Source organism: Daphnia pulicaria, chromosome 11 (genome assembly GCF_021234035.1).
Source record: "Daphnia pulicaria isolate SC F1-1A chromosome 11, SC_F0-13Bv2, whole genome shotgun sequence".
NCBI classification, from domain to species: Eukaryota; Metazoa; Arthropoda; class Branchiopoda; order Diplostraca; family Daphniidae; genus Daphnia; species Daphnia pulicaria.
In genome coordinates this window covers 895,408-1,387,365 of record NC_060923.1, presented here as the reverse complement: position 1 = coordinate 1,387,365, position 491,958 = coordinate 895,408, and the positions used below count along the sequence as shown (strand labels likewise).

Below are 491,958 nucleotides of genomic sequence, written 5' to 3'. Positions count from 1 at the left end.
AATTTGAAATGACGATATAAATTGTTTTACAAGTTTAAACAAATTTCTTGTTACACGATATGTTAATTCGATGTCCAATACACTATTTAAAGTCTTTAAAATCAATGAATCTATTAAGACACTCATGAAGGAAAAAAAATAGAAACAAGGGTTGAAAGAATATCTTCCAGGAACTGAAAATCACCACTTCAATGAATTTGAAATGACGATTCTGATTGTTTTACAAATTTCAAGGGTTTGCCTGTTACAGGATATGTTAATCGATGTCCAATACACTATTTCAAGTCTTTAAAATCAATGAATCTATTAAGACACTCATGAAGGAAAAGAAATAGACATAAGAGTTGAAAGAAAATCTTCCAGAGACTGAAAATCACCACTTCAATGAATTTGAAATGACGATTCTGATTGTTTTACAAATTTCAAGGGTTTCCCTGTTACAGGATATGTTAATCGATGTCCAATACACTATTTAAAGTCTTTAAAATCAATGAATCTATTAAGACACTCATGAAGGAAAAGAAATAGAAATAAGAGTTTAAAGTAAATCTTCCAGGAAGTGAAAACAAAGCTTCAACGAATTTGAAATGACGATATAAATTGTTTTACAAGTTTAAACAAATTTCTTGTTACACGATATGTTAATTCGATGTCCAATACACTATTTAAAGTCTTTAAAATCAATGAATCTATTAAGACACTCATGAAGGAAAAGAAATAGAAATAAGGGTTGAAAGAAAATCTTCCAGGAACTGAAAATCACCACTTCAATGAATTTGAAATGACGATTCTGATTGTTTTACAAATTTCAAGGGTTTCCCTGTTACAGGATATGTTAATCGATGTCCAATACACTATTTAAAGTCTTTAAAATCAATGAATCTATTAAGACACTCATGAAGGAAAAGAAATAGAAATAAGAGTTTAAAGAAAATCTTCCAGGAAGTGAAAACAAAGCTTCAACGAATTTGAAATGACGATATAAATTGTTTTACAAGTTTAAACAAATTTCTTGTTACACGATATGTTAATTCGATGTCCAATACACTATTTAAAGTCTTTAAAATCAATGAATCTATTAAGACACTCATGAAGGAAAAAAAATAGAAACAAGGGTTGAAAGAATATCTTCCAGGAACTGAAAATCACCACTTCAATGAATTTGAAATGACGATTCTGATTGTTTTACAAATTTCAAGGGTTTGCCTGTTACAGGATATGTTAATCGATGTCCAATACACTATTTCAAGTCTTTAAAATCAATGAATCTATTAAGACACTCATGAAGGAAAAGAAATAGACATAAGAGTTGAAAGAAAATCTTCCAGAGACTGAAAATCACCACTTCAATGAATTTGAAATGACGATTCTGATTGTTTTACAAATTTCAAGGGTTTCCCTGTTACAGGATATGTTAATCGATGTCCAATACACTATTTCAAGTCTTTAAAATCAATGAATCTATTAAGACACTCATGAAGGAAAAGAAATAGAAATAAGAGTTGATAGAAAATCTTCCAGGAAGTGAAAACACAACTTCAATGAATTTGAATTGACGATATAAATTGTTTTACAAATTTCAAGGGTTTCCCTGTTACAGGATATGTTAATCGATGTCCAATACACTATTTAAAGTCTTTAAAATCAATGAATCTATTAAGACACTCATGAAGGAAAAGAAATAGAAATAAGAGTTTAAAGAAAATCTTCCAGGAAGTGAAAACAAAGCTTCAACGAATTTGAAATGACGATATAAATTGTTTTACAAGTTTAAACAAATTTCTTGTTACACGATATGTTAATTCGATGTCCAATACACTATTTAAAGTCTTTAAAATCAATGAATCTATTAAGACACTCATGAAGGAAAAAAAATAGAAACAAGGGTTGAAAGAATATCTTCCAGGAACTGAAAATCACCACTTCAATGAATTTGAAATGACGATTCTGATTGTTTTACAAATTTCAAGGGTTTGCCTGTTACAGGATATGTTAATCGATGTCCAATACACTATTTCAAGTCTTTAAAATCAATGAATCTATTAAGACACTCATGAAGGAAAAGAAATAGACATAAGAGTTGAAAGAAAATCTTCCAGAGACTGAAAATCACCACTTCAATGAATTTGAAATGACGATTCTGATTGTTTTACAAATTTCAAGGGTTTCCCTGTTACAGGATATGTTAATCGATGTCCAATACACTATTTCAAGTCTTTAAAATCAATGAATCTATTAAGACACTCATGAAGGAAAAGAAATAGAAATAAGAGTTGATAGAAAATCTTCCAGGAAGTGAAAACACAACTTCAATGAATTTGAATTGACGATATAAATTGTTTTACAAATTTCAAGGGTTTCCCTGTTACAGGATATGTTAATCGATGTCCAATACACTATTTAAAGTCTTTAAAATCAATGAATCTATTAAGACACTCATGAAGGAAAAGAAATAGAAATAAGAGTTTAAAGAAAATCTTCCAGGAAGTGAAAACAAAGCTTCAACGAATTTGAAATGACGATATAAATTGTTTTACAAGTTTAAACAAATTTCTTGTTACACGATATGATAATTCGATGTCCAATACACTATTTAAAGTCTTTAAAATCAATGAATCTATTAAGACACTCATGAAGGAAAAAAAATAGAAACAAGGGTTGAAAGAATATCTTCCAGGAACTGAAAATCACCACTTCAATGAATTTGAAATGACGATTCTGATTGTTTTACAAATTTCAAGGGTTTGCCTGTTACAGGATATGTTAATCGATGTCCAATACACTATTTCAAGTCTTTAAAATCAATGAATCTATTAAGACACTCATGAAGGAAAAGAAATAGACATAAGAGTTGAAAGAAAATCTTCCAGAGACTGAAAATCACCACTTCAATGAATTTGAAATGACGATTCTGATTGTTTTACAAATTTCAAGGGTTTCCCTGTTACAGGATATGTTAATCGATGTCCAATACACTATTTCAAGTCTTTAAAATCAATGAATCTATTAAGACACTCATGAAGGAAAAGAAATAGAAATAAGAGTTTAAAGAAAATCTTCCAGGAAGTGAAAACAAAGCTTCAACGAATTTGAAATGACGATATAAATTGTTTTACAAGTTTAAACAAATTTCTTGTTACACGATATGTTAATTCGATGTCCAATACACTATTTAAAGTCTTTAAAATCAATGAATCTATTAAGACACTCATGAAGGAAAAAAAATAGAAACAAGGGTTGAAAGAATATCTTCCAGGAACTGAAAATCACCACTTCAATGAATTTGAAATGACGATTCTGATTGTTTTACAAATTTCAAGGGTTTGCCTGTTACAGGATATGTTAATCGATGTCCAATACACTATTTCAAGTCTTTAAAATCAATGAATCTATTAAGACACTCATGAAGGAAAAGAAATAGACATAAGAGTTGAAAGAAAATCTTCCAGAGACTGAAAATCACCACTTCAATGAATTTGAAATGACGATTCTGATTGTTTTACAAATTTCAAGGGTTTCCCTGTTACAGGATATGTTAATCGATGTCCAATACACTATTTCAAGTCTTTAAAATCAATGAATCTATTAAGACACTCATGAAGGAAAAGAAATAGAAATAAGAGTTGATAGAAAATCTTCCAGGAAGTGAAAACACAACTTCAATGAATTTGAATTGACGATATAAATTGTTTTACAAATTTCAAGGGTTTCCCTGTTACAGGATATGTTAATCGATGTCCAATACACTATTTAAAGTCTTTAAAATCAATGAATCTATTAAGACACTCATGAAGGAAAAGAAATAGAAATAAGAGTTTAAAGAAAATCTTCCAGGAAGTGAAAACAAAGCTTCAACGAATTTGAAATGACGATATAAATTGTTTTACAAGTTTAAACAAATTTCTTGTTACACGATATGTTAATTCGATGTCCAATACACTATTTAAAGTCTTTAAAATCAATGAATCTATTAAGACACTCATGAAGTAAAAAAAATAGAAACAAGGGTTGAAAGAATATCTTCCAGGAACTGAAAATCACCACTTCAATGAATTTGAAATGACGATTCTGATTGTTTTACAAATTTCAAGGGTTTGCCTGTTACAGGATATGTTAATCGATGTCCAATACACTATTTCAAGTCTTTAAAATCAATGAATCTATTAAGACACTCATGAAGGAAAAGAAATAGACATAAGAGTTGAAAGAAAATCTTCCAGAGACTGAAAATCACCACTTCAATGAATTTGAAATGACGATTCTGATTGTTTTACAAATTTCAAGGGTTTCCCTGTTACAGGATATGTTAATCGATGTCCAATACACTATTTCAAGTCTTTAAAATCAATGAATCTATTAAGACACTCATGAAGGAAAAGAAATAGAAATAAGAGTTGATAGAAAATCTTCCAGGAAGTGAAAACACAACTTCAATGAATTTGAATTGACGATATAAATTGTTTTACAAATTTCAAGGGTTTCCCTGTTACAGGATATGTTAATCGATGTCCAATACACTATTTAAAGTCTTTAAAATCAATGAATCTATTAAGACACTCATGAAGGAAAAGAAATAGAAATAAGAGTTTAAAGAAAATCTTCCAGGAAGTGAAAACAAAGCTTCAACGAATTTGAAATGACGATATAAATTGTTTTACAAGTTTAAACAAATTTCTTGTTACACGATATGTTAATTCGATGTCCAATACACTATTTAAAGTCTTTAAAATCAATGAATCTATTAAGACACTCATGAAGGAAAAAAAAAATAGAAACAAGGGTTGAAAGAATATCTTCCAGGAACTGAAAATCACCACTTCAATGAATTTGAAATGACGATTCTGATTGTTTTACAAATTTCAAGGGTTTCCCTGTTACAGGATATGTTAATCGATGTCCAATACACTATTTCAAGTCTTTAAAATCAATGAATCTATTAAGACACTCATGAAGGAAAAGAAATAGAAATAAGAGTTGAAAGAAAATCTTCCAGGAACTGAAAATCACCACTTCAATGAATTTGAAATGACGATTCTGATTGTTTTACAAATTTCAAGGGTTTCCCTGTTACAGGATATGTTAATCGATGTCCAATACACTATTTCAAGTCTTTAAAATCAATGAATCTATTAAGACACTCATGAAGGAAAAGAAATAGAAATAAGAGTTGATAGAAAATCTTCCAGGAAGTGAAAACACAACTTCAATGAATTTGAATTGACGATATAAATTGTTTTAAAAGATTAAACAAATTTCTTGTTACACGATATGTTAATTCGATGTCCAATACACTATTTAAAGTCTTTAAAATCAATGAATCTATTAAGACACTCATGAAGTAAAAGAAATAGAAGTAAGAGTTTAAAGAAAATCTTCCAGGAAGTGAAAACACAACTTCAATGAATTTGAAACGACGATATAAATTGTTTTACAAGTTTAAACAAATTTCTTGTTACACGATATGTTAATTCGATGTCCAATACACTATTTAAAGTCTTTAAAATCAATGAATCTATTAAGACACTCATGAAGGAAAAGAAATAGAAATAAGAGTTTAAAGAAAATCTTCCAGGAAGTGAAAACAAAGCTTCAACGAATTTGAAATGACGATATAAATTGTTTTACAAGTTTAAACAAATTTCTTGTTACACGATATGTTAATTCGATGTCCAATACACTATTTCAAGTCTTTAAAATCAATGAATCTATTAAGACACTCATGAAGGAAAAGAAATAGAAATAAGAGTTGATAGAAAATCTTCCAGGAAGTGAAAACACAACTTCAATGAATTTGAATTGACGATATAAATTGTTTTACAAATTTCAAGGGTTTCCCTGTTACAGGATATGTTAATCGATGTCCAATACACTATTTAAAGTCTTTAAAATCAATGAATCTATTAAGACACTCATGAAGGAAAAGAAATAGAAATAAGAGTTTAAAGTAAATCTTCCAGGAAGTGAAAACAAAGCTTCAACGAATTTGAAATGACGATATAAATTGTTTTACAAGTTTAAACAAATTTCTTGTTACACGATATGTTAATTCGATGTCCAATACACTATTTAAAGTCTTTAAAATCAATTAATCTATTAAGACACTCATGAAGGAAAAAAAAAAAAAACAAGTGTTGAAAGAATATCTTCCAGGAACTGAAAATCACCACTTCAATGAATTTGAAATGACGATTCTGATTGTTTTACAAATTTCAAGGGTTTCCCTGTTACAGGATATGTTAATCGATGTCCAATACACTATTTCAAGTCTTTAAAATCAATGAATCTATTAAGACACTCATGAAGGAAAAGAAATAGAAATAAGAGTTGAAAGAAAATCTTCCAGGAACTGAAAATCACCACTTCAATGAATTTGAAATGACGATTCTGATTGTTTTACAAATTTCAAGGGTTTCCCTGTTACAGGATATGTTAATCGATGTCCAATACACTATTTCAAGTCTTTAAAATCAATGAATCTATTAAGACACTCATGAAGGAAAAGAAATAGAAATAAGAGTTTAAAGAAAATCTTCCAGGAAGTGAAAACAAAGCTTCAACGAATTTGAAATGACGATATAAATTGTTTTACAAGTTTAAACAAATTTCTTGTTACACGATATGTTAATTCGATGTCCAATACACTATTTAAAGTCTTTAAAATCAATGAATCTATTAAGACACTCATGAAGTAAAAGAAATAGAAGTAAGAGTTTAAAGAAAATCTTCCAGGAAGTGAAAACACAACTTCAATGAATTTGAAACGACGATATAAATTGTTTTACAAGTTTAAACAAATTTCTTGTTACACGATATGTTAATTCGATGTCCAATACACTATTTAAAGTCTTTAAAATCAATGAATCTATTAGGACACTCATGAAGGAAAAGAAATAGAAATAAGAGTTTAAAGAAAATCTTCCAGGAAGTGAAAACAAAGCTTCAACGAATTTGAAATGACGATATAAATTGTTTTACAAGTTTAAACAAATTTCTTGTTACACGATATGTTAATTCGATGTCCAATACACTATTTCAAGTCTTTAAAATCAATGAATCTATTAAGACACTCATGAAGGAAAAGAAATAGAAATAAGAGTTGATAGAAAATCTTCCAGGAAGTGAAAACACAACTTCAATGAATTTGAATTGACGATATAAATTGTTTTAAAAGATTAAACAAATTTCTTGTTACACGATATGTTAATTCGATGTCCAATACACTATTTAAAGTCTTTAAAATCAATGAATCTATTAAGACACTCATGAAGTAAAAGAAATAGAAGTAAGAGTTTAAAGAAAATCTTCCAGGAAGTGAAAACACAACTTCAATGAATTTGAAACGACGATATAAATTGTTTTACAAGTTTAAACAAATTTCTTGTTACACGATATGTTAATTCGATGTCCAATACACTATTTAAAGTCTTTAAAATCAATGAATCTATTAAGACACTCATGAAGGAAAAGAAATAGAAATAAGAGTTTAAAGAAAATCTTCCAGGAAGTGAAAACAAAGCTTCAACGAATTTGAAATGACGATATAAATTGTTTTACAAGTTTAAACAAATTTCTTGTTACACGATATGTTAATTCGATGTCCAATACACTATTTCAAGTCTTTAAAATCAATGAATCTATTAAGACACTCATGAAGGAAAAGAAATAGAAATAAGAGTTGATAGAAAATCTTCCAGGAAGTGAAAACACAACTTCAATGAATTTGAATTGACGATATAAATTGTTTTACAAATTTCAAGGGTTTCCCTGTTACAGGATATGTTAATCGATGTCCAATACACTATTTAAAGTCTTTAAAATCAATGAATCTATTAAGACACTCATGAAGGAAAAGAAATAGAAATAAGAGTTTAAAGTAAATCTTCCAGGAAGTGAAAACAAAGCTTCAACGAATTTGAAATGACGATATAAATTGTTTTACAAGTTTAAACAAATTTCTTGTTACACGATATGTTAATTCGATGTCCAATACACTATTTAAAGTCTTTAAAATCAATTAATCTATTAAGACACTCATGAAGGAAAAAAAAAAAAAACAAGTGTTGAAAGAATATCTTCCAGGAACTGAAAATCACCACTTCAATGAATTTGAAATGACGATTCTGATTGTTTTACAAATTTCAAGGGTTTCCCTGTTACAGGATATGTTAATCGATGTCCAATACACTATTTAAAGTCTTTAAAATCAATGAATCTATTAAGACACTCATGAAGGAAAAGAAATAGAAATAAGAGTTGATAGAAAATCTTCCAGGAAGTGAAAACACAACTTCAATGAATTTGAATTGACGATATAAATTGTTTTAAAAGATTAAACAAATTTCTTGTTACACGATATGTTAATTCGATGTCCAATACACTATTTAAAGTCTTTAAAATCAATGAATCTATTAAGACACTCATGAAGTAAAAGAAATAGAAGTAAGAGTTTAAAGAAAATCTTCCAGGAAGTGAAAACACAACTTCAATGAATTTGAAACGACGATATAAATTGTTTTACAAGTTTAAACAAATTTCTTGTTACACGATATGTTAATTCGATGTCCAATACACTATTTAAAGTCTTTAAAATCAATGAATCTATTAGGACACTCATGAAGGAAAAGAAATAGAAATAAGAGTTTAAAGAAAATCTTCCAGGAAGTGAAAACAAAGCTTCAACGAATTTGAAATGACGATATAAATTGTTTTACAAGTTTAAACAAATTTCTTGTTACACGATATGTTAATTCGATGTCCAATACACTATTTAAAGTCTTTAAAATCAATTAATCTATTAAGACACTCATGAAGGAAAAAAAAAAAAAAACAAGTGTTGAAAGAATATCTTCCAGGAACTGAAAATCACCACTTCAATGAATTTGAAATGACGATTCTGATTGTTTTACAAATTTCAAGGGTTTCCCTGTTACAGGATATGTTAATCGATGTCCAATACACTATTTAAAGTCTTTAAAATCAATGAATCTATTAAGACACTCATGAAGGAAAAGAAATAGAAATAAGAGTTGATAGAAAATCTTCCAGGAAGTGAAAACACAACTTCAATGAATTTGAATTGACGATATAAATTGTTTTAAAAGATTAAACAAATTTCTTGTTACACGATATGTTAATTCGATGTCCAATACACTATTTAAAGTCTTTAAAATCAATGAATCTATTAAGACACTCATGAAGTAAAAGAAATAGAAGTAAGAGTTTAAAGAAAATCTTCCAGGAAGTGAAAACACAACTTCAATGAATTTGAAACGACGATATAAATTGTTTTACAAGTTTAAACAAATTTCTTGTTACACGATATGTTAATTCGATGTCCAATACACTATTTAAAGTCTTTAAAATCAATGAATCTATTAGGACACTCATGAAGGAAAAGAAATAGAAATAAGAGTTTAAAGAAAATCTTCCAGGAAGTGAAAACAAAGCTTCAACGAATTTGAAATGACGATATAAATTGTTTTACAAGTTTAAACAAATTTCTTGTTACACGATATGTTAATTCGATGTCCAATACACTATTTAAAGTCTTTAAAATCAATGAATCTATTAAGACACTCATGAAGGAAAAAAAAAATAGAAACAAGGGTTGAAAGAATATCTTCCAGGAACTGAAAATCACCACTTCAATGAATTTGAAATGACGATTCTGATTGTTTTACAAATTTCAAGGGTTTCCCTGTTACAGGATATGTTAATCTATGTCCAATACACTATTTCAAGTCTTTAAAATCAATGAATCTATTAAGACACTCATGAAGGAAAAGAAATAGAAATAAGAGTTGATAGAAAATCTTCCAGGAAGTGAAAACACAACTTCAATGAATTTGAATTGACGATATAAATTGTTTTACAAATTTCAAGGGTTTCCCTGTTACAGGATATGTTAATCGATGTCCAATACACTATTTAAAGTCTTTAAAATCAATGAATCTATTAAGACACTCATGAAGGAAAAGAAATAGAAATAAGAGTTTAAAGAAAATCTTCCAGGAAGTGAAAACAAAGCTTCAACGAATTTGAAATGACGATATAAATTGTTTTACAAGTTTAAACAAATTTCTTGTTACACGATATGTTAATTCGATGTCCAATACACTATTTAAAGTCTTTAAAATCAATGAATCTATTAAGACACTCATGAAGGAAAAAAAATAGAAACAAGGGTTGAAAGAATATCTTCCAGGAACTGAAAATCACCACTTCAATGAATTTGAAATGACGATTCTGATTGTTTTACAAATTTCAAGGGTTTGCCTGTTACAGGATATGTTAATCGATGTCCAATACACTATTTCAAGTCTTTAAAATCAATGAATCTATTAAGACACTCATGAAGGAAAAGAAATAGACATAAGAGTTGAAAGAAAATCTTCCAGAGACTGAAAATCACCACTTCAATGAATTTGAAATGACGATTCTGATTGTTTTACAAATTTCAAGGGTTTCCCTGTTACAGGATATGTTAATCGATGTCCAATACACTATTTCAAGTCTTTAAAATCAATGAATCTATTAAGACACTCATGAAGGAAAAGAAATAGAAATAAGAGTTGATAGAAAATCTTCCAGGAAGTGAAAACACAACTTCAATGAATTTGAATTGACGATATAAATTGTTTTACAAGTTTAAACAAATTTCTTGTTACACGATATGTTAATTCGATGTCCAATACACTATTTAAAGTCTTTAAAATCAATGAATCTATTAAGACACTCATGAAGGAAAAAAAATAGAAACAAGTGTTGAAAGAATATCTTCCAGGAACTGAAAATCACCACTTCAATGAATTTGAAATGACGATTCTGATTGTTTTACAAATTTCAAGGGTTTCCCTGTTACAGGATATGTTAATCGATGTCCAATACACTATTTAAAGTCTTTAAAATCAATGAATCTATTAAGACACTCATGAAGGAAAAGAAATAGAAATAAGAGTTGATAGAAAATCTTCCAGGAAGTGAAAACACAACTTCAATGAATTTGAATTGACGATATAAATTGTTTTAAAAGATTAAACAAATTTCTTGTTACACGATATGTTAATTCGATGTCCAATACACTATTTAAAGTCTTTAAAATCAATGAATCTATTAAGACACTCATGAAGTAAAAGAAATAGAAGTAAGAGTTTAAAGAAAATCTTCCAGGAAGTGAAAACACAACTTCAATGAATTTGAAACGACGATATAAATTGTTTTACAAGTTTAAACAAATTTCTTGTTACACGATATGTTAATTCGATGTCCAATACACTATTTAAAGTCTTTAAAATCAATGAATCTATTAGGACACTCATGAAGGAAAAGAAATAGAAATAAGAGTTTAAAGAAAATCTTCCAGGAAGTGAAAACAAAGCTTCAACGAATTTGAAATGACGATATAAATTGTTTTACAAGTTTAAACAAATTTCTTGTTACACGATATGTTAATTCGATGTCCAATACACTATTTAAAGTCTTTAAAATCAATGAATCTATTAAGACACTCATGAAGGAAAAAAAAAATAGAAACAAGGGTTGAAAGAATATCTTCCAGGAACTGAAAATCACCACTTCAATGAATTTGAAATGACGATTCTGATTGTTTTACAAATTTCAAGGGTTTCCCTGTTACAGGATATGTTAATCTATGTCCAATACACTATTTCAAGTCTTTAAAATCAATGAATCTATTAAGACACTCATGAAGGAAAAGAAATAGAAATAAGAGTTGATAGAAAATCTTCCAGGAAGTGAAAACACAACTTCAATGAATTTGAATTGACGATATAAATTGTTTTAAAAGATTAAACAAATTTCTTGTTACACGATATGTTAATTCGATGTCCAATACACTATTTAAAGTCTTTAAAATCAATGAATCTATTAAGACACTCATGAAGTAAAAGAAATAGAAGTAAGAGTTTAAAGAAAATCTTCCAGGAAGTGAAAACACAACTTCAATGAATTTGAAACGACGATATAAATTGTTTTACAAGTTTAAACAAATTTCTTGTTACACGATATGTTAATTCGATGTCCAATACACTATTTAAAGTCTTTAAAATCAATGAATCTATTAGGACACTCATGAAGGAAAAGAAATAGAAATAAGAGTTTAAAGAAAATCTTCCAGGAAGTGAAAACAAAGCTTCAACGAATTTGAAATGACGATATAAATTGTTTTACAAGTTTAAACAAATTTCTTGTTACACGATATGTTAATTCGATGTCCAATACACTATTTAAAGTCTTTAAAATCAATGAATCTATTAAGACACTCATGAAGGAAAAAAAAAATAGAAACAAGGGTTGAAAGAATATCTTCCAGGAACTGAAAATCACCACTTCAATGAATTTGAAATGACGATTCTGATTGTTTTACAAATTTCAAGGGTTTCCCTGTTACAGGATATGTTAATCTATGTCCAATACACTATTTCAAGTCTTTAAAATCAATGAATCTATTAAGACACTCATGAAGGAAAAGAAATAGAAATAAGAGTTGATAGAAAATCTTCCAGGAAGTGAAAACACAACTTCAATGAATTTGAATTGACGATATAAATTGTTTTACAAATTTCAAGGGTTTCCCTGTTACAGGATATGTTAATCGATGTCCAATACACTATTTAAAGTCTTTAAAATCAATGAATCTATTAAGACACTCATGAAGGAAAAGAAATAGAAATAAGAGTTTAAAGAAAATCTTCCAGGAAGTGAAAACAAAGCTTCAACGAATTTGAAATGACGATATAAATTGTTTTACAAGTTTAAACAAATTTCTTGTTACACGATATGTTAATTCGATGTCCAATACACTATTTAAAGTCTTTAAAATCAATGAATCTATTAAGACACTCATGAAGGAAAAAAAATAGAAACAAGGGTTGAAAGAATATCTTCCAGGAACTGAAAATCACCACTTCAATGAATTTGAAATGACGATTCTGATTGTTTTACAAATTTCAAGGGTTTGCCTGTTACAGGATATGTTAATCGATGTCCAATACACTATTTCAAGTCTTTAAAATCAATGAATCTATTAAGACACTCATGAAGGAAAAGAAATAGAAATAAGAGTTGATAGAAAATCTTCCAGGAAGTGAAAACACAACTTCAATGAATTTGAATTGACGATATAAATTGTTTTACAAATTTCAATGGTTTCCCTGTTACAGGATATGTTAATCGATGTCCAATACACTATTTAAAGTCTTTAAAATCAATGAATCTATTAAGACACTCATGAAGGAAAAGAAATAGAAATAAAAGTTTAAAGAAAATCTTCCAGGAAGTGAAAACACAACTTCAATGAATTTGAATTGACGATATAAATTGTTTTAAAAGATTAAACAAATTTCTTGTTACACGATATGTTAATTCGATGTCCAATACACTATTTAAAGTCTTTAAAATCAATGAATCTATTAAGACACTCATGAAGGAAAAAAAATAGAAACAAGTGTTGAAAGAATATCTTCCAGGAACTGAAAATCACCACTTCAATGAATTTGAAATGACGATTCTGATTGTTTTACAAATTTCAAGGGTTTCCCTGTTACAGGATATGTTAATCGATGTCCAATACACTATTTAAAGTCTTTAAAATCAATGAATCTATTAAGACACTCATGAAGGAAAAGAAATAGAAATAAGAGTTGATAGAAAATCTTCCAGGAAGTGAAAACACAACTTCAATGAATTTGAATTGACGATATAAATTGTTTTAAAAGATTAAACAAATTTCTTGTTACACGATATGTTAATTCGATGTCCAATACACTATTTAAAGTCTTTAAAATCAATGAATCTATTAAGACACTCATGAAGTAAAAGAAATAGAAGTAAGAGTTTAAAGAAAATCTTCCAGGAAGTGAAAACACAACTTCAATGAATTTGAAACGACGATATAAATTGTTTTACAAGTTTAAACAAATTTCTTGTTACACGATATGTTAATTCGATGTCCAATACACTATTTAAAGTCTTTAAAATCAATGAATCTATTAGGACACTCATGAAGGAAAAGAAATAGAAATAAGAGTTTAAAGAAAATCTTCCAGGAAGTGAAAACAAAGCTTCAACGAATTTGAAATGACGATATAAATTGTTTTACAAGTTTAAACAAATTTCTTGTTACACGATATGTTAATTCGATGTCCAATACACTATTTAAAGTCTTTAAAATCAATGAATCTATTAAGACACTCATGAAGGAAAAAAAAAATAGAAACAAGGGTTGAAAGAATATCTTCCAGGAACTGAAAATCACCACTTCAATGAATTTGAAATGACGATTCTGATTGTTTTACAAATTTCAAGGGTTTCCCTGTTACAGGATATGTTAATCTATGTCCAATACACTATTTCAAGTCTTTAAAATCAATGAATCTATTAAGACACTCATGAAGGAAAAGAAATAGAAATAAGAGTTGATAGAAAATCTTCCAGGAAGTGAAAACACAACTTCAATGAATTTGAATTGACGATATAAATTGTTTTACAAATTTCAAGGGTTTCCCTGTTACAGGATATGTTAATCGATGTCCAATACACTATTTAAAGTCTTTAAAATCAATGAATCTATTAAGACACTCATGAAGGAAAAGAAATAGAAATAAGAGTTTAAAGAAAATCTTCCAGGAAGTGAAAACAAAGCTTCAACGAATTTGAAATGACGATATAAATTGTTTTACAAGTTTAAACAAATTTCTTGTTACACGATATGTTAATTCGATGTCCAATACACTATTTAAAGTCTTTAAAATCAATGAATCTATTAAGACACTCATGAAGGAAAAAAAATAGAAACAAGGGTTGAAAGAATATCTTCCAGGAACTGAAAATCACCACTTCAATGAATTTGAAATGACGATTCTGATTGTTTTACAAATTTCAAGGGTTTGCCTGTTACAGGATATGTTAATCGATGTCCAATACACTATTTCAAGTCTTTAAAATCAATGAATCTATTAAGACACTCATGAAGGAAAAGAAATAGACATAAGAGTTGAAAGAAAATCTTCCAGAGACTGAAAATCACCACTTCAATGAATTTGAAATGACGATTCTGATTGTTTTACAAATTTCAAGGGTTTCCCTGTTACAGGATATGTTAATCGATGTCCAATACACTATTTCAAGTCTTTAAAATCAATGAATCTATTAAGACACTCATGAAGGAAAAGAAATAGAAATAAGAGTTGATAGAAAATCTTCCAGGAAGTGAAAACACAACTTCAATGAATTTGAATTGACGATATAAATTGTTTTACAAATTTCAAGGGTTTCCCTGTTACAGGATATGTTAATCGATGTCCAATACACTATTTAAAGTCTTTAAAATCAATGAATCTATTAAGACACTCATGAAGGAAAAGAAATAGAAATAAGAGTTTAAAGAAAATCTTCCAGGAAGTGAAAACAAAGCTTCAACGAATTTGAAATGACGATATAAATTGTTTTACAAGTTTAAACAAATTTCTTGTTACACGATATGATAATTCGATGTCCAATACACTATTTAAAGTCTTTAAAATCAATGAATCTATTAAGACACTCATGAAGGAAAAAAAATAGAAACAAGGGTTGAAAGAATATCTTCCAGGAACTGAAAATCACCACTTCAATGAATTTGAAATGACGATTCTGATTGTTTTACAAATTTCAAGGGTTTGCCTGTTACAGGATATGTTAATCGATGTCCAATACACTATTTCAAGTCTTTAAAATCAATGAATCTATTAAGACACTCATGAAGGAAAAGAAATAGACATAAGAGTTGAAAGAAAATCTTCCAGAGACTGAAAATCACCACTTCAATGAATTTGAAATGACGATTCTGATTGTTTTACAAATTTCAAGGGTTTCCCTGTTACAGGATATGTTAATCGATGTCCAATACACTATTTCAAGTCTTTAAAATCAATGAATCTATTAAGACACTCATGAAGGAAAAGAAATAGAAATAAGAGTTTAAAGAAAATCTTCCAGGAAGTGAAAACAAAGCTTCAACGAATTTGAAATGACGATATAAATTGTTTTACAAGTTTAAACAAATTTCTTGTTACACGATATGTTAATTCGATGTCCAATACACTATTTAAAGTCTTTAAAATCAATGAATCTATTAAGACACTCATGAAGGAAAAAAAATAGAAACAAGGGTTGAAAGAATATCTTCCAGGAACTGAAAATCACCACTTCAATGAATTTGAAATGACGATTCTGATTGTTTTACAAATTTCAAGGGTTTGCCTGTTACAGGATATGTTAATCGATGTCCAATACACTATTTCAAGTCTTTAAAATCAATGAATCTATTAAGACACTCATGAAGGAAAAGAAATAGACATAAGAGTTGAAAGAAAATCTTCCAGAGACTGAAAATCACCACTTCAATGAATTTGAAATGACGATTCTGATTGTTTTACAAATTTCAAGGGTTTCCCTGTTACAGGATATGTTAATCGATGTCCAATACACTATTTCAAGTCTTTAAAATCAATGAATCTATTAAGACACTCATGAAGGAAAAGAAATAGAAATAAGAGTTGATAGAAAATCTTCCAGGAAGTGAAAACACAACTTCAATGAATTTGAATTGACGATATAAATTGTTTTACAAATTTCAAGGGTTTCCCTGTTACAGGATATGTTAATCGATGTCCAATACACTATTTAAAGTCTTTAAAATCAATGAATCTATTAAGACACTCATGAAGGAAAAGAAATAGAAATAAGAGTTTAAAGAAAATCTTCCAGGAAGTGAAAACAAAGCTTCAACGAATTTGAAATGACGATATAAATTGTTTTACAAGTTTAAACAAATTTCTTGTTACACGATATGTTAATTCGATGTCCAATACACTATTTAAAGTCTTTAAAATCAATGAATCTATTAAGACACTCATGAAGGAAAAAAAATAGAAACAAGGGTTGAAAGAATATCTTCCAGGAACTGAAAATCACCACTTCAATGAATTTGAAATGACGATTCTGATTGTTTTACAAATTTCAAGGGTTTGCCTGTTACAGGATATGTTAATCGATGTCCAATACACTATTTCAAGTCTTTAAAATCAATGAATCTATTAAGACACTCATGAAGGAAAAGAAATAGACATAAGAGTTGAAAGAAAATCTTCCAGAGACTGAAAATCACCACTTCAATGAATTTGAAATGACGATTCTGATTGTTTTACAAATTTCAAGGGTTTCCCTGTTACAGGATATGTTAATCGATGTCCAATACACTATTTCAAGTCTTTAAAATCAATGAATCTATTAAGACACTCATGAAGGAAAAGAAATAGAAATAAGAGTTGATAGAAAATCTTCCAGGAAGTGAAAACACAACTTCAATGAATTTGAATTGACGATATAAATTGTTTTACAAATTTCAAGGGTTTCCCTGTTACAGGATATGTTAATCGATGTCCAATACACTATTTAAAGTCTTTAAAATCAATGAATCTATTAAGACACTCATGAAGGAAAAGAAATAGAAATAAAAGTTTAAAGAAAATCTTCCAGGAAGTGAAAACACAACTTCAATGAATTTGAATTGACGATATAAATTGTTTTAAAAGATTAAACAAATTTCTTGTTACACGATATGTTAATTCGATGTCCAATACACTATTTAAAGTCTTTAAAATCAATGAATCTATTAAGACACTCATGAAGGAAAAAAAATAGAAACAAGTGTTGAAAGAATATCTTCCAGGAACTGAAAATCACCACTTCAATGAATTTGAAATGACGATTCTGATTGTTTTACAAATTTCAAGGGTTTCCCTGTTACAGGATATGTTAATCGATGTCCAATACACTATTTAAAGTCTTTAAAATCAATGAATCTATTAAGACACTCATGAAGGAAAAGAAATAGAAATAAGAGTTGATAGAAAATCTTCCAGGAAGTGAAAACACAACTTCAATGAATTTGAATTGACGATATAAATTGTTTTAAAAGATTAAACAAATTTCTTGTTACACGATATGTTAATTCGATGTCCAATACACTATTTAAAGTCTTTAAAATCAATGAATCTATTAAGACACTCATGAAGTAAAAGAAATAGAAGTAAGAGTTTAAAGAAAATCTTCCAGGAAGTGAAAACACAACTTCAATGAATTTGAAACGACGATATAAATTGTTTTACAAGTTTAAACAAATTTCTTGTTACACGATATGTTAATTCGATGTCCAATACACTATTTAAAGTCTTTAAAATCAATGAATCTATTAGGACACTCATGAAGGAAAAGAAATAGAAATAAGAGTTTAAAGAAAATCTTCCAGGAAGTGAAAACAAAGCTTCAACGAATTTGAAATGACGATATAAATTGTTTTACAAGTTTAAACAAATTTCTTGTTACACGATATGTTAATTCGATGTCCAATACACTATTTAAAGTCTTTAAAATCAATGAATCTATTAAGACACTCATGAAGGAAAAAAAAAATAGAAACAAGGGTTGAAAGAATATCTTCCAGGAACTGAAAATCACCACTTCAATGAATTTGAAATGACGATTCTGATTGTTTTACAAATTTCAAGGGTTTCCCTGTTACAGGATATGTTAATCTATGTCCAATACACTATTTCAAGTCTTTAAAATCAATGAATCTATTAAGACACTCATGAAGGAAAAGAAATAGAAATAAGAGTTGATAGAAAATCTTCCAGGAAGTGAAAACACAACTTCAATGAATTTGAATTGACGATATAAATTGTTTTACAAATTTCAAGGGTTTCCCTGTTACAGGATATGTTAATCGATGTCCAATACACTATTTAAAGTCTTTAAAATCAATGAATCTATTAAGACACTCATGAAGGAAAAGAAATAGAAATAAGAGTTTAAAGAAAATCTTCCAGGAAGTGAAAACAAAGCTTCAACGAATTTGAAATGACGATATAAATTGTTTTACAAGTTTAAACAAATTTCTTGTTACACGATATGTTAATTCGATGTCCAATACACTATTTAAAGTCTTTAAAATCAATGAATCTATTAAGACACTCATGAAGGAAAAAAAATAGAAACAAGGGTTGAAAGAATATCTTCCAGGAACTGAAAATCACCACTTCAATGAATTTGAAATGACGATTCTGATTGTTTTACAAATTTCAAGGGTTTGCCTGTTACAGGATATGTTAATCGATGTCCAATACACTATTTCAAGTCTTTAAAATCAATGAATCTATTAAGACACTCATGAAGGAAAAGAAATAGACATAAGAGTTGAAAGAAAATCTTCCAGAGACTGAAAATCACCACTTCAATGAATTTGAAATGACGATTCTGATTGTTTTACAAATTTCAAGGGTTTCCCTGTTACAGGATATGTTAATCTATGTCCAATACACTATTTCAAGTCTTTAAAATCAATGAATCTATTAAGACACTCATGAAGGAAAAGAAATAGAAATAAGAGTTGATAGAAAATCTTCCAGGAAGTGAAAACACAACTTCAATGAATTTGAATTGACGATATAAATTGTTTTACAAATTTCAAGGGTTTCCCTGTTACAGGATATGTTAATCGATGTCCAATACACTATTTAAAGTCTTTAAAATCAATGAATCTATTAAGACACTCATGAAGGAAAAGAAATAGAAATAAGAGTTTAAAGAAAATCTTCCAGGAAGTGAAAACAAAGCTTCAACGAATTTGAAATGACGATATAAATTGTTTTACAAGTTTAAACAAATTTCTTGTTACACGATATGTTAATTCGATGTCCAATACACTATTTAAAGTCTTTAAAATCAATGAATCTATTAAGACACTCATGAAGGAAAAAAAATAGAAACAAGGGTTGAAAGAATATCTTCCAGGAACTGAAAATCACCACTTCAATGAATTTGAAATGACGATTCTGATTGTTTTACAAATTTCAAGGGTTTGCCTGTTACAGGATATGTTAATCGATGTCCAATACACTATTTCAAGTCTTTAAAATCAATGAATCTATTAAGACACTCATGAAGGAAAAGAAATAGACATAAGAGTTGAAAGAAAATCTTCCAGAGACTGAAAATCACCACTTCAATGAATTTGAAATGACGATTCTGATTGTTTTACAAATTTCAAGGGTTTCCCTGTTACAGGATATGTTAATCGATGTCCAATACACTATTTCAAGTCTTTAAAATCAATGAATCTATTAAGACACTCATGAAGGAAAAGAAATAGAAATAAGAGTTGATAGAAAATCTTCCAGGAAGTGAAAACACAACTTCAATGAATTTGAATTGACGATATAAATTGTTTTACAAATTTCAAGGGTTTCCCTGTTACAGGATATGTTAATCGATGTCCAATACACTATTTAAAGTCTTTAAAATCAATGAATCTATTAAGACACTCATGAAGGAAAAGAAATAGAAATAAGAGTTTAAAGAAAATCTTCCAGGAAGTGAAAACAAAGCTTCAACGAATTTGAAATGACGATATAAATTGTTTTACAAGTTTAAACAAATTTCTTGTTACACGATATGTTAATTCGATGTCCAATACACTATTTAAAGTCTTTAAAATCAATGAATCTATTAAGACACTCATGAAGGAAAAAAAATAGAAACAAGTGTTGAAAGAAAATCTTCCAGGAACTGAAAATCACCACTTCAATGAATTTGAAATGACGATTCTGATTGTTTTACAAATTTCAAGGGTTTCCCTGTTACAGGATATGTTAATCGATGTCCAATACACTATTTCAAGTCTTTAAAATCAATGAATCTTTTAAGACACTCATGAAGGAAAAGAAATAGAAATAAGAGTTGATAGAAAATCTTCCAGGAAGTGAAAACACAACTTCAATGAATTTGAATTGACGATATAAATTGTTTTACAAATTTCAAGGGTTTCCCTGTTACAGGATATGTTAATCGATGTCCAATACACTATTTAAAGTCTTTAAAATCAATGAATCTATTAAGACACTCATGAAGGAAAAGAAATAGAAATAAAAGTTTAAAGAAAATCTTCCAGGAAGTGAAAACACAACTTCAATGAATTTGAATTGACGATATAAATTGTTTTAAAAGATTAAACAAATTTCTTGTTACACGATATGTTAATTCGATGTCCAATACACTATTTAAAGTCTTTAAAATCAATGAATCTATTAAGACACTCATGAAGGAAAAAAAATAGAAACAAGTGTTGAAAGAATATCTTCCAGGAACTGAAAATCACCACTTCAATGAATTTGAAATGACGATTCTGATTGTTTTACAAATTTCAAGGGTTTCCCTGTTACAGGATATGTTAATCGATGTCCAATACACTATTTCAAGTCTTTAAAATCAATGAATCTATTAAGACACTCATGAAGGAAAAGAAATAGAAATAAGAGTTGATAGAAAATCTTCCAGGAAGTGAAAACACAACTTCAATGAATTTGAATTGACGATATAAATTGTTTTACAAATTTCAAGGGTTTCCCTGTTACAGGATATGTTAATCGATGTCCAATACACTATTTCAAGTCTTTAAAATCAATGAATCTATTAAGACACTCATGAAGGAAAAGAAATAGAAATAAGAGTTGAAAGAAAATCTTCCAGGAACTGAAAATCACCACTTCAATGAATTTGAAATGACGATTCTGATTGTTTTACAAATTTCAAGGGTTTCCCTGTTACAGGATATGTTAATCGATGTCCAATACACTATTTCAAGTCTTTAAAATCAATGAATCTATTAAGACACTCATGAAGGAAAAGAAATAGAAATAAGAGTTGATAGAAAATCTTCCAGGAAGTGAAAACACAACTTCAATGAATTTGAATTGACGATATAAATTGTTTTACAAATTTCAAGGGTTTCCCTGTTACAGGATATGTTAATCGATGTCCAATACACTATTTAAAGTCTTTAAAATCAATGAATCTATTAAGACACTCATGAAGGAAAAGAAATAGAAATAAGAGTTTAAAGAAAATCTTCCAGGAAGTGAAAACAAAGCTTCAACGAATTTGAAATGACGATATAAATTGTTTTACAAGTTTAAACAAATTTCTTGTTACACGATATGTTAATTCGATGTCCAATACACTATTTAAAGTCTTTAAAATCAATGAATCTATTAAGACACTCATGAAGGAAAAAAAATAGAAACAAGTGTTGAAAGAATATCTTCCAGGAACTGAAAATCACCACTTCAATGAATTTGAAATGACGATTCTGATTGTTTTACAAATTTCAAGGGTTTCCCTGTTACAGGATATGTTAATCGATGTCCAATACACTATTTCAAGTCTTTAAAATCAATGAATCTATTAAGACACTCATGAAGGAAAAGAAATAGAAATAAGAGTTGATAGAAAATCTTCCAGGAAGTGAAAACACAACTTCAATGAATTTGAATTGACGATATAAATTGTTTTACAAATTTCAAGGGTTTCCCTGTTACAGGATATGTTAATCGATGTCCAATACACTATTTAAAGTCTTTAAAATCAATGAATCTATTAAGACACTCATGAAGGAAAAGAAATAGAAATAAGAGTTGATAGAAAATCTTCCAGGAAGTGAAAACACAACTTCAATGAATTTGAATTGACGATATAAATTGTTTTAAAAGATTAAACAAATTTCTTGTTACACGATATGTTAATTCGATGTCCAATACACTATTTAAAGTCTTTAAAATCAATGAATCTATTAAGACACTCATGAAGGAAAAAAAATAGAAACAAGGGTTGAAAGAATATCTTCCAGGAACTGAAAATCACCACTTCAATGAATTTGAAATGACGATTCTGATTGTTTTACAAATTTCAAGGGTTTCCCTGTTACAGGATATGTTAATCGATGTCCAATACACTATTTCAAGTCTTTAAAATCAATGAATCTATTAAGACACTCATGAAGGAAAAGAAATAGAAATAAGAGTTGAAAGAAAATCTTCCAGGAACTGAAAATCACCACTTCAATGAATTTGAAATGACGATTCTGATTGTTTTACAAATTTCAAGGGTTTCCCTGTTACAGGATATGTTAATCGATGTCCAATACACTATTTCAAGTCTTTAAAATCAATGAATCTATTAAGACACTCATGAAGGAAAAGAAATAGAAATAAGAGTTGATAGAAAATCTTCCAGGAAGTGAAAACACAACTTCAATGAATTTGAATTGACGATATAAATTGTTTTACAAATTTCAAGGGTTTCCCTGTTACAGGATATGTTAATCGATGTCCAATACACTATTTAAAGTCTTTAAAATCAATGAATCTATTAAGACACTCATGAAGGAAAAGAAATAGAAATAAGAGTTTAAAGAAAATCTTCCAGGAAGTGAAAACACAGCTTCAACGAATTTGAAATGACGATATAAATTGTTTTACAAGTTTAAACAAATTTATTGTTACACGATATGTTAATTCGATGTCCAATACACTATTTAAAGTCTTTAAAATCAATGAATCTATTAAGACACTCATGAAGGAAAAGAAATAGAAATAAGAGTTGAAAGAAAATCTTCCAGGAACTGAAAATCACCACTTCAATGAATTTGAAATGACGATATAAATTGTTTTACAAGTTTAAACAAATTACTTGTTACACGATATGTTAATTCGATGTCCAACACACTATTTAAAGTCTTTAAAATCAATGAATCTATTAAGACACTCATGAAGGAAAAGAAATAGAAATAAGAGTTTAAAGAAAATCTTCCAGGAAGTGAAAACACAGCTTCAATGAATTTGAAATGACGATATAAATTGTTTTACAAGTTTAAACAAATTTCTTGTTACACGATATGTTAATTCGATGTCCAATACACTATTTCAAGTCTTTAAAATCAATGAATCTATTAAGACACTCATGAAGGAAAAGAAATAGAAATAAGGGTTGAAAGAAAATCTTCCAGGAACTGAAAATCACCACTTCAATGAATTTGAAATGACGATATAAATTGTTTTACAAGTTTAAACAAATTTCTTGTTACACGATATGTTAATTCGATGTCCAATACACTATTTAAAGTCTTTAAAATCAATGAATCTATTAAGACACTCATGAAGGAAAAGAAATAGAAATAAGAGTTTAAAGAAAATCTTCCAGGAAGTGAAAACACAACTTCAATGAATTTGAAATGACGATATAAATTGTTTTACAAGTTTAAACAAATTTCTTGTCACACGATATGTTAATTCGATGTCCAATACACTATTTCAAGTCTTTAAAATCAATGAATCTATTAAGACACTCATGAAGGAAAAGAAATAGAAATAAGAGTTTAAAGAAAATCTTCCAGGAAGTGAAAACACAACTTCAATGAATTTGAAATGACGATATAAATTGTTTTACAAGTTTAAACACATTTCTTGTTACACGATATCAATCGAAAACACAACTTCAATGAATTTGAAATGCAACCAGCCAAACTGCTTCGAATGTTTTGAATCATCTTGTTTTTTAAATCATGTAAAAATTGCATTTCTGGAATCGTTCAGAAGTCAGACCGCGCGGTCAGATTCTTTGGATTTACATCTTAGAGAGAGAACGTTCTTTTAACGGTTTGTAATGAAATTTAACAGTGAAAAAAAATAGTGACTCGATTAAATCCACATCGAGAATTTTATAGGCCAGTAATAGTCCTAATAGTTTTAGCTAACAAAGTTAGGCGAACGGTCTATTTGGTTGGATATCATGTTGCTAATTAATTCGGGCGAAATAAAAAAGAAAAAGCTAATTAATAGATATTTATTAGGTTACATCAATAATCATATGCTTCATCATTATTTCATACATTATCTTTATTTCTTCATTTCTACTTCTTAAAAGCCACCTAAACGTCACAAACGATGTTTCAATCAATGTATAGGCCAAAAGAACAATTCCCTGTGTATGTCTATTAGCTTAAAATCAGCACAAATCCGATGAATAAATTCGGATACTGAAGAGTCGATCTGCAACGTTCCCTCTGCAAATTATTCGGATACTGGCTAATGTAGACCATCACTATGGAATCCCTTAAAAAGTTACATAAACTGTCGAGGAACTTCTTTGCCATGTTACTGCCAAATATTTTTTCCGGAGATTTCATTATTATTGGTGTTAAATTTAATCTGTTTTAGTCGGTCTTTTAATTGTTTACATAATGACACAGGGCATAGCACAGCAGACGGGAAGGCAAATGGGAATGACGGCGGCACCACCAGCACCTGCCTTAAATTTGGTATCCGATTCAGAGCCGCCAGCAGAATATTTGGCAGAATACTTCATTTTGCCTTTGCCTCCACCTCCCATAGACATCGAATGCGATTGTTGCTAAAACAGATAAATTGGAATTAAGCCAAGAAACGAAATTCAAATCTGATTTTAAATAAGCTACCATTAGGAGTGGGGCATCAGGAGGTGTTTTCGTGAACATGTCGTTGGTTTCTGGTGGATAATAAACGGGAGGTCCGTTGGTACCGTTAGTGGCAGGTCTCTTGGGTGTTTCAGCGAATAAAGGTTCCTTGGGAACCAAAGTTGTTCCATTCGTTTCGTGAATTGGAGCAGAAAATGCCGTGGGATCGGCTGCCACACGAGGCGTCGACGTGAATGGCTGAGAGTTCGAATAATTGTTTTATATATTTGTCCATTCTTAATGAACAAGATCTTTACCTGGTAGGGGCCACCGTTGAACGTATCCATCAAGTCGTCCAGTTTCTTGGGAGGCGATTGGAGGCCAGGATCCATTTCTGGGCGTCTGATTGTCGGCAGAGGAGAACCACCGATCCCTCGTTGGTACATTTTAGGTTTAATGGTAGTGGGTATAGCATAAGGACTGGCAAAAGGATCCTGCAGATTTGGAATCGGCGGATTTCTCCTTACAGCCGGGTGTCGAGGAACATTACAGATGGGCTCTGAAGGCATTTCAGCTTCAGTCATGTAACCCGGGTAGTCGGGGTGAGTTTCAATTGAACAGAGCAGTTCAGGATGTGAAGGGATGAAACAATAAGGAGCGGCGTCTCGATCCTCTGGGCCCATCAATTCCGGATATTGCGGATGCGTCTGGATGTTGCACAATCCAAAAGGATGACCGGGAACGTCACAGAACGGCTCAGTTTGAGGTTCAGTCAGTGACATATAATCTGGATATCCTGGATGTCCAGGTCTTCAACGATAAAATAAAAATATTTATAATTCAGGCACTTTTCAAACGAACTATTAGTTATATGTGAAAATTACATGTTACACTTAGAAGGCATAGGACTTCGGCCGTGTTGATGGCTGGGGATTGTGCAAACCAATCCAGCAACAGCCTCAGAGAATTCAGGCAATTCCGGATGAGTAAACTTTGGATAATCTGGATGTACACGGACATTGCAGAGCAGCATTGGATGTCCAGGAACCGTGCACAATGGTAAATCGTCATTTGGTGTCGGAGTGTTAATATTGCCTTCGATTTGCACTGGCGGTTTCTTTGCCTTGAAGTCCGGAAAATCCGGATGTTCGGGGATGTTACATTTATCCAGCACATGTCCGGGTACGTTGCAGACAGTGTTGGGTTGTTGTCCAGTTGCCTTGGGGTTGCAATATTTCGGATAGTGCGGATGTCGGATGAAATTGCAAATGACGCGCGGATGCCCCTTCGGGAGGTCAATGTTGCAGATGGGCTCGATCTCGGGCGGAGGACAGCGGGAGGCGTGTTTCGGATAATCGCTGTGTTTGGGCAAGTTGCACAACAATTCCGGATGCGAGGGAACGTTGCAGATCGACTCTTTGTCCGCCGGGGGGCAGCCAGTGGCGAAATTGGGGTAATCCGGATGATGGGGATAGTTGCATAAAATGGCCGGATGAACTTTGATGTTGCAAACGGGAGTTGTTTCCTGCGATCCTGCTGGACACGGAGGTGATGCTGCGTACAAAGGGAAATTGGGGTGGCGCTCTATAAATGGCAATAAAATAGATGAGAAACTATCAATTTCAATAATAAGAAAATAAATTCACCTAAATTGCACATGGGTTGTGGATGCTTTGCAACATTACACAAGAGCCCCGATGATTCGGGAATAATCCGAAGATTGTACATTGGATAATCTTCGTGATCCTGATGAGATAAAATGTGAAACGGTTCAATGACAAAATGTTATAACGTTAATGTTAATTATTACCGGAAAATTACAGATGGGGCTATTGAGCTGCTGTTGCGAGAGTGAATGAATTCCGGCGGCCCTCATCTGCCTTTGATTGATCCTTGTGTAATCAATGACGTGATGATGGTGAGTGGCAGACGCTAAACTAGACGAGCTGATTGACATGGATTGCATTCGATTATCGGCCCCCGTTGACTGGATCGGCATTTCGGCGGATTCGGAGGTGGCAGCTTTGCTGCTGCTACTGTAACTGTAAAACTGTTGTCGACTGCTGCTAGAGCTGAAACTGTTACTTCCAACAGTTCCAGACTGCATCACTACCGGGGCAGAAGCGCCAGATGATTGGACGTGTTGAGATTGATGCGTATGCGATTGGACCATCGTCCGGGCGGATTGCTTTTCTCTGTTATCCAACACTGGAGCCTGCTGCTGGGTTGATCTAGTGGCCATTTTGCTCACAATCATCAAATCTTGAAGTGCCGAATCGATTTCATCCGCCCCATATCCCAACGGTTGTTGACCATTGGAAGACGTTTTCACGAGTTGGCTCTTTTTGACGACCGTTTCCACCTCGCCATCGACTCCGGTACCGCCGATCTTGCTAGTGCTGGTGGATTCCGACGCAAAGTTATAAGCCACACCTCGACTACTCCAAGCTTTAGCTCTCTGCAAGGGAAAAAGAGAGTTAGTCTAACCCAAAAATGTTTAAACATGAGCTGTAAGATTATTCATTTACATCCGAAACGGAGGTTGTGGCTCCTTGAAAGTCATCGTCGGATCGTCCGTCGTCGACTGACGTGGACGAAGGCATTCCCACAAGGACAGTTCCGCCGCCGTGAGTTTGGTTGGACGAGTGATACTCGCGGTATTCACGTTGCTGCTGGGAACTCTGCGATCGAACGCTGCTGATGCTGCCACCTCTCGACAAAGCTTTGCCGAACAGTCCGTCCTATATTTCAATGAAGCCAATCCATCAACTTTGATTCGGTTTTTTTTTAATTTAGGATTAGACCGACTTACGTTGTACGATCCCGTCTGAGGAATGTGTTGCTCCGGCGACTGGGACCTGGCGGCTCTGATGGAAGCAGGACTGGCCCCTTGATCCAGGGAATGATTGGACGCAATGGATGAAGTGTCAAACACCCGACGGGCACTGGATGGTGTCGTCCGGTGATGTTCTTGATGCTGACTCGTGTTGCTGGAGCTCACAGTTTGCCTCGACGATTGGTGATGAGACCCGGAAGTAACGGAATAAGAAGATGACGTGTCTTTGGCTCCCACACTCCCAGCACTTCCTTCGATCCTGCTCGCAGAAGTCCCAGCTTTCCTCTGCGGCGAGATACTCAGCTGGAGCTCATCCAGCATCCGATCTGCACGACAAATGACAGCAGTGCAATCAACAACAGTCAACACAGGCAATCCAATTTTAATTAAGATTGATGTATAGTTGTTTTTAAAAATGAGAACAGATGGTAATAAGTGAAAGTATGGAAAAGGTAATTTAACAGCGATAATACACAAAAAGAATTTGGGGATAGAAAAAAAAAGAGGGTCAAGTTGAAAGAGCAAAGAGACCGACAGACACATTCCAAGAATAGAACGTGACTCGATACAGAAAGAGCGCTATACAGCCAACATACCGACGAACGGAGGGGACGAAAACAAACCAGTAACATATATAATCAGTTAACGTACTTATTGCTATAACACTGGTATGTGTACACGAGGTTAGACAGGAGACAGGACGGACTCGAAGCGGATACTTGACGTTTCAACTAGAGCGTTATTTGCATAAACTAATTATACAAAGTCGACGCAGAGCGAGCGAGCTGCTTTCACTTTCGAGAATTGGAACCCAACTGACGAGAGATGTAGAAAAAGCAGCTTATGTAAAATCAGCCGGAAATGACGACTCGCCGAGTTAAAATGGAATGGGGATGGGTAAAGAGTTATTTTTAAAATCGGAAGGGGGGAAAATCATTACGCCATAACCATATAATCTTCGTATTTATGATGAAAGACAAAAAAAGCTATATAGCTAACCTAGCTTTTGATCCCATTCAGAGGCGGGGTATAACGGCTGATGAAGTTGTGCTCCGTGATCTTCTTCGACTTCGACTTCATCGTTATCATATCCGGAATAATGTTGTTGGCTCCACGATTGCTGGTGGCGGCTGCTGCTGCTGTTGACCGACGATGTCGAATAATGGTGCTGCTGCTGGATATCTCCCGACATCGCCATCTTATATATTCGTGTCTCACCGCCTTTAGATTATTAAACGAAATGAAATAAAATAGCAATAACAAATATAATTTGTTAAAGACAAGAATATAACGAAAGGCTAAAAAAAAACACAAAAACTAAAATTTGAGGGACCCCCTACGGAATTGTGGGTGATTCATTGTTTGCTCAAGAGCCGAAGCAAAAGATGATTGAGTTATTCATCATCGTGTTTACTATCGACCATTAGCATAATCTCACAATCAAAGCTGCATACATAAAGAGCCAGTATTTTTCAATTATCGAAAAGTTAATGAGACAAAATCATTAATCCCGATGACGCTATCGCATTTGCATAGCCCACAGGTATAATACAACGGCCCAGTGCAAACAAAAAGTCTCGGCAGCCAAAATTAAAACCGCCCCAAAGGCCTATGCATTATGGAAGATGTGATGATACAACCGCGTCGGAGAAAGAGTTGGCTGCATTGAAAATGAGTAATGAATAAGGTGCGGGTCAGCGCAGACGTCTACTGTCTGCTGGCCTTGGACATCAATCACGTAGGCCGATGCAGGAAGGGCCTCTTATTATAATTCCGGAAAGAATAAAAAAAAAATCACCTGCTGGCTTATTGTGTGCCTACATGAAGATTTGAATGAGAGGCCGTGTGCCGCGAATATTTCAACATTCAAATGAAGACGAAAGACTTTTTCTTTTTGACGGCACATTCTAACACAAACGAGAGGGCGAAATATTTCCGAAAACGGCAATTGAGTTGTATTATATTGACGATGGAATTTTCTTTTTTCCTCCTTATTCCCCCCCACGTGAGAGGGGCAACCCATAGAAAATGGGTCATCGCCTTGTCAAAAAAAAAACTGGGAAACAAAGAAACGGCTGTGCTGCTGCGGCACACGAAGAAGAAGACTATAACAGCGGCGCTCGTCGTGACGACGGAGAAAGATGCGAGGCACGCGATCTAATTTTAAACCGGGCGGGAGCGACGCGTTCGCGGGTTAGTTAATGTTACATGCGGTACACACACACAGCACAGACACAGGGGTGAGGAGCAAGGTTTTCTTCTTCGTATTCACATCTTCTTCAAATATCCATCAAAGAAAATAAAAAGGGAAACACCCTTTTTCCTTCCAACCAAAACTGAAACGAAAATTTCCAAATCTTTCTGAAAAACGGGTTCTCTCGATGATGGTCGTTTTGAATCGCCCACTTAAAACGGGAGTCTATCTGAAAGAGTCACAACCTATAACGTATATATACTATTATAGAGGCAAGGCCGTGGATACTAGATGCTTTCGCTCTCTCTTTGGGGTATACGTTTTCTTCGCTGCCTCTCTCACAGTTCAGACACACAGAGAAACAGAAGAGTCGGGCAGTCCAAGGCTATGACCAAAGATGGTCTGCACTGCCACGGGCACCGACCCGCTCTCTCTCTCTCTCCGTCTCTCTACCACAAGTAGCGCAACAAATAAATCGGGATATCTATGTGTACTTTTTCTAGATATCGTTACAGAATATCGCATCGTGATGTAATCTCTGTTCAAGCTAATTATGACGAATTTTAAAAGGAGCGCTGTAACATAATCATTTTGATCTAATGATAGAAGACTATTTACCTGTTGCGGATCAACAGCTGTGCGAGAAAGGTGATGGTTATCCAGTGACCGGTGCTAATGTGTGACGGATGGATGATAGCCGAGAAGGAGTCGGCTGGTTGAAAACGGACACTGATGGATTTATTGGCGAGAGCCGATGAAATTTCCCGTCCTGGTGGATATTAACCAACCAAATCGGCAGCAAGCGCCCAACAGAAATTCGTGAGCGGATCGAAAGAGCGGGAGGAGAGTGAGCGCTGCAACCAGCACGAGGACGAGAGAGCAACTGCCGACCCGCCAACAGATTCCTTGTCCTTTTTCTAGACGTCGTTCACAGCAGCAGCTCCATGCATCCAGCGCGTTATTCGTATACCTTGAGGAGGACGGAAAAACGAATGGAGATTGAGTAACATTTTTTGGAAAAGAGAAGATGCGCTTATTTGGCGTGTTTGATCATCGTCGAAACGAGACTTTTTGTGGCGATAAACAAACGCCTTCAGATATTAGTTCATCTACAACTCTTGGTAATAAAATGGTTTAATTTACCGTCCACAACGGAAACCTAAATAAAAGCAATAAGGAGCGCAGAACTATAGTTGTGTCTCAATAAAAATGCCCGATGAATCCTTATCCAGTCCCGACACCAGCAGCATTCCGGCCGTCGTGATTCACGCTTCCATGACGGAATAATGTAATATACGTATTATAACCGCCGGCTGATACTCCCCACAAGCGGAGGCGGCTATACATAATAGAAATGGACATCAGTTTCTCTCTCATTTTTGTTCTTAACGCATTTTCATCTTCTTTAACATCAGTTCACTTTAGTGCCGAAGTTTGGGCAACTTCGCTGTTGACTCATATCATGACAAAAGGGACAGCTGCTCGATCCTAAACAGTTCAAAGAGAAAGAATGTATAGATGAAATAGCATATTATAACCGGCTGCGGTGAAATATTTTGGAGACCTGTAATGTATGTATTGGGAATGGTTGGTGGCCAAAAGAAACTGGTCTGTCTGTCACCTAAATAACAAACTTAAATCGATAGGTAAATATTAACATTCGTGACATAAGGTCAACATTATAAATGATGGCGTTGCAAAAGTGCCACGCAAATGTGAAGGGGTTAAATGTCGGTTTTTCCTAATGGAAATAATCCACCCACTGGCGCTCATCGTGTCACGCAACATCATCCCATGTTTGGATGTTTTTATCATTGAAAAAAAAAAGAAACCCGAAAATGGCGAGGCAGGCGACAAACTTTTATTGCCGGCGCAAATGCCTGTCGGGCAATTAAAAACCTGACCGATCAATATCAAATGGCATTTGAATTTGCTGACCAATATTGAAACATACAGTCGGCCAAGGTTTATACGTATGCAGCATTTGTCTGAAATTCTTGTCTCGGGATGTCAGTCAAATTGATTCCGACCGCGGCAAGGCCAACAGGTTGCCGAAACTCTCGGCAGTCTCAGAGAGATGACGGCCCACTTTTTCGACTCTTTCACAATCAAACAGACACGCGATTTTTTGTCAAGCATTTCTCGAGTGTTTTTTTCTTTTTTTCGGGGCCGGAGAACGTGAACGTATGCAAGTGTGAACGATTGTTGAACACAGCATCAATAAGCGAATGAAAAGAGAAGGAAAGTGGGTCACGAGCTTATAGACGACCTCCGACACAAAAACATTCAAAACAAAACGAAAACTATACGAACGGCAAAAAAATTTGAAACTATTTCAAATCGGAAAGAAATATAATAATTTGATCAAATAGAACAAGAAATGTGTTTAGATGTTTTGGATCTTATATCAATGGTCCCTGACTATAGCAGCTGATGGAGAACAGGTTGGTCAACAAATTCAACCAGGTGAAAACTGAATAAAAAGAAAAAAAGAAGATGAAAAATATATAAAAACACCATCAGCAGCGTTGATTGTGAGATGGAAAGTCAAGGACGTTCAACTTTGGTGGCCTTAAGCGACGAGTCGAGCGAGATCGTGACCAGCAAACGTCACTTTCATCACGTCAGTGTTTGTTTAAAAAAACAAAAAAACAAAAAACTTTTTCTTTTCTTTTGTTTTTAAAACATTTGAAATTGCCGCGTATTGTTTCGATTGTTAATCGCGCGAAAGTTGAAATCAGTGGGCTTTTCTTTCGTCGTTTAAACAAAACGACATAGAAAGGCGTTGGCACTTTGTGTCGCGATGCCAGAGTTGACGCCCTCCAAAGTTCGTTTGGTTCGACGCATCCAAACAATTTTTAAAATTGCATCGACAGAAAATAACTGCAAACCAGGTGTGTGCACAGCAAATATATACCGAAAGGCCTAAATAACGGCTCGGTAAAAAAAAAAATGATTAGCCAACAGGTTCGAATTCCAAGAGAAATGATTTCGGGATTTCCCATATTTGGACATTAGCCGTTTTGCCCATCTTCCTCTAGACTTTTTTTTCGTATAGTGCAGTATCGACTCTATCGCCTTATTAGGTAATGTCCATAAAACTCTCGTCTCTCCCTCGGAACAATCGCAGCGGTTTCTTCTCTCTCTCTCTCTCAGTCTCAGTTATTTCGTCTCTCGCAACTCCTTATACAGTAAGGATCAATCTCAACGCATGCAACCCATGCAATACAGGTGGGCGCAGACCGATAGCCGCCCCATCATCTTTAGACGGAAGGCTGGATGATGACGTCACGGGCGCTTCGGTACCGTATGTCGTCATCCAGGTAAAACACGGCCCACATCTTATTGGATGAAAATATACATAAGCCCACGGGAGAAAACAAGTGGCAGCTGTAGACAGGAAGGCCGCCCTTAAGACAAGAAGCGAAATGATTGCGACCAAATGAGCATTGCCTTATATATTGGCGATGCAAATTATTCGCAGCTCGGCTGTTTCGAAACAGCCAGTTATATCTTGAAACTCCTGTTAGTCATCAGGTGCTGCTCTAGAAAGAAAAAAAAAGGACAGAATAAATTAATTGCGCACTAGATTTCGTGTTTGGCAATTTGATAAAAGAAAAATTTGACACCAAATATTTAAAAAAAAAATAAAAAAATATAGAAAAGGGAGTTGCAATTCCTAATTTATTAGTTTTGGGATTTTAGTTGGTATACCACCCATTTCTGATGGGCGTGGAGACTGAAGAGTCGTAAACCTAAAAAGAAAAGAGCTCGATTGTATAAATCACAAGCAAATAATAAATCACATACTGAGCGTTATTATCGTATAAAGAAAGGAGAAAATCGCCATCGTTCTCATTTTGGGTTGTGTGTGTTGCGCAATATTTGTTGACGCATTAAGGTGTACAGGCTAAATCCAGAAAAAAAGAATGACAGATATATAATTCGGTCTAAACAAACCAAACAATACGCATATTATATTACGCTACTAGATCACGATACTATTATATTTTAAATTGGACTCTATTATTGGAAAAATGGCACGATCTCCATGCAATGAGCTAATAAAACGTGTCAAAAGTAACGAAATCAGGCACGATCTTTCAAAAATGACATCCTATCCGATAATTATTGCAAATGATCCGATACATCTAGCTAAACTCGTTAAACTTACTGACGATCGAAACAGTAGAAAATGAAGCGCTCCAAAGACGTATGATTCAGTCGCTTACCTCAAGCTGTCAAGATAAGGTATAGAATACTTCCGAGTGAAAAATAATAAGGTACTGTACTGCCATTTCATTTTTAGTAAACTAATAAATTTTCTTATTCAAAGTAAATTATCATACACTCCTTAAATGTTGCAACAGTCCCTCAACAGTATTTTGTATTTGCTGAATCACAAAGAGCTTATTTAATTTTTTAAATTGCAGCATTTTTAAAAATGTCATTATTTTGGTTGTCCCTTTATTAGGTCAGACAAAAACGAATCGACCAACCCCAAATAAAAAGAATGAGTTGTTATACTTTGGTGGTTACCGTTACAATCTTGGTAATTGCATTTTCGCCGCCCAATCAATTTTCGGCTCTTTCTGCGAATACTTTTAAAAACCAACACCGCGCATCCGCCGAACGAATGGAGCCAACCGTACGGACAATTGAATTACAGGTAAATTAATTACAAATGAACTCGTTTCTGTTGTACCTTGTCATAACATTTAGAAAATGCAAGGAAATCGGGCCAGTATAATATCGTTGCAATAATTTTCAACGTCTTATTATTTCAAAGGCCCATCTCAAAGAATTGCGGGAAAAGAGGGAAATGGATGATGACGGGATCGACTTGAGCACAGAGGTTACGTACGTACGACCTCGGAGGCAAGCTCTGAAGCAGACTCCGATGATAAGTCTCTCGTCTGTTAAAAAAGATAGCTGTGGTATAGATCTTGACGTGTACCAACAACTAGAAGACAAAAAGAAAATTGTGAAAACAACAAGAACAGAGCGCAAAAGGATTGAACAATTACTTCTAAATGTAAAGGTCACGAAGGAAAGAAGGGAAGAAAATGACTTAATACTACAAAAACAGGAAAGCGATACAACAAAGCAAATTGAAATTCTTATGCAAGAGATCAATAAGATCACTGATGAAGGGGACGCTCAACTCCAATCTGAGAAGGATAAGACGAATAACGCAGTCTCAGTCCTGCAAACTCAAATCGATAATGAATTGAAAACGACTAAAAATACGGAAGATTTGTCTGAATTGAGAGCTCAAGTCGTTAGGACGACCAGCGATGTCAATGAACAACAAAAAATGAATGACGAGATGAAGTCACAAAAAGATTTTGAAGAATCCCGAAAACAGATTGTCGTACAACAATATGATACCTGCATAAAAATGTTAGCAGATTTGAAAGATATGCAGAACAATTTTGACGGAAACCAGGTTATACAGATTAAAAGAAACGATATTCGTCAAAATGATGAATTGCTTGGTAGTAAAAGGGACTGTTGTAAGCAGAAAGGATGTGACGTATATGCCCTCGAATTACGTGTGTAATAAGAACTTGAAATAAGAATCGGTTCTGTTTAATGATGCCAGCACGTCCCCCCCCCCTCAAAAAAACAAACAAATTAAAACAAAAATAAATAAACTTTAAGCTTTAACTTTTAAATTAGTTCTTATAGCTTACATTTTTTTTCTCTCCATATTGGTTTGTATCATTCGTGCTGCTCGTGAAATTTGGAAATACATTGGATTTGGACAAAATGCAAAGTCTTAATTTTAAGATCTGAAATAAGATTCTCCTACAGAATACGAATTCACCATTTCTAAGCCTGTCCAGAATGTTCTAATGAATTACTTTACCTAGAATTTGCCATGCTGCTTGGATTGGTTATAATTTGTAAATTATACGTTGTTCAGTTGTTGCCTGGTTGAAGGGTTGAATACTTGAATTGTAAGTAAACTCAGGTAAAGGTAAAGTGTCAACAGCGTCAATTATGCGAAATTTTCCAATTTATTTGAATTTTCAAGTTTTTCCTAAATTTTATTTGTATGATTATGTAATGTGTATGGCATAAGAATGGCATTAATGTAAACGATTCGTTGATTCTATCGAGAGTATTTGGTTCCAACCTCAAAGTGGGGAATTTCTATAAGATATTGCTTAAACATTACAGACAGATGGGAGCCTAGGCAACAGGTTAATCATACAAGAATTGAAACACGGTCCATCCAGTTAAGCGGTTGGAGCGGCGCACTAGAGTGTATAGGTTTTAATCGAAAAAGTACGACTGGAGGAAGCTACTGGAGACGTTGCCTGTGTAGACTGGTGAGTAGTTGTAAATCAAGTAACTCTCCTCTTCACGTCTCGAAGAAAACCGATGTTGACTCTTACGAGCTGTTGATGAAATACACAATTAATAACATTGATTATCAATTGGATATGGAGGAAAAAAGAACAGTTATGATTACCTTGACTGACGAAGAAATCGGCGAAATACAGGCCGGCCTTGACTGCACCCGGCGAGTGCGGCACCGAAGTCAAATTGGCGCCCCATTCGTAGACGTTCTTCTCCGGATGGAATTGCACGCCCCAAATGGGATAGTTGACGGCTTCGATGGTGGCCACAAACTCCAGACCGTTGTCATCCGTCGAGGTGGCCAGAGGTCTGTAAAATTTGTCCAGGTTCGACATCGTCAGGTTCTCTCTCGTCATGCACCAGTGATGGAAATTCGACGTCGATTTCTCCTTGCTCAGCGTTTTCAGTACGCCATCCGGCGCTCTTTGGTACAGGTGACTAGTAGAGGCATCTGACAATCGTAAAATTAAAGAATAATTCAACCTAGCTCTCTTTTAAAAATGTTTTGAATTCAAATTACACCTGGAAGAAATTTTAGGGTCGAAGCTCGATTGTAAGATTCGCAGGAAGTTAGATAATTCATTTTGGCTGCCGATAGATAGAGAAGCAATTCAAAGCCCAAACAGGTGCCCCATACCGGGAAGAAATCTCCGTTGTTGTTAGCCTCGATGGACAGATCGTATAATATGGAACCAGCTCTGCCGTAACCGGATGTCACCAGACTAGACCCACCACCAGGAATGAGCAATCTGTATTTTAAAAAAATGAATAATAATGAAAATAACTCTATTAAAATATTATTTTCAAATAAGAGGATTTAATACCCGTTGATGGAGTTAAAGATGGCCTTGTAATAGGAATCCGGTTGATTGATTCTGCGTTTATTTTACGGTAGAGTTAAGTTTTAAAAAATGTTAAGTCATAACATTAAAAAAAAATACCTTATGGGGACAACTCGAGCACCCTGACCTTCCAACCATTTGACATATGACGCAGCAATGTAACTCACACTTTCCGGCGAAACGGAGGCCATGGACTTTGAAAGCTCTTGTGATAAGATTCCTAGATAATTCAAATAGAATTTATTCTTGTCTCAGTCTCGCACGAGCCAAAATGAAAGCAATATAGATTTCCCTTACCGATAATTGGGCGATTGTTGTTGACGTTGTACCGGATGCTGTTGGGATGGAGCCGAGTAGTTCGTTGAACCGGAATACTCCTGGGGTTGGCGAGAACATCGACTGTCATTAAATATAGCACTAGAGCCGCCAACCCGAAATGAGAACACATTCCTGACATCTCGACACTTTGGGCAGCAGACTCAGACTGCTGGAGTGCTGCAACGCCGAAACAAATAACAACTGCTGAGTTGGCCGGTCAAAAGTCGGAGTCCATTTTTTTTTTTTTTAATACTCGGTAGGATTGAATGTCTCGTGGGGTTTTGCATTTCATGCGATTGTTTATCTTGGGAGAATGCACTGTATAATTTCTATGTCTGTGATATAGTGTCTGATTTGAATGGAATTGATTTACATCATTTTCCCAATCGTCGGACAGCAATGTAGCAAGCCTTTTTCGATATTGGTCTAATGTAAATAGTTCAATGTCTCAACAGCAAGCCTCTTGCCCATACTTACTAAAATGGCGCCACTAAATTTGAATGCCGTAAATCGCGCAAGCGTCATTGGCTATCGCACTGGGATGAAATTGCGTAAGAGTAAATAATGGAAGAGACGATACAATTTATGATATTTCCAAGTAGGCGAAATGACAAGTAAGTTCATAAATATGAATAAAAATGAAAAAATTGTTGAAATTACGTGAAAAATTCCCGATAAAGAAAAACATTACTTTGACAAATTGTTTAACAAGTTCCCAAGTTGCCAGCAACAGCTATCAAATATTCTCTTGTAAAATTATTACGTACGTGGTACATTAATTCGATATTTAAGCAGTTTGACATTAAAAAAAGATAATAGCTTATACAGCACGCGAAAGCACGCGCATCAAAATAAATCTTACAAATAGAATGCAATAATTAATTAGTCAATGTCATATGAGCACCATGATATGAGTGTCAGTGATTTGGAACAATGATGTCATTACGTATTATCTTCTGGACCTAGACGTCGCATATAGAAAATGAGTTTATATATACCCAAAAAGAAAAAAAGATTTGCAATTTAGACATGCGTTCTATCATTCTAATTGCTAGAAATGACAAAACAGCATCTTATATTTTTTGTTTATGTGTTAATTTGTTCATGGAAAATGAACATGTCACGTCTCATTGTATTGAAAGTTAAATCATTCAAGTTGAATATGATTCAATTTCATGTCAGACAGTCTGATATCGTGATTGCGCCATGTAACAACTGGCGCTCAAAAAGACAAAAGCCACGAAAAAGAGGATCGAGTAGCCAAAGGGGGGGATCCACCGACCTATAAAAGGACCACCACCCAAAATATTGAGGTGTTAGTTGTCTGGAACGGTCTGGAAGCATCGTATTTATACCCATTCCGTATTTATCCCTGGATTTTACTCGATTTGATTTTATTATTTGTTTAATTATTCCTTCAATTCCATCAGTTTATAATTCAATATGTGTGTGAGGTAATTATTCGTTCAACTCTTTAACTGTGTAAATTGAAATATTTCATGGAATTTCATCGCTGTGTGTTTGTGTTTTGTGCTAAATTGTCTTTGTGATTTGATTTAACAGATTCTGTGTCATTGTATTGCTGAATGTCGTCGTGTCCTGTGTGTTTGGTGCCAGTGTAGCTCTCCATCTCGTCAATTCCTCAGTCAAACTCTATAACGTCACGTTTGTGGACAACTCAACCAAATCTGTGCTGAATGTGAGTGAATCTATTAGTGCTCTCAACATTCGAGATGAGGACGTAATTCTTAATTTTTCACAATTCTTATTTACTTTTCCAATAAATGTTGTTATCTATGTCTTTTTTATTGGCTAATACAGGATGCTGAGGATTTCAATCTCCCATTTAAATTGACGTTCGATAACGCCACCAACTTGGATAGTTCTACAACGGACGAAGCCGGAAATGGAAGCGGAAACAACTTTACCACCCGGGACAACCCTTCACCACCTCCTTCCGTGGCGCCTGAAAATGTCGACGTTCAACTGAAGGTAATTGTTTCTAAATGGATTAGATAGACAAAGACACTTATTTAAATTTCTGATTTAATTTAGAGCCTAGAATCTAACGTTACTGACGATTTATCCACTGCCAACTCTACCCTGAATTCAACATCCAAGTTGTCGCCTCAAAATGATGTTATGGATAAACGTGAATTGTTTGATATTGATATTGGTAGTATTATAACAATTAATTTCGGTTAAATTTAATTCACGGCATGTGCACTATTTGATTTCTTGTTGAAGACGTTTTTCCCTTCGTTCCAGACGACGTTCTTCCCTTGGTCCTATCAAAATAGTTTCTGTGGTAGGCCTATTGTAAATTTGTAGCCTATATGGATTGTTTGTCCGAATCGTTAATTGTGTACACATTTTAAATGTCGAGTAAATTTCTTAAAATATACAAAAGTATTTAAAATATCGTATAATTAACAACTTCGTTGACTAATACGCTGTAATAGCAAAATCAAATGATTATAAATAATTTAAATTCAAAAATGTCCTATTTCGAACATCGTAGGATATCGAAGGAGACAATAACACTATATTATTTGCAGGACTTGCTATTGTGTCCTTTCAGGAACCAAGTACATATAGGGGAAGACATAGAGAAGACATAGATTATACGTAGATTACTTCTGAATCTTGGAAATAGGGATCAACTTATACACGACACAGTCCCAGTCCCACATATCACATACGTACTACCACTACTACCTTGAGTGATTTTGCGCAGTGTGATGGAATATAGGGTTAGCGCCAAAGTATATAATATGTTCAATCACGTAATTTACGTTAGACCCTTTCCCCTTAGTATCTGCTCATCAGTAGGTTCTGCTTAGAATTTAAACTCTAATCGCAGTGATTGGCCAAAAGTCGTACTCACAATTCAAAACTCATTTGGTCATTGCCCTCATTGGTGTATAAAGCTCGAAACGAGTCGACTTGTAACTTACCTTGCTCAATAATAAGAAAACAACACGTCCAAACATGTCTGCGATTTCAAGCCTGTATTAATGAGGGTCACCTGCAAACCAGCAACTAATTAGAGGGGGAATGCAAAGCACATGATGAGTTGATTGCATCAGAAGCCGTGATGAGTTGGACATTTTCATACTGGATAAATCGGGATGAGGTGAACGACAGAAGCTCTGACGAAGTTCAAGCGGTACGATTATAATATTTGCGTTGCCAAAAGACATATTTGCGCAAATAACGGTGAATCTGTTAAAAAAATATTATAATCTAATCATATCCGTTGTTTTTTAAGGTCGAGATAAAGCTATCATTTAGTTACTCATCCGGAAGAGACTTATTTTTATTCAATCGACTGCAACCGGAAATGTTCATTCCTTTTGTGACTCGTATCACTCGTTGCATTGCCGGATAATAATCAAACATCTTACATCGACTATTAAATAATAATCCTGCCAACCGATATCAACTGGTTATTGCATAAATCAATCACGGAATGTCCATAATAAACGATGTTACAACTTTAAGGTAGGGAGGGGTTAGTTATTTTTGTAAGTGTGGGGGAACCGGGGAAGGGTCCAGAAAATTGGAAATCGAAAAAGGAAAATATGAAAAAAGAGAACGAAATTTCAAAAGAAACTTGTGTAGAAATTTATTCAAATTCGGGCGGGAGGGGTCTGAAAATAAGACGCCATTAAAGGGAGAGAGTAACTTTTTGTGACTACCTGTGACGAGAGGGGGTTAGGGGATCAAAACATTTGGACGATTTCGTTTCCAAACCGAAAAACTATTCCTCTACTATAACCCCCCAAAAATTTAATTTTTGAACGTCTTCATTTGCTTTGTTTCGACTAAGTATATTTTAAAAAACAAAAAAAACATAGAATCATTACACAGTAAGCTGTTGGTAGCCAACAGATCGTTTCAATGGGCAAGCACAATATTTACCTCAAAGTAAACCTAATTTCATTATTCATAACCGATGGCGCTCATTTAATACGAACGGGGCAGGGCACCCGGAGTCGAGCCGGGGACAGCCCGATCTACAGCCAGATCTATGTCTCTGCCACTGAGCTATACCATACCCTCACTAACAACTACTCAGAAATGCTGGTCAAAATTTGTTTCCGGTTTTTCAAGTCTGTCACTAAATTCTCAGTCACAATTTTGTAAGCATTGACTAGCGGGAACGGGGTTGGAGTGGGGTGGGATTTTGCTATCAATAAATCACCTAAGAATGAAATATGAATCCGTATAATGGTATTACGTTTATAACGATTGCGTAGGCACTAGGCAGTCTGCATTTTCCTAATTCGTTCCAGCAATCACAGAACCGGAAATAACAGTGAAACTAATCAAACGTTTTCTGAATAATAATCGCGCTACATTTCTGATTGACGGTTGCTATAAAACACGGTAGTCAAATAAGAGTGAAACGTTTTATTGACCCAATATTCCACAGCAATTCACTCGGAAGCTGCAAAGAATGTTGGCGGTATGTACATATTATATCCAAGGGTGAAATTGTTGACTGTTGAAATGATTTACAGGACACCGGCGGCTTTGAGGTCGGCGAGTATCTTGACGACGTGCTCGGGCATGGGAGGCGGAGTAGGCAAATGGTCACCAGTTGCCTGGAAACCGTTCTCATCGGCGGTCCAGTTGACGGTGATGACGACTCCGTCCGGAGAAGTGTACGAGTAAGATCCCTTGGACACGGTCCCGATATCCTCCGGTTTGGGACCCACTTGTTTCTGGCTGCCACTCTCAGACACTTTGGTCCCATCGGCAGACTCGAAACTGATTTTGACAGCACATTTGTATTAAATTATTAGGAAATGACATTAGAATATTAATAATAAAAGCATTAATAATATTAAATCTTACTCGAAGGAGTAGCTGCCGTCTGCGTTCACTTGGCTATTGGACGACACAATTTCGATGGGCTTCTTATCTCCTTGAGGAGCGGCGAGAGCCACGGCCAAGAAAGTGAGAGCGACGATCTGATAATTATATAACATTCAAGTATTATTTAAATTTGATAACATTAAATAAGTGAATTATTAACTTACGAATTTCATTTTTGTTGTTATTGGGTTGTTCTGAGCTGCTCTTCTGAAGACAGTTGAGAGAATTGTGTGAAGATGTTTCCGACACCGACCGTCTTTTATATTTTCCACTGGCATGCAAATGATTGGGAGACCTTACCTATAGTTCCCTTCTTCTTCTTCTTCAGCTGCTGGAGGCGTCATGTTAAAATGGGTGAAAGGAGAAATCAACAGCTATCTTATGGAAGCTTCCCCCCAAAAAATCAAATTTTATTGTTTGATGTAATAGGAAGAGTTCTTCAGGGTCGAATTTGACTTTTACTTCACTTTCCCACTACCACATTACATCGGTGCGCTAGTCATATCTGTGCCAAAAAAACACAAAGAGCCGAACCGCATACGTACAAGAAATGGTGGGGACGTTTAAGGTCTTGTATGATGAAGGTCTTTCCAATCAGTTCTGAATAAATAAAAGAACGAAGAGAATCCCTGCACAAAATAAAAGCTATTCCGGCCACTGTCGTCCACTGACAACTGAACCGGTATGTTCCATTGAGAATTGCGGGGATGAACATTCTGTTGCCCTTTGAAGTGTAAACTCTGTTCACAATTGGATCTTACGTAAGAACGTTCGATTCGTCGAACGTATATTAAATATTAATAAGTTAATTTATTACCGTTCCTATACAAAATGCGAGCGATATTATCATTTACGTCTTTAGAAGATTTAAAAAAAAATTGATTAAATCTTCTTCTTCCAGGCGTTGTGGTTATGGGGATGGACGTCGTTGTAGGGATATTTGTCGTCATTGTGGGAGATACGGTTGTCTCCTCCACCGTTTTCCCGTCAGACTGTCTAGTCAAGGTGGTAACGAACATCGGCGATTGCGTCGTTGTGCACTTGTGCTGGCCATCATCTCCGTTGTCTGCTCAACTGCTGGGTTGAATGGTTCCACTGATAGCTGCATTCGACCGACGAAGACATTTTCAAATGAGCAAGAAAAAAAGTTTTTAGTTATAAGCTAGTTAACGAAACAATTTTTGCACTATAAAAAATGTGATCACATTTGAAATGCCATCACGTTGCGTTTTCGGTACTGAAGTCCACTTGCAATCGAAAAAACAACAGGGTAGAGCGCAGGTCGTTGAGAATGATAAACCGAATCGCATTGTCCCGTGAAGTATAAACTCTGTCTGCTGCAGGATTGAGACCGTGTTCATAAACGGGGCAGGTCTGAAATTTATTTTGAAAAAAAAAAAAATATTATTTGGGTTGGCAAGAAAATGTTTATATTTGTCTTCAGTTGATTCAATTTGGATTAAAGAAATAATGGAATGGCTTAAAATTTGCACCACCCCCCCCCCCCCCTCTTTAGGTCAAAATGTTTTTGTTTTATCGAACTAGCGCGACGACCATTTTGTTTTTCCTCTTTTTTCCTCGCCCATCCCCCTGTTTCGAGAATGAAAATGTTTTCAGCCGCCATCATGGATTTCCATCGCGCGGGTTTTTTAAAAAAGAAAGAACTTGAGTAATTTCATTTCTCGACGAAGCGCAGAAGCCAGAGTTGCGCAGGGTTGGAACTGCCAGCGGCGAATTAGCGTTTTGAATATATTTAATACGACTTCCAATAAACACGCATTAGTTCCAAAGAAGTGGATTCAAGTTTCCTACATCCTGCACATTCCACCCACAGCTGGTCACCAACTTGCTCCTGCTGCACTATACATTAATGTTCATGTGGCTGGTTGCAGTTTAGTTCATCCGAGCAGAACAAATCAGGTATATAGGAAATCCAATTTTCTTCGAGCTGCACTGGGAGCTGTGCGATATCCAACGAAATATATCAGTGTAAAACGTAAAAACGAACATGCCACGTCCGCGGCTTTTCAAAGGCTTTGCGCGATTGTAATCTACCGATTGCTCAAAAGGATTTAGGATATATAGCAGAGATTAGCATCTCTGCTATAGAAGGAAAGACGACCCAAATTCTCACATCCTGCTTGACTCCCAAGTTCGTAAAATAAAACCCAATGCAATATACGGACAAAAAAGTCGACACGGAATTCACGCAACCATAATTGATTTAACTTAGCATGAAGGAAACATATGGGACGCATCTGTTGTGATGACGAAAAATGTTGAAAAATATTGTTATATGAAATTGCAGACCAAAACAAATCTTATTTAAGTTTGTTGTGGGCCAAAGAGAAAAATTTAATTAATTTACACAAGAGTTTGTCCGGAATTGTGTTGTTTGTCCGGATGGCCAGATTTTGGGCTTGTAGCATAGACATGCAGCCACATGCCGTTGAGTTCAAAGACTTTTACATCGACTGTACAATGTCTTGTTACTCGGACTCTTGTTGCTATTAAATTTATCTTTAAAAATTAAAATAGTAAAAAATATAGAAACGTTTGTTTGAATCCGCGCAAGGCATTCGGATAATTGAAGTAAATCAAAGTTGCAAGCCTACGGCGAGGAATGAAAAGAGCTCGGACAATATATAGGGAGATGTGTTTAATGCATCGAGATAGCAATAAGAAATGGACAAAGGTCAAAAATGGATTTCAAGAAAAAATCTTTCAAGGGGCTGAAACAATAAAACCTGAAAATAAAAATTTCAATTCTGGAAGAAGGGGGAAAACATGAGAAGAAAGAGCTTGGCGCAGGCGAAATGGAATAGGTTATATCTATCGGCAGCCATAAAGATCTTCCCTCATCAGAAGATTCGCTCGTCGTTCTATACTCCGTCAAGATATGAATGGGGGAGGGAGCACAGAATGAACAGTGTGGAACAGCAATCGATTAGATTTTCCACGCCTGTCTCATCATCAGATCAAAGTAGGCGTCGTGATCAATCGACGAGCTGACTCCGGCGTAATAGTCTAGAAATTCGTCGTACGTCACCTAATTTTTTAACAAAATGATTAACATTAAGTCAACTGACATAACATGCCACACAATAAGACGGTTGAATCATTACCATTCCATCGATTGAACCGTTTGATTCGAAATTAGCGAGGAACTTTTTGAGAATTTGCTCTTCAGTCTCTTCTCCGCTGTAATTTAAAAAAAAATGATGACGTAAATACCAAATTTAGATATTAAATTTGATCAATTGACTGACCTCAAATATCTTGGATTGTGTTTGACATTGTAGACGCCATTCAAATCTTCGAGAGTAACGATTGCGTCTCCAGTTCGGTCGAGTTTTTTAAAAGCTTCCGCAATGACTCGCTTGCGCCCTTCCGACATGGGCGGCTGAAAAAAGATAATCACAAAAAAATAAGTGGGTTAGTTTATAAATAGAAAATTAAATAAATTTAACTATGGCAACAGACCCGTATAGCTTTCAGAAATTCGTTGATACACACGGATCCGGAACCGTCCTTGTCAAAAGCATCAAAGAGTGCGCGACTTCCATCTTCAGTCTAAATGAATTGAAAATAAATCAAATAATTAAAATAAATAATAAAAAAAAATATGAAACATTAAATAAGAATATGTACCTTGACGCCGCTTTCTTCAATTCCTTTGCGGAATTCTTCGTAGCACAGCGAGCGATTTCCATCGTCATCCATGCGACGGAATACCCTTCGTTCAACAAATGAAATTCCGTTAGACACGACAAGGTTAAACGAATGAAATTCAAGCTCGGTACAAATCATCGATTATTGATCCAAAGGATGTAAAGGTCGGTGTACTGAAGACGATGTTAATATACGTCTAGACTGCTGATGCTGACACAGTTTCGTTTAATGATTATTATCGATCTGTTTTTAGGATGTATTCTTTTCGTTTTTGATTAGGATGCAAGACGGTTGCCAGAACAGGAAATCAGCTTATATCTAATTAACTTTCACTCTCCAATATCCTAGTTCTTATGTTACTACAATTGATTGGTTTCGTCCCTTTATAGGACGTCGATAACAATCAAAGTTGCGGCAGGATCCACAGGTAAATTGATCGCATTTGAAGTAACTAGAGTCGTCGATTAATTGATCAAAAGCACCGCATCATTAAATAATTACATACCAAACTAGATAAAAATGACAATGTAAAAACATTCCAGTCTGTTTGTTAAAAAATTGTTTTGGTTGATATTTCATTCAAAAGTTAAAGTTAAGGGGAAGTTAAGGACGGATTCTCCTTTTCGTTCTAGGCTTTTCAGTGGATAATTCATTATTTCGGAATATTTGTCATCATTCTCTTTTGCGATGTCATCAGTCACTGTCAGTTATAAAGTGGCGACTAGTCTACGAATTTTTAAACTTGGCAAATCGTATATAGCGGCCAAATAATAATAATAAGTGGCCAGTTAGCTGACGGTTGTACGCGATGATGATTGCCTCACTCAGCTCGTCTCTGTTGGCCGTCATCAGTGTGAACCCTGTCCCTCTCCTCCCGCACGCACCCGGACGTTGGCGATCGATCGGTGCTGAGGGGTGTCTATCTCTGCGTGCGGTTGGAGCAGGATATACTACATAGCACGGAAAAACCTTCGATCGATTTCAGAAAGAGTTACCACGCCTTTAGGCACACTTTTACACTGTCTTTACAACCAAAAGTATTTATAAAATGGAATCCCGCAAGCAGTAAAAACGTGAGAAATCATGAAATAAATCACGAAAAAAGCGAATCATATCTAAAGATAGACACGAATAAAACTATGCGAGAAAGAGACAGACGAATAATAATACTCTCGACAGCAGTACGATTCGGATAGAAGCGCGGGGGCGTTGTTTGATGTTGTGGGATGGCCGCTGTCGCGAAACGTTCAAAAAGAAAAGAAAACGGAACTCGGTGAATCACGAATGACGACACGCACGCACCCAGCAGACACAGCCATAGACTTGACGCACGATTTCTCAGAGTATAGTCGAGAAAATCTTCTTGAATGCATCATTTCACGTCTTCTTTTATTTTTTTGACTTCCCTCAGGTTGGATGACATGAATAAATTGCCTTACTAGTCCCCCCCACCAAATTCCTCCTTCTTTTTTCCTCCCAACGCCCAAAAGGGTTTGGCACCATCCAAAATGGAGGTGTATTTACCAGCAGCAAGATATGGCCCTCAAAAACCCAACTGCTGACGTTGTTGTTGCTCTTCTACACTACCAGCAGCAGCAGCAGCAGTTTCGTACATACACACACACACACACCGGGAAATGGCTGCTGCTGCTGCCAGGGCCGCATGACATCATGGCCCGTCTATGTTGATTGCATCTAGACTGTAGTTATATAGTTGTATGTCTGTGTATTTCCAACGCCTCGCAGCAGGAAATGGTCGTGGGCCATTAACTGGATTGAAAAGCGGCAATTATATTTAGAGGGGAGAGAGAAAGCTATACGAAAAAGGAGGTGGGTGCCAACCACGTCAAACACGTACTACCCCGATATCTCTCGACTGCCGACCAAATAATAATCTAACAATATACAGCCGGGACCGCATATAACACTATAACTAACTAAAACTAACTCGTAAGGGGGAAAAGTATTCGATTGTTTGGCCAGGCTGTTGAAATATTCACCAGGGAAAGTCGACCAATCGAGACAATACATAACGCCTTAAGACAAATCAAGATAATGTAATATTCTTTGAGTATTTACTTACTTGCCAAATCCGATAATGCCGGTGGCTCCGCGAGCCAGGAGTTGACAACGAAGCTTCTCTACTCGTTTAAAAAACAAATCAAAGTTAGGCAAAAATTATGAATTCAAATGCAGCACGTCATTTACACGCAATGATATTCATTTCGATGAAGAAATTAAAATGAACTTTTGCTAACAAAATAAAATAAAAACGAGAGAGAGCGAGTACATACCAAGTGGATCCTGCGCCATGGTTTGTTGGCGTTTGGCTTTCGACATCATTTCGGCTTCGTTGCGAGAGTTGGCCGTCAGAGGCCGGCTCATTTTCGGGAGGGATGGCTGGCAGCAGCAGCGACGCCAGCGACGCCAGCGACGGACTTTCTCTTTTTTCTATCCCACGACCGAGTTGCGGTTTTTCTTCCACCCACGCAGAGCAACTCTCTTTTTTTTCCTTGATGTAGAACGGCTTTTTCTCTCTCTATCGCTCTTATCCTCCCGCACACGAGTGATTCAACCGATTCGAGATACACAAAACTGCTCGTATGTTATGTAATGAAATCTGTCGCACTGGGGAATTAACAATTGGACAGCAAACGGCAATCAAGAATAAAGGTGACCACACCGTCCGTTGTCCAAGTGAATAACTGGTAGCCTTTTCTTTTCTATCTGAGATTGGTCGTTTTTTAGTTGTTTGTTGATTCGTTCGTTCTTTTTCTTTTTTTCTTTCCGGTTTGGCTAGACCGGAGTCGGCGCGGTCGGGAGTTGTTGTTGCCACACACACGAATGGTATTCTCTTTTTCACTCCCGTATTCTTTTTGGGGGGCTACTTAAACTAAAATAGGACTATTGCGTCAATTTGATTTGCTCGTCTCGTCTTACCACAGCAGTAATAATATTTTCGCTTCTTTTTGTCAAATTTTGACCATCCGGCGAATGTGTGTGCCGTAAAAATTGCTCAACACGAAATTCGGAACGGCAGACGGCCGTGAGACAAGCCATCAACTCACGCACGGGGAAACACACAAATTGGGAAATATGTATAAGATTGGGGGGGCTATTCGGCACTTCTTTTTTTTTGTCCTTCAAGAATACAGGCTCGTGAAAATCGTGGGGAGGAATGACGACGAGCTTCCGGCCAAAAACCAACCCTCCCGGAACGGACGAGAAAAGTAAAAAAAAACCCCGAAGAAAATTTGACCGTCCTTGGCGCTATCCACAATGTAGACTAGCTGTGTTATTTGATATAACTCCTCGTCAACAGCGACGCAGTGTATAGCTAGTAGACTCAAACACACATGTTTAAATATGTACCATATATAGGAAACGTCGCGGCGCAGCAACCGAAAACAATGTTTATAGCACACACACACACGGCGCAGCCCAGTCCAAACACATGGCCTTTGTCAAAAGGGAGTTGCCATAGCAACTGGCAGTCCTATGTGTGTGTTGTACAGCAGCTCCGCCTGTCTATACAAACAAGGTCTAGCGCAGTATAGTATAGAGTCTACCATTTGGCAGCGGCTGACGGCCGCCAGTCCCAATCGTATTCATTTATTTCTCAACGAAATAAGCCAGCAGTTGATTATTATTTTCATTTTAAAGTTGTTGATATATCTGAATGATGTAGCAACTAAACGAGGACGCCCGAAACTGCCATGACTATCGTTTTAGAATAGCCGACAAGTCCTTGGAAATGTTATTCGTTTTGATTGCGGTTGCAATAACCAACAGCAGAAGAAGGAGGACTCACGAATTTTTTCTTACCTGGCCGACCATTTTTGAAAGGCCGTGGACGTCTAATATTAATTTTAAATCTCGTTATTTATTTTTATTATTCGAGTTTTAATTTGTTGTCCGATTTTTACCTTGTCGTCAGCGGATTGTGTGTGTCCTTCGGCTTAAAAGGTGACGCTGGACTATTTGGGTTGCCATTGACGATATCTTTTACCTCGTCCTATATATTTCTGTGTGCATAATGTTTTAACATGGACCGCACATGGTCACCGAGGTCCCGACCGTGTCTGTATAACATATCGAACGCACATCCCCGACATTGTAATAAACAGCCGGCCGGCCAAGAGTGACCCTGGCCCTTGCCAGGTGATTGATGACTCACATCGTATAGGCTACACCCCCCCACGACAGTCAAAAGTTTTGGAACGAAGCTGCTGTCCATGTTACGGAATATATAAAAAAAAGATAGTAAAAACTGTACCGAAATCGGAAATAAAACAAGACAGGACGTTCTAACCTTCAATTCTCCATGTAAATAATAATTCAGCCGGTGTGTACATGTATAAGAACGCTCTGCTAACTTTGGAATAATATAACAAATCGTTTTCATTTGCTATTATCTTTTATATAAACGGACAGCAGTGAATCGATATTATGAAACTGTTTGATGTCGCAATCTTTTTGATTCTTTTCGATTATTTCTTATTCCGTGACTGCGAGCAGTAATACCTAAATATTCTCGGCAACATATGCAATAATGCGGAAAATATCAGACAAGATATTAAATTGACGTGATGACGTGGGTTCCGTGACGGCCGCTGTAATGGACAAGGTGTTGACTAGATTAATTGGCACAGCACTATAAACAAATAAACATGGTGTAATTAAAAAAAATAAAATAAATAGCACGCCAATTTGGTGCACTGCTATGACCACCAATAAATCGACCCGGGTTATAGTTAAGAAAGATATAACGTTCTCATACTTATGCAAATAAATGCACGAAAAGCGTTGGTCAACATTTGAATATGGCAAAAAGAGAAACAACCATCTTATGCTGTTTTGCGGGAAACTGATAGTTGGGCTTTTCAGCCTAAATTTGGAAGGCGCTCTAGACACTAGGCAGAAAAAGCGGAAGACGCTAGAAGAAAAAATGGGGGTGATGGACTCATTTAGACCCCTTTGGACAATCTCCAACTCCCGTATAAAACAGCTCGCACCTGATGCGGCGCATGCGCTAGTCACGTGAAAATGTCATTATACATATCGCCTTTTGCTGAAAGTTGATTATGAAAAGAGTTGCAAACTTTGGAATGTGTAAGGGGAGGTCTTATTTGATTGTGTCGGATAATTAAAAAAAAAATCAATTCATTTCACGTCGCTCTTTCATGTAAAATAAGGGAAAAACCCTACCAATAACATGTTAATGACTTTGGAATTCCCAGGTTATTTGAAACCCCTGCTGCCAATAAAATCATTTGTCGAGTTGATTGAGCCTACAGGAGAATTTCGTTTGCTGGGGGCGGTTGATGCCTGTGTCAAATGTGTTGCCTCTATTATGACAATATCCTATTATTCTTTTGTCATTAATAGATTAACAACTTTGAATGAAACAACAATCACCGCTGCCTGAAATAGACGCATTGCGTGCGCCCGGCCAACAACATATTCGTGCGGATGTCATTTGTCACCCGAGTGTCGTCATTTCATTGGTTATATACTCCTATGACAACGAAACTATATGTTTAACGATTTCAAATTGAACCCAAAACTTTTCAGGTATTGAATGTCCGACCAAAATTTCAACGACATTGTACAAAGTTGTTGTACAATGTAAGTTACAATAATTGTACATGTCCTCCGGCATTACATATACTATCACCTGATACACGCCAATTCAACAAACTGGGCAGAAATGATTTGTGTTCACATCCGTTGGAAGACCTTTGATTCTTCTTCTTCTTTTGTGTTTGGTTACGTCATACGATGCCGACCAAAATTTAAAAAAAAAACAAAAATTGAAAATTAATTCTTCCGATGTGAACGACAGGGCGCCGCGTGCTGGATCGTTCAACCCATCAACCAGCAGAGCAGCCGTCGCCCGCCGGCCGCTGCCGGCCACGGTTATATGAAAAAGAAAAACCGACAACAACAATCAACCCAAAAGGGACACGACGGGCAGATTGGAACGCAAAAGGCGAAGCGTCGGAGAACGCGGAAAAAGTGGAAACATATTTCAAACATCAAATAATAAAAATGAAAATAAGAAGCGCAGCTCTCGTCATTCGGCATCGCAGCTAGGCCATTCCGTTGATTTCTTTTTCTTTTTCAAAAATGAAAAATGAAAAATAAAAAGAAAGAACGACCCCCAGGTTTATTTATGGCAGGATGAAGCAGACGAAAGAACGCCAGGCACGCCAACATCGTCGTGCAGGCACACACACGAACGTCGTGTAGAGACGAAAGAAGAGACGAATACACGGAGAAAAGAAGAAGAAAAAACAAAAAGAGAGTCAAGAGAGAGAGAAACGACGAGAGTTTTCGACTGTCGGCTCCATTGGTGACCCAGATGGCACCGCGCTCACATCTCTCCTGCATCCGTTCTAGAGATCGAATTTGCCTGTGTCATCCATCTCTTCTCTGTGTATTTTTACAAAATATAAACCCCAACTTATATACTAGTTGACGCAGTGTGTGTCCAGAGACAACACATTTCAATTGGACATTTGTGTGTGTGTGCGTTTGACTTTTCTGTCGGAACAATCATCGAAACCCCCTACGATTCCGGCGGGACTACAAAGTTTATTTTTAGTCCAGTGCGTCTTGTGACATTGTGTGTCTGTTACATATTGCCAATCTCAAACTGATTCTATTTGAATGGCACCAAGTGATCCGTTTCATCCGCTCATTCTCTGGTTGGTTTGATTCGACATAACATTTAATTGAGATTTAATTAGAGTGGATTAACAGCAATCCAGCTTATTGTTCAGTGGCTGGTGTTGTTATCGTTTGGTCTGTCGCCAGATGATCAGATTGGTTCAAGCCGGCTGGTCGATCCTGGCCGGCCTGTTGCTGCTCCAGTCGCTCGACTGTTTAGCGACCGCCCGCCAAGATGAGCAGCCGGCCACGTCCGGCTCGTCCGGCTCGTCTTTGGCGGCCTTCAAGAGCGCGTCCATCGAGTACGAGCACTTTTTCAATCACGGCACGACGGCCAATCCCAAGAGCGGCCACCACAAGTTCAACAAGGATCAACTGGGCGGCGGCAAATTGGAAAACGAAGTCCTCAAGTCCAAAGTGGAGGTCCTGGGCGAGGTGTTGAAGCAGCGCGTCCAGGCCCTGCGTCACGTGCCCGGCCAGAAAGTCGAATTGGTTTTCCTGGTCGACTCGTCCGCCTCGGTAGGAGCCGAGAATTTCTTCAACGAATTGAAATTCGTCAAGAAACTCCTGGCCGATTTCACCGTGTCGGCCGACGCGGCCCGCGTGGCCGTCGTCACCTTCTCATCCAAGAACCGCGTCGTCCGTCACATTGACCACGTCAGTCGGCTGGGACTGACCGGCCACCGGGAGCTCTCGGCCGACGGTGGTGGCGATCCTAGACACAAGTGTCGTCTGCTGGAACAGGAGCTGCCGGCCATCGGCTACACGGGCGGAGGAACGTACACGTTAGGAGCTCTGCTGGAGGCCCAGTCGGTGCTGGAAGAGGCCCGGTCCGAGGCGGTCAAGGCCGTTTTCCTCATCACCGACGGCTATTCCAACGGCGGCGATCCTCGGCCGGCCGCCAAGCGGCTGCGTGAGCAAGGCGTCCGCATTTTCACCTTCGGCATCCGCAACGGCAACGTCAAGGAGCTGTACGACATGGCCTCGGAGCCGGCCCAGGAGCACTCGTACATTGTCGACAGCTTTGAGGAGTTTGAAGCGCTGGCCAGACGGGCCCTGCACGAGGACCTGCAGACGGGCTCCTACCTGCCGCAGGGCAACCGATCCGCCTGCGACCGGCTGTGCAGGGACCAGTCGGAATGTTGCCATCCGTCGGCCGAGTGCACCTGCGGCACCCACACCGGACACTACGCCTGCCTCTGCCCGCCCGGACACTACGGCACCGGACTCAAAGACGATTGTCACCGTAATTATTATTTTTAAAATTAAAATTGAATTTGATGCTCAAATTTATTTAGACTTTAATTATTATTTTTTCAATTAAATTTTGATGCGCAAATTTTGATTTGAATTTTGAGGGAGTCATTTAGATAGAAATGAGGATAAATGATTTATTTTAAATCTAACAGCAGACGAAAATGCGCCATTGAATTAATGCATTTGAGATTGGACGATTGTTTTGTTTTGTCAACGAAAGGGGAAAGCGACTGGATGGCACCAAAGTTATGGGGGGGGTCTGTCTCTTGATGGCGTGGAAAACCTTTTTTTTATGTTTTTTGATTACTTATGCACGTCGCGTTATATCCCGCACCGTCGTCTTCAACCCAAAACAAAAGGATCTGCTTTTTCGGTCTTCTCTTTTTACCAAGTTGTGCCAAGATTTTTGGTATAATGCTCCGGCCGGCGCGCGTTATTCCATCCGCTTATATTTGATTCCCAAATAGCATTGGCGACATGAAAAGAATAACAGTTGAGAGAAATCAAATGATAAAACCCATAAAAGAAATAAAACGAGACAGACCTTTTTAGGTAAACATTCTCAATCACTTTGCCTTATTGGACACTATCGTGTCGTCCTATTCTCTGATGCCCAGTCTGTGTATATACCGAATGGAATTAATTTCAAGCATTTCATTGTCGCTGTTTCCATCCGGAATAATATACCATAACCTTGAATTCAATTCAGATTTACTAGGCCTAATTATATAATACCAAATTAACGTCGATTGAATTCTTTTGGGTTTGGACACAGCGTGTCCAGGTGGTACGTACCGAAGTGACGGAGGTCCAGGTGACTTGCGCTCCTGCCGCCAATGTCCGGATGAGAATCACATCTCGCCGGCGGGCAGCACGTCGGAATCCCAGTGCCAATGCCCGCGCGGCTACGTGCCGTCAGAGGAGGACGGCGGCCGGACGTGCCAACTGCTGGCCTGCCCCAAACTGGACCCGCCGGCCAACGGCTACTTTGTCAAGCAGTCGTGCAACAGCGTTTTCAACGGAGCCTGCGGCATCCGCTGCAACGGCGGCTACAAGCTGATCGGATCCAGCATCCGCCTCTGCCAGGAGAACGGGACCTGGTCCGGCGAGGAGGCCGCCTGTCAGATGCGCAGCTGCGGCTCGGTCCCGCCACCCAAGAACGGCAGGATCGAGTGCACCTCCGACAGTTACGTCATCGACAGCGAGTGCACCTTCAGCTGTGACGTCGGTTTCACCCTAGTCGGCTCACGCAAAAGAGTTTGCCTGCCCATCGGCTACTGGGATGGCCTGCCGGCCTTTTGCAAACGTAAAATTATAAACCCCAAAAATTCAATTCATTAATTACCCGCCAATTCTATTACTATCAAACACATCCGCTGGGAATTTAAAAATATTTAATTCTAACCTTTTGATTTGATTAAATGGCCAGCGGTCTTTTGCAACCCGCTGCCGAAGGTGATGAACGGGACGTGGGGGCCGTCCAAATGCCCGCAGGCCAAGATCCGTTACGGCGAGCACTGCAATGCCACCTGCGCCACTGGGTTCGAGCTGCGCGGGCCGGCAGTCCGTCGCTGCTCCGAACTGGGCGCCTGGACCGAAGAAGAAGTTAAAGTGAGTTTATTTAACTATTTTAATTCTTTTTTTCAAATTTTCCCGCTGAATTAATTGTTGGCTATTCGAATGAATTCGGGGGGGGGGTGTAGACTCGGTGCGTCGATGTGACCCCGCCGGAAATCACCTGCCCGGCTGACGTGACGCTGGATGCGGAAGCGGGCGAAAATTTCGCCAGCTACTCGTGGGATCATCCGGTGGTGTCGGACAATTCCGGCGCTGTGCCGGACGTCATCAGCGTGCCGGCCGTGACGGAACAGCCGATGCGCTTCCGGATCGGCAACGCCACGGTGGCCTACAAAGCGCTGGATCGGCGAGGCAACCAGGCCGAGTGCAGTTTCCAGGTGACGGTGCTGGACGGGCAGCCGCCGACGGTCGACCAATGCGAGTCACCGCCCACTTTTCTGCTCCGCGACCGGAACGCCAGCGTCGTCTGGGACGAGCCGGTGTTCAGCGACAATTCCGGACGGCCGACGACGGTCCAGCGCTCCCACGATCCGGGCCGTTTCCCACTGGGCGAAACGGAAGTCGTTTACACGGCCACCGACGAGTCCGGCAACAGCAAAACGTGCACGATCGTCATCCGCGTCCAGGAGCACGCCTGCCATCTGCCCATCGATCCGATCCACGGCCAGGCCAACTGCTCCCAGCAGCCGGACGCCGTTTACTGTTCGCTGACGTGTCACGACGGTTACGCCTTCGCCATGCCACCACCTCGTAATTATTTTTGCGCCTACGACGGCCAGTGGCTGCCGGCCGACAGTCCGCTGCCTTTTCCCGACTGTTCCGTCACCACCCACTCGGATGCGCTCATCCAGGACGGCCTGTTGCGTCTCACCAACGTTGGCCAAGGCTCAGAAGAGGAGAAAATCTGCCAGGATCCGTTCCTGATGAGCCAAATGGAGGGCCATTTTAAGCGACGGCTGGCCGCCCGTCTGAACGAAATCTGCGGCGACAACATGATCTGCCAGGTGGACGACCTCCAGGCCGAGTGCCGACAGGTGGTGGCCGAATCGGACGACGACCCGTCGATGCTGGACGAGGACGGCCAGAATTCGGTAGACTGGGAAGAGACCAACGAAATTACCCGGTCCAGACGGAGCGTCACAGCTGGAAGGTATCAACGTCATTCGGTTGATTGGTCTAAAATAATCCGGCGGATGAAACGGAATGGCAGAAGCAATTCGACAAAGAGCAACGCGGACAAAAGCAAAAAGAACAGCGGCCTGACATTGGAGCTGCGATTCAAAGTTTTAAGTAAAAAAATTAATTGTTATTTGATTATTAACACATTAAGTCGCTTCCGGAACTTGATTATTGATTGAACTGCATCGAGTGCAGGTCGATTCCCTAAGAAATCCAACGGGACGGATGAGATTTCGACGACGACGACATCGAGGACGACGTCGCCGACGTTCAGTCGATTGACGCCGGAGGTGATGCTGAACGAATTGAATCAACTGCGGGCGTTGCTGACCGAATCGGCTCTGTCGGGAGAGTTCAACGTCAATTACACGGCCGGTCAGCTGTTGAACGTCTTCGACGTCCAATTCCAGGGCGACGTCGAGCGTCCAAAGTTCAGCTGCCCGGCGGGCAGCGTGCCCATCAAGGCCAACGACAATAATAATAATAATAATAATAATTCGACGACTAGCAATCACGATTTCGCCCGCTGCGTCTACTGCCCGATCGGCACCTTCTTCAACGTCGTCAACGAAGTCTGCGAGTCCTGCTCGCAAGGATCCTACCAGCCGGAAGAGGGCCAGCTCTCCTGTTTGGTCTGCCCGCACAACACGTCCACCAAAGTCGTCAACGCCAAACGTTCCGACGATTGCCAAGGTATATTATTCACGATTTTTTGAGAAGTCTAAAAGTCTAATTCAATTATTTGAATTGCAATTGAATTGGCGGGTTTTCGGTCTCAGAGTATTTATCGGCGGGTTTCGTGCTAATTTTTACTTTTGCGTGTAACTCGATGAGACCAACTATTTTTTTAATCCAAATCTATTCAACGGATGTCGATTAAACCGCTTTTATTGGTTTTGCGGTTTGGATTTAGGGGGAAGGGGGTCGATTTTTTTAAAAAGTTGTTGAATTTTGAAGTGTCGTCTGCTTTAGTTTTGTTGATGGAAAAATGAGACGTAGTTTAAGCAGTTTAAGATAGGAAAATGGTGACAATCTAAATTCATCTTAAAGTAAAATTCAATTCGAAATGATTGATTGTATTGATCAAGATTATTTTAAATGTTGAAAGTCAATCTGGAAAGTAATTGTATTGATAAATGCAAAGCCATCTTGGAAAACACAATTTCCTAATTTGCTCTTTGCTTTTAGAGATTTAAGTTAATGAAACTCATTTAATTAACTAAGATTTTGTGAATCAAACATGATTTGTTTGTCAGGAAATCGTTCCAGTGTTGTTTCTGCAGAAAAATCACATGTCAATGTGAAAAACAATCACGTTGATAGTAGAAAATGGTAAACTTTGATTTTCATATATTCCTGTAAGTCTTATTGAACTGTTTCATGCTGCAGCATTAAGTGTTATAGTTTATGTAAGTAAAGTCAACAGTTTTACGTTGCTGTTTGTAATTTTAAACGTTTTGATTTTCTTGGAGGAACAACACTGGAATGATTTGACGACAAACAACCGATATGTTTCACAATTTTGATTGTTGAATGTTTTTCAAATTAAAAATTTTTTTAAACTTGTAATCTTTAAAAAAAAAGTGCATTTAGAAAATGTTATGACCCTCTCTTTAAAATGAAATAAATCATTCTTTTTTGAATGCCCAGCTCAATGTTTGGCTGGAAGTTACTCTCCAACCGGACTGGAACCGTGCAGCACTTGCCCGCAAGGAACGTACCAGACCGAGTACTCGCAGCGGAACTGCCTTCCTTGCCCGTCGGGTTCGACCACATGGCGCCGAGGCGCCCGTCGTCTGGACGACTGCAAGTCCGTCTGTCCACGAGGACTCGTTTCCGAGACGGGATTGGCCCCCTGTTTCTCCTGTCCGGTCGGATTCTACCAGCCGCTCAACGGTCAGAGATTCTGCATCCGCTGCCCGCGGCGGTCGCCTTACACAGCCGGAATCGGAGCCGTCAACCGGATGGAATGTCTGAGAACTCGACCGATAACAGACGACAATTACGTCAACGGAACGGACGAGTTTCCCGAGCCGGAAGCGACGGAAGAATTCGAAGAAATGACTTTGCTGGAAGTCAACGAATGTTTTTCACTGCCCTGTCAGAATGGCGGCCAATGCCGGACGCTGGACTTTGGATACGTCTGCGATTGCCCGGCCGGCTACACGGGCATGCAGTGCCAGACGGACGTGGACGATTGCGCCTCTCTGCCGTGTCTGAACGGCGCCACATGCGTCGACGCCGTCAACAGTTACCAGTGCCTCTGCCCAGCCGGTTTCAGCGGCGCCCAGTGCCAGACGGACATTGACGAGTGCCTGAGCGGGCCCTGTCACCAAGGCGCCACTTGCCTGGATAAAATCTTGGGCTACGTTTGCGTCTGCCCGCCCGGCATGGCCGGCTCTCGCTGCGAACTCGAAGTCGACGAGTGTCTGAGTGGTCCGTGCCAAAACGGCGGCACCTGCTATGATCGCGTGGCCAATTACACGTGCGTCTGCCAGCCGGGCTGGGCCGGCAAACTCTGCGAGCAGGCCGTCGACGAGTGTCTGAGTCAGCCGTGCCTTAACGGCGCCACTTGCGAAGATTTGATCGGCAATTTCATTTGCCACTGTCCGCTGGGCTACGACGGCCCGCTCTGCCAGACCGACGTTGACGAATGCCTGCCGGAACCGTGCGCATCCGGAAGCACCTGCGTCAACCGACTGGGATCCTTCGCTTGTTTGTGCCCGCCTGGAGTGGTCGGATCGACTTGCGACACGGCCGTCAATTCCGATTTCAGTTTAGAATTCACCAGCGCCGGCAAACTGGACTACGCCGTCTGGGAGGGCGGACTGCGGACGGACGCCAGGCCGCTCAGACAGATGACCATGTGCGCCTGGATCAAGACGACGGACCAGCAGAACTACGGCACCGTCTTCTCTTACGCCACCGACGACGAAGCCAATTCGCTGACCCTGACGGACTATTCCGGCTTCGTTCTCTACGTCAACGGCGCCAAAGTGGTGACGGACGTGACGGCCAACGACGGGCGTTGGCACCTGATTTGCGCCACGTGGAATTCACCGGACGGACAGTGGCGCATCTACTCGGACGGAGAGCTCAAAGACAAGGGATTCGGATTGGCCAGCAACTCGTCGATCCATCCCAACGGAACCGTCATCCTCGGCCAGGAGCAGGACGTCCGCGCCGGAGGGTTCAGCAATGCCGAATCCTTCGTCGGCCAGCTGTACGGAGTCGAACTGTGGGATTCGGTCCTGGACGACCAACAAATCGCCGGCCTGACCCTCTCCTGCCACCAGCCGGACAGCGTGTCCAGCAGCCAATATCGTGGCAACCTCATCACCTGGGCCGATTTCAAGCACGGACTGCGCGGCGGAATTCGAGTGGAGGAGTCGATTTTTTGCCGCGGATGCTCCGATCCAATTCCGCCGCAACACGGCGGAGTCAAAGTCGAAGGCAACGAGGCCGTTTACGAATGCGAGCTGGGCTACCTCCTCTCAACTCCGTCGCCTCGTCGACCTTGTCTCGTCTACGGCGGATGGTCCGGTCCCGATCCGGAATGCCAACGGGTCAGTTGCGGATTTCCCGGATACATTCTCAACGGATTGGTGAACGGAACCAATTTCGTCTACGGCAACACCGTCTCCTACAATTGCACGAGAGGCTTCCGCCTGTCCGGCGACGGATTACGCACTTGCGAGGAAAACGGCCAATGGAGCGGCTATCCGCCCGAATGCGTTCCGGTCACTTGTGAGCCACCCATTCCGCCCGTCAACGGCTCCCAGATTGAGCCGCCCGTGTCGCAGGAATTCTACGCCGTCGGCGACCGGATAACTTTTCAGTGTTCGACCGGCTTCCGGCTGGACGGACCGTATTCCTTGGCCTGCCAAGACGAAGGGCAATGGGACGACGTTCTTCCGGTTTGCCAGCCTTTGGCTTGCACACGCCCACCTTACGTCGAGCACGGCATCGTCACCAACGGAGTGGCCGAAATCCTTCCGGAAGATCTGCCCCACTTTCTTGTGCCCGGCTCCATCTTGACGTTCACTTGTCTCTTTGGTTACCAGCTGGAATCTTCGGCCGAGGTCCAGTGCAGTCACGAAGGATTCTGGATCGGCCAGATTCCCAAATGCGTGCCCATCCAGTGTGGAACGCCTCCGGAAATTGACCACGCCACCGTCCAGCTCTCTCGCCCGGATAACGACCGAGTCGGATCAGTGGCCTCTTACGTCTGCCAGTCGGGATTCGAGCATTTCGGTCCGGCCGAGCTGGAATGCACGGAGAGTGGCACTTGGCTGGATCGCAACAAACAAGCCACCCTGCCCGTCTGCATGCCCGTCGACTGCGGCTCGCCGCCGACCGTCGACAACGGCGGAGTCTATGCGGAAGAGCAGACTTTCGGAAGCAAAGCCCCGGTGACGTGTTATTCCGGCTTCAAACTGATGGGCGCCAGCAGCTGGATCGAATGCGGAGCCGATAATCGATGGGGTGTCGCCCCTCAGTGTTTGCCCGTCGCTTGCGCCGAAGCCCCGCTCGTTCGCAACGGGACCCAATCGGCCGCCGAACCGTTCGTCGCCGGAGAGGAGCTGAGTTTCGCCTGCCAGGATGGATTCCGCAGCACGTCATCCGACCTCCTAGTTTGCCTGGAAGATGGCTCCTGGTCGGGCAACATTCCCGAATGCTTGCCGGAAGAGTGTCCTCCGCCGGATGCGATCGACAATGGCGCCTGGCTCTACACGTCAGCTGTTGACGGTGAAATGGTCAACGCCCAAACCGTTTTCTACACGGGTAAGACCAGTGTTCATCCAGTCTGTCAATATTTTAAATGTCCAATCAGAGTAGACAAATAAGAATTTATTCTTTATTTTTTAATATTGAATCGAATAATCAACAGGTGCTGAAGTGGTTTACTCGTGTAACGAGGGCTTCCTGCTGGACGGTGGAACACGACGAAGATGTGCTGGAACAGTCGGCTGGATGCCGCAAGGTTTACCTAAATGCCGGACCCTGGCATCGATTTCCGGAATCACGTGTCCGGCATTGGACAATCCGGATCACGGGACAATTGTTGTCGAAGGTTTCGAAACGGGCCAACTGGCAACCTACGAATGCGACACGGGCTTCCAGGCCGGCGCCACTTCGGGGCCGGCAACTTTGGTCTGCAATTCGGACGGGACTTGGAGCGTTAGCGACGCGGAATCCAATTCCAACGAGCCGTTCCGGTGCCAGGAAGTCGTTTGCAGCGAGCCGGAAACTCCCGCCAACGGGTCCGTCACTTTCACGTCCAGCAATTTCGGATCAAAGGCGCTCTTCCGCTGCGACCAAGGATTCGTGCTGAGCGGATCGCAGCAGAGGACGTGCGGAAGTGAAGGCGAATGGATCGGCGGAGCCAAGCCCAAATGCGTTCCTCGAACGTGTTCCATGCCGGACATCATCGAGCACGGATACATCGGATTCGAAGTGGGCGGATCGGCCACCAGTCTGGGCACCGGATCCGTCATTCTCTATGACTGCGAGGAAGGATACAAATTAGTCGGAGCGCGGGAACGATCCTGTTTGCCATCCGGCGATTGGACGGACCAAGAGCCGTCGTGCCATCAGATATTTTGCGAGCGTTTGCCCAGCACGATGGAGCACGGGACTGTCACGGGGGCCGAGGAGAACATTTACGGTTCAGTCGTTCAATTCGTTTGCCATCCCGGATACGAACTAGACGGCCCGGAACGTTTGTCCTGCGAAGATGACGAAAATTGGAGCGGAATAATGCCCACCTGTCGCCCGGTGGAGTGTCCAAATCCGGGCCTGGTTGCCAACATAGTCGTTTCACTCAAGCAGGCGGATGTTCGATTAGATCCGGAAGTCTACCACTACGGCGACGTTTTGGTTTACACCTGCCGAAGAGGTTACGGAATTGTCAAATCCGACAACGATTCCGGCGTCGTGGAGAGGCGCTGCTTGGCCGACGGCTCTTGGTCTTCCAAACCGCCCGTCTGTTCCAGAGTCTCCTGCCCGCCGGCCGTCATCCCCCAGAATGGATACACATCTCGTCCCGTTCAGAATGAAGTGGCCAGCGTCAACGAAACGGAGGAAGCGGCCATTGTCGGTCAAATCATCCACTACGGATGCAAAAAAGGCTACCAGCTGAGCGACGACAGCCCCAAGGTGGCCAAATGTCTGGAGACGGGCAAATGGAATGTCTCGCAACCGCCCACGTGTCAGCTGATTCGGTGCCCTCAACCGCCCGTCGTCAAGAACGGCAAACTGGACGGAAACGGGAAAAAGGAATATTCATATTTGGATTCCGTCAAATACGAATGCGATTTCGGATTCCGCATGACGGGCGAAGACCAAGTGGCGTGCACTTTTTCGGGAGATTGGGAAGATCAGATACCGACGTGCGTCCGAGCCATTTGTCTGTCTGTCGACATACTGGAAGACGGAATCATCACGCCCGTCTATCCGCCGTCGGAAGGACAGAAAGCCGGCCGCCAACAGCGCCCAATGGCATTGAAATTCTCCTGTCAAGACGGATACGATTTGGTGGGCAGCGCGTTGACCGAATGCACGTCGACGGGCGAGTGGAATCATCCGTTTCCGGCTTGTGTTCCATGGCCGTGCGAGTCTCCGCCGATCCCACCGAATAGTCAAATCCAATCGACAGTCATTCGACCGGATATCATCACGGCGATAGTCCGTTGCGATCCCGGCTTTCGATTACTCGGATCCAATTTGACTTGCGGTCCGGCCGGCATTTGGAAAGGAAAAGCGGAATGTGAAGCTCAGCTGTGTCCTCTTCCGAAACAACTGTCAACTGGGAAAGCAGTCATCGGCGATTTCAAATTCACGCAACCGTTGAAGAGTTCGTACGGGTTTGGCGAGACGATCCAGTTCAGTTGCCGGCTGGGCTATGTGCTGGAAGACCCACAAATGTCTGCGCTAACCTGCGCCGATGATGGGCAATGGGACGAGCAGAAGATTCCAGTTTGTCAACCCATTCGCTGCCCAGATGTCCAGGTGCCAAAACATGGAACTGTCAGCGGAACGAGCTCAATTCTGGACAGCCGGATTACTTTCAGCTGCCAGGAAGGATATCAACTGAATGGGGAGGAGCAAATCACTTGCAGGCCGGACGGCACTTGGTCCCATCCAGCAATGCCCGTCTGTGTGACTCGTTCGTGCGGAGATCCTCCGAATATCGATAATGGATTTGCCGTCGTCCGCGGCACAGGAGTCGGTGATACAATTTCCTACTCCTGTCAGACCGGACATCGCCTTTCTGGTACGCAAATTCAATTCAATTCAATTAATTATTCTAATTTTAAGCTGCTGTAATAATTTGACTTTGTTTCAATTGTCTGATGTTTAGGAGTCGAATCTAGAACATGTTTGAGTAACGGTCGGTGGTCAGGAGAAGATCCTGCCTGTGATCCGGTCGTTTGTGCAGTACCGGAAGCCCCGGAACATGGATCCTGGACAGTAGGTGGTTTCGTTCCGGGCTCTACCATTCGTTTCGAATGCAAACCGGGTTTTACTCTGGTCGGTTCGGCCACTGTAACGTGTCTGACGGATAAATCCTGGAGCGATCGCCCACCGAGTTGCCAGCAGATTACTTGTCCACCTTTGAGAGATCCGGAACACGGAACTGTTCAGTTGACCAATTGGATTTCGGACAATCAAGAGCTCAATAATGACATCAATCAACAGCTGGCCGTGGGGTAACTTTATTTCTTAAGAATTTCACTTAGATTGATGTCATGAATGTTTGGTTTGATTTCCAGTTATCATTCTACGGCTCACTACACGTGCAATCGTGGATATCAACTATTTGGCCCGGGTCAACGGACTTGTACGGACCAAGGAACATGGAGCGATCGAGGACCACAATGTCAAAGTATTTCATATTTTGATTATAAAATCGACCCTAATTTGGACCTAAATTAAAACCAAATAAAATTCTAGGAGTATGGTGCCCTGAACCTCAAGCGCCATTGCAAGGATTTGTGATGGGAACTGGCCGGCAGTATGGCGACCGGGTCCGCTACGCTTGTAGCACCGGCTATCGGTTAATTGGGGCAGACGATTCCACCTGCCAGGCGGATGGAACTTGGTCGACCGTGTCGCCTCAGTGTGAAGGTATAGCGTCATCCCAAATAAATGATTCAAATACTTTCCGTTTGCGGACTGGCTTTGCTAAATGTGCAAATTTCCATCAGCCAGCTCTGACTTGCTTCGCGCCTCCTCCAGCCGTTCCCCACACGATAGCTCCGGCATCCGGAAAGCCAATAACCACCGGAACGCAAATGATTCTTCGCTGCCAGGAAGGGTTCACACCGGTCGGTGACATGACGCTTCAGTGTTTGCACAATCAACAGTGGTCCACTGTCAAGGGCCATTGCAAGAGTAAAAACATTTCTAATCTTCGGTTTAAATAAAGGCCATAGATTTAACTGGGCCATTTGATCCGTTTAGGAGTGCACTGCAGTCATCCAGTTGCTAAAGGAGCAGCTTCTGTGGTGGTCATCAGTGGAGAGGCTGATGCTGGAAGTGGACAGTACCATTTCGGGGATCGACTTCTTGTTAGCTGCAAACATGGTAAATTTGCACTTAAAAATATATCTTTGGGGAATACATAATGCAATAACCGTTAACTATGCAGGTCGCCATCTAAAGGGAAGTAGTGCCATATTAGTTTGCCAGGCAGACGGCCAATGGACGGGTCAGCCTCCGGTTTGCGAATCTCAATGCGATACGGTTTGTCTAAACGGAGGCTCCTGCAATTCCAACAATCGTAAATGTACTTGTCAGCCTGGATACAGCGGGGACCGTTGTCAACACGGTAAACCGTTTTTTCAAAAATATTAAATGCATGTTGAGTTGATTAGATTAAACATTTAGTTTGCGTATAAGACAAACGTAGCTGCTCTCTTGAATCGCGTACCCACAGCAACTGAAAGATTGGCATTTTTATTCAAATTAGTAAATCTTTGTTTATTTAATTCACAATTGCACGCTATTACTAATTAATCGCGTAGAATAATTTCTCGACAAGTTGTTTGTTTGTTTCGTTTGGAATCCCTGCATTACTCCCTTAATTCATATATTTGAGATCCTTGATCAATCCTCTGTCGATTCTCCTACAATTTCTTGCCACCTAATTAGAGTTCTCAATAGTAAAATGACCTTTCGCCATTTATAGCTCATTGCATTCTGCCTTGCTTGCATGGAGGCACTTGTATTGCACCATATCGTTGTGCATGTCGACCTGGACGCACTGGAGAACGATGTCAAACACGTACGTCAACAAAAAAATTTTGGTTTTCTGTTTAATTCAAATAAAGTTATGTAAAAAAAGATAACCGGATCTTTTTAAAAATACGTTTCTGATTTTTACGGCGGCGTTCCTTTATTTACCTGTTGACATTTAAAACCATTTTTAGCTGTTTGTGACCAGCCGTGCTTAAATGGAGGTCGCTGCGTTTCACCTAATGTTTGTACGTGTCCACATGGAACAGTAGGTCCTTCTTGTCGTAAGCGCAGGTACACTATTAAATTTAACTACGATTTCTAGATAATTCTGTTACAGAAATCTAAATGTTTATTTGTTTCATTATTTCAGTGATATCTTCTCTTCGAGAGGCTGAAACTTGAATTGCTCTTCCGTTGGGCCCAATCATCAAGCTTCCTCTGTTGCATGGAAAATGTAGAAGCAATGTAGAGAAGTTTTAATTTGTTGCGTTTAACTGCAGCATTATCATCTGAATAAAAACTGTTTCCATCAAAATATGATATTATGTAATACACGAGATATAGAAAATGTATTCATTATTTTTTTTACCAGGGTAAAGTAATTTTTCATAATCCTTAAAACTTTAAAATAAAAAAAAAACTGCTGTAATCCATTACTTCTTTCAATTAATTTGAAGTAACCTCCTCTTCAACTTGCTCTGCTGTCTGCTCTTCGACTTCGATTTGATTTTTCGATTGAATTCCAGTGCATTCCGTACTACATTTGGCAACGCAACGCAATTGGGCCTGTTTAAATACAGACCAAGTGACTTGTCAGGCAGGTCTGTGTCTGTGATTATCGAAGACTCGAATACATCTATCCATTTTTTTCGTGTTTGCCACAACCCTATCAGTGATGTTTTATTAATTTAAAATGTGTTTATTTTTCCTTATACTTCAATAAATAGCTCTGAAAACAAAACAGTGAAACAAGTAACGGATAAATTGCTAAATAATTAAATAATTTGGCAACGGTTAAAATTTCAAATTCGAATTCAGCCACCAGGGGGCTTCAGCTGATTACCTATTAGTCTATTACTTACATCAGCATTCGTTCTTCTTCTAGGCAGACGTCGTCAATCAGAGCTAAAGAATCTTAGTTGAAATTTTGACATTTTTCTACTTAAGAATTGTTTTCTTCTTACATAAACACGGTAAACCTCTATGATTGGACATCATGCGGTATTCATCGCATGAAATTCTTCATTATATGTATACTAAAATTATATTTCTCAAAACAGTACTGACTACAGAGCCTGGTCTGACAGACCCAAAGCACAGAAGAACATGAGTTTAAAAAAGAAAGCTGAGGAAGATATCATACCTGAAGGTGAAGAACACGGTAACCCTCCTAAGTATTTGGAACGATTAATTCACCAACCAACATGGTCTTCTGACATTGCACACTGGACGTTCTACGAACTCTTCAATACCCTGGGAGATCCAACATGGACCAAACCGGATTCAGTATTGACATTTGACTATTTGATGGACACCCTGGGTTTTTGTTTCTTATACCAGGTGAAAGTTTATGACCAAGACCCAGACCCAGCTCTAGAGGATGAAATCCCAATCGATGAATTATGGACCATCAAATCAAAAGTCGACAAGCTTGAAGAAATTTCACAGCTGATTCTTGTTCTTCTTAAACTGCTGGTGTCTATTACAAAATCGAAGACTCAGAGCAAAAAATTGAAGAGTCAGCTAGCTTTCTACATAAACACCTATGAACTCAAGCGGGCAAATCAAAAACCAAACATCTTGCTAAAAGTATGCACGTCGCACCAAGGAGATCCCGACGAATTCAAGTTGATCAAGTTGTTGCTGAAAGCGGGAGCGGATCCCAACGCTGTAGATAAAAAACGGTGCAGCCCTCTTCATCTTCTGGCCAAGAAAGAACGTTATTCATTTAAAATGTGGGGCAATCCTTTTTATTCTACTCGTGCTGAAAACTTCACTTCTATCGTTCGAGTTATCTTGGATGGAAGATTCCATCAAGATCAAGTCAATCTCCGTGGTGAAACAGCATTGGAGCGTCTTAAACCTCTCCTTCCGCTGTATCCAAATACCCAATTGTGCCGACTGGTAGGCAGTTTCTTGCAGGGTGTTCGTCCGTTATCTTGCATCGCAGCGAAAGTAGTTAGAAGGCATCAACTCCCATGTGAATGTTTACCTCTGATGCTTCAGTCTATGGTTTTGCAGCACTAGTTCGTTTCGATACTGTTAGTATTGAATTGTTTTCCTGTTCGCTACATTAATTGTTCCGAAATTTTTCGTATTGTTACTTGTCTTTTGTTTTCATCAAATAACAACCTTTGCTTGTGGATAAATAAAACGAGTTGATAACTTATTATCTGATATTTTAGATCTATTTGTTGCATTTTTCACTTTGACTTCAACTATTTTCACAAATCTCAAATAAAAAATTACATGCCATGAAGAACCTATAAATAATGGTATTACATAAGATATCAGAAAAACCGCCTAAAAAAGTTAAATTCTGTTGTTTCTCCAGGTGGCAGATCGATATTTCAGTTTTTAGAGTTTGGTCTTCAGGAGTTTGGGCAGGGGTATGGAGAGAGTGTTTACAACTTGACAGGGAAAAATTAATGTGAACAACTGAACATTATTGCCTTAAAGAATCCAAATACCTTGCAACAGAAATTATTTTGCTTCAGAAGACATAGGTTGTGAGGTTGCATATTATTGGATTAGACCATTTAGTTTCTGTTGTCACGAGCAGCTAGTTCTTATGGAATTCATTTAGATTGATGTCATGAATGTTTGGCTGGATTTCCGGTTATCTTGGAACTTGGAGTGAAATCCACGATAATACTTGGAACCGACATTATTATAAACTTATAATACTGGTTCGAGATTGAACTTAAAATTTTTGTATTTTTTCATTTTTCAAAATTTTCAAATTAGTAGAACAAGTAGGCTATTTCCCTACCCAAACACGCTGAGCTGCTGCCCAGAAAGCAAACATATTATACATCTAACGGTAGAATTGCTAACTTTATGCATTCATGTGTTTTTTAATGGATGGATTTGAATAGTAAAGTTGTAAATTCTAAAGAAGCACGATGCATTTCTTTCAGATAGTTCAATTATTTATTCGTGTTTAAATTGAACTTCCAATCTAAATAGTATGTGCAACCATGGTCTAATGGTTATGGCACGCAGTGTAGTTAGTTAGTAAGTCTCTTGTCTCCTCCGGTGTCTCCCGGGTTCTATTCCCCCTCCCTCCATGGTTCCCTTTCGTACTTGCATAAAATAATCATGTATGTAAAACGGTACCGAACGATTTTTTTTTTTTTTTAATTAAACTACTTTATACTATCCTCAAACTTGATAAATTAAACAAATCTAGCTGAAAAAAAAGCTATCACGCCGTACGCCGTAGGGACTTTGAGCCTTTCATTCACCAGGCTGTAATATAGCGTCGAACGGAAACACCACCTGCGTTCAGTATGATATGAGATTGAAATTTAAATATTATCGCCATACTTTTCATTTTAAATTTTTATTTGGTATTGAATTGGAATTTGGAACCAGTATTTCCCTACTCATACTCATACTCATCCTCGCTGAGTGAGTTGAGTTGAGCCCAAGAAAGCAAACATCATACATCTAGCGGTAGAATTGCTAACTTTATGCATTCATGTGATTTTCTAATGGATTTCAATAGTAAATTTGTAAATTCAAACTTCAAAGGTAATATGAAGCAGAATAAAATTTCTATAAAAGATTGATTTATTCGTCTTTAAATTTCCAATTTTAATAGTATGTACAACCATGGTTTAATGGTTATGGCACGCAGTGTTGCTAGTTAGTAAGTCTCTTGTCTCCTCCGGTGTCTTCCGGGTTCTATTCCCCCTCCCTCCATGGTTCCCTTTCGTGCTTGTTTAAAGTGTAAATATGTGCGAAAATTGTGCGATAATACATTTTTTATAATTTTTATTAATGCTATCACCAAACTTGATAAATTAAACAAATCTAGCTAAAAAAAAACTATCACGCCGTAGTACTCATGATCTCGTACCGCTCGTAGGAATCTTCGAGCCCTCCACCACCAAGACCACCATCCTTAAGCTAATATTCAGCAATTTATCATCTGGATAAAAACTGTTTCCATCATAATATGATATTATGTAATAATACACGAACATGAGATACAGAAAAAATATATTCATTATTTTTCCGAAGATGAATTAATTTTTCACAATCCTTAAAAGTTAAAAAACAAACAGATGTAAACCATACTTCTTCCAATTAGTTTGCATTAATATTATATTTTGACTGTTATTCAATTCCATTTTTCGATTCGATCGGATCAGGTTCGAAGTTCGATTGAATTCGAGTGGGAGGTTGGGACATTGAGTACCGTTCAGTATATTTGGCAACGCAGCGCAATTGAGCCTGTTTTAAAATACAGACGAACTGACTTGTAAATAAACAAAATGGGTAGCCTGCAATGGTTTATTCTGTTTCTTGTCATTCTTTTTTTCCTTTTTAAACGGTAAGCGTAATTTTGCTTTAACAAATTTTAATTAATATGCTAAATTTTCTTTTATGTAGTCTTCTACTGTATGCTCTAAACTTAATTTTCACACATAAACTAAAAATCGAAGTCCGTCTAGGGCAAGTCGCCCTACTTCCACCTTCTGTACAAAATACTTATTTTTTGTTCAAAAATTTCACGGTTGTAAGTATTTACAATTTATTTTTGTATAGTAGCGTCTTTACGTTATTCGTAACTTTTTCCCTTTACAGCACGTTGATAAAGTGAGATTAACCTCATCACTAGTAAATGCTGATACCAAGAGGCTACTGGGGTTGTTGATTGAAGATGTCCGATTCACAAGAGATTGCAGTGTTAATAGCAATACATCACTTCAAGCCACTGTTCCAAACCCAGTGGAATCAAATAGAGTCAATCTGCTTGAAAAAATTTTACCCATTCTGACATCATTTGTTCAGGTAGGTGGAAATGTTAGTTTTGAACCACGTAATCAAAGGTCTAATTTATTTGGTTAGTTTATGTGTGTCTCCATAAGCAATGTGACTATAGTAGCCCAGTTGAACAACAACAAGTTGGTCCATGCTTCTGTTAACAATCTGAGTTTAGACGGAAGCATTTTACCACGCTCACAGATTGCACTCTGTGGTCTGATAGATGTGTTTTCATGTCGACTTCTTCAGACCGTAGCTACTACTGAAAGGTTAGCTATTTTCTTTGTAGTACTACGAAATCACCGTAACTGATTTAACACTATTTCAATCTAGAGATGGAAAGGCTAACCAGCAATCACAATTTGTCGAATCACGAACGAAAACTTGGCAGCCGTGTTTAGCAGAGTTTTCAGTTGGAGTTCAAACAGAAATTCACGTTGACCCAGTTTTACCGGCCATCACGGTAAGTGTAATTGAATAATTATTGTGTTGCGAATTCTTAATAGTTAAAATTAATTTTTTTTCAGAAATTAATGCTAAATATTTCCAACCCAAAATTGTCCATTAATGACAGACTTGTCAAGGCTTTTGAGACAAAAATCGTGCAAGATGATGCGCCTCAAGAAAGGCACCAGTCGCCAATTTGGTCACTCTATTTTCCCCGAGTAAGTTTTCTTATATAAATACCGTAGTCAAGTGCTTCCGTTCCTAATTTTGCTTTGCTAGAAATGCGAATTCAACGTTACTGGCACCGAAATCAAATTGTACAGACATGAGGACGAATCTACTTTCGTAACTACTACTTTAAATTTGTTGGAAATAACTGCAGATACTTCTTTAGACATTAGAAGCGGTACGACTGTTGTATGATAAATTATAACTTTTAAATCTTTTAAAGCTATCTGGTCTCTACAGGTGATAATATGTTTGACACCAACGTTAAGCTACACACTCAGATGTTATACTCTGAAACTAAATCCGGGCGATGGTTTAGTTTGAGTGAACTGGACGCAACTATTCAGGTCTAAAAGAGTTTTATAGTTTTCTTGTCGCATAAAACATTGATAATTAACTTTAATAAACAGGTTTTTTCTGGCAATATCGACTCAACAGTGAATGCTAATCGCATTGCAATAGTTTATTCAAACGCCGAACTTTTACCGTGGCTCAGTTTAATTCCGTACAAGAAGAAAAAAACCAGTTCTGGTGCGAAAAATGAATCTTCTCGTCAAGCCCCGCTTACGCTCAATTTCGAAGTTTGGGATCTTTCCGTGGTAGCGTTATTTCAAGACGCTTTGCCGTTACGGAGTGGCGTTACACACGTTCAGCTTCAGCTAGTCGATCACCCGGCAACGGGTGGCTTGAGTTGTGAGTTCGAAGGCGAAACTGTATGGTGCTGTTTAGGAAACAGAACGCCTTCCGACCCTGGGCAAAAGAAGGTTCACTTCTGGAATTCACCCATTTACGTTGGGCTGATCATTGGCAAAATGGAGAGGCGATTAGGAGTCCTTGGTATGAGCGATTCTATTCACAGCCAGTTGCTGTTGGACGTCCTTCGGTTTGAATGGTCACCAAATCTCATGGAAACGATTTTTGCCATTCGCAAGTATATACGGACAACACATGATTTATCTGTACTTGTTCTAATTTTTAATTCCTTTTAGTGGTCTGCCGCAATCAAATGTGAAACCATTAGCAGAAGAAGAGAAATCTCCGATGCGCGTTTCGCATTCCTTAACGGTCGCCAGTGCTAATATTTTCTTACTGATGAAGAAAGAAAGTAAATACCTTATTTCCTACTTAGACGCTTCCTTTACTATTTTCTACAGTATTTATTTTTATTGCTCTGTTTTTAGGTGCCCTAATGTTACGAGTTGATTCCTTGGCTGCCGATCATCAACCGGATAAGACTGTCGTCTCTATCGAAGGACTTAAAGGCCTCTTTATAGTTCCAGGAGCTCCATTTAGTTGCGCAAAATCTTTTGAAATCAAGGTGATGTCAATTTCTTGCACTTTTTTAAATGCTTAATAGTTCAACACTTTTCTGATTAATTTCAACGAGAAGAAAGGAAACCTTGAATTTGCACGACTGCAATTATCGTTGCGTAAGTCGACCAAGTCTGGGACTATTGACGTTGATCAATTGGGCCTTAACTGGGATACTCGCCTGCACATGGCCGTTCTACAAGTGATTGAAGAATGGAAAACTTTCCGGAACCGTTTTAACCAATCCAAACCTGTCAAAATACCAACTGTCAAAGATTCTGAACAGGAAACCAAACAAAGCTGGACCGTATCCCTCAAACACAAAACAACCATCTGCGCAGTACTTTCGCCCACCCATACTATTCAATTTCAAGCTGGTACGTATCTTCAATCGTAAAATATTAAAGGTCTTCAGAATTTATTTTTATGTATTTGTAGATGATTCACGAGCAATGGTCAACGGTCATCCAAGAACTAGTTTCGAGTTGAATTTGCCACGCTGCGCATTACTTTTTGACGGACATTCCATCATTGAAGCTGAAGGATTAAATTGGAAGCTAGCTGATAACGATCTTGATCTCAAACAGGAAAGAATCAGTTTCGATTGCGAGGTACTTATTTCCGTAAAACTGATATTTTCTTCGTGAGAATGGTTATTTAACTTTGATTACATCACATAATAAAGGCTGCCACAAACAAATGTGGGCTGGTCAGCATTGCCCATTTGCGCGTTTGCTTCCCCTACCGTTACCAGTTTTCCGAAGCCTGCCAACAGGAGATGGTGAGCGTCTTCAAGTGGCTAAAATCACTGCACAAAAAGCCTCGGCTTCCTGGACAAACAGAACCACTTTATCGTGACGTTCATCTGTCAGTTGCACTATTTTCTATGGTGCTCTGCGACGACCCATTTGAAGTCAAGCTCCGTGATAACTACGAATTGCGCGAAGATGAATTTCGTGAGAGTCTCAAACGTAAGCGTATGTTGGACGCTAAAATTGAAGAACTCCGAAGAACGCACCCACTTCTGACGCAAGTAAGTCTCCTAATCAACCCGTAAAATTTTCGTCTAATAAAAATTTCGTTCACACAGGGTAAAATTGATGAGCTGTATGCAAATCTGGGAGGCCGAAATGTTGAGATATTTGTTCAGCGAGCGCAACGCATGTACGAGGCGAGGCCTATGAGAACGGCTCTGTTCCGATGGGAAATGGAGCAAGTTGATGTGATGGCTTTAGCCGATCCATCTTTCCACGGTTACGCCAATGTCGTCCGCAATATCCAGGAGATGGATCCTGACAGCCCGTGGCCTGATGAAGAAATAGATTTTATTACGCTGTGGTGTCGTGCAGTCCGCGCAACATGTCATCGATGGCGATTTTTACTTCGAGATTTCCCGCAACCGCTTCTCGACATTCACGAATTGCTGCTCTTTGGTCGACTAGCCGGAGCTGAACAACAGTCTTCCTGGCGAGCTCGGCGGACCTGTACTGTTTCTGTAGCGGCCCCCTGGAGTGATGTACAGATCGAACGTGGGATGAACCAACTGAAATTTTACCATGATTTTTCTTGTGACGCTGAGAGCTGGCGTCTGGCCTACGGTGCTTGTTGGGAGCCCGTAATAGCCCAATGCAATCTAGCATGGGATTTCGTTTCACCTCCTTCAAAGGTAAAAATTTTATCATAAATAATAATAATAATAAACATTAAATTTACGTTTTCCCTACGAATAGGATCCTAGTCCAGCCTTGCCTTTTTGGGATAAAATTCGTCTACTCCTCCACGGTCGAGTTACGTTGTCTGTTCAACAATTAACTCTACTACTCCACACATCACTTGATCCTTACAATACCACTGAAGAGATGGAGTTAACTTGGACCGATTTGGCAATGGATTGGACTAATGCCAATTTTATCCTAAAAGGTATTGAATAACTTCTTATTCATAGCCTTTCGAAATTTTAATTCATTTGAGTTGTTACTTTTAGGTGAATTCAACGTCTATGTCCGAACGGCTTCCAAATACGATGATTGTCGTCTTTTGCATTTACCTCGATTGAAGCTGACCATCGGGTTGACCTGGCATTGTTTGGCCGATCCCAACGAACATCTCGCTGTACAACCCTGCGCTCCCGATCGAATTCCAGAATACTCGAGCAATCAGGAGCACGATTCCTATCGTGCTTTTAGATCGCAAAGTGTGACAATGGCCGTTTCTTTAGAAACTAAAGCTAGTGGTAGTAGTTCAATTAGTAGTAGCGCAGCAGAAGTGCATGCCCTTGTTTACGGTTCCACTTTACGATGGTTCGAGAACCTGAAGTTCATCCTTTCGGGTGTTTCAAGACCGACACGACGGGGGTCGTTGTTTAATAACACCAAACCGCGTAAAGGTCAGCTTTCACGACATTATAAGGCAGTTCGTTTGGCTTTGAGCCTTCATCGCTTCCATATCTACTATTGGTATGTTATATCGTCGAATAACAATTCAAGTTCGTTAATTTAAAATAACTTGTATTCTTTTTAGGATGTCCGCATCAATGCAACGTGGGTTCGAGCTTATTTGTGGACGTTTAACACTTAGTTCCGAACATGCTTTGCGCCTAGTCGCCCTGGAAGACGGACTCAAGCACCGTCCGAGAGCTGACTGGTCTATTGTCTTTCTAAACTGTGAACTCAATGAAGCAGAAGTTTGGCTTCAAAGTGCCCTTGGTTGGTTTTACTTGGCTGACTACACAATCAAACTTTGAAGTAATTCTATTCTTAAATTTATAGGGTCTGATAGTGATGATAACGCCGAGCTTAACGTGTCCTTACGTCAACCGGTGGAAAAATTTTACTTTTTGAGTGTCCAACGAGTCTCTTACGGACGCGAAGCGGTCCTGACACCGCCTTTTGTAGCTCCTGGAACAGCTTCCATTGTACCGACACATCGGTTGGTGGTCCAAGATTTAAGAGCCGCGTGGACCAAGAGTAACCGTCAAGTGGCTTTTGCGTTGTACGATTCTTGGGTCAAAGCTCAAGTTCTTAAGAAAAATCTTTCATCCGAGGTGATGAAACTCCTCAGAATGCCCGAATCCAGCGTTTCCCCCATGAAACCACGATCTTCCGCTCGTATTTCTGCAGAAGGGGCCCAACCGACACCTAGTGCTTCGAGCACCAATTCCGCAGCGACCCCAACTGCACCTTCAACACCTGTAGCAGATTCTATGCTGCAGCAACTCTTGGCCGACCATCGCAACGTTGTATTTAGTGAAGACCTTAGTTCTACTGGCAGCCGACCAGCTGTTACCGGAACTAGTACTAGTGAAGGCCAGGAAGGAGTCCACCTAAACTGGCTAATTGAGCTGGTTAATAGTCAGGTAATTGCAGTTTTGTACTCAGTTAAAAATTGAAGTTGAAATCGAATTTCTTGGTTTAGGTGTTGTTGAAAGGATGCGAAACCAAAGGATACATCATATTGGCAGCTGCTCATGCCAAAATTCTGCAAAGGCTTCATCCTCCCGTGTGGCGTGATAGGAGCTTAGTCTCCAAAACTTCATGGAACTGTTCGCTTGACGGGATGCAGTACTTTGCAACCATCAGTGCGGGAGAACAAGATGCCCTTGACGAGAATATTCTTTGGCTCAGTACGGATCATATTGGCAGCGCCGCTAGAGCAGAAAGTCAAGTGTTATCTTCACTTGATTGTCTGCCTGACATGGTCGGAAGCGGACAAAGCGTAGGAGGCGTCATCTCTGAAACGGTTGGCGGATGTGACTCTTCTGCCCTTCAACTGCAAAGGATCGTTTCCCGTTGTAATTGCGAGATTTTGTTTGTCAGCTACGGACAGAACACGCTGGATCTCGATCTTGATCATGATCTAGAAGGACTCATGGACATTCCCCCTCCACCAAACGACGATGTGATGGATTTGTGGGCACAGCGGGAGCAACCTGTCGATTCATTTACTCTGACGCATCACGATTTGAATATCTGCACCAACTCACTCCAATATGAGATGCTACTGGACGTCATTAATAACTTATTGCTGCATGTCGAACCCCATCGAAAAGAGGCCAGTGAACGATTGCAGCGACTGCGCTTTCAGTTGCAGTTGTCCAGCACTGAGGATCAAAGACGACCCGTTCAACAAATTCAAAATCAACTACGTTCCTTGATCTCTCAGCTAAGACGCCTGGAGAAAGATACTTTCATGCTCCAGCGAGCCTTAGCAGAAGATCCCTCAAATGCTCAGTTTATAGCCGAATTCGACTCGTTGGAACGCAAAGTGTAAGTTGTGACTTATTTGTTTGATAGAGTTTTTAATAATCTATCTTGTCTGGTGTTTTAGATATGAATGTAAAGAGCAATTGAATGCGGCAAACGAAGAACTTGCGATGATGGTATCTTGTCTGAAAGAGGCTCAGTTAACAGCCCATCAACGCCTCCAAGCCGCTCGACAAGGCAGTAATGTCACCACAGTTCGGACAAGTCAAATTAACTTCAAACACGCTCAATGGCGACTCACAGAAGCCGACGGCCAACTTGGAATTGCAGACGTCGTGCTCACTAATTTTCTGTGAGTCAGATTTTTAGAAGATTTATTATCGTTTCTGTTCTAAAGGACCCAATTTTGTTAGGTATAACAAATTGTCGAAAAGTGATGATGCCTGTGAGCATTCGCTGGAAATCGGCTACGTCAGCTTAGCTAATCTTCTTCCCAACCAAATCTACAAACAAGTTATCGTTCCAACTGAGTTGAACCGCAATATGCCAGTGGATCGACAGGTTGATTCTTCTTTAATTATTTTAGTAGCTTTAAAAAACTAACCTTTGTTACCTTATTTGCTTACAGGTGGCTGTCCGTATGTTTTCCAGAGATAAAGCTCCCGTGGGAGGTATTTGTATCAAAGAGATTTTTGAAGTGAATGTCGTTCCTTTCACATTCGGTAAATAAGAAGTCAAACGGAATTTGATCGTACAAAAAATTCTAATGAAATTTTCTAACGTTTTACAGCTATGACGTACCAGTTTTTCAAAACGATGATGCGCTTCTGCTTCCCCGAAAAGGATCCTGAAACTTTGGACGGTGAGGGTGAGCATTCAGAATCATCCGTGGCGCGCAAAGGAGGAGGCAAGCATTTCAGCAATGTTAACAAGACTAAACGAGGCAAAGAGTCGAGTTTCTACGTTCCAATTGAAGATGATGTGGAGAAAATGAAGGTTTGCACTGGTTTTTACGTTATTTAAACGCAATACATTTTTAATTTTAAAGCAATTCTTCAGGAACGAGCCGAGAAGAATAAATTGTTCATCTACATCAAAATTCCCGAAGTCCCGGTCAAAGTTTCTTATAAAGGAGGTAAAGAGAAGAACATCGAAGACGTACACGAATTCTTCTTGGTTGTTCCAACTCTCGAGTACCACAACGTCACTTGGACCTGGCTGGATTTATTTCTGGCCATGAAAAATGATTCTAAGCGCGTTCTTCTCTCACAGGTGCGAGAGCAAAAAATTTGACAGAAGTGAACTGCAATTCAATTTGATTTAATTTTTCTCAAAGGCAATAAAACAAAAACTTCAAATTCGACCGCGTTCCCATGTCGAGGAGGGTGGAACACCACAGGAAGAAGACAAAGCGCGTCTACTTTTGGGTGGACTGTCAATGGTGAGAGGATTTAGACAAAAAAAAAGACGATTGACTAGTTGGTGTGCCTAATAATTATCCTATATAATTATATTTTTTTCTTTGTTTCGTTGTCATATGTAGCCCGGTGATGCACGTTCGAGTAAGAGAGGCGGATTCTGGAAACCATCGAAATGATGCAACGTTTTATTGGTTCGTGTTCACTTTCTTTTTTATTTTGAATTATTGGAAATGCCAGCACTTAAGTTATTGGGGTAATGGGGAATTAATCAGCTTACTGAAAAATAAAGTGAAATTTGACCCACATTATTTTAGTAATGCTCTACTACTTGTTTATTTCTATTTGGTTAGTAACATTCCAAAATTTGTCACTACTTGGTTACTACTGAACAAATATTGATTGATAGGCTTTTTCTTCATTGATTAACAATACAAAAATTTCTCATGTAATTACGGCAGTCATTAAGGTGGCGTGTGACACTTGTTGGTTCGCTGAGACTGAGTAATGTTAATTCGTAAAGATTTGAAACCAAAATGGCAATAATATTCAGATTTTAAAATATTATTTGCTGTTTGGTGGCTTGATGGAAGTTCTTCAATTCTTAGCTGCATTTATGGACTCGATCCAAATAGGTGAAAGTGAAGTGACAGGTTTTTGAAGCAGTTCGGATATTTTAGCTGGGCGGAAAAAGTCTAGACGGTGACTTTTAAAAAAAGTAACATTTGTGTGAATAACTACGGTTTGAAAGGAGTTGGACTAGTATTTTTAATTTTACTTACAAATCAGGATTTTCAAACCGTCCTTGAGGAACAGGATAAAGGGCTTCGTACGTTCGGTTAGCACCACTTCCATGTATAGCATAAGCGTTGATTTTTGTTACGTTCGGTGGTAGGTAAGCGGTTGGAATGATGGCTCGACCTTGCCAGCTACCAGTTTCCGTACGTTCGACAACTTTGTAATCCAAGGGTAAACTATGACGGATCGCTTTGTGAACGCCATTTAACAACAAAACTATATGTTGGCCCCACCTGTTTTATGTAATTAACTATAAAATCTTTGCATAAAATAATTCAATGTCATGCTTTAAACTCACGGTCCAACTTCAATTTCGACGTACTGATTCGCGTCGTTCGCCAAGAACAATTCTATGACTAAAAATGGATAACGTAATAGCTTATGTTTAATAACATAAGATTGATGCACAAGAATTATATTTTAAATCTGTTTGAACCTTCGAAGTCCCAAAGACCCATGAAGGGTTCACCCGCGGCACCACCTGGATTTTGAGGATCGTTGAAAAACTTTCCTTCGACATCCATTTGGAAGCTCTCGTCATTGAGCGATCGCAGTTCAATAGTGGCAGGTCGGTGAGTGAGAGGTTGGTCATCCCTAAAATGCATTATGAGCCCTTATTATTTTAACAACACCCTTGCAAGAATACAGAAATTTACTCATAGGTATCAGGTATGGTATTACCAAGTTCTTTCTATTGAAAGTCTCATTGCAAGTGAAAGGTTGGTCCTAAAAGTAAAAAATAATAATTATTATTATTTTAAAGTAAGCCCAAGTTACATCTAATTCAGTTTTTACTGACGACAATGTAAAAAAAAGTACTTCTTAAATGTCACCTAATGCCTAACCAACAGGACTAGAAAACGAGAGAGCATACCCGAATAGCAGAAAACTTATAAGGATGTGACGTACCAGACGACTCGCGGGTTTTGCTTTGAAAACCATGACTCCACGTAACACAAAAGAAAATTTTTTCTATTTTAAACAGCTCCACTAGCGAGATAAATTATTACGTTCTTCACGAAGCGCTTGATGTCGAAGTAAAAGCATTAATGTAGCAACAGAAATTTATATTTCGATCCTACAACAACAAAATTCATTTGGTTTAAAGCCCACCCATTATTCCTTGAGGCGAGGGAGGTAACAAACGAAGTATATGCAACTCCAGTCGTTTTATTCAAACTGTACGGCTTACTACCAACCTTAAACCTATACCTATATAACTGTTATGCTTAATGTAATTGTTGAAGACGAAATTTGTAGTATCATCCTATATCTTCATTCCTTTAGTTGTTCATTAGGTTTAACCCTTTACATTTGTTCGTTTTAACTGATTGCTGCATTTTTTAGAGATAGGGTGCTACAATGTAAAAAGAGACACTTGATTAATCCGCTTTTATTTCCGTAATATTCGAAGTAAAAGAAAACGAGAATATAAATGAAAGATACATATTGCCAGTAAGAGCTTAATTGGCAAAGGGCATAAACAGCCAACACCACATGCTACTAGTGCATTCCAAACTGCATATAGCATTCTGCAATGATATCAAATCATTCTTGCAAATCTTTATCGAAAACGTAGACACCCAGGCCTTCTCCGACGCGCTGCAAATTAGTAACCATCTTCGCTAACTTATTCATAGATTCAGCCTGCTCTTTGAGATATTCTTCTTCCAAGAAATTTGTCAGATGGGAATCATTGTGACTAGAAGCCACTTTATGTAAATCCAGCAGAGCCTTAAGAAAGAGGTTAAATATATAAAAATAATTAAAGTTCAAAATAATATAGTGATTACCTGATTCACTTGCTTTTCCATATTGAGAGCATATTCCATGGCAGCAAGTGTAGTATCCCAACTATCCTGTGCAGGGCGGTCAATGGGTTGAAATACAACTTTTCCTCCACGCAAGTGTTGGTACTTAATGAATTTGTCAGCATGTTCATGTTCTTCTTTAGCAGAATCCATAAAGAACTTTGAGAATCCCTTAAGAGCTACATCATCACGATCATAGAAAGCAGCCTAAAAACAGATAATCAAGTTAAGACACACAATCATTAGGTTTTAACATTGTTTGTACAGCTGACATTAGACAGCTTCACATTGCTGCGATAAAAAATATTATGTAATTTCGATCGTTACCAAAGCCAAATAGGAATAATGGGCAAACAATTCAATATTGATCTGCTTGTTAATCCCAGCTTCGGTTTCATCATGGTAGTTCTGACGGCACTTCGACATTTTCTTCTTTTTTATTTTTTTGTAAATTTAAATATGCAAAAAATATGTTGAGCAGCCAATTTTTCAACTGTTGATTATGAGAAAATGTCCGATCACGCACTGGTGAGGCTGGACAATGGGTAAGTAATGGAAATAGCAAAAACAAATCTGAAGACTGGAGACTGAGTTGTTCTCTGCGGTATTTGCAGAAGGAAATTCGCAGTAGACACTAGCGCCATCTGTGCAAGTTGATTGGTCGCCATGGAAACAGAATTTAATTTTACAATAGAAAAAACATAATTTTTTATTTTTCCCTTCTTTAGATTAATTTGAAATTATGAGTATAGAACGAGGAATCAAAATTACCCAAGTTATACTGTCATTAATGAAAACTAGAAAACATCGATTCCAAATTGGCGCCTAATTTTATGCCCAATGCCCATGTTGCCTACAGAAACATAAATATAATAATAAACTTAAACAAATTCAAAGGAATTAGAAATAAACCAAATTATCTAAAAATAAGTTTTTTTTTCATTCAATATTTTTCTAAATTAGATGACGAAATTCAAACGAGATTTACTTCTAAATTGTCAAGAGCGCATTTCCTCTACTCAACGAAGCAGCCATTTTATCTGACTCCTTTCTTTGCTCTTCTGCCATCCTCGTGTAGCAAGGTATAAAGATCTCTCGTTTTAGTTTTTAGTCTTTGAATTGAATTTGCCCTTAATAAGCTTTTGTTGAGTACTTCACTTTTGTAAGATTTATCTTTCTGAGTAATTATTTGTAACTTTTTTGCATAGTTTTAACGTTTTTTAAATGTATCTGTATAGTGTTGATTGCCGGCGTGGTTACATTTTCAATCTTGTGTCATTTTAGATTTAAAAATGGTGAACTCCAAAGGTTATCGTCGTGGTACTCGTCATTTGTTCTCCAAGAAATTCAAGGAGCATGGTGTTGAACCCCTGTCAACTTTCTTGAAGGTGTACAAGAAGGGAGATATTGTCGACATCAAGGGCAATGGTGCCTTCCAGAAGGGTATGCCATTCAAATTCTACCACGGCAAGACTGGTAGGGTTTTCAACGTCACACAACATGCTGTTGGCATCATTGTCAACAAACAAGTTCGTGGAAAGATCTTGCCCAAGAGGTATGCATCCCTAGTATGTCACATGTGGTATGTTAATTTACAGTTTTTTCTTGTTGACAGAATCAATGTTCGTGTGGAACACATCAACCACTCCAAGTGCCGTCAAGACTTCTTGACCAGAGTGAAGACCAACGAGAAGCTGAAGAAGGAAGCTAAAGAGAAGGGCATCAAGGTGAATGTTAAGCGTCTACCTGCCCAGCCAAGACCAGCTCATTTCGTCTCCACCAAGAACAATGAGCCAGTTTTCCTTGCTCCCATTCCCTACGAGTTTATTGCTTAATTGTACATCTTAAGCCTGAACTTCAAATAAAAGTGGATGGACCTCAACTTTATTTTTCTTTTAGTTTTAGTGTATTACAGTAGACCTAATGCACTTGGTGGTTAGTCATGACGACGATACGGTAACAGCCGACGAGTGTGTAGGTAGTAGTAATTCTTAGTCAAGCATTTGGGTTTTAGTTCATTTCTATGATCCAGACTTCGTCGCTGTGATTACCAACTTGATGTTGGTTAAAATTGACCAGATTCTAACCAAAGAGTTGTACATCTCTAACTTCAAAGTAATTATTTTATTTTTCATTCTATTCTTTTGTGGTGGGGTGTTGAAAAGTACAGGAACCCTTAATGCCACACGTAACAACTACACGAGAGAAAAAATAAAAGTATTAATCATATTTTAAAATATTTATTTCAGGAAATAACGATAAATTGGCAACCTTTTTCCGTGTAATCATCATTTGCTATTTTCGCAACGGTAAAGCTACATCCTATGTTTATACCTGAGAGAACCTTAGGCCTGCAACATCAAGTCATCACTCATCCTACTACTTCTCAAAGGTAAATCATTCATACATATTTATGTGTAAGCTGTTTTATGCGTAGAAAGGGTCGACAAACGCTTTCCAATTTAGAGCGCCTATAGACTGCACCAAATATAAAGCGTAGTTTCCCACAATAAAATTGATCCGCAATTTTTATGTCATTCGAGTGGCACTACGGTGCTAAACCGAGTTTTGCGGCTATCGACAATCGTTTTGTTTCTTTTATTGCAAGTATGATCTAGATTTCTGTTGGGCCGAGTATATTAACTCGTAAACGTGTTAGTGTACATACGCGGCAATCAGACTAGTTAATGTGTTAGAAGCCTACGTCGGTTGAAAAAGAAATTGCTTGTGTGGCAATCTCGAATTACATAATTTGTTAGAGCGTGGTTAAGGATGTGAAAATTAGTTTATGGTACGCGATATCGTTAATGTTGCGTTAAGGGAGAATGAAAGAAATTTTTATATTTTCTATTGTTGGTTTTAGACTGCAGGCGAACCTATCTCCTACCTCAAAACTTATCTTCTTACTGGCCGATTGAGTTTTATGTTATTTTCCATTTTGTATAAATGCGAAGTAGCATATTCGAATTTTGGCAACCAATAGTAATTAAAAAGTTGCGCATAAATTTCTCTTGCCTTTGGGGTTTTCATATTTGCACATATTTGAATTGGGGGTTTGAATGCATGCAAATTTACTCAGTCGCATATTACTGGAAAAAATTCAATTATATTGTGTATGGATTGTTAGATATCATTTACAAAGTAAATAGTAAGATATCTGAATTTTGTCAACCGAGAATAATTAAGAAACCAAAAAGTTGCGCCTAAATTTCTTTTGCCTTTGCGGTTGTCATGTTTGCATATTCGAATCGTTGAATTTGAGGCTCCATTGAATGCAGCAAATTTAGTCGGTCGCATATGACATATGAAAGACAACGGGTTTTTGTACTCGTGCACTGTTACATCATTTACCAAAATATGGCTTCTTGTTTTGTAACATTTCCAAGTCGGTACTACTGCCTTTCGGTTTGTTTTTTCTTCAGTTCCTTTTCCTTGGTCGGCCTTTCCCTTACTTCTCAAAAATCCCCGCAATATGAAAGCCATTTCACGTTGAAAGACTTTGAAACGTAATTTTTTTCCATCTTTTTAGACAAGTCGTGATAGAGTGTTGTCGCGTGTTGTCGTTTTGTACAAATTAAAGAGTTATCTTTTTGATAATTCGTTTTAGTAATTAACACTTTTTTTTTTTAACTTAACAGTTTTACTTAAAATATATTTTGGCAAGTTGAACAAAGACGTTTGCTGATTGCTTCACTATCCGTCCCGTTGTGCTTTCTGAGTTCCGTTAAGTAAAGAATGATGCAATGCGTTTCAACTTTCAGGCGTCTAACAGGCGTCTAACGTTTACTATTTGTTTTTTTTATGCGCGCTATTTGTTGTACACTTTTAGCAAACCCATTAAAAAATATGCGATATTACTGGGCACCTGTTGAATCGAAATGTTAAGTTTAATTCTTCTTTTAAATACTGTGCTTGGCAATGCGCGTGAATTTCGGTATTTCCACGTTTGTGACTAACCCGGTAAAAAACGTGTGGTTTGTTGATAACCTTGAATTTTCAATAAAATTTGGCAACCAAAATTTGCGTACCAAAAAGGCAACTGTCGATTTTAGAGAGGGAAACCGACGACACACGCACTCAAGACATTTAGGAGAAATTACGATCTGTTGTCCACTCACGTCAGTTCTTTCTCGACTTGATTTCACTCTAGAGCTGCCACACTCTCGTTTATCTTTTCAGCTTAAGTGAACAAAAAATCACCTTTTTCTAAGCCCTCAATCGTATTCCTCTGCTAAACGAGTTTAGGAGCAAAAACAAGTTTAGGAAAAGAAATTTTGAAAGTTCGAAATTTAAAACAAACTAATTTTTTTTTTAGAAAATGTGCTATACAGGGTAGTACCATCAGAGGTTAACAGTCCTCAGGGAAAAAGTCTAACCCGTTGGGGCCAGGTTATTTTATTCTTCGAAAATTGTTGTTTTAAATTCAGGTGTGCCAACAACAAATAAAGATCCCTCAAGGACGGTTGTAAGATTTCTTCATTTTTCCTATGTATGGCTATTATCAATTGGTCTGTTATTTTGGTACATTCCAACCAAAGGCAAACCGAGGGAAGTACCTCTCATGGCCAGAGGGTCTCTAGGAGGAGCTAAAGGGTATTTTTTGTTCCACAACAACAAGGAAGAAGCGTGAGGCCAGGTGATGATCGGGTATAAATTCAGATGATGTCGGGCAAGAGTCGGCTTAGTCTACACCCGTCGAGAGACAAAGATTTCCACCCTAGCTAGCATGAGACCTGTGTAAAGGAAATCGAGGTCGAGACTGGATCTACCAGCCTTCGTATAGAGAGAAAACTTTCACTTGTGTATCTCGCGTAGACCGTCCAGCACTCCAGCTTTACATTACCGTTTCAGCTCTCGAACCCTACGTTTGCTGCTGTCGTGGTGTGTTTCCTTCGCACACACACACAAAAGTGTCGTTTTGGCTTGTCAGTCAGTGATCGACGACTGTGCCCCAATTGATTCCCACTTATAGGTGTGGGAACGTCGTCTCAGCCCTGTCATCCTGTGCGGATTTTTTCGAATCCGGCCGAATTAAAAAAACAAGAATCAAAGTGTGAATGCAGATCATGTAGTGCGTGTCGTCGTCGGCGCAGTGTAATGTGATCCGAATTTGAAATGGCATCGAAAGTTCTGCGCTGCTTCTTGTTAATTTTCTTCATTTTCGCCTATTGCCATTCGGTTACTTGGTATCAACAAGTTTTCGCCAGCAAACAACAATCAGCCATTGTTTGCAATCACCCTGGTAACGTCTATTTTATTTTCTAAAATCCGAGTTTTATTTGATTAGCAAAAATTTGATTGTCGCTCAAACAAAGTGCTCCTCGATGACACGCGTCGTCTCCTGTATTAATTGCTCCTGTTGCGAACGAAGGTGAATTTCTTCAGCCGTAAATAAGTGTGTACTCGAAAGACTAATGTTTTCTGTGCCGCTTGAAAACGAAAGTGAAAGTGAAATTTCAACAGGTATATGAGAGAGAGAGAGAGAGGAGAAGAGGGGGGAGGTTGCTGGTTATATCTGGGAACCTTTTTGGGAAATTAAGTAGGTCCTTGCTCGGGGGAGAAAGCGCGCAAAAGGAAAAGTGGTATGTGCTGCCCTACTCCTCGGGCTTCTCTTGGTAATTCTCAACCGGTGGAAGGGTGCCTGCTGTACATTACTGTCACATTTTCTGTTTGGTCGAACAGCAGCAGCCTTGACCCAATTTCTAAATTCTGTTCATCGTCCGCTGCTGCTGTGCCTGGTCGTCCAAAGAGCCGACACGAGGCGGCCTTTTGTGTTTGGGGTTTTCTTTAGACTTTCCCTCTCATTTCTTTAAGCAAAAAGATGTTGCTAGTTTAGTTTACATCGCACTCCATCGCCTGTAAAATTCGATTTTTTTAAAATAAGATAAATGACATTTTCAATACGTGTAATCTGGAATCACGAAATTGCGTAGTTCGAATTGCTGCTATGGAATTCGGTTGGAATAGTACTAGTGAAAGTAAGAGAATTGTCAGCCATCTTCAAACATCTATTGACATTTTATACGGAGAAACTCGGTAACATGAGTAGCATACTCTGAACACGTAATGTAAAACGGTTCATGTTTTAATAGTAATGGAATGTTTAGCAGTAAGTGTGTACGTGTTTGAAGAAAGTGGTTAAGAAATAACGCAGTTTATCGGTGTGAAGGTAACTGAAATTCAATTGCGTCATTCGTTCTTGCAGAGAAAACCAAAATACCAGTTTTTCAGGTCACTATGACTAAGCAAATTAACAAAAAGCACGTGACGCAACTCCTTGGTTGGTGACTGGCTACTTCTTAAACGTCTGCTATATACGTAGAAATCGTCTCAGTCGAATAAATTCACATCTAATAAAATGTCCTATATAGTGATAAATCCATTTTCGGATGATTATTTAATTTACCTTTTTATAATAGCAATATCTTTTATCTAAAAAAGAATTGTCTTCGCGATTTTAGATACACTTTTCTCTCAGAAGCAAATTGTAAAAGTTTATTGTACTTGACACACACAAAAAAAAAGGTTCATAATAGGGAATGAATTGTATATAACATGACATTCTACGATTGAATTGCCATGGGCGGGAGTTTCAGTTTCATTCTTCTTGCAAAGAAGAAAGTTCCAAACTGGTTCTCACAAATGACATTTGACTCACTTTCCCGTGTCTGTTGATCTCGTGATGTCCTTTTGATGAATGATATGGGCTAAATCAGGCGTGTATATTTTGAGTAGCTCCCACCGAAATTGTAAGTAAAATTTGTTTACTTTTAATCAAAATTTTCTCCCTTTTTGTGCTTAAAATCGTTTGGCGTTCTTTGTCTAACCTCGATGATTCCGGCCATTGGCCTGATACGTCGGTCCGTCCGTTTCAGCAACCAAAGGAAATTTCGTAATAGGGTTTTCCAGAAACGTTTTTTTTTTTTTTTTTTTTTTTTAATTCAAAATTCAGTTCAATTTGATTAAACTTAAAATTGAATATTTTAAGATTTTTGTCTATATCTCAATTTTTTTCTAATTATTAAATTTCTCTCTTATCTAAAAGAGCTTTAAAATACCAGCTCACAGATGCGCAATCAACACTTATAGCTAGCTAGCGCAATTTGAATTTGGTGATTTTTTAAGTTATTAATTTGCCGTGTAATAATCGATAACTATAAGCCCTGTGTTGTTGACAGACAGTATATATGTGTGGATGAAATCATTTAATAATTTCTCTCTTTTTTTATTGATGCAGATTATCTTGACAAGGTGTATCCATCTCGAGCGAATGACACGAAATCCTTTTTAGTTCACACACTCCAAACCAACTACAGTGGATCCTGTCTAGAAAAGACGAGCGCCTATCCAGATGCTTTTGGGTGCGATGCTCTGCCGACGAAAGAAGATTTTTTAGCTTCGTCACCCTCCGAAATCAAGGCCCAAGTGATATTAAAAAGCGACTTACTAAAATTCAGCTCTATGCTCATAAACGCCTTGACAATCCTGGACATTGTACTCAGCCGGCGCACTAAACCTTGGAGATTTCTACTGCGCGTTTTGTACCGCGTAGGCCGGTCGAACCTTAAATGGGGATTACTTTGGGCGGCTTTTCAGCTTTGGTCCCATTTTGAAGGTGACAAGGCGACCGACATCATTGAAATTGACATTGAGAAGTTGCCATTTGCCACAGCCGTCAGTCAGATGCAACAGATATGGATCGCCCTTCAGTCCTACCCGATGCTGTTGGCATTGACCTTTTTCATTTACAACCTTGCCGTGAGCTGGATCGTCCATCTACTGAAACGCCGGAATGATAACCACAACGTCATGACCGCCAACGAGACTGATGTTCGTCAAGTGACCACTAACGTTACCAATGGCGCCACAAATGTCCGACGACGAATATTATCTCGATGGTCGCTACTGATCGACTGTCTTTTTCGACCCCTGTCCTTCGACACGGCTCACAGTTTAATGGATTTTGAACTTGACGAAAATGTTGAGCAATTAATTGAACGCCTTGCATTGCCTAATTTGTGGCTGACACCGACCGTGCCAACGGATTACCTGAAATACCTCCCTGTTTGGCGTTTTGAAGGCTGCATTGCTGGAGAGTCTCTTCGGCTGGATTATTCATCTGCCCAGTCTTACGCCGATGCAGCAGCAGATAATTGTCATTCCGTTGCAAATAGACTGTGGAATGATGACCAACCCCCGTCGACCATGAAGTGGATTCCGAGTGCGGATTGCGCCATTTGCTTGGACAAATACCGCGTCACTGTTGACGTGTGCGGTCTACCGTGCGGTCACCAGTTTCATCATAATTGTATTATGGTCTGGCTGCAGCGAGACAATCATCATTGTCCGATTTGCAGATGGCCGGCTTATCAAAACAAACACCTTTCTATTTGATGTGATCTCATTGTGTGTTTATAAATTTTCCATCTTCATTTTAACTTTAACGGTTCGGATTTCTATTTTGACTTATTAGTTGTGTGTCTTTTCGGATATTTTAACTTAACCAATCATTTAGTTCAGACACTACGGAGGTCTTATTTTAATTAATTATTGATTTCTTCAATTCATCGATGTCAAAATATTTATCAAAGTCAAATGCCACCGCAAGAGATTCTTGAGAAGCGATTTTTTTTTTCGGGCAGGTACTTCTGTCTGTGATAATGAGCACTGGACGAATAAAATTTTAAGTATATTGCGTAACAACTTTTGAATTTTTTGACTTCATAAGCAATTGGTTTGCTTCTGCTTAAAAGTCAGAATCCGAGATACATTCTCACATTCTTTCTAATAATTTTATCTATGTATAAAGCGAATATCTGTGACTGTAATTGATTCTTTTTTTTTAAATAAACGAACCTTTTTATCATGCAGAAATTGTCATTAATATTGTTTGAACTAAAAAAATGTTTGTCTTTTTGCTGATTATTATTTGTTTCTTTTAATGCAGTATCTCTTGTCCAAAGACTGATTATTTCTATACTATCGTGGTTCATCAGGTTCAGGTTAAGATAAGTGTAGCGTTATCAGTTTTGAATTCTTGTTTTCCAAAAATTTTGCTTTTGGGTTGGCCGACTTTTCCCAATAGATGGCAAGACATGAATAATTTCTTAACGCTAGGTAGCGCTAGCAGTAGGCGTCTGTAGTTTTTTGGCCTTGTTTATACTACTGAAGCAGAGTAAGGAAACTTTCTGAGCAAATTCTGCTGTCCTACAGATTGACAGTAGAAGATTTCAAAGTACAACTGGCTCGAAAACTTTAAATTTCTAACAAACGTAGCTCTTGTTGTTGCGTCAGCGAGTGAAAATATTCTAATTCAAAATGAGTGGAGGAGTATATGGTGGAGGTAAATTATTTCTTACCTTACACAAAAGTTTTCATTCAATTTATTTTGGTTTGTTTGTAGACGAAGTTGGAGCACTCGTTTTTGACATCGGTCATTATGCATTAAGAGCCGGTTATGCAGGAGAAGATTCTCCTAAAGCTCAAATTCCCTCAGTAGTTGGTGTACTTGAACAGGCTTCATCGGTTGAAATGATGGATGTTGACAGAATTAAAGAAGCAGCTCCAGCATCTGAAAAGAAATATTTCATTGATACAGTGGCATTAAACGTGGCCAAACAAGGTAGTTCAAATATTTGTGACAGTTGAAATCATTTAGTGAAAATTCTTTTCAAAATTAGACTTGGAGATTGTTGGCTACCTGAAGGATGGTATGATTGAAGATTGGGATATTTTTGAAAAAATTCTGAATTATACGTATGCCAAATGCATAAAATCGGAATCAGAATTTCACCCAGTTTTAATGTCGGAAGCACCTGTATGTTTTATTTATTTTGTTATGCATTCGTTGTCTAAACACATTTGTTTACTCATTGTAGTGGAACACTAGAGCAAAACGGGAAAAGTTAACTGAAATCATGTTTGAAAAGTATAATGTCCCAGCATTTTACCTCGTCAAAAATGCAGTCTTGGCTGCATTTGCAAATGGAAGAAGCACTGGAATTGTTGTTGATAGTGGTTCAACTCACACTTCTGCTGTACCAGTTTATGATGGTTATGTTCTGTCTCAAGGTAAGAAAAACCTTTCTTTTTAAATAAAGACAGAACTTAATTTTGATTTATTTAGGGATTGTCAAGTCACCCCTTGGAGGAGATTTTCTTACAATGCAATGCAAGCAGCTACTTGAAGGCAAAGACATAGAAGTTGTTCCTCCATACATGATTGCTGCCAAAGAAGCTGTCAAGGATTTCGAAAAACCTAAATGGACGCGAAAAAGTAATTTGCCAGAAGTCACCAAGTCATGGCATAACTATATGATGAAGGTAAAGAAAATTATTTAATTTGAATTCGAATCGATTCATATTTTTCCATCGAATGAGCAGGAAGTCATAAGGGATTTTCAATCGACAGCTCTTCAAGTGGCTGATGCGCCTTATGACGAAGAGACGGTATCTACAATCCCAATGGTTCATTACGAATTTCCGAACGGATATCACCAGGTTTGAGCTTAGATTGCGCTTAAATATTATCTATATCTTATCATGTAATTCATTACGACGTATAAAGGATTTTGGCTGTGAGCGTTTTAAGATTCCAGAAGCTTTGTTTGATCCTAGCTCAATCAAAGGTGTGGGAAACACAATGCTTGGCGTTGGTCATGTAGTGACGACCAGCGTTGGTATGTGCGACATTGATCTTAGACCGGTAACTCCCTTTCTCTTGGTGTGTTATTTTTGTTCTTCAATTTCATTTTTCATTTTTTTTTTTATAGAGCTTGTACGGTAATGTTATCGTTACTGGCGGAAACTCACTACTTTTAGGCTTCTCTGATCGTTTGAACAGAGATTTATCAGCTAAAACACCTCAGGTATATGCCACACGTTTCACCAATTAAATGATTTGTACTCAATGTTTCTTAATTTCTTTTCAAAACAGAGTATGAGACTGAAAATCATCAGCGCTAGTGGATCTGGTGAGCGTAGATTTGGTGCCTGGATCGGAGGTTCAATATTGGCTTCGTTGGGATCCTTTCAGCAAATGTGGATTTCTAAGCAAGAATACGAAGAAGGTGGCAAGACACAGGTGGAGCGTAAATGTCCGTGAAATAATCCTGATCCTTAGAATTTGAAATAAACAAACACGCCCCTCCCAATACATGTCTCATAATTCATGATTAAATGTAGCCCCGCTTATATGCTGGCATTCGATTGCATGTGGCTATTATCTATCATCTCGGATATAAATTAACATTTTTCAACAATTGTCTTTTCTTTGAATCTCCTTGTTATGTACAAAATGGAGTACCATTTCCGTGACAAGTCTAAGGTTACGCCTCCGGTACGTTTTTTTATGAAGTCAATGGTCCCCTGAACATTACGAATTTTTATTTTATCAGCTGCAAGTACGACAGACCTGCGCTTATTATACGGCGGGTTTTTCAACTTGTTAAAACATGGTAAAACTCTGAAAGGGAAGTAAATCTTTAACAAATTCCCCAAAAGTAAAAGGTAAACTTTTCTTTATAAGCTATTTCCAGAAGGCGGTGACTTTTCTTTTAGTCTCCCCTGTTGCGTTATTGCGTTACTTCTAGTTGTAGAGCATTAAAAATTAATGAGAATTTGCAGAACCAAAATAAGAGTGAAGCGCTGCCCAGTTGTAGAAAATGGTTGTCTGCTCAAAAATAATTGCGTAGAGCGAGGAGGGCTATTGATTGCAAAGGCAATAAAAAAAAATGAATAATTGCGTAAAAGAAGAGGGGAAATACTATACTAGAACATAGTATTCACAGCATTCAATATACATCACATTATAATGTACTCACGGGAACGGGAGGGAAAAAAAGCGAGAGAGAGGGTGTCCGGCAACTAGTAATGCCAAAATTGCTGAAGCTGTTCATGAAAAGGGACTGGAAAAATGGCGTCTGTGAGTGAATCCTGTAACGCCGTCCATGATAATTTCTTGGCGTCTCAGGATAAAGTCGGTCTAATGCCGGCCTTTTATCAGGTAAATGATCGCTATTAAAGCATGTTTCATATTTTCTTAATCATTTGGATCATATTATTCATTTATGCCACCGTTTGAGCATCGTTCTGAGACCACTTCTCTGTCATTGTATTGGAAGTTTTTCAGAGCTGGCTTTGTTATTTTTCAGTTGAATGAATATCTCGGAGGATGAGCCTTGTCTTATTCAACATTATTGGTGTAACCATTTTGCACCAGTGTTTTTCAGAATGTTACAATTGTTTTTTAGTTGGATTCATAAGTTATTTGATTTGTTTATGTTGATCTGAGACAAAATGAATACGTCTTCAGAGCTTGAAGTAGCATGTTGTTTCAACTTGTATGATATGTTGTTTGGTTTTATTCTTTATTTTTATATGTGGATATGTTGATGTAAACTTATACAGGTACTTCAATCTTGCCTTAAGGATCCTGACAAGAAATACCAGGAAAAAGTGGATGCACTTCTTCGAGCATGGGAGACCCTTGCTTCCTACACAGATCAGTCTTCCCCAAGAGATAATGTTGATTATCTCACAGAAAATTTGTACAGGTAAGAAATAACAACAACAATTTAAATTTTCATTCAAGATTTATTCATTTAAATCTTTTAGGGATACTTTAATGCTTGTTTTACGAGGAGAATGGAAAAAAATACCCCAAGCAAACAAAACACATTTGAATGTCACTCTTCAAAATACCATCTCCAACTTATCTAACACACCTGCCTATAGCTTATGCCAGCATGTAATCCGTGTCGTCAATAATCCTTGGAATGATCCGACACTGGAAAAAATCATCGATGGTGAATCCATTAGCGATTCAGAAGGTAAAAAGAAATATTTCTCTTATCTTTTTGGCTTGTTCTAAATCTTTCAAATTGTTACAGGGCTTGAATTTTGTTTGGCGGAGATGCCAACGCTTCTTACCATCCGGCTCGATAGGTTATGCGATGATAAGTGCAGAGACATTGCGCTTAGGCTAGTTGCTGTCTACAGGAAATGCTTGCAAGATTCTTCTGATTCAAGATTTTTGGATTCTTGTGCAGTGTCTTTTCAAGAGCAGTGGCTAGATCTACATGTGGCACTTCTCTACAGTTTCAAAAAGAAAGAAGAGGTTATAGCGATATTAAAACAGCTTTCATTAGAAGATGGCTACAACCTTGTACAGCGGCTTATCGATAAGGCTCCATCGCAAGGTCAAGCACAAAGTAGCGGGAGTAGTGGAATTAACAGAATTTGGCGTCATCATAGCTTGAAGACAGCCGAGTTTTCTAGCCAGTGTTTACTCACCACTGCTTTGATCATCTGTCCTCCACCCAACTGCCTCTCGTCACTCGCCATTCAGCTGGTGAATCTGCAAAAGAGGATCGGCAATTCAAATCAAGCTGTGATCGAAATGCTGCACACATTGGTAGATCAGAATAAATTTATGACATCGGCTCACATGTATATCCTCTGCGCAACGCTATCAGATGAGGTAAATAGTTTTACATACAAAATTGCGTAATATTTGTTAGTAATTTTTATTTAAACATTTTCTTTTCATAGTTCCGCGACGATTTGAAGTCATTTTGTATCGAGCTTTACGTCAGAGCGGTGGCGGTTGATCTCAACGACCTAGAAAACCGGAAGTTAAACCCCGAAGGCGGTGGAGTCAAAAGTGGTGAAATTGGTTTAGCTGCAGTGTTTTCGAAATTGGCTGAACTGGTCCGCGTCAACGTGAGAATCTGCAGGGAAATTGCATTAACAGCGTTCTCCCTTCATCCCACAAAGGAGCGATTTGACAAATTGGTAGAACTGGCAGCTTTGACACTCGAGCAGGGGCTCAAATTAGAAACAGTGGCAGCCATCGGAGAAGGACCGTCGTCATCGATAACAATCACCGACTACAATCAAGCCATCATGGAGCATGGCCGAGGCGCCGTAGTTGGTGAACCACCACCAGGAAGTGGAGGAGGTCCGGGTGGTGGCTTTACCAATGGTGGAAGGTCTCGGGAAGAAAACGAGAGTTTGAATTTAACCTTCACCAGTGTCAAAGAAGCGTTGGAGGATGCTGATAGCGGAGTGGACTTAAGTGACATTACGACCAATGGAATAGGAGAACAAGAGATCAGAAGCCCCAGCACGCTATCCCAGGAGGAGGAAACCCAATCGCCCTACTCCGACTCGGCTGCTGATACCTTGGGTGTATCCAAAGCTGTTATCAATGACCTAGCTAGTGTGGTGCACAGTGTGCGATGGGACGTGCTAACCTGGAAAATTGGATGGGAACAATTGAAACCACTCTGCCGGCGCTATATGGCTGACCAGGAAAATATGCGCTCCGTTACCAAAGAACTTCTTTTTCTTAAAATTGATTACAACCGGTTTAAAGATATGCCTCGTCCGGAGAGAGACGAGTTTTGGGGCATCGAAAAGGGTTATGAAAATTGCGTAGATCCGGTGATTGAAATTGAAGAGAGAAGCCGATCCCGCGTGAAATCGGAAGCAAAACGCCAAAAATCAAAGAATTCATCTAGGCAAGCTTCCGGAAGCTCCAGCCCGTATGCGAATGAACAAGCCGATCGCAAAAAAGTGTTAAAGAAAAAGACTTGGATGCGCAAGGTGACCTTATCGCTCAAAACCTCGTCAGATTCCGACAGCAGCATCGGTTTCAGTCAATCTATAGTGAGCACTGAAACTAAATCAGTTCCAGAAGGCGTCAAACGATCCGCCAGGATTAAGGCAAGCAAAGTACGTTATTAATTTTTTTATTTGTAACTCAGCGTGACTAAAATAGAAATAATTGTAATTTTTTCAATTATTGTTTAGAAAACCACCTTTGGCCCTCGGGGCTCACCCCTAGTGAAAAGATTGCGCGAAATCAGGCCTGATTTTGGCAACGTCAATCAATGGCAAGATCCTTCTTGTCCGATGACACAAACCACTCGATCTCCAATCTGCGATGTGGCAGATTTATCCAGCAATAATGTTGTACAGCAGCACCTTCAATTGTCTCGTTGTCCGTCGTCTTCGTCCTCTACTTCTTCTTCTCCTTGTCACATCGCCGCCGATCATTTCGCACCCATGCTAAGTACATTGGACATGCAACCCAAAGTAATTCTCACAAGAACACCGGTCAAGTCTCCAGGACCTTCTCCAAACAAGAGACCACATAGCGCAAGCAAAATGTTCCCTGGAATTGATACCCCGTTGGGATGTCGGGTTTTTCTAGAAAAACTTGGTAAAGTGCATCCAGGAGTCGAGCGGACTATGACTAACCTCAAAGGCCTTGATAATGTCCAGGTAAAGAAGAGAATTTTACTTCTGAGACAAGATTTAATGAAGCATTTTCTCTTTCAGGTCAGACCACCTCCAACTGCCGTGCACATGGTGCAGCTCCGCAATCTACCTGCCAATAGCCGTATAGGCACTAACGGATTGCCAGGCAGCACGGAAGGGAATGGTGGTGCCAATGTAAACAACAACAACAACGGCAACGTCCCAAGTGATCACCGGCAAGAGCAACAACAGCAGCATCATCAGCAGCAACAACAACAACAACAGCAGCAACAAGAGGAAACTAATAAAGCGGGCACTTCTTCCGCTTCCTCCTCCTCGCCTGGCAGCGAAGATACACCTGCGTACACTAGTACGTCCAGTGTCCAAATCACTGCTGCACCATCCGGAGGCGGCTCTGCTTCTGTCAGGAATGATACAGATCCGGACCCAGTGACTTTGGTATCGACTCCTTCGGTCAGCATCTTTCAAGTGGCCCATCGACCTGTAGGCAACAGTAGTGGCGCTGTACTACAGCCAGTTGCTGCCGTGACGGGTTTCAATCCACCGAATCCCAGGGTCAAAACTCCAGCAGCTTCTACGGCAACACGTTTACCAAAACGTTCCAGGAACGCTGCCTCTGTTGTGCGACCTTGTCTGGATGATTTACCTTCCGTCACCTTGTCACAAATGTTAGCGCAGTCGCCTAGCATTGATAGTACGGAAGCGACTTCCCCCCTGACACAGCCTGTTGCCATATCTAATGGACCGAATCAAACATCTGGAACAACGTCCGCCGCAACGAAACCGACCTCTCAATCAGGGACAACACGGTCGTCACGAGGCCAACGATCCCGAGGAGAACCTAGTATCCCTCCCAGCCCGGGAGATGGCACACTGGTGTCATCGACCGTGTCTGTTCCCAATAACTCGCCACTTCCATCAGATATAAGTTCTCCTTGTCGAGTCCCCTTGGTCAAGTATGTCGATTTGGATATGGTTAGCAGCCCATCGCGACCTAGGCCTGGAAGCACCACCGGAGTTCGACGTCATAGTCAGGGCTCCAATTCAAATTCGCCCGATCCACACAGATCCAACACTGCCAAAAGTCATCGAGGAGCAGCTGCTGGACAGAATCCATCAAGTCCGGCGATGAGCAGCCCACAGAGCCCAGCTCTACAAGCTCCACCAAGTCCGCTGTCGTTTCGCAAGCAGCAGCATCATCACGTATACCGGCAACAAGAGAACAAAGCAGTTACTGGTGATCGACTGGCATCGCCCAGTCATCCGTCGCAATGTTCTTCACCCTTCTCCCGGCCGTCAAGTCGTTCACAGGTAATTTTGAGTAACCATTCAATTTCTAATTAAATACCCTATATGCAATGTGTAATTTTTTCTGATAGGACACTAGTCCGAGCCCGTCATCGGAAGTGCTCGGCGGATCCATGTATCCGCCAGGATTCCTTCCTTACGGTCCTTCAGGAGACACGGGGTCGAATTCCAACCACCCTGGCACGAGTCCGTCTCCTGGAGCGTCTGCATCCGCCAGTCGTTTATCCAATTTCGGTGGGGCGTCGCCTAGTCAATCCAACGCACCAAATTTCCCATCAGCGCTTCCAAAGTTCGGACAGGCTTTCGCTAAAAAGAGTCACTTTGACGTTATGCCTGTATTAGGATCCATGAGCTCACCCCCGGCTGCTGCCATGACAACAAATGCGTCCTTGCCTACCGTCTCCTCGTTACAAGACCCCAATTTACAGGTCACAGGCATTATTTTCTTAATTAAAATTGAACATGCTTTTTAATTTTGTTGCTTTCTCATCCACAGGTTGGGCGAATGATTAACAGCAATTTAGGAGGTAGTAGCTTTGGGGACAGCAGTCGAAGATTCGCCGGTGAGCAACATAATCCATCTGATGAAGAAGGATTGGGATCCAAACTTCATTCACTGTTGGAATCTGCTCTCAACGGGCAGATCAGTCGATCACCTACCAGAGGTCTACCCCAGACGCAGCAATTGGTGACTGGCAATCCTGAAATGTTGTTGTCCGACTCGGCGCATTCAATAAGCCCACTTGTCGGAGGAATGGACTCGCAATCAGGCAGTGATATGGCCGGCAGTGGGGGTTCCCTTTCAGAACAGCTGCGTGAGTTTGAGTCGGTTTTCGAAAGAGTGGCTGCCAGCACTGGTGGCAGTCATCTGCAGAATCAGCCGGATCCGTGGTCGGACCTCGCCCATCCTGATGATGGATCCTACATGGGTGTTGGCCCTGTTGAATTCCTGGCACCGTCGTCCACGTTTTCTGAATCCATGGACGTTTCCGAAGCCTCTCCTACTTCTCCGAATTCGGCCGACGGTCCTTTGTCATCCCAGCCAGACGATGGAGGATCTGCCACAGCGGTCCCCACAAATGGGAAGGCCGCTCCACTAATGCAGCTTCTCACAGTGGCTTCGGCTGCCCGTCAAGCATTGGAAGACGAAGAAAAAGAAAATGAAACTACTGCCCAGTCTCCAGTCGCTTCGGTCGAAGTCAAAGTTGAGCCCATTATGGAAGAAATAATCAGTGACGAAACGGACGAAAATAACGTCAACCAGGACGGAAAGTTGACTGAAAATCAAACTCACCTTCCCGTGTTGTTTCCAACCACCAGAGTAGTGTCGCTTTCAACCGTTTTCTCTGGGTCTATTGTGGTCAGTACTACAGAGGCTGGCCAGTCATCTGTCACCTCATCAACAAGGAGTATAACGCCGACAACCATTTCTGTTAAAACCGAGGCCTCGGGTAAAAACCATCGAAATAAAACTGTCCAAAAATCTAGCCCGGTCGTCAGTCCTACCGCCAGCGGAAACACGACGCCCAGCAAAACGACGCCAGTAGCTTCAACATCGGCTACCGCTTCATCAGCCAGTCCCGCTGCCAATAAAGCTCCCCAAAAAGCGCATGACGATGAGCACACAGTCTTAAGGGTGCAAGCCATTTTGGAGGAATACAAGGAGCAGTTGAGGAATTCACCTGATCTTCAGAACAAGCCGGCCCCTCGAAGGTAATAATGCGTGTTGCAATATGTCTCATTTTGACGGTACTATAATACTTTCTTTTCATAGGCGTTCTAACCCTCTTCCCTCGCCGAATGCTACTCCAAAGAGGCGAAAGTCTGTACAGAGTAAAGTGAAGTTACTATCGCATCATGCACGGCCTGCCGAAGCCACTTCAGATGGGACTCCTAATGCTAGTAGTAGCGCTGATTCCACTCCGAGTGCACTGGCCGAACAGCTGTCCGCTTCTTCAAACGCGGATAGTGCTTCCATTACGATTCCAGCTGTAGAGTCCGTCAAAAGTGAGCCAGCTACCGCTACGACCACCGCTACGACGACTGCCACTGCGGGAGTTGTTAAAGCGGAAGCACAAAAGACGGAAGGAACGACTTCTGTCCAGGTCCTTAGCGCATCAGCCGGCATTCAGCTATCCATTCCGGTGAGCGCTGTAGTGACTAGCAGGACCACCGCTTTAACCATAACCAACGACGGAACGGCAAATGCAACGACAGCTACTCCCTCAGGTAATTTCAACAGTTTCCTTTCATTAATAATTTATTATTCTTTATTTCTCATTTTCTAACCAAATTCTATCCCATTTCAGTAGGAGCGACTACAGTTACCGTTTCGTCAGCTGCCACCCCGCTTACTTCTCTAACCGGAGTTTCCACCGTTCCCATAGGCATGCTTCATCAACAACTGCTTGTTCAATCCGGAACTGGTGGTGTGCGGCAGCTCCTGTTTCCTTTGAATTTCTCATCATCTCGAGGTGGTGCATCAACTCCCAGGTACATTCAAGTCAGACAAGTCACCATGAGTGGCCAACCTGGTGTGCTTAGTTTTCCAGCTCGTTTTGGTGCTCCCATCACCATGCGGGCTGTTGCGCACACTGCCGTCAATGTGACACAGCCAGGACAACAGCAGATTCAGCAAGCTCAAGAGCAGACCGTCACGGCCGTAAAGCCGGCTGTGACTGGAGACACTCACGTTATACTCTCTTCTGAGATCCCAGTTGCCACCCAGGTGAGGATTGATTTCTTTTTGCATCTGAATTTTTGTTTTAGTTCTAACTGAAATGCTTGTCCCGCATTAGCCTGTGCCAAAGTCTTCAACTGGTGTGACTGGACCTCAGAGAACCACGCCGTTCAGTGCAGAACTGGAAACACCAACCACATGCTCAGCTTTAAACGTCACCCCTAAGTCTGAGCCGATCTCAATTGCTGCTGTTCCAGTCGCTGCATCCACCACGACGAGTGTCTTGAGACTGGTGCCTCAGTGTGTGCCAACAGTCAACAGAGTGAGCCTGCCTGTTCCAGCTGGGATTGACACCAATGCCCTCTTAGCGACGACCGTAACCGTCAATCGCACAACTGCAACTCCCACTCCTACCCCACCTCTGACAATGGCTCCTGTGCCAGCGGACCCACCTGTTGTTGCAACAGCCGTCATAGAGGAGACGGATCACAGCAAATGGAATGACCAAGGCACACCAAGCGGTTCCAGGAATTCTGTGGATGGCTCGGTGACGCCTGCAGCCGACGAAAAGCTTCTCAATGACGCAGAGACGGGCGTTTCCGAATTCTTACCTTGTGCCGATTTCATGGGGCCTGGAGTTTCACCCTCGCCTTGTTTCAGCTTGTCAGACTCACCTTTAGGTTCGAATCATCCATCAACACTTTTATTTTACCACTTAACACAATTTGTTCGTACGTCTTTTGAACAGGATCGCAGAACTCGTCACCAGCCACGTCCCCGGCCACCTTCCAGGCGTCTTCAACTGAAGAGGACTCCAACGGGCTAGTTACACCTGGTGATGGAGATCTGCCACCGCCAGGAGGCAACTCTCGAAAACTATCCAAGTCGAAAATACTGAAACGAAACGTCAAGCCGCGAATGGTCTTGGTACGCAAAGATCACGGTGGCATGGAGTATCGCCGAATGAGTGACGGTGAAGGCGGACCAGCCGTCATACGCAACGACCGGCGCACGCTAGGCAAGAGATTGGCGAGTAAACAAGTTGCCGTCGCGGCGGCTGCTGTTGCGGCGGCAACTATTTCTACCAGCTCTTCCTCACCTGTCCAACCTGAGAGTCGGACTTGTTCACCTTGCGCCCCATCGCCAATCTCCTTGCAACCCATTTCCGACGATTCTGAACCTGCAAGAACTGTGGTTCAAGGTAAGTGAATCAAATAATTACCCCTGTAGAATAATTCTGATACAACTATTTTCTGTTTTCTAAACAGCCGTCAGACTCGTTATTAAAAAGGAAGGAGACATTTCTGTGGTGACATCGAAGTCGATGTCGACCACGCCGAGTAAACAGACTGAATTAGTTGTTGTCGAATTGGCTGAAACTGGACAGCAGAACCAAAACGATGCGTCTTCCACTTCCGCAGATCGAACGAGTAGTGATGTTTCGATCAAGGAAGAGCCGGCCAACGAGGAGGATTCCAACATTAATGCTGTTTCTACCGAGACTTTGATGGAAATGGAAGAATACATTGTCCGACCAAGGCGTTGTGGCCGTCTGCAAAAGGAGGAAGTCTTAAATCAACACGATCCTGATGTCTGTCCTCTCTCGGGTAAGTTCCTTTCGACTTGACAAATTAAAATTATATTGGGTATTGACCTGTCCTTTTCGTTGGTGGTAGAACGCGGTACAACCAAACGTCGATCGTCTGTTCGTACCAACGTGAAGAAGAACTGCCCTTGCTGCGTTAGCGTCAGTGAGGGGCGCAAACGAACTAAAAGTGAACCCCCGGGCATGGATAATGCGTCTCCGGAACACACGAGTCCTGCGAAAAAGGCTCTCATCAGCACAGCGACCTCGTGCGCTGCAGCGGCCGGAGTTGTTTCGACGGCAGCGTCAACGACGACTGTGTCAACATCAGCGCCAACTCTAGCCACCAACAGACCGAAAACGACGAAGAAATACGCTCAACGCAAAAGATGAGAGTTTGCACCTCATTCATTGGCACGCGCTTAACCCCACTCTCCTTGATAACTTCTTTGTCTTCTATTACTGCTACTACAACTAAACAAAAACCAAACAAACTGTCATCGAGACATTCCTGTGGTCTGATTTCCCCATCGTCTAGTCACTAAGATGGTTTCCGTCATCTGATTCGATTCGACATAGAATGGAACCTTGCCGTGCCACTCGTATATTTTAACCCGATCCTCGTCCTTTTGCCACCCCGCCCCCCTTTAACAGCGTAACAAATGTTTTTATGTTCCGAAAAATCTTGACCTTGCCCCCCTACTACCCCACACTTCTCCTCGTTATGGCGTTTCCTAGCTTTTGCCTCCCCCCGGAATTTCTTACATTTGTCTCGTTACGTCGAGCGTTAGTATGTCGTGACACCCTCGTCTAGGTTTAGAATTCAGTTTGCCGTTTCTTTTGTATATTTCCCCCCTCCCTTTTCAAGACTCGAGAAGGCTCATTTGCGGCTTTCCTTCATTGTTCCCCGTGCAGCTACATCAAATGGAATAGTTCTCCCATCCTTTCACAGACTCTCCTCCGGCCGAATTTTCCGCTTTATATCAGTGTCGAGTAGTTAATTTTCCCCTTCAAAACAAAACAAAGAAAACAAAAAATAAGGAGGGAAATTTTAAAATAAGATTTCCATCTATTTCTTTTGGTCGTCGTGACTTGTTTATATTGCCACATTCATATAAAACTACTACTCCCGCCCGAGAAATAGCTACCACTCCTCAAAAGGTTTTATTTCACTTACTATGATGATGGAAGGGGATATATTGCCAGCCTGTGATGGATCGCGTGCTCAAACACACACACACAAAAGAGAAAAAAGTTGATAACAGCAGCCCTGTGGGAAAGTTAGGAAATTGGAAGAACTAGGAATTTTAAAAATTGCTGAATGTTATCACGAGGAAATGAAATATTAGGAGTGTTGAACCCTTTGATATCCTCCAACCACACATCAGATGTCGTTATTTCTTGTTGGAATATCTAGGCAAAAGAGAAAGAAAAGAAGAAAAAAAAACGGTAAACAAAACAAAAATAGCAAAGCAGCCGATTGAAAGTTGTCGTTCTGTCTCACTCTCACTATCTCTTTATATTTCGTATCTTTCTCTTTTTACACACCTTTCTCTGTGTCTCCAGGTCACGCCAAAAACGGGGATTTTCTACTTTAATGTATTATAGCACATTTCCATTGGTGACTTGTCTTGTGTGGAAAACAATGTGTTTCTTCAATTAATTCTTTTTGTTTCGACTTATTTATTATTAATCGAGATGTGTTTTTTTTTTTTTTTGAATTGGAAAGGAAATGGTTACCAAATCAGCCAATTGAAGAACTAAATTTACCCCTGGTATGTGTTATAAGCGTCTTGGTCACTCCCCTCTGCTGTTGGATGTCAAAAAATGATTTTTTTAAATTCTTTATGAGAAAGAGGATTTTCCATTCCTGAATTACTCGATTTCGTGAGCAAAATTTGTGCGTGTTGATTTTTGTACGTTTACTTTTTTCATTGTAAAACTCGGAATTACCTTTTTTGTGTTTTGATCTACTCCCACCTGGAATTCTCTGTCCTGAGCTGTGCCGTATTGCCCTCCCTCTCCCAATGTGTCTCATCAACTATAAAATTCATGTGTTGAGTGTGCAACACATTCTGTTATTTTTTTTCTTATGTCAATTTTGTCCGGCTTTTCATTGCTCGTAACAAACGAATATACTCGCTGGAAAGTTGCATTTTTGGGCGCAATTAATTAATTAATTTTTATTTCCAAGTTCCCAGGAGTTTCTGTAGATCAAGAAGATCAAACCGTTTTTTTTTTTCGATTGTCCTCGTGTAAATGCGAAAAGGAGCAACGTCATAGAAATTAATTAAAGACGATGTCACTGATCGCTTAATTCCAAGATTAATTCCTTCTTCCAAATATTGCACAGCCTTGTAATTTTCCCCTCTTGGTTTTTTTATTGCCAACTGGCACCTGGCAGCATTCCGAATTTGTTTCCTTCTTCGCTAGATGGTGTGGAAGGCTGGGGATTCCCTAGTGCTAGCTCCCCTCAGGCGTTTTCCGTTTTGAAGAACCGTATTATTAATAAGGCAGGGTAGTCAATGCAGACTACAGTTGATCATATACATATTACAATCACAACACGTCAACGTGTCCATATTTTGCGTTTGAGTACTTGTAGTTTAGACTGATTTTCAAATTGCATCATAGCTTCGTTTTGAGGTTTGCTATTCATTTAAAGGAAAAACGAAATATCTTGTAAATAATATACATTACAATTGCATATTATTTTCTTTATACATCACTATAGATATCACTGATCACACTGATTTTTGTTTTCCTTTCATCTGGCTTTCAGTTAAATTAAGTTGAAGATACATTAAAAGCGACGAAACATCGACAAACAAGGATTTTACTTTATCACTGCAATGGTGAAAGTTGTCTTTCTACATCCAGATTTGGGAATTGGATGAGGAGCTGAGCGCCTTGTGGTTGATGCAGCACTTGCTTTGCAATCCAAAGGCCATGAGATTCATATAGTTACTTCTTACCATGATCCTGGGCATAGCTTTCCTGAAACCAATGATGGCACTATTGCAGTTACTGTAAGTGGCAATTGGCTCCCACGCAGCATATTTGGGTAAGATAATTAATTTTACCAACAGACAAAAAAATGCTGAGACTAATCTGTTGATATATGTATAGGAGATTTCTTGCATTGTGTGCTTATGTACGCATGGTATGGGCATCATTCTACACAGTGTTTTTCAGTGATTTGAACCCTCAAGTCTATTTTTGTGATCAGGTCTGTAAATATGGTTTCACAAGAATGTTATTAATGAGTTACTTAATTACTTTTTCCTACTCCTCAGGTATCAATGTGCATACCAGTTTTAAAGACATTCACACTTGTGCCAGTCGTAAGAGTTTCAAAGACATGAAGAGTGTGAAGTGGATAACCTGCCATGTGTCTGCATGGGTGTACATGTACATGTACCAGATCTGTACATGAAAACATATATGTAATAGGAAACATTTTTATTTCTTTTTTAATCCATAGCCAATAATCATTTTATTCTTTCCAACAGATCTGCAAACACGAAGGTTATGAATTTCGTTCTTGTGGTCAATGGAGTTGGCGCCTTTTGCGACGTCTTGATATCAGTTTGGAATAATAGCTGGACTCTGGGGAATCCTCACTCATATTCGAGGTAACTTTGCAGTCAACATGTGAGAGGAGTTTTCGATTCGTTGAAATTTTTGCATATCTTCGTTGTGTTTTTTTTTCTGCAAGTCAACCTGCAGACAGGTCGGCCAGTTTGTCCAGACAGGATGTCCTTCTCGCTTGAAGGTCACGAGAAACATTACGTGTAAAACTGTCAATTAGGTGTTGTAGAGGTTGGGTGAGAATGACACGTGTTTCATCATTATCAAAGCAGGTACAATAGCCGCAAGGCTCAGCCATTTGGTATTCATTTTGATTTTGGTTTTTTGTAGACCCATCCCCAGCAACGTCAACCTAAAGAAGGAAAAAACAGTTTGCATTTCCTTCACTTTCGAAGGTCACGGAGATCATTACGTAAAACGTGTCATGCAGTGGTGTAGAGGTTGGGTGAGAACTGGAAGTTTTTCATCATTATCAAGAAGGTAAAATAACCGCAAGGCATAAGAGGAGGGGTGAGAAAAAGTCGTATAAAAGGCGAGAGAAAAGATGACAGGGATCAGTCGAGTGAGCATCTTCGACACGGTAACAACTGCAGCCCACAATTTGTCACCAACTGCCTTCTTCATTGTACAACCAGTTCGCAATCATGGGTAAACATTCATCTTTATTTCGAGTCGTGAATCAATTTTGTATGGTCTTCAGTCTGTATGAGTAGTTATGAGTTTACATTTGATCATTAATGTTCAAATCGTTTATAGTACAGTTAACTATGGTGCCGTGCTGCTGTTGGGTGTTGTATCGTTAATGGTTGGGTCGAACACGGGTATACCGATGTCTCCTGGACATGGTGGCTACCAAGCAACAGCAGCGAAAGAATACTACACCACGTCACCGCCTTACTACACAACAACGTCTAGATACTCAACATCTACGAACTACGCCGAGGCCCCCAAGTGCTACACCACCAAGACTGAAGAGTTACGCTACAAATTACGCTGCCCCGAGTTAGATCACCAAGGCGCCTGAGTACTACATCACCGATGTTCCCAAGTACTACACCACCGAGTATTCTTCCCCAGCCTACTACATCGAAGTCCCTAAGTACTACACGACTACGAATGCTGCCCCAGCCTACTACACCAAGGCTCCAACTTATTTCAATACCACAGCGGTCGAGTACTACACCTAACCACACAAGTACTAATCTGCCCCGAACTACACAACCACAACTGAGGCGGTGAAGTACTACGTAAATTTTCTTTTTTGTTAACATGGCATTTAATATTGGAAATTGATGTTCAAATTTTTTACCGTCTAGTCAACTTTAGTGTCGTGCTACTGTTAGTTGTATTATCCTTAATGTTTGGGTCGACCACTGGTGTGGCGATGTCTCGTGGGTACGGTGGATACTAAACTGCAATGCGGCGTCTAACTACACAACAACATATGCAACAACCGGATGCTACACCACCAAGGCCCTAGTTGCCCCGAGTCAAACCACGAAGGGAGCGGAGTACTACAGCACGAAGGGAGCGGAGTACTACAGCACGAAGGGAGCGGAGTACTACAGCACGAAGGGAGCGGAGTACTACAGCACGAAGGGAGCGGAGTACTACAGCACGAAGGGAGCGGAGTACTACAGCACGAAGGGAGCGGAGTACTACAGCACGAAGGGAGCGGAGTACTACAGCACGAAGGGAGCGGAGTACTACAGCACGAAGGGAGCGGAGTACTACAGCACGAAGGGAGCGGAGTACTACAGCACGAAGGGAGCGGAGTACTACAGCACGAAGGGAGCGGAGTACTACAGCACGAAGGGAGCGGAGTACTACAGCACGAAGGGAGCGGAGTACTACAGCACGAAGGGAGCGGAGTACTACAGCACGAAGGGAGCGGAGTACTACAGCACGAAGGGAGCGGAGTACTACAGCACGAAGGGAGCGGAGTACTACAGCACGAAGGGAGCGGAGTACTACAGCACGAAGGGAGCGGAGTACTACAGCACGAAGGGAGCGGAGTACTACAGCACGAAGGGAGCGGAGTACTACACCTCCGCGTATGCTGCTCCAGCCTTTTACACCGATCGCATATTACGCTACAACCCGCGCTGCCCTCAGCTATTATACCGAGTCTCCCAAGTACTACACCACCAAGGCAGCAGAGTATTACACCACAAACTTCTTGCTTCCGCAACTTGCTATATGGAGGTTCCTAAATGCTAGAGCTGAAATTTCCATTTGATTTTATTTATATTTGTCGGTTGTCTTCATGGTCATTGGTCACTGGGAATTAATGGTTGAACTTAAATGAGAAAATAAAAATTCTAATGCGGGTAATTCTTTTGTAAGACTTTTTGGAGTAACTTCAATCCTGTCGTCATTTTGACATGTGTCTATTGGTGTTCGACTTTTTCAAGGCCAGTATACTGCGCTGTGATATGTCTGTTTCATATTTTGGAGGTGACTATTGCCTTAGTCGATCTGCATACAGACATGTTCTTATGATTTCACGATGTTACGAAAGAAACTTGTAACTGCTGATTTTGGTAAATCTTATAAGTAAAAGGCAAGTAGATGAACTTTGTATAAATGAAAGACTTTGAAGTTGAGAGAAATATATTGAAACAATTCCTAAACAAAGCTTGGTACAAATTAAGAAACAATGAAGAAAAAACTTATAAAAAGAATTGCGTTATATTGTCCCACCTCCACCCACAATTCCACCACGTTTACAGTCACATACACATATACATACATACACTTAAGTTAACCCGTTGGCTGCCACGCCATACAACCCGTAGGTTACTCTCTACTACTCTACGCGTCATGTCTGAAGGATCCATGACCAAGTGGGACTTGCCATTGCTGACAAGTCCGTGCTGACAAGGGGGGGACTAAGGTGCATTGCCTGAAACAGGCTTGCCTTACGGCAAATTTTGGGCTTGGCGACTCTCCGACCCCGCGGCTTGTAAACCACGAGACCAAACAGCGCGGCCCGTGCAGGGGAGAAAAAGGTGTGGCAGCCAACGGGTTAACTAACACAAACGCAATAATACCAACAATACGATGATCCACGTTGATGACGAGTCTCGGTGTCGGTCGCGATTCCACCGAGTTTCGTTCTCACCAGGAGCAGGGGCAACATCCGACGGAGACCGGTAATGACTGTTAAAGATGAGAAAATCCATCTTCTCGACGTCTCCTCTGCATTACCTGAATAAAGACAAAACAATTCTGATTAAGTGACATGCCATTAAAAGTTACATAATACATATAGGCACATTGATCTGGTTTTTTAGCTCAAAGATTTGAAAATGCAATTTTTTTAACTTAAAATCAAGCTTGCAATATTGAGAACTGTTAAATGAACAGAGCTCACTTGCTAGTTTTTTGAAAATTTTCCGGAAGTATACCGGAAGTAACAACAGCTCCTCAACCATTGAGCTGTCATCAAATTAAACCACATATTCGTGATCTCCATGAAATTTGGGGTCGAATAGGTGTGATTTAAACGAAATCCAAAATTTGGCCAAAATTGAGAATTTTCCTGAACTATAGTTCAGGAAAATTTTCGAAACCGGAAGTACGAATATGTAAAAAAGATTACATGAACTTTACCACAAATTCGACGGGGATCACGAATATGTGGTTATTTTGCTCCTCAAATGAATATTTACTTATCTACAGACTGAAATGAGCAAACCGGAAGTAGAAAAAAAAACTCATTATTAAAAATCTAACAAGTGAGCTTTGTTGGAGGAATAGTTATCGTCAGTTTCCACTAAAAAAATTCCACACAACAGCTGCCGATAAATGTTTAACGAGATTTGCAAAGTAACTGAAACTGACTGTTTTGACAGCTGAAAATTATCGAAAAGCCATCTAGCGTTAGCAAAAAGAAACGTCCAAGTAACACACTAACACTTCTTTTACGCGTAAGAAGGGCCTAATTTTGGAATTATTACACAGACAGAGAGTTTTACGCAAATAGATAACTAGAAGATCATGTACGAAAATAAGTCAATTGTCCGGTACCTGGCCATAATCCCGTGGTGAGTGATTGCAGGTGTGTCACAGCGGACGGAAGCGAACATGAAGTGGTCCAGAAACTCGCCAAGTCGCCAGTGAAGTAAAACAAATTGTGTTTAGAAGCAGTGAAGCTAGATGAGCGTGCGTCGCGAAGATCATGTTGGTGGAAGTCCCTACAAAGGTCAGCATTTGCACAAGAATCTCCGTGCCAGGACAGCACGATTCCATAAAGAAGCTGCGTGCTCTGTAAAAACAAATGTTTTACATTATTTGAAAATATAACAATGAATAAAGCATATCAATTGTTACCTTTTCTAAGAAACACACTGAAATGTTCATGATAAAAAACCGTAAAAATGGAATTCACAGCAACCAACAGCATTACTCCACATGATGAGATAAATTCCCTGATGCTAAAGAAAGTGTCATGAAGTATTGCAGTAGCGAGATGATGGGTGGAATTGTTGCTTACCTTTATCATATGGGTGATGAATTTAGTAAGGCATTTGACTTTCATCAAGCAGATCTGGTACATGAACATACACATGGCAGGTCTCACTTCACACTCTTCATGTCTCTAAAACTCTAAGTGGGAATGGGACGAGGAAATTCTCTACATTATCTACAAATTTACACAAATTTACCTATGAGAAATAAAGCTGTACCTATCCTTCAGCTGGGTGGCTTTCTAAACAGAAGTAGAAACAGCGCCATAACAAAAAACATGCTGTTGCAGGGTACGCCACCAAAATTGCGAGATTCAGAAAAGATCCTATGGTTCAAGAATACCAATGTTATATGAAAATCTGAATTGTAATGGTCTGGTAGCAGTACTGGGGAAATACCTTATCTCGACACATTTGTATTCCACTTCAAACATGAGTTTTTGGCTTTTGACAACATGAGGGTCTAATCTGATGGAAAGTGACTGAGCGCTACTAGTCAACTTGTTGGAATGACTGACAGTATGCATCTAGAATTTGAAGAAATAAGTTGGTTCAGTATAAAAATAAGGAAGCTATGTCAAGATAAACCTACATAAGTTACGAAGTTCAATTTGGTATATGAAATCACAGGAATATAAGTATTAATTAGCTGCAATTTGTTTCACCGTTTTCGCCTCGTTTCACGATGTAAGAACAACATGGGCAACACTAGTGACATCTGGTAATGAGTTTTGAATCCTAACTCCTAAGTTGGTTACACAGTCAGAGTCAGAGCTCAAATTATTGGAGTTCTACATGTCACATAACATGTAAAAATGGAGTTCTATATGGGGTGCGAAATGAACACTTTTTCCAAAAAAAATGTTCAATAATCGATTACCATATTTGATGTGAAAACAAATTGATAATCGATTTGAATATTGAAACCAAGTTGAAAATATATTCAAAAATTGAAAATCTTTTGAAATTGATTTCATAAATTGAAAATGATTTTGAAAAATGTAAATGATTTCGAAAAACTAAAATGAATTTGAAAAACTAAAATGATTTCGAAAAATGAAAACGAATTTGAAAAATGAAAATGAACTTGAATATCCATACAATTTCGGGAGTGCGATATGACACCACCCTACTCTATCCCCAGCTCTCTCCGGATGCTATAGCCACCCCGAGACAACCGACTAGCCATTGATGGCTATGTCGCTGATTCCAGCCAGCTAGGCCGTCAGCGATACTGTCAGCCCTTGCCGGGCGGTGCTGGCCACCGCTGCCGCCACAACGGCCGCCGCTAAAGTCTCTCTCGACCGCAGGCCGAGTATTACCCTACACAAAAATAGATTACAGGATCCAACGTGAAAAGTTTCATGTTCCTGCAGTAAATGACACACAGCCTACCCAGCAACGATGAAGACGGAACGGCCGAATGGGTGGCTTTCACCTGAGAAAAGTTCCAGTCACGCCTCGGTATGACGTTCTCGCGAAGTTCTCGTCATTCCACTAACTGCCAACTGCCCGGAAAGAAGTGTTCTGGTACGTTTCGCTGGATAGGCCTATGCGTCCTGTACTGCTGCGATACTCTGCCGTTCAATCCGACGAGAAGAAGAAGGCGGACACGCCTTCTTGCTGACGTGGATCCTCATGTTGGTGCTGGCCCTGCTGGAAATTATCCGCTATCTAAGCGGATTGGGGAGCTGGACTTCTCTATTGTCTCTACGTCTTTGCCATGTGGTCCACTTGCGCCGGAAGTGATATACAATTGGGCCATTTCCAAGGAAGAGTTCATTGGAAGGATGGCTCTGTCTCAGCTGCAGCGACGGATTGAACACCAAAAATTGGCGCAACGTCTATCTTTTCTACCATCATGGAGGCAGCGGACATGGCGGTGGAGGCCAAAGAAGAGGATCCAAATGGTCATGTTGCTCATGTCCGTTTCAACAGAAAAGCTTTTCTTTCATGGCCGGCCTCAAATAAAAGTAGTCGTATAGGAACATGAAACTTTTCACACGTTGGATCGTGTAACCTATTTTTGTGTAGGGTAATACTCGGCCTGCGGTCGAGAGAGACTTCAGCGGCGGCCGTTGTGGCGGCAGCGGTGGCCAGCACCGCCCGGCAAGGGCTGACAGTATCGCTGACGGCCTAGCTGGCTGGAATCAGCGACATAGCCATCAATGGCTAGTCGGTTGTCTCGGGGTGGCTATAGCATCCGGAGAGAGCTGGGGATAGAGTAGGGTGGTGTCATATCGCACCCCCGAAATTGTATGGATATTCAAGTTCATTTTCATTTTTCAAATTCGTTTTCATTTTTCGAAATCATTTTAGTTTTTCAAATTCATTTTAGTTTTTCGAAATCATTTACATTTTTCAAAATCATTTTCAATTTATGAAATCAATTTCAAAACATTTTCAATTTTTGAATATATTTTCAACTTGGTTTCAATATTCGAATCGATTATCAATTTGTTTTCACATCAAATATGGTAATCGATTTTTGAAAATTTTTTTTGGAAAAAGTGTTCATTCCGCACCCCATAGTTCTACTGTCGTTGGAGTTCTACTGTCGCATTCAAAGAAATTTTTAAAAATTATTTAAATTATCCGACAGTAGAAGTGTAGAACTCCAATAAGTCCCACCTTCAATGGATCCTTAGGACATGGCGCGTAGAGTAGTAGAAAAACAACCAGCTACTGGTTTGTATGGCGTGGCAGCCAACAGGTTAACTATTATTGTATGTGTATGTTGTATTATATATTGTATTTCTTATGTTAAACTGTGGTGGAATTGTGGTTGGAGGTGGGTAAATAACACATAATTCTACAATATAACTTATTTGTTTCTCTATGAGTAAAAAAATATAAAACAAACACTTGACTATGCCATGAACTCCAGACACTATCTTACTGTTGTACCAAGTGTTCTCCAATGATAATACAGCGCATTTTCTCTTCATTTCAGAAATTCTTTCTTTTTTTCTCTAAACAGACATGTTACAAATATTAAAGACCATTAGTTTATCGAACAGTCCATAGAACGCCACAACCAACTTTTCTGAGAAGAGCGGAAACTAGAGACAGCCAAATTGCTCAATAAGGATTGTAAAATCGTCGGTGCTAATGTTCAATCAGCCCATCCTATCAATTACCATTTCACATGACTAGCTATTACGATACCTTGGACATTTACCGAAACTGATCAATACAAGAAGTAACCACATAAATAATTTATTTTGAAAAATCTGAAAGAGGACCAATCCATACCGAATGACTAGTGAATGGATAGACAAGGCAGATAATTCAGAGAAATTTTGTAACGAATATGAACATGCGAATAAAATTGAAAACTGCATCACCGCGTGAATTAAAACAAGGCTGCTACGGTTAATAATACTTCTTTGGGGCTTCAGTGTAGTATGTTGTAGTGGAGTATTTCGGCGCCTCAGTTTGGTAGCTCGGAGCCGAGTAATACTTTGAAGCCTCAGTGTAGTAAGTCGGGGCAACGTAGGTAGTTGTGTAATACTCGGGGGCCTTGGTGGTGTAGGTGTAGTACGTCGGAGCAGCGTAGGTTGTGGTGTAGTACTCAGGAGCCTTGGTGGTGTAGTACGTCGGAGCAGCGTAGGTTGTGGTGTAGTACTCGGGAGCCTTAGTGGTGTAGTAGGTCGGAGCAGCGTAAGTTGTAGTATAGTACTCAGGGGCCTTGGTAGTGTAGTAGACTGGTGCCTCGGTGTAGTACGCTGGTGCTGAATAATATTTAGGAGCCTCGGTGTAATAAGTTGGAGCAGCATAGGTAGTTGTGTAATACTCTGCGGTCTTGGTGGTGTAGTAAACTGGCACTTCGGTGTAGTAGTTTGGGGTTGAGTAATACTTAGGGGCTTCCGTATAGTAGACTGGGGCAGCGTAAGTTGTGGTATAGTATTCTGATGCCTTCGTGGTATAATATTGTAACGCTTCGGTGTAGTAGCTCGGAGCGGCGTAAGTTGTTGTGTACACAGGAGCCTCGGTGTAGTATTTTGGTTCAACGTAGTACTTGGGTGCTTCGGTGTAGTAGCTAGGAGCAGCGTAATACGTGGTAGCCTCAGTGTAGTAAGATGGGGCAGCGTAGGTAGTAGTGTAATATTCTGGTGCCTTGGTGGTGTAGTACTTGGGAGGCTCGGTGTAGTAAGTTGGGGCAGCATACGTAGTCGTGTAGTACTCGGGCGCTTTCGTGGTGTAGCTCGGGGCAGAGTAATACTTTGGCGCTTCGGTGTAGTAGCTAGGGGCAGCGTAAGTTGTGGTGTAATACTCAGGTGCCTTGGTGGTGTAGTACTTGGGGGTCTCGGTGTAGTAGGTTGGTGTAGCGTATGTTGTTGTTGTGTAGTAGGGCGGCGGCGTGGGGTAGTATTCCTTCGCCGTTGTGGTTTGGTAAGAATATCCACCGTACCCAGGAGACATCGGTACACCCGTGGTCGACCCAGCCATCAACGATACAACACACAACAGCAGCACGACACCATAATTAACTAAACAATTTATAAATTTAACCATACATTTTAAATTAGAACTGGAAAATTAACAACATAGAACTATAAACAAGATAGAATTGATTCAGGACTCGATATCAAAAAATGACTATTTACCCATGATTGCGAACTGGTAAATACGATGGAGAATACAGTTGGTGACAAATAATGCGCTGAAGTTGTTGCCGTGTCGGAGATACTCACTCGACTGACGTCTACCGCCTTTTCTCTCTCCGGTTGTGGTATTTTTATACGATTTTTTCTCAGCCTGATTCACCTCTTATGCCTTGCGGCTTTTTTACCTGCTTGATAATGATGTTACACGTGTCGTTCTCACCCAACCTCTCCGCCGTCGCATGGCACGTTTTACGTAATGATCTCCATGACCTTCAATTGAAATGCAAACTGGCTTTTCCTTCTTTAGGTTGACGTTACTGGGGATGGGTCTACAAAAACCAATATCAAAATGAATACCAAATAGCTTACCCTTGCGGCTATTGTACCTGCTTGATAATGATGCAACACGTGTCCTTCTCACCCAACCTATCTACACCACTGCATTGACAGTTTTACGTAATGTTTCTCGTGACCTTGAACCAAATTCTAAGGAAATGATACTGACCGATTATTTTACTCAAACATACAGAAAATTCTTTTTTAATCTCCTATTATGTTGTTTAATTGTTGATTGAGTAATAGTAACAAACTCTTATGTCGCCTCCATATGAAAATTATTTAGAATTACTGGTCACCTTTCGGAACTACTTAATTATTTAATCAACGAAACATTTCCCCCGGAAGATCGATTTAGACTTTGGCTCGTACATGTTTAACTAACAGAATGCTTTAATTAACTTAAGACCATACATAAAGAAATAGAAAAAAAAACAAGTGGATTTCAACAAATGGTAACAAGCCACTACGTCACTAACTTGAAGGCAGCGCTGCTTAATGGGCATCAGGTATTGCATTATTGATTGTCAGCGACTGAGGAGCTAGTGGTTCAAATATGAGGCCGCTCCAGGGCGCTCCTACTAACGGGTTACATTGTTCGGTGACAACAAACGGAATTTCGGGACTCATGGTTTCCATAGTTCATTTTTCTCGTTCTCGTTGGGGCTGCTGCAGAGGAAACGTCTTCTACATCATTCACCCAACAGGACAACACATTGTGTGGGCTTAATAGATACTCGACGGTTGACCGGACACAAGGCGCCATAATTTTCTGGCTCTGCTCGATGCCGTACGATTCTTGATGCAGCAATATTCTGAGATTCTTGATGCAAAATTATTCTGATGGAACCTGTGAAAAATAAAATCGGGTGAAACACAAATCAACAACCAAAAGGTGGAGAATATGTTTTTACCTTGAGGAAGACAAACTCCATCCAACTAATTTTGGAACTCTCCTTACCATCTTCATCAGTGATCCATATCACCCAAGGGATACATTTGGCCCACTCATTTTCTTGTATCGAAGACACAGTAACTTCTGTAATAACAGAAATTGAAATCAAGAAAAGTTGCATCATTATTGTAAAGAAATATATTTACCATTTCAACATTAAACAAAGTTTATGTTGTATTTCGGGGGAAGCCCCAGACCAAGCCAGAGCAGAGAAGAAATTGGGGAGACTAAATCCTGTGAAGAGATGAGGAGAAATGTGGTTACAAAATATACACCTTGCTTTCTAAAAGTTTGAACATCATAAGTAGGCTACAAGACAGAGTAAACATTACACATTGATGTGATATTATTCATGATTCACTTAAGCACGTATTGTGTGGGTCATCACATGTCTAGGATCATGAAACTAGTTATTATGGAAGCATTTCATTCTTTATCTCATCGACTATCTTCATATGCTTAGAATGTCGTGCACAACATTTACTAGGGCTCGCGTTGCAAGCGTTGGCCTTCGTCTAAGTCACCGAGCTACCTTGTAAGAATTACGGGAAAATTATAGCTATAAATTTTAAAATGATGTTTTTGCATTCTAGTTTGAAACCAATAAACGACAACAAAAATGTCAAATTCATTCGTTATGTGCACTGTTTGAAAAATTTCGCTGCATGAATGGACGTGGATTTCTTTTGGACTTGAATGAAACTCACTAACATCTCACTTTAAAAGAAATTTTCCCCGAAACCAAAACGGCAAAACCGGAGAAAACGGCAAACTTCTGGATGAAGTGCAAACCGAGTTGACGAGTTTCAAAGCGCCCTCAGATCAAGAAAAATCTACTTTTGAGGATGCGATTAGGTTTCTAAAACGGAAAACGAAGATAAGTGTTAGTAATTAACATAAAGGGTTGGAGGGGCAGAATCGAAGATCCCCTCGGGTTAAATAGGTTTCCTGGACTGGATTGCATCCGCGAACAGGCCACTCATCCACAAACGGGTCGCTCAGTAAGAATTCTTCGCTGTTAGCATATGTTCATTTTTGAAAGGTAAACGACCTTTTCTATTCAGTAAATGGAACATAACATTGTTACCCTTAAGTTTCCGAAACCGCTGGTCAAAATTGAAAATTCCAGCAAGGGACAGGGCAGCTGTTATTTCTGACGACGTAATGGGTAGCAGAATTAGCATTGGTACAAGCAGAGCTTTGAAAGTTCCTGAGTGTTGTCCTTGTTTCCTTATGGCCACTGCTCCAATCACGAACGAGTGTCTAAACAAATGATACATCAGTCAACTTATAGAATTCAGTTTAATTATTACTAATTCTTAGGCTGTTGAATAATGTACGGTAAAGATAGGTTTGAACACAACGAGCAGAAACGCAAGGAGACTTACTTGCTTAATGGAGCCTGAATGGTGAATACTCAAGCCACGAAGAAATTGTGATAAGACGAAGAAACTGGGATAGAGGACATTGGTTCCTAAACTAAGAAGATGACAAGTCAACATTCTTGTCCAGCAGAGATGCTTCGCCGTCCTGATCAGCTAAAATGCTGGGCGAATAATGGGGGTATTCCATTTCTTCGAATCCCTGAAGAATGGCTACAAATAAAAAAAGAAAACAATTAGAATAGAAGAAAAAAAGACGTGAACGAAATTGAGTACATACCTCTAGTGAGTGCGAAAGATTTGGTGTTCAGGCCAAACCCAGGCGTTAATTTAAGTTTGAAGGAATTGCAGCACTTGTTTCGTTACAACATTTTCAAACAATACCAACAATTCTGACATCCTTCCACGTTTCTTTACAAGTTCTAGGATTTTTCCGTTTGTTTACACAAATTCTCGTCTGCACTCTGCGGAGTGGAAGTGTTATGGTATAACACGCAGACCCATCTTCAGGTCTCGGCGGTGACTGAGAAATCTGGGACCGTGGGTTAAAAATCGCGTTGCAGGGAGTATAGGCTTCACTGAATTTCCGATTTTATATCGATCGGTAAATCGAGACGGGAGCCAATAGCAAGGCCAGATTTCGGTCACGTGGGGGTAGTTTTTCTCTCTAAGCTCCGCCTTTTCCCATTTCCTTCCAGCCGCTTTTAAACTCTACGGGAACCCTGTTAAGGCCCTTGGCCGGGACTACAGCTGATCATATCACAACACGTCAACGTGTCCATATTTTGCGTTTAAGTACTTGTAGTTTAGACTGATTTTCAAATTGCATCATAGCTTCGTTTTGTGGTTTGCTATTCATTTAAAGGAAAAACGAAACATCTTGTAAATATATATACATTACAATTGCATATTATTTTCTTTATACATCACGATAGATACCACAGATCACACTAATTAAAATTTGTTTTCCTTTCATCTGGCTTTCAGTTAAATTAAGTTGAAGATACATTAAAAGCGACGAAACATCGACAAACAAGGATTTTACTTAATCACTACAATGGTGAAAGTTGTCTTTCTACATCCAGATTTGGGAATTGGAGGAGCTGAGCGTCTTGTGGTTGATGCAGCACTTGCTTTGCAATCCAAAGGCCATGAGATTCATATAGTTACTTCTTACCATGATCCTGGGCATAGCTTTCCTGAAACCAATGATGGCACTATTGCAGTTACTGTAAGTGGCAATTGGCTCCCACGCAGCATATTTGGGTAAGATAATTAATTTTACCAACAGACAAAAAAATGCTGAGACTAATCTGTTGATATATGTGTAGGAGATTTCTTGCATTGTGTGCTTATGTACGCATGGTATGGGCATCATTCTACACAGTGTTTTTCAGTGATTTGAACCCTCAAGTCTATTTTTGTGATCAGGTCTGTAAATATGGTTTCACAAGAATGTTATTAATGAGTTACTTAATTACTTTTTCCTACTCCTCAGGTATCAATGTGCATACCAGTTTTAAAGACATTCACCTGTGTGCCAGTCCTATTTTATTGCCATTTCCCGGATCTTTTGCTCGCTAGTCATCGAACCTGGATACAAAAGATTTATAGAACACCTTTAGATTGGCTTGAAGAGAAAACAAGTAAGCTACTTTCCCATTTCATGTTTTAGAATATAAAAGCTTAATTCAATGTAATTTATAAATTTATTTAATCCTATTTACAGCCGGACTAGCTACTACAACGGTTGTCAACAGCCATTTCACGGCCGGTGTTTTCTGTGATACTTTTAAAAGTATTCGTCGGCGACCACAGGTGCTTTACCCTTCTCTGAACTTTGAAAGTTTTGATCGAGAATGCGTCAACAGCCTTAGTAGTGTTATTGGCACCGACAAGAAAGTAGATTTTGTTTACCTCTCCATAAATCGTTACGAGCGGAAGAAGAACCTAGGATTAGCAATAAAAGCATTCGGTAAGGACAACTGGTCTCAAAAATAACAATATCTTTTAATAAAATTTGTTTCTTGTTAGACCTATTAAAATCATCCCTGGGCAGTGCGAAAATTCACCTGATCATGGTAAATTTTTTAATTGTCTTTTATCCAATTTTTTTATCTATAATTAATTTTAAATTCCATGGTAACATTTTTATATAGGTTGGGGGATACGATGATCGCCTAATTGAAAATGTCGAACATTACGACGAGTTGCAGAAACTTGTTATTTCGTTGAATCTTAGCGAGTCTGTAACATTTCTTCGCTCACCAAGTGACGAAACCAAGACATGCTTGTTGAAAAACTGTCAAACGTTACTTTACACACCGGACAAGGAGCACTTTGGTATAGTTCCATTGGAAGCCATGTACTGTCAACTCCCCGTCATTGCCGTTAATAGCGGAGGGCCGCTGGAAACGGTAGAGGACCACCGAACAGGTTACCTGTGCCAGCCTACAGCGGAAGATTTTGCTGAAAAGATGCAGTACCTCTTTGAAAACCCAAACATAGCGATTAAAATGGGAGAGCGAGGAAAACAACGTGTAATTCAACATTTCTCTTTCCATTCTTTCTGCCACCAGCTAAATGATCTGGTGGGTGAGCTTGTTGTATCGAAGGTTTAGTGATCATTACACTTATTTAAATAAGTTTGTAACCATCAGTTTTCAAAGAAAATTATTCCATTTACATGTTGCTCACGACATCCACGTTAAAATCAATCAACACATCTATGACCTCGTCCCTCCAATTTATCGTCAGTTACGTCAAATTATTAGATCAGTAATAAAATCAAAATTGAGGACGACAAAGTCTCAGTATAGCTCTAGGAGGATTCAAGCGATGGGACAACCTTTAGTTTAATTTTCCTTTTTTAGCCTCTGGTTCTTCATCGCCGTCGGTATTTTCAGGTGCCCAGATGGGTTTGGGCTGTGTCTTAGAATAAGCAGGCGAGACCCAATATGGATTTGCGGCTGCGGCACTTGCATGCCTAAGAATGGCTTCCCTTGGATTGCCTTCGTCCTCAATCCGACTTGCAATACCCAAATTACGTACGATGTACGACGACAAGGTACTACCTGAAGTCGCAACTCGACCACCGGAACCTAAACAAATAATCAAATAGGAGCTTTAATATGCTTAAAGGACTTACATGGTGAAATCTTAATTTACCTTTGTTTCCGATCGGAAGATCAGGCTGTTTAGATAATAAGGGATCTTTGCGGGCCTTCTCCATTGCTCGTCGAGTTGACCTAGGTTTGTCCTCTCGAAACATGGGAAGAGCGTGAGGTGTGATGACACGCACCGTTGACATCACGTCATGCTTTAAACCATAAAAATTCAGAAAATCAACGCTTTCAGACAAGATAAAAAAAAATCTTTACCTGTCTAATTTTCTTGGGTTTACCAAGACAAAGCTTAGCTCCATTGTGACTTTTAGCGACGTCATAATACAAATGAATGTTACCATCACCTGCTCCAATTATTATCTGGTTGAGTTTGGGATGCCACAAAGTACGAACAACGTGAGATTTAGGAACATCAATCTCGTGAACACGTTCGAAAGTGTTTCTGTCTAAAAACACAACTTTGCCGCCGCTTTCGCCTTTTTCAAAGGAGGTACCAGTGAGTAGCAGCCGGTCATTAGGACTAAATGCACAATTTGTCCTGCAAATATTGAACGATAATTAATTTTTACATTCTATACCAGGTCTACTACTAAGGGCTTCTTACATGCTAAATCTGGAATAAAGATTTTCGGCGGAGTGGACTGGAGCTTTTGGTTGTCGTATGTCCCAAAGTTTTAAAGTAGAATCACCGCCACGTGTAGCGACATTACGGCCATCGTAGGCAAAAGTGATGCCGGAAGTTTCAGTACCAGTTTGATGAGCGTTACGAATTAGTACGGAAGTGTTTACCTGCGAAAAAGCGAAATCGTCAGAAATTGTTCTACATACATGAGTACTATGTTTTGTTTTATTTTTTTTACTTACAAACATTCTGCGATGATCCCACATCTGTATCGAACCATCGTTGCAAGCACAAGCAATCAAGTTACCATCTCTACTATAAGTGCAACTCGTTGGAGCTGCTCTCAAGCCATTTTGAGATCGGCTCTTCATGATCCCTTTGTGTTGTTTGACATCCTCGACATTCCATATCCGACAAGTTCTGTTAAAAAATTTTAATAGTTAAAATTAGAAAAAAAAACAAATATTAATATTGATTCCACTAAAGAAAGTCATACCCGTCTTGAGAACAAGTTAAGAATTCCTGTTTGTCTCTTGGATGCCAACTTCCTCCCACAAGTGAAGCAATGTGACCCTTTGTTCTTGCCATATCTGTAATATACTGATCTCCTTTAACGCACTCAGCTTTCTCATACCCGTCACGATCAACAATTTTTGCCTTTAAATAAACTAGACGGTTAATAAAGGTTTTCAAAATACTAAAATAATTTACGATTACCTGAGCAGTACCAGAAATGATGAGAATAGCATCACCTGTGATAGAATAATGCAAATCCAAGATGGGATGACTGAAAAATATATGGAATCACATTAGGTTACAGTTAAAAATATTATCTAACTTTTTAACAGAAATATACCTTTCACATGGTCTAATAGTTCTGAAGCTCTGCAGGGAGGAGCTCATTCCAGCAAAGTCCCAAAGCTTAACTTCATAATCAACAGATCCTGATATCAGTCTAGCACCAGAATGGTCTATGCTTAGAGCTGAGACAGGTTTTGTGCCATGATTCAAATTGACCTCCAAAGAAGCAGGAATGGAATTTTCTTCATCATCACTATCACTGCTGTCTTCATCTTCATCATCATCATCATCATCATCATTACTGTGAGACTTTGTGGGTTTCTTTGAAGATTTTTTTGGTGCATCCGAAACATTACTTGGCTCACTTTCCTTGCTAGTGGATTGTGCTGGTGGGGGAAGAGGGGGCCCGATAACATCTTCATCATCTTCTCCTGGTTCCTCAGTTGTAGCTTCAATTTCACTCACTTTTTTTGTGGTCCGTTCCCTTGCCACTTGTTTGCTTTGTTCTACAAGGCTTTCCAAATCAAAATTTTTAACTGGGGCTGCTTTATTCTTCCCAAACCCTTGGAATCCCATGGCCTGTTGCACAGCAGTTGTTGGTTCAGCACGAAATTCTTCTTCCGATTTCCCAAATTTGCCGAATCCACCATCACCATCATCGCTTTTGGCAGGTTGGGTAATAGAACTGATTGAAAGTTGCCCAAATGATCCAATTTTGCCGAAGGCGATAGCTTTTTTGGGAGGCATGACTATTACGTTAGCTCCAAAAACAAATTCTTATTGTGAGTTGGCAAAATGAAGAAGTAATAACTCAAACGACACGAAGTTTTATGCCAAAACTGCACACAACAATTTTCGATTTTCGGACGATTCGAAATTGTCTGCTTGCTTTCTTCAGTCAGAGACCTCAAACGTCAACTGTTGTAACTACAAGCAAAGGAGCATGCTGTTTATTTTAACCTCCATAAACAGTTGTAAGGTTTTTATTCTTTGTCTGTCTAGTGTCTAGACAGTAGACAGGAGTTTGAAGGATATCAACAAAGGAACTTGAAAAACAAATTCGTTCTTTTCTCACCTTATTGTGATAAACTTTACGGAACTTAAATAACACATGCCATAAACAAACAGTTTTCTTTCATTCGAAGCGATTCTTTTCGGTAAGCAGTTGAATATACTATGATAACTAAACAATTGACAATTTTTTGGAAGTGTTTAATTAGATTAGATTACAATGAATGATACTTGTGGAACACAAAAAGTCATATTGAATGATAGAATCAAGAGTGTTCAAGTTAAATAAAAATAAAAAATTCACACCTTAAAATTTAAAGTTAATTAAACCCTAATGGCAATTATTTATTTTTTAGGTGTTAAAAATGGAACAACGTCTTGAAAGCAGTGCAACATTCCCAATGTGGTTGAGTAGTTCACTCAAGTCAAGAGAGAAAACCTGTAACCATTCCATTACCAGTGGCTTGTCAAAACTTAATGTTGATCCTCAGATATCTTCCTCTCCATCTGCTTCTCCTACTACTTCACCAGAAGAGCACTTTAAACATGAAAATCATTCCCAACTTATTCTGAACAAAATGAATCAGTACTATCTTGGTGGACAACTAAAGGATGTCATATTAATAGCAGGTAGCATAATCTTTCAGCAAACTTACTTGCAATGTGTTTTATATCTTTTTGTTTATTAGGAGAGAGAAGACTTGAAGCCCATAGGATAGTTCTAAGTGCTGCTTCTGATTACTTTGCTGCCATGTTCACCAATGATTTTGGAGAATCCAATCAAAATGAAATTGAACTACAAGGTGTGGATCCAGATGCTTTGGAAACTCTGGTCACCTACTGCTACACAGGTAACTTCATTGTTAGTTACATGGGCTATGACAATTGGTTAATTACCGTGTGTTCGCTTGGTCATTTTGAAGGCGGGGTAGAACTAGAAGAAGATACTGTGGAATGCCTGATGGCTACCGCTTGTTTACTTCAGTTGCCGGAAGTGGTTGAAGCCTGTTCGACTTTTTTAATACGCCAACTTCATCCGTCCAACTGTCTCGGCATTCGCTTATTTGCCGATAGCCAAAGCTGCACTCGCCTACTTCAAGTAGCTCATGATTACACTGCCGTAAGTATATTTTTCATAGCTTCAAGGTATTCTTGCTCTTGATCTATTGGCGCTTTTTGTTGTAGGATCACTTCATAGAAGTAATAGGATGCCAAGAATTTGTTTTACTTCCTGCTGACGAGATAGCAAAATTGTTGGCATCTGATGACCTAAACGTTCCAAATGAGGAATTGATGTTTCAAGCGCTAATGTTGTGGCTTCGCCATGATCTTCCCGAAAGAAAAAAAGAACTGCCCCATCTATTGTCTTTAATTAAACTGCCTCTTATCACGCCCGGGGTGAGAAAATTGACTGTTTGTTTTTTTAATCATTAGATAATAATTTTGTTTTTCTAATTCAGTTTATTGCCGATCATGTCGAAAGCAATCCTATCTTTCGAGAAGATCGTGTTTGCCAAGAACTTATTGTAGAGGCGCTTAAGTATCACTTGCTTCCTGAACGTCGATCCACTCTTCAGTCACAGAGAACACGTCCTCGCAAATCCACCGTGCGTGTTCTTTTAAAATTTAACAATACTTTAAATTAACATTGCATTTTTTCTGCATCTTGTAGGTGGGATCATTATATATTGTAGGTGGTATGGATGCGTCGACCAAAGGACCAACAAGTGTGGATAAATTTTGCCTTCGTACCAATTCCTGGTCATCACCGACCGCGTCCATGACTGGTAGAAGACTCCAGTTTGGTGTTGCAGTCGTTGACAATAAAATTTATGTGGTCGGCGGACGTGATGGACTTAAAACGTTGAGCACGGTATACTTGACTTTTATTTTTTGAAAATGTATCTATTTATTTTAATCTCAACGATAATGATTTAGGTTGAATGCTGGGATCCGTGGACCAAAGGTAATTGTTTTTTTTTTACTTCCTACTATGGATTACCATTTGATTAATTAATGATAACAACAAAATAATAAGCTGAATTTAAATAGCGCGTTAAGATAAACTAGAAAGATCATGCAGATAAGACTACACTTGTTAATGTACAATATTTACGTCTATTGTGTAGTATGGAGCAGCATGCCACCAATGGCAACACATCGCCACGGTACGTATTTCTTCAACTTGTATTCTAGTTGACTGATTCTCAACGTATTCCTGTGTTATTCCTGGCTATAAAGGGCTTGGTGTAGCCAGTCTTGAAGGACCACTGTATGCTGTCGGAGGCCATGATGGTTGGTCGTACTTGAACAGCGTTGAGCGTTGGGATCCTGTCACACGCCAGTGGAGCTTTGTCGCACCAATGAACAGTCAGCGTTCTACTGTGGGAGTAGCAGCACTTAACGGAAAGTACGAAATCGTTTCCGCATTAATAGATTGTGCATACTGCATTGCTAATATCGAATGAATTCTATAGGCTTTATGCTGTGGGTGGTCGAGATGGGAGCTCTTGTCTCCGTACAGTCGAGTCCTACGATCCACACACTAATCGCTGGACATTGGTGGCTCCCATGAGCAAAAAGCGGGGTGGAGTTGGTGTCGCTGTAGCACACGGATATCTTTATGCGTTTGGTGGCCACGACGCGCCAGCTTCAAATCCGTCAGCAGCACGATTCGATTGTGTCGAAAGGTACCTGGTTAACTCATTTACTATATAAAATCTTTTTCATTCTGATTGTTTTTGCCTTAAAAAGATATGATCCGGTAGCTGATTGCTGGACGATAGTAACTTCGATGAAAAATGGTCGCGATGCTATGGGTGTGGCTTTTATGGGTGATCGCCTGTTTATCGTTGGTGGTTTCGATGGCCAAGCTTATCTGAACTTTGTCGAAGCATATGATCCTCTCACAAATCTATGGCAACAGGTAAAACAATAGCGCATTTCGTGTTATTCGCTATTTACTAATCGCGTTGTTCATTCGCAGTTTGCTCCTCTACCGTCTGGACGCGCTGGAGCTTGCATTGCTGTTGTCAGAGATTCAGTCCCTCCAGTAGTCTAGCCGGAAGACACTGCCAACCCTGCTGCCTGATATTTTTTAGCTTTAGCGTAATCTCGCTGATTCGTGCGTGCTCTTTTCTGTTCTCTTTCGTTTTTTTTAATCTCAAAACCGTTCTGTGATTTTAAGTTTGATCTGTTCGTCCTGTTTTCGAAGTAACGAATCAGCGCTATCTGGACATTCCTATCGAACGCTCTTTCTCCTAATTTTGCGTCAATGTCAAAAAATGAGTAGTTGATTACAACTTCATAGGTCTTGTTCTTTTTCAGTTGAAATCGTGCAATTATTTCACCAAGTAGAGTGTTGATTGAACACGTCTAATGTTAAGAGTCAAATTATTTTGGAAATGCCCTTTAACGCGAATTTTGTTTCTTTTTCACTCGGTTTTGTTTCGCTTTGCACCACTAAAGCAATGTATGGACCAATTTCTTGTATACATTTGGTTGAAACCCATTTCAGATTTTTATTTTCATAGTTAGTTTCCCGTAGTAGATGTTTGTGTATTACGCTAGTAACTTGAGAGATGTTAAGAATCATAGTTCAGATATTGTCGCCTAACTACCAGAAGTGCAGTAATTCCCATAGGTTAAATAACCTTGACCTACTTAACGTGCTTTAAAAAAGGACCGCATTCCAATCGATTCGGCCGAATCGTCATTTTGGGATGACAAAAGACCGGAAGACGTTTACTATTGATACATGCTTGTGTACGTGGAAAGAGGGACCCATCTATCTTCATGGCCATATATTGCTTTTTTTTAGTGCTGCCTTTTGTCGTTTTAACAGCAAAAAAATAGTGAAGACTAAGCGACCGCTTTAAAAAGCATAGTGCATAGCGCTCGGTGCTCGTTGCGGCACCTTTTTTGCCTTGAGGAACAAATGCCCTACCTGCATCTGAATCACCCCCAAAAGTTATGCGGCGCATAAACAAAATCCGCGGTACAAACTTAAAAAATAAAAAATAAAAATACATTCAAGTATTTTTAAAGTTTGTGAGGGAGAGGTGAAGATAAAAATAGCCAACCGATGTAAACCGCTTATATATACTGCCAACCGATGTGTAGCTGAGAAGGCAGATTAAAGAATTATAAAATCCCTTTAAACATGAAAGTATTTTCTTTTTGTACTTTAGGAAAAATAAACGTATTTGTCGTCTAACTGCTAGAATTCATTAAACTGAAGTGATGTTGCTTATGTGTGTGTAAACGTATATAAAGGCACGTGCAGCTGACTCATTACCCACTAGCAGAGATACGTCATGGTTAGGGCATGCATCTAATGCCATTTAAGGCATATTATATTTGATGTCTATCCAGTGATACATTATAAAAACCAAACACAAAAGCATACCCATATCACTAGCCGACTCGTACAAAGTCAGTGCGCGATACAACATAACCACAGACGTCTCCAGGACTTTTGCTCGGTTCTTCCGCCTATAACATCCAATCGGAATTTTTATCAATTTTGGATTTTATCCTTTTTAAATTAAAGTAAAAAGAGAAAGATAAGATAAGATGAAGTCAGTACCTTTTTCCTGGCATTGCTCTTGATGTAACAAATGCCTTTGCTCCAAGTAAAGTGCGTGCATTTGCTTCCGGAATAGTCGTAACAAAGTTTACCGCAGTTATGCTCGGGACCATCAATCTTCGCTACGTCATGTCCAGTAAAATCACAATCTTTCGCCCAGGAGACTGCGCCGCCCACGCCTTCCGTCCACTGCGTATAGGTCTCACAAGTGGAAGTTCCGGTTTCCGGATCAAAGGAGCAGGCACAGGAACACGAAGAAATCAAGGAAATGGCCAATAAAAGGCACGCCAACAGAATCTTCATAATGTGTTAGAAAAGTATCGCCGATTCTAAGCAGGGAAAACATAACACAACGCGTATAAGTTTGTTAGAATTAATTGAATTAAAAATGCGGTGATGATTTTTGAAACTTACTTGATGAGTAGTCCAGAGCTGAAGGAGGCAACTGTTTAGCGCAAACTCTTTATATCGAGTTATCAACTCTCAGCGCAAAGGCATCTCCTTTTATAGTCCCAACGACAGGCTTCACCGAAGAAATGGTGTCCGAAGCTTTACCCCTTTCGTGTTTTTCGCTAAAAACTTATGAAAGGACAGCGAACCAATAAGCTAGCATCTCAATCCCCCCTTAGGCTATTTAAGCCGTTCCTTTTACAGAAAGGTGTGTGTTGAGCAACACAAGAAAGAAAGGTGTGTACTACTGCTGTCAAAACACCAAGTTGGAAATTTCCTAATTGAATGAAGTTGTTAATCAACTGGTTGATCTAGCATAGTTAATTTACAGACGTAAGATTACTGAAAAATTAGGACTCAAAACTAATTTTTTTTTTAAATAAAACGTGCTTGATAACATATCCCGCATAATGTTGATAATAATAAATCTATCGAAATAAGCGTATTAATAAACGTTAAATCCAAGTCTAACAGGTTAATCATAATTAAAACAAGTACTTTCTTAAATTGTTTATGACATTATTTCAAAGCGGTACGATCATGCGCAATTTTAGAATGATTAAACCCAATTGATCTAATAACCAAAATTCAGTACAGGCGATAGGCATAAATCCTTAGCCAATTTACGTATTAAAGCTGATCTTTAGAAATATGATATTAAATAAATAGACTTACCAAAATTATTTTGCGTCGGTGCTTTTGGACCTCTACCATAACTGTAGCATAAATTAAAAAAAGAACGATTGTTTCCAAATTGAAAACGCTAATATGTTGCTAGTGGTTAAGAAAACAAACAAGAGAAAAAAAACATGTGGCCTTCCCAACAAAGAAGGAGATATAGAATCATAATTCCTTCTTTGGACACGAACAGAACAAGCTACGATAAAATCATATCTTACCCAATCTCGCATGTGACTCAACATTGAGCATCGTGGGGTTTCAACTTTCAAGCAGACAAGAAATTTATTTTCCCTAATAGAAAAGAGCCTTGCACAGAGATATTCGTGAGGAGAGCCAACATCCACTCACCAATGTACATTTCCACCATTTATAGAAGAATCAATCTAACTTGATATTCTCTAGTTCCTGTACTAATTCCATGTGTTGAAAGGTATCCGGTTGTTTGTTGAATCGCTCCAACAAATCAAGTTTTCTTTCGCTCGGCTGTGCGAAGTAGAGCACTATTTGATTTACTAAACACTGTGCTTCAATGGCATTCTGAAAAAATTCACAAATTTAATGCATATCGCTCGAAATCAGTAAGGAAAACCATAAATCATACCAGAATATTCTTATCATAGTCTCCTCGGAATAGGACGATGTTTTTCTGTTCTGCCAAATCGGGAAAGAAGACCACTGTCAAACATTCTGGCGCGTTTTCACCGTAAGTCTGCTATGCAAATGCGCGTTCCCTCAGAAACACAAAATTGGAAAAATATAAAATAATAGTTTTAATCGTTCATACCTGAAAATTGATGAGCGAGGTAAAGTGAGCTTCATTTCCCGCAAACTGACATAGTAGAAATTCATATCCTTCATCTCTCGGTAGTGGGAAGAGAAACTATAGGATCAAATGTGAATTCAAGTTACACAAAGTTCTTTTGTAAATGCAAGGTTTTACACTCACTGTGGGATATTGCATGGCTCGAGTATTTAGCTGATCATAAATTGGTTTAGTCAGCACCCCTGATACTGAAATTTTATCTTTGAAGTATTCATGCCATATCTGTAATACATTTAGATATTTAAATGTCAACACATAATTGATACACAGGGAATAAGTAATACTTGTTTGATTTCCTCAAAGTTCTTGTCCTCCAAAAGCTCAGTCTTCATTATGGAATTTAATTCTTTGGTTTTGCTGTGCATGAATCTAGCCTTAGAATCTTGGGCTTCTGGTTTCTTGGGGCAGGGAGCAGCAGCAGAAAACTTAGAGCTAACTTCACTTACAGGCGTTTTAGAAGAAACAGTTTTAGAACTTGTGAGTTGCTCTAGCTTTTCAGCTAACTTCTGCGGATCATTCCTGTAAAACAAGACAAGAATTGAAATACTTACAAGATACCAATGAAAGAAGAGCAATCGCGGTGTGTTACTGTTGTAATGTAGTTATTTTCGACGCATATTTTTCGAAATAAGGGTTTTTGGCAAGTGTTTCATCGACGGTGGCAGATTTATTATTCATTACTATACGCGTTGCGGTGAAATATGAAGAAACAAGAAATCGGCGATACAAACAGATATCTTGTCGAATCGTCTTAATCAAGGGCAGCGCCATTTCTGAATTTTGTTGTCTGCTTCTGCCAGTCGGCAAATCACACTAGTGCCATCCATTTTGATAAAACTATTTTCTAATTTTTACATTATTATAGGCCTATTAGCATAATTTTAAGTAATTTCGATTTTAACTAATTTTTAAAACAATATTAACAAAAAAGAGATATCTAAAAATAAAAAAAAGCAAATTGGCATCGAACTTTTTTTGTGAGTGATGATTTTCCCGCAGACGACATTATAGAGCTAGATAGAAAAGCAAAATCGGAAAATAGAATAACAATTCCAATTTACACTTTCTACATTATCAAAGATGCAGTCGTTGTTGAAATACAAGTATTACGATACTCCTGAAGGCCAAGATGGTTTTAAAAAAATATTTTACATGTCAAGACACGCAGCTTTTATCGGTAAGCAGTTTTTTCAATGGTCCTTTTTCAATATGTTATAAGCCCCGATTTGTAAGTATAGGCAACACATAATTTGTAATTAAAGGTTTCGGGCTAGCTGCAACGGATGTTCTCATGATATCTCAACCCAAAGGATACGTTAAAACTGCTGCCAGGATGTTGTACATCGTGGGACCCATCACTGCAATGGCTGCAGCTTTTGCAGCAACTACTTGCATAGCCACTTCAGTACGAGGCAAAGATGATCGCCTGAACTATGTTCTTGGTGCTGCAAGCTCAGCTGCCATTTATGGAGCCACAAAGAATAGTCTTTCCCATGGCTTGCATGGTTTTCTTGCCCTTGCAGTTGCTGCATTTTTGAAAAAGAAATCTGTTGAAGAGGGATGGTCATTTTTTCCTGATCATCAAACCCAAAAGGGTTATAGTTCACTTCAATATGATTATTCTGGATTAAAAGGTAAATTCTAAATAACAATGTGAGTGAATGTCAACATGATGTAAGGATATATATAGAAGAATAAAGTGTTGGTTAGAACAGCTATTTCACTTATAAAACCAGTTTATTTAAAGATTATTTTCATTCTTTTTCTTTTTGTATAAAATATCATGAGAACAATTGGGGATACGATCGATTATCGTTTGGCCCAAACAAAAAAATTACATTGAGCATTGAGATCACTGCTGTGTCCGGTTGCACGGGAGCAAGTCCAAAATTGCCGGTTCATGTTTGGACCCTTTTTCTTAACTGTTCGCAATGTGCACGCCTCTTGATGTCCACTACATAATGGAGGTGGTGGGGGTCCTTAAAACAAGAAATATTAATATTAATCTAATATTCTATCAATAAGTCATGAATTTGTCACCTTTAAGCACACTTTTCCATGCCGCTGAAGCAGAGGAATAAGACGAGATTGAAGTAGTGAATGTAGAAGTAGTACTCTCAAAATATTTAGAATCATCTAAAGATAGAAATCCCTGTTAGTAAATAATGGTTGTATAAGATTAATAGATTAATTTCATCACCTTCTGACTTCTTAGTATCTAATGAATTTGAAGAAGAAACTGATTCTTTAACGCTGTTTGCAGTGCCTGAGGAAAAGAATTTAAGCAAGCTACTTTGCTGTTGTTTATTAGTTTTCAATGACAGTCGCATCTTCTTGGGTTCTGAACCTTCTGGTTCGCCATGAATTTCATTTGATGGTTCAACTGCAAGAGTTCTCTTGCAAAAAAATGTCGACATTTTTAGCTGCTTCCCCGAAAATTCTTTAAAAAACTTGGTGCATAAGGCAGGCAGTTTCGTTGAGGCGATTATATCCAGAGCTAAAGATGACTTAACGGGGCAGTGGTCGCTACCGTAAACGTCACTCATGATGATGCAGTCTTGTAGTGCATCAGTTAATTGATTACTAAGTAATATATAATCAATTCGTGTCCCGTAATTGTTGACCCGCGCGCTTAACTTCGTGTTCCAGCAAGTGAAAGCTTTCGCTTTAGTAGGATAAAGATGGCGGAAGGAATCGACGAACTTACCGCCTCCCTCATGTAAAAATCCGTCTAGCCACAATCTTTGCAAAACAGGCCAATATTAAAGAAAATTCATAAATATAAAAAGAAACATTTTTCTATAGTCACCATACCGACTAGGTGACTTGGAAAAACTAGTAACATCCTCGGGTTCGCAATGGTCAATTAAACGATGTGAGACGTTCATATCGCCCAAGACGATAACGTAATATCCTTGGCTAAGGAAATCATGGCAACGAAGATTTAGAGCTCGATAAAATTCTAGCTTGTACGGTAAGCGTTCATCATTTTCACCAGCATTAGGGCAATAAACGTTGATTACTACGAGAGATATTAAAGTTTCTTCTTTCTGAATTTAAACCATTCAGCCTTTGATTAGAATCATGTATTAAAGAATGAAAAAAGATTCCTTACCTGAAATTTATGGAGAGTCATAACACAGCGTCCTTCAGCATCTAGGGCTCTAAGCCCTTCATCAGTGAATGAACTGTGCACATTATCATAAAAATCGATTTTGTCATCATGCACATTAAAAGTTCCAGCAAGTCCTTCTTCTGCTTGAAATGGAGAGTAAGAATTCTTGCAGTAAGTAGCAACACCTAAGAAGAGATGTTTTTTAATAAAATGTCTATGCCTTTTTGTAAGATGATGATCTGGATCTGGACATTTACCTGAATACCCAGACCTTTTCCTTGAAAAACTGTAGAATGAAGAATATCCATCTACAAGAGCTGTAGATTCATCAAGCATGTCCCCTAGAAAAACAAACTTTGATTTAGAAATAAAGTTTACAAATGTTGATTTAAAAAAAGTTATTGTCAAACCTACTAGTAATCTTTGTCTCTTGTAGGCATATTATCTGCAAAGAAAGCCAAACAAAAGAATTTTAATAATGATCTCCAATTAATGATTGTAACCAAAATTACATCTGCACCCAGAGAATCAAAAAGATCCTTCAGATTTTGCTGACTCGAACGAATTCCGTTAATATTCCAAGTAACTATATTAAACATTTTCTGCTTTTTAGTTACTTTCTTGGGCAGATTTCAGGAACACTCTGGCTCAATCAATAGACTAATTACTACTTAAATACTTATTTAATTTTTTTTAATTTTTTTAAACACAAAAACATTTCACCACACATCCTCAGGCAGACGACCAAAAGTTTAAATCGTTTCGTTCGTGACGTTCCGAGAGGATGGGGCTACGCTGCCAATTTTCCAAGTCCATAAGACACTTGAAAAATTCTTAAATTTGTAGTTGTAGCAGTCGTCTAGTTTAGTTCTCTCGTGGATGTTGGCAAGTCATGTGAAGTTCTTGAAAGCTAAGCACTCTTTGGTTCTGACTTCTGAGTTACAATGTCGATTAATGTGAATATATCTTTCTGACAACAAGCAAGTGACGATGTGTGAAACATGCTAATTTGATGAATATTTCTGAAAATTGACGTTCAACAGAAATGAAAGAATTTAATGAAGTTAGGGGAGGGAAACGAACCAAGTTCCCGGCGGACGAATTAGTGGATAAAGCTATGGAAACCATAGTGGCTAATGCTATTAAACTTAGAAAACAACAGGGTTTGCAGAGAAATGAAGAAGACACGACGACAGGTGAACCTAAGCGCCAGGTCTTTTTCCCTTGCCCAAAGGTAACACATTTCATATGTTTTTATTAGAAATTTTTGTAAATGATTGATGTAGTCATGTGTTTGTGTAGTTTTCACTAACCCATTTTACTTATATTCCTGTCGTTCCCGCCAATTTCAAGAAGAAGGAAATGGATTCGTTTCAGCTTCAGTATTTCAACCTAACGCCTTCCTTTGTCACACGGGTACTCAATAAAAATAATAAATTCATCCAAGTTTACAATAATACTACGGATTATTATCATTGCAATGTAAAAAGAAACGGAAACCCGATGGCTGCCCCGTGTCTGTTAATTCAGACGTGAATTCGCTTAGTGTGGCTTCACACCGATTATCGCAAAGTCAAGATTCATCAATCCAGTGTAATTCTTCCCAAGATTCTTTCAATGATACAGTAGCCACATATCCTCCTGCAAAAAGAGATGGCAATATCATGTTGAAGGTAATTTCACCTGAAAATCAATCGAGTCATTTCAAATTATAATATTTCATGTGTTATGAAGAAACATCAGAAAGTGCAGGTGGTAAGCCCAATTCCCGACTTCATGGCCAAGAATTTTCCACTGGATTTTCCAAAGGGTTTTACTGGAACAGCGTCCCCAGTAATATCTAATCAACCAAAAACAACTCGGTCGTCGGAACCGTGCAAGATTGCAACAAAGACTACGCAGTGCCAACAAGAGAAAGGTGACCAACACGAGAGGTACTCGTCAAATTTCGATGATTTGGTAGAAGAACCGGTCAAAAACTCCATGTTTTGGATGTATCGTAGCTTCCCACACATTGCTTAAAACGATCGCCATATTTTTTTGTTTTAACCTTTGTCATTTAACATTTTGCCACATAGAAGAAAACAAGCCACAGTTTATTTTTGCGTAATTGCTCACCTTTTGTTTTCATTATTTTGTATCTCTATTCATCATTTCGTCGTAATATAATTCTCGGAAAGATACGGAGGAATTTAAACACTAATCTTTCAACTAATAGAGTAATAGTACAACGAAAACACACGTAATGATTTACAATCCTTGTCTATGTTTCTATTTTCAAAAATGAAGCTCGTTCAAACTTCCTGGCTCGTAAAACAATCATGCGCAAAACAATCTTATCGCAGTGACACACTGACACCACGAGATGCAAGTACATATGGTCTGTCCTTCAAGCTATGTTCCACCATTCATTTGAGTTCTATTTGATAAGGTAAAGCACATTACATTTCAAAATTAAAAATTCGGTGCCACAAAATGCAAAGTGTCACATTGAAGGAATTATTTTGAGTAAGTGATTAGTGAAAAATTGTGATCAGTGAGTGGACATTTACTAGTACCAACTAAACTAAAAACTATGGTCAAAGGCGTGTCGAGAAATTGTGTACCGGAAGTAAAGTGAAATCAATTGGCTTTCAAGATGACGAGTACCTGCATGTTCCATACTCCAAATCGATAAAACTGAACGACAAACATCGATAAGAGCGAACCAGCCAAGATAACGCGTATGTGAAAGTGAACGAGACCCTATTTCGGTATAGCTGATAGATGAGTCGTCTTTCGACACACATGAATCAGTGCATACACACGATGTGCATATGGATAGTCTAACGGATTATAGTGGTTCTTCAACTTTTATTACAGGTTTAAAGTATTCAAACAAAAACAACTTATATTTTTGTTTTACTGTGCTTGGTATCGAAATGACAAAGAAAAGATTTAAACGATATTTTGTACTCCTTTTACTCATCTTCATGATTCTGTCTCTGTTGCTGATTGGTAATCCGGAACGGTACAGCTACCGTGATGTGATTTTGAATTATGAGAAAGAAATTTCAGCAAATAACCAGACCTCCCTTGGATACAAAAACATTTTGATTTGGAACGAAGCTGATCGAACCGAGACCGCCAATTTTGGAATCGGTCACGCCCCTTTTGTTAAACACAAATGCGAGGTCTCCGATTGCGCAATTTTTACTCGAGACACGTCAATGTTGCCATACGAAGAATACGACGCCGTCATCATCCACATGTTGTTCTTAAAAATGTTCCAGTTGCCGAATTTCGAGCGGCGAAGACATCAGCGATTCATTTTTCTCACGCAAGAGACGCCCGTCATGATGCCGCTTTACATATCGTCGTTAGACAATTATTTCAACTGGACAATGACTTACAAAAGAAATTCGGATGTTCAATTCCTGTACGGTCGCATCGAACCAGAAGCGACGGCTCCTAAATCTCCCGAGCAAGTTGAAGAAATGATGGCAAAAACTCGTCACCCACTAGCCAAAAATTACGCGGCCAATAAAACTCGTCCGATTGTCTGGATGGTGTCTCACTGCCGTACAAGCGGTCAGCGAGAAACGTACGTCCGCCAACTTGGTCAGTACATTCCTGTCGACGTTTACGGCAAGTGCGGCAATTTTAGTTGCCCACGCAACGAGGACAATTGGATCTCCGATCCGAAATGTTACGACATGCTCCAAACGCGATACAAATTCTATTTGTCGTTCGAAAATGCCTTTTGCACCGATTACGTCACGGAGAAGTTCTTCGAAATCATGGACCACGACATGATACCGATCGTGTATGGTGCGGCTAACTATAGCGAGATCGCCCCTCCTCATTCGTACATCAACGCCCTGGACTTTACGCCGGAAGGACTGGCCAGGTATTTGCAAATGCTCGATGCCAACGATACCCTCTACAACGAGTATTTCTGGTGGAAGAATCACTACCGAGTGGAGTCTGGGGAACCCCAGATGGCCAGATATGGTTTTTGCGATTTGTGTAAGAAACTCCACCAGGATGAGAGTGTCAAGTATTACCCGGAAATAAGATCAGAGTGGCATCCGAATTCTCAGTGTCGCCATTTGAGTTCAACTTGGGAAAATTCCCATCGAAATTATCTGACCCCAGTCCTGTCTTGGCTGTTATATTTGATGGGATTTGTCTTGTAATTTTTTTAAAATTGTTTTTTTTTTGTTAGATATCGAATTTTGTAATAACATTCTCACATTCGACAATGTACTAGCTAAAATATTAATATAATCTATAAATATTTTAAATAAATTTTGAAATATTCTCTCCTTCCTTTCAGTGCAGTCGCCTATGGGTAACGCACGTGTCGCCTTTATTATAACCATTAACATAAATTTGCTGAGGCCATTTAAAAAAAAAATATTATATTTACCATTTTCAAAAGTTGAATCGCAGAATTCATCAACTGTCGTTGGATTAAAAAAAAATTAGACGCAAAAAATAAACGATTTAACTGGTCAGTGGTCACCGTGGCTTTTTTTTTGGCAATCAATTCTAAAATTATTTGCATGTGTTAGACATCTCAAGATCGACAAGATAATCTCTTACAGAAAGTCGGTTGGACATTGATAATTTAACTTTTTGTGATTTTGACTTTGATGGAATATGTCCTGGTACCAGCATTATAATGATCCGTTTGCTTTTTAAAAGTCACAGCCAGGGCAACTCAAAAGAATTTACAAGTAAAAACAGGTTTATATTCAGTAACTGTTATGTAATTTTGTGGATCAACCCGCCACAAATGCGAATAACAATGTCCTCCATTTAATCGAGCGACACAATGTTGCGCGTTTGCTGGTTGTTCCCTGTTAGGTGATGCAGCAGCTGACCTCGAATTCTTGCGAACCAACTTGTTTCGTTTCATTCCACTCACTCTTCACGCACGGTCATTAGCATGGCAAGATATTGGATACCTGATGTCGATAACATATTTTTTCGGGTATAGTTTGGCTGTCGTCCAGTAGCGTTAATCTGCGCAAGTGTTTTTAACGAAGTTGTCATTCCAGACTAGCAACTAGGATTTTGTTGTTGTCCTTTGAAGAACGCAAAGAAAACTCGAGAGAAATATTTGGTGGCAGCAATGCAAAGAATTGGCCGGGTAATGCTTGCAATGACTATGCGCTTTTCCAAGATGTTATATACCGGCGTGTACTAGCAGATTTTGCGTGAGGATGTGTCGCTATGCATATAAATCCGTCGGAATGCTGTGTCCTTCGTGGGGTTTTCGTTTGGCTATTATCTTGTCGAAATAAAACGTCGACTACCCGAGAAAAGGACGAATATTTATGGTCGTTATTTTCAATTTTATACAATGCTGAGAATAAGAATTGTGTAACGCTGGGAACGCCCTTCGATTGACTTGCTTTAAAGGTTCAAGAAGCTTTTCGAAAGATTTTTTAATATCTCTTTTATCATTGAAATTCCAGTTTTTTTTGTCTTTCTTCGACTTTGTTTTAAAAAACAAATTTATTGTTCACATCTCAACAATATAAATGGAAAACGGGTTCGTGGACCGCGGTCAACGGGTTTTTATTATCATTTATTTTTATTGTTTTTTTTTTCTTTTCTTTTTATTTGTTGTCTCGATGGTCATCATCAGTCCGCTCTTCTCTGATTCTTCAGTCGCTCGTGGACTGTCCACCACAGCGATCTCTCCCGAAAATCATCAACACTTTTATTTTCCCGTTTTTAAAAAATAAGTAGTTTTAATTATTGGCTATTTCTTCTCATTGGTTAATATTTGAATTTGACATATCAGTGGCGAGTAAAATTCTTTTAAACAAAATGCGCTTCCTGGACATTTTGACCCTGTTTTTATTGGCCAATTTTAGCGATGGACAAAGGATTGGATCGCTCATGAGGCCTGTTCATTACGATCTGGCATTCCTGCCAATCATTAGCGGAGGCGCTCCTCGTTTGTGCGGTCACGTTTTCATCGATTTAGAGCCGACTACAACCACTAATTTAGTGACGTTGCACGGAGCCGATATTACCATCATCGACGTCAGTGTGGAACAGGTTTTTCTAGTCGGCAAATTTAATTCCAGCAACAACAACAAGGATCGTTTCCTTCAGCTGGAGGATCTCTGTTTCTCCGGATTGTTTGAGCTGGTTAACGAAGCCCACACAGTCATCCAAGAGGAGCCCGAGAAGCAGCAGCTCAACATCATTCTCAAGGAGACTTTGATCAAGGGAAAGAGATACCGCTTGGGTTTGTTTTATTTCGCCAAGGTGAACGATGACAGCAGGGGATTTTTCCGTGCCAACTACCGAAACGACCATACATCTTGCTGCATACAAGGGTATACATACAAATAAAGCTCATTTGTTTCTCTGTCCTTTATTTCATTTTATTGACGTTAAATTGTGTAATTTGACTTGATCATTTCAGCTGGTTCGGCGGCACGCAAATGGAGCCGAGCAGTGCACGCAAAGTTCTACCTTGTTTCGACGAGCCAGAATTCAAAACGACGTACAACATCAGTATCGGCCACGACAAGGCCATGACTGCTCTTTCCAACATGCCCGAAACGGACACTCGTCCCATGTAAGTCCCGTCAAATTTCTCATGTGCCAAAATGAACGCAGGAATTCCTCGATAGAAAAATGGTGTCCCCTTGTAAAAGGTGAACAGAGCATAAAAGGTTTAACGATACACATTCTATCGTTTTGGATCGTATTATACTAACAAGGGAAAACACGCGTGACTGGAGATGGACGAGCTTTTCCCGGTCGCCTCCCATGCCCACCTATTTGCTGGCCCTGTTCGTAACCGACTACGAAAAAGTGGAGAGGATTTACAAAGTCTGCAACAACCGGACCGTCAAGATGCGCTTCTGGGGCCGGCCGAATCAGCTACCGCATCTCAAACAATCGATAGATGTCGTTCCGGACATGTTGCACTACATGGAAAAATACGTAGGCCAGCCGTTCACCTTACCCAAAATCGATTTCATCGCCGCTCCGACTCAACTGGATTTCGAAGCCATGGAGAACTGGGGTCTCATCCTCTTTCGGTAGATTTGCATATAATGAAAATTAAGTCCAAAAATAAATTTTTGCGATTTCATTGATTGTCAGTGAGAACCGACTGTTCTTTAAGGAAGGAATCGATAGTGAAGGTGATCGATTTCAAGTTGTTCAAACGATGGCCCACGAATTGGCCCATCAATTCTTTGGCAACTTGGTGACTTGCGACTGGTGGTCGGACATAGCTTTCTACGAAGGCATGTGCGGAATATTCGAGATCGAGCTGACAAAACACGTAATTAAATGAATGAATGAAGAAAATTAATTTATTCAGGTTAATTATTTTATTTTATTAGGCCATGCCAAATTTGACATTTCGTGCTGAAATGTCCCAAGTCTCGGCCATTCGATCCGCCATGAAAATTGAAGAGCACATCCAGGCGGCGTCTGTTATTCGAGAGGTGGAGAAGATTGAAGACACGGAAATGATGTTTGATCCCATTACCTATAATAAAGGTAACACCAAATTCCCATTTAACTGTGAGACATTATCACTATGCTTTATTCCAAAAGGAAGCGGTTTGCTGCTTATGTTGCGCAACTTTGTTGGACACGACCATTTCAGGAATGCAGTCGTCACTTTTATGGAACGCTAGTTGGTGGCCATTTCTACTATTTTTCAAAAAATCAGGAATTCATTAACCTAACGTGATTTAATAATTTTTTTTAAAGTCAATTCCAGAGTGTCAACAGTCAGAAATTCATGGAGATTTTGGACGAAGAAGTCCATCGTAACCGGGAATTCGGCCGTGGGATGAACGTTACAAAAATTATGAATTCCTGGACGACCCAGGACGCTTATCCGATTGTTCGTTGTACTCGAATGAGCGACGGACGTCGGATCCGATTGTCTCAGTTACCCCATCCAGTCCTCCGAAACATCACAACGGATGAACATGCCAATCGCTTGTGGTGGATCCCCATCTCTATGACAGATGCCAGCCGGCCGGATTTCAGTCAACAAGGAAATTATCCAAGAGTCTGGCTCACCCCGGAGCGTCCTACATTGGAAATTCCTTATTTCCCTCCGGCGTCCAGACATCACGGCCAGGAGACCGGCGAAGAGGAAAACACCTGGATTCTCCTCAACGGTGAATTTTCCGGCTACACCCGCGTCTTGTACGACGACCGAAACTGGAGGCTAATCTCCCGCCAATTGGTGCTCAATCACACGGTCATCCCGCAAGTGACTCGAGCTCAATTGATTGACGACGCTTTCACGCTGGCCCTTGCCGAACTGATGGACTACCAAGTGGTTTTGGAACTCATCGAGTATTTGACGATGGTCAACGACGAGTTCGTCCGCTCTACCGCCCAGTTCCATTTGCGATGGATGAAGGAGCGAACCCGACAAAACGGATCGCTAGCGGAACTTTTCGACGTGAGTCAATTCATTTCATTATTAATTAATTTTGATTCATTATACCTCTCGTTACACAGGATTACATGGAGAAATTGAAATTCGAAAGGATGGACATTGAGGAATCAAATGAAAATAACAATTTGATTCGATCTGGTGGGTTCGACCCTTTCGACTCAGCTGGTTGTCTGCAGTGGAGTGAAGGTGTTTGTGTAGATAAAATATTCCGGCTCTTCCAGGCTCAGATGGATGACAACATCAGCCCAGAGGGGAAAAGGTTTGTATCTTTTGAATGTTTCATCCCCCCAATAACTATAGGTCGATTTTTTATTATTTCAAAAACTTGTGCTGTCATAAAAAGGGTGATGACGGAGAATTTGGAACGGAATTGGTGTCTAGTAATGCGTTACGGAGGCAAAGACGAATGGAAATGGGCTTGGCGGATGAGTCTCAACGACGTCTGGGCATCTCAGCGGAGCAAAATCTTGTCGGCCATGAGTTGCAGCCAAGATCATGGCCGATTGAAGCAGCTCCTCTCGCGTGTTTTCCACCCAACAATCCAACAGGCTTCACGCGATTCCTTGGTCATGATTGAAAAAATGGCTGACAATCCGCTAGCCCGCCCCATGGTTTTGAATTTCATCAAGACAAACTGGGAGAGACTTGGACGACAGTACGAACCAGTTTTTTCCAAGTCCGTCGGGGAATGCGTCAATTATTAATATTATCTTTTTCTATCAACAGTTTTAAGCGATCTGGCGATAATTTGAAGCTACTCACATCGGCCTCCAAATACCTGAGCACACCGGAAGAATTGAACGAGGTGTGTGTGTGTCTATCGGATTGATTGGGACGATTGAATAGTTATAACGGTTCTTTTTAATTTGATTTACTTTACTTTAAACAATTTTAGATGTCTCAGTTTGTAGCCGACCTTGAAAAAAGAGATAAGAAACTTGACCGCTCCGTCACGGCTGGCATTCTGGACGACATTCGTGCCAACATTCGTTGGGCTGAAAAGCACTCGGAACAGGTCTATTCGGTTCTGGAAGCTCGGAGAGTCACTGGGCGTACGAAGAAAATCGGTCCACTGAAGCGTGAATGAACCCTCATCAGCATCTCTGTCTTATCTGATTCGTTCCGTTTGTTATTTCAAAACTTATTGATGGCGCTTGGGGTGACTCATTGGGGAGATCGACAGGAAAAACTTATCGTCTTGCGTATCGTATTTAATTTGATTTTTATTTGCCAAATGTCTGAAACGATTTCATATCCGAATAAAATTAGATGTACAAGAGCTTCGAAGAGATTTCGCCTGAATGACTTTGGCACAAATTGATTATTTTACCTTGAGCGGTAATAATTCAATATCTAAATTCAGTAGCTCCTGTTCTTTTATGACGTAATTACATGGATATTAAGTAAGCTATGATTGAAACAGAAAAGGGTAACACGCCACGCCAGCGGTCAACTTGTAAGTATCGATAAACCTGTAAAAAAACCTGTTTTTTAAATTTAAAAAAGAAATAATAAGAAAAATAAAGGAATAAAAATTTATGGCTTGTGCCATCGGGGATTTTCCGACGCATAACGGCATAACCAAAAGAAAGACAGAAGAAAAGTCAAAGTCGAGATAATATGGTTGACATGAGAGGCGAACACTTGTACAGTTTACAAAAATGGAATAAGGTAGAAAATTTAGCATAAGATTTTGCTCACAGGTAAGAAGGAAATCTCTTATGATATGCGGTACCCTGATGAGACCAGTTTTGGCCGACAAGAAAATTATTTAAATTGATAAAATAAAAAAATAAATCAGTTAACACCAACGACCATAGGAAAAACCTATATTCAACTTTTAAATATGCTGTTAAACCCCAAGTGCTTCTCCATCAACGAAATCAATAAAGTGCGCGTAGAAGGCGTCTACTTCCGAGATCGATGCATCTCATTACAAATAGACATTGAGAAGTTATTGATAGTCCTCACATCTTTTTTTGTCGTCCCACGATTGTACAGGTTTATTCATACTATCGGTGAAGCGGCTTTGTTTCTAACAACTGAGAATAGGCTGCATTGATCTATTGATCACAGCGCCTCCATTCAATCATTCATCTTGCTTGCGTCAATACTCAATTGTGGATTAGGGGCCATAAAAGACGAGGGCATCCGGAGATCGACATCCATCGACCACCCGGACTGAAATCCAAACTATTCTGCGTGCTTCACCAACAAACAGTGTATCTTCTATCGTCTTTTTTCAAAATCTTTTCAGTCAAGTGTCCACACTCGTGCGACGGCACACATATTCACATTGCCTCCAGGCCAAAAAATTAATTTCTGGCATTTGGGTTCAACAAATATTTTTAGACGGCAGGATGTGTAAGAAAAGTGAGACTTTAAATTAATTGTCGCTTATTATACGATTGCGTGAAATATATGTACACTCACTTCCATAAATAACTTTACAGGCCAAAGCGCGAAACAACGCACCTGTGTTGGCCACAGTGGTGTACAGTCTTTGTTGTTTGTAATCGAGAGGGAAGGGTTAGATTTTTCTCAATGAAAGAAAAGAGAATTTTGGTTAAAGCCAACATTGGAGCGTTGTTTCGCGCTTTGGCCTGTAAAGTTATTTATGGAAGTGAGTGTACATGTCATTTTGGATAATTCGTTTCAGACTCGATGGCGGGTGGATCCGCCGTTTATCCGGACGAAATGGATAAAGGCGCAACGTCGAATCACATCAGCATCGGCCGGATGCTCATTATGTGGCGACGCTCCGTCTACAAAGTCGTCTACAAGGAACTAATCGCATTTCTTTTCACGTTCGGCACAATTAGTGCCATCTACCGTTATGCCCTCGACGAAAATCAGAAAAAGTAAGTCACTTTAACATATTTGATTGGCAATTTTATTTTTTTTAAATCAACTTTTATGACAAAATCGAACAAAATTCAACTTCGATTGCTAATGTAATTCTCATACATCAATCACAGGTATTTCGAGGAATCAAAAGCCTTTTTCCAGTCTTACATCGATCATTTGTCGGTGCCGTTTCTTCTCGGGTTTTACGTAACTACCGTGGCTGGTCGGTGGTGGGCGCAATACCTTACAATCCCATGGCCGGACAAGTAATACAGCATACCCAAAGATTAAATTTGATTTCTTCTATAAACTAAATATTGGAATGTGTTTGTTGGTATTTTTTTTTTTACTGCCATATGCTCAAGACTGATGTTAACTATTCAAATTTACATCCCTGGTGATGGAGAGGAAGTTCGAGTATTACGACAGGGACTCGTCCGTCGAGCGCTTTTAATGCTGATCCTTTTGTTGCGTTCCATCTCTTCCGCAGTGCGTCGCCGCTATCCGAATTTTCAGAGCCTCGTCAAAGAAGGTCTGTGGATTGGATGATTACATCTTCATCATTTATTATTTATATTTATCAATCAGGGATTATGACTCGAAAGGAGAAACAGTGCTACGAGTCTGTAATTCCAGTCGTCAACTTATTTTGGGTACCTGCAACTTGGTTCGTTTCAGCTCTTAATGAAGCTGTTAGCGCTGGTACCTTAAAAAATGAATATGGAGCTAAACTCATCATGGAGGTTTGATACATAAAGGAATTTCTAGACTGCTCGTTGAAGCATTTTACAAGCAATTATCCTTTAGAACGTTAAAAAATAAATTGTTTGAAACAATCCAGGAATTTCTAGAATTTCGCGCTAATTGCGGAGCTCTTTGGAGCTACAACTGGGTCAGCATTCCTATGATCTACACCCAAGTAAATCCAATACAAATAATTTTGAAAATGGTTTTATCTTATTACCTAATTAATGAATTCAAATTTTAAGGTTTGCACGTTGTCGACTTATTCTTATTTCATCGCCTGTCTGATGGCCCGCCAGTACACGGGCCCTAGTCTTCAATCGTTGGAAGACATTGACATTGTCCTGCCTCTTGGAACAATCATGGAACTTATTTGCTACGTTGGTCTCTTAAAAGTGGCCGAACAGATTAAAAACCCTTTTGGAGACGCTGACGAGGATTTTGATCTCAACTTTCTCATCACTCGACATCTCAGAGTTTGTTATCTCCATTTTTTAAATTGAATCAGTTTTCGTCCTTCTAATTAAAATTTACCACAACAGACGGTTCATCTTGGACTTGGTGACGTAGGTGATATTCGATTGCCTTTGATAGAGCCTACCGATTCAAGCACAGTTCATTCAACGGACGATTCACTCATGCTAATGCCAGGCCAACTGATGCATGATCATCCACAATCTACTTCGACCACTTTTAATAATCGCTGAAAACGGCGATTTCATACAAACACACCATCACAACCAAATCAAAAACATGACCTTATTCGGATAAAACTATATCGATTGTTTGTCAAGTTAGAAAATGGACACACAGCAATATAATATAAAGCAGCGCTTGTATGAGAAACCTGACAAACAACTTATTGTCAGCTTTGCACCTCCTTGCAAAAATAACATGTTACGATTTAATTCAACAGAGGACATAAATGTATCATATTATTTGAACCGCTATTAGATTTTATTACTCCCAGGACACATCTAACAACATGTTGTACGCGTTTAGTTGTTTGATTCAACTGTTGTATTTGTGAAGTTGGCTGTGTAGTGCGCAGCAACCTGACCATGTATGATCGATGATACGATCCATAATTTATTCTACAAGTTCAGTGTCGTTATTTGTTTGATGAAAGTCAACTGTTTCTAGAGTAAGATTCTATATATCGACAGGAAATATTTCTTATCTTGTTTTTATTTTCTGGGATTAAAGCGTACCATTCGATGATTGCACCACCGACTCAGGCGGGATCCAGGCAACATCAGGTCACATAGGTTTGTATCCAACACGGTACGCGAGCACGGGAAAAGCTATTGATACACGGTCCATCTTTTATGCGGCAATCATGAGCAACGTCAGCCTCACTGTTGCCAAGCGTGTTCATCAGTTTCACGTACAGCGATAGACATGCGAATAAGGTAGAAAGGATCTCCGCATCGATCTGGATATTGATTATACCCTTTTCATTTAATAATGTACAATTGCATCAACATTGAATTATGGAAGAGAGCCTGTCATAAAATGAGAGATTGCATATATAAACGATCTGTTCGGAGTTGGACAACAACCAAAACTTCTTTCTATACGAAGCAAACAGTGCGTCAACTGTACATGCTCTGTCGCCTATATTACACAACTTGTTCAGTCATTGTTTATATCCGACGAACGTTACCAGCCAACAATTTTCTTTCGGCTACTCACGAAGATACACAGCCTGCCAGTTCGTCCAAGACCCACCAAAATACTTCCTTTGAAACACAGAGTAGGATGCGTCTGAAAAGTGAGATTATACAAAGTCCTGTTGCTTATATACTAATAATTATTCCTTTCACGCACTGCGATTGAGAGTATACGTCGTCATTGTTAACTCGTTGCAGGTTCGATGGCGGCTGCTGGACCCCAAGTTTATTCGGATGAAATGGATAAAGGCGCAACGTCGAATCACATCAGTATCGGCCGGATGCTCTTTAGATGGCGACGCTCCGTCTACAAAGTCGTCTATATAAGGAACTTGTAACCTTTCTTCTCTTATTCGGCATTATTAGCGCTATCTACCGTTACGTTCTCAACGAAAATCAGAAAAAGTTAATAAAAAAAAAACAGAAGTTCGCGTTCTATAGTTCAAAGTTAATAATTTCTGTACGCATATTTATTCGCAGGTATTTCGTAGATTCGAAAGCATTTTTCCAGTCTTACATCGACCATCTGTCGGGGCCGTTTCTCCTTGGTTTTGACGTAACTACCGTTGCTGGTCGGTGGTGGGCGCAGTATCTTACGATTCCATGGCCAGACAAGTATAGAATGATGACAGATTTCTTTCCATTTTAATAAGTAAATGGAAAATCAGTTATCATTCGATTTGTACTCTGGCATATGCGGAAGACTGATGCTTACCATTCAAATTTACATCCCTGGCGATGGAGAGGAAGTTTGAAAGTTAAGACATGGACTTGTCCGCCGGGCGCTTTTAATGCTTATCCTCTTGTTGCGTTCCATCTCGCCGGTCGTACGTCGTCGCTATCCAAATTTTCAGAGCCTCGTCGAAGAAGGTTTGTGAATTTATTTATCCACCGGAAATTCAAGATTTTTTTTGGTTCCTTTAAAATAAAAACAAAAATTAAATACCTTCTTATTTTTCATTGGTAAAAGGAGTCATGACTCAAAAGAAGAAAGAGAATATTTACGAGTCTGTAATTCCAGTCGTCAATTTATTTTGGGTACCTGCAAAACTTGGTTCGTTTCGGCGCTCAATAAAGCTGTCAGTGCTGGCATCTTAAAGAATGAATCCGGGGTTAAACTCATCATGGAGGTTTGATTTTTCTACACAAACCTTGTCTAACTGGAAAATTTTAAACTGACAAGCCTATGATTCGAATTTTAATTTGAAAAAATGTAGGAATTTCTAGAATTTCGCGCTAATTGCGGAGCTCTTTGGAGCTACAACTGGGTCAGCATTCCTATGATCTACACCCAAGTAAATTGAAAACAGATTATTTTAAAAATTGTTTTCGACTCATTTCCTAAGCTGAATTCAAATATAAGGTTTGCACGTTATCGACTTATTCTTATTTCATCGCCTGTCTGATGGCCCGCCAGTACACGGGCCCTAGTCTTCAGTCGTTGGAGGATATTGACATTGTCCTGCCTGTTGGTACAATCATGGAACTCATTTGCTACGTTGGCCTCTTAAAAGTGGCCGAACAGATCAAGAACCCTTTTTGAGACGCTGATGAGGATTTTGATCTCAACTTTCTCATCACCCGACATCTCAGAGTTCGTTATCCCACATTCCTTTTTTTAATCAAAACAATTTTCACATTTTTAATTGAAATGTTTTCTAACAGACGGTCCATTTAGGACTCAATTACGTTGCTGATATTTGTCCGCCTTTGATAGAGGCCAAGAGTTCAGAAACTTGCAAAACCCATTCAACAGACGATTCGTTACTTTTATTGCCAGGTCAACTGCAAGATGACTCCCAATCTGCTGAGACCCATACCAATCACTGATGAACACTATTTACAAACAATAACAGAACCATTAAATCAACACCAATATTTAAAAAAAAATTACCTCTTGGACATAATAAACTTTTCAACATGTCAAATCTTTGCATAATTAATCGCTACGAAATTGCTCTACAATAGACCGCAATGCGAATTTCACGATTTTATACTGATGACTTTCAAGTGAGAGTTACAAAAATAATTGACAATAATCCCAGCTAGCTATATGACGATCAGGCATTTAAAAACTTGCTGTTGTACCAAGCGATCTCGTAGCCTCGAGGACCAGACACGCCCAACAGTTTAAAATTCCCAGCGAACCAAGGATTCAACTTGGAATCGAAGCGGATCATTCCCCGCTCTTCGATGGAGCGTATGATGCGCACGCGATCCCTCATCCTAGTCAGGGAATCCTCGGTGGACAGGTGGATCTCGACGGCTAGCTGCCGGACCTTGTCCAGCATTCCCGATTCGATGATCTGAGGAATAACGGCCCACTCGTCGTACTCGATGTCCATCTTGAGATAGTCGATGACGTGCTCACCGTGTCGCTTCTTCAGCATCCGGTAGATGGAGGCGAGCGAGCGGAAGTGCCATCCTTTCTTGCTGGTCGAGTCGCGACTGTTGAGTCCGAGCTTGAAGAAATGGACGGCCGGACTGCGGTCGTGATCGTCGGCTTTCATCGAAGGATCGAAAGCGTAGACTTGACAGCCGTAGCGTTCCATCTGGTCGTCGAAGGACCACTCGTTGTTGATGCCGAAGGAGTAGACGAGACAGTCGCCAGCCGGCGGTGCCACTTGAGCTGGAATGAGACAAACGGCTTTCTGTCCGTCCAGTCCGGCCGGCTTGCGCTTGACATGGCCGCCGAAATCGTGGGCCAGACTGCAAGACGTGCGATTGGCAAACAGGAAGTAGCTCATCATCTGCTCCGCCGTCATTTCGTCCACATTGACGGTCCGCCAATCATCGACGACGTCGGGGGATTTCGGACACGGCCGGCCGACAACCGTGTCGACAGCGGCTCGTATTCCCACATATTGTAAACAAAAGAAAATCGAAGCCACGATGAGTAAGATGAGGAAAACCAGTGCACTACGTCTGCTCGTAAAGGGTTCCAGCGACATTCGGCTGGCTGTAGCTGCTGGACACCACCAAATAACAATAATTCTGACACTGTAAAAGAAACGCCTCTTATTATTACACAAGCTGCTAACACGCTCTGCACGAGACTAAATTCTAGACTGAAATGGGAGGCTGCTGTTTTTTGGTGACCCTTTTATAGTTGCCGGCGTTATCGTTTTTCTAAAAGCTGACTGCCATGAAGATTCTATTTGCGTACTATACACTGTGGCTCCGGCTATCGTCTTGCGGTTTTTGGAATACACAAGAGCAACGCCCACTTCCCACTGATGCATCCGACTGATAGCGAACACGTACTGTAACAGAGGCCAGTCTAAACCTCAGGTCCATAGTGCACAGATGGTCTGATGCTTTTGTTTGTTATAATAAACATAAGAGTAGTAACTTTTTGCCATATTTTCAAGTTCCTTTCACGCCTGAAGAAAAAAGGAACGAAACAAACACTTGGATTTTTAAGTGCGTGATATTATAGGATAAGGACAAAAGATATAGAGGATGAAATAAACGAAGAACGGAAGAAGTAAGGAAGGAAATATAAATCGAGCAAATGATCAACTCCTTTTTCAAGCCCCAACGGCAGTCAAAACAATTCAAACATACAAAAAAGAATAAAAAGGGAAATTAGAAACTGTTATATATAGCGCGTGTGTGTGCTGGTGTCTGGTGTATACAGTACAAAGCGGGTACAAAGGTTCTAAGCAGCAGAAATGTAATTTATGTGTGTGGTATTTCTGTTTTCTTTCCTCTTTTTTTTGAGTTTCTTAGTTTGGTTATAATGTATGTGTAACGTATGTTTTCAAATGTAATGAGACCCATCTTAGTGGTCGGTGTAAATTCAAACTTAGTCACGTCTACCATCTGCTGTTTCGGGTTCAAAATATCTTTTTAAAAAAGTAAGGTCTTTAAAATTGCGTACCATCGCGCTGGGCTTGGCGCTGGGTGCCTTTCACAATATCGACAACCAATTTAGTCCAGTCTGAGGGAGGCCGGAATATTCATAGCGTTATGTGATTTTCAGAGTAATTGAATAATTTTCTTATCATCTTGCCTATCTTGACCGATTCATTGGAATAACGGTTCTTCAGACTATCACGTGCCAAAATTAAACCATTCGAGCGCCAAATTTTGATTAGGAACCATTGGCGTTTCATACGCCTTCTTAGCTCAGTGGTAGAGCGTTGGTCTCGTATAACAGTTATAAGAATAACTACAATGTAGTAATCCAAAGGCCGAGAGTTCAATCCTCTCAGGAGGCAAATTTTGAAATCCAAATGACAACCCACTACTGCTATAAAAATATAGAAATAGAGAGAGTCTTATAAAAATCGAGATTGGTCATAAAAATGTCAAAATATTCAAAATGGTTTGACACAGAACAATAAATTCAATAAAAGTTCGTACTTAAAATTGCGGAAAAAATTTTATTAGTTGTAGTTTACAAATATGTACACATAATAAGAAAGAGTGATATTTTTAAAAAAATTAAATAAGCTTTTCTATGAAAATAAAATATACAATAAATCATTTTATTGTAAAACGGATGATAAAAGTGGCGATCGGCGGCTTTAACCTCGGTGTAGTCAAGGATTCTCTTCATCAGAGACTTTTCTGCCTGAAATAAAAAAAAAAAAAATTACATTAGAACCAAATAACTTAAATAGTGCGAAATGTTGCAATCAAACGAAATAAAACATGTTATTTATTTAGTCTTATTACCTTGCTTTCAGCGATAAATTTAGTTTAGGTAACACTTGTGTCCCTTCATAGGTACGTGGCAATTTCGGCATTCGTGCACTTTTCTAGCTCTTTTGGGTGTCGAATTCTCTTCTCTTTCATTGGTAGTTGACGTGAGCTTTCTCTTGCCGCTTCGTTTAGGTGTAGTTCGCATCGATGGCGTATTATTTCCATTCGGAGCGACCCAGTCGGGATCTATAATCAATTTTGTTTGGTTATGCATAATTGGCAAACAGTCGGTTCAGATATTTCAACTTACCAGAAGATTCATCACCATCGACTCTTTGGGCTAACCGAGAAAGATTTTCTCGATTGGATGCCGTCCGCGAGCCTACGAGTGGTTCCTCAGCAACGTCATCTACAGGAGTAGCAGCAGTAGCACCGGAATTCTTGTAGGGACAGGTGTGTCCGCTCTTAATTTGATGGCACAGTTTGCATCTGTACCGAGCCCGCGACCTGTCGCTGCTTGGCGAGACGGTGAAGCTACTGGCTGAAGCGTTAATTTGAATCTCTAGAAGATGTAAAAATATGCTACCTTTATATCATAATGAAATGAAAAAATTCAAATGTTTAAAGGGAAACTAACCAATCGATTCCGCATCGTCAATAATAACAACTTCCGGAATTGTTGGGTTCGGTACGAGGGTCGGAGGACGAGGTACGATAATTTGGGTTTCTACAAGAAAAGAAATATCATCTTTTGACAAAATGCAAAATTATCTTGTTCAATGTTTTCTTATAAAAATGAATTACTAACCACTAAGTTCCGCTGGATTTTCTGCGGCCTCGTTTTCTATTACTGGGATTGGTTCCGTGGCCGTCTGATTAGCTACATTACACACAAAACGAATTCATTAATCGAGGATATTTAAATACATTTTAATTGAAAAGGCCAGATTATAATACCTTCAGCGTCTTCAACGTATAGAAGCATATCATTATCTTCCTGTTGCTTGTCAGAAGAACCGATGAAAAATCCCATCTGAAAAATTAATAAAACAATTAGTTTCCACAAATCACAACTGAACGTTTAAAAAATTACAAAACAAAATCATTGAAATTCATTAAATTTACCTTTTCTTTGGAACCTGTGATCTGTGATTTTATTCGGAACTGACAGAGTGATGCTACTTCCAGCAGAACTCGATGGCGACTAAATTTACCAGAGCCAAACATCGGCTATTTGTACCGTTCGTCTTTTTGAACTCGTTTTGACCGTTGCTCATGCTGGGTCATCTCAAGAACGTGTTAAGTGGAAATTACGCGAGCGTACCTAGGCAAAGCGAAAGATTATGTTTTAATCTTACACACGTGTCTATGCTGTCCAGTTATCAATGGTCAACTACGTGACGTCACACGTGTGAGTCGGGAATGAGCACGAGTAATACCGGAAGATGAGCAAGCGCCAGCATTTCCTTGTTTTCTAATAACCACCAATCAAAGCTTATTCCGCTCTTGCCTAGTCACAACACAAATCCGTAGACGATAATAAAAAACGGAGAATCTTTCGTCTACATGAAATGTGTATTGGTAGATTTCCGGCTTTATTGTGTGATGGTCAACTTTGAGAAGAGAACAGTGGGAAACTAGATGTGCATATAATGGTTGATTATAACCCCGAATAACAATATCAAAGTCTTGGCGTTATATTGGCATCTTGATCCAGTGCAGCTGTCGTCTGCATGACACAATTGAAAATGGCCGGTAACGCTGGGCTTTGGAGGAATGCGGTAGGATGCATTGAAAGAAGCGAGCCAATAGACGGAAAAGATCATCGACTGTATATTCGGATTGTGACTGAAACCTTATGCTGTTCTTGCAAAAGCTGGAAGACGTATGGGGACGGTGCTTCCAGCATCCAGATGAGACCGCCGATTGACCGATGCATCCGATAAATCCAAACCTTGAAAATGTTTTCACTTGCAATACAAGTTAACAGACGTCTGCAATCAAAGTTGAAATTCTGGTGATTCTAGATAAAATTCCATTTCTTAATATTGGCACATGAAATGAAGCAAGAGTCGGTTCTTCACGGAAAGTCGCAAGATGCAATAAAAAAAAACGATGCCAAATAGTCACATAACCACTAATCAACAAGTATCCGGTGATAAGTGATAACCTACGACGAAACAAGTAGGGCTAATCGTCGAACGACGTGCCACTACAATATGAAAAGCAATACAAACTAACAAAGCGATATCTTTCAACGGTGCGCGCCAATTTTTTGAATCTTTCTTCAAGTTGAATAAAGTCTAGTCATACTAATCGGTCTCCACCTCCTCCATCAAAACCAGACGGAGTCTATCACCTTGAAAAACTAATTAAGGAAAATAGCTAGAGGTGATTTATGGATTCGATGAGAGGAGATAAAAGCTCAACGTAACGTACTGGTTAGTACGCAGATCACATTCTGTCATTCCCGGCACAACTAGTCTCATCCAGCTGTTATTCAAAATGAAGGTATTAAAATAATGTTAAATATTACTCTTTTAAATTTATTAGCTTTTAATATTTTTATTAATGTCTTAGTCTGTCATTGTGAGCCTGTCATTGTTGTGCTTGTTGGTCGGCGTTTCGGAGGCGTGGTTCCTCAATCTCAAGTCCGGCAAGTCTGACAAAGCAGCTAAAGTAACGTCAGCACCGAATTCACGAAAAATCATTCTGGTAGCCAAGAAGGTCTACGTTCCGATGTACGCGTCTGACGACACGGCCTCAGCAGTTGCCGACCGACTTCTGCCCATTTCTCCCGCACTGACATTTTCTGATGGAACTCTGATGGATGGACGCCAACAGCCAATGGCCGTCGACTATTCCAGCTCGATGTATCTTCAACCACCTCCAGTTGCATCATACGCCATGTACGCTCCCGCTTCGGCTAACGTGGCCGCCACTTACGCAGCTCCTGTCCAGATCCCTGCTGTTGTTGCTGACCAGGGTGTTTTACCCCAACAATATGCCGTTTACCCCGCTGGAAACGGAGCTGCTGGCCCGCAATACTTTCAATACGCTGGTGCTCAGCAGATGTCTGATGGGGTAAAATTTGACACAATTCACTTTTTTCAAGTTGTCACATCACTTTCATATTATCCGTTTTTGCATAGACTTGGGTGATGCAATACTCCGGAGCTGGAGATGCGGTTGCTGAAGGTGCGCCTTACCCGCCATCAGGAAACGACAAAGAGACGGTTGCCGATGGATCTGCAGTTCCGGTTCCAACTGAAGCGTATGCAAATGCTTGACTGAAGTGATCACATTGGTTTTATCTGTAACTTAACCTTATTTTATTAACCATAATTGACATGCTGGACAAAATTGTTGACTGTAAATAATAACCGGAGAATAGTGACACAATAAAGTATTTTTACCAAACTTGCGCAGTATTCGTATTTTTTAGTATTGCAAATGTCACATTGAAATCTTTCTCAATATTTTTTGACCGATAAAAAAGAACCATAACAGAAATCAAACCAAAATCGGAAATACCCTTTCGAAGTTTCGAATACCTGGTTAACGCAGGTAACTGGCAATATAATCATGCATCAACAAGTAACAGCAACAGATGGCGAAGCAAACGCTTTTCGCTGGCCTCGCAGCAAGCGATTCAATTGTTTTTTTTTTGTTTTTGAGTTCACAGTTTCACACACGAAACAAAAGTCAAAACAAACTGTTGCATAAATTCATGTGAGATAATTCATTTTTTTTTATCTTGATAAGTCGACAGCTTAAATCAACTTATTATCGTTCTGTTCCGAGCTGATGTAACTTATTCATACGCTGCTCTCTCTAGGTATGAGAAATATGCACGTTTAATTATAAATTTGTACAGTCACGTTCGAACATCTAAGAATTACATCGATGGCAGCAAAACATTTCATGTGCAGAATACCTTCTTGCCTGTCCAGTGCAATATCCACCCCTCTTAAATCACTTAAACCATTTTATCACCTTCAACAATTTGTATCAATTAATAGACTGGTTTCTACTGCATGTTCTGTTGGGGTTCAAGAAAATACTAACCGTTTGGTTGTTAATTGGAAAGACAAGTTGACTGATGAATATCCCCTAGTTTGGCTGCGAGATAATTGCCAATGCCCAGCATGTTTCGATCAGTCATCTCAATCCAGAACAATAAATTTTTCACATTTTCAAGTTAATCAAAAGTTTAAGCATGTGGTAAGTTTGAAATCATATTATTATTTTTTCAAATGTGTTAAATCTTTGATGATTATCTTATAACTTCAGGCTACAACCAAGGATGCAGTAGAGGTTCAATGGGAAGATGGTCATAAAAGTGCATACAACTTGGAATGGCTAAAGCAAAGGAGTTTCAACCAAAAAGATCAGCAAGGTTGGCTAGATGCCAATAAAGCACCTTACAGTACTTGGGGGGCAAGTTTTTTCAAGAACATCCCCATGTTGGACTTTAATGCTGTTATTAAGGTAAAATAATAATTCAGTTTTTATTATTCTCTGCCATACCAAAATAGTAGATATCCCTCTAAACCCGCCTAATTAAAATGCAGGATGACAATACTCTCCTAGACTGGCTTCACACACTAGATGTGTGGGGTGTCTGCCTTTTTAAAAATGTCCCCCACAGTCTGGGGCAAGTTGGAATCCTGGCCAAGAGAGTCGGATTCATTAAGAAAACTCACTATGGGTAAATGATTTGTCATGGGTATTATTTATTTGTGTTCCACTCTAATTGGATTTGTGTTAAAATTTTCTTCTTTATCCACATCAGTGAGGAATTCAGTGTTCTAGCGAAAGCTAATGCCACTAATGTCGCTTACACCCAAGGATATTTACAGCTTCATACTGATTTGCCGTATTATGAATACAAACCAGGGGTAAATTCACAGTTAATTTTCGAATTTAGTAATTAAGATTAACGTAAATTTTTTTTTCTGGAAGATTAACTTGTTACACTGCTACATCCAATATAAAGGAAATGGGGGAGACAGTCTTCTGACGGATGGATTTAAAATTGCTGAATGGCTTCGAGAAAACGATCCTGAAACCTACAAATGTTTGACGGAAACTCGGGTGACGTGGACAGACATTGGTCAGGAAAATGGCAACAAATTCCACAAAATTCACCATTCTCCTGTTATTTGGTAATAATGTTAAACCGCTTTTACAATTTGAACCAAACGTTGGTTAACAAAATAATTTGTTTTTCCTTAGTGAGTCAAGCGACGGGACCATCAGACGCATTAATTACAGCCAACCTCAACGAGATTCCCATATGGCTGTCCCCATCGATCAGGTTGAGAACTGGTACCGGGCTTTGAAAAAATTTTATGATATGGCGCTTGATCCAGAGTACCTAGTCACATTCAAATTGCAACCAGGTAATATCCCATCTAATCAAATACGATATTTAGGTTTTTTTTTTAAATATTGAAGAATAACGTTCTTTGCAGGAGAAATGGTAACGTTTGATAATTTAAGAATACTACACGGCCGGACAGCTTTTGGCCAACACCTTCAAGGTGAACGTCACGTCCAGGGAGCTTATGTTGACTGGGATGAAGCCCGTTCTAGAATTCGTGTGTTGAAAGCCAACAAGGAAGCAATGCGGGTAAAGGTTTTATCATGAAGTCAAATATAGAACCTGGGATATTATAATGCATTTAATGTAGTGATAATTATAACAAATATAAAATGTCTGCCAGTGAATAAATGAGTGGAATTAGGTTGAATAAATTTATTTGTACGGCTGCCTTAGGTCTGAACATCATTCCATACTAAGATTGTTTTTCTATCAAACATCAGACAATAGTTTAGTTGAAATTATCCTTTATGATGCCATTTGAAATCAATGATAGCAGCAAAAATTTACAAAATCTCTTTGATCAGTTCGTTTTTGACGGGATTTTCGGGGGAAATAATTATGATAATATTTGTAATAGCGTCACGAGTCTTCCACCTATTTGAATTAACTTGGTATTTATCAAACAGGGATCATGTTGGACGAACACTTGGCTATTTTTCTTTATAAGTTTTCTTTGAATATAATATGCTAGGCAATGTCTGGCTTTCCGTCAAAAAAAGAAAGGATTTTCAAACCCATTTAGGTATTTATAGTTAAACAACGACACACAGTAAACCGTGTGCCATCTTTTTTTATAAACGTATTATAACAGTGCCACAGACACAACAAGACATAACCGCAGAATATGAATGCTATGAATTCTTGATCTCCAGTCTAAGGCTTATTCGATCTTGAAGTTTCATATGCGTACATGCTCTGTATCCGTTTGGGCCTACCCAAATAAAATCTTTCTACATTTTATGATATGTAAAAAAAAAACTACGTATAGGCCAGTGTCCCAGTGACATAACAAAATTGCGTAAGAATAAGATAAAAACAGTTCTCGTTCCTGTCAGTCAAATGACTATACAATATAACTTATTGCGTAGGTTTATTAAAGTCGGTTAGCTTATTTGTTTCTACTGCCTCCCATTTTGATAACAATTGCAGGATTATGGCAGTTAATCAAAGTGCGGGCGGTTCGATCGAGCCAAAGTTCAAACATGTATGGGTTCCACTTATCAACGTCTCGAAATTATAATGACGTACTAACGAAACGGGCACACATATCCGCCACCCACTCGTTGAAATACGAAGGACGGTTCATTCACACTCAACATTTTAAAGTGAAAAACGGAAACAAAACGATAGGTACGAGTGGAGCTAGAGGATAGCAAATTCAAAAGACGCGATCGCCTCCTACATGTCGTCCAAGTCTTTCAACAATTAAGCACAACGAATTAATGATGAACTCTGCAGCTTCGGAGCTTTGGTATCATTGATTTAGATATTTAATTGGAGCAGAATCCCTGATTGCTCTGATACGAAGATAACTACTAGTCAAATTCCAACCTGTTAAAAAAAATGTCCAAGACTCTTTGCTAGAGTGCAGAGTGGTATAATAGATAAGCCCATTAACAACTATTTCTATAAACAATAATCAGAAAGCATGGGCTATTTTCACGCTTTGATTAATTTAAAGTCAGGTGCTGTCCATTTGTTCTTCCATTAACAAAGCAACCGGGCGACATTTGCCCAACAGTGTGTTATGTATATACATACTGGAAAAGAAGCATTGCTCCATTTTTTAACACGGAAGAGCTGCGTCTCAAAGGCCAGCATTTGGACATGCGAGTCCGGCGCGACGATTCTTACGGGCGTGGGCGGAGTGGAAAGGTGTAGATCCAATCACGGTCGACACTTTGCTATTATTTATACACGGGCTTATATACTCTCTGCGAGTCTTATTCCCTATATGATTGCTCTTGAATGTTAATAGAGTCGTTTCGTACTTTGGTACGTGGGTAGTGCGGGCGAGTGCGGGTGATGCGGTCCATCAATATTTCTATAGCTGTTTCTCGTTACGACCGGTTAGAACTTGTCAGAATGGGCATTCATTGCGTGTAATCCGAGAGAGTCGGAGGGAGGAAGTTGAATGATCTAAACTGCTATTGCTGAGGAACGTATACATACTCCCCAGTCGACATTCTTAGCCGATTTATTATTGACTGCGCTTCGAGATGGCTGTGACGTCACTGGTGCCGAGAAGCGCTCGGAGCATGTGAGATTGGCGGTAATATTTAACGCAATAACCTTTAAAAAAAATGAATCGGCTTGATTTAGACGAGACATGCCTTGAAATTAAATTCAGAGATCAAATCGAATTCATTAAATTTTCGCGGAGAAAGAAAATGTGATCAAAAAATGACAGACCCACTATAGTGCCTGAGGTGAATTCCTGGATAAATGCAATGTCAATAACCTTGTGCATTTCTATTTTTCTTTTTGTGTTTCTTTTTTATTTTTCTAAAGCGACCTTGGGAATTTACTTAAATGACAGGACAATAGACCGTATTTGAATGGGCGTATCCCGATGTGAAATGACAGCTGATCAGTATCAGTAGCGCACTTGAACTCTGCGTCTGTTTCACTTGTTTCTCACAAATAGCTGAAAGTGAATAATTCTACAGCAATCGTCTATTACAAAACAGGATAGAAACATGTCCATCAAAGTGGAAGAAATGCGTCGTGGACTCTTTCGGGTCACGTGGACGATGAAGAGTTTAGGACACGACGACGTCACGCTTCAGAAGGGCGTCTTCCACCTGACCAATTCGCCTCCGCAACACTTGACTTATATCGTTTACTCGCGATCCAGGAAGCCGTCGCTCATCGATTACGCCGACGTCTGCATCATGCTCAGGCGGAAATTAACTGGAAAGCTGCCGGAGAAAGAGGCCGATCTCCAACTGGCCGCCCAAGTCAAAGTGCCGGACGGCGCCGGTGACTCGATCCTGTCGCCGGAACAGAAGCCGCTCTTCGTCTGGATCGAAAACGAAGTGCTGGGCAAGAAGCCCATGCTGAACCTGGAAGATGCCTGGCAGATTTTCGTGCCCGTCACCAACTACAACGAGCCCAAAGTCGTCGTGTGGATGGATTTCGGGACCAACAGCGTCGGCCAGTCGCGGATGATTAACGATTTCGCCGACCTCTTCCTCAATCAAACCAGTTGCGACGTGCATTTCCGGCTCCAGGGCGTGGTCATGGGCGCCCACGTCGTGATTCTGACGGCCCGCAGCTCCGTATTCGCCGCCATGTTCAAATGCGACATGGAAGAGTCGAAAACTAGAAAAGTCGTCATCGAAGATATCGAGCCGGAAGTCTTCCGCCAGCTGCTCCACTACCTCTACACGGGCACCTGCCCGCTGCTGGAGATGAAATCCATCACGCGCGATCTCTACGTGGCGGCCGACAAGTACGACGTCGAGACGCTCAAGAAGGAGTGCGTCGACATTTTGCTGGCCCAGCTGGACGTGAGCAATTCGATCGCCACGCTCGTCTGGTCTCATTTGCATTCGATCACGACCCTGTTTGACGCGTCGCTCAAGTGCATCGCCCTCAACGGGCCGACCGTTTGCTTCCTGCCCGAGTGGAAGGATCTGACTCACGACTATCCCGATTTGTGTCTGATGGCCACTCAGCACATGATGAAGATCAAGGTGTACGGCGTCAGCTGCGAGAGCGATTGCGGAGGGGCCGACTGCGAGACGGACCTCTGGGAAACGGAAGTGCAGAACGTCTTTCAAACGACCAGCGAAATCGACTGCGAGACGGATGGTGATTGGCTGGAATTTCCGGAACAAATCCGCCGCATTGCTTCTCTGATTAAAATGTAATTGTGTTAACTGATGCGCACAGCTTGTCGTTTTGAAATGAAATAAATGAATATTGGAGTTGATCGGGAAGTCTAAAACTGTGTTGAGTTGTTTAGGTGATTATCTGTCGTGAGGAGTTGGAAAAATTTCTGTGAAACAAAAAGCCGTTGGCCTTTTGAAGACTAAACAAACAACCAGTTGTACATAATCTTAAATTTGATGAGGCTCAAGCCCAGGTAGCGTGGAAAATCCCGTGGGCGATGGTTCAAAGGTGCCCCCACCCCCCCTAATTTAAACAAAACCAAAAATTTAATTGAAGTCTAATAATCTCGTAATAAGTACTACCTTTGCCAGATCAAGAGGTTCAAGTAGCCATCAAGAGAATATTACACGTAATAATATCTTTCAACAACCAAACATTTTGGAACACACAACGTGGCAATTATGTAATTGGCTCGACGTTGTTGGCAGCCTAGAATCACACCAAATCGATTTCTTGTTTATTGTATCTATAACAAAGCTATAACGATAAAAAAAAATTCATTTTCAGCTAAAAGTTGGCAATTAAATATTTGATTACCACGCCAACGCTCTTCCGTTCGCTAAACACAAGTTGAATAACCAGAGTGTTATTGATTCACTTTCACACATGTTTTTCGTACAACCAACTCGAGCTAATGAGTCCCCCTTTTAACATTGTATGGGTTATATCGTCTGCAATTTTCACGTATATAGCTTTGATCTGCCTAATGGCAGGTGATTAAAGTTGTAGGAGGTTGGCAGCGTCTCTACGAGTCAATGCTCTCTTCCGTCCCTCACGTGACGGCATCAAAGTGTGCACTCTATTTCTCCCGAGTCAATGGCAAAAGCTCAAACTCTAGACCTTTATTAATAAACCAGACGTATTTTGACGAGCTAACTGATTCCGTCCTTGAATTTTCATCTGGAAACCCCTTGCACACTTATGAATATAATATCCGGAAATAGATTTTCATCGTACGAAATGTTTTGGTTGTTTTTTCCCCTTGGGTGACGTTTTAAAGAACAAAACGTAAAAAAAAGTAATCGAGACGGAAAACTCACTTTATTCGCTACTATACTTGAAATAAAAATTCTAACAAATAAGAAAAAAAAAACGTGACTTTGCACAGTCACGGAGAAATTAGTTCAAGAAGTTCGAAAAGGTGCGCTCCTATTTAAGGGAAACCACAAAAAAATGTGAACAAAAGAGCCCGCAAATTCAAAACACACTTGTTGACGAGAACCCGGTGCCCCGTTGAGAAAGTTACACATGTTTAGTCTCCTTCGCCATACATAGAACATCTTTTGTCATTTCAAATTGTAAAAAATGAAAAGAAAAGAAAATAAACATAGCATCCGTCTGAGCACCTTGCGTCGCATTTCATTTGTTGAGCCAAGGAAAAAATTATGCGCTGAACCGGTCTAAAATAATATTCAAATTTTCTGCTATGATTATTATTTTTTATTTTATTTTATGATGCGGTACAAGATTGTTGCAGCGAAAAATAGGATGGGTTCTATTGTAAAATTTTCCAGCGGGAAAATTGCGCCACCATTTAGCTCGAAGGCATTTACCTTTACGCATAGAGAGGCCTGACAAGGCTTCTCACCTGCACCGAATTGACCGTAGTAGTATCGACGTAACACACATGTATTTTTTCGGTCTGTCGTGAGCTCATTGAACTCGAATTAATCCATTTTTCAAACAAGTATCAGCCATTGGGCATTTCTCAAGGTAAAAATAAAATTGGCTCTTATTTTCATTTTAGCTTATAAATAAAACTATAATTCTATTGATTCATTGTGTTGACAAATTGCAGACGTCATTAGATTTAAAAAAATGGCCATTCCAGCCATTGAAGAAGTTCGCTCTGGATTGTACCTCATACGGTTCGCCCCAGATGACATTGAAAACGGCGAGCACACCTTTCACCTACGGAAATGCGATTACTATTCCTACACGCTGGTGTTGCAGCCGTGCCCCGAAGCCAGCCAAGGCACTCCCAGCATGCTGCTTTCGTTAATCAAGAGCCAGCAGTCAAACAAGATGAAAACCTTGCCGGTGGGCAGCAATTATCTCGATTTGGCCAAAGCCAACCAGCAAGACAAAAACAAAGTGGTCGACGATCAGCCCCGGTTTGTCTGGATCGTACCAAACGGGCAACAGCAGCAACAACAGCAGTCGAATAAGGTAACGCATTTGAATCTCAACGCTTCCAGCGAGGACCTGATGATGAGCCACACGAAACTCAACTGGGGGCCCGTCACTTGTCCAATTGACAAACGTTTCGACCTTTGGATGGATTTCGGGACGGAGACACTGGGCGAGAAGAAGGTCCTGAACCAGTGGGCCAGCCAACTCATCAAGCAGGAAAACACCGACGTCGAGTTCAACGTCCAGGGTGAGCTGATGGGCGGCCACAGTCCGATCATCATGTCCGGTAGCTCCGTTTTCGCCTCGATGATCCAGCAGCAGCCGACCCCCAAAAAGCCCGTCAAAAGGACACCTTCCAAAGCCAAAGGAAAGTCGGCAGCAGTCTCATCAGCTGCCATCAAAGTCATCCAGATCGGCGACGTCGAGCCGCAAGTGTTCCAGCAGATCCTCCACTACTTGTACACGGGTCGAATTCCGCTGCTGGAAGAGGAAGGCATGGCCGATCGACTGTTCAAGGCGGCCGACAAGTACGGCCTGGACAATTTGAAAGACGAATGCGCAAGGTTCGTGCTGGCCGACCTGAACGAGCACAACGTCATCGACACTCTCATCTGGGCGTCTAAAAATTCGCTGGCCAATCTCTTCGACTGCGCCCTCCATTTGGTTTCCGGTAATTACCCGCAGGTCAGTTCGCAACCGGATTGGCAAAATCTGATCGACAACCATCCGCAAATTTATTTGAGAGTATCCCAGCTAATGGCCAACCTGCCCGGCAACGCTAGAGGAACATAGCGGTTGTTCGCATCAGAAAAATGTGTGCCATTATTTAAATGTGATTTTTTTTTTTTTTTTATTTTGTTTTCTGGCATGATGTCAAAATGTATACTGCAATTTAATTCCGGCTATGGCGATGTTTGTACTTTTTTTGTTTGTCAAAGTCAAAATGTGAACATTTTTGTTTTTCTGTTTCCAAGAAATGCCGAGCTCTTCATTAATTATACATTGATTCAACTGGAACAAAAGTTTGCAAATTTTTATTTTATTTTGCGGGTCCCGGTGGATAGAGACATACGCAATCACGCAAAATAAATATCGGTATATAGACTGGGCTAGTTTTCGGCTATTAAAGATGAATAGTCTTTCACGTGAGAAATGGCATTATGATTTGGCTATATATACAGCGCGGTCTGGAAATTTTCCAGACACCGCTCCCGCTCAGTTTTATAATTCCATCGTCCGACTTTTATCGTAAAATTTTTAAAGCTCTTTTGCACGTCTAAACTCAGCAGCAGTCAGCCATAGCAGAGGAACGAAATAAAATAATAACCGATCAATTTTGCAAACAAATTTTTAATGACATAATAATGATTCAACTTTAAAATTTTCTTCATTGCCTTGATTGGCCTTGAAATGCGTGTCCTTTATAATAATGTGACGTGCACAACCGTGTATTATGCACCCACGAGATAGAAATAACTGAAATTATTTGGTTGCTGGTCTTGTTGCTGGAACAACGTTGTTACGCACTGGATTGCATAGAGACGGGTCGACGACACATGCAGACGGTTTTCTTCGAACGATTTTAATGAGTCAATGTACGTGGGTTTATTATTAGGTAAAGTAAATTAAGTGCTTGCGTGGGTTTATTAGAGGGGGGGGGGGGATTTCAAAATTCCAAGAAAATCGCAGCGTCGACCTAATTTCGTATAGATTTAAATGTTCAATCTAGATTTCAGTTGATGTTCCAAATGAATATGTGAACCTTTGACTTCAATATTCTGTTAGGAAATAAATCTAGCCCAAATATTTGGCAGAAAATTCGGATTCGGGTACATATCGATTGACCAAGATTCATACTCCTGATCGTTACACTACGCTGGATTTTCTTATATAAGATAACTTTCCTTTTCTCGGCCTTTTTATGCGGTTCCGGGTCTGATTCTTTTTCGTGTCTCTGATTCCAGGAGTTTTGAATTTCTCCCATTTTACCTTTTTTTTTTATTTTTTTTAAATATTGGCTTATTAGGGAGGCGGATTATACCTTTCAAATGTATAATAATTGAGACAATCAAATGTCTTTTAAGTTGAACATGCAGCGCATAACGTCAGGAGGTACGCCACGCGTGTACGACATTCCGACTCTCGTCCCGACAGTGCTGGCGTTCAGCATTTTGCAACATTGATCAACAACAGATTGAAACTGATGGGTTTAGTGCGTAGTATAGCGTAAGGGTTGCAAGTAATTCAATGTTGCACCGGTCCTCCGCTCCTGCTGTCCCGATCATGAATTTAATATTAGCCTATATGGTGAAGGGCAGCTGAGGAGGCTTTTATTTTCCACTGCGTGTGTATATGTACTTGCTTTGGTTTCTTTTATTTTTTTTTCGTCCAGCAAATGAACCCCAAAAAATGAAATTTGCTTAAACCTGATTTTATAGTGAAACTGGCAGATATTTCGTCAAATATAATTGGGAAATTCTAGAGCCGTTCTAGTTTTTCTTTTTCCCGTACGACACACAACAAGTGGCTGGGCTTTCTTGTAATGCACAAACACACTCGAAGAAACTGGTGAAATAGCGTCGAGTGCAAGTCAAATAATAAATCTCTAGCTTTTCTCCGACTAATAAACACGCGCGTACACAATAATGCAAAGTTGAGTCGTCACATCTTCTCTGGAAATGGCTATTATGATGCAGCAGCAGCTGAATAAGTTTCCGAGTACTATATACGCTCAGCTCCATTCAAAACGATCGTGACCGAGTCGGTTGTCGACACAAACCCCATTATTTGCGTTCACAGAACCGCCACCACCCACACCACAAATAAACCGTGAGGGAGAGAAGATAGAGAACTTCACCAGACGTGAGATTGTTGAAATTCTAGACTGCCGGGAGGATGACACATGCGCTCACGCTGTGTGTACAGAGAGAAGAGGCGATATTGTCACGCTGTTCGGCGTGATGCTGTTGCTGGTGAATCGAACTTTTTCTCTATCCGTTTCCACGGAAATGAACGTGTATACATGTTGCCGGAGTGAAACTGTAACGCGCTGGATATATAAGAGAAGACAGCACCGTTCGAGACTTTCTAGGATATGAACTGAAACTCAATTGGCACTCTCTCTCCCATCTACCAAAAAGTGTTGAAAATGGGGACATCGCGATAAATAATAACCGCCATATATCCATTGTAATAATAAAAGTAGTCTACAGCACACATCTATCTATCCTTCTTATATATAGCTGGTCCCATTTCTCCTGTTTGTTTTAGGTAATTTGGCAAAGTCCTTCAAGTCGACAAGAAGCGGAGCGCGGGGGGTTTTCCATCTTCTATTGGTGAGCTGGTTTTACCGGAAGGGTCTAATATAGTTCATTAAACGAATTTTTATATATACATCTCTAAATTGTGTTGACTAAAATATAATCAGCCGAAACAAGAAATTTTAAAAATTCAATTCATCAATTTTTGTTTGTTTGTTTGTTTGTTTTTTAAATTCTCTCTAATTGAGTTCAGTGTCCTAATCAGGAATGCAGTCAAGGTTACAGAATTCTGTATTCCCGGTCGATGGCGATGTCTTCCAAAAAAAAAAATAAAAAAAAATAAAAATCCTGAACCGAGTATGTGCGCTTGCTACACAAAGCTATCAAAGAATGGATCAATTATTCATTAGAGCATTTCGCTTGGCGTCAACTTGAATATGAGCGAAAAAAAGGGAAAGAAAAAACAAATCAAAAATGTGTCTGTACATACAGTTCTCCTCCCGGCTTCTCTTGACTATTTCAAATAAGCCGAACTGCTGAGCCCAGCCCCCCGAGTGTGTGTGTGTCTCTGTAGATCGTCCCATGGCGCTTCCCTATATACACAGAGCGACGATAGATCCGAATCTCTACAACGTATAAAAAGACGGGATGGAAAGTTGCTAACACAGTCACGCGCTCAGGCTCCTACCTGACGGACTGAATTGTGCTCGGTCGAGCTCCCAACATCCACAGTCCAGTGTACAGTTAGTTTGCTCTTTTCAGTTTGCCAAAGGGGACTCGGGCTGACTGGCTGATAGCTGATAGAGTCGCAGCTTCATTCCACCTCCAGGGCCAGCAGCACGTGCGTTGATTCCTCCCCAGTGTTATTTTGTTTCTCTCCCCCCCAATCACTTCCAAATTTGTTTATTTTTTAAGAGACGACATTGCGCAATGTTTCCAGTTCCATTTTTAACTCTTGGCCGTGTAAGGAAATGACGAGACATTTTCAGTGCGTGTTGAATTGTTGATCCATTCGGTTGGCAACCAGCAAAGGTGATTGACGAAAAGACTTTGATAATTGCAGGTATAGTTGGAAAACAATCAAGTGGTCGATGGTTCGAATCAAGATGCTGAGGGTAGTCCTAAAAGCCGTGGGTCTGAGGGGACGCTGGACGCACTGGAATAGCTGGAAGGGATGGCTATACTTGGCTCTATTGGTATTCATCTCCGGTCGCCTCTTCGTCAGTCAAGGGTTTTCGTTAACCTTGACTCCAGCAGCAACAACAACACATTCGGAGAAAACGGACTCGGTCGGCGACAACATCAACAACATTGCCCCAAAGAATCACGGCGATCGGGGGTTGAAGATGGCCGTTGTCGCCAGTACCTGGTCCAGCAGTCCGGTTATTGGCCACGGCCCAAAAAGTCAGGAGGACATTTCGTCTGCTGGCAACCAGTTATTGTTGCTGCTGCACACGGGCAACAAGACTAGCCGGCCGTTAGTCATTCCCACCACGGAAGACAATTCCAGATATTGGAATCCGGTGCAGCCGTCGGAGAAAACTAACGACGACGTCGATAATGAGACCCATCAACAGCAGAGACAAAATCAAGACAGCGGCAGTTTGTTGGAAGAAAAAGAGCGGAGGTACTGGCTAAGGTCTGAGCGGATCAAACGAGTTTGTCGCAGCCGGGGCGTCGTCTCTAATCCACTCGTCTACGCAAACAGCAAAAACGAGACCCGGCCAGTTCGTTCACCCAATTCCAAAAACTCGCCAGGTAAGATTAGTAGTAGCTCATTTCATTATTCTGACACCTATATAATAGTTCAACCAAAAACAAAATCCGTTTGTAACTATAAATGAATTCCGTTTTTGACGTCTGATGGTGTATCTATTATACATATTTTAAAAAATGGCAGCTGGGTTTGCGCTGGCAATTCCAACAGCAACATTAGTAGTTGTTTTTATAAATTACAGTCCCATTGACACAACTCTGTGGGTTGTCGCATTTCAAGGCCCTGTATAAAAACAGGAATAATAATAAGTGACAAGGATGACGGAAGCGACCGAAACCCGGGAGGTTTATTGCTTCGTCAGATATAGACTCACCCGGAGAGATGAAAATGTCTAAACGAATTGTTACTTTACCTTAGTCATCGTGTTTATTTGTATATGACCATGGCGCGCATCAAGTGGACCATGAAAAAGAGGACCCCAAAAAAGATGAAATTTCACCTTCGGGTTTTGTTATTTTTTTTTTTACCGCGCGCCTAAATTCAAATAGCGGAAAATATCAAGCGCTTCGTGATGCGAACGTTACGATAGCCAAGCGCATTGCGGTAATAAAATTCTGTTATATTTTATTTTTTGCGCGCGATCTATAATAACACGCTGGAATTATGCAAAAATAATGACTTGATTTTTTTTTTCGTTTGCGCGGAAAATACTGTGACCAACAGTTATGCGGATTATATTATGCTAAGCCGCTTATTAACTATTCACGTTGCTGTAAAAAAAAATGACGATTTGCGTGGAAGAGGATCGCCCACAAGACACATATTTGAACTGCTGGTGTCCAATCTGGTTATTCATAATGATGACTTGTCGTTTCCTGCTTTGACTAAGTCGACAGGAAAGGGAAATTTCTAGAATCTGAAAATTTCCCTTGAAATAACTATTATTTAGTTAAACACTGACAAATCGTTTTGAAAAGAAAACAACTTTTCTCTCTACAGTAGAAATCAGTCACAGCTATTGATTCTCGACAGCAATGAATCAAACTATCTATCAGTGTCGTCGTCGTGTAAACGTGAAAAACCTCGGCTAAACCAGTCACGAAGACATTCAAGAAATTTATCTGCTGGTCCACCTTCATTTCGTGATTCATTTTCCTGACTGGGATATTATATACAAGAAAACTGGTGTGTTCGCCCTGGCAAATGCGTGAGCGAGTCATTTACGGAAGCTGCTGGGGTGGGTGTCAGAAATTTTCTCATCTCATCCGCTTATTTCTGTTTCGGCCCCGGAATGAATGGATGAGGCGTGAGCTGGTCCTTTTTATTTACCGCCGCGTGAAAGACCCCCCAAACAAAATGGGTACACACTTCTTCTTCTGCTATATACCTTTGTCGCTATATACAGTCGAAAGGAGAACAACGGTGTGACGTAATAATAAATGTGATTAGACTATATCCTAGATATATTTAGATTGTTCCGCTTTGTTGGGTGGCCAAATTTGAGTTTCAAAAAAAAGAAAAAGGTTCCCGGTGAGCCGCAAAAAAAGAAAAAAAAAAGTTATCCTATCAATTTTCTCTGCTATAGCTGTTTCATAAGAAAAAGTGAACGACATGATTTTTCTGTTTGACTTTCTTTTATATAGTTTCTGTGATGAGCGTAGAGAACCCGGTCACATCTCATTTCTCGATGGCGCCGACATTCCAGACGATGGGCTGCTTTCTCAACAAAGTCGCCTCCTCATCTTTGGTCTCGGCTTTCCTTTTGCTCCACGGACTGGGACCAACTTTTTCTAGTCCACACAGTTTGACGTCTCACCTTCTTCCCAGGGTAATGTACTGTACACACACTCATTGGCAAAATGCACACCTATAAAATCTAAATGTTACTGTATTGCATTATTACTCACTGCTGATGAACGTCTAAGTGATTTGTTATGTAACGCCCGCATATTCAGATGAGGTAATTTAGGTAGAATTGATTTCTCCACATGGTGAAATGGTTTCAATTTGTGTAAACGAAGTTTAGGATGCTGACGAATAACCTCTCAATGGAGTGTGCTGTCTTTCGAAAGTAGGCTACCTATCAAGAACTTTATTCATTATGAAATCATTCGTTTTTTTACCTAGGCTGAATTATGTAAGAGTCTTGATCACCTTCTTTCTTTTACTCTCATCCTTCCTCCTTTTTTCTTCCACGTTGCCGAGGCCTTTTCTGGAATTTCGGGCTGGAGTGTATGAAGCCTATACTATCCGACGGAAGTCCTAGAGTGCATATTTCACTAATTCATAGCGCTAATTCCCAGCCTGGGAGATCCACCTGCTAGGCTAGCATATACGATTAGGTGGAGATTGGGAGGCTCGTCAAATATTTAAACAGCACAAAAAGGAAAGAAATGATAAATTAATCAAGATTGACAGACGGAAGGAGAAGGGGAGGGGGGGGGTCATTGCTTTTTCTACTTCATTTTTTAGCAACGCAATGATTGGAAAGATAGATCGATTTCGCTTTTGTCCTTTTGAAACTGCTGTCATATTTATTTCAGTTGAGCCAACACTGACTTCCTTATTTCTTCTCATTCATTCGATAGCCAAATCTTGGCCTGCTGTAAACTATTATTGAACTCTCATCGAATGTCTGTTTTAAAATTATTTTAGCAGATTTAAGCAGATGTTTAGATATAGGCGTCATTAATAGACGCAACAAGTGTCTCGAATAAATAGAAGATTGCGCAAACACTATGCCGAATCAGGAAATTTCAATAGTGCGTGTGTGCCTATAGCCACAGATATACCAGCTCCATGTAGCCAATATTGATATAGACTCCAAGTTAAGTATGAATTATAAACATATATAATAATGCTATACGTAAATACTTTCGCACCACATGTACCCAGTTTCATGAACGCGGCTGATATAGTAGAGAATAATTTAGCAGAACCCAATGCACCTGCTATGGGTGCATTGGTCTCTTGGTATGAATAAGTTTATTGACCGCTATTGCGATCTGTTGGCACAGTATGGTTCTTATTTTTCTTTGCGGTCATATGGTACACAGGTTAGATGTAAAATTCGATTGAGTAGACGAGACGAGTAATGGGACCAGAAAAATATTTGCACAGAATATATGTGTACACTTGTCCTAAAACTGGACTGCAACGTGTTGATTGTACGCTAGTGTTTTTCTGAAATGTTTTTTTAAAAAGTGGGTAGCTATAAAATACGTTTCTGCGGTTAGAAATAAAGAAAAACATTTGGGCAAATAACCCCCCCGTCAGCTCAGATAAAACACGGGTGTTTGAGTGCTGGCGGCCGAGAAAATAAACAAGCGCGCACATGTAAACATCACTTGCAGAGTTCTCTTTAATATACCGCACTTTTGCGGTTCAACTGAATCGCAAGTGGAGTGCGTCTGATTCATCGCACTGACTCGAATTTATTTAGTACAAGTCATCAATTGGTTACGGCAGGAGTAGTAAAATGTCTGTAACAACCAAACAAAAACAGATGACTCTCCTTTGAATTTCTCGCAAAGTCAGAATTTGTGAGCTCGACACACACAATGTGTGTCTGATTACCACAGCATAAAGTATATGATTATCATGTTAAATATAGGCAGTAAATATTTTTTAGCTATAGCCTGCGGTCCATTAATCACTACCTTATTGAATGAGACGGGAAAATATGTCCATGATCATCATATTTTTACAAAGCCACCCCTTTTGTATGAGAGATGACTACCAGTGAGAGATGATTAAGCGAAAAAATGACACAGCTTTATAATATTCATTATTATTATTACTCTTTTTGCAGTCGCTAGAAGATTTCCAGTTTGCCAATCAGACCTTTTTCAAATTCATGTTCGTTCGCCATCCGATGGATCGGATGCTGTCCTGCTACCTGGACAAAATGGTCGAAAGTCCGCACTACAGTTTGCCGGCTTTCCGCAACTACGTCAAAAATAAAGCGCGCCAGGTCATGGTGAAACGACAACGGGCGACGGCTCAGATGCATCAACAACGCGATCGAGCAGCAGCCAGTCTTGTCAGCAGCACACGACAGAGCTTCAATACAAAGCCTCAGCTGCGGAGTCTTTTGTCGTTGAACGACGATGGAGGAGGCGCTCCGGCGACGGTGTGGAACCGGCCCGATTCTCAAATTATTTACGGCCGCCAGGTCGGAGGAAAAGGATATGACACGGCGAAAATCGAAGCCGTCGCCGCCAACGACGACAATGAAATAGAAACGAAGAAATTACAGCCCCGTTACGTCGTCGGCCAGCAGCAACAGCATTCACCTGCCGACTCGGCCGCTATTCAAACCCTGGAAAAGGTGGCCGCACCTTTACCAAAGACCAACATCACAGAAGTCAAACCTACTTTCGAAGAATTCCTCGAGTTTGTCTTAGACACCGACCTGCTAGGTAAGCAGCAACACACACACACACAAAAATCCGGTTGAAATGACGAGCGGATGATTATTAGAGACCCCGCCCATCACAACTTCCTGTGATGTCGAGCGAAAAACATGAACGACAAATCTTGTTGAACAACTTTGTTTAATTCTTTCTTTCAATAGGAATTGGATACGACTCCCATTGGGTCCCGTTCCATCGCTATTGCAGTCCTTGCAGCGGTAAGTTTTTCATTTCCTTTTCCGTACATAAACGTGCGCATCAGTAATAAGAGCAAATGATACTAGCTGTGTTTGCGACTATTAATATCCTGTCGTATAACCTACAGCTCGTCTCATTGAAGCTATAGACACTTTTAGACTTATTGATCTCTATAGTTTTGCTTTGGAAAAATTATCCCAGTGGATAACTTCAACGAGTTTTTAGGTCAATTTCCCCAAAGTACATATGTACTCGCTCTTCTATAGAGATTACCATAAGTCTGCTCAAATAAAATAACATTCACATTTCGTCAAAATGATAGCCACGAGTAGAGAAATTGGACCTATCTAATACGTGGGACATAATATGCAGTATTATTTAGCCCACAGGAATTCAGTCGTGCGCATATTTTATTGTTTGAGATTTTCTTGTGTAGTTGAGCTTTATCTCGACAGCGATGATTATAGATGTATCAGCACTTTATTCATGACATCTTCATTCACCCACGTCTATATGAACTGTATTTTTATTTCCAATACACAGTTCCGTACCATGTCATAGGCAAGCTGGAGACCGCCGCCGACGACTTCCAAGTAAGATCCAATTTTTTTTATCGATGCATTGCATAAGCTATACTAGCCTATATATTTACACTGAAATGTTTCAATTATTTTTTTGTATCATCCTAGTACATCTGGGACAAAACGGGATTGGGCACGCAAGTTCCTGTTCCGTGGATTAATCGAAATACAGCCCCGTCCAAGTCGAAAATCGCGCTGGAGAAAAAGTACGTCGACCCCCGTTATTCAAATCTACCATCTCATCGATTATTATTATCTATCTAGCTATAAACCATTTGATAAATAATTCAGGTATTATTCTTCCCTGCCGAGAGATTTGATTTTGCGCTTCTACGATGCCTTCCGGATGGATTTCGAGCTCTTCGACTACAGCATCAACGACATTCTCGTCAAAGCTGGATACCGGACGATATAAAAGTTAAACTAGTTTTCTGACAGCGCCAGCACAATTGCGTGTGATAGAGAGACATAGCGGTATTTTTTTGAAATTATCGGGGTGAAGGATTCTGGTTATTTGGTCAAAAAGAAAAATGTGAAAAGGTGGCTTAAAACAAAAAATCTAGGTTTCATCCAATTACACATCGTGACTTGTATACACACAACATATATATATATACCGTTCTCCCTCGTAAAGCATAGATGCGCGTTTAGCGACAGCGCACTTATATTTCTGGCTGCAGCAAAACTGCACATTAAATTGTTTATTTTCTCTATCAAAAGAATCATGATGCGGTATATATATATATAACTATGTAGAATTGATGTGAAACTATTTTCTGCCCGACCTGCTGATGCCTCTCCCCTTTCGCCTATAATAACCAGCACACAGCAACTTGAAATGGTGATCTAGGTTATACGGTTTCACTTCCCGGATCGCCGCCGTCAAACCGTTAAGTGAAACTCGAGCAAGCGTGTAATATTAGAATTAGACTTCAGTTTTTAGGATTATACTTGAACGAATTCGTGTTTTGGAAACATCTCTTGTGTATGGGCTACTACCCCAATGTGGTCACACGCAAATGAATTTTTTAAAAAAATTGTACAAGTCTTCATGTTCCAGTGACCTTGTTGAATGTGTTTATTATTTTGTGCTTGTTTTTTGGGACTGCATTTAAAAATTTAATGAGAAGTGGACGACGCATCAACTTTTCTTTTTTTGAAAGACAAAATTCTGTGTGGATTGCCGTGGTATTGTTTAACAGTTTAATTGCCATACAAATATACTGCGTATATCATATTATACGTAATTGAATTCTTTTGTATATTAATTTCCATTTTGAGCAATGCAAATATATTATTCGAACACTGCAAAGATGGAGATGAAGCAAATATAAGAATATAAAGACAAATGGTTATATTCTGATGCCTTTTAAATTTATTGTTCCTCTCTCGGGAATGAATACAGAATAGTAGCTACATTTGCGATATTGTAACAAACAAAACGGACCTGGCTAATATTATGCAACACATAAGAATAATAAGTGTTAAAACTTTCTATATGACGCTGGAAATGCAAATGCACTTATGGTGTTTAGCTTTCTATAAGTGCTTTCATTCTAAACATTTGCGAGATACAGTTCACATCACTATTGAGAAAGAATGACGAATCAAAACTTTTTTGGATGAAAACTAGGCGGCTGGTAAAAGCTCAACTTAAGTGTGATGTTGTCACCTAGCTAGCTTTTCTAAAGCACGCTATTACGTCACGGTTAAACTGTTGTGCGCTGAGCTGACGTGGTGTGTTGTAATGACGGCTAAATGGAAATTTAATTTCTAAAACGTGGAAGTGTTATGAAGCAGGCTACTATTCAAGCTACTATTCCGGGACTGGACAGTCAAAACCAAATCAACAATTTCCGCTCGTGCGACTGTCATTAAATGAAAATTATACAAATTTCTTGATGGTCGCCAGTGAATAATTTCAAGCGGAAAGGTTCAACAAACTGCTATCGGTCACCGTCCCGATGGATTTTCCATGTTACGACAGCCAAAAAAGAAAAGAAAAAAAGGTCGCAAAAAAGTTGACAATATTAAAAACAAAATAATAATTTATGCACATCTTTCCACTTGTTTGGTTATCGCGCACATTAGCCAATCTGCATATAAATTACCGACAAAAAGAAAATCCGGCGCTCAATCACGACCCATCAGTCATCACTCTCTCTCTCCCGCACTCAACCGAAAAGTGGTTTCTTTCGTCATTTGACTCCGACTCTGCGTTTTTCTGTGTACGGAATTATTTGGTACAAAAAACTCTCTAGAAGTAATACGCACGACTATATCAATGTTGACCATTTCTCCTGGTTTTTTGTTATCCCGTTTTCATCCTAGTCGTCGTCGTCATCCAAGCAATTCATGATATGTAACGCAATTAAATCCCGGCCAGCGGCGATGAGTGCACTTTATTCGACTGTATAGCTTTATATAATACTATGGCATTTTTAAAACTGATTCATTCCTATTTCAAAGAGTTTATGGACATTTTTTGGGGTAGATTAGAATCATTTTGACATTTCAACATTCCAAACGGACGTTGATACTATACACATTTGATACCCTGGCCATCAATTACTTTGCATAGTTTCCTTTGGATAACTTCGCAAATAGCTGATAAATGTTAAAACAGGAAATGAATTCCCAACCACTCTATAATAGCTAGCGGCAGTCAAATAAACAATCATCGAATTTGTTGGATCTGAATAATACGATAGGCGGCCAAACTTTATTATGGAGTCTGACATCACGAAAAATGTTTGTTACGGACTTCGAATCCAGTTTTGGATGCTTCCGTTATAGACCGGATGTACTTCGTATCATGACGAGTTTTCTTATGAATGAAGTTTTAAAAATGGATTTCTCGGTGGAGATGCTGGGTAATAAACAATGAGAAAGCTAGTAACTTGGCTTAGTCTTCAATCCCCATGTGGGTAAGGCTTCCGCCGGCTTCCACCAACGAACGATTTAGGGTTGTCGGCAATTGTTAGATGTACAGGCAGAAAAGCAGTAGGTTAACTTTTCTTTATAGTAACTTTTTTTGCGAAATCGAGATTTCTCGTGCCGTTATTACCGAGAACCCGCGCTATTCCGACTCCTGTGGCGAATCGTCAAGTTTTGTTTCCTCCATTTCAATTTAAATTCAAGCGCCGCGCTTCAGGGAAGCGCGGGGTTTTCAATAATGAGTTGGTTGTAAAGTTGTTCGCCTTTTCCTTTCATATCCGATTTCACTTTTATTTGAAAAGCTTTTGACATTGATGAAACGTGAATACGCGCAGCTTTTTCTATGATATTTCATGAAGACTTTCCAACGAGAATCGTGGTCTCACCAGTTTGAAAGGAAAGACATTATTCCCTTGAAAGAATAGACGGTAGTTCTTTATTCTTAATTCGTTTTATATAGGCTGGGTATTGTAAAATATTTTACCAGCAATTATTCCGTCATTAGCATCCTTTCGGAGACACGGTACTTTAGTGGTACTTAAGAGTATGCCGTGTTTTTTTTTGTTTTAGAAATCTATTGTTATTTGTTATTATACTAACTTGTGTTCTTTTTCAACCATTGAGAAATTCAAGTGAATGAAACGCTGTTGCACTGTTGCTAAAGTCTGTTAGGTACTATTTCCGAGAAAAAACTATCATTATTTCCCTATGAAATAATGACGAATACAAAATTCTGAATTGGTTTTGGCGAGTTTTTGGCCATGGAAAAGTTATAGCTTGAATGAAAGATTTGGGCTTTCTTTCATAAGTCATTATTACATTTTTGTACAGTCGCAATTCATATATGTAATTTAAGTGAAATTTCGAGTAAATGACTGGAACTAATTTTTAATAGGTTACGCGGTGAAGTGCGTATCAGACTACGGAAATTGTTCAATGGATCTATTCCAAAATTTGTTAGAACAAAGTTGGAACATGTGCCGTTTTGAATTTTTATTTAGTTAGAAACACGTAGCTATATGCTACGTGATCAAGCTGAATTACAAACCTGACTCTATGATATGTTTTTACACTATACGTTGTCGATTTTTAGTAGACCCTGTTGTACCAGAACTATTAGTACTGAGTAGGCCTACTCACGGGTACGGGTACTATAGCTCAGATTCGACGAATGGTTTCATTGGGAATCAATGCTATGTTATCATCTCCGCAAATAATAGCAAAAATAAAATTAGCATAGCACATTCAACACTATTAATACTTCTCTACATCCATCTAATAATTTTATAATCAACACCAATTTTAAAAATTTAATTCTAGATCACAGGAATTTCCAAAATTTTGCCCGCGCTTCAGTCTATTCTTCACGAAATTCTGAAAGAACTGAATTGATGAAAGAAAAATAATAATTGCGATAATTAACGGAATCGATTGCTTAGGATCTTGATTGATTAATAGAATATTTAGTAATTTATATTATGAGTTTATGACGAGGCACCAGCGAGGCAGCGCCGCAGCGAGCAGGTTCGGATTTTTCCCCTCCGTTTTCGTGCGTCTGCATGTTGACATTTCGTAAGTATGGCAACCACTCTTTTGAATGCACTCAACTGAAATAAATGGCTAGCGCGGGGATCAAAGGAATCCCAACGGCTGAAACCATTTTAAAATTAAAACTAAAAATATCTGACATTTGAAACATTTGAGTATATTAGTGACCATTGAGTTAATTTGTTAAAATGCCTGATGAAGATTCTTTATCTGTCAACAGCCTTTTCGTTGAACCACCCAAGCAACACAAGAGTTTCAGCCTGGTAAGTCTACCCACCACATTCCAATGCTTTATTTCATTTGATTAATGTTATGCATTTATTTATTTATTAATGAAGAGAAAACGGAAAAAAGATCAAGAAGACAGTGTTAGCACACACTCACTTAATTTGGGAGATGATGAAGGTCCTAGTAAGCGCAAAAAGAGGTTGGGTAGAGTAGCCTCGTTGGCCAACATTTTCACTTCTTCTGGAAAGCCCCTGCAGAATGCCAAGCAAGCACTCAAGAAATCCATTAGTGGAATGCTTCATCCATCTGTAAAAGAACCAGCACCTCCTCAAGAAAGCCAACATTCACCTACTCCTTCTGTTGTGTCAATTCCTTCATCACCAGCCCTTTTGAGAACAAGAGGAAGCATTGTTTCATTAAGCAGACTATCGGTAAGGAGATGCATTTTTAACTGATTGATCAGTCATATAATTCTGTTGCTTTTTTAAATCCAGGGTTCCTCCAATCTTACACCTTATCGCCCACCAGCTCTGACTCCAACAAAACACAGAATTATACACTTGTGGAGTGAAACATGGGGAAAAACAACGGCATTATCATTAAATAATCAAGAATTAAAAAGACAAGAGGTATTTTATTTATCATGCAATATTTTTTTGATCACAGTTGTTAATAATTGGTTTTTGTTTAGACTATGTATGAATTATGGCATGGAGAGTGTGATCTGATAGAAGATATTTCAATGTTACAGCGAAACTATCATGATTCACTATTACGCCTTGGATTGATCACACAAAGTGAAGCTGAACAAATATTTGGTGGGATCCATTCACTGTTGCCAATCCATTCCGAACTTAAAGAAGAACTGACAAAAGCCAAAGGGCCTGATGGCTCTGTTGAATCTGTGGGAAATATACTCCTCAAATGGGTATGTTACCATGTTCAACATCAGTTTTGTTTTTACGTCCACCCATGAAATCAAATGCAACAATCCAATAACTTTGACATTGTTTTATTAAAGGTACCAAAACTGGAAATCTATGTGATTCACTGCGCCAACCAAATCAGAGCGAAAAGTGTTTTAGATGAGAAAAGATCATCAGATCCCCGCGTTGAAGATTTCCTCACACGTTGCCTGGAATCCCCTTTCTCACGTCGCCTGGATGTCTGGAGTTATCTTGGTAAATACTTTCTACATTAACCTTGTTTTCTTTTATTTCTCATTTTCATTTCTGTCATTTTTTTTTAGATGTTCCTAGATCTCGTCTAGTGAAATACCCTCTGCTAATCAAGCAGATCCTCAAGTTCACTCCGGATAATCATGGTGACCACAAAGTGCTGGAGCAAGTCCTCCGAATCCTTACAAACATATTGGATCGAGTTGACAAATCAACGGGACTCGGGCGCTGTAAGCATGTCATCAGCCAGATCGATGCATCCGAAGAAATGAGCCCCGTTTTGACAAGAGCTACGACGCTCATTTGCGATGGACCTCTGAAGACCAGCCAGGGCTTGAAGTTGCAGTGTTTCCTATTCGACAGTGGACTGGTCTTGACTCGATCACTCTCCAACAATCGACTGAGTCTGTACAAAACGCCTTTCGAAGTGGGGCGATTCAAAGTGGTCGATTTGGGCACCAAAGTCGGCCGCAACAATTCGTTCCTGCCGGGCTCTTCGGGCAGCGGTCTTGGAACCAAGCACGTTTTTAAAGTGGAGACGTTGACGGATAATGCCACGCTGGTGACGTTCAACGAGCACAACAAGAAGCAGTGGATGCTCGGTCTTCATCGAGTGGTAGAAGAATGGCAATCGTCACACATCCACATCAAGGAGACGAGTGATCTTGACAGCCCTCGCAAAGCGCCCAAAATCAAGGCCAGCTTGAATATCCGCGGAGCTAATCGGCGCAATTTATTGCCTCGCGGAAAGTTGCAGGTGGTGAGTGCACCGCAACTTCCCCGTCAACCTAATACTGGGGGGCAACAACCAAATCAACCGACGCCTTCTCTCCAGCAGCCCGTCCGTTTCCTTCGATCCAAAGGTTCCATCTGTCTCAATCAAACCTTGAGTCCCGAAACACACCGTATCTGCACACGTTCTTGCACCAGTCTGAGAAACTCAGTTCAACCATGAAACTTATTATTATTTTTTTTTTTCGTTTTGTATTTGCTTCTCAACAATCTTCATCAACAGCGGAGTATTAAGGCATCCGTTTTGTATACTTTTCCTTCTTTTTTTTCAAATGAAATGAAATACATCTTGCGTCTATCTGCCAAATAGAAAGCTCTTTTGCTCAATTTTTAAACTTAACTGTTTATTAGTTTTTAGAACTTTCTGTAGTTGAATCGACGATTAAAGAAATATTTACTCTAGAAAAACATTCCCGGCCATAACCACTCGGATTACCTTAATTTCATAGTTGATAGGGGGGGAAAGAAATACCTCTTGGATCAAAACTTAAGAATTTCTTTTATGCGTTAGGCCCTGCGTATTTCCGGCAAACAACATCCTTGGTGGTAGATTAGGAAACCACACAATCGCCTTTTTCCGACTGAAGGCGGAAAGATTTCTTGTTATCACAAAAGTCTGGTATTTACTCCTTTCTTCTAAGAATAAGGTCACAGGTCTTTTATTCAGCGTTCTAGTTAACTCAGGCCAGCCAGAGAGGGTCTCAATTTCACATCATTCATCCGCCTTCGAATGGTAGACTTATCCCAACCTTTGGAAGCTAAGAAGACAGCTTTCATTCACAGCTCATTTCTCTTCCGCGAGTTTTGACAAAAGGAAACAACATTTCACTTTCCATCGAATTCTTGAACTTGGTAACAATATAAGCTCTTTCTCCTTTAAAATATCCCCATTTTATTGTCATTAATTTAAAGCTAACCAGAAGTTGTTCGATAAAATTTCAATAGATAGATTAAGTAAAGACTACCGTACTTTGCACCAATTAGCGGCGAATTGTTCGACTAAGGCGTTGGCTGATTGTGGATCGCGTTGATGCCGCACTTGTCAAACATCATAACATTTTGGGTTTCTCAACCTAGTGAATAAAAATAATATGAGGAATTCAAATTTGTCCAAAGACCAACGGCGTTGATAGGGGAGTAGGTACTCAACGGAAATCATCGACAACATGTATGATGTTGATGTGTTGTGCCAAAGCCTTTTTTACGGATGAAGTGATTTCGTGAAAAAATTTTGGATCGGAATAATGAGAGTATGGATTTTGGGTTAGTTAAAAAAGGTTGCGTGAACCCGAAAAAAAAAACTGGTAGGAAATACGCGGAATAGCCAGGAAAATAATACGTGAATTACAGATATGAACTATTTGATAACTCATCAATTAATATTGGTGCCACCGCGTTATACCCACTCATTCATTCATTAGATTCACGAGTTCTTTTTACTTTTTAGCGCTATCGCAACAGAAAACAAAATTATTACATTTTTCAGGTTCGATAAAGAAATAATTTAAAACCCACTTAGTGGAAACAAATTTAGTTCAAATATGTTTCTAAGATAATTAGCTTAGGTGGAATTTAAACTAAACATTTATTGCATTAATCGCAAAAAAAAATCAACTAAGACAAAACTTAAAAAAGGAAAAAAAAATACAAATACTTTTGATGTGGAGGGAAGGGACTTACTATAAACAAATCCGAATTTTTAGATTTAAAAAAAACGTTACAATAATACCACAAACAGGGAATCAGATGTGAAAAATCGAGGGCTTGGTTTGAGCTTTACGAGCTAAGCAAGTTCAATTAAATAATTAAATAACAAAGGGGACGTACTGTAAACGAACACTTTAGCGGCAACCATACATAGAAATCCGACTGGACGAGGTTTAAATTGTGCTGGAAAGCTTTTGATAAGTTCGATCGTTATTTACCTTGACGTACGACGAACGACTAATATCATCGCTTTCGTCTTCATCGACGAGGGTACTATTTGTGCTGCTACTACTGCTAACGAATGGCGCAGGATGTGACTGAATTCCGTATATAAAAGTTGCCAGGATGACTAGTCCGGTTCCAAGAACAAAGGTCAAATCTAGATTTAAGTCGTGGAGGAAGACGTAGGAACAGAGACAAGATAAAATGATAGAGACGGACGTCGCAAAGCCTTTTAAAATGTTGTCTAAAGAAAAGAAAAGTCAAAGACGATTAGGACATTGAAAATATAAACTAAAAATTATTAACAGTGGGAATTATATGGGGAAATATCTTACCAGCATATTTGATAACAGCCGCTACAACCAAACCACCCATTGCCTGTGTAATTTAGGGAAGTAATAATGGGATGAAAAAATATATATTGAAAGGTAAACAATTTGCTAATTGGATCATACCTGGAGCATAATAACGAGCCAAACGACAGGAGTGTATCCATCGAAAAACCCACGCTGGGCTACTTTCTCCCAATCGTTTATAATAACTCCAGCAGCTCCAAAAACAATTGAAAAAATTCCTAGAGAATAAGAAATTTAGGATACATTCAAATGAATGTAGTTATAAGACTATTATTTCTAACCCAGCTGAATATTTCGGATGATTACAGATGGCTGAGCACTTTCCTTTAAGAGTTTCTCATAGTAGACACCAGCAAATCCACTTGATAGAGATGAGGCAATTACTGCTAACATACCAATCAAATGTTTGTGCGGGTTGCTTAAAGCTTTGTTAGCTTCTGTTTGTTTCCCATCAGAGGGGAACTATAGAAAAAAGAAATAAAGGTTTAAAAATAAATGTAAAATATACTGGATATAACTACAAACCTGAACAAGCACAACACCACCCATTAAAATTAAGAGAGCCAACCATTGAAATGCCTTAATTTCTTTGCGTAGTAGCAACACAGAAAAAAAGGCTGTAGTCAAAATTTTCAATTGATAAGTAACCTGTCCAAATTAAAGAATTAATTGATACTGCAATTAATAATAAATAATCTGTCATTTCATCTAACAGAAGATAAAAATAGAAAATTTTACATCAAACCACATACTTGAAAAGTTGCTGCATCAAGGGAGGACAGTGCCAACAAAATCAAGTTGTTTTGAATTGTGTACAATGAACTAGGAATGGCAAGTTTGGCGGTTTCAGATGGCTTGTAAATAACTTCAGACACTAACGCTTTGAAAAGGTGTTTCACTGAGCAAGATTTCTGGACGAGGAGCAGAATCAGACAGAATGCAAATTTGATTAACTCTGAAACAAGAATCAAAGTAGTGGCGATGTATAACTCTTTCCCTCCTTCTGTCTGTTTGCGAGAATAGCGCATGGCCAGTACTGTCACAGTGGTCTGAAATGAGAAATGAATATATAATTACTACAGTTATAATAGACAATTTATTGAATTTATACCTGTAAAGTCAATATGAACAAACTAAAATATCTTAAGGTATTCTGTCCTAACATTGTGCTGTGCTTCTCCATGATTTAAGTTCTTTTTCACATAATTTTGAAATATTTGCTGAGTTGGCAGTTGCACTGAGACTCTGAGAGTGAGAGAGTATGCTTTGTTTCTTAATGTTTACAAGCTTTAGGGCATACGTGAATAACGTGATACGTCATTAAAAAAAACGTGAGCTGCTAGAAACAGCCTTTTGTATTCACATTTACGCAGCCGTTTCCCACATTTTGTTCGATAGACTTGCCTGAACTGCGGGATGCGGAGTGACATCCCGCAAACCTAAATTGCGGGATCAACTAACTTTCGCTCAAGTCTCCCCTGCCTAGTGCCTACATAAGTGTGATGTGTGTCGTCTAATAAGAGTTTTTACGTCCGATTATGCGACGGAATAGTATACGTATATTTACGGCAGGAAAACTATATTATTCTGCACCTCATTAATCGTGAAATAGAACCGGTCGTGTAATATAAGAGGGGAGCAGAATAATTTGAAATTGTTCGAGGACGCGGTTTTTTTTTTCTTCTTTTGTTGTTTGTTTTGTTATAATAATGTATAAAGAACGATTGAATACTATGTGAGCTGCACGTGAATATTAAATGTGCGATGATGCGTGGAGAGAGCTTTATTAAGTAGGTTTAAGTCATCCAACAGAGGGAGGGGGGGATTTAATAGGAGGGCGAATTGAGAACCAATGAACGAAGGGAGAAAGAGAGAGAATTACAAGAGAGTTACAAAGTACAATATTGTGATGCTTTTTTGGGTTTGGTTGATGTCTTAAGTATATAATGAGAGGTGGGAACAACACACACACGTACGGACTAGAAAAAGAAGTTATGTAAGTACCATAGCATCAGCGTCATATCATCAATAATATCAAAACAACATTTTTTTTTTGTTTGCATAAATGACTTTTGGTTGACCGGAAATGTTAAAAACATCCGAGCGGCCAACGCACACACACACACACACGGCACGTACAAATTTCTCAACGCTCTCTGCAAATTCAAACAATCACACAAACAAACTGAATTACGTTTAAAAAAAACATTTTTGTTTTTCCTTTTTTTTTGTCATTGATGTTGAAAAACAAAAGAAGAAATGTACGTACCGTTCAAACGGTATGTAGATATAAAAACATAACATCAGATGACATAATAATATGGGACTAGAGTTGGTATATAGAATTGTTCAAGAGGGACGCGTGCTCACATTTGAAATATTTTTTTGTCACGAAACAAATCATACACAATTTCTTTTTATTGATTTTTGCTGTGACAGTGTGTGTCGTGAAAATGAAACGGGAAACAAATTTTGTTTTTCGAAAAGGGAATTTTTTTTCATTGCGTGATCAGGTCGTGATAAGAATTGAAAACCGAAACGAATATAGATAGAATAAGAACGAGAGAGAGACGAAATCGACACGTTTTGACTATGTAAATGAAATGAGTACTTTTTTCTTTTTCCTTCTCCGTATTAATTTTTCATTTTCATTAATGATGGCAGCGTGAATCCTAATAATATCGGCGAGATATCGCTTAACACGACGACTTTTCTTTTACTTTTTCCGCTTTAAGTAATATGTTGAATTTTTGTTCTTTTGGCGCGAAAAAAAAAACGAATTGGAAAATATTTAAAAAAAAATGGCGTTTGTTCAAAAAAAAATTTGTTTTCGTGACCGGTCGGGAATTTTTTTTTTTTTTTTTTTTTTTTTCTAAATCGAAATTTTTGTTTTTCTTGTAAAAATGTACATGATGGAATGCGACGAGAAATATATAGCCACGGACACGCACCGATGGGAAATATTTGGGTTTTTGTATACAAAAGGAAATGAAACGAAAAAGAAGAAATAAGAAGAAGAGAAAAGAGCGTGTTTGATTCGAACAGGGAAAGGCTATTATAATTGAATAATACCGCATTATTTTCTCGGGGAAATTAAACTATAGAGAGAAGTTATTTTGAATACACTGCACAATTCATACATACGCCGGCTTCCCGCCTTTTTTTTTTCAAATGAAAAATCGGCGCGAATCAAAAAATGATCGGGATTATTAGTTATACACATAGACACGAGTGATGATTTTTTTAGAGTGATGTGTGTTGTCGAAAAAGGTGGTGGTGGTGGGGGGAGCAATAGATTATCTAATGATGATGTGATGTGGAGGATAATCTCGATTATATATATATATATTAAGACCAGGTGGGTGTGTGTGTGGGTGTGTGTGTTTCTTTTAATTTAAAAAAAAAAACGAATGTATATTTATATTTATATCAACCCGCGGGAGTTCTCGGGAGAGACGAACGGCTGCCATTTTTCTTTGCCATCAATCGCCGACTTATAGATTTTTAGGTCTATTATATAAAACTGGCTGACAAGAGTTTATATAATATATATTAAGGACTAGAGGCTATATATTATATCATATGGACTATTTTTTTTTTCAAATTTTGTGATGGTTTTTTCTTCCCCCATTCTCCGGTTGGTCGCTCTTCTGCTCAGCACGATATATACGGCATACAGTAATATATAGGCCTGTATATAATTTAGACTTGAATTTTTTCAATTTTTGAATTTGACGCGAAATAACTTTTTTGTTCTCATTTCTTTTCGTGAATCTCCCCGAAATCGTTTTTTTTTTGTGTGGACGCGCACGATCCTTGAGCGATTGTGACATACCCCCAAAACACACACAACACACAGCACAGCACACGCACGGGTTTCCTTAATTTGTTTATGTATAGAAGGGGGTTTGGACTGGGGAGGATCGATAATAATAATGAAAAATGACTATTCAATTTATTATATGGAATGGTTTAGATATTAAGAGATCAAATTGTTATTTCTTTTTTTTTGTTTGTTGTTCGGAATGACTAAAGATGTGGGCGAATTGATATACCATTCGACATGAGATCACTGGTAAATGATTATAATTAGGGCCGGCACCTTTCGACTATTGATGTGTGGAATGCAGGATTTTTTAAAAAAAGAACTCGTGTTTGATAGAATGCAAATGACGAAATGGCGGGAAAATGAAATTTTCGTGGGGTAAAAAACACAAAAATCATTTTGCATTCATTTTGACTAGCACTTGTTTTTCTTTCTTTTGCAGCAGTATTGATATCATCGTTAAATCTAATAGCGAGAGAGATCATTCAGTTGATAAGTTTGAAACCTCAACGGCTTTTTGACTCGGTTGGTTTCTTTTAGGTTTCACGACTAGAAAATATTTGAACGTTATTTTGTTTTTCCCGCGCAAGTTTTTCATTGGGAGCAGAGATGAGAGGGGAGCTTATTTGAACGTCGAGGTAGCCGTCGGTGTGTGTCCATATGTTTGGTTTTTTGTTTGGGAAGTTGAGGGGGTATATTTATTATTAATTTGTTTGAAAATGTTTTTTTTTTGTAACTTGTTACTGGCCGAATGCGATCAGGTGGTGCTGGTTCTGTTGTTGTCATAAGGCGTCGGTGGCCAGCGAGTGGTGCAGGGATCCGTGACTGATGACGTGACCGCCGTGCGGGTCGCCGCCGCCGGCCCCGGTGGGCGACGAGGCCGGCGACGGGCTGCCGCACATGCTGACCGAGCCGGCCCCGTCGACGTCGCAGCCGTCCACGTCGCCCATGCTGCTCGTGCCCGGCGATTTGGCCCCACCGTCCTCGTCTTTCCACTTGTCCATCGAGCGACGCCGGGCGTTCATGAAGAAATTGCCCACCGTCGTCGGCTCCAACCCCAATTGCTTGGCTATCGTCACTTGCATTTCTTTAGACGGTCGTTTCGTTTCCTTTTTTTTATTATTAAACCAAAAATTCAATTGGCAATTAATAATTCATTCAAATTGTTTTAAAAATCCAATATATTTTACTTTGAAAATGGCCTGGAGTGTTCGCCGTTGCAAATCGGTAAAAACCAGACGAGGCTTCTTTGGTGATGGTTGCTCCGGTGGCGGTGGTTGCTCTTCTTTGCGCTTGCAAACAACTGCAACTGCTGATAAAACACAAAAGAAATTATTATAATTATTAGTTTTATATTCCATTCCGTTCAATTCAAATGTTTTTTTCTATTGGCGCCAAATCAGTAAGAGCTTAGTTTGTCGACCGCTAGATGGCGCTGAGTGTTTCAAAATTCTCTTTTTGCGCGTGAAACAAAACCTACTAGCGATGGATGTGTATCCCTCCGCATATGACAAGCGCATTATGTCGCTCTTCATTTCGTGACGGATTTTTGATGCATTTTGACAGTTTGATCACTCCGGGAACCCCTTTTTTCGACGGCCATGGAAACTTGATTGGGCGTTACCCAGCGAATATCCAAGCGCAGATCGTCGAATTTCAACCCGTTTCAACCCCAGCTTTTTTTAAATATTACATGACACAACATGAACAACTCTGAAAATGAAATGTCAACTTACTGGGTGGCTCCCCGAACGGCGGCGTGTGTTGCTGGGCATGTCCTCCAACTGGAAATAGAAAAAAAAATAATCAAATTGAAATTATTTTCAAAGAGAAATTCAAAATATAGAGACACGTGACTGTTCTTTAAATAGAGAGCCTATTATATAATGTAATCTAAATAAATATTTTTCTTCTTCTTTGATACAAATTCAATTTGATCAGACATTGGTTAGTCTAGTGGCGATCGCAATCGATGCTGCAATAGGAGTTACGTGGCACAGACTATAGAGTGGCCAATATTAGAGTGGCTTATGTTATATAGAGGAGCTCAGCCAATCGCCCCTTGTATTAGATATATAGGGCTACATCCATTCCTTTCTCTGCTGTCATCAAAGAAAGTCGGAAACCAACAGCGACCCACCGGGGTTTGGGGATTTGTCTGACGACTAAATTGAATTCCTTGTCCTCCCTCACCCCCACCCCCCAGTGTTTGAGGTATATAGGTACAGTTCACACATCGTATAATGTGTAAGGGGAAAAAAGTCGAAAAAGAAATGGAGTTTGTAGAGACAATGTCATTTGCAGACATCAGCGCCATCTATCGATAGATCTACTCGTTATCTGGCGATTTAAAATCGAAAGTTCGGCGCATATAGGTCACGCTCGTTTGAAGCTCTTCACGGAAGTTTATTTCACACCATTATTATGTTTGTAACTCTGCTCACAATGTCGAGTGCTGCTGCTGGCCCGTGTCCCGTTAATTTCCAGAAGTTTGCCCAACTTTCCGCGCCATTTTCTACCAGCACATGCGTTTTATTATCGTGAATAAAAAAGAGAAGAGATTTCACGCTCGTCCGATCACGCAGATCGTCACTTGTGTGTAACAAACGATCGGATGACTGTCGGGGTGTATTTAGACACACTCGTCACGCCCTTTTACATACACGACAGTCATTTATATAAAATATTTCCCATATAAATCTAATCGAAATATAGACGCCGTGCGTCTATAATTGCTTGGGCATGTCAAACCCCACGACATCGTTTCCTTTTCCCGTTGAAAAATATATAGAAATCCATTTCTTTTAGATTTGTTATCCTATCTTCCCACCACCCATCATCACCCATTCTGCGTGTGTTGTTTAATATCGGAAAACGCAGCAGAGCCACAAGAAGAAGAGAATTCACGAGTGTTTTCGCTAATGATCGTTAATTAGTCTCGATCCCTTTTTTTATTTTCATTCCACACCCCAGCAGCTTCTCTTCACACGTCCAAATGGGGGAAATGTCGAGGCCATCATTAAAAAAATAGTCCACAGGATATTTGGATTCAAAAAACGCGGGTCAAGTGATGCTGCTGCCCAAAATCAATGTCAAATTATAAATTTTCTGGAAATATTAGAGTTAAAAAAAGGATTAACTTTTTTCATTTTAATCGCCAGAGAGATATCTCCTGAATAATTTCGTTATAAATGACATTCCAGTGGGACCCAAATTTGCTGGTATTGGCCGCGATGCTGGGAGCATTTAAAAGAACATTTTGTTAATGCTATTGCGTCAAGTGTTGCGGAAAAATGAAAATCATTCTCGTCCCCCAATCTGAGGTACATAACGGACGGCGAGAAAGAGAAGAAGAAAAAAACGAGGAGGGAAAATCTATTTCAAAGATGGCGCCTGGCCAAAAATGGATGATGACGAAGTTATTAACTTATGAAGATAATGAAGAACTAAACGTTATATAGGGAAAAGGGGGGGAGAAGAAGATGACGCATGAGAGACTCTACGAGGATACGAACGAGTGATGTTCACTGGGGACATCCGTTTAAACGAACTAGTAAACGCGGGATTTTCTCATATCCCCTCCCCTCTCTCCCCTCGCGTTCTCCACACACCCTTTTCTCTCGTAGATGTATAGCGCCCGCGCCTCCAGGCTAAATGGCCGCCCCTGAACGTTTCCCTCCTCCCCCCTCTCGGAATAAATTTCAAATTTTGTGTTTTTTGGTTGTCCCTTATTATTTATTTTTTTTTCAGCATCTCTGAATTTCCTGGATTTTACAGCGATGCCAAATTGTTTTCGGAGGAGGACACACACACTTGACGCCCACGCGTTTAGGCCACTTAGACACGCGTCCAGTTTGGCCTACAACAACAACAAAAAAAAACCAACAATAAAAAATGAATTTCCTGAATTCTAAAAAAATAGTCGACGATTCCGTCATTAGTTGCCTCTTCCGAGTTTATAGAAAAAAAGAAAGAAGATGGCGATCGATACATGGAAGGGTGGGGCCAGGCCCAGTCTATAATAGTAAGAAAAAGAGAAAAAAAAAAAATTCTTGATTTTATTTCCTTTGGCTATGGAGAAAAAGGGCCGAAAACAGTTGATGTGTCCCTTGTCCAATGTATTAGAGTATAGTAGTAAGGAGTAGTATGCGGCACGCCATGACTGGCCAGGCCGTCTTTATAGATATATATATATACATACACACAGCTGGACAGTGTGCATATGGCCCGTTTATTCTGTCGCCAGGCGATAGACGAAGAGTGTGCTGTCGTGTGCCAAACCGCCGAAAAGTTAAGTGGGAAAAACCTTTTGCTATATGGAGCAGCCACAGCAGCAGCAGCAGCACCTTGGCCGCGTTTGAGACGTATAGAATAAAGAAAAAAAGAAGTGTCGCTGCTGTAAGACGGACAATTCCCGCGAAGAAAAAGGGAGTGTCCTCTCTTCTACTTTTTAGACAAGACGACGCTCGCAAATAACCGCCGGCCTGCCCATTAGATGTGTGCTGGGAATAAGGAAAGAGCGAGGGGAGAAAAGGGGGAGATGCTCAACATAGCCAATAGGACGATGGGTGTGGTTATTATATATAGGGTGAAGAGAGGGGAGGAATATAAGCTATAGGGGTTGTCGTTAGCATCTCGTTATGCACACAGAATATAAGAAAAGGGGAATAACTATATAGACTGGGCAGACTGCCGACGTCCGGCTATATGTATATAAGCCATTCAAAAACAATGTCCGCGTTCTATTTTCTCTATCTTTTATATTTATATATAATCCCATACTATATACATCGAGATATTATTTTCATCGAAAAATCTTATTATATACTTTTGGATCTGATCAAAAAATATGGACAAGTTTCATATAGGCTCTGTTTGCACGCCACATTTGCCTCTGAACTTTTGTGATTGATAGAGACGTGAATGACTTTGTTTTTCAACATACATCTTCATTTCCCGAAAGTTTGTCTCAATCTATTTCAAAATTAGAATTTTTTCCATCAAATACATAACGTAAATATAATCATGACACAATAATAATCAGAAAGACAAAGAATATAGACATCAACATATACGTATAAAATAGATTGCTGCTGTTGTTCTGTCGTCTATTATATTATAATAGGGAAATCTATTGTATGTTTTTGCATGACTAGATCACGACCTCCTGAACATATAGTGCCTTCAACTTGTATATAATGTACAAGGGCCGGCTATAATATAGTATATTACACACGTAATATGATGTGCATGTGCTGTGTGCTGCTGTTTATAAAGCCTTTGGAGGTTTTAGATATATATATATTCGCGCTCGGCTTATTCCGCCACTGCTGGTTCTCAATCCACGCGGAACTTTCGGTCTGCTCCCCATCCCAGCACACTCGTTTGCCCTGCTTCCCCCCCCCCTCTTTTCATTTAGCCAATCCCGTTGGAGGAAATGTATAAGGTCCACTTTCTCAGCAGCAGCAGCAGACTTTGTATATGAAAATGCTACTGCTGTCCTGTCTACTCTTTCTATTAAATGCTGGGGTGTTAGCGCAGCTTTATATAAAGAGAGAGAGAGACTGGGCTAGATTAGCTACTTATAATACACACATATACATACGTTATATAATGAGGTTTGAGCCCCAATCTGCTCCTGTGCTATAGAGTCCGTTTCTCTTTATAAAACGCGGGAGCAGCTGCGCAGAATTTATATCAAGCCCCAACTGTTTTGTAATGACATTATATGCTGCTGCCCAAATAAAAAGGACGACCAGCACGATCATATTACGTAACTATAATATGGACGTGGACTGCACAACATGATGTAATGGAATGGAAAATTCTTTCAAAAGGTGAATGATATTTGTTTGATTTCTTTCGACCCCGTTAAAGCCTCAGCAAAAGGATTTGTATATATTATTCACCAAGTCAAGAAGATGTAGAGTTATATACACATTGTCCAATATCAGCCAGAGTCAACGGTTTTCTGGGATTCTCTATGTACCAGCAGTAGGCCGCAGTATATAACAATAGACTCCTTTATTTCTTCTATATATATACAGCTGCTATATACCCAATACACTTTCTCCTTTTACCTTGACCCTTGGTTAAGCTCAAATGTATAGGTTACTGCTCTGTCTGTGAAGAAAAAGGCTTTATAGTCCTCGAATAAGCTTTTTATATACGAGAAAATAGGTAGCATCTAACCCAAAGTCTTAGATTTCTTATAGTTTCTTTTATGTTGTGTCTAATATAGGCTACAGTAGGCTACTATAGATCTGCAATAGGCCTACAAATACTATCCGATGGAATTCGAAAAGAAAACTCCCTTTATTAGCCCAATTGGAGTAGCATAGATCATTGACATGTCTAGAAATTCCTAAAAATATTTTAGAAACAAGAAAAATAAATATATATTATAGTCGCCATCACGTAATAATAATCATGCGGCCTGTGCCGATGAAATATAAACTGACGATGCGATTTTCGCATGTCCACCACACAGTCTAATATTGCAGCTCATCACATGATGGCTGCTGATGAAGCTATATAGTAATATATATTATATATATATACAGCCTTTCGTTTGATGTGCATCACAATCTAACAGCCGGACGTTGCTTAGATGGGGAACTCGATCCAACTTTTGACCAACCGTCCAATTCGGACATGTGTGATGGCCGTATGTATATTAAATAGTCTCTGGCATTATTATACGTATATGCAGACACAGTTGATATAGTCGCGGTCTTATAATACACATCCTTTGTTATACAGCCGTAATATTATATATACGCGCAGCAGTTGGATATTAAATACTCTGCATGTGTGAAATCAGCACTTGCCGAAAGAAATGAGACACATTTTCTGTATTTAGTATATATAATATAGCAGGCCCTCTTTGATATAGTATAGCCTACATATACACAGTTTGCATGGGTTCGATTTAGGATACGTATATAAAAAGAGTATAGGTAGATGCTCGCCGCCAGGGAGGGCAGCAAAAAGCTTTTTCCTTTTTTCTTCTTTTATTTCTTGTTATTATAATACAGCACTATACAGTGTGACAGCGCAGGGTCCTATATACGAAAAGGCTATTTCCTTGTAACGTGTCAATACGCCATTTGAACAGCAGCAGCAGCAGCAGGACAGGAGATATGTTTAATATTTGACGCCTTATAAATCCGACCCAGCAATATGCTGTATGTTGGCCGCTATTGTTTATAGATGATCTTTTTAAATATATTGTGGTATATACAGTTATTTATAAATATATGCATCACTGATGAATATCTATATGATGCAAAATCACTGATGCATTTATTTTTATTACGAGTATTATATAAGTGTTCTATAAATGTTTAACACGAAATTATATTAATTGTTGATGCCATTCAAATCTATAGGGTGAGTATGCACATGTCTTTCCCATATTTATACATTGGCTGCTATGGGTGCTGCTGTGCTGTCGTTATATCGAAATTGGCAATCCAGTTTGGGCGGGGTGTGTCTGCTTGTGTAAAGCTTAATTGTGCGTCATCTCCTTTTTCAGAGAAGAAGATGTCGCATCGTTCGTTTGCTTGCAAGAATGATTTCGACTCTCTCCCTTTTCAATAGACAGCTACATATATAAGGGAGAGGGCACTTTTCATCTCCTGGGGAGGTATACAATAGAAACGCCAGCAACGAACGAAACGATGATGGAGTCATCCAATATAGAGCTAGACCTTCTTCTTCTTCTTCCCATAATACATATATAGAAAATCGGCTGCTGCTGGATGCTGCTGCTGTCCTTATAATAATAATAATCAAGGAGGGAACCTCAGCTCCGCGAGAGGTTTTCCCGCTTCATTTGACATGCATTTTCACATCAATCTCTTATCGTCACGATTATTATCTCGCCTTTTTTTTATTATTATTATTCAACCCCCAGGAAAAAATTTATCTAGACCCAACTTTTTTCCAATCATCGGTGTGTATAATGGTCGAATTTCAGCACGTCTTATTATGTACCTGAGACGTATATCTATCCATTCTTCACCCCCTTTTTTTATATAAATATTTGAAAAGAAAATATTATACACATATATATTTCAAGCTAATTGAAAAAGGGGAAAAATGATTTCTTCCTATAGCTTGAATCCATTCTACAAATCAGATGATGTGATCAATTTCAAAAATATTTATTATATACTATAATAATATAGGGGCCCGGATCTTCCCATTTCTATTTATGATAATAATTCACATTTTATTCTTATTTCCAATTTTCAACATTTTTTCAATTGTAGACTCTCAAAAACGCTCCAGCATAGATGAATAGTCCAGCAGCAGTATATAGCGAGGGGGGGTGGGGGTTCTATACACTCGTTTACCTAATTGGCCCCGCGCGAATCGAATCGATTGAACCGGAGAAAATTGGCCGACGGGGATGAATGATATAATAAGATGGGGGGAGTTACATTTATATATTTATGGAGAAAAAAAAATCAGAAAATCGTCGACTGTGCTTGATTGAGCGAAACATATTGTGTAAAAGGACTTGGTTGATGCCATGCTGGGCTGTGATTGGTTAGATACTATATACATGCACATATGTCTCTATTGAAGCGCAATATATGTCTAACAAATGGCCCGATTGAAATCTAGACATTCCAGCATGCCAATCTTTTTTAAAAATGTCGGACTATATAACTATATCAGCTAATAAGCGGAAAATTTTTTCTCTTTTAAAAAATCAGTTCCCTTTTTATTTATTATAAATGGTTCACATAACTTGAATGCGCTCTACGTCAATTATATCTATGTCTACTTGATATAGTATAAGTAAGCCATACAACTGTGTCTAATATTTTCACATGTATAGCCTGCGGACAGGGACTACGTCTATATTTTATACAATAGTTTTGGTACCCTCATTTCCGTTTCTGGCTTCTATTCTATTCTCTCTAAACAGCTTTATAGTTTATAGTATAGAATATAACCGGCGATTTGTATATATATTTGAGATTTCATATCTTTTATGTACGGAGAAGAAGAAGAGGAGGAAGTGGAGAGGAAGGATACTATCTTGTTAGCTCATCTATATCAGTGCTCAGCATATAGGGGTCCACTGTGTTAGTCCAAGGGAAATAAAAGAGTCTAATAACATTAACGAAATTTCCTAGAATATATTATTATCAAACGTGGGTGTTATTATTGATGTAGTGGGCGAGCCCCCGACACGGCAAGGCTATATATATGTACACATCTAAGCTATATATTATCTAATATTTACTATATAGGCTACGTGTACATAACTATCCTCCATTATATGGCGTCTGTTGGGCTGATGATGACGACCACGCCCACAGCCATTTGCATAGCGTCTAATTTAAGCGCAATATTGAGACTATGCACATCCAACAAAAGCGGTAATATATAATTTATAGTTCAGTTAAATTATATGCGATTCATTTAAATTTTAAATCTTATCTAATCGCATCACCTGGCCATCATATATAGAACATTGACAGAGCAAAGGGAGAGCAGCAGATATATAGATAGAGAGCACACAGCAGGCTCTGTTGCGCTGTGCATGTTGAAATATTTTCTCACCTGCTCTTTATTTTATGTATACTAGCCTAATGGCGCCGGCGCATGTTATTATATATAAGACAAGGGAAAGTTTCAAACGAGTGCGGACCCACCATTTTTGTTGTTTCGTCAGTTGGGGGTGATTTTATATACATACGGGATTTATATAAATAAATAATTGTTAATGAATTGTTGTGTGCTGAGCTCATAATATACAATGAAGGCCCCTTTATATATGTAACACGCATTATGAACAGCTGGTTATGTATACACACTTGAGTGTGTAGAGGAATATGTGTGTATTATTATTAGAAGGAAAAAGGGGGGGGGGGGGTTAGATTCCGCGTCATCAAAGTCGTTGTAGAAACTTTCAATTATTCATTTTGGGTTTGTTTTTTTATCATTCGGACTCTGCTGCATGCTCCCCCTCTCTTGTATGTGTGACGCAACTCGCCGGCAGATGGTCACATGTGCCGCGCAGAGTCCTGGCGCCTTTCTATTACCAAATTCAAACCGTCTTTGTTGTTATTACATCACCTTGAGCCCCTCATCTTTTATGAATGATGCAAATTCCCTTGCTGTATTAAATAAGTTTATTTTTAAAGAATTCAAATTCTATCCACGTTTCGCGGGTCTTTTTTTCAAATTTCAAAATGCTGAATAAACTGCGCGCATCACCCAATCATTTCCGCTGTGCGTTTTCGTTTATATTATTTTTTAATGAGCATGTATCATTTCAACATATCGAGAGAGATGGTTTAGATAATAAAAATATATTGGGACTGTGCTGATAGATAACTGCTGTGGCATCAGCACGAAGGCGATCAAAAAACAACAAATGATTGTCCCTGCACGTTGTTTGTTTCGTGAGTATTATTACAATATAACCGCGCGTGGGGGGTGGGGGGAGGAATATAATATGAGGCGACACAGCAATCAAAAAAGATGAATAATCATCAGCAAGAAAAGAAGGAAAAATGTACAAGTCGACGCGCTCTGGAATATAAACACAAAAGAATATGATAATAATAAAAAAAGAAAGAGCTGCTGAGGTGCCCCATTTATCTGCTGCTGCTCGTGATGATCTCCTGGCGCTGCATGAATTTCCCTATTGTTTTGCATATTTTTTTCTTTTTGTTTGTTTTTCTGTATAGATATCTATATATCTATATCTGTGGTCCCCGCAGTATTATATGTAGAGATAAGGGAGATGATCAAGAATCTAGGAAAAAGCTCATCTGTGATCCCGCAGTGCACATTTTTGAGAGCCTTTATTATAGTATAGTAGGCTATATAGTTTTCGCTGTTGTCAGCTTGATGATTAGAAAAAGAGACCTATATACATGCTGCTGGGCTATATAGGTTAGTTTTTTGTTCTTTTCCCTTGTTTTTAAGGGTCTACAGAGTCTAATATAAACCATAAAGCCGATTTATCTATAAAGATTTAACTATTTGGATTTTTCTAAAAGATCAGTTTGGAATTTATAGAAAAACAGATCGTTGCAAATGGGAAAATGGCGCCAATTTTGAAAAAAAAGAGTCAAAGAAACATGTCGAGACATATAGAATGGAGAGACTACACACATCCACGCTGGATATCTAGAAACGATAGAGATGAGAAAAGTGCTGAGCTTGTGGCTGCTGACTCGACTGTCTCTCCATCGTGATAATATACACGACAAACTCCTCTCTCTATGTGCTCTTATATAGGTTGCGGGGCTATATAGTCCGGTATAGCACATACTATATAGGACGCACCCCAATATGCGTATATATACATACTATACAGCAACCCGGGGAAAAAAAAAGAGGAGGGACGATCGCGAGCTCTTAAAAAGAAAGAAACTCTTCTGTATAGTTTATATTCTTTCTTTTCTTTCTCCCCCAGCAGCAGGAGAGCACAGCAGATCTCCAACACCACTTGACACTTTTTTTTTTCTCTCTATCCATCCCCCAGCAGAAGCAGCAGCAGCAGCATGCAGGATAGCAGCAGCTTCTTTATATTCTCTTTTCAGCAGCGCAGTTTCGACTCTTATCCACAGCACAACGTTCCATTCTTCTTTTCTTTTCTTCTACTTCTTCTTCTTCGTCGTCCCCTCTCTTGTTTAAATAATAGAAAATCGGCTTCGAAATGCTGTGGATAGAGACGACGACGACGAGAGAAAAGAAATATATAGAGAGAAGGAAAAGGGGGGACGCGAAAGCCGATCTCCATCGTCGGTCGACTCGCACGTTTCATCTCCAATCCAAATTTTTTTTTCTTTTTTTTTCTTCTTTTTTGAAATTAAAAATATACGGGGAAATGAATATAATTTGAAATCGATTTGATTTTCAAGAAATTAAATATATACAGGCTATTTCAATAAAATATTCATTTTTATGTATCGCGAATAATAGGCCTACATATATATAATTAAGCTGCTAAATCGGACGTTGTATAAAACCTTCTTCTTATTTTGATCGTATAGGCCTTATACTACTGCTGTATATAGGACTGTGCAGAAGAAATAATCCGCACCGGTGATGCTGGCTAGAAAATGTATACGACACACTAGGGGATATATCATCGTCTTGCATCTTTTTTTAGGACATGTACACACACACACAGACATATGTATAGTATATATATATTATGTGTACACATCTTCCAAATATGATATTACACATACAGCTATATCGAGGTTATTATTATGCATCACATCTAAACACCAGCACCCCGTGCTGCTGCTGCTGGATGTGCGCACAGCACAGGCTCCTAGATGATATATATTTCCCCATGTATATCTGGCTGTTATATAGCTGGGTTTGATCCTACCGGTAAATATCATACACTAGATATACTGTACAGCAGCAGTAGGCAAAACATGGCGAGAAAAAAGCCGAGGGAATAAAACCTCGTGGAAATTCAATACTTTCTGTAGAGAGTCAACTATATTAGAAGTTTCCTGTGTGAGGTCCTACAAGGGGGGTGAGATCTGACTCTATATATCCGCACACGTTTGCGGTTAAATGTTATACAGGAAATATCACTGTGATGGTGTGGGGTCTCGTTTTGATTCACTCGTTTCTTTTATATGTATACTATATAGAATGATGTAACTCTCAATGTTATATGACGTTATACCAAGAAGCCATTCGAAAATGCTATTCTCAGAATATAAAGTATAATGGCCTACAAAGAATCTAGAAAGATATATAGGCCTACGTAGCCTATAAATAAGAGAGATGAGCTATTCTATTTTGTCAAAGTTGATTTGCATTAAAGTTGGTCGTTATTACATTTCAGATATAATACAACAGCACAGAGAGGGGGATGTTGTATAATAATAATAATAATACACGACAGCCGCCATCTTGTTTTCATACATGTACAAGAGTAGAGACTCTTTTATTTTTTTTCCCCTTTTTTTATTCTCTCTGATGGAGAAAATACTAAAGATATATATTCCAGGAGGCCCCTGGAAAACTCTGCTGGGCTCCCTTATAACATCACGGCAGCCCAGCCCAGCGCACACGCACGGCTGACAAAATAAGAGACAGCGCTCTCGCCGAGCAGCAGCACACTGTGTAAATATAAGGACGACACTGTGTATCGAAAAGAATATATATATATGCATACACACATCTAAAAAGAAATGAAAAGAAAAAGAATATACATAGTATATATACTGATGTGTAAAGGCCAACAGCACAAGAGAGGGGTTGTGTAGAAAGGTTATAGTGGTTTGTGTATAGTGGTCGCCATGGCAACCGATAAATAAAGGACGCAACCAATATAGAGGCTATATAGCTGCTATAGCCCTTTTTCTGTAGGCCAACACAACATATCCACTTTTATACAAGAACAATTTTTTATTTATATTTACACCTGGATATATAGCCTAAAACAAGTTAGGCAATTCTTATATATGATGTCACATTTTTGTAAAAAAAGTTGTCGCCAATCGATTACTATACAAAATGTCTGCTGTAGTCTTAAAAAAAAAACAAGTAGTAGATATAAATATAGTTGAGGAAGGGTAGGGGAAACCCTTGAGAAAAAATCAGAGACAAAAAAAAATTGAGGGACGAGTACGAGTTTGTCGTTTCTTTTCTGTGTGAGAAAATAAAAAGAGCCAGGAACAAAAGGAGTGAATTGAACTACACACACACTTCTCTATCCATTGCAGCCCCCCCTATCCTACCCTACCCCTTCTCCCGGACCGGTGAACAAAAGGCGACTCCCTTTTCAAATGAGCACGAAAAAGAAAAACCAAACAGCGCCATCAGAAAACTCCTTTTTTTCATATTTTTACATCCCCCCCTTTTAGCTGAAAAATATTCTTTTTTCTATATATCCTATACTTTGTTTGCTGGGGTATACTAGAGCTCGATTATGAGCAGAGACAATGACGGGAGCGAATGTGTGTGTCCGACAAAAGAAACCCGGAGAAGAAAAAATCTTTCACGTGAAAAATATTCTAAGGAGATGTAGCAGCAGCAAGTTATTATATTTATAGGCCTACTACATTTGATATGGAAATTGACATGTGCCTATTTTTAGTATAGGCTATTTAGATTGCCTATTTTTAATTGAAAGATCTCTCTATTATTGGAATTATTTATCTCTAAATGGTTATTGGTATATGTGCGTTATATACACGCGCTTCTCTTATAATATATATAATAATAAGCGGGTATTATATAGCTGTCGGGCGTCTATATAAATCAATTTAATGCTTCGTGTACGTACACCTCTAATATAACTACATATAGTTGTTTTTCCTTTTTCTTCTTCTTATTCTTCGATGAATAGGACGAAAAGGGGAGGGGATATATCGATCGATAAGATACTCCACGTCTATAAGGTACACACACTTCCACAAAAGGTATATATATATATAGTAGTAGCTATAGTATATAGAAAGGGGGATAGTAGAGCAAATATACAACAACAGCACAGCGGAGAAATTCGGTGTGTGTGTGTGTGTAGGGCTTACACACACACAGCATAGCAGTAGCAAGGGGAACACATTTTATCGATCGGTTTTTTCTTTCTCTTTTGCTGCTGCTGGGAACGAATAAGCTCGTAGTGCAATCGTCACACAGTTCACCTCTACACACAGCACACACAGTGCTGGCCCCTCGCTCTATCACTTTGTGTGTCTTTTAACACGGGGGAAATGCGTTTTTATAAACAATAAATAATAGATAAAATATATAGACAGCTTATTTATAAATATATTGTATTATTTGTAGGCTATATGTAGCAGCCATCGGCTTTCTGCTGCCCAGCACAGATGATATAGGCTAGATCTAAGCTATTATATAGTAACACTAGATCTTCATTAGATGGTGTGTGCAGTAGAGACTATCTATACACGAACGGGAGAAAGAATCAGACGGTCTAAAGAAATATACTGCTAATCATTATAAGGAGAGGATATTAAGACCTGTGTAAATACATCGACCTCCCTTTTACCTTATGCATCTTAGATATTATTTGATTCTATACTACAAGAAAACTGACGTAGAGTATATACGGCGCAGGAATATCAACCTAAAACAATGCAGCTGACGCTAATGATGACAGGTAAGTTACGCAACCCGATCCATATCTATGTATACCCCTTTTTTTTAAAAGAAAATATATATAGTTATACATATATTTATTTCCCTTTTTTTAAATATCTAAAAACATTTTTGTGTGTATAGTAAATGGGTGTGGCTCGGCAGTTTATATCGGGCGCGACGCGGACCCGTATATAATACATTATGTAAGAAATCATCATTCAAAGTCACATCAGCGTATAATACATACGAGTTCCGCGTAGGTATAAAAAGAAGAGATGTTGTTTAAGATATATTGAAAAAAAGAGTGACCAGACTTTTCTTACATTTTCTTTATAGAAATAATATGACATAAAAGATAAATCGAATCTTTCCCATATACCAGCCAACACACACATCTTCTCTTGACTTTGTTGTATATACGTTTCTGCAGTGCTTGATTATCAATTCAGAGCTGGGTGCTGCGGAATTTATATATATATACTGCTGGGCACACGCAAGTTAGATCTCCTCCGCTTTGCTTGGCCGTCACTATATTATCAAGTGAGCGCTGTGGCCCAGCAGCAGCCTATATACATCAGTGTATATATCTTTCCAATCTTGATCGGATAGATCTACTTCTCTCTTTCTATGCTGGCCTTTCGCTGACCAATCTGAACTCTCTCTCTCTCTATAGACACTTTCTATATGTGTGTGTGTGATGCCGGCCAGGACAGGAGCACCAGCTAGTCCTATATATCGGATCATCAACTATTCATAGACTTTGGTTATAGCTGCTGGCCGGCCAGCACAGCATAGCGACTGAATTCTTTCACCTATATAGAAAACACACCAACAGCAGCACTTTGGGCGAAAGGTGAGTCCCAAACAAACAAGGCCGTCGCCATATTATAGCGTCCAGCATAGCAAACACAAAAAAATAGACAAGTCCAGCAGCAAGGACATGTATATATTGTTTCTAGCTCCCAACTTTTGGCCGGCTGGGTTGTCGTGCAGAAACAAAAAAGACGCGGGCAGAAAAGGGAAAACTCTGGTGGTGGGGCGACGTTACCATGACAACCGCTTGTGTTAGGTTTCGCCCGTCTCTCTCACTCACCCCCACCACACACATATACCTAACTGCTGGACATGTATATAATAATAATAAATGAGAATATAAAATAATAAGATAATAATAGAAACTTACCGGCCAAGCGGAGTGCCGACATGCGCTGGAATTCCGGTTCTTGGAGCCACTTCCACATGCGGCGGAAGGTTTCCCGGCCGGATTTGAGCTTCGACCATGGCTTGGGGTTGCGCAGCAGGTCGGACAAGGTGCCCTGCGACCGGCACAGGACCCTCTGGGCGAAAATGGCCTGCGGGATGCTGTACCGCTTCAATTCGGCCGAAATCCGGGCCGCCAATTCTTTGGTGTTGATCTCTTCCAGCTCGGCTCCGTTGTTGCTGCTGTTGTTGCTACCACCACCTCCGCCTCCTCCACCTCCGACGCCTCCGCCACCTCCGCCGCCACCTCCGCCGTTGCTGGGACTGCTGGTCGAGATGGACGACGGCGGTGAATGTTTGGACGCTGTCGCACCCACCGAGCCCGGTCCGAATTGTTGTTGTTGTTGTTGTTGCGAGTGGCCGGCCAGGTGGATTTGACTGGAGCTGGCCAGGTGGATAGTCCCTCCGCCCATGGAACTGATCATGGCGTCGCGTGAGAGCGAAACGCCCAGCGGCGGCGAAGGCGATTGTGGCATGGCGTCTCTCATCCGCTCCATCCGCTCCATCCGTTCCATCAGGCTCAATCCGGGCGGAGGTGTTGGACTCATCTGCTGCTGGCCGCCGTGCTGCTGGGACTGATGTCCGTGTTGTTGCGGCGACAGTTGCTGAGGTGGCGGACTGAGCGGCCCACCCGGGCCGGCCAGCCCGTTCATGGCCACTTGACTCAGGACGCTGTATCCGGCGTGCGGAGGTGAATGGAGCGAACTGTGCGATTGCGGACTCAACGGGCCGCCGGGACTGTGCTGGGCCGGGCCCAGGCATCCGTTGCTGCTTCCGCCTCCGCCGCGGATGGTGTAGTCGTAACCGGTGGGCGAGTCCAGCGATTTGCTGGGCGAGTGCAGGCCGTTGTTCTGCTGGTGGCCGCCCGTCCCGTACGACGGCGACAGCGGCGACGTCTGGTGGAGTCCGGCCACCACCACCGAGTGGTGCTGGCCGTAGTGGCCGTGCTGCTGCGGCGGAGGTGACAAGGCCATCGGCGGAAGCTTGTCGACGGAATAGCCTCCGGCGTAACCACCGCCGCCTCCTGGTCCGCCGTGCTGCCCCCCGGCCATCCCGCCCATCTGCCCGACGAATCCGGCGCTGTTCTGCATGACGGTGAACGAGCCGGACACGTTGTTGTTGCCGCCGTGGTGCTGGTGATGTTGTTGGTGTTGTTGCTGGTGTTGTTGCAGGTGGTGGTGGTGGTGGTGCATCTGAAGTTGTTGCTGCTGTTGTTGCTGCTGGTGGTGGTGGTGACTCAGCTGCTGTTGTTGCATGCTCTGCTGTTGTTGTTGTTGTTGCTGTTGTTGCGGATGGTGGCTGTAGGCGAATTTGTCCGAGACGGTGGAGATGGGCGGCAGCGGCTGGAGTGGCGTCAGAGTGGCGTAAGAGCCGGAATTGCCTCCGCCGCCGTTGTTGCCTCCTCCTCCGACAAAGGCCGACGGATGAGGCGACATCCTGGACGATCCTCCTCCGCCACCTCCTGGGCCGTTGTTGTTGCTGCCCGACGACGAGCCCAGCGATTGCAGGGTCTGGTAGCTGGACTCGGTCGAGGCGTGGATGGCCCGGTAGTCGGCCGCGTCCAGCATCGTCAGGCCGCGCGACGGACTCAATTCGCCGGGACTGAGCAGACCGGAATCGGCCGACCCCAGCGGCGAATCGACGCCACCGGCCACCGGATGCTGCTGTTGCTGCTGCGGGTGGTGGTGTTGTGGGTGGTGGTGGTGTTGTTGTTGTTGGTGATGTTGTTGGAGGTGGTGGTGGTGGTGCGGATGGTGGTGGTGGTGCGGATGGACGTCGTCGTCGCCACCGTCGTCGCTGTCCGTCCGGTGCTGGATCAATTCACTTTCCTCCTCGTCGACCAGGTCGTCGTCGTTTTCTTCCGGCGGATGCTGTTGGTTGTTGTCCAATTGAGACGGCCTAGTCACTACCCCGCGATGGCGGACCACTAGCCGCAAATCCTGCGGGTCGCTGTTGTTGTCCTCGTGTTGTTGTTGTTGCACAGACGCCGGATCACCGGAATCGAAATGATTATTGGCTTCACTGTTGTTGTTGCCGTTACTGGCCGACGACGCTGATGGACCTCCTCCTGGATTGTTGTTATCCGGCTGCAATCCGGCGCTCTGGATGTGTTGTTGTTGTTGCAGGTGTTGTTGTTGGCGATGGGACAAGAGATAAGAGGATCGCTCCTCCTGGTCATCCTCCTCCTCCTCCTCGGGGTGCTGAGGAGCCGCCGCCGCAGGCGAATGGACCACGAGCACTTGACTTCCGGGCGAATGAAATCCGGAGAGAACCGTTGGAGGTAGTTGCCGGTGGTGTTGTTGTTGTTGTTGCAAATGTTGTTGTGAGTTGGCACTGCTGCCGCTCACCAAGTGGGTGTGGTGGTGGTGGTGGTGACTGAGGTGCGGGAGATGAGGCTGGAGGTGGTGGCTGGAGCCGCGAGCGATCAGCTGAGCCTCTCCGTCGTCGTCCAGGTCAGGACAAACACTGGCGCCGGCCAGTCCAGTGGCAGCACCTGCCTCCGCTGATGATACGAGTTGCAAGTTGTGATGGTGGTGGTGGTGCTGCTGGAGGTGGTGGGACTCTTGGTGCTGCTGGTGGAGGTGGTGGTGGTGTGGGTGGTGGTGATGGTGGTGGCGCTGGGCACCGGGTGAAGTAGGAGGAGCCGGTGAAGTCAGAGCTCCGCCCCCAACCAGCTGCTGCCCTCCGGCTGCCTCCTGGTGGCGATGCCGGTAACTAACCATCTGCTCTTCGACATCGTCGTCGTCGTCCAATTCATTTCCTCGGGTCATGGTCGTCGTTTCCTCAACGTCGTCGTCGTCGTCGTCGTAGAAATGCGGAGGCGACGGAGGCACCGGCGACTGGTGGATGATCGGCCGACGTAACCGGCCGCGCAGGCCGAACGACGGCGGAGTGCTGGACGGCGTTGCCGCTGAAGCCGCCGGAGGTGCTGGGACTCCTCCCGCTGGCGACTGTGGCGGAGGTCCAGGCGACGTTGCCAATTCTTCATCGTCTTGTTCTTCTTCTTCTTCTTCTCTCCTTCGGTGCTGCTGCTGCGGTTCCCGCTCGCCGCCGAGCTCGTGACGCAATCGGCGAGAGCGCATGATCGTCGCTCGTGGCGATGATCGCTCGCTCAAAACCAAACTTCGCTGATGAATGTGATGATGGCGATCGTGTTGTTGTTGTTGTTCGTCTTCTTCTTCTTGTACGCAGTCGGCCACATCGGACTGCAATTCGCGCCAGTTGAACGACAAGTGACCGATCAAATTGCGATTCTCCAGCAGCTCACGATCCGACACGTCCCGCTCCATGACACTCGTTCATTGGCCCTCACAAATTGTCGACGCTATACTTCCACCTTCGCTCACTTTGATTTGTTTGTTTGACTAGTTGTATAGTTGAGTATAATATAGAATAGAGCTATTAGACACACACGACTAGAATCAAATGGAATGATCGATTGACTGGAATGTTGATATAATTCGGAGATTGAATGGAATGAATGAAATCACTTTGATTTGGTGGTAGTTTATGTCATTAGTTTCGTTTCGTTGAAATCAGAAGCATTAGGGCCGGCGCTGTTAATATCTATTTCGTTCTTTTTTCATAGAGGGCCGACGTCGTTTCTGCCGCCACCGTCGACGGCGCGTCGGAGGGCGCAGCCGCCGTCGCCGCCACCGGCCAAAGCTTCGCCTTCCACAATGGCCATCACCAAAACACTGGCAATTTCTAATTCATTTATATAATCCGATGTGATGATGGATGGCGTTTTCTTTACTGAGACGATCGTTCGATTCAGCACCAACTATTATCCGAAATGTTTTCACACACACACCCACAAACACCCCACACAATTAGACGCTGAAACTATCCGATTGGTACTGGTGGTGGCACAGATGAATTTTCACTTGTAGGCCTTCGCGATTGCGATTGAAATGATGGAATGATGATGATACAACTGGGAATGAATTGAATTCTTGTTTATATAGGACTATATATTCTCTGTGTGGAATGATTCACTCGAGTCACTAGGTATACTGCCAGCAGCAGCGCTGGCTGACACTTTCGGTTGGATATACACGAAACTCCTGGGATGTGTGTGCCTCACTCTCGGCTTCTTCTTCTGCTGCTGTTTGGCTATACAGCACTGCCAGAGGACTATAGGATGAATTGATGTGCGCGGGCGCCGACGCCAGCACTCACACAGCACAGCACAGCACAGCACCGACGGCCGTTCCTCTCTCTTTTGATCCTATATAGGCTGCGAGTTTGTTATTTAGGATTTCACCAGCACTGCAGGACACACACACACACACAGCCGCTCGTTCTATACTACAGCACAAATCAACTTTGATTCGATGATGCTATAGTATAATTCAAATATTAGGCTTTAAGGGTTCTTCAGGTATAAACGGCGGCCGACGAATAATCGGCAGGACTTGAAAAAAATAAAAATATAAGAAAATGGCAAAAAAAAGTATTTAAAAAAAAAAATCCTGCAGCTGATTGGAACTCGGTCCGGCGCGCACACGCACACACACACAAACTGCCTTGTGTGTGTCTCGTCGTTTCTTTTCTGCTCTATGCTCTTCCTCCTCCCTCCCTACCCCACCCCACACCCCTCGCCGCTTTTCATGCTGAAGAGCGTCGCAAGGAGAGCAGCAAAGAGGGACGGAGGGGAGCCACCGAATTTTATATCTATAGGGAGGGGCGAATGCTATATAGAACATCAGCGGGGAGGGTGCTCGCGCACTGTACTCCTCTCCCCCCCTCTCTCTCTTGTGATGAGCGGGAGCGAGCAAGCCACCCAGCTGTCGGTAGATTCCAAAATGGCCGACATGTATATAAAGTCTATCCTCTCTCTCTAGCTCTCTCTCTATACGATATGTATATAGAAGATATATAGAAACGACGCCGGGGTCGAGTATATTTTTCTGCTGCTGCTGTCCTGTGTGCTGGATGAGAAACACGCCAATGGGGTTGAAGCTCCTGCTGGCTGGCTGGCTGACGGGGCTGCTTATATTCTCCCCCCTTTTTCTCCCTTTTTATCCGCATTTTCCCTTTCATCCTGGTTTTCTCCCCATCCATGCAGCACCCACCAGCACCACCGCCAGGAGAACCCGCGACGACGACGACGACGACACGATAACACGCGTTCACTCCAATGCATTTCAACTTGCCATATCAAACAGCGCAGATATGAGTTCAGACGCCAAACAACATACTTGCATACACAGCAGCACTATATACAAACAGTATATAGACATTGCACATGTATTTAGGCTACTAGAATTATTAGAGGCTGACCTTTTATATCGTAATCAAAGATAAATGTATCAACCTATTATATATAAGATTTCAGGGGGGTGAATGTTGTTCATCCTTTTAGACAGAAAAATGTTAACTGGCGACCAGCAGCACAAATGAAAAGAAACCCGACAGATGCAAATTACATTCCTCGGATTTCCCTTGTTCCTAGTTGAGACAAAAACAAAAAATGACACACAAAATGTCAAATAGTCTCTCAAAAGATAAGAATGTATTATATAAAACTAATATGTAAACCCCGTCAGCAACATTGTATATAAAACACACCTGCCCTGCTTGATTGTGGCTACATTTAGGATTTCAAAATTGGCGCGCAATTTACAATATTCAAACGATCGATGGCATATCGATTACAGGAACATATAGGCAAGGCGAATGAATGTTGTAGATGTTTTATTGAATCAATTCTTTGTGTGTGTGTGTGTGTGTGTGTACGGGATATATAGCCACGTGGTTGCTGGCGTCGTGCTGAACGTGGCGGGAACTTTTGGAAAAGCGTTCGATAGTCGGGAGATCGATGGCTCGTCCGTGAGCTCTTCCTCCCGCTCACATATGTGTAGACGCACGAGAGACTCTCTCTCGTGTATACATATACATACATACACAACAGCAGAAGAAAGAAGAAGAGCGTCGGAGAGTTTCGATTATTTTTCGAAGGTCAAGGTGACGCCGCGTCGATTTCATCATCGATCACATCCAGCATCGACGACGTCGGTCTTGTTTTATTGACGTTCCAACTATACATATATTGTCTACTATATACTCACAAACAATCATGTATTGCTTAATTAACTATATACATTATTCGCGATGGGCTATTTAAAAATAAAATGATCGACTCGCTCATTCATCGCTATATAGCGATCATTTTTTTAACCGATAAAAACCTGCCCAGAATATTAAATGGGTTATATAAGTACAAAGTTTTGCGATTCAAGACGTTCTATTTTGTATGTGTGTGTGTGTGTAGAGGCTAGCTGCTCTACCGAGCGCTGGTGGGCGCTCCTGTTTTTTCTCTTTTAGCCGAGTTAAAATGATGACGCGCTCGTCCATTATCGATCGACTCGTCTACAACTCTGCTAGCTGCTGCTCTGGGTATAGCCTCGCCCTACACACGTATACGTCGTGCAAGCGGGAGTGTATAGCAGTAGCAGCAGCAGTCGAGCGAACTCGACTGCAGCAGTAGCGACGACGTCGGCATAGCACCGGGAAGGAGAAAATGGAACGGTAATCGTCATTGGGCGAAATAAGGAGACGAGAGAGAAACTCTATATCCCGACACACGCAGCACTCACGTCCGAATCAAATCCTCGGCTGCTGCTGCTGGATGTGTGGACTCTGCTGCATGCTGCAGCTGCAATCACGCATCGACGTCGTCCTTCTTCCGGACCACAAAGCTTCAACTTGCTGGGCCTCTAACCCAGCACACAGCACCGACGATGGCACACAGGAAATAGACGTCGAATGCATCCCCAGCAAAATAATACAAGACCCAAATTTCTATTATAACTTTTTAGGCTCTAACTCTTTTTTTTTTTAATATTTTGAAAGAGGTTAACTGCCGAATGGCATCACGATTATGTCTAGTAAAATAAAATAAAAAAAAGGGGTGGGGGGGTTGTTGCTTATGGGCCCTCCCGCTGTGTGTGCGCCGAGCGTCGCAGACGACAACGACGGCGGTAGCGTCGTATAAATGATGAGGCCGTTGCGTCGGGTCTACTTTTATTTTATTTTTTATTTCTTCTTTCTTTTTTGTGTGTGTGTTGGGGTTGTTATGTTCCATTCCTCCTGGCGTTTGTTGTTCCGACGGGGGTTTGTGTCTGTTGTTTTCCATTACACCTGGTCGTCATGACAACGGCGACCACGCCTCTTGAAATATTACTCTTTCCCCCCTCCTTTTTCTGCTCGTGTGTGTGTGTGTCTCTTGACTTGTCAAAAGACAAAGGGGAGAGAAAAAGAAAACGACAACTAAAATGTGTTGAGACACCTCCGGCCGGAAGATAAAGAATAAAAAAAAGGCCATCCGCTTTTGGTGTCGTAATCATATTAAAATGAATTATTATATTATACGGCGCGTCGTATTTGCATACGGCAAACTAGCGACCTCTTTTGTCTGCTTTTATATTTATATTTCAAAAAAGGAAACAAAATAAAATGGGCTACTTTTTTGTTTGTTTGAGGATTGCGTTTACGATGTGCCCTGGCACAATGATGATTGGGTTCCTCGGCCAATGGGAATGGCTCCTTATTTTTGTGGAGGAGGGTCTAATAGTCACGAAACTTCTTAGATTATATTGAAATCGATTTGTTTCGGGTGTACGGCGCTGTGTATACGGCTCTTATTACACCACTTTTGAGGCTCTCTCTGTCAAATAAACAATCAAGAATGTGGTGGATACCTTTTTGAGCTGCTCTGCTGGCGTTATAGAGTGCTGCCATACAACAGCGGCCGGCCAGCAGCCATCTGCGTAATAATCAATGAGACCACAGTCCATTTTTGTGACATGTTGGACAATCTATTATTACATGACGTCAATTCTTGGCCCGTGACATACTTAGAGACCCCGCGTATCAAGCAAAGTGTTTTCTTGTTTCTATTTGGCCACTTTTGTCATTCATTTTAACGCCATGTATCTCACGGAGAATTCATTTTTATAAAACGGTTGCTTGGTTACAATAATATAGAAAAAAGGAAAATAACAGAAAGTTTCTTTGTTCTCGGCGATTTGTAACGTGTGACAAGAAAACAGTTTCTTGAAATGTGTGAAATGAAAGAATTTAATCGATTTTTGGTGATAAGATTATTTGACGTATACTTTTATCTTGCAATGCTGCTTTATTTACTGCGCGATTTCATTTTCTACGTCAGTCCACGCAATAAGAGACGAACAGCTGGAAGTTATTCATTTCAATTCATTAAGATAATTTAATATAAATAGTGTCACTTTTCGAATATGGCTCCGAAATTCCCTGATGAGGTCAACGTCTTTTTGGTTCCACATTCTAGAATGAAGGATCTTGTCTGCAATTATATGGATCAGGTATCTTTTCATTATCATCGTGTAGTGTTATTTTAATTATAATCATATTTATTGTATGTATACTGCTAGCTGTCTACAGCAGATTTTCATAGCAATGGTGCCCTGGAACATTTACTTCCTCTGCTGGAGAACACCTTCAGCGAGTTTAAAAGTCACGAACACATTGAGAACCAGTACATTCTGGAACAGCTGAAGCAGAGGCTCAAATTGGTCAATGTTACCAGCACATCTGTTTGCAATTGCCATGGAGACAGTCAACTAGTTGAGGTGATTTTCATTGCCGAACATTCAACTCTCGTCTTTATCCTGACCCAGCGTCTTTTGAGTAGATCCTTAACTTACTTCGTGATGGATACACCTGCACCAGCAAGCCCATCTCTGAGCAAATCAGTTTCGGTTCCCAGCTGCAGAAAGTTGTGTCGGATTTCACCCAGCATTTCATTCCCCACATGCAGGAAGAGGAGGAAATCTTCCAGCCCCTTCTCATGAAGTACTTTGCCCACGAAGAGTTGCTGCAGCTCAAGCAGCAGGTCATCCAGCAGCACGAGATCTGGAAGGAGAAGCTGGTAGCCCAAAAGGAAACGGCCGAGAACATGCTGGCCCTCCTCAACACGGTCGCATCAGAGGTCACCGATTACCGGTCGGGCAACGACGAAGAGTACCAAGAGACTCTGCAAACACTCGTGGAATTGACTTGCGAAAACTTGACGAAGAATAACAAGATCGAGAGGGAAAATGTTGTGGAAGCCGGCTTCGACAATCTCCCTCAAGAGATGATGCTCCACATCTTCTCCTACTTGAACCCGCTCGACAGGACCCGATGCGCCCAAGTGAGCAAACACTGGAATATGCTCATCTACTCGCCGCAATTGTGGAAGGTGATCTACCCGACCAACTGGGCCAAGGGCCACTACGATTTCCAGTACCGCGATCCCTACACCCTGGTGGAATCGGAATGGAAAAGCAAGTCCATGATGGAGGAAAACGACGATTTAATGAGCGATTCCGAAGAACCTTTGTCATCCGAGGCCGAAAAAGAGATTCGATGCTACGAAAAGTGAGAAACAACACAAATTGGGGGGAAAAACCATGAAATGTTTGAAAATTTTATTTTTATTTTTATTTAATTTTTAATTTTAAATGATTTCAGGTTTACTATGAACGCCTTGGTTCGTATTGGCGATGGTGTTCAACGTGTGGTGGTTGCAGGTGGTCTGAATTTGAGTAGCACCATCTTGCGTTCAATGTTGGTCCTTTGCCCCAATATCCAGCACCTCGACGCCAGTTACACCAACATCACTGACTTATCTTTCAAGGGGTTAGTTTGCGGGCACACAAAGTCCAAAGATTAAAATCAATAACACTTTTGATTGGCTTTATCAGATTGGCCTCGAAGAAAGCCTGCGTTCAATTGGAGCATTTGGATCTCACCGGATGCCGCTACGTCACCGACGTTGGCCTGGAACGACTGGGCAACTGTTTCAGGTCGGAACTGTCCGGAAGCTTTTACAATTCCAGATGCGGATCATGTTGTCAATCGTGCAAAAGCTGCCCGAAATATTCTGATCCGCTGTCGTCCACCTACAACAGCAATTCCAGTTTGACGGAAGAGGACGTTTTTTCGCCTGGATTGCTGTATTTGAGCTTATCCGGCTGCACGTCCGTCACCGACTTTGGACTGCAATCCTTGCTGGAAGTCACCATGGAGAAAGAGAGTCTGCACTACATGGACCTGAGTGGCTGTCCACTGATTTCAGGGCTGGGCCTCCAGATGATCACCGAGCATTCGTCCCGTCTACTGCCGGAAGATCTTTACTATTGCAATCGAATCCAGGAGGGGCCCTATCCGGACGAAGCCAACGGATGCCAGAATTTAGAGTGCCCGTTGAGAGGTTGTTGCTGCATCGATCAGTGAAAAAATACTCTACGGATGCTGTGTTTCTTTTTGTTGTTCTGGTTTTTTGGGTTAATGAATTCCTAAAACAGTAAAACAAGTTCGTTAGTGTGCCATTTGATTGTGATAATGATTTGGCATGTCGTTTCTTCCTTGTGGGATCGCTTGTTTAATTTACAGATTCGATTTTTACGGTTTTTCATTCTATTTCTGGTCAAAGTTATTCACAAATAATCTGTCGATGGCTCGATGCCGTTAAATATAATGATTATCATCATGAATATTAAGGTTGATAATACTCGAGAACCTCAAATGTTTTAAAATTCAAGTTTAGATATTTTACATTAGTTCCTTCTAGGATCACACAAAACTTATTCTTTCTTGGTTTATTGACGTTCTTGATTTTCCTTCTTCAGAAATACAAAACATTAATTAAAGTCATTTTAGCGACAGATAACCAATGATGTCATTATTGGCTATTTAGGCCAACTCCAACAGTTCCAGCAAACTCTTGATCCTTTCTTCGAATCCTATTTTACGTTCGTCTCTCTCCGTTTCGATCATCTTCTCGACGTAGTCGCGAGTAGTCACTGGATTACCGTAAACTAATCCGTTGTGTCTCAGACTTTTGAGCAAGTCTCTATGATGCCCATTTCGTCTATTATTTTCTCCTTTAGTTCGTCTGCATCCCGTCTCAGAGCCGACAGCAGGGCCTCGGCGTCCATCTTCTTTTCCCTGGCCGTTTCGTATTTCTGGCGAACATCTTCTGGACAGTGTAAGAGTCTCTTCCACTTGCTGGTAGACCCAGCGATGTTGCTTAACGTTCCTGAACACGGGCACTTTGATTTCGAAATTCCGGTTGGCATCCACTTCACTTTTGTGCAACTCGATGAATTTTTCCTTCTCCCGCAATTCCTCCATTCTGGTCAAGTGACTCGGGATGGCGGACATGATCCACTGGAGCTTCATCTCCAGCTGTTTCCGGTACTCGGTGACTTGTTTAGTCATCTGCAGCGATTTGGTCGGCATGTCGGCCAGTTGGCCGAAGAATAACTGGAAATTTCTGGTTCCTCTTTTCCAGTCTCTATCGTCTTCATCGTCATCTTCATCTTCACCATCAACTGGGAGACAGCGTGGGAAAATGGCATCGTTGTTAAATTTCTGGTGGCAGGGCCAGCCGTCGAGGTCCATCCGGCAAGGAATTTTGGCTTCTTTGATGGCGTCTAGGACGATCGGTCGGTTCCTGTCGGCAAAGGTGACGAGAAAACGAATGTTTTCTTGAACGTCTTTGCCAAAAATCGACAAGACAGAATGAAAGACGTAATTCTGCCAGTCCGTCAGAAGAAGTGGCGATTGGACGACGAACCCAACGGCATCCAGTTCCTATATAGGTTTGCATCAATATATTGCCATCATCAAATTTTGGTATTATTATATAATAAAACGTGGATTAATATACTACCTGAATGCCATTTTCATCTTTGAACAAATGAGTTATGTCCGCCGTGATTTCCTCGTCTCTTTGCCTTCCGGTGGTGTCGCCGAATCCTGACGTGTCGACGATGGTCAGCGAGAACGGAATGCGCAATCCGTTTTCGTGGTGAATACGTGGTAAACGCAGACTTTTCCCGTTTGGCTATGACGAGCTCCCGAGCCTCCTCCTCTGATGAGAGCTATTCGTCGGTGAGCATAAAACGGAATGGATCGTCCCATTTGACTCCCAGCACGTAGTTGACCATCGAGTTGATCCAGGTCGTTTTACCCGATCCAGTGGCACCCACCAGCAAAATCGTTTTTCTTTCTGTGCTGCTGGTGGTGGCAAACGGGTTGGGTCTACCCAACGAATATTGGTTGATGGTGCCGGAGATTCTTTCCAAAGGTAACGTGTAAATCATTTGGTTTCGGACGCATTTGGATTGGCTGCAACGGCTAGCGATTTTGTCCGCGAGTCGTTGATGCTGGTGGCTATTAGTCTGACCATCACTGAAATAGAACAATATAAACCAAACGACTTAATGGAGGAATAGCTGTGTCCCAATGTCATCACACGATATAGCCCAATTAAAAATAATGCAAAGGCTATGAGATTGAATACTAACCTGGCCATTTTCGAACGAAATAATAATATCCAGGTGTTTCGACAGAGTCCAGATTTTAAAATGCCTTAATCTTTTCTTGATTAACGTCCAGGTTTACGATACAACTGTTTAGTGGGTGAGCACAAGTGACTGATGAGAGGAAGTTACAATCTGAACATTTTATAGAAGGAATTGGGTAACGTCCAAAAACCGTTTGACCATCTGGAGCTTGACCGCTGACGGAATCGCAATTTCAATTGCCATAGGCTCAAGGGTAAAAACATCAAGGTTATTGGAATAAAAAGGTTTTAACTAAACGGTCGTCACCTCAACGACGACGATGTAGCGTATTTGTGACGTTAATACGTTGTAAATCAGCAGAATAAAAAACATGTTTTGCATTCCGTTATGGATATTGCGTTATAATATCCGTACACGTTTAATTATTTTAATTTTAAATATTTTTACAGCACTTGGATTTAGAAATAGTAAGTTCCACCAATAACCACACGAAATTGATATGTCGTATAATCATGTTATTGCTTCAAATCCAGCTTTGAGGAGAATATCGTTGATGCTGTAGTCGAAGAGCTCGAAATCCATCCGGAAGGCATCGTAAAAGCGCAAAATCAAGTCTCTCGGCAGGGAAGAATAATACCTGAAATCAAATGTTTTCCGAGTTATTAACAAAACATTTCAATAGACGATTAGATCATTTGACGGTTACTTTTTCTCCAGTGCGATTTTAGATTTGGACGGAACTGTCTTCCGATTCATCCACGGAACGGGAACTTGTTTGCCCAGTCCCGTTTTCTCCCAGATGTACTGCAATTAGAAACAAACAGCAGAGATTGAAAAGTTATGTGTTGGTTGGTCTCCTATATAATAGACTACATTAGGATCATTGTCAATTAATTCCCCAATTGTTATATTATGCTCGAGCAGTTGATCATAAGGCGTGAATAACAAAAAGTCAATTAACCGCGGAAACCGCAATGGCTGAGAAAAGATTTACATTGATATTACAAAAGTTTAATGTCCTCTAAGTTAAAAACTAATTGGGTGGAACGTATACTGCTACCTGAAAATCGTCGGTTGCCGTTTCCAGCTTGCCAATTACGTGATACGGAACTGAAAATAAGAAATCAATGGTCATCATTTGAAACATTTTATATCTCATAAATTTCTCTTATTTAGACATGTTAATATTATACACAATTAAATCTATAGAATTACCGCTACAGGGACTGCAGTATCGATGGAAAGGAACCCAGTGCGAATCGAATCCCATTCCTGTGCATACAAAACACGCAATCAATTTTTGAAATTCTTCATTAATTATTTAATCGTATATTACCTAACAAGTCCGTGTCCAAGACAAATTCGAGGAATTCTTCAAACGTGGGTTTGGCTTCCGTAGTTGCGTTGATCTTATTTGATGAAGCGTTCACAGCCGGTTGACTGGCGATAAAGTGATGTGGTCCGGCGTGACGGTGTGAAGATCCTTTTGATTTCCTTTTTCTTTCCGCCACATTATTCACTGGGCCGTCGTATCCTTTTCCGAGTCGACGATCGTGATGGGTAATTTCACTAATTTGGGATTTGAGTCGGTTCCAGATCGACGAAGCGCTTATTTCGTGCACCAACAACAGACTCCGAAGGTGGTGATGGTGGGGGGCCTTGTTATTATTACGACGACGACGACGCCGCCGCCGTTTCATCACGATACGACGCCCTTCATTTCTGACGTAATTCCGGAAATCAGGTAAACTGCGGTGAGGACTGTCGACCATTTTGTCCAGGTAGCAGGATAGCATCCGGTCCATCGGATGGCGAACGAACATGAATTTGAAAAAGGTTTGATTGGCAAACTGGAAATTTTCTAGCGACTGTAAAATTCGTTTCAAATGGATACAATATGTTTATAATATCGTGTAAATATTAGAATTATATTAATGAGCTTTAGTACTGTGGGAAAAAGGTAAGACGTCAAACTGTGTGGACTAGAAAAAGTTGGTCCCAGTCCGTGGAGCAAAAGGAAAGCCGAGACCAAAGATGAGGAGGCGACTTTGTTGAGAAAGCAGCCCATCGTCTGGAATGTCGGCGCCATCGAGAAATGAGATGTGACCGGGTTCTCCACGCTCATCACAGAAACTATATAAAAGAAAATTTGAGTAGTTATATTTTATCGACAGGAGGATTGCCCGTATATTCGTCCTTAATTATCAGTTAGCTATATGACTATCTGATAATGAAATACACAAACAAACTTTTCTTTTTCTTGGGAACTGAATACACAAATTATTCCATTCGGTGCACGTACTGACTGATGTACATGCGTAACGGATGTTAGCAAACACGTCCTTTCGGGAGTTTGAATAATCAGCAACTTCCTCTTATTATAATACACGTTCGAAATTTCAAATGATGTAATCATCGATCGTGTATAACCTAATAATAGCTCTTTTTTCTGCTTTTATTACGTCACATAAATTTTATGTATTTTCTTTTACACTATAATAAATAACGTAGAATTTGTGGACTGTATATATCCTTCACGGAATTAAATTTTCTGAATAACACTAAAAAGGTAAATGATTTATAGTTCTTACCAGACAAATTAGTCAAATCAGGTGAATTTATTGGTAATTCTTTTTTGCTCATTGTGAAGATGGGAGGGTTAGACACAACGCCCCGGCTGAGACAAACTCGTTTGACGCGCTCCGATCGTAGCCGGTACCGTCGCTCTTTTTCTTCTAATAAACTGTTATTAACTTGTTCAATTTTTCGCTGATTAGTCTCTTCATTTCCATCGTTACTCTTCTTCGTGGTCGATTGAACTGAGTCCGATTTGGCGCCGGTAAAAATGGTTGACTTGTTTAAATTGTTATTCAACTGGTTAATACTGCTGCTGATCACATTTTCTTGAGTTGTACCTGGCTGGGAAACATCGGTAATGTCCATTTGATTTTTTAAATTTGGCAAGAATTTTTCACTTAAGAAGAAGTGGCTCGATGTCAATAAGAATGTCGTCAGGTATAACCATCGCTTCCAGCTACACCAGCAATGGATCCACAAACAAACTCTTGCACAAACAACAGTGAATCTCATCGCGATTCAATTTTCAACGTGAACAATTTTGGTTTGCGCAATATAGACTAAACTTATTATATGCCGGAGTGAAAGTTACTCCGTCAAGCAAGAATCCTCGACTGTGGTTAAATAATTCCAACTTGGCTTATTCGTTCATTGGAGAGACTGTGCAGTGCGGGAATGGAAGGCAACAGCTGATGCTCGGCAGCTGCAGCTGCGGTCCGCTATTTGAAAATACAATAAGAGTGCGCGAAATGTGTCCACTGATTTGAATAAGAATTCAAGCTAATAACCAAGTAACGGGAAAAAAATCATTACGGTATGTTTATTTGCCTATAAACATTATCGCTTACAAAATTGTGTAGCCAATAATTTAATTTAAGGGTCGTGATTAATATAAAATAAATCACTTAAATGTGTTTATTCAAGTAAATTTTGCGGTTATTACTCCACTGTAGGGGACGCCAGTTCATTACCATACGCTCGTCATCAGAATCGTAAACTTTGAATCTGAAAGCGTTCAACTGCCAAAGTACAAAAAATGTTAAAATTAATTATGGGTGAAAAATTAAGAGTTATTTTTGATAAAATATTCAACCTGGGTTTCAGAGACAGCAATTGGAGTCGTGAAAACAGTCCAGATGACAGTTTCTTCACAGTTGGGGGTCGTCAAGGAACCGTGATAACGGTAAAAATCTTTGGTGTTGTCGGGTAGAATATCACTCAGAATGATGGGACTGGTAAGAAGGGCCTTTTGCTTTTTCATTTTAATTTTTCCCAGTTGACTCACGATGTGGCGAAAAATTGGGTTGCTTTGTCTTTCCAACTGAAACGCACAGAAAAATATTTTTTTTTTACTTGTAGAATTAGCATATGAAACAATTTTACGTATACTTTTGGTTTATGCATAGAGTGAGTTATTATTATAGAAAATAATTACGAACTTCAATTAAAATAGCCAAGATAGCAAATCCATCCGAATTTTGGGCGGCGTTTTCAAATGATCCATATTTATGGTTGTAGTGGATAACATGTAACTCGGCTGGGAAACTATTATTATAAACAATAAATAAATATTAATACCATCTCTAAAATTGTTATAAATTAAAACATGCTTTGTGAAGCCCGTTCTACGCTTATTATTCTCAAACACCGTGACATTATGCACGATACTATAGTATATATTTCTTTTACTTACACATAATAAGCCATTACTTTACATAGCATGTATACTTATGTATACTTAGTTACTTACTAGACGGAATTGATGGTATGTTCACTACCTCGAGCTGAGTTGTCACTCCAATGAAAGTGCAATGAGTGAAAGATGTATGCGTTATTTAGTCCACCACCTGTAATATAAGGCAGAAATGTCGTTGCCTCTGACAGAGCTGGTTTAAGCTCAACTATAAATTTTTTTTTAAATACGAATGAAATTAACGTGATTAGTTTATATAGTTTAGCATATAACAGAAAGAGAAAAAGTTCGAACCAGAATGCCCGTTGTTCCTAATTTCCATCCTGAGAAGTACTTCATAGCCATGAAATTTGAATTCCGGGAAATGATTCCGTATTGCAGTAGCTACACGAAGGTCAATCGGCGATTGTTCTCTACCAGCACATTTATCGAAAGATTTGACCCAGTCATTTGGATCTGTAAAATCATTTTCGTAATTAAATGAAACTTATCGAATTAAAAAAAAGAAATCTTTTTATTTACTTTTGTAATTCCAGTCCTCCGAATCTGCAAATTTAACAAGAGGAAATGTTATTAGTATTACAAATTAATGGTTTCAATGTTTTATCTGATGCTAAATTAGCCTACTATACCTTCTCTTAATTGTCGTATTGGAGGAAGTGGAGGAATTCCATCGGTGGGTTCCATTCCCACGGTGAAGTGACAAAGCGTTAGGATTAAAGTAATTCCAGCCTTTAATTTTAAAATTATTCAGCTCTATTATTGCGCAAAATTTAATTTAGCTATTTACAGTAACTTTGCTAAAAACATACCAGCAAGGAATTCATCGTGTTCGAGTGTTGACTTCTGATTTCAAACTGCTAACAAGTTCCCTTAACAGCAGGCATTTAATGTAATCAAACGAGGAAACTTAATTTTTGAGGGGGATGCGGAGAGAGCTTTACGAAAATCATTTTTGAATAGAATTTTATCTAATTATTGTGGTCTGTGGCTTTGTTTGGTAACCGTTGAACTCAAGGAAAATAGACATACCCTTTCCTTCTACACATGTGGAAATATAATTTACAATATTAAGATAAGAATTTTCAGTAACGACCATCGTTTTGAAATTGCCAATTACACAGACATCTTTGGTATATTTAAACAAAACATAATAAATTTACATGCATAAAATTAAGCGCTAGCAAATTATTCAACCAATGACAGTTAACTCCAATTAGGAATTTCTAAAGGATTTGTTAATTTATCAAAATGACTGAACGGTCGCCATTTGAAAAAATTTTCCGAGTCGAACTGTGAACTTTTGAAAAAATCCAAGATATTTTGCTCCCATGACTGAAGTGGTTCCAAATGCATTTCGTTACCGGAATGATACGTGATCATTCTCCCATGATCTTCTTGAATCGGCCGATAATTGTCATAGAGGCTACGCCCTTTCTTATCGAATAATTTTCTAAATTGATTTAACTTTCAAAGTAAAGCAAAACGTTATTATATAGAACGGATCGATGACATTTATATGATGAATTTAAAATACTTGGTGTTCAGAAACGACGATGGGCGACTCAAAAACTGTCCAGCTAACGACTTCTTGACAAGAGGGTGTGGTCAATGAGCCGGTATACCTGTAAAAATGTTGAACATTGACCGGAAGAAGATCCCGCAAAAGGATCGGACTCTGCAGTCGGGTTGTTTGACCCCCTTTAAGGATCTCTCCGAATTGTCCAATGATGTGACTCAAGGCATTGTTATCGGTTACACCAATCTGTCGCATGCGGGAACAAATTTGTTATGTAAAGAAAAAAAAATTTTATTCTAAAATTAATACCTGCTCCATAAAAATAGCCAAAACGACGACACCGTCTTTATGTTTTGTAGCTTTGGTGAACGAACCGTATTTTGAATTGTAGTGAACGAAATGAAGTTCCCCTGAGAATCTAATACAAAACGCAAATTTATGTTATGACATTTGGAAATTTAATAAATATTAATATAATTGGGGAGACTGACCCTTTGGATTGGATTAAATGTTCACTACCACGCCCCGAGTCTCCGCCCCAATGGAAGTGAAGTTGCGCAAAGTTAAACTCACCCGGAAGTCCTCCGCCTCGTATGAAAGGTATCTTGCCGTCGGTTGACAAGTCGAGTATAACTGTAAATGCGAAAAATTTATTTGAATATACCTTAACATATTATTATTCCGTAATTTAAATGATCTTACCTGTGTGACCATCGTTGGTGATATTCATTGGCCATGAGTGGTCATAGTTGCCAAAGACCAGGTTGGGAGAGCTCTTTTTGATTGCCTTGGATGGATCAATGTTGATAGGCGATTGATAGCGGCCGTTGCAACTGTCGAAAACTTTGTTCCAGTTGTTGGAATCTAAAAATAGTAATTTTGGTGTAAATCAAACCGTGCATTCAATTAAGGTATACGTCGGTAAAATTAGTCTATTATTACCTTCGTAGTTCCAGGGGAGAGATTCGGAACCTGATTTATTTAAAATTTAAAAAAAATGTTCGACATTAATTTTATTTTTATTACAATTTTCAAAGTATAATTTTTCAATTTGGTTTTCTGAAATTTTCAAAAAGACTAAATGGCATTTGGTAAACTATTTGAAAGTTCACCTGATTGAATGTTGTCGTCGGGAGCTGATTCAACTTCATTCATATCAATTTCATGATTGATTGATCCACTACTATCTATTAAGTTATAATGATAAGCAAATGACCGGCCATTCACCAACTCCACAAAAAGGATAAATGAAACAACAAATATCTGAATCTACAAGTAAAATAGAAATTATTAGTAGATCAAACTTTGTCCGTCTTTCGAACTCAATCGCAAAAACAATAAGAAAAACGATTAACGTTCTTACCAGTTGAGAGATTTTAAAAATCATTGTACAATAAATTATTCCGAGTCCTCGTAAAAACAACACGACTACAGAACTTATCAACGGAGATTCAAAAAAGAGACTGCGTTGATTGAAAGATGAGAAGGGCTCATTTATATATAGGGCGTTGTGCTGTTCAAAAGAGTTTATAATAGCTATATGGACTCCTTGATTCAGTAGTGACCTTTCGTATAGGTTTTCCCCCCAGCTAATTGATGGGTGGTTTAACTGCTTCAGAAACTTGCGTCATGAGGAACACGGACTACCGCAAAGAAATCAAAGCGGATCGACCATGATTTTCTTATCACGATGTTAAGAATTTATTATTGACTACACAACCGTCTCCCACAACATTTGTTGTGCAGACCGGTAGAATTTCCCTATATAGTCTCTAGTGTGTTCATCTCGAAGGCGAACCGGACTCGGTTACTTGTTATACTTAGCTATTTGTGTGTGTCCAACGCCCTAATACTTCAAAGGAGATGTATCCTGTTTCACCGGTATTCAATGAAGAAATAAATCATCAGGTAGACCAAATTAAGAAAGGATGTTTTGTCAGTAGCCATGACGCAGCAGTTACATTGAAAACAAACAAAATAGGGAAACATTTATCAGTTTTGATTGTCGAAGAATTTCATACTTTGTTGAAATTCAGGATCAATGACTCATCGAGAACTAATTATTGAAGTTTGAAGGTCACGGTGAAATTTCAAAATATTTTTCTAGAGCAACAACGCAGTAGCCACACCCTGAACGTCCGCTCACGGACACATTCGGTTAGTGATGAAAATCTGAAATTCTAAAAAGGGAAATTGGTGAGAATTCTAAAGTTTTAAAAGCGTTTATTTCCAGAGAAATTGGAAAATTAAATGAACCCAAATGACAAATAAGATTATATTCGTGTTGGTGGACAGGAAATTTATTTGAATGAACCTATTGACTTCGACTTAAAGTAACAAACCATTTGTTACAGGGTTTATTACAGTTTAGAGTTAAGCATTTCATCTTTTTACATGGTACAGTACGAGTATGTGGTTGCTGAAACCTACGTCCAGGTGTTTTTGTTGTTGACAATTTTACGTCGTCTGCTTCTCCACTATTCACGATAAATTTTAGTATTTTGTACTCAATCAGGGTAAATTATCTGGTCAGCGAAAATGCTGCCTTGCTTTGTTCGCCGGGCTGTATTTTCATTCAACCCCCGTTATAGTCACGCCAAAAATGTTATTCCAAATATCCGCCATCTGGTTACAAGCGTGGATCGTACGTATCAATCTCTGCAGTGTGATGTATTGACTTACTTTTCCTGTTTAACTGAGGTATGATGTGACTACATTTTTCAGCTTCGAGTGGCTTAACGGAAGAGCAGCAACAAATTTACAAAACAGCACTAGATTTTGCCCATCTCGAAATGAGACCTCATATGGCTGAATGGGATGAGAATGTATGTATTATTGTTACATAATGTTTTGATAGAAAAGAGTTGCATAACAAGAAATTCTCGTTCAGGAAATTTTCCCAGTAGAAACAATGAGAAAGGCAGCATCATTGGGATTTGGTGCTATTTACGCCAGGGAAGATTATGGTGGCACAGGACTTTCACGGCTTGATGCTTCCATCACATTTGAAGCTCTGTCTCAAGGTTGTGTTTCTACCACTGCCTACATTAGCATCCACAAGTAATGCTTGCATACATTTTTACAATTTATAATTTGTGGACAGCTTGTATATCAAAAATTCATTTTTACCATTTCAGCATGTGTGCATGGATGATAGACACATTTGGAAGAGAAGATTTAAGAAAAACTTGGATCCCACAGTTGGCCAGCATGGAAAAACTAGCTTCATATTGTTTGACTGAACCTGGAGGTATTTATTTCCATTTACAAATATTATCAAAGAATGGAGGCTAACCTTATAATGTCATTCCAAATTAGCTGGATCAGATGCGGGCTCTCTGAACACCACTGCCAAGAAATCTGGAAATGACTTAATTCTCAATGGTTCAAAGGTATTTTTTGTTAAACCAAAGATGTGTTGTTCTCTTAAAGCAATGCAAATCATTTTGTCAAACAGGCATTCATCAGCGGAGGCGGTGATACCGATGTATATTTAATCATGTGTAGGACTGGTGAGCCAGGTCCAAAAGGTATTTCGTGCGTCCTGGTTGAAAAGGGCACACCTGGTCTTAGCTTCGGCAAAAAGGAGAAGAAAATAGGATGGAATTCTCAACCTACTAGAGCTGTCATTTTGGAAGATTGTCGCGTTCCTATTAGCAACATTATCGGCAAAGAAGGCCAAGGCTTTAGCATTGCGATGAAAGGGTTAAACGGTGGCAGAGTAAATATAGGTATTTCAGACTTTTTCTAGTTTGTTATTTAAGCATTTCTGTATTACCATCAATTATCTATTTATACAGCATCTTGCTCTTTGGGAGCGGCTCAAGCGAGCCTCGAAATTTCTGCCGACCATCTCAAAGTGCGAAAACAGTTCGGTAAACCACTTGCCGATTTTCAGGTAACAACAAATTGAATAATTAAATTTAAAGCAATTTAAAGCATTAACGAATTTACTTTCGTACACAGCATAGCCAATTTCAAATGGCAAGAATGGCTACAAAATTGGTTGCGTCGAGAATGATGATTCGGAATGCGGCTACAGCCCTGGAAGAAAGTCATCCTAATGACGTCACTCTGTGTTCCATGGCTAAACTATATGCTACTGAAGCATGTTTCGAAGTATTCCCCTTTTCTTATTTTCTTTTGTGTGTCAATAAAGCCTAAAATTTGAATTTTTCGTTTCTAATAGATTGTGAACACAGCACTTCAGCTACACGGAGGCTACGGTTATCTAAAGGTACAGAATTTTTGTGAACAACTGATAAATAGTAAACATGTATCGTATCATCGTATGTAAATACTAGGATTACGCCGTTCAACAATATCTCAGAGACATTCGCGTGCACCTTATCTTGGAAGGAACTAACGAGGTTATGCAAATGGTGATTGCCAAGGATATTCTGAAATCGAAGTAAATTATTTTTAATGGAAGCACTCGATTTATTATTTTTCGTTTATGTATAACTTTGTTGTTAGTTAATACTACACGAAGGAAGTGAAGCAAATTGAGCTCGTAATAAAAGATACTGCCTGTATAGTACTTAAGTGATTCATTTGTTAATTGCTACTGTACGAATATTCAAACAGGTGAAAGTTTAAAAAAACGGTTAGGATTAGCTGGAAACTTAGATACGTTTCGAAAGTACAATTTAAATCTGATCGAATGATGCTCGTATGGCTATTTTGTGACTGCTAACCTGTTTTTGCTTTGATTAATTTAAAATCAAAGGATGATTTCTAAAGAAGGAAAAATTTTGTCTCGTGAATTTGTGACCGTTATGCATCATAATAATTTGACAAGATTTGTAAGTTGATGAGCTGTTAAATAACTATGATGAGTCTATCAACCATAAAACGTAATAAAAGCATTAATTATTACGCCAAAGCAAGTCAGCCAAATCAACTTTAACTCCATTGCAGTTTACTGCAAACTAGTAGGCTACATTTCGATGTGCTAAACGGAAGACGTAATTTCGGTGGCTCCATAACAGCTCACGACATGAAGAAAAATGTTTCCAATGACTTAGTTTTTTCAACCAAAGACCTTGAGTTTTTATTCATTTAAACATATTCAGATTAAAGTGAGAATTAACTTAACTGCAGTTATTTTCCCAAATGCAACGCAAGTCTACCTAGTCTTTCTAGAAAAATTCAAGGCCATGCTTCCCCTTTCCAAGTATTCTCCAAGGGATAACCCACCGACCGACCAATAGGGAAGGAAACAAGTATTTGTTTTCATTTATCACGTGATCCTAAGAACCGCCCATCCAAGATGGCCGGATGGTGCAAACTGCAATTTTTATTGCAACGTTTCAACGACTCCAGGCATTGTTCTTAGAACGTCGTTACGAGAAAGACTTATAGTTGAAGAGCTGCTGATACGAAATAGTTATTTTTCGTAAGTTTTCTAAATTGTTAATTGTGGTATCTGTAATTTGCTTTTCAAATTATTGTAAGACAAATTGTGATATATACTGTGCAAAATTTTAGATTTTAAACTTAGAGTTGATGTCGAAATAATCAGAATGATTAGTACTTGAATTTCCGAGATACGAAATGATAGAAGATTCCTTTTGAAAACTGACCTAAATTCATTGTATTACATTAGACTAAGTTTGTCCACGACTATGATTAATTGGCAAATTTGCTTCAAATCTATAAAAGTATTGTTGGCTAATAATGCATTAAACTTATTTTATAGGTTTTACAAAACAAATATTCACTTCATAAGCTGAAAAATGGGCAGAAAAAGAAAGACAAATGGTAAAGAACAGTAAAATCTCAATTGACTTTCTAAACTGAGATTGTTCTTACTAAAAAGATCATGTTTGTTATTTACTAAATAGGTGGGCCAGAAGGTGCTGAAACACAAGCTGCCACGGAAATGGAGCAGCAGCAAACTCCTGCTCAAGCAATGGCACAATTGAATTTAGGTTCTCAACAGCTCCCTGCTGGACCCCAAGCCATGCCACAGCGTCCTGCTGGACCCCAAGCCATGCAACAGCGCCCTGCTGGGCCACAAGTCATGCAACAACGTCCTGCTGGACCCCAACCCATGCAACAGCGCCCTGCTGGGCCACAAGCCATGCCACAGCCCCCTGCTGGACCCCAACCCATGCAACAACGTCCTGCTGGACCCCAACCCATGCAACAACGTCCTGCTGGACCCCAACCCATGCAACAACGTCCTGCTGGACCCCAACCCATGCAACAGCGCCCTGCTGGACCCCAACCCATGCAACAGCGCCCTGCTGGACCCCAACCCATGCAACAGCGCCCTGCTGGACCCCAACCCATGCAACAGCGCCCTGCTGGACCCCAACCCATGCAACAGCGCCCTGCTGGACCCCAACCCATGCAACAGCGCCCTGCTGGACCCCAACCCATGCAACAGCGCCCTGCTGGACCCCAACCCATGCAACAGCGCCCTGCTGGTCCTCCAAATGTACAGCAGCAACGCCAACCCGGACCTGGTCAGCAAGCTATGCAACAGCAGCGTCCAAATGCTCCTACGACTTCACAATTTCCGCAAGGAATGGCCCAAAGACCTGGTGCGCCCCAGCAACCACGTCCTGCAGCTCCGCAAACACAACAACCACGTCCTGCAGCTCCGCAAACACAACAACCACGTCCTGCTGCTCCCCAGGCAGCTCAACCTCGTTCGATCACGCCTCAAACCCATCGCCTAGTAGCTCAGGGTGCAGCACTTCGCCCCCCTCCACGCAGTGCTGCAGGTGGTGAAGGAACTTTAGGTCGGCCGATCAAGCTTTCTGCTAATCATTTTGCTGTCATTATGAAGAAACCAATTCTTTATCATTACGACGTTGAGGTTAAACCTCTTCCTCCGAAAGCGCTTTTCAAGTATTGTTTTTGTAATGGTTTAGTTTTACTTATAGAATGCTAACATTTTTCACCTTTATTAACAGAAAAGTCATCGTGCAGTTCCTAGAGAGTGAAGCACGTTTCAGAGACATTTTTCCGGTTTTTGATTTGAAAAAGAACATTTACACAGCTCGTCGAATTCCGGGCTTGGATTCAAAGGTAATACGAATCACTTGTATAATTGTGTTACTGTACTAAAACAAATCTCAAATGTCCAAGGTTGACATCAAGTTCGAATTTCAAGAATTGGATCGTGAAACTCCTAGGTTGAACGAATTCATCATCAGCTTGCAACCAACTGGAGAGGTGGAAATTGATGTGGGGGCCCTTGCGAGTTACTGTCAAGGTGGTTCTGGTTCGTCCGTGGATATACCCCTTCGTCCTATTCAAGCATTGGATATTGCATTAAAATATGGCGCCGCTGAACGGTAATAATTTTTAGCTTATAAAATTCACTTGTCAAATAATTTTCAATTGTGTTACTGTTTGTTCTACAGTCCTAATAAGGTGATGCTCGGAAGTTGCTTGCTTTCGAAGCCTGTTGGAAGAAGCGAAGATCTCGGAGGAGGAGTTGAGGTCTGGTTTGGACATTTCCAGTCCTTGCGTCTTGGTTGGAAACCGTTTCTTAATGTTGACGCAACCCAACGTGCCTTTTTGAAATCCGGCCTAGTTCACGTAATAATGGCAGACATGTTCAGAGCTAGACCCGGTGATAGGTTGGATGATCGTGACTATGGTGATTTTCACAAGAAAATTGCCACGTTGAAGGTATGATACCAACTAGACTATTTCCATCACAATATGAGTGTAATAGTATTCTTCATTCTAGGTTTCCTATAACCGCGGGAAATACATAGCCACGGTTGGATGTAATGGTATTAAAGGAGCTGCCAACACTGAGAAATTTGAATGCGATGGCAAGACTATCACGGTTCAAGAATACTTTGAAACGAAACTTAATATGAAGTTGAAGTATCCCCACCTTCCCTGTGTCTGGGTGGGAAGTCGCGAGAAAAAGAATTTGGTACCAATGGAGGTAAATGCACTTCACTATATTTTATTATTTGTTCGTTGCCAGTTAGTTATTAGTAAATTTACGAAAATCTGCTTTTCGATAGTTGTGCACGATCGCCGAAGGTCAAGAGTATCGTCGCAAGTTGACTGACTTTCAAACTTCTGCTATGATCAAAGTTGCTGCCACACCCGCTGATGTTCGCAAGAGAAAGATTCTCGATTCCGTCAATGGAATGCAATTTGCTCAGGATCAATATGCTCAACATTTTGGTATTTCGGTAGATACACAGATGGCCAAAATTACAGGTGAGCATATGTTTTCAAAATTAATTTTATCTCAAAACGGTTGAGCGTTAAATTACAAAAACCGAAATAATTTTTTTTCAACCAAAATATTTATTCAGGACGAGTACTTCCTACGCCTAAGCTTGTATACGGTGACAAAGAGTGTTCGTCAATCATTCCTAGGGACGGAGTTTGGAACATGAGGAACATGAAGTTTATCGAAGCTAAGGCGATGAATTCATTTGGTTTAATCAATATTACTAGATGCGGTGATCGTGAAATTAATTTTTTCATTGAAGCATTGACAAAAGCTGGTCGAGAAATGGGTAATTAAATTCTTTTCCGTTGCTCACAAACAATTTACATTAATCTGTTATTTTCAATTTCAGGCATGTCTATGGGCCAGCTACTTTTCAACAGGCCTTGCGGGGCTCGTGACTTGGAAAGCAATATGAAAATGGCTAAGCAGAAATTTCCACAACTTCAGATAATTTTTGTCATCATCAACCGCAAAGGCGATCCCGCTTACGGTAAGAAAAACTAAATGCTTAATACATTGAGCCCGTTAATAATACATCTCTCTTTTTGTAGAAATTGTTAAGCGTGTTGGGGATTTAGATCTTAAGATCACCACGCAATGCATACAGCAAAAGAACGTGGTCGGAAGAAACGGACCAGATCCGTCAACCATGGCCAATATTTGCTTGAAGCTCAACGCTAAACTAGGAGGAATCAACAATTTGATTTCACGCGATTTTCGGTAGGATTCGCTTGTGTTTCAGGAAAGGGAGGAAAATGATAAAATCTCAATTTTACAGCCCACAGATGTTATTGAACGAACAAGTCATCATCATGGGAGCTGATGTGACGCATCCTGGTGCAGATCAACAAGATTCTGGTAAACCTTCTATCGCAGCCGTCGTAGGAAGTGTTGATCCCCGCGCCTCGCAATACTGCTGCGAGATCAGAATTCAAAAATCAAAGCAGGAGTACATTGAAGACATGGAGAATATGGTTTACAATTTGCTGCGGAAATTTAACAGGGCGGCTGGAGCCACTTCAACTGGCAAGCCACAACGGATCATTTTTTACCGTGATGGTGTGAGCGAAGGCCAATTCGCTAAAGTATGACTTTTTCATTTCAAGTTCTAATTCACTGATTGCCATAACCGTAAATCGGTATTTTTTTAGGTTCTTGAATGGGAGCTTAGCGCCATTCGCAAGGCTTGCATGAAACTGGAAGTTGGTTACAACCCTCCTGTGACTTTCATCGTTGTCCAGAAGCGCCACCATACTCGTCTATTTCCGGAAGATCAGAGGGATGAGGTATTATTGTAAATGATAAAGTTTAGTGTTGGTACAAATTTGACATTTCTTCCCTTTTAAACAGTGTGGCCGTGGAAAGAACGTCCCACCTGGAACAATTGTCGATAACACGATCGTGCATCCCGTTGAGCAAGACTTTTTCCTCGTTTCACACCAAGGAATTCAGGTATGTTATTCGTTTTGGTTGTGTTTTAGTTTTTTCATTAAGTTTTTTTTGTTTTCTTTTTATTGCAGGGTACTAGTCGGCCGACGCATTATCACGTTCTCTGGGATGATAGCAAGTTTCAGGCTAACGACATTCAGATGCTGACATATTACATGTGCTATCTATTTACCCGATGCACTCGCTCTGTGTCGTATCCAGCCCCATGCTATTATTCGCATCTTGTTGCTTTCCGTGGACGCCAGTACTATGACAAGTAAGTATTCTGTACAATTTTTTTTTTAAACTGAATGAAAACTGACCTTTTTAAATTTTAGTTTGACTGGAAATCGTCAAGCTGTGTCTTCAACTGCTCTGCAGACTCATATCGATTCAACCCGTGATTTGAGTTTCATGTTTTTCGTTTAGACTTAAAACTAGTCGCTTATTTTTCTTTTCTAAAGCTAATTTTCTTATTCACTTTTTGTAATATCTCATATTTTGGTGTGAACTAATTTACATTCAAGATGAAGATATAATTTTTTTTGAAACAGTACCAGTTTTCTTTTATGTGATTACCATGCTGGCATGCTTATCCTGTTGAGTATGTTGATCAAGACTTATGTGATGGTTGTCTTTTGTCTATATCTGGTCTCATGAGAGAAAACATGTTCAAATAATCTGAAGTTCAATACATAACCAAGCTTAATTTTTTATGTGTAATTTAAGTTGCAAGTTTCGTTAATTTTTTCTGAACATTGAAAAAGACAAAAGTTTGAAAGAAACTGTGTAATGATATTTCGTAGGCAAAGTTGGGTTCAAGATTTAAGGGGATCAACTGTCATTGGCAACCTGTTTTTGAATCTTCTGAAGAAGAATTTCTATTCTACCCTTCATTACTGGCTGTCCTTTCTTGGTTTTCTGTGTCAGCTTCTTGATTCGTTCTAATCTCATCTGCTTGCTCTTAATGATGGCAATCTCTCTTTCCTTAATTTTCTGTTCTCTCTCCCGTCTTGCTTCTTCTTTCAGACCTTGAATGCGCTCATATTCAAGTTTGGCCCTTTGAAACTCTGACAACCTTCAATAAAAAAACGATAAATATTAAGAAGCATTTTTTGAAACTAACAGAACTTACCTTTGACGAGGTGGTTCTGAATAACCATTAACATTTCCTTCCTCTGCATTGTACAATTGATATGTGGCTTGAACTGTAGAAGTGGATTCATCTTTCTTCAGCATCTTTCTGTATTTCCTTTTCACGGCTTCTTTTCTTTTGCTCTCCCATTCCGACACTGAAAGAAAAATGTCAGAAGTATAAAACTTGGGTATGTGAAGCACTCCACAATGGAGTTTGACAGCCAAACCACATTTGACAAAAATCTTAAGTTGTGTAACGACATTTTCAAATTGTATTACCTCTTTCTTTATGACTGTATTGAGTTTCACGCCACTTCTTTTTATTGAAGTTTCGTTTTCCTTTTCCTTCATGATGTTGTCCTTGTGATTCCATTTTTATTTTGCCACAATGTGCGACTTTACTTTAACTAGTGAGTGGTGACTGCTGACTGGTGAGTCAATTCGTCTGCTACATCTGAAGCCTTCCGTTACTTCTGTTCAGGCCTGTAGGCTAGCACATGTATATTGTTGTGCATACTACTAGCGCACTCAGGCGGTTGGAAAAAAAGCTCCAAATTTCAGTTTGACCGGTTTGACTTTCAAGTTTTATGACTACAGTACCATAACAGCACTCACTATTATCTAGCTCAATGTTTACCATGTTTACTTTAGATGCCAGAAGTACTGAAGAGACATATCCTGGTATGAGATCATTTCAAAACTTAATCACGTGTCATAGTTTAAGGAGTTGTTTGGACTCACGTAAACCCGTGATTCAAACAGATCGCAGCAACAGGTATGTTACATGCACAGTGTACAGTACAGCCTCTCGGTCTAGCACATGAATATGATTTCCCCATATCTACAGTATAATCCTGAACCCCTTAACTCAGTTACGTTCTGTATATAACGTACCCTGGATAACCTCACATTGTGTTCTAGTACCGACTGCGTTGAAGTTGCTGATTTTACGAAAACCAGATCATGAATCGTGTTCTAAACGGGATTTTGCTGTTGTTTTGTTTTGGGGCGTTGTTCACAAAACTGCCGGCAGTTCTTGTAACAAATTTCTTTATTTACGTTCATGAAATTTCGTTACGGTACAAATCAAAAATGTTTTCTAATTAAGGCACGTCCATACATCGCTGCTGTTGTCGAATATTCTCCTACAGGAAGCGTGTTCAGCCAAACTCCAGCAGAAGTACTTGGTCAAAATTTGAATAATTACAACCAACTTATTGTCGAAGCTGCATCTTTGGTAAGATTTACATTCGCTTCGATCAGCTATGTTTTGATGAAATATTGAAATTTCGCCTTGGATTTTATTTTGCAGGGTGTTGACATAATAGTTTTTCCTGAATACGGAATAACAACATTAACTCTCTCTTCTTTATCGCGATTGGCTGCACGACCATTTCTACAACAGTTTCCATCCATCAATAGTTCTGCTCCGCAATTGTTATGCGATGGGAATGCAACTATTCCTGACCGAGATCTAGTCTTCACAAAGTTGAGTTGCTACGCGCGTCAAAATGCTATCTACGTAGTGATTAACGTAGGCGAAATAGTAGTGTGTTCTGCAGGCCAGAACACCTCGGAAAATGGGGGTAAATAAAAATAAGATAAATTTCATTGATTCAGTATTCTAATATTTGTTGGCAATTAAAAGTGTGCCCGGATGATGGAGCATTTCAATACAGTAGCGACGTTGTATTTGATCGAAACGGCGTTTTACTTGCTCGGTAAGTAAACCTTGTATGAAGAGATTAAACATCGTTTTATTGTATGATTAACTAAATGGGCTTTTCTTTTGAAGCTATCGGAAAACTCATTTGTTCCTGGAGCCTCTTTTTCAGGTCCCAATTGCTACTGATCTCACTGTTTTCTCCACCGATTTTGGAATCAATTTCGGGATGATGACATGCTTCGATATAATGTTTTACGAACCTGCATTGACTCTCTACTACCAACAAGGAATCAAAGACTTTGTCTTTCCTACCGCCTGGGTAGACGAGCTGCCATTCCTTACCGGTAGGGAAATATTTAAGCTAAAGAATATTTTTCTTCAGTTAATTTCTTAAACGTTATTATGTAGCCATTCAAATGCAAGAGGGATGGACGCGTTTCCTAGGCGGAACTTTGTTAGCTTCTAATTATCATCTTCCAGCCAATGCTCAAATAGGAAGCGGTATATACGATGCTGCTGGTGCAATTAATTACACCTCTAGTCCCGATTCGGGGACACGGTTGGTCGTCGCCCAGGTTGGAGGCAATGAAAAAAGTACTTTTGCAGATTCAGTCAGCAGTTCTACCGTAATATATATTTAAAACATTGTTAAAGTATTTAGAATGTTATGAAGAGTATAATGCAATATTGTTGAAGGCTCGCTGGATGGAACCGCATGGAATGTTGTACGAAGACCTCACCAACTATTCCAACATGGAGTTAATAACTGGCGAGGCTCAAACCGTTTCTTTGTGTCACGAAGATTTGTGCTGTCATTTAAATTATTCCATTGTTTGCCCCACGAATGAGGTCTGTGATCAGTACCGGTTGTTTAGTTATAGTGGATTCCGGACACTGGGTGGTGGAACGTATACAGTCAGCATTCAGGTGTGTGGTTAAATCAAATTTTGTTTTAAATATTTAATTCTGATTTTTATGTGCAAGAAATTTCTGTTTTCTAAATTATATTTCTTTTCCGTCACTTTTAATTTGCAGTTGTGCGGTGTTGTTGCTTGCGTCAATGAAAGTGTACAAAGTTGTGCTAAGCCAACAGTAACCCAGATAGCTCAGATAAATGCGCTTGAACTAGCGGGTAATTTTTCATCAGCCCATCAAATTTATCCTACTTGTATTACCAAGGAATTGCAGCTATTGCCTGTCGGAAGTCTTCAATTTAACATTTACGATGACGGTGAAGTTGGATTGGTTGCTTCTCGATCCTTATCGGAGACTTTAGCCATTGGTCTTTACGGAAGAGCTTACGACAAAGACATTGATGGAAAGTGAATGACTTCGCCAATAAAACTGTTATAATGGCTGGGAAAGATGAGATATGACTTTTGGATTGGCAAGCAATCATTGATTTTGTTTTCGGGAATTTTGAAATACATGTAATGCATGTGTAACAGCACCTTTTCATAATTCATTGCCACTAAAAAAATTAGGATTAAAACAATTGTTTAAAAATCAACAAATAATTATCTTTTCTGCTTTTAAAAACTAACAATAAATCCAGCAAACTGTTGCTGTTTCTGACCACGAATGGCAACACTGAGAATTCACACTCACCACTTTCGAAAGGTGAATTCATAGTGACTCTTAAAAAAAAAACTGTTATTATTATAGTATAAAAATCTGTAAAATAATGTTAATTCATGGTGACTGTTATGCTTCTACACGATTGTAAAAGATATGAGAATGATAAAAAGAGGCGTCGTTGCATATCCGATAACACAACTTGATGATTGAATCTGTAGGACGACTTGCACGACTCTTTTCCCATCCCCATATATAAGAGTGTAGTCAAAGTCATTTCTTAAAGCTTCACCATTCCAGACATTTCTGCTTTCTGGTTCCACCTCATCACTGTTGTAACTTGTAAGTTCTTGTGTTGTGTTCACTTCACAATATTGAACTCAGCAGCTCAGCAAGTCAGCATGCTAGCAACTTTTAATCTAATCCGATTTAATATCTATTAATTAATTTCTGATTTCTGACAGATACAAATACATCAATCTGAAAAATCTGACAGAAGCAATACAAAATGATTGATATACCAACCAAAGGAAAGAAATTCATTCTTGCACACCATTTTGATGGCTTGCCAAAACTAGAGAATCTAAAACTGGTTGATTTTGACATCCCCAAACTTCAAACTGGAGGTAATAATATTTCTATTCTAAAAATTTAATATTAATAAACTTAATTTTCATTTATTCTGCCTTGTATAGAGATCCTAGTTGAAGCACTTTTCTTTAGTGTTGATCCTTACATGAGACCATACAGTGCACGGCTTCTTCAAGAAGGTTCTACTATGATTGGCAGTCAGGTGGCTAAGTATGAACAATTTCATATAATCCAAATTATGTAGAACATTTGACTAATTTTTTACACTCGTTTTTCTAGGGTTATTGCCACAAAAAATGGTGAATATCCCTTGGGAACCAGATTAGTTGGCTATTGGGGATGGTGTGTATTATGAACATATTATTAAATAATTGTATATTTATATTCATAAAATTTGTTTGAATAGGAGCACTCATACTGTTGTCAACCCAAGTAATGTTGCTACTGGAATGATTGGATCTTTCACCCACTTTCCAGACATTGGAAGCCTATCTCCATCTCTAGGCCTTGGAGCCATTGGAATGCCTGGGTATGCTCACTTTTGTTTGGTTGTCATTTCAATTTTGATTACATTATGGCACTTATTTCAAATTTTAAAGGAACACTGCTTATTTTGGGCTTCTGGAAATTTGTCAGCCAAAAGAAGGAGATGTTGTAGTAGTCACGGGAGCGGCCGGCGCAGTTGGCAGTCTAGTGGGACAAATTGCCAAGATCAAAGGTATATCAAAAGTAAATGCATGTTAATTTTTACTATTCATAGTTTTTTTCTTAATCTAATAGGATGCTACGTTATTGGGTTTGCTGGAAGTGATGACAAAGTGAAATGGCTTGTCGATGAGCTGGGCTTTGACAAGGCCTACAACTATAAAACGGCAGATTGGGATAAAAGTTTGAAGGAAGCTGCCCCAAAAGGAGTAGATTGCTACTTTGATAACGTAAAGCAGAGCACGCTTGTAATTTGTCGCTTTTATCGTTTCAACTTTTTTGAACTAAATTTTTCAGGTTGGAGGTTTGTTGTCAACAACGATTCGTAATCACATGAAGGATTTTGGACGTATTTCTGTCTGCGGATCCATCTCAGCTTATAACGATAAAACACCATCCATGGCTCCAGTTTGCGAACCCGCTTTCGTTTTCAAACAACTGAAAATGGAAGGATTCCTAGTGGGTCGGTGGATGTCCCGTTGGATGGAAGGTTTGTCTCAAATGACAAAATGGATTCAAGAGGTAAAAAAAAGCACACAATTTTGTTTAACAAATCGCGCATCTCTCATATTGGTATTTGTTTACAGGGAAAGATTAAAGTAAGAGAGACGTATACAGATGGCTTCGAAAACATGCCTCAAGCTTTTATTGATATGCTTACCGGTGTCAATACTGGCAAAGCAATTATCAAGGCCTAAAATAAGAAGCCTTCATATAGCTTTTCTTCTAATTTTGAAATAGTAGAAGCACATTCTTACTTGTTTTGCGTAGAAAGTTTTATTCTGGTCCATTCTATCAAGATGGGCATTGTTATTTGAATTTAAAAATACATTATTTTGTTCCATTAGTGCACGATTTCTGTTGTATTCAAATATTCCCTTTGCTTGATCGCGCTTGGTGGTTTCCGCGCTCTGAGTCTTGACATGGTCTGACATTATCCCTGGTCCGAGTGATTAGATCAGGTATCAAAGTAACTGGATACGTTATAGTTCAGTTTCAAAAAAGATAAAAAAAATGTGTTAAACTCGCAATCTAATCTAAGAATATCCGATGTTAAAAAAAGTCTGTTCGAAATATTCGAAGCGTCCCCAACTCCCCCGTCTGTTTTCTCTTTTCCCTGGTCTGATTTTTTGGAACGAGTTAAATAGGTCAAAATTGGCAAACACGCACTTATCGTCTAGCTCTCTCAGCTGTGTGAAAACAGTGAGAGTAAATAAAACGTCTGCTTTAGGTACCAGTTCTTTGTCTTTTAACAACAAAGTTACTTCATTTCCATGAAAGTGAAGATGTTTTAGTCAGTTTCAAATGTAATGTTGTGTATGTGTGTTGTGTGATCTGCTTCTCATGTGTGTATACAAACAGTAATTGCCTTCCATTTAACTGCAACATTTATTTTATGGGACATTCATTTGGCAAAGCATACTTACAAAGTAAGTGAAAGTGTTGCTGAGCCTAAAAACGTCGCAAATTGGCATGTGAACAATGAATGCTAGAACTCAGGTTTTCGAAATGGTAAATATTAATTCTTCTCATTCCTGTAAATTTTTTTACTGAGATTTTTTGCTGTTGAGTTAAATTTTTATTTCTCCATCTACATAATAAGATGAGAAAAGAATGTATTGTGGTTATATAATTGTTTGAAGGTCAGGGCTCAGTTAACATAATAACACCCTTAGTGGCAATAAATTTACACCCCAAAAGAATGAAGGATAGATAGGTTACATTAGTTTTACAAGAATTTTGAAATATGTATGTTTTTTTTCGCACCTTGTAGAAGTACAAATGTAATGTTGGACTGTTTATTTTCAAAACAATTACAGTTTCTGTTGCTATGCTGGGTGTTCTTACACTAGTTTTAATACTGACATTTATTTTACAATTTCAATTAATAGGCACTTGAAGGGAGGCAGGTGGAAGAAGCTGTTTCAAGTCTATTCCACACCTTGCTATTCCACAGAACTTTGGGAAAGTTCCATTACCAGCAAGATGGAAAATACACTGTAGGATCAGTTGGCTATGAAGATACTGACTGTGACTTTGTTGACCTCACCTATGTAAAGCTACATTCACTTTATTATTGTACTATGTTCTTTTGAGTAATTTTCTTCGTTTCATCAAGGTACGATGTAGTTCTGGTGAAATGCAAAGAATAGTTCACAAAGAAGCGACCGCCTTTAGCGAATGCCTACGATCACAGGAGCGAGAGACCCAAGGCCAAGCAAGATCTGGTCATATATCTTTGACTTTCTATCAAACAAAAAAGGCCAGATGGCCTTTCCCATCCGAAAATATCCCCTGGGAAGTGTGGAACCTACGAATGGAAATTATGACACTTGCTAGCGAAATTGGTATACAGTGCTCAGCTAATTTACCAAGCATTTGTAAATCAGTAGATTAAATATGCGTTTCATTATAGAACGGCAACTATACAGGGAAAAGGTTGGCGAATTGTTGGCAGAAAAGATCCTGTACATCGCCGAATCGATGAACCGTCCTTCTTATGTGCCCAAAATGCCCAACCAACCCGAGCTGGATCTCATCTTTGACACAGGTTTTGTTGATATCCAACCCTACTTGTTCAAGGTTAGTATATTTTATGATTTGGTCTTTGGAGCAGTCAAGAAGGGTAACATTTTCTCTTCGTAGATATCGTACGGGACATCACCAGTTTTGGGAAGTTTCAACATGGGGACTACCGTACGTCGATTACTCAAGGACACCCTCTCTATTTAGAGTTATTAAAACGATAATTAGGTTAAATCAATATATTGTAAAGATTCAAAGATGCACGAGGCCATAGTTCAATTTAACATGTTCCAGCTCACACTTTTTCCCGATTATCCTTGATATATTGTGTAAATCCTCTTATATCTGATGATGTACATGGATGTTCGATTGATTCCGTGAACGTGGCTTTTGTAAAAAGTTGTTCGCCCAACAGTCCCATTAATAACAGAAGGAGAATTTGTATTCGCTTTTCTTCTCCCTCTACCTGATGTCTACTGTGCGGTTTCATGGCTGAAGTCAACGTTAGTCAACACGCGAAAAATAATGTCATGTCATCAAATTTCTAGATTTTCCTGTAGAACCAAAAAGTTTCATGGTGGAATATTATAAACGTGCATATTGCAATGCTATCGAAAAAAAGATCGAAATTTATTGCTAAAGCTACATTACCACCATTTCATCGGACAGCACAGAATAACTTGGTTTGAGATTGAGAAGGGAAAATGTTAAAACCCTACAATTTTGTGCCTTACGATAGGAGGTAGGATTTTGATTAGAAAAAAAAGTAGGAAACAAATTGGCAAAATACAGTTGAGTTAAAACATCAAATTGGTTGAAGCGGCGGGGAAAAAAGACTAGAAAAAAATATTGAAAGCCATGAGTAAATCGGGGGTAAATCAAAGCGAAACTTGTTGAAAAGTCAAATACTGTTTGCATGCAATTTAGTCTAAAGTGTTACGTATGTAAACACATTAGGTCATTATTCAGCAAGTCATTTTTGGATGGAGCGCTTTAAAAAAAGCGAATATAAGGGAGTTTTGGATGGAAGGATTAAAATTGTCACGAGTGGAACGCACACTCGAAAAACAACAACATTCATGAAAGACTTCAGGAAAAATACCACCCAAGGCTACAAAATGAAATTTTAAACAAGTACTTCGGTCCTGCATAACAAAAAGAAATTATTGTTCGTGTGGGACGAATTCCCACACACTTTTGTTCCGAGAGATGAATCTGTTAAGATGAGGCACCTAGTGATATCGGTCATTTGAGGCGGGTCGAGAGAATCCATTCATAGACTGATTAGGAGGGGAGTCTTCGCTCATTTGCTGGGAAGCGTTCCATCCCCAACCAGACGACCTGTCATGTTGAGGGTGCATAAATTCTGGACAAGTATTACTTCGCCTGTGCGCATTAACGGCTTGTGAGTAATGTGGATTGTAGGGTGGAGGTTGGCTGGCAGCTTCAGAAGAAAGAGAATTTCTCCTATAACGCTCGACCTTATCTTTTGCTTCAAGCACAGCTTTTCGACCCGAAACCGCCCCTAAAAATAAAGGAATTAAATAGATGCATTGTTAATAAGTCAAGGTCACAACTGATAAAACTAATATTTAATGTTTACCTGTATATTTAATATTTTCTACATTGGCATCATGAACATCAGGCAATGCCAAAGCAACTTCTTTTTGTGCTTCAAAAACATGAATACACTTATGGGCAAGCTCTAGATAGGATTCAGATATTTTGAGCAAGCTTTGCTTCATTCTGATGAGCTTCACTGCTTCATTCTCTTTTGAGCATTCACTCACTAATGTAAGATAAAGGTATAATGATAAATTGATTAGCGTGGCAGTAAAATACTATTACTTTCTTCCTGGGCCAATTCACTAGCATGAGTTGCTTGTTTCAATTGAGTTTCAACTTCCTGAATTTCAGAAGGTTGCTCTCTTTTGAAAGCTTTTTTATATTCTTTTCTTAATTTGGCTTCTTTTGCTTCTGCCAAGGAGAGTTTTTGCTTGCAGTTATCCACCTGATTTTCACCTTCCAGCATCAATTCAAACTGTTGCTTGTAGTCTTTTAAATTATCTAAATAATAATAAAAAAACCCAAATTAGTTTCAGAAAAATAATACATGAAAAAACTTATACAAACCGGCAAAGTTCTTCTGAGCATCACTCCAAATCATGTTGAGCTCAACAAGTTGGGCTGCTGTTTCTTGTATTGCTCTATTCTCACCTCGGAGTGACCACTTCAGAAGATCTCCAAGTGCAGAAGTTTGAGAACTCTGAAACCACCTAGCAGCAGCTCGCATTTCTTTAATTTCTGATATTACAAGCTGCAAGTCAGTGTGCCCACTCCCAGCTGACCTTATTCTTACACTACTCCTATAAATTTCAAAACATAAATTTCAATTGCTATTAAACAATTCTTAACTGGTAATTTGTTCTGATAATAAAACTATAACTGCTATAAATAGAATTAACATAAATTACCTACGAAACGCTTTGCTTGCCTTTTCCATTTTTTTCTAATGTTTTGATGAAATCTAACCGTTGCATTGGCAACCGATTTATAAATAAATTTTTCGTCAAACCTGTTTCCAGCGTTGCCAATTTATGATAGTTGAAATTCAAATCCCTAGATGGCAGCACAAATCATTGTAATTAGCTTAAATTGCGGTTTTGCCTTTTGGTTTTCGGAGGCAAGAGGTTTGGTTTTCAAAGATGATTTAGTTCACCGAAATATCGTCAATTCCATTGTAATTAGGCCACTGTTAACGATTTTTTTTCCATATCTGTTCAATCAGTGTATTAATGTCTGATTCTAGTCAGTCTGTAGAAATTCAATTCTTGCCAAGAGCCATGTGCTCAGAATGTAAATGCCTTTTTTGAATTACATCACTTGTTTTAATGTTTTTCAGAATCCCAAAGAATTCAGATTCATTAAAAAATGTTAAAACTGCTTATTTCTAATCATCATTGAAAAGTAGATGTTGACAACAATTTCCACAAAAAAAAAAACATTTGGTAACTAACAAATGTTATTCTCACAAATAGGCCTACTCAGTTTATTAATTTTTTCCCTCCACCCCCTACTAGTGTTTCCTCTATCTAAAAGAAATCTGGCTTTGAAGCTTATGAAAATGAACCAAAAAAGTATAAGAAAGCTTTTTTGGCTGACGAGTAACCTGAAAAGTCATAACATCACTTAATTGGAGATAAATGTATTGAATGCTGCTGAAGCATGCTTTTCAATGCACACAATTCATTGAACAAATAACAGGTTTATCTCATTTTTATTTGAAATTCTATTGTTGTAACATTTAACTTTCTTTTAACATTCTTCATATGTGTGAAAAAGAAGATTCTTTAGGCCTTCAAACAGATGTGTTTTTTAAAGATTAATAACATATCCAAGTTGTAGGCCCTTATGAATTCTTGTTTTTTACATGTATGCGTGCATCTGTTTGTTTATAACATTCCGTAAACGATTGCTACGATATCCAAATGTAACGATGTAATTATCCCGTTTAAAGAGTAAGTTGAAAAAATGTTTCATGAGACAGACCTTATGCAGACTCTGATGCCCACAGGAGAGATCTGATAAAAAATGTGTAGCTATATACCCAGCAGTGTTCTGCAGATGTTTTTACTTTACATGAAATGTGTGAGACGAAACGTTGAATGAAACTGAGTTTTCGCACTGCGTAGGCTTATTCAAAGGGTACTAGGAGGCCACCCACATCATACCGGAATCTGATACGCCCGACTATTTCCCTCAACTGATAGCACGTTTTTTTCCCAGATCCCCTATCATCTACCCAACCATCTTCTTCAGTCGAGAACATCGAAGGAAGCCGGCCAATCCGCATTTAGTCTTATCACGAGGTCAAATGTCATTTTCTAAACTGATAAAGGGATAGCTTTGCTCTTTTTTGGGGACGAGCTTTAGTATCTTTCGAGCCACTACCGCATACTCGCGTACAGCTGCAAGACTGAACTATTCTGCTTTCCGATTAATGTTTTAACAAGCTGTTTTTTTAACGCTTGAAACATTTGATTCTTACAATTCACCTTACTTTGTGTCCTGTACGCTCCTTTAAGTGTCGTTTAAAAAGGAATTAAGCTTAATCACTGGCGTGTCATAGCAACAGTTATGCGAGTATTGTGATCGAAAAATGAAACTTTTCAGCTTTTTTTCGTATGTGCTAGGAATCATTTTCTTTGTTTGCCACGTCAACGGTAAGCAAAAAATCACCTTATCATTTTGCAGTTTCTCATGTCTAAAACATTTTTAAATTTTTTCCGTGTTCAGCTGTCCCTCCCGGAAGCAGACTAGCCTCGTGCTCCAAATCAGAATGCCCTAGTAAGTTAGTGCGCAAAGTGTGACTCAGCATTTTTGTTAGTCACTATCTCAATTCATGTCGTAATTATTTGCATTCTTATATTCGATTCGATTTTAGAATCTTTAAAATTCCGCTACAGTCCCGGAAAAAGTTACTCTTACCGCTATGAAGTTAACGTGGCCTCGTCTGTGGATGGTGTTAGCGAGTCTAAGGAGTCCCGGATTCATTTGACGGCTAAAGTTCACTTTGATGTCCATACCCCTTGTGACTGGACCTTGAGAGTATGTTTTCTTTTTTGCTTATCGTTGAATCAGCTAGTTAGCTGTTAGCTTTTAAAAAAATCGCTCGGCACTTCCTGGATGCTATTGCAGCAAAATAAGGAATATCCCCAGAGAAAATGACCTTTCCAATACAGCTTTATAATTCCTTTGTAGATTATGACAGATATAATTCATTGTTAAATGGATGCTGTCTAAATAATTTAAGGCCCAGAGGGTGGCATGATCTACTTTTTTTTAATTGTGTGTGTTTCTGTTTCGCTTACGAAAATGGAACATAAATATTTTGAAATCATTGAATGTTTGACGCAATAGGTTAGAGATGTGTCGCTGCAAGACTCGGAGTTGGCAGACGAGACGCGTAAATCGACCGTTCCCGGAGAAAAGGCTTTCAAGGAGGCGCTTGAGCTCTTTGATCTGTCTTTCACATTCCACGATGGTGGAGTGCCCAATATCTGCCCATCAGTTGACGAACCAGTATGGAGTGTCAATATCAAACGGGGCATTCTATCCTCCTTTCAAAATACCATGCCTCGCTTCGACTTGAATCACGAAAGTTTAGATGTAAGGAAATTATCATACATTTCTTTTCATTTTATATTATAGTACTAATATGATCAAACCTTTTGTATTATTTTTTCCAAATGCAGACAGATGTTATGGGAACCTGTAAAGTCGATTACGTGTTTGATGGTGCAGATGCAAACGCCATCAGAGTGTTGAAAACTCATGATTTCTCTTCCTGCACTAACCGTTATGGATTATCTGATGCGCTATCTAGCGTACCTTATCGATTCTTTGGGGCGGTGAGTAACATCTTGATTGCCATCAGCATTTAGCATGCACATCAATTTAACTATCTTAAAATTGGCAGGGTTTTGAATCTATTCCGCTGACGAATTCGACCAGTTGGTGCGAGCAGACAATCGCTTCTCATCGAATTACTCAATACAGATGCGAAGAAAAGCATCTCGTTCGCCCATTTTCTAATGAGGGATCTGGCGCCTCTACCAAAGTCAAACAGTCAATGGAATTTATTGACCAATTTCCAATTGATGAAATCGAAAACAGTGAATCGGTTGCTAATGAAATTAAACCTCGGAAGAGGTCTTCACTTCTTTTTCAACACTCAAGAACAAGCAGCAGCAGTGGTTCTGATTCGGCAATCACTTTGCCATTAACTTTGCAGAGCCTGTGCCAACATACCGAGGTACGTTTAAACAAAAATCATTCTCATCAAAGAGTTGTGACTAAAACATTTGTAAAATCTAGGAAGGAGTTGAAAGTGAGGCAGCCGCAGCTTTCGGTCGATTAGTAAAGTCTTTGAGAACTATGGATTATTTGGCGTTAAGCGAGCTAATGACCGAAGCAGATGCCATGTGTCGTGATGGCGAAGCTGCGTATGTTAATAAAATTAAAATAGTACAATCTCCTTTAAATAAAACTGAAACGACATTTTAAAAAAATTATTTGCAGTCGAAAACACTTGTTAAACGGATTGATTAGTGCGGCTACGAGTGATGCGATCGCAGCAATGAGAGACGAAGTCACCAAAGGAAAAGTGGACGAGGCTTTGATCGACCGGTGGATTACATCGCTTGCTTTTATCCCTAGGTACGTTGGGTTTTACAATGGAAATTTTAATGATTAATAATTGATGTTATTCCTCTTTTAGGCCCTCAGGCAAGCACTTGAATGCTGCTTTGCCGCTGTTAGATAATGCAGCCTTTTCTCGTCGAATCAGTTTAAGTATTGCGTCGATGGCGAAAAAAGTTTGCGCTACTGGTTGCGTCAGTGAAGTCTTTCTATTGGTCGGTAAACTCAGCAAGCAACTGGGAAATTCCTGTCAAACCAGATCAAGAGATGAGCGCGAGGAGGTACTGTTCATCAAATAATTTGTTGTTTACATGTAGATGCTAAAAGCGTGTTGTTTAGATCATACTTGCATTGAAATCTCTATCAAATATCGGAGTGGCCATTTCGGGAGATCATCTAAACACTGTCAAACAATGCTTTCAAGAAAAAGACAATCCCACTGAAGTCCGAATAACTGCGCTCAAAGCTTTCAGGTGGGTAATTCATTAAGGGCAGCTTTCGAACAGAAAATTTAAAACATTTCAATATAGTGACATTCCATGCCACATCCGAGGGAATGCCGCCATGGAAATTCTAGCTGAAAGCAGTGAGGATTCTGAGATCCGCATTGCTGCTTACTTAGGAGTGATGAAGTGTGTTGATTATAAAATCTTTTTAGCCATCAAGGATCTTTTGAATCGTGAAGAAGTCAATCAAGGTTTATAATATTTCATAGAAATTTACCACAATGTTTCTAAATCATTATTTTCAAATTTTAGTTGGCTCTTTCATCTGGACTCACTTGAACAACTTGGCTACCACCTCCCTGCCATCCAAGTTGGAAATTCAAGGTCTTATTCTTGATCAGAACATGGTTAAAAAATTTGACACGGATGCTAGGAAATTCTCTAGGAATTACGAGAAGTCGATTTTACTTGACCAGTACAACGCTGGTAGGGAAATGATGAAGTCAAATTTATAAAAGTTCACTCATAAATGTATGTTGAATGTTTTTATTTAGCCGCTAGCTTGGAAAGCAACATCGTTTTCTCTCCAAATTCTTACTTGCCTCGTTCGGCATCGCTTAACTTGACTGTTGATATTTTCGGCCAATCTGTTAATCTACTTGAGGCATGTTACAGATTTAAAAATAATTATCGTTTGCTTAAGCGGCTAAAATCTTTTCTTGTTTTTAGTTTGATGGGCGAATGGAGGGATTCGAACTTTATATCGAGTCACTTTTCGGACCAGGTGGTCTTTACCACCAGAAGGAAGTAGGATACATTTTGGAATCATTGCGCTCCAAAAGAAAAGTGACTCCATCTTCTCCTAACCAGCCAGATGCTGGAAAACTCAAAGTAATGGGCGAGCAATTCGATGCTGCCAGCCGCTTTACAGATGAACCAGAGGTAAGGAGAAGAGCGCAACGCATTCTGCGAGATTAAATTATTATAATAAATTATTATTATTGTTATTTTTAGATGTCAATGTCGATGAAGGTCTTCGGAAATGAAATAGGGTACGGACACTGGGAAGGTCGCAACGAGATTTTGGAACGCTTCCGAAAACTCAATCCTACTTCGAAACTTCACAATTTGATGAACGGCGAAGAAAATCAGTTTAGCTACGCGTCCCAGTACATCGATTCGACTCACACTATACCGTTAGGTGTCGGTTTGCCTCTCAACTTGGTGGCACAGGGTCAGGTGGTTGCTGAGATCCGCGGGAACATGCGGACGGATCTGAAATCAATTTTTTCAAGTGGCAAAGGAGAAGTCGTCTGGAAGGTCCATCCCAGCGCGGCAGTTATCTTCAACGGAGCGATGACTGTCGATGCTATTGCTGTAAAAAGTATGATTTATTGATTTCTTTAATTGATCGGCAGGTATAGTAAATTTGTTGGTCTGTTTTCAGCCGGAGTGACGTTGGAGACAACTCTTCACAGTTCAGTGAGCACTTCTGGTAAATTTTCGCTCGACGGACTGAGGTTATTCGACTTGCAAATAGATTTTCCACAAGAGAAAGCCGAGATTATTACGTTCAAGTGAGTTCAGTTGAAATTGCACCGATCGTTATTTACATCAATAATTTTTGTCATTACCATAAAGGAGTGATCTTACGCTTACCCATCGTAATGTTAAGACATCCCTGGATGGGATAGTCGACAACCGAGTGGAAATGTCAGATTGCACAGGTGGTCTCACCCAGCGTTATCTCGGCCTGCAGATTTGCTCCAAAGTGGGCTACCCGAACGCATCGGAACAGGAGAGCTTAGCATATTTCCCATTGACCGGACCCAGTCATTTGAGTATCGAATTGACCAAACTCGATCCAGCAATAACGTCTTATCGTTTCCTTCATAAAGTAGTAAATACCGAGGTATCCATATTTTCACTAGTCATCAATAAGCTTGTGGAAAATGTGCAGTCATGTTTATGTTGAATTTAGGCTATCAAATCGTGGACTTTGAGTTTCCACCCAGAAGGAGCAAAAGAGTCTAAGGAAGTTGGACTCAAAGCTGGAATTGAATATAAAGAATCTGATTCCGGCTTTCTTGAATTTAACTTAATGCTCCCTAGCAGAAATTACGAAACTAAAGGTAATTACTATTTTAGAACAACTGATTTTATTTTTACGAATAAATAAATGATTTCTTTAGGTACGTTCGTATGGAAGGAGGAGATGAAAAAAATTGAAGCGTCTTTAATGCGCGATACCAAAGAAAAGCTGCTAGTAGTGAAGGCTGGTCTGGATCGATCTGCTTGTTCCAAGCAATCTGCTGTGATTTGCTATCAGCCCACACTGACTTTGATCCTCAGCAACAAAAAATTAGTTAATCTTGATGGTAAACAACCTAAAGACTGGAAAGACTTGAGCTTTATCACCGAAATTTGTATTGATATAATAGGAAACATTAAATTGACGGAGAAACAAGGGAAGCGCAATTATGAACTGGGCCTCAATTCAACGATAGGCAGCTGGAGCACTGTTTCTAAAGGCTATTACTTAATGGATGAGAAATCGCATGTATCCAATTTCACCGTCGATTACACGTCTAATCCCAGAACCCGCCCAGAGAGGATTCAAATCGAAGTACAGGGATCTAATTTAATTGTAACTAATCGTCATCTAATCTTCTAAACTTCTGTAATCACCAGATCAAAATGAATAAAGAGTCCTCGCAAGGATTTCGGCAGTTGGATATACACCTGGGAGTGGAACCATCCGCATATCCGAATCGAAATTTCGTCGGTAACTGGAGATTGCAACGAGGACTGGGGCATTTCGAAAACGTGTTGATGATGAACATAGGGCCGATGCCTCGTGATAATCGCAATTCTTTAACGATTCACCAAGGATTCAGTTATTCTGTCGGCTTGAGTCAGAATTTGAAATTGAAAAGTCATTTCGAGATGACTCTGCCAGCCAAGGGGCTTAATGTCGGTTTGATTATCGGGCATGAACAGACCGATTACAAGACGGACTCGCTTTTTATTGGAAGATACGCACCTGGTAGCATTTTTAATTTTAGTATTTATTAAAACGTTACGTAAGTTTAAATTTTCTTATTTGTTTAGACAAGGAGCTCCAGTGTGGATTGCTGTTTGTGAAAACCCCAGGCGTATTGCTGAAAGCTAGTGGTGCTTTCAATTTAACTCTGCCATCACAACCGGTCATCAAATTGAATGCAAAAATCCAGGAGCAATCTAAAAATAATTACAGGGTATAATTCAATTGTTGCTTATAACTTATTGAATCCTTTAATGTTAAACAAATTATAAATTTTAGGTTGACGCTGACGGAATTTGGGGACAAGACACGGATTTCCAATTAAGCAGTATGTACGATAACCAAGTACAAAGTACGCACTCCATTCAACAACTGACTGTGGAAGTAACCGGTTCAACTATATATCCAACCGAATTCGTTTATACCTATAAAACTAATCACACTGCTTTAGAAGCTAAAGTGCAAGTATGTTTAAAATCAATTAACCAAAAATTGGAATTGACTTCATTTTTCCTTTGTCTAGTCGAGTTACGGCAAAGATGCGGTTTCGTTCTATGTCTTGCAAGAAAACCCAACCAAAGAAGAATCAAAGATCGCTACTAAAATTGGCTACTTAAACTATCTTCACACTGCTGATGCTTACTGGAAGGATCTTCCAGATGGCAAGAAAGGAACTCTGGACATTCACGTTGACAAGTATGAATATTTCGGCTATTGTAAAACTAACGGACTAAAAAACAAGGAAAATCATGGACGATACTTTTGTTTTAGGGTCATGGACGTTAGAAGTGTTTTTAGCACAGATGTAGCAACAAACGGACGCCGTGATGTGTCTTTGGACGTTCAGTGGGATCCCAATCGCAATCCTCAAAAGAAACTCATTATTAAAACCACATTCGAACCTTCTAATCTTAATCCTCGAGACTGGACAAGTGCCGTCATTCTCAGTTATCCTGGCTCATTTATCAGAGGAAATTTCGCCGCTCTTACCCAGAGTACATAATTTTATTATCAAATCAATGAGAAACATTAATAAAATCTTTTTATTCTTAATTTTTAGAAAACAACCGTTCCCTATCTGGCACTGTCGATTTAGGATCAAGGAAAACCATAAGCTTTCTAGCTGCTTCAGTCCGGACGGAAAGCGCATTGGTGAATGAGATAGTTCTAGAAACTCCTTTTGATGGATGGAAATCCAACAAGGCCCTTTTCAAGTAATAGAGAAAAACATGTCGATATCATGTAAAAATTTATCATTTAAAACTTTTTTTTTTTTCAACTCTTCAGGTCGGAGACTAATAATCTGCGTCATAAAACCCAGTTTACTTCAAAGTGGGGAACAAACAGCCATTTTGAAGTTGGTGTGGATGCTCGAATTGAGAAAAACTCGGTTTCAAAAAGCGCTGAAGTGACACTTGATTTGAAAAGTAGCTTCGACCAACTTGAAAACTTTAAAATCGCAGCCAAAGGTGAACTTTTGTCTAAAGTATTGGAGAATTCCGTCAAAATTCAGGTATTTATTCCTACATCCTTGTGCGTTTGAGTCGAACGTAAATCACGCGACTTTATTTTACAGTGGGGAAAGAATCAGGAAATAGTACTTGGTACGAATTTCGAGTGGAGTGTTGATGGTCAGTTTATGATAAAAAGTAATGCGAGTTTGACGACACCGTTTCCGCAGCTGAAGCAAGTTAGTATTGAGCTCCATCACAATACGGAATGGGACTCGGCCCAACTCTTCGAAACCAGAGGATCGTTGATTTTAAACGAACTCAAGTACACAGCCGTTGTCAAAGGTATAACCAAACCATCGAAAGGCTACGAATTCCTTAGTTTTCTATCTCATAATGTCTTACAGGAGAAAATCCCGGATCGCACAAGCGCTGGGAAGCGACAGCAATTTTGACGACCCCTAATCCCACTTATGCCGTGATTGGCTTGTCTTCTCAGTACACTGCTGACGATAAGAAACCTTCATTTGATTTACAAATCAACTGGCCCGAAAAAGCGGTTGGAATTCATGTTTCTGCAGACATTTTTAACGAAGGATATCATCGAGGGCGTTTTCATGTGAAAACTCCCTTTGAACAACTTCGAAACTTCTCCGTCGACGGATCTTTCACCCCACCTTCTGTCGATCCTTACGTAATAATAATTAAGACCGAATTAATGGTAGGCGCATGTAGACTTATTTAACAAATTGCTTATAGGTGTTCAAGCTTGACTTGGGAACCAGATGGAATGAAGTGGAATACGTAACATTTAATACAACTTTCGAAGCTGAGTCCGCAATCAACGGTGACATATCGGCTGACCTCAAAACGTCGATTCCCAAACATGAAAATTACGGAACCAGATTAAAGCTAAATGTTGATCTTTCTGAACTTCCGTCTGCCAGCACTGTGATCGTTGTTACTTATCCGTCGAATCGGGTAAGAGAGCTCTATTTATTAGCCCGTCCCAAAATAATTACACATGCATACATTTTTCTTTTAGATTGGATTTAGCCTCAACGGATCCATTGCCGAAATAGAGCATGGTTCCTCGACTGACATCATGGCTACTCTTGATATTTCCGACAGTCCGAAAATAACGATCAATATCACTCACGAGACCAAGGGTTTAATGGATTTCAAGACGACAACCAGTTTGTCAAAAGGCGAGCAGATCTATAGTCTAAACAGTTTAGTGACAACAACGGTGAGAGTCTATTGAAGTTTAGCGCAAGTAAAATTAATAACCATTCAAAATTCGGTGACAGGATGATGGACAATTCGTCGCTTCTTTGAACGTAGTGACGCCAATAGAACGACTGAGTGAATCAGAAATTCGAATTCGCTATCTCAAGAAGATTGTTGATGAAGCCAATATAGAACTGGCTTTCGAAGCAGGTGCCAAATGGAAAGGATTTAACCAAGAGAATACAGTATAAAAATCTTTACAATTTCATTAGATTTGTTGGGTGAAATTCATAATTTTTTAATTTGTTGCTTTTTAGTTATCCGGTCGTATCCATTACTTGAGCTCAGCGGAACAGTTAGAGGACTTTATGGAGAAAACCACTACCAACTTTGAGTTCAAGGTCGTCAGTCCGTTGGAAATCCTTCAGCGTCTGGTACTCAAGGCTAAACTTGTCAATGAAAACTCTGAGATGTTGCCAAAACTGGAGGCGGTGTACAATAATCATACCATGACAGTCGGAGGAAGCATTAACGTATAAAATACTTTGATTACTTAGACACGTTCAATATTTTTAAATGTATATGTTTTTGCGCTTGCAGTTTATCAGTGAAAATGCCAACATAGTGATAACCAGGAAAACTCCATATCAGCCGAAGGCGATGAGCATTCGGATGAATTCGACTTGGGCTCTGGAGGACGACAAGATTCTAGTCAGGGGAATAGTGTCAACAAATCTGCAAGGATTTAACCGCATTCCATGGAAAATGGATATCACCATTGTGGATTCTGAAGACGACGAAAACGTCTGGGAAAGACTGGTGACTGGTGAAGCACGCCTTAGCAACTCTCAGCTAATTTTATTGAACGCTGCTTGGCTTCCTGCCAAATTGACGGCCAACATAGCTACGCCTTTTTCATCGTTTAAGAATGTCAACTTGACCGTCGGCTACGAGCAGTCGGTCGATTCCTCAACTTCTATAACAGCTGAACTGTTTATCAACGAAAATCTTTCAGAACTGACGGGCACCTTTGATTGGCCGCAGGAGAATACGATACCAGTGTCGACCCAACTAACGCTCAAAACACCTTACGACTACGAACAGTTGACTATATCTTGGGAATCCGCCGATCCACGAGTAGCAGCTGAACTATTGGCTTCTTGGAACGAGAAAAGCCAGACGAACAGTTTACAAGTTCGTTACAACTTGGATTTATCCACTTTGGAGAAGATAGATATCGATTTGAAACTGACTCTCCATGCTGAACCACAAGAGGACGTGTGGGCATTCCGGTTTAATTCTGATACGTCCGAAAAATTCACTGGTTTGATGTCACTCACTACTCCGTTGGCGGACTTCAAAATGGCGGAAATATCGGCATCCAACACCGGCAAATCTTACACAGTTTTGGTGAATCTTGACACGAAGCCCGTCTCGGGTAAACTTCAAGCAAGCTTAGTCGAAGATAATAAAAGTGGCATATCCATTGATACAAGTGTAGAAGTCCTGCAGTTTTTCCAGTTTGCCTTCAAATTCGCCATTGATGGCAAGTACAGCGACGTAAGCCTCGATACTTCTGCCGTTTGGGATCCGATACTCGTTCAATGGGGAATTCAATCCAAATTCAAGCGCAGCGGATGGAGTAAATACTCATGGAATACGACATTGTCGTCTGATTCCGATCGAAAATGGCTACTCGACGTCGATGTGGATTTTAAAGATGTTTCCAGTTTTTACAACCACAAGATTCACTACGAGGCCGTTCACGACAAGACTTTGTACAGCACATACGGTTCTCTATCGATAGATGACGTCCACTACAAGGGGCAATTAGGAGTTGATTGGGGCGCTTCGTACCCGATCGAGTTGAAATTTCATAATAAGAAGATTGCCAAGCAGCTGGGAAATTCTGTCATTGAACTGATTACTCCGTGGTCGAAAGAACCGTCACTCGTCGTCGACGTCACTGTAGATGCTCGTAACCAGCCCGTCGAGTTTAAGGTCAACGCCGAAGTGGCAGACAGGATCGTGATAGTCGGCATGGACATCAAGTTTAATAGCTTCAGCTCCATGGGAGCCAAAACTAACAGTAAGTGTCATTTATCATAATAAAGTGACGTTCATATTTACATAAATATCTCAATATCTAATTTTATAGTAATAACAACTAAACCGTGGCTGCCGATGGCTTCTCTAACCTTCCATACCGACAGTGGTAGAGATCCGGTTAACCCTCGGTTTAACGGATCTTATGTGCTGGAATGGTCGGGTGGTTACATGCTAGGCATTAGCGTTTTCCGAGAGGAAACGGACAAAGTTTCCGTACTTCCAGAGAAAAACGTCAATGGTCTGGTTCAGGTAAATCTTTATAAAATAATCCATTTTTAAAAAGAACGTCTTTTTTTAGTAATCTTGGTCATTGCAGGTTAAGTCATCGTGGAACAAGGTACCAGAAGCAAGCATCCGCTACTCACGATTGTCTAGCCCAACTGTAACACAATCGGGAATCACAATTAGCCACAATTTCACTGAAAAGATCAAAGTTGCCTACAATTCCACCGACAAATCATCGGCCGGCCACGAATCGAAGGATGGCCGCTTAGAGTTCAGCGGAACATTGTTCTCTGGGGGATTTGCCTTTGGCCGTCATTTCAAGTACAGTGGAGGCCAAGACGGTGAAAATTTGCCGCGAAGTTTGCATCGCATTTTAGAGATTTATGAAATTGGAAGTCGAAACCAGTTTACTTTTCGTGCCGAGGTTTTAGAGAAAGAAACATTCACTGGTCAAGAACATGTTGTCAAGCTATCTTCTCCATATCGAACCATCGATTTCTCTACCCGTTATGATTTCCCCGACGGAGTTTTCCGACACGGCACTGAATTCCGCTGGAGGCCGGACGCCAAAATTGCCTACGACATTGAAATTGAAAACAAGACCACGGCAGCAGCAAATGATTACGTCATGACGACTACGTTCATCACACCCGTACGCAGCCTGGGTCTTACTGGAACGATGCGCCATACAAAACGCAATATGCGAGCGGTTAGCGAAATTGTTTGGGATTTGAAGAGAAGAGAAAGTGTGGCAAAGGTTACCGTTACGTGGGAAAATACCACCAAGACAAGGGACGTTGAAGCTAATCGCGTAAAAGTCGCCTTCTCTCAAGGTAAATATTTTATTGATTACGGAATAGATAGATAGTGGGGGAAAATGCTAAAAATTTTGCTTGTTTAGGAAATTTGCCGCAAGAATTGGCGATCCTTACCGAAGTCCATCGCAGTGCAAAGCATCCACTTACTATGCACACGGAAATCCAGTACTCCAACGAACCAAAGCGAAATCTTTTGATCGACACTGTAGTCACCTCTCGTAGTGGCAATTACCGGTGCGACATGAATATGACTCATCAAGCCACCAAGTTAGAACTTCGTCAGACACTGGAGTATGAGCGCACCGCCACCGGCCGTGCCCAGTTGACGCACTTTTTCTCTCACTCGAACACCGACTCGGAACTCATGGCCCTCGAGCACATACTCACATTTGATCAACAAGATAAAAAAATCATATTCACTGCATCGTCTCCAGCGATGACGCTAAGGCATGTCGGCCAGTTAACTCAGTCAGGCAATAATTCCCTCCTATCGTATGAAATTCAGCAAGACGATGGAATGCCGAGGACCGCCGAGTTCTCTTTTGGCAACCACATTCCTTACGCCCACTTTGTAGTTCAGTTTGATCCAGAAAATCAAAAGGTGAGAAACGAGTCCCAGTTGATTAATGAATTTATTTGCTCAATTTTCTTGTTATCGAATGTAGGGTCTCCATATGAAAGCCGGAATGCCGGATCGGCGTCAAGCGATTTTTGAGCTTTTCAACACGGAAGAACAGGAACGCATTCCGTTCATTGATTTTGCATTCCGATTGAATCACTCGCGTTTGGTAACATCCAAAACTCAATGGCCGACTGATTGGAAAAATCGTTTGTACCAAGGAGTGGGCCGGGTTCGAGGTTCCCTCGCTTCGACTGCTGATCAGTGGGTTTCAGCTTTCGTGCTGAGTTCCTTTTCCGAGACGGTCGGCTCCATTTTGACCATCGGAGATGATATCGCGATTGTGCTGGACACTGCATTGCTCAATTTTAGCGAAGAGATCGACAAGTTTCAGGAGGATGCTGCACTGATGAAACAGAACATCATCGATGGTTACAACTCTAACGCTTTCTTCGCCAAACTTGTTGTTGAAATGGGTGGAGCTATTTTTCAAGATATGCCGTTCGGCTCCTACGCTCAGAGTTTCGTCACGTTCATTGAGAAGACGGGCAATCGGATTTTAAAACCCTTCACCAACGAGGATGACAGCTTTAGTCGTTGGCTAGCCTATGTGGAACAATATTTCAGTGCATTATCAGAGACCGTAACAACTTGGATGGGAGAGCAGTGGAAATGGCCGACCGCAGGATCTTCTAAAGTTTTGGCAGAAATCAGCACAGTTTTCCGCAAAATCGCAGAAGAATACGATCGCGTAATGTTTAATATTATTGTTACTGATTAATTTGTATTTAATTCGGGTTTTATTTTCGACGCTAGTTCGTCAAACATTTTCAGAAGAGCTTCTGGGAGTCGATGCCTGACATTGCAGTACCGCTGCGTACTTTATTAAAGAACTCTTGGAATGACGTCTATCAATTTATCCGCCCTCTTGTTTTACGCGGGTTTGTTACCGTTGAAGCAGCAGCATGGAATGTGATGAAAGAAGTCTTAGGTAAACTAATTTGAAGAACGCTTTAACGAACATTTTTACAAACTTTTTTTCCGCTTCTCTTTGGTTACAGATTACTTTTACAAGCATCGAGAAGCTATTGTCGGGTCAACCTACTTTCAAAAGCTTTCGCTTTTACTGGACGACCTCAAGCAGTTTTATTTAGACATGCAGAGCACTGACTGGCCATCCAGAGTACGAAAATACGTGATTCGTGCAGGTCAATTTCTCCAACAAAAATACCTGGACCTGGATGACTATCTTTCTTGGATTGTTCAAATCAAATCGGAGATTGCCGTGATTTATCAAGGATTCTTGATGGAAAATCCTGAACTACAGAAGGGAGCGGAAAACTGGCAGAAATTCGTCGCTTTTATTCAATGGAGTTACAGCCATCTTGACATTAACCAAAAAATGTACGATCTGGTGGCATTGTTGCGCGAAAGAGGAGCAGAGTTATGGCGACAGACTGTCACAGATGCGCAAATGAAACACACTTTACAAAAAACCATGTTCCGTTTCAATCCGGAATTGGGATCAATTGAGCTGGAACAGAAATTGCCCTTCCCTTGGATTAGTCTGGATGAAACTCCACTTTTCCATGAACTGCCCGAGATTCAGAAAGTTCGTTCATTTTTGTCGCTGTTCAAGTCTTCCAACACCAGCACCATGGACCTGGTTTTCTCCTACTTACCTAGGCAACAACAACTGTCAAGTTTATTACCTCCGTTTAAGAGTATAACATGATTAAATAATTTTTTTTATCAATTCTAACTAACTATTTGAAATATTTCATATGTGCAGGTTCTGCTCACTTAGTGGGACTTCAGCACTATACAACGTTCGATGGCCAACACTTTGATTTTGTTGGACCTTGCACGTATCTCCTCGCCCGAGACTTTTTAACAAACAACTTTACACTAGCTGTGCAATATGTCAGCTCACGCGGAAAGCCTTACGCCTCAGTCCTTCAGCTGATCATTGATGATGTTCAGTGGGATTTAGATCTAGCCAACCGCACCGTACGCGCTAATGGAATCAGCCAAATGCTTCCGTCTTTTGGTTCCTCTACTAAACATGGCACTGCCGCTTTTTACGAAAATGGGAAATTTGTCATCGAATCATTTGCTAAAGGAATTCGACTGGAATGCATCGCAGCTTATGACTCCTGCACTTTTACATTATCTGGTAATTTAGGAAAAATGTGTTAGCGAAATGTGTGCTAAAAATGTGTCCATTTACAGGTTGGTACAACAACAAAGTCGCTGGACTACTGGGTACCATGGATAACGAGCCAACGACCGATCTTATTCGGCCGAATCGTGTCGTGGACTTGGATTTAACTTCTTTGGCTCGTTCCTGGGATGTCTCATCTAAAAAAGATTGCAAGACTGTTGACAATTTTGCTCGGAAAAGCGTTCCGTCGGACGATGGTCTGACTGAGATCTGCGCTAGCTTTTTCCAGAGCCAAAGGTTTGCATACAATGCTTAATCAATAAAATATTATTTCCCTCTGTTATTTAATCCTTTGTATATATAGGTCGACATTGAGAAAGTGCCTATCGGTGATTGACCCATCGCCTTACTTAAAAATGTGCCTGATCAAGACTCGCCCCAAAGGAAATGCCCAAGACGGTTGTCACGCCGCGGCTGCTTACGCTTCGGCTTGTGCTGCTAAAGGTGTGCTGCTCCGCATCCCCTCGCAATGCGTCCGGTAATACATACGGAGAAGTTAGACCTTTAGACGTTAGCTGACGTAATTTACTTGTTTTTATACAGGTGTCAGTTGGACAATGAGTTGCTTTCGGAAGGAGACGTGAAGAATATCAACGCGGATAAGCTCAATCGTCCATCATCTGATGTGGTTGTTCTACTTGATCTGAAGAAATGTAATGAGCCGGATGCCACGTCAGCCCGATTCTTGCCATCGCTAATCAACACTCTTGAGAAGGAACTGATTACCCAGAAAGTTACCAAAAACCGTTATTCCCTGGTCGTCTTTGGCGGTAAGCCGGATTAATATGATTAAGCGCTTCCACTTTCTTGAAAAATACAAATTTTATTAATATCAGGAAAAGCCCCATATGACAGTCCTAGAGTCCGTACTGTTAACGGCCAAGAGTTTGTTGCTGCTAAGGATACTGCTAATCTTTTCGAAAACCTTCCCTTTGGTACACAGATCATACAAACACACTTTATCATTTGAAATCTAATGTTTTAATTTAGGAAACGGGCCTGCTGGAATTATGGACGCATTGCGGTTGGCCTCTAAGCTCAACTTCAGGCCGGGAGTATCAAAGACTTTCATCCTTTTACCCTGCTCTAGCTGCGAATCTGATCGCGTAATTATATTGATACATATTTTAAAAGTGTATTTATTTTCTGATTTTGATTAAATCCCCTCTCCGTTTAGGCCCATGAAATAACTTCGCAGTCACTACTCGAACAAGATGTGACAATTCATGTTTTGACGAATGCGGAATTCCGTTTCATAAAGGCAAACGTAAGCCGGCAATTCCTCGGTAAATATACACCATTAAATCGGTTCATGTCAAGCAGCTTTATCCAAAACTGCTTTTCTTTTTCCCCAGGACTGGATGCTACAATGGGATTCACGTCAAAAGAGGTCAAAGGTCGATTGATCGGCGATGCAGATCTTCGTCGACAAGCTAGATTGTCACATTCTTTGCTAGGCATGTGTGCCCCTGTTGCCCTTGAGACCAACGGTAAAGACTCACCTTTTAAACTGTCTTGTAGACTAATTTTTATTTATTTTCCAATTTTAGGGACAATCTTCGCCGTGTCTCGCTTGCGCGAACAGCGCAAAAATTCCGGTGACAGCAAACGAGCTGTAAATGTCTGGGTGAAACGAGTGGCCATGACAACCCGCCCAGCTGATTGCCAAAGATGCACTTGCAATCTGAAGAATTATTTCGAATCGGTTCTAGACTGCCGTGTTTGCAAAAACAGAGAAACTCTTAATGTCGATACCGTAATTTGATTCTTAATCTTTTTTTGTATTTAACTGTGTAATTTGTAACGAGTGTTTTTTTTTAAATCTTTCAGTCCTTTCTTGTCGACGAGGCCACTCTACAAAATTTGAGCAGAAGTACTACCCGAAACCGCTCGAATGAAAAGTAGAAGTGTTAATTTTAAAGTTGAGAGTGAAGAGAAATAAAGCGAATAATTCGATTGCAAATATATAACAAGGGAATCTTAACAACGGAGCTTTTCCCAAATTTGCGGGTAAAGTGTATTGTATTGGCTCCTTTTTTGTCTTTAAATCACCTTTGAAAAGGTTATTCGGTGCACATTATGCCCGACATTATGCGACTGTTATGTCAAATGAAATAATATGGAATACAGAATGACCTTTTCCAAATAGATTAAAACACTTTGAGAAAATCTAAAACAAGCAAAAGAAATTTGATTAAAAATTTCGAAAACGACTCACTAGAACGCAGTGATGCAACTAAAATAAATAATAATTCGAATATCAAAATCCGGTGTCCACAGAAAAGATACAATCAGATTCAATTTTAAAAAGGGATAGCGAAATGAACGAGTTAACCTCTATAATGACGTCGTAAATAAATTACTTCGATGGGATTTAACTTTCTATTAAGGTATATATAAGATTACTCTATAAAATTGATAGTTTGACAAGACATTGCATTGCATGGAGAATTGGAGAATCTACTATAGAAGTATAGAAGTATAGTAATTGGTTTCTCCTCTTACTAGACTGACATTACGTCTAACCAAAATTGGTTCCGAAAAGTAGTAGTATCGTATGAGAATGTTACACGACCTAAAATTAAATGATGATCATACGAAAAGCTAGTTGCTGCCTTTATTTATATAGTCAGGGTCGTATGAAGCCGAAAGAGAGGGAGATCAAAATTTAAACAAATAAAAAGAGAGAAAAAAAAAACAGTGAATTTGTTGAAGGTCACCGGAAACATTACGTAAAAGTGTCAGACAGTGGTGTAGAGGGTAGGGTGAGAATGGCAGATCTCATTATCAAGTAGTTTCAATAGCCGCAAGGCTTAAGAGGTGAATCAGGCTGAGAAAAAATCGTATAAAAGGAGAGAGAAAAGGCGGTAGACGTCAGTCGAGTGAGCAACTCCGACACGGCAACAACTGCAGCGAATTATTTGTCATCAACTGTATTCTCCATCGTATTACCAGTTCGCAATCATGGGTAAATAGTTATTTTTTTATATCGAGTCGTGAATCAATTGTATCTTGTATTTAGTTGTTAATTTTCCAGTTCTAATTTAAAATGTATGGTTTAATTTATAAATTGTTTAGTTAATTATGGTGTCATGCTGCTGTTGGGTGTTGTATCGTTGATGGCTGGGTCGACCACGGGTGTACCGATGTCTCCTGGGTACGGTGGATATTCTTACCAAACCACAACGGCGAAGGAATACTACCCCACGCCGCCGCCCTACTACACAACAACAACATACGCTACACCGACCTACTACACCGAGACCCCCAAGTACTACACCACCAAGGAACCTGAGTATTACACCACAACTTACGCTGCCCCTAGCTACTACACCGAAGCGCCAAAGTATTACTCTGCCCCGAGCTACACCACGAAAGCGCCCGAGTACTACACGACTACGTATGCTGCCCCAGCTTACTACACCGAGCCTCCCAAGTACTACACCACCAAGGAACCAGAATATTACACTACTACCTACGCTGCCCCATCTTACTACACTGAGGCTACCACGTATTACGCTGCTCCTAGCTACTACACCGAAGCGCCCAAGTACTACTCTGCTCCGAGCTACACAACCACAACTGAGGCTGCCAAGTATTACGTAGCCCCAACTTACTACACAGCGGCCGCCCCTTCGTACTACGTTGAACCAAAATATTACACCGAGGCTCCTGTGTACACAACAACTTATGCCGCTCCGAGCTACTACACCGAAGCGTCACAATATTATACCACGAAGGCATCAGAATACTATACCACAACTTACGCTGCCCCAGTCTACTATACGGAAGCCCCTAAGTATTACTCAACCCCAAACTACTACACCGAAGCGCCAGTTTACTACACCACCAAGACCGCAGAGTATTACACAACTACCTATGCTGCTCCAACTTATTACACCGAGGCTCCTAAATATTATTCAGCACCAGCGTACTACACCGAGGCACCAGTCTACTACACTACCAAGGCCCCTGAGTACTATACTACAACTTATGCTGCTCCGACCTACTACACCACTAAGGCTCCCGAGTACTACACCACAACCTACGCTGCTCCGACGTACTACACCACCAAGGCACCCGAGTATTACACCACTACCTACGCTGCCCCGACTTACTACACTGAGGCTCCAAAGTATTACTCGGCTCCGAGCTACCAAACTGAGGCGCCGAAATACTACACTACAACATACTACACTACAACATACTACACTGAAGCCCCAAAGAAGTATTATTAACCGTAGCAGCCTTGTTTTAATTCACGCGGTGATGCAGTTTTCAATTTTATTCGCATGTTCATATTCGTTACAAAATTTCTCTGAATTATCTGCCTTGTCTATCCATTCACTAGTCATTCGGTATGGATTGGTCCTCTTTCAGATTTTTCAAAAATAAATTATTTATGTGGTTACTTCTTGTATTGATCAGTTTCGGTAAATGTTCAAGGTATCGTAATAGCTAGTCGTGTGAAATGGTAATTGATAGGATGGGCTGATTGAACATTAGCACCGACGATTTTACAATCCTTTTTGAGCAATTTGGCTATCTCTAGTTTCCGCTCTTCTCAGAAACAGTTGGTTGTGGCGTTCTATGGACTGTTCGATAAACTAATGGTCTTTAATATTTGTATCATGTCTGTTTAGAGAAAAAAAGAAAGAATTTCTGAAATGAAGAGAAAATGCGCTGTATTATCATTGGAGAACACTTGGTACAACAGTAAGATAGTGTCTGGATTTCATGGAATAGTCAAGTGTTTGTTTTATATTTTTTTACTCATAGAGAAACAAATAAGTTATATTGTAGAATTATGTGTTATTTACCCACCTCCAACCACAATTCCACCACAGTTTAACATAAGAAATACAATATATAATACAACATACACATACAATAATAGTTAACCTGTTGGCTGCCATGCCATACAACCCGTAGCTGGCTGTTTTTCTACTACTCTACGCGCCATGTCCTAAGGATCCATTGAAGGTGGGACTTATTGGAGTTCTACACTTCTACTGTCGGATAATTTAAATAATTTTTAAAAAATTTTTTTAATGCGACAGTAGAACTCCAAAGACAGTAGAACTCCAATAATTTGAGCTCTGACTCTGACTGTGTAACCAACTTAGGATTCAAAACTCATTACCAGATGTCACTAGTGTTGCCCATGTTGTTCTTACATCGTGAAACGAGGCGAAAAGGGTGAAACAAATTGCAGCTAATTTATACTTATATTCCTGTGATTTCAAATAATACCAAATTGAACTTCGTAACTTATGTAGATTTATCTTGACATAGCTTCCTTATTTTTATACTGAACCAACTACTTATTTCTTCAAATTCTAGATGCATACTGTCAGTCATTCCAACAAGTTGACTAGTAGCGCTCAGTCACTTTCCATCAGATTAGACCCTCATGTTGTCAAAAGCCAAAAACTCATGTTTGAAGTGGAATACAAATGTGCCGAGATAAGGTATTTCCCCAGTACTGCTACCAGACCATTACAATTCAGATTTTCATATAACATTGGTATTCTTGAACCATAGGATCTTTTCTGAATCTCGCAGTTTTGGTGGCGTACCCTGTAACAACATGTTTTTTGTTATGGCTGTTTCTACTTCTGTTTAGAAGGCAACCCAACTGAAGGATAGGTAGAGTTTTATTTCTCATAGGTAAATTTGTGTAAATTTGTAGATAATGTAGAGAATTTCCTCGTCCCATTCCCACTTAGAGTTTTAGAGACATGAAGAGTGTGAAGTGAACAACCTGCTGGGATGTGTATGCACATGTACCAGATCTGCTTGATGAAAGTCAAATACCTTACTAAATTCATCACCCATATGATAAAGGTAAGCAACAATTCCACCCATCATCTCGCTACTGCAATACTTCATGACACTTTCTTTAGCATCAGGGAATTAATCTCATCATGTGGAGTAATGCTGTTGGTTGCTGTGAATTCCATTTTTACGGTGTTCTATCATGAACATTTCAGTGTGTTTCTTAGATAAGGTAAAGATTGATATGCTTTATTCATTGTTATATTTTCATTAATGTAAAACATTTGTTTTTACAGAGCACGCAGCTTCTTTATGGAATCGTGCTGTCCTGGCACGGAGATTCTTGTGCAAATGCTGACCTTTGTCCATGACGGAAGAGGGACTTCCACCAACATGATCTTCGCGACGCACGCTCATCTAGCTTCACTGCTTCTAAACACAATTTGTTTTACTTCACTGGTGACTTGGCGAGTTTCTGGACCACTTCATGATCGCTTCCGTCCGCTGTGACACACCTGCAATCACTCACCACGGGATTATGGCCAGGTACCGGACAATTGACTTATTTTCGTAGATGATCTTCTAGTTATCTATTTGCGTAAAACTCTCTGTCTGTGTAATAATTCCAAAATTAGGCCCTTCTTACGCGTAAAAGAAGTGTTAGTGTGTTACTTGGACGTTTCTTTTTGCTAACGCTAGATGGCTTTTCGATAATTTTCAGCTGTCAAAACAGTCAGTTTCAGTTACTTTGCAAATCTCGTTAAACATTTATCGGCAGCTGTTGTGTGAAAATTTTTTAGTGGAAACTGACGATAACTATTCCTCCAACAAAGCTCACTTGTTAGATTTTTAATAATGAGTTTTTTTTTTCTACTTCCGGTTTGCTCATTTCAGTCTGTAGACAAGTAAATATTCATTTGAGGAGCAAAAGAACCACATATTCGTGATCCTCGTCGAATTTCTGGTAAAGTTCATGTAATTTTTTTTACGTATTCGTACTTCCGGTTTCGAAAATTTTCCTGAACTAGTTCAGGAAAATTCTCGATTTTGGCCAAATTTTGGATTTCGTTTAAATCACACCTATTCGACCCCAAATTTCATGGAGATCACGAATATGTGGTTTAATTTGATGACAGCTCAATGGTTGAGGAGCGGTGGTTACTTCCGGTATACTTTCGGAAAATTTTCAAAAAACTAGCAAGTGAGCTTTGTTTAGTTAACAGTTCTCAATGTTGCAAGCTTGATTTTCAGTTAAAAAAATTGCATTTTTAAATCTTTGAGCTAAAAAACCAGATCAATATGCCTATATGTATTATGTAACTTTTAATGGCATGTCACTTAATAAGAATTGTTTTGTCTTTATTCAGGTAATGCAAAGGAGACGTCGAGAAGATGGATTTTCTCATCTTTAACAGTCATCACCGGTCTCCGTCGGATGTTGCCCCTGCTCCTGGTGAGAACGAAACTCGGTGGAATCGCGACCGACACCGAGACTCGTCATCAACGTGGATCAGAGTATTGTTGGTATTATTGCGTTTGTGTTAGTTAACCCGTTGGCTGCCACACCTTTGTTCTCCCCTGCACGGGCCGCGCTGTTCGGTCTCGTGGTTTACAAGCCGCGGGGTCGGAGAGTCGCCAAGCCCAAAATTTGCCGCAAGGCAAGCCTGTTATAAGGCAATGCACCTTAGTCCCCCCCTTGTCAGCACGGACTTGTCAGCACGGACTTGTCAGCAATGGCAAGTCCCACTTGGTCATGGATCCTTCAGACATGACGCGTAGAGTAGTAGAGAGTAACCTACGGGTTGTATGGCGTGGCAGCCAACGGGTTAACTTAAGTGTATGTATGTATATGTGTATGTGACTGTAAAACGTGGTGGAATTGTGGGTGGAGGTGGGACAATATAACACAATTCTTTTTACAAGTTGTTTCTTCATTGTTTCTTTAATTTGTACCAAGCTTTGTTTTTAGGAATTGTTTCAATATATTTCTCTCAACTTCAAAGTCTTTCATTTATACAAAGTTCATCTACTTGCCTTTTACTTATAAGATTTACCAAAATCAGCAGTTACAAGTTTCTTTCGTAACATCGTCAAAACACAAGAACATGTCTGTATGCAGATCGACAAAGGCAATAGTCACCTCCAAAATATGAAACAGACATATCACACAGACATATCACAGCGCAGAATACTGGCCCTGAAGAAGTCCAACACCAACAGACACATGTCAAAAATGACGAATTGAAGTTACTACCAAAAGTTTTACAAAAGAATTACCCGCATTAGAATTTTTATTTTCTCATTTAAGTTCAACCATTAATTCCCAGTGACCAATGACCATGAAGACAACCGAAAAATATAAATAAAATCAAATGGAAATTTCGGCTCTATCATTTAGGAACCTCCATATAGCAAGTTGCGGAAGCAAGAAGTTTGTGGTGTAATACTCTGCTGCCTTGGTGGTGTAGTACTTGGGAGACTCGGTATAATAGCTGAGGGCAGCGCGGGTTGTAGCGTAATATGCGATCGGTGTAAAAGGCTGGAGCAGCATACGCGGAGGTGTAGTACTCCGCTCCCTTCGTGCTGTAGTACTCCGCTCCCTTCGTGGTGTAGTACTCCGCTCCCTTCGTGGTGTAGTACTCCGCTCCCTTCGTGGTGTAGTACTCCGCTCCCTTCGTGGTGTAGTACTCCGCTCCCTTCGTGGTGTAGTACTCCGCTCCCTTCGTGGTGTAGTACTCCGCTCACTTCGTGGTGTAGTACTCCGCTCACTTCGTGGTGTAGTACTCCGCTCACTTCGTGGTGTAGTACTCCGCTCACTTCGTGGTGTAGTACTCCGCTCACTTCGTGGTGTAGTACTCCGCTCACTTCGTGGTGTAGTACTCCGCTCCCTTCGTGGTTTGACTCGGGGCAACTAGGGCCTTGGTGGTGTAGCATCCGGTTGTTGCATATGTTGTTGTGTAGTTAGAAGCCGCATTGCGGTTTAGTATCCACCGTACCCACGAGACATCGGCACACTAGTGGTCGACCCAAACATTAAGGATAATACAACCAATAGTAGCACGACACTATAGTTGACTAGAGGGTAAAAAATTTGAACATTAATTTCCAATATTAAATGCCATGTTAACAAAAAAAAATGTACGTAGTACTTCGCCGCCTCAGTTGTGGTTGTGTAGTTCGGGGCAGATTAGGACTTGTGCGGTTAGGTGTAGTACTCGACCGCTGTGGTATTGAAATAAGTTGGAGCCTCGGTGTAGTAGGCTGGGGCAGCATTCGTAGTCGTGTAGTACTTGGGGACTTCGATGTAGTAGGCTGGGGCAGAATACTCGGTGGTGTAGTACTTGGGAACATCGGTGATGCAGTACTCAGGCGCCTTGGTGATGTAATTCGGGACAGCGTAATTTGTAGCGTAACTCTTCAGTCTTGGTGGTGTAGCACTTGGGGGCCTCGGCGTAGTTAGTAGATGTTGCATATCTAGACGTTGTTGTGTAGTAAGGCGGTGACGTGGTGTAGTATTCTTTCGCTGCTGTTACTTGGCACCCACCATGTCCAGGAGACATCGGTACACCCGTGTTCGACCCAACCATTAACGATACAACACCAAACAGCTGCACGGCGCCATAGTTAACTGTACTATAAACGATTTGAACATTAATTATCAAATGTAAACTCATAACTACTCATATAGACTGAAAACAATACAAAATAGATTCAGGACTCGAAATAAAGATGAATGTTTACCCATGATTGCGAACTGGTTGTACAATGAAGAAGACAGTTGGTGACAAATTGTGGGCTGCAGTTGTTGCCGTGTCGGAGATGCTCACTCGACTGATCCCTGTCATCTTTTCTCTCGCCTTTTATACGACTTTTTCTCACCCCTCCTCTTATGCCTTGCGGTTATTTTACCTTCTTGATAATGATGAAAAACTTCCAGTTCTCACCCAACCTCTACACCACTGCATGACACGTTTTACGTAATGATCTCCGTGACCTTCGAAAGTGAAGGAAATGCAAACTGTTTTTTCCTTCTTTAGGTTGACGTTGCTGGGGATGGGTCTACAAAAAACCAATATCAAAATGAAAACCAAATAGCTTACCCTTGCGGCTGCTTTGATAATGATGAAACACGTGTCATTCTCACCCAACCTCTACACCACCGCATGCCAGTTTTACATAATGTTTCTCGTGACCTTCAAGCGTGAAGGACATCCTGTCTGGACAAATTGGCCGACCTGTCTGCAGGTTGACTTGCATGCAAAAAACACAACCAAGACATGCAAAAGATTTATCAAATCTATAACTCCTCACACATGTTGACTGCAAAGTTACCTTGAATATGAGTGAGGATTCCCCAGAGTCCAGAGCTATTATTCCAAACTGATATCAAGACTTCGCAAAAGGCCAGTAACAGCAACCAGCGCCAACTCCATTGACCCAAAAAGTTCATAACATTCGTGTTTACACATCTGTTGGAAAGAATAAAATGATTATTGGCTAAATGGATTTTAAAAAATTAAATTGTTTCCTATTATATATCTCATATCTGTACTCATATACATATTTGTTTTCATGTACAGATCTGGTACACGAACATACACATTGCAGGTTATTCACTTCACACTCTTCATGTCACTGAAACTCTAAGCAGCAATGGGACAAGGAAATTCTCTATGTTTTTTACAAATATACACAAATTTATCTATGAGAATTAAAACTCTACCTAGCTCTTGGCTGGGTTGCCTTCTAAACAGAAGTAATAACAGCCACATTTCAATTATTACTAAAGATAACAAACAGCCGCCATGACAATAACTACTTCATGACAATAACCTAAACACAACACTGCGCCATCTATTTGCTTTGACTGAAACTCCCAAAGAAAACACAAACGCCGGATTAGCGGATTAATTTTGCAATCACCAGAATAATTTTGAATTATAATGACAAGTCAATTAAAGGATTTATAAATTTTTATTTAAAAAATTCTACACTGACACTTATATTAAGCGCATAACTATCGCAGCGATTCCCCCAGGCTATTTGACGTGGCTAGAGACCTCGTCTCTAGACCTCAAAGATTACATATATCTGCGTTCAAGAAATTATCTTTCTCGTCGTGAATAAGTTGATGGCCGCCACCTTTCACTTTCTCTCTCCTCTCAGCATCTGCCAGACATCTCTTAAGCATAACAAAATTTCTAATCTCTCTGGCTTTCTCTATTTGTCTGTCTCTGGGACAGAGTTAAGAGTTTTAGCATTAGTTTTATGTGTTTACGTCATCTAAAAGACGCTATACTGCATACCGACACCTTTTGAGCTGACTCTGAGGCCTAAGAGGAATTCCAAAAGCTCGTCTTCTACGTATACACACAATTTCGATTCAGCTAGTGATGATTGTTGAAACCGCCATATTAGGACATGGAAGGTCGGAGACTGTAAATATCTTGAATGGTAAAAGTAGAGAGAAAGGTAGAGAGAATGCGACGATGAACTAAACTATGTAGCTTCTACTTCTCTACTACCTGAAGCTCGATTGCGTGTAATCGCATTAACATAAGAAACCGGTTGCTGTGAGAGTATATACGCCGAACGATCCGAAACATTAACCAGAAACACGGAAACAAGACCCTCCCGAAGGTGACGTTTGCCGTCTTTAATAACATTTAAAAATGAAAACCCTTTTCAGGTAGAGAGAGAATAAAATAAGGTCTGGCCAAGGCCGAATCTCCGACAAATAAGACCGGAACAAGTAAATAGGTGTACACCCGAAAACCAGCCCATAAAAAGCGAATGAAATCAAACAAGGAAATGCAGAACGTCCGTCAACAAAGTTGTCCAATAATAAAACGAATAAAAGAAGAAAAACACAAACCTGAACGACGAAGGTTGTTGTCAAGGGCACGGTTCGTTGTGCTCTACGAGATCTACATGTCACCGCTGCTGGGATATCACAGTGTAATCTTTAGATATATACACATCCCATCATCGGAGGTTTGTTCTTGAAATTCTTTTGGTAAATGTAGCCGGAAATAAAAAAGCGATTGTAGCCGTTTATAGGCAATGTACAAGGACACTGTATTCAAGTGCCGAATGTAAAAAAAAAAAAAAAATTTCAAAAACAAATTGTGTGTGTCATTCCAAGTTATACAATGCAATTCGAATTGGATGGAAATTATAAAGACAAGACGGGGGGGAAAAAATAAAGAAATATGGAAGCGCAGCACCCAAAAAAAAACACATTGTTCACGCACGCACATATCAGCAACCCGAGGAAACACGTTTCGTGTTATTTAAAAAAAAATAATAATAATTTGTGGTGAATTTTCAATATAAAAAAAAATGACAATTGGGGGAGGGGGGGGTGATTTGACAAAAAAAAATTCGGGTAAAAACATAAAAAAAGAGAAAATGAAAATCAACGAAAAATAATGTGGGATGGAATTATATAAAAATCTTGTGTGATTACAAAAATCTCGTTTTGCCGGTGTGTGAACGAAACAGAACGCAGTCGTCATTTTTTTTCCCCCATGAAATTCGTACGCTATGATATTTAATATAGGTCTCGTCATTTTTTAAAAAATAAAATAAATGCAAAACAAAAAAAAAATTTTTAATAAAAAACACGCACTCGTCCAACTTGCAGCTTTGCGCCCTGCGCCTCTTCAGCATTTCCCGTGTCTTGACAAAAATGTTTTTTTCGTTTCCCTTTTTTTCCCCACTCTGCTGGGAGTGTAAATGCCTCATTTCCTAATTAAATTTATTTGCGTTTTCTCGAGAGAGAAAAAAAATATTAATTGGCCGCAAAGATTCGCTTTCACGATGGGGGGAAACGGGGATGGTAATAATAATAATTTCAAAGTAAAAATGTTAACCTCCTTCCATTTTTCCAGGTGAAATGATATCGACCCCAATTCGACCAAAAAAGTGGATGGATGGATGGAATCTGCCATGATTGCACTTGAATTCAGAACATTTTCACGACTCGTCGTTGTGTCATCTCATTCTTTCTCAATTTACTTTATAATTTTAATATCGATCGTCGTCCAGTTCGTTCCATTTTTTTTTTTTTGTTTTTTTGTTTTTTATCCTTAGAATTGTCAACATTTCTTGCATTTATTTGATCTTGTTATTAACCGGAGAAGGTCTTGAAACTGCGGATGGTTTCGTGGATCCATCCGTCGAAAGCCGAGAGTCGAGTGTAGACGCCTGGCAAATTGGTCCGCCCACAGCCGATGCCGAAACTGACGACACCCACCTGGAACCACTGACCTTCTTTTTCGCAGACGAGAGGACCTCCTCCGTCTCCCTACGACCAGTCAGCGGACACCCAGAAAAAATAGAAGAAGAAATGAAATAAAATGATGTACAACTTTTGACAAATGGCCAACATATAATCTAAATAATCAGCAAAAGAAAATGTGAAGTCTTACATCACAAGCGTCTCTGCCTTCTGCGCCGGCGCAGATGGACGTGGACGGCAGGACGAAATTGGGCCCAAATTGGGTCTTTAACGCCGCCTGACACTTGGCGTCGTCCCACAAAGGCACCTCGATCTCCTTCAGGATCACCGAATGAGTTCCATCTGCGATCATTTCAAAATTCGCGCCATTATAAAAGCGGCAATTTCAAAAATTGCAATCATTAACTGACGTCATTATTCAAGATAAAAAATAAGACCCAAAATTACCCTCCAATTTGCGTCCCCAACCGGTGACGACGCAGCGGGTTCCTTCCGTCTCGGAGACTTGGCCCGGATGAGGCATGCAGACGACGTCAATATGAGGCCGGCGTCTGGCCGGCTGTACGAAACGGAGCAGAGCGATGTCATTGGCCAGAGACAAATTGTTGAATTGCGGGTGGACCATGACGTGCGAAACGTCCAACTCTTCGTAGGCCAGCTGCTCGGTCGTCACGCTAACATCGTATTCGCCAAGCCGCACCTTCAGCACCGAGCTGATGTTGCCACTCGCCAAACTGTCGAATTTTAATTTTTGTATTAATTTATTTTTTTCTCTTTTTTTCTCTTTCAATTGAATAATAGAAAAGATTTTTTTTTTTCGGCTCTGTCCCACTTTTACATACATCTAAAATACTATCGTAATTGTCAATATGCATAAAGTGAAATTTTTTCTTTGTAATATATTAGTCATATCTTTTTATCTCTAAAAGTTTTCTGTTTTTAAATTCTTTTCCCTTTTTTCTTACAAATGCGTCGTTTTTTTTTGTGAATTTGTTTTTCAAATGATAATAAAGTTGATGGGGCCGGTCTTTGGTCGAACAGAAAGTAGATCTTTTCCCAGTCTAAATAGTATTATCAGTAGAAAATGAATGAAACGTAAAAAAAAAAGAAAAATGCATTGACTGGGATCTGGTCAATTCAAAATGGAGGGAAAGCCGAAAGTTTGTTGTTTTGCGAGACTTTCGCAAACGGTGAAAGAGAGAGAGAAACAAATGATGGCGAATGTCAACTTTCATTCGGGTGAGACGGGGGGGGACTTTGGAAGGAATGAAGAAAACAAGAAAGGGAAAAGGTATTACTACATATAAATACGAGAGTTGGCTTTTTTTGGGCGATGTCTCACTCTTATATGGATCGAAGTTGTTTTCTTTCAAAGAAAAAAACAGGATGACTCTTTTCTATTTCTTCCTCACAGGTCCGTGAGGAGGAGGATGCCCGAGCGGCCAGCAGCAGCACTTGTATAAAACTGCCAAAGATATTGCCGGTTGACAGCAACTTTCTAACGTCTGTGAGGACAGCACACCTACTGTATGATACAAGATGTTGAGCTCTCCTTTTTTCTTCCCCTACATGCCCATTCAAGCCGGTCGTTGTGCTGGTCAACACGTTTGCGCATCATTTAACATCATCGACTAACTGCATTTTTTGAAAAAAAAAGCGTCGACGTATACCTGTAACTGACACTCTATTTTTCAAAAAATAATGTGGGCCGGTTGGTGGCCAAATTTGTCAACGAATTGAAAATCGCCAAATGGACGGGAACGCTTGGATAAATAAATAGAGAGAAATAAAAATTGGGCGTTTCACTTACTAATCATCGACGCAATGTGCGGCCGTCACGACCCACGACTCGTCCAGAAGCGAGGCCCCGCAAACGTACAGATCCTGCGGTTTTTCCAGCACGGCCGCCTGCAGATCGCGACCATAAAACAAAAAAAAGAGAAAAATAATCATTTTTTGACGGGGGTTTGAAAACAAAACAAAAGAACAAAATTGATGGGCGAATAACGCCTTCGACGTACAAAAGAGGGACAACACCTCTCTCTCTCTCAGTTGCGGTCGTACAATCTTTCACGCAGAGAAAACGGGGTCCCGTGACAAGAGCTCTGCCGTCCTTGAGCTAAACGAGTGATGCAAGTGTTATCTATAACACATTCCTCTTTTTTGTTGGCTGCTGAAGAAACAATCACGCCCTGGTAGCGCTGCGTAAAACAAACGGGACGCAACATCCCACCCGGTTTTTGTGTTTCCCGTGGCATTTCCTGTCGGGCCGCACCTGTCAATATCCCTTTGGCTGATGAGCTCACCTGCGAGATGCACCAGAGAAGCCATCTAGAGTGCATTGTACCCTTGTTTTATTTTTAAGAGGACTAATAAGCTAAGAAGCAACTATTCGGTCGGTTAGGGGGTTCAAACCTGCGCAAAGAGAGGCTCGGTCAGCCTTGAGAGAGGCCGTTGGCACCTGGTAGTTCCAGGATGCCCGCCAGCCAGCCTGTGTGTGTGTGTGTGTATAATCACGGATTCCACGTCACACCGACAAAATAAGAAAGGCCACCCTCAGCTTCTTCTTCTTCTTCTTCTTTTGAATATTGAATAACTATCCCCGGCCAAAAAAATACAAAAAATCAAATCAAAAGAATAGAAGAAGAAGAAGAAGAAGAAGAGAGCGACTATATAGCGCGTGTTCCATTATGGAGCCGGATCTTGCGTGTGTGTGTGTTTGTCGACTTTGGCTATAAGCGCAGAGAGAGAGTGCCGGCAGCTACTACTGTTCGGGGGCCGACCTCCATCTTTCGTTGATTCAACTGGGATAGAAGAAGAAGAAGAAGAGAGAATCGTGTGCTGGCCAACTCTCTTTTTAGTTGTAACCAAATTTTTCTTCTTCTTTTTCTTCTTCTTCGGCTCTCTGTGATGAAATCGGCGAAAAAATAGTCCAGGAGTCCAGGAAGAAACAAAAAAAAAGAGCCCCCCACTCATATAATAAACCCTGGCGAAAAAAAAGGAATCTCTTTTGATCGATGGGCCTTTAATAACAATCTGTTGTGTGTGTGTGCACAGGAGAGAGATGGGGGGATGTGATGACGTTTGTGCTGTTCGACTATACGAGATCTTACATGCCACGGCCATTCTCCCAAATCGGCTAGTCCGTCGCTGCGCTTGCGATCGCCAACGGCTGCGGCCACGTTTCCTTTGCGGCCGCACTTGGACTTGTTGAGGACGGGCAAGAGTCCGATGGGGCGGGCGCCTCGCGGCACGTAGCAACACACGCTCTGGTCCATGTTGCCGCAGTAGCTGTACGCCGAGCCTCCGCTGGATGGAAATGAAAACCAGAAAAAATTAAGCCAAAATGGAAATGAATGGATTTTGAGATGGTAATTTTCTACCTGGTGATGCAGGCCCAGTATTCCATGCAGTCGCATCCCATGGGGTTGTGGTTGTGGTCGTCGTCGTTGAGGTCGACGTGATTCTGCTGGCCGTTGCAGACGGTGGCGGCCACGAGGAGCAAGAGGAGCCACCTCATCGTCCCATTGGCTCTTGCCATCTTCATCTTCGAGCTAATGTCCTTTTTCCTCCTTCTAGTCGTTTTGATTCGATCTCTCTCCCTCTCTCTCGTTCCTGTCGTCGTCAAAACAACAAATAATAGAAACAATTCATCACACGTTTGAGACTACTGTCCGTTCGGATGTCTGTTGTTGTTGTCGTTGTTGTCGTTGGTCTTTGTCTATCTGACAAACTGAACCGGATTTACAACGAGAAGGGGGAAAACAGCATTCTTATTATCAAAGACAATCCGAGTTTCGTCTATCTATGTCAATCGTTTGCTACAAACGATGATCGACAACTGACATTCTCTTCCCAATAAAAAATACGGAATCGAAAAACCAGCAGCTCACTTTGAAATGATTTAAAGAGAAAGAAAATAAAATAGTTAAAAAATAAAAAAAAAGCATTTGATTTTCTAGTTAATAGCTCGCGGCCATACACTCCTTTCTCCGCTGCTTTCCTAAGAGATAAAAAATAAAAAAAAATAAAATGTGTGTGTGTGTGGATGAAGCCAGAAAAAGAAAAGGAGAGAACAAGACAAAAAAAAAATGAAAAAGAAAACAGGTTAGGTGTCTTGGACGTGTAGAAAGCCAAAGCCAACTTGCCGGACCAAATCGATGGGTTACATACCGTATATCATTTGAGCTGTAGAGAGAGAGAAATAATGTAATAATAAGCTACTCAATAATTCCGTGTACTACTACTACACACACATATATTTCCGCGCTAGATAGTAGGCAGATACGACAGTTCGTGTCACAGTCTACATACGAGCCGCCATACATTGGGCAAGGTCGCCCGAGTTCTATCCAACAATGAAATATTTAACTCTAATAAATTTTGGGAAAAAAACTGACTAATAAAAAAAGAAAGAAGAAGAAAGTAGTGACAAAACTAGGTTAATGTAATAACCGAATCGCTGGTCTGTACAGCACCGACCATCGGTTACCGCATTATTATTACCTGGAAAAAAAAAAACTGTCGAGCTTTTGCATATTATAATATACACCTGTATATTATAATACCTGCATGGAAAAGGCCCATTGAATCGCTTCTCCGGCAATTATAAAGATCGCCCGCGTTTTAGTAGGTACGCAACAGGGTTCGTTCGGGAGAGAAAGAAAATGAAACAAAAGACGGTCTATAGCTCTCGCTATTATATAAAGGACCTCTCTTTTTTAATAGTCCAATCACCACCTGGGGTTTTTTTCTTTCTTTCTTTCTTTCTTATTAGCTTCTCAATCCTTTTATTTTTTGGCGGAAGTGTGTGTGTGTGCTGTACTTGGAGAGATAGAGAGAGAGTGCTCGAATCTAAAAAGGGAGCTATACTGCCGTTATTAATGTCTACTTTCACGATGACATCACGCAGACCCCCTTTTTTCCCCTTGAGCTGTGCTGTGCTGTGCTGGTCCGTCCGTTCGTTATCTGGGTTTTTTTCTTCTTCTCTCCTTTGTTTAAAATGACAGGCTATACGTTAAGATTTGTGTGTTTCTACTTACACGATCGTCGACGCTGTTGGTCTTTACGCAAATATTTGTCAATCGATTGAAATTCACTTGGATATAGTCACTGGAACTACGACACTGGGAAAAAATTAAAAACTTGATATTCCAGGTGATTTTATTTTTTGTTTCCTAAAAATCTTGTGCGTGTTGGAGTGGAGAGATAATAGAGAAAGGCGAACAGGAGAGAGAGAGAGTTTGGGGCACGTGTGTACGCTCGGCGAATTGGTAAGAAACTAAGACAGAAAAGGAACGGCCGGAAAAAGTTGTTGCCGGTTCCAGCGCATTGCCTGCCATGTACTACTACTAGTACCCACGGAACAGCAACAACCGCCCAGTTACCTTCGCCAGATTGTCGCCCACTTGACGAACCGTTTCCCGGTTGCTTTTTTCGCATGTTTGTTTAGTTTTTTAGTTTTCCCCACCAAACGCCATTTGCGGTTCGGGAAAAAAAGAATCGTGTTTCTTTTGTTTAGTCGTCTGTCACACAGGAGTGGCCAAAAAATAAAAGGAAAAATAAAACGAAAGAATGTTGTTGGCCAAATTCGAGGCTGACTTGTAAGGCAAAAAAAAGCTCTGCAAATAATTCGGCGGTTAAATATCGACAAGGTAACAGCGCGGTTGGTTGTTCTGGTCGTTATTATTCTTCTTTTTTTTGGGGAAGGGGGGGGGGATTTGGGTTTTACCCCCCTGGTAGCGTTTCAAATCATTTGCGATTTAACGACAGACGTGACCGTGAACAAAAGCGCATCATTCGCACACGGACATTCCAAGCAAAGTCGTTCACGTTTCCCTTATTCAGACGACTTGATTATTATACCGGAGGCGAGAGGAAAGAGCGTCACCGGGATGACGTCATTTTCTTTCTTGTGTTATCGGCGGAATTTTGTTTCTTTTGAAAACAACATTTTTTTGGAAAAGAGGCGCAGTCATCCGAAATGGAAACAACAGGAAACCATCCATCCCCCCCCCCACCGCAAGGAATGATAATAAAAATACCATTGCTGAAATTTTAAATTTCAAATCATTTGAATCTGAAACCCCCCCAAAAAAATGATAATTCGACCTTGTCACACACGTCTCATTCCGACATCCGGGGTGATGAAGTACAAACCGCTAATTGGATAATTATTAGGCATGTGTCCTATGCAAATATTTTCTCATAAAAGGGGAGTGTCTCTCTTATTTCTGTCAAGTTTTTCAACCGAAAAAATAAAATAAAATAAAACAAAAATCTTTAATGGGTTTTGAGGCCGGACCGAAAATAAGAAAAGAGACTCGACGTCCTTGGCCAAGGACGTTCTTCGACTTCTTTGGAAGGTAGTCGTCCCGCGCAACACACAACAACATCATCCCAACAACCCAAAACTATACACAGACGATGTACCTACACACACAAGCAGATGCGCAGCATGAAGCTATAAGAAAGAAAGTCATCATCATTTTTGAGGGTTTTTTTTCTTTTTATGTCTAACCAGAATAAAAAAAAAAATAAAATTCTCTTTAGACTCTTACACTGCGGATCGTTGGACCCGGAATAACATTACACGGGTCCCGCCAGGAGGCACCGAGGGTGTGCAAAGGGGGGATGGGATATATTTATAAAAGAAACAACAACCCTTCTCTTTCTTCTTATGGCATTAACTTTCTCTCTCTTTTTTTTCTATATCCCTTTCACCATCTCAACTGCCACTGCCACTTGTTGTCGGAAAAAAAAGATTTCTGGTTGGGTTGGATCTCTCGTGATGCAACACTCAACCCCAAAATAAAAAAAAATAAAAAACTCTCGATTCATTTTCAAAAAGGCTTTGAGGAAAAGGAGAGAAAAAAAAGGTCAAGTCAAATCGAATCAAAAAATCTTTTTTTTTTTTCAACACAGCTCAAGAGAGAAAGTGATCATTTTCCCCTCCTCTCTCTGTCTCTCCACCCCTTTCGCCTCTTATCATCCACACACACACAAGGCAACAAGACTTTCGTGACGAATGAGATAAGAGTTAGCCCATCGTTTTCTTTATTTTTTCTTTTCGGGAGAGAAGCTTTCACTTTCACTTTCCCCTGTTGTGTGCCGTAATAATAATGGTGGGGCCACCTTTATTTGGCCGGGCGTCCGCTTTTCCTTGTATTCAACCTTAACGAAATAAAGGATGAGGCCACCAATAATATTCAAACCACTATACCTACCACCTCTTTCTTCCCTTTGGAAAAAAGAAGAAGAAATAAATATAGATGGATATATTGTGCGGCGTGACCTACTAGTCAGCCGTGAAAGCTCCTCCTCGGGAGTCTCTCTCTCTCTCTCTACCAGCGCACGAAGAACAAAAACCGTGTACACAACTTCACACACACAACGTCAAAGGGAATGATAAAAAGAGAGAGAAAGGGAAAAACGAACGCGGGTCGTGAAATCAAATCTCGACGCGGAACTGAATCACAACAGTATTTAATCCCGCGGGAATGGATCCATGTCGGGAGTTATCGGAGAAGAAAACAAAGTTGTTGGGGTGAGTGTTCAACGATGAACTTTGGCGCAGTCGGCGACAAACTCCCGATGAATGAGATCAGACAATTGTTGGTTGGCAGCTGGAGGACTTTCACTTGCATCTCCCGCAATTCATCACGACATTTTCCACACAAAACAAAAAAAGGGCCTTTGACTCTTTTGTCAAAACTTTCGCCGTTTTTTTGACAACCAACAACCAAACCAACCCGCAAACGTCTGCGCGTTCAAATCTCTCCCCCCCCCCCCCCGCACGTTCAACAACAAACTTCGACTCTGGCATTTGTTCACGACAGAAAATCGTGAATGATTCCCCCTCCCTTTTTGGAAATTCGTGCATTTGTTTATCCCGATCGACCCGCCTTGGCAGCTTCTTCTATTTCTTCTTCTCGATCCGATTAACCTTTTAAATCGAGCGCGCGTGAGCGACCAAAGACACAAGAGCTCGAGACTTCGTGTTGACACGGCGCAATATCACAATGTGTGTTGTTGTTGTTGTTGTGCAAATCATGGGAATCGTTTAGCCAATTCAAATATCATCATCGTCTATATGGGAAATATAGAAGAAGAGGTGCTGGGTGTCATGGCCGAGACGTGATATTTGGCAACTCCCAAAACGGGGGTAAGGCGAAACTGAACTTTCCCTTGTCTGCGAATGTGCCAATTGATCCGTCCGTCCGCTCGTTGGCTAAACGAACCGAGAAGAGACACGAAAACCATCCAAAGACATTATTAGGATGGCACGGCTAATAACTGTGGGCAACAAGAAATGGAGGAATGCAAGGCCGTCTCTCTTTCAAATCATTCGATTGAACAGAATCGAACCCGCAAGACCCTTTTTTGGGAGCATAGAGAAAAGTAATCAACGCAAAAGGGGAAAACCCCAACCAACCACCATGCCAAAAGAGAAGCCGTGAATTGTCGACTGTTGTACAAGCGAATAACACATGTAAAAGAAGGTGGCCAGAGAGAGAAGAAGAAAAGTGAACACACCATTTCGGTTGCTGCTGCCGCTGTCGTTGGGTTTTTGTCTATTTCGTTTGGACCGAAGAGAAAGGGAAGAGAAAAGAGTCGGGAGAAAAAAAGAGCAGCAGAGAAAGTTGCCTGTATCGCAGACGACCGACGCCGATATATATACACTTGATGTGCCCCATATAAGGACAAGTATCACGCATTAGCATTCAAAAAAATTCAAACCGACTTGTTCTTCTTCTTTTTAATTTTGGAAATTTTTTGAAAATATACTGATTGGCGCGAATTTTTGAATCGATTCAAACTCACCTATAGCTGCAGCTCCAAAATCGATGGCTAATTTTTAAGTCCTCGGGTTTTATTATTTTCAGGGGAGCAGAAGATTTGGTTGGGCAATTAAGTGACTCGTTGGAGCAGCTGATGGCTTCCTTGTTGTCGGTTAGAAGAGCAGCGGCAACACCAGTCCATACAAATTTTCAATCTTTTTGGTTGAGTGGGTCGAAAAATAAGGGGGGAAAAAAAAGTTGATTGGTCACGTTCAAATAAACACACACACAAAGACGCACTCGAACGACGTAAGAGAGACACTTGACAGAACAAAATGTCCAGCCAGGGAAAAACGAATTTTTAGAGAGAGAGAGTTGTTTCTTTTTTGATTATTTTTAAATTTTTCAAGTATCGAAGAGAAAAAAGTCAACCGGTTGCGACTGCGGATCTTTTGCCACTGAGAGCACTGGAGGACTCTCTAGCGCTCACGAAGGTGCTGCTGGCGAGGAGGAGGAGGAGAAGGTTGGTGGGTGGACTGGGAGGAAAGAAAAAAAACGAACGAAACGATGAGGGAGAGGCGGGTCTTTTTTATTTTTCGGGTGAAAAGAGAAGAAGAGCGCCAGCGATGGAGCTCGTGTTGGCTGCCTGCCTAACTTTCACACACTGGCACGTAACACCGTTTACTTTGAATCGAAATGTTAACTTCTTTTTTTTTTTCTTCTTCATCGAATTCACGACGACGACAGCTTAGCGCTTCATTTCTCTTTCTAGTTTCTTTATTTTTTGTTTCAAAAATTTGGTTGTCATGGGCCTATTTGGCCTATTATTGCGGCCAGCAAAATAAAATTACTATTATTTTTATTTTGTGAAAGAAAAAATTTAATTTTTCAGCTCTTCTCGGGGTGAAGAAGAAAACACGCATCGCGCCTTTCTCTTTGCCTTTCAGCGGTCGCCCAAAAAGTCCGCCCTCCGCGCACAAAATTCTCTCCGCCGATTGCCAAAAAAATAAAATAAAATAAAGTAAAAAGCCAAACCGCAGAAAATAAAGTCAAAGTAAAATAAGCAAAATTTAAAAATAAAAATATTCTTCCGTGTAGAAAAATACCCGCCAGAAATGACACGGAAAAAATTTTTACAAATAAAATCCCGAGTCAATAATAGACGAATGTATACTGCGTCACACTCGAACGTGCAAATAGAACGCAAAAATCAAAAGAAGCCCGAAACGATATCAAATTAAGTGAGTTTACACATTTTTAGATAGGGTATATGTATTATTAATAGCCGTAGTTAATTGTTGAATGTAAAACGACCCTTTGTTTTAACTATTATTGGCTTATCTAAAAATTTCATTTTTCATTGGAGCATTTCCCCTAGCCACTCTCTCTCCCTGTTTTTTAAAAAGTTGAGATACTATTTGGTGAGTTCGATTTGTCTTTGTAAAAGCGAGTCGGAGTCGCCCTTGTTTGTTAATGACACGTCAACTTTTCACCGAACAAGATTTCTTCTTCTTTAAAATAAAAGAAAAAGGGAAAAATCACGGAGAGAAATAGAAAATACAAGAGAAGAAAACTGGGGAGAAGAAGGAGGGAAAGTTATATTACAGATATACCGCAGCACACACAGTATACACAGCCTAAGTTTCTTCCGGGAACCCCATTTCACCCCGGGTAGTATATACATATAGAGTGTAATAGTGTAGTGTGGAGATAATAGGCCCAAGTTGACTGTTTCTCGACGTGAACGAGTTGGTCACGATTCCATTTGGCGCTGGAAGAAAGAGGCTCAGCAAAGCTCTTGTCGGATGTGTCGGCCTTGTTGATGAGGTTCGTGATGGAAACAACAACCGACCGAAAGAAGAAGAAAAGTTGAGGAAGGAGAGACACAAAAGGGGGGCACAAGGAGGTGGTGGTGGTGGTGGGGGGCTTCTATGTAGAGCTATGGTCGTACCGACAACAATCACGGGCGTGAAAGCTGAAAGCTCGGCCATGTGAACTTCGCCGCTAGTGCACACACACACCGTTGGAGAAATGAGGCCAAACTCCTTCCACCAAGCAACAGCTCAGATCGCTCGCTGTTGTTTTTCTTTCTCTTCCAACAACAGCAAATCAACAAGTGAGCCCCCACCATTTTCATTTCGGCTGGTTCTCTTCCTATTTTCTTGCCCTCTAGTATAGACTTACATAATACGTACAATAATTCCAGCCAGTTCAAATCTAAATATAGTGCCTAAACCCTTAATAATTCGTTAACGGTAACATATTTAATTATCCAACTTTTAGACGACGACTCGGTTGTTGTTGTTTCTCCTTTCTTTTTCAAAGACTCTCTCTTTCTCTGGATGACAAAGCGTGAATCATGTAACAGGGAGAAACGAAAAACAAACTTGTTATACATTGCTTATACTACCCCCCCCCCCCCTTTTTTTATTTTTGCTTCGACTGTAATAAATATACAAGAGCCTTTCTGGAATAAAATAAAAACATTTGGGAGAAAAGTTGAAGTTGAGAGGAGCCAAGGACGTACCGAGACGCCGCCGCCGTCTCGGCTGCTCTCCGATGTGGACGCCCAAACAATAATTTTTCGTTTTTTTTTTTCGTACACCCGTTGTTAACATATTACAGGCGCCGCCAGATAATAGCTCATCTCACGGCACCCAAAAAATTGAAATCATAAATATAGATTCTCTTTCGTGGAAGATTAGCCAAGATGAAAAAAGAAAAAGGAATTATCCCCTCGTGATAACTGTGACGCAACCGGTGCCAACAAACCTCAACAACAACAACAACAGCAACAGCCTTGTGGAAAACGGGAAAGTGAAACAAGTCAAATGATAAATCAAAATATACAGCAGTCTTCGTCGTTCAAAGAACTTTTTTTTCTTCTTTCCACGGCAGCCAACAACAACACAGTAGGGGTTGTACGCGCATTCATATAATGACTGCCCATATATTCCAACCGGCGCGACCTATGCGACCGTTATTGTATACCTAGGCAACCCAGAGGCCTGCTGCAATGCATGTATAGAAAGTTGGTTCCTACTGCAACTATGGGGGGATTATATACAACATTATTGTACTATTATTATAATCATTATACAATGACTTGTTGGCGACCGGAAGTCGTCCGTCCAGTTCGTGATTATAAGACAGGCCATCATCTCTAGTCTCCCATTGCGACAGAGACACAATAACTCGGCGACATCGGATGATATCGTGAGTGGCTATACCAGACGATTGTGTCGACGTGATAAAAGAGAAAAAAAAGAAAATGGAAAAGAAGTTTTGGCAGGTTTTGAATTGCGAAACGATGTGAAATGCCGTTAGTTACTTTCACTGGCGCACGTATTAAAAACCATTGTGCGCGCTTAAAGTATAATCATCGTCCGCACACTCCGTGCGAAATCGAACTGATGGTTGGCGTATAAAATCCAGCCGAGCGAAAAAACAAAAAACAAAAATAAAAATTTGTTTTTTTTTTTGTTTTGGGTGGGGGCTGACAAATTCTTTTAAAAACAAAAACAAAACTGCATTCCTTTATAACTCTAAACAGGATCCAGATCTCCACTCATCCGAAGCTTTGGAAAAAAAATAAAAGAAATAGCGTCGGGAGAAATGTCAAGGTGAGTTATTCAATTAGGTATCGCTAAATGGAAGGGATATACTTTCACTTATCCACCTCCTGCGATAACGAATCGACTTCATTACAATAGAAGGAATCGAGTAGCATATACGATTCTCGTAGTAGTACTAGTAGTAGTTTTAGGTTTTGTTTTTCCCCGCTAAAGTTTGGACGTGAGTCACGTCTGGTTTGATATCTCGGACCTCTCTGACGCAACTCTGCTGGCCAGCGAGCTCCGTTTGACACGATAGAGAGAGAGAGACCGAGACCTTTAGAGTCTTAACGGCTACCTGCTGGGCAAACTGGCGGGAGGGATCGGAATGTGATTTGCGCAATATCTTGAGATAGCCGGGCCACGTTCGTGTGTCACGGAATATCTTTGGCAATCGGGAAAAAAGAAAAAAAAACCAATAGCACCGAACGGCTGTTTGGGCTGGAGCGAGATCAGAATAATAATCATAATAATATCGTACATCTCGATGATAGATCAATGCTAAATAAACAAAAGTGAAAATGTGTCTTGTGTGTGGATATACACACACACACACCATGTGAACACGCCCACACGCGCCAACATTCCAACAATTTTTTTTTTTTTCTTTTGGTGTTCGGTTACGGCCAAATCGAACGGTAAAAAAAAAATAATAATTTTTTTTTGGCTGGTGGAACAGCGACTTGGACGCACGCATCTCGCGGCCGTATCGCCCGCATCACACACAACTTTCTGTTGTGGCCTGGCACAAGTTACTTTACGACTCTCTCTCTCTTTCTTAGTCTCTCGCGGGAGCTTATTCACAAACATTGTAGATTGTTTACTGACAACAACAAGAAGAAGAAGACAAAAAAACACACAAGGTCGTCGTGAGTTTGGGGCCTTCGTTTAGGGCATTTCGGGAATCCTCTCTCCTTTTGATTTTCTAGAGAGATAGGAGGGGGGTATTAGTGTAGGATATACTAGTTTCTACTACTACTACTACACCGGAGATGCATCAAAAACCCCAACTCTCGGGGCTATATAGAAGAAGCCACTCAAATAAAAGAAAGAAGAGTTGGGCGGATGAGGGAAAATGAGACAAGAAGAATTTTTATTCATAGAGAAGGGGGGGAAAGGTATTTGTTTAAGAGTGTTTTTCGTGTAACTTTTTGAAGCGCAAAAAAAATAGACAAACATTTTTCCATCTCTAATCTGAAAGAAATCGTCGGAAAAAAAGGGAAAAGTTCTTTTGTGTGTTGTCCGAAAGTGAAGGTCGCCATCAGTTGCCATCGGAATTTCCCTAGCTGCTCGAAAGACGCAATACAATCATCATCATCATATACACACACTTGGGTGTAGGAGGGAACCCAGCGACCGCTATAAGTTATAGACTTGGCGATTCTGAAAACTGTAGCTATTTTCGCTCTCGTGATGGATGCCAGCTATTCGCTAAATATGTCAACTGCAAATTCCATTTTAGTGGCATCAACTCGAAAGAAAATTTCCCTTTCATCCAAATTTTTTGTTTGCGGTTGAGCTGCTGACCCTGATGCGTGTTGCCAGAGAGAGACGCTAATACACATACAAAAGAGATCAAGCTGAATTGAGATGGCAAGTTTTTGTGGGTAATAGTGTGGCATACCCATGTTTGGCAATCTTTTTTGGTAATAATCGCTCACTAGATTGCGGCCGCGCTGGCTCGCCCAGGCTTCGTCTATCCCGAAACATTGGTTCAAAAAGAAGCTGAGAGAGAGAGTTGTGTGTGTCACAAAGAGATTTCCAACTGCTAGAAAAATAATTTTTCTTTTTTTTCACGCCACGTCAGGTGTCTGAGTAATCAGAAGAAAGAAGGTGTTGAAGCGCAAACAGAAACAAGTTGCGACTGCGGCCGTTCATCATTATCAGCGGCTACTGGGTTTGTTGCGTGAGATGATTGGGGAGCCAATCGAGGAAAAGTAGATACAAAATTCTTGGCGCCGGTCGAGACAATTTTGGGCTGTTTCGGTCCGATGGGATTTTAGCACCGCACAAACTAGAAGAAGGCTGGGGTGAATTGCATATGGCCGAGTATCGGAAAGCTCGAGGAGGCGGAAAAATGTCACCGCCATTATCGTTTCAGCTCTGCCGTGCATGAGAAATTCATGCACATGTCGCTTTTCACACAACCAATTCCATTGTTGCATAGCCGATTTCTCTTCCAAGGAAAAAATAGGGGACGAATTAGCAATCAAGTTGTCACGCTCGCCAGCAAAGCCAACCAAATGTTACGGCGTGTTCCCTACAATATACAATATGCCTATTCTTGGTGGTTGATTTCCCTCTCTAATTAGTCTGCATGTATATGCATGCAAACCTCCTGACACACACGAATGACAATGGCCATTTCTTGCATCACACATGCCACACAATTTTGTCTAGGCCATTACTGGGGGAGTGTGACAGACAGCGAATTCTTTGGTAGGTTCTTTACAAATGTTGGGAGAGAGAGAGAGAGAGACGAATGAAAACTTTGACTTGTTAATTTTTCCCTGTTTCGATTCAAATTTCTGTTTGCGAAACATGAAAACAGTTGTCACACCAAACTGTCAGAAGCTGTTATAAGAAGAACTTACCAAGTCATGGTGGCACAACGCCATATACTGATGAAATGGAAAGTCGACGATTTGCCAAGTCATGCGTTGCAAGCGGATATTTTGAAACACTGTCGAACGCACAATATGAGCCATCGCCAGGTTTCTGGATATTCTGGAAAAGAGTGGAATAATAATACTGAGTATATACTGACGTCAAACAATCACATCATTTCTATTACCTTTGTCCATTTTCAGGGACGAACCAAATGGCCATAAAATCTCGACGATTTCACTAAACACAAACATGTAGAGACTATTTGAATTTCATTTGAATGTGCTTTTGACAAGAACCAGTTTTCCTGTCTGTTGCCATGGTGCGTTTCGTTCTGTTTCGAATTGTTTACGTACGTCGTTATTCCAACGACCGCTAGATGGCCACGCCAAGAAAAAATCGACCAAAATTTAAATAATTAAAAAAAAAAAACCCTCCTCTCTCGCTTGTTATCCTATTTTGAAACCAACACCAAATATTTGTTTTCATTGCCAAGATAAACAGAAAACAAAGATAGCCAGTGACTATATTCGCCCAACTCGTAATCTCCACCCGGCAAACGTGAAAAACACAAAAAAATTGCACCATCGATTGCTCAAGAGTGCGCGCACGCGTTGTCATACACACACACACTCTGTAGAAGTTTGTGGAATATTCTTGAATAACATGTTTTTCTCTCGCTTTGCAATATCCCCCCCTATCCAAGTAATAAACGTGAAAGCCTTACAAGTCGAATGGATCGTTAAGTTTGCGCTGCCTTCAAAACTCAATGTCGATTTCATCGTTTTGATCATCAAATGTGACGTTTGTAGTAGTTGGTTGCTCACGAATCTCTGGAAAATTTTCAATGTTGCTTTTGGCGACGTGCATTTTGTAATTGTCTTGGGAGAATGATAAGGACGATGGGAGGAGAGAAAACAAACAAACTTCACTGGCGAAAAAATGTACACGCATGAAAAAGAGACATACACACATTGAGACACACCCAACATTTACAGCACATACACACACTCTCACACGTAATTAATATACGGTCCAATGAGCTTTATCGTGTATAATATAAACCAGGGATTTTTTTAGTTTTTTTTTCCTTCAATTTTTAATTTTTCAGTTTGCCTTTTCAATGGAAGCTAATGTAGCCCAAAGTGATTTTTTGTTTTTGTTTTATTGTTAGTTTAGTTTAAGCCAGTTGTAAGTTTTGTTTCACGAATGATGAAGTCATCTCTCCTCCCAGCTGGCCCGTTTTCTCTTCCTGTTTGCCGGTCCTTTTTTTTAACTCTTACTACATTATAACAGAATGAATGAAATGAAAACAGCACATGTACATCCACAGGGAGGAGCAACACGTAAGGAGGCGGATACATTGAGTGAAGGATTATTTCGGATGATGTACACACACACACACGTAAGTAAGAAAGGGGTAGGACGCTGTTTTTTTTTTTAGTTTTCCAGAATTCGGAATTCAATTGTTCAATAGTTTCGCAAAAATGAAAAGAAATAAAAATATGAAAACGAAGAAATCAAAGAAAATCAAGACGCCATGCATTTCCCCCTTTCAAGAAAACAGGCCTACAATCAATTGACACACGAATTTATATAATTAACCACAACAAAATTTGAAGACTACCAGGTATAAATTTCTTCTCTCGTGTCTCTTTTCTCTTGTTTTAAAAAACAAAAATTCGCAAACTTTTTTTTTTCCAATTTTCTCTTTTTAAATTTTTTTAAATTAGGACGAGGAGAAATGAACCAAAATGGATCCGAATTTTTGCTAGATCGTTAACACACACAAGAAAAAAAAAAGTTATTTTTTTTTTTTTTTTTTTTTTTACATTTACATACGAGAAACTAAAGAGGAAAACAAAAAGAGACACGATCCAGCGCGCGTGAAATGTCGGGATGGTGGGGGGGTTACTACAAGTGTTTTCGGTGTGAGGATTGTGAAGTTGACAGCAAAAGTGCAACAACAACAGCAACATCATGTGTGTGTGAGGTTGGTATTTTGTTTTCCAGCGCTTAGTTATTATTATTATATATAGTTACACAAGAATTAAGAGAGAGAGAAAAAAAGTGTAGTAGGGGTGGGGGGGGAATGAGATCGAAGAGGATTTATCTTCTTCCTTGTCCCATCGCGAATGATTAGTTTGGCTTCTCGATGTCTTTTCCTTTTTTTGTTGTCTATTTGCCAAATTTATGCCCGAAGATCTGGGAGAGAGTGAGGAGGGTTGGGGGTGGTGGATAGAGGTAAATATGAACTGTTGTCAAAATCAAAACTAGTCGTCTTGCTACTTTTGCTCCTTTGAAACTCTTTTTGCAATAATGAGGTGTATAATGTCTGCGTGTGGGTGGTGGTTTTTAGTTGACATGCCAACCAATGAAAACAAAAAGAAGAAGAAAACAAAATATAGACGCGGTCAACATCTAAGTCGACCGATGGCCGGCTTGCTGTTGATGCTGTTGGGGCTGCAGAGGCATCTGTTGGGCACCGTAGCCGTGCATGTGCTGGGAGGTGAGGTAGGCCGCTGTCGGGTTCGGTGATGTCGAATAGATCCCTGTACGTGTGGAGAGAGAAAAATAGATGGTAAAGTGGCAGGTTTTCTTCTTTTTCTTTTAAAAAAAAAGAAAAACATTTCCGGCAGACAAACGAGTTGAAACTGGCGTGACCAAGAATAGAGAGAGAGTCGAGGGAAGCACGTGATCGACCAAAATAAAGTCTCCGACACACAACCCTCTCTTTCTCTCTCTTGGCCCGTGTGTTTCCAACTCTATACAAAAGAGGCGCACACAACACAACAAGAAGCCGGGAACACGGAATTTCTTTTTTCTGAAACATTATTATAATATTTCGCAACGACAACATACCTGGCGAGGTACCGTATTTATCTGAAGCTGAGAGTTTGGCAAAGGCGGCCAGGGCGTCAGGGAAATTCGGGGGTGTCGCTGGCGTATTGGCTGGCGTACATAACTGGAATAGAAAGAAAGAAAAAGAATTGTCAAAATTAGAATTGTGTGCAAAATGTTTCAACACGCCACACAAAGAATCGGGAAAAAAAAATCAGGTATGGCAATCATGCACGACTGCAGAGAGAGAGAGAATTCTGGATTTCCCAAACAAGTTTTTCTGTTGTTGTTGTTGAAAAACAACAACAACAAATGGCTCGAGGGCTCGTGATTCTTTTGGGTATACGGGCAATGGCCAGGCCAAGAGAATTTCTTTTGTTGTATTTTAAATGCACCACGTACACACCAAGAACAACAACAACAACAACAAAACAACGTACCTGATTGTAATGGAGGTGATGGGCATGGCCGCCTCCTCCGCAGTTGGCCACACTGACTTCTTGGAAGAAAATACTTAAGGCCGTCTGTTGATCCGTTCGTCGAAAGGACATGAAAAATGTATAGAAAAAAAGAAGCAAAACAAAAATCCAGTTAGTCCACAAAATGAACCCTCTCACACCTTTCGTGTAGCCGGTGACGCATTACATAAAAAGACGTACAACTTCTCCTCGACTGATCCAATTTGTGTTGATTATAGATCCGAACGGAACTCGGTTTTTCCATGCCCAAAAACGGGGACGACGTTGTTGTTTAGGTGGATCAAAACATCCGTCACGTGATTCACGAGCTTGTAGGTGTATAGGTAAACACGCACGTATACGCTAGAGGCGGATCGAGTTTCCAATCCGCTCTGCGGATTTTGGCGCTTGTCGAACCCAAATTTCAAAATAAGATTTTTTCTCGGCTGCTCGTCTACCCACTTGGAACATTTTTTGGCAAAACTACAAGACAGTCGGAAATCCTTTTCCTCTGCTGCACAGGGACGACAATCATAAATAAAAGAGCCAGGCCTATTCTTTCTCGGTCGTTGGGTGAGAAGAGACGGTGGTGGTGGTGGCGGCCATTACTATTCGTCGAAGGTCAAAAGAAACCAAACCGCTCAAGGACAAGAAAACAAAACACAGCTGTGTGTGTGGGGTTGGCTGTTGTGATCGGAACCCAAAACATTGCGAGTTTTCAACATTTTAGTTAATTTACTAAAAACCGGCAACGTGATTTCTAATAAGAGAAAATGAGTTTTCGAGATCACGAGACCGTATACCCCCCTTCGAAAAAAAGATGGCCGATTTTCGTTCCCTTTGCCCTTGTTTCTTGCTAGTCGCCAATGGCAAATGGCCATTCAAAACAAAGCCGCCCCAGTCCCACGCAGAAGCGCCGTATTGCGTAATGTTGTGAAGCGCCAGCCATGCAGAAAAAGCCAGACAGTATACCCCCCCCCCCCCAACAAATCCACCCACTGTTTCCCCCCCCCCCTACTCTCCTTCTGGCATACATACAGAGGAGAAGGGGAATAGGAAAAAAACCACACGCATCAAAAAATTGTACATGTCCTAGCGGCCAAGGTAAAAACAACACAACAACCAAAACAACAACTTTGAGGCACCGGTTTCCTGAGGTGGGCGACAAAACGCGATGCTAATCCATACTCTTTTTTTTTCTTATTTTGTCACGAAATAATCAAAAAAATGAGTTGAACAAGTTCAACTCATTTCAATCGAAAAAGGTGTTGGTCAAAAAATTAAATGTGAGATTGGCCTCGTGGGGCCGGTTTTTCGCGAGACTCCATGTTTGTTACGAAACACTCTCGTGGTTTCCAATTGCTTCAAAAAATTTTGTTGTCTAGCAACAACAACATGATCTCTACAAACACACAAAAACATAGGCGAGAGTCAAGTTGTGAACATTTCCTGTGGTGAAATCGTATGTTCAACGAACTTGGACGACCATCTTGGGGAGGCCACGAGATGGTGGCAAATAACAAAACCCACCCAAACACACACACCGAAAATTGCCAAAAGTGAATCAACGGGGAACAAATCGAGGCCAAAAAGAAAAGGCGCGTGGTTTCCCTTTGATGTGAGTGGCATGGCATCCATTACAGCGCAAAATACAAAATAAAACAGCCCACAAAACTCTCTTCTAAAGATAAATTTAGCCAACAACATTCTTGTTTACCTCGAATTGCCAGTGTGCTGCTTGTAACAGTTGTCTAGCCTGTTCCCGGGCGCATCCGGCAGCGAGGACGAACTGGTTGATCATCACTTGTTCTCGAAGTGAATCCATTTTATATATTAGCTGTGTGAAAATGTTTTTCTGGTAAGAACAAGAGTTGTCGAATGAAACAAACTGAACGAAAGTGAGACGAGTGGCTTTCAGAAAAACGGTTTTCTCGTACAACAACACACTGCACATACACAGGGACGAGGTGGGGTGATACAACTCGAAGTCAACAAACAACACTGCGCTGGCTGCTTTTTAGCAACTCAATGGCTGGCCGAGCACACACAGACAAAACAACTCGGGCGGTCTGGAGTCGACTCTCGACTGAGAAATAGTTGGCTCGATTCCCGCTAGTCGACTTAGTCAGCTGGTCATTGCAATGGGGTCATCATCGCTGTGCGGCCTGTGCCTGTGTGTGCACCTTGAGGCGGGTGGTTGGTTGGGATGGGAGGAAATGAATGTTTTTCAAAAATATATAAAGGGGGGATTTTTTAGAATTCTCTCATGGCACGGCTTATTTTTTTCTTGTTTCTGTCTGGCACATGGCGTCTCTTTCCATTATCAAACTTTCTCCCCATTGAAAAATAAAACCTTGTTTTTATTGTTCAAAACACGATATTTTCAATCGAGAGATGAGATAATAACTGCTCAGTGTGGCAGACCTACATTTCTGATTTAGTCAATTCTCATTATTAATCGTCTGACGACTAATTTGACATGTTTTTTTAAATATTATTGCCCAATAAATTCAATCGGAATGAATGTCTTTTCTCACAAGTACACACAGCATCTTCATATCATAAATCATTCAGCTCATTTGTTTACATGGACTACTTTTACGATATTATATAAACACAAATTCAATATCTTGAGGGTTCATGAAGACTTATTTGCAGTGCAAATGTTTACGCCGAATCCAGTAAAAGTACATGAATTTAATTATTTAAAATTTGATATGTTGTGATACATCTTTTTGTAACGTTCGCACAACGTCGTATTTCATACAACATTTTGTGCTGTACCCAACTACAATTTCGTACTCGTGCTATAGATGGTCGGTTAGTCCGAATTTTGAATCGTATCATTTTGAACTTTGATTTCCTGGGCATGTGATCAAAAAGTAGGAAATTAAAAATAATAATAACCACGATAGCAGGGAGGGTTTCCAAGGTGAGCTCATAAAGAGAGAAATTGTAATCACCTATACTTACTTGGTATTAATCGCATCTGACAGTTGGTCATACCCAATGTATTTAAAAAGTATTTACAATCAACATGAATCATCAACATCAAAAATTTCGAAATCCGTTGGGTAGAAAATTTTCAGGGTGCTAAGTGACAGCTGTCAAGCAAAATTTCAAATCAGTTTAAAAAAAAGTCTTAAAAATTACCAAAAAAAGGGGAGAAGAAACAAAATCTACAGCAATATTTCCGTATCGTTAATCGTCATCTAAAAATCTTAAGTCTTTTCAATTTTCATCAAATAATTAGCCTTTAATTATTGCTGATTGGGATCTGGAATTTCTCGTCTAGCCGTATAGATCCTTTCCCCGTTGCTGTTCAGGGGCACCCCAGGTCTATTGTTTGGTCGAATTGGTCTATACCTATTGACCTGTGGCTGCTGTTGCCCAGGCCTATCACGATTGAACTGGTGGAATCCCTGCTGAGGTCTGTATCGGTTCATCTGCTGCTGATGCGGCTGACCAGGCCCTACTCCCCTGTCACGTTGCTGAACCATATTTCTGTTATGCACTTCCTGTGCCGGATTCTGCGGATTATCTCTCTGCTGCTGTTGCTGTTGGGGAGAATTTTTATCTTGGCCTCTGTTTCGGTTTCCCCGGTTTTCGCATTCTTTGGCCTTGTGTCCAACTTTGCCGCAAATTAAACATCCGCGGTCGTTTGGTGGTGGACCGTTGGAGATCAAAACTTTAGGGTTGAACAAGTATTCCTGCAAAAGAAATTTAGTTAAAGATAAAACCAAATTTATTCGCGAACCATCAATAATTTTCTTTTTCAAACCTCCAAGGACGAGAAGTTTGGGGGCAGTGCCCTGACGGCAGTCTGGAAAAAACGACGAGCAGTCACGAAAACACGACGGATGTAAGCACCCACTTTGAAAAGATAAGATTCCAGTTAGGGACGACTATCCTTGAATAGTGGGCTACAGTTTCACAGAAAGTGAACGGGCGAGAAATAACTTACTTCGAAGCGATACTCCCGATCCCAGATTGTGACTCAAGTCAAAAGGGTCTTCGATCGCGATAGGCCGATCCGTCCACATCTTCTCCAGACGGTACAGCGGTGGCAGCTGTCGGATGGAAACAACTTGCAAGCGATAATCGAAGATCTTGGCATAATAGAGCAAGAATCCCAGCCACAAGGTTGAGGGCGGTTCGCGATTGGCACCGTGATGTGGCCATACACGTCCCTGTAAAATGTCAAATTAATCGACCATAAATTTTTTCCACCATTTCTTTTAGTCTTACCAAATCTTGGGCATTCTCAAAGAACCACGTGTCCCAACCCTCGACGATGTACTTTTTCCGGTCCACACCGTCGACCGTGATCTACCCAAAACACGAAAAGTACGTCAGTAAACGGGCAATGTCGTTAAATAACATTAAGTACCTCTTGGAGTACGGGTATAACGGGCGGTTTGACTTGTTGCAAATAGTGGATGACCATTAAGGTGTAAGCGTAAGAAGAGAGCGATCCGCGGGATGCATCGCCAATCTCGCACTGCTTGGCTAGCAATTTCGCCATGTATCCCAGGATCTAATGTTACAAAACAAAAACTGACAATGTTGAACATAAAGCAATGCATCGAGCAGCATCTTACCCGAACGCGTGAATCAATTGCGCAATACGTTGCGAGCAGTTTCGAATTACGCCGACCCAGTTGATTATACAACGAAATATCCGATTCCAATCCAGTGGGCCTGTGACGCAGTTTCACTATAGGAACCTTGGCCGACGATATGGGAACAATGTCGCAAAAAAAGCGATTGCGCTTCAAAGTTCTGGCCAATTTCTTGACGATAGCAACGAAATCCAAGCCCTATAAATAGCGAAACGAAATTATCCCGAATGTTCAAATATTTGCCAATCGGGTTTTCAATCAAAATTTGTTTACCTTGCCGTCCTCGTTGGACTCGAACGTCAAACAGAGATCTACGTCGCTGTCGGCGAATCCAAATCCGTTGCACGATGATCCAAACATTGACAAAACAGCATCAGCGTACTCGGTCCGAATATGCGTTTCGAGCTCCTTTTGGATGGTTTGTCTGTCAAAGAAAAACACACACGAGATAATTTTAGAGACTTTTGTGACACTAATAAAAATAAGAACGCACCTGTTGTTCGTATCAATTTCCCTCTGCGCAAAGTTGCGGAAAATATTCCAGCACACATTGTCTAGGAGCGCAAAATAGTTGAAGTCGGGTGGCGGTATGAAACCGACATCTGGCACTTCCAACTCGGTACACTTTAGTTTGGTGTGTCCGTCGCCGCCGCAAACGGTGCAAATAACTGGCAGCCGTTTCGAGCGAAGGATTTTATCCGGTTGGAAATCCCATTTGACGTCTTCCTTTTTTAGGGCGGCCATTCGGGCGACAGCTTCCGCCGGAGTGCATTGCAGTGGATCATCATTTTTGGCTTCGCCGGGCAGTACAAGATGGACGAAAAGGGGTCCGTCGGCAGTTTGAGGGATCCAAAAATAGTGAAATATATTGCGGATGCATTCAATAAAGAACTCGAAGGTTTGAATAGTCGCCATGAATGCCCCCATATTGACATTCCCATGAAAAGGATCCTCGATAGCAATACGTCGATTGCCCCAATTCTTTGTCGATCGCAGCAACGGCTCAATAGAGCGAACGCAGACGGCATGCTCGTTATGAGTGAAGGTATAAGCATAAAATTTCAACAAGCCCAGCCAAAGTTGGCCGAGAGTCAATTCACGGGGTTTCCACTCTCCCCTGTCCTTCATTTCAAAGAATTCAGCAGCGGCTAAAGAAGAGAAACAGTTTTAACGTATATCATTGGGAATAATCATAAACAACTGGACAGCGACTTACTCAAATAGTCGTCTTCAGCGTCACTTTTCTTCAGCTGGTGTAAAACGGGTAAAACATGATCTTGTTGGAGATAGTACAGAACCATTAGAGTAAAAGCATGCGAAGGTAACGACCCCAATTCCGGCTGATCCAGGCAACAGATGCGAGCAAATGTGCGAAACGCAACCGTTAAGACGGCGAAACGTGGGTCAATCATTCGGTACTGTTGTAAAAGAACGGTCGTTTTATGAGCGGCCTCGCTCTCCACCACCATGGCAAAGGTAACGCCCATTTGCTCGTAATGAAAGTGAATGATGGGTGTTCGACAATTTAGATCGTCACTGATGTATCGGAATGTGTTGGAGGCGGGACCTTGCAACCAAGACAGTATCTTTATGATGAGCAATCCATCCTTCTTGATGTCGGGAGAAATTTCAACTAATCCAACGTTGGAATTAGAAGCTCGCAGCCCAAGCTCTAGAAAAAGAACTATGAATCAAACAACATTCAAAGAAAACATATTTTTAAAAAGTGAACGTACCTGTAACCACAGAACCATATGGTCGGATGCTGAAGCCGGGGAAAGCAGTTTCAATCATTTTTCTTAGGTTTTCAGTGGCAACCCCACGTTTCTCCAAATCCTCCTTTGTTAGACCAGAACAAAAAAAAATATCCTGGATGAATTGCCCAACCACTTCGACGATTTCAGGTGGTGGGGAAGGCATCAGAGAAGCCGTTTGGCGACTCATTTCTTGTTTTTGTAGTCGGACGTGCCGTTCGTCTTTTGTGTGACGATAAACTTCTGGTATGCTGCTGATGTGGAAACTGCAAAGCCGACAGTGGAAAACAGCTCTGGGAAATTTCGGGCTGATGTGCTTCAGTGGAAGAACACCCTTTTTACGAAATTGATTAAGCTCGTTTTTGCGAATTTTGAATATAAGAGGTTGCTGGATTTCATTCCGTCTTGGTTTTGGTTCCTCTTCACTTGAGGAAGATGAACTATCGCTGGATCCATCATCAGATTTCTTGGGCTCATCTTTCTTCTCATTTTTGGCCGGTTTCTTACGTTTTTGTTGGGGAAGTGTCGGCAAGACTACAATTTGGACAATCTCTTCTTCATCTTGAACAGCGGCATGAGGAATTTGTATGCCATCAGCACGAGCATCAACTTCTTGAGCGACACTCTTTTTCTCTCCAAGTAAAACGACTGAGCGTTGGCTCACAACAGATGGAGTCAAAGGAACAATTCCTGTAGGATAATTCAATTCTTGAAGGTGTTTCGGAACTTCGTCATATTCTGATGACAAAAGGGCTAAGTCAACACGTTCTTTCTTTTGAGTTTCCTGCTTTGAGCGAAGTTTTTCTAAGGATCTTGCTTTGGCCCCTTGTCCCTTGCGGTTCTGGTCAACAACTGGGGCTTGATCTTTCACGTTGTGAGAAACAGTTTCTGAAAGACTAGAGCTTTGCTTCTCTGGAACTGTTCCATTTTCTTGACGCAAAACTTGGTTGATGGTCTTGCGTGGCGCTTGGTAAATTTTAGGAGCAGGTTGGCGCCAATTGTGAGGGATCTCTTCGTTGCTTGCGGTCCGGTTGTAGACTTTGGTACCTTTCCTGGGAGAAGTTTTCGCTAATTCGTCATCCAAGTGCCAACGACGGTCGCGTATGAATCCTGTGATGGTAGTTGGCTGTTTTGGGAGGTTTTGTTGCTTTGAAGAATTGGTGTTTAATGCATGGTTCTTCTTTTCTTGTCCACCATCATTTTCTGTGCTTGCTGAAGCATTTTCTCTTACTTTTCCAGCATCGTCAATATTTGCAGAGCTTGAAAGGGCTTCACTTCTTTTCCTGTGCCTGACTCGTGGAGTTTTACGTCCTTTTGGGGTTGACTCTTGATTTTTTCCTTGGGAAACTTTATTGGCTTCAGAGCCATCAGCTCCTGCACGCTGGTTCAAACTTCCTTGATGCACTGTGTCAGGATTCTTGTGGACAGACTCTGAAGATTTTGGCGTGTTGGCATTTTTGGTTATGCCCAGAAATCTTTTGAGATCTCGCTCTAAATGAGCCACACTATCATCACCTTCCGCCATTTAGTCAATTTTTAAAAGATGAACGATTCTGAAAATGTATGCACTACTTGGCAGGTAAATTCCAGACAGTTGATTTCAGATCCAAACTTGAATAGCAAGTGATAAAATTACCTAGAAAAAATATGTTCAACTAAGATAAGAACTGACGGAATTGGCACATAGTTCAAAATCAACAAACCATGTAGATTCAGTGCAGGCTGATAAGAAAAACATTTGGTTTAAGCTATGAGTAAGATAGTCTGATTACCATGGCGAAGTTTCCAACAGTTTTAACAATAGGCCCTAAATAAAATTGCATAGTATTACTCGTATCTTAAAACATGCCAAGGAAATTATAATTGTTTTTAAACATAAACGAAAGAAGCAATACTTGGAAAAGTGCCGAAATCAAAAAAATGAAGCCGCCATTTAAATGCTATTGCTTCGATATAGTAGACAACCTAATACAAAAATAAAAATTTGGGTCTGAGTCGGATCTCCTTCAGATCAGATTTTTGAATTTGGCAACGAACGATAAACAGCAGAGTTAAAACAAGAGACGGAAATGAGTCCCGTATATTTCACGATTTTTTTGTGTGAAAATCACTGACATGAAGTAAAAGTTAAACGCAACAAAATGTAAAACAATAAGCTCAATTTACAAACCAAAACAGAAAGATGTAAGTTTCTGACTTCGGACGGAGTTTTGGACGTTACGAATTATTCGAGTTACAGGATTGTTTTACCTTTGTAAGGTAGTTATTTTGTATTGAACATTATTCGTTAAATTGTAAATTAACGAAAAATCAATTTAAAAAATAATTTTGTCCAGTTAATTCCCCAAAAATCTGCAATAAATTGCCGGTTCGACAACTGCAGAGCAACTTTCCGTCCACGGAGGGCATATATACGACCGCTAGATGAAGCGGATAATCATCAAACTTAAACTCGTTTTCACCATGACGAACTTCGAAAAAGTGAAAAACGCACTTTCAAAAGTCACCAATTTAAAACCTGATTTCACAATGATGAATGAAAAAGTGAAAAAGGCTTTTTCCAAATCGACCAAATACTTATCATCCAATAAGGAAGTGATCATATTCCTTATGTTACTTGTTATTGCATGGATCTTTCTTCTCTGTTTTGTCAAACTACCTCCTGATCTACCAGACCTGAGAGGAAAGCCAATTAAAATTACCTGTAACGATGAAAAAATCAACTACCCGATGAAACCCATCAAAGATCCGACAACGAAAAATGACTTTTATGCACATGCAATAGGTGCAAGCTTAACCAGCCTCTTCCTAAGCTTCATCCTTATCAAATTAAGAAGACTAGTAGAAAATTCTGATTCATCATGTTGTTCAATCATACTGCTTTGCGTTCGCCCTCTGCTATGGACATTGACATTATTCACTGGATCAGTTTTCGTATGGCTATGGGTGAACAACGGCCCCACTGAAACGTTGGCTCCCAACTTCCTAGCCGCCTGCAAACCTCAGGGGCTTGATTTGCTTTGCAGTCCCGACAGCAGTCATCCTGAAGATTGGAACCCGGTTGTTTGGGTGACATGCACAACACCTCCTGAAATGTGGATTCCAGCCCTATCCAATGCGCTGCCCCCTTTAGCTGCAGTACAAGCTTACCTGACGTTTGCAGCGATAATTTATATCATTTACTACTGGAAGTGGGAGGGGGCCCGGAGACCCTCAGCGATTACGCTTTGCTACTTGCCATTCGTTATTTTATCCTTCGGGTTTACTGTATACGACGTCATCACGAGCAATGTTGCAAATTTCGACAAAGAATTGGTTTCCGGCTACCTCAAATGCTTTGCTGTTGCTTGTGTGTGGTTAGCAGTGGATAGTTTTTGGCAGAAAACTAAAAAAGAATTGAAACTTCCACGTCACTGGAATGACCCCGCACCCCAAACTGGCCAAATCCCTACTAACCCGACACCTTCGTTGCACGAACCTCCTGCGACAACAGCAACAACTCGAGAAACGGAAAATGCTTATCAGACCATTTACCCGGAACTGCCGCCGGAATATGAAAATCCCCCCAGTTACGGAGCCTCAGTCACCGCCCGATACTAAACGTTCGGGACGGGACAGCTACTATCCATTTGTCATCAAAAACATGTTATTGTCTGGATTAAAATGCGCATGACGATCGAATTCAATAAAATAAATTTCAAACTGTTCATTTCATTTGTTATTTCGAAATTATTTAAATGAAACTTAGCATCATAAGTTCTATATTAGCTCTAATTTTACGCTCGAAAACATTTGTCTAATAACTGGTTTAACCCATAGAGAAACATGGCTCTGCTGATCACAGGTTTTCGTAAGAAAAAAAAAGTCTTGATCAAGAATCACGCGCGGGTTAAAATACATAAGATTTAAATGATTTCGTGATGTGAAAGGATTTTTTAATGTAAAACATCACTGAATAGCAACATCAATTAAGCGTGTTTAAATTTAAAAAAAAACAATTGCTACGCTGGCACTGTCGAAGTTTAACTTTTGTCGATGCAAATTAAGAACTATGTAATTATCGCAAAGTAGTAATTTCTTTTGAACATTATTCGTTAAATTTTAAGTTAACGAAAAATCACATTTATAAAAGTTTTGCCCAATTAATTCTCCCCAAATCTGCAATAAATTGCCAGTTCGACAACTGCAGAGCAACTTTCCGTCCACGGAGGGCATATATACGACCGCTAGACGAAGCGGATTAATCATCAAACTAAAACTCGATTTCATTCACCATGACGAAATTCGAAAAAGTGAAGAACGCCACTACAAAATCGATCAGATTCTTGTCGTCCAGCAGACGAGATTCGATCGTATTCCTGATTACGTTGATTGTTTGGACGTGTTTGCTCTGTTTGGTCAAGAAACCTGACCATCAATCAGACACGGAGATAATATGCAACGACGAACGTTACATAAACCACCCGATGGCATCACGAGAAAGGATAGTGTGGAAACAAATCTGCCTTATCTTTGGACTAGCTTGGTCCTGTTTCAACTTTGCCACCATTGAAATCCTCCACGGATTGGCCGGAAGACAAAAAAAGACGGCTTTACTCAAGTTTACCTATCGCGCTCTACTTTGTGTAGCATCAATATTGACTGGATCCTTTCTCGTCTGGTTGTGGGGTAACAATCTTTATTATACCGAAACAAGATTGGCTCCAAACTTCTTGGCCGTCTGCCGACCACTTGATCTGTTTTGCAGTCCCGACAGTATTGTTCGGGTGACGTGTACAACACCTGCTGAAATGTGGATGCCGGCCCTATCCGATTCGCTGCCCACATTAGCGGCAATCCAAGCTTACCTGATGGTGATAGCGTCCGTCAAGATGGCACACTGCGTGCTCTTGGCGGTGGACAAGTTGGATGTTAAGTCGATAATCTTGGGCCTGATCACGCTAGTCATTAATGTAGTACTTACCTTGGCCACTGCTTGCTTGATCATCACTTGCAACGAAGCAAGTCTCAACGTTGATTTCGTTTCCGGCTACATCAAGAGTTTTATTGTTGCTTGTTTTTGGCTGGTGGGCGAATACTATTGGAGGCTGAGTGGAATTGAAGGTCCAACACTTCCACGTTATTGGAATGACGAAGAGCTGGGCGATGAAGAAGCCATACCCGAAAACGACCAACTCCCTACAAACCCGACACCTTATTCGACCACAGGTAACGACCCCACAGCCCAAAGTGGCCCTACTAACCTGACATCTTCGTTCTTTCTTCGAGAAACAGAAAATGCATATCAGACTATTTACCCGAAACTGCCGGAATATCCCCCAAGTTACGAGGATTCGGTTATACGGTATTAAACGAGTTCGGTACAGCTATATACCAACTGAGATCCATACCTGGTATGTCATCAAAAAATGTTATCATTGTCTGGATTTAAATGTATGATGACGATCGGATTGAATAAAATAAATTTCAAGTTCACTTCATTGGTTATTAATTTTTTCTAAGTTAGTTAGACGTATCATAAATTCCAGTTTTACGCTTTAAATCATTTCTAACAAAACCAACAGTAACATGACGGTCGTTCCCAGCATTCTCCTCTCACTGGTTCTATTGGTCGCAGGTATACGTAAAAAAAACAGTCTTGATCTAGAAGCCCGTGCGGGTTAAATAAATACATAAGATTTAAATGATTTCGTGATTTGAAAGGTTTTTTAATGTTAAAGGTCACTGAGTAGCAAAAGCAGTTAATAAGCGTAGTTAAATTTAAAAAGGCAGGCAGCACAAATCCAAGCCAAATGTACTGTTGTCAATTCAAATTACAGGTTATGTAATTGTCGCAAGATAGTTATTTCTTTTGAACATTATTCGTTAAATTGTAAGTTAACGAAAAATCAAATTAAAAAATAATTTTGTCCAGTTAATTCTCCAAAAATCTACATTAAACTGCCTGTTCAACAACTGCGGAGCACCTTTCCGTCCACGGAGGGCATATATACGACCGCTGGACGAAGCGGAAAATCACCAAACTAAAACTCGATTTCATTCAATCACCATGACGAAATTCGAAAAAGTTAAAAACGCACTATCAGAGGTCATCAAAATAAAACCTGATTTCACAATGATGAATGAAAAAGTGAAAAACGCACTTTCAAAAGTCATCAAACTTAAATCTGATTTCACAACGACAAAATTAAAAAAAATTAAAAACGTCGTTACCAGATTCTTGTCCAGACAAGATGTGATCGTATTCCTAATGCTAGCGATTGTCTGGACTTGTTTGTTCTGTTTCGTCATACCCATTGCAGATAACCTAGCAGACATGAAGAACAAACCAATTAAAGTTACATGCAACGACGAAAAAATTAACTACCCGATGGTATACAGAAGCGCGCGCTCGCAAATTGAAGTGTTTGCACATGTAACGTGTCAAATATTTGGCAGCATGTTACTAACCTTATTCATATGGATAAAAATAAACCAATCAGAAAAGAAATCTATCATACGTTATTTCGGTTATTTCTTCAGATTTCTGCTATGGATTTTATCGTTAATTACTGGATCAGTTTTCGTATGGCTATGGGTGGACAACGGCCCCACTGAAACTCTGGCCCCAAACTTCCTAGCCGCCTGTAAACCTCAGGGGCTTGATTTGCTTTGCAGTCCCGATAGTTATCCTGATGATTGGAACCCGGTTGTTTGGGTGACTTGCACAACACCTCCTGACATGTGGATTCCAGCCTTATCGAATTCGCTGCCCCCTTTAGTGGCAGTACAAGCTTTCCTGATGTTTGCAGCGGTCCTACAAATGATTTACTACTGTCAGTGGAAGGAGCTAGTGCAGCGGGTGGTGTCAGTTTGTAAGCTGGTTCACTTGGTAGTCTGTATATTCTTCGCCGGGTTAATTGTATCCAACCTCATCTCAGATAATGTTGCAAATTTCGACAAAGAATTTGTTTCTGGCTACCTCAAATGCTTCGTTATAGCTTGTGTGTGGTTAGCAGTGGATAGTTTTTGGCAGAAAACTAAAAAAGAATTGAAACTTCCACGTTACTGGAATGACCCCGCACCCCAAACTGGCCAAATCCCTACTAACCTGACACCTTTGTTCTTTCATCGAGAAACAGAAAATGTATATCAGAGCATTTACCCGTATCTGCCACCGGAATATGAATATCCCCCAAGTTACGAGGACTCGGTTACACGATATTAAAACGAGTTCGGTACAGCTACCAATTGAGATGCATACCTGTATGTCATTAAAAAATGTTATTATTGTCTGGATTTAAACGCAGGGTAGGGCCATCGAATTTGATCAAATATGTAAATTTCAAGTTGACTTCATTTGTTATTTCACTATTATTTTGTAGTTCAACGGATCACAATTTCTAGCTTTAATTTGACGCTTTAAATAATTTCCAACAAATGTCTAACTGGTTAACCTACCCAAACATGACGATCGTGACCAGAACTCCATGGGACCATGGTTCTATACTTCTACTGATGGTCGCAGGTTTCCGTAAGAAAAAACAGTCTTAATCTAGATCCTATAGATGGGCATCTAGCGCGGGAAATGCATAAGGTGTAAATGATTTCGTGTGAAATGAATCTTGAATGTAAAAAATCACTGAAATATGTAGCAGCAGCAGTATAGCGTTTTTAGTTTTTAAAATAATTTCTCGGTTGGCACAAATCCAAGTCAAGTAATTTTAATTTTTGACGATACAAATTACGAATTGTATAGCCTATTATGAACGATGTGGTAACCGGCAACCCTGTCTTTCCCCCAACGGCTACGCTGGGAAAGAAGGGGAGGCTGGGGACTGTGGGGAGAGACCGGGTGAGATTTCGCGCGGATTAGACGCATATGCTTAAGTGCGGTAGCTTATTTCAAGAATATTGCTAGTTTAAAGTCGAATTTAGTCATTTAACGAGTCAACGTTTACCGTCTTTTAGTTTTTCAAGCGGAGAGTCATCAAACTAAAATTCGAATTCACCACGATGAAATTCGCTCAAGTGAAAAATTTCGTTTTTACCAAATTGACCAAATTCTTATCGTCCAGAAAAAATGACGTCGTATTCCTGATGCTAATAGTCGCGTGGCTTTTTTTGCACTTGAATGTCAAGAAACCGGAAGATTTACCACCACCATCAGTCAAAGTAAAGTGCAACGACATCAATATTAACCATCCGATGGCATCACAGGCAATGTCCTCATGGAAATCATTCTTCGTTTTATTTGGATTGGCTTGGTTCTCAGCCCTGAGTATTGGTATTCCTTTAACGCACGAATTCAAACGCATTGGTAGAGGAACGACTTTTCTCAAGTTTTGCGATCGCTGTCTGCTATGGATCGTCTCAATATTTTTTGGATTTCTTTTCGTCTTCATTTGGACCACGAGAAACAGTACTTCTGAAACTCTGGCCCCAAACTTCCTAGCCGTTTGCCAACCTCATGGGCTTGATCTCCTTTGCAACCTCGACAGTCCACTCGATCGGGTTGTATCGGTGAATTGCACAACACCTCCTGAAATGTGGATTCCGGCCCTATCCAATTCGCTGCCCCTTTTAGCTACAATCCAAGCTTACCTGATGGTTTTAACATTTGCAATTTGTATACACTACTTTCGCTGGAAGACAATTTGGGGTAAAGTCAGTGGCCTCATCACGCAAGTCATCAATGTAGCGCTGACAGTGTGCACCGGATGCTTCATCATCTTCTGCAACAAGGCAAATTTCAACACAGATTTCGTTTTCGACTACGTCAAGAGCGCTGTTGTGGCTTGTGCGTGTATAGCGATCGATTATTATTGGTGCGAGACTGGAATTGAAGATCCAATACTTCCACGTTATTGGAATAACGTGCCGGGCTATGAAGAAGTCCTAATCGAAAACGAACAAATCCCTACAAACCCGATACCTTCGCGACACGAACCTCCAGCAGCAGCGACAACAGGAACAACTTCCGGAAATGAGGGCAATCCGCCACCGTACTCGAAGCTGCAACCTTCAAGAAATGAAGATCTACCGCCGGATTACGATAAATCGGCTTAACTTATCCGATATTAACGACAGTACGAGACTTCAATTGTAATTCATATATGCCATGAAAATTTCTACTCAGATTGAACTGTGTTTGGTATGTTCAAATAAAATTCTTTTCAACCTCAATTTTTATTTGTTGTATTTTTTATTATTATTTATTTTTAAATAATACGCAGTGCTCGAATCTATCGCTCATATGAGATATGACCAATATTGCGATGTATGTCGAACCGGCGTAACGCCAATCCAAATAAGAGGTCCAAATTCAAATTGAGATGAATCTACTGTAGTACATGATTAGCTTCGGTAACTTGGTAAAGAGACTTTCTATACAACTGATGCTGCTGACTGCATTTAACTTTGACCTATACGGCTCTGCTAGTCGCAGACTTTTGTAAGAAAATCTTGATTTTAAAAGCGTGGATATTACTTATTACATAAGAAGTAAATGATTTTTCGTGTTGAAGGATTTCTTTAATGTAAAAAATCACTGAAATAGCAACAAGTAAGCGTATTCAAATTAAAAACCATTTACAGGATGGTGGTGTCAAATTCAAGCCAAGTGTACTTTTGTCGATGCAAATTAAGAGTTATGTAATTATCGTAAGGTAGTCATTTCTTTTGAACATTATTCGTTAAATTGCAAGTTAACGAAAAATTAAATTTAAAATAATTTTGTCCAGTTAATTCTCCCCAAATCTACATTAAACTGCCAGTTCGACAACTGCGGAGCACCTTTCCGTCCACGAAGGGCATATATACGACCGCTAGATGAAGCGGATAATCATCAAACTAAAACTCGAATTCATTCACCATGACGAACTTCGATAAAGTGAAAAGCGCCTCTTCAGAATTGGCCAAATTCTGGTCGTCCAGAAAAGATTCGATCGTATTTCTGATGCTCCTGATTGTTTGGATTTTTTTGCTCTGTTTGGTCAAGAAACCTGACCATCAATCAGACACGGAGAATCGAGTTAAAGTAAATTGCAACGACAAAAGTTACATAAACTACCCGATGGCATCAGAAGGAGAAAGGATGATGTGGAAAGAAATTTGCCTTATTTTTGGACTAGTTTGGTCCTGTGTCATCAGTGCCGCATGTGCTTTGCGTGGATCCACCAAGAGAACAACCATCACGTCGTACGCACAACTTTGCTGTCGCGCTCTGCTTTGGATCGTCTCAATTTTTACTGGATCCGTTTTCGTCTGGCTGTGGGGTAACAATCGCTATTCCGAAACATTGGCTCCAAACTTCTTGGCCGCCTGCCGACCAATTGATTTTCGCTGCAGTCCCAACAGTCCTATGGTTTGGGTAACTTGCACAACACCTGCTGAAACATGGATTCCCGCCCTATCCAATTCGCTGCCCACATTAGCGGCAGTCCAAGTTTACCTGATGGCGATAACATTGGTCAACATGGTACGCTACTGGCGCTGGAAGATGGTGATGGATGCCAAGACTGACCGAGAGAATGACATAATCTTCTGGGGCCTGTTCACGCACGCCGTAAATCTAGCGGTTACGGTGGCCACTGGATGCTTGATCATCACTTGCAACGAAGCTAGTTTCAACATTGATTTCGTTTCCGGCTACTTCAAGAGCGTTATTGTTGCTTGTGTATGGGTAGTCGGGGAATATTATTGGAGTAATAGTGAAATTGAAGGTTCAACACTTCCACGCTATTGGAATGACGGTGAAGAAGTCCAACCTGGAAAAGGCCAACTCCCTAAAAACCCGATACCTTCGCCACAGACCCCTCCAGCGACAACAGGAACAACACCCGGAGGTAAGGACAAAGTTAGCAATCCGCCACTGTACCCGAAGCTGCAACCCGCTGCAACCGGTAAATGAAGATCCACCGAATCACGTCAAATAAGTTTCAGTAAAAACGATATTATTAACGAGTGGAGACTTTTCAATTGAGATTTGCCACTGAATATTTCTTCTCAGATCTAACTGTGTGCTGATACGTTCAAATAAAATTCTTTTCAACCTCAATTTCTATTTGTTGTATTTTTTTCGTATTTTTTATTATTATTATTTTAAATAATACGCAGAGCTCGAATCTATCGCTCATATGACTATAATACGAGCAACCTGAGCCCCGGTCAAATCCGGGGAACTTTGGTCTAGCGTAAAGTCGGACTCTTTTGCTATTCGCTTTTCTGTAGCTTAATCATCTGCCCGTAATATATTTTATCGGAAATCTGCCCAGTACCCTACTTAAAGATTATCACGGCGATGCTATAGACATCTGGTGGTGATGCTGGTTGTTGCGTCATCAAAGATTGCGTCATCACGGCGACGACATATGGTAGTGATTTGTTTGGGCATGTTTGGGCATGTTCCATTTTGGGGGAGGAGCCTGTGTTGACAAATTATGCGTGACATGAATAAGCCCCTCCCCCAAAAGCTTGTTCTTTTATTATATATGGATTCCGATGTAAGTCAAACCGGTGTAACACCAATCCAAACAGTTCTAAATTCAAATTTAGTTTAATCTACTGTACATGATTAGCTCCTTGGTAACTAAGTAACGAGACTTAATAATGTCTATATAACTGATGCTGCTGGTGCAGTTAACCTATACGGCATAAGACCAGCAAAGAACATTTTTATACGGCTCATCTGCTATAGTCGCAGGCTTTTGTAAGAAAAAAATCTTGATTTTAAAAGCGCGGATATTACATAAGAAGTAAATGATTTTTCGTGTTGAAGGATATCTAAAATGTAAAAAAAATCACTGAAATAGCAACAATCTGGCTAAAATTGAGCGTATTCAAATTAGAAACAAATTACAGGCTATCTAGTATATATACTGTTTAATTCAAGCCAAGTGTATTTTTGACGACGATACAAATTACGAGTTATGGGATTGTCGCAAGATAGTTATTTCTTTTGAACATTATTCGTTAAATTGTAAGTTAACGAAAAATCAATTTAAAAAATAATTTTGTCCAGTTAATTCCCCAAAAATCTGCAATAAATTGCCGGTTCGACAACTGCAGAGCAAGTTTCCGTCCACGGAGGCAATATAAACGACCGCTAGACGTAGCGGATTAATCATCAAATTAAAACTTGATTTCAAAATGACGAAATTCGCAAAAGTGAAAAATGCATTTTCAAAATCGACCAGATTCTTGTCGTCCAGAAAATATCTGGTAATATTCCTGATGCTCCTGATTGCGTGGATCTTTTTCCTTTGTTTTGCCAAGAAACCGGAAGTTCAATCAGACTTATTGAAGACAAAACCAGTCAAAGTAAAATGCAACGACCCAAACATCAATCATCCGATGGCATCACAGACTATGTCCTCATGGAAAGCATTTTTCATTTTATTTGGATTGGCTTGGTTCTTGACCCTGAGTATAGGAATTCGTTTAACCCACGAATTCAAACGCATTGGTAAAGGAACGACTTTTCTCAAGTGTTTCGTTCGCGCTCTGCTATGGATATTGACGTTATTCACTGGATCCCTTTACGTCGAGTTGTGTATGAACAACGGCCCCACTGAAAAATTAGCCCCAAACTTCCTAGCCGCCTGCAGACCTCGTGATCTTGACCTCCTTTGCAGTCCCGACAGCAGTCATCCTGAAGATTGGAACCCGGTTGTTTGGGTGACATGCACAACACCTCCTGACATGTGGATCCCAGCCCTATCCAATTCGCTGTCCATATTAGTGGCAGTCCAAGCTTACCTGATGGTGATGACAATTGTTAACGTTTGGTTCTACTTTTGCTGGAAGGGGATTTGGGGTAAAATCAGTTGCCTCCTCCTGCAAATTACCAATGTCGGACTTACGGTGGCCACCGCTTGCCTGATCATCTTCTGCAATGAAGTCAGTTTCAACATGAAATTCCTTGACGACTACGCATTGAGCTTTTTCATTGCTATGGTGGTGATATTGGTAGACTTTTATTTGTGTCTGGGTGGAGTTGAAGATCCAGAACTTCCACGTTACTGGAATGACGTGTTGAATAAGGAAATCATCCCCGAAAAAGGCCAACTCCCTACAAACCTGATACCTTCGCAATACGAGCTTGACAATAACAACTTGGCGACAACAGGACCCATAGCCGGAGATGACGACATCGATGCCAATCCACCACCGTACTCGAAGCTGCAACCATCAAGAAATGAAGATCCACCGCCGGATTATGATAAATCGTTTTCACTAATCCAATTATAACGAGTACGAGACTTCAACTAATAACCATATATGTCACTGAACATTTTTTTCTGGATTAATATCCATGTGTACTGGATCAAATAAAATTCTTTTCGATAGCTCATTTTCTATTTGTTGTTTAAAAATTAATTTATGATTGAAGACCTTTTATTTTCCGCTAAGTCAAAATTTTCAAATTGAAGTTAATCTACTGGATATATGATGAGTTACTTGGTTACTGGCTAGTCTCTTGATGGATCATTACCAGTAATCAGCTCCAACTCTCACGCCAGAATCCAGTTCACTTAACCCAGTTGGCTGGGCGCATGAAAGCCAATAGTCTAAAGTGACTAGCTGCTGGACGAGCCCAGTGTCCAGTTCTATATTTGTAGATCACGTACGCCTTTACATATGCATTTGTCACGCAAAAGAGGAAACCGAAACATATGGCGATGATGAGAGTACAGCCGGAGCAGAGCCTATATACAACCCCCGAAAGCCCTTTGAACGCAAACGCTGACCAACTATGATTGGCGCTATAAATATCAGCTGCCATCACTACCACAGCAGCAGTCGGTGTAAATATTTCGCCTTTGAGGATCGAATAAAAAATAAGACACACGGACTGACACGTCGTGTGTATTTTATAGCTCAGACATTAAAAGTAATAATAGAAATTTGAATGGTTGTTTTTTGAAAGTTGATATAGATCATCATAGGCTGGGGACAAATAGAGAGACTGAAATGTTCAGTAGTTGTCGAAAACACTGAGAGACTATCCTAAAAAATGTATAGGGGGGAAATTATGAGATTATATAATCAAAAAGGGGAAACAGAGAAAAAGTCGACAAGCGAAAAGATGGCGGGAAGTCGAGAGACATTTTTCAACTCTGTTTCCACGCGCCATCGTATATAATTAAATAATTTAGAAAAGGAGAGAAAAAAAATTGGATTTCTTTACAAGCAGTTGAGAGAAAATAATCAACACGCGCACTGGTGGGAAAATAAGTGTCGGGATTGCATGAAGCCGATTTTTAAAAAATGTGAACGCACAATATCAAAATCATGCGCCGGTAAATCAAATTATAGTAAATAAGGGAGAGAGATGTGGTTTTTGATTGGGTGTACAGTTGGGATAGTAGATGTGATTTGTTTCCAATTGATGTCGGCATTTTTTGAAGAAATTTGTTCCAACAGTTGAAAATATACGAGAGAGAGAGAGAGGACACACTTCAAGTCAAAGGGGGCATTCAAGGAAGAAAGGTTCAACCCAAATTCTTTTTTTGTTTAAATAATTCATAACAAATTAGAAGGTGTAATAAAATAGGTGACATAGTTTCCGCATTCCGTCTTCAGAGGGTCTCAAAGGCCGATGGAGTATGTATATAAACGGCTGACGTGTGGTGTTACATATTTATTTTTTATTTGTTCAATTTACCTTCTGGTTGACCCAAAATGAATTGGATGAAATATGGAAATTGTGCGGATTGTTCTCCATTCCTTCGATGTCCCAAGATCCTCTTCGTGGTAGTGTGCGCGCGACTGCTTTACATCTAATTCAAATTCATTCAAAAAATAAACACAAAAGAATTAAATCCCCCATTCAAATATTCCCGCTGAAAATTGAAAGGAGCAAAGCAAGAAACAAGTGAAGAATTAAATAATGTACGATGCACGAACGACATTATCCATTTGAAGCGCCAATTTTGAAATCAAATTGTTGGAGATAATTATAAGCAGAAATGAAGAAGAAGAAGAAGAACTTTTCTATCTTTAGACGGACAACGACAAGTCAATCGAACTACTATAATATAGAAAGAATAAAAGGAGCTGACGCCAAGTTATTAGACAACGGATATCCATCATGCAAACTGCTGGGGCTAGGAAAATGTATAGTTCCAGAAGTTTCGAAGTAGCAAAAAGTTATTTTTTTTCTTTTTTAGAAACGAAAAGAATATAACGATTAGACTTGTGTAAGATGATGACATTCACGAGCCAAAAGTGGCAGCTGCTTGACCTTATATATCCTACCCCCTTTTTACCAAGTCCCGAAATAAGCGCCAGAAAACTCATCACGGGTGTGTGTGTGTTTTTTTTCTTATTTTTGTAAGTTTTTCGCCGAGTTGGCACTTTTTGCAATGGCATTAAAGAAAAATCCCCATTTTACCCTTTTAAAAGATCACACACACCAAACGTAAACAATAAACACACACGCCATCAGTCCGGCAGCATCTTTTCTTTTGCGCCTGCGTGCTCCGAAATTTTCCCGAAATTGTCCGGTAAAACTTTTAAAAAATAAAAAAAGGAAAAAAAAACGGGCCAACGGAAAAAAGTAAAAAAATAGTAGACGAGTGTCTGTTGAAAGGTTTGTACGCGGGCACGTGTGGCAAGGCTCTAAAAGTAGTGCTGGGCCGGGCCAAAAAGTCGAGAAGATGATGGTTGGGTGAAACTTGTACGCGGTGAACGAACCGCAGCAACTGTGAGGTCTAAATTGGTGGTCCCGGTAACACCACTCTTCTCTGCCCGTCCGTTTTGGCGCTTGACGAGAAAAAATAAAAAAAATGTTTGACACAGAGAGGCCAGCAGCAGCAGCAGCGCTGGGCTTTTTAAAATTTAATTTTAGCTGATGGGGTTAGATGCCGACCGGTTTAGACCCGGTGACATTCGAAAGTGAAACATTTATATCGTCTGCCCGTCTGCCCGTGGACAACGGCGGTATATCAAAGGGTCCCAGCATATCCGACAGGCAAGAGACAAATGTTGAGCGGACGACAGGTAGCAGCTAGCCGCCCAGTCGCAAATAGATACACGAGAGAAAATAATAATAATAATAAGCCATGCGTCTTTTTTAAAAATTTTTAAAACAGATGCCCATGCTGAGAACTGCCATGGCCGCGCGGATTCGATGCAATTTGCTTTTTTTGTTTGTGTTGACGATGCGCTGATTTATGTGGTTTTGGGCGTGTTTTTTAATAATAATATCTACACACGAGACGAGCGACGACAGATAGCGACAGGCCAAGTTTTGTGTTGTGTCTGCGGGGATTTTTAATTTTTTGGCTTTTGAATTTATTTTTATTTTAAATTTTGTTGGCTACTGATGAAGAGACACATTGAAACTATGCTAGCATCTGGCTCGACTGGGAGATGTATATTATACCTGGACATCCGCTAATACGAAAACGCGATTTGGTGTGTGTGGGTGGGTGATGATTTTTGGTGAAGTGGCGCCGCGTGTGAAATTCGTTTCTTTTTTTTCGAATTGGCTTATTATTTAAAATGCCTGTAGGAAATTTCGTATTTAATACGAAAATAAATAATCAAATATGTAATTACATTTGTTGGTGGCTGGAATGTGTATATTATTGGTGTTCAAATGAATGAAACAAAATTCGGGTTATTATTATTATGTTAAGTTGGAAGAAGGATCTCTTACCCCTTCGTAGAGGAGCCAAAGGAGAGAGAGAAGCAGAATGATGACGACGTAGTTGATGATGAGCGATTTGGCGTGGGCGTGTTCTGGGTTATTCATTTTTCTATAACCTTCCTGGACGGATTTCGAAGCGCTCAATTCAAATGAGAGAGTTGGACAAACCCTGGACTTTTCCCTTTCACAAAAAAGGATCGGAGATGGAAGAGATTGAAGAACTTGTGTGTGCGCGCCAATGGACAAATGGCAACTGAAACGGATGGCCGAGAGTCGTCCGAGATGGTCGGAGGTTGAAGTTGATGTGCGACGCTCCTACCAACAGCTCCTGGATCACTATAGCGGCTGGTCGATTTTTTTTTCTCTTTTTTGACTTGTTAAGAGCGCCGTGAGCGGTCGGGAGGTGGTATACAGTTGGGTGGGAGGGTTATTGAGAAGGGCCAGTTTTGGCACGGGCTCACAAAGTCTCGTCTTAGATGTCGAGTGCGCCGTGTGGAAGGGGAGAAAAAATCTATTTAAACGACGCCAAAGTGTGTATAGCGCCGGAGCGGAAGAAAACGAGCGGAGAGAGAGCAGAAGGAACGCGCAGATAAATAGATGGGAGGCAGGAAGAAAAAAAAAGGAGTCGAAAGGTGAAGAGAAAAGAAAAAACTTGAACGTGTTTATTAAACCCGGGACCATTCCAAATGTGGACCAAAAGGGTAGCACAGCTATATACCGTTCGAGTAGTACAGCGTAGCGCCCTGGCATCTCTGTATGGATAACATATACTCTCTATAATAACACAAGCAGACCAAAAAAAAAGGGCGTGGTTCTCCTATATATAGTCATACGGGGAAAAATTCCCCAAATGAAAGATTTGAATTTTGGCGCTAAATAAATTTTTTTCAAATTTCTGTAATTATGCAGCACCTCAATTATTCGGTGCGTGTCTCTTGTATTTAAATTCCAATAATTATTAGGCGTTATTAAATTACATAAAGTTAAATTCCATTCAGTTTCGAAATTTAAAAAAAACAAAACAAAATTACAAGAAGGGAAATAAAGAGTTTTCACTATATGCCATCCCCCATGGTATACCAATCCATCATCACTTAACAATAAAATTCTGATATAACTAATAATAATAATAATAATTTGTTTGATTTTCTTTTTTCAAAAATGATATAAACCTCCATGATATAATCATCATATCTTATATAATCAACCGAGATTGTTCTTTTTTCTCTCTCCGTATAAATAAATATGAAATAAGAAGGAAGCGGATGACGTCGTCGGGGCTCTAAATAGAGTGGAGGAAAGAGACGGGCGCCAGGAGGAGGAGCAGGAGCGTGAGGACGGGCCACGAAGAAACGACGCCTCGGGACGACAACAACAACGACGACGACGACGATGCGTGTTGTTGTTGTTGTTGATTGTGTTGACGAGAGGACACGAATTCCGTCTCGTCGACGCTGCGCGGCTGCTCCGACTCCGCCACTCCGTCGCTGCGATCCAGCGCCTGTTCGGACGGCTCGTAATTGTTGTAAGTGGCCAGCGACGGATCGACTTTGGGCGTTGGCTGTTCGCACTCGATTTCGTGCTCGGTTCCGGGCTCGTAACTCAGACAATATCCCTGTCGAAAGAAATTGTATTTTTAAAATGTTTTGAATTTTAATTTTTTGCAATTCATTTCGTCAAATTTTACTTGGATCAATGGGCCGGCCATAGTGTCCAGGAATCCCCGTGTGAATGAAGCTGACCATTTTTAAAAATAGAATCGAATAATAGGCCATTAAAAAAAAGAAAGATAAATGGGACGAAGAATTCAGATAATAATAAATGGGGGGCTACTACACTGACCAGTTTGAACTCCGCACGTGCCGGCGACAACTGCTTGGGAGCACTTCATGTAATTCTGGAACGAACTATTTTTATATAGTCACAGACCACACGGGGCCAGGCGTGTCAAGTGCGTCGTTTCATTTATCAAAAATTAAAAAATACATAAAAGAAAAAGGTTTTACAAAAAAATTATTTTGATGGGTTTCTCATGAAATTGAAATAATAATAATAATAATAATAATAATACCAGCAGAGTTTTTTGGAATTCTCAACTGGGTCATCGACGACGGTGGGACCTGCGCCCAGAGTGGCTGCTGCCCCGTTGGCCTGGTTGTTGCTGCTGCTGCTGTGCTCCCGCACGTGACTCTGGTATTCAACGGCGCATCGCTCGTATCCCGACTGGACATCTCTCATGCAAGGAGCGTGCATCAAATATTCTAGTCAAAATATGAATATACAAACAGTTATATGCATAATTAGGTGCTTCATTATATTTTGTTGGAACGTGATGGAATTTCAACCTTTTTGGTAATCTTCGTCTTCACACAAATCGACAATGACCTGCTTGGTGCCGGCGTAGAGCATGTGGAAGAATTCACGGTGCTGGGCGTCCAGGCAGCGCGACGTGAAATTGTCGATGCATCTCAAACCGTCGATCAATTTCCTATTTTCAATTCAAATAATAAATTTTTGAAAATTTGGCGGGAAAAAACAAACAAATTTGAAATTAATAGATAATAATAAAAGATCATTTGAAAATGGGCGAAATAAAAACAAATAAAAATGTTTAAGGACTCGCATAAAAACGTGTGATGATCTTCACGGTCACGAGAGATGCGTGAAAATAAAAAACACAGCGCCCTCCCGCGTATAGCGTCCCAGCACTTGAGCGTGTGCTGTGGGCCGCGCGCTATTTTCGATATTTATAGACGCCAAAACAATTTGAGAGTGCGCAACCTCAAACAACAACAACACCATCGAATTTCTGGTGTTTTTTTTAAGTGTGTGTTGGGGAGACAGAAAGAAGAAAAAGCTAAGACAAATCTTGTGTGTGTTTTTCTCGACCATTTTTCTTCTGCGCCTTTTTGAAACGCAGCCAAAAGGAAAGTTTGGAGTGGCTAGAAAGTGAGAAGATTAAGCGGGATGGAAGACTCCCGCCGGGGCTGCAGTACGGACTTCTGGGACTAGCTCTCTAATGACTTCCGTCTGACTTGATCCACCTGATTCCCCCCCATCGTCGTCGTCGTCGCTATATGCCAAGCGAAACAGCCCAAAAGGGGCACCTTAGTTAGTGCGGACGGAACCCATTTTCTTCTTCTTCTTCTTCTGTTTTCACGCGCTGTTATTTGTCTTGTCCTTGCTCTTTGCTACGGTGCCATTGCGCGTGGGCAACACTTTGAAGGAAAACAAAAGCGCCAACAGCCAACAGCAACAATCAACGTGAAATTTGTCTTCTTATTCTTCTTCTTCTCCGGGGCTTGGAATAGAATAAGAGCGGCCGACACACAAATCAGGATCGTAATTCCATCAACCTGATTGCGCTACTGCTGTTGTTCACCTGTCTGAAACGTCCCGTTATCCAATTAATGCCTATCGTCGTTTAGTTTCACACCTTTTAGATATTAGTCAATTGCAACGATGCCAAGTTCGTTTTTCGGAACGAATCGGTTTGAAATTCCCCGGTTTCTTGTTACGTCAATGAACCCCAACAGCTGAAACGTTGAGAGTTTTGTACGTAGGCTATAATAGTAATATGTAATTGTATTTTCTTCTTTTTCCCTTGCGGATGAATCATTCTGATGTTGCCCTTCTTCTGATCACGTTTTTAGCTTCCGGACACTCGCACACACTGAATAAAAAATAAAAAAAGGACGACCCAGCCGGTTTTTTTTTGTGTTTACTCCCGTCTGAGAATGTGCGTCTGACGTCACGAATTCACGAGTTTAACCCAGCCGAAAAGGAAATGAATGACTTTGTAGATATATAAGAGTCGCGTAATCAAAAATAGACCATCTCAGATCAAAATATCACAAGATGAAATGAAATAAAAATGAAAAATAAAATAAAATCAAATAAAATAAGACTGACGGGCAGAGGGTGTTGAGCTCTTGCTGGGAGGCGGCGAAGCCGAGGTCTCGGTTGTTGGTCAGGACTTTGAGCGGGTCGGTGCACCGTGTCAGGGAATCCTGTTGGCACGAAGCTGCCCGTAATCCTAAGGCCGTATTAGCTGCTGCTGCCGTCATCATCCAGCAGTCAACACACAAATTGAAATTTTATTCAAAATCAAACCCCCAAAAAAGGAAAATCGACAAACGGCGCTGCATTGCTGATGGAGGACTCACCGTTGGCTGAAGCACACAAGACGACAACCGACAACAACACGCTCACGCTGGGTAGAAACAACATGTTGCCGGGCTATTATAAGATGTATAATAGCAAAGAGATATAAATATAATCACGCTTGCTTTGCTTTGCTTTGCTGCCGGAATAACACGCACACAAAAACACACTACGGATGGTCGAGCGAGCTCAAGGCAACCGGAGAGAAGAAATTTCAACGCACCAACGAAATTTTTGACCAGCCAAATATTACAAGAATTTTTGCTGTTGACGGGGGAGAAGAAGCTGTTAAAAGGACAAGAATAAAAACACGACCGATGGACACCGACGATCAGAAGCGACTGGACGAGGATGAGAACTGCACCCGGACAGGTATAGGTGCGCTCAGACGGGCATTAACAACCAGCGGGAAAATATCCAAACAGACGACCAGCAGTAAGAAAAGGAGGAGGAATTGTGGCATTTGCTGTGCAGTTGTTGCTCTTTTATTTTTTTCCAGCCCCGGCAGCAAGTCGAGCGTGATTGGAAAAAAAAAAAGAGGAGGAGGAATTTGAACGGGAGGAAGGTTTTTCTGGACAGCAGAACCACCGTAACACAACACACAAGGACGGCCAGCCCAGCAGCAGTAGACACACACACCGGGTGAATCTTTCCAAGCTGTGGCTTTTCGGGTGTAGTAGGGAGAGAAAGAAGAAAATATACAACAACAACAGCAACTAGAGTCGGGCCGGCGTGTTTGTGTGTAACACGGGCCGGCATGTAGGACGGTGCTGGTCTATAGCTGTACATGACGGGAAAAAAAGAAATACAAGACAAAACCAGAACACGCCAGGTGGTGAATGTAGCCCTCGACTCCTCTACGCATCGGATTCGAATGTTGGTCTAAACAAAAGAAACGGACCCCACGAGTCCCTTGTGTTATTGCGTGTAGACTTTTGTAATAGAGAAATTCCGATTTATTTCTTATATCTTTCCGTTTGAATAGAATGACGTAAAAATTAGATCAACTTGTATGCCCACATCGATATGGTATACTATATAGAAATAATCAATTTTGAATCGATCAGGAATTTTATTTGTTTGGCGGATTTTTCGAATGGGGTTACGCAACAGGACTTGGATATAGTGGAAGGGGTTGTTGCTTGTTGGTGATGTATATGAGATGCGCATATCGAACATGAGACCCAAAAATTGTTTGTTGTTTCATTTTTTCTCAGACGAAAGAAAAACAAAAATCCCCCGTTACTATGACAACGCGATCGACCCAACAGAAAAACCAAAAACTCGACCCGTTCACGCGCCAGGTGGCCGGGCGTGCGGACGGTGTACATAGCATTTCGAGTGTCCGCTGTTATATAGTAACCGTGTGTGTGTTCCAGTCGGCTACATTTTTGCTACAGTTTGATTCAGTTTTTCCTTCATTCTATTCAAATCATTTCGTTCGGTTGTTGTTGTTTTTTCCTCGTCAATCACGCTGGATGTGCTGGGACGGTCATCTGGCAGGAAGTTTTTCTTACTGGAACGTGACGACGCCAGAAACCCCTCTCTCTCTGATCGAGCTGGAACGGAGAGCCATAATGGATGAGGTACGGTGCGAGAGCTGGTCGATCGCCCGTCAATTGAACGCCCTCTACGAGTCGGTGGGCCACATTTGCGGCGTCCGTGTCACGGCGATAGACATCGGCCAGCAGCGGGATCATCTGGTGCGACCGACATTGCTGCTGCCACTGCCGACCGAAGACGACGATCGCCAACAGCTGCTGGAAGGATTGCGCCAACAGGACGGTCTCCTTCGTCAGCAGATTCGTGACCTCATTGCGAAATTGCCCATACGGACTCCCGCCGACCAGGTAGAGCGACTTGTGTTAAATGACGTCACAAAATGTAATAATATAATCCTCTTATTCGTTAAGTCCGGTCCTTTTAACGATCTCTTTAGCGTAGAAAGACAATTAGAGATGAGTAGGTTACAAGTTTAGACGCAACTGTCGTTGACTCATTGTTGAAATTTTTTAACGGGAGTCGATTTTTGATGGTCATCGTGATAATTTTGATTGAATCATAAAAACGGCGGATAACGTTCGTTAGCTACCGCGCCTTCTTGTTCTAATAAATCAGCAATTGGGTTATTTCTTTTGTATTAAATTGATGGCAGTCAGTAGTATTATATTTACAAGGCTGATCAAGTTATCGTCAATGTTCATTAGCTTCTTTTCTCAATCGTTACGAGTTCCATGAAATTCGGTTGATTTTCTTAAATGGACAAGTTATATAGGTGATACAATCTTTTAGGGTCATGGTTATGTAGTTAAAACCGGTTCTTTTAATTTTGAGTTTGTAGTTTCTTTTGCGACTCTCGGGATTTCCCAGTGTGTGTCCAGGAAAGAAAAAATAAAAATAAAACCGACGATAAAAGTTCCAAATTTTTCAATGGGTTAACGCACCGTTGGCCGTCGATGAATGAAAACGTTTAATGCGTCCATTTCCAGCAACTTGGTTTATGGATATATGTTGGAAACTGTGGCGGACATATTGTGCTGCTGGCCAGCAGCAATCAGTTAGGGAAATCGTGACGATGAAATTGTCTTGATTAAACGCCTGATAAAAGAGATGGCCAACGTCAGTTTGTTAAATAGTGGAATAACGAGCGCTGGATGAAATAATCAGGGCCCAGCTGATGGGCAATATAAATCATCTGGGTCCATCACTGAGCCATCGCAGCAGCAGGTCTATATATATAATATGTAACACCCACCATCACCACAAAGTCTATAACAACGAGGTCTGCTGCTGCTGGACGTGATTAACGTCGTCTCTTTTAATGATCCGGCAGGCGGTGACCAGTGGTGGAACGGCATCAGCAGCGCCGGCGGCCGAAGCGCTCCGCCATTTCCTCGTCTCCAACGGCGGCGAAACGGGCGGCTGGGACGCCCGGGATCACGGCCTTTTCCTCCAGTGGCGCTCCAGATTTAGAAACAATCGGCAGACCTTCGTTTCGGCCGTCTGCGACACGGTGCCAGGTGAGGATATATATGTAATGTATACACATCTCGGTTTTTCAATCACGGAACTTGATGCGTGAAATAATAATTACACCGGGAAATTCAAACGTGGTTATACCAATAATACCCCCCCCAAAAAAACGGGTTTTTTCTCGTGAATCTCTCACGCTGTGACGTCGACCCAACACTCGGGCGCGATGGATGGATGGTAAACCGTAAGCTACACGCATCCAGCAGCTGCCGTCCAGACCGAAAGTGACGTCCATTTCCTCTAAATAAAAATCAGCGTGACGAAAAAGAACAACCGGCCACAGTTGTGCCGATTTGACTCAATTTCTCTATTGGTGATGGACACACGTATACAATCAGTGAGAGATAATCACGCGCCATTGCCAAATCATTATTTAGCCGAAAAAAACGTTTTTTTGGGGGGGTTCTCTGAACGAATTGAATAGGAAAAACGGGAAATGACCGACAAGAATTCCAAAGTTGGTGGGGAATGATATGCGATATGCCCATCTCATTATCCCGTTATACACATGCGCGTGGAATCTAATCAGCAATGCGATTTACGGCCAACACATCGCGACACATGGCGTGTGAAAAAAGTGGCGTCCAATTTAGGAATCGAATTTTCTTTTTCTCTCCACTTAATTATTTAAAAAACCAAAATCAGAAAAAAGAAATTGACGTTGGCGGTTATTCGGTCGACAGGTAAGAACGCGGCCCAGGTGGAGGCCCACGAGAAGTGGTACCAGAATTTGCAGAGATTGCGTCGGGAGCAGCGACACGAGTTGGACGAATGGAAACGTCAAAAGAAATTGGCGGACGAGGAAGAGCGGAAATCGGCGTCGACGGAATTCCAGCAACTGCAAGAAAGCGACGCCTGGGTCGCCCAGTGGCGCCGCCAACGCGAAACTGTGCGCAAGAACCTCGACCGTTGGAAGGTGTGTAGCCCATCATTAGCGTGACTGTGATGGAACGACAGACGACTAAATGACATCATCAATATTAAATGTTTTATCTGAAATTATTTGGCAGGAAGAAAAAGCTTTAAAAGCGGCCGAAGAGCCGGGCAATGCGGACGAGTTGGCGGAGGAAGAGCGTAAGAAAGCGGAAGCTGAGCAACGCCGCCGGATGGATCAGCAATACCAGAAACTGGTGGCCTATTTGTGGCGGATGGAGCAAGAAACGGCCAAAGTGGCGGCGGAGACGGCTGACGAATATTTGGCCCGGCTGGCCAGGAAGGAGAAATCTCAGTCGGGCAACAGCCGAAACCTGCAGCTGATGGCCGAACAAAGACAGGAGCGTGACCGGCAATGGCTGGAGCAGCGACGCCGCCAGCTGTTGACTCGCCAACAACAACAACAACAACAGCAGCAGCCACCCAAAGTGGCGTCACTCAAACGGGCGGTGTCGGTGCCACGAGATCCGCAGCGTCTCCTCCGACCCACATCCGCATACATGGCCCGGCTACTACCTGCCCATAATGACGATGCTGTGCCGTCAGTCAAACAGCGGCCGGCCGAATCCTACATCCTGGACGTCCAGTCCAAGTCAGTCCATTTCCGGTTTATTCTTTTGTTTTTGAGAAAGTATCGCGCCATTTCATTTGAAAAAAGACAATTGAACACACAAATATATAAATTGTTCCATTGACTTGCTGGATGCACCCTGGGTTATATAATATTCTCACGTAATCAGCAGGCCGTAACATACATATAGCCTGGATTTGATCATTTTCTTTTATGGTTTAAAAGAAAAAAAAATGTCAAATCTCATCCTATTTGTCTCGCCCCTTTCTTCTACGGTGTTATCTTTCATTGGCCAGCTGCGCGTCATTTCGTCATCTTTCCTTCAGCTTTAACGGCCCATAACCCACTTCCTTATGGCGCACACACGTCACGTGACTTTTGAAAGGCACTATACTAAGCTGATTGTGGGTCATTAAAACAAAAGAGAGGGAAGACAAAAATATAGTTAGTACATCTCCAGTGTGGATTTATCCACATGCTAAAATGAGAGGCGACAGCATATGCGGCCGAAATAGACATGCCCAACGGGAGACGTATTTATAAGGCGGTCGGCACTAAACCGATTTTATTTGAAAGAATTAGTGGGGAATATAAAGATAATCCTAGATTCATGTTCCATATTTGTTGATTCGCTTTAGTTTATTTTTATTTGTGAAACTCAGAACGGTGCCGAGTTGGCGACAACTGTCAAGCCGATGACGTCATCACTGGAATGGAATCGCGTAATCATCACCCACCACCACCAACAGCAGATTTTTGGTTTGAAAATGTGTTTAGAAAATGGTTGTTGTTGTGTGTTGTTCAAAGTGTCGTGTCATGTGCTGTGTGTTGTCCAGGACAAATGTGTGTTGCCGACATCGTTTTTAAACATTTTCTTCTATTCGTTGATGATGTCCTTCGTGTGTTTGTGATGGTCGATGCAATGTTTCTTGGTGTGCGGATCGTCTCCATCTTCGTCGTCTTCCTGGATCAGATAAGAGGGCGGAGCCACCGAATGCGGCAGCGAGACGCAAGTGGGCGACGGAGCCCTCGACTCCAGGTCCAGATAATCTTTGAGAGCGTCCAGATAACCTGCATAGTAACATATTTTATTGGTTTTCCAACAAACAATTAAGACATTTCACATTTATTTTCTTCCGGTTCAACGTGGCCCAATTAGCCGAGTCTAATAAACCCCCCCGCTGATGTACATTATCGACTGTGAAATGTTTTCAATGGCCACTTAATGTCCGAAACGGCGTCGCCCGTTTCCAGTAATCAATTGCCTTGTTTTTTCTCGGGAGAGTTGGCAATGGCCAACGGGCAATTTTAACTGGCCGTCCAACGCCACAAATGTTTGAAACGGTGAGATATGTGCACGGTAGTACCTTTGACGCAATTCCATATCTTGCCATCCTTGAGGAGATTGGTGGCCGCTTCGATGTCGGGTGCCATGTAGCGATCCTTGTCCCAGGGGCGGACGACGGCCCGGACGGTCCGGTAGACTTCCTCCAGCGGCACGGTGGTCTTGAGCGGACGCAGGAATTCGATGGCCTGGCAAGCGGCGAGCAATTCGATGGCGATGACGCGCTCCACGTTGGCCACCACCTGCAGGGCCTTGCGGGCCGAGAATCCGCCCATCGAGACGTGATCCTCCGTTCCGGCGCTGGTCGACAGCGAATCGACGCTGCTGGGATGGCAGAGGACCTTGTTCTCAGAGACCAGGGAAGCGGCCGTGCAGTGGGCGATCATGAAGCCGGAATTGAGGCCGCCTTCGCGCACCAAAAAGGCCGGCAATTCGCTCAGCACCGGATTCACCAGCCGCTCGATCCGGCGCTCGCTCATCGACGCCAGTTCATGAACACCTTTTTTTTTTTTTAATTAAATAAATTTGGTTGACAATTGATTTAATTAACTTTGATTGGAAGAATAAAGTTATTTACCAATGGCAAGATAATCCAAGGCTTTGGCTGGATACTCTCCATGAAAATTACCAGCCGAGATAATCTATTGGTCATTTAATTGAATTAATGAATTAAACCTTAATTGGATTAAACATAATTTAGTTTATAATGAGTACCTCTCCGCGTTCGGGTAACACTAGAGGATTATCAGTGGCGCTGTTCATTTCCGTCTTGATAATGTTGTGAACAAAGTCGATGGTATCGTGAACGATTCCGTGAACCTAATTTTATAAAAATTACGAAATTAATTGGAATACCAGACGAATGAATTAAAATTAATTTGAATACTTGAGGGCAGCATCTCAAAGTATAGGCGTCCTGGACGCGGTCGCAGAAGCGATGACTTTCGGCTATGGCCGACGGATAAGCCTCCGAGTGGAGCAAGGATCGCAGGCGGCGGGCGACGTTGATTTGGCCGGGGTGCGGGCGGAGCTGGTGGACGTCACTGTCAAAGGCCCTGGACGAGCCCTTGAGAACCTCGAGCGAGAGAGCGGCCACCACGTCGGCCTGTTTGGCAATCAGCTCACATCTGTCGACCGCTTCGGCTCCAAGTGCCGTGATCATCTGCGTCCCGTTGATCAATGCCAATCCTTGTCAAAGTCAGAAATGAACAAAATGTGTCGTCGTCGTTAATTTTTGGTTTAAAAAACAAAACAACCAAATTTGACTATTTAACACAAAAAGAAGAGTCTCTCCATTGTTCGGACGGCCCAGATGACGACATCTGGACGTCATTTTCTTTTATTTTGTTGTTGGTTGGTTGGTTTCTTTTGCGGTGATGCGCCAAATCTTATTGCGGATTTGTTCTCGACATTTTTCAGTAGTTGATGTTATTATTATTACCTTCCTTGGCTCCCAGCTTAATCGGTTCCAGTCCATTGCTCTCCAGGCAGAGCTTGGCGTCCGTCCAACCGGTCCGATGGCTCCACATCTGTTTGTTTGGTTTAGTTATGCACAGTATATGTATATTATTGCAACAACTCTATCCTGGTGACGGATTCATGGACTAAAGAGAGAAAAACATTCTTTCGACGGGCAGTGGAACAGTTTCTATGAACGTCAGGTGGATTTTCGTTTGCTTTCCCCTGATTGATATTCAGCTGAGAAATGTGTCAAAAATCTCGTAGCGACAGAGTAAATCCTTTCAGACACTATTCTTTGACGAAGGATCCTGTCCATCAACAATAAGCAACAACTCAGAACTACAGAATTAGCGCAGCAGCAGCAGCAGCAGAGATCTAGGACATGGAACCGAAAATATGGGCGAGCAAAAAAAGTAACGACCCAACTCATTTTCTCTGCATGTCATTAAGGCGGCCAGGAGAATATGGGCCACAGCTGACTCATAATTCTCCAGTCAGAAAAACCTCCCCTATTTGCATATGTCTGTGAAATGGTGCTGGTAGTCATTTTTGAAAATAAGAATTTGAATCGCTTACCTTCCCTTCGCCGATCATACCGAGGGCCAGGTGGGACAATGGGGCCAAGTCTCCACTGGCCCCGACAGTTCCTTGTTCGGGCACCCAGGGCAGACAGGATCGATTGAAGGCGTTGATCACCTGGTTGAGTGTCTTGATGGAAATTCCCGAATAACCTTTGGCCAGCGTGTTGATCCGCAGGGCCATCAACATCCGAACGCGCTCCAGGGAAAGTGGTTGGCCCACTCCGGCCGAATGGGAGCGAATCAAATTCTCCTGCAACTCCTCCAACTTGTCCGGCGAGATGACGGTCCTGGCAAACTGAAAATTTCCAAATTTCAATTCAAAATTAAACGTCGTCATTAATCGCCGCAGGAATTTGAAAAATTTCTTTTACCTTGCCGAATCCGGTTGTAATTCCGTAGGCCACCTGGCGTTCGTTTAAAAATAGAAAGAAATGAGACAATCAGCTGCAAAGTTCTCGAACAAAGTCCATTATACACTCTGACTGCTGAAGAAGAAGATGTGCCAATAAATTCGTACAAGTTGGCCGGACTAGACGAAAGCTAAATCGGACCCAACTTGTTCTATTTTAAAATTTCAACCGGCTATTTTTGAACATAAAACAATAAAAAGCCTCTGAGTAGCAATTTTTTGGGCTACATTTCAAAAAGTAGAAGAAAAAAAGCCCCCCTTTTTTTTAAAAAAAGAAATGCTACCCCCGCTATTTTTTTATTAATAGTTATCCGTTAACCTTATTTTCTTTCAAAATGGCTTCGACGAGCTGGCGGCCGGCTATGACGCGATCTTCGGCGATCTTCCTCAGACGGATTTTCGTGTTTCCTTTGCTCAGCAACACCAACTGCTTGATGGTCAGATGGTAGCCGTCCAGAATGACGTCCGAGTCCGACGTCGTGCTCATTTGATCGTGAGCCGAAGAAGCGCCAACCTTGAGAGAGCTGGAGAGAACCAACGGATCGACGGAGAGCGTGTGATCGAAATGGCTGACGGATGGCGGGCCGATCGTTGTGGGTCCAATCGAATCCGGGACGTCGTTCTCCATCCTGACGTTAACAAAGTCGTTGTCGTCCAGCACGTCGACCACATTGTCCTCCGGGTCCAGCAGGACGCAACCGCCCGTTTTGCGGACCTCGACCATTCGCGGTTTGTTGTTGTTGGCGCTGGATGGCAACAGAACGTTGGCGCTGACTGGATGCAGCCGAACGTAGCGGCGGACCGCCTCCTCGGCCAGCCAACCCACCGTCACCTTACCTGCGAAAACAACAGTCGCCGTTAAAATAAGAAAACGGGGAGATTTCTGAGAAGAAGAAAGAACTGAATAATAGTCGTCCTTGGAGATTATTATCTCACAGGTGTATATTAGCATCATGTTTGTGTGCAGTGTGTGCGTAGAAGCTGGGAAAAGAGGTTTACGACTTTCAGCAGTTTATCGTCTGATTCTTTTTTCATCCTCAAGGGGTTTTTCTACATATGGACATTTTTAGTACCCAGAGACAAGGATGATACGGCCAAGTTGCATACGGCCGTCAAGGTTCTCAATGTTTTTGAATGTCCATTAAATAAAATTAATACATTTCCAACATAGAGATTTGAAGATGTTATGCAACTCTAGAATTATCAATCAATTATTTAACAGGTAATTCCCACTTGGTAAATTTTTGATTTTAATTTCTTTTAAAAGGTTTTCAAAATGGACAGAAAAATGAATTGAATTTTAGACTTACCATCTTTGCAAGGAACTTGTAGCCACTCGCCTCTGACTCTGGCGGAGATTTTCATCTTACGGATTGCAGAGGGGATGACGGAAGTATATTTCCGGAAAGTGGTGAAAGCGCTAGGGACCTGATCCAGGTGTGTGTACTTTTTTCTCGGGAAGGTATCGAAGATACGTCCAACTCGGTCAGAAGGTAAAGCAAAACTCGGTTCACATCTCCATGCCAAAACTTTGATATAGCAAAAGAGGATGGACGGCGACTTGGTGCTGGATCCGATTTACCTGTACAGGTAGTCTGACCCAGCCTCCCCGGTCCGTTTGCTCATCTCGAGGTCGAGCCCCAATGTTTATCCTTCGCCACAACTGCGCACATCTGCAAAAGAGGTCGAGGAATCATATGGGTTTGTTTTTATAACTTTTTAAATGTTTCCTTATTTTTTCAAAGTCGTAAATGAAATTCTTATTTACCTGCTTGATCAAATGGAGGGAACAAACGGGAATTGTGGCGACCTTCTTGTGACCTCAGGTTTCTTGACCTTGGCCAAAGACGGACCACATTTTCAGGTGCTACGTCTTTTCTTATTGCGCAGTTGGACATGTGTGGGAATCTCAGTAAGACATTCAACACATGTGGATGGTCCTCGGATGTTTTCATTTTCTGATTTCTTAACGGCTTCCTGTACGGATTTCGTGAAATATTTTTTTCTTTCTCTCTTTGATGGCGTTCAAATTATTTTCGGTTGAGAACAGCATGGCGTCAGTCCTATTGAGATAACAAAACAAAAAAAAAGAGCAAGGTAATGGTATAAACATTTAACTGAAACGCAGCACAAACAATACTAACCAAGTGTATCGAATTTAAGTTGGAAACGAAGGCTCGTTTAGACGCTTAGGATGTCTAATCGAATATTTTTTTAAAAAAAGAGCTCGGCTTTATATGAGGAAAATAGGCGATGTGTTTGCTGGTGATAAGAACCGGCTAGCCATGGCAGCGTGTAAGTGTTTTGATTTGATAATGAAGAATTTTTGGAAATTCCTAGAAATAACAAAAATGAAAATTCTTTGCAGAGCCCAGCGGGAGTGAGTAAAAGGGGCAACAGCATCAATAAACATCCAAGAAGAGTAAAGAGTGGTGGTGTGTTAGAGTCAAACTTTTTCTTTTCTTTTTTTTTTTCGATTTTGAACGGATGCCAGCTTCCGGGAGTTATGCTAGATTCAAATTTAGCCGCCCCGGCTGTTATTCACAGCACAAATAGACAGGGGCGACTATATATTTTGTTAAAGAAATATAATAAACGCCCCTTTTCCTTCTTTCCCTCTCTCTACTTCAACTTTTAGTTTGTTCAAAACAAACGAGAGTAAGAGCAACTGGCGTGAGCTGCATCTGACATTTTATTAGCAGTGTCTTTCATCGCGCAGCATTTTAAAAAAGTCATATACAGAACCCGGAGCGAGTCGTTTGCCGAGACTCGTTGGCTGTCCATCGCTGCTGTGCATTTGCTGCTGGAACAACAAACTGGGACAAGGCAACATGCTGTCCATCTTTACACTCCGGTTCTGCACGATTTTGTTTATTATCCAATGGAGCCGAGCCGTTCCAGGTAGTACAAACTGCATTTTTTTTTGTTTTCTTCTTCTTTCGGTCACGAAGGAGCTCACAGGAAAGGGCGCGTGACCTAATAATGAATTGGGGCTAACAAATTTTAATTACCGGAATCGACCAAATTGATTTCGCAACTCTTTTGAAATGTAAAACAAAAAACAAATCAGTTTCAGAGACGAGCGACCTGGCCGAATTGCGGGATAGCGTTTCCAAGCTGTGGAAAGCCCTCAGGGAATTGGAATCTGAAGTTCGTGAAAGTTTCGACATTCACGCCGCTATAGAAAATCACGAACACCAGGTCTAGTTCATTTACGATAATTGGTTCTCTAACGTTACATTACCCCATCTTCACGCCGTTTAGTTTCCTAAAGCTGCTAACAAGTATAAAAAAATATAACCACCCCCCAAACTTTTTCACAGGTACATCATCTGGGTCACGAGGATAATGGCCACGAGATCCACCATTCCGAACGGCATCTGAAGGTTTTTTCCCCCCCTTGCTGAGCTATAAATTTTATTTTAAGATTTTATTATCACGAACCAATCCTCCATTGAGTCCGTTCGCTATATTTCCTCATTTTTAGCATCTCGAGCAAGTCCACGGGCGAACGGTAGCCGGGCCAGCCGGCATTGAGCCCCATAAACCACACACTCCCGACGAAAAGGTTCTCAACTGCTATAAAAAAAAAAAAATAAATAAATTGGAACTTGTGGCAAAGATAATCTAATTGGAATACTTTCTCATTTTTACGAACACCGTAAAACAAAAACAGGAAGTCCTTCGCCACGAACACGAGTTCCATCACGCCAACGCGAGTTTCGAAACGGAGGAAGAACACAAAGCCCATCACGATGAAAAGATGTTGAAGCATTTGGAGCTGGACCACGGCCACGGAGAGCATAACGGAATCCACCACGGCAAAGTAATTAGTATACTAAAAATAGGATAAAATAATAATTATACCATTTGCTAATCAAATCTATACTTACCTCATCTCCAGATGAATAAGGAGATTGAGCATGAAATTGACGTTCATTTCATGTTGAGGAATCACGACGGACACGCTTCGCATCACAACGAAAATCTGCTTAAACATCTGGAAGATGACGACGGACATGGACCAGCAGCAGATCGGCCCAAGCCAGTAACGACGCCCAAACCACCCAGGGGCTCCAAGACTTATCAAGCAGTTTGCGAAATGAAGCCAAATAAGGCCCTGCAGAGGACTAAACACAACATCGTTGGCAAAGTCGCTTTCACTCAGACGACGGGTGGCCCTCTAAATGTTCACGTCAATCTCAGAGGATTGCGTACAAACGGGAAAAGTCTGCACGGATTGCACGTTCACGAGCTCGTCCCAGATGAGGATGGCAATTGCAACCAAGCTGGAGGACACTTCAACCCAACTAGCTCTGTTCACGGAGGACCAAAGTCTCGTACAAGGTATTCTTTTCTTTGTTTCCAGGATGACACGACGTGAAATCGCCATTGGTTACATCAACATTTTCCGCTTTAGGCACGTTGGAGATTTCGGGAACGTGGAAGCTATTGAAAATCAAGGTATTAACGCAATGTTTACCGATTCTCTCGCGACTCTGATGACTGGACCTAATTCCATTCTACATCGAACCCTTGTGGTAACTGAAATCTAAAATGGCGTATAATTTGAATAAAAACTTAAATCTGTTGTTACCTAAACAAAAATCTAGATCAAAGAGAAGGAGGATGATTTGGGACAAAATCGTGATACAGAGAGTCTAGCCAATGGCAATACTGGCCGCCGTTTGGCTTGTTGCATCATTCGAGCTGTTTGAGGAAGATTACTGAAAATTAAGGTGAATTACAAATTATTTCTACCTAATGGGAAACGGAGAAATTTGAGTTCACATTCGCTACTTAATTAGTGGCCTTTAATGCTTCTTCACGCCATTGCTGATCGGCATCTTTCACTCCTTCACAGCACCTTTAGGGTCGAAATATTTCTAAAAATTTTGAGTTTAAATACAAAGTTAAATGTTTAAGCGCATTTTTGTTCTCAAACCACCGAGTTTTAATTTTTTTTTGCAACAGAGAAGCGTTTTTTCTATCCTTCTACCCAAGGAACTCTGTAGACGACGAAGAAATGACTATGTATAGAATGCTATTACATGAGATGCAGCAAATTAAAACACAATTTGTAGCTCTAAATTCCTATAATGGACATTATGTTTTTGCTAGAACTTGAGATTTTAAATCTTCTTTTGAGGGTTCTTTGCTCTCTTCTTTGGGCAGCACTTCGTTTTCTTCGTCCTCCTCTCCTGATGGCTTATCATCGTTCCCATATAATGTAGGATAATTGGACATGCATTCTTGCATCGCCTTAAAGGATTCAAAGCAGTCACTGCCCTTGGGTTCAGCATCGCTAAGATAAAAACGAAATACATCATTTAGTAGGCCAAACAAATAAAGCAAACTGAAAATGCGTTATCACCTATAATGGAAGCAACTGAATGCTTCTCGGAAATCAACTCCACACGGACCGGTGGCCATTCCTCCTAAACACGGGCAGTCCCAGTTAATATCGCCATTTGGCAGCATAAGACCTGCTGGTTCATCTTCATCGGGGAAAGTGAGTGTGCTTGGTTTCTGCAAATCCTCGGGAGTTAAAAAGACAATTTTGTCTTTTCCTGCAGAATATTTAAAAAAAATGTTTAACGACATTTAAGGTATACATGACAGAAAGAGACTATCAAAGTACAGCTAAAGAGCACAGAAAATTAACCAGGGGCTATCACGTGCACAGAAAGAGTGGATAATGCCTCAGCCACTACTTCAACACAATATAAATAGGGGTCAAATGAGATATGCTACATTTAAGCTGTGTTTACTTGGAGTAGGTGTCAGATATTTTACATTTGCTTAAAGCACAAACAGCTCTCTCTGCCTCAGCTTCACAACAAATGTTGGTTTCTTTGATGGAGATTACATAACAATTTTTCACCGTTTGAAACATTGTCTAGTGTGCATATTCTTAGTGAGAAATCTAATAAAGATTAGCAAAAAAACAAGCATTTTTCAAAGAAAGCATTCTTAAATTCAATGAGATTCAGGGTTGTTCAAAATATGCATAGTTTTTAAGCTGCTAAGAAGAGTTAGGATTGGATCGAAGTGGGGCACTGATTTAATCAATCTGAGTTTTGATTCTCCAGTTTCTTTGCTAAGTACAATTTCCAAAACTCTATCAAGATTTAAAAAAATCTAACCAACAAGAACTTTTGTATCTAGTATCTACTTACAAATGTCGTTACTTTTGTGAATGGTTCAATTAGTCATTCGGTTATCTGAATTACCAGGGAGAATAAATAACAAACGTTATAATTTACCTTCTTCTTTGCAGTAAGACATTTTTCGTTTATGGCAGAAATTTAATATTCACAGAGAATATTCAAGAAAATTATAGGAAAAAAACCCGGAATACCGGCGAAATCTATATGTTCTCACGTGCTGAGCTGACGGCTAAAAGCTGTAAAAGTATTTTCGTCTGAAGTCACGCGATTTGAACGCCACCTGTGGACCAGAGGCTCAACTCGTATATAAACCATGTGACATTTTGCGTCGTCATTTTCCGACGGAGCCGGTTGAATCGCTTGAATGAAGGTGCACACTGAAATGCTTATCTTGATATTTCTTGAATGATGCAATCCAATTTATTGTGGAACGGTACAACAATTGGGAACTTCTGGACTAGACGACCGAGCTTAATTGTTTGGAACAGTAATTCTTGGGAAAAATGAGGAGAAATTTAGGAGAAAATCTCAGGGTCTAACTGTGTCAGCTAAATGATTTGTGCTAGAATGAACTGAATTTTGTTTTGTCTTTCTAGCTTTTTTCGCATGTACCTTCAAAAGTCGCCAACGCATAACGCATTGAAATTGTTGATTCCGTTAAGCTTAAGCCAGCTGTCATCTGTAAGGCGTCTCTAGTCGTCTGAATTGAAGCCGTTATATTTATAACACGCAATTGATGATCTCAAACTCGACGTTAATTTTCTGTTACAACAGTATGATGCAAATGCTCTAATCTTAACAGGAAAGGAATTTTGGTTTGTCTACAATCTCTTCGACGATAATTTCATATTTGGAGCAGGATATGGTAAAAAGAAAAGGTATCTATAGATGTCAAAATGTGTTGCGTTTATAAGGACACGTGTAGGCTTGTTGATAGAAGGGAGTGTAGAAAAAGCGGTCGGGTGGGGTTTATCCCTAAAGGTGGGAGTGGGACTTCCCATCCTCTTTTTCAGCGACAAATTCATGACCATATAAGGCAACGGAAAAGCAAGAACGAACGAACGGGGCAACGTAAATTCCAAGCAGAATTCACAAATACCAGACTTCGGCCCTAGGTTAACCGAAATGATGCGATCGTATCCATTGCCGTGGTTGTACGCCAGCGCCCCTAGTGTCGGCTGCAGCAACCCAATGTTTAATTAGCTTTAGCTGCCTGTTGATTATAAAATTAGCCTCAAATCATCTCTTGATTGATTCAAAAGCGATCCAGCTTGAATAGTTACCATATAAAATATCAAGTTGACTGTTATTTTCAAAATTTGTGATTTCATGTTAGGTGGCGCTTTTAGATCGAAAGTTGGGGTGGCGTCAGTTGCAGCGTTTCGGCCTTAATTTCTCGAAGCTCCCCACGCCGTAGCGACAACGTTGCAAGATCTAAAAAGTAGAAGGAAGAGGAAGGGACAGAGAAGGGCATAAAGGGAAGGCAAGCGTCTCATCACCACGTTATTGCTTGCGGTGCCGGCTCTGGTGTAACTTTGCTTTCTCCGGTAAAGGCCGAATTTTATTTCTTTACTTTTTTTTAAACATTGCTCGTTTTTAGTTTAATTTAATCGATAGAAAACGTGTGCCATTGCATCTAGTTTGTATTTTTGTGTTCGTAGAAGCGTGTCATAGTCTTTGTTGCGTCAAAATTCAAATTGTTTCACCCCACTCTGTAACCGGCGTCTCTGTGAGTAATACGCAGCCATACGCGAATCAATAGGGGTCCACACCCCTCGAGGAAAACGAAAAAATCCGTTGGGGGAATCGCCATTTTCTCCCATTGCCCTTGTGTGAGACCGGTGTTTCCTCTGTCGAAATTGTTTCGCTGTTTTCCTATTCCCATAGCCTTGCTAGAGATTATTAGTCCTTGGACTTTTGACAGTTTTAATGGTTTTGTTCATTGTTGCATTATCCAAGGTGATTGTTATCTCAGATCGACATTTAAGTACGTGGGTGCGGCGTCGCCCCTATCTTTTGACAAGCCGTCTGATAGTAGATATGATGCCATGAGCATTTCACAATGTCTGGCTTGGGCAATGACAGTTTTTGACAGATTGGATGAGTTGTCCTACTTGGCCTTTCGTAACTGATAAGAAATAGTTTAAAGTCTTTTCTTTTTGTAGCTTTATATAGTTGTACTGTTTTGTGAAATGAATGCTCATTGTGAATTTTTTTCTTTCGACAGACTAACCTTAACCTCCCAGCTCCAACATGTGTGACGATGAAGTAGCAGCATTGGTCGTTGACAACGGCTCTGGCATGTGCAAAGCTGGCTTTGCTGGCGACGATGCTCCCCGCGCCGTTTTCCCATCGATCGTCGGACGCCCCCGTCATCAGGGTGTCATGGTAAGATAATTAGATAATTAGTCCATCAAAAGCCAATGGTGTAATTCAATAAATATTTTGTCGAGTAGCATTGGGGGGGTTTATGAATATTGATCCATCACTGCTACACTGCATTCTCATCTTATTTTTCACTTTAAATCAATACCTCTGCAGTGGGAGGGGGGTTTTCAAAATCCTGACTAGTGGAAAAATGCTCATGCTTTTTATTTTTTGGTATTTAGGTCGGCATGGGCCAAAAGGACTCGTACGTGGGAGATGAGGCTCAATCCAAGCGTGGTATCCTCACTTTGAAGTACCCAATTGAGCACGGAATCGTCACCAACTGGGATGACATGGAAAAGATCTGGCATCACACTTTCTACAACGAGTTGCGTGTCGCCCCTGAGGAACACCCCGTCCTCTTGACCGAAGCTCCTCTTAACCCCAAGGCCAACCGCGAGAAGATGACTCAGGTTCGATCTTATTTTCTTGTTATTAAATCAATTAACCGAATTTACTAATAACAATTGTTTATTATTCTAGATCATGTTCGAGACCTTCAACACCCCGGCCATGTACGTCGCCATTCAGGCCGTACTTTCCCTGTACGCTTCTGGTCGTACTACTGGTATCGTGTTGGACTCTGGTGATGGTGTTTCCCACACTGTTCCAATTTACGAAGGTAATTTTTTTTTTTTCAATTGATCATGAAACAATGGAACACGAAATTCATGGCTTATTTGTTTGTTTTTTCTCATTCAAGGTTACGCTCTGCCCCATGCCATCCTCCGTTTGGACTTGGCTGGACGTGACTTGACCGATTACTTGATGAAGATTTTGACTGAACGCGGTTACTCCTTCACCACCACTGGTATGTTTTTAACAGCATTTTAAATGTATGTCAGTTTTATTAAATTTGTATTGTTTAATTTGCAGCCGAGCGTGAAATCGTTCGTGACATCAAGGAGAAGCTTTGCTATGTCGCTTTGGACTTTGAACAAGAGATGGCCACTGCTGCCTCCTCTACTTCATTGGAGAAGTCTTACGAACTCCCCGACGGTCAGGTCATCACCATTGGCAATGAGCGATTCCGTTGCCCAGAGGCCCTGTTCCAGCCTTCATTCTTGGGTATGGAGTCTTGCGGTCTGCATGAGACCACCTACAACTCGATCATGAAGTGCGACGTGGACATCCGTAAGGATCTGTACGCCAACACTGTCCTTTCCGGCGGCACCACCATGTACCCCGGCATTGCTGATCGTATGCAGAAGGAGATCACTGCTCTTGCTCCATCTACCATGAAGATCAAGATCATCGCCCCACCGGAGCGCAAATACTCCGTCTGGATCGGTGGCTCCATCTTGGCTTCTCTGTCCACTTTCCAACAGATGTGGATCTCGAAGCAAGAGTACGATGAGTCGGGCCCATCCATCGTCCATCGCAAATGCTTCTAAACCCATTCGTCACCAACATCACCACAGCCGATACTTTGTAGTCACCTGGCGCAATAAGGTGGTGAAGAGGCTGATGAATGAAAGAGGGGAGAGGAGGAGGAAGAAGAAGAATCAAGATAAAAAAATCCACCTGGTTTCACACGTGCTGTTTTTTTTCCTTTCAGTTTAAAAGCAGTTTCTTATAATTTTGTTTCCACACAAATTTTTTTTTTTTTCCAATCTCCAAACTCCTTTGTTTCCTTCATTTTGCGAGTAGTAGATTATCGTGACTTGGTGTGTTTGTTAGCTGTTGACGCCTACCTACCATCATTCCGAAAAAACTTTTTTTTTTTTCGTTCGATTTCCGTTTTTTTTTTTGGAACAAGATAACAAAAAAATTCCTCTAGCCATTCCCGCAAACAAGAGCCAGCCTCTTTGCGCGCAAGTCACTTTGAGGTGTGCGTGTGTCTGTGTGTATTTTTCCCCCTCCCGTTTGAGAGTTGTGATAATAAAACTCTCGAAAGTTCCAATTTCTCGTGTACTTGATATTTTTTTATTGGAAGAAATTTTAACTCCAGGAAGTGAAAGTCGAAACCTACTGAAGAAAATGGGAAAATTAATAATGAAATTATAGTTAGAAAGCATAGAGAGCCATCTAGGGGTCATGAGTGACACTGTGACAAATTATGAGAAGGCCGAGTTGCACGTGGTTCCTGTCTGAGAGGTAGTCGCTTTTCCCTTTTTAGTGTCCTCAAGTTCATTCTCAAAAAGATTTCTAATCACAATGGAATCATCTCTATGCTGTGTGTACGTGTGTGTTCCATTGAGAAAAAATGAAGCTGAGAGAGTCTGGCGACACTGACGAATAGCAGTCATAAAATGGGTTGAAGATCCTACCTGGTTTGCTTCTAACTCTTCTCAGTTGTTCTTTTCATTTTCTTTTTCTGCCCACCTGGAACAAATTGGCGGAGTGAAAGGGGGGATCTCAGGTAAGAAAAAGTAAAAAAAAGATAAATTTCTATGCACAGTTGTTGGGGAAAGACACACACACAATAGGTGACGTTTTCGAGGGGGAAAATAGGAAGCCAACCAACATGTTTTGGGGCTCAGTTGGCCCATTGCTTTTCAATTATCTTCTACATTCAAAGTTTTTAACTCTGATATGTCTATACATATCAATGTTTTTTTTTTTCTTTTCTTTCTCTGAGTTGTACACAGTAACGTGTGTGTGTGTCTGCTCTCTCCCGGGGTAGGTGGGTGTAAGGAAAACATCGGCAGATGTTACTGACCGTTGAATAAATATGTTTTTTTTTTTAAATCTTCACTCCCCTTTTTTCTAAGTCGAGAAAAAACATGGACAAAACTGCTTATTTTTTTTCTTCTTTAACCGGCTTATATAGCCCTGGGATTTTACTTGCAATGTGTTTTATTTCCCTTTTTTTCCCTAGTAGATTTGGTAATAATACACGATGTGAACGTCTATGTATTTTATATAAGAAAATAATTCATTCATTCGAATTTCAGATGTAGCAGAAGAAAGAAAAATGTTTTCCAGTCGAGTAAGTCCCGTCTGCTGATGGCTGTGATGGGTTTATCCCCAACGGAATTTTAATTCACAACAAGTTCTTTCCTTTTTTTTATCTCCTTGAAAACATTTATCGTTCTGTCTAATAGTTTATGTGGACCAAATAGGAAGATAAGACATGGAACTTATCAAGATGGAAAACAAAAAAAAAGCACTTGAACTTTTTCGTCCTGACTCGCCGCCCACTACAGTTTCTGCTGGTATCGCTCCCGATAACACACAAACAATCCTCCTGGAAATCAACACCATTATAGGAACCGTCTCTCAGCACCAGCATCGTCGCAGAGATAGGAAATGTACATATTTATACACTGGGTGGGCCGCCACCACCCATCTGTGCATCTGTGTGTGAGTATATAATTTCCCAATCATCGTTTCAAAGAGCACGTTCCATACGAGATAATAATGCGGGTGATAATTAATTTTGAATCGTAACGGGATCACAAAATCTCTGAAATAGATCTCAGGCGAAAGTTGGTTAGAAAAATATTTAGTTTTTCCCCCGGCCTTGGTATTTCTCGCTGTCCAATCAGTGGAGAATTTGAAACTAGCGCAGAGTTACTTTCATTCCCATGTTATGAGTTATTCCCGAATGAGGAAAAGAAGCCAAACGTGTTATTCGTGTCAACTCGAATAGTGTGTCGCTATATTCCTTGTTCTGATTAGAGCTTGTAGGCCATTGCGACTCTATTGGGTATTTGGTGTAGTTTCTGATATGCAAATTTTTCAGGAGAAAGACATGAAAATGTGTGGCGAAACTTTCACGTTTTCTGAGTTTGTTTCCACCTTAAAAATGCTAATGTGTGAGAAAATTCACGAAGGAAATTTTCATTCAATGAGAACATCATCATCTTTGGATCGTCACTAGAGAAGAGAAAGCGTTCGCACACCGGCAAAAGCCGGTGAGAGTGAAAGCCCCGAAACTTTTTTTTATTATTTTAATATTTTTACATTAGGACAATGATATTATACTTTACAGCATGTTGCTAATGATGATGGGCTAGCTCTGGATATAGTCGGCGTATCCAATGCTTGTGTCTACCTTTTGAGAATATTCGTCGGAAGTTATATACAGCGTCACGGAGGTATATTCAAATTGAAAGCAGATGTTTCTCTCTTTAGATAAAAAGAAACTGCCACGGCGGATAAAGAGAAATTGTTGACCGTGTCAAGTCGCGTAGGAATAATAAAAATAATAATAAAATACTTTTGTGATATTCTTCCCTTTCTCGTAGATGATGGGGGCAATCAACACCTGGGTGCTCATCATCAACCCCCCAGCTTCTGATTAGAGAAAAGGTGTCGACGGACTAATACAACACATGGTCTATAGCAGCTCGGCTGGCGGTTGATGAGAAACTTATGGTCCGTTTTCTTTTTCAACCGACACACGGCCAAATATTCTTTTCCCACGGAATGGCGACGGCCGTTCATCATCATTTGGAGATTTGACCCACAAATAGCCGCAGCTTTCGACAATATACGACCGACCACAATCAATGAAAATGACGAGACGCAAATCTCCTCCCAGGGAAATAAAACACAGGTAATAATAATATCTCGTTCTCTTTTTATTTAAGAAAAAAATAAGTCCCATAATGGTGTACTACTTTTACCAACCAGCTCCAGGGATGTTGGGATGGAAAATCTGCATATTTCTTTTTTTCCAGTCACAGGGAAAAGGTCATTCGATTTTTCAGGGCCTAGAATTAAAAGAGAAAAAAGCGGAAGTGATTAGACGTGATCCGTGGTGCAACCGCAAGCTGACATAATTGGTGGCCGAACGGTTCTTTCAAATTTTGTGTCTGCTTTCTCTTATACTATTATTCTTCTCTCCCCCACGAACGGGAAACGAGAGTCGGCAGTGTTTCGTCCAGTTCAACGGAAATGCTCGTCACTCATAATGTAACACACCGGGCAGCTGTGTGTGTTGTTTGACACACGCGCGCCGCGGATTGTTACGGACTAGTGAACCTTTTTCCAGGAGGGACCTTTTAATATATATTCTAAAATAAAATAGATATGTACAGCTGCCCTGCCCGAATTCAATGGCGTCTATCTCATTTTTCTTTTTAAATGTAGATTCCCACTGCGGTTGTTCGGGAGAAAAGCGAAATTGTTTTGTCATTTTTCCAGGGCCTTGAAAATGAAATCAATGCGAATTGCGTCAGAGTTTTTTTAAAAAGCCAATCGAGAAGAACGTCGTCGCCCAGGGTTTTTTTTTTCTTCTTGCGAGTCATTTCGTCATTTTCGACGAAGAAATGTGCTCAGTGTCTTACGACAGCTGAATACAATTCAAAATTGAAGAATAAAAAAGAAGAACCAAACTGTGGACGGTGGTCAGTGAACTTGTTTGTCGTTCTGGAACCACCGGAAAAGTAAAGTAAAAAAAAGAAAAAAGTAAAATTGTGCGTTCCATCATCGAGGCAAACGACCATTTCACACGCAGCTCGAAGCTTTGGCGATTTTCTTTTTATTTGGCGTGCCGTATGGACATATTGGAACTAAACACTCAGCGGCGCTTCCTCAGTGTAATCAGAGAACATCATCAATTTTTTATGACGTCAAACTTGCTTTCGATCCTCTCTGTGCAGTATAATCAGCTCTTTTTTTCGTTTAGTCAGATTTTGGGGGCTGTTTGGCTGAACAATCCAATTAGTCGGAGAGGTAGCCATTTTCTAATATGTGAGCTCTGCAGCCTATGAATGCGTCTTTTAGTGAGAGTCTCTCTACAGTCGAAAATGTTTCATCGATAGGGAAAGAGAAGAAGAAGAAAACCAGCCCGGACGCCATTGCCTTTTTCTTTTCTGGCCTTCTCAAAATGCCTCCGGCGGGTTGTTTAGCGGCGGTGGCGCTAGTGTCCTCCCCTTTTTTACTTCTTTCCCCCTCCCCACTCTTCTCTCTGGTCGACTCTCTGGGAAATTCACCAGTCAGGAGACGCGGCTCCGAGCCTCGAGTTGTGCTCCTCCATCGTCTCTTCCATTTTTCCATCAAAAGAAAAAGTTGCTTCTTGTTCTTCTCTACAAAACAAAAGAAACTTTGCTCGTGTGTTGTTTCTTCCGAGTGTGTGCTGCGCCATCACGATGTGTTGAAAATTATCGTTCGTTAACGTTTGCTAACGCGACTAAAAAGTGTTTTTATTCTCCAGTGTTCATACACACACGAGGATATTTGTCTCTTGTTTCGCTCACGATTTTGTGTGTGTGTGTGCTATCCATCGGAGAGAGGTATGACAAAGAGAGGGTTCTTTTTTATTGTACAGTCGTGGGTTAGCTCGGAGGCAAATGGACGCTCAGTTGTTGGGGCAGAGAGAAAGAAGAAAAGTTGAAAAAGAAGAGGCTGTTTCTCATCTACCTGCCAGTCGAAAAGAAAAAAAAATCTTTATTCTTTTCTTTTCGCTTGATTCTATATCGAATGCAACAGCGTATGTTGGATCGATAGCTTAGCTTTTCACTTTTTGGGGGGGGGAGCTTCGTAACTAAAAGACAAAAACTCTCTTTATCCCTTCATCCGTAAATTTTTTCCATCATTCTTTTGAAATTTTCCAATGGAGGGTTTGTTTTTTATTTGAACGTTATCAGACCGATTTTATTTTTTTACTTTCGTGTTCATGTATGCATAGAGATCCTTATAAACCTAAAAAAAAACCTCCCCGATGATGGATCAACTTTCCAACTTCCGACACTTGACTAGATCCCCTTCTTCCGGGTGTGGATGAATCGGTTTATCCAATAATCTGTCGTCTGCACACACCGTCCTTCTTTTTTATAAACGAATTTGGGAAGGATGGGGTTCATTTAAAATGGAGATTGGTATAGTTGTTGGGTTGGGTTTGTGTGTGCGGATCGATATCACTTGATGGAAAGGGCATGGATGGATATGCGGCCGGATAAGATCGCCCTAGTCCGTCATTGTTGCGCAGCTGGATCTGATCAATTTTGATTAATGTTTGTTTTTGCAGTTGATTGGGAGAGAAGGGGAATAAGTGTAGGACCAAAGCGACAGACATGGCGACCCTTCATTCCAGCTCGACGGGCGTCGTTGGTGCTTCCGGCGCCGCTGGGGGACGAACATCTGTCGTCCGGGCGCCGATCAGCGCCTCGCTGCCCAGCTTATTTGCCCGAACATTACCTACGCAGTCCAACCGACACCGACAGTCATCCCAACAACAGCCGGCCAGCCGTCCGACTCCAGCAGCAACCGACGTCCATCGAGGACGGCTCGTGTCGACCGAATGCCAGACGGAAATGGAGGATTCTGTCCAGCAAAACGTCAGGGTGGAAAACGCTCGAAATGAAACGTCGACAGGAGGAGGAGGAGCTGTGGTTGTATTATTGGATCCCAGCGGTCGCACCCGAAGTCGGCCCGTCTCCCAGTTGAGTGAGAGTGGACTGAGCGGAGTGGAGGAAGCCGTGACGGAGCTGGAACGAGGTCCACCACGGCGGAGGCGTCGCGAGAAGCGACGACATCGACGATCATCGCAGGTGCCGGCCCAACCGCTGCAGCAGCACGTCCAGCAAGCGCTGCACGATCAGACGGAATTGTCGGTGGATTCCCTGTCGGCCGCTCCGGTCTCGCCCAGCAACTCGGACCATCTGCCCGACATCCTCAACGCCCACATGCCTCCGCCGTACTCGACGCTTCCGCACAATAGCGAGCGCTGCATGGGCATGGGACCCATCCCCATCACGGCGTTGCCCGTCCCATTGTCCGTCGTTCCCATGGCCATCGGGCCGACGGCCGCTGGTGGTGGCTTATTGGTGCCTCCTTCCACCACCACAACTCCGGCCGTAGTGGTACCCGCCGGCGGAGGCAGCACATCACTTTTAGCCAGCAATAGTTTCACCTTGCCGCCAGCCGGTGGTCGACGGTAACATAAAATTCAATCACATTTTATGACGTATTCTTCTTCTTTTCGCCATTTTTATTTTTCATTCCCCAATGGATTGCGCCTCTGGCGGATCCGTTTCCGCTTTGACGACACAAACACACAGCCGATTTTGTATTTTTCTTCTTCATTCTGAGGGACGTGTACAGACCGCAAAAGTTTGGATGAGAAAACAACAACATTATTTTCTTGTTGTTGTTGTTGCCTATGGCGTCGTCTCCGCCGCCGCTTCTTGCGGTTGGTAGGGATGCACACACACACAAGGTTGACACCATTTTCTCTTTCTACTGTCCTTTGAGAGACTCAAGTCTCAAATAGTCAGAAGCGAAAAGCTCGTTCGCTTTCGCCTGCCACCAGAAAAAAAAAAAACAGTTCCGGCGCTGTTTGGTTTCCGCCGGATTTCAAGAGAAAACTACCATCACACACATAAAGCCAATTATGCAACTCTATAAAGCTCTTTCTTTTTTCTAATCTCTTTCACTCTCTGTGATGTCTATTGAAGCCTTAGACATTGATAGAAACATTCAATGGCCGTACAAATATCAAATATCTCATGTCATTTCTAATATTGTGTGTGTTTCGGGGGTTATGTATCGATTGGTGGGGTGCTCTGTCCGCCTATTTGAAAACGTTACAGCTGCAACCGTTTTTCGGGGTTGGAGTTTATAGTTGTTTCCTACTCGGTATGGCTCAACATCAAAACCTTGAACCTGAGACTCTACGCTGTTCCTTTTTTTGTCTGTTGTTGTTGTTGTTGTGGAGTTTGAAGTAAAAGAGAGACGCTCGCACTATAGGCACTAGAAGAAATCTTTTAGTGAGGCCGAATGGTTATACTAGATTCTTTTTCTTTGCCCGGAGTTATGGGCCTGTGACCTCAATTGGGTTCCGTTTGGTTAGAGCAAAGGCACGAAAAAAAGACACGGACGTCCTACATTGGCGTTCATCTGACATCGTCTCTGTGTGCCTGTGTTGTAGTCTTATAGCCACAACTGGAAGCGTTGGCAGCGTTCTGGCACGATGCCCGCTAACCTGATTTCCTCTCCCCCTATCTCTGCCCCTCAAGCTGTCCGTTGACATTTAGACTCTCTTTTCATATACCGAGTAAATATCTTCAAAATCCCAATTGCATTTGCGGACTAAATAATCATTGTGGACACACACACTCGCCCAAAACTGGAGAACATTCTTTTACCCCGAAAAATCTGTACAAAAGAAAGTGGCAGCTCCAGCCATAAGATCTTGTACTGGAGCATCCATTTTGGATATTGTTGGCAGTTCAATGAATAGGGTTCTCTTTTTTTCACCCCCCTCTCTCTTTCCAATATAATATTCTTCAACAATATAATATGATTCTTCTCCCCTCTTCTTCTTTCTCCCTTTTGTGTGTGGGAAACATTTCCAGCAGCAGCCCAGCAGCCCCCTTGTCTGATTTCCCTCAGACTTGTCCATGTGTTGTGTTATTGATCGACCCTTTTTCGAGGGGGGAGGTTTCTGCGCGCTCTCTAGCGGAATTCGTTGAGCTACTCTCTCTCGAACAAACCACCGATGGATGTGTGTGTTTGTTCTTCTTGCCCCACACACACGCTAAATATCACATCACATATAACGGGACTAGACAAAAAAAACTGCAGCTGTCTGGACCCGTGTGTGTGTGTGTCAATAGCGGGTCGCATGCAAATGCGCACACGACGACCCACATAACTCGAAAAAGGTGACCGACTTATTTGTTGTTTGGGTTGTTTTCTGTCGGTCGTCTCGTCAAAGTCACGGTCGGATTGTTTTTGGGTCCCGCTTTGGGCATTAGATAATATCTGCCGTGCTTTATTGTTTCGGGAGAGTGAAAGTCCCTCGGTGATTTCTCTCTGTGTAAATGACGTCGACTTTTTCTCAAGCAAGGTCGAGACATTTTTTGAAATTCCCGGTGCTCTACGGTTGATGTAGGTAGCCATCGGCCGGGTGGGGGTTGGGTGGGAGTCAACCCACTTGACGATTTTCACGGGTGAAATGCACGAAAGATTCTCTCGTCGTAATGAGTTTTCTCTCTCGTGTGTGCCTTTCCTGTGTCTAGAGTTTCCTTGGCATGTGAACCCGAACCAAGAAAATGTTTGGCAAGGAAAAAGTAACAAAAGGGAGAAAAATAAAATGGTAGAACCCGTCATTAAAGAAAAGCAAGAGGAACCGCAATGCTGTTACTTGTTTCTCACTCACTTTTTTCTCCGTTGTCTTTTTCATTCGACAAATGATCACACGACAACTAAATAAAAAAATTTATCCAAAACAGTTAGTCCACTCGTTTTTTCAAACCTGTAGAAAAAAACTGGCAAAAATAAAAGTTCAATGGCCGTTCCATGACTCAATGCCAAAGGCTCTTTTTTTTTACTTCTTTCAAGTCGCGTATAGTTTTTGTCGGTAACCTCATTCAACCGCCGACTATTGGGCGGGTATGATAACCTTATTCGGTTATTCTTTTTTTTTAATGTTCTATGTGATGAAGAAGAAGGGTTCTTTTTCATTATTACTTTGAAAAAATAACATCCCGAAGAACCCCGGCACGACTTAATTGCCACCACTGGTTTAGATTTTCACGGAGAAGGAGGTTCCGTCCCTTTTTTAGACATTATAACGGTACCCTGGGCAACCGACTGCAAAGATTCTATCCGGCGCCCACACAATTGCTACCCTGATTATCTCTATCCATCCTCTTTCCTTTTATTTTTAGTACTTGTCTTCACAACGAACCGAAAATAATAAATGTCAAATTTTGACTATTTCAGATCTCGTGGATCGATGTACGCCGGCGAAGAGAGCGGCAAATCGTGTTGCGGGGTGATGGTGACGCAAACGGTTTCCATCCGCTGGTTCATCGTCATGATCGCCTTCGTTGGCATCTGCTGCGCAGTTGTGGGAACAGTCCTCGGGGCCATGAGGTCTTCCGGACGGGAACACCTTACCGTTTCCCTCCTCATGATTGGTAAGTTGTTTTTATTTTGGCCCGTCTCTTATTGCAATCGCAACCCATCGATCAAACACACAACCAGTGTGTGTGTTGGGAAATAATATAATAATAATAGAAAAATAGAAACCCACAGAGAAAGACATAAAGAATTTCGGGCATTTTTTAAATGGGAAAGTTTTGAGTGAGAAACTTTCACTTTGGGGGACGGCGGCCATTATTGTGTGTGATGGGATCATTCGCCGAGAACCAGTTGAGCGGATCATCAATATTTGAGACTTTTTTTCTTTCTTTTTTATGGCCACATTTGCTCTCCAGTTGATTCGCTTTCATCTTCGACTCGTTTAACGTCGTCGGTTCGTTTCTGTTTATTTTTCTCAGTCGATGGCCCTTTCATAAGGAGCCGTCGAGTCGTCGCTTTTTGTTTTCAGCTATTGCGATCCGGTTGGATTTAGTCATCCGGTTAATTCATCCCGTCTAATGCCATCTGACGTATGGCGAGAAAAACAACCAAAAAATAAATTCAACGATAAGGAAAAAGAAAATTTCATCACGAATCTTTTCCCCCTCTCTTGGTAAAATTCTCGTTACGTGAAGGAAGAAAAACATTTGCATTTTGAAGGGGGGGGGGAGTTTAGACCGGTTCGCAACAGGCGTCGTGAGTGCGCATTGATTATCGATGCAGAGTAGAGGAGGCATTAACCGCTAGGAGCGTTTGTTTAGATAGCGGATCCTATGATGGAACAACAACAACATTTCCACTTGATTTGATGAACGGAAATGGGTCAAAGAGAAACTTTTTTTTCGGTTGTTTTGTTTGAACACGGAATTTTGTTTGTGTGTGCACAGGTGTGGGGATCGTGTTGATCACGGTCAGCACAATAGCGTGGAGGTTGACGTCACAAGACGCACCGTCGTGTCGGGCCATGATGGGATTGGGTGGATCGTCGATGACGGGCGCTGGTGGATTGCCCGTGGCGGAGAATGGCGAATGCGGAGGAGGAGGTGCCGGAGGATTGACTGGCGGGGCGGGAGTGGCCGAGCCCAGTGGACGTCGCTTCCTCTCGCGAATTCCGCCGACTTACGGGCGGCCGCACCATCCTTACGCCGCCATGATGTATCCGGAATTCCAGTACAGGCCGCCGCCACCTTCCTATCAGGCTTCCATGCAAGAGTACCGGCTCCGGCTCCTGCTGCTGGATCGAGACAGGCACCAACAGCAATTGCAACAACAGCAACAACAGCAGCAGCAACAACAACAACACAATACGCCTCTTAGTCGGGCGTGTGTGGCTGCCAGTAGCGTTCCAGTTGCGCCCGTTTCACCTCCGCCAACCTATCGGTCACAAGCCAACACCCTCCTAAGGTACGTAGTCTAAAAAATCTAAAAATTGAATTACAATTTGATATTCATCGATTTTTGATTTCCCGGTTGATTAGGCCGTCACTGCCGATCCGGGAGAGTGAAATTAGTCGTCCGCCCAGTTACCGATCGAGGAGTAGTGCCTCTACGGCCATCGAGGCCAGAAACAACCCCGAGTCGCAACAACAACATCAGCAGCAGCAGCAGCAGATGAGGGCGGAAGAGCAACAGCCGACTCCGTCGAGTTGTACCGAGGCATTAATTCACCATCAGGTGGCGATGGTGGAAGCCAAAATCAAAAGTGCCGCTCCGTCGTTTGTGGACGAGTCGCAGCCACAGCCGTCGAGCAAACGAGACAAGGACAACAACACAGTCACGATCGTGCAGACCAATTCGTCCAGTCAGGTGCTGGGCTGCCACAACAGCCAATCGCCCGTTTTGGTTACAGTCACAACTTCCCCAACTGTCCACCATCCGCCGTCGTCTTCCTCGTCGCCAACCGGCTCACAGAATCTCCAAGTTTTGGCACAGTTATGACACTAAATAGTGTCGTGTCGCAGTTATTCTTTTTTTTCTAAGTGTGTTACTATTCAATAAGAAAAATTACTGTTATGAAATTGTTCATGCTTCATAACATTCCCCCACTCCCTCCTTTTGTTTGTGTGTGTTGGATGGCGCGTATATACAAAAACCTTCCGGAAGGGCAAAAAAACACAAAAATTTGGACAGAGCCTAGCAGCTTCAAAAAAGTCATTGGAACTCCAAAAAAAACCAACACTCGACAAGACCACACATAAATCATCTGTTGACAAGTTCCTACGCGTCCTCTTTTATATATTATTATATGACATATTTCCCCCCCAAATCGGATCAATTTGTCATCCGAAGACAACTCAAAATGTTTTCAAATAATTTCTTCTTTTTCTTTTATTTCTGTTTTAACAGAAATATGTTTCACATTTACGCGGGGAGAAATTTTCTTTTCTAAATCGCATGCTAATGAATTAAAAAAAGAAATTTTTGTTTTTTCCTTAAAACAAAAAAAAAGGCTGAAAATGGAATGCCTCAGGGAATGCAGGATAACGCCTGTTTAGCTTTTACGGCCGTCATCATCATAACAACAAACATTTTTTAAAAACTTTTTTTTTTTGACAAAATGTCGTTTTGTTCGTTTTGTTTTGCCTCGTTGGAAATTTGTGTGTGAAGCAAAAGAAAGAAAAGTGGAAATCATGTACGTGGCTTATATCTGGCAGTGTCGTATTGATCCGCCTGCTTTTTTTATAATTTTGTGTTCTACCCCGGGCATTGGGGGGGGGCGCAATGACGTGTGTACAGTACACGGCTCTTCCCATTTTCTTCTTCCGGCGGATGGTTTTTTTTTTTTTAAAGGGGGAAAAAAGAAAAACACGCGCCATTATTTTCAATGCTGTTGTATAAAAATAGATGTTTCCTTCAATCTTCCAAGTCAACAAATTCTCTCCCTTTTTTTGTTCTTTTTTAATGGAATCCCTGTGTGTCTGTGTGTGTGTGCAAGAAAAAAAATACAACGTCGTTATTTGTCTCCTTAACGCAGTTTATAGTCTGTGTCGACGACGGCGATAACTGGTTTCGTTTTTGGAACGAGGATTATTAGAGGATACGTGTACTACTTGGGTAGGTCTAGTTTGGGAAACAGTATCTCCTAACGATCCTCGGGTGGTTTGTGCGTGTTCATCCACGATTCCATCTGATCCATCCATTGCGGAAGCGAGAAATCCAAATGGAGTTGATCGTGAATGCTGCGGTTCTTTCTCCTGAGAACCAATGGCGGGGCCAGGAGCTTGGCCAGGAGCACCAATGGGGTCAGGATAACGAAGAAAGTAGAAATGATGCCCAGGACGAGAAAAACGACCACCTCGGCTGTGGATTTCTGCGACATGACGTCGAACCATTTTCGTTCCAAACTGATTCCTGTGCGGAGCAAATGTGACAAAAATGTCGTTTGCTGTGTCAACTTCTTCACGTTCTCAGGGTAAGGAGTTGGCGAGCCGACTGTTCTCCTGACGCGAACTGCTGTTGAATTCTTCTGAAAAATGTTAAACGAACAAGTCACAATTTGAGTGTGGATTTTTTTTAAAAACTTGGATCAATGACCTTCTACGAACCAGTAGCAATCGGCCGTTTTAAATGTTACCTCGATTAACTCGGTGTCGTCTTGGCAAACAGTCCATGTCACGAACAAAATTAAAATGATTAAAAGTCGCATAGTGGGAAACGTAGAGACTGGTTCAAACTGTACACAACAGAAGGTGCAGGTCAAATGAGGTTGTCGAGTGAGGTTGGTGTGGTCCTGCTAAAGGTGGTGCAAGGTCGTTACTCCCAAGATAATTGCACTCGCCAAATTACCTTCCGAGTGAGTAACCTGAGGTCAAGGGATAATAGATTCAGGGAAACGGACCATTAAAGGGCGATTCCAAGAAAATCTTAAACGCTCACAGCAAATCAATCAAGGTAAAAATATGAGTTGAATGGGTTATCAGCAAATTTTTTTATATTTCCTTCGACCTCACACGACTGAAAAATCAGCATAAAATTAAGAGAAAGAAAAGGAAACTGAATCAACACTCTCCTCCCTTCCGCGAGTGTAAAAACTAGACATGGATAGATTTGCTCGTTAAATAACGCGCACTGCATAGAAGTGCGGGAACGAAACAATTCAAATGGTAATGGGAGATGGAGAATTATGGAGTTTATCGCTGAGAAAGACTACGGATATTTTCAAACCGTTGCTAGATGTGAAGCAAAAAGAAACAAAGAGAAAGGCATTTATGTACAGTGACGCTCATAATCTCTTCAATGTTCTCTTTTTGTCCTTGGCCACTGGTTTTTTCTTATCCGCCAAAACTGTGCGATCAGTAGCAGCTTTTTTCGATGCAGTAGGGCCTTCCGTTGGGCCGTTGTCTTCATTCAAGTGAGCATCCGCGTTCGACTTCAATCAAGGAATGAAAATGACATGTAAATACAGTAAGTTGGTAAATTTGGTTATATTTACCTGATTTTGACTAACTTTGGCATGAATTTCAGTCATCATTTTCGCTCTTTGAAAGTAATCTTCATAATGCTCTAATAAAAGCTTGCCAGCCTCTTCATTCAAAGCCGACTCTGCATTGGGGACGATTAGCAAACATTTGATAGTCTACAAAAGAGATTTTAGGTTAGTTGTGAAATAGAATCAAACTATTCAATAGTCTCACCAGAAATATGTGTTTGATACCCAGATCAGGCTTCCAATCTTTCTTCAAGGTGTTGACACAAATTTCGCCTTGTTGCGAGACATTGGGATGAAATATTTTGGTTAAAAAGAAGCCTTTCGGGGGACCAGAGGGGAAATCTTTTCCTAGCACTAATTTTACTCTAAAATGTCCACTAGCATATGGAGTACCAGCTGATTGTGGGGAAAATGATTTAAAATGATTTAATTTTGGGCTTTATCTTTAAATGAGAATTACTCTTACCAGGTCCATCAATAATGGCTTGAATATCAGATATGTCTTCTTCATTGAGAATAACTTTGATGCCTTCAGGTGGATCACTAATAAGCTGTTGAAGTTCCTTGCAAATTTGGCGACTAACTTGAGGTGCCAAGTTTTCAAACGAAACCTAGATTAAACGGTTCAAAATGGGCGCAACTTTAAAGTCTAAAATTGCAAGCTGTAACTCAATTTTCTAAAAACTTACTGAAGCCATGAGGGTTAAAAACAAAAGAGCAGAAATGTGATATGTTCACGAAACAGAAAACGGAAGAGTAAATTTGAAAAGAATTTTGATACGACCGTTAGAACGGTTAGAATTTGGACAATATCAGGAAATTTTAGCCTCAGAGTTCAGAGACAACAAGAATACAAGATGCACAACGTTGCCGAAATGGGTAACAATTAAAAAAAAGGAATTTAAAAAATCTATTTTTTTTAAATGAATAATGATTTTAAAATGTTTCGAGTTGGTTTCGATTCATGAAAAATCTGCGTTGAATTTCAAGTAATTCGCAACTTGCGCTTTTCACATTTTATTTTCAAGGTCCTTGTCAACGTTGCGTGTGAGTCATGAACCTTTCTCACATGCCATAATATTTATTCTATTTTTTTATACGTGCCGTCTCGGGCTTTTGGTTTCTTAAAACTGTCTAATATAATAGGTTTCAAAATGCCTGATATCCTTCTTGTATCCGACCAGGTGACTATTTTCGTTTGTTTGCAGCACACTAAACCCATTGTTTATGTTTTTCTGCCCAATTTCAGGAAAAGAGGATAAAATCTCTAAAACGGCGTATTGAAACCTGGCGTGTTTTTCTCGTTGCCTTGTATTCTGTCCTCATATGGACTGAATCCTGGTACCCTGCACCTATTGTTGGAACCATTAGTACTGTATTTCTGTAGGTTCTATATTTTTTAAAGTTTTTCCTGTGACATGATAAAGTTTCTGTTCCTTTATTAGGATGTACTGGTATTGGAATCCTCCAATCATCACCTCCATTTCTCTATTTTTTATGATGCTCAGTTTGATTGATTACAGTGTTCCTAGAATATGTAGTTGTATATCACAACCTCATCAATGGACAGCATCAAATGGTATATATTCTTCATCTCCCTTTATTCTTACTTGATCAAATGATACCTGATCATTTTTCCATAGAGAAAAAGTTTGAGATAATCTGTGAAACTCTGGTGAAAACTCAAGATAAAATTTACAACCAGATGACATATTTTATTGATCTCAAAAGGACAAATCCTAAAATGGTGATTTTTCTATCATTGATACAGTGCATAATAGATTTTGATATTTTTAAATGTAACCTGTTGTTATGTTTTATCTTCTAGTATTTCTTGTCACTCTTTTCATTCTGCAGTCTTTCAGCTTGGATCGGTTACACAGTCAACAACTGGCTCATTTGTTTTATTCTCGGTATATAATAATACTATTAGTTAAAACTATTTAGTATTCTGAATTGTAATCAGCATTTTAATTGTTATATAGTCACACTCGTCTCATTGTATCCCGGCGTCAAACACAACGAAGTACTATCAAAATTTCTGTCGATATTCCTACACCGAGTCACCAATGGCATCCGATCGTATACAGAAAAGGATTCTGTTAAAAATAAGTAAATGGGAACTTGATGAGTCTCAAAGTCAGAGTTTGTGTCTCTACTATCTTAGGTTTTTAAATCACGATTGGGGCTTTTTAAATGGTGGCATACTAGTCTTTAATTTCTGTGCTTGAAGGTTCAATCCAGATATAATTCTCTTTGTTCGTTTAGTTTTCTAATTTTCAAACTGGAGCAACGAACCTTAAAATTCCGTGATTTTGAAGTACTTAAATTATTATGATGTACGTTTAGAAATTGTACATTTTAGTAAAATTTGCCTCACAGAACTTTGAAAGGGGAGAGGAGTAAGGAGATATCCTGAAAGGGTTTTCCGTATTACTCTGACTCTTTCTCAATTTTTTTTTCTTTATTACACTAATTTAATGATGACATTGAAAAACTCAAAAGTAGGATCATTATCCTACTAGGATTAAATGAAAAGAGCAACTGAACAAAACATCTTTGTATTATTAATCAAAATATACGAATCATTTGATGTGTTGAAAACGGTCCTTTATTTTTAGAACAACATCACACACCACATAATCCAGGTATGTAACGATAACTACTGTTTACAAACGAAAACGACGTTGTTCACCTTCCTAAATTAATGAACTTTCTATTTTTTAATGATACCTGATGTTAGGTTATTACTAAAATCGGTCGTATGCAGAAATACTATTGTCACTGATCGAGAACTGTTCCGTTAGTTTCAGCTTCATTCAGGATCATCAACGCTTCAATGAGAAGGTTTCGAAGTGGAGGGTTTTCAATCGAGGTTTGAGACATGTTCGGATGGTCGTTGTTTGTTTCCGATGTTTTCCTTGAAGGATTCAAAGACAGATAGGTACTGCGGATTGATGCGTCATCATCATACCAACGAGAAGGAAAATCATTCTTTGTTTCTGATGTTTTTCTTGAAGGATTTGCAGACAGATAGACACTGGGAAGGGACACGTTATCATCAGCATTTGCGGATCCAGTCTGGGCGTTACCAAATGATAGCCAAGGATAGGAGCCATCGTTTTGAGTGTAGGTATCAATTATATCTTTAGCGGAAACGGGAGATTGCTCAGATTGACGACGTCCTCCTAATTCCCATCTAGGAATGGATTCAGTTACATCGGGGTTGTAATTCACAACTGATTGTTGTTGTTGCAGGACCAATCCGCTTCCGGATTGGAAAGCCGTTACAAAATCGGTAAGAGAAGAACGCTTACGTTCAGGGTTAGTCAATGCTTTTCCCATGGAATCCGTGAAGTGATGGGCAAAATCGAATACCGTCTGAAGGGAAAGAAAAATTAATTGAAATCTTATTTGCTGCAAGTCTAACTATAAAAATATAGACCTACTTTGGATTTGAGAGCAATAAATTCGTTTGATGAATTTTGTCCAGAATGACTAAGTTGCAACGTATTGTTGGAAAATGAACGTACAACTCGCCGCACTTCTTTCGCTTGCACAGCGAGTGCATGGCTCGTTTTCTCCCACTTTTCCCTAACATTTTTAGACTAAAAAAAAACAATCAATTCAAGCATTCGTAACATTACTTCTGTTCTTAAAATAATTTTTTTCTTTTCTTACCTTTAGAGCCTTAGTGATGAAATTGATGACAATCGCCCAATACGCAATGCCCAGCGTAACCCAGATAATCCAGGAAATTCGGTACAGCCACAACAGCTTGCCATTCGTTTGCTGAGCTAATAAAAATCAAATGAATACTCAATGAGTTGCATCCATTCTTGAAATTCTCAAACAAATGTTTGTGCCTCACCCGCAACAATGTCTCCAAATCCGACCGATGTGAGTGTCAAAAAGGAAAAATATGTTGCATCCAAGTAAGACCAGCCCTGTAGGAATCGTTATATAACAATGAATCAATTCATCAATGCATACTCAATTTTCTATTGGCACCTCTATAAAAACGAATATTGCGGACGGAAAGAAGATGAAGACAGCCAATCCCGGAATAAGAAAGAAGATGGCTGCGATAAAGATGCTTTGCCGCTTATCGTCATTTTTCTTTTTATTCTGTCGGCGTTCGTACAAGTACAAAAACATGTTGCTGAAGTAGTCGCTAGTCGAAGCGAGGAACACTACGCATATCGGGATCCCGACGAATCCGTAAAATATGCAAAATATTTTCCCCCAATCGCTTTTTGGACTGAACGAATTCAACAATTAAATTATGTTGAACGCGTCCATTTCTTCCAACGTGATTAATACCTAAAATTTCCGTAGCCTAAAAAAAATTATAAAAATTGGAATGGTCAACACATTTTTAGCAAAAAGTATCAAGAACAAAAGAAAAAATAAATCGTCGTTTGTATGCGTATAGGTTGGGTGTGCAATTGTGCATACTAATTTAGATGCCAAATATATTTAGAAAGACTGTACAAGATCCGACTCGTTCACGGCCAGATTGTTCAGTTTTTTTTTCTATTAAGTGGGTTCCGCTTAGAAAAACCGGTAAGAATCAGCCCTCAAATAATATTTGAATAATTATGCAATACGTTTTGCCTTAATGGCACATTGCGCGCGTGCTCTGAGTAGACTAATAGGCAGATTTTATGAGAAAACCGGTCAGATTCAGTAGGCTAAAATATTACTTTGGCGACGAAAACAAAGGCCGAACAAAGGTCGAAAGAAAGAACGAGATTTTAACGCAACATTAGGATTACTAAAAAGATTTGTCGCTTAAAGATTCGCAGCCGTCTATGTGATTTGTTTACATAAAAATCTAATTTAAGTCACGTACTGATTATTTTTATTACTTTTTCACTAGACGGCGAAGTTCTCTTTTGATTATTAATCATTTTCCGCTTTAGATAAAGACCTGATCTTACAGGTTGTTACTAGAAGAAATTATAGAAATACTTTGGGGTAGAAACATGAGCAATGAATCCAAGAATCAAAAGAGTAAAATTAAATTTTCGATTACCGATAGTGGTGAGAATGTTCATGCACAGAAAGAGAGCGCTTGAAAACTCCCAGGCGACATCTCCAGTATCGTTCACATCAGTGACATTTTCCAACTTCACAGTCAGGTTGTTGCAAGATTCTCTGACCACCCCGAACCATATTTCAAAATGGTCGTTTTCATAATTCGCGCCGCCTCTACTGACTGATGCGGAATATTCAACTGATAATCATAATTTAAAAATCTTTTAATTAAAAATAAGCACCCCCAAGAGCTTTGAAGACAAATAATTTGTGCGTACCTGAATTCATCAGATGCTGACAGAAACTGATGTTTATTGTCATCGCTGAAATATCAGTATTAAAAAAAGTATAGGCTAGAATAATAATTTGTAATTTCTTCTTTTAGTATTTTACGCTTTGAAGGATAGGACAAAATCCCAACCAATCAAAACACATAAAACATTATGGTTAGCTTCTAAAGAAATTATAATTACGTACATCATTGACTATGTTAATAAAAGAAACCAGGAAAGCGTATAATTAAAAATGAGCTAGGCTATAATAGGTTAATTGGAAATTTTGGAAGTATAATAATTAAACAAGAAAACATTTCGCCCGTTTGTTTTTACGTTTTTCCACTGGTGGGAGGTGGTACATTGGATTTTCGATGTAGTAATAAACCAGTCCTCCTGCTACTAAGTAGAACCAAAATCCAACATGAATAGTTAGCGAGCTTTTCCATCCCATCTTGGAAATTCAGCTGATGCTCCGTCGGATGAACTTCAATTGCTGTTTGCAGATAAATTACAAATAACTGTCAGTGAGAGGCATCAGTTTGGCTATACCGTGAAGACACAGTTACTCCATGCAGGTAAGCCACGTAGGCTTCAGAGAAGTGTCGGTGGTTGACTGAAAATATCAGCAGCTTTGCGTTTCATAGAAAAGTGGCTTTCATCACAAACGACATATCCCGAATGCCAACCAGATTAGTTGGAAGTGTCCTAGTCGCATATCAATACGTGTCCGGACTGAATATTTTCGTTTCTTATTTTCGATGGATAAAAGTTGAGTGTTATTCATTAGGAAAACCTTGTATCCCGAAAATAGAGCAAATAGTTTAAAGAAATAGCTAGAAATCTCTCAACCAAGATTATTTATATTTGTTTCAAATTATTATTGCGGAATGTGCCATTTTATATATTATAAACTTGTTGGACGACTTTCTTGATTTATTCTTACATCCCGTCAACATCAATCAACGTAGCGTGTCCAGTTTCTGCCCGGATTACACCGCTCCAGTGTTGTTCAGATTTTTCGAATTGAAGCGGCTTCAGCAACTTTAAAGTAAATGTTATAATCATGTCCGCTAGATGGCATCTGTTTTATCGTGACCTATTCGATTTCATCATTCCTGATATTCTTCATGATTCCATGACTTTTCGTAATTAAAGCTATAATGCTATTATTACTTTAGTTAAAGATAAATGAGAGTTGGTGTGCTGGTATATCAATTCTTATCCAGAATTGTTCCGTTAGTTTCAGCTTCATTCAGGATCAGTAACGCTTCAATGAGAAGTCCCCGAAGAAGAGGATTTAAAGAAAAATAGAAAATGGGGATGGACACATTATCATCGTTATTTCTTGAATCTGTAACCCTAATGGTAGGCGGGGCGTTAAAGGAAGATGGCCAAGAAGACCACCCATCATTTTGTGTTGAGGTTTCAACCTCATCGTGTTCAGCGGGGGGCTGAACGGCATCGGATTGTTGGTGCGGATCTAATCCGGAAGCGGATTCGAAGGCCGTTCCGAAATAGGCAGGAGAATAAATCTTACGTTTCGGCAAACTGCTGGGGGTAGTTGGATTCATTTCTGATTGTGACGGTATGAGATTGATAAGAGAAAGGCTCCTACGTCCACCTAAAACGGGGGTTGACGGACATATAACCAGATCTTGTTGGTGTTGGTCTAGTCCGTGGCCAGAAGCGGATCTGAAAGCTTTGGCCATATCGGCCAGAGAAAGACTCTTCCGTTCAGCTAAAACGGGGGAATGTTGATCCATAAATTGTTGGTGGTGTAGTTGTTTGTCTGATTCGCTTCCAGGAAAGGATTTCAGGACCGCCGCATTATCGGTAGCAAAGGAAAGTTGCTTACGTTTAGTTAAATCAGGGGTAGGTGGATCCGCAACTGATTGTCGTTGTTTTAGCTCTGATCCCGTTTTAGCAGCGGGAGCGGTTTCGAAAGCCGAGACGATATCGGCAAGACACTTAATACGTTCAGGTTCAGTCAATGATTTCCCCAAGGAATCCGTGAAATGTAAAGCGAAGTCAAATGCAGACTGAAGGGGGACAAAAAGAACGATTACATTTCTTGCAGGTAATAACTCAGCACTAATGATTATTTATAGGTTCCAATAGACGTACTTTGGTTTTGAGAGCAGTGAACAGACTGTCGTTTTGTCCAACAGATTTCAGTGTACTGCTCGAAAGTGTGCGAGTAAGACGGATAACTACTCGCCGTATTTCTTGCGCTTGTGCCGAGAGTGCCTTGCTCGTTTTTGTCCATTTTTCCCTTAATTTTTTTGACTGATTAACAAATAAAATTTCATGAGTCTATAAGTAATATAGTAATATCTCAGCTATCGTTTTTTTTTAAGTAATCTTATTACCTTTAAAGCCTTGGTGATGAAATTAATGACAATCGCCCAATACGCAATGCCCAGCGTAACCCAGATAATCCAAGAAATTCGGTACAGCCACAACAGCTTGCCATTCGTTTGCTGAGCTAATAAAAATCAAATGAATACTCAATGAGTTGCATCCATTCTTGAAATTCTCAAAACAAATGTTTGTGCCTCACCTGCAATAATGTCTCCAAATCCCACAGTTGTGAGTGTTATAAAGCAAAAATATGTTGCATCCAAGTAAGACCAGCCCTTTGATGGAAACGACGGTAATCAATTTAACACGGTACATATTTTCTTATGGCTAAAAAAAAATACTTCAATGACAACGAATAATGCGGCTGGAAAGAAGATGAAGACAGCCAATCCGGGAATAAGAAAGATGATGGCTGCTATAAAAATACTGCGTTGCTTATTGTCGTTTTTCTGCTTTTTCTGTCGGCGTTCGTACAAGTACAAAAACATGTTGCTGAAATAGTCGCTAGTCGAAGCGAGGACTACTCCGCATATCGGGATTCCGACAAAGCCGTAAAAGATGCAAAATATTTTCCCCCAATTGCTTTTTGGACTGAATTAATGGTTTTTAATATGATTTTTTTTGAATTTAAGAATAATTCTTTGAAAGTGTGATGAATACCTGTAAGCTCCGTAACCTAAAAATTGAAAATTTTGAATTGTCAGCAAATTAAGAAATACATTTTGATAAAAAAGCGCAATATAAAACATGCACACATACACATTTATAGACGAAGAATATGAGCTACACTAGGAAAGACTGTCCAAAAGCCGATTTGAACCCCTTTCTGCACCCATGTCAATAGATTGCTTAAACAGCAGTTATTCTAGGCGGAACCTACTAGAAACGGTGAGCTTCAAATAAATTTTGAAATATTATTCAATACTTATAAGCTTGCGCGCGGGTGTGAGTAGGATAAGAGTCGGATTATTGAGAAAGGAAATAACGCAGTCAGATTCAGTATATTTTTACATTAATTCAACGAAGGCCAAAATTCAACAGGAAAACGTATAATATAGATTCTGTTAGACAACTTCGGATTATTAAGAAGCAATGTCGATTAAAGATTCGCAACTATTGACATGCGGCTTTTACAAAGAAATCACATTTAGTTCACATGCAGTAGCCAACATTGTTTACAGCTATAGTATGTCCTTTATCTGCTTTAGTTATAATGTTATAGGTTGTTGTGATGGAGGAAAATAACCGCACCCAATTAGACTAACGCAACAAGCTGCGCTATTAAATAAATACTTAACGTGTAGGCCTATAGCCTTTCTGTTATAGGCTATATACACATGAATTCGACAATTATATCGTTAGAGAATAATTAATCAACTGTAGGGTTAATTACCGATAGTGGTGAGAATGGTCATGCACAGAAACAGGGCACTTGAAAACTCCCAGGGAGGGTCATCTCCAGTTCCGTTTATATCGGTGGCATTTTCCAACTTAATAGTTAGGTTGTTGCAAGATTCTCTAACCACCTCGAACCATTTTTCGAAACAGTTGTTTTCAGCATTCACGTCGCCTGCACTGAGTGTTACGGAATATTCAACTGAAATTAAATGATAAATTAAATCGTCAAAATTTTTAAGGACCATTGGCATTGGGCATCTCTGAAAAAGACTAATAAGCGTTAACCTAAATTCATCAAATCCTGGCAGAAAGTGGCGTTGATTGTCACCGCTGTAAATGTTAAAGAAAATGAGTTTTAGCCTTAAAGAAATTTTCGCGCATTAAAATTGGATGAATGTGAAATGCGAAATGCGAATAAATATACACAAATTGTACATAATACAGAAAACATCTTTGAAGAATCTTTAATTCATCATTAGGCTGTATTTAATATGAAACCAGGAATGTACGGTAAAAAATTCGAATTATACAGTAAAACATTTCGCGCGTTTGCTTTACGTTTTTCCACCGGTGGAAGATGGTACATGGGATTTTCGATGTAATAGTAAATCAATCCTCCTCCCACTAAGTAGAGCCAAAATCCTAAATGAATGGCTATAGAACTTTTCCATCCCATCTTTGTTAACAAATCAGCAGCTGCCTTCGGTTGGACGAAATTCACTTGCTTTTTGCAGGTAAACTACGGCAATAAGGAAAACTGCCAGGGGAGAGGCATCCAGCTTTGTGGTGTGCAGACGCAGTTACAATTGCAGGTAAGCCACGTATACGTATACTTCAGAGAAGAGTCGGTGGTCAACTGAATTATTTTAGAAAGATAAGCTTTGCTTTTTTCATGGCTATCTAATACGTAGCTTAATGAAAGAAAGAAAAGCGGTGTGCGGTCACAAACCCAGGCAGCACACGATATCATTTTCATAGTGTTTTGATATTCGTCCCAAGTCATATGACCTGTCAGAATTTCAGACTTCGCATTGACATGATAGTAGTGGATAATTGTTATTACCGATATATGGAAAAATATGGTATGGCGGGAAAAATAATTGTAGGTATGTGTGATAATAGTAGGCTATCTGCGCATGCAGTTTGCTGGTATGGAGTGAGAGAATGCAATTTTCACGGTGTTTCCAATGAGTTTTCGTCAAAAGACGCACTCTGCAGAACCAATATTAAAAGCTAGACATTTTTTAATCAACGAATTTCATTGGAACTTGAAGCACATTGTGTAGATATCATTAATTGATGGGCTATCTGGGAAACGACAAATCACGATCATTGCGACATCTATGGATATTGGATCGTCACTCTTTAGATATTATGTAATACATTTTCCTCGAATTTCAAGTTTAGATGATGTAATTTCAAATTATATGGCTCTTCCCTCCACCACTCAAGTCTTAGGCTACTTGGATGCAACATTTCCTTTGCGACAGTCACGCCGATTGCGATTGGATTTAGAATTTCATTTTTTAATTTATTTATTTGTATTTTTTTTTTCTGCACAAAAGTATTCTTATTACGCTATTTATCTCCTATAGGTCTATATTAATTTCTTAGTAAGCAGGTAGATCTGGCTGGAGAAGTAAAACCGTAATTTTTTCTTTCACGCCAGACATTTTATTAGATAGGACAAGAAAAATTACCGCATCGCCAAACATCCGATTTAAATGTGACCTCTTATTGCTTCGCGCACTATCATCATCAGAGGAGAAAATATTTTTTAAATTTCATTTTAATGGAAGCTCCAGCTTTCCGCTAGATGGCTACTACTTTCTACGTCCGTATGATATTAATTTCAAATTCAATTATTATGTATTACCAATTCAATGCATTGCCATTAGAATTAGATGTGATAACACGTTATTTTCCTTAATACGACAGTCACACCAATTTAATTTTGAAATATTGTTTTATTTTAGCAGCACAATTAGGCTATATTCCATGAAAACAGAGATGGTTGAATGTTGAACTCGAAAACCCTTGAGCATCTAATCTTTTATATTTGTTGTTCTTTCAAACCGGATTTTTATTTTTGTTGGGTAGCTACTCCAGCATCGCTCCGGTTTAGATTTGAAACTCGTTTGACGACCGGCTAAATTTATTTTTACATTAGCCTACGTTAACAAAAAAGTTACAAAAAAACGTATATAGCCTGTACAGTTTCTGCGCAGCTTTAACAACAGCTTCCAGTGTTGTGTGGGATTCATCGCAGGCCATGTTGAACGTATTGCAGTACTGTCTCGGTACAGCCTTCTGTATTGTAGGATTGATCCTTGCCATCATTACAGGATGGTGGGTATACATTCGTATTTCCCCTTTCCATCGAGCCGTCAATAAAATTCCAGGCCCCAGATCTTACCTTCCCATATTTGGAAATCTGTTTGAGTTTTCTGGAGGACTGGATGGTAAGACAACTAACTTGACACTTTATGATATTCTCTCTATTATTTATTATAAGGACAATTTATAAGACGTGTTATAAAAAGTGGCTTATCTAATAATGTTTTGTGAAATGTGTTGATTCGCGGTTACAGATGTACTTCGTATATTTCATGAGAAATGGCCCCGGAAATATGGCGACATTTATCGAGTTTTTCTTGGTCCAAACTGCCACATTTTTACTTCGTCCCCTGAACTGCTGGAGGTACAAATAATCAACACTTAGCGCTTTGCCTTTAAATTAACCAATCGCGATTGTACAGGAAATTTTAACTAGTCAGAAAATCATTGAAAAAGGTAAACCATACAAACAGTTAATTCCTTGGTTAGGCCAAGGACTTCTTGTCAGTTCCGGTAAGCAAACCGTAGAAACGGATGGATAGTTTGATACTATCTGCGTTGTTGTTTTATCCGACATAGTAAATTTAAAATTGTATTTATGTATTATTAGGGGAACTGTGGAGATCACGACGTAAATTATTAACGCCGGCATTTCATTTTTCAATTTTGAACAACTTTGTCAAAGTTTTCAACGAGCAAAGCCTCGTCCTCTGTGGGATTTTCGAGGAAATCTGCCAATCCTCCACAGATGGAAAGGGAGAGATAGACGTTGACCCATATATTTCAAGATGTTCATTGGACATGATATGCGGTGACAAAAATATTTCAGTTCTAATCAGGTCGTAACCAGAAGAATAATTGTTGATTTTTGATTCGTCAAATATTCCTAAAAATATATAGAAGCTGCGATGGGGACGAAAATAAACGCACAAACAGAAATTTCTGATTACGTAACGGCAGTTTACAGGTAAATAACTGAAATCTCTAATTAAATGCGAAACTGACGTATGAAACATTTTCATTATTATTATTATTATTTTTTAAATCTGTATAATATACCAACATTTTCAGAATGGGACAACTAATGGTCGAACAGTTTCTACAGCCGTGGTTAAGAAATCCCACAATATTCTCACTTTCTCCCCTGGGACGAGAACACAATCGACTGTTGAAAACTCTTCATGGCTTTACTAAAGAAGTAGGCTACTAGTATTAATCATTAGATATATCCTCTAGTTCATTTGAGAAAAGTTGGTTTTATTTTTAAGGTGATCCACAGAAGAAGGGAAATCTTAAATTCAAGAAAGCACTTGCTGGAAACTAACCCGACAGAATTTGAAACCAGTATAGACGATACAGCGTGTTCAAAACAATAAACCTATGACCAAACACAAATTGTATCTAACAGGAAACCAGCTAGCACTGCTCGATTTACTGATTACAGCTTCCGATGACGGCCAAGTTCTCTCCAATCAGGACATTCAAGACGAAATTGACACTTTCATGTTTGAGGTACTATTTTCCAGTAAAAATAATTATTGGTTGAAGCGCGGACAAAAGTTTCTGATGTTTAAGGGTCACGACACGTCGGCCTCAATGATGGGATGGTTTCTCTACTTAATGGCAGCGAACCCCGAATGCCAGGTAAATTATTTATTATATTATATAATATACCTGCAATCAAAAATCAAATATTTCTTCGGTATTTATGGGGAATTTCACATGATACCATGTACCACAATTGCACTTTATAACAGGAAAAAGCGTACAACGAATTACTAGATGTCTTTGGGAAGTCGGAAAGGGAATGCACTCAAGAGGATATTCCCAATTTGAAGTATCTTGAATGTTGCATCAAGGAAACATTGCGGATGTACCCCAGTATAGCTGGATTTGAAAGACACGTCCAAGAAGATATTCGAATCGGTGACGTTTACGTTCTCCAATCCGCATCACTTGCTAATGTTAAAGTATAATCTTTTTGGCATTTCTATAGGGAATTATTTGATACCTGCCGGTTGTTCGGTGGGATGTCTAGCTTCAACTACGCATCACAATTCCAAATTTTTCCCAGACCCTTTAGTTTTCAAGCCAGAGCGTTTCTTACTTGACCAGGCCGCTGGCCGACATCCGTACGCTTACATACCATTTAGTGCTGGACCTCGCAACTGTATCGGTATTTTTATTTTTAAATTATACGTATTATTATAATGATTTTGCCAAATGCTGCCTTTGAATTACTTTCGTGTTTGTATAGGTCAAAGATTTGCAATGTTGGAAGGCAAGATCGTGTTATCGAATCTTCTCCGGCGATTTAAATTCGAGCAATCACCCAACGCAACGGCTCCGATTCCTTCATTCCAGATAACCCTGAAATCGTTAACCGGAATTCATTTAAGTGTCTCTTGTCGTTGAAGCCATTTTTCATGAAAAGTAGTAAGAGCATGGAGTATTAGACAGATGAATCTCATTTCCAGAAACATCTAATTCTCCAAGCATAGTACAGGCTCTCAGACTCTCTGGTGTAATATAAGTGTACCAAGTAGACAGATAAATGTATTGCTGATCGAATTTTATTACGGTTTCAATGATTTTCTGAAGTTACATGCCTGCTTAAACTATTTAAACGAATAAAGATCCAGTGTGGTAGCTTCGTACTTTAAAATTTAATTTTGGAAGGGATTAAGAATGAAGTTTTAAATAATCTACTATTCTCATTTAATTTATTTTGTTTAAGATTAAACCTTTCTACCTTCATATCCAATTCTTTTCCGATTTTCGAATTTAGGCGGCTTCAACTTTAAGCAAATGTTATAATAATGTCCGCTAGATGACGTTGTTTTATCGTGACCTATCCGATTTCGTCATATTCTCGAAAACACTCATAACATTGAAACGTCGTGTCATTGTCGTGCATCCTCTATTCTGGTAACTGGTAAAATACGAAATCGAAGAATGTCTCTCAATACTGCTCACGCAAATAACGGTGTGCTGATTTATGCTGGAGAATGGTGAGTTGTAGAGGCATCAAATAACTAACGAGAAAATCGAATTCGTATTTACGTATGACAACTTATATATTTCAGTATTCTGCTGTATTGCGACAACGTCGTAATGGAGTTCAGCGGGCAAGATAGACCAGAGTTTAAGGGTGATAAAGCAGGAAGGCTCTACTTGACCACTCACAGGATGATCTTTAACAGTTCGACAACAAAAGATCCTCTCCAAAGCTTCAGCTTTCCGTTTTGCACCATGAAAGATGCAAGTTCATTTTTCCCATTAGCACTTGAATAATCAAATAGTCATGACAACTTGATATTAGGTTGAACTGGAACAACCCATGTTTGGAGCAAACTACATCAAAGGAAAAGTTCGTGCCCAGCCAAATGGTGGATGGGTTGGAGAAGTCAAGTTCAAGCTTCACTTCAAACATGGTGGAGCCATTGAATATGGCCAAGCTATGTTGCAAGCTGCAAGTATAAGTATGTTCCATTTTCTCCAGTTCTCTGTGATGTTGAAATGTTTTTAACCATGAGGTTTTGTATTTCAGCCAAACGTAATCATCAATATTCTGATGAGCCACCTGCCTATCAGCCTCCATCTGGACCATGGCATAACGCTCCACCACCAGCTTATTCTACTCCTAATGGTGGTTATTATGGATGGGTGCCTCCACCCACAAATGCATTTCCCAATGCTCCTCCAGGTTGGTTTATATCTATTCCTTATTAGCACTCAAATTGAAATTCATAGTTTAAAATTGATTTATAGCAAATTCAGTTTTCATGACTGACATGCCTCCTCCATACCCTGGAATTTATCCTGCAAATGCTAATAATGGATACGCACCATCTTCAAATGGTTAAAAAAAAACTCTTAAGAAATTGTTTTTGTTTGTTTCAAATCAAATAAAATTTTGTTATAGATGCCAAGGCTGCCGAAGCTGCTGCAAGCGGAACTGCCTACTACGATCCCAATACGCATTATGCTTACGTTCCTCCAGCATATGTAAGATTTCATTTAAAAGGTTCCTTCACTGACATGAAAACTAAACATTTTATTTGTTTTTCTAGTCCAACGATGCCCCGCCCAGCTATGAGGAGAGCAAGGACAAGAAATTCAAATAAAGAGCATCCAAATTGGCAACATTCACGGTCGGCAAATTTTTCTCTATTCCCTAATATACTTCACATCTATTTAAGAAAATTATAGTTGTGTGTATTTGATGTCGATCTGATATATCACGCTATAGCATTCCTTATTCCCGTTTCACCGAGAATTTATATCTACTAGTTGATTTTTTTTGCGTTTAATCTCTAGTCGTTTCCCGACCGTTCATCTTGTAGTTTTTTTTTTTTTTTTTCCTGAATATTATGATCGTCCCACTCGATTTTAGATCGTTTCCGGCTCTTGTATTCTGTGAAAGAAAACTTTTTTCCATCCTGGAATAGAGTATGTATCGCGCTTCAACTCGTCTGATTTGTCTCTTGGTTTTGGAAAACAAACTTATAGCGATTTTATAGCACGACAAACGATGAAATAGTGGTAGATTTGATGAGAGGATAAGAAGTATGTTGGCACGACATAATTTATATTGTTAAAACATTTTTTTTTTGTTCGATCAGAGGACGAAGTGGCCGCAAAACGAGCTCAAAGGCCGAGTATGTCACAGAAAGACTCGTACTTGAGCTTCTCGTAAGGTGAAATTTCGAAGCAACCGTAAAGCTTGTTCACTTTGTAGCAATCCGTCCGGCTCAATCCGTCGCGCTGGCCAATCTTGGCATCACGACGCTTCGGCACCAACGTTGGCTTGTCTCTTCCCGCACTTAATTTTGAACATGGAACATAAAATCTCTTCACTTTATATTCCACTTTAATATATTCATTTGGAAAGGCTAGTTACCTGAAGAAATGGGTCCCGTAGTGCATAATGGACGTGTAGTCGTACTCGAAATCGTAGGTCGTGTTAAGCAAACTCTGCTTGGCAAAATTATGCAAAAAGGCTGCATAGGAATAAAAATAGATCGTTAAAAAATTCGAGAAATTTCGGTTCAACATTTGCTCACGTTTAACGACATTGTCTTGATTCAAAGTGACGTAGTCATCTCGGTCTGCTCGTGATTGCTCGTGAAAAATACCCAAGGCGTGAAGGATTTCGTGAATAGCTTTTCCCGGCCCTCCCAGACACTTGGGACCTGTTATGTTTGATAACGTTTTTAGAACTTGTTAGTTGCTGGGTCCGGATTAGAGGTAAACCCGTTTTTTTTTCTTTTGTGTCGGTGTGGCCATACCTTGACTATCTGGAGGCTGAAGCGACAGGACCTGCTGCCCACCCGTACGACCGATGAACGACCAGCAACTGTATAGACAGAAGCCAACCAGAATTTGAATGAGTACAACTATTTCCCTCAGCTCGGTGGCATAGGTTTTCTTGTTCTTTTCATGAACTAAAAGTGGAATTGTTCTTATCGTGAGAAGCGGTCGTTACCCGGCTGGTTCCTCGACAGGCCAAATAAGCAAGTAGTCCTCCACCTCGCCGTCGTATGGGACGAAATCGATGCAGGTCATCAATCCAAGGGTGTACAAGGCTGTTTGTATGGTTTCTCGGTCGACCGGGTCTATGGGGGGGAAAAAAAGGTTTGTGTGTTAAGACATTTAAAAGGAATTTTTTTTCTTCTGGATTCTCATCTAACTTGAGAATCCTCTGGACGAGACCAACTATGCGCTTTTCTTTTTCTAATCGCAACTGAAAAATCTCTCGAGCTCTTACTGTATTTGTGGCTTATGTGATAAGGCACTGTTGCATTCTTCCATCGTCGTTCGGGAAAGACATCAAACTTGAGTCCTAAACGCCAAGTGTAGTACGTCTAAAATGTGCGCAGCCATTAAAAAACAAAAATTTCAAAAAGAAAAATATTTTTTTTTTTTTTAAATATCGCTTGAATTTGTTTTCGTACATTGTAAGAAAAAAAAAATAATGTTATATAATCACATCGGGCGACAATCCGGCGATATCTCCCTCCCACATCCCGGGGCTAACCTCCGGGTCTGCTTGTTTCAAACTGAGCTGTACGTTGCGATCGTAGTCGACGACTTGTTTTTTTTTTTTTGCGCATCGAAATGGATGGTGAAATATTCGTCATTAACATACAATTATAGCTTATTATAATTATATACTAAGTATATGACTTACTCGACTTTTGCAGAAAGGAAAGGGAAGAGGTCTGCGGGAATGGCACCGGCTTTGGCAGAGGGCCGGCCAGTGAGCACGCAACCAGCATAACAATCAGCATCAAAATCGAGTCTCTGCAGCACTGCCAAAAGAGAAAAAAGAGAGGAGCGTTAGTTTGATGCAACCGATTAGATCTCTTTTTCCTTTAGGTTATATCAAGGTCGTTCGTCAAAACTTCATGTTGTAAAAATGACAAGAGAGTCGATAACCATTTTTATTGTAGACTTGTTCATTTGTTTTTTTTTTTTTGTTTGTGCTAGGCTTGTTTGACATTTGAAATTTTGACTTTTTTTTCAAGTCGTGAAAATTTGAGACGATTTCAAATTAAAGATAGGGGGGGGGGAAACAGGACCCTTGAAATTAGCATTGCCCCACCCACGGAGCCGCTAGCGTGAGCTGATCTAACCAGTAGTGTAGTGTGTGTTTGTTGCAAACCCGTCAAGGCCAAGGTCTCGATTTTGTACAGGTGCAATCTGCTTCTTCTTCTTCTTTTCAGACGAGGACTAGTGTGTATTATAGACCAATTTTAACTTGGCCAGTGCATCGTTAAAATGAGGCGGATCTGTGTCTTGTTGGCTCCTTGAGAATGGCGTTGATTTGGTTGGGACTGGGCACGTTGAGTTATGTCGGCACTTAATATCTAGCCATAGTCGACACCAACAAGGTCAATAGCCAGTTCGCCAAGGAGAGAAAAGACAAGAAAGGCAATATGCAAATAAAGGCTACCGTACTACAGGGCTCCCTTTTTTATTATTTTTTCTCGAAAATAATTTCCCTTTACAGATGTCTATGTGTGAGGCAATTCAGATTCGGTTATGAGTCACGTGCCATTGCATATTCAATTGCGTCGTTATTTTCTCTCTATTTCATTTGAAATAGTAGCGGGTGGTCCGAACGATATCAGGCGGCGTGGTGAGCAAAGTGAAGATGGATGAGAGTGATAACTGGATGGGGTTGCTAAAAGGACTTACCGTCATGTTTTTGTCTTTTCTTCGCGGAGACTAGAAGAGAAGCCAACACGTCATCACCTTCCCCCAACTCTATCGCGAATAAAAAAATAAAAAAGCTGCTAGGTAGCTTCCAATTTGGAAATTCCCTGCGTACTAGATTTGACTTTAGACTCCCAATTTCCCTGGATCCAACGGGAAGAAAAATTCAATTCAAAGGTCCTCTTGGTTCGATTGAGCGGCTGAGCTGCACAACACACACGAGTGTGTGTTCAAAGGCCAAAATCGAGCAACGCGGAGGACGGTTGGCCAGCGACTGAAGTCTCACATCCCACAGGCAGACGGTCAAGTTCTTTTTTAACATCTTCTTTTTTTTTTCGTTAAAATAGAAGGAAGAAAAAAATAAAATAAAAGGCCCGGAGAAAAAGAGTGTGTGTATATAGAGAGAGAGAGTCTGATGGCGAGGATGGGCGTGGACTACCTGAATCAAACCGTTGTGTTGTGGCTATAGAACGCGGGTGTAGAAACCAAAGTTAGCGGATTTCCCCCCTTTCCTTTCGCAATTCTACAGAGAATTGAAACGCAAAAACCCATTATAATAATGATGATTTAGGTATTCGATTCAAGACATCTTTCTTTCGTCCGTCTACACACACATTAATCTCTGTTAACGATTTTTTGTTTAGTAAAAGAAGGAAAAACATTCAAAGTGATGTACGACGTCGGCCGTTAATGGGCGTAGGGTTTTTGTTTGGTTTTATCATGGGGCTATATCCAACTTGGCGATAGTACTTTTTTTTTCAAAGCGAGGGCTGGAGATTAAATAATTCTCGTACGCATCCTATATCTTTCCTAGGTGGAGTTTCGTAGCCGTCACTGGCGGATCAGCAGGAGGCAGCAGCTATAGGGGGGGAAAGTCTTTTAACATGTTCATCGGATGCCGTCACCTCTCTGTTCAAGTCATTAGCGGCAAGCGATACCTATCTGTGTGTGTGTTTGTCCTTGACAATGGTTTCGAAAAGAAAAAGAAATTTTATTTTTGACCGGACGCAATGACAGGTTCTTGTGGTTAATCCTCTGCTCTTATCAGAATGTCACGTCAAGTAGAAAACGAGCCGATTGGATCAATCAGTTTCATCATCCCATTTCTCAAGGGTATATATCATGCTTGCATGAATTACTTTTATGTGGGGGGAAAAAAACAGCGCGTGATTACGATTGCTGCATAATATCGACTCAACAGAGTATTGTTTTTCGTTCTATAGGTGTGTATAATGCAGCATTATAATAAGGGCGTGTTGGTTAATATTCGTGCATTTACACTCAGTCAATGTTTCATAGTCGACGATTGACATGATACTGCCCATGGGCTCCTTGCAAGGCTTGCAAGTTTACATAGACGGTCATGCCGCTAGGGTTTATCTTAAATGTAGTCAAATGGGCCCGGTTTCATTTCCAAGATGATTGCAGCTTTTATCATTTTTACTTTATTTTTTCTCTGGAGGAGGAGGAGGTTGCTCCTTATTTTTGTTATCCCGTTTGTTTTTGTTTCATTTTTTGACATTTGTTTTTCATTTTTTTTTTTTTTTTTACCAGGAACGACCGACGAGGTCACTGAGGTCCATGACCCGCTAACTGTACACCCCGATAGTTTCTCTCTCTCTCACTGCACAATCTCTGAAAGGTTAAGTTTTTTGTTTTAACGATATTATCGGATTGGATCAGCTCCAGCCAAAATAACATCTGTGATGTTGCGCATTAGTCCATCAAGGAAACCCGAGAGGCCGAGGGGGAGAGGTGTTTCTCTTTTTTCAAAATGGGATTGTCATGCTCGGATGCCTTTTACGTAAGATTTTCCACAAGTCGACCGTGCATAATAATTTGTTGGTTTTTTTCGCAGTCTCGGAAAAAAAGGTCTCGTTTTCCCATTCGCGTGCGCATCCTCGTTATTTTATTTTTTTTTTCTGGGGTCAATTCGTAAACAAACCATTCATCGTTATTTTTCAATGTGCGTGAAGGTAAGCGTCATTTTTCATTCTTTCATGACCGTGCATGCTGGGCTTTTCCAGGGGACCGCATCGGATCTTGGCCCGTTTGATAAATGTGTGGTCATCCCATAAAGAATTGAGACTATCCTTTTTGAGTCGATACCCGTGACCCGGTGGCAAAAGGGAAGGCTAAATAAGCATCCGCTTCTGGTAACAGGATTTTTTCGGCGAATGATTGTTATTAGCATCATCTTGTGGCTTTTTTTTTTTTTCCCTACAGTCTGGCGGTGCTTTGGCGCTCCATTATGATTCCATCACGTACGTTCCATTAAAACGTTTGGCCGAAACAGGTTCGAAAGACGTTTTCTGCTGATATTGTTCGGCAGCCAAAACTCGGCTCGACAAGTCACGTCCAAGATTCTCCCCATTTGTTCTTTGAAATCGTCTGCTGGCATTTGCCACTTATCAACCGTTTCTTGATTATCGACGACTAGCCAACGTTCCCAGCATATGTCTAGTTGGAAAACGATTGCATATTTGTGTTTTGGGGGGAGGTCATTGGCTTTTTGGGTTCTCCTGGAAAACAATTGATTATTTTTTTCTAAATTCACGATCACGACTTTTCGACAGGTGTTTGGCATTTTGAGAAAAAGAGTGGTTCCACTTTTCCGAACAAAAGTTATGTCATCGCAAACTGCAACAACGCCCTGCACCGTTTAATTTTAAAATTTTCAAGGTAAAGGTTACGAAATATCAACACAGGTTACGATCTTTTGACAACAAAGTTAAGTTTATACACGATTTTATCATTATGAGAAATATTCGCTAGAAAACCACCCTGTGCACTTTCGATTTGTTTGACGTGCTAAGCATGAATTATTTATACACATGGCGCAAAAGGAAAACAAAAATGTCTTCTTTTATTTGCGTAGCTCGATGTCAAGCTGTCATAAAAGGAATTTGCTGCGCAATCATTGTGATATGTGATCGTGAAAATAAGTCGAGCCTTGGCAAATCTTAAAGAAACAACTTGTGTTGTCCCACGTTGTATATCTCCCTGCCCATCGGTTGAAAGAGATATTATTCATGCTGTTCCCATTATTGCGACACTCGCCAAATTGTGCTGGCCGTTTGTAATCCTTAAGCTTTCGCAATATTTCCTGCGTAGAAGATTTTGGATTCCATTCAACAAACTCGACATTTCCCGTTAGGTATGTGGGTAAGTTTACTTGTTGAAAAACGCAATTGTCACATGAAAAAATTTCAATGCTTAATGCTCTTAATAATGCTTGGTCTTTCGTGTAATTCACTAGGGAAATATTTACATGAAACTAATAAGAAGATTGTGGTGATGAGCGTGATGACTGTTGAGTGCCGACATGGTGGCCTTTGGATAAAAGGTAAACATTTGTGTTGGTGCATTACCAAGTCGTTGATTAATTGTGCAATAGTTACGCCATGCGAGGTCATCTAAGCTAAAGTTTGGAGGTTACCGCAAATGAGTATATATAGAAGAAGATAACAGTACGGTATTAGTCTGAAGTTACGTAAAAAAAAAGATTTGAAGTTGAACTGCGGTCAAGATATGAAAAAGGTCAACCATTAATAAGCGATATTAGATTAGCCGTGTACTAGACTATTTTACCTAATGATTTATACGACATGGCCATCACAGAACCGGATGAATGTCAAGTTCAAGGAAAATATATATGCAATACAATTAAAAGATAGAGACCCCACTCTAATTAAACACGCTCCATTCCTATCTATGCCGTGTACAGTGGACAACAGGTGGAAGATGTAACGTGAACGGACTTAATGTTTAGCAGAAATTCTTTTATTGAAAACAAATTTGAATTAGCCCCCTGTATCATGAGCTGAAAATCGCATCCTTTGTTGGCTTTGCGAAAAATTCATTGGCTCAAGCTTTTCCTTCTTTGCAGGATAAACAGGAAAAAATAATCAAGAAACATTAAAATGAAACGCGGAAAGGAAATTATTAAAAGGCCAATCTGCATGTAACACACACACATACACACTTGCTTTCTTCTCATCTCCATCTTGTTGCGGCGTGACAATTTGCCAACAAATTCCTGGTGATATGATGAAGATAATAAATTTGTTTATGCTGGTAGTTGCAGTTTCTTTCCTTTGAGAACTGCAAAAACAAAATTCAAATTTCGTAATTGGCCTTGCCCTTAGCAGGTAATAAACTGTGATTTCATACCTTTGGTTATGTAGAGGTAGAAGAAGTCGCAGTACAAAATAGTTTGAACGATGCCGGCAACAACAGCGATCCAATCTTGGAAGCTCTCACCATAGTAACGGTAGATCCAGTTAAAGATGTACAGAGCACGGTAGGAGCCCAAAGCAAACAAGTAATGTGATGTGATAGATTCAGCCTCTCCAGTCTTTGGAATAAAGTATTGATTAATGTGAGTTTTAAAAAATTTATCTTATAAGTTAGTTACCTTGGAAACCATGAAAAGTTGGGGCAAGATCGCAACTGCTTCCAGATAGATCGAGAAAGCCCACAGCACTTCCATGACAGAGAACTCGTGGTTGAAAAGGAGGGCCAAGGCGGCAACAGGAATAAGCAAGAGTTCGACTCTGAGGAAATTAACAGAAACCTTGATTTTAATAACCGACTACGATTTATGTGACTGTGGAAATAACATTTACCTGAATGTGTCATGATTCCGGTCATATGTAGCCCTGAATTTGACATACATTAAATAAAGTGTGCCATAGGATGCTGCGATGAATACCACCTAATCAAAACATCAGTGAAATAAACCGTAATGTGTTCAATATTAAACAGATTGACAATACCTTCATGAAAGAGTTGTAGAGGGAGACATAGTTTGTCAATAAATCCAAGTACCTGGTGGTGTAGACCAAGGCAAATAGAAATTGAGACTTACCCGAAATACCTAAATAATGAGAAAAATTTGAGATTAAAGTACCGCGCGAATTTTTGTTTATGGTTTTTGTTCGCCAGTACCTGCACACGAACGACTTTTCCATATCTTCAACAGAAGTATGACAATAGCCAGAAGATGAGACAAGTCTCCCAATAGACGGAAGATATTCATTTTGATCTAGGATGTAAACTAATAATCCAACTCGTGAAAGTTGTTTTTAGACGACAAATCTTGAAAGAAACGACGGAGGGTACCGAGCTGTCAACCGGTTAATATGGCCGCTTGCTCGTTGCAGAAGCTACACGATGACGTGGACTAATCTGGCAAAGAATAGATTTAAACAAGGACCCAAATAAACCTGAAAAAATACACAGTGGATAAGGAATTTTTTAAAAATATTTAATTAATCATAATATTTCACAAAGAGGCGTAAATTTACCTTATCTTCATGAAAGAAATAATTTTGATGATTAATGATAAGAGTGCTGTTTAGTTAGTACCTTCTATCCAAAAAACACAAGGGAGCGGAATTTCTGTCTGCAATTCTCGGTCATTGCAACTAGCGACACTAAAAAAGCGGAGTAAAGTAGAAAACTTGTGACACTGGTCATACATGAATCCATATAGTGGTTCCTTTAATCTGTACGTCTCTGTCTTTATCGCGACCTGCTTATTTGCTTTAGATTCCCAGATTAAGCAGGGCAGATCTTCACTACAGAAAATCGTTGATAGTAATTTTTGCGACTTATTTCGGGCAAAATTAAGCTATTGTTTGACTGTTTTGATTCGAAATTGAGTGCCTCTACATGTCTTCAGTGAACATCACTCGGACTGAGCTTCTAGTCGACGTTGAATTGGTTTCTGTCGAAGCAACTTCGACTGCACTTGTAGAAAACAACTCGACCGAGGAACAGCCGTTACATCATAATAGTCGTAGTCATTCTAACGGCGCGGTCGTGAAAAGTTATCAATCTACTGCACCAACAGCTAAAACCAGAACCACATCCTCTACTTCAGATGATTCAGCGCTCTTGCCTGACGTTGGATACAGCACCCTACCAAGTGAATAAGAAATCTAACTATCAAACTTGTTGAATTATTTCCTTGTGATGGAAACAAATTTGTGTAAATTTTTCCTTTGTTTGCCAACACTAAAAATTTTTTTTTTTTTGTTTGACCTCTTTTTTCTCTCTAGATTCTACAAGAGGTGTGCAGGAGTACCAGCCTTTACTGAACAGTAGAATGGAGATTGATTTGACATTTAACTATTTTCCTGGTAACTCGGATTAATTCACATCTTTCAAACCCATGTATAAACAAACATTTTGGTTTTCTTTTAAATAGATGATCCTCAATTTAGTGATATTGTTAGAGCTGCTGAGCTTGCAATCGAACATGGAATCTATCCTGAGCGGATATATCAAGGTTCATCTGGAAGTTACTTTGTAAAGGATGCTGAAGAAGTAAGACAAAGCAAATAGTTTACTGTTGGAGTTCTCAGTCTACATAAATGTTTCAATAAATTTATTAGAAAGTAAACGGCGTCTTCAAGCCAAAAGATGAAGAACCCTACGGCCGTTTGAATCCAAAGTGGACTAAATGGCTTCACAGTTTATGTTGTCCCTGTTTATTTGGGCGATCATGTTTGGTACCCAATCAGGGCTATCTGTCAGAAGCAGGTGCCTCTATCGTTGACCAAAAGCTTGGACTCAACGTCGTGCCAAGGACCAAAGTCGTCATGCTTGTCAGTGAAACCTTTAATTATTCTAGAATAGATCGAGAAAAGTCGCATGTAAAAAAACTAGTCTCAGATCACTTCCCAAGCGTTGGCAGACGATTTCATCGCATCGGATTACCACCTAAGGTAAGTCGGTCTTTTTGGTGAAAAATCAGCAAAAACAAATCTTTTAAAATTGCTTTCAATTTAGGTGGGCTCTTTTCAGCTATTCGTTGAAGGATATAAGGATGCTGATTACTGGCTGCGGCGTTGGGAATCTGATCCTCTTCCTGAAACCATAAAGAAAAATTTTCAGTTTCAGTTTGAGAAGTTAGTTATCCTTGATTTTATCATTCGTAATACCGATCGAGGCAACGACAACTGGCTAATTAAGTACGAGAAACCCGACGTGAAAGCTACTAATGAAGAGGTTTGCTGAGTTAATAATTTGTTTTTTCTTTCGAACTTTGGAATGATTTTGCTTTAAATTGGTGATTTAGCAGGACGACTGGTCGATAGTTAAAATGCCGGAAGTGAAGATAGCTGCGATTGATAATGGTTTGGCGTTTCCTTTCAAACACCCAGATTCATGGAGAGCCTACCCATTCCACTGGGCTTGGCTGCCCTACGCCAAAATCCCATTTTCAACAGAAATCAAAGATTTAATACTGCCTTTGATTTCTGACATGAATGTTGTCCAAGACTTATGTGATGAACTTTACATGATCTTCAAGGTAAGGCTTCCCGAAAATTCTTATTACATGATTGTCTCATGAATAATGCCTTGTGATATTGACAAATATAGGAAGATAAGGGGTTCGATCGTCACATGTATGAACGCCAAATGGGCGTCATGCGAGGACAATTGCTCAATCTGAGCCAAGCTTTGAAAGACGGAAAGTCTCCTGTCCAGTTGGTACAGATGCCTCCAGTCATCGTGGAAAGGTTACCTGTCAAAATCTTAGCCTTAATGAACCAAGCAAGACTAACTGATTGTTTGCTAATAGATCCAAGGGTCACGTCGGGACTACCGCTGCGTTCCGCAACTTCAGCGATACTTTTACTCAACGTTTCCAGTATAAGGGCCCAGTTTTTTCTTGGTGGTAGAAGTGAGGGGGAAGAAAAAATCTTTCTACACGTAACTGAATCCCTCTCGCTACTTCAACAAATGAAAGGATGTATAATAGCATTTCATCTGTTGAGAGAAGGGATATAAAAGCGTCTCCAGGAAGTCACGCGTCCACCAGTATACATACGATTCGTTTACCTTGATTAAATTGTCGATAATATTTCAATCATGCTTTACGCATTTGTTGATTGCCACGTACGCCGAACCTAAGTCATGAGAAAATGGTACAGTATATTTTTCCTCTTGGATGATCACACCGTCGGACGTTTTGATTCGCGAACATAATCACTATTTTTTTATTCGCGGCTGTTCGGTGGATTTCCAACAAAAGCATGGGTATGTCGGTATGGTCGGTTAATTTTTGCCAGCGGTAGCTCTTGTTCGGCTCTTCCTAAATCAGAATAGGTAGGCCACCTATTCCGGTTTTGTTTTTTCTCCTCTAGCATATTATAATGACTTATTGTACACATACAACATGCTTACATCTTAAAAATACATACACCATTCCTCAATCAAAAAAATATGTAGATGGAGAAGCAAACATTCAGATGATGTGTACGGTTAGTGCCGTTTTTGTGACCACCAAACTAACATAATCAACTTTTTCGTTTTTAAGGCAGTGCATTCAACCTTTGTCCTAATCGAATATACCGTTTGTAATTGGCATGATACAATATTGCTTAATTATATACATTCAATTCATAGATTAGATTTCCCCCTGTATAACTTCATCAGGTATAATAATGTTTCTATTGTTTAACGTGTTTGTTGACTACTTCTTGCATCATTAGGATTGATAAGAAGTATCTTATAACAGTTGAGTTTTTTTAAGAGAAAAAAAATTGTTTTTTTCCCGGATTTTAAAATGAAGGGAAAATTTTTGAAGGAAAAGTTTCGTTCAAGTTGGATTTTTTTATCGATTCCCTGAATTCCGATTCCAAAAACTCTTCAACGATAACATGGTCTTAAGGTAATTTTCAAGTTCTTTAATAATGTTTTGTGGATTAATGCAACAGATACTATAATGCGTGTTTTTCTTGTCTTTTATGTCCTTGATACTTGAATTCCTTAAGTGATGGTAAGCTAATCGTGAAAGGCGGACAGCAGATCACGGCTGACGAGGCGTAATAAAGCTCCAGGCTGATAAGAAACCTTTTTCCAAGTCAACCTTTTTCTAAACTGCCAAATAAGATTCCAGTGTAAAATTTATCAAGAATTTGCGACACACATTCCGTATAATCTGTTAAGTAATCTACATATTATTTAAATTAAAATCCTGCATTTGGCCGGTTCTAATTCGAGAAATGTGCTGGATCATAAATTATGCTTCACTCGCCATGGAGAGGTGTATGATCTTAGCTAGACGGAGCTGTTTCAACGATCGTAAGTCCATTGCACAACGTGCGCTACTGTTCGATTCCCAATTTTGACTTTTGATCCGTACTGATATTTGGATTGGAACCGTCAAAAAATTTTTTTTATTAAATGTGACGAGCGATGGGTGTCATATGCTATGTTGCAAACGTCTGTGGACACGTAGCTTATTCTTGACTTAATATTTTTTCCACCGACGTCGTCATGACATCGCCTGCGATAAGGCAAGAACATGTGATGACTATCGAGGACTAATATATTTCATTCTCTCCGAGTGATAAAAGCGAAACTCGTTTCTATCCCTAAACTAGGCTGATAGAGATTACAGGTCGCATTCGGTTCCGTTATCCGGCAACTGCAGTACAGAGCACCGAGTCTTCTTCACGAATTTTCTCTCCTTTACAATTCAGGTAATTTCTATATTTTTAAAATTACAAACTTTTCTTGCTAAGCAATCTAGCTTTAACATGCCCCTCGAATGCTGAGCAAGTCTTAATTCACTTTTCCCCATTACCTTTACCGCTATTTTCGCTATCTTTGATTTTAAAACTTGGTTTAATTGGGAATTTTGCGCAGACGTTTTTGGTGAAATCAAAACCAAAAAAGAAACATTTACTCATGAAACAGTATTGAGGATTATACAAAATCATCCTTATATGGTGTTTTACAGTATTAGAACAGTGCGGAACAAAGAGTATACAAGCAACGTATCGAACGTAGATAGGAATGACATTTCGTTATCAGGCTATCTATTTTGACGTGTCATTCCTAACCATTTAATGTACACCATTGGCCCATTTATTCCGTCTTCCCATTTTCAGCATTTATTTGAATTATTCTAACGTTTTGGTAATTAACTCTCTCGATTTTAGCGCCATGACCACCCCCACCAACCACCACAAAGTCGTCGATCCGGCTTTCATTGCTGTGTCCAAGGACAGTACCGCCTTCATCATCTGGCGTGTCGAAGTATGGCCTTTTACCGTTAATGAATAACAGCAAACCATAGAACAACAAAAAATAGGACACCTTTTCTTTTATCTAGGATTTGAAGCTTGTGCAGCTACCTAAAGAGGCATATGGCAAATTCCATGCCGGTGACTCGTACCTGATTTTCAGCGCTTTCGAAACTGGCCAGCCTTGTGGCACTCTTCTCCAGGTATCTTTATAACTGTCTATCCGGTGTTTCTATTTCTTTCAACTTCAGTTGTTGAAGCCATTAGTTGACATTTCTGCCAAACTTTGCCTGGCAAGTTGAGATAACATTGGTTTTTTATCACAACGTATGGTAGACGGTTGCGATATAGATAAGGCCTTTTCAAATGGTTTGGGACACTGTAAATGGCGGTGATTAATCATATCGAATGTTTTTCATTCAAAGCAAATTAAAGCAGCATCAAGCGGAAAACTTGAACGTTTCATTCACTATTGGCTCGGAACGGAAACTACCCAAGATGAAGCTGGCGTAGTTGCCATTAAGGCTGTCGAGCTGGATGATTATTTGGGTGGCTCACCTGTCCAGCAACGTGAAGTCGAAGGCAGCGAGTCTACTCGATTCATGACTTATTTCAAGGATGGCATTAGGTATTGCAGAATTTTAGATTAATTGCAGAGCTAAGCTAAATTCTTTCTTGTTTATTTTATTTAGGATTTTGCCTGGAGGAGCTGCATCTGGTTTCAAACATGTAACGGATGAATTCCATCCTGCTCTGTACTCGGTTAAAGGCAAACGGAATCCGATTGTGCGCCAACTTCCGGAAGTCTCCTGGTCTCTGATGAACGAAGGCGATGTTTTCGTATTGGATTGCAAGAAATTCATTTTCGGATGGGTTGGTCGATCTGCTAATAACATGGAGAAAATGCACGCTGCCAAGGTGCGAACCATTTATTTTTCAATATCTGTTCACAATTCAAATAATTAATTTTCTCATTTTGTTTGTATAGCTTGCGCAATCCTTGAAGGGTGATCATGGTGAATCCTACAGCACTTTGGTCATCGTCGAAGATGGCCAAGAACTTGCGTTGCCAGATGCTGAGAGAGCAGCATTTGAAGCTATGCTCCCCATTAAGGACAAAAAAGTATAGAATCGAAACAAATTCCTATTCAGTAGTTACTTTGTGATGTTAAATGTAAATTATCTAAATAGCTGAAAGCTGCCGATGCCGAAAAAGATGAAGCCGTGGAAACTACCACTTTCACTGAGATTAAACTGTACCGTTGCACGGATGAAGATGGTACTTTGAAAGTCACCGAGATCAAGAAAGGACCCCTTTTCCAAGCTGATTTGAAGTCTGAAGACAGCTTCATTATTGACAATGGCGCTAATGGTAATTTTAGTCAGCCAACAAATTTAATTGTCGACGATAATAATTTTTGTGAAACAGGTATTTTCGTCTGGGTTGGCAAGAAAGCAACTCAACAAGAACGCACAGAGGCAATGAGAAATGGCCAGAGCTTTGCCAAGAAGAAGGAATACCCACCAAACACCAACGTGGTCCGCGTTCTCGATGGAGGTGAACCTGCAGAGTTCAAGTCCTTGTTTCGCGACTGGAAAGTACGCGATCAAGCTGTTGGCTTTGGAAGACAAGCTTCAAGTGAGGATCCTATTTTTCTTTTTTTCTTCCCCCTTAAGACAAAACAATGACGATAGAATTTATTTTTTTACAGCTAGCAAAATCGCCAAAGTTGTTCAAACGAAATTTGACGCATCGACCCTCCACGAGAATCCCAAGGCTGCCGCTAAAGCAGGAATGGTTGACGATGGCACTGGTAAAAAGGAAGTTTATCGCATTATCGATAAGGAGCTGTCTCCAGTTCCTCACTCTGAGCACGGCAAGTTTTACTCTGGCGATTGCTACGTCATCAATTACGCGTACACAGCCGGCGGTACTGAAAAGAACATCATCTATTATTGGCTGGTACGTTAATTTTTAAGAAATATTAGAACATGGAGTACCGAATCGATTAAATGTGTCTGAAATTAAAGGGTGCCACTGCCGGACAAGATGAAAAGGGTACTGCTGCAGTGATGGCCGTTTCCTTGGATAACAAACTCGGAGGTCGAGCTGTTCAAATCCGTCTTATCCAAGGAAAAGAACCGGAGCATTTCCTGGCCATGTTTGGTGGCAAGCTGATTATTTACTCGGGTGGACGGGCTTCTTCTTTCGAGTCCCAAGAAGGTGAAAAAGATGATGTTTTGGGAAACACTTACATTCTCCAAGTTCGCGGTAATGCCGCTCACAACACTAAGGCTATTCAGGTACATTTTCGAGAATCAAAATCTTGTTAATATAAAAAGTTTAAACGAAAGAAATCAAAAATGTTTGCAGGTTCCACTGAAAGCCTCTTCTCTCAATTCCAACGATGTCTTCATTTTGTTTTCGCCAACTGTCGTTTTCATTTGGTGCGGCAAGGGTTGCACTGGCGATGAGCGTGAAATGGCCAAGAAAGTCGCGGCTGATGGTAAAGCTGATTCGCAGATTATGGCCGAAGGTAATTTGATCGCTATATTACTTCGTTTTTCAACTGAGCTATAAATCTTGCTATTTGTATTACCGTTACAGGTCAAGAAAAGGATGAATTTTGGACATTGCTTGGAGGCAAAGGCCCTTACATAACAGACATGCGAACAGCCGAGGAGATTCATGAACATGAACCACGTCTCTTCCAGTGCTCAAATGCCACCGGAAACATAAAGGTAACGAACGTTGCAATACTTTTTGACATGTTGCACAACTTAACAATTTTTTTTTCAACACAATAGGTAGAGGAAATCCTTGAATTTAATCAAACCGATTTAGCCGAGGAGGACGTGATGGTGCTTGATGCTTGGCATTCAATCTTCATCTGGGTTGGTGTCAATTCCAACAAACAAGAAGTCGCTTTGGTTGAAAAGGGCGTTGTCGAATACTTGCGCACCGATCCTAAGGGACGTGATATGGATACTCCAATTCTTAAGGTTCACCAGGGCTGCGAACCGCCCACTTTCACGGGATTTTTCGGTGCTTGGGACCCCACCAGCTGGGAGGTAATAAAAATAGATAACGTTGTGTAAATTAACAATTGTAACAGAGGGAAACTCGTTCACTAATTTCAAATTCAGAACCGAATGGATTTCGAGAAAATGAAAGCAGAACTCATGAAAACCAATCCCAACATGACAATTACCATGTCCATTAAGGGTGTTGGAGGTGAGAAAAATCGATATCCGCTAGTTGTTTTGCAAGAGAAGGACGCAGAGAAGCTTCCCGCTGACGTAAATCCCAGTCAGAAGGAGCTGTCTCTTCACGATGCCGAGTTTTCCCGTGTGTTCAAAATGGAACGTGCCGCTTTTGACGCGTTGCCTGGATGGAAGCGCGATCAATTGAAGAAGGGTGCTGGCATTTTTTAATTTTTAAGTTTGATCCAAGTAAAAAATAAGAAAAGGAAATAGTGGAACTAAGGTTTTATCCTGTCGCTTTACGTTTCTTCCTGTTAATTCCGCTGCCATCTTTATTCTTTATCCCTTTCGCCCTAATTTGAGATTTTATGTTTTCGGGCCATCGGCCAAGAGGCCGGTTTTAATCACATATATGTTCCCCCATTATAAGTATCGCTGGCATGTCCAATAGAAACAATGAAAATATTTTGACTTAATGTTAATGTTTTTTCTTTACGTTAGTTACTAAATTTAATTTCGATGTTTACAACCACCTTGTCGATGTGGTTAGAGAGCTGCGTTCACGTGAAAAAATCGGAGAACTGTTGTTCAATTCCGGATACAGCCTGATATGATGACGAATTGGTAACATGCATCACCGACTGAAGATACAATGTCGATAATACCCCATTCAAGTTTCTGATGGACTGTAAAAGTGTAAATAGGTTTTTTTTAGTTACGACACCAGTGGAATGGAACGGCACCAATTAATGATTTTTAAAATATTCGCCATTCACGCTTTTCCTCAGCGACGTATTGATGCGTGATGTCGTATCCATTTGCATGTCAGAAATAAAAAGCAGACTAATTTTTATGGAGGAAGAAATAGCGACGTCGAGCTTCAGAAACTGGCAGCGCCGCTTTCCAGTCCTCACGGAAGTTCGTCTGCACTCTGCAGTCTGCTGCCAAAAATGGCCGTCGTTGGTTAAGGCTGATTGGTTTTTCTTGGTTTTCACTTTTCCGGTTCCTGACGTTTTCCCTGAGTATTTATCAAATTAAACATTAAATATTTTTCTTATTTATTTAAACGTATTCCAAAAATTATGTATTAATCTTGTTGAAATTTTCATTCTTTGAGATCAGAAAATTCTGGCAAACTTTATCACTTGACATATGACACTTTTCCAGCTCTTTCATTCGTTCTGATTAAGTGTTTTAGTTCTGTCTTTTTGAAATCAAAAGTTAAATCTGTAGGGTTTAAGTTGTTCTTTAGATCACATGATACATAGTTTATGTATTCTTGTAATCGAGGAATTAAATGTACTTTGATATAGCTAATAACATGCATTTCTTTTGCTCATTTAAGTTAAGACTTCCTGATCACAAGGCAAATTATGCCTCACGATTATGTGATTAAACAGTTTGACACAAAGTGGAGCATAAGTTAGAGAATGGCCACAAATCAAAACACTGATTTACTTCATTTTGGATCTATATCTAATCAGCATTTTATTCTTTTCATCAGATCTGGAAAAACCAAACCTTTGTCGCACACAGGCTAAACCCATAATGTGGGTGATAGAGACTCAACGAAGAAAGTTCAGAAGATCTTGGTGCAAAGTCTGCATGGTGGTTCCCTCATTCCTCAACAACTTATGACAGTGTCACCCAAGAATAGCTCAGGGGCATGCAGATGCTGGCTTGTAGCAACTAGCAAGCAGAAAGCAGTAACGGGTGCAACTGCTACAGTTTTCACTGTGGTTGTTAGTCTGCAACTGTCACCTCCATCTGCTACTCTTAGTGTTGCTGTTACCGCTACACTTACACCGACCCGAGGACGCTGGGCACTCGCGACTGCGAGGAATGCATAAGCTTGTCACATCCACTTGTCTAGTACTTTGGCTGAATATGAAACTGCTAATAATAATTGTTTCTTTTATTTGTTAAGGCACATGACTGAAACCATTTTGTGTGTTTAAATTAAGTGATGGAGTACATTAGTGAAGCCAGAACAGAACCAGAGATCACTGATATTCTAATGTCAGTTTGAAAAGGTTATTTTCTAGAATATTTGTTATCTTCCCTCAATAACTGTGTGAGTAGAGAGAACGGAAAAGTTCTTCTTGTTCTAGAGAAAAAAATGTGCTACTTAAGAGAGAAAATTAAAATTAAAAAACAAGATGTTTTCAATAAAAGTAAATTTTGTTTGTTAGAAAATTGATTGAGGGCAATGGAACATAAAAAACCCATAGCATTGTTTATGTACTTGTTGATCGTATGGGCTTTCGTAAATGAAAAGGCTGAAATGTTTATTTTAAAAATGATTGTTTAGCGGGTTCGGTTGTTTTCTTTTCTCTTATTTTGCTTATTAAATGATGTAGCCTAAGTCTTGATTACTGACTAAATGAAATAAACATAAATGAATTGAGAATAGAATTGTGATATATTGTCCTTTTCCCCACCTCCACCCACAATTCCTCCACATTTTATAAGCGTACAATTTATACAAACATACATAATTACATACACTTAAGTTAACCCGTTGGCTGCCACGCCATACAACCTGCAGGTTGTTTTTCTACTACTCTACGCGCCACGTCAGAAGGATCCATGACCAAGGTGGGACTTGCCATTGCTGACAAGTCCGGGCTGACACGGTGACAGGAGAAGATGGAATGCACGCCTCTAGAATCCATCACCGTATCGACAAGGGGGAAGTCCCTATGGTGCACTGCCTAACGGGGCCTTTCGGCGAATCTGGGGCTGGTGCGACTGTCCGACCACGCGGCATGTAAACCACGAGACCGAACAGCGCGGCCCGTGCTAAGGAGCTAGGGGAGAACAAAGGCGTGGCAGCCAACGGGTTAACTTACAAAAAATCATACCCACAACAATCACAGATGATCCGCGTTGAACGTGTTGCCTGTCAGCCGTTCCACCAGCCGTTCCATGGCTGGATCAGGTGGGAAGTTTCTATAAGTTTCGATTACAGTTGCAGGATTAGCTTGAACATACCGAGATTCCAGACCTTCGATTTATAAAAAAACGACAAATTTAATTAATTTAAAACTAGTTACAAGAATGAACTCACAAAATTACCTCAGTTATGAGTGATGAATTGATGATTCGCCAAGATCCAGCTCTTAATCCGCATTGTCTGATATCAAGGCGTCGCATAAGGTGAGTTGCAGACAGCTAGCGACAACTCACGTGGCCATAAAGACGGAACTCTTGCACTTTTCAAATCTTTTGAAAAGAATAAAAAAAGCTCATTAGCTGTTGGGTTTAAAACGAAATCAAAATGTTTACCATCAACTGTTCCTGTTTTTTATGACTTTGGCATAATGGACGGTATGTAGACATTGCATCTCCTCTTCTAGTTCTTTATCCTTTTTCTCTTCCTCGTTCATCACCTTACGCTCTTAACGTTCAAGTGTTGTCTGTTGTTGAAGTTGTGAGAAGAATGTGACCAAGTGACTCCTTGACTGCTTTTCTCCTTGATAGCGACTCCTCCAGAACCATTAGTTAGGCAACATAAGTGCCTGTCGCGCCACAATAGTGCCTGTCGAGGATCGTGTGGAATAAGTTCCGCTGGTCATTGGTGTACTGGTATTAGCTGGTTTTCATGGCTCGATTCTACACAGATGCCACACTTTTTCACAACTTTATCAGTTTCTATTTTGTCATTTGATTGCATCGACCGATAGGCTTTCATTAGATTTGTTTTCTCCTTCTTTCTCAATTTTGACGACCATCTGAACGGCCTCTCTACTAGCAACTACTTCGTCAAGTTCCAGATAGGATTTGTTGTTGCCTACAAGAATTCGAATTATTAACGTTACTATGACAAAACTAGGTAGTTTCATTGCATTCACCTTTATGCTCGTTTTTTCTTCAACTGTAGCTAGTGTCTTTGTCAACGTCAATTTCTTCCTGGTTACCAGTTCCTTCGACAAAGATGCGTCCTGCAATAAACCAGTATTTGCGCCCGTGTCGGTCGTAACCCGAAGATTTTTAGTCTATAAAAATAAATAAGGAATTACGTTAAAATATCCAGAAAATGTTATTCTTACTTAAAGTATACACACAAACAAGAATTACAAGTCTTACCCAATAATATTGTGGCTCGTGTTGTAAAACTTTGGCTGCAGAGGTGAGTGATAAGGGTTTTGAAAATATCAATCAAAAAAGATTATTCTTCGTCGATTATGGAACACGTAGGTGAAAACTGAGTCGACGTTCCTTCTTATTGGCTAACACTTTTCTACAGCAGTGATATTTTGTTGCCTGATGTGGAACCAGTGGAACTGCCATCCCATTGATTCCCATGTAGACTAAAGATCTTGTTATGGTAAACGGATGGATCTGGCAGTTCATGTAATGGCTGACACTCGATCTGGGTTCACTTTATGAGGTACTTGATCTTCTTCATCACTGGATTCTTCATAAGCCAACAAGACAACTTAAACACTCACAACACTGTACTTGAAAGGCTTATTGTTGTTTTCAAGCTAAGTTATGGGGTAACCTTGTCCCGTAAAAAACACACAGAACAAAATCTTCTTGTATCACTTCTTTCTTTCACTTTTTATCAGCACAGAGAGATTGAATATGCAGGTGAAACAATGCATACCTCACTTCTTGTACCGAAGTTATCTGGGAATCCTGGATTGTTTCTAACATTTTTTTTTACTGGACGGCTTAGACTCAACCCACCACATTTAAATATTAATTCAACGGTTGAAACTTCTTTACAACGCCATGCTGAGTTTGCAGCCTCACAATTCATAAGTTATGTAGCCTGACTTGATTCTTCATTTTTACACTGCAGACGAACTTCCGTTAGGACTAGAAAGCAGTGCTGCCACCTGCCACTCTGCCAGCCAATTTCTGAAGCTCGATGTCTCGCTATTTGCCTATTTCTTCCTCCACACAATAACCTTTTTACTTTATTTTTGACATCTTCGAAAGAAATGTATGTAAATACTTGCGATAACGTTTGGCGAAAGCCCTGAATGGAACGTATGATAATAACGTGTTCTTCTTACCTTAACGCATAACTTCCACGATCTCACCTTGTCAGAGCTCAGAGGGGAGAGTATATAAGTGGAGAGATGTCTGAGTTTCAAGACAAACAAATTGTAGACATAGCTGTTCGGTGTATTATGTATTAACGAAATACGATAGTAAAGTTATAATGCACATGTAAAAGAAATACAAAAAATTTTCAAGACGAATTGCTAAAAGTGAAGCGAAAAAAGCAGGGGCGAGATGAGAGGGAAATCCGCTAACCTAGTTCAAGAAATTTTGTTCGTCGATCAGTTCGGGCAGGGTGGCAAGTTATTTCAAGGGCAGTGCTTTTTAACGCGACCGTGTCCTTCAATGGCGTAGCCGCAACGGTTCTCAATATCAGCAACACGACTGTGTACATCCTTTAGTCTGCCATCACTATGGCGCTTGGCAGCAGTTGGTGACGAATGTCGAAGAATCTCAACGTCTTTCAGCACAACCTTTCGAAATAGGGAAATTAAAAAATCTGAGGATTCAAAAACAATTAACCAAGTATTTACCTGAGCTCCACCACCGACAGTAGCCAACACGTCGCCTTTATAAAGTTTCGTTTCAATTTCTCCGGACGAATCCTAAGAAAGACAAAAATAAAAACATCCTTTAAGTATAAGCTATTGGTTGGAATGTGCTGTTAGTGATCCAATAATTTACCTGTTCTTGCGTTCTCAGAACGTATTTCGAAATATTGGGATCAGTGATCGTTTTGGAATCTACTAATTTAGTAATGGATTTAGCACGATTCATTTGTGGCTGGAAAACTGTATCGGTTTCAAGAGTGTTTTCTGGACGATGGTCTACCCATCCCTTACCAGGATCTACAGAACGTGAGCGGCGTTTCTTAGTGGATACAGCTGGTCCCTATATTAAAAAAAAAAAAATACAAATTAGACAATCTTAATCGACCCAGAGGGAATTTTAGCATCTTACTCTCAAAGAAGGGGTTCCAACGACTCTGGGATCAGAGACGCGATGTGTAGCTCCAATCGAAGGCGTGCGTGATTCGGATTCGCTAGATCCACTGGTGCCAGGAACTTTAACTGAGCAGCCGGCATCCAGCAAGTCACGCATAACAAGAAATCTTTCGGTTTGTCGCTGAAGTTGAGATTCTACTTGCTTATAACGGTCCAGCTCTTTCTTTAACTTTTCGCGTTCCAATTGCCGCTTTGTCTTCTCCTTGGCTTTTACGTGTTGGATTTCCATCTCACCCTGATTAAGAAGGCAATCCTTCTCCTTCAACTCTTCTTCCAACAACCTTAAATGAGAAAGACGAAATTTAAAAAACTGATGAATAGCCGTTTTAGCCGTGAATGTTTACCTGGCGTATTTTTGATGCTCGAGTACATGGCGCTGTAAGGTAGCGTTAGCCGACTCCGCATTGAGGACACGGTTTTCAAATGTTTGGCAACGCGAACGCTCATCTTTCAATTGCTCGTTCAAACTCAAGTTCTCTTGACGTTTCAAAATGAGCTCCTCTTCCATATCACGAATAAGAGTTCGGACTTCGACACATTTCTTCATTTGCTGCTCCCGGCGACTCTGTTGATCACGGATTCGCACCTTTGAGAAATGAATTAAACACGTGTATAGCATTCGCAAATTTATGCTGAAATATAAAACAACTACCTGCAGATACTCAACCAAGGCCGTTATAAGTCGATCATCCGATGCTGATTGTAATTCCAGAGGAGGCCACGAACAGCGAGCCGCACTGAAAACCATATCAATGTCAAACGGCACTTCTGATTGGGGGTTCGAAATTCCACCCTGCAAAATCACATTGAAGTTAAATATGAGACTAATAAACTCGCATTGATGGAATAAAAACCTGTTCCAGTTTGCGATATGCTTCGGTTAGAACACGATTGGCCTTTCTGCGGCCTGGGAGAAGGGCGTCTCTTCCAGCTGGCGTTGCTCGAGGAGTAGCTTCCAAGCGAATATTGGGCTGTACGGCACGTGCGATTTGCACTTCTTGAGCCATTTCAGCAAAACGCATCACGGAAAGAGTTTCGTCGTAATCATCCGCACGCGGGTTCACGCAAACAATCATTCTAACCTTTCCTTCGCCGTCAAAGTAACTCTGTTTACAAAACATTTTAGCATTTAGTAATATTAGATACATTATGAACTTGACAGGACGCTTACCTTGAAAAGATGCGTGATTTTAGAATCACGGTAGGGCACCATTTTATTAGTGCCATTCAATTGGTTTTCGCGCAGAATTTCCAAGCAAGATCGAAGCGTCATCAAGGTGTTATTGATGCTACCAGCTTCACGCAAACGTTCGCCGGTGGTTTTAGTTCGACTGTTTCTTTCTGAACCAGCAAGATCAACTAATGAGAGCTGGCCTACAGTTAGCACCTTCTCTGGAATGGCACCCTTCAAATTGGCAATTGATTAGTTTTTTAATTCAAATCGCAGACTTAGTGATCGATCGATGATACCTGGTAATCAAGCGGAGCCTGAACAACGCGGATGTTAAACACGGAGTGGCTTCTACTCGACTCTGCATTGAGAGTAGTGTGAGCAACACGGCGTCGCTTTTGTCCCTTGGCAAGAACTTCAGCAGCTTCATCGGCCGACTTAACTTCAACTTCAGTCACAGCATGAACATACCTGTAAATTGAATAGGTTAAAGCAGCTCACCTTAACAAGTGAACTGTTCACTTACATATTGTGATGTTGATCTTCTCGTAAGATTTTTGATTGTATCTTGCCAGGTCGAAGAGGATCGATAGGAGTATCGTCCAACAGATCGAAGACCGTATTGTTGTAAACTTCAACAAACGTTACAAATACAGCATAAGCCTGGTCTTCATCTAATGCTGAAATCCGTGTAGCATCCGTTACGCGCGGCCCTTCGTTCTCTTGTCCTCTGCGTGCAGGTGTCCTAAAGTATCGCAATTATAATTAGATTGTTTCAAAAAAATTTAAGAATTTGGTATTCTTACTTGAACTTGTTTGAAGTGAGACCTTCAGAATGCCTTTCTGATAATGCATCAATTTCACTTTGGATTTCAAAACTGTTCATTTTATCTGGTTTGAAGATATACTTTTTAGCCTGATACATCGAAGATTGGTTAGTACAACTGTATTGCGATATTTTTATTTTTGAAATACCTGGTAGTGACCAATGCTGTTAAAAATAACATCCAAACAACGAGGGATAATGCCACCATCCTGCAGCTCACCATTCATTGTGTGTGTTTTTCCTGATCCTGTGACTCCATAGGCAAATAGCAAGCTATTCTTTCCATGAAGCAAGTCTTCTATTAGCGGTAAAGTCACAGTGTGGAAAATAGGTTTCTGTGTGGTCTTCTCGTCAAACACACCAGTGAATGTATATTGTGTCGCCTATCAAAAAGAAAGCAAGATTAAAATACTGAAAGTACTTTCAAAAATAAATTGCTGGGAAATAAAGTGTCAACTTACTTTTGTTGTTCCACTTCTGTAACCTTGAGAAGTTTCTGGAGGTACAACTTGCACTACAGTGTCACTTAAAACAGTTACACACGAATCATCAGAGGGGACATCAAGAGGTCTGATTCTGCAATACACTTGCACAGGATCCCGATCTCTGGAAGTCATCAATGCTTGTTTGGACCGTGCTGGAGTGATTGGTGGTTTGGTTGGCACCTTAGGTGCAATCTTCAATCGCCTAATATCAACATAAAACATATTCTTAACTTCTTTCGTATACAAAGCATAGTGAAAAAAAAGAGCATAATTGGACATGAAGAGAGCACGAAACACAAATCACACACTAATACGGTTTGTAGAAAACTTACGATGGTTTCATTTTCGAGCCTATTCGGTTCAGTACTTGTGAACCCCTGTCAAATATTTAAAACGAATGAGGGATTTCAAAATGTAAACCGATTTGTCTGGGAGTGGGCAAACTTTTTGGCCGTTGTCGATTGTCGTTTCATTCAAACTGAGAGTGCAGCATCGCCAAATCGTCAGGTATGAATTCGAAATACAGCGTTGCCAGTTACCTGACTTATTTATATGACTTTGAAATTTGTTTGAAAATTCAATACAAACAAATATTAAACCAAATTAAACGTATTTTAACAACTTTTTATTTCATTACAGAGGTAATCACTTCAGAAAATTTATTGTAATGAATACACATTTTTAAATTATCATAAAAAAAAAATTAGTTCATGGTTTGGGGAGTCTATACATTCCAGAGGAGAAAGACAACAACTGTTGCTTAACTTTTGAATCAAGGAAATTTTTCAACTGTTGCAGAGTACACTCTGCCCCACTAGAGCCTTGCATTGTAAACATTTTAAGCATCTGGTGAATACGCTCAACTGGAAGAGCTTCGAGATTTGTCAGCATGCCAACAACGTACGACCAATAAACCTGCAAACCATCTTCTTCCGTTTTTTTCTCACTATCTTCCTCGTCGTCATCTTCTTCTTCTTCCTCCATTTTCGCTAGCGTTTCTAAAAGAATCTACGAAAAGGGCGTAAATGCAAAATACATACATTTGAGAAGCGGGGTAATAACTTTTTAAGATATACCTTATGTCCTGTGAAATTCGGTCCATTTTCATCGACTTTGAAGCGATCAGTAGAAATTTCCTGGAGGACCCCGTGTGTTTGCCACACGTGAACTCGCCTTCGAAGATGAGACATTGGTAATTCCATTTCCTGGCTAAGCTCTTCCAAATCCCATTGATCCTTGTCTTCAAAATGAGATATGATGGCAGCCAAATCGGGCGGGACGGTGAAAGACACGCAACGGTGATTATCAAACTCCAGTTCCAGTTCCACAGAACCCGACTGAGGTACCCAATGCAGAGAACGACTTGTTTTCACCGTTTTATAGTTTTGATTATATTGTTCGAGCTGATTGATGATTTTGATCGGCAACTTCATCGGTTTGTCCTTCAGCTGGTCCCAATACTGAGCTGATATAATCATAGCCGAAATTGGAAACTGGATGGAAATAAATAGAAAAAAAATTAACTTTTATTTATCGATGAGCTAAACGAATTAAAAACGTACTTCAGGTTTGTGCACGACCGACTGTAGGTGGGTGTTGATTCTCTTGGAGTCGGCCACGTCCTTGAGCATCACTTCGCAATTGTGCAATTCGTTTTCTCCAAATCGAATTTTGAGAAATTCTAAATTACGAATCTCTTCTTCTGTGTCAAAATGGAGGTTCAGGAGCAATCGATCCGACAAAAGCTTGCGATATTCCTTGACAAACAGGCTTTTACTGCCGTAGATGTTCACCAACATTGGTACAATATCGCCCTTTTAAATAAGAATTTGTTTTACAGAACCGAAACTATTTTAAAAACATCTTTATTAACAAGATGAAATTACCGGCTTTTTTCCTGTCCAAAGTTTGCTAGGATCGGCATCGCTTGGTGCTGGAAGCCAATTTTCCCAATCGGTTGAAGCTTCGGTATCTCCAACTGCTGCAACAGATTCTTCATCCAGTATAGCAGTTCCCGTTCTTCCCAACTCAAGCTCTCCGCCCAGCTCTCCGCTACTGTCAGTCAAACTGTGAATTATATGCCGAACAGTATCTCCTCTAAGTCGCAAATATTGCCTGTTGGAAATAGTTGAATAAAGAATACATCATAAGCCAAAAGTGGCAAATGGAAATGAATGAATAATAAATAATACTTGATCGGATCACACGCTACATCGAGAAGGACGCCAGTGGGATCAAGTACGCTAAACGCTCTTATGGCCGAGACGTAGGCGATTAGTATGTCTTCTGTTGTGGCTCCCTGGTGAAGCAATCTTGCTTCTAAAGTCGTTTTAAGAGACTGCGCCAAGATTGGTTTCAACTGCGTCCGTGAAAGGCATTCCTGTAAATCCTTTACCGAAGGAAAGCTCTCGGGGTAGCCTATTACAAAAAAGATTATGAAGCAATGAACACAATATATGATATGGAATTGACGAACCGATAATGATCTCGAATAACTGTTCGATTCTAGCGTGTGTATAGGCGTGGTACAGGAATTGGGTAAAATTTTTTCGCACTTGATCCTGTTGGATGTAGTCTTCTCCATAGACGATACCTAACCACCGGAAAATTATGTTTTGCAACCACTGCAAACGATTCAGAACAATACATGAACAGAATGATTCAAATGTCCATTAAGGCAGCACATTAATAAAATACCTTTTCGAGCATTTCAATTTGAGAAGAGGAAAAGTTTCCTACACATGAATCCTGGACATGTGATTGGATTTGAGTTAAAATGAGAGTGTGAATCATCCCGACAGATAGTTTTTCAAGGATTCCTATTTCAGCCAAAGCCCTAAATAAAACAAATATGCTGAAACATAATAAAAGGGAAAATGTTTTTGGTTTTTACTTGTTGGTGTTATGACAATTGTCTAGAATGACATTACATTCACATTGATCAATTTCTTGGTCACACCCTGAACAGTGAGTGATAACATCACCAGACTCATCTCCATCTTAAGTAGAAAGAAGAAAATTAAAAATTCAATTATATACCTACTTTAAGAACGCAAGTATAATACCAAAGTTAAAATTCCTTTTTTCTAAAGACATGAATGCTCTGAAAGCTCGGCTGTAGAAGAAATTCACACAGCATTCAAACTTTGGTGGTATCTGAGACAGCAAAATTGCACTGAGGTGTGCCTGATATTGGTCAAATGATTTGGGTGTGGCATTTCCTGACAGGTGATCCAACAAGGAAAAGTAATGCTGAAGGCTTTTAATGTCGGTGTTCAGAACTTTAACAGCCTCCCTATAGTTTTCGTAACCAGAATTTTCATTCTGAGTCACTTCAAATCTGGACCAAAAATTGGGGGTTATTCTATTTCGTGTGTCATTGAACAGCTTCTGCCAAACCAATTCCTTGCTGAAGTCTACCAAATCGTGGCTAACAATGAATTCTGCACATCCTTCAATTTCGGTTCTGTCTAATTCCTTCTGCATGTAAAAATTCAAACGGTGAGCGTGAGACAAGAGTAATGAAACAAATCTACGAGTAACAAAAAAAGAATTATACTTGACATTTTCCATCAAGGTTTAAAGTTTGTTTTAGATAATCCCATGCAGATGAAACTGGCTTCACTGTGTTCATTTCGTGCGAAATATTGGGGGTTTCTACACGTTCTTTGATACAATTTTTCAAAGAATTTCAGACAAAAACAGAAAATTGCTGGAAAATTGTTATTTCAAATAATTTCCTAATTTCGTCTGCCGGGCTACAAATGTCCACCCGCCAAAATAAAAGAACGACAACTAGAGACGACTGGTGGTAATTATATGCACCAGAACTAAGGAGGCGTCCAATTTTTTTTAAATCCTTTTCCGGGTATAATTCTTACAAAAACCCTTTGGAGCTGTAAGTTGTCCGCCTTCAGTATTAAAAAAAAAAGGTTTAATCAATGAAATATGAGTTCAAACGATATGAATATACACATTCAATCTATTAATTCGCGCAAACATCACGCTTGGATTTCACCCGCGGTCGCAAGGTTGAGTCGCAAGTTGATTTACAAGTAACAATTCTTCATCAAAATGTATAAACTAGTCAGCATCTGGTGCAGCACGAAGCTGATGTCATTTGATAATGTCCATGTGATTAATAAAAATGCTGGAAACGTTCATCGGCTGCTGGTCAGAGAGAGTCTGCGGTGTATAAAAGACGAGCGAAGGCGCAGCACTACTCTTGTGCTGTTGCCCATGAAATCCAAATAGTATTATATATAGGATGATGTGCCAACTCAACCGGGATCGTTTTTCTCCTGAAAAAGCCACACACACATATACAATTCACATCTGCCAAAAGCTAACGGTTTATTTTCTTTCTGCCTTGCGATGGGAGTCGTCCGGGTGTTGCGACGGTGATTCACATGACTGGAGTTGACAGTCAACGACAGCACGGTGGTGGTGGAGTCGACAGTTATTGGCGCTCTTATCTGACGATCCATCAGCAAAAATACACCGTGAAGATGATTAAGATCATGTATAATAAAATCATAAAAATAAAAGAAGCTATAGGAAATATCGAATCGTATAATATAGTTAAACGTTTTTAAAAAAAAAGGGAAAGAAAAGAAACGAAAGTTGGATGGCTTTCATTCTCGAATATTCACGCAGCCGTGATCATCATCACAGCTATGCACAGACACGGCAAACATTGTGAAAGAAAAGACTGAGAATCGATTTGGATGGTAGGCAAAGCGAAAAGAAGTTGGAATTGACCGGAGGTGACCCGCGATGAAAATATTTCTTTCTAGGTATTTTGAACGCGTTCATCTTTATTCACGATGGGCAGGGATTATAGCGGAGGACGGAAGGAACTTTATTTGTGTCTTAGCTATTAGATAGGCGAAAATATAAGAGAATATCTATAATTTAACTCGAGTTATAATCTAGAGAAAAGGCGGTGGGGCTGGCGGTCCGTTGACCTGTTCACGCACCAGCAGCAGCAGCACCGCCGCGTCGCTCCCGCGCCAACCGAGATCCGACCGACCGACCATCCACCAGACATGGAAGAAAACGGGAGGGAAAAATCGCCATCCGCATCACACGCAGCCCATTCGGACACAACCTCCTTTTTTTCCTATTTATTCGGCTATACATATCATCAGTTTATACTAAAGGCTTCTCTCTCTCACACCATCTCTCCAAATCCTCCCGATAGTTATAAGTCTACACTGTTGGTCTTATTTTAGCGTCACGGAGTAGTTGGCCGCGGCCGTTTACAGGAAGGAGGCGGAAAAAAACATCCGCCAAAAGAAAAAGAAAAAGAATTATACCTCAAAGTCGTTTGAGATAAGCTGTATGTGATTAAAACAACATTTTAAACAAGAAAACAAGGCAATATAACGATGAAACGTTCATTATGTCTATACGATTGGCCGAATCATTTCAAAGAAGCAAAAGTATTTTTTTAATATTTATGGAGTTGTCGGCAATAGCAGCAGCCTAAAAGCTACATTTTTTTGCCACTCACGTTGGCCATCTGGTTGTCGAGCGGCGATGGTATTAAGTGAAAATGCTGCTGCGCTGGTGTTTCTCAGCTCTGCCACATTGCGATGCTGTAATATACAACATTCCAAAATGCATAGAATTATGGCGATTCGTGATGAAATGAAAAGGAAAATCATAATTTTGAAAAGCGGACGGAAAAATGTGCTTTTCATTTAAAACATTCTCGGAACGGTACATCTATTCAACATTGGCGCGGGAGTGGAGGAAGGAGGGGTTGGAAAATGGCTTTTGGTTCGCATGTTTTATATGTCCGGGGATAGTGCCAATGAATAAACGAAAAACGGTTGGCTAAATTCACTTGACTTTTTGTTGTTTTCATCCGGAAAAGAAAAAGCGACAAGCAAATAAAATGGCCGGAGGGTGGCCATAAAAAAAGAAAATATAGACCCGGACGCACGCGGAAGTGTGAACGCGAACGAAATAACAATTAAGAAAAATGGAGGGAGATTATAAAACAGTCGGGTAGTCACGCAGAAGAGAATCAAATGCAGCATCAGCATCAGCTTCTTTATACACAGGATCTATGCTGTGTAATAACAGGTGGTTCAATTATTATTATTGTTCCATTTCGTTTGATAACATTTCAAGCACCTTATAAATAAAAAGATGGAAGAATTTTTTTTTTCTTTCTGACTATGCGCTCTCGGTATACGTTTTCACTCTTCTTTTTCCTGGTGTCCAGATTTCCGTTTCCTAAAGGAAAAATGGAAAAAAGTAAAATGGGGGTCCGATCAACCGTAAATGAAACCAGAAGTGAAAAAGGAACAACAAGTGCAAGGGAAATATAATAATGAGGAACTTGGTTACATATGGTGTGAAGACGAGAGAAAAAATGTATAGCGGTCGCTATATAATGTTCTACGGATGAATACCAACACCGTTTTTTTTGTTTGTTAATTAAATGTTGCCAGATATAACATTTACATGTTCCACGCGCTAAATTATCTGTTATTTCTTTATTTTTAAAATCTGATTATCAAATTATATCAGGTCGATTTAGTCGCTAATTTTTATAAAATGGATTAAATAATCTTTTTTTATAGTTTGACATGGCAGAGTTATATAGAAACACCATCTTGGTTTTTTCCACTGAATCATTTGTTTATATCCTTCCGCTGAAAAAACAAAATCATTTCCAAATTTCCCCAAAAAAATAAAGGAATGACGTAAATGTATAACGGGACCGGCTGTTGTTCAGTTCCATCCTGCAACAATCGCCTTTATCATGTGCTGTCCATTCTTCTTCCATCTCTTTTCCCAACAGCAATCTAACAATTCAACCAAACACACACACAACACGCCAAGTTTGTGTCATTTGGGTTCAGCGTATTATTATTCTATGTATAGTTGTTTTTGTTTATTTTATTATTACCACACAGTTTTATTGTTGCGTTTATTTTCGGTTGTTTTTCTTCAAGAGGGAAAACAAAAGTCGGAACTTTTTTTTCTTATTTTTTACATTTGAAACGACCCGGTTGGGCTTTATAGCGGTCCTATCGGCGTTTTGTTTTGTTTTGTGTGTGTCCGGGCTGACCTGGTCGGATCTGCAGTTCTCTACTCCACAGGCAACGCAAGTTCGCACGACATTCCGGCCGGACATTGTTATTACGTTCCGTTAAGGCGTGTGTGGGGGCTGTGGATGCGGGGAGGGGGGGATCCTTCTGAAAAAAACGGGCGGGAATTTCGTTTCACGCGCGCTCGAGCGGACACCGCTATTACAATCAACAGCACAAGCAGCAGCAGCAGCAGCCAGCAAGATAAAATGATTTTTTTAAAAAGGTGGAAAAAGAAACGGAAAGGTCTAACAAGAAAAAATAAAAAAAAAATCCCAAATATAACTGCAGTTTGCCCATAACAACTCAAACTCCTCCGTTGAGTGTTTTCCGAAGGGGAAAAAAGAAAAATTCGCCGTTTTATTTTTCCCCTTCGAAAAATCCCTCGGCATCTGAAAAGAAAAGTCCAACAAAAGAACATCAACAGAGTGTTATATATTGTTGTATATTACACGAAATCCGGTTCTTCTTCTTTCCTTTGTTATACTGGGGCTCAACCCAACATGTCGTACATGATATGCCAGGCGCAAACAAAGATGACTCAGTCATCCGGTCAACCACCACCACCAGCACCCACCTGCGAAGAAGAAGAAAACCTGAAAATTCACCACACCGTGACACGACCGAGATGGATAATTTCAAGCTTTTTTTGTACTAGAGAATATAACATGCCAACGTGATTCGGTTCGTAGGGTGTGTGACATTGACCTTTAAAAGCACCGGTACTCTCGCCATCAGGCAGCCAGCCATATAGACACAAGAGTGACGCAAAACTTAGACGTCAGGAATTATTAGGCAGCATAAGCATATCTAGTTGTTGTATATTGTTGTTGTTGATTCTATTATGTAAAAACGTCATCGTGACAGCAGGGCCTGCGTCAAATGGAGAGTATATATATACAAAGAGATAGACTTTCTTCTCTTATTTGATTATATTTGGATGGGTTTATTATTATTCTATTCACATCATTCCGCGTGTTATTTGGCCCATAAAGGAGCTACTACCTGCTATATACCCTATGCCACTCTGTTGGCTTATCATTTCTTCAGCCCAGTCGACTTGTAGTCGGAAAAGTGAATGAACTTTGACGACAACCCCCGGCCCGGCCCATTGCTATATAGTGGCTCGGGGTTTATCCACCGGAAATAGCCGAAGAGAGAAAAGAGAGTTAGATATACCTACTACTATATTAAACCTGTGTGATGGCCAACACACACACAAAAGTCCGACGACGACGACGTGTGATTGTTATTTACAATTTAAAAAAAAAGTCGTGCAGTAAACTATGGCGATGGTGACTTTTATACGACTCATTTCCGTACGTACGTGTTGCAGAGTAGAAAATATATATGTATCGACTTACACACACATTTTTGGTTATTATAGAAAAAAGAAAGTCATACACCTGTCGGTATTCTATTATTTTCTGTTATACAATGGTATAATTTTTATTAGGTTCGATCGTTTCGCGATGGAAATCAACTTTTAACGAAATAAAATACGGAAAAAATTGATTATTACACCAGAGGAAATGACTAGATTTCTTCAATTTAATAGCAAAAGGTGATATAGCCACTTTGACTTTGATATAATAATAGACTTGTTACTGTATTTTTCTATTTTACTGTCACCCACAATTTTTCGATCGGTTCAATTAACATTTCCAAAAGGTGCGTATCTATATAGCCTGTATATACTACCGGTGAGCGGTAATAATGCTGACATAAAAGAAAAAGGTCACCTCTGCTGCTGCTGGTGACAAATTTTTTTAGCGGTTTTTGCTCCTTTTTTTGCGGTTTTGATCAATTAGGTCATTTAAAATGAAATAAAAAATAAAGAAATAAAACTGCGAAATGAATTTTTTTTTCAGCCCGGCTAATATATACACATCCTTTTGAATAAATGGCGGAAATAAAAAGTTGCGGCCGCCTTTTTATTCTGAATTAATTAATTTTTTTATTTTTTGAAAAAAGGCCCGCGCGCAGCACTCAAAAAATAATAATTTGTCCGATCGTTAAGAAAATTTGTATTTCGCGCTCTGATGGGATCCAATCTGCTGGGAAAAAATTCGCCCGAATGTGTATAGGTCACTTGGCTATACGTACCGAGAGACTGATGGGTTGATTTTTCTTCACGTACATAACAACAGTAATAATTCACACCCTATTCATTCTAATAATGGCAGCCCCTTTTCTTTCTCTGGCCACTTCACGTGTACATCAACCGATGAGTTATTGTTGCCCACTCTGAGATATATACCGTCAACGACAGTTCGAAAGCGTGAGAGATATACTACTATGCACATCGGACAGTCTGAATATGGGCCACTATTTTTTAAACCGCATGGTGTATATGTGTGTGTAAGGCATTAAACGGCAGCACGATGATTATGTCGTGTGTGGACGTCCAAGTTTTTTCCCGTTAGCGGGGAGCGATAAGAGTGCCCCCCCTCAACGGGTGGTTATATCCTCTCTCGAGTTCTTAATGTTTGTCCAATTTTACAAATTTTTGTGATTTGAAAAACAAAAAAATCCCGGGGGAAAAAAGAAAATACACGCGGACAGCAACCGCATTGCGAATTATATTGAACCGATTTCAGTTGAAACAATTGCTGATGCGTGGCGCGTTATTTGATTGATCTATCGAGTTTGTATCGAACTTCGCCTTCGTATTACGTCAGTGGGTCACCGTTACGTCGTTTTTATTTTCCAGGTTCTTGTGCTCGGTCGAAAGATCACGGCGAATTGTTATTGTCGATGGCATTGCCGCGATTGGCGATCACCAGGTCACGAGGTTGTTGCTGGATTTGATTCGGGATATCGTGCATATAGATAAACCTAAAGTCGATGAAGGATGTAAAGCGTGTCGATTTGGATGATATGAGCCGTTGCTCCGACGACGTTATCGGTTTTATAGGTACACAGTGCGGGAGTCTGTAGGGCAAGAGAAATTTTCTTTCAATGTATAAATGAGAATCAACAAATGAAATAACAGCGTGACTTACATTCACTCGAGCTATAGAATGACGATAAAGTATACGGGACTTTGTTGGGGCTGCTGCTCTCCTCCAGCACAAGGCCAATGTAATAATCTCTGTTGCAACGGGATCAGGAAGAAGAAGAATCGTACGGAGTGATGTAGCGCAAATGGATAAATAAACAAGTCGACAAAATAATGTATACGACCCGTGTTTTCTTTTTATTCCGGCGGATAATTACGGAGCGGAATTTTTTAAGATATACGCGGTGATTAGTGCTTTACCTGGGATGTATACATACATATAGTGACTCGTGCAAAAGTCTTAGAAAAAGGGCCATTACTTGACATTTTGATTTCGGACTCGAAAACATTTCGTGATAAGAGATGCCAAAGAAATAATAGTCGTTAGATCTAGCGGTTGTTTACATGTCCAGCGTGTCGTATTCGCCTGGACTTTTACACCCCATTGACTTTCTATATGTGAGGCAACTGATTAAGGCAACAGACGGGAACTTGGGAAAAAATAAATAAATAAAAAACGGGTTATTTGATTTTCGATGTATTTAAGCTGGAATAGCTATTTCTATTTAAACGCTTAGAGCATATTATTGTATAATGTTTTGCTGTTCAGGCTGGAGCACAGTTTCAGTTGGAAAGGTTAGAATTAATTTCCTTTTTCCCTTGTGATTATAACGCACAAACGTTGATGCCAATAATAATTTGACGATGGCGGCCGTTTTCATCGGGAAAGTCCAAACGTAATTGCATTTCCCGCCTATATGGCTGGTTGTGTGGGTAAAATACATGCCGACGATTCAGCGCGGATAATAATCCGAACGCAGTTCAACACAGTCCCGCCGCTATAGACGTACTAAAGCTATTATTTAGACTGGTCGTCATTCAATACAGTTACACGAAAATCAAAGATAGATGTACACATAGAGGCTAATACATAGACTCTTGCGCAACGAGAAGGAAGAAAAGAAAACACGGTCATCGTGATTTTTGGAATTTCAAAAAAAAGAAAAAATGTTCTAACCCAATGATCATCAGAGTTCCACATTTCTCAGTCGTGTACAAAAATCAAAATCAAATTTGAACGAAATTACCAAAAAAAATCATTTCAACAAAAATAAACATTTAAAAACATTTAATTTTAAACAAATAAATTTTAAAAAAATTTCATAAAATTAACCCCGAGTGAAATTAAAATGATGTCGATTCAATGTCAAAAATGTTTGAACGAAATCACATTTTTTTAGTACCACAAATCATTTTTCATTTTCAACATGAAATTTGTATAAAAGAACAAAAAAATGGAAAAAACTAATTTTAAAAAACCCCGGGTGAAATTGAAATGTTGTCGATTCAATGTCAAGTTTGAAATCGAGTCGTCATTATTCCACGCCGGAAAATAACAACAAAAAATCAAGAGCATCACGAAGAATGTGGCGTTGCGTGTCTATGAGAGTCTTCTATTTTAAAAGGATGTACTTTCGTGAACCCAAATCGTATAATCACCGACAAGGTGCCCATGTTGTCGGTGCATGAGTCTACCTCGCAACACGTGCACTCAGTCAAGCTTCTTCTTATTATTTAAAAAAATAAAAATAAAAGGTGGTGATGCGGTTTGTATTAACCGAAAAAAGAATGAAACTAGTTCTTTCCCGGTGAGTCTATATATCATATTATAGATAGTATAGCATATCCCGGCTGCCCCTGTCGTATTATATATAAAATGTACAGTAAGTATACAGACATCTTATTCATTTTCCAGAGAATATAATCAAGTCTGTCTAACTATATCTAACAACCCGTCTGTTAGTTGAATCAATGAGCGTGACGTCTCTGTGGCAATCATCATTATAGGGCAATATCCCGCCGCCATCTTATATAGCACCGCGCGATGAAATCATTTCAAATTCCATGAATGATGACGTCCCCCCCCCCTCTTCGAATGGAAAACACCAAAAAAGGTGTAGACTATAAGGCAAACTATACCGTCAAACGGCATAATATAACCATAGCGATAGATATAGGATAGGCACACCTTTTCACGGAGTGAACTAGATCGAACGACACGCTTCGTGCTTTATGGCCTTTTTCTGATGAGCTATATTATTATAGACGTGACAGGAGAGAAGGTTCCAGGCCGGCAGGTGCTGGTGTATCGTGATCAACTATCCATATCCTTTCTCATTTTATTCCACCACTAAATAGAAAATTCAAATTGAAATGTATAAGAAGGCCGAATAAAGAATAATTTGGTCGGTGAGTTGACCTTTGACTGAATTAACGGCGGTTTGGCGGCGGCTATAGTCGTGAAATAATTTGACATTCCAGCGGGAATTTGACACGATGATATAGAATACGTATTATATAGTATACGTGTGTGTATAGAGTCTTTCTTCTTTCCGGGAAGCGGATGTGATCCATTTGATCTGAACCCCTTTGCGCAATTCCCCCCCCCCCTTCCATTTTTAAATGGATGATTGCGCTGCTGGCTAATGTTGAAGCAATCATCTATATTATATACCTGTTGTATACAACAGGTCTAATGACATGGCGGCTCGGGTCATTTATCCTTTCAACGTCTCGCTCGTTTATTTCCCTCCCCTCCTTCTCTCCTGCCGACCGTCTTTTGTTTCATTCGAAACACTCACCCAACCAACCAACCAAAAAATGGCGGAGAAATTCGAGACGCTGGCGACTGTCCATTTCCTTTTTGGTTTCATCCGCGACGTCGCGCGTCTCCAATAACGGAAGGAACAGACACAAAATCAACGACCATCAAGTGCGGCATCACAGCAGCTCATTAAGTATAGAACCGAGATATCTAAACGATAACAGCAGCAGGTAAAATAGATATTTAAAAAGAAAGAGTCGGCCATTGATCCACAGCTGTTGTTTTTGATCGGACCTTTTTTTCTTTCTTCGCGCGCCATTGATTCAATTAGGCGTGACACATCCGAGAAGAAGAAGAAGCTTCGGTTATATAAGGTAATTGAACTTGCCCAGCTTTTTTGTCTGGGCATCTGTGCGGGCCGGCATTATAGCGCAATCCATGCTGCAGCTGTGTGGGTGTCGCTTCATCTCACGCCGGCCCACACTCTATGATGACAAGTGATGCGCTTGCTGCCCGTTAATCCAGCAGCTTCGTCATGATGAACATAGTCAATCTCTTAATATAATGCCCGAACGGATGTCATTATTCTTATTTTATATTTGGCGGCGGTGGCGGCCGTGCGGTCAAACTGGTAGCGCGGAGGCGTTTTTCCAGGACCAACTGGACTTGCTATGGTCCATCCAGCAGCAACGGAAAGAATTATCGGGAAATATAGCAGCAGCGCACAGCCCATCATCAGCTCCATCGTGATCATCGTCCATTCATCATATGGATATAGACTCACACAGTTTGATATTTTCCAACGGGTTTTCCATTCTTTTGTGCACTTGACCGTGACAACCAAGTCGACCGAAATCCAGCAGAGGCGGCTGGCGTGGATTAGGCTGCAAGAACGGCCCGGAACGGCCTTAAAGAGAGAAGCGCTCCAATCAGAAAAGAACACAGTTATTTATTCTTTAGACGTCATGTTTTCCAGCACGACTTTGATGATTGTTTTCTGATGAATTCGTCGTAATCACCACAAAAGTATATTTCGCCAACTATATACCCACACATTCGCTTGCAAATCATTTAGCTCTCCTTTTTATATTGGTCGAATCAAAAAATCTTAACGGAATTTTTTGTGAAGGAAACGTTAGAGAAACTAGCATTTTGTAAATTCTATTTCCCATTTTTGTTTGGGTGCTGAGCTTTGCCCAGTCACGCAGAGTAGGCAGCAGCACGGGGGTGGATGTACTGGGTATGTATACATAAGAATGTCGCAATCGCCGCGACTTATAATAGAAATAATATAGGCGAATTCAATGGAAAACAAACGCGCCAAAATTATTAGAGTAAAATCAAACGGGGCGGAACCTATAACGGATATATATAGAGTCTCTATTTATCACGAAAGATGATGATGTGGACCCCCTGATCGACTGCGCACAGTCACTGAGTTCCAAATGGATTCCACGAAAGCCACATCTAAAGATATTATACATGACGTCATTCATTGCCCAACTTCTATAGTTCTTCTTTTATATACGGACACAAATATAATAAATTTAATCATTTCGACATGATGAGCCGTTATATAGACGTTTTTAGCTGCTGTTGCGATTTCCCTGGAATTCCATCATCCAGATTCGACACGCTCCGCCGGTGTGTGTGTTCACAAAAAAACAAAACGGAATGAAATGATGATGAGGTTGAATATTATAATATAATTTTTATACGGCGCAAATTCACGTGATTTCGAAAGTTAAAAAGATCTTATTTTTTCAAATTTGCTTGTTTTTTCCCACGCATTCTCCGAGACTCTTTGATAAGAAAAAAGGAAAAAAAAACGGGGAATCTGGAAGCGAATAAGTGGCAGTGTCCAATATTAATTCCCGTCGTTCTCTGCTGTTCAAATTTCGTCCCGCGTGACAGCGCCCAACTTGAAAACCGCGCGCCGAATATGATGTGGAATCTTCTTCTTCTTTCAGGTGTGGTCATCTCACCCAAAAGTAGAGAATGGCGGAAGTATAAAAATGAAAAAAATAAAATAAAAAAAAGACGGAGGTCTTTCATCTCTCTCTCCGTGCCAGAACACCCGTTATTATTAGATATGGAAGAGAGTTATTTAACAGCGTAGATTTATCGAATAAAAAATGTTGGGAGAATATAAGAGAAAAGAGCTATTATATAGTGCTCTATTTGGGCGTCGTGGATCCTTAGGCATGCACATGATCTATCATATTTGCATCAACATTTTGAGAAGGGGGTGGGAATATTTAATAAAAAATCTCATCGGGGTGGCTGATCTCGTCTCCACCAGTGCAAAGATGCGCCAACCAAAAAACCAGAGGAGGAAGTGGCTGCTGGTACGCATGTCCAGCGATGTAAAACAAACCATAACATATTTCAATGATATATAATCTATCATATCCCCTGCCTCCTTATATTATTAGCTCATTCCGCTGTGGATGTGCGCAAGGAATTTCCCCACATAATGTCGGTTGCGTCGATATATATTTTGTCCCAGACTTTTTGGGTTTTAAATTTCATTTCCATTTTCAAAACGGGAATTTGCTTCGAGAGTTCAATCACTTTTTCTTTTATATCCACAAAACATTTGAATTTACTTTCATTTCCTACGGCGTTTTTATTCCGACTCTAATCCTGCATTTACTTCCTCTCATAAATAATACCCGCGTGAATTTGAATCAAAGAAAATATAGTGTAATAATAAAAAAAAGTGAACGCAATTGGCCCCGGGATAATCTGTTTGACCACCAACTGTATAATATCATATAAAGATGGACCAGATGACGTCATGTCTAAACGGACAGGCTTGATTTACGCTGTACATAACATCGCTACAACGCACGCGTGTACACGTAGAAAAATGGGCATCGTCTTATAATATATAAATCAGAAAGGGAATGGACCTCGAAAACGATTGGCCAGCAGCATGCTGGAGCAGTCAAATTGCTTTTCCTCTCTCTCAGCCAGTGTCAAAGTCAAGGACCTTGCGGAACTCTCACGTTCGTGAGTCTGGCCGCGTATATTTCATCCACTCGCCGCCCAGAGTGTTGACGTTCAAGAGATTGCAGCCGCCAGACTGGGGACCGTTAGATCATCGCTTTGAGAAAACAGCAGCAATTCAAAATGAACAAAGAAAAGCTGGAAAAAAAAGGCTATGAGGATTCTTTCTAGACTTTGCTCCAGCTGTTGTGACGTAAAGTTGAAGGGACACAATCCAGCCACAGGATTTTAGACATTTACTTTGACCTACATCATCAAACAGAGTGCATCACTGGTGTAGTATATGCCTAATAATATTTGAACAGGAAGTTTGTCGCTGGGCGAAAGATTGTATAATAAAACAAGGACGACAAAATTGGTGTCGAGTCATTAAAGCTATAGACGGGCGCTATATAGGGAGAAGGCCGGCTGTTGGTTGATTGTAAAAAAAGTCTGTAGAAAAATAAAGATGCCCGGCTCTCTTTTATTTGAAATTCCGTTACATGTCCCATTAGTCGAGAGTCTCTCGTATATAACATTGTCGGGGTGGTGTGTTGGGCAGCATATCACTGGCGTGCTAATGAATCGCAGTTATATTTTCAACACTTTTGGTTTGACAAAGCCCACGCGTTTTTCGTCCGTTTTCTGGTCGCCGCTGTTATTATATTGACGATAAATCAAAAGCCGATGGACCCGCTTCTTTTCTTTCCATTCTTATATACCTCCATGGTACCGTGACAAAACGGAGAGTTGGAGGTGGCAAAACAAAATGTTGTTTAATAGGACGTGCGGTTAAAAATCAAACCAAACGGAATTCGACATCATCCAACGGGATTATTGGCCAAATAAACGAAGATTTGCAGGATTTCTCCAACTGTTATATATAATTCCAATTTTCGACTGCTCAAAAATTCGGTGTGCAATGTCGAAACAAAAATGTGTGTTGAGCTGTTCCAATCTCCAGAGCATTACAGGCATTTTTCTATTTATTTATTTTTTAAACGGGGAAAAAAAGATTTTTCTTTGATGGTCATTTCTTTCCGTTTGTTTTAGGTTTTTTTTTGTTATAGTATTTTCCCCCGGACACATTTGGGCTATTGTCCACATGGCGGGTATGACGATATTTGAAGATGAAAATTTATGATTCAAAACGGTTCTTCATTATATTTCCCCGCGGCCAGAAATGAGAAATGCCGCGGTTCTTAAAGGAGAGAAAGAGAGTTAGCTATAGCAGCTAGCTAGCTATAGCTTCGCTTTGTATATTGTCACCAAAAGAATAAGCGACCAGCATAGAAGAAAAAAGGCCAGTGATCTCTCCCTACTTTTCATCCATCTTCACGGCGAATTGATTGTCCTCCGCGCCTGATGATGTTCTGGTCTTGAAACATTGGCGAAATGATGCGCTGCTATATAGATTATATACCACCCCGTCATCATCCGATGACTCGGTCGAATGATTCAAATCAAATCAAAAACAAAATGAAATTGATTTATACAATTTCAACCGACAATGTCTCTAGGACGTTCAAAAGTTGCCGCCTTGGCGTCATTCTTTGATCGCCTTACACACAAGCGGATGCTGTTTATGTATTAATACGCACACATAGTGTATATTATCTATATAAGCCGTTATTGTGTCGGAATAAAAGAAGAACATCACAACTGAGCCGATTTTGGAATAATAAGAGATTGAATGCAACACGAATTTCTGTCCTGTTATTGTGCTGAAGAGATTGAAAAGGGAATTTCAGATTGATATAGAAAGAACAGATGTCTAAACACCATTTCGTGTGGACAGTATAGTCCAGTACCCCCGCCAAAAAACCCCGACTGACGTGTTATACCAACACGCGGGGGCCAGAAAAATAAAAAAAGAGCGGGCGATTCAAATAATGGTTTGAAAGAGCCATGAAGCGTGATCCCTAAATATTAATACATTCTCTCCCTCATCACTGATGTATATGCTGCACCCCTGATGGCCACAGCGAAAGACACCATCAAGAGCGCTGTTATAACAAACCAAACCGGCAGCAGCTGGAACAACGAGAGAGCTTCTTTCTCTATATACTTTATTTTTCTTATTTTTTCTTTTTACCTGGTTTCGCTTGGAGGCGTGATCCGCTGGCCGGGCTGCCTACAGCATAGTGCCGGCCACGCACCTGCTATAAAAGAGCCGGGCCACCGTTCCGAGTTCCATCAGTCGTAGCACTTCCGTCGCGCAGAGTAGTAGGTCCAGTTATTTTCTCTGCGCTGTTGTTTCTATTCAATTCTTTTCTGATTTTTGATCGGATTCAAAAAAATTAAAGAAGAAATATACACAAGAAGCACAACGAAACAGACAGAATTTCTGTACATCCAAGTTTGAATTATTTATTCTATATATATAGCGAGTGTGAATCGGTGCATCTACTACTATTACTTCAATCAAATTTCGGATTGCGAGGATCAACGGCTGAAACATTTGAATTTCCAATTTCCGTCACCTCTCAATCGTCACTTTCCATCAGGTAAGTCGCAGCGCGCCAAATTTGAATTTTTTAAAATTCGCGTTCAAAAAGAAAGAAAGAATAGCAGAAAAAACCGTTTGGGGATTTCAACGAATAGGTGAAACGTTATTATTACATATCCGCTATAGAGTTGGTTTTATTAATCCATCCGCCTGATGCCCAGCAGCACGCAGGAAAAACATAAAAAAAAGAGGGAGAAATGGTTTTATTTTATTTTTTCGGCGCCATCGGCCACTCAATTATCCAATACGGAGAAGAGAGAGAGTTATACTCATATGAGTTTGGAGAATAGGGGAAGGCCGGGGGAAAAATAAGAAGAAGAAGAAGAAGAGGGGAGGATGACGAGCTAGCGTGAAATGTTGCCACTGGTCATGTTGTATTCGGATCAACGGCCTTTCGTTCTCGCTCGATCGAATTCGAGCCTTTAGCAACTCTGTAAAGCGCGACAGATGCGTGGAAAAGAAAGAAAAACATTCATTGTGTAATATAGATCTTTGAATAATATACAAATGGCCAAGATTATACAAATCAAAAACCCGCGGTTTAGTCCGTCTATAATCTCTTTTGACGCGTTTGAGTAGACACAATCAAATGGTTTCCCAAAAATTCGTGAATCCTTTGCAAATTTGCTTCGTGGCTATTTTTTGTACAAACCACCGGGAACAAATCCTATAGAATTATAAGCGAATGGGGAAGAGAAAAAAAAGATTGTCGGACGACATTTTCCCCCCTCCCCTGAAGGGACCCAAGAAAAAGTCAGTTAACGAGTGGCGCCATTATTTTTCAATTTGAATGAATGCGCTATAAACGTACATGTACGAAATCCCAGAAGACCCTATATACACACAGCATAAGAATGAGAGATCTCCAGTGCTTGATTGTCGCCCATTCAGAGCTTGCTTTCCATTCAACAGAGTAAACATTGTATATATAATGTACAGTAGCGACTTTTGATTTTGACATGGAGAACTGTATACGCGCAAGCATTCTTCCTGTATTGAATAGCTGACGGCCGCGTTAACGGGTAGCCACCTGACGCCCACGATATATTCAGCAATCTTCATTGAAAGAAGAAAAGAATAGACAAATCATTCCTTTTCATCTAAATTGTCGCATAGTCTACAGAAAATTGTACCTTTTTTTCTCATGGTATAACACGATACGTCATTAAAAAAAATAATAAAAGAAAATTAAAATTCCCAAATTCTTTCGATGGAAAGAAATAAAAGTTAACCCCAGTAAAGAATTTTAATTTTTCTCTTCCGCGGGTGAATCGATCCCCTTTTGTTATTACCCAGCTGTTTGTTACGGTGGTTCTCACTCGATTCCCACGGAGAAAAGAGGAGGCCCCCACAACAACAACAGCGTCTGTATAAGAAATATTCATCTAACGGTTGATTATATTCTTTCGTTTATAATCTATAATATATACCCACCGACGTTACGCAAGGAAAGACTGACGACAGCCACCAGTGGACTGTCGCCATTGTCGGATGCGCCTCGGTTAATTCCACCGTCCTCTCCGTCATCGGCCGCGTGTCAGGCCGATATAATTAAATCCATCCCTATATATCAGAATAATAATTAAAAAAAAAGAACTTTCGTTGGGGACGAACAAACAGGAAAACATAATCAATTTTCACCTGTGTATTTTTTGGGTAGATCCCACGGGATTGGTTGTCGTAATCAGTGATTGATAATGAAGGAACTTTTTGATTTTTATATAAAATGATTCAAAAACTCACCGAGACTTTTTGGCTTTTGGTTTCATTCGATAGCGGACCATGGGTGCGACCGGGTTACCGCTCATCTATTCGGCCGTCTTGCTGGCCCTCTGCGTCTCCTACATTCAAGGTACGTACACATTCGTGATTCCTGTTGTATAATTTTATTTCGTTCGATATTGAGTCAAGCAACAGAAACAATTTTGGCAAGAAAAATGTCAACGGGAATAAGTTTTGGCATTTTGGTTCGAATCAAAATGTCCAATCGAAAATAATTTTGATGAGATCCTAACTGGATCTCATAGCCCATCACGACCAACACAACGGTGAACAGAAGGAAACAAAAAAAAAATATTTTCGACCAACCGCATTGCAGTGGGGGAAAAAAAAGAGACGAATGAGTTCCTCATTCGATAAGAGAAACGGAAAATTTGACCGCAATAAATGGTCAAACTACCGTCAACTATTTTTATTCGTTTGGCGGAAATTGGCAAACTATAATGACTAATGGCGATTTCACACGTTGATTGCAACAAAGAATATAGAAATTGTTATTTTTTTGCTCTAACGACCCGCCATTGTTTGATTTTTACTTTTTCTTTCTATTTTAACAATTTTAATTAAAGGCCGAGTCGGGTTTGAGAAGCTGTCGGAAATGGACTACCGGGGCAACACTTACTACACCATCCGCAATTTATCCCTTTACGAATGCCAAGGATGGTGCCGGGAGGAACCCGATTGCGCCTCGGCGTCCTTCAGGTTTGGTTTGGTTTTATTTTTATTTCTCCTCTGTGCTTGTGACAAAGGAGAACAAAGGCCCACAATCAACTTGATGAGTCGACATTTGCTGTACTCGCGCGTCTATTGTTTGTCGTACTATAATGTCAGTTGATTGAAAATGGTGCGGTTCTTTTTCCCCCCTGTCCAGTTTCGTGGTCAACCCGTTGGCGCCCGTCCAGGAGACCGTCTGTTTGCTCCAGAACGAGACGACCGGATCCAACCCGACCGTCAATCCGCAAAAGGCCGTGTCGACTTATTACATGATCAAGCTCAACATCAGATCGGGTACGCACACATGTCTTTAATGATCTCAAAGTAACCATCACACAATTTCAAGTTTCCATTCAATATAACAGCAGCCGGACTGCTGTCTATATTGACCACAATGTGCTCTATAAATAATAACGGTCCAGCGTCACACTTGATGGCCGTCTGATTATATCGTCGACGTGAGTGAATTAAAAAAACAACAGGCCAATTGCGAATCTCTTGTCTGTGAACTGTGTATACAGGCCGCCTGCGTGACTCAAAAATGTATCAAAGAACAAATTCGGGAGTTCTTATAGATCTTCATCTAAACGCGGAAATTAGACAAGATCAGAAATAGCGCGCGTGCGCTGCTGAGCGACTTTTTAAAAGTTAAAAATTTTTGTTTTTCTTTCGGGCTTCAATGAGCGTGAACGGAATCCGTAAGAGCAGCAGCAGCAGCAGTGGCGGCGGGCATCATGGGGAAAGAGAGTCAGTTTTGTTATTTTATTTTCTCACACGAAGGCCAGCGCGAGTCATTCACCTCCTGTGGCCTCTTATATCTTCACGAGAGTCCTCACTGGTGGACAGCGGTGTACCGGAACGATATGCGGTCCTCAGTGATACGCCAAAGTCCGTATTATATACTTTATGCGCTGTCTACTCTCTCACACGCACACACACATATAAGAGAGACACTCTTGTTGTTGTAAAAAAGCTGTTCTTAATATTTGTCAAAGCGGAAGTCAAATGTTTGCTTAGTCAGTGTAACATTTCGCGTCTATATACACGATTCGATTCTTTTTTTCTTTTAGAATCATCTTCCTGTATGAGTGTAAGACTTGTGTACGAGTAATAAGACATGCGTGAATAATATAAAAAGGATCAAGTTTGAATACAAACCAGCAGATTCAGTTTGGCGATTCAAAAAAGCCGCGCGACTGATGGCTGTACATGTAGAAAACATTGGCAAAGATGATGGAAGAAAACGACGACACACGCTAAAAACGACTTCCGCCACAGATGGGAACTCCGGGGGAGGAACAAGAGCTAGGAACCGAGTGCGGAACTAATGACACCTTGAAGAAAAAACAAAAGTCTAATACATAGCCCCCAGAATATTCCGAGTCACGCAGAAATGTTTTACGAACTTTTTGTTTGATCGTTTATTAACACGCAGAAAGAAGCAGCCAGCATTGCGTAACCATAATAACTCGTTTTGTGTGTTTGTATATAATCAACGGAAATACGAGAGTATATTTGACGTTTTCTTCTATAACCAGAATCTTTTTTTCCTTTTTTGTTGGTTGAAATAATTAGAAAATGTTTGCAACCGACCGTGGACTTTTGAGAGAGTGCCAAACAAAATGCTTCGTGGTTTGGACAACGCGCTCATCTTTACGGCCACCAAAGAGTCTTGCCTGGCCGCCTGCCTCAACGAGGTATATATAACACAGCAACAGCATTATTAACATTATTATGATGAAAAAGTGATTTCATTTTATCTAATTTGATGAATCATATCTGATTGTCAATTGGATAACGAGCAGAAGCGATTCGTTTGCCGCTCGGCCGAGTACAATTACATCACCACCAAGTGCCACCTGAGCGAACACGATCGGCGATCGGTGGAGGACTCGATCGAATTGGTCGACGCCCAGGGAGTCGATTACTTTGAGAATCTCTGCTTGAAAGGTGAGAGAGATAAATATATTATAAGATAACTCGATATCATATTAACCGATTATTATTCAAAATTCTCTTATATATTCCAGCCGCCGACGGATGTCGAGGAGTCCGCCAGTACGCCGTGCCGTCCATCGGCGTCGCTGACGATCGCGTCGCTCATCACGCCGGCGTCTATTTCTACGTCGACAAGGAATTATTGGTAAAACCAAAATAAAATAAGCCTCCTCGATTTTGGTTGGTTTGTTTATTTCTTTGGATAAATGTGACGTAACGATGGCGGTCGATACTCTTTGATTTTTGAGGGGCGGTTCGGTGAACCGCGTCCTGTCGTGTAAAATCAATTGTTCACTCGAAACTTGAGTCAACAAAAGAATAAAGAACTAACCGCGCCGTGTTGCGTATAGTATAGGATTTCATCATCTAATTAATTGCCTAATAATTCCAGTCATTTCCGAAAGAATGTTGAGTGTTTTATATGTCTCGGCGTGTGGTGATTTGTTTTGACTTATAATTTCTCTTTTGCTTGTGACATTGACAAATTGGGATGATGATGGCACATCAGGCGAGCAATGAAGCGGCGTGTCAACGTGCCTGCCAAGTGGAGAACGAATTCCTCTGTCGCTCCTACCTGTTCAAGGAGAGCTCGGCCGGCCTGGAGTACAACTGCCAGCTGTACCATTTGGATCATTTCTCACTGCCGGATGGACCCAGCACTTTTCTCACCACCGACCGGCCGCTGCTCGACGACGGAGAACCTGTTGGCAAATTCGTCGAAAACGTTTGCATCAGTAAGTTTGAAATTATCCAATTAAAAATCAAATCAAAAGCGGAAGAGAACTTTCAAGAGATGCTGAGATGTTTCTCACCATCTTCTATACGGTTGGCCGGCTGTGCTGAAGTGAATCTCAGCTTGTGGGATGGCGGAAGATTTCATTCGATCAAGGAAAAAAGAAATAACAACCAACGGCCTTTTTTAAAAACATTTTTTAAAACCATGCGCATATAGTTAATATACTACACCGGGGCAAGTCAAGTAGAAAAGAAAAAAAAGTACACAGCAGCGGGAGTTGGTTGACCCGCACGTTAGTCATCCGTGATCAAACGGCCGGTGAAAATAGAGTCGCCCTGGGAAAAAACAGCGTAGGAATTATATATCCAGCCGAAAACCGTCGATATGGAACAACGAAGCTCCCAGTAAACTGCACTTGTTAAAGAAAAACAAGGAAGAAAAATCTGGTTTTCAATTTAAAAAAAACAAATTTTAGTTTTGTTTCAAGCGAGCAGAGGTCTGACGGGGTTGATGCGCTTTTAGCACCAGCCATAATATAGTAGCAGACGGCAAAATATTTTTTGAAACAGGCGAATCCCGTTAAAACTTTTTTATAATAGCTGAGCATTTGATGCGAGATGATGCGGTCCGTTGCTCCTTTATATCCCGACTGAATTGTATACGCGAGCATCATCAGACGATTGTTTCGTTACAGTATTCCGGGGAATCCAAACATTGAACATTTCCGAGTATAGTATACCCCCAGTAGCAGCAAACAAAAAAGCCTAAAGTCAACAGGTTTGATAACTCCATCGGCAGAGTTCATCGATTCGTTTTTCAAATAACCCAAAAAGAAAATGAAAGCAACATAGAATTTGCACTTTTATTTTCTTTCACCATTTCACCATTTTCCTGTGAAAAAGAAACACAAAAGTGAAAGGAAAAACTATTCAAAAGCCATTCCAAGTTCACTGCAAATGAAGCAGGACAGCACGTCGTCGTCTATCTTCACTTTATTTTTTTCAGATTCCCAGGGCCCTGGTCAAAGTCCTAGACGGAAATACGCACAGTCTGAGAGAAGAGGGGGGGTGAGATAGATAGAATGGTTTTTGACAAGACAATAGTGTTGTTATATACCATGCTTTACCTGACAACCTGAGTTATGTCTTCTTTTCCCCTCGTCTACCCAAATAAAAAGCCGCAATGATTTCGACGGTGGGAAGTGGTCAACCACCCGCAAAGGACATGGTCAAAGACGAAGTTCTCTAATCACTGTCCCCGACAAGGTTATTTTTCTCTCTCTCTCCCCATTAGTCCATATGTTAATCTCATTATAAGTTGTTTTACATTGTTGATCAATGTTTTCAAACTAACCACCACGCACTGTCCCAAAATCACGGCCACAAATTCTATCGTGGAATTTAAAAGAAAAAGAAAATGATGTCCTTCTATACTTTTTAAATTTTTAGACGCAAAAGTTTGTCAGTCCAAACAGGTTTTGAGTTTTCTCAAAGCGGTATACCCGGTATGGACGATATAAATATAAATTGGGCAATAATTGCAGGGGGGGGTTGAACCGCCCATAAATGTCCAGTTCCAGCACATCCCGGGAGCCATAGCTCAACTATAAGCAGACAAAAACTGTGGGAAATGTGTACGAGAGAGAGAAAGAGAACGTTGTACATTGCTTCAGGTCATTTTTTCAGCTATCCAGTCCTGGACAAAGAGGACGTTTTAGGGGGGAAGCAATCAGAATAAGAAAGAACTCGACTTCACGATTTGCTTGTGAATGATTAGTTATATGCATGATGAAGATATATAAAAAGGTTTGTGATTGATGTTATGAATATAACTAACGGTTGATTGTCGCTTTTCCTGCTGCGCTTACAGGTCCTGAAGGACTTGGTGAGCTCACCGGTGGACAGGAACCCGTCAGCGGCGGATTAACCGGTGGAACTGGTGGCAGTGGGATCGGGGGAAGCGGCGGAAGTGGATCAGGAGGAATTGGCGGAATTGGCGGAAGTGGAAGTCAAGGAAGCGGAAGTGGATCTGGAAATGTTGGCGACGGATCAGGAATCGGAGGAAGTGGGTCTGGATCTGGAATTGGTGGAAGCGGATCTGGATCTGGAATTGGCGGAAGCGGATCCGGCTCTGGCGGAAGTGGATCTGGAAGTGGCGGAAGTGGAAGTCCCGGAACTGGTGGTGGATCAATTGGAAGCGGCGTCAGCACGCCTCGGCCAGCCCGCCCTACTCGCCCAGGTCTTAACGTTGGAACCGAATTGGGAACTGGATCAACTGGATCAACTGGATCAACTGGCAGTGGGAGCGGCGGCAGTAACACTGGGCTCATTGGCGATGGATCAGGCGGAATCAGCGGAGGCGATCAAACCGGTCCTACTGAAAGTGACATCAACTGCGACCGTACTGGAACCTGTTACGATGGTAAAATCAATTTAAAAAATAATTAAAATAATAATGAACATCAATATTCAAATCTCAATCTTATTATCTTTATAGTCGGAGTTCATTGTCGTGATACCAAGATCGAAGTTCTCGTTAAAACCAACCGGCCCTTTAGCGGTCGCGTTTACGCTCTCGGTCGCAGTGAAACTTGCAACATCGACGTCCAGAATAGCGACAGCTTCCGGTTGGACTTGACCATGAACGGCGGCGACTGTAACACCCAATCCATGTCGGGCATGTTCACCAACACCATCGTCCTCCAGCACCACAGCGTCGTCATGACTAAAGGCGACAAGATTTACAAGATTAAATGCACCTACGACATGTCGCCGCGCAACGTTTCCTTCGGCATGATGCCCATCAGGTATATAACATAACATTATATAATACCCCTTCATCTCCATTCTTATATCTACTAATTTCTTTTTAAAATTAATTTCTGGGAAAAAACAGAGATCCGGACATGATCAGCATCACTTCCGCACCGGCTGCACCACCTCCACGCATCCGCATTTTGGATCCCACCGGTGGCGATGTCGAAACTGTTCGTATCGGAGATCGACTCATTTTCCGCATTGAAATTCCCGGCAACAGTAATATGAAATCATTATTTGAATATTGCAACATTAGAATTAACTAAATTATTATTATTTTTCAGCTCCCTACGGCATTTTCGCTCGCAGCTGTCTTGCCATGGCCAAAGACTCCAGAAGTACCTTTCAGATCATCGACGACGACGGGTAAGAATTAAATTTTTTTAATAAAATCTAATTTAATAATTATATTCTTTTATACTTCATATTAGTTGCCCAACTGATCCATCCATCTTCCCTCGCTTCGTTCCGGACGGAACTGCTCTGCAGAGCACCTACGAAGCTTTCCGCTTCACCGAGAGCTACGGTGTCATCTTCCAGTGCAACGTGCGATATTGTCTAGGACCTTGCGAACCGGTACGATCGTATATATTACGCCCTATATTTCAATTAAATTAAACGTCATAATCATTGATGGATTGTAGGCTAATTGCCAATGGGGAAGAGACACGATAGAATCCTGGGGACGTAAGCGCCGTAGTGCCGAGAAAGTTGAAAAGACCGAAGAGGACATGACCATGTCGCACGAAATTCTCGTTCTTGACTTTGGAGATGAAGATACGAAATTCAGCCACCGACAGACTGCCACCTTGCCGGCCAATTTCCCCAACAACAGTAAGATTAGGCGGGAAATTTGAATCGGTCACGATATAGGAATGATAATTGATTTTTAAAAAATGTGTATAGGTACTTACACAGTGCATGAAGAGACGGTGACCGTATTCAACAGCACTTGCCCAACAAAGACGTCCGTCCTGGCGTTGGCCGTCACCTGCGCACTTCTCTTATTACTGTACATCTGCACCGTGTTCTACTTCCTCATGCGCCGCTGGTTGGGACCCGACAAGAGCGTCTAAGATTATATACAAACCCACATCTATAATCAAGGTGTGGAATCCTAATATCTAAAAAACACGGGACATATTTTCCGATCGTGAAGCCCTCCTCCTAAACATAATCGTTATATCCATTCGTCGTCACGTCAATTTCGCTAGATATTCATTGAATTTCCATTTATCATTTTTTTTTTGTTAATTATTATTTGCTTGATTTGTTAAAGCAGCGCTTTAACATGACTTCTGGTTGAATCTTTTTTTGTTTTTCTTCCTTGGTGGACCTACAGGGAACTGGTCCATTTTAGTAATTTATTATCCTATATAATCTTTTTAGGTGTTTCAAAACTAGCCCAGGGCAATTTTGTTGAGTGGTGCTTATTACGGCAGATCTTATCCTGGTTTTTCTCTAGCACACTTGTTATAATGTAAATATGATTTAAGTGGGGGGGATGACTTATATATAAATGAAGTCTTCAAAATTCTAATATTCTTGGGAAACCGGTTGTAGTTGGAAACGAAACAAAAAAATAACCGTTTTTATTATCGAATGTTTCTTCGTTTATGTTTTTCCCTGCCCCATAATAAAACTTTGTCTGCAGTATGAATAAACTGATTCACACTAGTAATGTTTGGGAAATCAACTTCTGGTCAACTATATATTTAGCACGAGCTTGAACTAAATTATCGACAAAAGATTATCTATGAAGCCGTGTTATCTTCAATACTCCCAAATATAATTGCATGATATCAATTGTTTATTTTTCAATCTGCGGTTGTGTAAAAAACAGTGGAAGAATTAGTCTTTGTTTTAATCACAGTCATGGAAAAAATCGGGAGAAAGAAGCGTCAGTGCTATTCGTATTTAGGTTGTCTCCCGCCTAAATCAAATCTCCCGCCCAATTTAAAAATACAAAACAAAAGAAAAATGTTCAAATTATTGCTACACTCGGAAATTTGTTTGTAATAAGACACAGTAAGCTTTTATTCTTAGTCGAAATATGCAAATTTGAGTTAGTTGTTAAATTCTGGTTTTGGTGGAGGAGGAAGGGAGAGAAAAAATTTCATGATGGCCGCCGCTTTTCAAACCCTTCCTCCCGTTTCTCTTTGTTTCAAGGGGGCGTTACCAACTTTCGTCAGTAAGTCAGTTGGTCACCGAGCCTCAGCTCGAGCGCAACGTTTTATTGTCGTCTCTAAAAAATGTTTTAAGTTCTTGATTTTATTTTTACCATTTTTCTGGTAGTCTGTGACGTGTGACACGGACAAGAATGAAAAGGAATTTTGAAGGAGCATTTAGTTGTATATTTCGCTTCTTCTTTTTTTTTTGCTGTTGCGACGTCAATTCTTTTTGTTATTCAACCGGTAAGTCACTCAGAAGTCGAGAATTCTCACCGGCAATAATTCGGTTGTTTTTGTTTTACAGTTGTTTCTGCCTTTGCTTTTGGCGTTCCTAGAGAAGTGGCAGCCGGTCTCACGTCACGCCATGTTTGATTGGCTCACGGACAAGGTGCTGGACATTCAAGCACCAGAAAATAACCCCAAGAGGCTAAATGGTTGTCCAAGGTAATATGTTAGTCATTCAAATTTCGGTGTCATTTGTGTGATGCAGTTATATTCTTCCAGGGCGGCCAACAACATTTGGAGACTGAGTTGATAGTCAAGTGGTAGTGTTGAGAGAAGAATGGCCACTTTGTGGCAGCCATTCGAGTTGTCTCCTGTCTTTCTCGACTCCACAACATGGCCATCAGTTGGAGAATCCAGCTGGCCACTTCCTCGATGAGATGTTGGAGAAAACAGAAGTTGCCAAAGTTTATTCCCAAGTCTGGAGGCCGTCTCCAGAGTGCTTGGTGTGGATGTAATGAGCAAGTTGCATTTCAGCTTGCAGGACTGACTCAACTCTATGAGCAAATCTCTTCTCGTTTGGGTCTGTGCAAGTGCAAGCTGGCTCGCTTTACACTACTCCAATTACTACTGACTGCCAACATTTGGCAGAACACAGCAGCAGTTCACACCTAGACCTCCAGTCAGTAATTTTCTTTTAATTTCATGTCAATTTATTTCAGCATTATTGTTGAAGCCCACGGTCGTGCACATTGTGTTGACGTCGTTGGAAGGGTCGTTGGAAGCCATGCCATGTTCCACTAAGTGTTTTAGTCTTCTTTTTTTAATAGGTTTACTGCTTCATTGGCTTGGGGAACATTGTGCCAATGGACGTGGCTTCCCATGTTCCCTCTGATTGGAGCCGCCCATCTCGACTCATCCGCCAGGATCCAACAAGCCCTCGACGAAATCCCTAGGGTTTCGCTTTTTAAGACCACGGTGCCCTTTAATCGGTGATAATTTGCTTACACAATTGCTAGTTTTAATTCACTTCTCTCCTTATTATTTTAGGATAGAGACTAAAGCTTTTTACGAGGCTAATCAAATTTAATGGGTCTCCTCCAAAGCTCCTTATCCATTATCCTTACGCCATTCTGGACTACTACCGACACCGATTGGATTTAATCAGCAACACGACGTGCCTGGATCGCCAATATCTGGTCAATTGGTCATGGATCAACTCTCGGAGAACCTCGGCATAATTCTCAAGTATGTGGCGGCCACTCTTTCTGGCCCTTTCTTTTTGAACGAATAATTGATGGAGCGACTTGATTTATATCTCTTTGCATAGATCAATGGCCGACGAATCATTGCTCTACGAATTGTTTCGTTTTGTCGATCTCATCGATCTCGCTACCTTCTCTTATTATTCGCCAACGGTTGACAACTATGAAGACATGTACTATCATCAGAGCCCCTGTGAGTACAGTAAATAACACTGGGGTTCCCTGGCCCAACTTTTTCGATTCTTACGATTCGGGAGGGGTGCCCACACTCCGTCAACTACAACAATCACCGTTCGTCCATGAATTGTACCATCAACTTGTTCCAGTTCCTCCAGTTATACTCGACGTCCTGCGACTAGCTTCAAGCCAAGGCCCACCATAGGCCTCCATCCACCAGGCCTCGATCTCCTGGCTCATATTGGAATCTTCCAATTGTACCCACAGCAGTACTCATCGGGAATATACTCCACTTCCGACATCCGCCTCCTGTCGACTACCACGGTACCATCCGGCCGAGTAGCATTCGTCCAACTCCAAAAATTCCATCCACTGCGGCCCGTCCATATACTAGACGCCCTTCTCTTTCGAGCCAGACCAGCTACACACCGGATTTCTGAAGGTTAGGACAATTAATTGGGGTTGAATTATGACATTAACTTCTTGTCGAGCTTATCTATAGGGTTTACTGGCTACTTTTGTTGTTGAATTCTCTCCAGTTGAAATCAAAGATTAAAATTCCACACGAATGCTGTTTATTCTGGATGGGATATTGCGTTTAACGCAGTCTGACACCAAAATATATCAATAATAACAACAACTACAATTCATTCCAGGAAATATCGCCTTCCGGCGTCCCGACTTCAACTCCGGATTCCGCCCTGTGTATTTTCTCAACGTCTTGAAGACCACGAAATCTGCGATTGATCTCCATACACACCGCCGCTGCCTTTGTTCAGGTAAAAAGAAGTTTCTTTACTTTTAGAGTGCATACTATTTCTATTAGTTCAATGACAATTTTGTTTTTCTATGAATTCATAGACATTTTTGTTTATTTTTTGACAACACTAAGGAAATACGAACATTGGTACAGAGAGATGCCAAACTTCCGCTAAGATATCCAAGTCCCAATGGGCTACCATAGGTGAAAATGCTTTATTAGCCAATTTTTATCCTAATCTCTTGTTAGGATATAATACTAGAAAGAAAATGGGCAGACAGCAGTTCGTGATTCTTCCTCTGCCCCGTATTTTCTCAGACGGGCCTCATTCGTTTTTCTTATTGGGTAGAGACGGATGAAGAAGAACTGAATAATAAGAGTTAACAGGGCACACATTGGTTGGATAGAAAAAACGTTCTCGGATGTCGCAATAACCAACACCCACCGCTTCACTGTTCAAGAGTAGCTCAAAGACGTCCGTTAATTGTGCCAGTTGAATTTGATGGGGAACGTTTATCGTAGGATTGACTCCCATTATTACCTTCGCATCCGGTTGATTTTCTCTTTCCACGACGCTTTTCTTTTTCAACAGATTGGCAATTCTTTCGCCGTGCCCATGCGCGTTGTTCATTGCGTAATCCAGCGCATTTCGCCCGGCATTGTCCAAGCGGTTGACATCCACGTCTGGATGATTGAGGAGTAGCTCGATGATTTTCTGATTGATTTCTTTCAAGTCGCCAATCAGCCCCGTGTCGGCTTCGGTTATTTGGTCGATTATTAGCAATAATCTCATGCATATACTACTCTTCGTAGCGATTACAGTTGAATGTGGCCTTCTCCGCCGGTCCCAGTCAATCACCTCTTGACTTGGCAGCTCTTTCGAATAATTGTTTGGCCGCCTTTTTCGATAGTGCCGAACCTGCAAACGTGAATGCCTGCAGACGGGGCAAAAATGTTGAGCTTGTTTCGAATGGAAGATGGGCGATAGTTTTGAGACTCTCCCAAGTTGTTTATTTTTGTATGACGGAACTTGTTTCTCAAGATCTTCCACAAGTTGGTAAAGGACAAAATAGGTGGCATAGTATTTCAAGTGAGACTGCAGTCGCGCCAAATTTAATTCATTTAGACTTTTTAGAGCGACACAGTTGGGGCAGTGGTGGCCATGCCATACCGTAGTGGAACGTCTTGGCTGCAGTCACTTTCAAGTTGCGTCGACTGCTGTGAATGAAACTTGATCGTTGATGATGTCGGCGTGCCATTTTCTTGGGGATTGGAATCAGACATGAAAACTACTCGCTATTTCTCCTGCGACCAGAGAAGGTTAGAGCTGTTTGTTTGTAGTCCTTTGCAACTAGACGATTCCGAGTCTCCTTTTTAGACGAAGAGAAGTTGTCACTGTCGTGTTATGGACAGTGGGTCGTTTCATTTGGTCGTGTCGTGTCAGTTGCTTTGGCCACAGTCTTTTTCCAATAAGGTCATCTGCCTTTTTTATTATCCAACGCCCAGAGGCGAAATACGCAACGTTCAAAGCATCGCAGGTATCCGCTTGAGAGCTGTTTTCTTTTCGCTCGTTTTTCATTGTCACTCTGAAAAAGTCATTTCATAGTGAAGTTGGTGTTTCTCCTTGATTTTCTTGAACACTTCCCTTTTACTTTTACTTTTTTTTGTGAATTTTAAATGATCAGCTCTTGATTCTCCCCCCTTTTTTGTGATGGCCGTCTCTTTCGGAAATGGGTAAACCATTATAAAATGAAGAAGAATCTGCAAAAAAGCTAATGATCCCGAGCGCTTATTGTGCAAAAAAGCTTTTTTTTCTCCCCTTGGCTATTTCGTGTTGTTGGCACGCACTCAGACTCAGACATGGAAAAATTTTCGGCTGCTGACGTGATGTGTGACATCTGGTTTGTTGTTGTTCAATTCTGCCCAACCGACAGTCCGACACGAGACAGCGCCCGGGGGGAAAGTTGGTGCCGTGACTGCTTGTGAGACGTGCAATCGCCGTTGTTTATTTTAACTGCAAGGCTACGACGAGTAAGAGGAAACGTAGAGAGAGAGAGAGAAAACAAAAAGACCAAAAAAACAGCATCGTCTGACAGCCGGTCGTGACGCTAGGCTAGGCGAGATTGGGTTCCCCTTCTTGCAGTCCAGTTGTCCAGCACACGGACCACTACCAAACGCGACAACAACAAATAATGCAAACGCCAGAAAATCTAATAGTGTGAACGTCCCGTCAGCCATTAGACTCTCAGGGATGGAGGCGTTTATGATTGTACCGTTGGCGATTAAATTTTTGATTAGCCGCAGCATCCGCCGTGTCCCCAAAAAGTGGAATGAGAAAAATAATAATAAATAATAATACATAAATGTAATCTCAACCGACCCACAAAAAAAAGAACTAAAATACAAGTGAGATGCATGTCACCTCTTTCGTCATCATGCACAATCCGTAGGGGAAAGAAAGAAAATATGCTAGTAAAAGCGAGTAAAAGATCACTTTTAGTGTGTCGATTGTTTTTTCTTATTTAATGTTGGCGATTCTTGTTACGACGTCGGCCGATGAAATCCTCTCGTTGGGATTGTTCTTCAACATGTCCATGATGATAGCCCGCATGGGTTGTTGCTCTTCTATGGCTGTAATGATGGCATGTTATGGTTATTCGTTATTGAAACCTATTAGATTAAGAAATGGAATATGTATTGGCCTCCTACCTGTCAGATTGTCTGGCGTATTCTTGATAATGTTGGTTGGGATATTGAAGTTGAAGCCGTATGGGTGACGCCCTTTCAAAAGATAATAGCCGAAAATGAGACCTGTGGAAAAGACGTCGCTCATGACGGTTCCTTCTTGACGTATGGGCGTCGTTCGATCCATATTGTTTTTTATTATCAATATTTCAGGGGCAAACCAATCATCGGGCCGTTTGTTGTGCTCTGTCGTCGAGATACTTCCCCTGTCGTTTTGTGGTTTACTGAGTCCGAAATCGGCCCATTTCATCAAGACTTTCCCTCCAGTCGGATGAATTAAGACATTTTGGGGTTTGAAATCCCAGTAAATGAATCCTTTTTCGTGAATGTGTGCCAATCCCATGGCCAACTGGAGGCAAACTTCTTTTTCTGGCGGCATTTTCTCGCCATATTTTTTCTGGTCCTCGTTGCCGTGGAATAGTTGACTCAGTGATAATTGGCAAAGTTTTAGCGCATAAATTCTGATTGGGTAAAACCAAATTATTGAAGTTATTTATTGAGCCGCTTGCAATATTCACCTGAAATCACTGGTGCTTTCAACGTGATAAAGTTTGACGACATTCGGATGATCAAGTTTTTGCAGAGCCTCTTCTCCTAGGTTATTTTCAACGTTTTCGATTTGGATTCGCTTGACGGCCACTTTTTTGTCCTTCCACGTGCCCTTCCATGTCCCTTCGAAACTATCCCGTAACAGCCCTGTCCTATCAACTTGCATCTGTCTATAATTATACTATTCACCATCTTCTCGACTGTCGCTCACGACTGTCGAGACTCGACTGCTTGACTCGCCAACTGATGGCGATCGAGCATTTGCCTTCTCATCGCAATCCGGTCACGCCCCTCTCCAAAAAACCGCGGGCTTGGCCGAATCTCCGTGTAAATCATCAGTTCATCCGCTGATAGATTTTTTTTTTGTGTGTTGTTTATAGCTTAAACGGATTGACGCATAATATAATTATAGGTCAGGGCTTGCTCGTTGGGTTGCCTGCGTGTTTATTAACATGTCTATTAGTTCCCTGCCCCGATTTCATTTCCTCTTTGACTTTTTTCACGCGCGTGTTTTCGTGTTCATTTTTTGGAACCCAAAGAAAAAATTGAAGACACTTTCTTTGCTGCTTGGCTTTTTCGCCATTTTGTGAGCAGTTCCATCCCTATTCCCTATGTAGTTGGATCGTTCGTGAAAGGACGTAGCTTTACTTGCGTTCTGGTTGTCTTTCGTTCTTGGAAAAGGTTTGGCGCTGCTGCCCGCTGCTGCCAGGGGGAAACTCTTTTATTCCTTTTCCTCATTGTGTCATTTGATGGCACGAATAAGTCTTGCCCGCGATCTTGCCTGTATTTTCAAAAGAGCAATAATCGTAAATCAATTCCGTGCCGGGAATTTTGACGTTGCTCCCCAAGGTTTTCTGTTGTTGATGGCGTTCCATCACAAGTTGTAAATTGTCGACAGCTCAATATCGCCATTCTCAATAGAGTTTTATTGCCAATATTGCCCGAAATTAGCCTTCCACATTGTCGTGTAATAGTCGAACACCAGACGAAGACCTTTTTGGGTCATGGTTATTAATCAAAAGTCAATTGTCTATCTTTTTCGTCAAGGTCTTGTGGTCTTCTTTCTGTGGCTTAATTTCGATCGAAAACTTTTTTCAAGTCTCGTGCAGCAAATTTTTTTTTCTTTCTGATTGACGTCTAATGCCCTGCTGATGGAGCAGCATTGGTGTACAAATCACTTATAAAAGCCCCGGCGAAACTTGTTTTTCTTTTATTGGTTTCGAGTTTTCGTCCAGCGGCAAAGTTGAATTCTTTCTCTCAGGTTTACGATATTAGTTACGATGTGGTCAGAATTATCAGATTTTAGTTGGCATTTAATTATCAATTGATCTCAAACGGTATACACTTTTATGGCGATTGCAATGTCTCGGCAGAAATACTTGCGCGGTTTTTGAGAGGTTGCCTAGCTTTTTAGATTTATATTTTATAGTTGTTTCTTGACGTCTATTTGTCTCCTCAATATTGGCCTTAATGGCAAAAGGTCTAGACATTGCGGATACGGCAATCTCTTGTTGACGTAGTCCCCTTTTTTTACCATTTTCGTTTAATATTCAACGAAAAATCAGGCCAAGAATATTTTGTTGATTTTTTCTTCCGCTTGGCCGATCAAATTTGAATGACAAAACGAAAGTAAAAGATTTGAAATTTAAAATTAAATTTTATTTGAATCGAAAAAGAGAGAAAAACAAAATCAAAGGGTAAACCAAAGAAACTGGATCAGCTCAGCCTCAACGCACGTCAGAAACTGACGGACTCGTTTGAGGGCAATGAAATCCCCCGTCAAGGAATTGGTCAATTCTACACCGGCATGCGAGTGAAGACGATCTAATTCCTTTCACCGTGTATATTTTTTTAGATTTCTTTGACAGTGCCAACAAATATTGTCGTAAATGGCGCGCCATAAAACCGTACACCACCACCAAAATTCCAAAAGTAAGAAAATGGGAGTTTGACTACAGAGAAAGTTCTTCCTGTAGCAACCAACCAGAAAAGTGGGTAAATTGACCATCAGTGCCTCTGTCTGTCAGATAAGACGATTGCTGGCCTACGATCTGCAACCAAACTGAATCTCCCATTTTGAGTTCGATCGTCGACTGGAACGAAAGAGTTTCCCATTCATTGCCTGGATGGGAATCACAGTTGGCTCTCCCGAAATGAACGCCATTCACCATCAACCCCACATCGAGCCAACCATGTCCAGCGGGTAATACACCAACTCCGCTGAAGGTAAAGAAATAGACTCCTTTGCGTGGTGCTGTGAATTTCCCAGTTGTTATATTCATGGCTCCGCCGATGTTGAGTCTCTCGAGTTCGAATGGAATTTCAACCCCGAAGGTCGAGAAATCGCTTCTTTTCTGAGCGTAGAAATAGGTGGGGAGGGATTTCACGTCCGTATATCCGATCCATTTTTGCAAAGCTGCTTTGTTGCGTGAAAAAAATTTCATTTACACGACATTGTTGATTACTCTAATTTTTAATTTTATTTTTAGATAAAATGCACCTGGATCGTTTGATGGTTTAGTAAAATCGCAATAGACGTTTACGATTTTGTTGCTTTCAATGATGGAAAACAATCCGCTTTTCTTGTGGCCAATTTGCTGGAGGTCGCCGCATGAGCCGGGCATTCTGCCGATGGATGAGGCGGCCGTACTCACTGCCAAATATTTGTATGGTTAGTTGAAGGTAAAAAAGAATTATCTTTTTAAATGTGATAGGCTTACTTGTCAATTCTTCGATCTTGGACTTTGAACTTTGTGCATTTTGTTTAACGACTGTAAACAAATGGTTAATTTTTTTTAAAATGGCGATTCAAACTATATGACGTTATTCGCTATTTTACCGTTCAGTTCATTTTTTAAAGTTTCAATCCCGGCCAGGGCTTCGTTCAATTGGCGTTGTGTATCTGCAAAATGACTCATTGCAGTATCAATTAAATTGACGTATTTGGCTATTGAGCACGTAATTCTATATCATCTCCCAGTAATTAACCAAATTACCTGCCAGATTTTCTTCCGCAACTTTGATTTGATCTGCCAACACCTGTGAATCCTTTTTAGTTTCTGAAATGGAAAACAAATTACTGTGGTTTACTCTTCCTCTTCATCAAGCTGTCGACCACAATTGATAGGTTGTAGTACATATCGCATAATTAATTCATTTTACGAATATATACCTTCCCTAATGGCGTTGAGCTTATTTGCAAAGTTGGTTTCGATATTTGCCAATAATGCTAAAAAGTTTTAAAAATTTTATTGTCATTGGATTATGGTAGTTATGTCCGTCAAATTAAGTAGTGATAATGAATCCATTTGAATACCTTTGACTTGTAATGGCAAATCTTCTTGAGATGTGCCAACTCCGTCATTCAAACAATTATCTACAAATGAAGAGAAATGGAAGTAAAATTTAAATTATTTTTTGTGGATATATTTTTAAAGCACATCAGAGGATACCATCGTTCAATTGAGGTTTGAAATCAAGTTGCAAATGTTCAAATTGTTTGGGATTGATGCGCATTTCAGTCTTCACTCGTTCGCAATGTTCCCGTGTCGGGCAGATCAAGGTAAACCTGAGCGATGGCTTGTTGTCATTCAAAACCCACTCATTGTTCAATGAGAAATCAGCAGATTGCACTTTGCTTGTCAACCTGGCACTGTTGAAAGGAAGGACTTGCACTTGACTGAGCTCGATTTCTTGGCCGAGTAGCTGCTTGAGGTTTTCGGCCACTTTTTTTCTGACGTCTTGATTCCAAATTGAAAAACTGACGCTGAGAATTCCCCGAGTGGCCGTTTGATCGTGAATAGAAACGACATTCAGGTGACTTAGCAGAGCGATCGGCGAGAAGAAATAGATTTTCTTGTTGCCTGAAGCTGTTTGACTATCGTAAATATTGACATTAACCGAGTCGTACTGCACGGAGGAAATTTTAATTGGCAGCGGATTATCCCCGCGAGTATCAGATGAGCTGGGATCAGATAAGGGATCGGATAATTTTAATTCTGAGGAAGCGAAACTTGTCAGAAAAAGGATCGTCGCCACTACCAGTTTCAATGACAACAAAGCACCCATCTATAAATTTTCGAAACATCACGTCAATACTGTTTAGAAGGATTATTTGTTAATTAATTATTTTCTCGATAATTCTGCATAATTGTATTGGTTTTTCTTTAATTTTTACCTTTGAAATAGAACGCCGATCTTTTTTTCGGTGTGATTCGGTGAAGAGTAGCAGAGGATGTGCTGACGGCATGCACTCAAGGTGAAATCTACTGCCACGAAATTCTAGCTGGTCTCTTTCTTACAGCATGGTAGATAAGTCGTAATCACGGCCACTCGCCAGCGCTTGAGGAAATGAAACAATCCCAGCCATAGCCTTGCCTAACCGCGCCTACCTACCCACTGATCATCATCAACCTCAACCACCCAACGCTAGAAGCTGTCCTGTACCAGAAAATTAACAGACATATTAACCTTGCAAAAAATGTAAGACCAAAATACCGTAAACTAAATTCTCATCAGGGCTGTTGAAGTATTTTATTCATACGCATCAAGAACAGATACGCAAAAAATTCAATTTGAATTCCCAACTTCTTTTTCTATGATTTATTTTTAATTTATTTATAAAAATTAATGTTTTTTCTCCAGATGCTCAGGATTCGGACAAATTTGCGCAAATTTGTCACTAAAGGCGACTAAAGACGCGTCTGGATTCAAGTTCCCATCTTTGGTGTGTTCAAGGTTCAGCAACTCGAATTGGATACAGCTCAAAGACAAAAGTTGGAAGAGAAAGTTTCTCAGATATGGGCCCATAAGGAAATGAACGAGGACACTAAAGCAGTTTACGTTTTTTTTTCAACCTCCCTGGAATACGGTGCTGCATACTGTATCTCAGGACTTGCCTACGACGGAGCATGATGTTGTCAAGGTAAGCAACTTTTTCTGCTTGCTTTGTGTTGAAATGTGCTGTGCTGGCGTCATGACGTCACGTCTTAATTATTTGATTAAATGTGCGCCTCTAGCGGCCTGACGGTGCAATAGCGCAAAACTACATTCGAGCACCGTCAGCCCGACGGTGCAATAGAATTTTCGACATGATGAGCTGGCGTTTACCTCCAACTACACGTGATACGCCTACAGGTAACATAATCCAAGTTCAATTTCATTTTTGGCTCGTTGCGATTACCAATGTTTTGGTTTAGAGCTCGTTTATTGTTTTAATTGTTCTTTAATGAAATTTGATTTGTCTCAAGAGCAGGTTGAGAAAGGTCCAGCATTTGGTTTGCGTCGAGGAGGAATTATACGTCAGGATGAAATTTTCTAATAAATTGACGCTGACAATTCCGACCTGCCCGGCGCCATTCTGCAGAGACAGGCGTCATCCGCCAGCAGTTTGCCTATCAACTGCGGCGACAACAGCGAACCACACGAATGGCCCGACAGCAATACACGGTGGCCCCTTTCGTCAGCCCATAGCCGGGCAAGAAATCTCGCCACGTCCTGAAAGAAGGGTTGGATTATTTAAATCTCAAACTGGGCGGATTTGATTATTAAATTTAAATCACAGGCTGAAGTCAGCTGTGTAGATGATTTCCAAATTAGGTCTTAAACGACAGTCATATTTTTTCAGATGATGCTAATGTAATCGACATTCCAATCGGCCCCTCCTCCTTTTACCCTCCGGTTTACACACAATCAAATGTATTTTTCTTTTTTTTTTTTTTAAATCTGATTATTATTTTAGAGAGAATTTGACTTGGGGCAGAGTTGACTGTGTACTTGTGCAGCCTTCCCCCCATGACCCGTTAGATGATAAGAAATGAAAACAAGAAATTCTATTGATGATTCCATTGTTTCTGTACACACATTTGACTCCTCCCACTATTTGCTTTTGCAACCCCATTCAACGACGCTAAGAACCGCGCCGTTGCTTTTTTTCTTTTCCGTGTTCCTTCTGTTTAATTTCGTTTTTCCTTTCCCGTCAACAACGAAAAAACATCTCCGTCCTTTTTGCGACGCCCCACATTCCATCACACACACACCAGATTTTAAAAGAAAAGTTACTACAAAAAACATATTTTGACAGTGTGCGCGTAGTGAGTATTTGTGTGCATCATGTAGCCCATTCCAGCAGAAAAAAAGGAAACAAAAAGTTGTTGGCATTTTATGGTGTTTGTATAATAATATTGTCGTCACCTCGTCAGTGTCAAATTGAAAAATTGTTTGATCGGGAAATAATAATCTCCTTGTGGGCGAACAAATAAACAAAATATTCAAAAAAATATGAACAGTGCTTACTTATGTCAAGCACAAGATAAAGATTTATAACACGATTGGTTTTCATGTAATTATTGCTAGAAACAAGAAGTTTGAGCTTGAGCACATTTATTGAAATCATTTAGTACAGAGATGTTTTCAATTGATTTTGGAAATCAACGAGACGAATCTAGTTTGAATTAGGGCATTCCCGCGCTCAAAATAGTTTCACATTTTTACCGGTAGGTGACGACTGCTCCTGTCCCTGTCTGCGATCAAAACATCGTCTGCTACTCTTCCTTTCTGTTCTTTCTCTTTCTAAAAATTGTTACTTGCTAATAAAATTTTTTATAAATTCGTGAATAGGCCTACCAAATAGCAAAAGGTGCACTATGATAGAAAATCAATTGTTGCTTGAATCTCTGGACCTGGTTCAACATACTTTGAGTAAGTGAGAGAAAATAAACCCTATTTTCCAGCCCACCATTACATTAACTGGTTGCCTTTGATTATTCCATTTTGATGCACCATAGACTAGATGGAGAAAAAGTTTGGGGATCACACTTGGAACAACAGGGAACATAAGATAGACGATTTCCACTTTCAGCTTTCCAATTTTGTTGAGCAACAATACTCTCTTTGCTGCTAGTCAATCAACTGTGAATCTGTGATCAAGTGTTCCACATTTGACTTCTCAGGTAGTGTGATCCAAACTTAAAATTATGCAACCATTAAGACTACTACTGTCAAGTATTTTTTACTGGGAAACATACATGGCCCATGTTTCCCTATTAATGTCGTAATTCATTGTGCTTCATTCTTTAATCAATCAAAATTTACTTACTACCTTACTTACTATCTTTCTAATGGTTTTTCTCCCCCTCAGGATATTTCCCATTGCCTATGCCCTATGCTGCCAACTTTGCTGCAATTCACAAGTGCTAAGCTGTAGGTATAAACACCTGACATCAAAGATGATGGTCCACTTGCAACAAAATTATTACATTGCTTAATTATATTTTCCTTTTCATTTCAGTTGTGTCCAGTTTTTTTTATTTTTGTACAATATTGAGCTCAAGTCCTCATCACAGTCTCTTCAGTTTGTTGTTTGTCACTGCCAACCAACTGCATCAGTTTCCACAGTGTCTGGTGAAACATGGAAAACTTTTCGAATGAACTCCCCACCACTTGGATAATGGAACCAAATGACTGCCTCCTGCTGTAGCATGTAGTAAATTGTTAAAGGACGGACGACGGAACGGGGCGAAGTGAGTGAGTGTTAATCAATTAACAACGACGTTCATTCGTTAAAAGTTTTAAATTCTCTTCCAGGAAAGTCAACACTACTTGGTGGCCAAATGGGATCTTCTGTGGAAGGTTTACGAGAAGAGTGGGCAGTTTGTCGCTGCCGCCCAAAGCACGGCCATTAGCTTTCCGTTGAGGATCGAGTACCTTTCACGAGCCGTTGTCCGGGCTGAAGCTGCCGAGACGAGTTCATTAGGCAACGCCTTCCTTCCAAGAGCTGTTTCTCTACCAGATGCAAGAGAAAATAGACCTTGCAAATGTTTAGTCTCAAGTCCTGGAAGCTGTTTCCGGATTGCGCAGTCGGGGTGTGGATGCGATAAGCAAGTTGAATTCATTTACTTGTTTTTTAATTCCATCTATTTATATTGAATTCATTAATGAGGTTGTCACATTTGAAAAGGTGGGGGGGGGGGATATATCAGAATTAATTTAACACTCGCGTAGTTTATAAAAGTTTATTCTTTATCAGAAAATATGTTGCATTTCATATCGTCTGACACCAAAGTTTGTCAAGACCTTCAACGTAATCAACTGTACATTTCACTTAATAACAACGACAATTCAATCCAGGGAAAGTTCTTCCGTAGTCTGGAGATCACCTCCCATCACCCGCATTATGGGGCCAGTGTTCCTGCTGTTGGACGACGTCTACATATATGCGAAAGAAAAGAAGGTCTGAGATGGATCCTGACACAGCAAACTGCCAATTGCCTTTGTTCAGGTCAGTTTATAGCCTATACAGTATACAGTAGTATACACACTATGCAAAATTTGATATTGGCATTTGCGCGTCAGAAGCTATTGACAATTATCCATAAACTAGTAGATAACCTCAACTCGTCTAAAGAATAATGGCATACAGAGAGGTAAGCCAATAACGATGTTGGAAATGGAACTCTTTTTTGCGGTGTCGGACCGTTCAACTTCCAAGAATGCGATACTGATGTGATAAGAGATGACACCTTTTTGTTGTTGCTAGTTGACCCTTATATTTCACACTGACGTATATACATCATTTTGGTATTTCGATAGCTAGTTTAGGGTTGAGTAGGGTAGGGAACAATAGATTGAGTGGGAAGAGAGGGTAAAATTGGTATTGGGGCCCTCTGTTGAGGTCCCTGCAAATTACACAGAATTAACAGTAGTAAAGTGTCGATCACTGTTGGGAGTCATTATATTCCCAACAAACGATGTAAATGTAACATTAAGCACAGTCGCCTCTTTAAACTTTGCTTAGGTAGTTATGCTGTAATGGCTGACAATAGGAGTGACGGTAAAAAAAAGTAATGTTATTGCTTTTTTAAAAAATGTTGCTACTGCCATTATTATATAACAAGATTAACTTATTAGGAGTTGGGATAACTTTGAACGAAAAACAGGGTTTAAATTCTTACTATTCCGTTTCGTCATGTTCTCTCAGTCGGGCGACAATCCTTTCACCTAGTCCGTGTTTGTTGGCTCGAGCACAATCGATAGGAGTGTGTACTTGTTTATCGACACAATTCACGTCCACCGCTTCCGTATTGAGGAGTTGCTCGATGAGATCCATCGATTCTGCATTTCTCGCTGCCATGTGAAGAGGGGTGACTCCGTTCTTGTCTGCGATGCCTGGGTCGGCTCCCATTTTGATCAGACGACGGGCATTGATTGCAACAGGGTTGGGTCCTTTGATTGCGAAATGGAGTGGCGTCCTTCCGTTGATGTCAACTGGGTTGATGTTGCTTTTCCCAATTTCCAGAATGAGGTCGATGAGTTCCGTCATCTCTTCATTTTCGGCCGCCAGATGCAGTGGGGTGACTCCGTTCTTGTCTGGTACACTGGGATCGGCTCCCAATTGAATAAGGTGATGAACATTTTTTGCAGACAATGATCCCGTTATTGCGTAATGGAGAGGTGTCCATCCAATGTTGTCAGCTCCGTCGATGTCGAATTTTCCGGTTTCCAGAATGGCATCGATGAGATCCGTCGTCTCTTCGTCAGCTGCTGCGACGTGAAGTGCGTTCGCTCCGTTTTCTCCCCATGTCAACGCGCTTACATCATGTCCGTTTTCTATCAAGTAACGAATCGTTTCTATGTCCGAAACCAATTTTATGTGATCTGTTGGTACCACTGTCGCGATGTTTTCCGGTTCGTGATTGCATTCGTCTGCCTTCGCGGCCATTTTTTCCCTCAACAGATTAGCAATTGTTTCGCCGAGCCCGTGCTCGTTGTTCATTGCGTAATCCAGCGTACTATGTCCGCTATTGTCCAAATAATTGACGTTCACGTCTTTGTGATGTACGAGTAGTTTGATCATGTTCATGTCTTTTGCATAATAGGACGCCATGTGTAATGGAGTCATTCCGTTATGGTCGCGTATGGTGGGATCGGCTCCCTTTTCCAGCAAGTAGCCAACAGTAATCACGTTTTTGGCATAAATAGCGTAATGGAGAGGTGTCAATCCATTGTGGACTCCGTTGATGTCGAATTTGCCAGTTGCCAGAATGACGTCAAGTATTTTGGTCGTCTTTGCAGAATGTGATGCCGCATGAAGGGCATTCATTCCTCCTCCCCACGTCACTTTGCTGAAATCTGCTCCGAATTGTTTGGATAGTTTACAAACCTTTTCCACGTCCGAACTCTCGATTGCATAAGCTAGAGCCGATTGAAATACCCGATCAACTTTATCCTCCATTTTGATTGCATTGTCGCCGATGAAGTGTGCAATGTCACCGACGTCAGCCTTGAACGTGTTTTCTTCTCTGAAATGTTCAAACGTTGGTTCAATGCACTGGTTGGGCTGTTTGTCCCGGTCGCTTCCTGCCTCCTCCATCAGATTGGCCCCGCCGAGCTCGTGATGCTCGTTGCTGGATTTTGAGTGACGATTTTGAGCGAATTTTTGTTTGACCGCAGTCAGTGCCAATGAAACTTTAAAATTTCGAACTTGTTCAATGCTGACCATTCCTTTTGCCACCAACTGATAAATAATTTCTCTTTCCAACTTGTGCTTATTACAGAAGCCGGAGGGTAAAAGCTTCGCGTCCTTTTTGTACTGGTCAGTCTCTTGTAGCGAGGCGGGAGCGATGCCTCTCAAGGTGAAAGCCGTCAGCCTTTTATGACAAGGCAGGCGCTTTCAACCTTGATACTTAGGTTGCTTCGGATGGTGCAATGTTAATTGCGCCATCCGACAAACATCTTTCTCTTCTTGCACCACCACATCCTGGTGATGGTGCAACTGTATACGTGTCTTTATCTATGTTGCAATAACTAACCCCAAGTATAAAAAGCCCACGCTCTGCCTCATCCCGGCAGAGTGATTCCGGCAGTGTACTCCCTAACAAGTGGTAAATAAAGTTTCCTTATAATCTACTTTGTGTTTGTGTTTGTGTTAGTGTTAGTATAAGTGTAACTTCAGTGTGAGTTTATATTGTGATCGTCCAATCATCACAAATTGGTGAACGTGCCAGCATGGCTTCGAACATCCGACCTTTTTTTTCAACAATCATCGAGGAAGGAGTGAAACACCAAAGCGGTAAGTGAATGACGACTCCTACGTTACCTTCTAAAAATACATCTTATGCTGCTTTAAACGAGTCCCTGATAGGGGAGATAGACTTAGAAGAAAACAGTTACACCAGATTCCTTCCACAAAATATTTTACCCATTAGAGAAAGATTTTTTTTTTATCGCAGTGGAACGAGTTAATTAAAATTACAACAAGACGTCGCCACTAAAGAATTATCATTAGATTCTTTAAGGCAAATGAACAAAGGGTTAAACTTGATTATATAGACTTGAGATATAGCTACGTTTCAACAACAGTTAGCACAGCAAACAGCACAAAATCACTCAACCTCCAAACATGACTTCAACTCCTCCAACACCGCCGACCGCTCCTATACAAATTCCTTTAAACCAACAGCAAGGCCCTAGAGCACCTTCCCCCGATCCAAACAATGTTCCATTGACTAAAAGTCATCTCCGTGAACTATACTCACAGGATGAACGAAAATCAATTCCAGTTTACAAAGGGAAAAGAGGAGATCAACTTATAAATAATTGGTTAAAAGACGCCAAAAGAGTAGCGCAAAGCGCAGGATGGAACGCAAAGGATAAAATTAAATATTTTTCAGATAGATTAAGAGGTGATGCCGCGGATTGGCACAGTGACTACATAGATCACGCTGCGGATAAAGAAGATTACGATGCGTGGGAGAAAGCTATCATTAGCAGATTTTTAACGGAAACAGAGATCGAGAACCTTAAGAAACAATTAAATGAACTAAAACAGATGCCTGATCAGAGTACCCAAACTTATGTTTCAAAACTTAATCATTTGTATGACATTATTCATGGAAAAGAAATCGTTCTTGATGAAACAATTGCACCTCCTGAAGCCGTAGTTCTGGCTAGATCCCTTAGGAAAATTAGAGGAGAAGCAAAACAAAAGATATTGTTAAAAGGCTTGTTACCAAAAATAGTACAGGCCGTGTGGACCAGAATTGACGTAAATAGCCATTATGAAGATGTTTGCGAGATAGTTTATGCAGCAGAAACTATAGTAAATAGAATGGAGCAGAATGAAGAGAAAAGTCTAAAAGCAACAATTGCAGGTATTTTGACTCACGAAGACGAGCAAGACGTAGAGCTTCAAAGACAGAAAAAGAAGCTTTCCAAACTTGAAAAACTAGTAGGTCTAAATATCGAACAGCGACCATAGGACTTTTAACCACACCAATGTACATAAATTACCAATTATAGCTAATGTAGCTCAGCTAATGAGAATACCAGTAACATTTAGTAACCTTAAGACACAAGCATTAATAGATACCAGTGCAGCTGCAAGCTTCTTAGCACACCGTTTGTTAATATGCATACCGTATAGCAATGATATTAAAGAATTAAAATTTTCTGACCCAAACGTACAGTTATTTAGAACAGTTTCAGTAGTAGTAGTTAAACCTATTGGTAGATATAAATTAAGCATTAGATTAGCTCGTAGACACCCATTTATTCACCTATTTTATGTTATAACAGATCTAGATGGAGGTTGTATTTTAGGCTATGATTTCTTCGCAGCTAACAAGATTGTTATTAACCCCAGTGAACGTAGTATTAGTTATACACATGAGAATGAATTAAGAAACTTGATCATACCTCCTTTATCAATATGTTCAATCAGTATAGCCACACCTCCACAGCTCGATTTAGCAGGAGTCCCAGTGGAACAGAAAGAAAATTTGAAAAACCTGTTGCTTAGTTATTTTTCCCTTTTCACCGAAAATATTAATGAGTTGGGTAAAGCGAAATCGATTTAACATTCAATTCATACCACGCAATTACCAGATGCTATGCCCATGAGAGGCACTTCAAAGATACTGGGATTAGTAGTGAAAAAAAAAACAGATTGAGGATATGTTAAGAAATAATATCATCAGACCAAGTACCAGCCCATTTGCCTGTCCTATCTTGCTCGTAGCGAAGAAGGAGAAAGGTCAAATGAGGTTTTGTGTCGACTATCGCCCGCTAAACAATGTAACAGTTAGAGACAGATATCCAATTCCCAATATTAAGTTGATTATCGATAGCCTTCACGGCGCAAAATATTTTTCGAAATAGAAGAAAAGCATAAATACAAAATTTGCTTTCATATGCGCGTATGGACTTCACGAGTTCAACTGCATGCCTTTTGGTTTGTGCAATGCTCCGAGTACTACTTTCCAGAGGAAAATGAACACCTTATTTAAAGATGTCTTATATGAATTTGTACTTGTTTATTTGGACGACATCATCGTTTTTAGTAAAACGATGGATGAACATATTCGACACTTGCGGATAGTATTCGACCTGCTAACACAAGAGAACCTTAAACTAAAGTTAAGTAAATGTGACTTCTTTAAGACGAAGATAAAAATACCTAGGACATATTATTACAGCTAGTGGATTTCATCCCGACGACGGGAAAACACGTTCCATACTAAACTACCCTGAACCGTTGAACGTTAAGCAATTATCGTCCTTTTTAGGTTTGGCTAATTATTATCGCAAATTCGTACGCGAGTACGCAAAAATAGCTCATTTCTTGACAGAACTAACGAAAAAAGATAGTACATGGGTATGGGGCGAGAAAGAAAGGGACGCCTTTCAACGTATCAAACATTGCCTAACCAGCAATCCACTTCTGAGGTATCCAGATTTTACCATGGGAATTTCTAGTCTACGCGGACGCCTCAGAATACGGGATTGGTGCAGTATTAGCGCAGATACAGTATATACCGCCCTCAGAAACGGATCCAGAAGCCTTACACGGAGAACACGAAGTAGTAATAGCATACACTTCGCGACATTTAGACGAACGAGAACGAATTTAGAATATTTCAGAAAAAGAATGTTTAGCTATTGTACATGCATTAGAGCATTTCAGACCATATCTTTATGGTAGAACTTTTAGAGTATTTACAGATCATAAACCGTTAGAAACATTGATGAAGAAAAAGGACCCACACGGAAGATTAGCACGTTGGGCATACGAGATGCAGGCATATAATATGACTCTTATACACCGTCCTGGCCAGGAGAATCAAAATGCAGATGGTTTAAGTAGACAACCACTCCCAGTAATAGGCGCTATATTAAAAACTCGAAATAATGCAAAACGATTGGATAACAGCGCAACGTAACGACAAATATTGCAAAGAAATAATTCGAATAATTAGTGAATGCGAAAACGACAAATAAGAATTTCAATTTGATAATGCAGGTTTACTAGTAACAAAAGACAAATAATTGTAGTACCAAAAGAAAAGGTAGAAGACATACTTAAGATGAATCACGACCACATGTTAGCAGGGTATTTAGGAGTAGCAAAGAGCTTAGCGAGAATTAAACGCCAATACCTTTGGCCCGGACTAGGCAACGACGTTAAAGCATATGTGAGAAATTGCATCACATGTGCTAAACGCAAAGCCTACGGCTCAATTAAAGCACCACTTAACCCTTTGCCACCTGTAACCAAAGTTTGGGAACAGATCGCAATGGATATAGTTGGACCGGTCACGGAAAATAGTAATGGAAACAAATATATATTAGTTCTGTCTGATTATGCAAGTCGATTTGTTATGAAAATTCCAATGGAGAATCAAAAAGCTTATACGATAGCTGAACACTTAGTAAAGAAAGTTTATACTAAATATGGTCCACCAGAAAGAGTACTAACCGATCAAGGTACCAATTTTCTTTCAAAACTTATCTCTCATATCTGTGTGTTATTTAAAATCAAGCAGATCAAGACCACTAGTTACCACCCACAAACAGATGGTCTTGTAGGAAGATTTAATCACACACTATGCGATATGCTTACTTGCTATGTTAACGAAGAACCAGAGTCTTGGGATATGTACCTCGACTTTGTGACATTCACTTATAACACTTCGCAACACTCAAGCATCGATAGTGTCCATTTAATCTATTCGTTAAACGTAATCCAATTATACCCAATGACATTGCGATATCGCAAGACGTTCAAGTCTTTGAAGACGACGATGACTACTAAAGACTTTGGAGAAAAGCTCTAGAATATTCAAAAGAAAAATTAGAAAAAGCGCAAGTAAAGCAAAAGCAATCTTATGATTAAAGGAGTAAATTAATGATTAGAAATCAATGATCATGTTCTTTTAAAAGCATATGAACAACAGGAAAATTTAGTAATAGATGGATAGAACCTTACATAATATCTAAAAAATTATCTGACATTAATTATAAAATTATAAAATTAATTAACAACGTAACCAGTACATTATCCAATGACGATTTGTTGAACATGTAAATAGGATTAAGTTGGTAACAGAAAATTCAAATGAAGTAGTTGTTTCAGATACCACCCCTATAATAGCTAAACTTGGGGGTACACCTGAAATAAAAAAAAATATATACCTAACCCAATAACCTAACCAATATATACCTATACCAACCGAACTAACACGAATCAATTCGATAAAAAAAACCTATTTTGTTTTAAGTCGTTTTCCGTTAGGCATAAGCCTACTGTTCAATTATTCTCTAAACTTGAAAGACAAGCAAGAGATTAGTAAAATTCTTCCTAAAAATCTCCAACTTACCTTACAAAAGCATATCTGATTAGATAAGTAAAATTAAAATATTCTTCAACATCATTTTTACACACTCTTTACAATTTAAAAAAAATAAATAAACAAAATGAGTCAATGACCCCGCTGGCAATATGCATACCTTAACGAAAGTGAAAGCATCGCCCAAACCGAATTTTCACAAGAAAGTGAACGCATACGCCATCTAGCGCTAAAAGTAAGAACCACCCCGCCCATATAGCAGTTATTGTAAATTTTCTCACCTTCCGTAAATAACCAGCACGAGCAAATAGATATAAACTAAACCTTTCCCATATAAAATTCAATCATATTAAAAGTAAAAGTTAACCTAAATTTATCATAATACCCTCCATTTTCTTCAGTCAAGTAAAGTAAAAAAAAAAAAAAAAAAAAAAAAAAAAACCTCCATTCTACGAATTCCCCCACAATACAAGCATATTTTCGATTTCTATCATTCATTTTTCTTTCTCTCCCCCCATTTAAACTAAAAAAAAAGAGACACAAACTTTCGAATATTAAAACCGAACTGGAGCGACAGCCACCATTTCGCCACAAAAATACAAAGAAGATTAACAACATGGTGGAGTTGACTATACAATAATTCCACCCAGACGGCGCCATTCAGCCGATGTATCGCCACTTTCAAAACAAAATGTTAAGGATGACTATCTATATCCTTCTACTGCTGAGCGTCTACGCAGTCGCCTTCGAGACTACAATTTGTAACTGCAAGGATCCAATAAGACGAGAACATCTCCGAATCGATGACGAACTTTGTCAGCCAATTCGCCGCCCGACTGAACGCAACGCAGACTACGCTGTTTGGACCGATAGAAAAGATGGATTGAAAGTGCGCGGTTATTGCCCGACAAACGTGCAGTCGACACAACGGAAGCCGAATGTAAGATCATGGCACAAACCAAACGTTGTGAAGAAATGCCGATGAAATTTGCCGACGGAAAATGGCTGTACGTGCCGGAACCATCAGAAAGTGGTGCGTGGATGCGCACTATATCGACTCAAGTATTGAACTGCATGGTGGAAGAAACTATAATTCTACATGAAGAAAACGATTTGATCGACACTCCATTGGGAAGAGCTAACATCTCAGATGGTGTACACACGCATAACCACATGACTTTAATCTGGGATGTGGCCGATGCAGATCGCATCGCACACACACCGCGGCTTCTCACACAAGGAAAGGCTACAATCACTCAAACATCTACAGCAACAACTTTCAAATTAGAAGACGACTCCAATCAACTAGCATATACTCATGATTTAAAATTGAGGACGAAAGGAGCCCGGAAAGACACGCAGCAATGGAGGAAGAACAAGAAGAAGGAGAAATCGTAGACGAAGAGGAAGAAGAAATTTATGAAGAAAGAGAGGAACTGGAAGAAGGAGAGATCGTGGACGAAGAGGAAGACGAAATTTATGAAGAAAGAGAGGAAGCAGGTGAAGAAGAAAACTCGGACCAAATGGTGCCTTGTCGTTGGGAATCATTAGTACCCTATGCGGATACTGATGAAGACTCAAATGACACCATCATCAATCCCCATAACCCAATCTAATTGTTTCTTTTATATATTATCTCGTTTATTATACTTATTTCACATTTACTCGTTTTGGTGTTGGTATAAAATTTTGCCAATTATGTATTAGTCAATCGCTTTCTCTATACAATATATGCTATCAATTATGCATGTTCAATTATTGGGTTTTGTTTCACCCTCCTACCCAGAATTTCTTCGGGTAAGGGAGGAATGTAGCGAGGCGGGAGCGATGCCTCTCAAGGTGAAAGCCGTCAGCCTTTTATGACAAGGCAGGCGCTTTCAACCTTGATACTTAGGTTGCTTCGGATGGTGCAATGTTAATTGCGCCATCCGACAAACATCTTTCTCTTCTTGCACCACCACATCCTGGTGATGGTGCAACTGTATACGTGTCTTTATCTATGTTGCAATAACTAACCCCAAGTATAAAAAGCCCACGCTCTGCCTCATCCCGGCAGAGTGATTCCGGCAGTGTACTCCCTAACAAGTGGTAAATAAAGTTTCCTTATAATCTACTTTGTGTTTGTGTTTGTGTTAGTGTTAGTATAAGTGTAACTTCAGTGTGAGTTTATATTGTGATCGTCCAATCATCACACTCTTCATCTCGAATATTCTTGAGTAATACGTCTATGATTTGCATATTCTCTGCAAATAATGCAGCCACGTGAAGTGGAGTAAGGCCATTATTGGTTTGACAGTGGAGATCTGCGCCCTTTTTGATCAAATGCTCGGCAGTGATTACATTGGATGAGGAGGCGGCCCAATGAAGTGCAGTCATCCCACGTTTGTCGTCGACATCGTCAATCCCTTCATTGCCTGCCTTGGTCTTTTTAGCTTCAAAGAGGAGATCGAGTATCTCCGTCCCCCTATTACTAAAAGCTGCCACATGAAGAGGAGACCAGCCGCGTTTTTTCTCGCAAAGGCTGAAATTGGCTCCTCTGGCTAGCAAGTGTTGAACAGCGGCGACGTTGGATGCAGAAACGGCAGAATGGAGAGCCGTTTGTCCGGATTCGTCTACGTCGTCAATCTTGACTTTGTCATGAGCTAGAAGCGAGTCGAAGATCTCCGTTTCCTTTGCATGCATGGCCGCCATTTGTAGGGCGTTATTCCCGTCTTCGCCGCGTTTTGTGGGATCGACACTGTGTGGAGGTTTGAGAAGATGTTTGACCATTTTGGTTTTCGAAGCCAAAATCGCAAAGTGGAGAGGAGTAAGTCCGTGTTGAGTGATGTCCATGTTGTACTTCCCGCCTTTACTTATTGTATCAAACAGATGGGTGTTTTCTAAATGAATGAGAGTGAATAATGGGTGCCAGGTCTTGAAAGCGATTCTTAGGATGTTAATTAAATCCAACATTTCGGTTTTTCGGTCATTTTCGGGAGGATTGGGGCACTTGAAAACACCCTCGTATTTGTATTCGATATTTGTAATTTGCTGGCCGACGAAAGTGACAAAGGACTGGCAGTTGGATTCCATGAGGTGGTACTTCTCCACAATCACCTGTCGGGTCCAAAGCACAGCGAAAAGATCTTGAATCGTACCTTTTCCTTCCAGATTTTCGACAATGGGTTTCACTTTTTTCCGCTGTTTGCCGTCGTACTTTTCCTTTACGTTTTCTTTGTTGCGGGATCGTTGCAAGACGATGTAGTCCATTCCCTTTTCTAGTGACCACCAGTAGACTTCAGCGTCTGCAGTTTCACTTTGTCGTTTCTTGGTCGTTTTAAAGACGATGAACACGTGAAAGGCTCCTTTGAAATCTTCCCACAAGCCCATACTGCTTTGGTGGGTTTCGAATTCGGTGATTTCCCAATTCTTGTCGGTGTCTTTTAAAACGCCCAGCATATCAGGTATTTCAGCTCCGTCAGCTTCATCGAGTTCTTTCAAAGTTTCTTCATTCAATAAAAAACGAAAGAGCGCAGGTTCCGATATTTCGTGCTCCTTTTCAGGGTTGTTATCAGCGTCGGGCACAAAGAGCAATTTTTGCTGGGAAACGCTACCGATGTAGTGTTGCAACCATGGGATCCTTGAAAGTAGACTTGGAAGTACCCATTCAATACATCGGCGTAATACAAGTTTTGACAACTCACTCACCTTTTGCCCGTACTTGCCAACGAAATATGTCAACATTCCAAACCACATCACGCACAATGTAAGCAAACCACATAGCATAGAAACAAGGAAATGCGTGATGAACATGATGAAACTTGGTACACTAATCACCAGAAAAGATACGCCTTTATAGCATATTAGCAACGAAATACAGACTTTTTCGTCATCGCCAAGAGCCAACCCTTGTCTGCTATCTTCGTCTGCTTAGCAACATTGCCATGTATTCTTTTTGTGACGATTCTTTTTTATATTCAATGGCAAAAACTCAGCTTTAAGACTGAAAGCATGGTATTTGAGGGGATGGTATGTTCTCACACTAGAATTTTCCCATAATTTTGCATAGTTTAGAACCGTCTCGGTTGGGTTTGTGCCTTGCTCCCCTTGCACAAGTCAATGTCGACCAGTTTGTCGTGTCCGTCAGCATTTCACCAACTTGTCGCCATCTTCTGCTGGGCTTGGCAAGTTCCCGCGCTCTGTCTGTGGCCAGTCGTGATCATGCTCTTCCAACACTCTGGGCCCAGGTGTATCAGATTCCTACCAAAGTCTTTCAAGCTCAAAGAAACAATCCGTCAACTACGGCTGCTAATGCTGCAACTGCTGCTGGCCAAAATAGTGTCGGCGACCTTCCGGCTGACCAAATGCAACCGCTGTTAGAAAAGAAGCAGAGCATTCCCCCGCCACAAGGCAGTTTGCTCCACGTACGTGATTTAAGTCAAACGACTGACGTTGGATTGACAAGTCTCAATTGCATTCGCTGGATTCCCACTGCTGGGCAGGGATTTGTATTGGGAACCAATAAAGGTCATCTCAAGGTGATTGATTGAGATTCTGTTGGGATTTTTATTCGTTTTTTTTTTCTTTATTTTTTTCATGTGTAGAAGCTATGAAAATTGAAAATACATTTCCCAGACGCGTTTCTAAAATGTTTTATTTTTTCCGAAACTTTGAAAACTGTTTTTAATAACCCGGCAACGTTGATTTATTTTCCCTTCCCTTTCAAATCCCATCTTGAGTCTTGACTTCGTTCTTCACACGTTTACGTTGTTATTAATTTATTTCCTAGTCGAAATTTGTTAAGTAAGTTGGCTTACAACAAAACTCGTTGAAGAAAATTCGATAAACGAAATGAATTCGGCAGAAATCTCTGGTTTTATCCCCAAACTTGGTCTAGTCGTAGTAGGAATTGTGTTGGTAGAATGTACCCGGCAAGGCTTGAATTACCTGCAGCGAAAAAATTCAAAGCCAGTGATTAGACAAGTGATATTCTTTCCTGATAAACAAATTGCCTGTAAAGACTTTTTCGATTCAGTCGAAGGCTGTTCTAGGATTCGCTGCGATTTCAGCCACACAACAACTGGCTTCAGGTTGGACATATATGAGTTTTTTTTTGTGTCGGTCTATGACTGTCGAAGATAACCTTTATTTTATCACTTTTTCCAATGCAGGCAACTACTTTCCCACATAAAGTCAGCAAGGAAATCTATCGACATTGCTGTTTACTGCATCTCTTGTTTTGAGATTGCAGATGTTGTGTTGCAACGTCACAAAGTTGGAGTCAGAGTCAGAGTGATTACAGACCAGAGCATGGAGATAGCTTTCGGATCCCAGAATCACCGTTTTATGAAAGATGGTAAAGGACTTTATACAAATTTTAGGAAGCATTCTTATTTTCCACTAATCAAACAGGGATCAGGGTACATACCAACAAACCCCCATTTCTAATGCACCACAAGTTTTTTATTATTGACGATGAGCTGCTTTGCTCTGGGTCCTTCAACTGGACTTCACAAGCTGTCACTGGTAACAACGAATCTGTCATAATCACTAATGATCCCTGGACCGTTGAACCTTTTTGTGCTGAATTTCAAAAATTGTGGCAAGAAACTAAGCCTGGAAATTAACTCTTGTATTTATAGCTAATGCAATAGATTTTCTGTTTATTCTAATCTTCACCTTTATATTCATTCCGACTCAGTGACACACATACAGTTAACCCATTGGCTGCCAAGCCGTACAACTCGTTGTTTCTCTGCTGGTTTTCTAAATTAGCATCTGGCACGAAAGGTAAGTCATTGTTTTTCTCTTCAATACGACTGAAGATTGCCTCTGCCAGCCCCAATTGGTTACTCTTTGCATAAGTAAGGACGATTAGTTTGCGTTCGTCGCAGCTTCCGAGATCCACCTTTTCATTACATAGAAAAATATTGAAGAAATCCACGTTCTTTGCGAAGGCTGCTGCGACGTGTACTGGAGTTCGGCTGCCTATGTCACGATGGTTGATGTCTGCACCCCTTTCTAACAGGTAGCGAGCGGATACGGCGTTAGAGGGGATGGCGGAGCTGTACAGGGCAGTTATTCCGTTCAAATCGCATTGGTCTATCTCCACTTTTGTCAGATAAAGCTCGAGAATCTTGGTGTCCTTTGCGTGATAGGCTGCTAAATCAAGTGGCGCATAATCGGTGCCTGGCGGATCTTCGGTTACGAGTAGAACTATCGAAATATTCCCTAGCTGAAACTGTATTGTTTATGTAGCACGCCTAACCTATTAAGGGTCACAATTAGAAAGTTTCGATTCTTCGCCGTCAGCTCTTCTTCAAAGCAAGACATACGCTGTTCTGTTCTCTTTATTTTAACCCGACGGTTGGTTCTTGGCTACGTCCACAGTCATTGGAACGTTTCAAGTCTTCGCTAGTTTAATTCATTCATTTCTTCATTGGTTGAATTCGCCCGGACAGATGAAAGGCTTCGTTTCGCTTGGCGTGGAGAATATGCAAAAAACCGTCCGGTGATTTGTTGCCCCTGGAAGTGGTGGAGATGTTTGCCCACCGTTTCTTTTGCCTGTTGAAAGATCCGGCCGTCGTGACGCCAACGCTTTTGGACGACTTCCGCAGCTGACAGGGCTACACTTTTCTGACGGCGAGTGTTTTCTCAGGTGAATTATGACGCATTGCCATTGGAATTGTGGGACGGTTTCATTTTTATTAATTTGTTTTGGGCATTGCAGGGCGGAATTCGACACGGTCGTAGAATCTCAAGAGGCTCTGATTCATTTGACTTTCCGGGTCTCTTCGCTGGGTACTTGTGACAGCAGCGGAGCTCTCAAGTAAAACCAAAGAAATTTAATTTCCTTAAAGCTTTTGACTTAATCTCGTCTTTTTTTCAGGTACCACAATGAACTGGTGCGTGTGCTAGCCCTTTGCACGATGGGCAAGAACGTGTGCACGGAAATCAAGTGCCACAGTCTGTTGACGTTGGACGACATCGTTGCCATATGGTGTCGCACAAAGATTGCATCCCCGAAGTCAAGGAAGTCTACATCAACTTTCTGAATCACTGCTACATCGACACGGAAGTGGAGGTTCTAGGAGATCTACACCTCGTCGCACATGTGGCACATGTGGAGTCTATTTGAACGCAGTTTCCTCGTCGACATGGCCCGTTGCGCCTCGGCCACTCACGACCGGAAGCACGCAGACACAGCCTTGGAGCACTATGTCACATCGAGTGCCGTCAGCGTCGTGACCACCTTTTTTCCGCAGTCCCTTCTCCGATCAGTGCACGGCCGTCCAGACCCTACAGCCCGTTTTTGTCCAGTTGCTGCCAAAATCGCCTTCCAGCTTTCTCAGTGCGCCTGGCTCAGTTCCTCACAACATCACAGTGTCGAAAGTTGCATCCGCACACTGTCGGACATGGCCCGCAGTCGCAGTATCGCCATTCCATCCGACCTGGACAATCAAGTGACTTCGCTCTTCAACAAACCGGCCCTACACTTGGGGGCCAGCAAAATATTTCGATCGTCGCGTCTCCAGTCGGCACATCTCAGTCGGGAATCTTCGCAGTCGCAGTTGAGCGTCCGCTTTGATCGGACAATTATTGAGGGCCTGCAAGACATTGTCGTCTTGTTAAGGCTCAACTGCATCCTTTGAATCAAGCCGAGTCCTCCGTTATTGTCGATGTCCTTTACTGACCGGAATACCTTTTCCAGCCTGGCACGGAAGCACGGAAAAAGTGTGACAATTGCGGATTCATTCTCAGTTAAATTTGACTTGTATTTATGTTAACCCTTGATCTAACTTGGAATTTCTTTTTTATTGAAGATTGATTAAACACACCGAACGATTGCTGGAGGACAAGGAGGAAAAACTTTGCATCCAAGTTCTCAACACCTTACGTCAGATGATGAATTTCGATGTTCACAATGGCGAAAAGAAAAGGTAACCATTTTATTATGATTTGAAATTAATAAAATTAACATAATGAATCATTTATTTTCAGGTAGACGCATTGAGAAAGAATCTTTTAGTTCCCTAATGCCAGAATGGATCTTGTTTTGGAGTTGAAAAACAACGCCTCCAAGTTGTTGCTGGCCGTCATGGAGATTCGTGGCGACAGCGAGAACGCGGAAAGGATCCTGTACAATATGAATCCTCGCCAAAAGTTGGTCGGTGGAGAAGAGGCGGCCAGTCCGAAAGAGGTCGGCCTCAACATTTACATTTTGTGCCACCAGTTGGCGCAGCAAAACAAAGAATTGGCCGCCCTGATGAAACCGCCGCCAGTTGACGGAGTCAGCGGTGATTTGGCCCTGCAGTACTACGCCAATCACACTGCGCAAATCGAAATTGTCCGTCATGACCGGACGATGGAGCAGATTGTCTACCCTATTCCGGAAATGTGCGAGTATTTGACCAACTACACGAAAGTGCGCGTCTTCCACACGGCGGAGCGCGACGACCAGGGATCGAAAGTGGCCGTCTTCTTCGAAGGAGTCGACGACATATTTGACGAGATGAAATGGCAGAAGAAATTGCGCGGACAGCCGTTCCTCTTTTGGGTCAGCTCGCACATGTCCATCTGGAGTCAAATCCTCTTCAATTTGGCCGTCATTATCAACTTGATTGTCGCCTTCTTTTACCCGTTTGACACTGACGGACCGGCTCCTGATCCTGGCACTCACCTCTCAGGTCTGCACAACTTGAAATAGTAACTCCCATTTCCATCTTTTCAACGATCTTTTCCCTTTATTAATTCAGTTCTTGTCTGGGCACTATCTGCCGCTGTGGCCATCACGTTACCCAAACCGTCGGATATTAGGACTCTCGTCATGACAGTCATCCTCCGGCTTATTTGCTCAGCCGGCCCTCAACCCACACTGATGCTCCTTGGCACCGCCACGGTAGTGTTGAAGGGCGTCCATTTGCTGAGCATCATGGGCAACGCTGGGACATTCCAGCGGAGCGTCAGTCCTCAGACAAATCTGCACGGACACGGAGATCGTCTACCACGTCTTTTACCTCATCTTTTGCTTCCTCGGACTCAGCACCACCCATCCGTTCTTCTTCTCCGTCCTTTCGTTTGACGTCGTCTACCGCGAGGAGACGCTGCTCAACGTCATCCGCTCAGTGACGCGAAACGGCAGGTCCATCGTTCTCACTGCCGTTTTGGCTCTCATCCTAGTCTACATGTTCTCAATCATCGGGTATTTTAGTTTCATGTCACTTTTCCATGTTCCATTTTGGAATTCTTTTAATTTTTGACAGGTACATTTTCTTCAAGGACGACTTTTTGGTCGAAGTGGATGGCGACTCTGTGACAGGTGTCGTGCCGGGATCCTGTTCATCCGACGATATTAGATGTTCCGGTGGTTCCACTAATTCGTTCATGGGCCAAATCGAAGAAGCAGAGGGCAGTGGTGGTGGTGGTGAGAGTCGAGAAAGAGCCTGCGATTCCCTCATCATATGCATCGTCACAACTCTTAACCAAGGCCTGCGTAACGGTGGATGCATCGGTGACATTCTGCGCGCACCATCCAGCAGGGTAAAGATGTCCTTCCGACTTTACCGATATTTTTAAAAAATTACTTATTGAATAAATTCTCATCCTATACTTTCGCTGCCCCGGATAGAAACGCATAAGAGATTTATAAAGATTCTCCAAGGTCCTTGGCGATTTATTTTGTCTAGTACCCCTGCCCATAACGATTCTTTTGTTTTGGATTTTTAGGAGCCAATGTTTGGAGCTCGAGCGATTTAAGACATGCTCTTCTTCTTCGTGGTCATCATTATTGTCCTTAATCTAATTTTCGGTGTCATTATCGACACGTTCGCCGATCTGAGGAGCGAGAAGCAACAAAAGGAGGAGATTTTGAAGAACACGTGTTTCACCTGCGGCCTCGAGTCGCTCCCAGTTCGACAATAAGGCCGTCAGCTTCGAGGATCACATCCACCACGAGCACAACATGTGGCATTATCTTTATTTTATCGTCCTCGTACGGGTCAAAGATCCCACCGAGTTCACTGGACCTGAAAGCTACGTCTACGCCATGGTCAAAGTGAGTCCATCTTTTTAAAAAATGCCACTGCGTGTCGGCCTTCGAGATTTTATTCTTGTGAGAGTAATTCGTATTAAAAATGTTGAGATCTTGGAGCTTCTTGTTTAAAAAAGAATAATAATTGGGGGAAACTCCTCGTCTATTGATTTTTCCATAATAGCGTTCTTGGGTCGCAAACATCTTCTTAATTCTTCTTCTAGTCGTTTACCTTCTTGTGGGAACACTATTGCGTGGCCAATTTTTCCGGATTGTCGTTCTTCAGCGTACTGTCCAGATAGTTTTATCACGGAAACCAATAATCGGCCACGGCTTATGACATGTTGTTCAGCTATCGTCAATGGTTATAATATTGGCACGCGACTGCTATTTCCGTAATCCACTCCGGCAGCAATAGAATTTTTCGGTATTTTTTTAAATTTCACTGTTGCAATGTAGCACTCGTGGCACAGTGTAACCAATTCGGTTACGTTTCCATGTTCATCTATTTCCGATGACACCAACTCAGGGTGCAAATGAAACATCTGGCCGTTTGTGGCTTTGTAGAAACTGATCACCTGACTGCAACGTTTAAAGATATTACAACATTGAAATTGGAAACATTATATGAAAATACGAAAATGAATACCGATATTGTTGAGGGTAGGATGCTAAAATTTGTACGTATTCTGTTGATATTTGAAGGCAAGTAACGTCGTTCAATGATACTATATGATGGCGTTCTTCTCCCATTTGGTAGCTCTTCATACCACACGATGCACATGCCACTAAATCTGCAGTCAAGTTCCAATGATGTTGAAATTCCTCGAAAATGTGACCGTGATCGGCAGTTGTAACATTGTTGCTTAATTCCGTCATCAGATTTCTAATATAAATTGGCATTTTCTCCTCTTCACCAAGTGGAGTACCTTGGTCAACCATACCCAATTCGCGTATAAGTTGCGAGCTGTCCAAGAAACGTCCAAGGCCAGAATTCGTTGCCAACGCCATCAAGGCACACGTTGGATCTTGTTCAGCATTGACGAGCATGTCTTTAGACATATGATTCATAGCTAACGAAAACTGTTCTACCACGATGTATTAGGAGAGGTGGGCAAACGCGAGAGGAAAAAACTGCCAACATTCGGTAATCATTCTCACTTCTGCCGCTAGGTTCTCTAGTGTTAGTGGCCCTGAAATCTGGCGCGAAGTTTAACCATTGTGGATAAAGCATCGCGGTTTAAGGGTTTTTAAGTTCAGTAAAAATAAAATTAACACCATGCTAGTTTGTAATAATGTAAAATCAATTACAATTTATTGATTTCAATAAAATAAATTTAAAAAAATAAGTAGTGTTGTCGTTATTATTGGTCATTGGTAGAAAAATAGTTAAAATTGGGGAATCTAACAAACGTACTCGTCATAGAGGGGAATAGTAATTGGGAGCATGATAAACCTGGTCGTTAAGCCCAAGAAACTGATTACTTATTGCCTTTTCGCAAGCAGCAGTGACATTTTTCCTGACATTTTTAATTGCTAGTCGTTTTAATTTAAGCTTCGCCAAGCTATATCTTGCATTGGCGTTGAAGAAAAATCAAAAATACTGCTTTGGTGAGCTGGCTAACACCACTTCAATGAATTTGAATTTGATATATTTATTTTTTCGCTTATTCAAAGCGATTTTTTCTTACAGGATTTGTAAATAACTGTCCAATACATCATTTAAAGTTAATTGAATCAACGAATTCATAAAAACATCCATGATGTTTATGAAATAGAAACAAGAAGAAATTCTTCCAGGCACAGCACAGCACAGCACTTGAAGTTGCTATAATATTTATATCACTTGTTAAAACCATTCGTTTTATTACAGGATGTGTGAATCAATGTCTAATACACCATTTCAAGTCTATTGAATCAATAAATTCATAGAGCAATTCAAGAAGAAAAAGTTTTAGAAAAATGCACAGCACAGTCACAGCATGCTTTTCTATAATTTATAAAGGTAATTATCATTCTGAATAAGTGTGGAATATGCTATTCTACAATAAAACCAAGGGATAACTCCTTATAAGTTATATCTTGCATTGGCGTGGAAGAAAAATCAAAAATACTGCTTTGGCGAGCTGGGAAACACAACTGGCCAGCACAGCACAGCACAGCATAGCACAGCACGCCAAACTTCGCCAAGCTTCGCCAAGCTATATCTTGCATTGGCGTTGAAGAAAAATCAAAAATACTGCTTTGGCGAGCTGGCTAACACCACTTCAATGAATTTGAATTTAATATATTTATTTTTTTCGTTTATTCAAAGCGATTTATTCTTACAGGATGTGTAAATCACTGTCCAATACATCATTTAAAGTTAATTGAATCAATGAATTCATAAAAATATCCATGATGTTTATGAAATAGAAACAAGAAGAAATTCTTCCAGGCACAGCACAGCACTTGAAATTGCTATAATATTTATATCACTTGTTACGATAAAGAAATGGTTCTAACAAGTGAAACAAATATTTTAGCAACATCAGGCTCAGGCTCAGGCTCAGGCTCAGGCTCAGGCTCAGGCTCAGGCTCAGGCTCAGGCTCAGGCTCAGGCTCAGGCTCAGGCTCAGGCTCAGGCTCAGGCTCAGGCTCAGGCTCAGGCTCAGGCTCAGGCTCAGGCTCAGGCTCAGGCTCAGGCTCAGGCTCAGGCTCAGGCTCAGGCTCAGGCTCAGGCTCAGGCTCAGGCTCAGGCTCAGGCTCAGGCTCAGGCTCAGGCTCAGGCTCAGGCTCAGGCTCAGGCTCAGGCTCAGGCTCAGGCTCAGGCTCAGGCTCAGGCTCAGGCTCAGGCTCAGGCTCAGGCTCAGGCTCAGGCTCAGGCTCAGGCTCAGGCTCAGGCTCAGGCTCAGGCTCAGGCTCAGGCTCAGGCTCAGGCTCAGGCTCAGGCTCAGGCTCAGGCTCAGGCTCAGGCTCAGGCTCAGGCTCAGGCTCAGGCTCAGGCTCAGGCTCAGGCTCAGGCTCAGGCTCAGGCTCAGGCTCAGGCTCAGGCTCAGGCTCAGGCTCAGGCTCAGGCTCAGGCTCAGGCTCAGGCTCAGGCTCAGGCTCAGGCTCAGGCTCAGGCTCAGGCTCAGGCTCAGGCTCAGGCTCAGGCTCAGGCTCAGGCTCAGGCTCAGGCTCAGGCTCAGGCTCAGGCTCAGGCTCAGGCTCAGGCTCAGGCTCAGGCTCAGGCTCAGGCTCAGGCTCAGGCTCAGGCTCAGGCTCAGGCTCAGGCTCAGGCTCAGGCTCAGGCTCAGGCTCAGGCTCAGGCTCAGGCTCAGGCTCAGGCTCAGGCTCAGGCTCAGGCTCAGGCTCAGGCTCAGGCTCAGGCTCAGGCTCAGGCTCAGGCTCAGGCTCAGGCTCAGGCTCAGGCTCAGGCTCAGGCTCAGGCTCAGGCTCAGGCTCAGGCTCAGGCTCAGGCTCAGGCTCAGGCTCAGGCTCAGGCTCAGGCTCAGGCTCAGGCTCAGGCTCAGGCTCAGGCTCAGGCTCAGGCTCAGGCTCAGGCTCAGGCTCAGGCTCAGGCTCAGGCTCAGGCTCAGGCTCAGGCTCAGGCTCAGGCTCAGGCTCAGGCTCAGGCTCAGGCTCAGGCTCAGGCTCAGGCTCAGGCTCAGGCTCAGGCTCAGGCTCAGGCTCAGGCTCAGGCTCAGGCTCAGGCTCAGGCTCAGGCTCAGGCTCAGGCTCAGGCTCAGGCTCAGGCTCAGGCTCAGGCTCAGGCTCAGGCTCAGGCTCAGGCTCAGGCTCAGGCTCAGGCTCAGGCTCAGGCTCAGGCTCAGGCTCAGGCTCAGGCTCAGGCTCAGGCTCAGGCTCAGGCTCAGGCTCAGGCTCAGGCTCAGGCTCAGGCTCAGGCTCAGGCTCAGGCTCAGGCTCAGGCTCAGGCTCAGGCTCAGGCTCAGGCTCAGGCTCAGGCTCAGGCTCAGGCTCAGGCTCAGGCTCAGGCTCAGGCTCAGGCTCAGGCTCAGGCTCAGGCTCAGGCTCAGGCTCAGGCTCAGGCTCAGGCTCAGGCTCAGGCTCAGGCTCAGGCTCAGGCTCAGGCTCAGGCTCAGGCTCAGGCTCAGGCTCAGGCTCAGGCTCAGGCTCAGGCTCAGGCTCAGGCTCAGGCTCAGGCTCAGGCTCAGGCTCAGGCTCAGGCTCAGGCTCAGGCTCAGGCTCAGGCTCAGGCTCAGGCTCAGGCTCAGGCTCAGGCTCAGGCTCAGGCTCAGGCTCAGGCTCAGGCTCAGGCTCAGGCTCAGGCTCAGGCTCAGGCTCAGGCTCAGGCTCAGGCTCAGGCTCAGGCTCAGGCTCAGGCTCAGGCTCAGGCTCAGGCTCAGGCTCAGGCTCAGGCTCAGGCTCAGGCTCAGGCTCAGGCTCAGGCTCAGGCTCAGGCTCAGGCTCAGGCTCAGGCTCAGGCTCAGGCTCAGGCTCAGGCTCAGGCTCAGGCTCAGGCTCAGGCTCAGGCTCAGGCTCAGGCTCAGGCTCAGGCTCAGGCTCAGGCTCAGGCTCAGGCTCAGGCTCAGGCTCAGGCTCAGGCTCAGGCTCAGGCTCAGGCTCAGGCTCAGGCTCAGGCTCAGGCTCAGGCTCAGGCTCAGGCTCAGGCTCAGGCTCAGGCTCAGGCTCAGGCTCAGGCTCAGGCTCAGGCTCAGGCTCAGGCTCAGGCTCAGGCTCAGGCTCAGGCTCAGGCTCAGGCTGTGCAGGATGTGCTGTGCTGTGCTGTCTTGTGCTGTCCTGTGCTGTGCTCTCCTGTGATCTCCTGTGAATTTTCCTAAACTTTTTTATCACGAATTGATCTTTGAATTTATTGATTCAATAGACTTGAAATGGTGTATTGGACATTGATTTACACATCCTGTAATAAAAAAAATGGTTTTAACAAGTGATATAAATATTATAGCAACTTCAAGTGCTGTGCTGTGCCTGGAAGAATTTCTTCTTGTTTCTATTTCATAAACATCATGGATGTTTTTATGAATTCTTTGATTCAATTAACTTTAAATGATGTATTGGACAGTGATTTACACATCCTGAAAGAATAAATCGCTTTGAATAGGCGAAACAATTAAAATATCAAATTCAAATTCATTGAAGTGGTGTTTCCCAGCTCGCCAAAGCAGTATTTTTGATTTTTCTTCAACGACAATGCAAGATATAGCTTGGCGAAGCTTGGCGAAGCTTGGCGAAGCTTTGCGAACGATCGATGCCTGCGCCTGAGCCTGAAGCTTGGCGAAGCTTGGCGAGCAGTGCTGTGCTGTGCTGTGCTGGCCAGTGGGGTTTCCCAGCTCGCCAAAGCAGTATTTTTGATTTTTCTTCAACGCCAATGCAACTTATAAGGAGTTATCTTGTGATTTTATTGTAGAATAGCATATTCCACACTTATTCAGAATGATAATTACCTTTATAAATTATAGAAAAGCATGCTGTGACTGTGCTCTGCATTTTTCTAAAACTTTTTCTTCTTGAATTGCTCTATGAATTTATTGATTCAATATACTTGAAATGGTGTATTGGACATTGATTTACACATCCTGTAATTAAAAAAATGGTTTTAACAAGTGATATAAATATTATAGCAACTTCAAGTGCTGTGCTGTGCCTGGAAGAATTTCTTCTTGTTTCTATTTCATAAACATCATGGATGTTTTTATGAATTCATTGATTCCATTAACTTTAAATGATGTATTGGAGAGTGATTTACACATTCTGTAAGAATAAATCGCTTTCAATAAGCGAAACAATAAATATATCAAATTCAAATTCATTGAAGTGGTGTTTCCCAGCTCGCCAAAGCATTATTTTTGATTTTTCTTCAACGCCAATGCAAGATATAGCTTGGCGAACCTTGGCGAACCTTGGCGAACCTTGGCGAACCTTGGCGAACATTGGCAGACCTTGGCGAACCTTGGCGAAGCTTGGCGAAGCTTGGCGAACGATGGAAGCCTGATCTGAGCCTGAGCCTGAGCCTGAGCCTGAGCCTGAGCCTGAAGCTTGGCGAAGCTTGGCGAGCAGTGCTGTGCTGTGCTATGCTGGCCAGTGGTGTTTCCCAGCTCGCCAAAGCAGTATTTTTGATTTTTCTTCAACGCCAATGCAACTTATAAGGAGTTATCTTGTGATTTTATTGTAGAATAGCATATTCCACACTTATTCAGAATGATAATTACCTTTATAAATGATAGAAAAGCATGCTGTGACTGTGCTGTGCATTTTTCTAAAAAAATTTCTTCTTAAATTGCTCTATGAATTTATTGATTCAATAGACATGAAATGGTGTATTGGGCATTGATTTACACATCCTGTAATTAAAAAAATGGTTTTAACAAGTGATATAAATATTCTAGCAACTTCAAGTGCTGTGCTGTGCCTGGAAGAATTTCTTCTTGTTTCTATTTCATAAACATCATGGATGTTTTTATGAATTCATTGATTCAATTAACTTTCAATGATGTATTGGACAGTGATTTACACATCCTGTAAGAATAAATCGCTTTGAATAAGTGAAAATATATCAAATTCAAATTCATTGAAGTGGTGTTTCCCAGCTCGCCAAAGCAGTATTTTTGATTTTTCTTCAACGACAATGCAAGATATAGCTTGGCGAAGCTTGGCGAACGATCGAAGCCTGAGCCTGAGCCTGAGCCAAAGCCTGAGCCTGAGTCTGAGCCTGAGCCTGAGCCTGAGCCTGAAGCTTGGCGAAGCTTGGCGTGCTGTGCTCTGCTGTGCTGTGCCTGCCAGTGGTGTTTCCCAGCTCGCCAAAGCAGTATTTTTGATTTTTCTTCAGCGCCAATGCAACTTATAAGGAGTTATCTTGTTGTTCTATTGTAGAATAGCATATTCCACACTTATTCAGAATGATAATTACCTTTATAAATGATAGAAAAGCATGCTGTGACTGTGCTGTGCATTTTTCTAAAACTTTTTTTCTTGAATTGCTCTATGAATTTATTGATTCAATAGATTTGAAATGGTGTATTGGACATTGATTTACACATCCTGTAATAAAAAAAATGGTTTTAACAAGTGATATAAATATTATAGCAACTTCAAGTGCTGTGCTGTGCCTGGAAGAATTTCTTCTTGTTTCTATTTCATAAACATCATGGATGTTTTTATGAATTCTTTGATTCAATTAACTTTAAATGATGTATTGGACAGTGATTTACACATCCTGAAAGAATAAATCGCTTTGAATAGGCGAAACAATAAAAATATCAAATTCAAATTCATTGAAGTGGTGTTTCCCAGCTCGCCAAAGCAGTATTTTTGATTTTTCTTCAACGACAATGCAAGATATAGCTTGGCGAAGCTTGGCGAAGCTTTGCGAACGATCGATGCCTGAGCCTGAGCCTGAGCCTGAAGCTTGGCGAAGCTTGGCGAGCAGTGCTGTGCTGTGCTGTGCTGGCCAGTGGTGTTTCCCAGCTCGCCAAAGCAGTATTTTTGATTTTTCTTCAACGACAATGCAAGATATAGCTTGGCGAAGCTTGGCGAAGCTTGGCGAACGATCGAAGCCTGAGCCTGAGCCTGAGCCAAAGCCTGAGCCTGAGTCTGAGCCTGAGCCTGAGCCTGAGCCTGAAGCTTGGCGAAGCTTGGCGTGCTGTGCTCTGCTGTGCTGTGCCTGCCAGTGGTGTTTCCCAGCTCGCCAAAGCAGTATTTTTGATTTTTCTTCAGCGCCAATGCAACTTATAAGGAGTTATCTTGTTGTTCTATTGTAGAATAGCATATTCCACACTTATTCAGAATGATAATTACCTTTATAAATGATAGAAAAGCATGCTGTGACTGTGCTGTGCATTTTTCTAAAACTTTTTTTCTTGAATTGCTCTATGAATTTATTGATTCAATAGATTTGAAATGGTGTATTGGACATTGATTTACACATCCTGTAATAAAAAAAATGGTTTTAACAAGTGATATAAATATTATAGCAACTTCAAGTGCTGTGCTGTGCCTGGAAGAATTTCTTCTTGTTTCTATTTCATAAACATCATGGATGTTTTTATGAATTCTTTGATTCAATTAACTTTAAATGATGTATTGGACAGTGATTTACACATCCTGAAAGAATAAATCGCTTTGAATAGGCGAAACAATAAAAATATCAAATTCAAATTCATTGAAGTGGTGTTTCCCAGCTCGCCAAAGCATTATTTTTGATTTTTCTTCAACGCCAATGCAAGATATAGCTTGGCGAACCTTGGCGAACCTTGGCGAACCTTGGCGAACCTTGGCGAACATTGGCAGACCTTGGCGAACCTTGGCGAAGCTTGGCGAAGCTTGGCGAACGATGGAAGCCTGATCTGAGCCTGAGCCTGAGCCTGAGCCTGAGCCTGAGCCTGAAGCTTGGCGAAGCTTGGCGAGCAGTGCTGTGCTGTGCTATGCTGGCCAGTGGTGTTTCCCAGCTCGCCAAAGCAGTATTTTTGATTTTTCTTCAACGCCAATGCAACTTATAAGGAGTTATCTTGTGATTTTATTGTAGAATAGCATATTCCACACTTATTCAGAATGATAATTACCTTTATAAATGATAGAAAAGCATGCTGTGACTGTGCTGTGCATTTTTCTAAAAAAATTTCTTCTTAAATTGCTCTATGAATTTATTGATTCAATAGACATGAAATGGTGTATTGGGCATTGATTTACACATCCTGTAATTAAAAAAATGGTTTTAACAAGTGATATAAATATTCTAGCAACTTCAAGTGCTGTGCTGTGCCTGGAAGAATTTCTTCTTGTTTCTATTTCATAAACATCATGGATGTTTTTATGAATTCATTGATTCAATTAACTTTCAATGATGTATTGGACAGTGATTTACACATCCTGTAAGAATAAATCGCTTTGAATAAGTGAAAATATATCAAATTCAAATTCATTGAAGTGGTGTTTCCCAGCTCGCCAAAGCAGTATTTTTGATTTTTCTTCAACGACAATGCAAGATATAGCTTGGCGAAGCTTGGCGAAGCTTGGCGAACGATCGAAGCCTGAGCCTGAGCCTGAGCCAAAGCCTGAGCCTGAGTCTGAGCCTGAGCCTGAGCCTGAGCCTGAAGCTTGGCGAAGCTTGGCGTGCTGTGCTCTGCTGTGCTGTGCCTGCCAGTGGTGTTTCCCAGCTCGCCAAAGCAGTATTTTTGATTTTTCTTCAGCGCCAATGCAACTTATAAGGAGTTATCTTGTTGTTCTATTGTAGAATAGCATATTCCACACTTATTCAGAATGATAATTACCTTTATAAATGATAGAAAAGCATGCTGTGACTGTGCTGTGCATTTTTCTAAAACTTTTTTTCTTGAATTGCTCTATGAATTTATTGATTCAATAGATTTGAAATGGTGTATTGGACATTGATTTACACATCCTGTAATAAAAAAAATGGTTTTAACAAGTGATATAAATATTATAGCAACTTCAAGTGCTGTGCTGTGCCTGGAAGAATTTCTTCTTGTTTCTATTTCATAAACATCATGGATGTTTTTATGAATTCTTTGATTCAATTAACTTTAAATGATGTATTGGACAGTGATTTACACATCCTGAAAGAATAAATCGCTTTGAATAGGCGAAACAATAAAAATATCAAATTCAAATTCATTGAAGTGGTGTTTCCCAGCTCGCCAAAGCAGTATTTTTGATTTTTCTTCAACGACAATGCAAGATATAGCTTGGCGAAGCTTGGCGAAGCTTTGCGAACGATCGATGCCTGAGCCTGAGCCTGAGCCTGAGCCTGAAGCTTGGCGAAGCTTGGCGAGCAGTGCTGTGCTGTGCTGTGCTGGCCAGTGGTGTTTCCCAGCTCGCCAAAGCAGTATTTTTGATTTTTCTTCAACGACAATGCAAGATATAGCTTGGCGAAGCTTGGCGAACGATCGAAGCCTGAGCCTGAGCCTGAGCCTGAGCCTAAGCCTAAGCCTGAGCCTGAGTCTGAGCCTGAACCTGAGCCTGAGCCTGAGCCTGAAGCTTGGCGAAGCTTGGCGAGCAGTGCTGTGCTGTGCTGTGCTGGCCAGTGGTGTTTCCCAGCTCGCCAAAGCAGTATTTTTGATTTTTCTTCAACGCCAATGCAACTTATAAGGAGTTATCTTGTGATTTTATTGTAGAATAGCATATTCCACACTTATTCAGAATGATAATTACCTTTATAAATGATAGAAAAGCATGCTGTGACTGTGCTGTGCATTTTTCTAAAACTTTTTCTTCTTGAATTGCTCTATGAATTTATTGATTCAATATACTTGAAATGGTGTATTGGACATTGATTTACACATCCTGTAATTAAAAAAATGGTTTTAACAAGTGATATAAATATTATAGCAACTTCAAGTGCTGTGCTGTGCCTGGAAGAATTTCTTCTTGTTTCTATTTCATAAACATCATGGATGTTTTTATGAATTCATTGATTCCATTAACTTTAAATGATGTATTGGAGAGTGATTTACACATTCTGTAAGAATAAATCGCTTTCAATAAGCGAAACAATAAATATATCAAATTCAAATTCATTGAAGTGGTGTTTCCCAGCTCGCCAAAGCATTATTTTTGATTTTTCTTCAACGCCAATGCAAGATATAGCTTGGCGAACCTTGGCGAACCTTGGCGAACCTTGGCGAACCTTGGCGAACATTGGCAGACCTTGGCGAACCTTGGCGAAGCTTGGCGAAGCTTGGCGAACGATGGAAGCCTGATCTGAGCCTGAGCCTGAGCCTGAGCCTGAGCCTGAGCCTGAGCCTGAAGCTTGGCGAAGCTTGGCGAGCAGTGCTGTGCTGTGCTATGCTGGCCAGTGGTGTTTCCCAGCTCGCCAAAGCAGTATTTTTGATTTTTCTTCAACGCCAATGCAACTTATAAGGAGTTATCTTGTGATTTTATTGTAGAATAGCATATTCCACACTTATTCAGAATGATAATTACCTTTATAAATGATAGAAAAGCATGCTGTGACTGTGCTGTGCATTTTTCTAAAAAAATTTCTTCTTAAATTGCTCTATGAATTTATTGATTCAATAGACATGAAATGGTGTATTGGGCATTGATTTACACATCCTGTAATTAAAAAAATGGTTTTAACAAGTGATATAAATATTCTAGCAACTTCAAGTGCTGTGCTTTGCCTGGAAGAATTTCTTCTTGTTTCTATTTCATAAACATCATGGATGTTTTTATGAATTCATTGATTCAATTAACTTTCAATGATGTATTGGACAGTGATTTACACATCCTGTAAGAATAAATCGCTTTGAATAAGTGAAAATATATCAAATTCAAATTCATTGAAGTGGTGTTTCCCAGCTCGCCAAAGCAGTATTTTTGATTTTTCTTCAACGACAATGCAAGATATAGCTTGGCGAAGCTTGGCGAAGCTTGGCGAACGATCGAAGCCTGAGCCTGAGCCTGAGCCAAAGCCTGAGCCTGAGTCTGAGCCTGAGCCTGAGCCTGAGCCTGAAGCTTGGCGAAGCTTGGCGTGCTGTGCTCTGCTGTGCTGTGCCTGCCAGTGGTGTTTCCCAGCTCGCCAAAGCAGTATTTTTGATTTTTCTTCAGCGCCAATGCAACTTATAAGGAGTTATCTTGTTGTTCTATTGTAGAATAGCATATTCCACACTTATTCAGAATGATAATTACCTTTATAAATGATAGAAAAGCATGCTGTGACTGTGCTGTGCATTTTTCTAAAACTTTTTTTCTTGAATTGCTCTATGAATTTATTGATTCAATAGATTTGAAATGGTGTATTGGACATTGATTTACACATCCTGTAATAAAAAAAATGGTTTTAACAAGTGATATAAATATTATAGCAACTTCAAGTGCTGTGCTGTGCCTGGAAGAATTTCTTCTTGTTTTATAGCAACTTCAAGTGCTGTGCTGTGCCTGGAAGAATTTCTTCTTGTTTCTATTTCATAAACATCATGGATGTTTTTATGAATTCTTTGATTCAATTAACTTTAAATGATGTATTGGACAGTGATTTACACATCCTGAAAGAATAAATCGCTTTGAATAGGCGAAACAATAAAAATATCAAATTCAAATTCATTGAAGTGGTGTTTCCCAGCTCGCCAAAGCAGTATTTTTGATTTTTCTTCAACGACAATGCAAGATATAGCTTGGCGAAGCTTGGCGAAGCTTTGCGAACGATCGATGCCTGAGCCTGAGCCTGAGCCTGAAGCTTGGCGAAGCTTGGCGAGCAGTGCTGTGCTGTGCTGTGCTGGCCAGTGGTGTTTCCCAGCTCGCCAAAGCAGTATTTTTGATTTTTCTTCAACGACAATGCAAGATATAGCTTGGCGAAGCTTGGCGAACGATCGAAGCCTGAGCCTGAGCCTGAGCCTGAGCCTAAGCCTAAGCCTGAGCCTGAGTCTGAGCCTGAACCTGAGCCTGAGCCTGAAGCTTGGCGAAGCTTGGCGAGCAGTGCTGTGCTGTGCTGTGCTGGCCAGTGGTGTTTCCCAGCTCGCCAAAGCAGTATTTTTGATTTTTCTTCAACGCCAATGCAACTTATAAGGAGTTATCTTGTGATTTTATTGTAGAATAGCATATTCCACACTTATTCAGAATGATAATTACCTTTATAAATGATAGAAAAGCATGCTGTGACTGTGCTGTGCATTTTTCTAAAACTTTTTCTTCTTGAATTGCTCTATGAATTTATTGATTCAATATACTTGAAATGGTGTATTGGACATTGATTTACACATCCTGTAATTAAAAAAATGGTTTTAACAAGTGATATAAATATTATAGCAACTTCAAGTGCTGTGCTGTGCCTGGAAGAATTTCTTCTTGTTTCTATTTCATAAACATCATGGATGTTTTTATGAATTCTTTGATTCAATTAACTTTCAATGATGTATTGGACAGTGATTTACACATCCTGTAAGAATAAATCGCTTTGAATAAGCGAAAATATATCAAATTCAAATTCATTGAAGTGGTGTTTCCCAGCTCGCCAAAGCAGTATTTTTGATTCTTCTTCAACGCCAATGCAAGATATAGCTTGGCGAACCTTGGCGAACCTTGGCGAACCTTGGCGAACCTTGGCGAACCTTGGCGAACCTTGGCGAACCTTGGCGAACCTTGGCGAACCTTGGCGAACCTTGGCGAACCTTGGCGAACCTTGGCGAACCTTGGCGAACCTTGGCGAACCTTGGCGAACCTTGGCGAACCTTGGCGAACCTTGGCGAACCTTGGCGAACCTTGGCGAACCTTGGCGAACCTTGGCGAACCTTGGCGAACCTTGGCGAACCTTGGCGAACCTTGGCGAACCTTGGCGAACCTTGGCGAACCTTGGCGAACCTTGGCGAACCTTGGCGAACCTTGGCGAACCTTGGCGAACCTTGGCGAACCTTGGCGAACCTTGGCGAACCTTGGCGAACCTTGGCGAACCTTGGCGAACCTTGGCGAACCTTGGCGAACCTTGGCGAACCTTGGCGAACCTTGGCGAACCTTGGCGAACCTTGGCGAACCTTGGCGAACCTTGGCGAACCTTGGCGAACCTTGGCGAACCTTGGCGAACCTTGGCGAACCTTGGCGAACCTTGGCGAACCTTGGCGAACCTTGGCGAACCTTGGCGAACCTTGGCGAACCTTGGCGAACCTTGGCGAACCTTGGCGAACCTTGGCGAACCTTGGCGAACCTTGGCGAACCTTGGCGAACCTTGGCGAACCTTGGCGAACCTTGGCGAACCTTGGCGAACCTTGGCGAACCTTGGCGAACCTTGGCGAACCTTGGCGAACCTTGGCGAACCTTGGCGAACCTTGGCGAACCTTGGCGAACCTTGGCGAACCTTGGCGAACCTTGGCGAACCTTGGCGAACCTTGGCGAACCTTGGCGAACCTTGGCGAACCTTGGCGAACCTTGGCGAACCTTGGCGAACCTTGGCGAACCTTGGCGAACCTTGGCGAACCTTGGCGAACCTTGGCGAACCTTGGCGAACCTTGGCGAACCTTGGCGAACCTTGGCGAACCTTGGCGAACCTTGGCGAACCTTGGCGAACCTTGGCGAACCTTGGCGAACCTTGGCGAACCTTGGCGAACCTTGGCGAACCTTGGCGAACCTTGGCGAACCTTGGCGAACCTTGGCGAACCTTGGCGAACCTTGGCGAACCTTGGCGAACCTTGGCGAACCTTGGCGAACCTTGGCGAACCTTGGCGAACCTTGGCGAACCTTGGCGAACCTTGGCGAACCTTGGCGAACCTTGGCGAACCTTGGCGAACCTTGGCGAACCTTGGCGAACCTTGGCGAACCTTGGCGAACCTTGGCGAACCTTGGCGAACCTTGGCGAACCTTGGCGAACCTTGGCGAACCTTGGCGAACCTTGGCGAACCTTGGCGAACCTTGGCGAACCTTGGCGAACCTTGGCGAACCTTGGCGAACCTTGGCGAACCTTGGCGAACCTTGGCGAACCTTGGCGAACCTTGGCGAACCTTGGCGAACCTTGGCGAACCTTGGCGAACCTTGGCGAACCTTGGCGAACCTTGGCGAACCTTGGCGAACCTTGGCGAACCTTGGCGAACCTTGGCGAACCTTGGCGAACCTTGGCGAACCTTGGCGAACCTTGGCGAACCTTGGCGAACCTTGGCGAACCTTGGCGAACCTTGGCGAACCTTGGCGAACCTTGGCGAACCTTGGCGAACCTTGGCGAACCTTGGCGAACCTTGGCGAACCTTGGCGAACCTTGGCGAACCTTGGCGAACCTTGGCGAACCTTGGCGAACCTTGGCGAACCTTGGCGAACCTTGGCGAACCTTGGCGAACCTTGGCGAACCTTGGCGAACCTTGGCGAACCTTGGCGAACCTTGGCGAACCTTGGCGAACCTTGGCGAAGCTTTGCGAACGATTGAAGCCTGATTCTGAGCCTGAGCCTGAGCCTGAGCCTGAAGCTTGGCGAAGCTTGGCGAGCAGTTCTGTGCTGTGCTGTGCTGGCCAGTGGTGTTTCCCAGCTCGCCAAAGCAGTATTTTTGATTTTTCTTCAACGCCAATGCAACTTATAAGGAGTTATCTTGTGATTTTATTGTAGAATAGCATATTCCACACTTATTCAGAATGATAATTACCTTTATCAATGATAGAAAAGCATGCTGTGACTGTGCTGTGCATTTTTCTAAAACTTTTTCTTCTTGAATTGCTCTATGAATTTATTGTTTCAATAGACTTGAAATGGTGTATTGGACATTGATTTACACATCCTGTAATAAAAAAAATGGTTTTAACAAGTGATATAAATATTATAGCAACTTCAAGTGCTGTGCTGTGCCTGGAAGAATTTCTTCTTGTTTCTATTTCATAAACATCATGGATGTTTTTATGAATTCTTTGATTCAATTAACTTTAAATGATGTATTGGACAGTGATTTACACATCCTGTAAGAATAAATCGCTTTGAATAAGCGAAAATATATCAAATTCAAATTCATTGAAGTGGTGTTTCCCAGCTCGACAAAGCAGTATTTTTGATTTTTCTTCAACGCCAATGCAAGATATAGCTTGGCGATGATTGGCGAAGCTTGGCGATGATTGGCGAACCTTGGCGAACCTTGGCGAACCTTGGCGAACCTTGGCGAACCTTGGCGAACCTTGGCGAACCTTGGCGAACCTTGGCGAACCTTGGCGAACCTTGGCGAACCTTGGCGAACCTTGGCGAACGATGGAAGCCTGATTCTGAGCCTGAGCCTGAGCCTGAGCCTGAAGCTTGGCGAAGCTTGGCGAGCAGTGCTGTGCAGTGCTATGCTGGCCAGTGGTGTATCCCAGCTCGCCAAAGCAGTATTTTTGATTTTTCTTCAACGCCAATGCAACTTATAAGGAGTTATCTTGTGATTTTATTGTAGAATAGCATATTCCACACTTATTCAGAATGATAATTACCTTTATAAATGATAGAAAAGCATGCTGTGACTGTGCTGTGCATTTTTCTAAATTTTTTTCTTCTTAAATTGCTCTATGAATTTATTGATTCAATAGACTTGAAATGGTGTATTGGACATTGATTTACACATCCTGTAATTAAAAAAATGGTTTTAACAAGTGATATAAATATTCTAGCAACTTCAAGTGCTGTGCTATGCCTGGAAGAATTTCTTCTTGTTTCTATTTCATAAACATCATGGATGTTTTTATGAATTCTTTGATTCAATTAACTTTCAATGATGTATTGGACAGTGATTTACACATCCTGTAAGAATAAATCGCTTTGAATAAGCGAAAATATATCAAATTCAAATTCATTGAAGTGGTGTTTCCCAGCTCGCCAAAGCAGTATTTTTGATTCTTCTTCAACGCCAATGCAAGATATAGCTTGGCGAAGCTTGGCGATGATTGGCGAACCTTGGCGAACCTTGGCGAACCTTGGCGAACCTTGGCGAACCTTGGCGAACCTTGGCGAACCTTGGCGAACCTTGGCGAACCTTGGCGAACCTTGGCGAACCTTGGCGAACCTTGGCGAACCTTGGCGAACCTTGGCGAACCTTGGCGAACCTTGGCGAACCTTGGCGAACCTTGGCGAACCTTGGCGAACCTTGGCGAACCTTGGCGAACCTTGGCGAACCTTGGCGAACCTTGGCGAACCTTGGCGAACCTTGGCGAACCTTGGCGAACCTTGGCGAACCTTGGCGAACCTTGGCGAACCTTGGCGAACCTTGGCGAACCTTGGCGAACCTTGGCGAACCTTGGCGAACCTTGGCGAACCTTGGCGAACCTTGGCGAACCTTGGCGAACCTTGGCGAACCTTGGCGAACCTTGGCGAACCTTGGCGAACCTTGGCGAACCTTGGCGAACCTTGGCGAACCTTGGCGAACCTTGGCGAACCTTGGCGAACCTTGGCGAACCTTGGCGAACCTTGGCGAACCTTGGCGAACCTTGGCGAACCTTGGCGAACCTTGGCGAACCTTGGCGAACCTTGGCGAACCTTGGCGAACCTTGGCGAACCTTGGCGAACCTTGGCGAACCTTGGCGAACCTTGGCGAACCTTGGCGAACCTTGGCGAACCTTGGCGAACCTTGGCGAACCTTGGCGAACCTTGGCGAACCTTGGCGAACCTTGGCGAACCTTGGCGAACCTTGGCGAACCTTGGCGAACCTTGGCGAACCTTGGCGAACCTTGGCGAACCTTGGCGAACCTTGGCGAACCTTGGCGAACCTTGGCGAACCTTGGCGAACCTTGGCGAACCTTGGCGAACCTTGGCGAACCTTGGCGAACCTTGGCGAACCTTGGCGAACCTTGGCGAACCTTGGCGAACCTTGGCGAACCTTGGCGAACCTTGGCGAACCTTGGCGAACCTTGGCGAACCTTGGCGAACCTTGGCGAACCTTGGCGAACCTTGGCGAACCTTGGCGAACCTTGGCGAACCTTGGCGAACCTTGGCGAACCTTGGCGAACCTTGGCGAACCTTGGCGAACCTTGGCGAACCTTGGCGAACCTTGGCGAACCTTGGCGAACCTTGGCGAACCTTGGCGAACCTTGGCGAACCTTGGCGAACCTTGGCGAACCTTGGCGAACCTTGGCGAACCTTGGCGAACCTTGGCGAACCTTGGCGAACCTTGGCGAACCTTGGCGAACCTTGGCGAACCTTGGCGAACCTTGGCGAACCTTGGCGAACCTTGGCGAACCTTGGCGAACCTTGGCGAACCTTGGCGAACCTTGGCGAACCTTGGCGAACCTTGGCGAACCTTGGCGAACCTTGGCGAACCTTGGCGAACCTTGGCGAACCTTGGCGAACCTTGGCGAACCTTGGCGAACCTTGGCGAACCTTGGCGAACCTTGGCGAACCTTGGCGAACCTTGGCGAACCTTGGCGAACCTTGGCGAACCTTGGCGAACCTTGGCGAACCTTGGCGAACCTTGGCGAACCTTGGCGAACCTTGGCGAACCTTGGCGAACCTTGGCGAACCTTGGCGAACCTTGGCGAACCTTGGCGAACCTTGGCGAACCTTGGCGAACCTTGGCGAACCTTGGCGAACCTTGGCGAACCTTGGCGAACCTTGGCGAACCTTGGCGAACCTTGGCGAACCTTGGCGAACCTTGGCGAACCTTGGCGAACCTTGGCGAACCTTGGCGAACCTTGGCGAACCTTGGCGAACCTTGGCGAACCTTGGCGAACCTTGGCGAACCTTGGCGAACCTTGGCGAACCTTGGCGAACCTTGGCGAACCTTGGCGAACCTTGGCGAACCTTGGCGAACCTTGGCGAACCTTGGCGAACCTTGGCGAACCTTGGCGAACCTTGGCGAAGCTTGGCAAACGATGGAAGCCTGATTCTGAGCCTGAGCCTGAGCCTGAAGCTTGGCGAAGCTTTGCGAGCAGTGCTGTGCAGTGCTATGCTGGCCAGTGGTGTTTCCCAGCTCGCCAAAGCAGTATTTTTGATTTTTCTTCAACGCCAATGCAACTTATAAGGAGTTATCTTGTGATTTTATTGTAGAATAGCATATTCCACACTTATTCAGAATGATAATTACCTTTATAAATGATAGAAAAGCATGCTGTGACTGTGCTGTGCATTTTTCTAAAAAAATTTCTTCTTAAATTGCTCTATGAATTTATTGATTCAATAGACTTGAAATGGTGTATTGGACATTGATTTACACATCCTGTAATTAAAAAAATGGTTTTAACGAGTGATATAAATATTCTAGCAACTTCAAGTGCTGTGCTGTGCATGGAAGAATTTCTTCTTGTTTTTATTTCATAAACATCATGGATGTTTTTATGAATTCTTTGATTCAATTAACTTTCAATGATGTATTGGACAGTGATTTACACATCCTGTAAGAATAAATCGCTTTGAATAAGTGAAAATATATCAAATTCAAATTCATTGAAGTGGTGTTTCCCAGCAAGAATATGTTTGTTTTAAATGGTTCTGAGCAGTAGAAGTGCCTTTTTCTTAGTGTTAAAATCAGCGCCATCTAGTGGCAAGTTTGGGAACTAAATTTTATTTTGATCGCATCGTGCTCAGCGTGAAATTCTTATCAAGAGTATGTTTGTTTTAAATGGTTTTGAGCAGTAGAAGTGCCTTTTTCTAAGTGTTAAAATCAGCGCCATCTAGTGGCAAGTTTGGGAACTAAATTTTATTATGATCGAGTCGTGTTCAGCGTGAAATTCTGATCAAGAATATGTTTGTTTCATATGGTTCTAAGCAGTAGAAGTGCCTTTTTCTAAGTGTTGAAATCAGCGCCATCTAGTGACAAGTTTTGGAACTAAATTTTATTATGATCGCATCGTGTTCAGCGTGAAATTCTGATCAAAAATATGTTTGTTTTTCTTCAACCTTCTTCAACCAAATGGTTCTGAGTAGTAGAAGTGCCTTTTTCTAAGTGTTGAAATCAGCGCCATCTAGTGACAAGTTTTAATGCTTAATTTTATTATGATCGCATCGTGTTCAGCGTGAAATTCTGATCAAGAATATGTTTGTTTTAAATGGTTCTGAGCAGTAGAAGTGCCTTTTTCTAAGTGTTAAAATCAGCGCCATCTAGTGACAAGTTTTAACACTAAATTTTATTATGATCGCATCGTTTTTAGCGTGAAATTCTGATCAAGAATATATTTGTTTTAATTGGTTCTGAGCAGTAGAAGTGCCTTTTTCTAAGTGTTGAAATCAGCGCCATCTAGTGACAAGTTTTAACGCTAAATTTTATTATGATCGCATCGTGTTCAGCGTGAAATTCTGATCAAGTTTATGTTTGTTTCATATGGTTCTAAGCATTAGAAGTGCCTTTTTCTAAGTGTTGAAATAAGCGCCATCTAGTGACAAGTTTTGGAACTAAATTTTATTATGATCGCATCGTGTTCCGCGTGAAATTCTGATCAAAAATATGTTTGTTTCATATGGTTCTAAGCATTAGAAGTGCCTTTTTCTAAGTGTTAAAATCAGCGCCATCTAGTGACAAGTTTTAACACTAAATTTTATTATGATCGCATCGTGTTCAGCGTGAAATTCTGATCAAGAATATGTTTGATTCATATGGTTCTGAGCAGTAGAAGTGCCTTTTTCTAAGTGTTGAAATCAGCGCCGTCTAGTGACAAGTTTTGGAACTAAATTTTATTATGATCGCATCGTGTTCAGCGTGAAATTCTGATCAAGAATATGTTTGTTTCAAATGGTTCTGAGCAGTAGAAGTGCCTTTTTCTAAGTGTTGAAATCAGCGCCATCTAGTGACAAGTTTTAACGCTAAATTTTATTATGATCGCATCGTGTTCAGCGTAAAATTCTGATCAAGTTTATGTTTGTTTCATATGGTTCTAAGCATTAGAAGTGCCTTTTTCTAAGTGTTGAAATAAGCGCCATCTAGTGACAAGTTTTGGAACTAAATTTTATTATGATCGCATCGTGTTCAGCGTGAAATTCTGATCAAATTGTGTTTGTTTTAATTGGTTCTGAGCAGTAGAAGTACCTTTTTCTAAGTGTTGAAATCAGCGCCATCTAGTGACAAGTTATAACACTAAATTTTATTATGATCGCATCGTGTTCAGCGTGAAATTCTGATCAAAAATATGTTTGTTTCATATGGTTCTGAGCAGTAGAAGTGCCTTTTTCTAAGTGTTGAAATCAGCGCCATCTAGTGACAAGTTTTAACACTTAATTTTATTATGATCGCATCGTTTTCAGCGTGAAATTCTGATCAAGAAAACATTTGTTTTAATTGGTTCTGAGCAGTAGAAGTACCTTTTTCTAAGTGTTGAAATCAGCGCCATCTAGTGACAAGTTATAACACTAAATTTTATTATGATCGCATCGTGTTCAGCGTGAAATTCTGATCTAAAATATGTTTGTTTCATATGGTTCTGAGCAGTAGAAGTGCCTTTTTCTAAGTGTTGAAATCAGCGCCATCTAGTGACAAGTTTTAATGCTTAATTTTATTATGATCGCATCGTGTTCAGCGTGAAATTCTGATCAAGAATATGTTTGTTTTAAATGGTTCTGAGCAGTAGAAGTGCCTTTTTCTAAGTGTTAAAATCAGCGCCATCTAGTGACAAGTTTTAATGCTTAATTTTATTATGATCGCATCGTGTTCAGCGTGAAATTCTGATCAAGAATATGTTTGTTTTAAATGGTTCTGAGCAGTAGAAGTGCCTTTTTCTAAGTGTTAAAATCAGCACCATCTAGTGACAAGTTTTAACACTAAATTTTATTATGATCGCATCGTGTTCAGCGTGAAATTCTGATCAAGTATATGTATGTTTCATATGGTTCTAAGCAGTAGAAGTGCCTTTTTCTAAGTGTTGAAATCAGCGCCATCAAGTGACAAGTTTGACACTAACTTTTATTATGATCGCATCGTGTTCAGCGTGAAATTCTGATCAAGAATATGATTGTTTCAAATGGTTCTCAGCAGTAGAAGTGCCTTTTTCTAAGTGTTGAAATCAGCGCCATCAAGTGACAAGTTTTAACACTAAATTTTATTATGATCGCATCGTGTTCAGCGTGAAATTCTGATCAAGAATATGTTTGTTTAAAATGGTTCTGAGCAGTAGAAGTGCCTTTTTCTAAGTGTAGAAATCAGCGCCATCTAGTGACAAGTTTTGGAACTAAATTTTATTATGATTGCATCGTGCTCAGCGTGAAATTCTGATCAAGAATATGTTTGTTTCAAATGGTTCTGAGCAGTAGAAGTGCCTTTTTCTAAGTGTAGAAATCATTGCCATCTGGTGACAAGTTTTGGAACTAAACTTTATTATGATCGCATCGTGCTCAGCGTGAAATTCTGATCAAGAATATGTTTGTTTCAAATGGTTCTGAGCAGTAGAAGTGCCTTTTTCTAAGTGTAGAAATCAGCGCCATCTAGTGACAAGTTTTGGAACTAAATTTTATTATGATTGCATCGTGCTCAGCGTGAAATTCTGATCAAGAATATGTTTGTTTCAAATGGTTCTGAGCAGTAGAAGTGCCTTTTTCTAAGTGTAGAAATCATTGCCATCTGGTGACAAGTTTTGGAACTAAATTTTATTATGATCGCATCGTGCTCAGCGTGAAATTCTGATCAAAAATATGTTTGTTTCAAATGGTTCTGAGCAGTAGAAGTGCCTTTTTCTTAATATTGAAATCAGCGCCATCTAGTGACAAGTTTTGGAACTAAATTTTATTATGATCGCATCGTGCTCAGCGTGAAATTCTGATCAAGAATGTGTTTGTTTCAAATGGTTCTGAGCAGTAGAAGTGCCTTTTTCTTAATATTGAAATCAGCGCCATCTAGTGACAAGTTTTGGAACTAAATTTTATTATGATCGCATCGTGCTCAGCGTGAAATTCTGATCAAGAATATGTTTGTTTCAAATGGTTCTGAGCAGTAGAAGTGCCTTTTTCTAAGTGTAGAAATCAGCGCCATCTAGTGACAAGTTTTGGAACTAAATTTTATTATGATTGCATCGTGCTCAGCGTGAAATTCTGATCAAGAATATGTTTGTTTCAAATGGTTCTGAGCAGTAGAAGTGCCTTTTTCTAAGTGTAGAAATCATTGCCATCTGGTGACAAGTTTTGGAACTAAATTTTATTATGATTGCATCGTGCTCAGCGTGAAATTCTGATCAAGAATATGTTTGTTTCAAATGGTTCTGAGCAGTAGAAGTGCCTTTTTCTAAGTGTAGATATCATTGCCATCTGGTGACAAGTTTTGGAACTAAATTTTATTATGATCGCATCGTGCTCAGCGTGAAATTCTGATCAAAAATATGTTTGTTTCAAATGGTTCTGAGCAGTAGAAGTGCCTTTTTCTTAATATTGAAATCAGCGCCATCTAGTGACAAGTTTTGGAACTAAATTTTATTATGATCGCATCGTGCTCAGCGTGAAATTCTGATCAAGAATATGTTTGTTTCAAATGGTTCTGAGCAGTAGAAGTGCCTTTTTCTTAATATTGAAATCAGCGCCATCTAGTGACAAGTTTGACACTAAATTTTATTATGATCGCATCGTGTTCAGCGTGAAATTCTGATCAAGAATATGTTTGTTTCATATGGTTCTAAGCAGTAGAAGTGCCTTTTTCTAAGTGTTGAAATCAGCGCCATCTAGTGACAAGTTTGACACTAAATTTTATTATGATCGCATCGTGTTCAGCGTGAAATTCTGATCAAGAATATGATTGTTTCAAATGGTTCTCAGCAGTAGAAGTGCCTTTTTCTAAGTGTTGAAATCAGCGCCATCTAGTGACAAGTTTTGACACTAAATTTTATTATGATCGCATCGTGTTCAGCGTGAAATTCTGATCAAGAATATGTTTGTTTAAAATGGTTCTGAGCAGTAGAAGTGCCTTTTTCTAAGTGTTGAAATCAGCGCCATTTAGTGACAAGTTTTAACACTACATTTTATTATGATCGCATCGTGTTCAGCGTGAAATTCTGATCAAGAATATGTTTGTTTAAAATGGTTCTGAGCAGTAGAAGTGCCTTTTTCTAAATATTGAAATCAGCGCCATCTAGTGACAAGTTTTGGAACTAAATTTTATTATGATCGCATCGTGTTCAGCGTGAAATTCTGATCAAGAATATGATTGTTTCAAATGGTTCTCAGCAGTAGAAGTGCCTTTTTCTAAGTGTTGAAATCAGCGCCATCTAGTGACAAGTTTTGACACTAAATTTTATTATGATCGCATCGTGTTCAGCGTGAAATTCTGATCAAGAATATGTTTGTTTAAAATGGTTCTGAGCAGTAGAAGTGCCTTTTTCTAAGTGTTGAAATCAGCGCCATTTAGTGACAAGTTTTAACACTACATTTTATTATGATCGCATCGTGTTCAGCGTGAAATTCTGATCAAGAATATGTTTGTTTAAAATGGTTCTGAGCAGTAGAAGTGCCTTTTTCTAAATATTGAAATCAGCGCCATCTAGTGACAAGTTTTGGAACTAAATTTTATTATGATCGCATCGTGTTCAGCGTGAAATTCTGATCAAGAATATGTTTGTTTCATATGGTTCTAAGCAGTAGAAGTGCCTTTTTTTAAGTGTTGAAATCAGCGCCATCTAGTGACAAGTTTGACACTAAATTTTATTATGATCGCATCGTGTTCAGCGTGAAATTCTGATCAAGAATATGTTTGTTTCATATGGTTCTAAGCAGTAGAAGTGCCTTTTTCTAAGTGTTGAAATCAGCGCCATCTAGTGACAAGTTTGACACTAAATTTTATTATGATCGCATCGTGTTCAGCGTGAAATTCTGATCAAGAATATGATTGTTTCAAATGGTTCTCAGCAGTAGAAGTGCCTTTTTCTAAGTGTTGAAATCAGCGCCATCTAGTGACAAGTTTTGACACTAAATTTTATTATGATCGCATCGTGTTCAGCGTGAAATTCTGATCAAGAATATGTTTGTTTAAAATGGTTCTGAGCAGTAGAAGTGCCTTTTTCTAAGTGTTGAAATCAGCGCCATTTAGTGACAAGTTTTAACACTACATTTTATTATGATCGCATCGTGTTCAGCGTGAAATTCTGATCAAGAATATGTTTGTTTAAAATGGTTCTGAGCAGTAGAAGTGCCTTTTTCTAAATATTGAAATCAGCGCCATCTAGTGACAAGTTTTGGAACTAAATTTTATTATGATCGCATCGTGTTCAGCGTGAAATTCTGATCAAGAATATGTTTGTTTCATATGGTTCTAAGCAGTAGAAGTGCCTTTTTTTAAGTGTTGAAATCAGCGCCATCTAGTGACAAGTTTGACACTAAATTTTATTATGATCGCATCGTGTTCAGCGTGAAATTCTGATCAAGAATATGTTTGTTTCATATGGTTCTAAGCAGTAGAAGTGCCTTTTTCTAAGTGTTGAAATCAGCGCCATCTAGTGACAAGTTTGACACTAAATTTTATTATGATCGCATCGTGTTCAGCGTGAAATTCTGATCAAGAATATGATTGTTTCAAATGGTTCTCAGCAGTAGAAGTGCCTTTTTCTAAGTGTTGAAATCAGCGCCATCTAGTGACAAGTTTTGACACTAAATTTTATTATGATCGCATCGTGTTCAGCGTGAAATTCTGATCAAGATTATGTTTGTTTCATATGGTTCTAAGCAGTAGAAGTGCCTTTTTCTAAGTGTTGAAATCAGCGCCATCTAGTGACAAGTTTTAACACTAAATTTTATTATGATCGCATCGTGTTCAGCGTGAAATTCTGATCAAGAATATGTTTGTTTCATATGGTTCTTAGCAGTAGAAGTGCCTTTTTCTAAGTGTTGAAATCAGCGCCATCTAGTGACAAGTTTTAACACTAAATTTTATTATGATCGCATCGTGTTCAGCGTGAAATTCTGATCAAGTATATGTATGTTTCATATGGTTCTAAGCAGTAGAAGTGCCTTTTTCTAAGTGTTGAAATCAGCGCCATCAAGTGACAAGTTTGACACTAACTTTTATTATGATCGCATCGTGTTCAGCGTGAAATTCTGATCAAGAATATGATTGTTTCAAATGGTTCTCAGCAGTAGAAGTGCCTTTTTCTAAGTGTTGAAATCAGCGCCATCAAGTGACAAGTTTTAACACTAAATTTTATTATGATCGCATCGTGTTCAGCGTGAAATTCTGATCAAGAATATGTTTGTTTAAAATGGTTCTGAGCAGTAGAAGTGCCTTTTTCTAAGTGTTGAAATCAGCGCCATCTAGTGACAAGTTTTAACACTAAATTTTATTATGATCGCATCGTGTTCAGCGTGAAATTCTGATCAAGAATATGTTTGTTTCATATGGTTCTAAGCAGTAGAAGTGCCTTTTTCTAAGTGTTGAAATCAGCGCCATCTAGTGACAAGTTTTAACACTAAATTTTATTATGATCGCATCGTGTTCAGCGTGAAATTCTGATCAAGAATATGTTTGTTTCATATGGTTCTAAGCAGTAGAAGTGCCTTTTTCTAAGTGTTGAAATCAGCGCCATCTAGTGACAAGTTTTAACACTAAATTTTATTATGATCGCATCGTGTTCAGCGTGAAATTTTGATCAAGTATATATATGTTTCATATGGTTCTAAGCAGTAGAAGTGCCTTTTTCTAAGTGTTGAAATCAGCGCCATCAAGTGACAAGTTTGACACTAACTTTTATTATGATCGCATCGTGTTCAGCGTGAAATTCTGATCAAGAATATGATTGTTTCAAATGGTTCTCAGCAGTAGAAGTGCCTTTTTCTAAGTGTTGAAATCAGCGCCATCAAGTGACAAGTTTTAACACTAAATTTTATTATGATCGCATCGTGTTCAGCGTGAAATTCTGATCAAGAATATGTTTGTTTAAAATGGTTCTGAGCAGTAGAAGTGCCTTTTTCTAAGCGTTGAAATCAGCGCCATCTAGTGACAAGTTTTAACACTAAATTTTATTATGATCGCATCGTGTTCAGCGTGAAATTCTGATCAAGAATATGTTTGTTTCATATGGTTCTAAGCAGTAGAAGTGCCTTTTTCTAAGTGTTGAAATCAGCGCCATCTAGTGACAAGTTTGACACTAAATTTTATTATGATCGCATCGTGTTCAGCGTGAAATTCTGATCAAGTATATGTATGTTTCATATGGTTCTAAGCAGTAGAAGTGCCTTTTTCTAAGTGTTGAAATCAGCGCCATCAAGTGACAAGTTTGACACTAACTTTTATTATGATCGCATCGTGTTCAGCGTGAAATTCTGATCAAGAATATGTTTGTTTCATATGGTTCTAAGCAGTAGAAGTGCCTTTTTCTAAGTGTTGAAATCAGCGCCATCTAGTGACAAGTTTGACACTAAATTTTATTATGATCGCATCGTGTTCAGCGTGAAATTCTGATCAAGAATATGATTGTTTCAAATGGTTCTCAGCAGTAGAAGTGCCTTTTTCTAAGTGTTGAAATCAGCGCCATCTAGTGACAAGTTTTGACACTAAATTTTATTATGATCGCATCGTGTTCAGCGTGAAATTCTGATCAAGAATATGTTTGTTTCATATGGTTCTAAGCAGTAGAAGTGCCTTTTTCTAAGTGTTGAAATCAGCGCCATCTAGTGACAAGTTTGACACTAAATTTTATTATGATCGCATCGTGTTCAGCGTGAAATTCTGATCAAGAATATGTTTGTTTAAATTGGTTCTGAGCAGTAGAAGTGCCTTTTTCTAAGTGTTGAAATCAGCGCCATCTAGTGACAAGTTTGACCCTAACTTTTATTATGATCGCATCGTGTTCAGCGTGAAATTCTGATCAAGAATATGATTGTTTCAAATGGTTCTCAGCAGTAGAAGTGCCTTTTTCTAAGTGTTGAAATCAGCGCCATCAAGTGACAAGTTTTAACACTAAATTTTATTATGATCGCATCGTGTTCAGCGTGAAATTCTGATCAAGAATATGTTTGTTTAAAATGGTTCTGAGCAGTAGAAGTGCCTTTTTCTAAGTGTTGAAATCAGCGCCATCTAGTGACAAGTTTTGACACTAAATTTTATTATGATCGCATCGTGTTCAGCGTGAAATTCTGATCAAGAATATGTTTGTTTAAATTGGTTTTGAGCAGTAGAAGTGCCTTTTTCTAAGTGTTGAAATCAGCGCCATCTAGTGACAAGTTTGACACTAACTTTTATTATGATCGCATCGTGTTCAGCGTGAAATTCTGATCAAGAATATGATTGTTTCAAATGGTTCTCAGCAGTAGAAGTGCCTTTTTCTAAGTGTTGAAATCAGCGCCATCTAGTGACAAGTTTTGACACTAAATTTTATTATGATCGCATCGTGTTCAGCGTGAAATTCTGATCAAGAATATGTTTATTTCATATGGTTCTAAGCAGTAGAAGTGCCTTTTTCTAAGTGTTGAAATCAGCGCCATCTAGTGACAAGTTTGACACTAAATTTTATTATGATCGCATCGTGTTCAGCGTGAAATTCTGATCAAGAATATGATTGTTTCAAATGGTTCTCAGCAGTAGAAGTGCCTTTTTCTAAGTGTTGAAATCAGCGCCATCTAGTGACAAGTTTTGACACTAAATTTTATTATGATCGCATCGTGTTCAGCGTGAAATTCTGATCAAGAATATGTTTGTTTAAAATGGTTCTGAGCAGTAGAAGTGCCTTTTTCTAAGTGTTGAAATCAGCGCCATCTAGTGACAAGTTTTAACACTAAATTTTATTATGATCGCATCGTGTTCAGCGTGAAATTCTGATCAAGAATATGTTTGTTTAAAATGGTTCTGAGCAGTAGAAGTGCCTTTTTCTAAGTGTTGAAATCAGCGCCATCTAGTGACAAGTTTTAACACTAAATTTTATTATGATCGCATCGTGTTCAGCGTGAAATTCTGATCAAGAATATGTTTGTTTAAATTGGTTTTGAGCAGTATAAGTGCCTTTTTCTAAGTGTTGAAATCAGCGCCATCTAGTGACAAGTTTGACATTAACTTTTATTATGATCGCATCGTGTTCAGCGTGAAATTCTGATCAAGAATATGTTTGTTTAAAATGGTTCTGAGCAGTAGAAGTGCCTTTTTCTAAGTGTTGAAATCAGCGCCATCTAGTGACAAGTTTTAACACTAAATTTTATTATGATCGCATCGTGTTCAGCGTGAAATTCTGATCAAGAATATGTTTGTTTAAAATGGTTCTGAGCAGTAGAAGTGCCTTTTTCTAAGTGTTGAAATCAGCGCCATCTAGTGACAAGTTTGACACTAAATTTTATTATGATCGCATCGTGTTCAGCGTGAAATTCTGATCAAGAATATGTTTGTTTCATATGGTTCTAAGCAGTAGAAGTGCCTTTTTCTAAGTGTAGAAATCAGCGCCATCTAGTGACAAGTTTTGGAACTAAATTTTATTATGATTGCATCGTGCTCAGCGTGAAATTCTGATCAAGAATATGTTTGTTTAAAATGGTTCTGAGCAGTAGAAGTGCCTTTTTCTAAGTGTTGAAATCAGCGCCATTTAGTGACAAGTTTTAACACTAAATTTTATTATGATCGCATCGTGTTCAGCGTGAAATTCTGATCAAGAATATGTTTGTTTCATATGGTTCTAAGCAGTAGAAGTGCCTTTTTCTAAGTGTTGAAATCAGCGCCATCTAGTGACAAGTTTTGACACTAAATTTTATTATGATCGCATCGTGTTGAGCGTGAAATTCTGATCAAGAATATGATTGTTTCAAATGGTTCTCAGCAGTAGAAGTGCCTTTTTCTAAGTGTTGAAATCAGCGCCATCTAGTGACAAGTTTTGACACTAAATTTTATTATGATCGCATCGTGTTCAGCGTGAAATTCTGATCAAGAATATGTTTGTTTAAAATGATTCTGAGCAGTAGAAGTGCCTTTTTCTAAGTGTTGAAATCAGCGCCATCTAGTGACAAGTTTGACACTAAATTTTATTATGATCGCATCGTGTTCAGCGTGAAATTCTGATCAAGAATATGTTTGTTTAAAATGGTTCTGAGCAGTAGAAGTGCCTTTTTCTAAGTGTTGAAATCAGCGCCATCTAGTGACAAGTTTTAACACTAAATTTTATTATGATCGCATCGTGTTCAGCGTGAAATTCTGATCAAGATTATGTTTGTTTCATATGGTTCTGAGCAGTAGAAGTGCCTTTTTCTAAGTGTTGAAATCAGCGCCATCTAGTGACAAGTTTTAACACTAAATTTTATTATGATCGCATCGTGTTCAGCGTGAAATTCTGATCAAGATTATGTTTGTTTCATATGGTTCTGAGCAGTAGAAGTGCCTTTTTCTAAGTGTTGAAATCAGCGCCATCTAGTGACAAGTTTTAACACTAAATTTTATTATGATCGCATCGTGTTCAGCGTGAAATTCTGATCAAGAATATGTTTGTTTAAAATGGTTCTGAGCAGTAGAAGTGCCTTTTTCTAAGTGTTGAAATCAGCGCCATCTAGTGACAAGTTTTAACACTAAATTTTATTATGATCGCATCGTGTTCAGCGTGAAATTCTGAACAAGATTATGTTTGTTTCATATGGTTCTCAGCAGTAGAAGTGCCTTTTTCTAAGTGTTGAAATCAGCGCCATCTAGTGACAAGTTTTAACACTAAATTTTATTATGATCGCATCGTGTTCAGCGTGAAATTCTGATCAAGAATATGTTTGTTTCATATGGTTCTAAGCAGTAGAAGTGCCTTTTTCTAAGTGTTGAAATCAGCGCCATCTAGTGACAAGTTTTGACACTAAATTTTATTATGATCGCATCGTGTTGAGCGTGAAATTCTGATCAAGAATATGATTGTTTCAAATGGTTCTCAGCAGTAGAAGTGCCTTTTTCTAAGTGTTGAAATCAGCGCCATCTAGTGACAAGTTTTGACACTAAATTTTATTATGATCGCATCGTGTTCAGCGTGAAATTCTGATCAAGAATATGTTTGTTTAAAATGGTTCTAAGCAGTAGAAGTGCCTTTTTCTAAGTGTTGAAATCAGCGCCATCTAGTGACAAGTTTTAACACTAAATTTTATTATGATCGCATCGTGTTCAGCTTGAAATTCTGATCAAGATTATGTTTGTTTCATATGGTTCTGAGCAGTAGAAGTGCCTTTTTCTAAGTGTTGAAATCAGCGCCATCTAGTGACAAGTTTTAACACTAAATTTTATTATGATCGCATCGTGTTCAGCGTGAAATTCTGATCAAGATTATGTTTATTTCATATGGTTCTGAGCAGTAGAAGTGCCTTTTTCTAAGTGTTGAAATCAGCGCCATCTAGTGACAAGTTTTAACACTAAATTTTATTATGATCGCATCGTGTTCAGCGTGAAATTCTGATCAAGAATATGTTTGTTTAAAATGGTACTGAGCAGTAGAAGTGCCTTTTTCTAAGTGTTGAAATCAGCGCCATCTAGTGACAAGTTTTAACACTAAATTTTATTATGATCGCATCGTGTTCAGCGTGAAATTCTGATCAAGAATATGTTTGTTTAAAATGGTTCTGAGCAGTAGAAGTGCCTTTTTCTAAGTGTTGAAATCAGCGCCATCTAGTGACAAGTTTTAACACTAAATTTTATTATGATCGCATCGTGTTCAGCGTGAAATTCTGATCAAGATTATGTTTGTTTCATATGGTTCTCAGCAGTAGAAGTGCCTTTTTCTAAGTGTTGAAATCAGCGCCATCTAGTGACAAGTTTTGACACTAAATTTTATTATGATCGCATCGTGTTGAGCGTGAAATTCTGATCAAGAATATGATTGTTTCAAATGGTTCTCAGCAGTAGAAGTGCCTTTTTCTAAGTGTTGAAATCAGCGCCATCTAGTGACAAGTTTTGACACTAAATTTTATTATGATCGCATCGTGTTCAGCGTGAAATTCTGATCAAGAATATGTTTGTTTAAAATGGTTCTAAGCAGTAGAAGTGCCTTTTTCTAAGTGTTGAAATCAGCGCCATCTAGTGACAAGTTTTAACACTAAATTTTATTATGATCGCATCGTGTTCAGCTTGAAATTCTGATCAAGATTATGTTTGTTTCATATGGTTCTGAGCAGTAGAAGTGCCTTTTTCTAAGTGTTGAAATCAGCGCCATCTAGTGACAAGTTTTAACACTAAATTTTATTATGATCGCATCGTGTTCAGCGTGAAATTCTGATCAAGATTATGTTTATTTCATATGGTTCTGAGCAGTAGAAGTGCCTTTTTCTAAGTGTTGAAATCAGCGCCATCTAGTGACAAGTTTTAACACTAAATTTTATTATGATCGCATCGTGTTCAGCGTGAAATTCTGATCAAGAATATGTTTGTTTAAAATGGTACTGAGCAGTAGAAGTGCCTTTTTCTAAGTGTTGAAATCAGCGCCATCTAGTGACAAGTTTTAACACTAAATTTTATTATGATCGCATCGTGTTCAGCGTGAAATTCTGATCAAGAATATGTTTGTTTAAATTGGTTTTGAGCAGTATAAGTGCCTTTTTCTAAGTGTTGAAATCAGCGCCATCTAGTGACAAGTTTGACATTAACTTTTATTATGATCGCATCGTGTTCAGCGTGAAATTCTGATCAAGAATATGTTTGTTTAAAATGGTTCTGAGCAGTAGAAGTGCCTTTTTCTAAGTGTTGAAATCAGCGCCATCTAGTGACAAGTTTTAACACTAAATTTTATTATGATCGCATCGTGTTCAGCGTGAAATTCTGATCAAGATTATGTTTGTTTCATATAGTTCTGAGCAGTAGAAGTGCCTTTTTCTAAGTGTTGAAATCAGCGCCATCTAGTGACAAGTTTTAACACTAAATTTTATTATGATCGCATCGTGTTCAGCGTGAAATTCTGATCAAGAATATGTTTGTTTCATATGGTTCTAAGCAGTAGAAGTGCCTTTTTCTAAGTGTTGAAATCAGCGCCATCTAGTGACAAGTTTAACACTAAATTTTATTATGATCGCATCGTGTTCAGCGTGAAATTCTGATCAAGAATATGTTTGTTTAAAATGGTTCTAAGCAGTAGAAGTGCCTTTTTCTAAGTGTTGAAATCAGCGCCATCTAGTGACAAGTTTTAACACTAAATTTTATTATGATCGCATCGTGTTCAGCTTGAAATTCTGATCAAGATTATGTTTGTTTCATATGGTTCTGAGCAGTAGAAGTGCCTTTTTCTAAGTGTTGAAATCAGCGCCATCTAGTGACAAGTTTTAACACTAAATTTTATTATGATCGCATCGTGTTCAGCGTGAAATTCTGATCAAGATTATGTTTATTTCATATGGTTCTGAGCAGTAGAAGTGCCTTTTTCTAAGTGTTGAAATCAGCGCCATCTAGTGACAAGTTTTAACACTAAATTTTATTATGATCGCATCGTGTTCAGCGTGAAATTCTGATCAAGAATATGTTTGTTTAAAATGGTACTGAGCAGTAGAAGTGCCTTTTTCTAAGTGTTGAAATCAGCGCCATCTAGTGACAAGTTTTAACACTAAATTTTATTATGATCGCATCGTGTTCAGCGTGAAATTCTGATCAAGAATATGTTTGTTTAAATTGGTTTTGAGCAGTATAAGTGCCTTTTTCTAAGTGTTGAAATCAGCGCCATCTAGTGACAAGTTTGACATTAACTTTTATTATGATCGCATCGTGTTCAGCGTGAAATTCTGATCAAGAATATGTTTGTTTAAAATGGTTCTGAGCAGTAGAAGTGCCTTTTTCTAAGTGTTGAAATCAGCGCCATCTAGTGACAAGTTTTAACACTAAATTTTATTATGATCGCATCGTGTTCAGCGTGAAATTCTGATCAAGATTATGTTTGTTTCATATAGTTCTGAGCAGTAGAAGTGCCTTTTTCTAAGTGTTGAAATCAGCGCCATCTAGTGACAAGTTTTAACACTAAATTTTATTATGATCGCATCGTGTTCAGCGTGAAATTCTGATCAAGAATATGTTTGTTTCATATGGTTCTAAGCAGTAGAAGTGCCTTTTTCTAAGTGTTGAAATCAGCGCCATCTAGTGACAAGTTTAACACTAAATTTTATTATGATCGCATCGTGTTCAGCGTGAAATTCTGATCAAGAATATGTTTGTTTAAAATGGTTCTAAGCAGTAGAAGTGCCTTTTTCTAAGTGTTGAAATCAGCGCCATCTAGTGACAAGTTTTAACACTAAATTTTATTATGATCGCATCGTGTTCAGCTTGAAATTCTGATCAAGATTATGTTTGTTTCATATGGTTCTGAGCAGTAGAAGTGCCTTTTTCTAAGTGTTGAAATCAGCGCCATCTAGTGACAAGTTTTAACACTAAATTTTATTATGATCGCATCGTGTTCAGCGTGAAATTCTGATCAAGATTATGTTTGTTTCATATGGTTCTGAGCAGTAGAAGTGCCTTTTTCTAAGTGTTGAAATCAGCGCCATCTAGTGACAAGTTTGACACTAAATTTTATTATGATCGCATCGTGTTCAGCGTGAAATTCTGATCAAGAATATGTTTGTTTAAAATGGTTCTGAGCAGTAGAAGTGCCTTTTTCTAAGTGTTGAAATCAGCGCCATCTAGTGACAAGTTTTAACACTAAATTTTATTATGATCGCATCGTGTTCAGCGTGAAATTCTGATCAAGAATATGTTTGTTTAAAATGGTTCTGAGCAGTAGAAGTGCCTTTTTCTAAGTGTTGAAATCAGCGCCATCTAGTGACAAGTTTTAACACTAAATTTTATTATGATCGCATCGTGTTCAGCGTGAAATTCTGATCAAGAATATGTTTGTTTAAATTGGTTTTGAGCAGTATAAGTGCCTTTTTCTAAGTGTTGAAATCAGCGCCATCTAGTGACAAGTTTGACATTAACTTTTATTATGATCGCATCGTGTTCAGCGTGAAATTCTGATCAAGAATATGTTTGTTTAAAATGGTTCTGAGCAGTAGAAGTGCCTTTTTCTAAGTGTTGAAATCAGCGCCATCTAGTGACAAGTTTTAACACTAAATTTTATTATGATCGCATCGTGTTCAGCGTGAAATTCTGATCAAGATTATGTTTGTTTCATATGGTTCTGAGCAGTAGAAGTGCCTTTTTCTAAGTGTTGAAATCAGCGCCATCTAGTGACAAGTTTTAACACTAAATTTTATTATGATCGCATCGTGTTCAGCGTGAAATTCTGATCAAGAATATGTTTGTTTAAAATGGTTCTGAGCAGTAGAAGTGCCTTTTTCTAAGTGTTGAAATCAGCGCCATCTAGTGACAAGTTTTAACACTAAATTTTATTATGATCGCATCGTGTTCAGCGTGAAATTCTGATCAAGAATATGTTTGTTTCATATGGTTCTAAGCAGTAGAAGTGCCTTTTTCTAAGTGTTGAAATCAGCGCCATCTAGTGACAAGTTTTGACACTAAATTTTATTATGATCGCATCGTGTTGAGCGTGAAATTCTGATCAAGAATATGATTGTTTCAAATGGTTCTCAGCAGTAGAAGTGCCTTTTTCTAAGTGTTGAAATCAGCGCCATCTAGTGACAAGTTTTGACACTAAATTTTATTATGATCGCATCGTGTTCAGCGTGAAATTCTGATCAAGAATATGTTTGTTTAAAATGGTTCTAAGCAGTAGAAGTGCCTTTTTCTAAGTGTTGAAATCAGCGCCATCTAGTGACAAGTTTTAACACTAAATTTTATTATGATCGCATCGTGTTCAGCTTGAAATTCTGATCAAGATTATGTTTGTTTCATATGGTTCTGAGCAGTAGAAGTGCCTTTTTCTAAGTGTTGAAATCAGCGCCATCTAGTGACAAGTTTTAACACTAAATTTTATTATGATCGCATCGTGTTCAGCGTGAAATTCTGATCAAGATTATGTTTATTTCATATGGTTCTGAGCAGTAGAAGTGCCTTTTTCTAAGTGTTGAAATCAGCGCCATCTAGTGACAAGTTTTAACACTAAATTTTATTATGATCGCATCGTGTTCAGCGTGAAATTCTGATCAAGAATATGTTTGTTTAAAATGGTACTGAGCAGTAGAAGTGCCTTTTTCTAAGTGTTGAAATCAGCGCCATCTAGTGACAAGTTTTAACACTAAATTTTATTATGATCGCATCGTGTTCAGCGTGAAATTCTGATCAAGAATATGTTTGTTTAAATTGGTTTTGAGCAGTATAAGTGCCTTTTTCTAAGTGTTGAAATCAGCGCCATCTAGTGACAAGTTTGACATTAACTTTTATTATGATCGCATCGTGTTCAGCGTGAAATTCTGATCAAGAATATGTTTGTTTAAAATGGTTCTGAGCAGTAGAAGTGCCTTTTTCTAAGTGTTGAAATCAGCGCCATCTAGTGACAAGTTTTAACACTAAATTTTATTATGATCGCATCGTGTTCAGCGTGAAATTCTGATCAAGATTATGTTTGTTTCATATAGTTCTGAGCAGTAGAAGTGCCTTTTTCTAAGTGTTGAAATCAGCGCCATCTAGTGACAAGTTTTAACACTAAATTTTATTATGATCGCATCGTGTTCAGCGTGAAATTCTGATCAAGAATATGTTTGTTTCATATGGTTCTAAGCAGTAGAAGTGCCTTTTTCTAAGTGTTGAAATCAGCGCCATCTAGTGACAAGTTTTGACACTAAATTTTATTATGATCGCATCGTGTTCAGCGTGAAATTCTGATCAAGAATATGTTTGTTTAAATTGGTTTTGAGCAGTATAAGTGCCTTTTTCTAAGTGTTGAAATCAGCGCCATCTAGTGACAAGTTTGACATTAACTTTTATTATGATCGCATCGTGTTCAGCGTGAAATTCTGATCAAGAATATGTTTGTTTAAAATGGTTCTGAGCAGTAGAAGTGCCTTTTTCTAAGTGTTGAAATCAGCGCCATCTAGTGACAAGTTTTAACACTAAATTTTATTATGATCGCATCGTGTTCAGCGTGAAATTCTGATCAAGATTATGTTTGTTTCATATAGTTCTGAGCAGTAGAAGTGCCTTTTTCTAAGTGTTGAAATCAGCGCCATCTAGTGACAAGTTTTAACACTAAATTTTATTATGATCGCATCGTGTTCAGCGTGAAATTCTGATCAAGAATATGTTTGTTTCATATGGTTCTAAGCAGTAGAAGTGCCTTTTTCTAAGTGTTGAAATCAGCGCCATCTAGTGACAAGTTTTGACACTAAATTTTATTATGATCGCATCGTGTTCAGCGTGAAATTCTGATCAAGAATATGTTTGTTTAAAATGGTTCTAAGCAGTAGAAGTGCCTTTTTCTAAGTGTTGAAATCAGCGCCATCTAGTGACAAGTTTTAACACTAAATTTTATTATGATCGCATCGTGTTCAGCTTGAAATTCTGATCAAGATTATGTTTGTTTCATATGGTTCTGAGCAGTAGAAGTGCCTTTTTCTAAGTGTTGAAATCAGCGCCATCTAGTGACAAGTTTTAACACTAAATTTTATTATGATCGCATCGTGTTCAGCGTGAAATTCTGATCAAGATTATGTTTGTTTCATATGGTTCTGAGCAGTAGAAGTGCCTTTTTCTAAGTGTTGAAATCAGCGCCATCTAGTGACAAGTTTGACACTAAATTTTATTATGATCGCATCGTGTTCAGCGTGAAATTCTGATCAAGAATATGTTTGTTTAAAATGGTTCTGAGCAGTAGAAGTGCCTTTTTCTAAGTGTTGAAATCAGCGCCATCTAGTGACAAGTTTTAACACTAAATTTTATTATGATCGCATCGTGTTCAGCGTGAAATTCTGATCAAGAATATGTTTGTTTAAAATGGTTCTGAGCAGTAGAAGTGCCTTTTTCTAAGTGTTGAAATCAGCGCCATCTAGTGACAAGTTTTAACACTAAATTTTATTATGATCGCATCGTGTTCAGCGTGAAATTCTGATCAAGAATATGTTTGTTTAAATTGGTTTTGAGCAGTATAAGTGCCTTTTTCTAAGTGTTGAAATCAGCGCCATCTAGTGACAAGTTTGACATTAACTTTTATTATGATCGCATCGTGTTCAGCGTGAAATTCTGATCAAGAATATGTTTGTTTAAAATGGTTCTGAGCAGTAGAAGTGCCTTTTTCTAAGTGTTGAAATCAGCGCCATCTAGTGACAAGTTTTAACACTAAATTTTATTATGATCGCATCGTGTTCAGCGTGAAATTCTGATCAAGATTATGTTTGTTTCATATGGTTCTGAGCAGTAGAAGTGCCTTTTTCTAAGTGTTGAAATCAGCGCCATCTAGTGACAAGTTTTAACACTAAATTTTATTATGATCGCATCGTGTTCAGCGTGAAATTCTGATCAAGATTATGTTTGTTTCATATGGTTCTGAGCAGTAGAAGTGCCTTTTTCTAAGTGTTGAAATCAGCGCCATCTAGTGACAAATTTTAACACTAAATTTTATTATGATCGCATCGTGTTCAGCGTGAAATTCTGATCAAGAATATGTTTGTTTAAAATGGTTCTGAGCAGTAGAAGTGCCTTTTTCTAAGTGTTGAAATCAGCGCCATCTAGTGACAAGTTTGACACTAAATTTTATTATGATCGCATCGTGTTCAGCGTGAAATTCTGATCAAGAATATGTTTGTTTAAAATGGTTCTGAGCAGTAGAAGTGCCTTTTTCTAAGTGTTGAAATCAGCGCCATCTAGTGACAAGTTTTAACACTAAATTTTATTATGATCGCATCGTGTTCAGCGTGAAATTCTGATCAAGATTATGTTTGTTTCATATGGTTCTGAGCAGTAGAAGTGCCTTTTTCTAAGTGTTGAAATCAGCGCCATCTAGTGACAAGTTTTAACACTAAATTTTATTATGATCGCATCGTGTTCAGCGTGAAATTCTGATCAAGAATATGTTTGTTTAAAATGGTTCTGAGCAGTAGAAGTGCCTTTTTCTAAGTGTTGAAATCAGCGCCATCTAGTGACAAGTTTTAACACTAAATTTTATTATGATCGCATCGTGTTCAGCGTGAAATTCTGATCAAGATTATGTTTGTTTCATATGGTTCTCAGCAGTAGAAGTGCCTTTTTCTAAGTGTTGAAATCAGCGCCATCTAGTGACAAGTTTTAACACTAAATTTTATTATGATCGCATCGTGTTCAGCGTGAAATTCTGATCAAGAATATGATTGTTTCAAATGGTTCTCAGCAGTAGAAGTGCCTTTTTCTAAGTGTTGAAATCAGCGCCATCTAGTGACAAGTTTTGACACTAAATTTTATTATGATCGCATCGTGTTCAGCGTGAAATTCTGATCAAGAATATGTTTGTTTAAAATGGTTCTGAGCAGTAGAAGTGCCTTTTTCTAAGTGTTGAAATCAGCGCCATCTAGTGACAAGTTTGACACTAAATTTTATTATGATCGCATCGTGTTCAGCGTGAAATTCTGATCAAGAATATGAATGTTTCAAATGGTTCTCAGCAGTAGAAGTGCCTTTTTCTAAGTGTTGAAATCAGCGCCATCTAGTGACAAGTTTTAACACTAAATTTTATTATGATCGCATCGTGTTCAGCGTGAAATTCTGATCAAGATTATGTTTGTTTCATATGGTTCTAAGCAGTAGAAGTGCCTTTTTCTAAGTGTTGAAATCAGCGCCATCTAGTGACAAGTTTTAACACTAAATTTTATTATGATCGCATCGTGTTCAGCGTGAAATTCTGATCAAGATTATGTTTGTTTCATATGGTTTTAAGCAGTAGAAGTGCCTTTTTCTAAGTGTTGAAATCAGCGCCATCTAGTGACAAGTTTTAACACTAAATTTTATTATGATCGCATCGTGTTCAGCGTGAAATTCTGATCAAGAATATGTTTGTTTCATATGGTTCTGAGCAGTAGAAGTGCCTTTTTCTAAGTGTTGAAATCAGCGCCATCTAGTGACAAGTTTGACACTAAATTTTATTATGATCGCATCGTGTTCAGCGTGAAATTCTGATCAAGAATATGTTTGTTTCATATGGTTCTAAGCAGTAGAAGTGCCTTTTTCTAAGTGTTGAATCAGCGCCATCTAGTGACAAGTTTTGACACTAAATTTTATTATGATCGCATCGTGTTCAGAGTGAAATTCTGATCAAGAATATGTTTGTTTCATATGGTTCTAAGCAGTAGAAGTGCCTTTTTCTAGGTATTGAAATCAGCGCCATCTAGTGACAAGTTTTAACACTAAATTTTATTATGATCGCATCGTGTTCAGCGTGAAATTCTGATCAAGAATATGTTTGTTTAAAATGGTTCTGAGCAGTAGAAGTGCCTTTTTCTAAGTGTTGAAATCAGCGCCATCTAGTGACAAGTTTGACACTAAATTTTATTATGATCGCATCGTGTTCAGCGTGAAATTCTGATCAAGAATATGTTTGTTTCATATGGTTCTAAGCAGTAGAAGTGCCTTTTTCTAAGTGTTGAAATCAGCGCCATCAAGTGACAAGTTTTAACACTAAATTTTATTATGATCGCATCGTGTTCAGCGTGAAATTCTGATCAAGATTATGTTTGTTTCATATGGTTCTCAGCAGTAGAAGTGCCTTTTTCTAAGTGTTGAAATCAGCGCCATCTAGTGACAAGTTTTAACACTAAATTTTATTATGATCGCATCGTGTTCAGCGTGAAATTCTGATCAAGATTATGTTTGTTTCATATGGTTCTGAGCAGTAGAAGTGCCTTTTTCTAAGTATTGAAATCAGCGCCATCTAGTGACAAGTTTTAACACTAAATTTTATTATGATCGCATCGTGTTCAGCGTGAAATTCTGATCAAGAATATGTTTGTTTAAAATGGTTCTAAGCAGTAGAAGTGCCTTTTTCTAAGTGTTGAAATCAGCGCCATCTAGTGACAAGTTTGACACTAAATTTTATTATGATCGCATCGTGTTCAGCGTGAAATTCTGATCAAGAATATGTTTGTTTCATATGGTTCTAAGCAGTAGAAGTGCCTTTTTCTAAGTGTTGAAATCAGCGCCATCTAGTGACAAGTTTGACACTAAATTTTATTATGATCGCATCGTGTTCAGCGTGAAATTCTGATCAAGAATATGTTTGTTTCATATGGTCCTAAGCAGTAGAAGTGCCTTTTTCTAATTGTTGAATCAGCGCCATCTAGTGACAAGTTTTGACACTAAATTTTATTATGATCGCATCGTGTTCAGAGTGAAATTCTGATCAAGAATATGTTTGTTTCATATGGTTCTAAGCAGTAGAAGTGCCTTTTTCTAAGTATTGAAATCAGCGCCATCTAGTGACAAGTTTTAACACTAAATTTTATTATGATCGCATCGTGTTCAGCGTGAAATTCTGATCAAGAATATGTTTGTTTAAAATGGTTCTGAGCAGTAGAAGTGCCTTTTTCTAAGTGTTGAAATCAGCGCCATCTAGTGACAAGTTTGACACTAAATTTTATTATGATCGCATCGTGTTCAGCGTGAAATTCTGATCAAGAATATGTTTGTTTCATATGGTTCTAAGCAGTAGAAGTGCCTTTTTCTAAGTGTTGAAATCAGCGCCATCAAGTGACAAGTTTTAACACTAAATTTTATTATGATCGCATCGTGTTCAGCGTGAAATTTTGATCAAGAATATGTTTGTTTAAAATGGTTCTGAGCAGTAGAAGTGCCTTTTTCTAAGTGTTGAAATCAGCGCCATCTAGTGACAAGTTTTAACACTAAATTTTATTATGATCGCATCGTGTTCAGCGTGAAATTCTGATCAAGATTATGTTTGTTTCATATGGTTCTGAGCAGTAGAAGTGCCTTTTTCTAAGTGTTGAAATCAGCGCCATCTAGTGACAAGTTTGACACTAAATTTTATTATGATCGCATCGTGTTCAGCGTGAAATTCTGATCAAGAATATGTTTGTTTAAAATGGTTCTGAGCAGTAGAAGTGCCTTTTTCTAAGTGTTGAAATCAGCGCCATCTAGTGACAAGTTTTAACACTAAATTTTATTATGATCGCATCGTGTTCAGCGTGAAATTCTGATCAAGAATATGTTTGTTTAAAATGGTTCTGAGCAGTAGAAGTGCCTTTTTCTAAGTGTTGAAATCAGCGCCATCTAGTGACAAGTTTTAACACTAAATTTTATTATGATCGCATCGTGTTCAGCGTGAAATTCTGATCAAGAATATGTTTGTTTAAATTGGTTTTGAGCAGTATAAGTGCCTTTTTCTAAGTGTTGAAATCAGCGCCATCTAGTGACAAGTTTGACATTAACTTTTATTATGATCGCATCGTGTTCAGCGTGAAATTCTGATCAAGAATATGTTTGTTTAAAATGGTTCTGAGCAGTAGAAGTGCCTTTTTCTAAGTGTTGAAATCAGCGCCATCTAGTGACAAGTTTTAACACTAAATTTTATTATGATCGCATCGTGTTCAGCGTGAAATTCTGATCAAGATTATGTTTGTTTCATATGGTTCTGAGCAGTAGAAGTGCCTTTTTCTAAGTGTTGAAATCAGCGCCATCTAGTGACAAGTTTTAACACTAAATTTTATTATGATCGCATCGTGTTCAGCGTGAAATTCTGATCAAGAATATGTTTGTTTCATATGGTTCTGAGCAGTAGAAGTGCCTTTTTCTAAGTGTTGAAATCAGCGCCATCTAGTGACAAGTTTGACACTAAATTTTATTATGATCGCATCGTGTTCAGCGTGAAATTCTGATCAAGATTATGTTTGTTTCATATGGTTCTGAGCAGTAGAAGTGCCTTTTTCTAAGTGTTGAAATCAGCGCCATCTAGTGACAAGTTTTAACACTAAATTTTATTATGATCGCATCGTGTTCAGCGTGAAATTCTGATCAAGATTATGTTTGTTTCATATGGTTCTGAGCAGTAGAAGTGCCTTTTTCTAAGTGTTGAAATCAGCGCCATCTAGTGACAAGTTTGACACTAAATTTTATTATGATCGCATCGTGTTCAGCGTGAAATTCTGATCAAGAATATGTTTGTTTAAAATGGTTCTGAGCAGTAGAAGTGCCTTTTTCTAAGTGTTGAAATCAGCGCCATCTAGTGACAAGTTTTGACACTAAATTTTATTATGATCGCATCGTGTTCAGCGTGAAATTCTGATCAAGAATATGTTTGTTTAAAATGGTTCTGAGCAGTAGAAGTGCCTTTTTCTAAGTGTTGAAATCAGCGCCATCTAGTGACAAGTTTGACACTAAATTTTATTATGATCGCATCGTGTTCAGCGTGAAATTCTGATCAAGAATATGAATGTTTCAAATGGTTCTCAGCAGTAGAAGTGCCTTTTTCTAAGTGTTGAAATCAGCGCCATCTAGTGACAAGTTTTAACACTAAATTTTATTATGATCGCATCGTGTTCAGCGTGAAATTCTGATCAAGATTATGTTTGTTTCATATGGTTCTAAGCAGTAGAAGTGCCTTTTTCTAAGTGTTGAAATCAGCGCCATCTAGTGACAAGTTTTAACACTAAATTTTATTATGATCGCATCGTGTTCAGCGTGAAATTCTGATCAAGAATATGTTTGTTTCATATGGTTCTGAGCAGTAGAAGTGCCTTTTTCTAAGTGTTGAAATCAGCGCCATCTAGTGACAAGTTTTAACACTAAATTTTATTATGATCGCATCGTGTTCAGCGTGAAATTCTGATCAAGAATATGATTGTTTCAAATGGTTCTCAGCAGTAGAAGTGCCTTTTTCTAAGTGTTGAAATCAGCGCCATCTAGTGACAAGTTTTGACACTAAATTTTATTATGATCGCATCGTGTTCAGCGTGAAATTCTGATCAAGAATATGTTTGTTTAAAATGGTTCTGAGCAGTAGAAGTGCCTTTTTCTAAGTGTTGAAATCAGCGCCATCTAGTGACAAGTTTGACACTAAATTTTATTATGATCGCATCGTGTTCAGCGTGAAATTCTGATCAAGAATATGAATGTTTCAAATGGTTCTCAGCAGTAGAAGTGCCTTTTTCTAAGTGTTGAAATCAGCGCCATCTAGTGACAAGTTTTAACACTAAATTTTATTATGATCGCATCGTGTTCAGCGTGAAATTCTGATCAAGATTATGTTTGTTTCATATGGTTCTAAGCAGTAGAAGTGCCTTTTTCTAAGTGTTGAAATCAGCGCCATCTAGTGACAAGTTTTAACACTAAATTTTATTATGATCGCATCGTGTTCAGCGTGAAATTCTGATCAAGATTATGTTTGTTTCATATGGTTTTAAGCAGTAGAAGTGCCTTTTTCTAAGTGTTGAAATCAGCGCCATCTAGTGACAAGTTTTAACACTAAATTTTATTATGATCGCATCGTGTTCAGCGTGAAATTCTGATCAAGAATATGTTTGTTTCATATGGTTCTGAGCAGTAGAAGTGCCTTTTTCTAAGTGTTGAAATCAGCGCCATCTAGTGACAAGTTTGACACTAAATTTTATTATGATCGCATCGTGTTCAGCGTGAAATTCTGATCAAGAATATGTTTGTTTCATATGGTTCTAAGCAGTAGAAGTGCCTTTTTCTAAGTGTTGAATCAGCGCCATCTAGTGACAAGTTTTGACACTAAATTTTATTATGATCGCATCGTGTTCAGAGTGAAATTCTGATCAAGAATATGTTTGTTTCATATGGTTCTAAGCAGTAGAAGTGCCTTTTTCTAGGTATTGAAATCAGCGCCATCTAGTGACAAGTTTTAACACTAAATTTTATTATGATCGCATCGTGTTCAGCGTGAAATTCTGATCAAGAATATGTTTGTTTAAAATGGTTCTGAGCAGTAGAAGTGCCTTTTTCTAAGTGTTGAAATCAGCGCCATCTAGTGACAAGTTTGACACTAAATTTTATTATGATCGCATCGTGTTCAGCGTGAAATTCTGATCAAGAATATGTTTGTTTAAAATGGTTCTGAGCAGTAGAAGTGCCTTTTTCTAAGTGTTGAAATCAGCGCCATCTAGTGACAAGTTTTGACACTAAATTTTATTATGATCGCATCGTGTTCAGCGTGAAATTCTGATCAAGAATATGTTTGTTTAAAATGGTTCTGAGCAGTAGAAGTGCCTTTTTCTAAGTGTTGAAATCAGCGCCATCTAGTGACAAGTTTTGACACTAAATTTTATTATGATCGCATCGTGTTCAGCGTGAAATTCTGATCAAGAATATGTTTGTTTAAAATGGTTCTGAGCAGTAGAAGTGCCTTTTTCTAAGTGTTGAAATCAGCGCCATCTAGTGACAAGTTTGACACTAAATTTTATTATGATCGCATCGTGTTCAGCGTGAAATTCTGATCAAGAATATGAATGTTTCAAATGGTTCTCAGCAGTAGAAGTGCCTTTTTCTAAGTGTTGAAATCAGCGCCATCTAGTGACAAGTTTTAACACTAAATTTTATTATGATCGCATCGTGTTCAGCGTGAAATTCTGATCAAGATTATGTTTGTTTCATATGGTTCTAAGCAGTAGAAGTGCCTTTTTCTAAGTGTTGAAATCAGCGCCATCTAGTGACAAGTTTTAACACTAAATTTTATTATGATCGCATCGTGTTCAGC

At 40.3% G+C, this 491,958-nt stretch overlaps 79 protein-coding genes, 13 long non-coding RNA genes, 1 other non-coding gene and 2 pseudogenes across 163 annotated transcripts; 49 read left to right on the top strand and 46 right to left on the bottom strand.

Annotated features, from left to right (window-relative positions):
* Positions 1–23,881: 23,881 nt before the first annotated feature.
* On the bottom strand, positions 23,882–43,018 carry LOC124315666 (endocuticle structural glycoprotein SgAbd-3-like). 2 transcript variants are annotated; one of them, XM_046781476.1, is made up of 5 exons: positions 42,935–43,018; positions 42,750–42,865; positions 42,402–42,662; positions 32,447–32,454; positions 23,882–23,895 (listed from the first exon to the last, which is right to left on the bottom strand). In XM_046781476.1, exons 1-3 carry the CDS (start codon positions 42,941–42,943, stop codon positions 42,407–42,409), a joined length of 381 nt encoding a protein of 126 aa, XP_046637432.1. In that variant the 5' UTR covers positions 42,944–43,018; the 3' UTR covers positions 23,882–23,895; positions 32,447–32,454; positions 42,402–42,406. The 2 variants fall into 2 exon arrangements, with proteins under 2 accessions (XP_046637432.1, XP_046637431.1); XM_046781475.1 differs by lacking the exons at positions 23,882–23,895; positions 32,447–32,454 and having other exon boundaries at positions 42,294–42,662.
* LOC124315127 lies at positions 24,725–31,237 on the bottom strand. Its single transcript, XM_046780569.1, has 10 exons — positions 30,976–31,237; positions 29,163–29,384; positions 28,140–28,489; positions 27,856–28,068; positions 27,138–27,785; positions 26,974–27,073; positions 26,212–26,911; positions 25,645–26,137; positions 25,370–25,585; positions 24,725–25,305 (listed from the first exon to the last, which is right to left on the bottom strand). Exons 2-10 carry the CDS (start codon positions 29,359–29,361, stop codon positions 25,129–25,131), a joined length of 3,096 nt encoding a protein of 1,031 aa, XP_046636525.1. The 5' UTR covers positions 29,362–29,384; positions 30,976–31,237; the 3' UTR covers positions 24,725–25,128.
* On the top strand, positions 34,551–35,990 carry LOC124315489 (myosin-J heavy chain-like). The gene is made up of 3 exons (XM_046781202.1): positions 34,551–34,640; positions 34,832–35,026; positions 35,147–35,990. The coding sequence occupies exons 2-3, from the start codon at positions 34,871–34,873 to the stop codon at positions 35,918–35,920; spliced, it is 930 nt and encodes a 309-aa protein (XP_046637158.1). The 5' UTR covers positions 34,551–34,640; positions 34,832–34,870; the 3' UTR covers positions 35,921–35,990.
* Positions 36,362–38,263, bottom strand: LOC124315408 (gamma-glutamyl hydrolase-like). The gene is made up of 7 exons (XM_046781070.1): positions 38,140–38,263; positions 37,866–38,063; positions 37,668–37,788; positions 37,551–37,601; positions 37,249–37,475; positions 36,839–37,177; positions 36,362–36,764 (listed from the first exon to the last, which is right to left on the bottom strand). The coding sequence occupies exons 1-7, from the start codon at positions 38,171–38,173 to the stop codon at positions 36,640–36,642; spliced, it is 1,095 nt and encodes a 364-aa protein (XP_046637026.1). The 5' UTR covers positions 38,174–38,263; the 3' UTR covers positions 36,362–36,639.
* On the top strand, positions 39,211–40,304 carry LOC124315635. Of its 4 annotated transcripts, XM_046781427.1 has the most exons (5): positions 39,211–39,340; positions 39,450–39,627; positions 39,708–39,878; positions 39,942–40,038; positions 40,134–40,304. In XM_046781427.1, exons 1-5 carry the CDS (start codon positions 39,330–39,332, stop codon positions 40,184–40,186), a joined length of 510 nt encoding a protein of 169 aa, XP_046637383.1. In that variant the 5' UTR covers positions 39,211–39,329; the 3' UTR covers positions 40,187–40,304. The 4 variants fall into 4 exon arrangements, with proteins under 4 accessions (XP_046637383.1, XP_046637384.1, XP_046637387.1 ...); XM_046781428.1 differs by having other exon boundaries at positions 39,450–39,585; positions 39,942–40,304; XM_046781431.1 differs by having other exon boundaries at positions 39,224–39,340; positions 39,504–39,585; positions 39,942–40,304.
* Positions 43,019–45,414: 2,396 nt separating the features above from the next.
* Positions 45,415–49,146, bottom strand: LOC124315597 (calcyphosin-like protein). The gene is made up of 7 exons (XM_046781376.1): positions 48,737–49,146; positions 48,526–48,583; positions 46,422–46,506; positions 46,254–46,343; positions 46,040–46,173; positions 45,896–45,971; positions 45,415–45,819 (listed from the first exon to the last, which is right to left on the bottom strand). Exons 1-7 carry the CDS (start codon positions 48,825–48,827, stop codon positions 45,718–45,720), a joined length of 636 nt encoding a protein of 211 aa, XP_046637332.1. The 5' UTR covers positions 48,828–49,146; the 3' UTR covers positions 45,415–45,717.
* Positions 49,147–52,784: 3,638 nt separating this feature from the next.
* Positions 52,785–79,280, top strand: LOC124315086 (sushi, von Willebrand factor type A, EGF and pentraxin domain-containing protein 1-like). The gene is made up of 28 exons (XM_046780452.1): positions 52,785–54,360; positions 55,147–55,677; positions 55,801–55,982; positions 56,075–57,239; positions 57,324–57,821; positions 58,779–61,913; positions 62,020–64,404; positions 64,492–64,840; positions 64,904–65,052; positions 72,966–72,972; positions 73,031–73,146; positions 73,223–73,359; positions 73,432–73,729; positions 73,791–73,963; positions 74,038–74,385; positions 74,443–75,018; positions 75,083–75,272; positions 75,337–75,808; positions 75,873–76,057; positions 76,121–76,707; positions 76,767–77,617; positions 77,679–77,906; positions 77,968–78,115; positions 78,183–78,276; positions 78,345–78,550; positions 78,614–78,826; positions 78,891–78,995; positions 79,098–79,280. The coding sequence occupies exons 1-28, from the start codon at positions 53,262–53,264 to the stop codon at positions 79,149–79,151; spliced, it is 14,481 nt and encodes a 4,826-aa protein (XP_046636408.1). The 5' UTR covers positions 52,785–53,261; the 3' UTR covers positions 79,152–79,280.
* LOC124315561 (von Willebrand factor D and EGF domain-containing protein-like) lies at positions 65,091–66,943 on the top strand. Its single transcript, XM_046781326.1, has 7 exons — positions 65,091–65,258; positions 65,339–65,525; positions 65,595–65,717; positions 65,782–65,961; positions 66,322–66,417; positions 66,563–66,662; positions 66,742–66,943. Exons 1-7 carry the CDS (start codon positions 65,223–65,225, stop codon positions 66,764–66,766), a joined length of 747 nt encoding a protein of 248 aa, XP_046637282.1. The 5' UTR covers positions 65,091–65,222; the 3' UTR covers positions 66,767–66,943.
* Positions 67,404–68,760, top strand: LOC124315473. 2 transcript variants are annotated; one of them, XM_046781174.1, is made up of 2 exons: positions 67,404–67,564; positions 67,652–68,760. In XM_046781174.1, exon 2 carries the CDS (start codon positions 67,698–67,700, stop codon positions 68,616–68,618), a length of 921 nt encoding a protein of 306 aa, XP_046637130.1. In that variant the 5' UTR covers positions 67,404–67,564; positions 67,652–67,697; the 3' UTR covers positions 68,619–68,760. The 2 variants fall into 2 exon arrangements, with proteins under 2 accessions (XP_046637130.1, XP_046637129.1); XM_046781173.1 differs by having other exon boundaries at positions 67,452–67,592.
* LOC124315393 lies at positions 70,835–72,623 on the top strand. The gene is made up of 9 exons (XM_046781046.1): positions 70,835–70,932; positions 70,992–71,118; positions 71,187–71,393; positions 71,451–71,635; positions 71,700–71,829; positions 71,894–72,031; positions 72,093–72,219; positions 72,282–72,390; positions 72,453–72,623. The coding sequence occupies exons 1-9, from the start codon at positions 70,874–70,876 to the stop codon at positions 72,487–72,489; spliced, it is 1,119 nt and encodes a 372-aa protein (XP_046637002.1). The 5' UTR covers positions 70,835–70,873; the 3' UTR covers positions 72,490–72,623.
* LOC124315574 (UPF0462 protein C4orf33 homolog) lies at positions 79,179–80,780 on the bottom strand. Of its 3 annotated transcripts, none has more exons than XM_046781343.1 (6): positions 80,645–80,780; positions 80,452–80,496; positions 80,207–80,364; positions 80,069–80,126; positions 79,755–80,003; positions 79,179–79,678 (listed from the first exon to the last, which is right to left on the bottom strand). In XM_046781343.1, exons 1-6 carry the CDS (start codon positions 80,710–80,712, stop codon positions 79,570–79,572), a joined length of 687 nt encoding a protein of 228 aa, XP_046637299.1. In that variant the 5' UTR covers positions 80,713–80,780; the 3' UTR covers positions 79,179–79,569. The 3 variants fall into 3 exon arrangements, with proteins under 3 accessions (XP_046637299.1, XP_046637302.1, XP_046637300.1); XM_046781346.1 differs by lacking the exon at positions 80,645–80,780 and adding an exon at positions 80,590–80,643; XM_046781344.1 differs by lacking the exon at positions 80,645–80,780 and adding an exon at positions 80,566–80,636.
* Positions 80,407–80,730, top strand: LOC124315826. The gene is made up of 2 exons (XR_006911721.1): positions 80,407–80,489; positions 80,559–80,730. It is a non-coding gene; the product is annotated as an uncharacterized LOC124315826 (long non-coding RNA).
* Positions 80,781–81,147: 367 nt separating the features above from the next.
* LOC124315633 (soma ferritin-like) lies at positions 81,148–82,203 on the bottom strand. The gene is made up of 3 exons (XM_046781425.1): positions 81,909–82,203; positions 81,564–81,788; positions 81,148–81,504 (listed from the first exon to the last, which is right to left on the bottom strand). The coding sequence occupies exons 1-3, from the start codon at positions 82,005–82,007 to the stop codon at positions 81,319–81,321; spliced, it is 510 nt and encodes a 169-aa protein (XP_046637381.1). The 5' UTR covers positions 82,008–82,203; the 3' UTR covers positions 81,148–81,318.
* Positions 82,204–82,563: 360 nt separating this feature from the next.
* LOC124315641 (60S ribosomal protein L21-like) lies at positions 82,564–83,463 on the top strand. Of its 2 annotated transcripts, none has more exons than XM_046781442.1 (3): positions 82,564–82,663; positions 82,866–83,136; positions 83,197–83,463. In XM_046781442.1, exons 2-3 carry the CDS (start codon positions 82,874–82,876, stop codon positions 83,414–83,416), a joined length of 483 nt encoding a protein of 160 aa, XP_046637398.1. In that variant the 5' UTR covers positions 82,564–82,663; positions 82,866–82,873; the 3' UTR covers positions 83,417–83,463. The 2 variants fall into 2 exon arrangements, with proteins under 2 accessions (XP_046637398.1, XP_046637399.1); XM_046781443.1 differs by lacking the exon at positions 82,564–82,663 and adding an exon at positions 82,719–82,743.
* Positions 83,464–85,929: 2,466 nt separating this feature from the next.
* On the top strand, positions 85,930–90,451 carry LOC124315347 (E3 ubiquitin-protein ligase RNF103-like). 2 transcript variants are annotated; one of them, XM_046780976.1, is made up of 2 exons: positions 85,930–86,823; positions 88,819–90,451. In XM_046780976.1, the coding sequence occupies exons 1-2, from the start codon at positions 86,697–86,699 to the stop codon at positions 89,973–89,975; spliced, it is 1,284 nt and encodes a 427-aa protein (XP_046636932.1). In that variant the 5' UTR covers positions 85,930–86,696; the 3' UTR covers positions 89,976–90,451. The 2 variants fall into 2 exon arrangements, with proteins under 2 accessions (XP_046636932.1, XP_046636933.1); XM_046780977.1 differs by lacking the exon at positions 85,930–86,823 and adding an exon at positions 86,848–88,330.
* Positions 90,452–90,727: 276 nt separating this feature from the next.
* LOC124315344 (actin-like protein 6B) lies at positions 90,728–92,842 on the top strand. Its single transcript, XM_046780973.1, has 9 exons — positions 90,728–90,924; positions 90,985–91,203; positions 91,262–91,398; positions 91,460–91,652; positions 91,708–91,904; positions 91,965–92,081; positions 92,149–92,286; positions 92,354–92,449; positions 92,518–92,842. Exons 1-9 carry the CDS (start codon positions 90,900–90,902, stop codon positions 92,683–92,685), a joined length of 1,290 nt encoding a protein of 429 aa, XP_046636929.1. The 5' UTR covers positions 90,728–90,899; the 3' UTR covers positions 92,686–92,842.
* A 625-nt stretch (positions 92,843–93,467) lies between these two features.
* LOC124315093 (mucin-17-like) lies at positions 93,468–104,592 on the top strand. Of its 4 annotated transcripts, none has more exons than XM_046780476.1 (15): positions 93,468–93,585; positions 94,011–94,135; positions 94,197–94,411; positions 94,472–95,061; positions 95,133–96,317; positions 96,396–96,869; positions 96,927–98,177; positions 98,246–98,602; positions 98,671–99,887; positions 99,949–100,403; positions 100,484–100,902; positions 100,973–101,534; positions 101,603–102,055; positions 102,123–102,461; positions 102,531–104,592. In XM_046780476.1, exons 1-15 carry the CDS (start codon positions 93,496–93,498, stop codon positions 102,830–102,832), a joined length of 8,034 nt encoding a protein of 2,677 aa, XP_046636432.1. In that variant the 5' UTR covers positions 93,468–93,495; the 3' UTR covers positions 102,833–104,592. The 4 variants fall into 4 exon arrangements, with proteins under 4 accessions (XP_046636432.1, XP_046636431.1, XP_046636430.1 ...); XM_046780475.1 differs by having other exon boundaries at positions 93,990–94,135; positions 95,133–96,308; XM_046780474.1 differs by having other exon boundaries at positions 93,990–94,135; positions 100,487–100,902.
* Positions 104,593–105,354: 762 nt separating this feature from the next.
* On the top strand, positions 105,355–105,786 carry LOC124315703. Its single transcript, XR_006911574.1, has 3 exons — positions 105,355–105,503; positions 105,569–105,668; positions 105,736–105,786. It is a non-coding gene; the product is annotated as an uncharacterized LOC124315703 (long non-coding RNA).
* A 590-nt stretch (positions 105,787–106,376) lies between these two features.
* On the top strand, positions 106,377–107,627 carry LOC124315672. 3 transcript variants are annotated; one of them, XM_046781492.1, is made up of 3 exons: positions 106,399–106,442; positions 106,508–106,678; positions 106,787–107,579. In XM_046781492.1, the coding sequence occupies exons 2-3, from the start codon at positions 106,575–106,577 to the stop codon at positions 107,052–107,054; spliced, it is 372 nt and encodes a 123-aa protein (XP_046637448.1). In that variant the 5' UTR covers positions 106,399–106,442; positions 106,508–106,574; the 3' UTR covers positions 107,055–107,579. The 3 variants fall into 3 exon arrangements, 2 of the variants coding, with proteins under 2 accessions (XP_046637448.1, XP_046637447.1); XR_006911526.1 differs by having other exon boundaries at positions 106,377–106,678; positions 106,792–107,627; XM_046781491.1 differs by having other exon boundaries at positions 106,413–106,678.
* Positions 107,628–110,231: 2,604 nt separating this feature from the next.
* LOC124315749 lies at positions 110,232–111,230 on the bottom strand. Its single transcript, XR_006911634.1, has 6 exons — positions 111,095–111,230; positions 110,902–111,029; positions 110,722–110,828; positions 110,529–110,641; positions 110,366–110,469; positions 110,232–110,300 (listed from the first exon to the last, which is right to left on the bottom strand). It is a non-coding gene; the product is annotated as an uncharacterized LOC124315749 (long non-coding RNA).
* A 2,475-nt stretch (positions 111,231–113,705) lies between these two features.
* On the bottom strand, positions 113,706–115,223 carry LOC124315467 (DNA-directed RNA polymerase II subunit RPB1-like). 2 transcript variants are annotated; one of them, XM_046781165.1, is made up of 3 exons: positions 115,113–115,223; positions 114,331–114,995; positions 113,706–114,192 (listed from the first exon to the last, which is right to left on the bottom strand). In XM_046781165.1, the coding sequence occupies exons 1-3, from the start codon at positions 115,114–115,116 to the stop codon at positions 113,878–113,880; spliced, it is 984 nt and encodes a 327-aa protein (XP_046637121.1). In that variant the 5' UTR covers positions 115,117–115,223; the 3' UTR covers positions 113,706–113,877. The 2 variants fall into 2 exon arrangements, with proteins under 2 accessions (XP_046637121.1, XP_046637122.1); XM_046781166.1 differs by having other exon boundaries at positions 113,706–114,084; positions 115,113–115,222.
* An 803-nt stretch (positions 115,224–116,026) lies between these two features.
* On the bottom strand, positions 116,027–116,955 carry LOC124315785. The gene is made up of 4 exons (XR_006911673.1): positions 116,736–116,955; positions 116,550–116,637; positions 116,363–116,487; positions 116,027–116,298 (listed from the first exon to the last, which is right to left on the bottom strand). It is a non-coding gene; the product is annotated as an uncharacterized LOC124315785 (long non-coding RNA).
* A 339-nt stretch (positions 116,956–117,294) lies between these two features.
* Positions 117,295–118,264, bottom strand: LOC124315781. The gene is made up of 4 exons (XR_006911669.1): positions 118,066–118,264; positions 117,792–117,998; positions 117,491–117,666; positions 117,295–117,418 (listed from the first exon to the last, which is right to left on the bottom strand). It is a non-coding gene; the product is annotated as an uncharacterized LOC124315781 (long non-coding RNA).
* A 243-nt stretch (positions 118,265–118,507) lies between these two features.
* LOC124315359 (alpha-1,3/1,6-mannosyltransferase ALG2-like) lies at positions 118,508–120,432 on the top strand. Of its 2 annotated transcripts, none has more exons than XM_046780993.1 (7): positions 118,508–118,667; positions 118,773–119,051; positions 119,117–119,216; positions 119,284–119,431; positions 119,515–119,760; positions 119,820–119,866; positions 119,945–120,432. In XM_046780993.1, exons 2-7 carry the CDS (start codon positions 118,843–118,845, stop codon positions 120,404–120,406), a joined length of 1,212 nt encoding a protein of 403 aa, XP_046636949.1. In that variant the 5' UTR covers positions 118,508–118,667; positions 118,773–118,842; the 3' UTR covers positions 120,407–120,432. The 2 variants fall into 2 exon arrangements, with proteins under 2 accessions (XP_046636949.1, XP_046636950.1); XM_046780994.1 differs by having other exon boundaries at positions 118,526–118,667; positions 118,783–119,051.
* On the bottom strand, positions 120,310–123,253 carry LOC124315190 (WD repeat-containing protein 70-like). The gene is made up of 9 exons (XM_046780687.1): positions 123,154–123,253; positions 122,389–123,094; positions 122,250–122,319; positions 122,029–122,189; positions 121,775–121,952; positions 121,515–121,699; positions 121,166–121,448; positions 120,954–121,104; positions 120,310–120,886 (listed from the first exon to the last, which is right to left on the bottom strand). Exons 2-9 carry the CDS (start codon positions 123,078–123,080, stop codon positions 120,636–120,638), a joined length of 1,971 nt encoding a protein of 656 aa, XP_046636643.1. The 5' UTR covers positions 123,081–123,094; positions 123,154–123,253; the 3' UTR covers positions 120,310–120,635.
* A 49-nt stretch (positions 123,254–123,302) lies between these two features.
* On the top strand, positions 123,303–126,855 carry LOC124315204 (kelch-like protein 5). The gene is made up of 13 exons (XM_046780714.1): positions 123,303–123,490; positions 123,701–123,974; positions 124,034–124,195; positions 124,268–124,464; positions 124,530–124,742; positions 124,805–124,951; positions 125,017–125,217; positions 125,283–125,310; positions 125,474–125,512; positions 125,586–125,754; positions 125,822–126,034; positions 126,099–126,270; positions 126,331–126,855. The coding sequence occupies exons 2-13, from the start codon at positions 123,710–123,712 to the stop codon at positions 126,403–126,405; spliced, it is 1,881 nt and encodes a 626-aa protein (XP_046636670.1). The 5' UTR covers positions 123,303–123,490; positions 123,701–123,709; the 3' UTR covers positions 126,406–126,855.
* Positions 126,856–127,664: 809 nt separating this feature from the next.
* Positions 127,665–130,674, bottom strand: LOC124315506 (ATP synthase mitochondrial F1 complex assembly factor 1-like). Of its 8 annotated transcripts, none has more exons than XM_046781233.1 (10): positions 130,476–130,674; positions 130,171–130,405; positions 130,010–130,108; positions 129,848–129,943; positions 129,665–129,775; positions 129,282–129,600; positions 129,058–129,098; positions 128,347–128,659; positions 127,933–128,261; positions 127,665–127,838 (listed from the first exon to the last, which is right to left on the bottom strand). In XM_046781233.1, exons 1-6 carry the CDS (start codon positions 130,655–130,657, stop codon positions 129,442–129,444), a joined length of 882 nt encoding a protein of 293 aa, XP_046637189.1. In that variant the 5' UTR covers positions 130,658–130,674; the 3' UTR covers positions 127,665–127,838; positions 127,933–128,261; positions 128,347–128,659; positions 129,058–129,098; positions 129,282–129,441. The 8 variants fall into 8 exon arrangements, with proteins under 8 accessions (XP_046637189.1, XP_046637190.1, XP_046637186.1 ...); XM_046781234.1 differs by having other exon boundaries at positions 128,347–128,511; XM_046781230.1 differs by having other exon boundaries at positions 129,058–129,600.
* A 199-nt stretch (positions 130,675–130,873) lies between these two features.
* Positions 130,874–131,604, top strand: LOC124315643. The gene is made up of 2 exons (XM_046781445.1): positions 130,874–131,063; positions 131,149–131,604. The coding sequence occupies exons 1-2, from the start codon at positions 130,967–130,969 to the stop codon at positions 131,529–131,531; spliced, it is 480 nt and encodes a 159-aa protein (XP_046637401.1). The 5' UTR covers positions 130,874–130,966; the 3' UTR covers positions 131,532–131,604.
* Positions 131,468–133,776, bottom strand: LOC124315301 (DNA-(apurinic or apyrimidinic site) endonuclease 2-like). 4 transcript variants are annotated; one of them, XM_046780878.1, is made up of 8 exons: positions 133,514–133,776; positions 133,416–133,446; positions 133,259–133,342; positions 133,002–133,186; positions 132,701–132,936; positions 132,087–132,628; positions 131,927–132,022; positions 131,468–131,865 (listed from the first exon to the last, which is right to left on the bottom strand). In XM_046780878.1, exons 1-8 carry the CDS (start codon positions 133,598–133,600, stop codon positions 131,696–131,698), a joined length of 1,431 nt encoding a protein of 476 aa, XP_046636834.1. In that variant the 5' UTR covers positions 133,601–133,776; the 3' UTR covers positions 131,468–131,695. The 4 variants fall into 4 exon arrangements, with proteins under 4 accessions (XP_046636834.1, XP_046636837.1, XP_046636835.1 ...); XM_046780881.1 differs by having other exon boundaries at positions 133,259–133,355; positions 133,619–133,776; XM_046780879.1 differs by having other exon boundaries at positions 133,619–133,776.
* A 91-nt stretch (positions 133,777–133,867) lies between these two features.
* Positions 133,868–137,182, top strand: LOC124315326 (alpha-(1,3)-fucosyltransferase C-like). Of its 6 annotated transcripts, none has more exons than XM_046780932.1 (4): positions 133,868–134,235; positions 134,358–134,417; positions 134,492–134,674; positions 134,736–137,182. In XM_046780932.1, the coding sequence occupies exon 4, from the start codon at positions 135,818–135,820 to the stop codon at positions 137,177–137,179; it is 1,362 nt and encodes a 453-aa protein (XP_046636888.1). In that variant the 5' UTR covers positions 133,868–134,235; positions 134,358–134,417; positions 134,492–134,674; positions 134,736–135,817; the 3' UTR covers positions 137,180–137,182. The 6 variants fall into 6 exon arrangements, with proteins under 6 accessions (XP_046636888.1, XP_046636887.1, XP_046636884.1 ...); XM_046780931.1 differs by having other exon boundaries at positions 134,355–134,417; positions 134,745–137,182; XM_046780928.1 differs by having other exon boundaries at positions 134,355–134,417.
* A 1,455-nt stretch (positions 137,183–138,637) lies between these two features.
* Positions 138,638–142,727, top strand: LOC124315133 (aminopeptidase N-like). The gene is made up of 11 exons (XM_046780579.1): positions 138,638–139,342; positions 139,432–139,587; positions 139,733–140,056; positions 140,121–140,304; positions 140,366–140,525; positions 140,583–140,664; positions 140,742–141,450; positions 141,510–141,706; positions 141,791–142,102; positions 142,174–142,252; positions 142,343–142,727. Exons 1-11 carry the CDS (start codon positions 138,825–138,827, stop codon positions 142,532–142,534), a joined length of 2,913 nt encoding a protein of 970 aa, XP_046636535.1. The 5' UTR covers positions 138,638–138,824; the 3' UTR covers positions 142,535–142,727.
* Positions 142,728–143,721: 994 nt separating this feature from the next.
* Positions 143,722–146,113, top strand: LOC124315388 (bestrophin-2-like). The gene is made up of 8 exons (XM_046781039.1): positions 143,722–143,820; positions 144,107–144,308; positions 144,426–144,560; positions 144,660–144,826; positions 144,883–145,037; positions 145,136–145,213; positions 145,284–145,514; positions 145,581–146,113. The coding sequence occupies exons 1-8, from the start codon at positions 143,808–143,810 to the stop codon at positions 145,743–145,745; spliced, it is 1,146 nt and encodes a 381-aa protein (XP_046636995.1). The 5' UTR covers positions 143,722–143,807; the 3' UTR covers positions 145,746–146,113.
* Positions 146,114–148,466: 2,353 nt separating this feature from the next.
* LOC124315504 lies at positions 148,467–149,803 on the bottom strand. The gene has a single exon (XM_046781226.1). The coding sequence runs from the start codon at positions 149,660–149,662 to the stop codon at positions 148,772–148,774; it is 891 nt and encodes a 296-aa protein (XP_046637182.1). The 5' UTR covers positions 149,663–149,803; the 3' UTR covers positions 148,467–148,771.
* A 1,028-nt stretch (positions 149,804–150,831) lies between these two features.
* Positions 150,832–150,934, top strand: Trnat-cgu. The gene is made up of 2 exons: positions 150,832–150,867; positions 150,899–150,934. It is a non-coding gene; the product is annotated as a tRNA-Thr (tRNA).
* Positions 150,935–151,079: 145 nt separating this feature from the next.
* On the bottom strand, positions 151,080–152,714 carry LOC124315545. The gene is made up of 7 exons (XM_046781294.1): positions 152,487–152,714; positions 152,319–152,394; positions 152,170–152,241; positions 151,999–152,088; positions 151,672–151,923; positions 151,395–151,607; positions 151,080–151,290 (listed from the first exon to the last, which is right to left on the bottom strand). Exons 1-6 carry the CDS (start codon positions 152,586–152,588, stop codon positions 151,414–151,416), a joined length of 786 nt encoding a protein of 261 aa, XP_046637250.1. The 5' UTR covers positions 152,589–152,714; the 3' UTR covers positions 151,080–151,290; positions 151,395–151,413.
* Positions 152,715–153,705: 991 nt separating this feature from the next.
* LOC124315593 lies at positions 153,706–154,781 on the top strand. The gene is made up of 3 exons (XM_046781366.1): positions 153,706–153,872; positions 153,942–154,445; positions 154,514–154,781. The coding sequence occupies exons 1-3, from the start codon at positions 153,867–153,869 to the stop codon at positions 154,649–154,651; spliced, it is 648 nt and encodes a 215-aa protein (XP_046637322.1). The 5' UTR covers positions 153,706–153,866; the 3' UTR covers positions 154,652–154,781.
* A 249-nt stretch (positions 154,782–155,030) lies between these two features.
* Positions 155,031–157,155, top strand: LOC124315341 (gamma-butyrobetaine dioxygenase-like). Its single transcript, XM_046780968.1, has 7 exons — positions 155,031–155,585; positions 155,655–155,852; positions 155,936–156,072; positions 156,157–156,262; positions 156,327–156,529; positions 156,600–156,766; positions 156,839–157,155. The coding sequence occupies exons 1-7, from the start codon at positions 155,268–155,270 to the stop codon at positions 157,012–157,014; spliced, it is 1,305 nt and encodes a 434-aa protein (XP_046636924.1). The 5' UTR covers positions 155,031–155,267; the 3' UTR covers positions 157,015–157,155.
* A 5,073-nt stretch (positions 157,156–162,228) lies between these two features.
* Positions 162,229–163,797, top strand: LOC124315399. Its single transcript, XM_046781057.1, has 2 exons — positions 162,229–162,360; positions 162,446–163,797. Exon 2 carries the CDS (start codon positions 162,466–162,468, stop codon positions 163,570–163,572), a length of 1,107 nt encoding a protein of 368 aa, XP_046637013.1. The 5' UTR covers positions 162,229–162,360; positions 162,446–162,465; the 3' UTR covers positions 163,573–163,797.
* A 2,898-nt stretch (positions 163,798–166,695) lies between these two features.
* On the top strand, positions 166,696–174,189 carry LOC124315218. Its single transcript, XM_046780741.1, has 7 exons — positions 166,696–167,798; positions 169,401–169,585; positions 171,569–172,178; positions 172,334–172,390; positions 172,914–172,963; positions 173,060–173,157; positions 173,243–174,189. The coding sequence occupies exons 1-7, from the start codon at positions 167,132–167,134 to the stop codon at positions 173,364–173,366; spliced, it is 1,791 nt and encodes a 596-aa protein (XP_046636697.1). The 5' UTR covers positions 166,696–167,131; the 3' UTR covers positions 173,367–174,189.
* A 3,277-nt stretch (positions 174,190–177,466) lies between these two features.
* LOC124315214 (rho guanine nucleotide exchange factor 3-like) lies at positions 177,467–179,961 on the top strand. The gene is made up of 6 exons (XM_046780736.1): positions 177,467–177,699; positions 177,775–178,095; positions 178,159–178,293; positions 178,356–178,592; positions 178,686–178,845; positions 178,914–179,961. The coding sequence occupies exons 1-6, from the start codon at positions 177,625–177,627 to the stop codon at positions 179,795–179,797; spliced, it is 1,812 nt and encodes a 603-aa protein (XP_046636692.1). The 5' UTR covers positions 177,467–177,624; the 3' UTR covers positions 179,798–179,961.
* Positions 179,962–180,494: 533 nt separating this feature from the next.
* Positions 180,495–183,289, bottom strand: LOC124315390 (UDP-N-acetylglucosamine transporter-like). Of its 2 annotated transcripts, XM_046781043.1 has the most exons (8): positions 183,031–183,289; positions 182,672–182,968; positions 182,445–182,567; positions 182,201–182,381; positions 182,019–182,137; positions 181,899–181,941; positions 181,560–181,807; positions 180,495–180,707 (listed from the first exon to the last, which is right to left on the bottom strand). In XM_046781043.1, exons 1-8 carry the CDS (start codon positions 183,100–183,102, stop codon positions 180,684–180,686), a joined length of 1,107 nt encoding a protein of 368 aa, XP_046636999.1. In that variant the 5' UTR covers positions 183,103–183,289; the 3' UTR covers positions 180,495–180,683. The 2 variants fall into 2 exon arrangements, with proteins under 2 accessions (XP_046636999.1, XP_046636998.1); XM_046781042.1 differs by lacking the exon at positions 180,495–180,707 and having other exon boundaries at positions 181,169–181,807.
* A 1,462-nt stretch (positions 183,290–184,751) lies between these two features.
* LOC124315221 (one cut domain family member 3-like) lies at positions 184,752–203,318 on the bottom strand. Of its 2 annotated transcripts, none has more exons than XM_046780746.1 (4): positions 202,043–203,318; positions 187,482–187,529; positions 186,936–187,057; positions 184,752–186,854 (listed from the first exon to the last, which is right to left on the bottom strand). In XM_046780746.1, exons 1-4 carry the CDS (start codon positions 203,310–203,312, stop codon positions 186,528–186,530), a joined length of 1,767 nt encoding a protein of 588 aa, XP_046636702.1. In that variant the 5' UTR covers positions 203,313–203,318; the 3' UTR covers positions 184,752–186,527. The 2 variants fall into 2 exon arrangements, with proteins under 2 accessions (XP_046636702.1, XP_046636703.1); XM_046780747.1 differs by having other exon boundaries at positions 186,936–187,054.
* Positions 203,319–210,301: 6,983 nt separating this feature from the next.
* LOC124315231 (F-box/LRR-repeat protein 5-like) lies at positions 210,302–212,667 on the top strand. The gene is made up of 5 exons (XM_046780759.1): positions 210,302–210,467; positions 210,537–210,734; positions 210,797–211,524; positions 211,618–211,785; positions 211,851–212,667. Exons 1-5 carry the CDS (start codon positions 210,381–210,383, stop codon positions 212,380–212,382), a joined length of 1,713 nt encoding a protein of 570 aa, XP_046636715.1. The 5' UTR covers positions 210,302–210,380; the 3' UTR covers positions 212,383–212,667.
* Positions 212,668–212,841: 174 nt separating this feature from the next.
* LOC124315999 lies at positions 212,842–214,468 on the bottom strand (annotated as a pseudogene).
* A 405-nt stretch (positions 214,469–214,873) lies between these two features.
* Positions 214,874–217,597, bottom strand: LOC124315998. The gene is made up of 7 exons (XM_046781733.1): positions 217,052–217,597; positions 216,409–216,593; positions 215,797–216,328; positions 215,676–215,732; positions 215,521–215,570; positions 215,167–215,264; positions 214,874–215,097 (listed from the first exon to the last, which is right to left on the bottom strand). The coding sequence occupies exons 1-7, from the start codon at positions 217,548–217,550 to the stop codon at positions 214,971–214,973; spliced, it is 1,548 nt and encodes a 515-aa protein (XP_046637689.1). The 5' UTR covers positions 217,551–217,597; the 3' UTR covers positions 214,874–214,970.
* Positions 217,598–217,843: 246 nt separating this feature from the next.
* On the bottom strand, positions 217,844–219,617 carry LOC124315501 (carbonic anhydrase 2-like). Its single transcript, XM_046781223.1, has 8 exons — positions 219,543–219,617; positions 219,363–219,462; positions 219,253–219,276; positions 219,025–219,186; positions 218,788–218,938; positions 218,477–218,582; positions 218,131–218,358; positions 217,844–218,056 (listed from the first exon to the last, which is right to left on the bottom strand). Exons 1-8 carry the CDS (start codon positions 219,555–219,557, stop codon positions 217,943–217,945), a joined length of 900 nt encoding a protein of 299 aa, XP_046637179.1. The 5' UTR covers positions 219,558–219,617; the 3' UTR covers positions 217,844–217,942.
* Positions 219,618–219,842: 225 nt separating this feature from the next.
* On the bottom strand, positions 219,843–220,963 carry LOC124315997 (carbonic anhydrase 2-like). Its single transcript, XM_046781732.1, has 5 exons — positions 220,952–220,963; positions 220,741–220,913; positions 220,559–220,667; positions 220,268–220,495; positions 219,843–220,197 (listed from the first exon to the last, which is right to left on the bottom strand). The coding sequence occupies exons 1-5, from the start codon at positions 220,961–220,963 to the stop codon at positions 219,937–219,939; spliced, it is 783 nt and encodes a 260-aa protein (XP_046637688.1). The 3' UTR covers positions 219,843–219,936.
* Positions 220,964–222,693: 1,730 nt separating this feature from the next.
* LOC124315353 (isobutyryl-CoA dehydrogenase, mitochondrial-like) lies at positions 222,694–224,789 on the top strand. The gene is made up of 10 exons (XM_046780985.1): positions 222,694–222,893; positions 222,974–223,074; positions 223,140–223,309; positions 223,387–223,499; positions 223,568–223,641; positions 223,707–223,980; positions 224,050–224,147; positions 224,216–224,368; positions 224,439–224,486; positions 224,554–224,789. Exons 1-10 carry the CDS (start codon positions 222,788–222,790, stop codon positions 224,662–224,664), a joined length of 1,248 nt encoding a protein of 415 aa, XP_046636941.1. The 5' UTR covers positions 222,694–222,787; the 3' UTR covers positions 224,665–224,789.
* A 725-nt stretch (positions 224,790–225,514) lies between these two features.
* LOC124315119 (protein argonaute-2-like) lies at positions 225,515–230,621 on the top strand. 2 transcript variants are annotated; one of them, XM_046780549.1, is made up of 16 exons: positions 225,515–225,647; positions 225,951–226,012; positions 226,096–227,110; positions 227,176–227,290; positions 227,351–227,559; positions 227,629–227,899; positions 227,961–228,167; positions 228,250–228,451; positions 228,550–228,756; positions 228,820–228,960; positions 229,022–229,190; positions 229,249–229,555; positions 229,622–229,756; positions 229,821–229,922; positions 229,991–230,175; positions 230,237–230,621. In XM_046780549.1, the coding sequence occupies exons 2-16, from the start codon at positions 225,988–225,990 to the stop codon at positions 230,325–230,327; spliced, it is 3,381 nt and encodes a 1,126-aa protein (XP_046636505.1). In that variant the 5' UTR covers positions 225,515–225,647; positions 225,951–225,987; the 3' UTR covers positions 230,328–230,621. The 2 variants fall into 2 exon arrangements, with proteins under 2 accessions (XP_046636505.1, XP_046636506.1); XM_046780550.1 differs by lacking the exon at positions 225,951–226,012 and having other exon boundaries at positions 225,555–225,647.
* Positions 230,622–230,672: 51 nt separating this feature from the next.
* Positions 230,673–231,476, bottom strand: LOC124315637 (rRNA-processing protein FYV7-like). Its single transcript, XM_046781433.1, has 3 exons — positions 231,315–231,476; positions 231,034–231,190; positions 230,673–230,976 (listed from the first exon to the last, which is right to left on the bottom strand). The coding sequence occupies exons 1-3, from the start codon at positions 231,406–231,408 to the stop codon at positions 230,733–230,735; spliced, it is 495 nt and encodes a 164-aa protein (XP_046637389.1). The 5' UTR covers positions 231,409–231,476; the 3' UTR covers positions 230,673–230,732.
* A 44-nt stretch (positions 231,477–231,520) lies between these two features.
* Positions 231,521–234,146, top strand: LOC124315285 (pantetheinase-like). Of its 3 annotated transcripts, XM_046780853.1 has the most exons (10): positions 231,521–231,604; positions 231,687–231,810; positions 231,957–232,073; positions 232,144–232,272; positions 232,348–232,621; positions 232,684–232,756; positions 232,831–233,045; positions 233,110–233,327; positions 233,398–233,628; positions 233,737–234,146. In XM_046780853.1, the coding sequence occupies exons 3-10, from the start codon at positions 231,999–232,001 to the stop codon at positions 234,025–234,027; spliced, it is 1,506 nt and encodes a 501-aa protein (XP_046636809.1). In that variant the 5' UTR covers positions 231,521–231,604; positions 231,687–231,810; positions 231,957–231,998; the 3' UTR covers positions 234,028–234,146. The 3 variants fall into 3 exon arrangements, with proteins under 3 accessions (XP_046636809.1, XP_046636808.1, XP_046636810.1); XM_046780852.1 differs by lacking the exon at positions 231,521–231,604 and having other exon boundaries at positions 231,622–231,810; XM_046780854.1 differs by lacking the exon at positions 231,521–231,604 and having other exon boundaries at positions 231,622–231,810; positions 231,883–232,073.
* A 317-nt stretch (positions 234,147–234,463) lies between these two features.
* On the top strand, positions 234,464–236,419 carry LOC124315445 (prostaglandin reductase 1-like). Of its 2 annotated transcripts, none has more exons than XM_046781123.1 (9): positions 234,464–234,618; positions 234,741–234,902; positions 234,972–235,077; positions 235,147–235,209; positions 235,274–235,396; positions 235,467–235,585; positions 235,648–235,802; positions 235,870–236,094; positions 236,160–236,419. In XM_046781123.1, the coding sequence occupies exons 2-9, from the start codon at positions 234,785–234,787 to the stop codon at positions 236,268–236,270; spliced, it is 1,020 nt and encodes a 339-aa protein (XP_046637079.1). In that variant the 5' UTR covers positions 234,464–234,618; positions 234,741–234,784; the 3' UTR covers positions 236,271–236,419. The 2 variants fall into 2 exon arrangements, with proteins under 2 accessions (XP_046637079.1, XP_046637080.1); XM_046781124.1 differs by lacking the exon at positions 234,464–234,618 and adding an exon at positions 234,654–234,671.
* A 305-nt stretch (positions 236,420–236,724) lies between these two features.
* On the top strand, positions 236,725–238,539 carry LOC124315577 (autophagy-related protein 101-like). Its single transcript, XM_046781349.1, has 5 exons — positions 236,725–237,084; positions 237,465–237,626; positions 237,692–237,920; positions 237,989–238,155; positions 238,219–238,539. The coding sequence occupies exons 1-5, from the start codon at positions 237,055–237,057 to the stop codon at positions 238,303–238,305; spliced, it is 675 nt and encodes a 224-aa protein (XP_046637305.1). The 5' UTR covers positions 236,725–237,054; the 3' UTR covers positions 238,306–238,539.
* A 168-nt stretch (positions 238,540–238,707) lies between these two features.
* On the bottom strand, positions 238,708–240,696 carry LOC124315475. Its single transcript, XM_046781176.1, has 5 exons — positions 240,573–240,696; positions 240,232–240,464; positions 239,947–240,165; positions 239,702–239,887; positions 238,708–239,623 (listed from the first exon to the last, which is right to left on the bottom strand). Exons 1-5 carry the CDS (start codon positions 240,599–240,601, stop codon positions 239,331–239,333), a joined length of 960 nt encoding a protein of 319 aa, XP_046637132.1. The 5' UTR covers positions 240,602–240,696; the 3' UTR covers positions 238,708–239,330.
* Positions 240,697–240,757: 61 nt separating this feature from the next.
* On the top strand, positions 240,758–258,611 carry LOC124315088. 3 transcript variants are annotated; one of them, XM_046780457.1, is made up of 51 exons: positions 240,758–240,838; positions 241,001–241,106; positions 242,395–242,445; positions 242,543–242,706; positions 243,019–243,267; positions 243,354–243,509; positions 243,578–243,913; positions 243,976–244,103; positions 244,180–244,317; positions 244,379–244,580; positions 244,639–244,772; positions 244,830–244,996; positions 245,058–245,231; positions 245,300–245,409; positions 245,475–245,687; positions 245,760–246,129; positions 246,193–246,322; positions 246,387–246,657; positions 246,727–246,877; positions 246,938–247,123; positions 247,187–247,371; positions 247,437–247,791; positions 247,857–248,002; positions 248,068–248,253; positions 248,312–248,484; positions 248,560–248,783; positions 248,849–249,002; positions 249,076–249,301; positions 249,365–249,584; positions 249,647–249,933; positions 249,999–250,220; positions 250,285–250,488; positions 250,550–250,714; positions 250,787–251,002; positions 251,070–252,558; positions 252,628–252,827; positions 252,895–253,636; positions 253,705–254,222; positions 254,287–254,991; positions 255,057–255,231; positions 255,302–255,964; positions 256,033–256,416; positions 256,473–256,701; positions 256,769–256,942; positions 257,008–257,234; positions 257,301–257,399; positions 257,455–257,570; positions 257,642–257,750; positions 257,820–257,954; positions 258,015–258,220; positions 258,295–258,611. In XM_046780457.1, the coding sequence occupies exons 2-51, from the start codon at positions 241,070–241,072 to the stop codon at positions 258,367–258,369; spliced, it is 12,576 nt and encodes a 4,191-aa protein (XP_046636413.1). In that variant the 5' UTR covers positions 240,758–240,838; positions 241,001–241,069; the 3' UTR covers positions 258,370–258,611. The 3 variants fall into 3 exon arrangements, with proteins under 3 accessions (XP_046636413.1, XP_046636412.1, XP_046636414.1); XM_046780456.1 differs by lacking the exons at positions 240,758–240,838; positions 241,001–241,106 and adding an exon at positions 242,027–242,321; XM_046780458.1 differs by lacking the exons at positions 240,758–240,838; positions 241,001–241,106; positions 242,395–242,445; ... (5 more) ...; positions 244,180–244,317; positions 244,379–244,580 and having other exon boundaries at positions 244,688–244,771.
* On the bottom strand, positions 241,178–241,872 carry LOC124315807. Its single transcript, XR_006911702.1, has 2 exons — positions 241,648–241,872; positions 241,178–241,573 (listed from the first exon to the last, which is right to left on the bottom strand). It is a non-coding gene; the product is annotated as an uncharacterized LOC124315807 (long non-coding RNA).
* A 3,001-nt stretch (positions 258,612–261,612) lies between the features above and the next one.
* On the top strand, positions 261,613–262,718 carry LOC124315782. Its single transcript, XR_006911670.1, has 6 exons — positions 261,613–261,739; positions 261,808–261,935; positions 262,009–262,113; positions 262,194–262,311; positions 262,371–262,474; positions 262,539–262,718. It is a non-coding gene; the product is annotated as an uncharacterized LOC124315782 (long non-coding RNA).
* Positions 262,719–264,333: 1,615 nt separating this feature from the next.
* LOC124315816 lies at positions 264,334–283,196 on the bottom strand. Its single transcript, XR_006911711.1, has 3 exons — positions 283,186–283,196; positions 267,768–267,773; positions 264,334–264,433 (listed from the first exon to the last, which is right to left on the bottom strand). It is a non-coding gene; the product is annotated as an uncharacterized LOC124315816 (long non-coding RNA).
* Positions 265,199–266,263, bottom strand: LOC124315657. 3 transcript variants are annotated; one of them, XR_006911524.1, is made up of 4 exons: positions 266,220–266,263; positions 265,984–266,154; positions 265,392–265,875; positions 265,199–265,317 (listed from the first exon to the last, which is right to left on the bottom strand). XR_006911524.1 is itself a non-coding variant. In XM_046781464.1 (4 exons), the coding sequence occupies exons 1-3, from the start codon at positions 266,085–266,087 to the stop codon at positions 265,445–265,447; spliced, it is 438 nt and encodes a 145-aa protein (XP_046637420.1). In that variant the 5' UTR covers positions 266,088–266,260; the 3' UTR covers positions 265,199–265,317; positions 265,385–265,444. The 3 variants fall into 3 exon arrangements, 1 of the variants encoding a protein (XP_046637420.1); XM_046781464.1 differs by having other exon boundaries at positions 265,385–265,571; positions 265,669–265,875; positions 265,984–266,260; XR_006911523.1 differs by having other exon boundaries at positions 265,392–265,870; positions 265,984–266,258.
* On the bottom strand, positions 266,360–266,945 carry LOC124315752. The gene is made up of 2 exons (XR_006911637.1): positions 266,575–266,945; positions 266,360–266,492 (listed from the first exon to the last, which is right to left on the bottom strand). It is a non-coding gene; the product is annotated as an uncharacterized LOC124315752 (long non-coding RNA).
* LOC124315416 (phenoloxidase-activating factor 2-like) lies at positions 268,304–278,738 on the bottom strand. 3 transcript variants are annotated; one of them, XM_046781083.1, is made up of 7 exons: positions 278,309–278,738; positions 272,869–273,100; positions 272,599–272,794; positions 271,296–271,393; positions 269,933–270,219; positions 269,676–269,827; positions 268,304–269,551 (listed from the first exon to the last, which is right to left on the bottom strand). In XM_046781083.1, the coding sequence occupies exons 2-7, from the start codon at positions 273,030–273,032 to the stop codon at positions 269,375–269,377; spliced, it is 1,074 nt and encodes a 357-aa protein (XP_046637039.1). In that variant the 5' UTR covers positions 273,033–273,100; positions 278,309–278,738; the 3' UTR covers positions 268,304–269,374. The 3 variants fall into 3 exon arrangements, with proteins under 3 accessions (XP_046637039.1, XP_046637038.1, XP_046637041.1); XM_046781082.1 differs by having other exon boundaries at positions 272,869–273,102; positions 278,313–278,738; XM_046781085.1 differs by lacking the exon at positions 278,309–278,738 and adding an exon at positions 274,528–274,773.
* A 2,810-nt stretch (positions 283,197–286,006) lies between the features above and the next one.
* On the bottom strand, positions 286,007–296,184 carry LOC124315105 (terminal uridylyltransferase 4-like). Its single transcript, XM_046780498.1, has 15 exons — positions 296,057–296,184; positions 295,865–295,968; positions 294,144–295,797; positions 293,624–294,079; positions 292,901–293,555; positions 292,681–292,831; positions 292,387–292,605; positions 292,176–292,322; positions 292,034–292,114; positions 291,750–291,975; positions 291,567–291,658; positions 289,503–291,495; positions 287,768–287,851; positions 287,349–287,451; positions 286,007–287,038 (listed from the first exon to the last, which is right to left on the bottom strand). The coding sequence occupies exons 3-12, from the start codon at positions 295,684–295,686 to the stop codon at positions 291,046–291,048; spliced, it is 4,020 nt and encodes a 1,339-aa protein (XP_046636454.1). The 5' UTR covers positions 295,687–295,797; positions 295,865–295,968; positions 296,057–296,184; the 3' UTR covers positions 286,007–287,038; positions 287,349–287,451; positions 287,768–287,851; positions 289,503–291,045.
* Positions 286,908–287,878, bottom strand: LOC124315996 (UBA-like domain-containing protein 1). The gene is made up of 3 exons (XM_046781731.1): positions 287,768–287,878; positions 287,349–287,451; positions 286,908–287,038 (listed from the first exon to the last, which is right to left on the bottom strand). Exons 1-3 carry the CDS (start codon positions 287,876–287,878, stop codon positions 286,908–286,910), a joined length of 345 nt encoding a protein of 114 aa, XP_046637687.1.
* A 14,788-nt stretch (positions 296,185–310,972) lies between the features above and the next one.
* LOC124315465 lies at positions 310,973–315,433 on the bottom strand. 2 transcript variants are annotated; one of them, XM_046781162.1, is made up of 7 exons: positions 314,964–315,433; positions 314,710–314,851; positions 313,143–313,285; positions 312,869–313,058; positions 312,640–312,704; positions 312,485–312,534; positions 310,973–312,412 (listed from the first exon to the last, which is right to left on the bottom strand). In XM_046781162.1, the coding sequence occupies exons 1-7, from the start codon at positions 315,025–315,027 to the stop codon at positions 312,080–312,082; spliced, it is 987 nt and encodes a 328-aa protein (XP_046637118.1). In that variant the 5' UTR covers positions 315,028–315,433; the 3' UTR covers positions 310,973–312,079. The 2 variants fall into 2 exon arrangements, with proteins under 2 accessions (XP_046637118.1, XP_046637119.1); XM_046781163.1 differs by having other exon boundaries at positions 314,710–314,848; positions 314,964–315,432.
* Positions 315,434–316,285: 852 nt separating this feature from the next.
* LOC124316059 (coiled-coil domain-containing protein 112-like) lies at positions 316,286–320,248 on the top strand. The gene is made up of 5 exons (XM_046781798.1): positions 316,286–316,811; positions 317,795–317,981; positions 318,678–318,910; positions 319,005–319,519; positions 320,161–320,248. Exons 1-5 carry the CDS (start codon positions 316,440–316,442, stop codon positions 320,195–320,197), a joined length of 1,344 nt encoding a protein of 447 aa, XP_046637754.1. The 5' UTR covers positions 316,286–316,439; the 3' UTR covers positions 320,198–320,248.
* On the bottom strand, positions 320,119–325,177 carry LOC124316058 (histidine ammonia-lyase-like). Its single transcript, XM_046781797.1, has 11 exons — positions 325,063–325,177; positions 324,605–324,967; positions 323,614–324,131; positions 323,257–323,289; positions 322,881–323,180; positions 322,285–322,372; positions 321,730–322,031; positions 321,558–321,662; positions 321,421–321,484; positions 320,866–321,342; positions 320,119–320,569 (listed from the first exon to the last, which is right to left on the bottom strand). The coding sequence occupies exons 2-11, from the start codon at positions 324,657–324,659 to the stop codon at positions 320,376–320,378; spliced, it is 2,136 nt and encodes a 711-aa protein (XP_046637753.1). The 5' UTR covers positions 324,660–324,967; positions 325,063–325,177; the 3' UTR covers positions 320,119–320,375.
* Positions 325,178–325,882: 705 nt separating this feature from the next.
* On the top strand, positions 325,883–328,219 carry LOC124316060. Of its 2 annotated transcripts, XM_046781801.1 has the most exons (9): positions 325,883–326,195; positions 326,365–326,495; positions 326,618–326,680; positions 326,782–326,862; positions 326,971–327,120; positions 327,199–327,641; positions 327,715–327,835; positions 327,908–328,033; positions 328,103–328,219. In XM_046781801.1, exons 1-8 carry the CDS (start codon positions 326,126–326,128, stop codon positions 328,010–328,012), a joined length of 1,164 nt encoding a protein of 387 aa, XP_046637757.1. In that variant the 5' UTR covers positions 325,883–326,125; the 3' UTR covers positions 328,013–328,033; positions 328,103–328,219. The 2 variants fall into 2 exon arrangements, with proteins under 2 accessions (XP_046637757.1, XP_046637756.1); XM_046781800.1 differs by having other exon boundaries at positions 327,908–328,219.
* A 96-nt stretch (positions 328,220–328,315) lies between these two features.
* LOC124316061 (mitochondrial intermembrane space import and assembly protein 40-B-like) lies at positions 328,316–329,993 on the bottom strand. The gene is made up of 3 exons (XM_046781802.1): positions 329,561–329,993; positions 328,669–328,864; positions 328,316–328,599 (listed from the first exon to the last, which is right to left on the bottom strand). The coding sequence occupies exons 1-3, from the start codon at positions 329,580–329,582 to the stop codon at positions 328,401–328,403; spliced, it is 417 nt and encodes a 138-aa protein (XP_046637758.1). The 5' UTR covers positions 329,583–329,993; the 3' UTR covers positions 328,316–328,400.
* An 883-nt stretch (positions 329,994–330,876) lies between these two features.
* Positions 330,877–333,794, top strand: LOC124315853 (actin, clone 403). Its single transcript, XM_046781563.1, has 6 exons — positions 330,877–331,011; positions 331,692–331,852; positions 332,074–332,304; positions 332,375–332,513; positions 332,595–332,702; positions 332,768–333,794. Exons 2-6 carry the CDS (start codon positions 331,718–331,720, stop codon positions 333,283–333,285), a joined length of 1,131 nt encoding a protein of 376 aa, XP_046637519.1. The 5' UTR covers positions 330,877–331,011; positions 331,692–331,717; the 3' UTR covers positions 333,286–333,794.
* An 84-nt stretch (positions 333,795–333,878) lies between these two features.
* Positions 333,879–345,433, top strand: LOC124315852. Of its 6 annotated transcripts, none has more exons than XM_046781559.1 (8): positions 333,879–334,253; positions 334,789–335,197; positions 335,829–335,934; positions 336,085–336,395; positions 338,811–339,719; positions 342,512–342,708; positions 343,540–344,056; positions 344,131–345,433. In XM_046781559.1, exons 5-8 carry the CDS (start codon positions 338,857–338,859, stop codon positions 344,588–344,590), a joined length of 2,037 nt encoding a protein of 678 aa, XP_046637515.1. In that variant the 5' UTR covers positions 333,879–334,253; positions 334,789–335,197; positions 335,829–335,934; positions 336,085–336,395; positions 338,811–338,856; the 3' UTR covers positions 344,591–345,433. The 6 variants fall into 6 exon arrangements, with proteins under 6 accessions (XP_046637515.1, XP_046637513.1, XP_046637514.1 ...); XM_046781557.1 differs by having other exon boundaries at positions 335,806–335,934; XM_046781558.1 differs by having other exon boundaries at positions 334,789–335,751.
* On the bottom strand, positions 345,350–346,533 carry LOC124315856. Its single transcript, XM_046781566.1, has 2 exons — positions 346,227–346,533; positions 345,350–346,118 (listed from the first exon to the last, which is right to left on the bottom strand). Exons 1-2 carry the CDS (start codon positions 346,296–346,298, stop codon positions 345,735–345,737), a joined length of 456 nt encoding a protein of 151 aa, XP_046637522.1. The 5' UTR covers positions 346,299–346,533; the 3' UTR covers positions 345,350–345,734.
* Positions 346,534–346,565: 32 nt separating this feature from the next.
* LOC124315854 (ubiquitin-conjugating enzyme E2 S-like) lies at positions 346,566–347,948 on the bottom strand. Of its 2 annotated transcripts, none has more exons than XM_046781565.1 (5): positions 347,771–347,948; positions 347,548–347,692; positions 347,287–347,477; positions 347,100–347,228; positions 346,566–347,021 (listed from the first exon to the last, which is right to left on the bottom strand). In XM_046781565.1, the coding sequence occupies exons 1-5, from the start codon at positions 347,777–347,779 to the stop codon at positions 346,875–346,877; spliced, it is 621 nt and encodes a 206-aa protein (XP_046637521.1). In that variant the 5' UTR covers positions 347,780–347,948; the 3' UTR covers positions 346,566–346,874. The 2 variants fall into 2 exon arrangements, with proteins under 2 accessions (XP_046637521.1, XP_046637520.1); XM_046781564.1 differs by having other exon boundaries at positions 347,085–347,228; positions 347,771–347,944.
* Positions 347,949–348,141: 193 nt separating this feature from the next.
* LOC124315085 (ADP-ribosylation factor-like protein 6-interacting protein 1) lies at positions 348,142–349,685 on the top strand. Its single transcript, XM_046780451.1, has 6 exons — positions 348,142–348,265; positions 348,331–348,464; positions 348,527–348,660; positions 348,725–348,828; positions 348,910–348,994; positions 349,067–349,685. Exons 1-6 carry the CDS (start codon positions 348,236–348,238, stop codon positions 349,195–349,197), a joined length of 618 nt encoding a protein of 205 aa, XP_046636407.1. The 5' UTR covers positions 348,142–348,235; the 3' UTR covers positions 349,198–349,685.
* Positions 349,686–349,835: 150 nt separating this feature from the next.
* Positions 349,836–352,996, bottom strand: LOC124315079 (potassium channel subfamily K member 2-like). The gene is made up of 9 exons (XM_046780441.1): positions 352,730–352,996; positions 352,400–352,444; positions 352,120–352,320; positions 351,405–351,420; positions 351,093–351,342; positions 350,953–351,028; positions 350,763–350,878; positions 350,531–350,689; positions 349,836–350,462 (listed from the first exon to the last, which is right to left on the bottom strand). The coding sequence occupies exons 1-9, from the start codon at positions 352,845–352,847 to the stop codon at positions 349,863–349,865; spliced, it is 1,581 nt and encodes a 526-aa protein (XP_046636397.1). The 5' UTR covers positions 352,848–352,996; the 3' UTR covers positions 349,836–349,862.
* A 287-nt stretch (positions 352,997–353,283) lies between these two features.
* On the bottom strand, positions 353,284–357,478 carry LOC124315078 (open rectifier potassium channel protein 1-like). Its single transcript, XM_046780440.1, has 9 exons — positions 356,714–357,478; positions 356,441–356,485; positions 356,151–356,354; positions 355,418–355,433; positions 355,099–355,348; positions 354,957–355,032; positions 354,766–354,881; positions 354,521–354,682; positions 353,284–354,435 (listed from the first exon to the last, which is right to left on the bottom strand). Exons 1-9 carry the CDS (start codon positions 356,829–356,831, stop codon positions 353,608–353,610), a joined length of 1,815 nt encoding a protein of 604 aa, XP_046636396.1. The 5' UTR covers positions 356,832–357,478; the 3' UTR covers positions 353,284–353,607.
* Positions 357,479–357,616: 138 nt separating this feature from the next.
* Positions 357,617–361,104, top strand: LOC124315080 (cytochrome P450 4C1-like). Its single transcript, XM_046780442.1, has 12 exons — positions 357,617–358,617; positions 358,747–358,856; positions 358,915–359,005; positions 359,103–359,303; positions 359,393–359,459; positions 359,564–359,690; positions 359,761–359,836; positions 359,901–360,004; positions 360,068–360,136; positions 360,250–360,418; positions 360,489–360,668; positions 360,750–361,104. The coding sequence occupies exons 1-12, from the start codon at positions 358,428–358,430 to the stop codon at positions 360,905–360,907; spliced, it is 1,542 nt and encodes a 513-aa protein (XP_046636398.1). The 5' UTR covers positions 357,617–358,427; the 3' UTR covers positions 360,908–361,104.
* Positions 361,105–361,343: 239 nt separating this feature from the next.
* Positions 361,344–362,962, top strand: LOC124315083 (WW domain-binding protein 2-like). The gene is made up of 7 exons (XM_046780449.1): positions 361,344–361,503; positions 361,579–361,753; positions 361,815–361,974; positions 362,043–362,198; positions 362,264–362,353; positions 362,418–362,500; positions 362,566–362,962. The coding sequence occupies exons 1-7, from the start codon at positions 361,448–361,450 to the stop codon at positions 362,617–362,619; spliced, it is 774 nt and encodes a 257-aa protein (XP_046636405.1). The 5' UTR covers positions 361,344–361,447; the 3' UTR covers positions 362,620–362,962.
* On the bottom strand, positions 362,799–365,976 carry LOC124315082 (hatching enzyme 1.2-like). 2 transcript variants are annotated; one of them, XM_046780448.1, is made up of 10 exons: positions 365,829–365,976; positions 365,696–365,764; positions 364,686–364,806; positions 364,485–364,585; positions 364,263–364,359; positions 363,981–364,110; positions 363,784–363,851; positions 363,559–363,687; positions 363,396–363,495; positions 362,799–363,317 (listed from the first exon to the last, which is right to left on the bottom strand). In XM_046780448.1, exons 2-10 carry the CDS (start codon positions 365,699–365,701, stop codon positions 363,143–363,145), a joined length of 927 nt encoding a protein of 308 aa, XP_046636404.1. In that variant the 5' UTR covers positions 365,702–365,764; positions 365,829–365,976; the 3' UTR covers positions 362,799–363,142. The 2 variants fall into 2 exon arrangements, with proteins under 2 accessions (XP_046636404.1, XP_046636403.1); XM_046780447.1 differs by having other exon boundaries at positions 365,696–365,976.
* A 3,504-nt stretch (positions 365,977–369,480) lies between these two features.
* Positions 369,481–371,165, bottom strand: LOC124315084 (ER lumen protein-retaining receptor-like). Its single transcript, XM_046780450.1, has 7 exons — positions 371,023–371,165; positions 370,664–370,941; positions 370,492–370,592; positions 370,342–370,430; positions 370,131–370,269; positions 369,887–370,070; positions 369,481–369,817 (listed from the first exon to the last, which is right to left on the bottom strand). The coding sequence occupies exons 2-7, from the start codon at positions 370,752–370,754 to the stop codon at positions 369,783–369,785; spliced, it is 639 nt and encodes a 212-aa protein (XP_046636406.1). The 5' UTR covers positions 370,755–370,941; positions 371,023–371,165; the 3' UTR covers positions 369,481–369,782.
* A 36-nt stretch (positions 371,166–371,201) lies between these two features.
* LOC124315081 (phosphatidylinositol 4-kinase type 2-alpha-like) lies at positions 371,202–374,103 on the top strand. Of its 3 annotated transcripts, none has more exons than XM_046780444.1 (8): positions 371,202–371,645; positions 371,779–371,859; positions 371,928–372,046; positions 372,115–372,447; positions 372,512–372,730; positions 372,804–373,034; positions 373,106–373,245; positions 373,308–374,103. In XM_046780444.1, the coding sequence occupies exons 1-8, from the start codon at positions 371,390–371,392 to the stop codon at positions 373,405–373,407; spliced, it is 1,479 nt and encodes a 492-aa protein (XP_046636400.1). In that variant the 5' UTR covers positions 371,202–371,389; the 3' UTR covers positions 373,408–374,103. The 3 variants fall into 3 exon arrangements, with proteins under 3 accessions (XP_046636400.1, XP_046636399.1, XP_046636402.1); XM_046780443.1 differs by having other exon boundaries at positions 371,204–371,645; positions 372,801–373,034; XM_046780446.1 differs by having other exon boundaries at positions 371,595–371,708; positions 372,801–373,034.
* Positions 374,104–375,091: 988 nt separating this feature from the next.
* On the top strand, positions 375,092–379,428 carry LOC124315077 (advillin-like). The gene is made up of 14 exons (XM_046780439.1): positions 375,092–375,213; positions 375,676–375,772; positions 375,849–375,962; positions 376,185–376,387; positions 376,452–376,677; positions 376,748–376,882; positions 376,951–377,131; positions 377,189–377,398; positions 377,472–377,722; positions 377,791–378,063; positions 378,134–378,296; positions 378,368–378,501; positions 378,568–378,831; positions 378,907–379,428. Exons 2-14 carry the CDS (start codon positions 375,680–375,682, stop codon positions 379,192–379,194), a joined length of 2,535 nt encoding a protein of 844 aa, XP_046636395.1. The 5' UTR covers positions 375,092–375,213; positions 375,676–375,679; the 3' UTR covers positions 379,195–379,428.
* Positions 379,429–379,858: 430 nt separating this feature from the next.
* LOC124316071 lies at positions 379,859–380,932 on the top strand. Its single transcript, XR_006911789.1, has 2 exons — positions 379,859–379,985; positions 380,468–380,932. It is a non-coding gene; the product is annotated as an uncharacterized LOC124316071 (long non-coding RNA).
* Positions 380,933–381,753: 821 nt separating this feature from the next.
* On the bottom strand, positions 381,754–383,778 carry LOC124316069. Its single transcript, XR_006911787.1, has 5 exons — positions 383,053–383,778; positions 382,818–382,961; positions 382,252–382,756; positions 382,042–382,188; positions 381,754–381,970 (listed from the first exon to the last, which is right to left on the bottom strand). It is a non-coding gene; the product is annotated as an uncharacterized LOC124316069 (long non-coding RNA).
* Positions 383,779–384,086: 308 nt separating this feature from the next.
* LOC124315069 (kinesin-like protein KIF23) lies at positions 384,087–387,960 on the bottom strand. 2 transcript variants are annotated; one of them, XM_046780419.1, is made up of 14 exons: positions 387,798–387,960; positions 387,442–387,667; positions 387,130–387,363; positions 386,961–387,070; positions 386,681–386,899; positions 386,454–386,625; positions 386,155–386,388; positions 385,838–386,089; positions 385,636–385,776; positions 385,328–385,569; positions 384,940–385,264; positions 384,664–384,870; positions 384,513–384,584; positions 384,087–384,452 (listed from the first exon to the last, which is right to left on the bottom strand). In XM_046780419.1, the coding sequence occupies exons 1-14, from the start codon at positions 387,806–387,808 to the stop codon at positions 384,288–384,290; spliced, it is 2,610 nt and encodes an 869-aa protein (XP_046636375.1). In that variant the 5' UTR covers positions 387,809–387,960; the 3' UTR covers positions 384,087–384,287. The 2 variants fall into 2 exon arrangements, with proteins under 2 accessions (XP_046636375.1, XP_046636376.1); XM_046780420.1 differs by having other exon boundaries at positions 384,664–384,826; positions 385,028–385,264.
* Positions 387,961–388,068: 108 nt separating this feature from the next.
* Positions 388,069–391,210, bottom strand: LOC124315829 (anaphase-promoting complex subunit 2-like). Its single transcript, XM_046781523.1, has 10 exons — positions 391,025–391,210; positions 390,531–390,945; positions 390,359–390,464; positions 390,163–390,301; positions 389,942–390,089; positions 389,658–389,883; positions 389,352–389,580; positions 389,028–389,279; positions 388,542–388,958; positions 388,069–388,473 (listed from the first exon to the last, which is right to left on the bottom strand). The coding sequence occupies exons 1-10, from the start codon at positions 391,097–391,099 to the stop codon at positions 388,174–388,176; spliced, it is 2,307 nt and encodes a 768-aa protein (XP_046637479.1). The 5' UTR covers positions 391,100–391,210; the 3' UTR covers positions 388,069–388,173.
* Positions 391,211–405,377: 14,167 nt separating this feature from the next.
* On the top strand, positions 405,378–415,414 carry LOC124315070. The gene is made up of 15 exons (XM_046780421.1): positions 405,378–405,675; positions 407,454–407,529; positions 408,026–408,158; positions 408,328–408,464; positions 409,746–409,867; positions 409,976–410,120; positions 410,201–410,313; positions 410,677–410,902; positions 412,774–413,325; positions 413,401–413,710; positions 413,800–413,939; positions 414,005–414,086; positions 414,152–414,296; positions 414,365–414,554; positions 414,627–415,414. Exons 2-15 carry the CDS (start codon positions 407,460–407,462, stop codon positions 414,794–414,796), a joined length of 2,535 nt encoding a protein of 844 aa, XP_046636377.1. The 5' UTR covers positions 405,378–405,675; positions 407,454–407,459; the 3' UTR covers positions 414,797–415,414.
* A 497-nt stretch (positions 415,415–415,911) lies between these two features.
* On the top strand, positions 415,912–427,758 carry LOC124315985. Of its 9 annotated transcripts, none has more exons than XR_006911776.1 (12): positions 415,912–416,134; positions 416,196–416,335; positions 416,396–416,795; positions 416,944–417,361; positions 417,444–417,571; positions 417,705–417,997; positions 418,212–418,334; positions 418,417–418,519; positions 425,798–426,091; positions 426,254–426,533; positions 426,628–426,745; positions 426,864–427,758. It is a non-coding gene; the product is annotated as an uncharacterized LOC124315985 (long non-coding RNA). The 9 variants fall into 9 exon arrangements; XR_006911771.1 differs by having other exon boundaries at positions 415,913–416,134; positions 416,944–417,091; positions 417,164–417,361; positions 417,444–417,997; XR_006911773.1 differs by having other exon boundaries at positions 415,913–416,134; positions 416,944–417,105; positions 417,169–417,361; positions 417,444–417,997.
* LOC124315980 (ankyrin-1-like) lies at positions 418,527–441,085 on the bottom strand. Of its 4 annotated transcripts, none has more exons than XM_046781717.1 (3): positions 439,431–441,085; positions 431,463–432,211; positions 418,527–419,027 (listed from the first exon to the last, which is right to left on the bottom strand). In XM_046781717.1, the coding sequence occupies exons 1-3, from the start codon at positions 441,022–441,024 to the stop codon at positions 418,641–418,643; spliced, it is 2,730 nt and encodes a 909-aa protein (XP_046637673.1). In that variant the 5' UTR covers positions 441,025–441,085; the 3' UTR covers positions 418,527–418,640. The 4 variants fall into 4 exon arrangements, with proteins under 4 accessions (XP_046637673.1, XP_046637670.1, XP_046637672.1 ...); XM_046781714.1 differs by lacking the exon at positions 418,527–419,027 and adding an exon at positions 429,729–429,814 and having other exon boundaries at positions 430,561–432,211; XM_046781716.1 differs by lacking the exon at positions 418,527–419,027 and having other exon boundaries at positions 429,784–432,206; positions 439,426–441,085.
* LOC124315981 (serine/threonine-protein kinase/endoribonuclease ire-1-like) lies at positions 420,299–421,833 on the bottom strand. Of its 2 annotated transcripts, XR_006911766.1 has the most exons (4): positions 421,579–421,833; positions 421,025–421,521; positions 420,738–420,946; positions 420,299–420,482 (listed from the first exon to the last, which is right to left on the bottom strand). XR_006911766.1 is itself a non-coding variant. In XM_046781718.1 (3 exons), exons 1-3 carry the CDS (start codon positions 421,773–421,775, stop codon positions 420,834–420,836), a joined length of 807 nt encoding a protein of 268 aa, XP_046637674.1. In that variant the 5' UTR covers positions 421,776–421,833; the 3' UTR covers positions 420,666–420,833. The 2 variants fall into 2 exon arrangements, 1 of the variants encoding a protein (XP_046637674.1); XM_046781718.1 differs by lacking the exon at positions 420,299–420,482 and having other exon boundaries at positions 420,666–420,946.
* LOC124315984 lies at positions 423,251–425,978 on the bottom strand (annotated as a pseudogene).
* LOC124315988 lies at positions 428,161–429,447 on the top strand. 4 transcript variants are annotated; one of them, XR_006911779.1, is made up of 5 exons: positions 428,161–428,308; positions 428,395–428,559; positions 428,748–428,813; positions 428,898–429,133; positions 429,194–429,447. It is a non-coding gene; the product is annotated as an uncharacterized LOC124315988 (long non-coding RNA). The 4 variants fall into 4 exon arrangements; XR_006911780.1 differs by having other exon boundaries at positions 428,162–428,308; positions 428,400–428,559; positions 428,898–429,129; XR_006911778.1 differs by having other exon boundaries at positions 428,163–428,308; positions 428,748–428,809; positions 428,898–429,129.
* On the top strand, positions 429,813–441,860 carry LOC124315983. The gene is made up of 2 exons (XM_046781720.1): positions 429,813–429,887; positions 441,281–441,860. The coding sequence occupies exons 1-2, from the start codon at positions 429,823–429,825 to the stop codon at positions 441,759–441,761; spliced, it is 546 nt and encodes a 181-aa protein (XP_046637676.1). The 5' UTR covers positions 429,813–429,822; the 3' UTR covers positions 441,762–441,860.
* Positions 441,861–441,940: 80 nt separating this feature from the next.
* Positions 441,941–442,883, top strand: LOC124315982 (mitochondrial cardiolipin hydrolase-like). The gene is made up of 3 exons (XM_046781719.1): positions 441,941–442,301; positions 442,383–442,567; positions 442,624–442,883. Exons 1-3 carry the CDS (start codon positions 442,063–442,065, stop codon positions 442,836–442,838), a joined length of 639 nt encoding a protein of 212 aa, XP_046637675.1. The 5' UTR covers positions 441,941–442,062; the 3' UTR covers positions 442,839–442,883.
* Positions 442,880–443,605, bottom strand: LOC124315995 (serine/threonine-protein phosphatase 6 regulatory ankyrin repeat subunit B-like). Its single transcript, XM_046781730.1, has 2 exons — positions 443,572–443,605; positions 442,880–443,427 (listed from the first exon to the last, which is right to left on the bottom strand). Exons 1-2 carry the CDS (start codon positions 443,603–443,605, stop codon positions 442,880–442,882), a joined length of 582 nt encoding a protein of 193 aa, XP_046637686.1.
* Positions 443,606–445,257: 1,652 nt separating this feature from the next.
* LOC124316063 (inositol 1,4,5-trisphosphate receptor-like) lies at positions 445,258–447,256 on the top strand. The gene is made up of 4 exons (XM_046781803.1): positions 445,258–445,898; positions 445,968–446,413; positions 446,475–446,751; positions 446,938–447,256. The coding sequence occupies exons 1-2, from the start codon at positions 445,310–445,312 to the stop codon at positions 446,291–446,293; spliced, it is 915 nt and encodes a 304-aa protein (XP_046637759.1). The 5' UTR covers positions 445,258–445,309; the 3' UTR covers positions 446,294–446,413; positions 446,475–446,751; positions 446,938–447,256.
* Positions 447,257–491,958: the final 44,702 nt, after the last annotated feature.

What these genes read in the sequence shown, in the direction of transcription:
- LOC124315127 (XM_046780569.1), bottom strand. Translation starts at nt 29,361, where the DNA reads ATGGCGATGTCGGGAGATATCCAGCAGCAGCACCATTATTCGACATCG. An exon ending in CTCAGACGGGATCGTACAAC is followed by an intron (nt 28,069 to 28,139) that starts GTAAGTCGGTCT and finishes ATTGAAATATAG; the next exon opens with GACGGACTGTTCGGCAAAGC. An exon ending in ACAACCCATGTGCAATTTAG is followed by an intron (nt 26,912 to 26,973) that starts GTGAATTTATTT and finishes TGCCATTTATAG; the next exon opens with AGCGCCACCCCAATTTCCCT.
- LOC124315489 (XM_046781202.1), top strand. Translation starts at nt 34,871, where the DNA reads ATGAGTTGTTATACTTTGGTGGTTACCGTTACAATCTTGGTAATTGCA. An exon ending in TACGGACAATTGAATTACAG is followed by an intron (nt 35,027 to 35,146) that starts GTAAATTAATTA and finishes ATTATTTCAAAG; the next exon opens with GCCCATCTCAAAGAATTGCG.
- LOC124315408 (XM_046781070.1), bottom strand. Translation starts at nt 38,173, where the DNA reads ATGCAAAACCCCACGAGACATTCAATCCTACCGA. An exon ending in ATCTTTAACTCCATCAACGG is followed by an intron (nt 37,476 to 37,550) that starts GTATTAAATCCT and finishes TTTAAAATACAG; the next exon opens with ATTGCTCATTCCTGGTGGTG. An exon ending in CGATTTCTTCGTCAGTCAAG is followed by an intron (nt 36,765 to 36,838) that starts GTAATCATAACT and finishes TTTCATCAACAG; the next exon opens with CTCGTAAGAGTCAACATCGG.
- LOC124315635 (XM_046781427.1), top strand. An exon ending in TCAACATTCGAGATGAGGAC is followed by an intron (nt 39,628 to 39,707) that starts GTAATTCTTAAT and finishes TGGCTAATACAG; the next exon opens with GATGCTGAGGATTTCAATCT. An exon ending in ATGTCGACGTTCAACTGAAG is followed by an intron (nt 39,879 to 39,941) that starts GTAATTGTTTCT and finishes GATTTAATTTAG; the next exon opens with AGCCTAGAATCTAACGTTAC.
- LOC124315666 (XM_046781476.1), bottom strand. An exon ending in GACGGCAGCTACTCCTTCGA is followed by an intron (nt 42,663 to 42,749) that starts GTAAGATTTAAT and finishes TGTCAAAATCAG; the next exon opens with TTTCGAGTCTGCCGATGGGA.
- LOC124315597 (XM_046781376.1), bottom strand. Translation starts at nt 48,827, where the DNA reads ATGAGCCGGCCTCTGACGGCCAACTCTCGCAACGAAGCCGAAATGATG. An exon ending in CATGGCGCAGGATCCACTTG is followed by an intron (nt 48,584 to 48,736) that starts GTATGTACTCGC and finishes TTAAACGAGTAG; the next exon opens with AGAAGCTTCGTTGTCAACTC. An exon ending in TTGAAGAAAGCGGCGTCAAG is followed by an intron (nt 46,344 to 46,421) that starts GTACATATTCTT and finishes CAATTCATTTAG; the next exon opens with ACTGAAGATGGAAGTCGCGC.
- LOC124315086 (XM_046780452.1), top strand. Translation starts at nt 53,262, where the DNA reads ATGATCAGATTGGTTCAAGCCGGCTGGTCGATCCTGGCCGGCCTGTTG. An exon ending in GTCGTGCTCACTAATTTTCT is followed by an intron (nt 77,907 to 77,967) that starts GTGAGTCAGATT and finishes CAATTTTGTTAG; the next exon opens with GTATAACAAATTGTCGAAAA. An exon ending in TGTCGTTCCTTTCACATTCG is followed by an intron (nt 78,277 to 78,344) that starts GTAAATAAGAAG and finishes AACGTTTTACAG; the next exon opens with CTATGACGTACCAGTTTTTC.
- LOC124315561 (XM_046781326.1), top strand. Translation starts at nt 65,223, where the DNA reads ATGGAACTTGGTCGACCGTGTCGCCTCAGTGTGAAG. An exon ending in CGGGGACCGTTGTCAACACG is followed by an intron (nt 65,962 to 66,321) that starts GTAAACCGTTTT and finishes CGCCATTTATAG; the next exon opens with CTCATTGCATTCTGCCTTGC. An exon ending in TGGAGAACGATGTCAAACAC is followed by an intron (nt 66,418 to 66,562) that starts GTACGTCAACAA and finishes AACCATTTTTAG; the next exon opens with CTGTTTGTGACCAGCCGTGC.
- LOC124315393 (XM_046781046.1), top strand. Translation starts at nt 70,874, where the DNA reads ATGGGTAGCCTGCAATGGTTTATTCTGTTTCTTGTCATTCTTTTTTTC. An exon ending in CTTTTTTTCCTTTTTAAACG is followed by an intron (nt 70,933 to 70,991) that starts GTAAGCGTAATT and finishes TCTTTTATGTAG; the next exon opens with TCTTCTACTGTATGCTCTAA. An exon ending in GGTCACTCTATTTTCCCCGA is followed by an intron (nt 72,032 to 72,092) that starts GTAAGTTTTCTT and finishes TTGCTTTGCTAG; the next exon opens with AAATGCGAATTCAACGTTAC.
- LOC124315574 (XM_046781343.1), bottom strand. Translation starts at nt 80,712, where the DNA reads ATGGTTTTCAAAGCAAAACCCGCGAGTCGTCTGGTACGTCACATCCTT. An exon ending in ATAAGTTTTCTGCTATTCGG is followed by an intron (nt 80,497 to 80,644) that starts GTATGCTCTCTC and finishes TTTTACTTTTAG; the next exon opens with GACCAACCTTTCACTTGCAA. An exon ending in GGGTCTTTGGGACTTCGAAG is followed by an intron (nt 80,127 to 80,206) that starts GTTCAAACAGAT and finishes ATCCATTTTTAG; the next exon opens with TCATAGAATTGTTCTTGGCG.
- LOC124315633 (XM_046781425.1), bottom strand. Translation starts at nt 82,007, where the DNA reads ATGTCGAAGTGCCGTCAGAACTACCATGATGAAACCGAAGCTGGGATT. An exon ending in ATTATTCCTATTTGGCTTTG is followed by an intron (nt 81,789 to 81,908) that starts GTAACGATCGAA and finishes ATCTGTTTTTAG; the next exon opens with GCTGCTTTCTATGATCGTGA. An exon ending in TGGAAAAGCAAGTGAATCAG is followed by an intron (nt 81,505 to 81,563) that starts GTAATCACTATA and finishes CTCTTTCTTAAG; the next exon opens with GCTCTGCTGGATTTACATAA.
- LOC124315641 (XM_046781442.1), top strand. Translation starts at nt 82,874, where the DNA reads ATGGTGAACTCCAAAGGTTATCGTCGTGGTACTCGTCATTTGTTCTCC. An exon ending in GGAAAGATCTTGCCCAAGAG is followed by an intron (nt 83,137 to 83,196) that starts GTATGCATCCCT and finishes TCTTGTTGACAG; the next exon opens with AATCAATGTTCGTGTGGAAC.
- LOC124315347 (XM_046780976.1), top strand. Translation starts at nt 86,697, where the DNA reads ATGGCATCGAAAGTTCTGCGCTGCTTCTTGTTAATTTTCTTCATTTTC. An exon ending in CATTGTTTGCAATCACCCTG is followed by an intron (nt 86,824 to 88,818) that starts GTAACGTCTATT and finishes TTATTGATGCAG; the next exon opens with ATTATCTTGACAAGGTGTAT.
- LOC124315344 (XM_046780973.1), top strand. Translation starts at nt 90,900, where the DNA reads ATGAGTGGAGGAGTATATGGTGGAG. An exon ending in ATTAAACGTGGCCAAACAAG is followed by an intron (nt 91,204 to 91,261) that starts GTAGTTCAAATA and finishes TTTCAAAATTAG; the next exon opens with ACTTGGAGATTGTTGGCTAC. An exon ending in TTTTAATGTCGGAAGCACCT is followed by an intron (nt 91,399 to 91,459) that starts GTATGTTTTATT and finishes TACTCATTGTAG; the next exon opens with TGGAACACTAGAGCAAAACG.
- LOC124315093 (XM_046780473.1), top strand. Translation starts at nt 93,496, where the DNA reads ATGGCGTCTGTGAGTGAATCCTGTAACGCCGTCCATGATAATTTCTTG. An exon ending in CCAGGATTAAGGCAAGCAAA is followed by an intron (nt 96,318 to 96,395) that starts GTACGTTATTAA and finishes ATTATTGTTTAG; the next exon opens with AAAACCACCTTTGGCCCTCG. An exon ending in GGCCGTCAAGTCGTTCACAG is followed by an intron (nt 98,178 to 98,245) that starts GTAATTTTGAGT and finishes TTTTTCTGATAG; the next exon opens with GACACTAGTCCGAGCCCGTC.
- LOC124315672 (XM_046781492.1), top strand. Translation starts at nt 106,575, where the DNA reads ATGACAGGGATCAGTCGAGTGAGCATCTTCGACACGGTAACAACTGCA. An exon ending in CAACCAGTTCGCAATCATGG is followed by an intron (nt 106,679 to 106,786) that starts GTAAACATTCAT and finishes AATCGTTTATAG; the next exon opens with TACAGTTAACTATGGTGCCG.
- LOC124315467 (XM_046781165.1), bottom strand. An exon ending in CCCCAAACTACTACACCGAA is followed by an intron (nt 114,193 to 114,330) that starts GTGCCAGTTTAC and finishes TACACTACCAAG; the next exon opens with GCCCCTGAGTACTATACTAC.
- LOC124315359 (XM_046780993.1), top strand. Translation starts at nt 118,843, where the DNA reads ATGGTGAAAGTTGTCTTTCTACATCCAGATTTGGGAATTGGAGGAGCT. An exon ending in TTGGCTTGAAGAGAAAACAA is followed by an intron (nt 119,432 to 119,514) that starts GTAAGCTACTTT and finishes TCCTATTTACAG; the next exon opens with CCGGACTAGCTACTACAACG. An exon ending in ATTAGCAATAAAAGCATTCG is followed by an intron (nt 119,761 to 119,819) that starts GTAAGGACAACT and finishes GTTTCTTGTTAG; the next exon opens with ACCTATTAAAATCATCCCTG.
- LOC124315190 (XM_046780687.1), bottom strand. Translation starts at nt 123,080, where the DNA reads ATGCCTCCCAAAAAAGCTATCGCCTTCGGCAAAATTGGATCATTTGGG. An exon ending in ACTATTAGACCATGTGAAAG is followed by an intron (nt 122,320 to 122,388) that starts GTATATTTCTGT and finishes TATATTTTTCAG; the next exon opens with TCATCCCATCTTGGATTTGC. An exon ending in GGGATCATCGCAGAATGTTT is followed by an intron (nt 121,700 to 121,774) that starts GTAAGTAAAAAA and finishes GCTTTTTCGCAG; the next exon opens with GTAAACACTTCCGTACTAAT.
- LOC124315204 (XM_046780714.1), top strand. Translation starts at nt 123,710, where the DNA reads ATGGAACAACGTCTTGAAAGCAGTGCAACATTCCCAATGTGGTTGAGT. An exon ending in CACGTCCTCGCAAATCCACC is followed by an intron (nt 124,952 to 125,016) that starts GTGCGTGTTCTT and finishes TGCATCTTGTAG; the next exon opens with GTGGGATCATTATATATTGT. An exon ending in TCACAAATCTATGGCAACAG is followed by an intron (nt 126,271 to 126,330) that starts GTAAAACAATAG and finishes GTTCATTCGCAG; the next exon opens with TTTGCTCCTCTACCGTCTGG.
- LOC124315506 (XM_046781235.1), bottom strand. Translation starts at nt 130,657, where the DNA reads ATGGCGCTGCCCTTGATTAAGACGATTCGACAAGATATCTGTTTGTAT. An exon ending in AAAATAACTACATTACAACA is followed by an intron (nt 130,406 to 130,475) that starts GTAACACACCGC and finishes CTTGTTTTACAG; the next exon opens with GAATGATCCGCAGAAGTTAG. An exon ending in CCTCGCTCATCAATTTTCAG is followed by an intron (nt 129,776 to 129,847) that starts GTATGAACGATT and finishes GCATTTGCATAG; the next exon opens with CAGACTTACGGTGAAAACGC.
- LOC124315643 (XM_046781445.1), top strand. Translation starts at nt 130,967, where the DNA reads ATGCAGTCGTTGTTGAAATACAAGTATTACGATACTCCTGAAGGCCAA. An exon ending in AAGACACGCAGCTTTTATCG is followed by an intron (nt 131,064 to 131,148) that starts GTAAGCAGTTTT and finishes TTGTAATTAAAG; the next exon opens with GTTTCGGGCTAGCTGCAACG.
- LOC124315301 (XM_046780878.1), bottom strand. Translation starts at nt 133,600, where the DNA reads ATGTTTAATATAGTTACTTGGAATATTAACGGAATTCGTTCGAGTCAG. An exon ending in TTTTCCAAGTCACCTAGTCG is followed by an intron (nt 132,629 to 132,700) that starts GTATGGTGACTA and finishes TGTTTTGCAAAG; the next exon opens with ATTGTGGCTAGACGGATTTT. An exon ending in ATGGAAAAGTGTGCTTAAAG is followed by an intron (nt 131,866 to 131,926) that starts GTGACAAATTCA and finishes TCTTGTTTTAAG; the next exon opens with GACCCCCACCACCTCCATTA.
- LOC124315326 (XM_046780932.1), top strand. Translation starts at nt 135,818, where the DNA reads ATGGATAGTCTAACGGATTATAGTGGTTCTTCAACTTTTATTACAGGT.
- LOC124315133 (XM_046780579.1), top strand. Translation starts at nt 138,825, where the DNA reads ATGCGCTTCCTGGACATTTTGACCCTGTTTTTATTGGCCAATTTTAGC. An exon ending in ACATCTTGCTGCATACAAGG is followed by an intron (nt 139,343 to 139,431) that starts GTATACATACAA and finishes TGATCATTTCAG; the next exon opens with CTGGTTCGGCGGCACGCAAA. An exon ending in TCCCATTACCTATAATAAAG is followed by an intron (nt 140,526 to 140,582) that starts GTAACACCAAAT and finishes TTATTCCAAAAG; the next exon opens with GAAGCGGTTTGCTGCTTATG.
- LOC124315388 (XM_046781039.1), top strand. An exon ending in ACAATCCCATGGCCGGACAA is followed by an intron (nt 144,561 to 144,659) that starts GTAATACAGCAT and finishes CATATGCTCAAG; the next exon opens with ACTGATGTTAACTATTCAAA. An exon ending in GAGCTAAACTCATCATGGAG is followed by an intron (nt 145,038 to 145,135) that starts GTTTGATACATA and finishes GAAACAATCCAG; the next exon opens with GAATTTCTAGAATTTCGCGC.
- LOC124315504 (XM_046781226.1), bottom strand. Translation starts at nt 149,662, where the DNA reads ATGTCGCTGGAACCCTTTACGAGCAGACGTAGTGCACTGGTTTTCCTC.
- LOC124315545 (XM_046781294.1), bottom strand. Translation starts at nt 152,588, where the DNA reads ATGTTTGGCTCTGGTAAATTTAGTCGCCATCGAGTTCTGCTGGAAGTA. An exon ending in ATACGTTGAAGACGCTGAAG is followed by an intron (nt 152,242 to 152,318) that starts GTATTATAATCT and finishes TGTGTAATGTAG; the next exon opens with CTAATCAGACGGCCACGGAA. An exon ending in CGATGGTGATGAATCTTCTG is followed by an intron (nt 151,608 to 151,671) that starts GTAAGTTGAAAT and finishes AATTGATTATAG; the next exon opens with ATCCCGACTGGGTCGCTCCG.
- LOC124315593 (XM_046781366.1), top strand. An exon ending in CTCAGCAGATGTCTGATGGG is followed by an intron (nt 154,446 to 154,513) that starts GTAAAATTTGAC and finishes GTTTTTGCATAG; the next exon opens with ACTTGGGTGATGCAATACTC.
- LOC124315341 (XM_046780968.1), top strand. Translation starts at nt 155,268, where the DNA reads ATGGCAGCAAAACATTTCATGTGCAGAATACCTTCTTGCCTGTCCAGT. An exon ending in ATCAAAAGTTTAAGCATGTG is followed by an intron (nt 155,586 to 155,654) that starts GTAAGTTTGAAA and finishes TTATAACTTCAG; the next exon opens with GCTACAACCAAGGATGCAGT. An exon ending in ACTTTAATGCTGTTATTAAG is followed by an intron (nt 155,853 to 155,935) that starts GTAAAATAATAA and finishes ATTAAAATGCAG; the next exon opens with GATGACAATACTCTCCTAGA.
- LOC124315399 (XM_046781057.1), top strand. Translation starts at nt 162,466, where the DNA reads ATGGCCATTCCAGCCATTGAAGAAGTTCGCTCTGGATTGTACCTCATA.
- LOC124315218 (XM_046780741.1), top strand. Translation starts at nt 167,132, where the DNA reads ATGGTTCGAATCAAGATGCTGAGGGTAGTCCTAAAAGCCGTGGGTCTG. An exon ending in CGTCTCACCTTCTTCCCAGG is followed by an intron (nt 169,586 to 171,568) that starts GTAATGTACTGT and finishes CTCTTTTTGCAG; the next exon opens with TCGCTAGAAGATTTCCAGTT. An exon ending in CCGCCGCCGACGACTTCCAA is followed by an intron (nt 172,964 to 173,059) that starts GTAAGATCCAAT and finishes GTATCATCCTAG; the next exon opens with TACATCTGGGACAAAACGGG.
- LOC124315214 (XM_046780736.1), top strand. Translation starts at nt 177,625, where the DNA reads ATGCCTGATGAAGATTCTTTATCTGTCAACAGCCTTTTCGTTGAACCA. An exon ending in GAAATATACTCCTCAAATGG is followed by an intron (nt 178,593 to 178,685) that starts GTATGTTACCAT and finishes GTTTTATTAAAG; the next exon opens with GTACCAAAACTGGAAATCTA. An exon ending in GGATGTCTGGAGTTATCTTG is followed by an intron (nt 178,846 to 178,913) that starts GTAAATACTTTC and finishes ATTTTTTTTTAG; the next exon opens with ATGTTCCTAGATCTCGTCTA.
- LOC124315390 (XM_046781042.1), bottom strand. Translation starts at nt 183,102, where the DNA reads ATGGAGAAGCACAGCACAATGTTAGGACAGAATACCTTAAGATATTTT. An exon ending in TGTTCATATTGACTTTACAG is followed by an intron (nt 182,969 to 183,030) that starts GTATAAATTCAA and finishes TTCTCATTTCAG; the next exon opens with ACCACTGTGACAGTACTGGC. An exon ending in CATCCGAAATATTCAGCTGG is followed by an intron (nt 182,138 to 182,200) that starts GTTAGAAATAAT and finishes CTTATTCTCTAG; the next exon opens with GAATTTTTTCAATTGTTTTT.
- LOC124315221 (XM_046780746.1), bottom strand. Translation starts at nt 203,312, where the DNA reads ATGCACCACCACCACCACCACCTGCAACAACACCAGCAACAACACCAA. An exon ending in GTCGGCACTCCGCTTGGCCG is followed by an intron (nt 187,530 to 202,042) that starts GTAAGTTTCTAT and finishes TTCTATTTCCAG; the next exon opens with TTGGAGGACATGCCCAGCAA. An exon ending in GCCGTTCGGGGAGCCACCCA is followed by an intron (nt 187,058 to 187,481) that starts GTAAGTTGACAT and finishes GTGTTTTATCAG; the next exon opens with CAGTTGCAGTTGTTTGCAAG.
- LOC124315231 (XM_046780759.1), top strand. Translation starts at nt 210,381, where the DNA reads ATGGCTCCGAAATTCCCTGATGAGGTCAACGTCTTTTTGGTTCCACAT. An exon ending in GAGATTCGATGCTACGAAAA is followed by an intron (nt 211,525 to 211,617) that starts GTGAGAAACAAC and finishes AAATGATTTCAG; the next exon opens with GTTTACTATGAACGCCTTGG. An exon ending in ACTGACTTATCTTTCAAGGG is followed by an intron (nt 211,786 to 211,850) that starts GTTAGTTTGCGG and finishes TGGCTTTATCAG; the next exon opens with ATTGGCCTCGAAGAAAGCCT.
- LOC124315998 (XM_046781733.1), bottom strand. Translation starts at nt 217,550, where the DNA reads ATGAGATTCACTGTTGTTTGTGCAAGAGTTTGTTTGTGGATCCATTGC. An exon ending in CGTCTTACCTTTTTCCCACA is followed by an intron (nt 216,329 to 216,408) that starts GTACTAAAGCTC and finishes CGAATTTTACAG; the next exon opens with TCGCTAGAAAATTTCCAGTT. An exon ending in ATACTGCAGTCCCTGTAGCG is followed by an intron (nt 215,571 to 215,675) that starts GTAATTCTATAG and finishes TCTTATTTTCAG; the next exon opens with TTCCGTATCACGTAATTGGC.
- LOC124315501 (XM_046781223.1), bottom strand. An exon ending in CATACCATCAATTCCGTCTA is followed by an intron (nt 218,583 to 218,787) that starts GTAAGTAACTAA and finishes TTATAATAATAG; the next exon opens with TTTCCCAGCCGAGTTACATG. An exon ending in TTGCTGTCTCTGAAACCCAG is followed by an intron (nt 218,057 to 218,130) that starts GTTGAATATTTT and finishes GTACTTTGGCAG; the next exon opens with TTGAACGCTTTCAGATTCAA.
- LOC124315997 (XM_046781732.1), bottom strand. An exon ending in CATTTAATCCAATCCAAAGG is followed by an intron (nt 220,668 to 220,740) that starts GTCAGTCTCCCC and finishes GTTTTGTATTAG; the next exon opens with ATTCTCAGGGGAACTTCATT. An exon ending in TCGTCGTTTCTGAACACCAA is followed by an intron (nt 220,198 to 220,267) that starts GTATTTTAAATT and finishes TTACTTTGAAAG; the next exon opens with TTAAATCAATTTAGAAAATT.
- LOC124315353 (XM_046780985.1), top strand. Translation starts at nt 222,788, where the DNA reads ATGCTGCCTTGCTTTGTTCGCCGGGCTGTATTTTCATTCAACCCCCGT. An exon ending in TAATTCTCAATGGTTCAAAG is followed by an intron (nt 223,642 to 223,706) that starts GTATTTTTTGTT and finishes TTTGTCAAACAG; the next exon opens with GCATTCATCAGCGGAGGCGG. An exon ending in AACCACTTGCCGATTTTCAG is followed by an intron (nt 224,148 to 224,215) that starts GTAACAACAAAT and finishes TTTCGTACACAG; the next exon opens with CATAGCCAATTTCAAATGGC.
- LOC124315119 (XM_046780549.1), top strand. Translation starts at nt 225,988, where the DNA reads ATGGGCAGAAAAAGAAAGACAAATG. An exon ending in TTCCGGGCTTGGATTCAAAG is followed by an intron (nt 227,291 to 227,350) that starts GTAATACGAATC and finishes CAAATGTCCAAG; the next exon opens with GTTGACATCAAGTTCGAATT. An exon ending in CAAAGGCGATCCCGCTTACG is followed by an intron (nt 228,961 to 229,021) that starts GTAAGAAAAACT and finishes CTCTTTTTGTAG; the next exon opens with AAATTGTTAAGCGTGTTGGG.
- LOC124315637 (XM_046781433.1), bottom strand. Translation starts at nt 231,408, where the DNA reads ATGGAATCACAAGGACAACATCATGAAGGAAAAGGAAAACGAAACTTC. An exon ending in ATACAGTCATAAAGAAAGAG is followed by an intron (nt 231,191 to 231,314) that starts GTAATACAATTT and finishes TTTTTCTTTCAG; the next exon opens with TGTCGGAATGGGAGAGCAAA. An exon ending in TCAGAACCACCTCGTCAAAG is followed by an intron (nt 230,977 to 231,033) that starts GTAAGTTCTGTT and finishes TTTTTATTGAAG; the next exon opens with GTTGTCAGAGTTTCAAAGGG.
- LOC124315285 (XM_046780853.1), top strand. Translation starts at nt 231,999, where the DNA reads ATGAATCGTGTTCTAAACGGGATTTTGCTGTTGTTTTGTTTTGGGGCG. An exon ending in CGAGCTGCCATTCCTTACCG is followed by an intron (nt 233,046 to 233,109) that starts GTAGGGAAATAT and finishes GTTATTATGTAG; the next exon opens with CCATTCAAATGCAAGAGGGA. An exon ending in CGTATACAGTCAGCATTCAG is followed by an intron (nt 233,629 to 233,736) that starts GTGTGTGGTTAA and finishes TTTAATTTGCAG; the next exon opens with TTGTGCGGTGTTGTTGCTTG.
- LOC124315445 (XM_046781123.1), top strand. Translation starts at nt 234,785, where the DNA reads ATGATTGATATACCAACCAAAGGAAAGAAATTCATTCTTGCACACCAT. An exon ending in GGAGCCATTGGAATGCCTGG is followed by an intron (nt 235,397 to 235,466) that starts GTATGCTCACTT and finishes CAAATTTTAAAG; the next exon opens with GAACACTGCTTATTTTGGGC. An exon ending in ACAAATTGCCAAGATCAAAG is followed by an intron (nt 235,586 to 235,647) that starts GTATATCAAAAG and finishes TTAATCTAATAG; the next exon opens with GATGCTACGTTATTGGGTTT.
- LOC124315577 (XM_046781349.1), top strand. Translation starts at nt 237,055, where the DNA reads ATGAATGCTAGAACTCAGGTTTTCGAAATG. An exon ending in GAACTCAGGTTTTCGAAATG is followed by an intron (nt 237,085 to 237,464) that starts GTAAATATTAAT and finishes TTCAATTAATAG; the next exon opens with GCACTTGAAGGGAGGCAGGT. An exon ending in GACACTTGCTAGCGAAATTG is followed by an intron (nt 237,921 to 237,988) that starts GTATACAGTGCT and finishes GTTTCATTATAG; the next exon opens with AACGGCAACTATACAGGGAA.
- LOC124315475 (XM_046781176.1), bottom strand. Translation starts at nt 240,601, where the DNA reads ATGGAAAAGGCAAGCAAAGCGTTTCGTAG. An exon ending in GCAAGCAAAGCGTTTCGTAG is followed by an intron (nt 240,465 to 240,572) that starts GTAATTTATGTT and finishes TGAAATTTATAG; the next exon opens with GAGTAGTGTAAGAATAAGGT. An exon ending in AGAAAATATTAAATATACAG is followed by an intron (nt 239,624 to 239,701) that starts GTAAACATTAAA and finishes CTTTATTTTTAG; the next exon opens with GGGCGGTTTCGGGTCGAAAA.
- LOC124315088 (XM_046780456.1), top strand. Translation starts at nt 242,258, where the DNA reads ATGAAACTTTTCAGCTTTTTTTCGTATGTGCTAGGAATCATTTTCTTT. An exon ending in CAGAAATTACGAAACTAAAG is followed by an intron (nt 246,878 to 246,937) that starts GTAATTACTATT and finishes TGATTTCTTTAG; the next exon opens with GTACGTTCGTATGGAAGGAG. An exon ending in CAGAGAGGATTCAAATCGAA is followed by an intron (nt 247,372 to 247,436) that starts GTACAGGGATCT and finishes TGTAATCACCAG; the next exon opens with ATCAAAATGAATAAAGAGTC.
- LOC124315657 (XM_046781464.1), bottom strand. Translation starts at nt 266,087, where the DNA reads ATGACAGGGATCAGTCGAGTGAGCATCTCCGACACGGCAACAACTGCA. An exon ending in CAACCAGTTCGCAATCATGG is followed by an intron (nt 265,876 to 265,983) that starts GTAAACATTCAT and finishes AATCGTTTATAG; the next exon opens with TACAGTTAACTATGGCGCCG. An exon ending in GCCCCCAAGTGCTACACCAC is followed by an intron (nt 265,572 to 265,668) that starts CAAGACTGAAGA and finishes GTACTACACCAC; the next exon opens with CGAGTATTCTGCCCCAGCCT.
- LOC124315416 (XM_046781083.1), bottom strand. Translation starts at nt 273,032, where the DNA reads ATGAAGATGGCAAGAGCCAATGGGACGATGAGGTGGCTCCTCTTGCTC. An exon ending in TACTGGGCCTGCATCACCAG is followed by an intron (nt 272,795 to 272,868) that starts GTAGAAAATTAC and finishes ATTTCCATCCAG; the next exon opens with CGGAGGCTCGGCGTACAGCT. An exon ending in AAGGCAGAGACGCTTGTGAT is followed by an intron (nt 269,552 to 269,675) that starts GTAAGACTTCAC and finishes GACTGGTCGTAG; the next exon opens with GGAGACGGAGGAGGTCCTCT.
- LOC124315996 (XM_046781731.1), bottom strand. Translation starts at nt 287,878, where the DNA reads ATGTCCTTTCGACGAACGGATCAACAGACGGCCTTAAGTATTTTCTTC. An exon ending in ATCACCTCCATTACAATCAG is followed by an intron (nt 287,452 to 287,767) that starts GTACGTTGTTTT and finishes TTTCTATTCCAG; the next exon opens with TTATGTACGCCAGCCAATAC. An exon ending in TAAATACGGTACCTCGCCAG is followed by an intron (nt 287,039 to 287,348) that starts GTATGTTGTCGT and finishes CCACACGTACAG; the next exon opens with GGATCTATTCGACATCACCG.
- LOC124315105 (XM_046780498.1), bottom strand. Translation starts at nt 295,686, where the DNA reads ATGGCGGAAGGTGATGATAGTGTGGCTCATTTAGAGCGAGATCTCAAA. An exon ending in ATATGGTTCTGTGGTTACAG is followed by an intron (nt 294,080 to 294,143) that starts GTACGTTCACTT and finishes TTCTTTTTCTAG; the next exon opens with AGCTTGGGCTGCGAGCTTCT. An exon ending in AGTCCAACGAGGACGGCAAG is followed by an intron (nt 292,606 to 292,680) that starts GTAAACAAATTT and finishes CGCTATTTATAG; the next exon opens with GGCTTGGATTTCGTTGCTAT.
- LOC124315465 (XM_046781162.1), bottom strand. Translation starts at nt 315,027, where the DNA reads ATGTTGTTTCTACCCAGCGTGAGCGTGTTGTTGTCGGTTGTCGTCTTG. An exon ending in CTTGTGTGCTTCAGCCAACG is followed by an intron (nt 314,852 to 314,963) that starts GTGAGTCCTCCA and finishes TGACGGCAGCAG; the next exon opens with CAGCTAATACGGCCTTAGGA. An exon ending in AGACGAAGATTACCAAAAAG is followed by an intron (nt 313,059 to 313,142) that starts GTTGAAATTCCA and finishes TATTTTGACTAG; the next exon opens with AATATTTGATGCACGCTCCT.
- LOC124316059 (XM_046781798.1), top strand. Translation starts at nt 316,440, where the DNA reads ATGTGCTGGGACGGTCATCTGGCAGGAAGTTTTTCTTACTGGAACGTG. An exon ending in TACGGACTCCCGCCGACCAG is followed by an intron (nt 316,812 to 317,794) that starts GTAGAGCGACTT and finishes ATGATCCGGCAG; the next exon opens with GCGGTGACCAGTGGTGGAAC. An exon ending in ATCCTGGACGTCCAGTCCAA is followed by an intron (nt 319,520 to 320,160) that starts GTCAGTCCATTT and finishes TGTGAAACTCAG; the next exon opens with AACGGTGCCGAGTTGGCGAC.
- LOC124316058 (XM_046781797.1), bottom strand. Translation starts at nt 324,659, where the DNA reads ATGAAAATCTCCGCCAGAGTCAGAGGCGAGTGGCTACAAGTTCCTTGC. An exon ending in TTACAACCGGATTCGGCAAG is followed by an intron (nt 323,181 to 323,256) that starts GTAAAAGAAATT and finishes GGAAATTTTCAG; the next exon opens with TTTGCCAGGACCGTCATCTC. An exon ending in CTTTGAGATGCTGCCCTCAA is followed by an intron (nt 321,663 to 321,729) that starts GTATTCAAATTA and finishes TTATAAAATTAG; the next exon opens with GTTCACGGAATCGTTCACGA.
- LOC124316060 (XM_046781801.1), top strand. Translation starts at nt 326,126, where the DNA reads ATGCTGTCCATCTTTACACTCCGGTTCTGCACGATTTTGTTTATTATC. An exon ending in ATGGAGCCGAGCCGTTCCAG is followed by an intron (nt 326,196 to 326,364) that starts GTAGTACAAACT and finishes AAAACAAATCAG; the next exon opens with TTTCAGAGACGAGCGACCTG. An exon ending in GGACCAAAGTCTCGTACAAG is followed by an intron (nt 327,642 to 327,714) that starts GTATTCTTTTCT and finishes TTTCCGCTTTAG; the next exon opens with GCACGTTGGAGATTTCGGGA.
- LOC124316061 (XM_046781802.1), bottom strand. Translation starts at nt 329,582, where the DNA reads ATGTCTTACTGCAAAGAAGAAG. An exon ending in GTCTTACTGCAAAGAAGAAG is followed by an intron (nt 328,865 to 329,560) that starts GTAAATTATAAC and finishes AATATTCTGCAG; the next exon opens with GAAAAGACAAAATTGTCTTT. An exon ending in TTCAGTTGCTTCCATTATAG is followed by an intron (nt 328,600 to 328,668) that starts GTGATAACGCAT and finishes TTTTTATCTTAG; the next exon opens with CGATGCTGAACCCAAGGGCA.
- LOC124315853 (XM_046781563.1), top strand. Translation starts at nt 331,718, where the DNA reads ATGTGTGACGATGAAGTAGCAGCATTGGTCGTTGACAACGGCTCTGGC. An exon ending in CCCGTCATCAGGGTGTCATG is followed by an intron (nt 331,853 to 332,073) that starts GTAAGATAATTA and finishes TTTGGTATTTAG; the next exon opens with GTCGGCATGGGCCAAAAGGA. An exon ending in TTACTCCTTCACCACCACTG is followed by an intron (nt 332,703 to 332,767) that starts GTATGTTTTTAA and finishes TTTAATTTGCAG; the next exon opens with CCGAGCGTGAAATCGTTCGT.
- LOC124315852 (XM_046781559.1), top strand. Translation starts at nt 338,857, where the DNA reads ATGGCGACCCTTCATTCCAGCTCGACGGGCGTCGTTGGTGCTTCCGGC. An exon ending in CGTTTCCCTCCTCATGATTG is followed by an intron (nt 342,709 to 343,539) that starts GTAAGTTGTTTT and finishes GTGTGTGCACAG; the next exon opens with GTGTGGGGATCGTGTTGATC. An exon ending in CAAGCCAACACCCTCCTAAG is followed by an intron (nt 344,057 to 344,130) that starts GTACGTAGTCTA and finishes CCGGTTGATTAG; the next exon opens with GCCGTCACTGCCGATCCGGG.
- LOC124315856 (XM_046781566.1), bottom strand. Translation starts at nt 346,298, where the DNA reads ATGCGACTTTTAATCATTTTAATTTTGTTCGTGACATGGACTGTTTGC. An exon ending in ACGACACCGAGTTAATCGAG is followed by an intron (nt 346,119 to 346,226) that starts GTAACATTTAAA and finishes AACATTTTTCAG; the next exon opens with AAGAATTCAACAGCAGTTCG.
- LOC124315854 (XM_046781564.1), bottom strand. An exon ending in GTATCAAACACATATTTCTG is followed by an intron (nt 347,229 to 347,286) that starts GTGAGACTATTG and finishes TCTCTTTTGTAG; the next exon opens with ACTATCAAATGTTTGCTAAT. An exon ending in CCAAAGTTAGTCAAAATCAG is followed by an intron (nt 347,022 to 347,084) that starts GTAAATATAACC and finishes CCTTGATTGAAG; the next exon opens with TCGAACGCGGATGCTCACTT.
- LOC124315085 (XM_046780451.1), top strand. Translation starts at nt 348,236, where the DNA reads ATGCCTGATATCCTTCTTGTATCCGACCAG. An exon ending in AAAGGACAAATCCTAAAATG is followed by an intron (nt 348,829 to 348,909) that starts GTGATTTTTCTA and finishes TTTATCTTCTAG; the next exon opens with TATTTCTTGTCACTCTTTTC. An exon ending in GCTCATTTGTTTTATTCTCG is followed by an intron (nt 348,995 to 349,066) that starts GTATATAATAAT and finishes ATTGTTATATAG; the next exon opens with TCACACTCGTCTCATTGTAT.
- LOC124315079 (XM_046780441.1), bottom strand. Translation starts at nt 352,847, where the DNA reads ATGGGATGGAAAAGCTCGCTAACTATTCATGTTGGATTTTGGTTCTAC. An exon ending in TCAGCATCTGATGAATTCAG is followed by an intron (nt 352,321 to 352,399) that starts GTACGCACAAAT and finishes TATGATTATCAG; the next exon opens with TTGAATATTCCGCATCAGTC. An exon ending in TCATCACTAAGGCTCTAAAG is followed by an intron (nt 350,690 to 350,762) that starts GTAAGAAAAGAA and finishes GTTTTTTTTTAG; the next exon opens with TCTAAAAATGTTAGGGAAAA.
- LOC124315078 (XM_046780440.1), bottom strand. Translation starts at nt 356,831, where the DNA reads ATGGGATGGAAAAGTTCTATAGCCATTCATTTAGGATTTTGGCTCTAC. An exon ending in ATTTGGAGACATTATTGCAG is followed by an intron (nt 354,882 to 354,956) that starts GTGAGGCACAAA and finishes GATTTTTATTAG; the next exon opens with CTCAGCAAACGAATGGCAAG. An exon ending in TCATCACCAAGGCTTTAAAG is followed by an intron (nt 354,683 to 354,765) that starts GTAATAAGATTA and finishes TTTGTTAATCAG; the next exon opens with TCAAAAAAATTAAGGGAAAA.
- LOC124315080 (XM_046780442.1), top strand. Translation starts at nt 358,428, where the DNA reads ATGTTGAACGTATTGCAGTACTGTCTCGGTACAGCCTTCTGTATTGTA. An exon ending in TTCATTGGACATGATATGCG is followed by an intron (nt 359,304 to 359,392) that starts GTGACAAAAATA and finishes AAAAATATATAG; the next exon opens with AAGCTGCGATGGGGACGAAA. An exon ending in CCAAGAAGATATTCGAATCG is followed by an intron (nt 360,419 to 360,488) that starts GTGACGTTTACG and finishes GCATTTCTATAG; the next exon opens with GGAATTATTTGATACCTGCC.
- LOC124315083 (XM_046780449.1), top strand. Translation starts at nt 361,448, where the DNA reads ATGTCTCTCAATACTGCTCACGCAAATAACGGTGTGCTGATTTATGCT. An exon ending in ATTTCCCAATGCTCCTCCAG is followed by an intron (nt 362,199 to 362,263) that starts GTTGGTTTATAT and finishes ATTGATTTATAG; the next exon opens with CAAATTCAGTTTTCATGACT. An exon ending in ATACGCACCATCTTCAAATG is followed by an intron (nt 362,354 to 362,417) that starts GTTAAAAAAAAA and finishes ATTTTGTTATAG; the next exon opens with ATGCCAAGGCTGCCGAAGCT.
- LOC124315082 (XM_046780447.1), bottom strand. An exon ending in TCGCCGGATTGTCGCCCGAT is followed by an intron (nt 364,360 to 364,484) that starts GTGATTATATAA and finishes CGCACATTTTAG; the next exon opens with ACGTACTACACTTGGCGTTT. An exon ending in TCACATAAGCCACAAATACA is followed by an intron (nt 364,111 to 364,262) that starts GTAAGAGCTCGA and finishes TCCCCCCCATAG; the next exon opens with ACCCGGTCGACCGAGAAACC.
- LOC124315084 (XM_046780450.1), bottom strand. Translation starts at nt 370,754, where the DNA reads ATGAATATCTTCCGTCTATTGGGAGACTTGTCTCATCTTCTGGCTATT. An exon ending in GAAAAGTCGTTCGTGTGCAG is followed by an intron (nt 370,593 to 370,663) that starts GTACTGGCGAAC and finishes CTCATTATTTAG; the next exon opens with GTATTTCGGGTAAGTCTCAA. An exon ending in TCTACAACTCTTTCATGAAG is followed by an intron (nt 370,431 to 370,491) that starts GTATTGTCAATC and finishes TGTTTTGATTAG; the next exon opens with GTGGTATTCATCGCAGCATC.
- LOC124315081 (XM_046780443.1), top strand. Translation starts at nt 371,390, where the DNA reads ATGTCTTCAGTGAACATCACTCGGACTGAGCTTCTAGTCGACGTTGAA. An exon ending in GACATTTAACTATTTTCCTG is followed by an intron (nt 371,860 to 371,927) that starts GTAACTCGGATT and finishes TCTTTTAAATAG; the next exon opens with ATGATCCTCAATTTAGTGAT. An exon ending in TGAAAGCTACTAATGAAGAG is followed by an intron (nt 372,731 to 372,800) that starts GTTTGCTGAGTT and finishes TTGGTGATTTAG; the next exon opens with CAGGACGACTGGTCGATAGT.
- LOC124315077 (XM_046780439.1), top strand. Translation starts at nt 375,680, where the DNA reads ATGACCACCCCCACCAACCACCACAAAGTCGTCGATCCGGCTTTCATT. An exon ending in TCCCCATTAAGGACAAAAAA is followed by an intron (nt 376,883 to 376,950) that starts GTATAGAATCGA and finishes TTATCTAAATAG; the next exon opens with CTGAAAGCTGCCGATGCCGA. An exon ending in TATTGACAATGGCGCTAATG is followed by an intron (nt 377,132 to 377,188) that starts GTAATTTTAGTC and finishes TTTGTGAAACAG; the next exon opens with GTATTTTCGTCTGGGTTGGC.
- LOC124315069 (XM_046780419.1), bottom strand. An exon ending in GAAGATCAACATCACAATAT is followed by an intron (nt 386,626 to 386,680) that starts GTAAGTGAACAG and finishes TTCAATTTACAG; the next exon opens with GTATGTTCATGCTGTGACTG. An exon ending in CTGTCGGTGGTGGAGCTCAG is followed by an intron (nt 384,453 to 384,512) that starts GTAAATACTTGG and finishes CTATTTCGAAAG; the next exon opens with GTTGTGCTGAAAGACGTTGA.
- LOC124315829 (XM_046781523.1), bottom strand. Translation starts at nt 391,099, where the DNA reads ATGAACACAGTGAAGCCAGTTTCATCTGCATGGGATTATCTAAAACAA. An exon ending in GTTATTCGAGATCATTATCG is followed by an intron (nt 389,884 to 389,941) that starts GTTCGTCAATTC and finishes TTTTTGTAATAG; the next exon opens with GCTACCCCGAGAGCTTTCCT. An exon ending in GTAGCGTGTGATCCGATCAA is followed by an intron (nt 389,581 to 389,657) that starts GTATTATTTATT and finishes TATTTCCAACAG; the next exon opens with GCAATATTTGCGACTTAGAG.
- LOC124315070 (XM_046780421.1), top strand. Translation starts at nt 407,460, where the DNA reads ATGGGTGCGACCGGGTTACCGCTCATCTATTCGGCCGTCTTGCTGGCC. An exon ending in CAAGCTCAACATCAGATCGG is followed by an intron (nt 408,465 to 409,745) that starts GTACGCACACAT and finishes TGAAATAATTAG; the next exon opens with AAAATGTTTGCAACCGACCG. An exon ending in GTCTAGGACCTTGCGAACCG is followed by an intron (nt 414,297 to 414,364) that starts GTACGATCGTAT and finishes GATGGATTGTAG; the next exon opens with GCTAATTGCCAATGGGGAAG.
- LOC124315981 (XM_046781718.1), bottom strand. Translation starts at nt 421,775, where the DNA reads ATGCAAGTTGATAGGACAGGGCTGTTACGGGATAGTTTCGAAGGGACA. An exon ending in GAAAGCACCAGTGATTTCAG is followed by an intron (nt 421,522 to 421,578) that starts GTGAATATTGCA and finishes TTACCCAATCAG; the next exon opens with AATTTATGCGCTAAAACTTT. An exon ending in TACGCCAGACAATCTGACAG is followed by an intron (nt 420,947 to 421,024) that starts GTAGGAGGCCAA and finishes CCATCATTACAG; the next exon opens with CCATAGAAGAGCAACAACCC.
- LOC124315983 (XM_046781720.1), top strand. Translation starts at nt 429,823, where the DNA reads ATGCGAAAGAAAAGAAGGTCTGAGATGGATCCTGACACAGCAAACTGC. An exon ending in TGCCAATTGCCTTTGTTCAG is followed by an intron (nt 429,888 to 441,280) that starts GTCAGTTTATAG and finishes AATTTTGCATAG; the next exon opens with TTTAGAACCGTCTCGGTTGG.
- LOC124315980 (XM_046781714.1), bottom strand. Translation starts at nt 441,024, where the DNA reads ATGTTCATCACGCATTTCCTTGTTTCTATGCTATGTGGTTTGCTTACA. An exon ending in ACTCAAGAATATTCGAGATG is followed by an intron (nt 432,212 to 439,430) that starts AAGAGTGTGATG and finishes CCGCCTCGCTAC; the next exon opens with AAGAGACTGACCAGTACAAA.
- LOC124315982 (XM_046781719.1), top strand. Translation starts at nt 442,063, where the DNA reads ATGAATTCGGCAGAAATCTCTGGTTTTATCCCCAAACTTGGTCTAGTC. An exon ending in CACACAACAACTGGCTTCAG is followed by an intron (nt 442,302 to 442,382) that starts GTTGGACATATA and finishes TTTCCAATGCAG; the next exon opens with GCAACTACTTTCCCACATAA. An exon ending in TCACCGTTTTATGAAAGATG is followed by an intron (nt 442,568 to 442,623) that starts GTAAAGGACTTT and finishes CTAATCAAACAG; the next exon opens with GGATCAGGGTACATACCAAC.
- LOC124315995 (XM_046781730.1), bottom strand. Translation starts at nt 443,605, where the DNA reads ATGACTGTGGACGTAGCCAAGAACCAACCGTCGG. An exon ending in AGCCAAGAACCAACCGTCGG is followed by an intron (nt 443,428 to 443,571) that starts GTTAAAATAAAG and finishes ATATTTCGATAG; the next exon opens with TTCTACTCGTAACCGAAGAT.
- LOC124316063 (XM_046781803.1), top strand. Translation starts at nt 445,310, where the DNA reads ATGGAGATTCGTGGCGACAGCGAGAACGCGGAAAGGATCCTGTACAAT. An exon ending in TCCTGGCACTCACCTCTCAG is followed by an intron (nt 445,899 to 445,967) that starts GTCTGCACAACT and finishes TTATTAATTCAG; the next exon opens with TTCTTGTCTGGGCACTATCT.